The sequence below is a fragment of the Pinus tabuliformis genome, chromosome 3_1, assembly GCF_031772625.1.
Source record: "Pinus tabuliformis cultivar Carrire ecotype Pingquan chromosome 3_1, CPIR1, whole genome shotgun sequence".
In the NCBI taxonomy this organism is placed as follows: Eukaryota; Viridiplantae; Streptophyta; class Pinopsida; order Pinales; family Pinaceae; genus Pinus; species Pinus tabuliformis.
In genome coordinates, this window is record NC_142301.1 from 469869027 (window position 1) to 470445742 (window position 576716).

Genomic DNA, 576716 nt, shown 5'->3' on the forward strand with positions numbered 1-576716 from the left:
AGGGGCTATCAGACAGGTACCTATGCTGGTTACAGGCTGCAAAAATCAGAGATCAAAACAAGGCAAAACAGAGCAGAGAACCCCAGTTGCACAAGGCCTAACTGGATCAGTGCACCTGTATAACAGGGAAACTGAATTTCAACGCAGGTAGCCTTCACGGGAACTGCGTTGAAATGCAGAGTCTCCTCACAGAGCCTGCGCTGAAGGAGAAACGAGAGTTCTCACTGGGTTCTGGGTCACGGTTTGCTATTTAATCTACAGTTTCAGGCCAAATCAAAGCAACAAGCAAGGTACAATCAAAGGGATGCTTTGAAGGAGGGCTAAGATCTATCACAAAGGATCATCAAATCATTTGTGAGTCCATTGTTTAGATCATAGACAAATCCAGTGATTGGATCAAAGCAGCAGCTGTCTACTTTGCATCTGAAAATAGCAGATGCAGTTCGATTGCTGTTGTTGAGTCTATGAAACAAACAATGATAGAAACACAAATAAAATGACTAAACAGATCTCCCCAGTGGAGTCGCCAATTTTTTGTGGGGAAAAATGCCTATGCAGGACGATCCTATCCACCTAAGGTGTGACAGTGCCTTAGCAACAAACAGAAATAGCTATTCTAGTATTCTTCCTTTATGAATTAAGAATGAAGAGAGATGGATGGACTAACCGGTGTCTTCCGTTTGTCCCTCGATCCAGTTTCTCTTCTCTTTGAGAGTTCCCAGCTACTTGCCTTCTCGCTCGCCCAGCTTCAACAGGTTCCTGCAAGATCACAAGAAGGGAACACTACACAAAGACATAGATTCATATTCATAACTAGTTCAGGATTAGAAATAAACTAAATACACTAATGCAATCATACATCAAAGACACATCAGCATATAGGAGAAACTAAGATAGCTTTATTGATGAATAACAAGGTTCAGGAGGAGATACAACCAAGAGAGTTCCAATCCAGCATCTCCTTCCCAGCAAATGAAATTCCTATCTTCACCTCCCTTCAAAGCATTAAGCACCCAATGTTTCCAATCTCAAACCAACAGCAATTCTTTGCAATAACAAAATTCCAGCCTCTCGATATCATGGAGAAGAGATCCATATATAGATGTTTGGAGTGAGGATGAGTCATCTTGTGATCTAACTAGTGTCCTCTCTCTCTGTCAGTTCTTACTTCCACTTGGAGACTAAGAGCCTCTTACTCATCACTTAGTCGAACTCAGCAAGGCAAGTGTCATGGAGGAAGATTCTGGAAGCTTCCACAGTCTTGACACCTCTCACAAGCGACCCTGACATTTGTCATTTCCCGCTCAGCGCACCCTGGTAGTGCTTCCACCTGCGTTGCAATGCAACTAGCCAGTGTAGCCTCTGCATTTCAACGCAAAAAGCTAGTGGAGCTTCTGAATTGATCCTGAATTGACTTGTTTTTGAGCAGTTTCTGGTGGAGAACTTCTGTGAATTGTTGTGGTTTGTTAGCCTTGTTCCTCTAGGGGTAGGAACAACATGTTTAGGGACTTTGGATCCCTTGGATTATGGACATTTCATGCTTATAGCTGTAAGGCGCAAAAATGTCTATAACACCGATGATAAAACACACCCTCATTGTCAATGAGTTGTGGAAAGGAGTGTGTATTGGAGACGGAGACAAAGAGCCAGAACAGCCTACCTCAGCAAAGAGCTCGCCATTTGGGACAATAAGAACAGCAAAGCCTATGCATTAATTGCAGCATCTATAAGTGAAGAAGTGAGTCGCCATATTACACCATTTTCAACTGCTTTCAAAGCCTTACAAAAGCTGAAAGAACTCTATGACTCACATTCTGCACTTGAAGTTGTTCAACTCATGATTAAACTCTTCATTCTTGAATTACAAAATAATGATCCTCTTGCTCATGCATTTGAAGTAAAATCTATAATGCATGATATCAAAGCCACTAAGGTTGATTTGGATATTCCTCTTTTCGATTTTCTCAAGGCACTTTATCCTACTTACTCCAATTATCTTGAGTCATTGAAAGCAAATCGAAATCTCAAAGATATTACCTTTGACTCTCTTGTGAAAAAATTTGTTGAAAGAGAGAAAGCTTTTGGAAAGAAGACAACCCCTAAATCTTCTAAAGAGGTTTTGTGCCTTGCTCATAAAGAAAAGAATCATGCTCAAGATTCTTCCAGAGGAAGAGGTGGTCAAAGAGGAAGAGGAAGATATTTTAGAGGCAGGGGGGTAGACACTCTCAAGGAGAAAAGGTAGATTTTCACTGCATACGTTGCAAAAGAAATGGATCACATGATGCCTCTACATGCAAGTTACCATGGGACAAAATTGAACAACAAAGAAACCATATATATATATATATATATATATATATATATATATATATATATATATATATATATATATATATATCTATATATATATATATATATATATATATATATATTTTTGGCGAATCTCTCACCAGGCATGGCGAATATTTTACTCAATTATAAAATCTTGTAAGATCTTGGCGAGTCTTTCACTAAATAATAAAACTTTGTAAAGTCCTAGTGAATCTTAGCATTGTGAACTCTTAGAGAATTTTTTGAAAAAGTATAAAACCGTATATGACAAGAGCCACATGGTGGCAATATCACTGTTTTTTTTTTCACATTTCCACGACATGGAGCTTGTTTATAAAATTATAAAAAGGCCAACCAAGTCCCTTATAATATGCAGGTAAGCTTATAACAGAGTCTAATACCTGTACTATGCTTGTCTTCATTCAAGTGTCATAGTTGCTATACTTAACATTGTGAATCACAACTCTCTCAGAACTCAACTCTATAGTGTAATTAAAACCTTTGGAAATTGATTCTGAAAACTCTATAAAAAAGGATTAGTGAAATAGAAGCTTTTTTGAATGAGCCCACTAACTATCACTGCTAAATAATCAATCTAGGCTATGAAGTCTTCCATCTTGATCACAATCGTGGTCACAATCAAGGTAGTGCGACCACCTAGCCTGACATAATGGCCATCATAGCTTCCAATAATCAACAACCACCTTGCAAGGACATCCTAGCTCATGTCTCATGAATTTTATTCATCAATCTTAACTAATATAAATCTTATAAAGATAATATTAGAATCCTCTCCAGATTCATTGTTAATACAAGGGTAAAGGTCCAAATGAAATTTTCTAGCTCAAGACACTAGCAAATATCAACTTTGGTATTTGTGACCCCTTTGTGGGGATCCACCCACCCTGCCCCATTGGGTTTCTGCCTTGTAACATAGTTCAAGGATCACTAGACTTTCCAATCTTCCTACTCCATTAGACACACTTTATATGTTATACATAGTGAATGGAAAAGAAGCATTATAGAACACACAATTTCACAAAAGGAAGAAAAATCTTAGCCAGTTCAATATCAAAATCTTAACCACTGATTAATAAAGAATAACAAGTAGTGTAATGAATTGTTCCGAGTTATTTATTTACAAGTTGTAAAGAATGTAATGGAATGGAAAATATTACTTAGGCAACCCTTCAATATTTTCTACTAATATGTCTGTGCATGTACATATGAAATTAAGAGCATTGTTGAATACAAAGTTTCCTTTTCTCTTGCCTCCATTTTGACAAATCAGTGTGAAATCAGTGTCACTTTGAATCTCCTTTCCTGTGTGGATGTTTTGACAAATCAATGTGAAATCAAAGTCACTTTGAATTTCCTTTCCTACGAGGGATCACATCCACATTTGATTAGTAAAAGATAATATACTATATATTATGTTCAAGAAACTGACTGCAATCTACAGTGGAAACGAGACCTCAATTCTTATTCTGAATTTGAATATCTCAGGACAACATAAGAGATAAAAATGCATATGGCCTTAGTAGCTAGAAAAAAATCACTCCATCATTACAGGACCACCTAGATTTTGGCACTTAATCTAAATAATAGCACTAGCTGTAGTGCTTATTTGCATTAACACCATGGAAAAACAACAACAATGTTTCAAAGCACACTTACTGGAAAAGTTGTAACGTTTCAAGAATATTTAATGATAGCATCTGAACCTCGTAGCTATGGTGGGGAAACTAGGGAACCCAAATCTTGGAAGGTATCTCATACCAAATCTGAGAAAAAAATTAAAAAGGGAAAAAATTAAAATCTATAAATCAAGCAATGAATTGTTTACAAATCAAATTCAATTCCTTTAACTAACAATGAAAATGTGGTGATATATTTAAATATTTAGTAAGAGGGGAACTTCAAACCATGGAATATTACCTTTGTCATTACTGTCATCCCTCAGTGACTGAGATTACAAATCAAAACTTATGGAAAGATTGTAAGAAATTATGTGAAATAGTAAAGCATAACCTCTATTTTCAAGCAACAAAATCAAGACATTGTTACATCAAGAGCCATAATTGATACATAATCAATGAATCAAGTCCTTGTATGGCACAGGCTTGTTTCACAACCTCTATTTTCTCAATAACAAATCAGACATTGTATGTGGTTATTGCCAAAAGGAAACTGCATTCTAATTTGGAAGAGGATCTTATCAAAAGACATGGATTTATTCAAAGCTACAAAGCCTAATGGGTTACTAAAAAATAAGTTGGAATATGGGATCATGATACTTAAATTGAAAAAATATGATTTCCTTTTAGAAACATTACAGTTATACAATGTTTTTTGAAAGCATTAGAATTTGAAATTGGGCCTTTCTATCAAGACAAATTTTCATTAACAGAATGTACTTTCCTACCTGAAACGTTGTAGATATCCAAGAAAAACTTGAAAAGCATAAGAGAACTTAGCATAATGTACTTTCTTTCCTTCCTTAACATTCTTAATGAGTTGAGGTTCCCCAAATCATTAGGTAATTTTCGAAGGAAATGACAGTTAGTAATAGTCCAATTCACAACTGAAAATGTGTCACAAATACGAGGGGGCATCTCCTCGAAATCACAAAAGTGATCCAGGTTAAAATCTAGCATTATTGGAAGCTTAATGCTCGACTGGGTGTTATTGAACCCGGGCATTTTTCCAATCATCACTAAAAGCTTAAAGATAGCTTCTCTAAGTTCTACATGACTTTACTATGCTCTTGAAGTGGGGGCACATGCAGCCTCTCCAAGTGAATAGTCTTAAACTAAGTGAAGATAAGGCCGATAGATCATTCAGTGTGGATCTCTTTAACCCATAATTGAATACTATGTCTCTCTTGAACCCATAATTGAATAGTATTAGGACTTTCAAATTTTTCATGGAACTCAAAAATGTTGGAAGAAAGTATTTGCTTCCAGAAAAGAATAAAACTAAAGCCTCTGCTTGAGGACAATTGATGTCACACCACTAATACTTCTCCATCGAATCTGTATAGGTAAACCACAAATGTATAATTTCCTTAGAATATTTTGTTTATTGAATACACAAATGAAATCATTGCATTTCTTTAAAATATCTTTTGAAATCAAAATTACCGAAATTACATATCAATAACCTAGTGGGCGTAGGATAAAATTCACCCGTATCATTCATAGAAAGCATGAGAAAAAACCTAATACTATATATAAAACTAAGAAAAATTCAAATTCATCACTTCTAGGGACCTCGTAACCACCCTGCCAATACACAAGTATGTTCCTGTTTGCAGTTAGAAAAATTACCCAAATTACAATCTGTATACTCCAGCCTATGTTGGAAAGTTATAGAAGGATGACTAGTGCAATCAATCCATTCCTTTTAGCCCTGGATTTGTTTCAATTTAAAACAGAAGTATACAAATATACTTGTCCAATGTTTATGCTTTAACCATTCAACTTAAAATGTTTTTACAATATAATTTCCTAAGTCTATTTAATATCTTCATTATCATAAAAACCAACCTATATCCATCTTAACTCCACATCTACCACTCTTAGGGGGATGAAATCTATTTATCCCTCTAAGCACTTGGGAGATCCAGAATTAAGATGGATCTAAGATGATAGCATTTCCCCTTTAAATAGTCTATGCTCACATGAATACCATGGTATTACCATGGGTCAATACCATGGGTTATCATAAACCTGGAGCTTAAAAATTACTATTAGTAATTTATAAAAATTAATAAAATTAATAGTTGATTTTTATTTTATTTTTTATTTTAACCAAGCTAAAATGCTTAACATACGTTAAATTACAACATTCATTTTTACTCTTGATCCACCAAGCCCCGAGAGGGATCAAATATTTTTTCACTCTATGCTAGTTCACATATCACGATATTTGATACCTCTCGGAGGTTAGTAGATCCAGAGTAAATATGGATCTATGATGGTTTAATTCCCCCATTTAAATAGGCTACATTCCAAGTGAATACCATGGGTCAATACCATGTGCCATTTTTATTTTTATTAATACTAATGTTAGGGTTAATGATATTTTTTTGCATGGTATTAATAATAATCTAGCCCATGGTATGTCTCATAGTATTTTGCCCATAGGTTTCACCTAAATATAACGCATTTTTTGAGTGTTCTTAAATATAAGATGACTTATGGAGTAAATATAAAAAAATGTTTTATTTGTTTACCATACCTCTCATTTATTTATATTTTTATTAATTTACCATACCTCTTTTACAAATATGGTATTTGACCCATAAGATTCACTTAAATAAAACCTCTTTTTTGAGCCTTCATAAATTGAACGAGGGTTATGGACTAAATATAAAAATAGGTTTTATTTATTTACCATACGTCTAGTTTATTTATATTTTTATTTATTTACCATACCTCCACTTTACTTATATTTTTATTTGTTTATATTTTTATTTATTTACCATACCTCCACTTTACTTATATTTTTATTTGTTTACACCCTTGTGTGTATATAAGGTGACTTATGGAGTAAATATAAAAAATGTTTTTATTTATTTACCATACCTCTCATTTATTTATATTTTTATTAATTTACCACACCTCTTTTATAAATATGGTATTTGGCCCATAGGATTCACTTAAATAAAACCTATTCTTGAAAATTAGGGCGAATGGAAGGTTGTAACTCCTAATTTCAAGGGCTAAATTTACCTTTTATACCCTCTCCCTTAAAATAAGGTGGGCTATTTGAGGTGATTTGTAAAAATGTACTATGATACAAAATATTCGCCCACTAAAAATTTAAAACCCCTTAATTTCGCCAAAGGGCGAACATTCGCCCCTAAAATTTTCCATGTATTTAATGCTTCACTTGCTTCTTGGAAAAATGATTGGTTGCTTGATTCAGAAGAAACTTGCCACATGACTCATAGAAAAGATTTTTTTGAAGAATTTACTGACAATTTTGATGGAGCATTATACTTTGCAGACCAATCAAAAATCAAGCCATTAAGGCTTGGCACAATCAGGCTTAAATTTCCTGGTCTTCTAGACTTCCTTCTGCATCATGTTCTATATATCCCACAGCTAAAGAGAAACTTGATGTCTTTGGTCCACCTCCACCAGCAAGGCCACTCCATTCATATGTTTGATGGCAAGCTTGAGGTGAGAAAAGCATCTGACCACTCACTTGTCATGAGGGGAATAGAAGAAGAAAGGCTTCTCAAGCCACAAGGTACCTCTGCTTGTGCACAACATCTCTCATACAATTCTCATTATGAAGAAGGTACACTTTCATCAAGTTTATATGGCATGCTAGATTTGGACATTTGAACTATGATAGCCTCCGCTTGTTGAAGAAAAATGGTGTTACTGGTTTGCCTACAATTCCTAGGAAATTTAAGCAATGTGATGCTTGCATTCTAGGAAAGCATAACAAACAGTCTTTTCATGATTCACATTCAAGAGCACATAGAAAAATTGAACTCATTCATTCAGATTTACATGGTCCAATGCCTATTCCTTCTGCAAATGTAAATAAATATATGATGACATTTATTGATGACTACACCAAAATGTGTGTTGAGTCTTGAAAATGTCATTCATTTGCATTATACTTTCACTATTATGTCCATTATATCACCTCCATTTCACCTCCATTTCACTACTATGTCACCACATTGATCCCACTTTCATTATCATTGGGCCACCTTTATGTTTTTCCAATATTTATTATTTCTAAACCTTTTAAGTGAATTTGTGGTTAAACATTAGAAAATAATGTGCATATGCTTATACCTAACAAATGGGTTGAGATTGTTGACATGTGTAGGTTGAAAGGAGGCTTCTAGAAGACCCTTATGTGGCACTCTAAGGCCAAATTCGAATTTGGTTGGAAAGAATCATGGGATCATGAGGATATGTGTCACATCTCCTAATTGTATTGTAACTCTAAGAAGACATGTGTCTTATCAGTTCCTATTCTGATTAGGACTCTAGAGGTAGAGGGAGAGATTCATGGATTCTCATTAATGAGATGGCTCTCATCTTTTTGTATAAATAGGAGATCTCTCTCCTTCATTAGTTAGTCTTCTCTTTTAGTCTTTTTCTTAGTCCTTTTAGCTTGTTAGTCCCATGGCTTTTGAAAACTTTGGAGAGCTTTGTTGTACTTTGCACTTTTGAAGAAATTGAATAAAGCTTTGATGTTCTCAACATGGAAGGAGATGTGAAGTAGATGTCATGGAGCATATTAGGTAGATTTCATTTTGTAAATATTGCTTTGTAGAATGTAAGGTAGATTAGATTTTTCATTCATGCAATTTTAATTCATGCAAGTGTGTTTAATTTTGCTTTGATTTCATGACTAATGGCATATGTGATCATCTTGTCTATGTTGCTGACCTTTATTTTTCTAGTTTGATTTTCATTAGTATCATTTCTTTAACTTGCACTTTACTTTCTGCTCTTAGATATCAAGTTGTTCATCTATTGATGGTTCTTTTTCCATAATCAAATAACTTTATTGGAGCCAAAATATCACTTAGTACAGCTTGGTTTAGTTTGCTTTAAGACTCACAATGCTGACTTGTTCATAACTGTTATCACATGATAAATATAGCTGAAAGGCAAAAAGGTTAAGAAAAGGTTAAAGCAGTGTGATTTGTCTCATTTATGTAGTGTCACTTAGATTTCACATTTCATTTTCATTTTAAATCAGCAGCATAGATACTGGGCCGATGTCATTAGTTCTTTATTTGATGTCTTTATTTTCCTTTAAGCATTTGATTTCATAGGTGGTAGGGGGCCCCTACCTTGTATAGTTGTCACTTTAATTTCTTGTATTTATTTTTCTGATTTTCATGTATATTAATGTACAGTTTGAATTACTGCATTTTATTTTCTTTTTAACATGTATATTATTGTACATAAATTGCTTTCAAGTTGATTGTAGATTAGTGATGCACATAGCCTTTTAATGAACTAATGACGTGATAGAATCATCTTGTCATTTTGCTAAAGCAGCAAGAATACTGGGTCTCATAGTCATTCTCTCATTATTTGATTATTGCATTTTATTTTGATTGAACTAGTTGTATATTTACACTTTTGTTTAAATACTAACTCCATCAATAACATGTTTTAAGTTCTTTTGAAGTGCTAAGTTTTGGAGGTTACCATTAAGGACATAGGCCTTGTCTTGAAATCTTTATCCATACTTGTCCTTTAAAAGTATTCTTAAGACCTTAGAAAACCAACAAGAACAAAACCCCAAAAACAAAATAAACTATAAAACAACGAAGTAAGAGAAAGGTTAACTAAGCACATATAGTGCACCACACTTCATCAGTTTACGATACCCGGATTGATAATTATGTAGAGAAATTTAAGACATTAAATTGACTAGACATTTTGGCGCCGTTGCCGGGGAAGTGTAATTAGGAGACCTTATTTCTTACATCTGAAAAAAAAAAGTTAATAATTCTTGAGTATGCTCTCCTGCACTTTGTGTGATCTGGAGGATCAGAAAAAGAATTGTTAAGAAAAAATAGGAGACAAAATAAACCCCATCACTTCAATTGATTCAAGAAAAAAAAAAAAAAAAAAAAAGGGAGAAGAAAAAAAATAAACTTCATTTCATTTCCATTTTCACTCCATGCCATCCATTTCATCAATAAAAGTTATTTCCCCATGATCATTTCCATTAAGATTGCCTAACTATCTCTATTTAGCTAAGTGGTTGCTGTGATACTGGTTTCCGCAGCTGATACCACTCTGTTTTTCAAACTTACAGTCAAGATGTTAGTGCAATAAAATGAAAATGCAGGAATGACTAAGCAATATAAAAATTCACAATTTCAGAAAAGAAAAAAAATCTATGGCTATCTCCATTTCTAGTTTTTGCTATGGCTTCAATAAAAAATTTGCCTCCCTGATCAAGCTTTGGTCCATTTGGATTCAGTGGTGGATTTTGCTGCCATGTGTGGTTTCAATTGGGGTTCAAAACTCTCTTCAATCATGCATGGGCTTGCTGGGTTATGTCATGGGAATGATTGTCTCAGACCCTAAGGACTTTGGAGTGTTAATACTTGCTTCCTTCCTATCAGTTTCATGTATTCTCTTCATACATATCATATATGATTCTTGTAATTAGATATGCGGCTATCAATAAGACAAAAATGGAGTAATCTGTTCTTGCCTTGATTGTTTCCTTGATGGAGGAGCGCTGTACCATTTTGAAATCCTGCCTTCTTTCTTGCAAAAGTTCGAGGTGGAACTTGCACACTCGCTGATGAAGACCCAGCTGAAACTGTGGTGCATAGAGCGACATACTTATTTCAGAAAGGATTTGGGTTGTACAATGTCTTTAAGAACAACTGTGAAGATTTTTCTATCTACTGTAAGACTGACTTGCTTGTGATTGAGGGAATTAATGTTGGTCGAAGTGGTCAAGCAGCATCAATCCTTAGTGTGCTTGTTGCAATATGTTCTTCACCTCTTCGATTCCTGACCACCAGTATAGGTTGCAAGTGGATTGTATTGTATTAGTAGGGTTGAACCTGTCTAACACACCTGCAAAACAGTAGATCAAACAAGAAAAACGAATGCAAATTCATAAAAGGCAGAACAGTGAGAACAGTAAAACTCAGGAAAAAACGTAACAGCAGAAAAAACGTCAAACTTCAAACGTTCGATTTGACCAAATGGTGACGAATTTTAAAAAACTAAAACATGGGTTTTTTTTCCAGGTGGGTTAATTAGATAACCCAGAAAAAGTTCGAAGAAATTTGTGGTGGTCTGGGAGAAATCTTCGGTTCTCTAGAGCCTCTTTTTTGCCGCCGCGTGAAAAATTGAGTTATTAAACTGATAGTTTGATTAATGGATTAACTCCGCGTGCCTGAGGGAAGGAATTCTAATTGGGATCAATTACATACTGGCATATAAAACCAATTACATGCCTTCCCTCTTATTCAATTCAAACCTGTTTAGAGACGTGTTCCAATTGAACACGACTCTCTGCCATTAAATCCCATGAAGTCGTTGTCGGTTAGATGTTGGGAGAAAATCATGTTTGAAGGATCCCCTGCTTAAGGATAATACCTTGCAGGCCTTGACATCTCTGCGCTTGGCTCTTAAACATGCTATGGAGACCCTCAAGTTTGGCCACGAGAGCAGCAAGCTGTTCATGGTTCTAGGAAGAAAGCAAGCCGCAGGCAAATTTCATAGTGTAACTACTCAGTTGGAGCAGGCTTTAAGTGAATTGGCTTATGTAGAACTTGGATTGTCAAATGAAGTTCGAGAACAGGTTGAACTTGTACATGCCGTCATTTGTAACCATCTTATAGCCACTTTACATGAATTTGGTGGTTATGGCTCTGCTACATATGGGCAACCTGTTAGGGCTATCCTACTAAATTAATCTTGCATCAATATTATTGACGAAAAAGCCCATGTCCATAATGCCTGCCTCTTCACCATGTGCTGCTGCTTTTGCTGTTACAAAATCTGTTGTTGCTGCCCTTGAGAGATATACTCTGCTGTTGCTGCCCTTGAGAGAGCAGAGAATGATGCGGTCATCTTCCCATATAGGAAATTCATGTCACAAAAAAAAAAAAAACAACAAAACATTAAGATTTGGACTCCAAAGGATCAAAATAATTTTGTTATGGACTTTTTGTCATATGATCCCCTGATATGATCTGAGGTTTTTGTTGTAATTACTACACTCTGCACTTTCCGCAGCCAATACAGCGTTTCCGCAGCTCACACAGGCTTTCCGCAGCCAATACAGCGTTTCCGCAGCTGTTTTGTTAAACTCTAGGTTGCAGGTGTCATCAAGCAAAACAAGTCACATGGGTAGCTAGGGAAATGTTGGTACATGGATGGTGTCCTATTCATTCGATCAAATTTGATGAAAAATACCCCGGTCAAAGGGAAGTCAAATTGTGTGTTATCACAAAGTCGCCACACTAAGTCGCTGCATGTCAAGAAAAAATAATAATTTTGAATCAATGAAATGAACAAGTTATTTTCTCACTTTTCTGAAGGTATTGATTAATTTTGGACTGATGATGAAAGATGAATGGCTAACTTTTTATTCAAGATTTTTAGCTACAGAGCTGTTCCCCAATTCCGCAGCCAGAAAAACCTCATTGTTCAAATCAGCCTATCTTTCTCATACAAAATCAGATTTTGATGATTTAAGTACCATTGGAAAGATCTCAACAAGATCTATACAGTGAGAAATATATCATTAGAATTTGAAATGGCAAATAATGAAATAATTTCTGAAAAGAAGCAACATCAACTTGAGGCACTAATTCCAAAGCAGGTATAAATTCTTTTGATTTTTCCTTTGAGAACTTGTTTCATTAATACAAATTCTTAGTTTTGTGTGTAAATATCATAACTAGAGAGATTGATCACCTCTCTCCTTTGATAATCTTACATTCCATTGCAGAAGAAGTATTAGTTTTTTTGCAGGTTTCAGGAGGAAGGACAAATGACTACAAGAGAATGGTGTCTCTCTAAGAGACCAATTTGTTTCATAAGAGGATGATCAGCAACAAAGAGGAAATATGTTGATGCAAAATCAGATCCAAACACTTGAAAAACTTTCAGATATTATTGTCTCCATCACATCCATACTTCATAATAAACCATTCACCTCATTCCACTCCATATTTTCCATTTTCATTCACATACACTTTCCATCTCTTTTTATCCATTCATAACCCACAAATAAAAGCAAGAGGCTCATTCACATGCTTATTTCCATTGCCATTTCTGTTCTCCATTGCCATTTTCCATTTCCATTTTCCATTCCTTGTCATTTTCATTCTGCAAATAAGCCCTGCTTCAATGCAAATTATTGAGTCCATAGTCCTTTGAGTCTAAGTTCTTTGTAAAAACACCTTGAGGCTTGCATGCCTTAATGGCAAGTCCTCATTCTGACAAACAATGGGAATACATTAATGTCCCTTGTTCGTTGGATCTTCTAGGTGACTCGATATCAGCAAATTCATTCGTACCTAGCAAGATGTGTTTGGGCATCTTGACTCTCATTGTCATCAATGGTGAGAGTTCTCGTGTTGACTAGTGGCATCCATTAATGGCCACTAAGCCAACAATTTCCTACTATGTTCGACATCAGAACATCTTTTCACATAGTAGGAATTGTGCCAATGAGTTTTGAAGACATGAAGACTATTATTTTCAGTATTTTGGAGCAGATTCAGCAAGTTTTAGTAGAAGCAATAAAAAGTCATCTTATCTCTCTATCCATGACTCCTCTTGATCAGCCACTTGAAGAAGAAAATGATCAGAAGTTTTCAGCCACCACACATACAACTCATCCATTCCAAAGGGTAAGTGAAGGTACGGAATTTTCTAACTTTTAACCATAGTATTCCATAAAAAGCTAGAATGATAATTGTTGGAAAAACATTTCTCTTCCTCATTTCATAAAATTGTCAATACCATCAGTTGGGGGGGGAATACATTCATATTCATATCTTGCCATGTCCATATCATATTCAAGAGCTCACATACTTCCAACATATATTAATTATTATATTGCTATTATGAGCATACAATGGCTTTTGAAAAAGTGCTTAAAGGATAAATTGGATACAAACAAAATCATGGTTGTCACACAAGAACCAACCATCATGCAATCTAATAAAGATATACTTTGCAATAATAATCAAAATATCATTATGCAAAGTTCAAAGATCAAAATAGAAGGCAACAAAAAAAAAAAATGGTTGTAATACAAGAACCAACCATGTTGCAATTCAAGTGAAACACTTTGCAGAAATATGAAATTATCAAATGATATCATGCAAAGTTAAGCCAAAGCTCAAGGATCAAAAGAGTTAATGTAATATATATTGCATGAGGACATGCAATAGCTTCAGTTGGGGGTATGTTGAGTCTTGAAAATGTCATTCATTTGCATTATACTTTCACTATTATGTCCATTATATCACCTCCATTTCACCTCCATTTCACTACTATGTCACCACATTCATCCCACTTTCATTATCATTGGGCCACCTTTATGTTTTTCCAATATTTATTATTTCTAAGCCTTTTAAGTGAATTTGTGGTTAAACATTAGAAAGTAATGTGCATATGCTTATACCTAACAAATGGGTTGAGATTGTTGACATGTGTAGGTTGAAAGGAGGCTTCTAGAAGACCCTTATGTGGCACTCTAAGGCCAAATTCGAATTTGGTTGGAAAGAATCATGGGATCATGAGGATATGTGTCACATATCCTAATTGTATTGTAACTCTAAGAAGACATGTGTCTTATCAGTTCCTATTCTGATTAGGACTCTAGAGGTAGAGGGAGAGATTCATGGATTCTCATTAATGAGATGGCTCTCATCTTTTTGTATAAATAGGAGATCTCTCTCCTTCATTAGTTAGTCTTCCCTTTTAGTCTTTTTCTTAGTCCTTTTAGCTTGTTAGTCCTATGGCTTTTGAAAGCTTTGGAGAGCTTTGTTGTACTTTTCACTTTTGAAGAAATTGAATAAAGCTTTGATGTTCTCAACATGGAAGGAGATGTGAAGTAGATGTCATGGAGCATATTAGGTAGATTTCATTTTGTAAATATTGCTTTGTAGAATGTAAGGTAGATTATATTTTTCATTCATACAATTTTAATTCATGCGTGTGTTTAATTTTGCTTTGATTTCATGACTAATGGCATATGTGATCATCTTGTCTATGTTGCTGACCTTTATTTTTCTAGTTTGATTTTCATTAGTATCATTTCTTTAACTTGCACTTTACTTTATGCTCTTAGATATCAAGTTGTTCATCTATTGATGGTTCTTTTTTCATAATCAAATAACTTTATTGGAGCCAAAATATCACTTAGTACAGCTTGGTTTAGTTTGCTTTAAGACTCACATTGCTGACTTGTTCATAACTGTTATCACATGATAAATCTAGCTGAAAGGCAAAAAGGTTAAGAAAAGGTTAAAGTAGTGTGATTTGTCTCCTTTATGTAGTGTCACTTAGATTTCACATTTCATTTTCATTTTAAATCAGCAGCATAGATATTGGGCCGATGTCATTAGTTCTTTATTTGATGTCTTTATTTTCCTTTAAGCATTTCATTTCATAGGTGGTAGGGGGCCCCTGCCTTGTATAGTTGTCACTTTAATTTCTTGTATTTCTTTTTCTGATTTTCATGTATATTAATGTACAGTTTGAATTACTGCATTTTATTTTCTTTTTAACATGTATATTATTGTACATAAATTGCTTTCAAGTTGATTGTAGATTAGTGATGCACATAGCCTTTTAATGAACTAATGACGTGATAGAATCATCTTGTCCTTTTGCTAAAGCAGCAAGGATACTGGGTCTCATAGTCATTCTCTCATTATTTGATTATTGCATTTTATTTTGATTGAACTAGTTGTATATTTACACTTTTGTTTAAATACTAACTCCATCAATAACATGTTTTAAGTTCTTTTGAAGTGCTAAGTTTTGGAAGTTACCATTAAGGACATAGGCCTTGTCTTGAAATCTTTATCCATACTTGTCCTTTAAAAGTATTCTTAAGACCTTAGAAAACCAACAAGAACAAAACCCCAAAAACAAAATAAACTATAAAACAACGAAGTAAGAGAAAGGTTAACTAAGCACTAATATTTTACTTTGAACTACGTGAAAAGCAATTAAAAGTGTTTTTACCTCTCATTTTACCATTTCATTTGCGCTTGGTTTGTTGGAGCTTTGGAGGTGCCTCTTCCTCTTCGATTTTCATCAGCTGATTTCGAGAGATTCTGTGGACGATTCTCAGCGCCGTCTGGACCAGGTAGGAGCTAAACCCTAGCTCTTTCTTTTCATGGTTTCCTTTTTTGCATTCTGTGCCTCTTTTCCTGTTTTTCTGAGCCCCTGGGGTTTCATGAGCTCGTTTTCCTATCAACGCACCCTGTGCCTAGCGAAACCTGCGCTGAATGTCAGCCAGTATGAAGGCAGTTTGACATTCAACGCAGGTGAACCACTCCTGCAGGTGCATTGGGCAAAAAAGAAGAACTTGTTGCACATTTTTTGATGAAAATTTTGCCTGTTTTTCATCAAAATCAGGATCTTACTCCTTCTCTTGTTTTTTTTGCAGGGATCTTTGAGCAAAATGACCCTTACATGGCAAGAACGAGAGCATGAAGAAGAGGACATGATTTCCCTACATGATCCAGTTACAGTGAATGCGCTGAGGAACTGTGGCTTGCTGAAGTTCTTCCGCATCTCTAGCATGAGACAGCAGATCAACCTACTGCAGTGTTTGCTCAATGCTTGGGATCTCGACCACCAAGTTTTTCAGATTAGGGGCAAGTCCATCCCCTTGACAGCAGTGGACATCTATTTCTTGACTGGTTTGTCGAGGCGAGGTTCCCCCATCTCTTTGTCAGGTTCGGTCCGGGGGAGCGATTCTGTGAGAGATTATGTCCGCCAGTATTGTAGGGAAGGATCTCAGCCGAGTAAAGACGGCAAGATCGCCATCCGCGATGTCACCGACAGGCCCCTCAGGGCTATCTTGTTTACTTTTGGTAGGATGGCCAGTAGCGCTTCTCTTCATGTAGCCAACAGGTCCTATATGCAGCATGCCTTGGAATGCCTCCAACCGAAATTGTTCAACTGGTGTGATGCAGTACTTCTGGTGATGAAAGAATAGCTGACCAAGGTAAAGACCAGAAGATTGAAGAACTTTGGGTTCGGTTCTATTTTGACCGCCTTTGCCTTGGAGAGGATACCACTGATGCAGCCTCAGTACATTGCACTTGACTTACCTTCTCCTACCGAACCACGTATGCAGAGATGGGTTGTTCACATGTCTCGGCATGCAGGCCAGTCTCAGATTTCCTTTTCTGATACCTTCTTCAGGTGGTTCGATCATCAGGAGATGTTTTATGCCCAGTATCCATATGTTGGCATGGATTTCCAGGGTGATCCGGATTTAGTACTACCGGCTGGCGAGCAGTGGGGTGCTATTGGTAAAATCTCTGACCATATCACTGTTTATTATTTTTGTTTATAATGTTCTTGTGCTTTATTCTATCAAGACTTTAATCAAACTCATGTGTACATGCAGATGTTGGTCCTGTTGGCCCAGTAGCCCGTCCGAGAGTGCCAATTGTCGCCCCAGCAGGAGAGGCTGTCGGGAGAGTTATTCTTCGCGATCTTGATGTGGCTGAGACTCTTTCAGCTGTGCAGGAGCAAGTCGAGAGCCTTACTCTCGATATTCCAGATATGAGGATTAACGAGTTGCCGTTGCAGCTACAGCGGTATACTACTGGTGTGCCCAGACGATGGACTTGTCTCTTGCGCATGATTGCACAGGCCGTGACTTGCTATCACGAGCATCATTAGACTAGGGTGCCCCCTAGCATTTTGAGTTTTTGGGTCATATGACCGATTTTGTCTTGGTTACAGAACATTATATGTAAACCATAAACAGCTATATATATTTTTTATTTTCGGAGTTTTATTCTGGTTTATGTGATCCATATGTGAAACATTGATGATGCTTTTCTTTTTATCAATTTTGCAAATGTCTATCTAACACATAGTTTGCTAATGAGTTGGTTAATGTGTTTAAGTTTTTGGAAATGTGTTGATATTGAATAAAATCAAATTGTCTTTCCAAAATCTTAACCCTTAGGAACTTGCGATAAATAGCTGGATTTCGGACAGAGTAGATACCAGTGAGTTGTAGTATTACGAGTTGTGAGTCTAGCCTGACGACTAGTCGGCGTATACCATGGGTGATGGCATCAGAGAGTAGTTCTATCAACGCGCTACACTCAGCGATGTTATTCGTTGATTGACCAATACATACACCTCTGAAACTTACTAACTCGCCACTTGGATCAAAAATGGCCCACGCTGCGGAGGATAGGTTCCGCGAACTACGACTCGCTCCGTCGGCATATCCAACACATGGTTCCAATGGATTTGACATCTGCAATAAATGTAAAAAGTGGATTACTTAACCAAAATAAACACTTTAGCGAAAACAAAAATGTAACAAAAGCATACAGGTTACTATTAGGCATAGTAACGCTGTAGGTACAACCCGTTACGAGGTTGCGCCAGTGGAATTCCGTCATAATCCATTAACTCGTAGGCTCCTTTTGCTAATACCCTTTTAACAATATAGGGGCCCATCCATAAAGACTTAAATTTACCAGCGCCCAATTTATCGGATTCTTGGTCGTAAAGCAAGACCAAATCACCTTCTGAGAAGACATGGGGTTTGACATTCTTGTCGAACTGCGCCTTGACTCGTTTCTTATGTCTTCGTTAGCCAATGCGGCGTCACGACGGGTTTCATCCAATTGGATTAACTCCAACAAACGAGCCTCTTCTTCTGAAGTTCCGGGGAGGAGATCAATTGCGAGTTTAAGAGACGAGATTTCACACTGGATTGGTAGGATTGCTTCCAGGCCATACACCAGTTGGAAAGGTGTGAATCCAGTTGCATTCCTTACCGATGTTCGGTAGGCCCACAAAGCTGAGTACAGGATTAGGTGCCATCCTCTTTTGTGAACCCCAATCATCCTTTGCAGCATGCGCTTCAGGACTTTGTTGGTTGCTTCAACTTGCCCATTAGCTTGCGGATAATATGGGGTAGAGCTGTCGTGAGACAACCCTAGTTTGGTAGCTAATTCGACCATCATGTGATTGCGAAAATGCGATCCATGATCTGTAACTATAGCCTGTGGTACACCGAATCTGGCGACTACATGATTGAAAAAGAATAGGGCAGCTGTTTCACCATTATTATCTAATGTAGGCATCGCCTCGGCCCATTTGGTAAAATAGTCAACCACGACTATGATATACCCATGCCCCCCGGTCGAGGTGGGGTTACATGTCATGAAATCGATGCCCCATTTGGCGAAAGGCCCCACAGCTACTATTGGCTGTAGCGGAGCGGGAGGTCTTCTGGTTTTGCTATCAAAAATCTGACAAGCATGGCAACTTCTGACTGCGGTTATGCAATCTTTGAACATGGTTGGCCAGAAGTATCCTGCTCGTAAGATTTTTTGTGCTGTAGCATAACCAGATTAATGTCCCCCACAGGCGCCTGAATGACACTCATTCAGGGCTTTTTCGGCTTCCTCATGGGTGAGGCACCTCCTCAGAACCGTATCGACACCACGACGGTAAAGTGCATCACCGACGATCATGTAGTCTTTTTCTTGGTATCTAATACGTTTTTGTTCTGAGTGGGAGGTGTTTGGCCGAAATCTTTGGGTTTGGAGATAAACGATTATATCTCCATACCACTCATCGCTTGTGGATATCAGAAACAAACTTTCATCCACGATTGATTCTTGGGATGTTTCATCGTTGGACGACGATGGGAGATCGCATAATAATTTTGCGAAAACCAAAGCTTTCTTTGATTTGGATTTTAAAAATTCCAGATCAAACTCCTGAAGGATTGTTATCCATTTTGAATATTTTCCCCCCAGCAACTGTCGCGACAATATATAAGTCATGGGGTTGCAATCTGATAGAATGGTAGTTTTCCGAAAGAGGACATAATGTCGAAATCTCTGTATCGCTTGAATAGCAGTGAGTGCTAGCTTTTCAACGTAAGAATATTTTCTTTCTGTATCATTCAAGTTTTTACTTAAATAATATATAGGATGTTCAATTCCATCGACTTCTTGAACTAAAACCATAGCAATGGTCGTATCCACTGCAGCCAGATACAGGTTAAAATCTCTTTGATAGTCTGGGGCATACATTAATGATGCTTTTACTAGAGAATCTTTCAGAGCGTTAAAGGAAGCTTGCACCACCTGATCCCAGACAAAAGGTACATCCTTTTTCAAAAGACGAGTATAACCTTTAGCAAGTTCTGCGTAATTTGGAATGAACCTCCTCAGAAAGTTTGCTTTCCCTTGGAGTTTCTGAATCTGAAGCAAATTTGAAGGTGGAGGCAAATTTATGATTGCCTGAACCTTACAGGGATCGAGACGAATCCCGTCCTTGGAGACTACAAAGCCAAGTAAACGACCAGAACTGACGCAAAATACACATTTGTGTGGATTGAGTCGTATCTTGTAGTGTCGGCAATGTAGAAATATCGCTCTTAAATGCTGCGGATGATCAGTCCGCTTTCGCGAGTGAGCTGGAAGGTCGTCGAGGTATGGTTGAACGATGTTCTTAATGTCATGGAAGGCATAATTCATTGCCCTCTGAAACGTCGCCCCGATGTTCTTTAAACCAAAGGGTAATTTTCGATATGCGAATGTGCCCCACGGACAAATAAATGCAGTCTTTGACTGGTCCTGTGGGCGGATATTTATTTGATTATACCCGGAGAATCCATCCATAAATGAAAAGATTTCACATCCGGCGCATTCATCAATTATCTGGTCGATGAAGGGTGTAGGGTAGTTGTCTTTTGGACAAGCTTGATTTACATCCCTATAATTGACGCACACTCTAATTGTTCCTTGTTTTTTCATAACAGGGACAATATTCGATACCCAATCGGTTAGAGGAACCGGGTAGATGAAACCAGCATGGAGAAGTTTTTCAACTTCTGCCTTAATGGCAGCGGCTTTCTTGGGGTGCACCTGCCGAAGCCGTTGTCTTACTGGTTTGACATCAGGATACATCTTAATTTCATGTTCAACGATACTCGAGTCGATGCCTGGCATTTCATCATATGACCAAGCAAAGACATCTCTGAATTTGCGAAAAAGAGCGTTATATATCTCCAGTTCTGAAGGAGAACAACATTTGCCGACATAAATATTCTCTACAACATCTGTTTTGGTCGAGATATTTATGGCTATAGTCTCTTCTATATTGGATAGGTTCCGCTCGGAATCCACCGTATTTACAGTATTTGATAGGAATTCAAAGACTGAAGGATGATAAAGGTCATCCTGAGTATCTTCTTCACAATTCGGAAGAAGGGAACGATGGTGGCTATCATTCCATGGTGCCCCCTCAATCAACATTGATTGTATGATTCCTTCGTCGGTTCCATGCACTCGCGACCAAGGATCCAAGGGGGTACCATATTCTCTAGACCTATCTACCCAAACGCACGATGAGCGTTGATTTGGGTTCACCTCCCAAGCTAGGAACATTGATTGCTACAATATTTCCGTTGGGCTTGGGGGCAAAACCATTGCATGATCCATGTTAATATCATCTTCTGAAATCTTTTGTACGGAAGATATCATGTTGCAGGCTCCTACCAACGCTACTTCTCCAATATAGATTGGAGGTGGAAGCGCGAAAGTTCCCATTAATGTGGGGTCTTTCAGTAGGCCTACTCCGATATTTTGAAGAGAATGGTTGCTCCCATGGATCATTGGAATGCTTCCCGTAACTTGAGAACCATTGGGGAGGAAGTTTTGCTGGTCAACGATTGTAATCCCTCCTTGGAAAGGGAATGCAATCTTTCTAAAATAGGTCGACACGACAGCTGCCATGGCATAGATCCATGGTCTTCCTAGTAGGATGTTGTAGTCAAGGTTCCCATCAATGACTTCGACATCTATTTCTACTGTTTTCCCTCCTAGTTCAACTTTCAAGTTATTCAGGATACCATATGGGGTATACGATCGTCCATCAAATGCTTTTAATGTTGTCGAAGATCGCGACAAGGTTGGAGATCCTAATGTTTTCCAGCAACTCATCGACATAATACATGTGGATGCCCCCTCATCAATAATCGTTCGATGAACGATTTTGTTGAGGGCTTTCACTTGAATAAGGAAAGCTAGTTGAGCCGGCAACTGAGGATCGTATCCTTTATGATCGAAGGATACAAGATTGGAATCCTTTGGGTCAACCCCACCAATAGCTGATAACAAAGCCTGCCTTTGGGATGGGCAATTCTGTAGTACTTCAAGAGTCGACATAGCGGATGGCGATTGGGCCAAATCTTCCACTATGTTATAATGCTGCGCTGCCCTAGCGCGAGGATTAAATGTCGACTTGTGTACTACTCCCTTTGGCGGTTTTATTGTTAATTCAGGTATTATTGGTGGCATTACAACTTCTGTCGAAGTTGTTGTCGAACTACTTGGTCAATCTTTATCCTTGTTGTTCGATAGCTGTGGATTCCCATAGTCTTTGTTCCTTATCGAGATCAAAGCATCATTTTGCTGTTTTGAAACCGACAACATTAGCACTTGAGACAGGGAAGCATCTCCACTATCAACCAGATTTGTTCCTGGATTTGGAAACGGATCAGTTAACACTGCTGAGGTTTTCGAACTCTTAAAGAATTTCTTCAGCTCAGCTTTGTATGGACATTCGCTTGTCCAATGACGCTCGTCACATATCTGACACCCTGTGGTAGGGGGTTTCCTATTTCCAGGAGGGTTTGAAGAAGTTTTTTCAGGTGATGACTCATCCTGTTTCTTCTTCTTCCCTTTGTTTTGTTTCTTCTTGCTTCCTGGTTGTTTGGTTTCTTTGCCCTTATCTGTTGATACGGCATTTACTTCTGAAGCAAGAAGTCAGTCTTTTGCATTTTGATCTGAAACCTTACGGGCTTTCTTGGATGTAGCCTTTGTCGATTTCGCGTTTGTCGTGCCAATCACGCCATCGCCGGCGTGAGAGTCATTGTTTGATTTAGGAGGAGGAGGAATTGAGAATTCCGGTCTAGGGGCGTCAGGTATTTTGTCGTAGAGCGTGCCAGACTGAGTATAGACCAAGTCTAGATATTGCGCACGAGCGATAACTTGCTCTTCCGTTACGACTCCCCCCTTGGCCACATCTTCCGTGATGGTAGGAAGTAATGACTTTATAAACCATTCAGCTAACAGTTGATCGGGAACGTATGTTTTTACCATCCTACGACGACGTCGCCACTCATGTATATGATCAGATATGTGAGTGGCCGTTGTCTGTTTGAAGTTGGTAAGGATTTCCGTTCCCGTTTCATACCTTATAGGTAATTGAAAATGGGTTAAAAAGGTAGTGGCTAAGGTGCTGAAATTGTCGAACGAAGCTCTAGGTAATTCAATATACCATTTAGCCGCTGGACCCGTTAACGTCCTCTGAAAGAGGCAAAGCCTTATCGAATCATCGTTTAAGGTGTTTGATGAACACCATAGATGAAAGGTCATCACGTGATTCGATGGATCTTCACCCGGATTTCCATTAAATTTAGGAATGTCTGATGGAAGTTTGTGTGGAATCGCTGGCCACTAAGGGGCGTAAGCAATGGGATCGTTCGTTAACCGGTGTAAATCAGGTAACTCTAGAGTTGCCACGAATGGTAACTGCTGGCTCAGGTTAGGTGAAGCATACCCAGGATACGATGGGATCGCCTGAGCAGTTGGTCTTTGCATACCAGCATAATGCAACTGATGCTGGTATGACTGGTAAGGTTGGTGGACAAGACCATTATAAAATGGTTGATTTTGACCGTTTTGAATGTACGGTTGTCCACTGTTTGCAAAGATCTGCTGCTCAGAACCTTGGTATACTTGTTGGAATTGTGGTTGTTGGTATTGCACCAGCCATGGTTGAGAAGCCATGTGCTGTTGCGCTATACTAACCGTTGGACCAAGGTGTGGGGTAATTGTACCCGTTTGGACCTGTGTCACCCCACTAGTTGGCGATTGTGGTTGAGTCGCAGGGTCAAGGGGTTGTTGCATTACAACCTGAGAAATCTGAGGTTGACATACAACAGGCAACGTTTGAACTTGCGACACTATCACGATAGCTGGTGTAGTTGGGATGTTCGACATAGGTACACATTGTTGCATTGAATACACAACCCTTGGTTGTTGAGGTAGCATAGGCACCCAACCACTTGAAGCAATTCCAGTGTAACCTGAACTTTGTTGTGAACTCCCGTATGGATAGCCTCCTGGAGGGGGTAATGAAAGGGCATACTGCCCCCCATACGGTGGTGATCCAGCACTGAAAGGGACTGTTTTCCCTTGAGGACCGGATTGCCCAAATTGACCTCCAAACGGATCAATTTTTCGAGTTTAAACATAAGAGTTGCCAGGTATTATTTCGGAAGAACAAACAAGAATGGACCATACTGTCGTAATAGCCCCTGAATGGGCTGCTTCCAGCGGTTGAGAGCTAGTTGGGACAGATGGTATGCCGGCGAACATTGTCGGAGTGACGACAGGGAGTTCTACCATCGCTGTGTCAGGTGCCACAGTCCTAGATGTTGACGGTTGTTCAGACATTTTCAGTCTATCCAAGAGATTCCCTAGCGATTCTACAGGAACTTCCGCTGGTGGTAGACTAACTTCTGAAGAAGGATATAGAGTGACCCCGACTCCAAAGTGAGTTGGAGTACTTGTTGGAGGGTCTTCTACAATTTCTTCAATTGCAATCAAACCAGGTGGAAGAGGAAGACCGTCAGGTCCGTAAAATATTTCTGGTGCCGAAGAAGGGGTTGTATCGATCGTGACAGATGTTTGAAGAGCACCACTCTCCGGACCGGTTACTGATGGAACTGGTTCGGTAACACAAGTGTTTACTCTCAAACTAGGATCAGTATCACTATCCCTCTGTGGCTGTTGAACTTCTTCTGTAGAGGCAGGGTTTCCAGAAATGGTTGGAGTAACCGGAACCTCTGATGTCGTCGGAACACTTGTTCTAACTTTAAGAGGAGATTTGGAACCGGTTAAACGAGTTCGCTTTGTCCGTACTGGCTTCGATTCCGGAGACAAAGACGGTTGACTCATAAGTCTCCGCGAACGACGGGGTTTCAATTGACTTTCTTCCACGATTGTGGATTACTCGATCAACTAAAATAAACTGGGGAAGTACATTTCCGAATTGAATGAATTTTAGACGCTTTTAGACACAACTTGCTTTTTCAATTTTAAAGAGTCGAGAAAAAGCTAAAGATGACTCTAGTCTCCTTCGATGTTTTAACGAGCCCGAAGTGACAAATGCTCGGATGGACTTTTTCCGTTACAGAGTCTGAAAAAGGCCAAAAGGAACTGCTCTGGAGTTCTAGGTAGAGGGTGTGCCAAACTTTTCGCAAAACCGCAGAATACTTTTTAAGGTACGGGCGGTCAATCTTCCTGAATGTTGTGTTCAGTGCATTGCGATTAGTAGGGCGGCCGACACGGCTTCCTAAGGATAAAGGTTTTATGCCTATAGGGGTCTCCCAATATATACTCGACGGTACGTGGGAGCACAATCCGTACTGGCGCTATCGTCCCTTAGGAGGAATCACCCACCATCAGCGAGATCGACAGTCACCAGGCTTTACGACGCCGGAACACGTCTCTAGCCTAGACCTCTATGTTGTGTGTTATGTTACAAAGCGTTATTAAGTTCATTCAGTTTATTTTATGTTGATCTTTCTTAGAAGTTTGCCTTTTGAGGTTCACCACGAGATGTATAGACAACTTCCTAAATGCAATCTAAAAGATGATAAGCAAATTTTATCTCTTTTTCAACAATGAAAATCCTAGCTACAAAGGGAAAAGAAAGACACCATCTTTTCTCAGAGAGCAATCAGCACATTCTAAATGCACTTTCCCTAAATCAATCATGCAAACTATCAATATGCAAATGCACAATGCAAGTGTTTGTTTTCCGCTTGCTTAATATTGATGCCTAAAAAGAAAGCTTTTTGCACAACTTTGAATTTGCTTTTAAATGACAAATACAAACAAGTTTACTTTTTCGAAATCAGAATGGGTAGAAGAGATTACAAAACTTAATGATTTTTGAAATGAATACTTGTTTTGACACTCAAAAGAGACAAACTCAAACCAAAAGCAAAAATGAATGTATAACCAACTGTAAACAGCCAATGAACTCTCTCCTAAGATCACAATCAACAGATCTGAATCAAGGGCTACAGGATGACTATTTCACTCTTGCAAAGGGAAACTGTAAATGATGCCACAAACACATAAAAACACTCACAGTCTTTTGTACAAAAGGAGGCGGAATTTAAGCAGAGAAAAGGGCTATCAGACAGGTACCTATGCTGGTTACAGGCTGCAAAAATCAGAGATCAAAACAAGGCAAAACAGAGCAGAGAACCCCAGTTGCACAAGGCCTAACTGGATCAGCGCACCTGTATAACAGGGAAACTGAATTTCAACGCAGGTAGCCTTCACGGGAACTGCGTTGAAATGCAGAGTCTCTTCACAGAGCCTGCGCTGAAGGAGAAACGAGAGTTCCTCACTGGGTTCTGGGTCACGGTTTGCTATTTAATCTACAGTTTCAGGCCAAATCAAAGCAACAAGCAAGGTACAATCAAAGGGATGCTTTGAAGGAGGACTAAGATCTATCACAAAGGATCATCAAATCATTTGTGAGTCCATTGTTCAGATCATAGACAAATCCAGTGATTGGATCAAAGCAGCAGCTGTCTACTTTGCATCTGAGAATAGCAGATGCAGTTCGATTGTTGCTGTTGAGTCTATGAAACAAACAATGATAGAAACACAAATAAAATGACTAAACAGATCTCCCCAGTGGAGTCTCCAATTTGTTGTGGGGAAAAATGCCTATGCAGGACAATCCTATCCACCTAAGGTGTGACAGTGCCTTAGCAACAAACAGAAATAGCTATTCTAGTATTCTTCCTTTATGAATTGAGAATGAAGAGAGATAGATGGACTAACCGGTGTCTTCCGTTTGTCCCTCGATCCGGTTTCTCTTCTCTTTGGGAGTTCCCAGCTACTTGCCTTCTCACTCGCCCAGCTTCAACAGGTTCCTGCAAGATCACAAGAAGGGAACACTACACAAAGACATAGATTCATATTCATAACTAGTTCAGGATTAGAAATAAACTAAACATACTAATGCAATCATACATCAAAGACACATCAGTATATAGGAGAAACCAAGATAGCTTTATTGATGAAATAACAAGGTTCAGGAGAAGATACAACCAAGAGAGTTCCAATCCAGCATCTACCTCCCAGCAAATGAAATTCCTATCTTCACCTCCCTTCAAAGCATTAAGCACCCAATGATCTCAATCTCAAACCAGCAGCAATTCTTTGCAATAACCAAATTCCAGCCTCTAGATCTCATGGAGAAGAGATCCATATATAGATGTTTGGAGTGAGGATGAGTCAGCTTGTGATCTGGCTAGTGTCCTCTCTCTCTGTTAGTTCTTACTTCCACTTGGAGACTAAGAGCCTCTTACTCATCACTTAGTCGAACTCAGCAAGGCAAGTGTCATGGAGGAAGATTCTGGAAGCTTCCACAGTCTTGACACCTCTCACAAGAGACCCTGACATTTGTTATTTCTCGCTCAGCGCACCCTGGTAGTGCTTCCACCTGCGTTGCAATGCAACTAGCCAGTGTAGCCTCTGCATTTCAACGCAGGCAGCTAGTGGAGCTTCTGAATTGATCCTGAATTGACTTGTTTTTGAGCAGTTTCTGGTGGAGAACTTCTGTGAATTGCTGTGGTTTGTTAGCCTTGTTTCTCTAGGGGTAGGAACAACATGTTTAGGGACTTTGGATCCCTTGGATTATGGACATTTCATGCTTATAGTTGTAAGGCACAAAAATGTCTATAACAGGGACATTAGTCTACTGCAAAAAGAGTTCTAAGTTACTTGAAGGGAACTCAAGACTTTGGAATCAAGTATACACAGGTGGATGACTTCAGCTTGATTGGATACTCTAATTCAGACTTCGATGGAGACAAAGAAACTGGGGTATCTACTTCAGGATATGTTATGAGTCTTGGATCAGGAGATGTCGCCTGGAGATCATACAAACAATCAGTTCCAGCAGATTCCACAATAGAAGCAGAATATGTGGTAGCAGCTAAGGCAACAAAAGAAATTGTGCGGCTCAGGAAAATTCTTGAAGATTTGCAAGTAAAATAAGTACAATCAACTCCACTCATGATTAACAATACCTATGCAAACAAAGTTGGCCAAGAACCCAAAGTTCCATGATCGAACGAAGTACATCAATACTAAATATCATCTAATTCAACATCATGTTGAGGCCAAAATAATCCATCTCTTCCATTGTTCCACGAATGAGCAAACTGAAGACATATTCACCAAAGCGCTTGGAAGAGAAAAGCTTGAAAGATTCAAAATGATGCTTGGACTCACAAACATCCCTTCAGATTAAGGGGGGGAATGTTGACACCTAATCATTAGGATTGAGTGAATAACTGAAAATGATGTAAATAAATAATAGATAATATGAATAGTCATCGGGAGATGAAATGAATAGTCTCTCCCTCATGTATATAATAAACACCAACCTAAATGAAATCAACGAATTGTTCAAAGGAGTTGTTGCCTGGTCTAACAGGGAATGTGAGTGAATTTAAGGGGGTGAATGCTTATGAGGGGACTTTTAGCACTTAATACCTATAATTTATTGGGTCGAGGGTCCGGTCCCTCCAGAAGTCAGAGAAATTCACTGAGCCCCTTTAACTTAAGATTCTAGGTACATTAAGACTTTCTTTGGAAATTAGTTAAGTGAAAAATGTAATGACTGAGGGAGGTTAATCAGTGGACTTTGTGTGCTTTGTTAAATGCTCCATATACTTAGAAATTTGAAGATGAAGATGAGTAATATGATTTTATCTAATTTATCATCACAATTCTGCAACCATTCAACTACTTACCCATCTACTACTCATCCTACCATTTTTTCTTCTCTTTATTAGGGTGCACTTAAGCTGGCAAACCCTTATCAAAACATTTTTATTTTCTTTTACAATGGTATTCTAACTAAGTCTAACCTTATTACCTCCAAGGGCTTAGATTAAACTGTTGAGCTCCTTTTATTTACTCTACCTATCTAATTATCTGCCAAGATTAAATAGTTTGGTCAGATTTTATTCTCTAGCTAAAAACATGAAATTCAAAGCATGGAATAACCAAAATTAAACAGTTTGATTATCATGGATTGTGGCAAAGGTAACAAGCTACACACAATCTTTTATTATGTACAAAAAGTAAATAATAGTGGCATTTTGACTTGCACACTTTCATGGTCTTTTTGTTTTTGGGGTTCATTTCTTTCATTTTTTTGACCTTCTCTTATTCTTTTTGTCCTTTGATTTTTATTTTAGGAGATACCCTCTTTACATTTTTTATTTTTTGAATATGGAAAACATTTGCAGAAAGCAAAGGTATGTACATATTACAGATTTGACCTCAGCCATTCAAAAATTATGAGACCTATTAGTATAGGAGCATAACAGATACATTGATCATTCAATTACGAGTAAAAACATGATGAGAGCCATATGTAGTTGTTGTCATAAAACACATACATAACCAGCATAATAGCAGTAGAAATACCAATGAAAGTACATCCATATAGACCACATATAATCCATCAAAATGCTCATAGAAATACAAGGAGAAATAACCTTTCATTAATGATGCAAAATCCAAACCTGGGATGGGACTTCCACGTTCCACCCGACCGTAGAATGGTTGAGGCAAATCTCTCTTTAGTCATTCACCCCCATGCCATATTCCAAGTATGAATGTGGGATCTCATAGAACGCGTCAATCAAAAATCATCCAGGGCTTCTAAAGGCCATCCACCTCAACCCAACAAACTATGATTCCACCTCACAATCGGACGTCACAAAACCATCATCAAATCAATCTCTATCCCAACCATCCAGGGCTCCAGAGCATTTGTTCCAACCAAGGCTCCAAGACTAGTAACTCAACCCACATCTATCGTGGGGCTCTAAAGCATTTGTCCAACCAAGGCTCTAGGACTAGTAACTCAACCCACCAAGGGCTCTAGAGCATTTTTCCAACCAAGACTACTGGACTAGTAACTCAAACAAAGTTGTTACCAGGTTCCATAGTGTTTATCCAACCAAGGCTCCAAGAACTAGTAACTCAACCCAAGCTAAGGAAACACGAGAACCAACTAAAATAAAAAGAATAAAATGAACCCATAATCTCCATGGCTATCTAGGAAATGGCAAGACTAGGCAATCCACTATCAATCCAGGAAATCCTCCATGCCAGTGACAGATCATGACCAAGAATCCACATGCATATGCCATGCATGCCAAAACTAGTGAGGAAATAATACATGCAACTTACTACATGCAAGAAAATCCCACTGTAATTGTTGATCCTGATGTACTCTTGGGCTTTCCTCCTCTTCCTTTGCCTCCTTTCTCCAAGAATCCAAGTATTCCACACCCTCCAAGAGTGCTCCAAGAAAACTCTAAGTCTCCAAGAGTATGAGAGAGAGAGAGAGAGAATAATGAGAGATCTCCAACACTGAACTGACAAAAGGTTATCAAGTGATCCTCAAAATCCTTTTTATAAATGAGGCCTCTATTTCTTCATTTTCCATTATTTTCCTTCATTTTCCTCCTCACATGCAACATGTGGCCTTTCACCTCCTTTTTCTCCTAATTTCCACTATTTTCATAAATAAATGTGCCAAAAATGCCATTTTTTCTTTCCAAAGCCTTAGCCATTGCCTTTGCCAAATTCCTTAGCCATTAAACAATCACAAGTGATCCCCATAACCAGGATTTTGCCCAACATTCAGCTTGGAATAAGTATCCCATCATCCGTGGTTATTATTTTGTTTTTATTTAATTTTATTACATGGAATTTTCATGAGGGTTGTTACAAAACCCTTCCCCTTGGGAGAAAATTGTCCTCAATGTTCAATAAAACCTTTAACCACAAGACTATTGTAAGCAAAACATAGTGCCGATAGAGCTTTACAATTTAGCTCATTCCAATATTTGCAATGATCAACTTGCTGAGAAGCAAACCAACATGAAACATAATAATCATAACATCATAATGACATGACACCCATACTGCTTATTAGAGATTTATAACACATCTCATGGAGGTATTTACATCCATATACATATGTACATTTAACAAAACATCATCAAACATATATCAAAACATATACCAAGACATATACCAGAACCACATCAAAACACCATGCCAAAACTGCTTTGCCTCAATGCGTAAACAAAGAAGGATACATAGCCTGCATCTGATTTGCCATCTCCCATGTAGCTTCATCAGTCCCAAAGTTCTTCCACTGCACCTTAACATGCTCAATTGCTCAGTTTCAGAGCATGAACACCTTTTTTTACAATATACATTGAGGCTCCAGTTCGAATTCTCCATCTAGTTGCACCTACAACACAGACCAGTCAATCACATGATCAACATCTCTAATATTCTTCTTAATTAATGACACATGGAAAACATCATGGACTTTCACTATCAGAGGTAGTGCAAGTCTGTAGGCTACTAGCCCAATCCTCTCAATGATACTGAAGGGTCCACAAAACTATGGTGCTAGCTTGGCACATGACCCAATCTGCAAGGAGCTCTTCTTCGATTTGATATACAAGTACACATGTTCCCCAACTAGAAATCCTTAAAAAACCTGTTCCAATCTGCATAACTCTTCTGCCTATCTTGTGTTGCCTTTATATTTTTCTTTATAACTTGCATTTCTTGTTCCATGTCTACCAACATGTCTGGTCCAATCAATACTCTGTTAACTAGATCAATCCAACTGATGGGAGTGTTACAACTCCTTCCATGCAATGCCTCAAAAGGACTCATTCTCAATGACTCTTGATACCCATTGTTATGTGTGAACTCTACCAAGGGAATATACTCCTCCCACTTTTGCTACTGATGCATCACATACATCCTCAACATGTCCTGCAATATCTTGTTGACCCTCTATGTCTGTCCATCTATCTGCGGATGATAACCTGCATTGAAGGCCAAAACTGTGCCCAAACCTACAAATAACTCCTTCCATAACTTGGAAGTGAACCTTGCATCCCTATTTGACACAATCTTCTTTGGAACACCATGCAATCTGACCACATCTCTGATGAATACCTGTGCTACATCGCTAGTTGAGAATGTAGAATTCATGGGAATGAAGTGTGGAACCTTTTTCAACCTATCCACAACAACCATGATGGAATCATGTTGTCTCATTATCCTCAGCAAACCTGTGATGAATTCCATGGAAATGACCTCCCATTTCCATTCTATAATTTCAATCGACTGTAGCAGTCCACTTGGATGCTTGCACTCTGCCTTCACTCACTAACAATCAAAACATACAGCCACAAACTCTGTTACATCCCTCTTCAGATTCAGCCAATAATAAAATCTCTTCATTTTGTCAGTGTCTTCTGATAACCTAGGTGACCTGAATACGGTTTTGCATTAAAATCCCTCAAGATCACCTTCTTGATCTCACCACAATCTAACACATATATCCTATCTCGGAATCTAACCAATCCATCTATCGTAAGGAAATAGTCCACATCCTATGCACCTACACCTATCCTTGTACTTGTACCATGATTTGTACTTGTACCTTTACCTATACATGTACTTTTACCTATACTTATACATGTACTTGTACCATCACCTATACTCTCTACAACCTATGAAAAATATCAATATATTTGACATCATACTGACCTATCTACAAGATCCTATCTTGTAGATCTGTCCCATAGGATCTCATAGTTGCTAAGTGATTTACCTGTATCCGCCTACTAAGACCATCTGCCACTTTGTTCTCCTTATCTTTGATATACCTTATCTCAAGATTTAACTCACTGATTGTAATCAACCACTGAGCCTGCCTACCATTCAGATTCGGTTGATCAAATAGATACCGTAAACCACTTTGATCACTCATCAATGTAAACCTCATGCCCAGAAGATAGTTTCTCCACATCTTCAATGCATGTATAATCACTGCTAACTCAAGATCATGTGTTGGGTAGTTCTGCTCATTGTCATTCAGTTTTCATGACTCATAGCATACCACATGTCCATCCTGCATAAGGACTCCACTAATTCCTCTCTTGCAAGCATATGTGCATACTACAAACTCTTTGTCTGGATCTGCAATATTTCACATAGTGCATGTGTCAACAACTGCTTGAGTTGCTCAAAATTAGCCTCACACTCCTCTGTTCATTCGAACTTCTTACCTTTCCTCTACAATGATGCGATAGGATAAGAAATATGTGAGAAGTTCTTGATGAAACTCCTATAATAGCCTTCCAACCCCATGAAATATATCACCTCATCCACATTCTTAGGAGCTACCCACTTCATGATGGCTCTTATCTTTTCTAGATCTACTACAATGCCCTCCTTGGAGACAACATACCCCAAGTAATGTACCTCAGTATAAAAGAAACTACACTTTCTGAGCTTAGAATACAATTGATGCTCTCTCAACAACCTCAACACTGCTGCTAAATGCTCGGCATGCTCTTCCTCATTTTTAGAATATACCAATATATCATCAAGGAACACAATAACAAACTTATCCAAGTACAAACGAAACACACTATTCATCAAGCACATAAATGTAGTTGGATCATTAGTTAATCCAAATGGAACTACAACAAACTCATAATGCCCATATTTGGTCCAGAAGCAGTCTTGTAAATGTCTTCCTCTTTTATGCATACCTGGTGATATCTGATCTCAAATCAATCTTTGAGACTACTATTGCTCCCTTCAACTGTTGAACAAGTCATCAATCCTTGGCAATGGGTACCTGTTCCTAATAGTCACTTTGTTTAACTTCCTGAATTCAAAGCATAATCTAAGAGTACCATATTTCTTCTTCACAAACAATACCGATGTGCCCCATGGTGATATTATTTGCCTAATGTATCCCTTGTCCAACATTTCCTTCAACTGCAACTTTAACTCTACCAATGCAGGTGTGTTGATCTTGTAAGGTGCTTTTGATGGGGGAACTGCCCCTCACACTAACTCAATAGAAAGGTCTACCTCCCTGTGAAGTGGAAACTCTGAAATGTCCTTAGGAAATACATCCTTGAACTATTGTAGAACTGGGTACCTGCTCAACACATTTGCATCCTCAACCTCCTTACCTTTGTCACTAGAGATGTTGACTGTGAATAACTTACACCCTTTCCTAAAATTGCGCTTTTCTTGCATAACTTTAACCATCCTAACTGATGTGGATTTCTTCTTACCCTGTAAGACTCTTGGTTCCCCATTATCATCAACACACTCAATAGCTTTGTCATAACAATCCACCCTAGTTCTATGAAAATATAACCAATCCATGCCCAACAACATATTATATGATCCCAATGGTAATACATTCAAATGTGTTGTGGTAGGCATACCATTCAAATCAAATGCACAAGATTTTACCCAATGATGAACTCGCTTCTTCGTAACTATAGCCAACTACACTAACCAAGACTCTACATGCAAGTCCTTACTCAAACTACTTTTATCCACCAAGTCAGGACTAACATAGCTATAATTAGATCCAGGGCCAATCAAAATAGAAATAACTTGATCACAAATCTTACCATCCATCTCAATGATAGGTGCCTGATGGTGTGCTTGTTTTTTATCCAATGCTACATAAATACGAGGAATACTCTGACCAACATCCCCAACAATTTGTGCCTCTTGCGCACTGTATATCTTAAGCCTACCATTCTAGTATTGTGGACTCCTTATTCCACTCCTCATATCACTGTCCCTGTCCTCTATCTTATGCAGTGAACCTCTTAGGTGGTGCAACATTCTCCTTATTACCTGAATCTTGAGGTCTCGCTCGCTTATTGTCCCATTTTCCTTTGTTCTTTGCATTACCTCTCCAATCTGGCTTAGTCTTAGATCTGTGCTTCGATTGTTCATAGCAATGACTTATCTTTCATATGTACTCCTCTAATGATCTACACTCATTAAACTCAATCCCATCTTTTAATTCCATCGGTAACCTACTGGTGTGATCTGAAAACAAGATCTTAGATTAATATTAAGGTATTACAGACTCATGTGCAGGATTTACCTATATGACTTAGTGCAACGGATCGAAAATATTGCGAATAATATAGACAATGAGTAGTTAGAGAAACATAACAGACACACACACATAACACAACAAATAATCAAGGAGTTCATCCAAAATTCTTGGGCTACGTCTCCTGGTCCAGCTTTTAGTGGTGACCTCTCTATTATGTCTTCAAGAGTAGATTTTTTACAAATGTGAGCTCAAATTGAGTCTCAACACAACAGGAACAAACAATAGGGTTTTTCTGGAATCCCTCAAGTCTTTCTGAGTACACAGACTCTCCCTCTCTCTCTGTCTCTTTTTTCTCTCTGTCTCAGCACTACCTATTCTTTCTCTGACACTGAGTGGCTTTTAAGCCTATCGGCGCTTGTCTATTTGTTTTCCCTTTTGAGCTCTCTGGCTCCCGGCCTCTGTCCGTTCAAATCCCCTCTGAGCGTTAAACAATCATTGTGAAACGCCTTCAGGTATGGTGGCCACCTGTTTTGCAATGGAAAGGACCACTGGCACATTGAAATCCCAAAAATATCATTTCTCTGTTTACACAAATAAATACACAGAAACACTAAAAAATTCACCAAAATGCCTTTTATCGGACTTGAAATATTATTGAATCCACCCTAAACTCCATCAGGTCCACCTTTATATCGCTATCGCAAGTCACTAGTCGCGGGTTCCTTTATATTTGGGTTTATAACAAAAAACCCCAAATACATAGGAAAACTCGACAAATTGCTCCATATTGGACTTCAAAATATATCATATCGCATTCATAAACCCTTTCAGGTCTGGCTATATCGCATGTTGCATATCCCTTTTGACTTCTGATCACCGATTGTGCCGATCGGCCTTATCGACTATTAGTGCATCGCTATCGCATGGTTGTTGGCCTTCTTGGCATCACCCCTTACAAAGTTGTGATGTGATATTGCGATGCAATATATCGCAATCACATATCGCTAATCCTTCAAACCGCGGGCTAAGTCCTTCTATGTATGCATATGAGCGATGCAATATTGCGCAAGTAGATCTGGACCATTGATCTGCACGCTTGATCGACAGTCCTTGTTTAATCGCGCTTGATCATTATCATGATTTCCATAAGGCCACTTCTGATTAACTCCGCTTGCCACCTCCGATTGCGATATGCTGATTAGATCTGGACCGTTGATCGACCAAATCCGACGACTCTTGTGCAATGTTGCTTAAGCCTCCAATAGACTCTGTTTTCACCATTTCTTCATGTTTTTCCAGTTCGAGAGTGTTTTCCACCATTCTTGAAGGTTTATCCTTTTTGATAGTGTTTAAGTATTAAAAGACTTAGAGGTTTTTAGGATCCATTTTGGATCACGCCTTCCCACTACAAAGATTTTAGACCACCAAAAGTTGGGTTTTAAGCATTGATCAAGTGAGGATACAACTTCCTCACTTGCCCAATTTCTATCCATCGTGCACTACTTGGTTTTGAACCTTTGAGTCTGATCCTCAAGTACTCAACATCCCCTCTGTGCGTAGTTCTCACCTTCCTATCCAGAACGATGTCTTCTTGCAACTCATCGAGATACTCAGGCAACAAATTATCAATAGAAGGCAACTGAATTTGCTCTTCAGGATCTTCAATCAATGAAGGTTCATACAGTCTCAAGTTCTCTGCATTAACGACTGAATAGATATGCATACAAGCTGGCAAATCAAGGCAAAAAGTGTTTTCACCAATTTTCTCAATTATCTTGAAAGGCCCATACCTTATTGGTTTCAGCTTCTTACCTTCACCTTGCATTATGTCTTTTCTGGTGTATAGCTAGACTTGATCACCAACTTGGAAACTATGCTCAATTCGATGCTTGTCATGCCTTGCCTTGTACTTAGCTTGGCTTCTTTCCAGTTGTTCCTACACTACCTGGTGAATTTCTTGGATCTGTTCAATGAACTTGGTTTCTTTGTCCACATCACTATGTCCATCAAATGCTATGTCTTTACCAAAGACAAAATTCAAGGGAGACTTTGGTATAAAACCAATACAAGTCTCAAAAGGAGATCTCTGAGTAGAAGAGTTCTTGGCACGGTTGTAATCATGTTGCACATAACACAAATTTTCATCCCAAAGCTTGGTATGCTTGCTGCAATAGCCTCTGAGCAACTGGATCATTGTCTTATTGACCACCTATATTTGACCATCTGTTTGCGGATGAAATGTTGTGCTCTTCTTCAATCTGGTGTGCATCAACTCCCATAGACTTGACCAAAACTTCCCAACAAATCAGGAATCTCGATCAAATACAATAGAAGTGGGTAACCCAAAATGAACCCATACATGTTGAAAGAAAAACTTCGTTGTTTGTTCAGTTGTAACCTACTTGTTACAAGGTATCAAAATACACATTTTGTTGAACCTATCCACAATAACATACAAATAATCATGACCTTTTCTAGATTTTGGCAATCCCCCAAAAAATTCCATGGAAACACTTTCCCAAGGATGAGAAGGAACTGGAAGTGGGGTGTACAAGCCTAATTTTATATTACTGGGCTTGCTTTTAGCACACATAGTACACCCTTTAATATATCTAGAAATTGTTTCATGCATTCTTGGCCAATAACAGAACCTTTGCAACTGTGGAACTATTTTACTTACACCAAAATGACCTGATATGAGAGAAGTATGTGCTTCTCAGATTATGTTAACTCTTTTAGCTTGTGGAATGCATAACTTTCCCAATTGATATAAGAGTTGGTCCTTAACATAATAATCCAATTATTCTACTTGCTTTCCATGACTTAAAGTTTCATATACATCTTTAAAATCTACATCTTGAGCATATTGTTCAATGTAAATTTCATGCATTACTGAGTTATGCTTAAGTATAGTAGATGCATTTATGATTGGTCTTGACAGCATATCTGCAACCTTATTGTATATGCCCTTCTTATATCTAATGACAAGATGAAATTGTTGTAGGAAACCCATCCAGCTATAGTGTCTTGATTGTTGCAGTTTAGTTTGTGAGTGCAAATATTGAAGTGGTTGATGATCTATATGTATGATTGTTTATTTGCCCATTAGGTAATGTTTCCACTTTTTTACACTATGTACTAATGCATACAATTATTTACCATATGTGGGATAATTAACTACTGTAGAATTAAATGTCTCAGAATGAGAGCATATGGGTTTACCGTGTTGCATCAATACTACTCCCATGGCATAGTCACTAGCATCTGTTTCAATCTCAAATGGACATTGAAGATCTGGCAGTGCTAGTAGTGGTGTTGTACTAATTTTTTCTTTTAAGGTGTCGAAGGCTTTTTGTTGTTTTCCTCCCCACTGAAACACCTTGTTTAATCCTATTCAAGCATGTAATGGAGCTGCAATCAAAGAAAAGTTAGCAATAATTTTCTCCAATATTGTGCTACTCCTAGGAAACTCCTAACATCTGTAGCGGATTTGGGTTTACGCTAGTTCACAATGACTTCAACCTTAGAGGGATCTATCTTCAATTCACCACCCCCTACAATATGACCCAAATAATTTAAAGATGTTTTACCAAATTTACATTTTGATAATTTCACATAGACATTTTCTCTTTTCAAAACATATAAAGTCTACTTTACATGCTTCAAATGGTCTTCCCATGTTTTACTGAAAACAAGAATGTCATTTAAATATATAATTACGAAATCATCAATAAAAGGTCTGAGTACATCATTCATAACTCTCATGAAAGTGGCAGGAGCATTAGTTAAGCCAAAAGGCATAACCAACCATTCATACAACCCTTGCTTTGTCTTGAAAGCAGTCTTCCATGCATCTTGTTATGAAATTCTGACCTAATGATAGCCACTACGCAAGTCTAACTTGGAAAAGTAAACTACTTCTTTCAACTGATGTAATATATCATCAATGCGAGGAAGAGGATAACAATTCTTAATTGTTATTTTATTCAGTGCTCTATAATCAATGCAAATCCTCCACGAACCATCTTTCTTTCTCACCAACACAATTGGAGATCCACATGGTGATGTGCTTGGTCTTATGAACCCTTTATCAAGCAGCTCCTGTACCTGCTTCTTGATCTCTGCATTCTCTAAAGTGGATAACCTGTACATTCCAATGTTAGGTAATGGAGCATCTTGCTGAAAATGAATATCATGTACTATTTCCCTGTTGGGTGATAGACCTTTAGGTTCTTGAAATAGGATATCATATTCTGTAACAACTTTAACTAAATCGGCTTTCTATTTGGCATCATAGCCTTCAAATACATTGGTTTTATCAGGGTTCTTTTCCTTTACAACCATTAGTAAAAATTGCTTGCATGAATTTACAATTCTTTTCATTTGCCCTGAGTTTATGAGAGAATAGTTATTTTTGAGTTTATGAGCTCTTATAACATATTATATTCCATATTTAGTTGATACTTATTTTCAGCTCTATAGAAAATGGCTTTTCTATCATACAAGTAAGAAATTCCTAAAACAATCCACATATATCCAAGGGAACTATATCTAACTCAACCTCATCTACAAATGTTGACCCAATAGCAAACCTACGTTTACATTGTCTTGTCACTTGTAGCTTTTATTTATCACATACCCAACCTAATGGATATGGCTTCTTGTGAGGTGTTGTTAGTAATCCCAACTTCCTTACAATTGTTTCAGAAATCAAGTTTACTTGTGATCCACTATCAAATAAAGTATCAATCTTTTGGTGCTTAGAAATAACTCTAATATGAAAAAGCTTATGTCTTTTCCTCTCATTATATTCATTATCAATATATTGTGCATAATTACTTGTAGATGCTTCAAAAATTTTACCTTTTATACCTGTGGCTATGATTGTTGTTTCATCACCTGAGTCTGACCCCAAGTCTTTCTAAATAGCAGCAACAATCTTCTTCTTCTTACCACCGAACTTCTTAGGTTTCAGCTCTGGATGCAAAGACCAGCAGTGTGCATCATCATGTCCATCCTTCTTGTAATGAGTGCATGAAGTTTTGTCCTTTTGTATAGCATTTGTCTTCCTCTCCTTCCCTTTCAACTTCTTATTTTCCTTTTTCTTGCTTGCAGAGTGTTTAGATGATCCCCCAACCTCTGGGTTCACATTCTTGCCTCTAGCTTCTAGATGTGTAGCTTGAACTGATGCATCATCTAGGCTAGTGGGATTAAACATGAGAATGTTGTGCTTCAAATAGCTACGCAAACCACCTATATACTTCAACAAAGTTTCAGGTGAGTCTAGAGATATGCCTAGAGTTATAGCTCCTTTTCTAAATTCCTATGTATAACTTTGTACACTTTGACCCTTTAATTGGTGAAGAGTTTGCCAACTCATCATTGCTTGTTGCATATAAGCTAGAGGATAGAATTTTTTTTTGATGGCAGAAACAAATTCATTCCAGTTAGAAAGAATTTTACCATGTCTTTTCAGATCAGCTTGTGTCTTGCCTTCCCACCACACTAGTGCAATTCCTCCAAGTCGAAGGCTAGCCAACTAAATCTTTCTCCTTTCTGAATCAATGTTCTGCACCCTACAATATAAATCAATCTGTCTTATCCAGTTATCTAACTTTTCTGCATTTAGTTCTCCATCATAAATTGGAAAATCAAACTTTACATCTAATTTAATCAAAGAAGTTTTCTTCTTTTTCTTATCAAGGCTAGGAGATGAGGATGATGAAGGTGATGGTGGAGGAGATGATGGAGGAGGCATTTCCCCTTTCCCTTTGCCCTCTAGAGGGGCATCTAGAGAAGGTTCCTCTACTCCTTTGTCTTGTTTGGGTGTTGAAGTGCTTTCACCTTGACCCTTCTTAAATTCCTGATACATCTCTTCCACCATGGCTCGCATGGCCATAAAACTGTCCATGAACTGAGATTCTGATTCCAATGGAGTTTCTTTTGCCATTCTCCTCCGAGGATAGACTCTTCCAATCTCTGGATTAGCCTCAACAAGTTCTCCTTCTCCTAGTTTGAGCTTTGACCTAGTTAGCATTCAAAAATCTAGCACAAGCTTGTCTAACCTTAACGAAACCAAAACCAAAATCTCTGATACCACTTGATATGAAAATGAGATCTTAGATTAATATTAAGGTATTATAGACTCATGTGCAGGATTTTCCTATATTACTTAGTGCAACAGATTGAAAATATTGTGAATAATATAGATAATGAGCAGTTAGAGAAACATAACAAACACACACACATAACACAACAAATAATCAGGAGTTCACCCAAAACTCTTGGACTATGTCTCCTGGTCTAGCTTTCAGTGGTGACCTCTCTAATATGTCTTCAAGAGTAGATTTTTTACAAATGTGAGCTCAGATTGTGTCTCAACACAATAGGAACAAACAACAGGGTTTTTCTTGAATCCCTCAAGTCTTTCTAAGTATGCAGACTCTCCCTCTCGCTCTCTATCTCTGTTTTCTCTCTCTCTCAACACTGGTTGTTCTGTCTTTGACATTGAGTGGCTTTTAAGCCTATCGGCACTTGTTTGTTTGTTTTTCCTTTTGGGCTCTCTGGCTCCTAGCCTCTGTCCGATCAAATCCCCTTTGAGCATTAAACAATCATTGTGAAATGCCTTCAGGTATGGTGGCCACCTGTTTTGCAACGGAAAGGACCACTGGCGCGTTGAAATCCCAAAAACATCGTTTCTCTGTTTACACAGAGAAATACATAGAAACACTAAAAAATTTGCCAAAACGCCTTTTATCGGACTTGAAATATTATTGAATCTGCCCTAAACTCCATTGGGTCCACCTTTATATCGCTATCGTAAGTCGTTAGTCGCGGGTTCCTTTGTATTTGGGTTTATAATGAGAAACCCCAACTACACAGGAAAACCTGACAAATTGCTCCATATCGGACTTCAAAATATATCCTATTGCATTCATAAACACTTTCGGGTCTGGCTAGATCGCATGTTGCATATCCCTTTTGACTTTTGATCACCGATTGCGCCGATCGGCCTTATCGGCTATCAACGCATCGTTATCGCATGGTCGTTGGCATTCTTGGCATCACCCCTTACAAAGCTGTGATGCGATATATCGCCAATCCTTCAAACCGTGGGCTAAGTCCTTCTTTGTATGCATATGAGCGATGCAATATTGCGTGAGTAGATCTGGACCGTTGATCTGTGCGCTTGATCGACAATCCTTGTTTAATTGCACTTGATCGCTATCACGATTTCCATAAGGCTGCTTCTAATTAACTCCACTTGCCACCTCTGATTGCGATATGCCGATTAGATCTGGACCGTTGATCGGCCAGATCTGATGGCTCCTGTGTGATGTTGCTTAAGCCTCCGATAGACTTTGTTTTTTCCATTTCTTCATGTTTTTCTCGTCTAAAAGTGTTTTCTGCCATTCTTGAAGGTTTATCCTTTGTGATAGTGTTTAAGTGTTGAAAGACTTAGAGGTTTTTAGGATCCATTTTGGAACATGGTGAATCTCTAAATCTAAGCCTTCGCCTCCTTAAGGTAAGGAACATACCTCAGTAGCTCCACGAACTTACTAGTGTACTCATCATCTATCATAGAACCCATCTTTAACTCATAGAATTCATTTTCCTTGTCATCAAAGTATATCTCTGATAGGTACTTCTTCTTGAATAGCTGCTCAAACACACTCCAAGTAAAATATTCCTCATGTATACCTCTGACATTCTACACATATTCCCACTAGATATCTGCTTTACATTAGAGACTGAATGTAGCTACTTTAGCTTTCATGTTCTCTGAATAATCTTGCAACCTAAATAACTTCTTCATACGAAGCAGTCATGCCTCTGCATCATGTGATTTCTTCATCTCTCCATCAAATATTGGTGGCTTTGATTTCTTAAACTCATCTGGAAAGTATCCCCTATCACTCCTCCTGTAAGGATGATAATGATATCGATCATCATTCATGTTAGAAACAGAACTAGAACGGTACCTATGTCTATCCCTTCTCCAATCTAAAGTGTCCAACAATCTGCCATCTTTGATTGTGTCATCACTATCTAACCTGTGACCACCATGCAACCTACTGCCATATGCCCCATTAGTTTTTTCCTCCTGCTCATGGCTAATTCGAAGTGGCCCCTTTCGCTAAAAATTCGATAAGCTCTGAAGTATCACTGCATTTACCTCTGCTAGCTTCTCTTGTGCCTACATGATTCTGTCATTATCTACCTTACAACTCCTTATTTCTTCCTTTAAGCTTCTCAATGTAACTGACAAATCGAAAGAGTTCCCAACACCATATTGCTCTTCTAATTCATAGGGAGAGTCTTTGTAGTCATCCATCTTTCTAGCCATTTGATATTTCTTCCTACAAGGAATATCTTGTCAGCTAAACCAAATCACAATAAACCAACGTACCTTAGTATAGCTCGGGGAGGATACCTTTTCTGTAAGATCAACACAAAAATTAGCATGATACATGTATAACATAATCATGACAGCATATAGAAACATAACACATAAGCATATGACCATGCAACCACCATTCTAGCTAGGGTCTAGTCATCAATGCATGACCTTAACAACAACACACACTACAACGTCATGCATGACAACAACTATCATTATATCACTATACACTTGACCACATGCAACTATGAACATGCATAAGCGATACATAACCAACTACACACTTGCATAAACACATATGATCAAGCATAAACTAACAACACTTGAAACCAAACCTACAATAATGATACATGCAACCAGGCATACAAAAATGTAACCAAACATAGAAGAATGTAACTAAGCATACTACAACGATACATGTAAGTGACATAAACAATATGTAACCAGTCATACACTCACAATGATGCACTTCACAATAACAACATCAAGTTCCATGTGACCACATCACTACCACCATGATCAACATTAAGCAAATGCAACAATCACATGGAATGCAAGTGTAAGAGACACACATGCAACTAACATGCATGCATGACCAACACAATCCCATCCAGTCTGAGGGGTGAACCATGCTCTAATACCACTCTGTAACACCCTCCTCCCATTTCTACCCAAGCAATTGGCCAATCGGATAAAAATGCAACTAGAGGACACTATGATATGATTTGACCTCGTAAGTAATGTTAAGTAAGTGGAACTAATGGAAACACACCATACAGGCATTCGACATCAGCATCAGGACCCTCATGAACCAATCCAACACTTCAGGCAGCTTTCTCTTGAGTCCTGCTGAAATTTTGGACAACTTGACCATGTATGCTCTTATTTGATGGGCATGCCAACATCCAAGGACCTTTGGACACTCTCACAGGCCTGCCTACCAACATCCAAGAACTCTTTTTGTTATTTTTGTGCCAACATCCTCAGGAATTAAGCCACATTTTTAGGCATAAATCCCAGGTCACTACCCATAACTTCATGATACCTTCAAAACAATAAATTAACAAGGAAATGACAATGCAAAAGTGGTGGTATGGTTACAAGTGTAAAGGATAATCGTTCAAATCTAGAAACGATCTCTTCAAGCACAGGTGGAAGTTCTTCTCGAATTTCCTTGGAGTTTTAGTCATCCGCCTCCAAATGTACTTATTCTGCTAAAACAACAGAATTGTTAAAATTACCTGAAATATGGCAGAAATTCACTTACCACGGAACTGAAAGGAAATAACACTGTCGTTCATAAACTTCTTGGGTCCAAAATTTAGGTTAAAGCCCATGTACTTTTTGACGTGATATCCGTCAGATTTCGTCACTTCATAGTGAACGGATATGATCAATCTGGACTTCAACTGATTAAAGAGCAATTCATACAATATCACGTCTGATTTCCAAATTAAACCCCATGCATGTTAACCACACAATTGTCGTCAGATCGGCCTCCTTCAAGCGAACAATCCAGATTAACTGAGTTATTAACCTAGTTAAATAATTTTTTGCATGCAGTTTTAGAATTAACGTTCATGCTTGTGAGCACGCGATCACCATTAGATTTGGGCCTGTTGATCAGACGATTCTAGTCATTTCCTAAGGTTCTTCATGACTTTTTTTAGGGTTTTCCTCGTTCCGCCAAGTTCAGATTGTGCCTAAGTTATATTTCTTTTAAACATATCCCGACTATCTCAATACACAGAATAGAGAAACTTCGAAGGAAATTCAATCCTCCAAGATTGGCCATTCATTCACAGAATACACAGAGACACAGAGATATTTCAATTTCTCAGTCTAATCTTCCACAACCAAATCCCCTTACAATAATTCAAAACTTACATAAATACCAGTACATACAAACAATCAGATCCTCAATCAATGGATCGAATCTGTCTAATCCTAGATAATACCTACTCTACATGATATTCTCCTCGAGAATCTCAACTAAGTCTAAACTACTTGAATTAATTACAAAATCATTCAAATCCATATATTCTAGCTCAAATCCTATCTAGAAAACTTTGTAAAGTGACAGCTAAAGGATCCCACTCCTTTGCTTGTAAACTTTTTTTGGATTTTTGGAATAAAATTGAAGCCTTTTGTCTTCAAGCCTCATGCTCCTGCATCAAACTCCTGAGGACAAAATTCTTCATGGGCTCCTATCCATGAGCTCTTCTACAGAACTGCCCAACATTGGTAGCATGGAATCTGTCATCCAGGTAGCACCAGCAATTGGTTGATCCTTCCATTTGACCAAATACTGAAAATACTCCTACCCCCTTGTCCTTTTAAACATTCTCTTATCCAATATCTTCTCTGGTTGCAATGCCTTTACTATTGGTAACTGTTTTACCCAATCAACCTCTTGTTCCTCTTGATCCTTCGTTGTGTCCTCTGCATTTCCACTTTTAGACCTGTACAAATCAGCAACATCTAAAATTGGATATATTCCAATATCAGGGGGTAATTCAATTTCATATCCATTTGCAGAAAATTTCCTCAAGACTCTGCATGGTCCAATTTTCTTAAATTTTAACTTGTTATACTCCCTTTTTGGAAATCTTTCCTTCCTCAAGTGTGCTAAAACCAAATCTCCAACCTCAAAATTAACTTCTCTCTTCTTCAAATATGTTCTTCTCTTGTACTTTATGTCACTATCATGTAACTATTGTTTTACCTGTTCATGTATTGCTTGAATCTCTGAAGAAAATCTTCTCCTTTAGCACTTCTCATCTCATATTTTTCCAAGTCTCCCAATCCAGACACTCCTCTTGGGTGCATTCCATAAACTATATGGAATGGACTCTGCCCTATACTCCTATTAGGAGAATCATTATAAGCATATTCAACTTATGCTAAAACTTGATCCCATTGTTTTGGATGTTCACCTGCAAGACTTCTCAAAAGATTACCCAAGCTTCTGTTTACAACTTCGGTCTGTCCATCAGTCTGAGGATGATAAGATGAACTGAAACTCAGTTTAGTATCAAGCCACAGGGTCCTCCAGAAATGACCAACAAATATGGTGTCTCCGCTTGAAACAATGCTCTTAGGTAACCCATGCAAACTTACAATTTCCTTAAAAAACAGATTAGCAATGTGACTAACATCACTAGTTTTATAACATGGAATAAAATGTGCCATTTTAGAAAATCTGTCTACCACAACATAAATTGAATCATTGCCTCTTTGAGTTTTTGGTAAACCCAAAACAAAGTCCATACTTACCATATCCCAAGGTCTATCTGGAATAGGTAATGGAACATACAAACATGTGTTTTGGCTCCTTCCCTTTGCATACTGACAGATTTTACAATTTTTCACATACTTCTCCACTTCTAATCTCATCTTCGGCAAGAAATAAAACCGGTTCAACTGCTCATAAGTCTTGTCTGCACCAAAATGTCCTCCAAGTCCACCACTATGTTTCTCCTTGATCAAATTCTCTCTCATAGAACAATTTGGTATGCATAGCTGATTTCTTTTAAACAACAATCCTTCTTGCAAGAAATAATCCAGCCACTTACTTCTGTCTAACAAAATAGGATTTCTACAAGCTTCAAATGCCTCTTTAAAATCTAAATCTTTCTCATATAATTCCTTAAGAAAATCAAAATCCAACACTTGAATTTGACTTTCTTGAACTAAAATGTTTTTCTACTTAAGGCATCTGCTACCTTGTTTGATTGACCAGTTATATGTTTTAATACAAAATTTAAACCTTGAAGATATTCTACCCATTTTTCATGTTTCTAAATAAGCTTTGGTTGTTGCATAATGTACTGCAATGCATGGTTGTATGAATAAAGTATAAACTCCTTAGACATCAAGTACTGTTTACACTTCTTCAATGACGGCACAACTGCATAAAAATCCTTATCATAAGAAGAATATTTCTTCTTTGATTCATTCAGTTTTTCACTAAAATAAGCTACAGGTCTGTCCTCCTGACTTAAAACAGATCCAATGGCTTCTCCACTGGCATCACATTTCACTTGAAAAGGTTTATTAAAATCAGGCAAAATCAAAATAGGTTTTTCAGTGATCTTTCTTTTCAACAACTGGAAGTTCTTTTCTGCTTCAGTAGTCCATTTAAATGTGTGTTTACCCTTCTTTATAATGTCAATAATAGAAGCATTGATCTTACTAAAATTCCTTATAAGTTTCCTATAAAAACTAGCAAGACCATGAAACTTCTTACCTCAAAAACACTTTTCGGTGAAGGCCACTCTATGGTTGCCTTGATCTTCTCTAGATCCATATTTAACCCATCAGCAGAAACAACAAAGCCCAAATATACCAATTCTTCCTTCATGAATGAACATTTCTTTAAATTTAACAGTAACTTTTCTTGTTGTAGCTTCTATAGGACATAATTCAGATGTCTCATATGTTACACTTTAGATCTGTTGTAAACTAATATATCATTCAGATACTATTACAAATTTACCAATAAATTATTTCAACACTTCATTCATAAGCCTCATAAATGTACTAGGAGCATTTAATAATCCAAAAGGCATTACCATCCATTCATACAATCCTTCATTTGTTTTAAAAGAAGTTTTCCACTCATCTCCCTCTCTAATTCTTATTTGATGATATCCACTTTTTAAATCCAGTTTTGTAAAATATCTTGCTCCACTTAAAAAATCCATCAAATCTTCAATTCTAGGTAAAGGAAATCTATACCTTATTGCTATTTTGTTGATTTCTCTTGAATCAATGCACATTCTCCAACCTCCATCTTTCTTTCGACTCAACACTGTTGGCACTGCACAAGGACTCAAACTCTCTCTAATTAGTCTTTTATCTAACAGTTCCTGAACTTGTTCCATGATTTCTTCATTTTTTGTGGGAGTCATCCTATAAGCTGCTTTATTTGGTAGATTTGCCCCTGGAATCAAATCTATATGATGATTGACTTTTCTAATGGGTGGTAACTCATTAGGCAAATCATCTACAATGATATCAAAATAATTCTCTAGCGTCTCTTGAATTTCAATTGGCAAATCAGAAATTTTAGAGGAAGTCATTATTATCTTGGGTTTCCAAATCAATGCAAAATTTAATTCATCCTCTTCCATCTGCTGCAAGTATTCTTTTCCACTCAACAATAGGGTCTTTGGATCAGACTTTTTGATGCATCCTCTTCTTCCATAGGCAAAATGTATGATTGACACCATCTTTACCAAACTTGTATGTTTTCTTTTTCCCATCATGCATACCTCCTCTGTCATACTGCCAAGGTCTTCCCATCAATATGTGACACACATCCATAGGCATCACATCACATAGAATTTTGTCTTTGTATTTGCCCAACTGCAACTCCACTTCACACTATTCATTCACTAACAACTAATGTCATTTTTGAAGCCATGACACCTTGTAAGGTGTTGGATTTTTCCTTGTCTTTAATTTCAACTTCTCCGCCACTTTTGTAGAGACCAAATTATCGGTGCTACCACTATCAATTATCATTTGACCGCATTTCCCTTGAACCTTGCACACAGTCTTGAACAAGCTCTTTCTCTGTGTTGGTTCAACAACTTCCATTGTTGGCTTTAACAAAACTTTGTTAACTACCAAAGATTCCCCTTTCTCTGGTACATTCTCTTCTTCTGTCACCTTTGCTGCTTCCTCTTCAGTCTTAGCAACAATTACATTTCTCTGATTTGTTCCTATGTTTTCTAGACACTCATAGGGTTTGTCTCCCAGCTTATTACATCTGTAACATATAATTTCTCTTCCTCTGCCTCTGCCTCCTCTTCCTCTGGAAAAACTCCCTTTTCCACTTGCATCACCTCCTATGGGTGTATGCTTACTTGAGTTGCTACTAGCTCCATCTCTAGGTGTTGTAGATCTTCCTCTACCACCTTGACTTCCCCTTCCTCAGAAAGTACCTCTATTTCTGGTAGATTGCTTCCTCATGAGTTTTTCTTCAGCCTTCAATACCATCTGATAAGCCTCTTCTACTGTTTTAGGAGACAACACACTTATCTCATCTTGAATCTCCATTCTGAGACCATTTACATATCTTGCAACCTTCTCATCTGTATCTTGAATTTGTCCAGCTCTTATGCTCACTTTGTAAAATTCCTCTGTGTATTCTTTCACTGTCAAAGACCTCTGTCTAAGATTTTGCATCTTTCTAAATAATGTATGTTGATAATCACTTGGAAAAAACTTACCTCTCGAGTTTGCCACCATCCTGTTCCAATTTTTAATTGGTTTCTTACCAAGTCTCCTTCTTTCTTCTTGCACTCGATCCCACCAAAGTGCTGCATGTCCTTTCAATTTTGTGACAGCAAATTTCACTCTCTTTCCTTCTTTTGTTTCTTCATAATCAAAAAATTTCTCCATGTCATTAATCCAGTCTATCAACTCCTCAGGGTTTAAACCTCTTGTATAAACTAAAACCTCAAGTCTGGGTTTAGATGTGGATCTCAACACTGATTTAAAGAACCTCATTTTAGGGGTAACATCTGTAGGTTCCTCTGCTTCTGCAGCTTCAACTTTAGGCTCACTGACATCTCCATCTCTTTGATTTCCCATTTCCACTGCTTCTAGTCTAGCTTGCATCTCTTGCATATCTTCTAACACTTCAGCATTTGCAACTGGTCTTCCTCTTCTTCGACCACCGCCACATCTTCCTCCAACTTTGAAAACCATGTTGGATTTCTTTCTTTGATCTTTGAGATCCTGATCAGTGTCAATAAGCTCCTTTGATACCACTAATGGTGGTATGGTTGCAGGTGTAAGGGATAATCATTCAAATCTAGAAACGATCTCTTCAAGTGCATATGGAAGTTCTTCTTGGATTTCCTTTGGAGTTTCAGTCATCCACCTCCAAATGTAGTTATTCTGCTAAAACAACAGAATTGTTAAAATTACCAGAAATATGGCAAAACTTCACTTACCACGGAACCAAAAGGAAATAACACTGCCATTCATAAACTTATCTGGTCCAAAATTTAGATTAAAGCCCGTGTACTTTTTGACGCGATATCTGTCGGATCTCGTCACTTCATAGCAAATGGCTATGATCAATCTAGACTTCAACGGATTAAATCACAATTCATACAATATCGTGTTCGATTTCCAACTTAAACCCCATGCATGTTAACCACACGATTGTCGTCGGATCGGCCTCCTTCAAGCGAACAGTCCAGATTAACTGAGTTATTAACTCAATTAAATAATTGTTTGCATGCGGTTTTGGAATTAATGTTTGTGCTTGTGAGCACGCGATCACCGTTAGATCTGGGCCTGTCGATCGGACGATTTAGGTCATTTCCTGAGGTTCTTCACAACATTTAGGTCCCTATAATACTAATGATTACCCCATTACTATTGTAGTTTTATCCCTTATTAATATTGTTGTCCCCATATTGTTATCATTGTGCCCCATAGATTCCCTCTATTGTTATTTTTGTGCCTTTATATTATTATTGTTAGGTCGGCTGGGTTATATTGTGACTCCTTAGACTCTTATATATAGAAAGGAGGTTTTGTCATTTGAATCATCAAAGAATCATTCATTTGTGTAATGTAAAGAAGGTTGCCCCCTCGAAGAGGCTAAATTATAAGGTGTTGATCTATCTTTTCAATATTTTTGTAAGCTGGTTTCATAACATTTGGTATCAGAGCTTTGGATTCTAGGGTTTCACTGCTCCAAATAGGCCATTGTGGCATTTTCGCTATAACTTTTTTTCTGTGATGTTTCAGAAGAAAAAACAAAAACCCATTTGGGATGAAATTTCATTAAACCATGGGTCCAAATTTCAGAGGTTTTTGCGCTATATTTGGGTAGATATGATCTGATAAAGTTGGTCTTTTTGCAGACTCCTGAATTACATTCCAAACAGGTGACCTAGGGAAAATTGTCATAACTTTCTCTCTGAGCATCGGATTGAAATTTCATAAGAAGGTGTAGAAAAAGGACGGAATGTAGTTTCTTTTATATATTTTTCACAGCCAAACGTTGAAACAGTGACACGTGGAACGTCGTACAAGTTTTCTCTACTGAACTAGTCTATAATCAGGTCAATGTGGGAGATTTGGCATAAATCTTCCCTGGAGAATCCAATTTGGATCAGACTAGTGGCATTGGAAATAGGACACAGAGGGCTACTATAGGTCGCACTTTTAGCACTGGATGATCCCAAATTACAGAGATACATCAGATTCAATATCAAGCTCCTATAAAGTGAAAAAAAGGTGTGTAGTTTTTTTTTTTTTTTTTTACATAAGCTTGGTTTGAAAAATTAGTTTGAAGGAATTCAAAGGGCATAGTAAAGCATTATTATCGGTAATTGATGCCCTAGGGAAAGAAAATGAAAACACCTAGTAAGCAACCTGAAATCTCTAGCATGACTCATGAAGAAGAGGAAGAAATGCAACATGATATAACAAAATTACGAGACCAAGTGCAACAAGTGACACTTGCACAAAAAGTAACAGAATCTAAGATGGATGGTTTAAAGAAAGATGTATAAGCTAATATGGATTTTTTAAAGAAAGGAATAGAAGCTAAGATGAATGACGTGGAAGCTAAGATGGACGATTTGAAGATAGATTTGAAGACAGGCATGGAAGATTTGAAAACAGATTTGACAAAGTTTCTACAAGAAATGCTTACTAATGGTGAAAGGGTAGTAAAGGAAACTCATGATGAGAACAAAAGAAATGTTAATCATGATTTCATAGACTGTAATGTTGGATCGAAAACCCACCATATTCCAAAAATCGATATGAGAAATTTTGATGGCAAGGATCTCACAACATGGATATTACAGATGGAGCAATTTTTCGATCTCAATAATGTGCAAAACACACAAAAGGTACATATTGCAACATTATATTTGGAACCAAGTCAGTTTGTATGGTATCAATGGCTTTTCTCTCGTAAGAAAATTATCACTTGGGCAATTTTTACAAAAAAATTGACAGCACATTATGAGGATACAAAAAGCAACACTTTTTTTAGCCAATTGATAAGTCTCAAACAAAAGGGTTCAATAATGGAGCACATTGAGGAGTTCCAAAAATTGAACATAAGGGTAAAAAATATTCCAGAGGAGCATAGGATTGATGTGTTCATAGGGACATTAAAGGATAATATCCAACATGATGTTCACCTTTGGGAACCTGATTCATTAGAGAAGGCATTCGGGTTAGCAAGAAAAATGGAAAGCAAAATTATGGCAACCAAGAAGCATGCCACTCACAACTATAAAGATGAAAGTGTTGTTGCCCATAGTCTTCCACAACCTATAAGGTTGACACCACAACAATTGGAAGAAAAAATAGCAAAATGGCTTTGTTACAGTTGTGATAGCAAATACACTAAAGGTCATAAGTGTGCTGAGAAGAAATTATTCTACATGGATTGTGAAGAGGAAGAAGAAAAGGAGCAAGAAAGATCAAAAGAAGAGGATGTACTCCTGGAACAAAGCCTAGATAAAGAAGAAGTGAATCCAACCATATCTTGTAATGCATTGGATGGAATTACCACTCCTCAAACCATCAAGATAGAAGGACAAATCAAGAAGAAAAAGGTAATAGTGTTGATTTAGGAAGTACCCACAATTTCATTCATTGTAAGGTAGCAAAAGAATTGAATTGCTTCCTATATCCAGCACCAGAGTGTCAAGTGATGGTTGCAAATGAAGGAACAATAAATTGCTCTAGAAAGTGCCATAATATCAAGCTAACCATGGGAGAATATGTATTGACTAGCCCAATGCTTTCCATTCCAATGGGAGGTGCTGATGTTGTACTAGGAGTCCAATGGCTATCGTTGGGTACAATAGCTTTTAATTTTCAAGAAATTTTCATGAAATTTTCTACAGAAGGAAAGGAAGTTGAATTAAGGGGTATTGTAGGGAAACTCGGAAAGATAATCAGCTCTAACGGTATGACAAAGCTTCTAAAAAAGGAACAAAGAGGTGTAATTGCACAATTATGTTCGCTCGATGTTTCCACATCAAAATCATCTATTTCTCCAGATCTCCAAAAAGTCTTGGACAATCATTCCAAGGTATTTGAGACTCCCAAAGGTCTCCCACCTATTCGTGATCATGATCATGCTATTCATCTGATTCCAAGAAGTGTTCCTCCAAACATCAGGCCGTACAGATATCCCTATGCCTAAAAGAGTGAAATTAAACGTATGGTTGCAGAAATGCTAGAGGCTGGTATAATTCAACCTAGTTAAAGTTCTTTCTCTACTCTAGTAGTATTGGTGCACAAGAAGGATGGATCATGGCTCATGTGTCTGGATTATAGGGATCTCAACAAGCTCACTATTAAAGATAAGTTTCCCATTCTTGTCATTTATGAATTACTGGATGAATTGCATAGAACAATTTACTTAACCAAGTTGGATCTTCGTTCAGGATATCATCAAATCAGAATGAAGACTGAAGACATTCCGAAAACAGCATTTAGAACTCATGAGGGTCATTATGAATTTTTGGTCATGCCTTTTGGCCTTACCAATGCACCTTCTACATTTCAAGGTTTGATGAATTCCATTTTCAAACCCTTCCTTAGAAAATTTGTGTTAATATTTTTTGATGATATACTAATCTATAGCAAGTCTTGGAAGGATCATGTTGAACATGTTGACAAGGTGCTACAACTATTGGAGGAGAAACAATTATATGCAAAAAGATCCAAATGTTTCTTTGCAGTACAAGAGGTGGAATATCTGGGTCATATTGTATCTCATGAAGGAGTTAAGGTAGACCCTAGAAAAATTAAATCCATTAAGGAATGGAAAATCCCCACATCCATAAAGCATCTGCGACGATTTCTCAGGTTGACAGGGTATTATCACAAGTTTGTTAGAATTATGGGAGAATAGCAGCACCTCTAACAACATTATTGAAGAAAGATGCATTTTCATGGACTCCAGAAGCAACAAAGGCCTTTTAACATCTTAAAGAGGCAATGTGCCAAGCACCGAACTTAGCTACACCGGACTTCACAAAAACATTTATTGTGGAATGTGATATTTCAGGAAATGAAATTGGTGTTGTTTTAATGCAAGATGAAAGACCCATTACTTTTGAAAGTCGTCCAATCAAGGGAAAGTTTTTACACAAAGCTATTTATGAGAAGGAAATGTTGGCAATAATACATGCACTTAAGAAATGGCGACCCTACCTAATGGGAAGACACTTCAAGGTAAAAACGGATCATGATAGCCTTAAATAATTTTTAGAACAAAGATTATCCTCTGAAGAGCAACAAAAGTGGGTCACTAAGATGTTGGGTTATGACTTTGAAATCATCTACAAAAAAGGGAAGCAAAATGTGGTGGCAAATGCACTCTCAAGAAAGGATGAGGATGTGGAAGCATTGTTGTGCGCCATTTCTATTATCCAACCAGAGTGGATAAACGAAGCAAGGGAGAAATGTAAGAATGATGAAGAAGTATGGGCACTTATTCGAAGGTTACAACAAGGTTACAATACATCTAATACATTTAGTTGGCAAAATGATTTGTTATGGTACAAAGATCGCTTATACCTCTGTAAGAATTCCCAACTCAAACAAAAAATTCTTATGGAATAGCACACTTCTCCCTTAGGAGGGCACTCGGGATTTTTAAAAACTTACCATAGGGTTAAGAAGGAATTTTTTTGGGATGGCCTTAAATCGGATATTCAAAAGTTTGTGGCGGAATTTTTGGTTTTCCAACAAAATAAAGTTGAAACAATTAAGACCCCGGGTCTATTACAACCTTTATCCATTCCAACCTAAGGTTGAGAGGAGGTTTCAATGGATTTTATCACAGGTTTACCCAAGTCTGAGGGAAAGAGTGTCATCATGGTGGTAGTTGACAAACTTACCAAGTATGCACACTTTTGTGCATTATCACATCCATTTAAATCCAGTACAGTTTCTACTACATTTATGGAAACAATTCAAAAGCTACATGGAAACCCAAAGATTATTGTAAGTGACAGAGATCCCATTTTCACTAGAAATTTTTTGACAGAATTATTTTCTTGTCTCGGTACTCAGTTAGGTCATAGCTCATCTTATCATCCTCAATCTGATGGGTAAACTGAGATAGTAAACAAATGTTTGGAAGGATATCTTCGTTGCTTTGTATCTGATAAACAGACACAATGGGTCAAATGGTTGCCTCTGGCTAAATGGTGGTATAACACTTCCTTCCATACAACAACAAAAATGACCCCATTTATGGCACTTTGTGGATATCAACCACCATCCATCACATCATATTTAAGAGAAAATTCTAAGGTTCAAGTAGTGGAACATCACATCAAGCATCAACAAGTCCTCCAACTCTTAAAGGATAACCTCGTGTTTGCGCAAAATAGAATGAAACAACAGGCAGATCAACATCACAGCGAAAGAAGTTTTGATGTAGATGATTGGGTATTCCTATGGCTACAACCATATAAAAAAATGTCCCTCAAGGAAGCTAAGAAGGATAATAAATTATCACCAAAGTATTATGGTCCCTACAAGGTGTTGCAAAAGTTTGGTACTATGGCATACAAATTGGAGCTTCCTGCAGCTTCTCGAGTGCACCTAGTTTTCCATGTTTCATGTTTAAAGAAGGTTATAGGTGACAAGCTCCCAGTTCAAACAATATTGCTAGAACTTAACGAGGAAGGAAAAATTATATTGGAACCAGAAGAAGTCACAGAAACAAGAACTCGACAGCTACGAAATCGATCAATTTTGGAGTATCTCATCAAGTGGAAGAAATTATCCGCTGAAGATTCCAAATGGGAGGATGAGAATTTTATACAGAAGCATCCAAACTACTCAAGCATTGAGGACAACACTTTTTTAAAGGAGAGGGGCATGTTAGTTCGCTATAATACTAGTGATTACCCCATTACTATTATAGTTGTATCCCTTATTAATATTGTTGTGCCCCTATTGTCCCCATATTATTATTACTGTGCCCCATAGAATCCCTCTATTGTTATTTTTGTGCCTTTATATTATTATTGTTAGGTCGGCTGGGTTATATTGTGACTCCTTGGACTCCCATAAGGAGGTTTTTTCATTTGAATCATCAAAGAATCATTCATTCGTGTAATGTAAAGGAGGTTGTCCCCTCAAAGAGGCTGAATTCTAAGGCGTTGAACTATCTTTTCTATATTTTTGTGAGTTGGTTTCATAACAACAACTTTTGTCGGGGTTTTCCCCGTTCCACCAAGAATTTACCTTCCCCCAAGTTTAGATTGCATCTAAGTTATATTTCTTTTAAACATATCTCGGCTATCTCAATACACAGAAATAAAGATTTAATCACGATAACACAAGATTATACCAACCTCTAGTTCTAAAGGGTTAAACTATAATAAACAGAACTCAGAGAAATTTTGAAGGAAATTCAATTCTCTAGGATCGAACATTCATTCACAGAATACACAGAGACACAAAGATATTTCAATTTCTCAGTATAATCTTACACAGCCAAATCTCCTTACAATCATTCAAAACTTACATAAATACCAGTACATACAAATAATTAGATCCTCAATTAATGGATCGAATATGTCTAATCTTAGATAATACCTACTCTGCATGATATTCTCCTCGAGAATCTCAACTAAGTCTAAACTACTTGAATTAATTACAAAATCATTCAAATCCCTATATTCTAACTCAAATCCTATCTAGAAAACTTTGTAAAGTGATAGCTAAAGGATCCCACTCCTTTGCTTGTAAACATTTTTTGGATTTTTGGAATAAAATAGAAGCCTTTTGTCTTCAAGCCTCATGCTTCTGCATCAAAAAGCAATCATTTGAATGAGACCTTGACTGGACCCCTACTAACCATGACAAGGATTTCATCAAACATATCACAAATATGTAATCTATAGGTTTAAATAACACATATAAGCATAGGGGTCTCATATTTAGCTGAGAATCGCTAAGAAACATTAATGCCTCAACACATCAACTGTCATTCCATCCATTAGGTCATAGATACATTGATCATTCAATTACAAGTAAAAACCTGATGAGAGCCATAAATAGCTGTTGTCATAAAACACATACATAACCAGCATAATAGCAGCAAAAATACCAATGAAATACAACCACATAGACCACGTATAATCCATCAAAATGCTCATAGAAATACAAGGAGAAATAAAATTTCATTAATGATGCAAATTCCAAACCCGAGATGGGACTTCCATGTTCCACTTGACAGTAGAATGGCTAAGCCAAATATCTCTTCAGTCATTCAACCCTGTGCCATATTCCAAGCATGAATGTGGGATCTCATAGAACACATCAATCAAAACTCTTCTAGGGCTTCAAGAGACCATCCACCTCAACCCATCAAACAACAATTCCACCTCACGGTCAGATATCACAAAACCATCATCAGATCGGTCTCTATACTAGCCATCCAGGGCTCTAGAGTGTTTTTTCTAAACGAGGCTCTAGGGCTAGTAACTCAACCCACAGCTATTGTCGAGTTTTAGAGAGTTTTTCCAACCAAGGATCCAGGACTAGTATCTCAACCCACCAAGGGTTCCAGAGCGTTTTTCCAACCAAGGCTATGGGACTAGTAACTCAACCCAAGTTTTTATAGGGTTCAAGAGCATTTGTCCAACCAAGGCTCCAGGAACTAGTAACTCAACTCAATCCAAGCTAAGGAAACATGAGAACCAACAAAAAACAAAACAATGAAATGAATCAACAATCTCCATGGCTAACCATGAAATGGCAAGGCTAGGCAATCTATTATCAATCCAAGAAATCCTCCATGTCAGTGATAGATCACGAGCAAGAATCCACATGCATATGCTATGCATCCCAAAACTAGTGAGGAAAACATATATACAACTCGGTACCTGCAAGAAAATATTGTTGTAACTACTTATCACAATGTCCTCTTACGCTTTCCTCCTCTTCCTTTTCCTTCTTGATCCAAGAATCCAAGTATTGCACACCCTCCAAGAGTGCTCCAAGAAAACTATAAGTCTCCAAGAGTATGAGAGAGAGAGAATAATGAGAGAACTCCAACACTGAACTCACAAAAGGTTACCAACTGATCCTCAGAAGCCCTATTTATGAATGAGGCCTCTATTTCTTCGTTTTCCATTATTTTCCTTCATTTTCCTCCTCACATGTAACCTGTGACCTTTCACTTCCTTTTTCTCATAATTTCCATTTTTTTCATCAACAAGTGTGCCTTTGCCAATTTTCTTAGCCATTAAACAATCACAAGTGATCCCCATCACTAAGATTTTTCCCAACATTCAGCTTGGAATAAGTGTCCCATCATCCATGGTTATTATTTTTCCTTTATTTACTTTTATTACATGGAATTTTCACCAAGATTGTTACAAATCCACTCAAGAGAATTGCGAGATGATACATTTTAACCCTTCTTCCAAACTCAAATCAAGGAAGTTGAATGAAAGTTAGGGAATATTTTTCCTAAATTTCTACCAACCAAGCTTTTGATTGGGGGTTAATTTTAGAAATGAAAATGCAATGAGTGTCTTGCAAGTAGAAAAATAGTGTCCCAAATGTGAAGTGCTTCAAAAAAATGTTTCAAGAAAATATACTTGTTCACGACTTAGGAAATAAATTACTTGCATAAAACATAAAATGGAATTTGGATGATTTTAAAAATGGCTGCAAATTAGATGTCAAGAAGAGAAAATTGTCATGGAATATGAAACAATATTAGCATGTAGAATGATCATGAAAAAAACTATGAAATATGTGCTTGAGGGAAAACATATATCAGCAAGAAATTAAGTTATATTGGCTGCAAAATATGTGTTATATGAGCTGCAAAATCAGATATCTAAATACTCCAAAAAATCAATGTGAAATAACAAATTGAGTTGCAAATGTAGCTCAATTAGATATGTGAGATTGTTAGATCTATGGCATGTGAAAAATGAGGATAATCCTCAAGCCCCCTCAAAGAAACTTTGTTATTTTATTAGAATGAGAACCCCTCTAATGGAATGATGACTTGGATCTTTGAGGGGAGTTTGCAAAGAGCTCAAAGAGAAAATATCCCTCCTCAAATGAACTAAATAAAATGGAAGAACAATTACAAATGCTTAGCAAGGCACAATAAGAAGTCCCATATAGGACATTTCATTTTCCTCAAGGTGTATGATTCTCAACCGATGGGCCTTCAAGAGGAAATTCCTTGCAATGGAAGATGAGAGAAGGGAAATAGTTTGTAAGAGAAGAGTTTGGACAAGAAAGGCTCCAACAATATTTTCTTGATCTTCAAACAATACTCCTTTAAATGAAACCCTTCAATCCTCCTAGAGATCTACACAAGGCAAGAGAGAAAACAAGTTAGTTTCATGGTTATTCACAAATGATAGTAAACAATATGAAACAAATGCATGCAACAAGAGGAGGAAGAGACTTCCTCTCTTGCACAAGCTAGGAAAGGGTAGACCTTTCCACAAGCTCTCAAAAGCTAGATAAATTCAACTAAAGCGCATAGTATAGATCAAGAAATATTTTGAAATTCAAATTTTGTGATCCTAGCAAGCTAAAGTTGAGAAAACCCCCTTCTTCGATTTCTTTTGATAATATTTTTGAGAGAAACTTAGTATGGGTCCTTCTACTCTTTTCCTTGAGAGTGAGTTTTCCTATATGAAGAGTTACCCCACGCTCAAGCTCCTTCAACAAATCATTAGATTTTTACACGCCTTGAAAAATATTTTAGCACTCATAAGTCAATTAGATTGTACAATAGAGGAGGAGGCTAGATATTCAACTGAGAAGCTTCTAGTGCTTCTCTTCCTTGATTATTTTTCTAATCCAAAAAATATGCAAGGTAACTTACATACATTAACCCAAAAAATGGAAAAAAGAGAGCTAATACAATCTAGAATCAATGTAGAAAATGAAGAATAGAAATTGAAATAATATCACCTTACAATCATAGAAGGACAACACCAACACAATGTAGTACCCCAAAGTCTTTTATTATAGCATAAAGAAGTGAATACAATTTATAGTAGACTCTCCCCATGTAGCACCCTCCTCCCACATTTACCCAAGCTAACTAGTCCACTGGGGTAAACATGTGATGAAGAGTTACTATGATGTGATTCAACTCCCCATGTATAGTTAAGGAAGTGGAACCAAAAAAGAAAAACCAATATGACCTTTCTCAAGAGCTACAAAACCTTCAGGAGACAACCAACCCTTCCAAGTGCCCAACCCCTAAGACAACTTGTCATTTTGTTGAGCTAGACCCCCAGTCACTCCCATGACAAGCCATGCATGTGACTGAGACCCTCCATTCACTCCCACAACAAGGAATGCATGTGATTGTGGCCTTTTTTAGGTAGTTCTAAGCCAGCAACCCCGAATTTTGTGCCACTTTTTTAGGGCTAGGTCTCAGGCCTCTACTCAGAACTTCATGAAACTTCCAGAAATGATAAATAACAATGAATTAAAGCTACTAATGAAAACATTGGTACAAGACTTGACATGACCCCTTCTATCCATGACATACACTGCATCCTAAATAATCGAAGATGCATCCTAAATAAAAAAAATTGATGGTAAAAGATGTTTGGTCTTTTACCATCAAATTTTTTTATTTAGGATGCATCTTCGATTATTTAGGATGCAAAATTTCATCAAACATATCAAAAACATGTAATCTACCAGTCATAACCATATATCTGAGCATAGGGGTCTCATACTTATCTAATAATCGTCAAGAAGAATTGATGTATTATCACAATAGTTGCATTATCATCTATTAGGTCATATATTCATTCACATTTATTGTACTAATCAAATCATGATGAGATCCATAACCAAAGTTTCTCATGAACCATGCTTATAACCAGCATATAACCAACAAAATAACAGTAAAATAGTCATAAAAACCACATATTAACAAGTACATTTATGCATGAAATACCAAAGGAAAAGGAGTTCTTATTATTGTATGCATAAGCCAACCAAGTTATGGAATTCCATGAACCACCTGATGATAGATTGGGTTGAACCAAATCTTTCTTTCAATCAATCAACCCTATGCCATATTCCAATGATCCAGATTTAAACAGGAACACAACAAATTACAAAGATAACCATAAACACAGATATGCACCAGAAATAATACTTCATTTCATTAATGTAAAATACTGAAATATGCTTACAAACATAAATGGAAATAAACCAGCTAGGGCGATGGTAGCTTATCTCTGAGAAGAGATGTGGTGGCTACCTACCTTTGAACTATGTTACAATGAGGCTCGAAGGCCTATTTATTGTTGAGAAACAATGGAAAACCCTAAAAATCCAAAAACCTAACCCTAGAAGATGAAACGCCAAAATTGTGGGCCCCGTTTGGGTAAACTGGCACATCAACTTCCCGGGGTCGTAACTTTGGCATATGATCTTCGTTTGACGCGCAAAATATCTCGTTATAAAGATCTATCCAAGAAATCCAACTTTGGGAAGTGAAAAATTAGTCCATGGCCCCATGTTGCTCCCATTTTTCCCAAAAAAAGTTGTTTAGGGCCTCGAAACAACTCTGGAAGTTCAAGACCTGAAAAACTGCTAAAAATAGTAAACTATGCTACAATTAAGGAAACTGAAAATCTAAAAGAAACAATGGTGAGGGTCCAAGTGGACTTGGTGGGTGGCCACAAATATCTACCTAGATCATTCCTCCCCCCTTAGGAAGCAATGGTCCCCATTGCATTGAGTTCCTCCATGAGATGAAGAAACTTCTGCTGAAATTGGTCCCTGGTGAGCCACTTGCCCTGGTGAAGGAGTTGGCTTGCTTTGAGAACTCGATATAGTTGGATATTCTACTAGAAAGTGTTCTTGATCTGTGTTTCCATGATCTGATTAGTTGTAGCTTGTTCCATGCAATCTCGATTTAACTCTATGGGTGTGAATTGTTCTGCAATGTTGGATATGTCTAGTAAAGGTGGAAAGTATGGCCAAAGGCGGTCCACATTGAACACTGGGTGCAGGCCAAGGAATGGGGGAATGTTGAGCTCAAATTCATTATCTACCACAACCTTGGTAATGGTGTAAGGACCATATCGGAATGGTTTGAGTTTCCAATAGGCTCCAGTAAGGCGTTCTTTTTACAAATGCAACCAGACTTTGTCACCCACCTGAAACTTGTGTGGCACCCGATGTTGATCATGTCGCTGCTTGTACTTGGAATTTGATTTCTCCAGAATGTCATGAACCTACTGGTGAATATGTTGGATGTGATCAATGAAGTTGTTTGCCTTATCTATTTCAGACTGGACATGAGCCGAATCTACGGGAGTAGCTGCAAATGGCGTCGCCACATCAATGGGACACAGTGGCTGGAATCCCAAGCCCACCTAAAAAGGGTTGTGGCCAGTCGAGCTGTGGAGAGCCTGGTTGTAGCTGTGCTAAACATAGGGGAGGCTCTCATCCCATGTGCATGGAATCTTTGAGTTGTACATTTGCAGAATGGGTACGATCATCTTGTTGACAACCTCTGCCTAGCCATCAGTTTAAGGATAGAAGGTTGTGGACTTAGTGAGTTTGGTGTCCAACATCGACAAAAGACTAGACCAAAATGTACTGAGGAACTTGTTGTCCTGATATGAGATGATAGACTATGGGATCCCAAAGTGTACCCACACTTGTTCAAATAAGAGTTTAGCAGTGGCTTCTATTGTGATATTCTTCTTGCAGGCCACCATAATGGCCATCTTTGAGAACCTGTCAACGACCACAAAAACACAATCATTTCCATGCTTAGCGGAAGGAAGGCCTGACATGTAATCCATGGAGATGGATTCCCAAGGTCGACTAGGGGTAGGCAGTGGGGTATAGAGGCCTTGCTTCTTGATGGTCGATTTGGCAATGCCGCAGACAGTGCATAATCTTATGTACTTCCCGACATCTTGTCAAAGATTCGGCCAATAAAAATACTTTTGCAATACTGCCACTGTTTTCTCGACCCTGAAATGCCCAGTAGCCTGACTGTAGTGTGCTTCCCGGATCATCTTGGCATGCTCGCTTGAAGGAACACAAAGGTGACCCAGGTGGCATAATAGGGCATCCTGAAGGTGAAAATCTAGAACATGCTGACCCTCCAAGAGTGTTTGGTATGTGTGGCCGAATTTTGGGTCACTTTTGTAGAGAAGTGGCCAATCAGAAGTCTCGTGCCCACAAGAGTATAGGACGGTGGTTAATGCCATGATCAGTGGTTAAGTGAGGCAATCTGCAACATTATTGGTGATGCCTTTATTATACTTGATATTCAAATGGAACTATTGCAAGTATGTGGACCATTTCAGATGGCGATCATTATGCAATTTCCCTTGGGTCTGTATGAACTGCAAGGGTTGGTGGTCTATGTGGATGACCGTTTCCTTCCCCAAAATGTAATGCTTCCATTTTCGGTAGGCCTGCACAATGGAATACATCTCTTTGTCATAAGTGGGATACTTTCGGACTATGTCTGAAAGTGTCTCATTGTGATATGCCACTGGATCCCCATGTTGAGTAAGGACTGCCCCAATAGCATAGTCAAAGGCATCTGTCTCGACCTCAAACGGTTGTTGCAAGTCTGCTAAGGTGATCATTGGTGCTGAGCAGAGGCAATCTTTCAACTTTATGAATGCCTTCTGTTGATATTCAAACCAAAATAATTTTTCTTTCACTCCTCCCTTGGTGACTTGACTCAAGGGCCAAGTGATATGAGAAAATCCCAACAGGAACCTGCAGTAGAAGTTGGAAAGACCTAGAAAGTTGTGGAGCTCTGTCAGAGTGGTTGGAGATGGCCAATCCCGAATGACTTGGATCTTGGTTGGATCCACATGCACCCCCTGTTCATCAATAATGTATCCCAGATACTGAACTTGGGTCATGCCAAAAGTGCATTTCTCCAAATTGGTACATAACTTGTGTTGCCGCAGTGTTTGGAGAACCTGTCTGATGTGTTGGAGGTGCTCTTCCCAACTTTGGTTGAAGATCGGGATGTCATCCAAGTATACCACTACAAATGAGTGGGTGAATGGCCACAAGATGTCATCCATTAGCCTCATGAAGGTTGCAAGAGCATTCGTCAATCCAAAAGGCATAACTAACCATTCAAAAATGCCCTCCTTGGCTTTGAAGGTAGTCTTCCACACATCGTAGGGTTTGATTGGTACTTGGTGATATCCTAACTTCAAATCGATCTTGCTGAAATATTCTTCCCCCTTCAGTTGGTCTAGGAAGCCATCAATCCATGGGATTGGATACCTATTACAGACAGTGATCTTGTTCAGCACCTGATAGTCAATACAGAGTCTCCCACATGATCGAGCTCCCATATGGCGATGAACTCAGATGGATGTGACCTTTCTACAGCAGCTCCTGAATCTGCCTCTTGATTTCATTTTTCTCCAGAACGGAGCGCTAATAGATTGGTCCATTGGGCAGTGGCACACCTGGGGTCAAATCGATGGATTGCTTGACCTGACAGTGCAGAGGAACCCCTGCGGAGGAGGTGAAGATGTCCTCATACTCCTCCATGACCTTGTCCATCTATAGTTTTCGTGCAGAGGGGGCCCTGTCTGGAGGTCATGGCCACTGTCTTCTTCTTTCCTTGAGGGGGTATCATAAGGAAAACAAACTTCCCGATTTTTGAAATGATCTTACTGTAGTGTTTTGCAGTAACCAAAGAGATGGTGGTAGGCAATGCTACCTCTGGTATCATGTACAACTTATTTCCCAAAGTAACAATAACAGCACGGGACCTTGATTCATACACAACATGTCACTTCCACAAGTATGGTTGTCCTAATAATACATCACAAACTTCAAGGGGAGCAATGTCACACAATACCTCATCCGTGAAGGGCTTGATGTTGTATGAAAGGCGACACTACTAGTTCACGCAAAGATCCTGTCCTTGGTGACGCCACCATATGGTGTACAGTTGTGGATGTTTTGTGGTCGGTAAGCCTAGCCGCTTCACGACCTCTGCTAAAATGAGGTTCTTTTGGCTCTTTTTGTCGACAATGAACTGTATCAGGGAGTCCTTTACCCACATCTGGGAGTAGAGGAGACACTCCTCCTCCTGTGGATCTTTAGCTTCCTCCTTCTGGATCTTCATGGTAGCAACGGTGGCATTGGGCTCCACATCGATAATCTACTTCCCTTTGTCATTCCCCTTGTCAGGTTTTGACTCAGAGGCGAAACACGCATCTGATTCTAAAACCTTTATCTCGGCCACCAGTGACTGCTTGGCTCGACACTGACTTGTGTTGTGAGTGGAGCTCTTATGGAACTCACACCACTTTCCTGTGTCCTTTTTCAGCTTTGCGTTGTTGTTCTTTGCTTGCAGCTTCGGCGGGTTGTCTTGGACCACCCCGCCTTGGCTTTGTACTTTATTTTGCGGTTTGGGGGCACCTTTCCCTTGCTTCAAATTCGCAGATCCAAAGTCTCGCTTCTTTTGTTTAAAATTTTTCTCGACCTTGATGGCATATCGGTATGACGTGCCGAGTGAGGAGATGTTTAGGAATTCTATTTCTTCCTGGATGTACTTATGTAGGAAGTTGTAGTATTTGCGAATCAAATGCTACTCTGAATCCTTGATACCCAACTTTGTGTAAAGGGTATGGAAAATATTGGTAAATTTCGGCACGTCTTGGTCCCTTCTCTGCCGCAGAGTGGTCCACTTTATGTATTGATCCTCATAGCTTCCGACAGGGTAGTACTGCTCCTTGATGGCATCCCAGAATGAATTCCAAGTGGGTGCGGCTGAAAATAGTGAGCCTGTACTTTCATCCTTCTGCTCGCAGTAGGTTTCCCACCAATCTTTGATGTGGGGGGCTACTTTGAGAAGAGCAAAAATAATCTTTTCCTGACTGGAAAAGTCATGAACAGAAAAATAACCCTCTAGCAGATTTAACCATTTACCGACAACATCTACATCTATCAGACCCTCGAATATGGAGATTTCAAAATTAACTTGTACCTTAAACGGTGTGGCATTTCCAGAGTAGCTGTTGGAAGCCGATGCATCACCCTTGGGTAGTCGCTGAAGGATTTGGGCAAAGCTATCCATCATCGCGTTCCTTTCTGCTCGAGGGCTTCTTCGAGCAATATTTTGATAGGATATCTTGCCCCCTCATCTTTCTTTTCATCTGCCATGGGAGGTCGTCGGGATTTGTGAGGCTGGTCTTGCAAAGGTTCGACTAGTTCAAGCCCTAACTCCTTATATCCCGACCTCGTTGGGGACATGAAAAGAAAAACAGAGAAAAAAGCAGACCACTCTAATACCACTGATCCGGATTTAAACAGGAATGCAACAAATTACAGAGATAACCATAAACACAGGGATGCAGTGGAAATAATACTTCATTTCATTAAAATAAAATACTGAAATATGCTTACAAACATAAATGGAAATAAACCAGCTAAGGCGATGGTAGTTTATCTCTGAGAAGACATGTGGTGGCTACCTACCTCTGAACTATGTTACAATGAGGCTCGAAGGCCTATTTATTGTTGAGAAACAATGGAAACCCTAAACATCCAAAAACCTAACCCTAGAAGATGAAATGCCAAACTGTGGGCCCCATTTGGATAAATGGGTACATCAACTTCCTCGGGTCGTAACTTTGGCATATGATCTTCGTTTGACGCGCACAATATCTCGTTAGAAAGATCAATCCGAGAACTCCAACTTTGGGAAGAGAAACATTGGTCCATGGATTGATGTTTCTCTCATTTTTCCCAAAAACATCGTTTATGGCCTCAAAATGGCTTTGGAAGTTCAGGACCCAAAAAACTACTAAAAATAGTAAATTGTGCTACAATTAACGAAACTGAAAAACTAAAAGAAATAATGGTGGGGGTCCAAGTGGACTTGGCGGGTGGCCACCAATATCCACCTGGATCATCCAAGCATGAATTTTGGACTCACAGTAGAACCAATCAAGGCTTCGTCGGGCTTTATCATATATCCATCAAGGGATTCCTAGACCTGAACCCCTCATAAATACAACCAGGCTTTACCACACTCCCACTGGATCACTAGGCCCTAAACAATCATGGATTCCTCTAAAATCTCCACCTAAACTATGAAGAATTTGTTTGTCTCCACCTCTCGTATTTACTATATATCCCACCAAGTGATTCCTAAGCCTTGTGATTAATCTTAAAACCATGCCACTCTGCTTTGAATCTATCCAAAAATCCATGTCAACCAAAACAAGAGAGCCCCATCACACCATGGCTATCCAAAAATGGAAAGGCAAGGCTAAAAGACATTGTCACACCTAGAAAGACCCATGCTAATGACAACAAGAGAACAAAAACACACATGCATGTATCGTGCATTCCAAAACTAGCAAGGAAATCATACATGAAACTCAATACCTGTAATTAATCCCAATATAGCCGCTTGAATTTCACTCTTCCCTGCTTGATCCTTGCTTCCTCTTGTTTTCTTTTTTTTCCTTTTCCTTCTTTCCCCTAATTCTAGAATGCCCCAAGAATACTCTAAGTGTCCAAGAGTATGAGAGAGAGAGAGAGCTCCCAAACTAAACTAACAAAAAGGTTATGAACTGATCCTCAGAAGCCTTTTTATTAATCATGCCTCTATTTTCTTCATTTTCCATTATTTTCCTTCATTTTCCTCCTCACATGCAACCTGTGACCTTTCACCTTCAATTTCTCATAATTTTCAGTATTTTCATAAATAAAATGTCAATTAATGCCACTTTGCCTTTCCAAAGCCTTTGTCATTGCCTTTGTCAATTTCCTTAGCCATAATAAACCAAATGAACACCCACACTAGGATGTTTTTCCTAACATTCAGCTTGTAATACGTGTCCCATGACCTTGGTTATTATTTTGCCTTTATTAACTTTATTACGTGGAATTTTGACCAGGGTTGTTACACCCCAAGCACAATAGCTTGCTCCAAAATGATTACAATAGAGCTCATGGCTCATTTAAATAAGAAAATGGGATAAAATCCCAATGTGAGGGCCCCTTTCCATGTGTATGAGAAAAACCTTCAATTAGATTGAACTGTTTTATGTGACATTTGACAAATCTGAGTTCAATCCATTGTTGACCCAACATACAAGCTTTTCTTCATGTGCACAATTGATGGGCACCCAAGTGTAGAAGATGATCAATGTATGGGGGAGAAAAGTTCCAACAAATCTCAAACACAATCATATGTAATGAAACTTCTAAAACATTGTTGCATGTGAGCAAGAGAATTATCCCATATTGGTGTGTGTATCTATGTTTACAGGTTTCCAACTGTAATGTGTAGGCACTGAAATGTAGAGTTACATACATGTGGAGAATGATGTAAATTTTAGTGGAGACACACTCCATATTTATCTCAATCAAATATTCCAACAAATATTCAATCCAATGTGTTGATCCTTCATGCCATACGTTTGGATTCCTTTGATATCTGCGTTGGGCCAACGTGGATATTTTATTGGGCATCTGGGTATATCCTTTTAGCTAAGTTATGTGTAGAAATTTTAATTTGCATGTGGTTATTAACCTTTGATTGCCCGTGTGTATGAAAAGGAGAATTGAAGTGGGTCCCCTCTCCACTCATTTACTTTTCATCTTTATACTTTAGATTATATCAAAATTATATCAAATCCACTTTCCAATAATTCATGATGCCTCCAAACTTCAACCTGTGGCCTTGTTGACTTAGCACTTGGAACCCTTTACTTGTTTATTTGGAATTTGGATTGTGGGCCCTAGGATGCCCCATCATCATTTAAACCACCACTTTCCTTCCATGTTAATTGCTTGACTCACTTTGACTTTGGAAAATTTAGTAAATTTTTCCATTTTATTTTTTTATTTTTCTTCATTTACAACACTAATATTAGAAAAAGTGGCTTTTAAGGGGTGATAGGTCATTTTTTTGACCCTCGAAGTGGGTCTTCGAATGATGTTGGGCCTCTGAGGATGAATTTAGAGTAGTCGTATGCCCCATACATTTTCTAAGATGAATTATTTACATCATTAGATAGAAATTAATTAGAAAATCTCGTTTTGCGGGAATTTTTAATTATTAAAAATCCTACTTAGACCTAGTCAAATTCTGTAAAATTTCAAAGATGAACTAGAATGGTAATATAAATTGATTCCAGACACTAAGATGGACTAAATGCACATTCTTCAAGCCATCACCCCAGCTTTGGGGTATGCAGTGAGCGAAAAAACCGAGAAAATTATTCGTCACTAAAATGTGTGAATAATTAACCAAGTAAAAAAAAGGAATCAAGGTATAGTCGGTTGTTGATTAAGTCTCAAAATCATAGGATTGTTTCATAGCTTTTTTCATCATGCTAGTGTCACATTTACAATATCCTTGCAGGGTTGCAGAATTTGAGTACGATGAAGAAAAAGAGAGAGGAGGGGCTTAGAAGCCCTAATGAAATCTGGAACATCTGTAAGTGAAAGAATGCTCTGAAATATCCTCGAGCATGGAGTCTTCAAGTTGAACTTTAGATGTCAAAAATACCTATAGGTACTACATTTAATGACAAACTCATATGATCCAAACCCTAACTCTACCTCCTAAAGTTGTAGAAGTATAAAATAGACAAGAAAACACCATTGGATCACAACATTCAAAGTTCATATGCATATATACAAGTTATATCATAATAATATCCATTACAAATACACATTCATAAATATTAATAATGAAAATTGGAACGGAACATGAGTTTCTTTATTGAAATAACAACAACAAGAGGTGGTTAAGTTACAACCTAATCTTGGTTGTCGGCACCAACTCATACAAAATTCGAAGACTAAGGGCCCTGCTCTAGATGTGTGTCATGGTAATGGACGATGACATTTGCCACTCATTGGAAAATCCGCACCCAATCCCGTGGTACTCCTACCATGTATCTCTATATATCCTTTGGTAGATCCTCTATGGGTGCCATAGGAACCTAGTGAGTCAAAATCTCGAAATTCCTTTGAACTTCTTGTGGAAATCTCTTGGACTCAGTGGTTGTTCCCTCGGTGTCCATGCCCCAATGCCTATGCCTTGGAAGTCCCTCCAATCTTACTAGTACTATATCTATATCATCAGCATTAAATCTCATTAATACATTTCTTCCACGAAAAAAAGAATGTAATTTCTTAAGAATTTATTAAATCATTAAAAAATATATATATATATCTTAAAAATCATAAGAATATTATCGATATTTCCCCACATAGCATCCTCGAGAAGTACTATCTATGGATCCCCCCAAAAGTCTAGTCGTGCATTAGGGTAATCCTTTATACCTATGACTTATTACTCCCTCCACTGAAGAACTCGTCGTCGAAGGTAGCCTAGGCGACTCAGCCTCCTCTGATTCTACCCATCATCTCTACCCACCTTGTCATTCAAATTTCTCTCGCATTTCCAATGTGGGGTGTTATATGTGGTCACAAGGATGGAATTCATTCAAAGAAAAATGAGCATAAAATGCTGCCATAACAAAAAATTATTCATTTGGCCCTATTTACATGTTGTTAATTGGCCCTTCATGTTAAACAAAAGCATAGTGCACCAATCATAGATTATTGGTGGTAGGCATCCCGTTACCAAAAACATTGCTAATTGAGAGGCCTTGTTCAAGGAAGATGATCTAGACACCCTAGCAATTGTGAAAAGAAAATTCTTTATCGCAAGATTGTTCATTCTTCTAATGGGTATATGTAATGGACCTACTTTCTGTGTTCTGGGTGCACAATATATGCCTATGTAATCATCAATGTTAAGGACGTTGCTTGCTTTTGTTTTCAGGTTTACTGCTTCTCCTTACTAGGATAAACTTTTAATGAAATAAATATCATCCACTTCAATTTGTAGAGGCATCGAACCAATCACAAACATCCCTTCTCGGGGTTCCAATAATTGATGACCATGTTTAATGAATTCTTTTGGGCCCGCATATTCGCTATTGTAAAGAACTTAATAAATCCACAATTTTTAAGCCATCCATCACTTCTTGGTCTCCTAAAATGAAGTTATCGACTTCCTCATGTTCTCTTTCATGCCAAACAATAGCCATATTGCCAAATTTTAGCAAATCAAATCAATCAATTATAAGTTTCAAAATATTGATTTGTGTGTATGCTACTTTTTTTCTAGAAAATAGTGTATAAACGTGACTTTTCTTCTATCAAGGCACATCTAGGTCTTCCCATACACCCCCTGATAGAACAAAGGTCTTGTATGAATAGCCCCACTTTTAAGGTGAAATTTGGATGGCTAAAATTTAATCAAAATCTTTGAAGAAGCAAACAAATAGAAGAGAATCAAGTTTAGAATTACTTGTATTTCACAGATTTTTCTTTCATTGGTTAGATCTCCCATAATTAGCGATTAAAATTTGAGGGTAAAAAACTACTCCATGGCACTAAAATGGTTAAAAACAGAAATGGTAATTTTTTAATTTCATTTTGAACCTATTTCTATGAAACTTTTTACCCACTTCTCTATATTTTATCCATTTTATGATTTATTATATGGTGTTTAACCTATCTATGAGTGCTTTGAAGTATTTTTTTAAGGTAATGAAGACTTTTGTCAATTAGTGACATTTATGTCTTTACGTTTCCATGATCATTGACCTATCGTGGCAGGTATTATCCCCTAAAATAGAATATAGGTTAGAAATTTGTCATTGTATAGTGCATTCTGACCTTATTCTATAGTACTTAGCCATGGGGTTGATCCCACTCTGTTGTGATGATTAAAACCTTTCACTCACTACTTTTACATCGTCACTTATTAGTAGAGCCTTCCTCACATGGGCTTCATAGTTAAAAACTCACTAGTAATTTGTTGCACATGCTACAAACTTTCTATAGACTCGGGAGTCCTCTTTAGTCCCATCATGATTTTGCATTGAAGCATCATTCTTGTTCCTCACTCTTTTTTTTTATTTTATACCCTAAATATCCCACTTGTTGAGTTTTACCGCTTCATTGCATATTGATCTCTTATGCTTTTGGCCTTAAGTTGGCTCCGACTTTGCTCCCGTATAAGCCACTTTTTTTATGCTCTTTCTAAAAGTTCAAGGAATTCATTTATAGCCTTTGTCGATTCTGTGAATCAACACCCTTATCCCTGGAGAGATCCCACGAGTGTCCATATCCTACTTGCTTTACCTTGCACTGAACATAGGAATATTCCAAGCACTAGAACTAGTCTGATTTCTTGTAACACTCTTTCCTCCACTATATTATGAACATTATTTTATTCCTTTTCAGGACTTTTATAATATGAAAAAGACCAAAAAAAAGAGGAGATGAGAAGAGTTTCTTTCATTAACTTGGCAGTAGAGTCATCCATGTCTCCCTTGAACAAAGCACCCAATTATGAGTTTTTACGCATTGGGTTAGTATGGCCTTACGAAGCTAAAACTTATTCTTGAGTTAGTATTCCTCCAATTGGTTACTCTTCCAGTCATATGGAGAGTATGTTGATGCCTCCTCTATCTCATACTTATACAAACTTCATCTTGGTCCATGCTACCTAAGTCACAAAATGTGTCATACTTTTGTTCAAGGGAATTAAAACTATGTGTCGGCCATTCTACCGTGTCTCTTGACTCATTGTGTCGGCCATGCTTGGTTCATCAAGTTACTCTCAGTATCTAAGTCATATCTCATGTTAGTATAGAAGTTCCCCATTGAATTCTTGTTGAAGGGTCTTCTCTTATCGATCTGACAAATTTATTTGAGATTGGACCTAGAGTCATACCTTGGCCGTATTGCCATTATTGATAGGAAACATTGTGTCCAACATTGATTTTCATCATTGGTATTTGGTTGGTTTGTTTCCTTTGTGTTCAACGTCTACATACATTATCACATATTGGGATTTGTGCAGTACCATTGTTTCCATTTGACCCTATTGGTAGATTCCTCTCCTTTGTCGTCAGCATTCGTTATTGGTTGGTATAGAGGGTCTCTTACATTCCCTATTTCCATCTAGTGCATGCCAGACATATACTTAGTGGTGGTTTGATAAGTCTTATTCATTTGAGTTCTTCGAAATTATTGGCCGGCAGGTTACACTCGTGTTGGTTAATGTGGGATGCCCTAATTCCTTCCTTCCATTATATCCATTCCCATCAATTCCAACTCATTGTTTTGGGAATAAGATCTAAAGTTTTTTATTTGTACCTTGGGGTTTGCAGCCATCAGTGGAAAATTCTCTCACTGTTGACAATGGGAATACATCAGTGTTCCTTGATCGATAGATTATTTCAAGTATTTGACTTCAACTCCTTTATTCACACTCGTTATATTGTGCTCGATACCTTGATTCCCATTATCATTATAGGTGGGGTGTCTCATGTTTGTTAACAATATACATCAATGACTAGTAATCAAAATATTTCTCACATGGTCGAATTTAGATCATCTATTCCTACAGTGTAGAAATGCACCAATAGCGGTTGGTTTGAATACCTTGAGTTATTTCAGTATCCACGATCACTTGATAGTTCCTCCAACTTTCTATCATGACATCCACTCTTATATGTTGCACTCACTTTTAGAAGCATTTTATATGTTGGTACTTGAGTTTTGTATAGTACCACTACTCCATATATTACTTTGTTACTTTTTTGGGGGATTGATTCTACACCATGCTTTGAATAAATATCCTCCTATATGTTACTAAGACATAGCTCCACTGTGTTATTTTCACATCTATGTATTCTCATGATCATTATCATACTTCTATAAACTTCATGGATCTGAAGCATACTTTATCGGCGACCATGTTTTCCTCCCTCTAAGCATGGGTATTCTCACCTTGGATAATGAGTTTTCTTTCTGATTCCTTCTACAAGCATTTGAAGGGGATGGAATCTTGTAATCTCCTTCTAGGTATTTCAAATGACTCCTTTTTATATACTCAATCTGCTTTGGCCATCAAACCCCCTTCTGACCTCATACATTAGGGGACATATATTATAGCATCTTTTGCCACACTTGTTTATCAAATGCTCTTGATTGGCCTAGGAAGATCCCTTTCCCTTTGCAGACCTGTACTTATCTTAAAAAAACAAATTTCAAAATCGATATGCGCTTTTCCAACTATACAATCATGAATGTATGCAGCTCTTATGAAATATTCCCATGTATAACTTTTTAAAATTGAAATATATATATATATATATATATATATATATAAGTTATTTTTTGAGTGGGGTTTATGGGTTAGACCAGAAGCCCACCTATAGGAGCTCGTGTCATAACCAACCCAACCAATTTGAGGTAATATAAATACGCCCTATGGGTTGGCCTAATAAGCATCCTACTGATTGGCATCCTTACTCTGCAAAATTATCCCTAGATCGGGTCTACATTATCCCATGCTCTCTACACTTTTGTGTCTTCAGGAAACCCTTTTTTCCATGCAAATATGTTGATCCCCTTTATCTCATATCACATTTCTTCTATTGGAGACAAGCCTTCATTGGCTTGGATAGGAAGGATCTAGAGGAAGGTTTCTTCGGTGCCAGTAGCCAGGATCAGGTTGTAGCTTAACAACATCTTGTTGTTGTTATTTCAATAAAGAAGCTCATGTTTCATTCCAATTTGCATTATGTATCTTTATGAATGTGGATTTGTAATGTATCTTGTTATGATTTGACTTTTTATGTGCATATGAACTTTGAATGTCGTGATTCGTTGGTGTTTTCTTATCCATCTTGCAGATATCATCAAACATAGGGCTTATGGTTATGTCTCATTTTTCTACCTTTGTCAATTAAAGTCTTATGCATGTATGAATCAATTTCGTTATTGAAATAATAGTAACAAGAGGTGGTCAAGCTACAGCCTGATCTTAGTCATCGACACTAACGGAACCTTCTTCCAGATCCTTCCTACCTGGGCCAATAAAGACCTCCTCTCCAATAGAAGCAACATGATGCAAGATCAAGGGGCTCAACATCTATGCATGGGAAACAAGCATTTCCTAGAGACTGGGAAGTGTGGAGAGCATGGGATAACACAAACCTCATATAAGGATATTTTGGCAGAGTAAGGATGTAAATCATTATAAAACTTATGAGGCCAATGCATAGGGTGCATTTATATCACATAAAAGTGGTTGGGTTGGATATGCCATGGGCTCTTGTAGGTGGAATTCTAGTGTAAACTATAAACCCCACCCTAAAAATATTTTTTTTTATATATTTTTTCAATTTTAAAAAGTTGCATGTCAGAATCTTGCGTACGTATGCAGGTGTATACTGGGAAGAACATGTATAAATTTTGAAATTTTATTTTTTAAGATAAGGACATGTATGTAAGGGAAAAAGGATCTACCCGGGTCAATCAATAGCATCTGATGAACAAGAGTGGCAAAAGATGTTATAATGAGTTCTGGTAAGCAGTGAGTAACGAGCCATTTCATAGGCCTGCTTTGTGGATGGGTATACTAAAAAGAGGTGAGCAATTGTTTCTTCTTGTGTTTGCACAATGAATATCTTGAGGGCCCTTGTATGCCTCTTTTTCTGATATTCTCAGTCACCAATATTTTTTTGTGAGATAATAACCAATAGAAAATGTTGACTTTTGGATTTACATTATTTAGGCAATTTTTATCCAAAGAAAGATTTTAGAGGAATTTGGGTAGAGAATATCAATTATTTGTAGCCTTCTTCAATAATTTATGTAGAGATTTTCCATTCCAGCTAATCTTCTTCTTACTATTTCCACAATAAACATCCCATCAGGTTATCTTTCAAATTGTCTACAAAATGTAGAAGATGGTTAGGAATGCTACCAAAATTCCATCTGATCTAATGTCCTCCTTCATCCAATAAAGTGATGTCTGTTATAGAATATTTCCCCTTAGCAATGAGAGCTTATTTTAGAGGAGTTAATTCCAGCAATCCTTCCAAAGGTGGGTGGTCCATGATTGGGTCCATCCAAACACTATTTTTTTCTCTATTCCTAGGTATCCAATAGATTTTATGGATTATGATGGAGGCAACCACTGAAATTATCTTCCATACAATTGATCAACTTTTAGTAGACTGGATATAGTCAAGACTTCTTTTTCTTCCATGTTGAAGGTATTTTTCTCTTAGGACCAAGGTCCACCAATTATTTGTTTGTTTCATAAATTTCTAGGCTAGCTTTGCAACTATTTATTGAGTCATAAGTATGGGATCTCCTATTCCTAGACCCCCATGGATTTTGGAAGCTCGGACCATAGCCCATTTAAGAAGGTGGAACATTTTTGTAATAGATTTGCCTCTTTCCAAGAGAAATCACCAGCTAGCTTTAGCCAAGTTATTTAAAACATATTGAGGTGTCAAGAGGGTTGAGAATTAATAGAGAGGGAGAGATAAGAGTACTTACTTTATGAGGACACTGCAATTGGCCAAATTGAGCCATATTTCACCCCATGCTTTGAATTTAATTTTTACTTTAGATAGAATTCCGGCCCAAGCTTGTGGCAAAACAAATGGAATTTCCCAGATATTTAAACTCTTTCCAGCTTTCTACTATCTAGTAGCCAAATATTTCACCTTTTTTTTTTGTTTGGAGCAAGTGATATCCCATGAATAAATTTGAGATTTATCTGAGTTCTCCTATCCTCCAGAGGCAAGGAGAAAATTGTCCAAGGATATTTTAAATCATCTAGCAGTGAATTTTGATGCTCCACCCAAAAGGGGTATCATCTACAAATTTTGAATGATTGACATTTCTTATACCTTGCTCATATTTAAATCTCGGAAGACGTTCCATTATTCTTTCATGTTCTAGTCAACGATTGAGTGTATCAACCATAAAAATATACAAAAATGGGTATAATGGTAATCTGGACGAAGCCCCCTAGATGGTTTGAAAAACTCGGTTACTCTCATATTCACCTACAGGAATATCCATTGTGAGCCAATATAGAGATTAATCCATTGGATAAATCTTGTGTCAAATCCCATTTTTCCTATCACTTTGAAAAGAAAGTTATTATTGACCCTATCAAAGGCATTGGCCATCTCCAGTTTGATTTACATTCTTTTATTGGCTTTTATTTTACTAGAGTCAATCTCTTCTTGGACCAATATTATATTATCTAGTATGTGATGTTGAGGTACAAAGCCACTTTTATTTTCAGAGATGACATTTGGAAGGAATTTCTTGAGCCTTTCAGCTAGCAGTTTCACAATAATTTTATAAGATACGTTGTAGAGGATAATGGGACGGAAGTGGGAGAAAGAAGAAGGGTTTGACTCTTTCAGTATTAAGGATGGGAAGGAGGTATTTATCCATCTCCCTATGCAATTTCATTTTAGGGAGTATCCCACTATTCTACACAGATCACATTTTATTGTTTTCGAGAAAAAATGATAAAAATATGTCAAGAACCCATATGTTCTAATAGTCTTATCCGAACTAAAAGAAAACACCACCTATTTGATTTCCTCTTCTTTAGGTGGTTTTGTGAGCCATTGGTTCGTTTCAATAATAATTATTTCAGGAACATGATATAACATGCAGTTCTCAACCTCAATAGATGGTGATTCAATCTAGCTATACAAAGTTTTGAAGTGATGGGTGGCCTTGTCCTTGATTTTCTGGAAGTCATCAACTTTTTTACCTTGCATCATTATTTAAGGTATGATGTCCTTCCATTCCCTTGTTCTAGCCTAGTTGTGGAAGAATTTAATGTTCATGTCTTGTGCTTGAAGGTAAACACATCTTGATTTTAATATCCATTTTTCTTCTTCTTCTTTCAATAGTGTACGATACTTAGAAAATTATTTCTTGTATGTTGTTCTTCCATTCCCCTGTTTCTAGCTTGGTTGTGGAAGAATTTGGTGTTCCTATCCCCCTCTTAGAGCTAAACACGTCTTGATTTTAATCTCCATGTTTCTGATTCTTTCAATAGTGTGTGGTACTTAGAAAATAGTACTTTCGCTTGATGGAAAATATCATCTGTGATCAAATTTGACTCCATGCTATATTGTATTTCTTCAATATTTTGTTGATATTATTGAATTGTTGCTTGTCTATCTAGTTGTGATTCCATGACCTGAGATTTGATTTGATCCTTTAATCTCTTGTTTTTTCTCCTTAATTTGAATTGGGTTGTCAGTGACCCAATCATGCCACATCAATGATACAAGGTCATTGAATTGTGGATTTGAGATCCATATCAGGTTGAATCTGAAAGGAATCTGCCTGTGGTTTGTGATTGTAGCTAATTCAAAATTTATGGGTTTGTGGTCTAAGCCACTCCAAGGAAGAAGATAGCAATGAGTCATTACTCACCCAGATAGAAAAGAGTTCAATATTAGGAACATGTCCAGGCAGGAAACTATGTGTCCTAGTTAAGTCCTCCAATTGTTCCAAGTGTATAGATGGGTAATTGGTTTTATGTCCATTAATAAGAGTTGTTGGAAAAGGTATTCCATGTTTTCTTGAAAAGGATCTCTGATTGGGGAGCCTCTCTTTTTTTCCTACTTGTATAGAGTGGTGTTGAAATTATTTTCCAAGATATTGTTTGTATTATATGTAGTTTCTTTCAGCTAGTAAAGAGGACCAACATTTTGGTTTCTCACAAAAATGAACTGGCATATACTAAGATATTAATAATGGATCATACCTTATTTATGGGAAGATGCAGCAAGGTGGTTGCCGACCAATGGGGTGATGAATATTGGTCCACAATGTGCACAAGCCACCAGAATCTCCCCTTGAACTGATGGTTGCTATCTTGGTTCCTCTCCATAGTGTGTGATGTCCTTGGAGGATTTCATGTTCCTCCATTTTTTTCTCCCAAAGAAGGTCTATTGAGGTCCTTCCTTTCTTGATTAGTGATTTTACTTCCACGATTCTTTTATTAGACCCCAGACCCTTGTAGTTCCGGGAGATAACCTTCATTTACTTCATGTGTGAGGAGACCCTTTAGCTAGGGCAGTGCTATTGCCTTTCAGATTACTTTTTACCTTTGTTGTTTTCAGTCTAATGTACAATGAAGGCCTAGTTCCTTATCTTTTTCAATCTTCTCAAGTATTACCTCCTTATTTGTTTTCCTTTCATATTTTAGATGTTTTCTCTTAGATTCTTTTTCCTTTTCAGCTTCCAATTTTTTTTATTTTCTTAGCTAGTGAAGGTTGATCCTGCTTTAGCTACACTGGGAGAGAAAAATTCATCCTCTTCTTCTAAAATAGGTGCTTGGTTCAAATTTTGATCATTCCTTGTCCTAGCCTCATTTGTTTTCTTAGATCACCCCTCATGATGAGGTATCTGATTTGAAGGAGGAGGGTAGAGTTGCAGAATTTCCCTCTCTTCCTCCTTGGTGTTTGATGCTTCATATATGTTCCCATTCCCACTGTTGTTTCTAAATTTGCTAGTTCCTTCACCACTACCTTGCTTAGATCTTATTGGGGATAGAGATCCTTTTTCCTTTGGATCATGCTTATTCCATCTATTTGTTTTGGTTATTTTGTTGTTTGTTTGGCCCTCTTTGCCTCTTGGCTTGCTACCACTATTCACCTAATTCACCTTGTTTGGGATATGTTGTCACTGCGACAACAACCCTCCAAAATTTTTGCCTAAGTCAATTTTGGAGCCTACCTGAACTATTGTTTTAAGCTCCTTAGTGTCATTACATTATGTTTTCTCTAAGTGTCACATCCTCCTAATTCAATGTTTCCTAAATGTTGTCACCAAACGTTTAGAAGAGCTTGTTTTGTTATCTTTCCCATGGTTAGATGAACTCATAACATTTCTTGACTTAGAAACTAGCCTTTTCGTCATGCACATGTTAGTTTTTGTAGAATATGATGTGCTCTAGCCACGAAATTTGGTCGAGAGGCTAGAATACATGAGATCTCCAAAACGCAGAAATCATTTATGGAAATTCCACCTAGAAGTGTCTCAATTAAATTATTAACTGATTTTTTAAATATTTCCTAAGTCTAAACTTAAGGAATATGGTTAATTAATCAGTATTAATTGAGATAATGTGAGAATGATATAGAAACTCATAAGGATCGATCCAGAGATGATCCTAGCCATTAATTAAGTTTTAATATTGGTTGTTGGTGCTCCAACAGTGGATTATAAGAGGAGGTTGATACTTGAGCAATTTGATTTCCTCGCAGATCGATTTCCTGAGTAGCAGCAGTTAGTTGTCGGAGAGAGAGCCAGAGATCGAAGCAATCAGTGAGGAGCAAGGATAGTGATCCGGAGGGATTTTTTCCAAATCCGGAGAGGCAGCAACAAGAGGACCGAGTTATCCCAGTGAAGTAGTGCAGAGCTCTGCGCAATTGCTTCAGAGAGGGTAGTTTGATTTGCTCAAGAGAAAATCATTCTCAGATCCAAATGTTGGGCAGAGGTTCCAAAAGGTTGGAGAGACGAATTTCTTAGTAGCATAATGCAAAATGACTTCATCAGAGACTAGTGAGAGGCTAGAAGTCATAGTGACTATGCAGTCCAGCATAGAGGGTGACACAAAAGCTTCAGGAGGTCGAGTTTTCTATAGGCAAGTTGTGACGGGATTACTTATGGAGGAAGGGTAAATTCCCTTCAATAATTTTTCCCATATTTTCTTGTTGTGGATTTCTAGTTTTAGGCGTCCAGATTGTATTCAGATTTTCGCTGCTACATAATAATAAAAACCCTCACTATTGTATCGATTTTCCCAAGTTAGGATTTTACAGGGACATTTGTCCAAAAACAATTGTCTCATATTTTATGTGTGTGTGCTATCATTTCCTAGTTTCCAACGAATTATTTTTCCGCAGTATTTTATTTTTGAAGGTTGTAGTTTGTTTATTTCGATATTTAACATAGTTACCAATCAAATGGAAAAATTACCTAGTACCCGGTTTTTTAAGGTTGCAAAAAGTCACCCGATTTTGAAAATTGGTGATTCAAAAAACACCTTTTTTTAAGCATATTTTCGGCACTTTAAATTTTCTTATGTATCAAATATGAACACTTTTTTAAAAATGATAGTGATTTTCGTGTTGATTTTAAAAAGTGTTGATGGAGCATCAACACATTTTTTTAAAGAGTTCACTTTTGACAATTTAAATTTTTTTATGTATCAAGCATGACCATATTTTTTAAATATTAATGATTTTCATCTTGATTTTGAAAAGTGTTGATGCAACATCAACTCTTTTTATTTAAAGAGCTTATTTTCTACACTTTAAATTTTCTAATGTATTAAGTGTGGATTATTTTTTAAATGTTTATGATTTTCATGTTGGTAAAAAAAACAAAAAACAAAAAAACATAACAAAAAAAACTCAAATAATAAAAAATATATATAAAAAAACAAAAAAATGCACCCATAAAAATGTAAAAACAAAAAAAACAAAATTAAATTGTAAAATTTTAAAAATGGAAAATTAAATAAAAAGAATTTAAAAAATTACCAATAAATAAATAAAAATAGTTCAAAAAACATATAATTTAAAGAAAAAAAATGAAAATTAGCTAAAAAAAAACCACATCTATAATGATTCTTCTAAGCTAAAAAAAAATAAAATACAACCACATAATAATAATAATAATAAAATAAATATATATATATATATTTAAAAAATAATAATAATAAATAAATAAATTTAATTAAAAACTAAAAAATAAAATCATAAAAATTATTAAATTAAAATAAAAATTACAAAAAAAAATTAAAATTACAAAAAAAAAATTAAAATAAATAAAATTAAATTTAAAAAAATCAAATCAAAACAAAACAATTAAAAATTTTAAAAGATATATATTATTTATTTATTTATTATTATTATTATTTTTAATTAAATAAAAAATCCCTGTCACCCCTGGGCAGGTTTGGCCGCAGGCGCAGGTGTGGAGGTGGGCTGCACATAGTCGCCCCCCTACCTACGCTAGCAGCCAACCCTGCCAGGGCCTGGCAGGCCCGAAATCAGCCTTACCCACCCTTGAGCGGGGTTGGTCGCAGGGGTGGGTGGGGAGGCAAGTTGCACACAACCTACCTGCGCCTACGACCAACCTCACCCAGGGGTTGCAAGTCTAATTCCTGGAATCGGCCCTACAGCCCCTCGGCAGGGTTGGCTATGAGCGCAAGCGGGGAGGCGGGCTGTGCCCCACCTAGGGGCTGCAAGGCCGATTCCCAAAATCGACCTTGCAACTCCTAGGTAAGGTTGGTTGCAGGTGTGGGCAGGGAGGTGGGCTGCACGCAACTTGCGTCCCCGCCCGCGCCTAGCCCCGTTTAGGGGCTGTAGGGTCGATTCCATGAATTGGCCCTGCTAGCCACTAGGCGGGGAGGCAGCTGTGTGCAGCTTGCCTCCCCGCCCATGCCTGTAGCCAACCCCGCCTAGGGGTTGTAGGGTCGATTACGGGAATCAGCCCTGTTAGTCCCTGGGCGAGGAGGCGGTTGAGTTTAACCCACCTCACCATTTGCACCCGCCACAACACCCGCCCAGGGTGGCAAGGATTTTTATTTTTTTTTAATTTTTTAATTATATTTTAATGGTTTTGCTTTGATTTTTTCGAATTTAATTTTTTTTATTGTTTCTCTTATTTTAATTTTTTATTTTTATTTTTTTAATTATTTATGTTTAATTGTTTTCTTTTGAATTTATTTTTTTTAATTAGTTTTTTAATTGTAGATGAATGTCTTTTAGATTAATCAGATCATTAGGATTTTGTCGATGTTTCGAACAAACTAATGTAATTATTTATTTTATTTTATTTTTTTGTTAAATTATGTCTATTCTTTTTTTACATTTTTTTCTTTTTATTTTTGTCTTTTTTTATATTTGATTTTTTGGTCATATTTTTAATTTCTTTTTTTTATGTTTTATTTCTTGTTATTATTATTTTTTTTTAACTTTGTGTTTTTTTATTGTTTTTATTTTTTTCTATATTTGAATTTTTGTTGTCTTTTGTATTATTTTTTGTGTTTTTTTAATTTTTTACAATATTTGAATTTTTTTTTGTATTATTTTTTGCGTTTTTTTCTTGTTTTTATTTTTTTTCAATATTTAAATTTTGTATTATTTTGTGTTTTTTAATGTTTTTATCAATATTTAATTTCTTTTTTCTTTTGTATTATTTTTTGTGTTTTTTCATTGTTTTATTTTTTTCAATATTTTAATTTTTATTTTCTTTTGTATTTTTCATTTTTATTTCTTTATACATTTATTTTTAATTCAGTTTTTATTTTTATTTGTTTTCTACCGGGTCCATGTCAATGCTCTTCTAGCAACTCAATCCCATTATGTGAAATTTGATAATTGATTTTAAAATTTTCATTATAACGAATCGAGTTTGCCCCCACAATGTATCAATTTCATGGTTGGTCTTTAAGTTTTCATTACAATGGGTCGAATTCACCTACACCGTTGTCAATTTGATGGTTGATTTTTAAATTTTTGTTGTAATGTATCAAATTGTCTTAGGTTAATATTTTAAAATCGCTATATATTTAGCATTTAAAGAATAAATTACTCTTGGTATAATAACTCTTTCATTCAGGTGTTCATTTTTTAAGTTTTTTTTGTCATAAAAACTTTCCGTCATAATCTTTGATTTTAATTGCATGGTTGAAAAATTGTCAAGATTTTAATGTTTTTCGAAGTCATGATATTTTATCTTTAATGTTATGATTGAAAAGAATTACAATTTCAGGGTCTTTTAGAGTTAAGATATTTTATCTTTAACAACATGGATGGAAATTGTTGGAATTATCAGGATTTGAGACATAATATTTTATCTTTAACATCATGTCCAAGAATTCTTGGAATTTTAAAGTTTTTCAAAGTCCAAATATTTTATCTTTAATTCCATTGCTAAAAAATTTCAAAATTGCAACCGATTATTTTTTGTTATTCAAAAATCAACGCTTATTTTTTAAGGGTGTTTTTCTCATCCATTTTGCAAAAAAAATGGTTTTTACTTCCATTTAAAGAAAAAATGTTGAAAATTTACCCTAAAAAACATCGTCCTGGCATACACAATTTTAATTTTTGGATTGTTTTTTCATGTCTTTTTGGGGGTTTTGGGCTAGAGTACACATTTTGAGGTAATAGTTCCCATTTGATCAGTAACTACATTTATTTGTCGTAGCAGATAAATTGTTAAATTAATTAACAACTAGGAGAAATAATACCAATTGCTGCAATAGGATTCCGTATTAGAATTTTCACATGGTATCAGAGCACAATCGATAAACCGAAGAGCTCAGTGGCGAAAGAAGGAATTTCGTTGTTTAGTAAAGAGAAACAGGCTGAAATTCCCAAGGGCATCACAGTCTTTTGCCGGGAAAGCCGAGTTACTTGAAGAAACTTGATTTTTCAAAGCAGAAAAATTTGATTTTCCAGATCAAGTAATTCCAAAGGTAGAGGGAGAAGCTAAAAATTTTCATTGGGTAGATCTCCAACTAAACAGAGAGGGTTTTTGCAACAGTTCGCTAAAGCAAAGCCAACATTAGGTGTAAGAGAGAGAAGCACACACTGTTGAGGGAAAAAAATCCTCAGGGAACTTCTAGTCTCAAAAATTAGATTTTCCTTGTAGATTGGCAGTAGTTGTGATCATATATTCTCACTCTAGAAGGGAGTGTGAGTAGCAAAGCAGCAACCAAGTAGAAGGAAAGAGGTAGTTTTAAAAAGTTGGTTGAGATGGCCACTACAGGGCTTCGTGATCAGGATAGGTTGGATGGAGCTTCCAAATATGTTATTTGGAAGGTTAGGATGTCCTTCCTTCTAGATGAATATGGCCTAAAATCTTACATTGATAATGTAGTGGAAGTTCCCTAGGATGAAGAAGAGTAGAAATAATACAAGAAGGAGATGGCGTGGGGGAAGCGATTGATCCTGGATGGAGTCAGGAATCATATACTCTCACATATCGTTGGCAAAGACACTGCCAAACATATGTGGGATTCTCTCTCCACGTTATATTAGGGAACTTCCGAGCAGCGGAAGATGTTTCTTAAGGAGAAGTTGAGATGCATCCGGATGAAGAAGGGGCAAGGCATAGATCCTTTCCTTACCAAGATTCATGAGGTCCAAGACCAGTTTTCAATTGTTGGGGTAGCGCCTCAACCCATGAAGTTAGTGCGATTGGCACTCAATAGTGTCTCAAAGGAGTGGCAGGTCTTTGTCTAGATCATATTGGGCAGAGATAGGCTACCAGAGTGGGATAATATGTGGGTCGATTTGCAGCAGGATGATTTGAGACGAGCTTTGTTAACGAGATCCATCAATGGTAGTAACAACAACGGATCGAAGATAGTGAAGGAGGAGGGGAATGTGGCCCTCACATCAAAGGGTCCCAATCAGGGGTAGACATAGTAGAGGAAGAAGAAGAAGGACATGTCAAAGGACAAATGCTTTAGGTGTGGTGAGCTTGGTCACTATAGTACTAGGTTCCTATCAGGAAGAAGGACAAGGAGGAGAAGCAGAACCAATAGGCAGCTTCAAAATAGATCGACAAGTTGTCCTCCAAGCTGGAAGAATACTTCGCGATGTTTGCAGATATACCTCTAGGAGTGAGGTGGGGACATTTGGGACTGTAGTCCTAGAGAAGTACATATATTAGGAAGGGTCCTTAAGGAGTCCACCTCATGCATCAATACCTGGCTATGGGGGACCAAGGTATTTACTAGCAGGATGGATCAGTGACAATTGATGCAGTGAGTACCAAAGTGACAGTTGTAGACTAGTAGTAGTCAAAGGCTGGGGAGCATAGTGTAGTGTTGACGTCCTAGCAGGTGGCTTAGTGTAGATTTGCTAGCTGCGTAGATTTCTCTGTGGCAATGCAGATGCTAGTAGTATTCAAAGACTCGGTAAAGAAATGCATTATATAGTTGATTCAGTATTTTGGATGCTTTTCAGTCGCAGATGTTGTAATTGCAACAACAACGGATGAGAGAGATTTGTAGTGTAGATGTAGTGTTGGAAGTAGTATGGTAGCGTCAACAATAGCACAGATGCAGTGCATATCAGATTTGCGCAATGTTTGGTGAGCAGTATGGCTAGACATCAGCAGTGTGACAAGAGATGATGCAGAGACAGGGTGTTGTGGCAAGGTGTGCAGCACTAGAACACATTCCTCCCTAAGAGGGAGTGTTAGTTTTTGTAGCATCAGATGTGTTCTAGTAATGAAATTTGGTGGAGAGGCTAGAATACGTGAGATCTCCAAAACCCAAAAGTCGTTTCTGGAAATTCTGCCTAAAAGTGTCTCAATTAGATTATTAACCATATTTTAAAATATTTTCGAAGTCTAAACTTAGGGAATATGGTTAGTTAATTGAGATAAGGTGAGAATAATCTAGAAATTCACACATATCTATCCAAAGGTGATCTTAGCCATTGATTAAGTTTTAATCTTGTTCGTTGGTGCTCCAACAATGGATTATAAGAGGAGTTCGATGTGGTGATGGATAATACATATGAGCAGTTCGATTTCTTGGCAGATCGATTTCTTGAGTAGAAGCAGTCAGTTGCTAGAAAGAGAGCCAGATATTGAAGCAATGAGTGAGGGGTAGGGACAGTGATCTGGAGGCTGTTTTTCCAAATTCAAAGAGGTAAGAGCAAGAGCGTCGAGTTATCCCAGTGAGGCAGCGCAAAGCTTTGCACAGTAGATTCAGAGAGGGAAGTTTGATTCATTGGAGAGAAAATTGTTCTCAAATCCAGAGGTTGGACAGAGGTTCTATAAGGCCGAAGAGACGAATTTCTCAGCAACAGAAGGCAAAATGACATCATCAAAGACCAATCAGAGGCTAGACGTCATAGTGACTATGTAGTCTAACGAAGAGGGTGACACAGAAGCTTAAGGAGGCCGAGTTTTCTATAGGAAATTTGTGTCAGGATTGCTTATGGAGGAATGGTAAATTCCCTTCAATATTTTTTCACAGATTTTCTTGTTATGGATTTCCAGTTTCAGGCATCCAGACTGTACTCATATTTTCACTGTTGCATAATAATAAAATCCCTCACTATTTCACTGGTTTTCCCAAGTTGGATTTTTCCGAGGACATTTATCCAAAAATAATAGTCTCATATTTTATGTGTGTGCTAACATTTCTCAATTTCCATTACATTATTTTTCTGTAATATTTTATTCGTGAAGGTTGCGGTGTGTTTATTTCGATTTTGTTGCAGTATCTAAATTGTTAAATTAATTAACAATTAGGATAAATAATACCAGTTGTTGCAATAGGATTATGTATTGGAATTTTCACAACACGCATGAAAAGCACTCAAAAGCACACACAAAAAAGGCAAGAAAAAAAGAAATTTTAAGGAAAAAATGCACTTCAAGATCACGAAGTCTTTCTCTTGTGTTGAATGCAATCCTTCAGGTTGAAGGGTTGTGCCCTCCTTGATCACACTCCTTCATTCTTAGTAAGCGCGCCCTCCTTCAGTGCTTTCCTTCAACACGAAGACATGTGCCCTTCTAGAACTCATACATGAGCTTCCTTGTTGCATGTGGGTGCACTCCTAGAAAATAGGAGCCCACTTAACTTCTTTTAACTAACTCATTCACTTGTCAACAAGTGTTGAGAATGCATGATATATATTTGCATGTAATATCTTTTAAATTAACCCAGTTAATCATTCATTCTCATAATCATTCTCATATGTGTTGGGTGGACATATTTGGATCAAGAAACTCTTCATCAATCTGCATTCCAAGTAAGTTTTTCATGTCAAATATATTCGTTGTCTTTCATAATTTTGTTGTCAATCTTGCTTTCCTTGATGTTGGCTCTAACATTTTCAGTTTATTTACTGGCGTTTCAGTTAATTCCTGCATATACAAGTGCTAATTTGTTGTTGCAGGCTGTGACTTTGCATATTCCTTAACTCTTCACATCCTAATCATGATTGTGGCAACACCCATAAAAGCTTTTAGATATTTCCTCTACACATTTCTATCATGCAATATTGCTACTAGACTTATCCTTGAGCAATTTTAAGATAGAGCGCACTTCTGGAACTCGAAGCCCCAACTAACTCAGAAAACTGTGCTTATAAAAGACAATTTTGCCTCTTGAGTGCACTCCTTTGTCACCAAGAACTACGCTCTCCTTGAGTGCATGAGCGCACACCAAAGGTTTGAATGTTTTCCCTTCATACCTTCAGCATGCACTAACGCACCCTTTTAGCCTCCTTGAGCACATGAACGCACCTTGAATGTTTGAATTTTTTCCCTTCGTCCCTTCAGCATGCACTAGTGCACCCTCCTTGTTCCCTTGGTTGCATGAGCATACCTCGAAGGCCTGAAGGAATGAAGCTCCATTCCTTACTCTCTTTAGAGTGTGCCACTTGGTCTCCTTGAGTGCATGAGCACACCTTTAAGGCCCGAATAAACTTCCTTCATGCTTCATAAGTGTGTGATGTGCCTTTGATATTTTCTCCCTCTTTCTTGAGTGCATGAGCACACTTCAAAACCTTGAATGACCCTTGAACTACCTTTGTGCTTTGAAAGTGCACCCTCCTTGTTTGCATGCAAATTTCTTAACCATGCAAGTAGCTATGTGTCATCATTGATAGGCTTACATTCTCAATTACATTTAATGACTCTTTGAATATGATTTTCTAAGTTGTTGCTTATAATAGTTAGGATATTTCATTAAGCTAATCATTGTTGCCATGAGTGTTCTTCCACAAATAGGTGTTCGAGCTACAATTATTGTTACTTTTTTTCATTTGTTGGAACCATGCCTCCCACTACATGAAAAGTGGTCTCCAAAGAAGCCTCAGAAGGAAGCATTGAGGAAGCAGTTGAAGTTACAAATCCTACCATTCACATTTATGCAGATACACAATGCTTTATAGATCAGTCTAGTGGGTCACATGGAATAACATAAAAGACACATTCATGCATAAACAATTTGCTAAAAACTTGTAATATTTGCAAGCCTACATCAACATCAAGCGGTCCAGGATACACAAGATCGCATGAAAGTTCTTAGTCATCCCTTGTGTGGAAGTGATTGAGTGGATTCTTACGCACATGATGATTCCCATCTTATGCTTTGTAGTGAAAGCGACGTTCATCTTTCCACCTATTATGGAGAGGACATGCAGACTTAATTTAAGATGCTTAGGCCCACAAAATATGCCAATAATAGCTTTTACACCAAATGGGATGATCTCGACATAGGGGATATCATTAAATCTTGGTTTCGAGAGCTTGCTAAGTTTTGTCACTGCCCATCTACAGCTTACCCAACCAGGATTCTAATGGATGTATATCATTACCTCATTGTTATGTGTTTTCGGTTACATGGGTGGAACAAAACTAAGGTGTTTGAAGAAAACTGAATATATATGCTCAACATCATAGTTACCTGAGGTAAGATCTTCAATTGGGAAAATATATTGTTATTTGAGTTGCGACCTCATGTGAGGTAGGAAAAATCATCTTTGAGGACAAACCAGGCATCAAAATTCTATATGCCTGCATTTCTATTGGATGGAATATACGCATGATATGTTTTCCCAATAATGTATTGGAATTGGACACTGCAGAACAAGTTTCTGGTTTACTTCCACTGTAGGGTCTTGTCATAATCAAGTTTTAGAGACGCATACAACAGGTTACAGAGAACTTCTTTGCATTCATATTCCATATGATATATGAGATTGATCCTCCTTGCATGACCGATCAGGTGAAGGAGTCACTACATGATATCACGAATTGGTTTGCAACACCTGAGGGTACATATATCAAGTGTTTTGAATGTCAAAAATCCCCTCACCTTATGTCGCGATATGTGACAAATAAGGTGGTCTTGTAAGAAGTAGCATATTAGTTAGAAAAAGGATTGTGAGGAGTTTTTCACACGAGGAAGAAAGCCCCTTGGCCCACCTTCCCTTTAAGGATCAGATTGTATGAACTAAAGAGCCATAAGGCGGCAAGTGCAGAAATATAGAATTTGGAACACTTACACTTCGTATTTAAGGACTTTCATGCATATGATCCCAGGGGAGTGTTCAGGTAGCATTGTGAAAGGATTGGTTTCAAATGGGTATATTCATCAATGTCTACCTCAAAATATGAGAAAGTGAAGAGCTGGTACAATGCAGTTAGATAGACACATCTACGAATTGAAGTTCAGGTACAAGAGGAAGAATAGATAAATACTCAAGTAAGGAGTGTAGCTCCTAGGAAAAGGATCAAATATGATTTGACAGGAGAAATCAGTAGGAAATGGAACATTGATCCTTTGAACATAGGAGCTACTTAAGCTAAACAGGAAAGGAGATAATTAGAAAAAGAAGAAGAGAAGAGGAAGCAAGATGAGTTTCTCACAAAGCAATAGGAAAAATAAGAGGAAAGAAGTAGAGTGGAAGAGGAGAAGCCAAAGGATTCCTCGGGAGGAAGAAGCAGCATAAGCATTGGAGGAAGAACAATTGACTCAAGGGATAGAATAAGAGTTGGAGGAGGATGACACCATCCAACCCATAAATGATGAACCAAGTTCTGTGGAAGAACCTCCTCTCATAGGTGGTCATCTCCCATTTGATGACATGAGAACCACATCTCCATCTTAAGACAGAGTCATGGATGTGTGCAATGTCACATTTGATCAGATAAAGAAGAGGATCATGAAGCAAAGGTGGATATACTTCCCAAATGATCCTCGGAATCCAGCCTTGGTATCTACAAAAAAGGTGATAATTATTAATACCAGAGGGAATCCCAGGGCAATGATAATGCATGATAAATGAGACGATTAGTTGTAGTGAATCAACAGGAGGAACACCTTGCTGCAGAAAATCAATGGTTATCTTCACACAACTTCAATACAACAAAATGATAGTAAACCATGCAAGAGGAACTGGGGCCAATGGAGAATACAATGGCATGGTTATATGATGAGATGATACTTCTACAACAAGTAGTGGCTCCTCTCATTGACATTCAAAAGAAAGCAAAAGAAGTCTTGAACCTCCTGAAAGTGGAAAGCAGAGCGGTTGATCAACTTCATAAATGGGTTGCCAAGTATACAAATGTTCTGCCACAATTGATTAGAAAGGACATGATTTCCACTAAAATGGACCAAGTACACCTGAGACTCCACCATCAAAACTATACGTGTCTTGGAGAACATTCGATTAGCACTATTGTCGCTTACAATCAACTACACAATGGTTTCGAGTCTCTAACGTAGAAACATGGGATGCCTTCAGTAGGATTTCTTGAAGAAATAAGAGGTAGGAAATCATCTTCCAGGAGATCAGGAAGAACATAGAGAAAATTAAGTAAGCATCAAAACAGGAAGGCTTGGAGATCATCAAAGACATTATTCTACAATGTTCCATTGCGCGAGTCAAATCTCACATGAAAATCTCATGGCTATGGAATAATCTTCAATCAAGCTCCAAGACCATATTGATAGAGGCATTGGAGGTGAATATGTGGTATGCGACGAACTTTCTGATTCGACTCAGAGCCATCTATGTAGAGTTCAAAGCATGGCACACATACGTCACCAATGAGCTCCATGAGGAAGAAAATTATTTTTCAATTTGATAATATTTTTGTAGGAATTTACAAGGTAAGTTCCTCAGACAAAACACCAAAGGACACTGCTCACAAACAGATCACAGATCAATACACTAGTATTCTTGATGTGGTTAAAACCCTCAAAGAGGGAAACAGTCCATGGCCTGAGCCAACATGGCCACTTCAAGCAATTTATTAATAAAAGAATGAAAATTTACATAAGAATCTCTCATGAACGGTTACCCTACAAATGACCCTCCATGCTCTTTAAATAGAGATCATGGCCCAATCGAGTGTTAAGCCACGGATCAAGTGTCGGTAATACCGAGGAGAGAATGAATAATCAGATCACTTCATGTCTAGAACATATTGTGACCGTCGGATTGTAATTTTCAAAAGTACATAGTAAAGAAACACACTTTACCTAACTCTACACTAGACCAAGTTATACTTAATTATTTCCTACGTTCCGAAATATCCTAACATCCCCACTTAATAACAACTTGGGATAGGATTTAAGGATGTACAAATATGACACAATATGAGAAGGAAGGAGGCACTAGAGCCTATCCCCTCTTAGTGAAAACTTCCTAAACTCCAACCATAAATTGAAGTTTAGTAAACTTCGCCTTTGTGAGAGCCTTTGTAAAATGTCTGCAACTTGATCATCTGTTGAACAATATTGCACTTCGAGAACATGGTCATGAATGAGCTTTCTGATGAAGTACATGTGCATTTCAATGTGTTTATTGTGCTGATGTTGGACTGGATCTTTGCATAGTTGAATGGCACTTTGATTATCACACCAAAGTGTAGTTGGATGCTACTATTGAAAGCCAAACTCTGACCGGATCTGATGAAACCACAAGGCTTCCTTTATAGCCACTACGACACCACGATACTCTGCTTCTACTGAAGAAAGAAAAATGGCACTTTGTTTCTTGGAAGCCCATGTAATAGGTCTTGAACCAAGAGTGAACACATAACCTACAGTAGACTTCTGATCATCAGGGTCACCAGCCCAATCAGAATCAGTGAAACCAACCAATAGAGGAGATGCTTCTTCACTGTAATGAATCCCAAACTGAATTGTACCTCGAACATAACAAAGTATTCTTTTAACTACTTTCCGATGGCTTTCATGTGGGTTTTGTATAAACCGAGTAATAAGGCCAACAACAAAGGAAAGGTCAGGATGAATATGGGTCAGATACAAACGTTTTCCTACAAGTTGATGGTATAAGGTAGCATCAACTTCAGGGGAAGTACAAGTGACTGAAAGTTTGGCTCCAGACTGAAAGGGATAAGGCGTTGGCTTACAGTATTCCATGTGAAAATGACATAGAATATCACAAGCATACTTGGACTGGGAAAGGGAAATACCTTCCTTGGATTGCAAGACTTGAAGACCAAGAAAATAATGCAAGTGTCCTAAGTCTGTTATTTCAAACTTCCTTTTAAGGTTGGACTTCACATGGTTTATAGGGTTGGGATCACTACCAGTAAGTATAATATCATCAACATAAAGAACAAGAATGATAAGAGACTTGACCACTTTCTTGGTGTAGAGAGTATTGTCAGAATGACACCTAGAAAAGCCAGTTTCTAAAAGAAAGCTATCCATTTTGGCATACCAAGCCCGAGGGGCTTGCTCGAGACCATAAAGGGATTTCTTAAGTTGACATACAAGGCTGGACTCTGTTTGTATAAAGCTAGTAGGTTGTTCCATCTAGATTTCTTCATGCAAGTCCCCATGCAAGAAGGAAGATTTAACATCCATCTGATGGACTTCCCATTTGAAAGAGGCAGCAAGGGAAAGAACAAGGTGGATAGAGTTCATTTGGAAATAGGGTAGAAGGTTTCGGTATAGTCAATGCCTTCAACTTGTGAAAACTCTTAGCAACAAGACGAGCTTTATGTTTATCAACTTTTCCATATGGTCCATACTTGGTTCTGTAAACCCATTTGCATCTAACAAGTTTTCGTCCCTTTGGAAGACGAACAAGATCCCATGTATCATTTGCCAATAATGAACGATATTCTTCATTCATAGTTGTGTCCCAATCTGGATGGCCTGAAGCTTCTACAAAGGTTTCAGGATCATAATTCATTGAAACTTGAGCCAGTAAAGAAGAGGCTCTATCAAACTGAGAACGTGTACATTGTTGATCTGTAGGATCACCAGCAAGAGAACCTACTGCATCCCGAGTAGCACGGACCCATTTTGGAAGCTGAGGAGCTGAAGGAGGATACTGAGAAGGTAGGGGAGGATTTTGATACTCGTTGTGATCATCTAAAGTATAAATATTTTCAGAAGTGGAAGGGATAGAGATAGGTGGCACATCTGCCGAAGTAGGCCTGTAGGCCGATATATTTTTAGCGAACTTTACATCTCTTCTAATGATAACATTTTTGGACTTAAGTGGAATAAGTCTATATCCTTTGACATCTTCAAAATATCCAACAAAAATACATTTTTCACTCTTAGGTTCTAAAGCTTTATGTTTCTCACCTGGAATATGGGCCCATGCTTCATTTCCAAAAACATGAAAGTGACTTACATCTGGTTTAATTGAGCTCCATGCTTCTTCTGGAGTGATATTCTTAAAAACCTTAGTAGGAGTGTGATTTACTGTGTAATTTGCATAGTTAATTGCTTCTTCCCAAAAATTAAGACTAAGTCCTTTAGATTGAAGCATACAATTAGCCATTTCCTTTAAGGTGTGATTCTTCCTTTCAGCTACACCATTTTGTTGTGGAGTATATGGAACAGTATGTTGCATTTGAATTCCATTCTCAGTGAAAAAGTTGATGAATTTGTTGTTAACATATTCTCCGCCATTATCATATCTTAGCTTAAGTATTTGATTTCTAGATTGTTTTTCAACAATGGCCTTAAAGGCCAAGAACATGTTAAATACTTCACTCTTGAGTTTTAAGAAGTATACCCAAGTGCGTATGGAGAAATCATCAATGAAAGTTAAGAAATACTTGTATCCAGAGAATGAAACAACTGGAAGTGGACCACATAAATCATTATGAACAAGCTATAAAGGGGTTGAGGCATGCCAAGAGGCATGTTTTTCAAAACTATCCCAATGATGTTTTCCGAGTACACATCTAGAACAAACACCATCTCTCCAAGATACCATTGGAAGACCTATCACCATATTTTCTTCACATAGATTCTGAAAGGAGAGATAGTTTAAGTGACCAAATCGCTCATGCCAAAGTTTGCTCACTTCATCATTATGAGCAACAAATACCGAGGGAAAATTTGATGACCCAACGTTGTTAAACTTATACAACCTTGTAGAATCATCAACAATGCTAGTAGCTAAAATCTGTCTAGGATCTCTTAGGTCCTTAATTACAACATCGTGAGGTGAAAATTCAACAATTTTACCTTCACTTGAAATAGTTATCTGATATATAGATAGAAGGTTGCAGGATAAGGTTGGAACACATAATACATCATTAAATTGACCATTGTCTAGATGAACAGTTTCAGTCCCTACAACACTAAGAGATCTATCATCACCAACATATATATTTTTGGTGTTACAATGATTTAAAGAAGAAAACATGGCTTTGATTTTGGCCATGTGATAAGAAGCTCTAGAATCAATGAGCCACTCATGAGAATGAGAAGAATAAGATACATTGAGTGCATAACCAGACCGATATGCTTGACAACCACATGCAGAAAGTGTTATTCCTAAAGATGAAGTTGAAGTTGAAGAGTGCTCCAAATGGATGTTATGCTTCTTCATTGTTGCTTCCAAGGCTTCCATCTTCTTAAAGAATTTGGATTCTAAGTGGCCATCTCGATTACAAAAGTGGCAATGTCTATCAGTCTTCTTTCCTTTGTTTTTATTTGCCTTATCATTTTGCTTAAATGATTTTTCATTTTGAGACTGAAATTGCTTAAGACCCTTGTTTGATTTAGGACCATTCTTTTCAGGATACTTCTTCTTAGGATTCTTTGAATTTGGTTGTTTCTAGGTGGCTAAGGCTTTCTTAGAAGAGTTTCCAAGATTAAGAAGACCAAGATATAAGAGCTTTTCTTGTTCTCTTATTAAAGAATCACAAAAGGAATCAAAAGAGGGGGACTTGTAGTCTTGTTGTTAAGTTATGGTATGTTCTAGCTTAGAGCAGTTTACTTCTTTTTATTATTATTATCCACAGATTAGCAATCACATGTACATAAAGTAAAATGCAGATAGAACATTAAACGATTGACAGAAAACAAGCCAAGACAAGAGACACAAGATGTGGTGGCTAGCTAGGGACAAACCCTAATATGGGGAACACTTTGATCAAATCTTCTTTTATCTTCAATAATTCATCACAGAGAAATAGTACATAAATCTGATTTACATAGCAGAAACAAACCCTAGATTGGCCCTCAACTAGGGCAGATAATATCTTGCAAACCGACCGTCGAATCAGCTTGATTCCTTCACCAAAAAATGTGGCCTTCCAAAGAGAGTCAGGTTCACCTACAACGCAGTTCTGAGAGAGAGAAAGATGGTCAACACCGGTCAAACTTCTAATCTATAGTTGCAGCCCTAAATTTGCATCCTTCCTTCCACACGTGTGAGAGAAGAGTCCCTTTCTGCGCAATAGGAGAAGAGCCTCTTTTCTACGGAGGAGAGAGAGAGAGATGTGATGAGATGTACGTGTCCAAATATGGAAAAGACCTCCTGTACTTATATCCAAATGTTGATGATTGAATAGATGCAACTGTTGGGCTTCTGAGCCTACATGAGTTGTTGGTCGGCTTGATAATTATTCCATAATCAAAATAAATTCGTATCTCCATAAACACTTATCGGAATCGGATGATCTTTAGATCAATCCTACACCTCTCGACAAGAGGAATCTAATAAAAATATTATCAGCCATGAATAAGATGACCCACATGGAGTTTGGCCCTAGTTTCAAATTTTAACACTCCCTCTCAACTAGGGAGAACTCCATTTGCAATTCGTCTGTTGGTCGCTACTATTCATCCATCAAATGCACTGCCCTGTACAACTTGACCCCTGCTCTGCTCTGCTCTATTCTGCCTGCTCTGCTCTGTTCTGTTCTGCCTTGTTCTGATCTGCTCTGCTCTGCTTTGTTTGAATTATGAAGAAGAAGAAATGATCAAGGATGTATCATACCATCCTCCACTGACTCAAAGTCAGTCTCAGAGTGTGTACCATTGGTCCCAGACCAGTCCTCAACCGACCCGAAGTTAGTGTCATAGTGGGTACAACTCCTCCCACTGGTCCCAAACTAGTATCATCCTCCACTGACTCAAATTCAGTCTCAGAGTGTGTACCATTGGTCCCAAACCAGTCTTCAATTGACCTAAAGTCAGTGTTATAGTGGGTACAACTCCTACCACTAGCCCCAGGCCAATATCATTGATCCCAAATCAATGAAGGTCATCCTAGCATAGGGAGTACAGTAGATACAGCAATGCATCCATCAGTACTACTATGGTCCCTATCCTCATTTCCCTACTCATTGATTAGATGAGAGGTACTTCCCATGAGTCCCAGACTCCATGGGTAGGATGCCTCGATAGGAGAACTAATCAATCCTATCCACAAGAGAGCGAATCATCCTGTCCCACAAGAGAGTGAATCATCTTGTCCACAGGAGAGCGAATCATCTTTTCCACGGGAGAGTGAATCATCCTATCCACAATCGCCATGGAGAACACATCATCTAGGCCTCACAAGAGAACTAATCATCCTGCTACACAATCGTCATGGAGAACACATCATCTAGACCTCACAGGAGAACTGATCATCCTGCTACATAGTCGTCATGGAGAACACATCATCCAGACCTCACGGGAGAACTAATCATCCTGCTACATAGTCATCATGGAGAACACATAATCTAGACCTCACAGGAGATCTAATCATCCTGCTACATAGTGGGCACGGGGTGTCACAGGGAAATTTTTTATTCTTTTACCCTGTACGCGTACACCACCAGGGGATGGCGAGTCACCCTGTGGCCATATGTCACTCCAAGAAGTACCTCGCGCCCCCCCGGAGCTCCCAGAGCTCAATACATCATATAGTACCCTCATCAAAGGGTCTTTGAACGACACCAAGTCGTTCTCGGAAAGTCAAGAATTTGACCTTCCCTAGGGGTTTTTTTAGGATGTCGGCGACCTGTTCATCTGTACCAATATGTTGGAGCCTTATTGCTCCTCGCTACACCATATCTCGAATATAGTGGTACCTGATATCGATATGCTTGGAGCAATCATGAAATACTAGATTCTCTGACAAAAGAATCCCACTCTGGTTGTCACATAGGATCACGGTGGTATCCAATGTAAATCCAAACAGCTCACTAAAGAGCTTTTGCAACCAGACTACCTCACAGTAGGCCATGCTAGCAGCAATATACTCTGCCTCGGCGGTGCTAAAAGCCACTGACTTCTGCTTCCTACTCATCCAAGATATCGAAGCAAATCCCAAGGAGAAACATCACCTGGAAGTGCTCTTACAGTCCACCACATTGCCTGTCCAATCAGCATCAGTGTATCCAAGTAGTCTTGCATCTCCAGAAGTGTATCTTAACCCATAAGTAATTGTGACATGAATATATCTCAATAGATTCTTGGCACCAATCCAATGTATGTGGTGAGGTTCAACCATATGTTGACTCAATTTGTTGACTGCGAAGCATATATCTGGACGGGAGTTCACTAAGAACATTAATGCTCCGACGAGTTGACGATACTCGATGGCATTTCGTAAAATAGGTCCAGCAGCACTACCACTTGACTTCTTAAGTTCAATCTCCATCGAGGTAGTAACAAGCTTGCAGTCCACCATACCGAATCTTTCCAATATCTTCACCACATATTTTCCTTGAGATAGGAAAATTTCCCTTGGCTTCTGCTAGACTTCAAGTCCTAGGAAATAGTGCATCAGTCCTAGGTCCTTCATTTCAAATTCAGAAACCAACTCCCTCTTACATTTGTGAATGAGAGGGTCTGCACCTGTTAGAAAGAGGTCATCCACATACAACACCAGTATGAGAGGTTTGTCTAAAGTAAAGGTTAGGATCGACTTCACTCCTAGTGAATCCCAACTTCATCAAGTAGCTATTAATCCTCTGATACCATGCTCGGGGTGCTTGCTTCAGCCCATAGAGAGCCTTCTTCAACCTGCATACATGAGATTTTTTTATCATAAATCTCAAATCCTTCGGGTTTCAACACGTAGACCTCTTCTTTGATCAAACCACGCAAGAGCGCAGTGTTGACATCCATTTAAAGCTGCAAGGGCTATGATCAAGTGGATGGTGGTATATCTGGAAACAAGTGAAAATATCTCATCATAGTCTATACCTTCCTTCTGGGAGAAACCATCAACAACAAAATGAGCCTTATACTTTTCCGTACTTCCATCTGCTGCATGCTTTATCTTGTAAAGCCATTTATAAGTGGCAACTATCTTGTCCTAGGGTCTGGGAACTACTTCCCAGACATCATTCTTCATAATAGACTCATATTCTTCGGTCATAGCATCCTTCCATACTTGATGCTTGATGGCATCTGAGAATGATGAAGGCTCATTTTGTATGATCGTGCTCATGACGGTCAAGTATCCCTGATACATGTTAGGTTTCTTACTTTCATGGAAGGTTCCTCAGGGTGCAGTGTGTCCTTCAGCATCATCGAGTAGCCCCCTAAGCCAAGAGGGCCTCTTCCTAGAAGAGGAAGGCTCAAGTGGATCGATAGAATCCATGGCTTCATCCACATCAGGCATTGTTACATCATCTTTTTCTTTTGGTTCCCTGGTGTCAGCTTCTTGAGAGCTCCTTAAAGTAGGAAGATTGTTCACCTTGCTGAGAGCCATATCTTCGTCAAAGGTGACATCATGACTTCCCTTTGACTGGATACATAGATTCTATATCCATTAGTATTTTCACCATAGCCCACAAAGATTCCTTTCTTTCTAGATGCACCCAATTTATTCCTTTTCTCTTTCAACACACAAAAATATATAGGGCTTCCAAAAATTCTAAAATGAGATACATCAGGTTTCTTACCAGTGAACATTTCTTCAGGAGTCTTGAACCCAATGCTTAATGAGGGCATTAGTTTTGTACATATCCGACGGTGCTTGCAGCTTCAACCCATAGAAACTTCAGAAGACTTTGATCATGGAGCTTGGCACAGACAGCTTCCACAATCATACAGTTCTTCCTTTCCGCCACACCATTCCGTTCAGGAGTATATGGTGTAGTAGTCTCCCTCTTAATGATAGTCTCTTTACAAAAGTCATGAAACTCGTTAGATTCATATTCAGATCCATTATCAATCCTTAAGATCTTGATCTTCTTTGCAGTTTGATTCTCGATCAAGGCTTGAGATGTGTCACAAGACATGACACCTAGCAGACTTCCTCCAACCTGATATAATGAATCAACTTGAAACCCAAGAGTGAAGGCATCTTTAACATTGTTTTTCCATACACGTACCTCGCCATCACTAAAGGTCACCTTGTAGCCTTTGTCTTCCATTGCCGAGATGGACACCAGGTTCTTTTAGAGGTCAAGCACATATAGTACATCCTGTAAGTGGATTGTATTACCTTGATTCAATTTAAGAGAGACATTGCCTACACCTTTCACGGGATATTTCATATTATTTCCAAGGACAATTTCTAGGTTAGTTTCTTTCTCTATCAGATTATGGAGAACTTCTTTGTAACCAGTGAAGTGCCTTGAGGCACCACTATCAATAAGCCAAATTCCCAGCGAGTCCAAAGGAGCAGAGGTAGATAGAGCAGCTGGTAGATAATATTCATCCTGCTTATTGTCAACAGTGTTAGATTCATACCTGGAATTTCTAGCCTTCTTGAATGATTGTCCTCTTCCTTGATTTCCAGCACTCCTTTTACCTCTGCTATTAGATTTTCCATTCCTTTGATTGCCATGAGAGGGATTTTGATCATCGTCCCAGTGTGAGTCCCTTCTATCAGGGCATTCTCTTGCATAGTGACCTGCTTTATCGCAAATGTAACATCGTCCTTTTCTTCCACCCTTAGGTCCAACCTTTCTTTTTGATTTAGTCCTAGAATTATTTCTTTTCTTAGCATGAGAAGAAAAGGTAGCAGGAGGACCTTTAGGCATGGGCATTTCTTGCTCTTCTATCCTTGTTTCTTCTTGAATGCATCTTGCCATTAATTCCTCGAAACCAAGAATTATGTTATTGCTGAGTAGAGTAGTCTTGAACACATACCATTCAGATGGTAATCCTCCAAGAGTTATGAGTGCCATTTCCCTATCAGTAATAATCTCCCCAATAGATAGGAGATCATTCTTGATCTCGGTGATTCTTAAGAAGTATGCTTGTATACTCTCATCTTTTCCCTTCTTAATTTCGTTCAGCTTGTTTCTAAGAAACAAAACTTGATTTGCATCATTAACTTTAAATAAACTCACCAGTCTATTGTAGATTTCCTTGGAGGTGTTCAGCTCAGAAACATAGGCCACCAAGCACTTGTCTATAGAGTCCCAGATGATCTTCTTTGTTTTGACTTCACCAGTTTTCCATTTGTTCCTAGCAACAACGGGTGCATTTGATGGAGGCTCAACAATATTGCCTCTCACATGGTCCAACACTCCTTGATCTTCTAAGGTTAGATCGAGAGACGTCTTCCATCCGTGATAGTCAGACTTCTCATGAAGCTTGTCCTCAGCAGGGAAGAGTGTTGAGGACCCCATAGTTCTTTTAGGATAGCCTTGTCAGTCTTCTCATCGGTGATTGCTCTTACTCTTGCTCGGGCTTTGTCTTCACCTCTTCTCTGATACTATGTTAAGTTATGGTATGTTCTATGCTTAGAACAGTTTACTTCATTTTATTATTATTATCCACAAATTAGCAATCACATGTACATAAAGTAAAGTGCAGATAGAACATTAAACAATCGATAGAAAACAAGCCAAGACAAGAGACACAAGATGTGGCGGCTAGCCAAGGACAAACCCCAATATGGGGAAACCCTTTGATGAAATATTCTTTTATCTTCAATAATTCAGCAAAGAGAAATAGTACATAAATCTGATTTAAATCAGCAGCAGCAAACCCTAGATCAGCCCTCAACTAGGGCAGACAATATCTTGCAAACCAACCAGCGGATCGGCTTGATTCCTTCACCAAAAAATGCAGCCTTCCACAGAGAGTTAGGTTCACCTACAACGCAGTTCTGAGAGAGAGAAAGATGGTCAACACTGGTCAAACTTCTGATCTGCAGTCGCAGCCCTAAATTTGCATCCTTCCTTCCACACGTGTGAAAGAAGAGCCCCTTTCTACGCAGTAGGAGAAGAGCCTCTTTTCTGCGCAGGAGAGAGAGAGAGATGTGATGAGATGTGTCTGTCCAAATGAGGAAAATACCTCTTGTATTTATATACAAATATTGGTGATTGAATAGATGCGACTGTTGGGCTTCTGAGCCTACATGAGTTGCTTATCAGCTTGATAATTATTCCACAATAAAAAATAAAAAAATCATATCTCCATAAATACTTATCGGAATCGGATGATCTTTAGATCAATCCTACACCTCTTGACGAGAGGAATCTAATAAAAATATTATCAGCCATGAATAAGATGACCCACATGGATTTTGGCCCTAGTTTCCAATTTTAACATTTGTCCTTGAGAAATAAAGGCTTCTCTAGTAGAATAGAAGGTGGAAACAAACATAGAGTAGGCTGGTCCCAACTTAGTAAGATTGGAATAGATAAGGCTACCATCTTCTTTCTTAACCTTAACACCTTCCAAGAGAAGTCTAAGAGCCTTGAAATTGGACAAAAAAATTTCAATGGAAGAAAAATTATAGGGGTCCAATGTAAGCAACTCATTTTCAAGTTGATGGGCTCTAATTTCATTTTTAATTCCAAAAACTTTAGTGACCTATTTCATTGCTTCATTAGGAGTATCAAGTTCTGCAATATGGAATCTAAGGTCTGGAGAAATAGACATCTCTATCAACCCACGTGCTTGATCTTGCCTCTTTTCCCATTTGGCTGCCTTATCTTCATCTTGAGGTTTGGTTTCTTGGCCTAAGGCTATTCTATAAAGAACTTTACTTCTAAGTAAATCCACAAGGTAGGACCACCATTTGAAGTAGTTGGTGTTGTCAAGAATAACTTGGCATGGACTTTCCATTTTAACAGAAATTGAAGCTGTAGATGTTGAAACTAAGTGTTCCAATGGAAAGATCTCGAAAAATTAGGCTGATTAAAATAAACGACTCTGAAAATGGCTTCTAGATGAAGAAGTTATGGCTTTTTGAAGAAAAGTTTTTGAAGATGCCGACGAAGTGCGTGAATGTGCGGAAATGAATAATAATGTTATATTTAATAAAAATCCCCCCTCCCCCTACCAAACTTAATCTAATTAGCTCACTTAAAAAAAAAATTTATGTGACTCACTTTAATAAGTGAAAGTCACTTTTACAATGGTACTTTATGAGCTACCCACTAAATTGTAACTTAAATAAAAGATAAAGAGATTTTAGAATTATAAGTGACTCACTTTCAATAACGGTTAAGAACACTTTTACATAAAGTAACTTTAAAACATAATTTACATGTGCTTTTTGAAAAAGCAACTCAACAAAAGAAAAACCTGAACTCAAGACCTCTATTCTCATAAAGTAACTTTGGACCAAGTGAGCTAATTTAACACGTTAGTAATTTTTGGAAAAGATGAAGGGTTTTTTTTAAGTTACTGAAGCTTTGGAGTGCGTGTTTACTTCAAAAAGCTCTTTTTTTGCCTACAAAACAAAAACCACAAAACCCAACACGAACATGAAAAAAAAAACAAACCTTACAGCTTGAAGTTAGATTTAGCTGGAAACTAAATATTTTCCTCAATGTTTCTAATTTTCCGAGATCACACTAAGGCGCGACAGAAAAGAGCATACGCATGAGAAAAATCCTTCCTTTCTATTTCTGATTTTCCTATATTGCACAGAGTCGCGGGGCAAAGAGCATACACAGAAATGAAAGCTATAGATCCGGTAATAAAAAACAAAGAGCTAAATAAACTGAAATAAATAGAGAGATGAATAGCTAGAACTGCAAATAAAGACTGTATACCTCCAGATCTTAAAAATGACGTAGCTAGGGCTACCTGAAACCTTTTCGTGTGAAACGAAAGGGGTTCCTCACTGGAACAGATGCTCCTAACACAATAGAGCAGTCCTGTCAGCCCTAAAGCAGTTAGAAATAGTAGATCTAGGAAACGATGGTCGGATGCAGTTGTACTGGCTTCATATTTGGATCACCAACGGATGCGGCCCTCAAATAGCTCCGATACCATGTAGGAATTTACAAGGTAAGTTCCTCAAACAGAACATCAAAGGACACCACTCAAAAACAAATCACAGATCAATACACCAGTATTCTTAACGTGGTTAAAACCCTCAAAGAGGGAAGGAGTCCATGGTCTGAGCCAACGTGGCCACTTCAGGAAACTTATTAATAAAAGAATGAAAATTTACATAAGCTTCTCTCATGAACGGTTACCCTACAAATGACCCTCCATGCTCTTTAAATAGAGATCATGGACCAATCAGGTGTTAAGCCACGGATCAAGTGTCAATAATACTGAGGAGAGAATGAACCGTCAAATCACTTCATGTCTAGAACATATCGTGACCGTCAGATTGTAAGTTACAAAAGTAAATAGTAAAGAAACACATTTTACCTAGCTCTACACTAGAACAAGTTATACTTAACTATTTCCTATGTGTCGGAATATCCTAACAATTTTGTCCTATTAGTTATTTTGTCTCATATAGCCATTGTCTTGTATGTAACTTGTCTTTTGTAATAAGTTGTATGTAATGGAGCTCAAGAGACAAATATTGAATGTGAAAAGCCACGTATGGAATGTAAAGAGCAATATATAGAATATGAAAAGTCATAGGAGTTGAAGAGTCATGAGGAAGCCCAAAGTTCATTGTCATTTATTATAAATAGTTCCACATAACTCAAGCAAAGTGATTTTTGGAGGCTTGGATTCTTGGAGTCTTGCTTTGGCTTTTCTTATAGTGCATAGGAGATATATCATTCTTTGGAGAAGAAAGTTGTGGCTTCATGTTCCACTACTGGATCTAGCGTTTCATCCATGTAACAGTGTACACAGAATCTTTCATTCATAATCAGAAGCTCTATGAACCAACACTTCTTCATGCATGTATCATGGATATAGTAGGACTATTATTGTTATGTTTGTGGTATATGTTGTTTTAATTACATACTAAATCTAATGAACCAATTCATTGCTTAGATATGGTTATTGTTGAATGAGTGTTGGTATGTTTTTATGATCATTGTTTATCATGTGGATTAATTTGCAGGTGATCAACAAGCTTTTATTTTCGTTCTTGGATTTCCCTTAGGATAGTACTATTACTTCCCTAATTAGAGGCTCTTTTTTCATTACCATTTGTGTAAGTTCCTTATGCACCTTACATTTGGTGTCACACAAATATTACATACTTGCTACCCCAAAGAGGCGTTTTTGATCTTTTGTGCATGTGTTGTAATCAAGGTATACAATACATTCGAATGGGACTACTACACCAAACAGTGTGAGGTCTAACTGGGACCCCACATCAGGGAGATCCCCTTACATGTTGGAGGCATCTAACACCATCAACATATTGGCGCTAGGAGGGCCAGATGACAAATTGAGCCTGTGAAATCTATTTGAATCTCTTACCTTTAATGGCTTCATCCCAGATCATAATCCCAAAGTGTTTTTCCGAAGATTTATATCTTTCCATCCCTATGGAATTTTTACATAACTTGTCACATTTAGAATTCGATGGAAAGGGCACAATAATCGTCCTTGATTATGTAATCGAGTTTGTTCAATGTTGTTTTTCAAGTGGTGTTTATTCTGAAGAAATATTCACAAGGTTGTTTACCCTTACATTGGATGGTCGTGCTAAGCAATGGTGTTATTCTTTACTCACTACTTCCATATCATCTTTTAAGAAATTGGTTAATGAGCTTCATCATGTTTTTGACAAGTATGAATATCAAGGTGCCCTTAATGAAATCGATCAACATAAAATGGAATCGAATGAATCCCTTGAACATTTTTTTGATAGATTCCTTCATCTTTGCTATGAATTTCTGAATGAGTATGTGGATTAGCGATCTTTGGATGAAATTTTTTATTTCTTAGTCAGGATTTCAAAAAAATAAGTTGAATCAGATTCATCATGTTCTCATGTTCAAAGGGAACTTAACATCTTGAATACGAATATGTTATTCCTTTTGTTCTGTGTCCCCCTCCTTTTGATGTTTCGTGCTTTGAACCTAAACAGATCAGTAAAATGGAAGATCATGTTGTTGATGAGGAATTGATTTTTCTTTCACAGCTTTCCCTTGATGATGATTTACCTAATCCTATAAATCAATCATCTTTGAATCTTTATATTTCTCTTTTCAACCCTCAACTCGTTAATCAAGTTGAATCCTTGGACAACCATCACCCTGATCACTTCCTTTTTTCTGAATTGTATGGTGATGATTGTTAAATTCTCATGGATGAATCTTTTTTCTAGCAAGAAGATTTAGAATTGCAGAAGTTTTAGATGGATTCTGATGTGATCATTGAAGACTTTCTTTCGGCAATATCTTTATTTGATCAAGAAGATGGCATGCTTATCATTGAGGAATTTTGTGGTAATCTCAAAAATATTTATGATCAACCTCAATTCTCTTATGAATCGCATGATTTGAATGATGAATATTGTATATATAAACATTAGACCATGTTTTCTTCATTTTTTTCTTAATATTTTCATAATTCAAAGTTAAGTCAACTAAGTAGGAAACTTCAGCCTATGTTGATGGTTATGTCAAGTTCCTGTCACCCAAATAATACTTTTGATCTTGGTCAGTTTAAGATTTTCTCACAAAATATTGTTTTAAGTTTTATTTTGTGAGATGTGGATTCTCCCTTGAGGAATTCTCATTTCCTTCACATAGAAGTTTTAAATCTTCAAGGAAGAAATTTTAATTTGAATTTTGAGGTTCAATCGCTACATCCCACCTCATACAAATATTTAATATGTGATGTGGAAGAAGAGAATGATCTTAAACATTGTCAAATATTTCAATCTAACCTACCATTTCTGTCATCCATAAAAGAGTTGAAATCACATGACAACACATATTACAGACAACCTCATGATTTTTCTTACAATATGGACTTGTCTTTTATTAATCTTACTTGTCAAAAGTTTCCTAAAGATTGTTTCATGATCCTATTGCAAATTCCTTCGAAGAATCTTATCAATCAAGACCTATGTCTCATGGCCTGTACCTTCATGTGGTTAATCGAGTCGTATATGGTCATGTGCCTAGTAGTTGTTCTTGTAATGGAATATTTCGTCCAGTAGAGTAGTCAAGTATGTTACACCGTTGTGATTTCACTTCTTGTTTTTATTTTCAGTGCAGATGTTTGCATTGTTTGTCTTTTTCACTGCACTATACCTCACTTTGGTCTTACACAATCACATCTTTTGACACAAGAGTTAGGAGTAGCTTTTATGGCTACATTGGAAGTTCCATTTTACTTAACTTGACTTCATAATGTTTTTTTTAGGATATGATAGGTTGAATTTAGTTAGATGCATTGCATTTGTTTTGTATTTTCATCTTCCAGATTTGTTCTTTCAGCTTTATTAGTCCTTGAATAAATTTTTTTTGAGCTTCAAGATGATGTGTCTAATATTTTGTGAAGGCAAGTTGTGGTAACATAAAACCCTTGGCTGATATTTATATGATTTTTTGATGGAAAATATGATCCTTCAACTAGGAAACCATCAGAAAATTGTGATGCCTGTATCTATTTAGGATCCCCATTCCTTACTCAATTATGTTAATTATTAAAAGTGTGTTATTTCCTATATATCTAAGAAGTGAGATAAAGGGAAAAATTTACCAAACAAAGCATCAGAAGGGCTTAAACCTATCTCTGAAGGAACAACCTCTTCGACTCTCAATAAGTCGGGATCCCTCTTCTTCATATTGAAAATAATAACTGCTATAGCACAGTCCTATTTAAAAATAAAAGAAAGAAAGGGTGAAAGAAGAGAAATGCTAATTATGAAGGGAGGTTAAGCAAGCGACTTCATAAGGGTATTGTCCAAGCTCGCTGGCAACAAAGCAATGTTTATGTTCCTCACGTGACTTCGTCAAGGTACTATCCAATCCTACTAGCAATGGAGCAACACCAGAGATGAAAAAATCATACTCTGATTTTTTTAACTCGTCATGCTATATTACCCTTACTTTCGTAAAAAGGATCAAGATATGGCTTGCTTTATGATGTGTTATTCCAAGTAATGAAATGGAGACTATATCTTTAACTGAGTAAAGTTTGGAGCTAAAGTAACTCACTAATTGAATCAATACTTCCAGGGGAATTGAGACTTCGTGCTAAATGAAACCATATCATAGAATTTGAGGTTCTCCTAGTGTGTCGCCAAGTGTTTCCGCTGCGACAAAAACCCTCCAAAAAGTTTTCCTAAGCCAATTTTGGAGCCTACCTGAACTATCCTTTCAATCTCCTTAGTGTCATTACGTTGTTTGGTTTTTTATTCTTATGTTTTCTCTAAGTGTCACATCCTCCTAATTCAATGTTTCCTAAATGTCGTCACCTAACCTTCAGAAGCACTTGTGCTATATTTCCCATGGTTAGATGAACTCATAACTTTTCTTGACTTCGAAACTAGCGTTTTTGCCATGCACACACATGAAAATAACTCAAAAGAAAACAAAAGAAATAAAAAAAATCACTTTTAAGTAAAAATCACACTTCAAGGTCACAAAGACTTGCTCTTGTGTTGAGCGCACTCCTTCGGGTTGAAGGACTGCACCCTCCTTGAGTGCGCTCCTTCATGCTTAGCAAGTGCACCCTTCTTGAGCGCATTCTTTTGGTACAAAGACATGTGCCCTTCTAAAACTCATGCATGAGCTTCCTTATAGCATATGGGCACATTCCTAAAAAATAGGAGCCTACCTAACTGCTATTAACTAACTCATTCACTTGTCGACAAGTGGCGAGCATGCATGAAATAGATTTGCATGTAATATCTTTTAAATTAACTCAGTTAATCATTCATTCTCATAATCATTCTCATATGGGTTGGGCACACATCTTTGGATCAAGAAAATCTTCATTAATCTGCATTCCATGTAACTTTTGCATGTCAAATCTATTTGTTTCCTTTAATGATTTTGTTGTCAATCTTGCTTTCCTTGTTGTCGTTTCTTTTCTTTTCAGTTTATTTACTAGCGTTTTAATTAATTATTACATCTATAAGTGTTAATTTGTTGTCACAAACAGTGACTCTACATATTCCTTAACTCTTCACATTCTAACCATTGTTATATGGAAAATTCTCCTTTGTGGACAAAGAAAAACACCCTAGACCTTGTGGCTAGCCTAGTCACAACAAAGGGGAAATCACACTTGTATTCCTTTAGAGAAATTAACATGAAGAAGAAGGAGGACTTGGATTTCGAGGTCCCTTTCTCCTTGCTTGAACTCTTTTGCTCCTTCTTCAAGTGCTTCGATCTACTCTTACAACACAATAAAGACAAGCAAACACTACACAAACAAGTAGATCTATCATAATTCCTCCATTCACTAAATCATAAAAATCCAATTGTAATCATATATGGTACAAATGTATAAGGAAAAAGATAACTTTTCATTAAATGGATTAGGATAAGTTACAACCCAATGATCAATGATTTGTAGATGTCTCCCTAAGTTAATGTACTCATTCCTTTGTCTCGAGGAAATCTCCAATCCTCCACCCAAAGAGCATAAGTGATATGTCTTTAAGCTCAATCAAGCAACATAAGGATGCAAGTAAGGTCCTCTAAAACCAACCATGAGCTCTTAGAAGAGGGTAAATATATAGGGTGAAATGGTAGTTTTGGATTTTACCAATATAGGCTTGAGATCCATGAAAGGTGGGAAATCGACTTAAGATATGAAGGTAGTCCCATGATCATAGGAGCTTGAGGTCCATTTTTATAGTAAATGGTTAAAACTTCCTTTGCTCAATTCTTCAACTTCTCTAGGGCGCAAGGGCACAGTGATGGTACCTTCACTAGCACTAGAATCAAGTATTTTGACCTCAATTTCCAGCTTGTCTTGTACTGCTAGAAAGAGAATGATTAAATCTTTGTGGGGGATGATTGCAAGATGATAAGGATGATGATTAACCCGATTTATAGGCCATTAGGTCCAACATAAATATATAACTCAAGTATGTCAAGTACCTTAAGTGTGACAAAATAGCGAAATTGCAACACTTAAGTGCGACACATGTGACAAGTGCGACAAAATGGTCTATAATAAATTTCCCCCAAATTACAAAGTCAGAAATCACAATTGAGGACTGAAGTGCTTTGCCATGAGACAATTTTGGAGCACAAGTAGCATGGTTGATATCGTTATCTGTTACAATGCATATTACAACATGATATCATTGTTGAGGGATACATACCCATACTCATCATATAAGCCATATTACATGTACAATGATCAAAAAGTCTCATCCACTAATAAAAAGTGTGGACCCATGCTTAGATGAACTTTAGAATGTTCATAGGCATCATACTCTGTGATATTAGTATGACTACTAAAAACGTAACCCAGATGGATGGAACTACATCTCAGGTCTTCTACCTCATTCACTCAATAGTACAAGTCTAACCATGTGATTAAATGAGTTGAAGTCAAACATGGCAGACACCATCTGATTAACGGCCAATGATGTAAGTCATTTACAGATGCAAGAGAAACCATTGATAATTATAATGGCTCTCAAGGTACTACAGTACAATCTAAGTAGTGTGAATGAATGGGTTGAAGTCGAACACCACACAAAATCTTCTAATCGAAAGCCAATGATGTAAATGTTGAAAATTGCAACAAGAAATGTTAAAAATAACATCTAGAAATTCTAATTTAATTTTTCCTTGAATTAAATTGAGAATTAAAACAAAATTATATTCTCGTAGCAACTTCTAACAGTTAACTAAGTTAAGTTGACTTAATTAACTTAGAAAAATTGAGTTGGAAGCCTATCTAGAGTCATGTAAAGTGATCCCTAAATTTTAGGGGCTCGAGTTGAGTTCTTTTGAGTTGTAATTAGATAAATCAATCTAACTCAGTTATAGTCAGTTAAACTAGTTCAAATAGTTGGAGGAACTAGTAGAGTTCTAGTAGTGGAGTAGTGCACTAGTGCATCACCAGTACCACACCAGTTAACTGAAGATTCACTCATAAATAACTCATGCATTTTAGTTCAGAGGAAGACCCATTTGAGATTAGAGTTTAGGGACAATGTAATATTAGTTGTATAATTTTCTAAATTTTACAGATAATGCATGCAATCAGTTGAGGACCTATGTTTGGATAGCGTAGTTATAGAGTGAGGATTTCCCTTTAAATACAGGTTAATTTTATCAAGAAATGCGCAAGGAAGTAGGGGCTTGGAAGGCTAGTAATTTGGCTAAGTGTTGGCTTGAGTCAGCCTAGGAAGTAGAGAGATAGATTTTACTAGTGCGAGAATTGTTTGGGGTTGAACAAGCATTTCATTTTCTTATCAAATATTTTGGTTAATGCAATATAGATAGTCGGGGGTTTTAGCAGTTTCTTTTCCCAGATAAATATCGTTTACGTGCGATTGATATTCTTCCTTTTATGCTTATTGTTTTCATCGATCATTTTTGGTTTCCACTAAAGAGTAGAGTAGATTCTTGTCTTATGTTTTAGCGTATCACATAATATGTTGAATCTAAAAATAAAATCTACATGGTATCAGTGCTGAAGAAAATATAGAAGAGGAGAATTCTAGTTTGGTGTGCAAGTGAAATAGAATTTGTAGTTCATACTTCAGAATCAACAATATGGCTTTCTACAGTTTGAGACTTGAGTATACCTTGGATGGTAGCTCAAATTACATAGCCTGGAAGGATAGGATGGAAGAAGTGTTGGAAGACAATGGACTCAAGGAATTCATAGATCATGACATTTCTTAGCCTCTAACATCAGATGATAAAGATCTAGTTGAATGGAGAAAGTGTGTGGCAAAAGCGAGAAGGATTATCCCGGAAGGAGTTTGAGATCACATTGTCTCGAGTCTCCACGGTAAGGATACTCCATATGCAATGTGGAATGCATTGACAAACCTGTTTCAGAATAGCATTGACCATAGGAAGTTGACACTGAAGGACAAACTCAGAAAGATCAAGATGGAGAAGGTGAATCAATTCCAAATTACTTGACCAAGTTCACCCATTGTCAAGATGAGCTTGGAAGTGTTGGGATTACTGTTTCCGAAGATGATATGGTGAGCCTAGCTCTTTAGGACTTCCCAAGAGCTGGCATAGTTTCCAAGACTCTCTTAATGGGAGGGAGAAGCTACCAGATTGGGAACAACTGTGGTGGGATTTGGTATAGGAAGATATTTGGAGGAACACTAGAGATGGGACCTCTTCCAAAGAAGTGGAAGAGGACTTTGCATTAGTGAGAAAAGAAAACAAATCCATGGGAAAGAAGTCCCAAGGCAAGGTGGGCAGCAAGAAGGACTTGTCAAAAGTCAAGTATTTTCACTGTCACAACCACGGGCACTATGACACGAATTTCCCACAGAAGAAAGCAAGCAATAAGGATCATGTAGTTGCAGCAGTGGGTGAAGCTCGAGCTTCACAATTCAAACTTGATTTCACTCTCATTGCATGCATGACCAACACTATAATGGGAGGTGCGTGGTACCTTGACAACAATGCCTTGTTCCATATGATGGGGAATAGAGATCGTTTCAGTGACTTTGAGGAGAAAAACCTCAACCAGAACATAGAGTTTGGAGATGACGGGAGGTATAATGCTACCAAGATCAGTAAAATTACCTTTCATAGGGAGTCTAGATCCCATCTCAGAATCACAGATGTGATGTATGTTCCTGGACTAAAGAAGAACCTTATTTCCATCACAATATTGGAAGACCATGGCTATGATGTGATTTTTAGTAAGGGAAAGACTTTCCCTAGAAATATGACCACGGGAAAAGTGAAACAGATTGGAGTGCTAGTCAAGAACCTATATGCACTTGAGATACAAAATACATGCAAAACCTTGAGGAGCAAAGCAAAGGTTAGAGACTTGGTGGTTGAGAGGGAGAATGACTTGCCTCTCGACATGGATCCCCAGAAGAAGTCTCAGAAGTAGTCTCAAAAAGTTGTGGTGTAGACACAATTAAAGAAACAGAGAGGAGGTCGAGTGGATAGATCCACTATAACAAAAAAGAAGTAGCCTAAGAAGCAAACTCGAAAAGTTGTGGAGAAGCCACAATTGGAGAAGCAGAGAGGAGACCAAGTGGAGGCATCCACTCAAATAGAGACCTCCATTCAGAGGAAATTTCGAGCCAAGTTGGTAGAGGGGGCACATGCATCAATACCTCCACATGAGAGGTGGGGCGATGTGAAGTAATAGTCCCAAGGGTGTATAAATTTGGGTAGGGTCCATTGAGATGTTTTTTTCATGGATCATTACCTTGCTACCAGAGCCCACAATACACAGTAGCAGTATGGACTAGTGGTTGTTGATGAAGTCAGATGTCAGAGTGACAGAGGCAGATACTAATAGCAATCAAATACTGGGGAACTTAGAGTAGAGTTGGCAGTAGTGCATATGGCATAGTGTAGAGTCAGTAAAAGTACAAAGTTTTTAGTCAAAAGAGGCAGAGCTAGAAGCATTCAGAGACTTTGGTGACAAATGAATCATACTAATTCACTTTGCATGTTTTTCTTTGTTTCAAAAGTTGCAGTAGAAACAACACTAAAGAGAAGTGTTGCATGCAGAACATTCCAAAGGTATCAGATCCGGATAAAGTTTAATTCCTTTCTTGTTGAGAGGGAGTGTTAAAAATTGCAACAAGAAATGTTAAAAATAACATCTAGAAATTATAATTAATTTTTCCTTGAATTAAATTGAGAATTAAATCAAAATTCTATACTCATAGCAACTTGTAACAGTTAACTAAGTTAAGTTGACTTAATTAACTTAGGAAATTTGAGTTGGAAATCTATCTAGAGTCATGTAAAGTGATCCATAGATTTTAGGGGCCTAGGTTGAGTTCTTTGGAGTTGTAATTAAATAACTCAGTCTAACTGAGTTGTAGTCAACTAAACTAGTTCTAATTGTTGGAGGAACTAGTAAAGGTTTAGTAGTGGAGTAGTGGAGTAGTGCACCAGTGTATCACCAATACCACACCAGTTAACTAGAGATTTACTCATAAAAAACTCATGAATGTCAATTCAGAAGAAGACCCAGTTGAGAATAGAATGTAGGGATGGTGTACTATTACTTGTATAATTTTCCGAGTTGTACAGATGGTGCATGGAATAAGTTGGGGACCTAAGTTTGGATTGCATAGTTATGGAGGAAGGATTTCCCAATTAAATATGGGATGATTCTCTCAGGAATTTTGCAAGGAAGTAAGGGCTTGGAAGGCAGCCAAATAGGCTAAGTTTTGGCTTGAGCTATCTTGTGAGCAGAGAGTTAAATGATAATTTTGCAGGGATTGTTCTAGTGAGAACAAGCATTGTATTTTCTTCTCAAATCTTTGGTTAATGAAATATAGATAGTTCGGGTTTTGAGCAGTTGCTTTCCCGAGAGAAATATTGTGTTATGTGCAATTGATATTCTTTCTTTTTTTATTACTGTTTGCATCAATAAACTTTGGTTTTTGTTGAAAGTAGAGTAGATTCTTGTCTTATGTTTTAACATATCACATAAGATGTTGAATCTACAAGTAAAACTCTACAGTAAACTTCTTGTCAAAATCGACGAAACTTGCCATTGAGGTATACAAGCTCCAAGGTAATGAAGGGAGTTTCTAATTCAACTTCCTGTATAATGCGCTAATGTCGACAGGAAGTGACCTATCGCCAGGAGGGCCTTGACGTATCCCCTATCAATGACACAAAACGAGTATCAATATTTTGAGATAAATCATGTTGATGTAGAACCGGATCAAGATCAACAGACATGAAAGAGGGCTTAATAGAATTGTAGCAGATGTCAACTGAAGGACTTCTCTTGAACATATCGGTGACACTTTATGGACTTGGCAACATTGACTCAAAACTAATTATGAAGGCTTTTTATATGGTGTGATTAACCAAAGAGGCAAGAAGATTTCCCAACCCAGTAGTCATGGAGATGAAGTGAAAGAGTGTCATGTTCAAGAGAGAATCACTGCATTAATAGGTTACGTACCCTGTTTTCCTAATTTCCCAACCATTTCTAGCCAATACCTCTTTATTTTTTATAAGCTTGAGGAGGATAACATATGCTTAATCTATAAGTTCATCCTTTGGATCAATCCTTCTAAGTATATTTAATGAACCCTGAGAAGCACAGTTAGGGCTCGTCATGTTTAACGAATCCAACGTTGTTTGAGATTTTACGAGTCCAACGAAGGTATAATTCGACTTATTTTTCATGCTTAAAGAGTTTGAAAAAGAGGTAAAAAGAAAACATCAAAGGTTCCTTTTTCATAAATTTGTCTTTTGGTCCCGAAAATGCATAAAACAATACCCAAAAGAACCTTTTAGTCATGTTCAACTAAAGTATTCATTTTTCATAAATAGTCTATCCTAGTCCCAAAAAGGTTTAAACTTATACTGGACATACTTCTTTTCATTTACTTTAACGAGTTCAAAAATACAAGTGTTCAGCAATCTTTACATGTTTTGGGAGTTTGAAAAAAGCTGAAAGAGGACTCCTCATGGAGGAATGAGTGGTATAAAGTGTCACAACTAGTTCCGGTCATTGTGAGACTACTCAAAACATGTAGAGGGAAAGAGGCAGGCTAATAAGACCACTCACTACAGTGGCTCCTAAGGAAAGGGTAAAAAACCAAGTGAAAGTATATGATCGGCCAAGCATATGGTGACGATGGAATGAGAAAACCATGGCTCATCTGACAAAAACAGTATTGATAAAATGGAAATTACAGGATAGGATGAGAATGGTTTCATTTTTACACAAGCTTGAAACATGGGAAACTATGCTTACAAATACTTGAAGATGGTTTCATTTTTACACAAGCTTGAAACATGGAGAAACTATGCTTGAAATTGGTTTTCATGCCCACAATATAATAATACAATTCTAAAGACATGCCCCCCAAGTTCCATTAGATTCACCTTAGTATATTATTGATTACTAATAGGCAGATGGAATGAAGGTTTATTTATGATATCAAGTGAAAGAGTCAACTTGGAGGGAGATCTATTTCATTTTTTAAGGAGCTTGACACAGGAAAAGAGTTATGCTCATGGGAACCTTGTTTCATTTTTTAACGAGCTTAACACAATAAAAGTAACTCTCTTCTGAGACCTTGCTTCATTTTTTAACGAGCTTGACACAAGAAAAAGAACTCTGCTTTGTGACCTTGTTTCATTTTTTTATGAGCTTAACACAAGAAAAGGAACTCAACTTTGTGACCTTGATCATGACCTATAGAAGGCCATGGCTTCTAAGAGGTTCTCATCATATAAGAGAACAATTCTCTGGAAGGTATCAAGTGATCTAATGGAAATATCAAGCTCCAATGCCCCCAGTAAATTATTTACCATATCACCTACTAGATCTAGGTCAAAAAAGTTGAGAAAACAATGAAAGGCTCATCTTCATCAGTGGGTATGGGAATGGGATAGGTTGCCACATAATTAACCTATGGCAAGTGAGATACCACTTACATATAAGGAATGTCTAGGGAATTTGGATGATTGAGAGTCAAATTAGGAATAACGAATGAATTCTGGTCAATGGTCACAATTATTCCTTCATGCGGGAAACACATCACATGAAAGAGTGGAGAAACAAGAGTTGCCATGTCATAAAAATAATCACACCCAAGGATTAAATTAAAATCCAAAGGTCCTTGGACTACCATCACATTGATATAGACATTCTTTCATCCCAAAGTAATAGGTAATTGAGGAAGGGTCCCTAACGGTTGATTGGTTCCTCTATTAAAGGCCAATAGATTCTGGGTAACGAGCACAAGCTACGATGAACTGAAAGCTTTCCAAGAAGTTGAGTATAGAATACTAACAGACACACCTTTGTTTATGACCATGCCAAGTACAACCATACTATAAGCATGTACTATGATCTAGAAGGGCACATTAGGAACAAGAAAATATCCTGCCAATTGAATCCAATCGAAGGATGTGACTATACTACTTGGAGGGGGTGTCGTGGGAATGGGAGAACTTCTCCCCTATGATGTGGGAATGGGGGGATTTCCCCCGTGTCATGGGAACAGGAGGATTTTCCCACTGTTGTTGGAACGAGAGGATTTCCCCCCAGTTCATTGGAACTTGAAGAAACAAGAAGAACCTAAGTGGTATGAGACTCACTCTCTAAGGGAAAAGTATGATCAATGGAAGGTGGAATCAAGTCAACCATTTTCTCAACCAATGGTTGGTCAGGAACAGACTCATGGGATTCACATTCAGAGAGAGTGTGAATGATTGGATTTGGATTCTGATCAATCACTTCATCAACTAGTGGAGGATTGGGAGAAAGCTTTTGATAACCAGGCGTAAGACGATGTTGAGAACTTGTAAGGTTTTCCAACACTTTTGAGGCTTCATCCATATAAGTACATAGGTGAATAGGATGATTCCCTTCAAATAAAATACAGGGAAACTTAACTTTACCCTTTTTCCCGTGGATCTTACTATCACTAGTTAATAGTTTGTCACTAGCATGATCTCCAAAGGCTAATGACCAAGGTTGATGTTAGCCTGTGGACCACACTTATAATACTTGTGGAATACCAAGTAAATCTCTAAGAAAGTGGTCACCCTTAAATAACTTTCAAGTAAATTTAAATTTGCAGGAAATCTCTAAGAAGGTGGTCACCTTTACATAACATGCAAGGAAATTTAACTTTGGAGGGACGATTGGAAGGTTTATCCATACTAGTTGCATTGGTAGCAATGGTTGCTTGGTTCCCCCCTCTACTTATTTTTCTTCTTCTTCTTCTTAGCTTCCTGGTTACTAGAATCAAGACTTTCACCAGGCGAGGAGGAAGAAAGGGATGAAGAAACAACAGGTGAAGAAGGAAAAGGGTCAACTTTAGGATCAATTTGAGGTTGATGTTGTTCAAGTGGAGGAGAACTTGGTTGACAAACAGTTTAGACATCTGCAGCCATAAGGGTTGAAAACAACCAAACTGCAAAACCAATGGTAAATCCAGGAAGGGACAACGTTGCCATATAAGGAGCACCAATATTTCCAAAAGAAGGAAAAGGACTAGGATTCCTATCATATGGATTTCCTTGATTGTTAGACTCAGGAACTGTCACCATTATTCTCAACCTAAGATCCATTAAGGAGTTTTTCCACAGTGAGGATGTTGGTTTGTTGTCAATTAATTGATTTTAGAAATTAAAGACACAAAATAAAACAAAGGGGTAACTAAGAAAATAAGGATTACCAAGTCATTGTGAACTGCAATATACCACCTTGGTAAACCTAGAATTTACATACGTGCAGGAAATCTCTATGAATGTTGTGCTCGATTTATCGCGCATGATAAGGTGACTGACTAAGATTCCTAAGGCTAGCTTTCATCCTATGGTGGAATTCCAAAATATACATGGAGGTATGTGGAATCGTAGTCCATATTAATGTTGTCTAATGAATAATCATTCGACGAGAATGTTTCGATATACTTAGAGTACGTGGAGCATGTCCAATATACCCGAAGGTACGTGGATAACAATCTAATATACCTGACATATGTGGAACAAGATATCACCCCCGCAATGAAATGCTGACAAGTAACGACAACACGAATGTTTAAAGATGTCTAAACATACCTCATGCCTAGACCTCTATGTGTGTCTTTAAGTTTCAAATGCTACTCAGGTTAATTGAGTGAATTTTAGAGTTTATCTTGAATTATGCTTCGATTTCAAGGCTCAAAAATCAATTTCACCTGAACACACCTATGATGCAACTAATATGACAAAAAGAACTCTTTTCATTTTCCTTTTAACAATGAAAGGCCTAGCTAAGTAGGGAAAGAAGAAATCAATCAACAATGCAACAAACAAGTGATGTAACAATCGATCTCCTCAACTTCAAAATTCCAATCAAAATCAAAGTCCTATATGCAATGCAAATAATTGTTTTTATTTTCTTTTCTTTCCTTTTAATGTTTCAAATGTAAAAAAACAAATGAATGCAACTTGATCGCTGATGAAAAGAAACCACACATACTTTAACTGTAATGTAACAGTTACTTTTCAAATTCAACAATTAATTTATGCATACAAACCCGAATTGATAAGAAGAAATAAAGAATGAAACAAAACCTTATCAAAAAGGTGATGACACTCAAAGGTGATTACAAAAATGAAAGAAAAAATAATCAAATATTGCTAAGAAACTGAAGCAAACCTCAAGTAATCATTAGAGGAAAATTCACTTAATTTCACACAAAATCAAGTGTTTTATTGGCTTCAAACAGACACTAGTATGTTCAACAGGTCAAAGGAGGGACTGAAAACCAAGCAAAAAGTCTAAACAAGGCAAGAATGAAGTGATTAGCTTTTAAACAAGGATCAACGCAGGCTCTGAGAGAGAAGCATAGCACTAGGGTGTAGGTTGTCAAGGCAACAAAAGTGGTGGCAATGCAGGTTTCTAATGAAGCAACTGCTCTAGGGCGTAGGTTATTAGTTATAGACAATGTGTTGGACCTTAAGTGGATGTAAACACAAACAAGAGGTCGTGCCAAACTTTGACACCGATCTACTAATGACCAATGATATTCTGAACAATACTAATTAGCAGAGAATTATAAAGAAATCAAACAAAACAAAGGAAACCACTAATAGAGCTTACGTCCTCAGTGGAGTCACCAAGTTATTATGCAGAAAATTATCCTCTACGAATAGAGGAAAACACCCTAGAGCTAGTGGCTAGCTTAGTAAAAACAAGGGGGAAAAGTACCCTTGTATTCCTTTAGAGAAATTAACATGAAGAAGGAGGAATTACTTGGATTTCAAAGTCTCTTTCTCCTTGCTTGAACTCTTTTGCTCCCGCTCCAAGTGCTTCGATCTACACCTACAACACAAGCAAGACAAGAAAACACTACACAAACAAGTAGATCTATGCTAATTCCTCCATTCAATGAATCATAAACATTGAAATACAATTGTAATCATATATGGTACAAATGTATAAGGAAACAAGATAACTTTGCATTAAATGAAATAAGAGAAGTTATAATCCAGTGATCAATGACTTGTAGATGTATTCCCAAGCTAATGTACTCCTTCCTTTGTCTCGAGGAAATCTCCAATCTACCACACAAAGAGCATAAGTGATATGTATTTAAGCTTAAACCAGTAGCACAAGGATGCAAGTAAGGTCCTCTAAAGCCATCCCTGAGCTCTTAGAAGAGAGTAAATTTATAGGATGGAATGGTAGTTTTGGGAAAGGTGGGAAATAAGCTTAAGAGATTAAGGTAATCCCATGATCATAGGATTTTGAGGTCATTTTTTATAGTAAATGGTTGAAACTGCTTCAAAATATTCTTAAGTCGATTCTTAGAGATAAAATATCCTTTTTCCCGAAAATCCATAACCAACGCACATGCTGTAACTAAAAGACTGCACTATCAACACTTTTTCTCAATTCTGCAACAGCTCTAAGGCACAGGAGCACAATGATGGTACCTATGCCCACCTAGTTAACCGAGGGGTTAGAGGGGGGGTAGAGCCCCCCTTCGTTGCATTGATTGCACAGTGGGGGGGTCACAGGAGGGTTTGAACGAAGTGGTTAGCCCCCCTCTATGGGGTCCAAGGCAGCGCCCCAAGGAAACTTTTTTTTTGACCCTATATTAGGTGGGCAAACCTACCTATGGTTTTGTGCATGGTTTTTGCACATGGTTTTGGGCGCGATGGTTTTCGGTCCATGGTATTGGATACTTTGGCACACACACATATATATTGTAACATTGAAAGGAATATAATGAAAAATCAAGCTGGTAGTCCCGGTTTTGGGATCCAGGGGAAAATCCTTGTGTATATGTGTTTTATGTGTTATGCTCTCGCATTGTTTATTTCTGTGTTTTAGAATTCGTATGCAAGTAATTCATGTATGGGGTTAAAACTACATTTGGTATCAGAGTTGTTTTGGCTTCAAGGGGACACCTTTTGTTGCTGAAGGGTTTCACTCAGGCCTGTGGTAGACCCTATTCAGTAAGAGATTTGCGGGATCGATTCTGGTGGTGAAAGAAGATGGCAAGAAGTGGAAAGATAAAGATCGAGAAATTTAATGGTCAGAGTTTTGAGTTTTGGAAACTCAAGATAGAGGATTTGTTGGTGGATAAAGATCAGTGGATCGTAGTCGATCTAGGTACTAAACCAACGGGAGTGTCTGATGAAGAATGGAAGAAGTGGGATCGGAAGGCAAAGAACACAATAAGATCGTGTGTCTCAGATTCAGTATTGCTGAATGTATTAGGGGAAGCTACGGCGAAGGCTTTGTGGGACAAGTTAGGGACTTTGTACTAATCTAAGTCTCTGGTGAATAAAATGTTCCTACAGAAAAATTTGTATAACCTGAGTATGAAAGATGGAGACTTGGAGATAGAGCATCTGAACGCATTTAATACTGTGGTAAGTCAGTTATTATTTGTTGATATTAAAATTTTAGATGAAGATAAGCGCATCAGTTTGATGTGTTCTCTACCAGATTTTTGGGATAGTCTGGTTATTGTAATAGGTAGCAATGCAACTGCCTTGCAGTTTGATGAAATAGTCTCATCCTTACTAACGGAGGAGATGAGATGGAAAAATATGGAGAGCCTGAATGGTGATGCCTTGTCTGTACAAGGAAGGTCCCAAAACAGAAACAAAAATAAGTCATCGAGTGGGAGATCTAAATCTATAGGGAGATTTAAATCTCCAGGAAAACCTATAAAGGTGTGTTGGAAATGCGGAAAGGAAGGGCACTACAAAAGGGATTGTAAATCTAAAGCTCCTGACAAAGGAAATGGATCTGATGATGCTCCTTTTGCATAGGCAAAAACCACCTCAGATGAAGGTGGGGATGTGTACTTGGCTTCCCCAAGTACACATGTAGATCATAAGGCATGGTTGATTGACTCAGGTGCATCCTTTCACTTCATTCCCCATAGAGAGTGGTTCTGCGAGTATGAGAAATATGATGGTGGTGATGTCTTTTTGGGGGATGACAGGCAGGCTAAAATCATTGGTCACAAAAAATTCAAGTTGAATTTGCAAGGTGGAAGGATTAGAACACTTCTGGGTATTCTACATATTCCTGCATTGGCCAGAAATCTGATTTCTATAAGCAAATTGGATGATGCAATTTTAAAAACAATGTTCGAGAAGGATAACTACAAGATGGTTTGGGGAGCACTGGTATTGATGTGGGGAGTTCGAATTGGAACTCTTTACAAGCTGCAAGGTAGCACTGTTGTTGATGGGTGCAACAGTTATGTGGTTCCTGAAAGTGTAGCAGAAAATTTAGTGGTCTCTGGAGAAAAGACCGTGTTATGGCATCAAAGGCTTGGACATATTGGAAAGAAGGGCCTTCAAATACTTCATGGTAAAGGTATGGTAGAAGGTATGACTAATAGCTCTCTGGATTTTGATTTCTGTGAAAATTGTGTATATGGGAAGAAGAATCGGATGAGTTTCTCCTCTGGTGGTAAGAGGGTGAAACAGATATTAGAGTTTGTGCACAGTGATGTGTTTGGACCTATGAAGGTTCCATCACTGGGTAAGTTTGTGTACTATGTATCATTTATAGATGACTTCTCAAGGAATACATGGATATATTTTCTTAAGAATAAATCTGAAGCCATTGACAAAGTTAAAGAATTTAAGGCTCTAGTGGAAAACCAGATAGAGAAGAAGATAAAGGTGTTGAGAACAGATAATGGTGGAGAGTTTTGCAAGAAGAAATTTGAAGAATTCTGTAAGAATTGTGGTATAGCACGGCAAAAGACTACTCCATACAAACCTGAGCAAAATGGAGTTGGAGAAAGAATGAACAAGACGTTGATGGAAAGGGAAAGAAGCATGCTCAGTGGTGTCAAGTTAGGACAGGAATTCTGGACAGAGGCGATGGAGACTGCATGTTACCTGGTCAAGAAATCACCTTCATCAGCGTTGGAGGATAAGACTCCATAAGAGGTATGCACTGGTAAGAAACCATCTCTTTTACATCTGAGGGTATTTGAATTTGATGCGTACATGTTCCAAAGGAGAAAAGAACAAAGTTGGATAGTAAATCTGAAAAGTGCATCTTTATTGGGTATAAGGATGGTTTAAAGGGTTATAAACTTTGGAACCCAGTAACAAGGAAGGTTGTGTACAGCCGAGATGTGGTGTTTAGAGAAGTGAAAGATGTTATTAAACATGAAGTCCAACTAAAGGAACCTGAGAAGATAGAGTTTGAAGTAAAGGAGGAAGAATCAGACTCTACAACAAAAAAGGAATCAGAATATGAAGAGCCACAAACTCTGGTTGTGAGAAGATCACTTCGAGAAAGAAGGCAGCCAGAAAGGTATAATCCATATGCTTTCTATTCAAATTTTGTTTTATTTATTATTGATGATTATCCCAGAACTATGAAGGAAGAAGTAGATTTAGAGGATGGCAAACTCTGGAAAGAGGCCATAGTTATGAAATGGCATCTTTGCACAAAAATGAGGCTTGGCATCTGGTGGAGTTGCCGACTGGAAGGAAACCCATTGGCAGCAAATGGGTGTTCAAGAAGAAGATAAATGCAGAAGGAAAAGTGGAAAAATACAAAGCTCGGTTGGTAGCAAAAAGTTATTCATAGGTATCGGGAATTGATATTAGTGATATTTTTCTCCTGTTGCCAAGGTAGCTTCTATTAGATTACTTTTATCTATTGATGATGCTTTTGATTTTGAGGTAGAATAGATGAATGTGAAGACAACATTTCTTCACGGGGATCTAGAAGAGGAGATCTACATGAAGCAACTTGAAGGCTTTGCGGTGAAGGGTAAGAAAGAACTGGTATGCAAGTTAAAAAAAAGTCTCGGTATGGGTTAAAAAAATCACCAAGGATGTAGTAACAGAAATTTGATACATTTATACAAGGACTTGGCTTCACCAAAAGCAAAGCATATCACTGTGTGTATTTTAATTAATTGGTGACCGTGTTATTTAACTAGTCTTGTATGTGGATGATATGTTGCTGGTTGGAAATGACAGAAATTATCTAAGATTTGAAGACCCAATTGTCCTCCAAATTCGACATGAAATATCTTGGTGCTGCAAATTATATTTTGGGCATGGAAATTAAAAGAGATCGGGCAAAGAGGAAGCTTTGGTTAAACCAAAGGAAGTATGTCGAGACAATACTACAGAGGTTTAATATGCAGGATAGTAAAGCAGTGAAGGTTCCTATTCCTGTAGGTGTAAAGTTATCCGCTGAACAATGTCCCAAGACACAAGAAGAGGAAGAGGACATGTCACGTGTTCTATATGCAAGTGCATTTGGTAGCCTGATGTATGCAATGGTCTGTACTAGACCAGATATTGCACATGCAGTGAGAGTATTGAGCAGGTTTATGTCAAAACTAGGGAATGAGCATTTGACAGCAATGAAGAAGGCTTTCAGGTATTTGCATGGCACTAGAGATTATGGTTTATGCTACCAAGGATTACCAGGATTGGACAGGGTTTTGGATATTCATGGATTTGTTGATGTAGACTAGGCTAGAGATCTAGATCAAAGAAGATCTACAAGTGGGTATGTGTTTAACCTATTTGGAGGTGCAGTCAGTTGGATGAGTAAGAAACAATATGTAGTGGCACTATCAACTACAGACGCAGAATACATGGTAGCCACTCATGCAAGCAAGGAAGAAATTTGGTTGTAGAGATTGTGTTCAAGTATGGGGTTAGTACAGGGAACTATAAGGATAGACTGTGACAGCCAAAGTGCGATTTTCTTGGCAAAGAACCCTGCTTACCATTCAAAGACAAAGCACATTGATGTTCAGGATCACTTTGTGAGGGATATGATAGAAGACAAAAAGGTGTTGCTGGTAAAGGTAAACACTTTGAAGAATACTACAAATGCATTGACAAAATCTGTGAGCTCTGAGAAGTTCTCTTAGTGCAGAGAAACAATGGGTGTTGCAGGGCTGGATAAATGACTAAGCTCTCCTGTGGAAAGAAAACAACAAGTGGAAAAATGTTGGGTTGTGTTATATTCTTTCCACGACTAGCACACCTAGTTAACGGGGCGGTTAGAGGGGGGGTCACAAGGGGGTTTGAGGGGGGCGGTTAGCCTCCCTCTATGGGGTCAAGGGAAGTGCCCCGGGGAAATTTTTTTTGGACCCTATATTAGGTGGGCAGGCCTACCTATGGTTTTGTGCATGGTTTTTGCACATGGTTTTGGGCGCGATGGTTTTTGTTCCTTGGATGCTTCGGCATGTATATATATGTACTGTAACATTGAAAGGAACATAATGAAAAATCAAGCTGGTAGTCCTAGTTTTTGGATCCAGGGGAAAATATTTTTGTATATGTGTTTTATGTGTTATTCTCTCACCTTCTTTATTTTCCAAATCCCAAAAATATTTGTGTATATGTTTTTTATTTGTTATGCTCTCGCCTTGTTTATTTTTTGTGTTTTAGAATTCGTACGCAAGTAATTTCTGTACGGGGTTAAAACCTACAAACCTTAGTTTCTAGTTTTTCTTGTACTACCAAAAAGAGAATGATTAAAGTTGTGTTTGGGATGATTACAAGTTGATAAAGGATGATTATTCACCCGATTTATAGGCCATTAGGTTTAGCATAATAGTATAACTCAAGTATGCAAAGTAATTTGAGTGCGACAAAATAGTGAAAGTGCGACACTTAAGTGCAACAAGTGTGACACATGCGACAAGTGCGACAAAATGGTTTATAATATGGTTAGATCATGTTATCTTTCCCATGGTTAGATGAACTCATACCTTTTCTTGACTTAGAAACTATCCTTTTCACCATGCACACGCATGAAAATCACTCAAAAGTGAACAAAAGCAAACAAAAGCAAGAGGAAAAACACTTTTAAGGAAAAAGCATACCTCAAGGTCACAAATACTTTCTCTTGTGATGAGCACAATCCATCGGGCATAAAGATTGTGCACTCCTTCATTCTTAGCAAGTGTGCCCTTCTTGAGTGCATTCCTTCAGCACAAAGACATGTGCCCTTCTAGAACTCGAGCATGAGCTTCCTTGTTGCATGTGGACACATTCCTGAAAAATAGGAGCCCACTTAACTTCTCTTAACTAACTCATTCACTTATCGGCAAGTGGCGAGCATGCATGAGATATATTTGCATGTAATCTCTTTTAAATTAACCCAATTAATCATTCATTATCATCTGGGTTGGGTGCAAATATTTGGATCAAGAAACTCTTCGCCAATCTGGATTCCAAGTAAGTTTTGCATGTCAAATATACTCATTTCCTTTCATGACTTTGTTGTCAATCTTGCTTTCCTTGCTATCATTTCTTTTCTTTTCAGTTTATTTACTAATGCTTCAGTTAATTCTTACATCTACAAGTGTTAATTTGTTGTCGTAGGTTGTGACTTTTCGTATTCTTTAACTCTTCACATCTTAATCATGATTGTGACATCACCCATAAAAGTTTTTAGATCTTTCCTCTCCACATTTATATCATCCAATCTTGCTACTAGACTTGTCCTTGATCCATTATGTGACAGGGCGCACTTCTGGAACCTGAAGCCCCAACTAACTCAAAAAATTGCGCCCAAAAAAGGCAATTTTTCCTCTTGAGAGAACTCCCTCGTCATGAAGAATTGTGCCCTCATTGAGTGCACCTCGAATGTTTGAATGTTGTACCTTCATCCATTCAGCATGTGCCAGTGTACCCTTTTGGCATCCTCGAGTGCATAAGCGCACCCCAAAGGTTTGAATGTTTTCTCTTTGTCCCTTCAACATTCACCATTCTGCCCTCCTTGTTCCCTTAATCACATGAGTGCACCTCGAAGCCCTAAAGACCCGAAGCTCCATTCCTTTGTCTATTCGGAGTACGCTAGTGCTCCCTCCTGGTCTCCTTGAGTGCATGAGTGCACCTTGAAGGCCCGAATAAACTCCCTTCATGATTTTCTCCCTCTTGCTTGAGCGCATGAGCACACTTCAAAGCCTTGATTGACCCTTGAACTGCATTCGTGCTTTGTAAGTGCGCTCTCCTTACTTGCATGCAAATTTATTAACCATGCAAGTAACTATGTGTCGTCATTGATAGGCTTACATTCTCAGTTACATTTAATAACTCTTTGAATATGATTTTCAAAGTTGTTGCTTGTAATAGTTAGGATATTTCATTAAACTAATCATTGTTTCCATGAGTGTTCTTCCACAAACAGGTGTTCGAGCTACAAATATTGTTACTCTTTCATCATTTGTTGGAACCATGTCTCCTGTTACATGAAAAGTGGCCTCCAAAGAAGCCTTAGAGGCAAGCACTGAGGAAGCAGTTAAAGTTACAAAGCCTACCATTCCCATTTATGCAAATACACAGTGCTTCATAGACAAGTCTACTGAGGTCACATGGAATAACATAAAATACACATTCATGCAGAAACGGTTTGCTGAAAACTTGGAAGATTTGCATGCATACATCAACATCAAGTATAGGATACACAGGATCACATGCAGGTTCTCAGTCATCCCTTGTGCAGAAGTTATTGAATGGATTTTTACACACATGGATGATTCCCATCTTGTGCTTTGTAATGAAAGTGATGGTCAACTTGCCACCTATTATGGAGAAGACATGCATACTTACATTAAGATGCTTAGGCCCATAGAATATGCCAATAACTACATCAGATGGGATGATCTCGACTCAAATGACATCATTAAATCTTGGTGTCGAGAGCTTGCTAAGTTCCATGACCACCCATTTGCAATTTACCTCACCAGGATTCTTATGGATGTATATCAGTACCTCATTTCTATGTGTTTCCAGTTACATGGGCAGAAGAACACTGAGGTCTTTGAAGAAAAATAGATATATATGATCAACATGGTAGTTACCCAAGGTAAGATCTTCAATTGGGCAGATATATTGTCATTTGAGTTGCAGCGTCATGTGAGGCAGGAAAAAGCTTCTTTAAGGACGAACGAAGCATGGAATTCTATGTCTTCATTTCTATTGGATGGAATCTGCACACTATATGCTTTCCCATGAATGTATTGGAACTGGACATCGCAAAAAGAGTTTCTAGTTTACTTCCACTGTAGCGTATTGTCAGAATCAAGTTTTAGAGGCGCATACAATAGGTTAGCAGAGCACTTCTTTGCAGTCATATTCTATATGATATATGAGATCAATCCTCCTTGCATGACTGATCAGGGGAAGGAGTCACTACACGATATTGCGGACTGTTTTGCAACACTTGAGGGTACATATATTAGGTGTTTTGGATGTGAGGTCTCCCCTTAGCTTATGTTGCGATATGTGACCAATAAGGTGGTCTTGCAAGTAGTAGCATATTAGTTGGATAAAGGGTTGTTAGGAGTTCTTCATAGGGGGAAGAAATCCCCTTAGCCCACATTCCCTTTGAGGATCGGATGTTACAAACTAAAGACCCACAAGGCGGCAAGTGCAGAAATACAAAATTTGCACCGCTTGCGCTTTGCAATGAAGGACTTTCATGGATGTGATCCCAGGAGAGTGTGCATGCATCATTGCGAAAGGATTAGTTTCAATTGGGTATATTCATCAATGTCTACCACAGAATATGAGAAAGTGAATAACTGGTACAATGTAGTTAGGCAGACACATCCAGGAATGGAAGTCGGTTCACCCCAAGATCCACTAGCTCCAGATATACAGGTACAGGAGGAAAAATAAATAACTCCTCAAGCAAGGAGTGTAGCTCCCAGGAAAAGGATGAAATATGATTTGACAAGAGAAAGTAGCATGAAATGGAAAGTCAATCCTTAAAACACAAGATCTACTCAAGTTGAACAAGAAAGGCGATAATTATAAGATGAAGTAAGATGAGTTGCTCACAAAGCAACAGGAAGAAGAAGAGGAAAGAAGGAGAGTGGAAGAGGAGTAGAAAAGGTTGTCCCAAGAGGAAAAATCAACACGAAGATTAGAGTAAGAGCAGTTGACTCAAGAGATAGAAGAAGAGTTGGAGGAGGATGACACCATCCAACCCATAGATGGTGAACTGGGTTCCCCGGAGGAACCTCCTCTCATAGGTGTTCATCTCCCGCTGGATGAAATGGGAATCACACCTCCACCTGAAGATAGAGTCATGGATGTGTGCAATGTCACATTTAATTAGATCAAGAAGAGGATCATGCACCAGAGGTGAATATACTTCCCAAATGATCTTCCAAATTCAGTCTCGGTATCTACAGAAAAGGTGATAGTTGCCAATACTAGAAGGACTCCTAGGGAAATCATGGAAACAACTGTTGCTTTTGCTACAGTGGCATAGGACAAATTTGAATATCTGTTGAATGAGAATGCACAATTAAGGAGAGATTTAGTTGTAGTGAAGCAACAAGCGGAACATCAACAATTATCTTCACACAACTTCAATACAAAAGAATGATAGTTATCCATGCAAGAGGAACTGGGGCCAATGGAGGATACCATGGCGTGGTTATATGAGGAGATGATACTTCTACAACAATTAGTGGCTCCTCACATTGACACTCAAAAGAAATCACAAGAAGTATTGAAGTTCTTGAATGTGGCAAGCAGAGTGGTTGATCAATTTCAGGAATGGGATACCAAGTATCTAATTTTTCGCAACATCTGGTTAGAAAGGACATGATTACTGTTTAAATGGAACGAGTGCAGCTGAGGCTCCACCATCAAAACTATATGCACCTTGGAGAAAAATTGATTAAAATTATTTTCACTTACAATCGATTGCACAATGGTTACGATCCTGTAACACAAAAACATAGGATTTATTCAGTAAGATCGATTGAAGACATAAAAGGTAGGGAAATCAAATTCCAAGAGATTAGGCCATACATAGAACAAATTAAGCAAACATAAAAATAGGAAGGCTTAGATATCACCAAGGACATTATTCTACAATGTGCCATTGCGCTAGTCAAAGCTCACATGAAACTCTCATGGCTATGGAATAGTGTACAATCAAAATCCAATACCATATTAATAGAGGCACAGGATGTGAAGATGTGCTATGCAACGGAATTGCTGATTCGAGTCAAAGTGATCTCTACGGAGTTCAGAGCATGGCACGCATACATCACCATTGAGCTCCATGAGGAAGAAAATGATTGGTCAATTTAATAATAATTTGTTCTATTAGTTATTTTGTCTCATATAGCCATTATCTTGTATGTAATTTGTCTTTTGTAATAAGTTGTATGTAATGGAGTCCAAGAAACACGTGGAATGTGAAAAGCCACATATGGAATGTAAAGAATCATATGTAGAATATGAAAAGTCATGTGAATTGAAGAGTGACGAGGAATCCCAAAGGTCATTGTCATTTGTTATAAATAGCTCATCATAACTCAAGTAAACAAATTTTTGGAGACTTGGATTCTTGGAGTCTTGCCTTGGAATCTCTTGTAGTGCATAGGAGATAGATCATTCTTTGGAGAAACAAGTTGTGGCTTCATGTTCCACTACTAGATCTAGTGTTTCATCCATGTAGCAGTGTACTTGGGAAATTTCATTCATAATCAGAAGCTCTATGAGCCAATACTTCTTCATGCATGTATCGCGGATATAGTAAGACTATTCTTGTTATGTTGTGGTATATGTTGGTTTAATTACATACTAAGTCTAACGAACTAATTTGTTTATTAGATATGGTTATTGTTTAATGAGTGTTGTTATGTTTTCATGATTGTTGTTTATCATGTGGAATAATTTGTAGGTAATACCAAGTCTTTCTCTTCATTCCTGGATTTCCCTCAGGCTAGTACTATTACTTCCCAAACTGGAGGGTTGTTTTCCTTTACCAACTGTGGAAGTTCCATGTGCATCTTACATTTGGTGTCACACAAAGCTTACATAATTTCTTCCCCAAAGAGTGTTTGGGATCTCTTGTGCATGTGTTTAACCAAGGTATATCTTTGAAACCTTTCCAAATTGTGGTCGGACCATACAGCCAAATGGGACTCCTACACCAAACAATGTGAGGTCTAATTGGGACCCCACATCAAGGAAATCCCCTTACATGTTGGCAGCATCCAACACTGTCAACAAGTTGTTGCTCCTACTTTTTGAGCTATTTCTGGAAAAATTACCATATTCATGGCATAATTTTCATTTGAAAGGGAGTTGGTCATAGTCAACTTCTTGTATGTGAGACTAGTGATCTAAGTTTATAATGATTGCTGCTAAAAGACCCTTTTCTAAATCTACATCTATGCAGATCCATGCACATGAGAGCAATCCTTCGTGTAGTTCAACATGATCAATATATTTCCCTAGGGTTTTGCCTATGTTCCTAAAAGTGGCATCTGATAGTGTCAGTATTTGCATACTGCCATCAGTGATCAAAACTCCTCTTTTCATATTCATATTAGGGTCTCGCTAAGAAATTTTTGTCATTCCACCTTTGTCTTCATTCAAAAATTTACTCACTGATGCTAGCCCTAGTAAAAAAACCTCACTCATCAACACTCCATCTAACTCCCTTGACCTTTTCCCATGCCCATTCCTCTCATTTCCCTCTCCTAGGGTTTTGAGGACATTTTTCTTGGTTTCATGACCTCCATGGTTAAATCACAAACAAAAATTGTATCCTAGTGCTATTACGCCTTCCCCTATCCTTAATATACCTTCCTAAACACTTCTCATCACTCATATCCATCAAAATCATCATTTTTCCATAAACCCTAGCTTATTGCTACTCTTTTGACACTTTTCTAGACTAGGCCTATGTTTTTCCCTTTTGGACCCCTTCCCCTCACTTAATCCTTAAAATTCCAGTGTCCCTTACTTCCTAACATTCCTCCCTACCTTCCAAAAATTTCCTAAAAATTTAGAAGCCCCATATCCCCTTTATTTCCCTTCATTCCTATAAATTTCCCAAATCCCCTGTTTTGCCTACACTAAACCCTAATTTCCTCTCCCACTGAACTAGGGTTGGCTATGGAATCAGAGACATCTGAGTAGAGGAGGCCTAAGGGAGGTCATTTCAGCAAGTATGAGGCCATTACAACTCATAAACATCATGTCTCCATCATTTTTCAAGAAGTCATTCGAAGGGATAAATCATTTGCCACACATAGGGTCAGTTTTGCTTCAAAGTATGTTTCCAACCAAACATAGATGAATTTCACAAAAGTGAGAGATTTTTTTATCCATAATAGTCGAAGGATGAAAAATGTCCTTCAATTTTTACATAGGTGTTATGGTTTTGGAGAAATGTCAAAAATACAATTGCTATAAGAGAGTTGTTGCACTTCTGAAGTGACCTTGGGAAAATCAATTTTTCTCCTAGCTGAACTATCCCAATGACTTGCTTAATGAATCAAATGATAACTAGACAAATATATTTCTAATGAGCTATCATGAACTCAATTTGTAGTTGAATAAGACCTCCAAAAGTTTCATGCAAGATCACACTTCATTTTTGCACCCTCATTTTTTACTTTTTGACCCGTCTTGGGAGAATTGGGTATTGAGGAGCTATACTTGATCATTTTCAGTGCTTGATAGATCCATTATGTATCTACGAGAGATATATTTCCAACGATCTATCATGGGATCAATTTGGACTTCGAGAAGGCACTCAAAAGTCGATTTGAAGTCGGCGCCACACATTTCCTTCTAGCGTTGTATGTTTTACCAGTATTGGGAGAATCCATTTTTGGAGGGTCAAAAAAGTCCATTTTACAAACTAAAGGTAGATATGGAAACTAGACAGAATAAGATTTCCAACGAGCTATCCTGAGCTCAATTTGGACAACAGGAAGGCAAACAAACATGGATCTGAATATGGTGTTGTACATTTGACCAGTGGCCTAATTTTTCTCTGTTTTTCTCCAGATTTAATTTTCCTCTTGGGAAATCAACTTTTTACTGATGCAATTGAACATGTAATGTAATTATGGTCATTTTACTATTACCTATGGTAAATAGACTCTATGAGGTGTAATGAATCAGTTCATTGTAATTAGGTATAAGTCACTTTGACCACCCTACACTCTAGCTATCAGTTCAAATTTTGGTGGAACTGCTCCTCCTCTCATGGATTCGACCCTTGATGGCTAGGAGTTTCTTTGAGGCCTATATCTTGTATTTTTAATTATTTTCAAAGGTTGGACTCGTTGGATGTTGTAAGGAATGATCAAAGACACTTTTATATCAGATTTTGGCCAGTATTAATAGATGAGTTGCAGTTATTTCCTTGGGATACTTGTGGTATGAATATTTGACATTGTTTATTCTATTGTCTCATATGTTTGAATGTGTTGTTTATTCCAACAATCATTTCATGTCTATTTTGTGATAGTTTTCAAGTTGATGAACAGAATTCATGAGTTTCCATGCTCTGTTTTGGGGAAACTTTCACAATTTGTAATCATTTCTTCAGTTTAGGAAGAATTCATGTGTTTCATGCTCTTCTTAGCTCCTCACTAGTCTTAAACCATCTCACCAAATCACCTTAAAGTGTTAGGTTTTCTACCTACCCTGCCCCTTTGAATGTCTGCAATCATATCTCATTTTCCCTGACCTAGTTTCTTTGACCTATCATCATCCATCAACCAAACATCAAATCAAAACAACCCCTGCACTTTATACCTAGCCTAAAACCCTAATCCATCTAGCCCTCTTGGTTGTGATCCTTTGGAGAGAGCCCTCTTCGACCTTGTAGGGCTATCTACCAAGTCAAAAGATTGGTCTATGGTTACCTTAGCTGGAATCTTCCTCAGCATTGGAGATCTGGAGGAGTGATAACAGCGTCATTCCAACAATGCAGAGAGTGAAAAGGGAGTTTCACCCAAACATGTATTGTTGAAAGGACATCATTATTAGGGTTAAATTTTGGGCTCCATTGGTCGAGGTACAATCCTTGGGCTCCCATGAAATAAGGCCTGCTTCAGAAGATCAAATCTCGATTTGCTTTATTTTTGAAAAAGAATGTAAAAAAACCATTCCCATAGGAGGAGGATATCTCACCCTTAATTAAGGGTGTCTAGTTCTTTTCCAACGATAATATATAACAAAGCCAAGGGAGGGCCATAAACCCATAAACTAGCCAACTAATCCTCTCTCTGCTAGTTGCAAAGTTGTCATTCTAGCATGAGGTGCAAAGACTTCTACCTTTGGAATCTCCTCTGTTTTCTTGACAATGCAAGAGGGCTTACATTTCTAACATTTGGGGTCATTTGATACCAACAGGTTGAAGGCCTCGATGTCCTTTGCATGTGGGGTGGAGGAGGCTAGATTGGCCATAGCTGACCACCCGGCCTATCGATCGTGGAACGAGCATAGAGCTAGTCATTGTAGGGTCAATCCAAAGGCGTAAGATCTAGATTTAATAGGTCTGGAACACAACAATGAATCCAATGTTAGGGTTTTGTAGTCATGTCAAAGCTCTTTTCAAGCGATATTAATATTTTACGCAGAGAAGATTGCACACCAAGTATTGTTATGAAGTTAATAATTTGAAAAAATAAATAGAATTAAATTATTGGGACAAATATAATAGGATTTAACTCATAATAAAAGAAATGAAATATAAACAATTAACTAATAACAAGGATAATAACACAGAAGAAAGTGGAATGAATAAATTAAAGGTGAGAGAAAAATAAACAATGTTAATAATTAAAAATAATTTAAAATTTAGAGAATTTTTTTAAGAATAAGGATTAGATAAAGAAGGGCGCGCGGCACAAGCCAAGAAAAAATATGAAACACATAAAGATAAAAGTTAGCAAAGAGAATGATGGAGAAAATAAGGAGAATATGAGGAAGCCCTAGGTTAGTCATCTTCCCAATTAAAGTAGCCTCAATGTTTTTCTGCTTAAAGAGCTTCACATATGATGCATGAAGAATAATGTTGTGCAACAACTAAGGTCTGGGTTTGGTCGAAACAAATAAGAAAATTAGAGTGTTAGGCAATGGTTGATTTGGAAATGTGATTGTGGTTCATGTTTGCAATGTGTTCTTTGATACAAGCTTCAAAGGACCAACCAAATTGGCCAATGTATGGTTTTTCGAGGAGCGGAGAATTTAATATACCCCTTATCACATCATAGGATTAGACTTATCCTTTGCAAATAAGAATAGTTATTGAATATTTTGGTGGGGTTTGAATTAAAGTCTTGATATTCTTTTTGGCTAAGAATTTGGAAATAATATCAGCGGTGCCTTTGATGTAGGTAAATGAGATAAAAGCACACATGGGAGAGGAGGTGGAGGCTCTAGTTTTGTAATTCTTGGCTTCATGATAAGATTTGTTGATTATGTGATCATTCTATTTCCAAGAAGTGGGGGGAAGAAATTGAATTGACAGGCGAACAAAGTTTTTAAAACAACTAACTTTTGTGTTGGGTGATGATGAGAGTAGGCATGGAGGTATTAGTCAATGTAGGTCTTTTGTTATAAACTTGGTGGGTAAAGGATCCATCAGGAAGTTGGGAGACGGGGATGTCCAAGAAGGAGCTTTATATTTTTCAAGGTCCATGGTGAATTGAATATTGGGAGAGATGTTATTAAGATGGAGAATGAACGTGGTGAGGGATGAGAGGACATGAGGCCAAATGACAAAGGTGTCATCCAAAAAACATAACCAGTATTTTGGTTTTAGGTGAAGTGTTCAAAGCTTGAGTTTCTAAGTGTTCCACAAATATATAGGAAACCATTGTGGATAAGGAGGACCTCATGGTTGTGCTGGCATTTTGCTCATACAAGATGTCTTTAAGGGAGAAGAAAGTGGAGGAAAGATATACTTAAATGAGATTAATGGTTTTTGGATCAACCAATTTTGAAATTAGATTAATAGCTTCGGAAACAGGGATCTTGGTGAATAGATATACTACATCAAAATTGACCATCATATCTTTTTTTTAACTTGTATTATTATTTCTAACAAAAACAACAATAATAATAAACTAATTTTAAGGTCATGGTCAAATCGAAAACAAGATTGGTGTACAAGGCTTATTTGTGGGACAAGAGACCTACCTCCATGCAACGATTTGACTACTAAAATATATGGAAGCGTACATGCTTTACCCCTCTATATTTGAATTAAAATTAATATAAACACTACTAGTCAATACCATATTCATTAAAATAAATATTATGACTCTAATTGTTGCACTAATGGAATTTGAAGCAATATTACAATCAAAACAGTTTGCATTGGGCACGCAATGCTCTTGAAAAAAAAATACCATGACTATGTTGCACAATTATACTAGTAGAGTTGGCCAAACATTTAAGATCCAAGGATAACATGGATTGGGTATATGATACTTAACTATGGTGACAAACATATTGTAGTATGAGAGAGGCTTCTTCACTTTATAAACTAGCAAAATTAGCAAAATCATATTAGCAAATGTGATTGATATACAGCTATTGGTATCATTTGTCATTTGATAATTACATAATAATAATTTACATCATTTGTTATTTGATAATTTATATGGTAATTTTATAATTACATTAGTTAGATGTGAAAAAATAAACATAGATATAGAAATGCAATATAGTTAATATTTGAAATTCCATTTATTAATATTGAAGATAATATTTCAATATCTTCCATTTATGATGATAAATAAATAAAGATTTAAATTTAAATAAAGATTAATCAGCCAATATTCAATATGGAGAAGCCTATCAAGCATAATTAGCTACATCTTTGTGGTCACAAGTAATTTAGGAGGAGTTTAGAATTTCAAGTAATTTTAAGGTTATTAATTATCAAAATTCAATGGTTGAAGTTCAATTGCTTCAAATTCATTGGTTACTAGGGCTTCAGAATGCAATCAGAATTGGACCATGCATCTTATTGACTCTGATGAGCTATAAGAATTTGGATTTATTAACGGAAATCTTCACCTACGATCTCAATTCCAAAACAATAGTCAGAATATCGAGTACGGAGTATCACCTGAAACAGGGTGGTGATGTTGGCCTTAATTTGGGGGAGAATGTAGATAATGGATAGATGACCTCATCCAGGATAATCAAGGTCAACCTAGTGGCTGGCAAGTCTCTAGAATCTGAATGTGAATATGAGTCGTTTGCGTATTGGTATGTTTATAAATCTATAAACTATTACGATGTGAATGTGAGTTGTTTTAGGTTGATTGAGGTGAAGTATAACGATGTGAAATTGCAAACCCAATTTCATTTACATATAGGTCCTCGAATGGATCTAATTCATAGTGGAGAAAGTAGTTGGCTCTAGGATATTTATGTATGGGTTTTTATTCTATTTAGTACAGCTCGTATATCTGTGCTTTAGATTCAACTGATAGAGCTCTGTCAGTTGATTTTCCTGTTGTTTATTGGCCCAGTGGTAAACTGGATATCCTCTATTTTGTCTAAGTAGGAGGAAGAGATGATATCGAGTCCTCAAATCTGACAGGTTTCTCTCTTTAAGAAACAAATAATAATAGGCTAAGATTGTGATTTTATAAATGTTGTAATTGTACCAAATAACCTTTGTGAATAGCAATGAGACCTATCAAGTTTCTCAGATAGCACTTTATTTTTGTACTCATGAACCCCAAAAACTATCTGTTCAAAGTATTACATAAAACGGTGATTGCAAATTTATGGGCAAAACTTAGAATTGACCTGACATTTCAGAGTTACAGCAACATTAATAGAGTGTTTATTGATTTGTAATGTCCACAGTACAACTCTTGACCATACTTGCCACTATATCCAATTCCTTTCGATTCCATGGATACTGCAAACAGCTGAGTACTTTTAGCTTTGTGATGTAGGTTCATTCATCATGGGGGTACCAATATCTGTTATAAAGCCATTGGGAATCACCAACTACAGCTTCTCGATCTTGATTGCGATGCCAGTGGTAGTAAGCATGTGTTGTGTTTTTAATTTCAAGGATTGCATGGCCAAAGCTAGCTTCGCGGAATGCTGAATACTGGGGCTGTGGTTCAGTAAAGCTACAGCCAATTACCACACAAGTCATTGAAATATTCATAGAGACTAGATAACTTCATTGATGTGATTAAAGTTTTTTAAAAAGATGGTGATAGCAAAATCTAAGTGCTGTAGTAGCACAATAATATTGAAAAGGACAATGTTTCACTGGAAGAATGAGCAAGCATGTTCAACTTACTTGTTTGCAAGGCCTTCGATATTTCCTCCATCACCAACATTAAGGTAAACAGGTGAAGATTGATCAAACACAGGTGTACACTCCCCATTTACTATGTTGTAGGCAACATTTGATACACGTTTCTGCAAACCAAATTGCTCTATTCAATCATTCAGATTTTTGAAAGTCATTCATAAGAACAGTAATTAATTGATCCTCTAAAAATAAATTCAATTTGAAAATGCAGAATAATTTGAAACTTACAGATCTTTCATAAGCATGAACATGACCAGCGAAGACAATGTCAACCTTGTATTTTGTAAACCATGATTCAAATTGGACTCGCATAGTCTCCCCTTCCATGTAATGGTAATTGTTGCTGTTGTACCATGGGCTGTGCATGACTACAATCAACCATGGAGTCTCTTTTCTGTTAACCTTGGGAAATTCCTGCTCAAGCCAATTATATTGGGGAGTATATTTTCCTGCACATTGATTAAACAGAATTTAGAAAATATGAAGAGATGCAAGCACGCAGAAGTTAGTCTTTAGCATAAGTTAATTAGCTTCAATACCAAAATTCCATTTTCATTTATAAACATCTTTCATATAGAGTTTTAGGAAATAGCAATTTTCTAGTCTCTTCAATTCAGTGGCAAATTCCAATCCTTTTGTTGTACTTATTGGGACGATTTCTTTCCAACATATTAGATTTTTGAAGGTGGCTAGAACTCTTCCCGTCAACCTTCTTCAGAGGTATATTGGAATCAACCAATGCCTACTACTTCAAATAGGTCATTTGGTTTGATGCAAACTCTAAATGCTATCAGGCCTGTGTGTCTCTTATCATTTTCAATTAGATCATTCATTGAACTTTATCATCTAAGGGCAAGTCTTAACAAGGTTACCATAGGTAAATCTGTGGTCGGATCATTGACAGCAGCTATATGCAAACCTTTATGAAAAGTTACAAGAGTCAAGGAATGTTCACCTCAGCTGGCCACTGGATGACCCATCTATTTATCAAAGGTGCTCAATGATGCAACAAGAGCAGAGCAACTGGATGGATAGTTGGGTTGGTGGCATTGCAATATTTTATTCTGGTACTTGATAACTATCATCATCAGACTAATAAGATGTACTATGGTTTTTTCTTGCAGCATTTGAATTATAAAGTTATAAACCGTACTTTGTCTCCTTACTATTAGCACATTGTGAATACAAATGGCTGTTTGATAAATATCTGACAAAGATGGATCACTTGTTCTCAGGCACTTATATGAACTGTAGTTAGTCCTCTCCAAGATGGCTTTAACAAATCCTTCGCACCATATTTTGTTGGAATCAGTCACATTTATAGTAGTCTATCCTTGTACTATTGGTCTATTGAATCCTATGTTGCAAGAAACGTCTGGTGCAGGGTCATAATAGGCTTGTTTTCATATATAAATGTGGAAATGCTTATGTTATGGCCTTGAAACACATTTCCAACCATACTAATGTGTCCCACATGTGAAAAATGCATTTCTTACCATACAAATTTGTCCCATGTGTCGGAAGCGCAACACATATGGCCAGAAACACATTTCCAAGTCATGCCAACATCCATGTGATGCATTTCCAACGCTAAATCTGCCTATTTTACTTGATTTAGCTCTATTTTTTAATAGGTTTGACCATAAATGCTGGCAATTAATAGTAATGTTAAGAGTAAACGTTAACATTTCCTTTATCTTTCCATTTTGTACGTTTACCTAAATTTGTTAACATTACCATTAATTGTTTACGATGTTTACAGGTGGTTCCAACCTCATAAAGCTTCATATGGAGAAAATTGAATTTCATATCCCATTCAAAATTCAGCAAACTTAATAGTTTTTAGTATTTCAGGATTGGAAGGATTGTAGCATTTTCATTGAATTATATCATGTATGAGGATATGGGATTGGCATTTAATCAAGAGCACCAAGCTCTTTATGTGCCCAATGTTGTTGGTAGTGTTGATTGTTGAGATACTTTATCATGGCCTTAACAAAAACAGTACTTGTTACCAACCGAGTGGGTAACCCATAGGAAAAAAAATTCTCTCATTCTAGTCAACTTGCCAGCTAGTATCTCTGTGATGATTTACAAATAGATAACCTCAAAGGCCCTCCATCCATGCTCTGATCAATGCTTTATAACATCTAGCCTACTCATCAGATGAATGTGGTTCATCAATTGTCAGGTACACAAATATTTTTCTAATCAAGTGTTTTCATTTAATGTATTAGGGCATACTAGTATGGATCATAGGTTGAATTGGATGATAGACCACTTTTGGTTGTATTCTTGTTCCCATGCTTTACCTTGGTGGCTATCCCCTGCCCCTAGTCCCATGTGACCTTCCTTGAGGCCCTTCTTTCACTATCTAGGAGGAGCACAAATAGGAGGCACTAATCAATGCTGCATGTCCATGTTAATACTTAATCATTTCCATCTATCCCTTGTATCTAGGTCCCATCTTTAGTTTGATTGTTGTTTGTCACCAATGTTGGCTCCCTATTTTCCTAACTTGAGTAGGGACTTGGAAACTTTTCCCTAAGAGGTTGATGTACTAGAAAAAAAGGAAAAAGCATAATCCATGTAGATAAAATGCGAAAAAATGGATGGGATATAATAAAGTATGTGGACAAAATCCTAGCCTAAGTGCTACCCCCCCTAATGAGACCTCACCCTATTCTTGGCTAATGCATGAGCAATCAAAATGAAATGAATTTTGAATATCCAAAACCCAATGAGAAATAAACCACTTCATCTTTAAGGGGTAAATGATACATAAATCAAGTTTGTATCCCAAGCTATGTAAGAAAAAGAAAATCAATGAAGGAAAATTCAAACAATAGGGTTGGTAAAAATAAGCCTAGGAATGGGGTAACTCGAGTCCCATGATTTTTGTCTCTTCACATTATACTCACTCAAGAATGTTGTAATTTTATAACTCCCACCATGGCACTGACCACTTGCAACTATTTATTAATGGGGTAGCCTAGGAATTGTTCCTCCCCTTAGGGTTGGAAGCACCTAATAGGACCTTTGGCTAACTCTCCCATACCTAACCATGATAACTTGTTTACAAACCATAAGCTAGGAAGAAATTTGAAGATGATGCTTGTGTGAAGTAATTTAGTGCCTTTTGCAATAGATATGGCCCATTGTCTAATACTCTTATGGTTATTTTACCTATGATGATGATCTCACTTTATTTTCAAGGTATGTTTCAGATGTTGTCTCGTAGGTACAAGTTACAACTGCCATCTCTTGAGGGATTGATTGTGACTTCTCCAGCACTTCAAAGAGGATGTCCAACCCCACTTGATGACCTTTTAGTGCACCATAGCTTGGATGTTGACCACTTTATGTGGAACATTGACCTTGGATGTATCAAACACTAATGATGACTTTCTCCTTTCCCTCCAAAGCTTGGAACATTGCACATCAAAGCCAAGACATTGCCTAGAAAGGTGTACGCTAGAGAACATAGGATGCCCCTAGATTGGCATTGTACCTTCTTGATGGGCATTTCCCTATTTATGGATCAGATTGATGATGATGATGACTTGAGATCCTTTTGGAAGGGATGGTACACATTTTTTGGATGATGACATCATGCCCTAACCTTAAGATGCTACCTTCATGAGGCTTGGAGTGATGACATGGGCTTGGTTGATGATGAAAAATTGATGAGGATGGTTTTTCTTGATGAAGAGAACACCTTGTTGACGAGGAGATGTCCTTTGAGTGAGGAGCACTCTTTTGACCCATACATGGCACTTTTGATGGAAATCTTCACCTTTGGAGGATGATGTCACCCTTGCAGGATCTCACACATGTAGGCTAAAAGGATGCTTTTTGTTATGTTTTATCATAGAGATAGTTATCTTTTATGTTGGCTTATGACCTACTTAACTTGTAATTACTTAAAAAGTATAAGTGTTTGGGATTTTACTCAAATTTTTCGCTAAATCGATTTGTTTTCCCTCCTATAAATAAAGGGAGGTTGATTTAGGTGTATTCATGGTCACACGATCATTTTCCTCATCTATAGAGTGTGTGCACTAGTCTTCTTTTCTCTTGGATGCAATGGAGCACTAGGGTGGCGAATATTTTGGGGAGGATATTATTGCTTGGAGGGATTTTCTCTTGGATTAGAGAAGTGATTCTATGGTGAATTTTGTTATTTCATTGTGAGTATCTTCTTCCATTTTGCAAATGTTGTAGAAATAGGGTTTGCATGAAGTTTTCATCTTAATATATGGAATCATTACGACTCTAACATCTCCTTTGCAAAATTTGTCACCAAGTATCCATCAAGCAAATGCAGTATAGCATTCCTTGACCTTAAATCTCCAATTGATTGCGCTGCTAGCATTTAGATTGAGAGGTTTTCTCTATCTTAACTCGCTCCAATCAAGGTATTCCACCATTGACCTCACCCTTTTTGACTCCATATACCCAAGACTAATAAAAGCACTATTATTTTATGTGTCAACCTTTAAAAATAATCTTTTCCTTTTTTTAATGTTTATTAGGATAAACTTGGGTTACATTACCGAAAAAATATGCATTTAATAGCATAAAAATCTTTTTCTTCATGTTCTTAATATTAGGCTTTGCATATATTATATTGAAAAGGGAAAATATGATTTTATTGTGCAATTTTTAGCTACCATTTTGCGGCTGACGTCTAGGGCTTAGTAGCCTTTTTATGCATTTTCAGCCATTGAAAAATTGTTGTGACCTTTTGCTTCACTTACTCATTCAACAACCTTATTTATTTATTTTTTATCATTAATTATAGGTTGTTTTGCTATTGCTGTCATATATTTTGCATGTTATAAATTGTGCTTATTATAAGCCCTAATTTATAATAACAATCATTAAATCAAAGGTAGCAATTGTTTGGAATCTATTTGAGCATCTCTAGGACTATCTTAGCCCCCCTTGTAGACTTAGCCATAGGTCCTTTGAAATCATTACCTTATCTCACCCGAAGCCCTACGTTAAAGAATGTTATCCTTGGGTGGTTATTTAGAAGAATCCTTTGAGGTATTTATGCTAAGAATTCTTGGGTTAGTATGCAAGATATGCTAGGGAAGCCTCCCCTTTGGTGATATCACCCATCCACAAAATAGCAGGGGAACAACTACTAAGCTGATAGTGGTGGTTGATCTTATTGTTGCAGTTAATCTAGAGTATTAAGTGAGGCTAAGGTGATATATTTTGCTTTAATAATAGTCTTTAGTCAAGCAAAAATCATTGACATGTAGATCTTAACAATATTGATAAGCAACCCTTAGTGAAATTTCATAGGAATCAATGATTTTACACCTTGGTCGACCATTAGGTGACCATTTATCGAAGGTAAGAAATGATGCGACAAGAACAAAGCAACTAGATGGACAACTGGGTTGGTTGCATTGGAATATTTTATGTTGGTATTTGATAGCTTTCATCATTATAGTACTAAGATGTATTATGGTTTTGTATTTAAGTATTTAATTTATCAACTATATTTGTCTCTGGACTAGTGGTAGATTTTGAATATGAATGGGAGGTTGGTAAATGGCTAATAGGAATGGGTCACTTATTCTTAGGAACTTATATGAATTATAGTTAGTCCTCTCCAAAAGGGTCTTTAACAAATCCTCTACACTAGTATTATGCTTGAATCAAACAAATTTAGAGTGATTTGTTCTTGTAATATTGGTATTGAACCCTATATTGTACGAAATGTCTAGCATAGGGCCATGCCAAGCTAATTTTTGTACAAAAGCATGGAAATGCATGTGGTATGGCCTTGAAACATGTTTTTGGCTATACAAACACATCCCGCAAGATCCAAATTGGATCACTATATAAGTTTCCATCCATTTAGATTCTTTTAGAGTGGAAAATTTGAAGAAATCAACTTACAAGAGGAGTTTTATCAATGGGAGCAAGTTTGGAGAATTGGAATCTAAAACCTTTTGAGGCCATTTTGAGACCATAATTCCCTCTTATTTTTTTGGCCATATGACATTGTTCTACACTCAAATATCTTTCCAACTATGCAAGAATCACATCAATTGGAGTTTGGATGCAAAAGTTACGCCTCTCAAAAGTTGACCTATCATGATTGACCACCATAATTCAAGAGGATGCCACATCAACCCCTATTACTCATGTAAAATGGGATGGCCATGTGGGAACTATGAAGAAGACTCTAGAAGGGTCGAGTTGTAACTGATGTTGAGGGTTAAAATGGGTCAAATCTAACCCCTAGTTGGCTATTGGGCTATGTTATAACCGAACGACTAGTAGGAAAAGGGATTCCATTCTATTTCTTTGCATTTTGTTCCATAGAGATTAGATTAGATGAGTGTGCATAGAGAGAGCATAATAAAGGGGGTTTGCATCCGACGGGCCACAGGTCTTAGGCAACTTCATCGAGAGTGCCTTCTTCTTTGTACTTGCATCGTTTCCATTCCATACAAAAGAAAGCAAAGAAACCTCACCTTCCAGTGGGGTTTTCTCGTGTAATGGTTTCTAAGAACATATCTTGGTGTTCATTGTGGTTTGTGAGTGATTTTATTTATTTTTTCTCTATTTTTTGCATATTATCCATTGCACACATTAGCAGCAAAAAATTAATTATAATGTAAAGAGTAAAAAGAATTAACCCTTCATAATATAGATTTTGGTTTATTTTCATAGATATGTAGTGAAGAAACCAGTGGAATATCTGTGGCAATTTACATATCACCATGTATGAAAAATGTAATTTGTATGACCAAAAATGTGTTTCCAAGTTTTACTAGCATCTATTGATGCATATCTGGCACTAAATCTACCTAATTTGGCTTCGTTTTACTTGATTTTTTAACTAGGTTTGACCAAAAATGGTGTAAATTAATGGTAATATTAAGATTAAAAGTTGGCAGTTCTTTTGTATTTCCTTCTATCCTTTAACTTAAATTTTTAACATTACCACTAATTGATTTAGGATTTTTTTGAATGGTTCCAACCTCATTAGACTTCATATGAAAAAGTAGAATTTCATATCCCACTTAAATATTAGTAGACAATCAGGATGGGCAACATTGCAACATTCTGTAATCCAAAATGGAAAAATTTGACAAATTCTCAAAATTTAACTCAACAAATGCTTCACATAAAATTTCCATTCATTTAATAGAAGAATTGTCAGTCAATCGCAACAAATAAAATACAACTAATAAGTGGAGGTAAACGCAACTTTATTATATTAGCTGGATAAGGTATACATGTTGATACAACTGAAATGGCTAAGATAAATAATTTGGCCACAAAATAATCAGCTCCAATGCCAAAACTGAGCCTCCAAAACCAAACAACAAAATCAATAAATTGCGCCTATGAATTCTAGATGAATCCACCAAGGGGAGAGATGGGATCTCGCGCACTCTCACTAAATCACCCAAGGGTTTCCATCTTGGGGCTACAACTGAAGTTGGGAACTCCCAGTTCTCCAAACTTCTCCATAAGAAAAAATCTCAAATCCAAGATATCCCAAATGATCTCCTCCTCCTCCTTTTACAGACTCCATAAATAGATATCCAAGCCTCTAGAAGCATCTTATTTTATTATTTTATTATTATTCTAGAAGCTCCTCCCATGACTTTATCTTAAGTGACCTTTTAATTTAATTTTATTTCACTTAAGTCACTTTTAGCCTTTTCCCTCCAATTAATTATTTTTCCACTTTTTAATTAAATGACTAATTAAAGTCATTTTTAACTTGGGAAAATTATAAATCGCCCAACACACTCTCTCTGGCCACTGGAAGTCACTTTTCAACATCCCATCCTTTATATCTTCTCTTTCTGGTTCCAATAAGCTATTACACTGAGGCGTTTCATCAAATGATCCTCTCGAAATGCCACCTCAGGCATAATTAATTAAGTCAAGCCTAATAATAACCTTGGTTTTTGAAAGTTGTCGGAATGCGCTGGAACAAAACAAAAGTTGTGCGCATGATGGGATATGCCAAGCGAATGCCATCAGATCCCATAAAAACTCCCAAAACCCCTCTGGGACACCCTTATGATGTAATCCTGCTCCTCTGGCCTAGCCATCACATACCTTGGAAACCCATCTTTGTTGTACTATAGAGGAAAATAGAAATGGGGACATGATACATTCTCATTGGATTCTATCATGTATGACGGTAAGATATTGGCATTAAATCAAGAGGGCCCAACCCTTTATGTACCCTAATGTTGGTGGTGTTGATTGTTGAACTCCATTGTCATGGCCTTAGCAAAAATGTACCCTCCACTCAAGCCAAAATCATTGATTAGTCTCATTAGCTTTCTGTACCATATTGCAATGCTTGGATTAGGTAGTTTCATGAAAATTGGATAGTGTTGAATATTAGTAATTAGAACAAGAACAAGATTAAATAAAAAATAAATAAATAATGGCATAAAGATAACATGGATCACTCAAGCCCTAAGAGTTAGCTCAATCGGTCAAATCAAGTGCCTCGTCAATGGGAGGTCGCAGGTTCGAATCCCGAAAGCTCTTGGGGTTAGGTCAGTAAATAGGCCGAGGGGTGTTGATGCCCTTCGGGTGGCGTCCACTCAGTGTTTAAAACCCTAGACGTAGCGGCTACCCACTGACCCGGGTATCCGTGAACCAGTAAGTGAAAAAAAAAAAAACATGGATCACTCATACAACACGAAATTTATGTGGTAAACCCTAACAGTGTGTCAAAGAAACATCCACAAGGCAAGGTAAGGTATTTTATTAATCAAAAACATAATCCAGCTTTCAACCAATTCAATCCATCCATCGAGGTACATAAATATATTTATCTTGGCACCATTACATGCATTACACAAACTTCCGCTGGTTTTGTGAACCAACATGTTAAGTTTAGGTATGTTCTATGCTAGAGCAATTTATTTTAATTTTCCAATATCTTTTCCAGATTGGCAATCACATCAGCATTAAAGTAAACCGCAGATGGAACATAAATATAAATCGCAGAAGACAAGCCAAGACAAGAGGACACAAGATGTGGCGCTAGCCAGGGACAAACCCCACAATGTGGGGAAACCCTTGATCAATTCTTCTTTTATGTTCTTCAAGGTTCAGCAGAGAAAGTGAGAGAGATAGTACATTTACAATAGAAGTCAACATTTCGACTTTTGATATCTGCAGAGATCAGTTGAAGACATATTGATTCAACTGATTCTCTAAGGTGACTCCTTCACCTATCATAGTGTTGCATCTTGTCCATTTGTTGCACCTTACCGTGTAGTACCATCATGCTGCATCATGCATCATCATGCTGCTCATGCTCTCATCACTATGCTACCCATGATCTACTCACTATGCTGCCCATGATCTACATCATGCTGTCCATACATCATGTTGCTCATGATCTACATCATGTTGTCCATACATCATGCTGCTCATGATCTACATCATGCTGTCCATACATCATGCTGCCCTCTGCCATTATACATAGTGTGCCTTCCATGCCATGCTATTCCATGCCATGTCAATGAATATGCTGACACAATTCCATTCTAGATTATACCATTGACTACTATCAACATTACTGCCCATCAAGTCATAGTACCTGAATAGGTCATAATATTGAGCCGCAAATGACATATGATCATTGTTATTATGGCAGCGACTATATGTTAATCCATGAGCAGAGGATGAACATGTCTCTTCTAACTACGTGAACATGTTTCTCATGACAATGATTGTGTGAACATATCTCCCATGACTGCGTATTAGTGTCCCTCATACCAGCGTATAAGTTTCTCTATCTACTAGCGTATAAGTGTCTCTACAACTGTGTTAGGATGACATCATTGACAACGTATCTATCTTCAAGGTCATGAGTCTTCATGACTGCGTATTAGCGTCCCTCATACTAGCGTATACAGTGTATAAGGTCTCCACCATTTGCTGCGGATATGTATCTTCATGACCTGTACATAAGAGTTTTTATAACTTCGTATTAGTGTCATCATGTACAGCATATATGAGACTCATTGATCTGCGTATTAGTGTCAACATGTACAGCGTGAACATTGACTGTGTGAATATCTCCCATGACTGCATAAACATATTTGTTATGACTACGTGAAACCAACATATAACATCCACAGCGTATCCACTATGAACAGCGTATATCATTCACTATGAGCAGCGTATATGTACAGCGTATAAGGTCTCCATGATCTGTGTATAAGAATCTCTTTGACCTACGGCTAGGGCAGGTTTGAAATGCAGCAAGGGCATCATACACTTAACCCAACTTACTCTTTTATGTCTCTCCTTCACCAAAAACCCAAGACGTGGAGAGGAGATCACATAAAGAGTGTGTACAAATGACTTCAAGTCCTCTTCTATTTATACTAAAACATAGATGATGAATAGGCATGTCTATTTGGCTTCTGAGCCTACTCAAGTTGCTGGTCGGCTTGATAATAATTCCATAATCAAAATAAATTCATATCTCCATAAATACTTATCGGAATCGGATGATCTTTAGATCAATCCTACACCTTTCGACGAGAGGGATCCAATAAAAATATCAGCGGCCATAAATAAGTTGACCCACATGGAGTTTGTCCCTAGTTTAAAATTTTAACACTCCCTCTCAACTAGGGAGAAATCCATCCGCTGATCCATATGTCCGACTGTACTATCTCTGCCATCAGTGCCCTGCACTGCTCTGCTCAACTCTGCTCAGCTCCACTAGCTCTGCTTAGCTCTGCTAGATCTGCTCAGCTTTGTTGGCTCTGCTCTACTCAGCTCAGCTATGTTGGCTTTGCTCTACTCAACTCTGTTGGATTTGCTTTGCTCTGCTCAGCTCTGTTGGCTCTATTGGCTCTGCTCTGCTCTGGTTAGCTCTGCTAGCTTTGTTCTGCTCTGCTCAGCTCTACTCAGCTCTACTGGCTCTGCTCTGCTCTGCTCAGCTAGCTCTGTTCTGCTCTGCTCAGATTGGCTCTGCTGGCAGCTGAACCATGAAGAAGAAGAATTGATCAAGAATGTCTCATACCATTCTCCACTGACCCGAAGTCAGTCTCAGAGTACGTACCACTGATCCCAGACCAGTCTCAACCGACCCAAAGTCAGCGTCATAGGAGGTACCACTCCTACCATTGGTCCCAGACCAATATCATCAGTCTCAGAGTGTGTACCACTGGTCCCAGAGCAATCTCAACCGACCCAAAGTCAGCGTCATAGTATGTACCACTCTCACGGGTCCCAAACCAGTCCTACACTGACCCGAAGTCAGTCTCAGAGTATGTACCATTGGTCTCGGACCAGTCTCAACCGACCCGAAGTCAGCGTCATAGTAGGTACAACTCCTACAACTGAGCCCATACTAGTATCATTGATCCCAGATCAATGAAGGTCATCCTAGCATAGGGACTACGGTAGATACAGCGATGCGTCCATCGATACTACTATGGTCCCTATCCTCATTTCCCTACTCATTGATCAGATGAGAGGTACTTCCCATGAGTCCCAGACTGCATAGGTAGGATGCCTCGACAGGAGAACTAATCAATCCTATCCTTATAGGAGAACTTGTCACCCTGCTACACAATCGCCATGGAGAACATATCATCCAGGACTCACAGGAGAGCTAATCATCCTGCTACATAGTCGTCATGGAGAACACATCATCCAGACCTCACAGGAGAACTAATCATCCTGCTACATAGTCGTCATGGAGAACGAATCATCCAGACCTCACAGGAGAACTAATCATCCTGCTACATAGTTGTCATGGAGAACACATCATCCAGACCTCACAAGAGAACTAATCATCTTGCTACATAGTGGTATCCAAACAGCTCACTGAAGAGCTTCTGTAACCAGACTGCCTCTCAAGTAGCCATGCTAACAGCAATATACTCCGCCTCGGCGGTGCTCAAAGCCACCGACTTTTGCTTCCTGCTCATCCAGGATATCAAAGCAGATCCCAAGGAGAACTAGCACTGAGAAGTGCTCTAGTGATCCTTCACATTGCCTGCCCACTCAACATTTGAAATATTCCGAGCAATGTATCTCAACCCATGAGAGATTGTGCCCTGAAGATATCTCAGAAGATTCTAGGCAACAATCCAGTGAAGCTCAACCAAATATGAGCTCACCATGATAACTGCAACACATATGTCCGGACAGAGGTTTTCCAAGAACATCAACGCGAATGAGTTTATGAAACTTAGAGGCATTTCCCAAATCTGGTCCAACATCACTACCATATAACTTCTTGAAAGTTAAGATCCTCGAGGCAGTCACAGGCTTGCAGTTTATCTTTCCACATTCGAAATCCAACTCCCTCTGTCTCCTACAAATGAGAGGGTCTGCACTTGTCAGACAGGTGCTGGTATGAGAGGTCTATCATCCACAACCTTCGAGTGATGGTTTGGATCGATTTCACTCCTAGTGAATCTCAGCTTCATCAGAAAGTTGTTGATCCTTTCATACTATGCCTGGGGTGTTTTGCTTCAAGCCATAGAGGGCTTTCTACCACCTGCATACATGAGATTCCGATCATGAATCTCAAACTCCTCGAGTTGTTCCAAACCTGTGGACCTATGGCATGAGGGGAATGGTCCCCTTATAAGATTTTCTTTCAGTACATCTCAGACATGTACCTTCATGCTCTTTTTGAATTCAGGCATCCCTGTCACCATCTGACTCACAGACCTTTGGTGCTATGTCAATGGACATGGTTCCCAGTGGACTTCCTGCAACTTGATACAACCCTAAACTCAAAAACATCTTTGAAAAATCTATTTTCAAGCACGCACCTTTCCATCAATGAGTGCCACCCTGTAACCTTTAACTTCCATCGCTGACATGGACACCAGGTTCTTCTTGCGATCAGGTACATAAAAGAGTTTCTGTAAATGAATCAAGTTACCCTCATTCAATTGAGGGGTAACATTTCCTGCACCCTTTTCAGGATATGTGGTATCGGCTCCAAGTATAATCCCACGATTATCTATCCAATGAGGTGCCTGGGGTTGCTTTCTTTGAAGAGTCGACCATTTCTCCTTGATGAACTGTATTACCTGTCATTCCCTTGACCCTGGAATGATTTGTTTATCTTCATCAAGAGAAGTGTCTCTGCCATTCAGACACTCCTTCGCATAATGGCCGAACTTATTGTAACCAAGGCATCTGTCTTTCCTTCCACCCTTAGATCCGAACTTCCCAATGAAGTGATCTTTAGGTAGGCCATCAAAACCTTCCGCTGCGCCATTCTGATAATATTCTCTGCTTCGACTTCACCCAGGGTGAATTTGAAGAGGGATGAGGAACCCATTGATCCTTTTATCTTGTCCCAACTGTCTTTGGTGATTTCTCTTTCACTCTTGCTTGGGCATTGTCTTCACCTCAGCTCTGATACCATGTTAAGTTTAGGTATGTTCTATGCTAGAGCAATTTATTTTAATTTTCCAATATCTTTTCCAAATTAGCAATCACATCAATATTAAAGTAAACTGCAGATAGAACATAAATATAAATCGCAGAAGACAAGCCAAGACAAGAGGACACAAGATGTGGTGCTAGCCAGGGACAAACCCCACAATGTGGGGAAACCCTTGATCAATTCTTCTTTTATGTTCTTCAAGGTTCAGCAGAGAAAGTGAGAGAGATAGTACATTTACAATAGAAGTCAACACTTTGACTTTTGATATCTGCAGAGATCAATTGAAGACATATTGCTTCAACTGATTCTCTAAGGTGACTCCTTCACCTATCATAGTGCTGCATCTCGTCCATTTGTTGCACCTTACCGTGTAGTACCATCATGCTGCTCATGCTCTCATCACTATGTTGCCCATACATCATGCTGCCCATGATCTACATCATGTTGTCCATACATCATGCTGCTCATGATCTACATCATGCTGTCCATACATCATGCTGCCCTCTGCCATTATACATAGTGTGCCTTCCATGCCATGCTATGCCATGCCATGTCAATGAATATGCTGACACAATTCCATTCTAGATTATACCATTGACTGCTATCAACATTACTGCCCATCAAGTCATAGTACCTGAACAGGTCATAATATTGAGCCACAGATGATATATGTGATCATTGTTATTATGGCAGCGGCTATATGTCAATCCATGAGCAGAGGATGAACATGTCTCTTCTAACTGCATGAACATGTTTCTCATGACAATGATTGTGTGAACATATCTCCCATGACTGCGTATTAGTGTCCCTCATACCAACGTATAAGTTTCTCTATATACCAGCGTATAAGTGTCTCTACAACTGCGTTAGGATGACATCATTGACAACGTATCTGTCTTCAAGGTCATGAGTCTTCATGACTGCGTATTAGCGTCCCTCATACCAGCGTATACAGCATATAAGGTCTCCACCATTTGCTACGGATATGTATCTTCATGACCTGTACATAAGAGTTTCTATAACTGCGTATTAGTGTCATCATGTACAGCATATATGAGACTCATTGATCTGCGTATTAGTGTCAACATGTACAGCGTGAACATTGACTGCGTGAATATCTCCGATGACAGCATGAACATTGACTGCGTGAATATCTCCCATGACTGCATAAACATATTTGTTATGACTGCGTGAAACCAGCGTATAACATCCACAATGTATCCACTATGAACAACGTATATCATTCACTATGAGCAACGTATATGTACAGCGTATAAGGTCTCCATGATCTGTGTATAAGAATCTTTATGACCTGCGGCTAGGGCAAGTTTGTACTGCGGCTAGGGCATCATACACTTAGCCCAGCTTACTCTTTTGTGTCTCTCCTTCACCAAAAACCCAAGACGTGGAGAGGAGATCACATAAAGAGTGTGTACAAATGACTTCAAGTCCTCTTCTATTTATACTAAAACGTAGATGATGAATAGGCATGTCTATTGGGCTTCTGAGCCTACTCAAGTTGTTGGTCGGCTTGATAATAATTCCATAATCAAAATAAATTCATATCTCCATAAATACTTATCGGAATCGGATGATCTTTAGATCAATCTTACACCTCTCGACGAGAGGGATCCATAAAAATATCAACTACAATAAATAAGATGACCCGCATGGAGTTTGGCCCTAGTTACCAATTTTAACACAACACCATTATACAAACTACCAAAATATTTACATGAAGTAAATTTTAGTTTTTACAATATAATTTATTAAATTTGTTGTCATGAATTCTAAGAATCTCCATATTGAAAACAATTTACTTGATACCTTGTTCATGCCCATTCATCACCTCATTTGTAATCCAGGAGAAGCTAAACAAGACTGTAGCTTCTCTAACAATATTGGTTTTGTAAACATGTCTGCACAAATTTCTTAATTGTGGACCCTTTTAATATCTACTCCACCTCTATCAATAACATGTCTTATAAAATGGTACTTAATATCAATATTTTTAGCCTTACTATAATAAATTGGATTGTGGCCAAATGTATAGCACTTTGACTATCATAGAATGCAGTCACATTATCCTATGTTCTTCCAAGCTTACCCAGAAAACCTTCAACCAAATTGCCTCCTTGAAAGCATGTGAGACAACGATATATTTTTCCTTATAGTGGATAAAGAAATTGTCTCTTGAATCTTTGACATTCAACTAACAGATCCGCCTACAAGAGTATGGGCATAACTTGGAGTATATCTTTTCCTATCCAATTCACCTACAAAATCCGAATCAATCTAATGGCGAACAAAATCACTGCAGCCATTAAAATGCAATAATCACTTGTGCTTCTAAGATATTAAAGCACCCATTTCACTCGATTCCAATGCTCTCTTCCTATATTTTCCATGTACCTACTAACAACACTCACTACATGTGAAATAAAATGTCTAATACGTACCATCGCGTACATCAAACTTCCTACTGCATTAGCATATGGCACATGAGAAATATACCCTTTTTCTTCCTCACCACTAGGACATGAACCTAAAGAAAGGTTAAATGGGAAGCTAAAGTGATATTATAGGTTTCACAATATTCGTACCAAGTATCACGATTATTTTCTCAACATACTTCTCTTGTGAAATCTAAGTTTACCATTTTTCCCATATTTGTATATTTCTATGCCCAATATTTGTTTTTTTACTCCTAAATCCTTCATAACAAAGGTCCTAAATAGTTGATGTTAAATTGGCAACTAGGGCAAAACTCCATATGGGTCAGCTTATTTATGGCAGCTGATAATTTTATTGGATCCCTCTCGTCGAGAGGTGTAGGATTGATCCAAAGATCATCCGATTCCGATAAGTATTTATGGAGATATGAATTTATTTTGTTTATATAATTATTATCAAGCCGACCAGCTCTTATGTAGGCTCTAGAAGCCCAAACGTCATGTCTATTCAATCATCTGCCTTTAATATAAATAAAAGAGGATTTGGAGTCATTAGCACAACACATTCTTGAGTAGTCTCCTCCTCTCCACGTCTGGGTTTTTGGTGAAGGTGAGAGACATCATGAATGATATGCTGGTCACTCAAGTAATGCCCTCGCTGCTGTACATTGCCCTAGCTGTAGATACCTAGCCACAGGTGATACCCTAGATGCAGTGATGCCCTAGCCGCAGTAAGCAGCAGGCTTATGAAGAAATATAAACGCAGTCAATGGGTCAATAAAACGTAGTCAACGTGACCTGTTCACGCAACAGAACTTCGCATTCCTCTGTGCCATTCTACGTGAACTTGGGAATCGGGATACATATATACGCTATACAGGAAATGAAGAAGCCGCAGTCAGGTATATGAAGTCGTAGTCAAAACATAGAAAGCCATTCTACGTGAACTTGGGATACATATATACGCTATACAGGTATGGCCATTCTACGTGAAGTTTGGATACATATACATGATATATATATATATATATATATATATATACGCCATACAAGTATGACAATTATAGCCGCAGTTGAGGAATAATGAATCCGCAGGAAATGAAGAAGCCGCAGTCAGGTATATGAAGTCGTAGTCAAGACATAGAAAGCCACGGTTAAGGAGAGGGTAGTCGCAGTGATAAGGAAGAGCTGCAGGGAGCTGCAGGTGGCCGCAGTAAGGTAATGAGGCCGCAGGAACAAACTGTTGTAGCCGCAATCAATGCATATAGATCTCGGTGGTATCCCTGTGACAGTTTAGATGCAATGAAACTCAGATTGCACAATGAAAACTTCGATGGGTATGATCTCAATCTCACATATGTATATGTTACTGTCTCGACATAACCACAATGATGAAGCAGGTTTCAGTGTTGATCAAGAGCTTCTCGGCATACCTGTAAATGGAGACATACAGTGGCAATAGTCATCATAGTCTTCAGATCTAGTATTCTTGATATGAACAAGTATCTTAGAGGCAGTCAAGATGATAAGGATCATAACAACCTCAGCATGATGAAAGAAGTAATGATCACCAAGTCAAGAAGAGTCAGCTTTGGCAAAGATCAGTGTCTAAGATCATGATCTCACAAATGATCTCATCCTACTGTAATGTGTAGTCGTGATCTTCATAGGTGCAGAGATCATCTCAGTAATAATCTCAAGGAAAAGTCATGGTGCAACAATGATGCTCTCAAGAACCTTGCAGCAGTAATGAAGTTCTTGATGCAGTAGTGATGATCTCTGAGGTGCAGCAAATATGATAATCCCAACAGCGTGATGATGAATGAGACAGGAGCAACATGATGATGAGAGTAGATGGAAGCTGCTCAGTGACTAGGTGCGACACAGTGACGGGTGCAACATGAGTACAAGCTGCATCACTATGTTAAGTGAAGGAGTCACCTTGGAGAATCAGTTGAAGCAGAATGTCTTCAACTGATCTCATTGTTATAGAAGATGATCTATGCTTAGATCTAGACAAGTCAAAGTGTTGACTTTTGTTGTAATTGTACTCTCTCTCTCTCTCTCTTTTGCTGCTGAACTTTGAAGATAAAAGAAGATTTGATCAAAGGGTTTCCCCACACTTTGTGGGGTTTGTCCCTGGCTTGCGCCATATCTTGTGTCCTCTTGTCTTGGCTTGTCTTCTGCATATTATATTTATGTTCTATCTGCAGTTTATCGTAATGCTGATGTGATTGCTAACTGTGAAAATTTAAATAAATTGCTCTAGCATAGAACATACCTAATCTTAACATGGTATCAGAGTTGAGGTGAAGACAATGCCCAAGCAAGAGTGAAATAGCAATCACCGAAGACAGTTGGGACAAGACAGAAGGATCAATGGGTTCCTCATAATTCACCTAGGGTGAATTCAAAGCAAAGAATGTTATCAGAATGGCGCAGCGGGAGATTTTGATGGTCCATCTTAAGATCACTTCATTGGGAAGTTCGGATCTAAGGGTGGAAGGAAAGGCGGATGCCTTGTTGAAATAAGTTCGGCCGTTATGCGAAGGAGTGTCCGAATGGCAAAGACACATCTCTTGATGAAGATAACAATCATTCCTAGGACATATTCAATGATAAAAAAAATGACTGGTAATGCAGGTCATCAAGGAAATGGTCAACTCTTCCACGAAAGCAAGGAACCCCAAAATCTCTTTTATGTACCTGATTGAACCTGATGTCCATCTCGGAAATGGAAGTCAAAGGTTACAGGGTGGCACTTATCGATGGAAAGGTACGTGTTTGAAAATAGATCTTTTAAAGATGTTTTTGAGTTCAGGGTTGTATCAAGTTGCAGGAAGTCCATTAGGGACCATGTCCATTGACTCAGCTCTAGAGGTCTGTGAGTCAAATGGTGACTAGGATGCCTGAATTCAAAAGGAAGCATGAAGGTACATGTCTGAAATGTACCAAAGGAAAATATTATAAGGGTACCATTCCCCTCATGCAGCTGGTTCACAGGTTTGGAACAACCCGAGGAGTTTGAGAATCATGATCAAGGAATCTCATGTATACAGGTGGAAGAAAGCCCTCTATGGCTTGAAGAAAAACACCTCAGGCATAATATGAGAGGATTGATAGCTGTCTAATGCAGCTGAGATTCACTAGGAGTGAAACCAATCCAAACCATTACTTGAAGGTTGTGGATGATAAACCTCTCATACCGGCACCTATGTCTGACAGGTGCGAACCCTCTCATTTATAGGAGATAGAGGGAGTTGGATTCTGAATGTGGGAAGATAAGATGCAAGCTTGTGACTGCCTCAAGGATCTTAACTTTCAGAAGTTATATGGTAATGATGTCGGACCAGATTTGGGAAAGATCAGTGTCTAAGATCATGATCTCACAAATGATCTCATCCTACTGTAATGTGTAGTCGTGATCTTCATAGGTGCAGAGATCATCTCAGTAATAATCTCAAGGAAAAGTCATGGTGCAACAATGATGCTCTCAAGAACCTTGCATCAGTAATGAAGTTCTTGATGCAGTAGTGATGATCTCTGAGGTGCAGCAAATATGATAATCCCAACAACGTGATGATGAATGAGACAGGAGCAACATGATGATGAGAGTAGATGGAAGCTGCTCAGTGACTAGGTGCGGCACAGTGACGGGTGCAACATGAGTACAAGTTGCATCACTATGTTAAGTGAAGGAGTCACCTTGGAGAATCAGTTGAAGCAGAATGTCTTCAACTGATCTCATTGTTATAGAAGATGATCTATGCTTAGATCTAGACAAGTCAAAGTGTTGACTTCTGTTGTAATTGTACTCTCTCTCTCTCTCTCTTTCTCTGTTGAACTTTGAAGATAAAAGAAGATTTGATCAAAGGGTTTCCCCACACTTTGTGGGGTTTGTCCCTGGCTTGCGCCATATCTTGTGTCCTCTTATCTTGGCTTGTCTTCTGCATATTATATTTATGTTCTATCTGCAGTTTATCGTAATGCTGATGTGATTGCTAACTGTGAAAATTTAAATAAATTGCTCTAGCATAGAAAATACCTAATCTTAACAGTTGAGCCTTCAACCTATTGATCTCATCCACACTTTTTCTTGCAACAAACGTATCATCAACATATAACACCAAAATAATGAGTATGTCATTCAAAATTTTGTAGTAAACACAATGGTCATACTCACTTCTAATATAATTTTGACTCATCATAAGGGAATCAAACTTCTTGTACCATTGTCTAAGAGATTTCTTTAGGTCACACAATGAATTTTGAGCTTATAAACTAGCATCCTTTTGCGATGTTGAACAAATCCTTTTGGTTGTTCCGTGTATATCTCCTCATCCAAATCCTGATGTAAAAACGTAATTTTAACATCTAAATGCTCTAACTATAAATCAAGTAAAGCACCTAGTTCAAATACAATACGAACAAATACAAGCTTAACAATTCGAGAAAAGATTTCAGGGACGGAAATCTATATGTTCCATCTGAGAGTAGCAGCAACTAGTCTAAATTTATATCTTTCAACTTTACCATTAACGCCTTCAATTTGTAAACCCACGTACACCTAACAACCTTTGTATCTTTCAGAAGTTCTACCAAGTCCCAAGTTTTTCTTTTCTTCAAGGAATCCATCTCTTCTTTCATTTCCATCTTCCATTTAGCATTATTGATATCATCCATTACTTCCTAATAACAAGAAGTTTCTCGTTGACCACTGGAGTGGCACTCGATGATTATATGAAGACTTCATGGCCAAGGATGATCCAAAGGACAGTTGTACCATCATATATCATCAGTCAACAGAGTTTTTTAACTCTACTTCTATCTTCGCATCATCTTTCTTGTACCCATATTCCACACCCTGCAAGGAATTGTAATAAGTGATACTAGCAATGATGAGTTTTTGACTCTGTAACAGTACTAGGATGTTGGGACTTGATCAGAAAATGAGTACACCTTGGAGTGTTTTTTTAATCTGGCTAATTATACCTTCTTTTTCAGAGGCGGATAATTTTCTGGGTTTTTTCACTCACTTTTTACCCCAAAGCCGGAGTGATGGTTTGAAGGTTGAGCCCCTAACTCATCTTAGTGTCTAGAGTCTATGTATATCACCATACTAGATGACACAAAATTTCATGGAATTTGGTTAAGTTTAGGTAGTCATTTTTTAATTTTTTAGATTTCCCGCTGGTCAAAAATTGCAAATAAAATTGTACTTTTAATGTAATAAGTGATGTCTAGAGAAGTTGTATGGGGTATGAGTAATGAAATTTACACCTCTCACCCTCAACTTTCTACTATGATACACTTTGATGGGTTAAAAATGTGTTTTGAACCCTTAAAACCCACTTTTCCTAAATTTAGTGGGAAATCTCGCAATTAATTAAGCTAGGAATTAAATAAATGGAGAAAAATAAATATCCACACATGCTAAATGTTGTGGAAATGAGGTGGAAAAATATGGGGGAGTTAAAGTGAAGTCCCAAGGTGATGTGGACTCCTAAAATTACGGAAATGACATGTGCTTAAATAAAATTGAATTTATGGCATTAAAGGAGAAAGCTACTTACTTGGAAATTCGAATTTGTGAAGTTAATGCACATTTGGAAGAATATTTGGTGGAGATTTTTGTGGGAAATTGTCCCCACATGGGTTACCACCCATATACACTTGTCATTCTATCATAAAATTTGAATTTGGCACATAAGCGAAGAAGAAAATGATGTCCACTTGCCAGAATTCGATTTTTACACTTGGCATTGGAGCTCCATTCAATAAATTCAAATTTCTTTTTGGGATTGTCACCTCATGCCACTTGTTTAATCAATTCTACATTGGGATTGCCTCCAATGCCATTTGTCATTGTCATTCTTCATTGGGATTGGCTCCAACTCTCTATATAATAGAGTCATGGGCTCTCATATTGGATCATGTAATACGAGCTATTGTGCTTAAGGAGACTCTATGGGATTGTATTTACTACTTGCAATATAATACAATAGTCTTTGGGCTAAAGCGTGATGATGTTCTTCTCCTTGCATGTGCGGTAAATTCTTGATTTGTTATGCTTCTATTTATTTCCTCATGTCATTATTTCTTTCATGCTTGTTTCAAGTTGTTAAAATTGGCAACCAAGGTAAAACTTCATGTGGGTCATCTTATTCATGGCTGATAATATTTTTATTAGATTCCTCTCGTCGAGAGGTGTAGGATTGATATAAAGATCATCCGATTCTGATAAGTATTCATGGAGATATGAATTTATTTTGATTATGGAATTATTATCAAGCCGACCTACAACTCATGTAGGCTCAGAAGCCCAACAGTCGCATCTATTCACCCACCAACGTTGTGTATAATTATAAGAGGACTTTTCCTCATTTGGACTCACTCATCTCATAACATCTCTCTCTCTCTCTACTACACAGAAATGAGTCTCTTCTCTACTGCGCTGAAATGGGTCTCTCTCTCACACATTAGAAGCCAGAAGCTGTTGAATTTAAAGTTGCAACTGCAGAAGTAAATATTGACTTGCGTGGCCTAGAATATCTCCTCTTTGGAACTGCGCTGTAGGTTCATCTGAACCTCCTCTGAAAGCCGCAACTTTTGGTGGTGGAATGAAGTCAATCCGATGAACGGTTTGCAAGATATCGACTGCCCTAGTTTGAAGCCGGAAACTGCTGAAACTGAAGCTGCAACTACAGAAGTAAAGATTGACTTGCGTGGCCTAGAAGATCTACTCTTTGGAACTACGCTGTAGGTTCATCTGAACCTTCTCTGAAAGCCGCAACTTTTGGTGGTGGAATGAAGTCAATCCGATGAACGGTTTGCAAGATATCGACTGCCCTAGTTTGAAGCCGGAAACTGCTGAAACTAAAGCTGCAACTGAAGAAGTAAAGATTGACCTGCGTGGCCTAGAAGATCTCATCTTTGGAACTGCGTTGTAGGTTCATCTGAACCTTCTCTGAAAGCCGCAACTTTTGGTGGTGGAATGAAGTCAATCCGACGAACGGTTTGCAAGATATCATCTGCCCTAGTTTGATAATGAAGCCGCTAATGCTGATGCTATTGATCTAGGGTTTGCTACTGCTGATATGAATCAGATTTATTGCACTATTTCTCTCTGCTGAATTATTGAAGATAAAAGAAGATTTGATCAAAGGGTTTCCCCACACATTGTGGGGTTTGTCCCTGGCTAGCCGCCACATCTTGTGTCTCTTGTCTTGGCTTGTTTTCTGTCGATCGTTTAATGTTCTATCTGCACTTTACTTTATGTACGTGTGATTGCTAATCTTTGGAATATAATAAGGAAAAGAAGTAAACTGTTATAAGCATAGAACATACCATAACTTAAAAGTTAACATGGTATCAGAACTGAGGTGAAGACAAAGCCCGAGCAAGAGCAAGAGCAATCATCGAAGAGAATATTGGCAAGGCTATACTAAAAGAACTATGGGGTCCTCAACACTCTTTCCTGCTGAAGACAAGCTCCGTGAGAAAGCTGACTATCACGGATGGAAGATGTCTATCGATCTAACCCTTGAGAATCAAGGAGTGTTGGATCATGTGAGAGGCAATATTGTTGAGCCTCCATCAAATGCATTCGCTGCTGCTTGGAACAAATGAAAAAATGGAGAAGTCAAAACAATAGAAGATCATCCAAGAATCTATCGACAAGCACTTGGTGGCCTACATCTCTGAACTGGACACCTCCAAGGAAATCTACGATAGACTGGTGAGTTTGTTTAAAGTTAATGATGCAAATCAAGTTTTGTTTCTTAGAAATAAGCTGAGGGAAATCAAGAAGGGTAAAGATGAAAGTATGCAAGCATACTTCTTAATAATCACCGAGATCAAGAACGATCTCCTATCTATTGGGGAAACTATTACTGACAGAGATATGGCTCTCAGCAAGGTGGACAATCTGCTGACTTTGAGTAGCTCTCAAGAAGCCGACACGAGGGAACCGAAAGAAAAGGATGATGAATCAATGCCTGATGTAGAAGAACCCATGGATCCGATTGATCCTCATCCACATGAGCCTTCCTCTTCTAGGAAGAGGCCTTCATGGCTTAGGGGGATACTTGATGATGCTGAAGGACATGCTGCACCCTGAGGAACCTTCCATCAAAGTAAGAAACTTAACAGGTATCAAGGATACCTGACCATCATGAGCACGATCATACAAAATGAACCTTCATCATTCTCAGATGTCATCAAGCATTAACTATGGAAGGATGCTATGACCATAGAATATGAGTCTATTATGGAGAATGATGTCTGGGAAGTAGTTCCCAGACCCTGGACAAGACAATTGTTACTTCAAAATGGCTTTACAAGATAAAACGTGCAGCAAATGGAAGTATGGAAAAGTATAGGGTTCATTTTGTTGCTCGTGGTTTATCCCAGAAGGGAGGTATAGACTATGATATTTGCACCTGTTGCCAGATATACGACCATCCGCTTGATCATAGCCCTTGTGGCTTCATAAGGATGGAACCTACAGTAGATGGATGTTAAGACCGCGTTCTTGCATGGTTCTATCAAAGAAGAGGTCTATGTGGAGCAACCTGAAGGATTTGAGATTTATGATTGAAAATCTCATGTATGCAGGTTGAAGAAGGCTCTCTATGGGCTGAAGCAAACACCCCGAGCATGCTATGAGAGGATCGATAGCTACTTGATGAAGCTAGGATTCACTAGGAGTGAAGCTGATCCTAACCTTTACTTTAAGGTTGAAGATGACAAGCCTCTCATACTGGTGTTGTATGTGGATGACCTCTTTCTAACAGGTGCAAACCCTCTCATTCACAAATGTAAGAGGGAGATGGCTTCTGAATTTGAAATGAAGGACCAAGGACTTGAAGTGTGGCAGAAGCCAAGGGAAATTTTCCTATCTCAAGGAAAATATGTGGTAAATATATTGGAAAGATTTAGTATGATGGACTGCAAGCCTGTGACTACCTCGAGGATCTTAACTTTTAGAAGTTATATGGTAGTGATGTCGGACCAGACTCGGGAAATGCCTCTGAGTTTCAAAAACTCATTCGCATTGATGTTCTTGGTGAACCTCCGTCCGAACATATGTTTTGCAGTTAGCATTGTGAGCTCATATTTGGTTGAGCCTCACTGGATTGATGCCAGGAATCTTCTGAGATGTCTTCAGGACACAATCTCTCATGGATTAAGATACACTGCCGGAGATGTGAGACTACTTGGATATACTGATGTTGATTGGGCAGGCAGTGTGGTGGACCGTAAGAGCACTTCCGGGTACTGTTTCACCTTGGGATCTGCTTCGATATCCTGGATGAGCAGGAAGCAGAAGTCGGTGGCTTTGAGCACCGCCGAAGCAGGATATATTGTTGCTAGCATAACCTCGTGTGAGGCAGTCTGGTTGCGAAAGCTTTTCAGTGAGCTGTTTGGATTTACATTGGATACCACTGTGATTCTCTGTAACAACCAGAGGTGGGATTCGATTATTGAGGAATCCCGTATTCATCAATTGCTCCAGCAGATAGACATCATCTGGGATATGGTAAGTCGATGAGCAAGGAAGCTCCATCACATTAAGATGATGTACAGGTTGATACACCTTGTCAAAACCCCGAGGAAAGATTTAATCTGTGATTTTCCCAAACGACTTGGAATCGGCAAGAAACCCTTGTACAAGGGTCTTGCATGTTGCATACATTGAGCTCTGGGAGCTCTGAGGGCTTGCAGTTCCTACTAGAGCAACATATGACCACAGGGTGACTCACCCTCCCCTGGTGGTGCACACTGGAACAAGATGATTCGCTCTCTTGTGGGACAAGATGATTCGCTCTCTTGTGGAACAGGATGATTCGCTCCTGTGTAGCAGGATGATTAGTTCTCCTGTGAGGCCTGGATTGATGTGTTCTCCATGGCAGCCTGGATTGATGTGTTCTCCACGGCAATTGTAGCAGGATTGATGTGTTCTCCTGTGAGGACAGGATTGATTAGTTCTCTTGTCGAGGCATCCTACCCATGCAGTCTGGGACTCATGGGAAGTACCTCTCATCTGATCAATGAGCAGGGAAATGAAGTTAGGGACCATAGTAGTACCGATGGACGCATCGTTGTATCTACCGTACTCCCTACGCTAGGATGACCTCCATTGATCTGGGATCAATGATACTGGTCTGGGACCAGTGGTAGGAGTTGTACCATACTATGACGCTGACTTCGGGTCGGTTGAGACTGGTCTGGGACCAGTGGTACATACTCCGAGACTGACTTCGTGTCAGTGCAGTACTAGTCTGGGACCAGTGAGAGTGGTACATACTATGACGCTGACTTCAGGTCGGTTGAGACTAGTCTGGGACCAGTGGTACACTCTCTGAGACTGCGATACTGGTCTGGAACCAGTGGTAGGAGTTGTACCATACTATGACGCTGACTTCGGGTTGGTTGAGACTAGTCTAGGACCAGTGGTACATACTCCGAGACTGACTTCATGTCAGTGCAGTACTGGTTTGGGACCAGTGAGAGTGGTACATACTATGACGCTGACTTCGGGTCGGTTGAGACTGGTCTGGGACCAGTGGTACACTCTCTGAGACTGTGATATTGGTCTGGGACTAGTGGTAGGAGTGGTACTTACTATGAAGCTAACTTTGGGTCGGCTGAGACTGGTCTGGGACCAGTGGTACGCACTTTGAGACTGACTTTGAGTCAGTGGAGGATGATACTGGTCTAGGACCAGTGGAGTTGTACTCACTATGACGCTGACTTCGGGTTGGTTGAGACTGGTCTGGGACCAGTGGTACATACTCTGAGACTGACTTTGAGTCAGTATGATACATCCTCGATCATTTCTTCTTCTTCATAATTCGGACAAAAGCAGAGCAGAATAGAACAATGCAAGAGCAGAGCAGAACAGAGCAAAACAGTACAGATCAGTGTAGGGCAGAACAAGACAAAGCAAAACAGACAAAATAGAGCAGAGCAGGGCAAGGGTCAGGCTGTACAAGGCAGTGCATTTGATGGATGAATAGTAACGACCGATAGACAGATTGCAGATGAAGTTCTCCATGGTTGAAAGGGAGTGTTAAAATTGGCAACCATGGCAACACTTCATGTGGGTCATCTTATTCATGGCTGATAATATTTTTATTAGATTCTTCTCGTCGAGAGGTGTAGGATTGATATAAAGATCATCCGATTCTGATAAGTATTCATGGAGATATGAATTTATTTTGATTATGGAATTATTATCAAGCCGACCTACAACTCATGTAGGCTCAGAAGCCCAACAGTCGCATCTATTCACCCACCAACGTTGTGTATAATTATAAGAGGACTTTTCCTCATTTGGACTCACTCATCTCATCACATCTCTCTCTCTCTCTACTACGCAGAAATGAGTCTCTTCTCTACTGCGCTGAAATGGGTCTCTCTCTCACACATGTGAAGTCGAAAGCTGTTGAATTTAAAGCTGCAACTGCAGAAGTAAAGATTGACTTGCGTGGCCTAGAAAATCTCCTCTTTGGAACTGTGTTGTAGGTTCATCTGAACCTCCTCTGAAAGCCGCAACTTTTGGTGGTGGAATGAAGTCAATCCGATGAACGGTTTGCAAGATATCAACTGCCCTAGTTTGAAGCCAGAAACTGTTGAAACTGAAGCTGCAACTGCAGAAGTAAAGATTGACTTGCGTGGCCTAAAAGATCTCCTCTTTGGGACTGCGCTGTAGGTTCATCTGAACCTCCTCTGAAAGCCGCAACTTTTGGTGGTGGAATGAAGTCAATCCGATGAACGGTTTGCAAGATATCGACTGCCCTAGTTTGAAGCCGGAAACTGTTGAAACTGAAGCTGCAATTGTAGAAGTAAATATTGACCTGCGTGGCCTAGAAGATCTCCTCTTTGGAACTGCGATGTAGGTTCATCTGAACCTCCTCTGAAAGCCGCAACTTTTGGTGGTGGAATGAAGTCAATCCGACGAACGGTTTGCAAGATAACGTCTGCCCTAGTTTGATAATGAAGCCGCTAATGTTGATGCTGTTGATCTAGGGTTTGCTACTGCTGATATGAATCAGATTTATTGTACTATCTCTCTGCTGAATTATTGAAGATAAAAGAAGATTTGATCAAAGGGTTTCCCCACACATTGTGGGGTTTGTCCCTGGCTAGCCGCCACATCTTGTGTCTCTTGTCTTGGCTTGTTTTCTGTCGATCATTTAATGTTCTATCTGCACTTTACTTTATATACGTGAGATTGTTAATCTTTGGAATATAATAAGGAAAAGAAGTAAACTGTTATAAGCATAGAACATACCATAACTTAACACAAGTTATGTTAGTATGCAGCAATCTCATATTAGCATAAGAATTAATTATTTGCTTTAAGAAAAGAAATCTTCTAGTGGATAATATATGTATCTCTAGGAATTCTTTCCACTGCACTTATTTAATTTCATGTCAGTTTAATGATTTGTGGTGAAGTTTTGTAGATGAATCATTACTTGGTCAAGCTTTTCAAGCATGAAGGGAAATTCTTGGAGGAATCAACCCATTTTTTAAAAATATTCAAGGAGAACCTGCATGTTTTGGATTCCAAAGTCTCATCTATATCTTATTTGTGTCTTGTAAGAATTCTTTCAAGTTTTTTAAAGCTTTTATTTCTTGCATCAAAATATCAAACTTGGAAAAATTTATTTTTTACATATTGTACTTCATCTAATTATTTCAAAGAGCTAAGTCATGGCTAGTCAAAGAGGAGAGCTTGCTCATACTCATTGGCCTAACCTCTTGTAGATTATTTTTGTAACATATTTTGTTGTCATCTTGGTCTAACATTTGAGTTATTTTTGTATCCTTTTGAGCAAGATAGTTTCCATGCTTTGATTTGTAGACTTATTCATCTTGAAAGCATTTATAATATCTCGTGCTAACAATTTAGTGTTTCACTTTTTAGAGTTATTTTGGCTTTCCATTTGAAAGCATTTCACTTCATTTTAAGCAAAATACAATTTCATTTCTTAAAGAGCAAATATTTGGAAGGGACTGGTTGTTTATGTATTTCATGCTTATCTTATGAGGGTTATTGCTTATATCAAGTTTTTACTTATAAATCTTAAAGAGATAATCTATTTAACTCTAACAATTCTCCTAGAAACTCACCTCTCTTTTTAACTTAACTTTTCATTAGGGACCACCCCCCTTAACTAACTTAGGAGATAGCTTAAATGGAGAGAGTCGAGATTAGTTTGATAGCCCCTTCTCTGAGTTCCTTGCCACCAACCACACCGTGTGGGATTGAAGGCTTTTCTCACTGACATGTAGGTAGGTGTAGTCAATAAACAAAGAAATAGATGAAATAAAATCAGTATACCTTTTAGGAGGATTTCTCTCACATGTAGATCTTCTTGGTGTTGGTTGTGGAATTTACACATTTTCCTCAATATCTTTGGCATCCTTAAATTATTTTCCCTCATAAGATTCTTCTTGTTTCTAAGTTTCTATAGATGGTTGAGTCTCCAACTGAATTTGTTGATTTAGTGGCATTTGTTCCTATTTAAAATTAATTTTTACAATATCTGATTTATTTAGGGAGGATTCATCAAATATTACATCTCTGCTAATGATGATTTTGTGGGAAGTAAGATCCCACAATCTATATCCCTTAGCTACATCATCATAACCAACAAAGACATATTTATTCAATTTAAGTCTAACTTAGAACGCTAATTTTTAGAAGCTAGAGCACAAGCTTCACAATTGAAAATTTCTAAATTTGAATAATTGCAAGGACGACCTATCCATACCTCTTCAAGAATTTTACAATATTTTGAAATTGATGGTGATCCATATACAAGATAACAAGAAGTAGTGAGTAATTCTGTACATAACTCTTGTAGAAAATTAGCATTGTTGAGCATGCCCTTTGCTTGTTCTAGAAGAGTCATTATTCATGCATTCTACTGGGGCATTTTTCTAGGGAGGAATATATATAGTGGTTGTGTCTTTTGATCCCAACTTCTTTGTAGTATTTTTTGAATTCAAAATACATGAACTTACCTCCTGTTGCCACAAAATCTAGCAGGCCTTTGAGAGGGAAACTTTACAAGGAATAAAATAGACCAAGAGACAACAATGGGGTAGTGGCCCAATGCCACCACAACGAAAATCCCATGTTCTTTACATATCTTCACCGATGGGAGGAGTCTTGATTCATAGGAAAATGACCCTGGGCAAGTATTCTAAATGAAACATGTGAGGTGACTTGACTATGACTTCTACAAGAAAGAAACAATAATGGTTCAATGCTCCCTTTGGAGGAAATTCGTTTTCTATGTAGAATCCTAGGGATTCAGGCACAAGACCTAGGGTTTGCGTAATTTGTTGTGTGTTGGAATACCCAAAGGCCAAGGCCAAGAGAAAAGGTTTCCAATGATATATACTACCCAAATCAAGGCTCATGAAACCTTCAAGAAAATCCCTAAGTATAAACAAGACAAAACTAGGGTTTCCCTCTTAGACCAAACAACTAGGGAAAGAAAGTTTATAGATGAAATTGGGGTGGGTGCCCACCAAAAATGTAGAGCTTTTGGAAAATACTATCCTCTTGATGTTTAGGCTCTCCCCTCACCAAAACTCAGCTTGCCTAGGGTTCAAACGAAGCCCTAGTTTGCAAGCTTAGGCTTAAGGGACTAAAATTAGAGAGAGAAGATTATGGGTAAAAGTAAGGTATGATCACCAATCAAATAGACCGGTCCCTTGTCCCTTGGGAAAATGGAGGCCAGGATGAGATAGGTTAGCCAATAAGTTTATAGAAGGCCAAAATTTTGATGCCCTAGCAACAAGATCTCAAGCATTTACCTATGCAATGGAAAAATGAAATTTCATGGGGGAGCTACTAGGAGTTCACCACTAGGACAATTTATCACATGTTATGTATGAGTAATGTGTGCAATATTCATCTAGATAGCATTCAATTTATCTTCAACAAATTAGGGCACAATTTTAGCATAACCTAGAATCAATAAGTGCATACATTAAACAAGTAGCAATAAATATTCAACAATTAGGTGCAACTTACAAGATAAGATGCAAGATTTCCATTCATTTGACCAAAGAATAACTCCAAAGAACAAGATCAGCCCCAAATATCAAAATGTATCCACAACATCCAAATTCTCCTCAAGCGCACAAGTCCGAATTCAACTAACTAGGCCTGAAATCCCAAGTGATGTGATAATGAGAAGTTACAATGACAAATTCCTCTATTTTCATGCTAGCGTAGGCTCCATTAGGGCTGATTTTGAGGGCTTAAAGTGCCAATATGAGTGTAGAGGCCCTCTAAAATCATGTTCTAGGGGTTGGCCGCTAGGTCTTTGAAAAAATCCTTTGTGGGCCCCATTTTTGGGCTTGGGGCACAAAAATGGCTCTCATGGGTCTCCAAGTGGTCAATATGTCTGTCTCCGCTCCGAAGTCGAGGGCTTTCAAGGTGCTACTAGCCCTCCCATGTCTTAAGGTGTGAGACTATCCTCCTTTCGGCACTGAATCAACTGCGTTCCCTCTGTAACAGTGCTAAGTCGGTTGGCGGCAAGCTAGTCTAGGTGCATCATCCCATAAAGTACAACAATGTAGGGAAAAGTGTTGCAGGAACCACCCCCCTGGATTTGGAGGTGGATTCGCATCTTGGATGAATCTGCCACCGATCCTCAGGAGGAACCCTGGATCAGTAAATTGGATCCACATTTCCTAGAAAAATGGAACCTCAATGTCCCAATCCTCATTTTCGATGGCCTGATCCATGTTTTTGACGACTGGATCTGCATTTCCAAAATGGATCAATTGCGAATCGTGAGAGTTCCATGGAGTAAGAATTTTTTTTTTGCATTTGAATTGCGTTTAGGTGGGGTTTAGGTGAGTTGAGGGTGAGTTAGGGAAAAGAAAGGAGGAGGTTAAAAGGCATTTCCCCCTCTATTTTCCTCATTCTTACATATTTAGAGAGCTTGGAGAAGAGAGGAGATACTTAGCTTTTGAGATCATATTTGTGAGAGGTTTGAGGAGAGCTTGGAGGAGTGAAGGAAGAGGAGCTTGTTCGAGTAAAGAAGGGCTGCCATCTACAAGAGCTAAATAGGTAAGTGCAAACCCAAAACTCCCTCATTTTTTTGTCATTCCTATTTGTATTTTTTTCCTCCCTCTCCTATTCTTTCTTATTCTTTCTTGTTGCTCATATTATTGCAGGTTGTCCATCTATATTTATATTCCAAAATAGTGTTCTCTTGGCTTACATGTATCATTCCACTTTTGGTTTTCATGATGGTGTTTGGGAGTAGCAATAGAAGGGAAGAAGAAGATAGTGGTCCCTATTACCCACCACATGTAGGTGACACCCATAGGAGAAACTTTTCTCCTAGATTGTCTTCAGCCAACAGCCAGCAGCCCCTTGCAGCCTCAAGATAGCTCGATGTGCCACTATCTCTGCCACCTGAGCCAGCCATTATGCATCCTCACCCATCTGTCATGATCGTATGTTTGAAGGTGGGCCTTCCAACCCTTAAGGTATGGTTTTTATTATGTAGTTGGGTATTTTTGCTTACATATTATAGACACTTATGGGCATGGATTAGTGGGGGTATTCAGCGAAAAGAATGGGCTTGGTCTTTATTCCTGTCCCCTTGTCCAACTTGGTGGTTAACCTTGTATCCTAGTCTCGTGGAATCTCCTTTATTGGCTACTAGCTTTAGGAATGACCCTAAATGGGAAACCCTGATTTTGGTTGCGTGCTCCCACTTCCCAACATCACATACATCACTCCCCTCTACTCATTATAACCCCTTTACACATATTTCCCATTCAGCTCCACATTTGTCCATTGGGTCCACAAGGAGTTAGCGTCCCCCTCCCCGTGTCCACACTTTCGGTTGGGCCTGAAACAATGATCCAAAGGTTGATGCAACGAAAAGAGAAAGTAAAAAGCATAATTTGGCCACTCTCAACAGGAAATTTACCATAAAATGCAAAAGGTTGTTGGGACATACAAATTTAGCACATGGGCGAAAGGCAACATGAGCTCTACCCCATCATCATTGCCATCACACTGGTTCCTAGGGCCCCTATATTGGCCCCCTACATCACTAAGGAACCCATGATTGTCCCAACCCCTAGTGAATGATGAACTGCCTAACCTTAAAGGGGGTATTCACTGTTATATCATTCGCATCATGCTCTCATCCCCTCGAGCTCTAAGCAGTTATAAAAGAAAAATCAATAAAAGGGAAAAATGCATATGAAGAAGGGTGGAAAAACAAAGGTCAGGGTAACTCATGTACCACAATTGCTCCCTCCTACATCTATACACCCAAGTGTGGGCCTCCCTCACCATAGCTACCCTTGTACCATGGCATATGGCTGGGAGCATTCCCCTGATGCCCCAATTTGTTCCATCATTATATCACATGACACCTACCATATGGCGGATGTACCATAGACCTATCACTCCCTTAGAGGTTGAAACCGCTTAATAGGGTCTTTGATTAATCTCCTTGAACTTGGAGACACCTGTACACTCTAAAGTCCATTATGGAAGGGCATACCACTATGAAATGCCCACTTGGTTCCAAGACTTGTAAGCTCATTTGCTCAATTACACTAATGATTTTTTGTACTGGAAGGTGAGGAGATGCATGGGATCTTATGCAGGATTGCAGGTGGGTTTTCATCTTGGGGTTTGGTCTCCCTATAGGCCATGGGCCTCCACTATAGCAGAAAGCAGATCGCCATGCCATGGGATCCTTCAACACCATTCATTGCTCGCTCATGTCCAACTTATTTGATGATGATGATGCACCTGGACCACCTTTCCCAATCAGCTACACTCTTACACCACACACTTGGCAGTTGATCTAGGGCCCAAATGGGGTTTTGTCTCACCATGGGAGACAAAGAGAGGGCTTGCATCATTGTTCTAGCCCTTGCAAATGGGATACATGCTTGTTTGGTTCAGTTGGAGACCCATGAGTATGTCACCACTTAGGGGCGCCACATGTCATTGCTTGGAGATCAAGGGGCCATCCCCTTCATCACTATCTTTGGAGCCCTTCTATTCATTTTGGCACATGTTGGATTTCATTTGGCCTTCCAACACCCCTCTTAGCTACTTATCTATCATTTCAGCCCAATGTCACATGGTTCGGGTTTGAATTCGAGTTCGATAATGATTAAGTTCGATTCGAATTCGAATTTTCTAATAAAGTTCGAATGGGGTTCGCCATTAAATTCGAATATATATAAATAATATTTTTAATATAATCCAATATAATATTTATATATTAAATTTGTAATCTTTTATATACACAAACATTATTATATTTAACATAGAATTTAATTGAACTTAATATGCATCTCACTATAATATTAATATATTATTTTTTAATATATGTAAGAGAATAATAAATAAATAAAGTAAATTTTTTATAATACAATTTTAGTGAGAAAAGATATTCAAATAAAATTTAATATATAATTCATTATTATGAATATAAGATTTTTTTTAATATGTATAAAAGAATACGTATCTAAAAGAAAATTATAAAATTATATGAATGTGATTCAAATTTTTTTAAAAAGGGGAAAAATTGAAAAAGTTAAAACCATTTGATTTTGGCGAACCATTTGATTTTTCATGTATTAAATTTACAAGACTGTTTGATGTTCAAGAAAAATTCCCATTCCCAATAATCTTGAGAAAGTCTTATCACGAGAATGACATGATCAATCATGCGAAGTCCAGCGTCACGAGGATGGCATAGATCGATCATCAAGGATCCATATGGTGGATGCCCTATTTACAGATGTATGAAATTATTGGCGCAATTGGGCAGACGAGTTAAATTCTTTGCCCTATTCACAGATGTAACTACTCCAATTTATTCGTGCAATGGGGCAAACTAGTTATTCTTTTTTAGCCAAAATCTTTCGCACAATTGGACAGACCAGTTAAAACCGAAATTTATCGAACTTAACCCGAACCTGAATTTTTTTTTTTGAGGTTCGCCGAATTTCGAACCTCAAGGTTCAAGTTCGGTGAACCCAATGACACTGTTTCGACCCTCTTGAGAGGCTAATTATTCTTATCGTGGAGCTATTTGGTGGGCTTGTCACCAAAAGGATGTTATTTTGCATAGTGTTTTTATTGTAGGGGCATTATTAGGCAAAATTAGGCCATTTGAATCCCTTGGTGGGTCATATAAATATACAAGAGGTTCATTTGATCTATCGTCATCACTTGGATTTGGGATATATCTTTCTAAATATTTCGGACCTGTAATTTGTGGAATGATTTGGATGATTAAATGCATTTTGATATGTGGAATATTTTCATTATCTCTCTTGGAGCTTCTGTTTGGCAAGTTTATGGATGGTTATACTCTTTTTGTCATGTAAGTGTTCTTTTCATGCGAATTTCATAATGTTTCATGTATAATGTATGGAATGTTATGTCATGACTTTACTTGTGCCCTAAAAACTAATGCGAATTTATGAAACACTTGTAATCTTGGCTCGTTGCATATGTTATTCATAGCAAAAAGAATGAATTTTCCTAGGGGTAAGTTGTGCACCTTTTACATTGAAACTCCATCAAATCTTGCATATCAAAGTATAAAAGTCTAAATTTGTTGTGAAGGTGCATCCACAGAGAGCGTAGCTTCTTTTTTAGGCTCCCTTGGATAAGGAGATTTTCTAGGGCTTGGGGCGAAATTTTAGGGAGGAGGAATTTTAGGATTCTGTCTAGACAAGTTTTTTCATTTATGTCTCCTCTATGCATCCTTTGGTTTTGAACGAATTCCGACGATGGAATTTCAAATAAATTGATGCCCTAGCTATCACACCAAGAGGGAACCCTTGGAGCTGCTTTGACTTAGGGATTTCTTGAAGGTTTTCACTTTGTAGTTCATCATTCAAAACCTTTTCTCTTAACTATAGGTGATCATTGGTTGAGCCTTTACCATGGTATATCTCTCAACCCTTGGTCCCTTGTAGTATTTCTCTGAAGTGGATCTTCATGGAAAGTCACCATAACCTCTCCCAAAGCTCAGACTTTACTTGAATCTTTCCATTCGATGAGCCATCCTTGCCTCACTTGGAACCCTAGTAAACACATCAATCACAAGTGAGGGATTTTGGAAGTTTTGATCTTAGGCATTCATCATTTTTTAATATTCGTAAGACCAAGCTCATCCTTCATAGGTCTTTCTTGGAGAGCCTTTTAGCTTTTCTTTAAGTATTTGAACCATTAATTGAGCCTCTCCTTTGAATGGTCCTAGGAAATCATGTTATACCTTGCCATTGATCCTCTCATTCAAATGATTTCCTCCATACTGGGACTCCTCCCATTGGTGAAAGTCCGTAAAGAGTAGGGGACATCGATAGTGGTGACAGTGGGTCCTTGTCCCATTGTTGTCACTTGGTCTAGGCGTGTCTCTTTGGAACCCCTCGTAGGACCACTGCTAGATTGAACAGTAATAGTCCCAATATTAGTGATCCAATCTATGATGAGGAGGAAGGGTTTGAAGAGGAAGGGGATGAAGATAGCATTGAAATGCATGGGGGAAAAGTTGCATTGACACCCTTGTGAAGTTATGTGACAAAACTTGACGGGGGTGTTAGTTTTTCATAGGGCTATATTTCCCTTAGCTTTGATAATTGCATGTCTTCGTTAATACATTAAGTTCACCCCATAACATCATAACATTCTTCAGATATACATCATTATTAAGAAGCCTATGCAACTATGTAGAAAGAACAATACCATCATCATCAATGCAACAGAACATAAAGGAACAATAGAAGAAAATAATTCACACATAGAGACACCAAGATTGGTCGGAGACTAGGGAAAAACCCACTATGGGGAAAACCCTTGCAAATTCTTCTTCTTATAGATTGTCATCAAATGATTCAGCAAAAGAGAGTACAATGATCCATATCTTCATCTATGCAACTAACCAGCAAAAACAACTACAGCATCCATGAAATGAACCCAACAATATTTCTACCCAAAATCTGATTTTGAAGCCTGTAAAGAATTTTCAATGTCTGTAGTCAACTGCTGAACCCTGTGATCACTGAGAGAAATCTTCGGACAACTAAGATTCCACATTTGAGTCTCGGTTGCACGAAGTCATCTGAGCGACTATGGCTTCTTGGTCACTCTCTGAAGCACTGTAAACGAGAGACTATGGTCGGATCTACCCATATCTATCTCAGAGCCTCGGTTGCACCCTTCAAGATGTTATGTGAGTGACTATAGCAACCCAGTCGCTCCCTTAAGCCTGACATGCGAGCAACTGGAGTCGAATCTGCTCTGAGGCGAGCATGCCTAATTTACCATGTGTTGTCAAGACGTATAGAAGGAAGATTTGTAAGCCGATGTGTGAAGTCAAGATGCGGCTGGCTGGTGGGCTGAGACACCTATCCTTTTTCTATTGCGCGCTGCCTACAGGAACAGGGAAGCATAGAAGAGTGAGGAAGGGCAGTTATAGGCCTAGGCGAATTAGATAGAAACCTCTTATATGGCCGTAGGCCGGGTAACAAGCAAATGATGCGTAGGAGGGTAGGAAGAGCATGGGAGCAATTATAGTCGAAACCTTCGTGCGTTGTGCCTGTGACTATGGCCCAAAACCCTAGATCTGAAATGCAAGCTTCGGACCCTGCAATTTCACCTCAGAGCGAACCTATTCTTCCGCGGATGAGCCTCAAACCTGTGCGAGCCAAAAACCAAGATAGAAGAGTGTCTCATGATTGTGTCCAAATGAGGTAGAGGTCACTTGTATTTATTGTTAGTTTTTGGTAGCATCAGAAGTTCTCTAGCCTTGAAAATTGGTGGAGAGGCTAAGGCACATGAGTTCTAAAGAACCCAGAAACCGTTTGGTGAAATTCCACCCGGATTGTATTTTATTAAAATAATTAGTATTGTTAATGGAGTTCCTAAGTCTAAACTTAGGGAAATTAAAATATTAATGGGTATTAATCAAAATATGGATGAGAATGATATAGGAGAATCAAGTCATGTTTTAATCTTAGTCGTTGATTAGAGACTTAATCTCAGCCATTGAAGACTCAACAAGAAAAGTATAAAATTGAGGCTTGGGTTTCATTTGAGAAGACACACAAAGAGATTGAGGAAATCGATTTCATGAGGTGAGAAGTTCTCAGGAGGAAAATCGATTGGGAAGATCTTGCAGCTGAGGGATGGAGAGAATCCTGGAGAAGGACTTTCCAGAAAATATAGAACAGAGAGGCGGAGAGAGCTTGCAGAGAAGCAACACAATAGCCAGGAGAGCTAATGCAGAAAAGCTACCTGTCACGCAGATTCCAAAACTGCCAGAATAGCTGAAACTGTCGGGAACTTCTGGAGCTGTCGGAATAGTCTAAAGCACTGACGCAAACAAAACGCATTAGCCGAGAGAGTTGATGCAGAAAAGTTGTCTGTCACGTAGAATCCGGAACTGCCGGAATAGCCAGGAGAGCTAACACAAAGAGTAGAGAAGGTGACGTAGAGCTAGCGTAGAAATAGCCAAGGTAAGCTAGTCATGTACCGGATCAGCCGGAATTCCACCGAGTGAAGTGAGGTAAAACTCTCTCATATTTTCCGCCAGTATTTTCCCTGTAAAGGATTGCTAGCTGAGCATCCTAGATATGTATTCAGATATTTCTCCTGCATAATAATAAAACCCTTAGAATTGTTGCACCGGTTTTCCCGCATTGGTTTTTCCAGGGACTATTGTGTCCAAAAAATAAGTGTGTCCATGTATCTTGTTCTTTGCTCTATTTCTTGTTTCATGAGTTCAAATATTTAATTAGTGTAGGTTGCAGAAGTTATTTACTTCAGTATTCAGAAGAATAACTTGATGAATGTAATTTATAAATCAGGTAGGTGAAGTAGATTCAGATTTGCTGCAGCAGGGGTTCCTTCAGTAGTAGGAATTTTCACATGGTATCAGAGCATTGATTTTGAAACAGGCAAGATCGTATTTAGTGCTGAGCAGTGAGGCCGAAAGCTGCACTTGGCAGCAATTCGAATCCCCTTGAAGGGATTGCACAGACCTTTCCGAGAAGCAGATCCAAGGAAATCTCCCTCTGAGTGAGACGAAAGAGGTACGATTTCCAATTCGTGAGGTTGCAGAGGCAGAGGGGGTGACGCAGATCCTCAGCGCGGTGCTTGAAGGGCGTAGTTTCTACTGGGCCAGAAATCCGCTGGAAAAGAACGAAGACACGTAGAAGGGGAATTTTCTCCTCAGAGAACTTTGCGCCAAAAAGTTCGAATTTCTCACTTGCTGAGCAGTGTTAAGCAATGACTAGAGGAGTCAGTTCCACAGTTGGGTGAGATGGCATTGCATGGGTTCAGAGATCAAGACAGGTTGGATGGTGCCTCCAACTATGTCATATGGGAGACTAGAATATTAGTTGTTCTAGAGGAATATGATCTTGAGGCCTACGTCAAAAGTGTTGTAGTTGTTACGTCTGACAATAATCAAAAGAAGAAGTACAAGGCCAAGCAGGGGAAGGAAAAGAGGCTCATTCTCGATGGAGTTCAAGATCATGTGGTCTCACACTTGCAGGGCAAGGATACAACCCGAGAGATGTGGGAAGCCTTGTCTTCACTGTATGAAGGTTCTTCCGAACATCGGAAGATGTACCTAGAACAAAAGTTGCAACGGACATTGATGCAGAAAGGAGAAGGGGTGAACCTCTATCTTCAACGTCTTCAGGACACTAGAGACCAGCTTGCTGCAGTGGGTTCCACTCCTTAGCCAACAACGATGGTGAAGTTAGCCCTGAATAGAGTCTCAGATGAATGGCAAGTTTTTGTCCAAAGCATATTGGGCAGAGAAAAACTACCTTCATGGGAGGAGATGTGGACGATTCTTCAACAGGAGGAGTTAAGGAGGTAGCTAGTGAAGGTCAACCTCAATTGCAATAGTGGGAATGACACAAAGACGAAGGAGGAGGAGGAGAATGCAAATCTGGCATCGAAGGGATAGGCGAAGCCGAAGCAAAAGGAGGACATTTCGAAGGTGAAATGTTTCAATTGTGGCGAGATGGGACACTATGCATCCTAGTGTCCTTTGAAGAAAATGGACAACGATGAGAAACATGATCCTAAGGCTGCTTCAGCAAAGATTAACATGAATGAGTTTGCCATGAGTACCCACGCATCCCCAAGAGGGAGGTGGAGCGATATTGAGCTGTAGTCAGGAGGACTAAATGTGGGCATGATCCTTGAGGAGTCCACCTCTTGGATCAATTCCTTGCTATAGGAGCCCAAGATTCAGTAGTAGCGAGATGGACTTAGTGTCAGATGATGCAGTGAAGTGTTTGAAGGACAGATGAAGTAGCAGGGGACCAGAAACCAATCAGCGCAGAGCAAGGTTAGCAACAATGTACTTGGCACAGTGCAAGAGTTAGCAACAGCGCAGAAGATTCAGAGGGTCAGAATCAGCAGCAGTCAGATTTCAACATTCATTGTATTATGATGAACACAGTTAAGTTAAAAGAATTTAGGATGTTTTACAGTTTCTTCTCTCAGCAACTGAGTTGCCGTACGGATGCGATGTTAGCAATGGCAGTGCTAGAAGCATAACAAATGCAGCGTTCGAGAGGGAGCTTTAGTACAGATGTAGCAGTGGCAGTCACAGTGTCATGGGCAACAATACAGTAACAACAAGAGCACAGTGTTGGTGGCAGCAATAGTGCAGAAAGGAGGTGCTTCAGAAATAGAGCATCATGCAAGTGGACATTGTTGCTAGAGCACTTTCCTCGCTAAGAGGGAGTGTTTGCTTTTGGTAGCATCAGAAGTGATCTAGCCTTGAAAATTGATGCAGAGGCTAAGATACATGAGTTCTAAAGAACCCAAAAACCCTTTGGTGAAATTCCACTCAGATTGTATTTTATTAAAACAATTAATATTTTTAATGGAGTTCCTAAGTCTAAACTTAAGGAAATTAAAATATTAATGAGTATTTATAAAACTATGGGTGAGAATGATCTAGAAGGCGTATCAAAAAATGTTTTAATCTTAATCGTTGATTAGAGATTTAATCTCGGTCATTGAAAACTCAACAGGAAAAGTATAAAATAGAGGCTTGGGGTTCATTTGAAAAAACACATAGAGAGATTAAGGAAATCTATTTTTTGAGGTGAGAAGTTCTCAGGAGGAAAATCGATTGGGGAGATCTTGTAGCTGAGGGGTAGCGAGAATCTAGGCGAAGGAATTTCTGGAAAATACAGAACAGAGAGGCGAAGAGAGCTTGCAGAGAGGCAATGCAATAGCCGAGAGATCTAACATAGAAAAGCTGCCTGTCAAGCAGATTCCAGAACTTCTAGAACAACCGAAACTGTCGGGAACTGTTGGGAATTGTCAGAACAACCGAGAGAGATGACACAAAGGTAACGCAGAAGCCGAGAGCGTTGACGCAGAAAATTTGTCAGTCAAGCAAAAGCTGAAACTGTTGGGAACTATTGGAACCACTGGGAACTGCCGAAACCGTCGGGAACTGTCGGAACTACGAGGAGAGCTAATGCAGAGGGCAGAGAAGGTGACACAAAGCCAGTGCAGAAATAGTTGGGGTTAGCCAGTCTTGTGCCAGATCAACCGGACTTCCGCCAGGTGAAGTGAGGCAAAACTCACTCAGATTTTCCGCCAGTATTTTCTCTATAAAGGATTGCTAGTTGAGCATTCTAGGTATGTATTCAGATATTTCTCCTACATAATAATAAATCCCTTAGAACTGTTGCACCGGTTTTCCCGCATTGGGTTTTTCCAGGGACTATTGTGTCCAAAAAATAAGTGTGTCCTATGTATCTTGTTCTTTGCTTTGTTTTCTATTTCATGAGAACAAGTATTTAATTAGTGTAAGCCGCAGAAGCAATTTGCTTCAGTATTCAGAAGAATAACTTGATGAATGTAATTTAAAAATCAAGTGGGTGAAGTAGATTCAGATTTGCTGCAATAGGATCTCCTTCAGTAGTAGGAATTTTCACATTTATAGCCTTCCAAGAGGGTCCACTTTGCTTTAGGTCCGACCTTATCAAATATGCACATGTGGGTTCTTATTCATAAATACACTTTCCCTTATCTGATTTGAGTGATATTTAGGTCGATTTTGGTTCTCTCCAAAAAAGGAATTCAATGCAAACATTTTCTCCATTAACTGAGATGTCCAAAGTGGAATTTTACGACAGTTGCATATGTTTAACAGGGGAAAGAGGTGGTGGAAGCTACAAGTTTTTGTGCCCTCATGATTTTCATGGAGGAAAACCTTATAGTGGTTCATATACCCATGTGAGGAGGCATCTTTGTGGGGTGCTAGATAGTGATGACAAAAAGGGTCCCATAGGGATATCAATTTTCCCTAGTTTCAATAGAACAAAGAAAAAAATACATCCAAACAGAGGAGGTCGCACAAAATAAAATCAAGAAACAAAAAAATTATTCAGAATCAAGTGCAATTGCAACGTCTAGATTTGTAGCTCATCTCTTCATGGTACTTCTACAACCTTCGAAAATAGAAGAACAAAAGAAAATGTCCTTAATGTTGTTGGGAGGGATGATGTGGATAGGAAGGTGTTCTAGTTTCTTTATGCTTGTGGTGTGGCGTTCATTGTGTTTTACTCTCCCTATTGGCATGATATGGTTAAGGGCATCAATGAAGCCCCAAAAGGATACAAGAGCCATGTTACCCACCACCTGTGGGTGACACCCATAAGAGAATTTTTTCTCCTAGATTGTCTTCAGCCAACAACGAGTAGCCCCTTACAGCCCCCAGATAGCTCGATGCGCCACCATCTTCACCACCTGAGCCAACCATTATGCACCCTTGCCCATCTGTCATGATGGTATGTTTGAAGGTGGGCCTTCCAATCCCGAAGATATGGATTTCATTACGTAGTTGGGTATTTTTGCTTACTTATTATGGACACTTCTAGGCATGGATTAGTGGGGGGATTCAACTGAAAGAATGGGCTTGGTTTGTTCTCTTGTCCCCTTGTCCAACTTGGTGGTTAACCTTGTATCCTAGTCCCATGGGATCTTCTCTATTGGCTACTAGCTTAAGGAGTGGCACTACATCGAAAAACGTGATTTTGGTTGTGTGATCTCTCTTGCCGACATCACATACATCACACCCCTCTGCTCATTATAACCCCTTTTCACATATTTGTTGTTAGGGTTCACATTTATGATTTGTCCATTGAGTCCAAAAGAGTTAGCCTCCCCTTCCTCTTATCCACACTTTCTGTCTGGCCTAGAACGATGCCATAGAGGTTGATCCAGCTAAAAAGAAAGTAAAAAGCATGATTTTGCCACCCTCAATAGGAAATACACCTTAAAATGCAAAAGATGGCCGGGGCATACAAATTTAGCACGTAGGAAAAAGCCAACATGAGCTTTACCCCTCTCATTATGGCCATCACCTTCGTTCCTAGGTCCCCTCATATTGGCCTCCTGCACCATTAAGGAACCCATTATTGTCCCAACCCCTGGTGGGGATGAACTGCCCTACCTTAAGCAAGTATTCACTGCTATATCATTCACATCATGCTCTCATACCCTAGAACCCCGAGAAATTATAAAAGAAAAATAAATAAAAGGCTAAAGGCATATGAAGAAGAGTGGAAAAACAAATGTTGGGGTAACCCATGTACCACGATTGCTCCCTCCTACATCTATACACCCAATTGTTGGCTTCCCTCATCATAACTACCCTTGTAGCATGGCATGTGACTTGGAGCCTTCCTCGATGCCCCACTTCGTTTCATTATTATATCACCCAACACTTGTCATATGACGGATGTACCATGGACCTATCACTCCCTTAGAGGTTGAGACCACTTAATATGGTCATTGATTAACCTTCTTCTTGAACTTGGAAACACCTGTACACTCTAAAGCCCATTATGGAAGGGCATGCCACTATGAAGTGCCCACTTGGTTCCATGACTTTTTAGATCATTTTCTCGATTACATTAATGATTTGTTGTAATGGAAGGTGAGGAAATGCATTGGATCTTATGCAGGATTGCAGGTGGGTCTTCATCTTGGGGTTTGGTCTCCTTATACGGGGTCCAAGCCCTCTAGAGGGTCATATTGGAATTTATAGGGTGTGCATTGTGAGCCGTGGGCCTCCACTATAGTAGAGAGTAGATAGCTATGCCATGGGATCCTTCGACGCCATTCATTGCTCACTCGTGTCCCACTTATTTGATGATGATGCAACACCTAGACCACCTTGCCCACCCGGCTAGACTCTTGCACCACACACTTGGCAGTTGATCCAGGGCTCAGATAGGGTTGTTTTTCACCATGGGAGACAAAGGGAAGGCTTGCATCATTGTTCCAACCCTTGCATATGGGATACATGCTTGTTCAATTCAGTTGGAGACCCATGAGGATGATTTTGTGCCCCCACAGCCACTTAGGGGCACCATAGGTCATTTGCTTGGAGATCAAGGAGCCATCCCCTTCATCACTATTTTTGGAGCCCTTCTATTCATTTTGGCACATGTTGGACTTCATTTGCCCTTCCAACGGCCCTCTTAGCTACTTATCTATCATTTCATCCCTCTTGAGAGTTGATTATTCTTATTGTGGAGCTATTGATGGGATTGTCACTAAAAGGATGTTACTTTGCACATTATTTTTATTGTAGGGGCATTATTAGGCATAATTAGGCCATTCCAATCCCTTGGTGTATCATATAAATATAGGAGAGGTTCATTTGATCTCTCATCATCACTTGGATTTGGGATATATCTTTCTAATATATAATATCTTTGCTATCTCTCTTGGAGTTTCTATTTGGCAAGTTTATGGATCGATATACTCTTTTTGTAATGCAAGTGTTCTTTTCATGCGAATTTCATAATGTTTCATGTCTAATGTATGGAATGCTATGTCATGATTTTACTTGTGCCCTAAAATTTAATGCAAATTTATGAAATACTTGTAATCTTGGCTCGTTGCATATGTTATTCATCTTGCCAAGAAGAACGAATTTTCTTAGGGGTGGGTTGTGCACTTTTTACCTTGAAACTCCAACAAATCTTGGATGTCAAAGTATAAAAGTCCAAAGTTGTCCTGTAACTGCATCCATTATTAGTGAAGTTGCTTCTTTTGGCCTCCTTGAAGAGCGAAGTTCCCAAATCTTAATCATTTTGACTCCAATTTTCCCAATAGCCAGGCAATGGTCCTAGATTGTTGATGATTACATTAACTTAATGAAATATCATTTTGTCACCTCTTTTCTTCCTCTTTTCTTCGTCCTCTAAGGATAAGGAGATTTTCTTGGGCTTGGTGTGAAATTTTAGGGAGGAGGAATTTTAGGATTTTGTCCATACACGTTTCTTCATTTATGTCTTCTCAAGGCATCCTCTAGTTTTTAACAAATTATGACTGTGGAATTTCAAATAAATTGATGCCCTAGCTATCACACCAAGAGGGAACCCTTGAAGCTGCTTTGACTTGGGGAATTCTTGAAGGTTTGCACATCATTCAAACCCTTTTCTCTTAATTATAGGTGATCATTGGATGAGCCTTTACCACGGTATATCTCTCAAACTTTGGTCTCTTATAGTATTTCTCTCAAGGGGTTTTTCGTGGAAAGTCACCCTAGCTTCTCCAAAATCTCACACTTTAATTGAATATTTCCATTGAATGAGCCATCCTTGCCTCAATTTGAACCCTAGTATATACTATAAACACATCAATCACAAGTGATCGATTTCAAAAGTTTTGATCTTACACATTCATCATTATTGAATATTCCTAAGCCCAAGGTCATCCTTCATAGGTCTTTCTTGGGGACCCTTTCATCTTTTCTTTAAGCATTTGAAACATCAATTGAGCCTCTCCTTTGAATGGGCCTTGGAAATCATGTTATACCTTCCCATTGATCCTATCATTCAAGTGATTTACTCCATACCAAGACTCCTCCCATCGGTGAAAGCCCGTAAAGAGCAGGGGACATCGACTAAGGTGACAATGAGTCCTTATCCCATTTTTGCCATTTGGTCTAGTAGTTGTCCGTTAAGTACTCCTCCTAGGGCCCCTTCTAGATTGAGTGGTAACAAGCCCCAACTATGAGAAAGCTAGAATTGTGTCATTAGAAATATCCATTGTATCAGATGGTTGGACATAAAAATCATTGAGCATATTGAGCCACACATCTTTTGGTATGGGTGCTTGGTGAACACATTGAACCTTTTGATGCATGATATTGTGAAGCATAAAGAATTTGGATGGATTAATGAGCTTTACAAGAGAGGGAAGCAACTCAATAAATATGTCAAAGGACATACAAGGTTAAACTACTTTTATGGCAATTACTCCAAGTTGCAATTGCTTAAACTTTCAAAAACTAGATTTGCAAGATATTACCTCACCTTTAGGAAGCTAGTGAAAATGCGACAAGCTTTAGCTCATATGGTGACATGTGAATCATAGGATGAAATGAAAATTGATAGAGATGGTGCTAATGTAGTCAAGGACACTATTCATGACAGTTACTTTTCGTCACATATTCAATATGTTTTGCAATTCACCAAACTAGTTTATTACATGATCAAGTTTGCAAATTTAGATCGGCTAATAATTGGGAAGGTGTATGAGAAAATGGATAGCATGTTGGGGCAGATTAAAGACATTGTTGAGCCTAGAGATATCACCTTGTACAATTACATTCATGCAAAGGTGGATAAACAATGGGAAATTCTAAACATTCCATTGCATGCCTTAGCATATTTTTTGACACCTAAATACCATCATCCATCATGGCTTTCAACACCAACACCTGGTGGGGGGACTAGGAGAAAACCACACCTAGATTCAAAGGTTCTATCTGGTTATATGAAAGCATTGGATAAATTAGTCCTTGATGAGGAGTGTGCCATGCTACGGAAACAATTGGGGACCAATCATGCAATTAAAGATTGAGAGAATTTGTCTTCTCTTAAGTGGTGGAACATGCATCGAGATGCTACTCAACTTCTACAAACTTTGGCATTACGAGTGCTATCATAGGTGGTAAACACTTCTTCTGCAGAGTGAAGTTGGAGTACCTATTCTTTCATCCACAATTTTAAAAGGAACAAGTTAAATGTAGATCGAACGGAGAGCTTGGTTTATGATCACTACAACTTGCAATTGTTGTCCCATTAATGTGAGGATGCAAAGAATAATAAATACTTGAAGGTTTAGGAAAAAAATCCAGAGGGAAATTTGGAGGATGGAGAGTTGCAATTAGGGCAATTGGATGATGCTCTTATTTAGGATGATGATAATCAATCTCAGACAACACCCCCATCGGGTCCCATGTTCCATTCTTCAAATAGTGCAGCAAGGGCTTCATCTTCAGGCTCAACAGTTCCCACAACCACCATCTTCTTCACTGCCACCATGTGGTGGTCGTGGTGTATGGAGGAGAGATTGGTAGATGTATTCACAGTTTTATACTTTTGTCATAGATTAGACTCTAGACTAGTGTTAGTGTTGTGGATTTGAACTTTTTTGTCTTACTCTTCCTAGTTGAGTGTGTAGTTGGTGGTGGCCAGATGGCCTATTTTGTAAACATTATTATTTGAATTTTGGTCATGACTCATGTTGACAGTTGCTCACTCGCTAGATAATTTATTTGAATGTTTTATGATTTTATCTTCTAAATGTCTACTTTCTATTATATGCTTAAAATTTGGTACTTTCTACCTTCTATTATTTGTGATATGCTTAAAAATTTGATGTATGTCTCTAATTGCTAGAATCTAGATGGTTTATGCTCGGATAATTAAACATTGGTCTACAACGAATGCCATATCCATCTTCATTTATGTACAAATATGCATGTAATCATATCTTCTACAACTAATTTGGTATTTGGATTTTTTTTAATACGAATGCAAAAAAATATAATATATATATTAGACGCTTCCAAGATGCTTCGCTTCCTAGATTTTGGAAAATAATGCTTCGGACACTTCGCTTCCAAAAAACATCCCCACTTCATCCCTCCTTCGTGCAACATTGGCCCAAAGTGCTAGAATGTTGTGAGTGCTAGAGGTTCCCAATGTTCTAAGTGATGCTTAACAACTACTCGGAGTCCCATGGCTCTCAATGTTTTACTCGTGGGTGTCAACATGTCCTGCTAGAGGGCTTGGGCTCCAATTAAGTTGCCTAGCCCATGATGGAACCACCTGCCAATTACACACAATATCCAATGTTGTAACTTATATCATCATGTACATTTAATCATATTTGCATCTAAGTGAACCAAGCATGCAAGTAATGGGCAATTTGACATTCCATACAAGGTGTCCCCTCCAAATTTTGGGTCTTGATCTTGCAAAGGTGTTACCTCAGGAAGTGACATGCCCTTGGTCTTCCCTTCAATCAATAGGTGTTAGGGAATAATAATGATGGAGTGGAGGGGAGAAGACTTCATGATCAAGTGCCATGGTCAATGGGACCAACAATGATGGGGAATTCCACATCCTAAGTGGATAGATGTGAGGAGGGAGAAATCATGGATTCATGTGTTACCAACTCAGACTTTGTCTTTCCACCCCTCTTATTTCATTTTACTTTTACTTGATATTTCCTTGTATTACGGCTCATAGCTCAATGGTTTTTGGAGCTTGCTTTGTATGATATATAGCAGTGATTACCCCTTTAAGGATGGGGTAGTTCATTGCCCATCAAGGGTTAAGACATGCAAGGGTTCCTTGTCTTCTATGAGATATGGAAACATTGGCCTAGGAACCGAGTGATGTCCATATGAGTGAGGTAGAGGCCATGCTTGGCTTTTGCCCACGTGTTAATTTTAATGTCCTAGCCATATTTTGCATTTTAATAATCTTTTTCTTTTATTTGTGACCATCATATTCTCTTTCTTATTTTTTAGCTGCATCAACCTCCCAAGGCAAATTGTCAGGCCCAACTTAGGTATGTGGATGGGGAAAGGGGTGTGCTAAATCATAAAGGAGCCATGGTCAGTTGAACCCAAAGAATGGAGGTGGAATAAGGGCTTATAATGTGAGATGGAAAGTGGTAAGTATGGACTATGCTATTTCAGTCAGGGTTTCCCAAGTAGTGTGTTGAAGTTTCTAAATTTAATTAATTTAGAAACCCTTCATGCACTTTTTCTGATTTATTCCTACCTACTTGTTAATTTTTCTTTATCAAGTTATTTACAAAGTAAATACTGAAAATAAACACCAGTGCATGCTCAACATATTACAGATCAACAAATAAAAGAAACAAGAACAAACACACCACATGACACCATTATTTTTGGACCAATGTCCCCGGAAAAACCCAATGTGCGAAAGCCAGTGCAACTATCTGAGGGTTTTCTTATTAAGCAATATCAGAGTACAATGTGGGTGCCAAAACTGGCCTACCCAACAGAGAATTTTCTTAGCATCTATACCTCACAGTTTGAGAGAAATCTCCTGGCTGAAACCCCCGAGAATCCTTCCAGCAGCTCCTTAGCACAAAACTGCTCTGCAACCCCAGCGTCTGCCCAAGCTAGACTACATCAGCCCCTCTCTGTCTCACGCTGGCCCTGCGTCAGCTCTGGGAGCCTCTGTGTCAGCTGTGCTAGCCGCTCTGGTGCTCTGTGCAGCACTTGGCTGCCTCTACGTGGCCCGACGTGATCCCTTGCTGGCTCTGTGTCACACTTCTTGGCTGCTACGTTGCTTTCCCGACACAATCTCTGCCTTCTCTGTTTCTTTGTACTCAATTCCCCTCAGCTGCTCTCCCGATCACCGATTCTATCTCTCTTAGCAAACCTCGCTCTAGAGAATAGAATGACTGATCATCTAGTGTGTTCTCCAAATGACCCTCAAGCCTCCTCTTATACTTTTCCTGTTGACATATCAACGGCCAAGATTAATACCCTAATCAACGACTAAGATTAGATCTAGCTTGATTTATGTCTTTTGGACCATTCTAACACAGATTCATATTAATACACATTAATATTTTATTTTCCCTAAGTTTAGACTTAGGGACTCCATTAAAAATATTAATTATTTTAATATCTCATGATCTGTTAATAATCTGCCCAAACCCTTTCTAGGTATTGGAGATCTCATGTGCCCCAAACTCTCCACCAAATTTCATGGCTAAACCACATTTGATGCTACCCCAAATCAACATAGTGCCCCTCCTAAACCCATTGGGCCATTAGGGGAGGTCCCACTGGACTAGGGTTGAAAATTAACCCCCCATTTAAGGTGAGGGAACAAGATTATGGTCAAAAACATTCCTTCTTCCAAGTTTCCCCATAATCCATGCCAAATGCCCAAATACAAACAAGCATAAGCAACCGATTGCAAAAATGAATAAAGTACCTATTGATCAAAATCCCACCTTCCAACATGCGCTATGTACAGATGGGCGAGGAAACATATAATGAATGCATGTGGTAGACATATGAATAACACATCGTCATCAGTTATAAGTGGTCATTAGGGGTTGTTAGTTGTCTGCTTGAAGAGATGAAGGAGAAAATTTTCTCCTGTGGGGTCACCCACTTTTGGTGGGTAACATCTGGCTCCAACTGGGACATGAGCTCATCGTAGAGCTCATGATCCATGCACTCAAACGGGGAGTTCATGAGAACTCCAACAATCTCCTGAGATGCAGACCTGTAACCTGCACATTACAACTTGTTTGGGAGCATGTGCATTGTGCATACGATATCACTCATGTTTTTTATGAAATAATAAAACCATATAGAAAATAAATCTAATCTAACCATTCTAAGTGCAAACTAACCTATATGAAATATAGAATGAGGGATTCTAGCATGGGAAAGAAATATGCAATGCACCTACACTACTATGCACAACATGTGAATGTTAGAACATGAGAAGGGTGAGGCAGCTCCCTTTCACCAGTGAAGGCAAAAATTCACCATGAAGCTTAGCTATGTAAAACTTTAAAAGTACTCACCACCAAATTTCCCATGGAACCTAACAGGAATAGGATCCTTATCAACTTGAACCAAGTCCCCAAGTTGGAATTATTTCCTTGGCTTTTGGACCCATCACTTTGCAAGAGTGGTCTATTTAGGATTTGACTTCTTGATTTGACAAACTCCTTGAGGAGGAGAAGGCAAGATAGGCTTAGATGACTTTGCAGAGGGCCTTGATTTTTTCTCCTATGCTTATGATTAGGAAATGGAAACGGGTCCAAATATTCCACATGATTTGGTAGTTAAATCTCCCTATAGAGGATAAATGCAGTCTGTTAAAATTGGCAACTATGGCCAAATTCCACCTTGGGATAGCTCATTTGACGGAGATGACGATTGCATTGGGTTCCTCTTTTCGAGAGGTCCAATATTAATAGAAATATCATCTCATTCGGACAAGCAAAAGTGTGATTTTGAATTTATGACCACACATGTACAAATTGTTCAAGTCAGCGTTAGCTTAATGTAGGCTCAAGAAGCCCAATGGATGTGTCTCTTCACCCACAACAAAGTGTATAAATAGAAGAGACCTCACACCTCATTTGGACATCCATCACTCACACATTCTTCTCTCTCTCTTCATCAGATTGGTTCGTACAACTTGGGCAACCTCTCTCTCTCACACATGTGGCAAGGAGGACAATTTTCTGGGCAGAAAATTACAGGTCGAATTTCAGACTTCAGGACCAACGTTGACCGAGGATATTTTGACCTGTTTTGACTGTGGTTTTGAGGGAAAATTTTCGGTTTCTTTAGGCTGCATTGACTGACATAGAAATCGAGGATTTTGGAGTTGTTTGACCTGCGTTGACTGCAAAGCTAACCGCATGTTGACCGAGTTTGACCAGAGTTTTTGTGACTATTTTGGGTTGAATTTTACCACTGCTGGAGGTCAAATTTGACTGCATTTGACTGAGCTTCAAAGGAGGTGTTTTACTGTTTTTTTACTAAAGTTGACTTTCTAGTTAGGGCTGAAGTTTGACTGCAATTGACTGTAGAATTTGACAGGGCTTATTTCACTTTGTATTGGGCTAGTCTATATGACTTTTATACTCTCTCTCTCTGTTGAACTATTGAATAATAATAAGAAGTTTTGATCAAAGGGTTTCCCCACATTGGGGTTTTTCCCTAGCATCCACAAATTTGGTGTCCTCTTATCTTGGCTTGTCTTCTGCATTTGTTTTATATCTATCTGCATTTACTATCAATGTGATTAATGGTTAATGTGATTGCTACTGGAAATAATTGGAAGTTGTTATTGGGTTGCTAAAGGAACATTGAAGTAAATTGTGTTAAGCATAGAACATACAATTTTTATCTAAAATTAACATGGTATCAGAGCCCAGGTGAAGACAAAGCCCAAGCAAGAGTGAGAAAAAACAGTCACTAAGGGAAGTTGTTGGATAAGAATTTGGAGCTAGCCTCAATGACGACTACATCATACTTCAAATCCGAGGACAAACTTATGGACAAATCCGACTATCATGCATGGAAGATGTCTCTGGACTTGACTTTGGAAGACAATGATGTTATGGACTATGTCAAAGGAAGAGTGGTGGAGCCTCCTTCAAATGCACCCGCTGCTGCAAAAACAAAGTACAAGAAAGGTGAGGTCAAAGCTAGGAAAATTAATGTAGATTCTATTCACAAGCCTTTGGTTGCCTATATTTTTGATTTGGAAACATCTCAGGAGATGTATGACAAGTTGGTTGGGATGTTCAAAGTAAACAATGCAAATCAAGTCCTCTTTCTCAAGAACAAGTTGAAAGACATCAAGATGGATAGAGGAGGTTCCATTCAATCCTACTAATCGGGGATTGATCTTCTATTTATTGGTGAAGTTGTTAGTGACAGGGAAGTCACTCTTATTGCACTTGGAGGTCTTACAAGAGAACAGGATATGTTTAACACCACCATCCTCAACAATGACAGAATTCTGGGTTTTGATGAATTATTAGCTAGACGCACTCAAGAAGAAATAAGGATGATGGAAAGAGATAAGCCCTCAAATGGAAACAATCCTATCACTTTCTCCGCTCATGCTAAAAGGAAGAACAATGTTGGTCCAAGAAGACAAGGTCAAGGATTTAAGCCGGGATTCAAAGAAGGAAGAAAAGGAATATGCTTCAATTGCAATAGGTTTGACAACTATGCTAGAGAGTGTCCTCACAAGAAGGATACTCCAAGGAATGATGACAACAACAACTACAAAGGAAATGGCAACCAAAGAAACTGTTGAAGTTTCTAAGTTTACTTAATTTAGAAACCCTTCATGCACTTTTTCTGATTTATTCCTACCTACCTGTTATTTTTCTTTAACAACTTATTTACAAAGTAAATACTGAAAATAAACACCAGTGCATGCTCAACATATTACAGATCAGCAACTAAAAGAAACAAGAACAAACACACCACATGACACCATTATTTTTGGACCAATGTCCCCGGAAAAACCCAATGCGGGAAAACCAGTGCAGCTATCTGAGGGTTTTCTTATTAAGCAATATCAGAGTACAATCTGGGTGTCGTAACTGTTCTACCTATTAGCGCTTGAGATTTCACCCTAGGCTGAGGAAGGTAAACCTTCAAGGCAACATCAAACCATTTCACCTCGTAGCTAGCCCTACGGGGTATGAGAAGGCTCTCTCCGATCTATCTCGGCAAATTTTCAATGGGGTGAGATGACCAACAAGTTAACACTGATATTAGGCTAGTAAACTGATTAGGAAGGTTGATTTAAAGTTTTTTGGGTTTTTGGGTGGCAAATTGAGGATCTGCAATTTTAGGGTGCGGGGATTTTGACACAGTTTCTGCAAGTGGGTCTTTGGGGCAAGGTAGGAGTTTGTGCTGATGCCTTTAGCTGAGATGGATGATCAAGGAAGAAAAAAGAGAAGCTAAAGAGGGCAAACAATGACTTTGAATCCTTTCTAGACAGTGGAAAACATAAACATTAAACAAATTTGAAAGCTGAGCATGGCAAGCATGAATTCAAACTTTATCACTTCATTTGTTTAATAAGCTGCAGTAAAGAAAGAGATGGAACACATAAACACACTTACAATTACAATAAGAGAACACACCATCAACACAAGAGTCCACAAGAATCCCAATGATGTCTGCAAAACCCTGGTCTTCCTTTTCCTCAAATTGCAGAGATACAAGTAAAATATACAATAGGAGCTTCTCCCTCAAGAGTCCAACCATGAAAATGAGCAAGAGAAGGCATAATATAGATGATCTAACTCCTTTCCCCACCTCTAGGGGTCGAGCTCAGCTTCCTAGGAGCTGTTTCAACTAATTCTAAACTGAGCACTAGATAATAGGCAGTCAAAACAACTTGCCTCTAAAACTTAGGGAACCTATCCATGCATTAAATATTTACCATTTACATCAAAGAATCTTCTAGAAGTGATGAAGGAGAGTAAAAGCATCTAAATGCCATGAAAATTACACAAAAATCCATCATTTACATGCCTCAAAAGTCAACCAAGATGAAAACAGTGTTTTGCTGGCCGAACTGGTCAAAACAGGCAAATTTCCCTGACTGGTCGCGCACATTCACAGCTCTATTTGAGGGCCTTCCCGGTGTCCAAATCAGGTGCAAGATAGCTCGTTGGAAAGGTCTGCGAGTCTACTTTCCAACCCCACTGGAATTTCTGAATTTGGAGTTGATTTGACCCCTCAAAAGTCATTTCTCCCAAGACAGCTTTCTGCAACTCAAAATAGGGGCAGAAAGTCAAAATTTGCATGTATTTTGAGCTTTTGGAAGCCCAAATCTCCATAAAATCTGAAACCCATCCATAGGCAAGTGTATTTTTGCATGACAATTCCAAAAATGTAAAGTTTTCCCCGTTCTGAGTTGCCCCCATGTATGGTCGCGCGCGGGGTGAGACCAGTCAAATGGCCAAAACCTGTAAAATTCCCAAAAATGCCAAAACTGCCTCAAAACTCTCAAAATTTCTTGGGTTTGCTGCTAGGAGGATGCTAATGAGTATCATGGTGAGTGAGAGAGGCCTCAGCCAAGATACGGAGCGGGTTGGTCTTCTTCTTCCTCTTACGGGCCTCGGACAACCTCCTTTGGAACATCTTCATTTTCGCCTTGCAAACATGCATCCTCGCCCAATAATGATTCTTCATGTTCCGTAGCAGCCTCTTGTCCTGGTTGGCCTTCTCCAACAGCCTCTCCAAGCGAGCATTCTCCTGAATGAGCAAAGACTCCCGGTCAGCAGGCAATGGGTCACCGGGCCTCCTACGGTTCAAAGTTCGATCACTGCGGATCCTCCATAGCTCATCAAGTTCTTTTTCCTCTTCTAATTGTTTGGTGCGCTGTTCCAGATAAGTGATGGTCCATTGAGCCATTTGGAGCTTTTGCTGCAACAAGCGGTTTTCCACCTCTCTCTGTCGGATGATCTCATGCAAATCTGAAGTGGGGGAGCGAGCATCAAGATCGATGATGTCAACCTGTGTGTCACCGGCTCTCTCCTCCTCTGTCATGGGCTGTTTGCCCTCCCGTACTGCTGATGGAGAACGCAAGGCCCCTTCCACCTGGTGTGGAGATAACACTCGCTGACCTGTAGATGATGATGGCGAGACCCCTTCCACCTGCTGTGAAGAAAGTACTCGTCGAGCTGCTGCAAACAAGGTCCTGTGACCTCTCTGGTAGGTGACCTGAGGTGAGGAAGCAACCTGTCTCGGAACAATGATCTCGGGCTGGTGAGATGGACCTCCCTCCTCATAAATGACCTCTGGCTCTGGGTGTGGCTGTGGTGGCACTGTAAAGAACTCATGAGAAATGAAGTCTGCCCATGGAATGCCCTGCTGACTCAACTGATGGGAAACAATGAGCTGAATGAGACCATGATGGCACAAACTCCTATACTGCTGAGCTGGGGACCGCCTCTGAAACACGGACACCATCCTCTGAATGTCCTGGAAGAAGAAAACCGGGATGTTCATCATCCTCACTCGGGTAAAGTGCATCAACAGGCGAATGTGATAAGAGAAGACCTGTGAAAATCTCCCCTCACATGTGAAGTAATGCATGATAAGCCGCATGATCGGAGCATACTCCCCCCGGAGGAATATGAAAGGAAAGAACCCCGACAAGTGGCTCATGAATTCTGGCCTGACATATGGCTCAAAATAAACATAATCCAGCATTTTGCGCTTGGGCCACACCTCACCCACATTTGGTATCCCGGTAGCCTCTGAAATCACCTCCGGAGATAGCACAAAATTCACCCCTGCAAGAGTGACCTGCCCATCATGAAGGTGCAAAACAAATAAGCGGGCCAACTCCCTGTGGTGCTGAATCTGGGCAAGCCTCTCACAGAACTGAAAACATGACATATAACGGAAACAATTCACTGCCAAAGGGCAGGCCTGTAATTCTGCTAAAGATGTGGGCTCTTCTCTCTTATGATGACCACCTTTGCCACCCCTACGAGGCCTCTGCTGTACCTCAACCTCTGTGGAAGAAGACCGGTCATCACCTTGCTCATAGGTTTCAGTGGTTGACATGGTGCTTTTGAGCAAAGTGGAGAAAATAGATAAAGTAAACTGCTGCCCTTGCCTGCAAAATACTAAGTTGTATGCTCGATCAATTTAGCAAGCAAGAGGGCGATTGAGCAAATTTGAAGTGGTTTTGTGGAAGACAGTTTGACTAGTCGCGCACGGGCTTTGACTGGTCGCGCACAGCCTGACTGGTCGCGCCCATTAGGAATTAACACTGCGGAGGAGCTGCTGACTGGTCGCGCACTGCCCAACTAGTCGCGCACAGCTCCTGAGTGGTCGCGCACCTGAAAATGACCCAAATTCTCTGCAATTCGCCTCCTTTCACCTTCTTCGCCCTCTCACTCTTCTTTGCAAGATCTTAGATGCACAATGAGGGTGTTTTAGAGGGAATTTGACTCTTTATAAGCCCAATTTGAAAAAATTTACTTACCAAACCCACTTTCTAATGTTTTGTTTTGACATTCTCTTTAACACTGTTTTGAGTTTGCTTTGTCCTGAATTTGACTTTTTGGGTGCTTTAACTCTGTTCTTTTTGCAGGTTGACCATCTGATGGACTCTAGTGAGGAGACCAGGGTTATTGCCGGCATTTTGAAGAATTTTGAAAATTTCCTTATTTTTTGCAAAATTGACATGACCTTGGCTTTAAAAACATGGTTTTTAAATCCAAGGTATAAATGAGCTGTACCTGATGAAAATATCCATGAAACATATTTACATACCTCCTTCCAGCTTGCTGGGGACCCATGGACCTCTGACTCATGATCTTGCAATGACATTTGACCGAAACCCTAGACCCAAGACTTTGGACTTCAAGACAAAACAAAACAAGCGTGACACAAGTTCATTAACTGATATGACCTGATCCAGCAAAGCCAAGAAGGGAACAAGGACCAGCTCCTCCATCAGTTTTATGGCATGCCTAATGGAATGCAAAACTGACATCGATGAGACACCTACTTATGCATATGCAAAGAGTTTTTTTGATCACTGATGGAGGGCATCATGACCGACACTAACACTACCCAACAGAAAATTTCCTTAGCAACTATACCTCACAGTTTGAGAGAAATCTCCTGGCTGAAACCCTGGAAAACCCTTTTGGTAGCTTCTTAGCAAAAACTGCTCCTGCAACCCCAGCGCCTGCCCAATCTGGACTGTGTCAGCCCCTCTCTGTCTCACACTGGCCCTGCATCAGCCCCAGGAGGCCCTGCATCAGCTCTGGGAGCCTCTGCGTCAGCTATGCTGGCCCTTCTGGTGCTCTGCGCAGGCTGCCTCTGTGTGGCCCTGTGTGAGCCCTTGTTGGCTCTGCGTCACACTCCTTGGCTATTGCGTTGCTCTCCCTGCACAATCTCTGCCTTCTTTGTTCCTTTGTACTCAATGCCACTCAGATGCTCTCCCGATCACTGATTCTATCTCTCTTAGCAAACCCCGCTCTAGAGAATAGAATCACTGATCATCTAGTGTGATCTCCAAGTGACCCTCAAGCCTCCCCTTATACTTTTCCTGTTGACATCTCAACGACTGAGATTAAGTCCATAATCAACGGCTAAGATTAGATTTGGCTGGATCCATGTCTTTTGGACCACTCTAACACTGATTCATATTAATACACATTAATATTTTATTTTCCCTAAGTTCAGACTTAGGGACTCCATTAAAAATATTAATTATTCTAATATCTCCTGATCTATTTAGAATCTGCCCAAACCCTTTCTGGGTATTGGAGATCTCATGTGCCCCGACATCTCCACCAAATTTCGTGGCTAGAGCACATCCGATGCTACCTCAAGTCAACACTCCCTCTTAACGAGGACTGTGCTCCAGCAATACTCCTCACTAAGTATTACTCTGATCATCCGCATCGATACCTGTGTTGATGCTAGGCCTTCCTGCCCAACATCCTCTACACTGTTGCATCTTGTACTGCTACCAATGGTTCTGCCACTGCCACTGCTGCATCTATATGACAGCTCCCTCTACATTCGTGTTGTTGCTGGTCCTTTCTCAGCACTGCATCCGCACTGCACCTCCTCCCATCATGTTGCATGGTGCTGCCCACTGCTGCACTGCAACTCAGTGATTGAAAAGTAAGTAACTGATCCTCCAGCTGACCTTTGTTGGGCTAGAGACACCCACTGATGCTGAAGCTCCCTCTGCTGCTGACAAGTTCTCCCTCTCTGACCCCTGTGTTGCTACAACAACTCCCTGCATCTCGCACCGTTTCACATCTCTCTGTGCCTTCCTTCACTGGTGGAAAACTCCTGTGCCTCTCGCACTATTGCAGCCTGCTAGTTCTGCGATGTCTTGGGACTCCTGCACTGTAGCTCTCTTTGCCGCTCCATCCGCATCCGTCTCTACCCACTCAGCTAGTCCTGCTACTCCTCATCGGGACTCCCATAGCAAGGTCTAATCCAAGAGGCTGGGTACCTCAAAGATCATGCCCCTCATTGCGTGTAGCCCGCCTGACTATAGCTCGATGTCTCCCCACTTCCGCTCAAGTGGTGCATGTGCACTCATGGCACAATCATCGTCTGTCAAAACTTCCTTCTCTGCCCGTGTTGGTGCTGCTTTGGTCTCGGAAGACTCTTCCTTACTCTTCTTCCTTGGGCACTGGGTCGCACAATGACCCATCTCCCCACAGTGGAAGCACTTGATCTTGGAGAGATCTTTCTTCTTCCGCTTCTCTTGCTTTCCCTCAGATGCTAGGGCCACATCCTCCTCCTCCTCCCTGACCTTGATCCCTTTGTTGCTGCTACCTGTCTTCGACTATCATCTAATCTCTTCCTGCGAAGAGTTACCCACATCTCATCCCAAGGTAGGAGAGTCCCTTTGCCCAGCATGCTCTGGACAAACACTTCCCAATCTTTTGAGACAGCGTTCAGAGTTGTCCTCACCATAAGCTCCTGATCTGGAGTCGCTCCTATAGCAGTGAATTGGGCTCGGATCTCATTTAGTCCTCCGAGGAAGGTGTCAATTGATTGACCCTTATTCATCTGATACGACCTTATCTGGTTCTTGACCAACATTCTTCTCTACACAGAAGTATGCTAGTACAGGTTCTTGAGAGCCTCCCACATCTCAATTGTCATTTCCTTCTCGGCTATATGTGGTACCACATGATCCTTGACCCCATCAAGGATCATGCACTTGGCCCTCGCCATCGCCTCCTCGTACTTATCGTTATCATTGGGGTCGACTGAGATAGCTATAACCTTCAAGGCGAAGTTCATGACACGATTCCTGTCAAGCACTAATAAGATTCTGGCCTTCCAGACTGCAAAGTTCGATGCTTCGTCCAGTCTATCCTGATATTTTACCCCATGTAGTGCCATGACGCTCCTCTACTTCCCTCCTAGAATTTCTCTGTTCGACTCCTCTGAGTCTCTACTTTCCATCTAGAAGTTCTCTTCTGGACTCCCTCTGAGTCATGATTTCCATCCTAGAAATCCTTCTTTTGCTTGTTGAGATGCCCCCTACTTTGATCGTCTTGTGCAACTGCACCGTTGATCCGGGTTCCACGACTAGAAACCCTCAATAACAACTCCTATGGCCTTGCTCTGTCAAGTACTGTTTTGATTACAGTACCTCACCAGCTCCACTTTGCAATATTCCTACAACCTTCTAGACCCCAGCAACTGCCTCTCTATAAACTGCGTCAGCCCCTCTCTGCCTCACGTTGGCTCTGCGTCACCCTAGATGGGTCTGCGTCAGCCTTGGGATGCCCTGCATCAGCCCTCTGGCCCTCTACGTCAGCGACGCTAGCCTCTCTGATGCTCTGGGTAGTTCCCGACTTCTTTTGCATGGCTCTGGTTGGCTCTGCGTCACACTTCCTTGGCTTCTACACTGCTAGAAATAGCTTCTGTCACCTCGGGACAATTGTTTTCTAGTATTATTGCTCTGCTCAGCTGATGTCTTTTAGTCCTCCTGTGATTTGCAATCACGCTCTGATACCATGTTGAAATTTCTAAGTTTACTTAATTTAGAAACTCTTCATGCACTTTTTCTAATTTATTCCTACCTACTTGTTATTTTTCTTTAACAAGTTATTTACAAAGTAAACACTGAAAATAAACACTAGTGCATGCTCAACATATTACAGATTAGCAACTAAAAGAAACAAGAACAAACAAACCACATGACACCATTATTTTTGGACCAATGTCCCCAGAAAAACCTAGTGCGGGAAAACTGATGTAGCTATCTGAGGGTTTTCTTATTAAGCAATATCAGACTACAATCTAGGTGTCGTAACTAGTCTACCCAACATAGAATTTCCTTAGCATCTATACCTCACAGTTTGAGAGAAATCTCCTGGCTAAAATGTTAGAGTTAACAATGCGCAGCGGAAATTAAATTAAACAAAACATACACAGCACATTAAAAACACAAAACCATAACACACAGATTTAACGTGGTTCACCCAACCAATCTGGGTTACGTCCACCAGAACAGAGGCACCGGCAATCTTATTATTCAAAGGAGATTACAACAGATCTAATTCTTCACACATACTCTCAGCTCTCCCTATTTTCTCTACTTTCTCTACACACACTCTTACAATCCTCTACGGGATTACATTTCTATATAGCTGGAGCATAAAACTGAATCATAAATTCCCTCACAACAAATATAGGATGCATTAACTCCTCCGCAAAAAATACCGGAGCTAATATAGCAACTAATCCTGTTGTTGTCACATACATGAGATTTTTCCCAAATTTAATAAAACAAAAAATCTCAACAATCTCCACCTTGACAACAATTAGCCTAATGCCCTGTTCATTTATTATTTTTATCTTTTCTGCAAGCCAAGAGAAGCCAGACACCAACGTAGCTTCTCTAACAAAACTGGTTTCGTGAACATGTCTACATAGTTTTTCTTCGTATGCACCTTTTCAAGAGAGACACCCCTTTCAGTGATAACTTGTCTTACAAAATGGTACTTGATAGGTATATGCTTTGATTTACTATGATAGGCTAGATTCTTAGCCAAATGAATTGCACTTTGACTGTCACAAAATAACTTGATGTTGTCTTGCAACCTACCAAACTCACCAATCAAACCTTTCAACCAAACCGCTTCTTTGCAAGCATGCGAAGCAGCTATGTATTCTGCTTCAGTAGTGGATAAAGCAACAATATTCTGTAGCTTTGACATCCAGCTAATAGCTCCACCTGCAAGAGTAAAGACATACCCTGAAGTTGACCTTCTCTTATCCAAATCACCTACAAAATCGGAATCAACATATCCGCAAACAAATTCACTACTTCTGTTATAAGTGATACAATAATCACATGTGCCTCTCAAATACCGAAGCACCCATTTCATTGTTGACCAGTGTTCTTTTCCTGGATTTGCCATATACCTGCTGACAACCCCAACTGCATGTGAAATATCTGGTCGAGTACAAACCATTACATACATTAAACAACCTACTACATTGGCATATGGAATTCGAGACATATATTCCTTTGCTTCATTTGTACTAAGACAAAAACTTGAAGAAAGCTTAAAATGGGAAGCTAAAGGGACTGAAACAGGCTTCACATTGTTCATACCAAACCTCAAGAGTATTTTCTCAATATACTTCTGTTGTGATAGCCACAGCTTACCATTGCTCCTGTCTCTGAAAATCTCCATGCCCAAAATTTGTCTTGCTGCTCCTAGATCTTTCATATCAAATGTCCTAGTCATCTGAGCCTTTAACCTGTTGATCTCTGTTATGCTTTTGCTTGCTAAAAGCATGTCAACATACAACACTAAGATAATGAACATGCCATTACTTAATTTCTTAAAGTAAACACAATGATCATATTCACTTCTTATATAATTTTGACTCAACATGAAAGAATCAAACTTCTTGTACCATTGTCGAGGCGACTGCTTCAGACCATACAATGATTTCTTGAGCCTGCAGACAAATTTCTTGTTGCAATCTTGAACAAACCCTTCCGGTTGTTCCATGTAAATCTCCTTATCTAAATCTCCATGTAAAAAAGCAGTTTTAACATCTAGTTGCTGTAATTCTAAATCAAGTAAAGCAACTAATGCTAATACAAGTCTAATTGAAACAATTTTTACAACTAGTGAAAATATCTCATGAAAATCAATGCCTGCTTTCTGAGAAAAACCTTTCGCGACCAGCCTTGCTTTGTACCTGTCCTTTGAACCATCAACACCCCTTTTCAATTTGTACACCCATTTACATCCCACAGTTTTTCTGTCTTTAGGAAGTTCTACCAAATCCCATGTGTCATTCTTATGTAATGCCATCATCTCGTCCTTCATAGCTTCTTTCCACTTTTCACTTTTAGAACCTTCTACAGCTTCCTGATAACACAAAGGTTCATCATCGTTAGCGGTTAAAGCAACTGAAGTAACATAATCATCATACCTTCTAGGAGGACGTTTAATTCTCGTGGACCTCCTTAAAGTTGTTTCTAGTACTTCCACAATTGGCTGATTATTATCTGTAGGAACTTCTTCATGATCTGCATCTGAATCATGTTCATGATCTACATCTGAAACTTGTTCATGACCTGCATCTGAAACTTGTTCATGACTTACATCTGAACCATGTTCATCTTGATCATCATCAATATTTGGACTGGTTTCAAATTGAATGTGTTGAAGCTTAGATACATTATCCTGTTTCACTTTATCATCTACATCTGAACTTTCAAGTGAGGATTCATTAAATTTAACATCTCTGTTAATGATGATCTTGTGAGTAGTAGGATCCCACAATCTATATCCCTTAGTCCCATCACCATATCCAACAAAGATATACCTTTTTGATTTAGGATCTAATTTAGAATGCTGATGTTTTGGAACTAGAGCATATGCATCACAACCAAAAACTTTCAGTTTAGAATAATCACAAGGATGACCTTTCCATACCTCTTGAGGAATTTTGCATCCTATTGCAATTGATGGTGATCGATTTACCAGATAGCAAGTTGTAGCAACCGCTTCTGTCCACAATTCCTTCTGCAAATTGGCGTTACTCAGCATACTTCTTGCTCTCTCTAAAAGAGACCTGTTCATGCGTTCAGCAACTCCATTTTGCTGAGGAGTATACACAGTGGTTTTATGTCTTTTGATCCCTGCTTCCTTGCAATAATTATCAAATTCCTTTGAAGTAAACTCACCACCATTGTCAGTTCTTAAACATTTAATAGTTCTTCCAGTGATGTTTTCAACTAATGCTCTAAACTGTTTGAAAACTATAAACACATCAGACTTCTTCTTTAACATGTAGACCCACACTTTCCTAGAGAGATCATCAATAAAAGATACAAAATATGGCGAACCTCCATATGAGGTTGTAGGAGACAGACCCCAAACATCAGAATGGATATAGTCAAGGATTCCCTTACTAGTATGTTTTCTAGTTTGAAACTTCCGCTTGCTTTGTTTCCCAAACAGACAATGTTTGCAGAAATCTAACTTAACAGACTTTAGACTAGGAAGTAACTTACGATCAGATAAAATCTTTAAACCTCTTTCGCTCATATGGCCCAACCTTTGATGCCATAAACGAATAGAATTACTGTCATTTTCAGACACTATAGAAACATAATCTGACTCTGTTCTTCCTTCTAACTGAAAAAGATTTCCAACCTTCTTTGCTTTCATTACTAGTAAAATTCCTTTATAAATTTTCATTACTCCACCTTGAATAAAGGTTTTATATCCATTTGTGTCCAGTACTCCTAGTGAAATGAGGGTTTTCCTTAGTTTAGGTACATGTCTTACATCAGTTAAAATTTTATTTGTCCCATCAAACATTTTAAGCTGAACAGTTCCAATTCCCACAATGTTGCATGTGACATCATTTCCCATGTAAACTACTCCATCATTGATTGGTTTATAAGTTTTAAACCATTCCCTATGAATACACATGTGATTTGATGCACCAGAATCTAACAGCCAATGTTGATCATGACTAGACAAATCAACTGATAACACTTCATCACTCATACCTGTCTTGGATGCCGAACCTGTATTTGTCGTGTTTGCTTCTTGCTTCGCTGGTGAAGAGTCTTCTTTGGATGCTTGCTGTCTCTTCCAACAGTCCTTCTTCAAATGTCCCAATTTGCCACAAAACCAGCACTTTACCTTACTCTTCTTCCCTTTCGATTTTGAACGCGAGTCGCTATGCTTACCAGAGCGTCTTTCTCTAGAACGACCTCTAGCCATCATTGCTTCTGATGTAGAGGTTTCTGAATTTGACCTCTTCCTTGTCTCTTTGGACAACAAAGCTCCAACAACATCATCAAATTCAAGGGTTTCTGATATACTTAGACTTATAGAAGTAACAAAATGATCCCATGACTCGGGCAACGAGCACAATAAAGTTATAGCTTTATCTTCTGATTCAAATTTTACTTCTATACTTTCTAATTGCACCATGAGAGTATTAAAGACATTCAAATGATCAGTAATAGTTGTACCTTCCTTCATGCGCAGACTGTACAATTGTCGCTTCAGAAGAATCCTATTGGTCAAGGATTTTGTCATGTATAGCTTCTCAAGCTTTGTCCACAAACCAGCAGCAGTTTTCTCTGACACAATGTTAAACAAAACATCATCCGCCAAACACAGTCGAATACTACTCAGAGCTCTTCCATCCAATTCATTCCATTCATCATCTGTCATGGGGTAAGGCTGTTTGGATCTTCCCAACAGCGCCTTCGCCACGCCTTGTTGCACAAGCAGATCATGCATCTTCACTTTCCAGATTTCGAAGTTATTTTTGCCATTGAACTTCTCGATCTCAAAACGAGCACTTTGAGTTTTTGCCATGTTGTATCAAACAAAATCTCCAATTCCAAATTAAAAAATGCCTCTATCGTACCGTGTAACCACAATTTTAAAAGAAAAAACAAAAAATTGCAGGTTTACCAGAGGGAAAAACTGTCGGGCGCTCCTTGACAGCGGAAAACCCGCGCCTAAAACACAATCCACTGCCTGGCGCTCCTTTGACAGCAGATCATCCACGCCAGAAGAAAATCCGTGTAAGTGACGAAAAATTGGCGCGCTTAATCCCGTCGATTCCGCGCCAATCGGGATATTGGAGCTCTGGCGCGAGTATTAGACTCGGATCCGCGCCAATTGGCGCTTCTGTTCCAAAATTAACCGCGCCAACCCGTTCACTATCAGAAATTGGCGCGATTGTCTCTGCTGAAACCGCGCCAACCGCCGGAACTCCACCTTCAGCAGCTCTGTCACACGCACCAGCTCCACAACCAGAGTCCTGTAGGTTATGGGCCCTCCACGCTTCCGCTGCGCCGCTCTGATACCACTTGTTAGACTTAACAATGCGCAGCGGAAATTAAATTAAACAAAACATACACAGCACATTAAAAACACAAAACCATAACACACAGATTTAACGTGGTTCACCCAACCAATCTGGGCTACGTCCACCAGAACAGAGGCATCGGCAATCTTATTATTCAAAGGAGATTACAACAAATCTAATTCTTCACACATACTCTCAGCTCTCCCTATTTTCTCTACTTTCTCTACACACACTCTTACAATCCTCTACGGGATTACATTTCTATATAGCTGGAGCATAAAACTGAATCATAAATTCCCTCACAACAAATATAGGATGCATTAACTCCTCAAAAAATACTGGAGCTAATATAGCAACTAATCCTGTTGTTGTCACATACATGAGATTTTTCCCAAATTTAATAAAACAGAAAATCTCAACATAAAACCTCGGAAAATCCTTCCAGCAGCTCCTCAGCACAAAACTGCTCCTGCAACCCCAGCGTCTGCCCAATCTGGACTGCGTCAGCCCCTCTCTATCTCACATTGGCCCTGCGTCAGCCTTCCTTAGCCTCCATCAGCCCCAGGAGGCCCTGCGTCAGCTCTGGGAGCCTCTACGTCAACTCTAGGAGCCTCTGCGTCAGCGACACTGGCCCTTCTGGTGCTCTGCGCAACACTTGGCTGCCTTACATGGCCCTACGTGAGCCCTTGCTGGCTCCACGTCACACTCCTTGGCTGCTGCGCTACTCTCCCTGCCCAATCTCTGCCTTCTCTGTTCCTCTATACTTAATGCCCCTTAGCTGCTCTCCCGATCACTGATTCTATCTCTCTTAGCAAACTCCGCTCTAGAGAATAGAATGACTGATCATCTGGTGTGATCTCCAAGTGACCCTCAAGCCTCCTCTTATACTTTTCTTGTTGACATCTCAACGGCCGAGATTAAGTCCCTAGTCAACGACTAAGATTAGATCTAGCTTGATCCATGTCTTTTGGACCACTCTAACACAGATTCATATTAATACACATTAATATTTTATTTTCCCTAAGTTTAGACTTAGGGACTCCATTAAAAATATTAATTATTTTAATATCTCCTAATCTATTTAGAATCTGCCCAAACCCTTTTTGGGTATTGGAGATCTCTCGTGCCCCAACCTCTCCACCAAATTTCGTGGCTAGAGCACATCTGATGCTACCCCAAATCAATAGGAACAACAAGTTCAACAACAAAGGAAAGAGGAATGCTCCCACTACTCGATATGGAAATGGTCATCCTCCCAAAAGTTGAGAAACTCCAGGTATGAGGAAACTAATGTTGTAGATAAGCAAAAATAATTTTATCTTATTTCTACCCTCACCACTGCCTCTCCTCTGGATACATTGGATCATTGGTTGATTGATAGTGGTGCCTCAAGGCACTTCACTGGGTACAAGGAGGCCCTCTCAAATTTGATTGAAAAGAAGACAAATTTGGAGATCATACTTGGAGACAATGCCACCTACCTCATGAAAGGGATAGGGACTGTCACTCTTCACTTAAATCAAGGTCAAACCCTTCATCTACAAGAAGTATTATATGTACCTGATTTGAAAAAGAACCTGGTATCTATTTCTATGATGGAAGATAAAGGTTTCAAGGTGACATTCGTTGATGGGAAGGTACGTGTTTGGCAAAGGAACCCGAAAGATGCATTTACACTTGGATTTAGGGTTGAAGGTCTCTATCAAGTTGGAGGAAGTCCTTTGGGAGCTATGACTTGTGATACTTCTCTTCAATCTAAATTATGGCATCGAAGTTTGCTCACCTTCATTACAAAGCCTTACCTGATGTAAGAAATATGGTCACAGGTATGCCCGATTTTAACATAGATCATGAAGGAGTTTGTCAGGGTTGTGCAGTTGGAAAACATACAAGGGGACCATTCCCTTCAAGTGAAAGTCAAACTACTGATATTCTTTAATTGGTCCATTCTGATCTATTAGGTATGTTGTCCGTAACATCTTTAGGAGGATACTTGTACTATGCAATTTGTGTGGATGACTTCTCTCACAAAACATGGATCTATTTCTTGAAGAAGAAGGATGAAGTGTTCAAATGGTTCCGCTCTTTCAAAGCCTTGGTCGAGAATTAAACATGGAAGAAGGTCAAAATATTGAGGATCGATAATGGAACCAAATATGAGTCAAATGAATTCAGTGACTATTGTAGAGAATATGGCATTAACAGGCAGACCACTACTGCATATACTCCTGAGCAAAATGGAGTTACGGAAAGGAATAATCGAACAATAATAGAAGCTACCCGTGCTATGCTTCATGACCAAGGCCTATCGAAGTTCTTATGGGAAGAAGCTACCAACACCGTTGTATATGTTCAAAATAGATGCCTGCATCAAGCATTGGACTTCAAGACACCTGAAAAAGTTTTCACCAGTAAGAAACCTGATGTTTCTCATTTTAGAATTTTCGATTATCCCATATATTTTCATGTGCCGAAAGAGAAAAGAAACAAGCTAGATGCACTTGGGAAGAAAGGAAATTTAGTGGGCTAAAGTGAAACTTCAAAGGCATATAGAATCTATGTGCTTGGTCAAAGAGAAGTGGAAATAAGTCATGATGTCACCTTCGATGAAGATTCTTCCCTTGGGAAAGTTAGAGATCTTCCTATCTCTAGGAAGGACAATGATGATGACAAAGGAAAGAAGGATGAATATTTGACATATGATCTAATACCCAAAGGATCCCATTGATCCACCTCCTAGCGAGCCCTCTACCTTAAGGAAAGGACCTTTGTTTCTCAAAGATACTCTTGAAAATGTTGAAAAACATGTTGCACCAAAGGGGGCATTTCGTGAAAGCAAGAAGCCGAATAGGTACCAACAGTAGTTAGCTGCTATGAGTACTGTTCAATCTGAGCCATGTACATTTGAAGAAGCCGTGAAGCACCAAGTTTGGAAAGATGCGATGAATGAGGAATATGAATCGATCACGAATAATGATGTCTGGGATGTGGTTCCTAGACCCGAGGACAAGTCAGTGGTCACTTCAAAATGGATTTACAAAATAAAAAATGGCGCTGATGGGAGTGTTGAAAAGATCAAGGCCAAGTTCATTGCTCGAGGCTTCTCTCAAAAGGAAGGAGTGAACTATGCCGATATATTTGCACCAGTTTCCCAATACACCACTATCTGATCCATCATTGCTCTTGATGCCTCTCAAGGATGGAGCCTACACCAAATGGATGTCAAAATTGCTTTCTTGCATGGCTCACTTAAGGAGGAAGTCTATGTAGAGAAACCTGAGGGGTTCAAAGTTCAAGACCGAAAGACACATGTATGCAAGTTGAAGAAAGCCCTCTATGGATTGAAGCAAGCCCCTAGGGCTTGGTATGAGAGAATTGGTAGTTATCTTAGAAAGATGGGTTTCACAAGGAGTGAAGTTGACCCAAACCTATACTTCAAGGTTGAAAAGGAAAAGTCTCTCATTATGGTTCTTTATGTGGATGATATCTTTCTGACAACTGCAGACCCTCTCATTTATCAATGCAAGAGGGAGTTGGCTTTCGAATTCGAGATGAATGACCTAGGTTTGATGCACTACTCCTAGGCTTCGAGGTCTGGCAGAAGCCAGGTGAGATTTTGGTTTGATGCACTACTCCTAGGCTTGGAGGTCTGGCAGAAGCCAGGTGAGATTTTCCTTTCTCAAGGAAAATACACTATGAAGCTACTCAAAAGATTTGGGATGGTGGAATGCAAGTCTGTGTCTACTCTGATGGAACTCAACTTCAAGAAGCTATGTGGAAGTGTTGTTGGGCCCGCATTGGCAAATCCTTCCGAGTATCGACAACTTGTGGGGGCCCTAATGTTCTTGGTAAACTCTCGTCTGGACATATGCTTCATTGTGAATACATTGAGTCAATTTATGGTCGAGCCTCATCACATACATTGGATTGTTGCCAAGAATCTCTTGAGATATCTCTGTGGCACAATCAACTATGGTTTGAGATACACTGCCGGGAATTTGAAGCTACATGGATGTACTGATGTTGACTGGGCTAGCAATGTGGTGGATTGTAAGAGCACGTCTGGGTGTTTCTTCACTTTGGGGTCCGCTTCAATATCTTGGATGAGAAGGAAGCAAAAATTGGTTGCTTTAAGTACCGTCGAGGCCGAATACATTGTTGCTAGTATGGCTTGTTGTGAAGCTGTTGTTGAGGAAGCTCTTCAGTGAGCTATTTGAGCACGTGCTAGATATCACCGTGATCTTCTGCGACAACCAAAGTAGGATTGGCCTTTTAGAGAATCCCGTGTTCCACGACCCTTCCAAGCACATTGATATCAAGTACCACTTTATCCGGGATATGGTACAACAAAGAGTAATAAGCCTCCATCACATCAAGACGGATGAGCAAATCGTAGACATTCTCACGAAGCCCTCAGGGAAGGTAAAATTCTTAGCCTTCCGTGAGAGACTTGGATTTGTGGAAAGAACCTCCTATGAGGGTCTCGCATGAGTTGAACATTGAGCTCTAGGAGCTCCTAGGGGCTTGGGGTACTTCTTGGAGCTATGAGCGACCATAGGGTAAGTGGTTCACCTTCTCGTAGTGGTGCACTATGTACAGGATCAGCGGTTCACCTTCCCCTAGGATTGCAGACACATGTATGTAGGGTGAGTGGTTCACCTTCCCCTACGATTGACATATGCATAGCATGAGTGGTTCACCTTCTCCTGTCGATGCCCCAACATACATCCTACCCACGGAGTCCGGGACTCATGGGAAATACCTTTCATCTAGCCAATGAGTTGGGAAAAGTGATTAGGGACCAAAGCACTACCAATGGATGCATCATGTACTAACGTACTCCCTATGACTAGGATGCATGGTGTTCAACAAATTGATCTGGGATCATTTGAGGTTCTACCTCTGGACTAAATTTTGTCAGTGGAGAGTGGTAAGGTCTTGTTACTCACTCTTGATCAATTCTTCTTCATTATTACTTCATGGTTCAGCAGATATGACAGAAATGGTACATAACGATAGGTTGGCCTGATGATGATAAATGGATTGGCAAGTGGAATTCTCCCTAGTTGAGAGGGAGTGTTAAAATTGGCAACTAGGGCCAAATTCCACCTTGGGACAACTTATTTGATGGATATGATGATTGTATTAGATTCCTCTTTTCGAGAGGTCCAATATTGATAAAAAGATGATCTCATTCGGACAAGCAGAAATGTGATTTTGAATTCATGACCACACGAGAAAATTGTTCAGGTCGGCCTCAGTTTAATGTAGGCTCAAGAAGCCCAATGGATATGTCTCTTCACCCACAACGAAGTGTATAAATAGAAGAGACTTCAAACTTCACACCTCATTTCGACATCCGTCACTCACACATTCTTCTCTCTCTTCATCAGATTGGTTCGTACAGCTTGAGCAACCTCTCTCTCTCTCACACGTGCAGCAAGGAGGACGAATTTTTGGGCAGAAAATTATAGGTCGAATTTCAGACTTGAGGACTAGCGTTGACTAGCATTGATCAAGGAGATTTTGACCTGTTTTAACTGCGGTTTTGAGGACAAAATTTTGGTTTCTTTAGGCCGCATTGACTGGAATAGAAATCAAGGATTTTGGAGTTGTCTGACCTATGTTGACCATAGGCTTGTTTGACCGCAGAGCTGACCATAGGTTGACCAAGTTTGACCAGAGTTTTTGTAATTGTTTTGGGTTGACTTTTACCACTACTAGAGGCCAAATTTGACTACCTTTGACCGAGCTTCAAAGGAGGTGTTTCACTATTGTTTTGACTAAAGTTGACTTTTTGGTTAGGGCTTAAGTTTGACTACAGTTGACTACAGAATTTGACAAGGCTGATTTGACTTTGTATTGGGCTAATCTATTTGACTTTTGTACTCTCTCTCTCCATTGAACTATTGAATAATAATAAGATTTGATCAAAGGGTTTTCCCCACATTGGGGTTTTTCCATGGCATCCACCAAATCCGGTGTCCTCTTGTCTTGGCTTGTCTTCTGCATTTGTTTTATGTTCTATATGCATTTACTGTCAACGTGATTAATGGTTAATGTGATTGCTACTAAAATAATTGGAAATTGTTATTGGGATGCTAAAGGAACATTGAAGTAAAATTGCGCTAAGCATAGAACATACCATTGTTATCTAAAATTAACAGGGTCCCATCAGGCTGAGGGATGGTGGCATAAGATAAATCCATCTATAATTTACCACCAATAGAACTGCTCCATTTCCTAGACAACAACACCCCCCCTACATCAAGTACATCTATAACAACAATGTCCATTAAGACTGAAATATCTTTGTTAGCAGCCAAAGATACCTTTAGGTCTTTAATTATACCACACATAGGAATGGAACTGGATTCAAAACCACACACATTTCTATAAGGTGTAGTGATGTGCAATTCCAATTGGTGCATGATGTTCACAGAAACCCCCGAGTCTAGCATACAATTGTGTAGCATAAGCCTATCAATGACTAATGTCAACAAAAATGGATCATGACCATCATTCCTCTTATCAAAACTTATATTTTGTAATATGACAGGAGGGTCATCAAGTCCATCATCAAGGCTTAAGGCCTTTTTAAATTACCTCCTGTTGGGCCTAAGAATTATCTTTAAAATACATCCACTTTCACTCTATTCAACATCCACTTTCTCTCCATTCACACATTTTTTCACCTCTATTCCACCACCATGTCATCACATTAGCTTCACTTTCATTATTAAATGGGTTACAATTGTGTTTTCCAAAATATTATTAATTCTTAGTATTTTTAAGTGAATTTGTGATTAAACTTTAGAAAATAATATCCATATACTTATACCTAACAATTAGAATGAGTTTGTTGACATGTGTAGGTATAAAGGACGCTTCTAAGGCACCCTTATGTGGCACTCTATGTTCAAATTCGAATTTGAGGAGATCATGGACCTCATGGAGAAGTTCATGGAGGATAGGGCCATGTGTCACCATTGGTTGAAAGATATGTGGATTTGAAGAGCGAATAGTGGATCATCCTTGTGAGTTTGTTATCTCATCTTGTTGTATGAATAGAAGCTAAGTCACCTGACACGGGGATTCAGGACACGTAGGATTCGGGATTCGTGGTGTCGGATTCGGGACACGCTGACCCCCGGAACAGGACACGTTAGGACACGTTATATATTATTTTATTAAAATATATATATATATATATATATATATATATATATATATATATATATATATATATATATATATATATATATATATATATATATATATATATATATATATATATATATATATATTAGAAATTAGATATTATCATATTTCTTACACAAATTTTAATTAATGATACAAATTTATTGATTTCAAACATAGATCTTCATCTATAGCTATTAGCATGCATAGTACATACAAAATTCAAATAAATGTCAGTGGTACTGGTCACATAAATGATAAATCTATTAAAAATTTAAATCATGATTCATAATTCATAACTGAAAGACAACTTACAACTACAAGATAGTAAGATAAACACACTGACAACTGTAGTTTTCTCATTAAGTCATCAAATCAAAATGTGTTACATAGGTACTAGGTAGTGTTGGTGCAATGCCAATGGCAAATAGAAATAGAAAATATAAAACAACTACAGGTATACAAGCCTCAAGGCATCAATCAGCATCACTGTCCCCATCATCATGGTCCCCACTGCTCTCCTCTACATCCTCCTCCTCCCCTGTATCCATAGTCGCCTTTGCATCTGCTGGTATGGAGGCTGACCCCTCTAAGTCATCAAATCTAACAGGCTCTAGCACTGGATCATTGAGATCCATGTTGGCCAATGCCAACTCAACAATGGTGTCCAGACCCATATCATTAGGAACAGTGTTACTTGGGAGCGGGAGCAAAAGCGGGGAGCGGGAGCGAAAACGGGAGCGGGAGCGACATATTCAGAAGCTCTTGGTTTGGTGCTCTTGATTAAATACGAGTTCCATACCCTAATACATGACAAAATTCAATGGAAACATTGCAATCCCTCAATCCTAAAATCCTGAAAAACTGATAAGTCTGCTGGATTTTGAATGAAATCTAAAATTCTACTTTCTCCATATGAAATCCAATGAGGCCGAAACCACTCTCAAACATCCTGAGTCATTTCATGGTAATGTTAAAAATTTAAGTAAAAGGATGAAAATGAAGATTAAGGAGAATGTCACTTTTACTTTAAGAATTTAACATTACCATGAATAGCATATCAATACTAGGGCCTAGACTTGATTATGAAGCTGCCAAAATGCTCTACTCCTTGCTGCAACAGCACAAATCACTTACCAAATGAAAATATTAATGAGCAAACACGCCCTTTTCATACCCGCGCTGAGCTTAGCAAGTCCTGGAAACCGGACACGTGTCCTAAAATCGCGACACGCCCCTGAAAATCGCGACACGCCCTCGGACACGACGTGTCCTGTGATTTGGACACGAATCCGGACCGAATCGTGTCGGATTCGCCGGATTCGGGATTCGCAGGGGGTTTAGGACGAATCCGGTTTCCTAGAATAGAAGTGTTATCTCTTTCTTTGTAATCTTAATTTTTAGAATTTAGAAACTTAGTCCTTCATTTGTAATTTTAGATTTTAGAATCATTGTAATGTAGAGTTTAGGACCTCTTAGAATGTAGAACTTGGAGCTTGTACTTTCAATTTGCAATTGATGATAAATAAAGTGGATTGGATTTTCCTCTACATTTGACTTCTTTCTAGGTGTGCTTGTGGAGCTATGGAGGGCCCCCATTGCCTCACTTGCATGCTCGTTTTGTTTTGGTCAACTTTCATTTTATGCTTGTTTGTGAATTTCATTAGATTAAATTATTGCTTCATATGTTTGAAATATTAACGAATGACCTTTCGTAAGAAAGTATTAATGTTTCTTTCAATGAATCTGATTTGTTATTTAATGTTTGATTTCATTAGTTTAAGTTTCTGATTCATATGCTTGAGATATAAATGAATAGTCTCTTGTAAGAGAGCTTTAATATTTCATGCAAACAATTAGAATTAGGTTTAAGTTCTTTAATTTCAATAATTTAAATAGTTTGTTGATTAAGATGATTAGAAATATTAATGAACAGTCCCCTCTAAGGGAGTTTTAATATTTCTTACACTTGTCACAATGTCTTTAGATTTCATTTTGATTAAATAACTAAATACGTGTTGGAGATCCCAATGAAAGACCTGTAAGGGAGCTTTGGCATTTCTTCACCTAGCATAGTTTAGTTTGTCTCTAAGTCCATATATATTGGATGATCCTCGAAGTTTACTTAGCCGGATTGATAGTAAATGAAACTCTAATTTGCATCCGCATTTTAGACCAAACATTTTGGTGTCGTTCCCAGGGAAGATGATTTAGAGATAAAATTAGGAAGTCATTTTTATTGCAATTTCTTTTTATGGACTAACTTGTGAAACGTAGTGACAGCAGGATCTTCATAAAGGTGTTCAAGTTTGAGCTTTTTATTTTTCATACTTAGTTTGATTTTAAATTCAGTTTTTTAATCAAACCCCCCATTTCTTACTAATTCATCTACAAATGAGAAATTTGAAGATGTCAAACAGGAACTTCTTAGAGAGCAAGAACAATATTGAAGATTGGTTTCAAAAGAACCTTGCACCAACTCCAAGAAAAAGACAGGTTACTCACATGTTTGCAAAGCATAAAGTAAAAATTTTAAATCTTGATGTGAGCATTTTCGAATTCTTAGTCCATAAATGGCTTCACTGGAAGCATTCTTTCACTTAGAAAAATAAAATAAAAAATCTTTCAAGTTAAATAGAATAGATTAGAAGAATAAAACGAGATTGCGTAGAGTTTTCTTTTAGTCTTGTCTCTTTTTTTTTTAAATAATAAAAAAAATCATCAACATTTCCCATGAATAAATTAATAAGAGCCACTTCATCCACAATAGATTACTATGCTCTCTTCCTGCGCTTCGAGCGATCAGGAAGATCAAAAAATCTACTGATTTATTTTCAAAAATAATATAAAAATCTCTTTCTAGGAATTTGCACAAATCATTAAAACAGGAGTTTAACCAATCTCAAAAATACAAAGGCCATGGCAGAAGTGACTGGTATGATGGAACACATTCAGCGGTTACAAGGATAATCTTGACAGCGAACGAATATTCGATAACTTCAGTTCAACTGATTTATGCTAAGGAAGGGAATGAAAGCTCCAGGTATACATATTTTCTGGCCCTTCAACATGGAGGTGTAACCAGTTCTCCGCATCATGGTGTACTCGGCGATAGAATAAAGGTAAATCACAGCACGTTCAATTCGATAAGGCTCCAAGTTAAATGTAGTGTATTTGTTAAACAGTACCAATGCAGTAAAAGACAAAAAATTAGTAATTATATTGATTTGGCCATTTTGTTGACTTGTGAATGCAAGTAGTACCGTTTAAACTATCCAGAGGAAATCTTAACCAAAATTAGTGGTCATTTTGGAAGTTACAAATCTTGGCCGGAGAATCGAACACTGAAAAAAATTGTAATAAAGACCACAGTTACAAATTTTGACCAAATCGTCCAAAAATTTTGAAAATTCAGTAATAACTAAGTCCAGCCAAATTTGACTTAAAAACGGTTTTCCATTTGGTTCAGTCAAAAAGAACCATGTGAGTTTGAAGTATTAGCCTCTGTTGCTTTCTCCAAACAAATACAGTTGACCGAAAATGGATTGAGAAAGAAATAATGAGGAAGCCAATATGGAAGAATATCGAATTATATAGCCAGAGTTTTTACCATCATCAATAGCGATTGTGGCTTATCATTTTGTCAATGGTTGAAAGGCTGGGTTGGAAACTTTCCCGTTTCCTACGACCTCAATGAACACTCTGTCCTAGATCATGTACAAGGCTTGACGCAACAGTTTTGACACGTAGTTTTGAAACATGTTTTGTGATCAAACCAAAACATATCTAGAAAAACTAAGACGTGTTTTCTCCAGAACAGAATAAATTACATAACCTAGAATTGTTTCCTTGAATTCGTAATGGTTTGAGAGGAAATCGCGGTTCTTCAAGACCCTTTCATTCATGCTTGAATAAACGTCTGGTGTGAATGTGCTTGAGTAAACTGTGAAACTTGTTCCAGCTAGTGAACTGTCGTACTTGAGTTGTAAAGGATTATTGGGTTCCTACGCTCAGTAAGAATTCCAATATGACGTCAAATTCACTGGGAAAGCTAGCGTGCAACCCAGAGATTCATCTGCATGTGAAGCCGACTTCTACAAGTTAGAAACAGCCAACTTGTGAGACTACCTTTGGAGCTTTAGAATTGGAGCTGTATTGGGAAGTGCATAAGAGAATTTGGTGCCTCGACTTACGCCTTCTTGCAACAGAGTGATCGCCAGCGAGCTACGCGAAAAGAGGCATTGTCACTTTGACGGTGATTGCATAAGAGCGCTCAGAAATGAAGGGCCATTGCTAAAGGGTGTTGAGATGTCATTGACATGGAGAAAGATTCTAAATTAAACTCTACTTGGTGTTTTCTGTTTGTTGAATTAAGTAAACGGTTTCTGCCAAATTGGGCGAGCTAAATTAGGTTCCGTGGATTTGATTTGAGCTAAATTAAGTCTTGATTTGATCTGCTTTCGATTGATCCATTTTTAGCGATTTCATGATTGCATACAGATTTTGTGGCACGATTTGAGGGATTTGATGATTTGATGCAGATTTTGTGAAGCTACTAATTAGGAAAGATATCGATCTTGAATCTTCGACCGCACCTTAACCTCTGCATCAATCAAATGTATGATTTCAGGGAAAACAATAATGAAGACTTAGTGGAAATGTTTATCTCTGTTTCACCAATTCTGCTGCGAATCCATAAATCTTTATGGTAAAGTTTGAATCTCGAGTTTTCACTGCACATATGGAGTTAAATATCGTCCAAATCGGTCACCAGACAGTTGAGTTCCGTGCAGTTTTGTGTTTGATCTGTTTCTGCTAGTTTTAAGCCCTGTTGAAAATCCTATGATGCATTGTTCTAGTTTACCTTGGTCGGGCTTCATGAACAGAGGCCTCCTCATCTTAATCCATTCTTTTTGGGTTTTGTCAGCAATGAAATCAAATATATAATATACTTCAAAAAAAAAGGGAAATGAATGTGAATTTGCTCCACGTGAACAAATGGAACATATTACTTGATTAGTGGAAAAAGAAAAAAACGATTATATTTTATTTTTATTTTTTTGGACACAATAAATTTTATTTTTAAATTTTAGTTTAAAAAAAAAAAACAATAAAATATCCATAAAAAAATCAAAGCTATTAAAAAAAATACAAATAAAAAATCAAACAATTAAAAAATCAAAATAACTAAAATAAATAAATAAATAAAAGCAAAACAATAAGATTAAAAAAAAAATCAAAACAATTAAAAAACATTTGGAGGATTATGCTTAGAGTTGGCATTAAAATATATGCTTTCATTATGGTTGTATGCGTTTATGAGACATACTAATCTGCAGCACATGCTCTTTGTCATGCACATTCAAGGAGACATCTGACACAAAGAGGGAGATGAGTTAATTTTCATGGTTATTACTTAAAAATGGATTGTTATCAATATTATGAATTGGACTGAAAATTATGCTTTTGATTCTCCTTAATCTGTTTCATTTGGCATTAATTTTTGCGAAGGAATCAGGAAGGGAATGGCCATTTCTTCTTGAACACACTTATGTTCTTTATGCCAAGTTTTTTTTGCAGATTTTGAATGATCAACTAATCATTAAGGAAACTAATTGTGCACACAATTAGTCTTCAGAAAATTAATTTCATGAGAAATTCTAAAGAACAAGTCCATGAACATAAACAAAATTTCTAGAAAAATACAAGTTCTTGCAACTTCCTGTAATAACTTAATGGTTTGACATGTTGCATGACAGATTAGCAAATTCGAAGAGCTAGGGTTTGTTTCTAAATGTACAAGGATGGTGAAATACCTATCCACACATGAATTCGACGTCTACAGGTGGCTGGTCAACGCTGGTCAATCTCAGCTTTTTTAGCAGAAATTCCAGAATTAATGAGCAGATTTGTTATATTTGAAATTTTGCATGCCAAAATTCACTTTTTCCCAGCAAGAGTCATTAACCATTTCTCATTATCCACATACACTTCATTACATTTTCATCATACCTAACCCACCAATAAAAGCAACGAAACACATTTACAAGCTTTTTGTTCCACTTTGGCGCAACACATTGTTAGTTTCCTATTCATTGTCAGTTTCCTTTTTCCTACCCCTGCAAATAAAACCTTGTTTCCATACACCATTGAGTCCATAGTCCTTTAGTCTAAATATTTTTCTAGAAACACCTTTAAGCCTTAAGGGCAAGCTATCATGCCGATAAACAAGGGAATACATCAATGTCCCTTGTTCGTCAGATCTTCTGAGTATTCGACAACAACAAATTCATTCATACTTAGAAAGATGTGTTCGGGGCATCTTGACTCTCATCCACATCAAAGATGGGAGATCTCGTGTTGACTAGTGGCATCCATCAATGGCCACTAAGTTAACAATTTCTTGTTATGTTCGACACCGAAACATTTATTCACATGACAAGAATTGTGCCAATGAGCATTGAAGACATGAAGACCAATCATTTTGTAGTGGAGGAAGCAGAATTAATTTCATTACTTTTTCAATTTTTGATGTAAATGACTTGAGGACAAGTCAATAAATAAGGCTGGGGGGAAGTGTAAATTCTAAATTTTGTATACCTTCCAAGCCTTACACATTTTCAGCCACATTCAGCAGCAGATTCCGAACATTCAACAAAAGATCCAGCAGCAGATTTAGCAGCAGATGCAACAACAATAAAAGATTCACTTTTTCGATTTCATCCACCATTTTCACAACCAAGTAAAGAAGACTATGATCAGAATTTTGCAGCCACACATGCACAACTCTCATCCATTTTTGAAAGGGTAAGTTGAGGTATGATATTTTCTAACTTTTAACCATTTAATTCCTTGAAAGCTGGAATGATAATTTTGGGAAAAACCTTCATTTCCTCATTTCACAAAATTGCCAAAACCATCAATTTGGGGGGGGAAATACATTCATACTTTGTCACCTTCATATTTTTCCATATTCATATATCACATTCTAAAACCCACATACTTTCAAAATATATTTACTATTACATCATCATGAGCATAAAAATGGCTTTGTAAAAAGTATTTAAAAGTTAATTGGATGCCAACACAATCATGGTTGTTACACAAGAACCAACCATGATGCATTCCAACAAAATACTTTGCAATAAAAATCAAATTATCATGATGCAAAGATCATACATTAAAATTGAATGCAACAAACAAAATATGGTTGACACACAGGAACCAACCAAGTTACAATTCATCAGAAACAGTTTGCAAAAGTTAAGTAAATGATATCATGCAAAGTTTAAGCCAAAGCTCAAGTATCAAAAGTAATGTAATAGATTGCATGATGACATGCAATACCTTCAGTTTGGGGGTATGTTAGGCCTAAGAATTATCTTTAAAATACATCCACTTTCACTCTATTCAACATCCACTCTCTCCATTCACACATTTTCTCACCTCTATTCCACCACCATGTCATCACATTAGCTTCACTTTCATCATTAAATGGGCTACCATTGTGTATTCCAAAATATTATTAATTCTTAGTATTTTTAAGTGAATTTGTGGTTAAACTTTAGAAAACAATATCCATATACTTATACCTAACAATTAGAATGAGTTTGTTGACATGTGTAGGTACAAAGGAAGCTTCTAACGCACCCTTATATGGCACTTTATGTTCAAATTCGAATTTGAGGAGATCATGGACCTCATGGATAAGATCATGGAGGATAGGGCTATGTGTCACCATTGGTTGAGAGATATGTGGATTTGAAGAGGGAATAGTGGATCATCATTATGCATTTGTTATCTCATCTTGTTGTATAAATAGGAGTGTTATTTCCTTTGTAATCTTAATTTTTAGAATTTAGAAACTTAGTCCTTCAATTGTAATTTTAGATTTTAGAATCATTGTAATGTAGAGTTTAGGACCTCTTAGAATGTAGAACTTGGAGCTTGTAATTGCAATTTGCAATTGATGATAAATAAAGTGGATTCGATTTTCTTTTACATTTGACTTCTTTCTAGGTGTGCTTGTGGAGCTATGGAGGGCCCCCATTGCCTCACTTGCATGCTCGTTTTGTTTTGGTAAACTTTCATTTGATACTTGTTTGTGAATTTCATTAGATTAAATTATTGGTTCATATGTTTGAAATATTAACGAATGATATTTCATAAGAAAGTATTAATGTTTCTTTCAATGAATCTGATTTGTTATTTAATGTTTGATTTCATTAGTTTAAGTTTCTGATTCATATGCTTGAGATATAAATGAATAGTCTCTTGTAAGAGAGCTTTAATATTTCATGCTATCAATCAGAATTAGGTTTAAGTGCTTTAATTTCATTAGTTAAAATAGTTTGTTGATTAAGATGATTAGAAATATTAATGAACAGTCTCCTGTAATGGAGCTTTAATATTTCTTACACTTGTCACAATGTATTTAGATTTCATTTTGATTAAATGACTAAATATTTCTCTATTTGGGTGAGAATAGTGGTCAAGTGTCATTGGCTTTTCTACTGTCCGTTATAGTGCGATATGTGGGAGCAGATAAGACTAAAGTGGTATTAGATAGATTGGTAGCCCAGCGGATTGGATCAGCGTATTGGATCAGCCGGGGAGCCCATCCTAGTCGATTAGCCCAGCCCAGTGGAAATGACAGGTTTCTATGCACTTGATCCAAGAGGTGTTGGAGATCCCAATGAAAGACCTTCTATAAGGGAGCTTTGGCATTTCTTCACCTAGCTTAGTTTAGTTTGTCTCTAAGTCCATATATATTGGATGATCCTCAAAGTTTACTCACCCGGATTGATAGTAAATGAAACTCTAATTTGCATTCGCATTTTAGACCAAACACCACCTATGGGGAGCTAGCTTGACCATCTCTTTTATGGGTACCAACACATGAAGCTTCCTAATAGCGCTACCTTCATCAACGTCTAATTCAATTTCATCATTCTTGGCTTTGGGTTTCAGTTTTCCTTGAGGTTTCCCTTTAGAGGATTTCTTTTCTTGAGATATGTTGGCCAAACTAGAGCTTCCTTGGGCTTGTTTGTCATATTTCCTAGAATATTGCAGCCCTTTGAACCTTCCATTTTCATCCACAACTAGCATAGACTCTTCCTGTTTATTTTTTGCTCTTGATTTGGTCAAGCTACGGGTGAACATAGGTATTGGAAAACAGGATATTGAAAGGATTTTCTTCATCAACCACATTCATTGCTCAAACTCTTCTTCCTCTTCACTTTGTTAAGAATGGCTATCCTCTTGAGGTCCACCAGAAGATTGATCCCAAGGAGACCCTCATTGTCCTACCATATTGGTGGGAGCACGAGTGTTAGGGAGACTTTGTGTGGCTCAATCTCCTTCAAGATTCATTTTGAAAGTTTTATCCTTATTGAATTGATTCTTAGGAGGATAGTTAGACATTGACCCTTGCTTTGTTTCCATGGTGGTCAATCTATTCATGATTGTCTTTTGTCCTATGTGGATATTTGAAGTAAGCTTCTACACCTATTGAGCAAGTGCTAAGACCACCTCATCAAAAAGGGGTTTAGATTTAGATTTAAACTCAATCTTAGCCTAGGATAATTGAACATGTCGATGTGGGTAGCATTCAAATTTTGCTCTAATTCCATGACTATCTTCTTGGCTCCATCCAAATTATTCAGTTTCTTATACTTAAGAGTAAAGGTCAAGTGCCCACGGCATCCTTTGACAAATATTTCTAGAACGATCACATCAGAGGGCTTTAACCTATCAAGGATTTCTCTATAAAGATTATGAAACCTATGTATGAATTATTTAACAATTTCTTTTTCAGTTTTGGGCATGGCCAATAATTTATCAAGAGCTATACTCCCATCCATGTTCGATGCCCATCTCTTTTTAAATACCTCATGAAATTGATCCCAAGTAGTGATACTTCCTTGAGGCAGACTGAAGTACCAATCCCTAGCATCACCATCTAATGATAAGGAAAAGAGCATCATGATGACATTTTCATGATCAATGTATCTAGGACCAACTGCCCAATAAAAAATATGCACATGTATTTTAGTCGTGGTGACATCAGTGTTGAATAATGTAACTAGTGTCGGCTTCATAATTGTATTTGAGTCATGATGTAATACATTTATCAAAAGAAAGAAAAAAAAATATTATTATTTAAGAAATTGACCTATTAAAGCATGGGTTTCATGCTTGGGTCAATTGTTTATAAGTCAAAATCCTCCATTGTAGGCTTCTAGGGTTTATGTCAAGTGTCCTTGTCCATGTCATATTGTAGCAAACCCTTCTTGGGGTTTATTTGTCAAGAAATAAATTTATTTAATTATAAAATAGGTCAATTAGGCCTCCTCCACCAAGTCAACCTCAAACTGGACAAGTCAGCCTAACTGAGAGGCAGAAACTCCTATATAAGGGCAACAACTCGACCTCATTTGGATCACTTACTTTTCAGGTTTGATTTGCATCTTTTGGGGCCATAAAAAGTGTGAATTTCAAGGAAGAAGAAGGATAGAGAAGAAGAATAAGGTCTCTCTCAAGCACAATAAGTCACAATTCCCTCTTTCTCTCTCACACGTGTGAAGATGCTGCGCTGCTGGAGGGGACGAAACTTTGATGCTGAAGCTGGGCCCAAAATCTGAGTTGTTGGGGGCCGAAATTCTGGGTTGTTGCTAGGATGAAGCTGCTAGACAAGAAGAGACTAGTAAAGGTTGTTGAATCTAATTGGAAGGCTGACTTGGTGGAGGAGGAAGGTCTATTGGTCTAAGGTCTTGGTCCATGTCATCTTGAATTTACTTAAGGAAGAGTTTTCTACTGCATTTTCCCCTATAAAGGGTTTTTAGCCTTGACAGAGTGCCTACATATGGTGTACTTGATCTTCATGTTTTGCTTTTGATAATTGCTTGATGAAACTAAGATAAAAGAAGAACATAAAAAAGATAATAAGAACTCAAAGATATCACTAGTAATTATCATCAAGAGAAAATCTCTCTGCCCTTCTGATTTTCTAACAATCAATACCATTAAGCTTAGGTATCCACTCATGGTATTTTTCAAGGAATTGATGAGGGGCATCAGGGAGACCAGTGAAGTTTAAGGGTCTGAAAGAAACAATATTCCATGGTTTATCCATTGGGGTAGCAGTATAAAGAAAAAGTCTTCTAGCTATAGGAGTAGTAGATTTATTTGGTGAAGCACCAACTTCAAGGGCTTCCTTGGCAACAACTCTTGTTAAAGGAGATGTAATTGTTCTAAGTGTGATTCCTTCAGGAGAGCTAGGAGACTTAGTGTGAATAGATTTAGGACTAACCAAAATAGGATCTATCTTGTCGTTAGAGAATTCACCTCTTCAAAGGGGAAGGTAAATGATTTGATAAATGGAAGAACACATGTTTCGTGTCCCCGGCAACAATGCCAAAAATGTTACAACAAAATCTAGCAGGCCTTGGAGAGGGAAACCCTACAAGCCATAAATTAGACCAAGAGACAACAATGGGGTGGTGGCCCTGTTGTCCACCAAAAGTGGGTACCCCTAGAAGGTCATTCTTTTGTTCATCTTCTCCCAGTTTGCAGCCCCTGAGAACCACCTTATAGCCGATGTGATGTGCCACTGTATCTTTTCTCGTTTCATTAGTTGTATGTTTCCTCGACCATTTGTTAAGAGCATATGTTAGAAGGTGGACATTCTTAACCAAAAGGAATGTTTTTCATTGTGCAATCAGGTGCCTATGCTTCTTCATTTTGGGCATTGTGGGTATGGATTATTGGGTGACTTGGAAGAAGGAAGGGCTTTTATTGTAGTTTAGTCCACTCACCTTAAATGGGGGTTAATATTCAGTCCTAGTCCCATGGGATCTCCCCTCTTGGCCTGTTTTTTTAGGAAGGCAACTACTCGGGAAACCCCGATTTTGGTAGCGTGGTCCCATTTTCCCATTTCACATTTTTCACTCCCCTCTGCACATTATGAGCCCTATTTCACATTTTTCCTTCTCTGGGTCCACATGACCACTGGGTCCGAAGGGCACTGGCACACCCCCTCCCCTTGTCCACATATTTGGTTCGGGCTTGGAAACGTTGCCCCTAAGGTTGATGCAACTAAAAGAAAGCTAAAGGCATATCATGGCCACAAGCAAGAAACAAAACAAAATGAAAATCATAAAAATGCAAAAAATGGTTGGGACATTTAATAATAGAACGTGGGAAAAAGCCAAGCATGATCTCTACCCCTTATCATTATAGCCATCACCCCGGTTCTTAGGGCCCATGAGTGCCCATTTTCATCATTGAAGGAACCCATGCAGGTCCCAACCCCTAGTCGGCGTGAATTGCCCCACCTTAAGGGAGTAAACCAATGTTATACATCATACAAAACATGCTCTCATTTCCTGGAGCTTCAAGCAGTAATACAAAGAAAATTAAGAAAAAGCAAAAGGTAAATAAAGAAGGGTGGAAAAACAAAGGTTGGGGTAACCCATGTAACACAATTTCTCCCTCCTCACATCTATATACCCAATACATGGGCTTCCCTCATTATTGCTATCCTTGTACCCATGATGTTTGGCCCTGAGATCCCTTCACCCCATTTCATTCCATCATTATTCACATGCCACCTATTAATTAAAGGATGTACCAGGGACATGTCTTTCCCTTTGGGGTTGGGAACACATAATAGGGTTGTTTATTAGCCACTCCTACCTATAGAGGTAACACTATTACAAGATCAAAACCCCAACTTTGGAAAAGAAGCCCCATATGAAGTCCCAATATGCCCTTGATTAACAAGCTCGGTACATGTAGATGCACTAATTGTTAATTTTACCTAATGGTGAAGATGCAACATTAGACATTATGTGTGATTGGTAGGTCTTTTTCATCATGGGTTAGTCAACTTAACTGGGGCCCAAGTCTACTAGAGGGGCATATGCCACCCTACAAGTGAAGGGATGAGATCCATGGGACTCTTGTTATTTGCAAACCATCACTCCACATTATGGGCACCTACAACACCCCAACAATCTGCACCTTGCCCCACATTATTTATGAGATGATGCACTTGGACTAGTGTGCCCCTAGCCAACTTAGCAGTATATATGGGTTTTAGCAGTTGATCTGAGGCCCAAATGAGTTTTTTTCTCACTACTGAGACATGGGAGGGATAGCACCATCCTCTAAGCCCCAACGTTGGAGCATATACAGGGAATTTTATCACCAGGAGACCCATGAGACCCATTTTGTGCCCCAAACACAAAAATGGGGTCCACACGATGATTTGCATGGATATCTCAGGTCCAACCCCTAGTAGATGACTTTTGGAGCCCTTTTGACTCATTTTGGCATAAAGAGACCTCAACGCATGCCTCCAAGAGGCCCATGCAGTGATGACATCAGCATTTTGGCCCTCTTGTGGGTTTATGTTTATATTTTACATTGGCTATGTGATTGACTTGTAACCACATAATTGTTTCCCATCATTTGTCAACTAATAAGGTCTCTAATCTAATATTAGACTTTATTGGACATGTATAAATATGAGAGACCTCATTTAGTCTCTGATCATCATCACACTTGGAATTCGACCTCTAAGGAGATTTTCACATGTGTTCCTTCTTGGCTATCGGAGATCTATTAGGCACATTTCAATATTTCAAAGCTATTATTTATTGTCTTTGGAGCTACTTCTTTGGATAATGGATGGATATACTATATGTTGTCTTGTAAGTGTCTTTGGAGCTACTTCTTTGGATAATGGATGGATATACTATATGTTGTCTTATAAGTGCTTATTGTTGAATATTCTCTCTTAAAATTGTCTAATGTATGCTATTGTTGCTTCCAGGTTATGTTATTTTGTATCTTAATTGTTGAAAATTAATTTTGAAAGGCTAACTAGTTGAGAATTTCATATGTTATTCATTGTAAAACATGTAATGAATGTTCCTAGTGGAGGAAATCTTTAATCTCTCCATCAAACTGCATTTTGTTTTTAAGTGGGTAAATGCTAAAAGTTGATACCTAGGGGATCAAATTTTAGCCTCCTTAGAAAGGATCTAGCTTATCTATTTCATCCTTGACTCCATATGCGGACAAGGCTCTAGTCCAAGTCATTGGTAATCAATCCCAATTTTTCTCCATAATTTTCTCCCCTAAAATTGGTCCTTTTAAAGCTAGGGTGAAAATCTGGGGCTTGCAACAAAATTTTAGGGAGGATTCTTGTTGATTTGAGAGGCTAAACATCAAGCTTAGGGTCTAGGATACCTATTCTCCAAGTTTGGTGGCCATCCACTCAAATTGTATTTGCCCTAGGTGTTGCTCCAAGAGGGAAACCCTAGTTCTTTTCCCATCAACTTGAGGACTTTCTTGAAGGTTGTATGAGCTTATTACTTCTTGAAGTATATCTCAAGAATCATTTTCTCTCAAGCCTCAACCTTGTGAATACATATCACCATCTAAAAATCTTGAAACCCTAGGTCTTGAGCCTTCTTTTCTAGGGCTTTTCTTAGAGAGTGATTTGCTTATTTGAAGCCTTGTACATTTATTGAGCCTCTCTTTTGAATGAGCTCTTGTTTGATAACTTCATTCCCTATACCTAACATATCTATTCTAAGTGATTTCCTTAATATCGACACTCCTCCCAATGGTGAAAGTCTGTAAAGAGCAAGGGACCTTGGTTGAGGTGACAGTGGACCACTGTCCCATTGTTAACTCTTGTCTTGTCAGGTTTCCCTCTCCAAGGCTTGCAATATTTTGTGATATCAGGCCCAATGTCACCATAGCCAAAACCCCCTACTCTTTACAGATTTTCACCAATGGTAAAAGTCCCAATTTATATGAAATTCACCTTGGGCAAGTATTCTAAGTGAAATGTATGACGTGACTTGACCATGGCTTCCACAAGAAACAAACAACAATGGTTCAATGCTCCCTTTGGAGGCAATTCATTTTCTATGTAGAGTCCTAGGGTTTCAAGCACAAGACCTAGGGTTTACGTAATTTGTTGTGTGTTGGAGTATCCAAAGGCCAAGGCCAAGAGAAAAGGTTTTGAATGATATGTACCAACCAAATCAAGGCTCATGAAACCTTCAAGAAAGTCCCTAAATTAAAACAAGACAAAACTAGGGTTTCCCTCTTAGAGCAAACAACTAGGGAAAGAAATTTTATGGATGAAATTGAGATGGATGCCCACCAAAAGGGTAGATCTTGTGGAAAATACTATCCCCTTGATGTTTAGGCCCTCCACTCACCAAAATTCACTTTGCCTCAGCAAGCCCTAGTTTGCAAGCTTAGGCTTAAGGGACTAAAATTAGAGAGAGAAGATTATGGGTAAAAGTAAAATATGATCACCAATCAAGTAGACCAATCCCTTGTCCCTTGGGAAAATGGAGTCTAGGATGAGATAGGTTAGCCAATAAGTTTCTAAGGAGGCTGAAATTTTGATTGCAACAAGATCTCAAGCATTTACCTATGGAACAAAAAAATGAAATTTCATGGGAGAGCTACTAGGAATTCACCACTAGGACAATTTATTACATGTTATGCATGAGTAATAAATGCAATATTCATCTAGATAGTATTTAATTTATCTTCAACAAATTAGGGCACAATTTTAGCATAACTTGGAATCAATAATTCCATACATTAGACATGTAGCAATAAATATTCAACAATTAGTTGCAACTTACAAGATAACATGAAATATTTCCATTCATTTGAACAAAGAATAGCTCCAAAGATGAACAAGATCAGCTCGAAATATAAAAATCCATCCACAACATCCAAAGCTTCCTCAAGAGTACAAGTCCAAATTCAGCTAACTAGACTGTAAATCCCAAGTGATATGACAATGGGAACTTAGAAGTTACAATGACATGTTCCTCTATTTATGAGGAATCCGAAATGTTAATTAGCCTATGAGCCCCCTAAAAATCATAAAATAGTGTCATAATATGCAACGTCACAAGCCGACTTGTAACATTTGAAAAATAGAATTAAATCTCTACATGTTCATGCTGAAATGTTGATGTCATGCTAGCATAGGCTCATTTAGGGCTGACACCGTGGGCTTCAAGTGCCAATATGTGTAGAGGCCCTCAAAAATCATGTTCTAGGGGTTGGCCCCTAGGTCTCTGACAAAATCCTTTGTGGAGCCTAGTTTTGGGCTTGGGGCACAAAAATGACTTTCATGGGTCTCTAGGTGATCAATATGCCTATATTTTCTCCATCGTTGAGGGCCTTCAAGGTGTTACTAGCCCTCCCATGTCTCAAGGTGTGAGACCATCCTCCTCTTGGCCCTGAATCAACTGCCTTCCCTCTGTAACAATGTTGAATCGGCTAGCGGCAAGATGGTCCAGGTGCATCATCCCATAAAAGTCAGCTATGTACGAAAAAGTGTTGGAACATTGTGGGTGTTGGAGGTGCCCAATGTTGTAAGTGATGCTCAACGACTACTCAGAGTCCCATGGCTCTCAACACTTCACTTGTAGGTGTTAATATGTCCCTGTAGAGGGCTTGGACCCCAATTAAATTTCCTAGCCCATGATGGAACCACTTTCCAATTACACACAATATGTGGTGCTGCAACTTATATCATCAGGTGCATTTAATCATTTTTGCATCTAAGTGAGCCAAGCTTGCAAATAATGGTCAATTTGACATTTCATACAAGGTTTTCCTTCCAAATTTTGGGTCATGATATCGCAAAGGTGTAACCTCCCTAGGTAGGAGTGGTTAAGAGACAACCCTATTAGGTTCTTCTAGCCCCTTAGGGAAAGTGACATGTCCTTGGTCCACCCTTCAATCAATAGGTGTCCGTGAATAATAATGATGGAACGGACATGAGAAGACTTCATGGCCAAGTGCCATGGTCAATGCGACCAATAATGATGGAGAATTCCACAACCTGAATGTATAGAAGTGAGGAGGTAAAATTTGTGGATTCGTGGGTTATTAACTATGTCTTTGATTTTCCACCCTTCTTATTGCCTTCAACTTTTTCTTTATTGTTCCTTATATTATTGCTCATAGCTCAAAGGTTTTTGGAGCTTGCTTTGTATGATGTATAGCAGTTATTACCCCTTTAAGGATGGGAAAGTTCATCGCCCATCAAGGGTTGGGACATGCAAGCATTGCTTGTTTTCTATGAGAGAGGGAAACATTGGCCCAGGAACTAGGTGATGGCCATATGAGTGAGGTAGAGCCCATGCTTGGCTTTTGCCCTTGTGCTAATTTTAATGTCCCAACCATCTTTTTCATTTTAATAATTTTTTTATTTCCCTTTGTGGCCATCATTTGCTCTTTCTTGTTCTTTTAGATGCATCAATCTCTCAGGGAAATTTCTAGGCTAGAATCGGGTATGTGGATGGGAAAATGGGTTTAGTAAATCCCAAAGGACCCATGGTTAGTTAAACCCAAAGAATGGAAGTGGAATAAGGGCTTATAATGTGAGATGGATAGTGCTAAGTGTGGAATAGGGAGAGATGGGACTACACTATTTCAATCGAGGTTTCCTAAGTAGTGCCCCATCTAATTCCATTGGGCCATTAGGGGAGGTCCCAATGAACTATGGTTGAAAATTAATACCCCCATTTATGTTAGTTTTTGTAGCATCGAGTGTGTTCTAGCAACGAAATTTGGTGGACAAGCTAGAATACATGAGATCTCCAAAACCCAGAAATCGTTTTTGGAAATTCTACCCAGAAATGACTTAATTAGATTATTAACCAGTTTTTTAATATTTCCTAAGTATAAACTTAGGGAATATGGTTAAATAATCAGTGTTAATTAAGCCAAGGTGAGAATCATCTAGAAAATCACACGGATCGATCTAGAGATGATCCTAGCCATTGGTTATGTTTTAATCTTGGTCGTTGGTGCTCCCACAAAGGATTATTAGAGGAGGTCAACGTGGTGATGGAGAACACACTAGTGTAGAAACTCAATTGCCCAGGCAATTCGATTTTCTTAGTAGCAGTGACTCAACAGAGAAGATAGAGCCAAAGGATGAGTAGCAGGTGGAAAAGGAGGGAAGCAACATTCCAGGAGGAAGGTTTCTAGTCCCCGGAAGAGGCAAACAAAGGAAAGCTGAAAGTCTCATAGGGTCAGCTTAAAATCTGCACATAGGGTGACACAGGAGGCTCACCGTAGAGGCTAGGGAGGTAATTTTGGAGGCAAAAAATAGTTGTGTGGTGAGAGAAAATTCTCACGATAATTTTTCCAGTATTTTCCTCATATTAGATTGCCAGTTGGGCATCTAAATTATTGTACTCAAAATTGCTGTTGAATAATAATAATAAAACCCTCATCTACTGACTGGTTTCCCCGCATTGGGTTTTTCAGAGACAATTTTCCAAAAATAACCGTGTCAAAATTCTTGTGTGTGCTAGAATTTATCAATTTTCAGTATTTTATTTTCCATGATATTTTTATGGTGAAAATTGCAGTTGTGATTTTATTCGTTATTTGTCATAGCAAATAAACTGCATAATTAAATTTATAGTTAGAAGAATAATTTCTAGTTACTGCAATAGATAAAAAAATTCACATGGTATCAGAGTGCAGTTCATCAGCCGGAGAGCTCAGAGGCGAAAAGGAGGAGTTTTGCTGCTTAGTGTGGGCAGCAGGCTGAAATTCCCAAGGGCAGTGCATTGTTTTTCTCGGAGGCCAAGTTGCTTGAGGAAGACTGATTTTTTCTAAGAAAAGGGCAAAAAAATTCGATCCTTCCAAATCAAGTGATTCCAAAGGTAGAGGGAGCGACTCAAATTTTCGTATTTGTTCGCTAGAGTAGAGCCAACATTGGGGTGGAAAAGAGGAATAACACACTATAAATTCTTCAACATAACCATGGACAGAAGTAACATTCAGGAGACTTCGGATTTGTCTTCCAAATTGGAGGACGAATTTGCTTGCTTATTAGGATCAACTTCACAGGGTGTCTGATATATAGAGAGTGGAGCATCAGCTCACATGATAGGGGTTAGAGTGTTGATCAATGGTTGTCATTGATGTCAACCCAAGCAGCACCAGGGGCTACCCTGATCTTGCATGGGCATTTTGACATGATAACTTACTCTATTATGAGTCAAGGATCTTCTAGATGGATTCTAATCGTCGAAATGTTTCCGTTGATATATGGCACGCCAAGTACTTATTCACGGTTTGAGAGATATTCATGTTTGAAGTTAGTAAACCCAGTTAGTGGGCTAAAACCCTATGGGGTTGTGGCATGGCACTCATAATTGGTTGTGGTCATTGAATAGTCAATAAATAATAACAAAAAAATTCCTCCTAAAATCCCTCCAACGTTCACTTGTTGAGGACCCTCTCAACTTAAGACATTCATATAAATAATGACCCTCGTATCCTCCTCTAATAGGAATTTTGTGGCTTCAAACAGGTCATCATGGAATTTTCACTATAACTTTTTCTTCTACGAAGCTTCAAAAGCTAAAATTAAAACCAATTTGAGCCGAAATCTTAATGAACCTCATGACCAAATTTCAGATCTTGGTTCGTTGTATTTTCAGAGATATGATCCAAGGAAGTTAGGGTTTTTGTGGCTCCCAAATTCCATGTCAAACAAGGGACATTGGATAAATCGTCGTAACTTTATCTCCGAGCATTGGATTCAAATTTCGTAAATAGTCACAGAAAGAGGACAGATTGTAGTTTGTTGAGTACCATTCAGGGCCGAAGGTCGCAACAGTGACACGTGGCACTTCGTACAAGTTTGTTCTACTGAACCAGTCTATAATCAGGTCATCGTGGGAGATTGCGCATAACTCTTCTTTGAAGAATCCAATCTTGATAAGACCTATGGGGTTGGAAAGAGGACTCATAGGGCTAACAGAAGACAAAATTTCAGACCCTAGAGATCTGAAATTACATAGATACAACAAATTCAATATCGAGCTCCTAGAAGGCAAGAAAAAGACTGTATTCAAGGATCACTGCAGTAAGGACCACACATCAATAGTCAAGGGTAAGTCTCCTACAACAAGGTATGTATGATTAGTGTTTACATTTGAAATATGAGTATCATCTCTGACATATGTTTTTGCAGGACAACGTAAGTACATACAGGGTCTCGGTTATATCTCTATGTCTCTATATGTCACAGTTAGTTTTGATACCACATTTCGGATGTCCTATTCTTGATACTACACATTTGATGCTACATATTCTTGATGCTACACCAAGTTTGCTAAATCTATATGATGTTGTAAGTTCATGTTACTTGTCTTGTCATAGTTGATAGAATGGTCTCTGTTGTTGTACTTAGAACTTGGTCCATAAAGAGTCTAGGTTTTGTCATCAGTTTTTATTGTATATATCTTTAGGTCAGTTTTGAATATAGTCTTGCATAGAGTCCAAGCCTATATCAAGAGTGGGAGTCTTGTCTACTGCTGCAACAAGTCAACAACAAAAGTGACAAGCACACTTGAAGTACGCATTGTAATTTTAATTTGTATTTATTCATTATTATGCACTACATGTGTTTTGCAGGAAGAGGTAAGTTAAAGGGTATTTTGTTTTGCTTTGGGATTGATTTCGCTGGACAAATTTTGCATGCAGGTAGAAGAAGATTCAAGTACAACTTCAAGCAAGAATTCGAAAGCAGAAATATCTAATCAAAGGAATCATTGCAGTGGGACATCCTTTGAAGACATGACAACCATCCGTATATTGTGAAGAAGTGTCAAGGCCAAGAGTCATCATTGTAAAGTTGTAAAAGAGTCATTTGTAAAACTGTCATCACTGGAAGAGTCATTATTGTAAAAGAGTCAATTTGCCTAGAGTCAAAAAGGCATTATTGAGAGGTATAGGAGTCTCTGTTGGGATGATGTCATGGTTGGGTTGTAGGTCATAGTGTGATTGGGTGTTCAGGCAAAATCATTGTAAATCATATTGTATCGTGGGTTGTTGTCCCTGGTACGGGAATCCACACTTTTGTCTCATTTCAGTCATTATAGGGTGGCAGGGAGGTGCTAGGCTAGTGCATGAAATCGCCTACAGGTTGGACCCTGTGAACAGTTAAGGGTGGTAGGTTGGTCTAGGATGTTGGGGCATCCATTCAATTGACTACAGAAGAAACTAGGGCGTTGGGGCGTCCTTCCAGTGGGAGCTGGAGAAGAATGTTTTTCTAGAATTCTATGAATTTTTTTCTTTCATTTCAATTGGGGCTGAACATTAAAGAATTTATTAGAAAATTGTTCGGTGTTTTTTGACCCGGAGGGGGTTTTCCACCTAAAATTCTTGTGTCCACTGTGTTCTTTTATTTACTATTATTACTGCAGAAACATTAATAACAATTGAAGATTAACTAATGCTTTGAAAATACTTAAAAGTGCTAATTGCTAAGGAATACTGATTCACCCCCTCTCTTAGTATTTGCAACAATTGGTATCAGAGCTTGGTTCCTACAGTAACAGCTTAACCATTGGAAGTCAGTTTTCAGAGTATAGAGATGGGAAAGTCAAAGAAGCAGGGTACAAGGATTTCAAAGGAAGGTACAGGTACAACAAAATCTAAAGAAAGTGAGTATTGTGTACCAACCCCTGATTTTGATGCAGATAATTACTGGATATGGGAATGTAGGATGGAAGTACATTTGCAAGCACATGGAGTATGGGAATCAATTATTTTTGGAGACAAATCTACCGACGAAGCTAAAAGGTACAACTCAAAGGCCATGAATGTAATTTTGAATGTTTTGCCAAATTCTGTAAAAACAAAAGTTGGTCAATGTTCAACAGCTAAAGCTCTTTGGGAAAAGCTTCATAATCTCTATTCAATAAAACAATCAACTCAAGATGTTATTGAAAATTCGGATCCTTCTGATTATGATGAAGAAATGGGAGAAATGAGTAAAATAAAGTTTCAAAATCAAGTGATCAAGGTGTTAAAGGGACTCAAAAGTCAAAAGGAAAAAACAAGACTTATGGAAGAAGAGTTAAAGACAACAAAAGAACTCATCAAAGAAAATGAAGAGTCTGAGAAGATGATCAGTGATCTTAGAACTCAATTAGAAGAAGTCAAGAATACAACGACACGAGACCTCAAGAGAGAAGTCCCACAGAAGCAACAAGAACTCGACATAGAGTTTGCAGAGATTAGCAAGATCACACAACAGATGCAAGAAGCAGAAATTGAAAGGAAGGAATCTAATCAAAGATACGTATCCACTATTGACCAAAAGAAAAAGGAATTAGAAACATCTTTAGTTGAAATAAGCAGGTTCAAGATTGAAAATGAGAAGTAGAAAGAACAGATATAGGTTCTCAACAGAGAAGTAGAGAAAACCACTCTTCTCAAGCTACAGGTTGAGGATGCAAAAAAAAGAAGGAAGATCTTGAAAAGATGGTTTCAAGAAGATCTTGCTCAAAAGAAAGAAGAACTTGATGCAACTCGTGATGAGATCAACAAACTCAAGGGATCGAAAAAAGAACAGTTACAAGATAAGACAGATGAAGAAGTGAAAATGAAGAAAATTAAAGATGGTAAAGCTCCAGTTGATGAAGGTACAAGCTCCACATCTTCACAGGATGATTCTAAGAAGGAAGTTGATCAAAGTGAAAAGCCAAAGAAGAATGTTGCAACTCCAAAGAACAAGACCAAAGCAATCAAGAACAAAGGACCACAACAAACTACAACACCGCCTCCAAAGAAGAATGAAAAATCTTCCAAGTATGTTCATTTATTTAATGGTTATTGATTTTTATGTGCTAACTATGGACATATGGCTAGGGATTGTGAAGTTTTTGACAGGTACAATCATTATCTGCAAAACCCTAGAAGCAAGTTTGCAAGATCACGAGACAGGTTCCATGATGATTTTGTCAGAAGAGAATACGTGCTAGATGGGCCAAACATTGAATGTTTCAAATGCCATAACTATGGCCATAGAGCTCGTAATTGCAGATATCAGATGGAATCACCTATGGAAAACATTGAATGCTTCAAGTATCATAACTATGGGCACATGGCTCGAGATTGCAAGAATAAGAAGGTCTGGAAAAGGAAACAGGTATAGGAAGACAAAGCAAACAACAAGGTTTCAGCAATTATGCTTTCAGGATTTGTAAAAGCAAAAGGTCATGAGGAATTAGCAGTTGCTTAAGATAATGACTCAAGTCAAGATGGCCTGTTAGGTGACTCACTATTTTGAACAATCTGGCTTGTTGACTCCTTAATGTTTGTAGAGGATGATTCTATGCAATAGTATATGGCACAAGTCTACGATTGACAGGAAGGTCGTTTGAACAAGATGGCAATTCCATTGCAGGTTCAGGGGGAGAAAAACAGTTGAAGGATTACAGGTTACTAGGAACAAGGCAAGATTAGTCTACACAAGATATGCACAAGTTGAAGGAACCGATTTTGAAGAATCATTGCTCCCGTTTCTAGAATGGAAGCTATCAGGATGTTTCTCGCTTATGCTTTCTCGAGAAAAATCAAAGTCTACCAAATGGATGTTAAGTTAGATTTTCTAAATGGTGAATTGGAGGAAGAAGCTTAAATTGAACAACCCAAAGGCTTTCTGCTCTCTGACAAAGAAGACTACGTCTGCAGATTAAAGAAGGCTCTATATGGTCTCAAGCAAGCTCCTAGGGCTTGGTATGCTCGTCTTAACTAATATCTATATCAACGGGGATTCAAGAAAGGAAGCGCTGACAACAATCTTTATGTGAAAGTGGATCGAGATAACCTAACAATTATCGAAGTATATGTGGATGATATAATCTTTGGAAGTAGTGATGACAGATTAAGTAAAGACTTTGCCACAAAAATGCAAAGTGAGTTTGAAATGTCTATGATTGGCGAACTAAAATAATTTTTAAGGATTTAGATTTCTTAGCAGGATAAAGGAATATTTATATATCAAACCAAGTACATCAAAGAAATGCTCAAGAAATTCCAGATGGAAGATTGCAAGCCAATCCTTACCCCCATGATAACATGTTGCAAGTTAAGCTTATCAAATTCTTCAAAGGATGTGGACCAAAGGTTGTATAGATCTATGATTGGTAGTCTCTTATATGTGACAGCCTCCCGGCCTGATGTGATGTACGCAGTTGGACAAGTAACAAGATTCCAAGCAACACCAAAAGAATCTCATATTATTGCCGTCAAAAGAATTCTTCGGTATCTTAAGGGCACATCGGAATATGGTCTATGGTATCCCAAAGGAAATGATCTGGTCATCCAAGCTTATACAGATGCAGATTGGGCAGTACCAATGGAGCAACATTCTATCTAGGGGGTTGTCTTGTTTCATGGTTAAGTAAAAAGCAGTCTTCAATCTCGTTATCCACAGCAGAAGGAGAATATGTCATGGCAACAACTTGTTGTAATCAAGTTCTTTGGATGAAGCAAACTTTGCAAGATCTTCAAGTCAAGTTCGATGAGCCGATTCCCATCTTTTGCTATAACACCGGCGCCATCAGTAACTCCAAGAATCCTGGGATGCATTCCAAAAGGAAGCACATTCCAATTAAATATCATTTCGTTAGAGCGCAGGTCACTGAAAAGAATATCAAGCTTGAATATGTTGGCACAAAGGAACAAATTGCTGACATCTTTACCAAATCATTACCTCGTGAAGTATTTGAGTATCTTCGCCAAAAGATTGGGATTCTCCCAAGTTTTCATTAGACTTCTCTTATCTAATCGAGTAGAAAGGGGAGGTGGAAGTGTGTAGAGGTTTGCAGGATGGTTGTTTGTCAAGGGGAGTTACCCTTTGCCATTAATGACAAAGGGGAAGAGAAGGCAATAGGAAGAGGTGTCTTGATCGCAGGGGGAGTACTTGTGTTGCCATCAATTCCAAAGGAGATTGTTGATCAGTGTTTGTCATTGATGTCAACCCAAGCAACACCAAGAGATACCCTGATCTCGAATGGGCATTTTGACTTGACAACTTACTCTATTCTGAGTCAAAGATCTTCTAGATGGATTCTACTCGTCGAGATGATTCCATTGATATATGGCATGCCAAGTAATTCTTCACGATTTGAGAGATATTCATCTTTGAAGTTAGTAACCTGAGTTAGTGGGCTAAAACCCTATGGGGTTGTGGCATGGCACTTGTTGATTTGGGGTAACATTGGATGTATTGTAGTCACAAAATTTGGTGGAGAGGTTGGGGCACATGAGATATCCAATACCCAGAAAGGGTTTGGGCAGATTCTAAACAAATCAGGAGATATTAAAATAATTAATATTTTTAATCAAGTCCCTAAGTCTAAACTCAGGGAAAATAAAATATTAATGTGTATTAATAAGAATTTGTGTTATAGTGGTCCAAAAGACATGGATCAAGCCATATCTAATCTTAGCCATTGATTAGGGACTTAATCTCAGCCGTTGATATGTCAACAGGAAAAGTATAAGAGGAGGCTTCAGGGTCACTTATAAAATACACCAGATGATCAGTCATTCTATTCTCTAGAGCAGGGTTTGTTAAGAGAGATAGAATCAGTGATCGGGAGAGCAACTGAGGGGCATTGAGTACAGAGAAACAAAGAAGGCAGGGATTGTGCCGGGAGAGCAGTGCAGCAGCCAAGGAGGGTGACGCAGAGCTAGCAAGGGCTCACGCAGGGCCACGCAGATGCAACCAAGTGCCGCGCAGAGCACCAGAGGGGCCAACGCAGCTGACGCAGAGGCTCCCATAGCCGATGCAGGGCCTCCTGGGGCTAACACAAGCCAAGAAAGGCTGACGCAGGGCCAACATGAGACAAAGAGGGGGTGACACAGTCCAGATTGGGCAAACGCTGGGGTCGCAGAGCAGTGTTGTGCTGAGGAGCTACCGGAAGGATTTTTCGGGGTTTCAGCCAGGAGATTTCTCTCAAACTGAGGTATAGCTGCTAAGGAAATTCTCTATTGGGTAGGCCAGTTTCGGCACCCAGATTGTACTCTCATATTGCTTAATAAGAAAACCCTCAAATAGCTACACCGATTTTCCCTCATTAGGTTTTTCTGGGGACATTGGTCCAAAAATAATGGTGTCATGTGGTGTGTTTGTTTTTGTTTCTTTTAGTAGCTGATCTGTAATATGTTGAGCATGCACTGGTGTTTATTTTCAGTATTTACTTTGTATTTAACTTGTTAAGTAAAAGAACAAGTAGGTAGGAATAAATTAGAAAAAGTGCATGAAGGATTTATAAACTAAGTAAATTTAGAAACTTCAACAGCACTCATAATTGGTTGTGGTCATTGAATAGTCAATAAATAATAATAATAATAATAAATTCTCCTAAAATCCCTCCAACGTTCACTTGTTGAGGACCCTCTCAACTCAAGACATTCATATAAATAATGACCCTCATATCCTCCTCTAGTAGGGATTTTGTGGCTTCAAACAGGTCATCATGGCATTTTCGCTATAACTTTTTTTTTTTTTTTTTTTCTGCAAAGCTTCAGAAGCTGAAATTTAAACCCATTTGAGCTGAAATCTTGATGAACCTCATGACTGAATTTCAGATCTTGGTTTGCTGCATTTTCGAAGATATGATCTGAGGAATTTAGGGTTTTTGCAGGCGCTCGAATTCCATGTCAAACAGGGGATGTTGAGAAAATTGTCGTAACTCTCTCTGAGATTTGGATTCAAATTTCGTAAATAGTCACAGAAAGTGGACGGATTGTAGTTTGTTGAGTACCATTTTTAGGGTCAAAGGTCACAACAATGACACGTGGCACTTCGTACAAGTTTTTTCTACTGAACCAGTCTATAATCAAATCATCATGGGATATTGGGCATAACTCTTTCGTGAAGAATCCAATCTTGATCAGACCTATGGGGTTGGGAATAGGACTCAGAGGGCTACCACAGGACAAAATTTCAGACACTGGAAATCTAGAATTACATAGATACAACAAATTCAATATCGGGCTCCTAGAAGGCAAGAAAAAGCATGCATTCAAGGATCACTGTAGTAAGGACCAAACATCAACAGTCAAGGGTAAGTCTCCTACAGCAAGGTATGTATGATTAGTATTTACATTTGAAATATGAGTATCATCTCTGACATATGTTTTTGCAGGACAACGTAAGTACGTACAGGGGCTCGGTTATATCTCTATATCTCTATATGTCACAGTTAGTTTTGGTACCACATTTCGGATGTTGTATTCTTGATACTACACATTTGATGCTACAAATTCTTGAAGCTACACCAAGTCTGCTAAATCTATATGATGTTGTAAGTTCATGTTACTTGTCTTGTCATAGTTGATAGAATGGTCTCTGTTGTTGTACTTAGAACTTGGTCCATCACAATTCTATGATCTGTCATCAGTTTTTATTGTATATATCTTTAGGTCAGTTTTGGATATAGTCTTTCATAGAGTCCAGGCCTATATCAAGAGTGGGAGTCTTTGTCTACTGCTGCAACAAGTCAATAACAAAAGTGACAAGCACACTTCAGGTGCGCATTGTAATTTTAATTGTATTTATTCATTATTATGCACTTACGTGTTTTGCAAGCAGAGGTAAGTTGAAGGGTATTTTTTTTTGTTTTGGGATTGATTTCGTTGGGAAAATTTTGCATGCTGGCAGAAGAAGATTCAAGTACAACTTCAAGCAAGAATTCGAGAGCAGAAGTATGAAATCAAAGGAAGCATTGCAGCAGGACATCCTTTGAAGACATGACAACCATCCGTATATTGTGAAGAAGTGTCAAGGCCAAGAGTCATCATTGTAAAGTTGTAAAAGAGTCATTTGTAAAAGTGTGATCAGTGGAAGAGTCATTATTGTAAAAGAGTCAATCTACCTAGAGTCGAAAAGGCATTATTTGGAGGTATAGGAGTCTCTGTTGGGATGATGTCATGGTTGGGTTGCAAGTCATAGTGTGATTGGGTGTTTGGTCAAAATCATTGTAAATCATATTGTATCGTGGATCGTTGTCCTTGGTACAGGAATCCACACTCTTGTCTCATTTCAGCGGGTGGTAGGGAGGTGCTAGGCTGGTGCATGAAGTCACCTACAGGTTGGAGCCTGTGAACACTTCAGGGTGGTAGGTTGGTCTAAGATGTTGGGGCATCCATTCAGTTGACTACTGAAGAAACCAGGGCATTGGGGCATCCTTCCAGTGGGAGCTGGAGAAGAATGCTTTTCTAGAATTCTAGGAAGTTGTTGCTTTCATTTCAGTTGGGGCTGAAGATTAAAGAATTTATTAGAAAAGCATTCAGTGGTTTTTGACCCGAAGGGGGTTTTCCACCTAAAATTCTTGTGTCTACTGTGTTCTTTTATTTATTGTTATTACTGCATAAACATTAATAATAATTGAAGATTAACTAATGCTCTGAAAAGATTTAAAAGTGCTAATTGCTAAGGAATATTGATTCACCCCCCCCTCAGTATTTCCAACATAGATAATACTTCTCTAGCTACAAGGAGGAGCAAATGGACTTTCAAATTACTATGGGAAATAGGACGAAATGTACTCCAGTAGGGAGAGATACCATAGATTTTCAGAGTCAGGAGCAAGCACCAGCACTACACATGTATTGCATGTGCCAGGATTGGTTATGAACCTGATTTCAGTATCCCAGTTACAGGATAAGTGGTATGATATTCACTTCATAGGGAAGAAAGTGTATATCAAACACCCAACCTGGAAAAAGGTAAGACAGATTGGAGTTCGAAGTAACAAATTGTACCAGTTATAGATTGATTCTCCAATGGCACTAATAGGCAGTGACAGTAGCAGTGGGAAGGAGCTGAATGAGTTATGGCATAGGAGAATGGGACATCTACACTATGGAGCACTCGGGATGCTTAGAGAAACAGTAACAGGGGTTCCAAAACTTGACATGGAACACGATGATGTGTGAAGAGGATGCACACTTGGGTATGCCAAGGAAAAATTTCCAAGAAATGACCACAGAGCTAATGGCATGTTCGGACTCATACATTCAGATATTTGCGGCCCAATGTCCACTAGAGCTCTCAGCTGTGCTGAATATTTTGTCAGCTTCATTGATGACCATTCCAAGAAAACTTGGATCTACTTCTTGAAGACCAAAGATGAGGTCTTCGATCATTTTAGAGAGTTTAAAGCTCTCGTGGAGAATGCAACAGGGAAGAAGATCCAGGCGCTTCACTCAAATTGTGGTGGAGAATATATTGATAAAGACTTCACAGGTTTCTGTGCAAAGGAAGGCATCAAGATAGAATGGGCAACTCCATACAATCCATAGTAGAATGGTGTAGCGGAGCAGAAAAACAGAACAATTGTTGGAGTTGCAAAGGCTATGTTATATGACCAGGATTTACCCAGATTTCTATGGGAAGAGGCATGTAATGCAACAGTATATATCCAAAACAGGATTCCTCATAGAGCATTGGGGAAGAAAACACTAGAAGGAGTCTTCACAGAGAAGAAGCCAAAAGTTAGTCACTTCAGAATTTTTGGTAGTGTTGCTTATTACCATGTGCCAGATAAGAAACACTCCAAATTTGATCAAACTACAAAGAGGGGGTTCTTTGTTGGGTACAACGAAACCTCAAAGGCATACAAGATCTACATTCCTAGAAATAGGAAGATTGTAGTAAGGCAAGACGTTAAGTTCATGGAAGACCGTGCTTTCAAGAGGTCTTGTGAGATGCCTGCAAGTGATCAAAATCAGTCAGCAGAAGCTCCTTTGGTCCAGCAACAGGGGCAGCCATAGGGGAAACTAGTGGGACAGGCAAGAGGACAGTCACAAGGATCGAGTACTATGACCAGTACCAGTATTTCCTCAGGTGCAAGAAATATGGGGAGTTCTCAGCAGATGGAGCAGCAGAGACAGGATGAGGAGGAGCTAGATGAACCTCCCACGACTAGTGGTCGATCCAGCAGAGATGTTCGTCAGACATTGAGAGATGCAAAGGAGTTTATTGGAACTCCTAGGACAAGCAAAAGATAGCACAGACAGCCTAACAGGTACCAATCATTGGTGGCTTAGGTTGCAGAACCTTCCATCTTTTAGGAGGCCACACAACATCAAGTATGGGTAGATGCCATGGTAGAAGAGTATAGTTTTATCATGACGAATGATGTTTGGAAGGTAGTGCTAAGGCCGAAAGATAGATCAATTGTAGTTTCTAGATGGATCCACAAGATCAAATATGCTGCAGACGACAGTGTGGAAAAATACAAGGCTAGGTTCAGGCAAAGGGCTATGCAAAAAAAGAAGGGATAGATTATGAAGAAACCTTCGCCCCAGTTGCCAAATACACTTCTATCCAGTCAATTATATCCCTTGCAGCGTAGATGGGATGGCAGATTCACCAGATGGATGTCAAGACAACCTTCTTGAATGAGGTGATAGAGGAAGAAGTGTACATAGAACAACTAGAGGGCTTCAAGACTCATGAGAGGCACACTCATGTGTGCAGACTGAAGAAAGTTTTATACAAACTCAAGTAGACTCCCAGGGCATGGTATGGTAGGATTGACAGCTACTTGCAACAGATAGGATTCGTCAAGAGTGACACAGATCTCAACCTTTACTATTTGATGGTAGAGGGTGAGCCACTCATCCTAGTTTTGTATGTGGATAATCTCTTTTTGGCAGGATCATCAGGGCTCATAGAGGACTGCAAGAGGAACCTGGAAGCATAGTTCGACATGAAAGATTTGGGGTTGATGCACTAGTTCTTAGGATTGGAAGTGTGGCAGAAGGATGGGGAGATCTTGCTTGGGCAAAGAAGATATGCTATAGATATCTTGAATAGGTTCAAAATGCTACAGACCCATGTCTATGTCCACAATCACCAACTGGAAGAAGATAGATGCATCGGATGACAAGGATGTCGACCCCACCTTGTATAGTCAGCTTATTGGATCTCTCATGTATCTAGTCAATACTAGGCCGGATATTTGCTTCGCAGGCAATAGTCTTAGTCAGTTCGTAGTAGAAATGAAGAGGGTACATTGGGCAATAGTAAGGAACATTCTGAGGTATGTGTGTGGCACATTCGAGTATGGGTTGAGATATACCCAAGGAGATGGTGTCATATTATGTGGATTCACAGATGCAGATTGGGTAGGTAGTTCAGTGGACAGGAAAAGTACCTTTGGGTACTGCTTCAGTGTTGGATCAAGGATGGTTTCTTGGTGTAGCAGGAAGCAGAAGCCAGTAGCACTGAACTCTGCAGAAATAGAATATATGGCAGCAAGCACAGTTAGTAGCTACGTCGAAAGCTATATGGCTTCAGACGCTGCTAGTAAGCTTGTTTAGGCAGAGAATGGAGGTGACCAAAGTCTATTGTGATAATCAGAGTTGCATCAAGCTCTCTGAGAATCCAATGTTTCATGACAAGGCGAAACACATAGATATACAGTGTCATTTCATCAGAGATCGTGTATAACATGGGGTGGTCTAGCTCAATGTTTTAAAACTCCGACTCGGCCGAGGGTCGACTCCGACTTGGTATCAACTCGGCCGACTCGATTGTTGTAAAAAATACATTAAATATTTATTTTTTATAAAAACACATAATTTTAAGGATTTTCATTCATGTTTCCAAACACATAGCATTAGAATATATATAGAAGACAACATATGATCAAAGTAGGCTCATGAATATATCCATTATATCAAAATGGCACCCAGTGCACTGTCCAATACATACACGATGATGATATAGAGATGAAAACAAAAACACATAACCAAGGAGGCTATAAATGGCCTCTACAACAAAAGTCTGTGACCAGTACTACTGGCTACTGCTAGAGTTGCCAACATCATCTGGCTCAGTGTTACTTGGGAGCGGGAGCGAAAGCGGGGAGCGAGAGCAAAAACGGGAGCGGAAGCGACATTTTCAAAAGCTCCCGGTTTGGGAGCGAATCCCGAAGGAGTTCGACAACCAATGTCACTAACATCAAGGTACATAGAGGGATTGGTGCTCTTGATTAAATACGAGTTCCATACCCTAATACATGACAAAATTCAATGGAAACATTGCAATCCCCCAATCCTGAAATCCTGAAAAACGGATAAGTCTACTAGATTTTGAATGAAATCTAAAATTCTACTTTCTCCATATGAAATCCAATGAGGCTGGAACCACTCTCAAACATCCTGAGTCATTTCATGGTAATGTTAAAAATTTAAGTAAAGAATGTCACTTTTACTTTAAGAATTTAACATTACCATGAAATTTGAATAGCATATCAATACTAGGAGAGGGGAATGGACCCCAAAGACCAAAAAACCAATTAATAAAACCATTTGGAGTCCCCCACACTCAGAAAAAACATTAAAAAAACAAAAAATTGCATTTTTGGGGGTTCACTGGCCGCTTTCCTTAACCCGGCTGCGTTGATACGGAGTTGGCCAACCGAACCGGTTCAACCACCGAGTTGAAATTTTTTTGGCCGACTTGAACCAACTCGGCCGAGTCGGTTCCGAGCCGGCCGGGTTTAAAAACATTGGTCTAGCTACAATATGTTCCCATAGAAGAGAAGGTTGTAAAAAAACTCACAAAAGTTCTAGGGAGAGCCAAGTTCGTCTATTTCAGAGAACACATGGGTATGGTGGAGATCCCGTTCTAGTAGCAAAGACAAATTTTTAGTTGAAATGTTATAGTTGCAACAACAACAAATGAGAGGGAGTTGCAGTGCAGATGCAATGTTGCCAGCAGTATGGCAGTGTCAGCAGCAGCACAGATGCAATGTATATCGGAGTTGCGTAGTAGTGGTGGGCAGCAACAGCCAAAAATCAACAACGTGACAGGAGATGATGCAAAATCAGGGTGTTGTGGCAGGGTTGTGCAGCAGTAGAAAACATTCCTCGCTAAGAGTGGGTGTTAGTTTTTGTAGCATCGGGTGTGTTCTAGCCACGAAATTTAGAGGAGTGGCTAGAATACATAGGATCTTCAAAACCCATAAATTGTTTCTAGAAATTCCACCTAGAAATGACTTAATTAGATTATTAACTAGTTTTTAAATATTTCCTCAGTCTAAACCAGTGTTGTTAAAATCGCGATAAAATCGCGATTTTATCGTAAAAGCGCGATTTTTTCATTTAGCCGATTCAAATCGCGATTTTTATACATAAAAATCGCCACTTTTTTTTATAACGATTTTTATCGAAAAAATCGGAAAAAAGCGGGAAAAAATCGTTAAAATCGGGAAAAAATCGTTAAAATCGGGAAAAAATCGGAAAAAGCGGGAAAAAATCGTTTGGCAAAAAAATATTCATTTTTTTTCAATTTTTTAAAAAAAATGAATATTTTTGTGCCAAACGATTTTTTCCCGCTTTTTTCCGATTTTTTCCCGATTTTAACGATTTTTTCCGCTTTTTTCCCGGCGCCGATTAAATCCCGATCGCGATGTGTGCAACACTGGTCTAAACTTAGGGAATATGGTTAATTAATCAGTATTAATTAAGTCAATGCAAGAATCATCTAAAAACACACAGATCGATCCAGAGATGATCCTAGCCATCAATTATGTTTTAATCTTGGCCATTGGTGCTCCAATAAAGGATTATAAGAGGAGGTTGATGTGGTGATGGAGAACACACCATTGCAGATACTCAGTTGCCTAGGCAGTTCAATTATCTCAATAGAAGTAACTCAGCAGAAAAGATAAAGCCAAAGGGTGAGTAGCAGGTGGAAGAGAAGGGAAGCAACATTTCGGGATAAGGGTTTCCAGTCCCCGGAAGAGGAAAACGAAGGAAGGCCGAAAATTCTCACATGGTCAACGTAAGCTCTATGCAAAGGGTGACGCAGGAGGCTTAGTACAAAGGCTAGGGAGGTAATTTCGGAGGCAAAAATTAATTGTGGGGTGAGAGAAAATTCTCACAATAATTTTGCCAGTATTTTCTTCAAATTAGATTGCCAGTTGGGCATCTAAATTATTGTACTCAGAATTGTTGCTAAAGAATAATAATAAAGCCCTCATCTGCTGCATCGCTTTTCCTGCATTGGATTTTTTCAAGGATAATTGTCCAAAAATAACCGTTTCAAAATTCTTGTGTGTGTGCTAGAATTTCTCGGTTTTTAGTATTTTATTTTCTGCAGTATTTTTGTGGTGAAAATTGCATTTCTGATTTTATTCGTTGTTTGTCGTAGCATATAAACTGCATAATTAAATTTACAGTTAGAAGAATAATTTCTAGTTACTGCAATAGATAAAAAAATTCACAATTTAAGTTGAGGTAACAAGATTACAGCCAAAACCCTTCCTTCTTCCAACTTGTCCCATGATCCATGCCAAATGCCCAAATACAAACAAGCATAAGCACTCGATTACAAATGAATAAAGTACATTTTGATCAGAAGCCCATCTTCCAACATGTGATCTTGACAGATGGGCGAGGAAAAATATAATTGATGCAAGTGGTGGAGATACGAATGGCACATCATCATCGGCTATAGGCGGTTGTCAGGGGTTGTTGGCTATTGGTTGGAAGAGATGATGGCGAAAATTTTCTCCTATGGGGTCATCCACTTTTGGTGGGTAACACCTCCCTTATATGTTCTTAAACATTTGATTGTCCTACCAGTTCTCTTTTCTACCATAACTCTAAATATTTAAATGTATTAAACACGCCACTTTTCTTTTTAAGACATAGACCCACATTTTGCTAGAGAAATAATCTATAAATGTTACAAAATATGACAATCCTCTAAAAGAAACTATAGGGGATGCCCCCCAAACATCTAAATTGATATAATCAAGAATACCTTTGATGATATGAATGACTTCTTTAAACTTATGTCTATGCTACTTTCGAAATATACAATGCTTTGAGAAATTCAAATTCAAATATTTTATATTTGGAAGTAATTTGTGTTTATCAGTACCTATAGCCCTTTCTCACTCATATGACCTAGTCATTGATTCCATAAATGAGTGGACTCATTTCCTTCCTTAGATACCACCATTACGTCATTGATTTTGGTACTTTGTTCTAGCTTGTAAAGGCTTCCATTTTTTGTAGCATCCATAACCACCAAAGACCCCTTAGACATGTTTTGTGCTCTACATTGACCTGTAAATTTGTAACCCCCAGAATCCAAAGCTACATGCTGACACCTAATCATTGGGATTGGGTGAAGACTTGTAAATAATGTAAATAGTAAATAATGGAAAATAAAAAGCCATGGGAGGTGAAGCCAAAGAGTCACTCCCTCATGTATATAACCATGAGTAATCTTAATGAATCAACACAATTCATTTGAGGAGTTACCTCCTAGCCTGACATGGTATCAGAGCACAAGTCTCAAATTAGTTTTTTGTAGTAACTCCTGTCAGATTTCTCTGCCATATTATCTGTCCTTTTACATCTGTGTTAGTTTTGTTGAATGCACAACTCTATGGCATTCAAATCGCACTGGATGAATGTGGGACTGTCGCTATCATGTGAGGAGGAGAAACATCAGCTAAAGAAATTAGTAAGCCAACGAAAAAATTTATTTGACTGTGTTAATCTTGCTAGTTTCGTGACTATAAGGTAGCATGTTAATCTTGCTGGTTTCATGACTATAGGGTAGCATATACAATAAACCATTGTGTATTGTCTCCACTCTCACAATCCTCGTGGCTCCGTGTCGGCCATACATACACCTCGCTCTCACAGTCAACCGCTCTCTGACTGCAATACCACTCCCACCGCTCTGGTTTCCCGTTGGTTCTTTACTCCGGTGAAGTGAAGGCCACGGGCACTAGGCCTTTGCTTCTCCACATTCCCGACCTGGTAATACTCCTTAACTATGCACATTGACCACTATTTCCATTTGCTCCTCGTCCCTTTGTTTCACATTCGACCCTCCCTCCCTCCCTCCCTCCCTCCTGCACAGTCGGCCCTCCCTCCCACCATACCACCATACGCGGCCCTCCCTCCCGGCTTCCCGAATTTTATGCCATAAATCCGCCACTTCTGTAATACCTCTCCTAATTGCGCACTGCCTCGGCCCTCTCCACTCCAGTCGGCTCCCATACGCACTCCCGCTAGTCGGCTCGAGCTCGTGGTATGCAGTGGTATATGTAGGTACCTGAGCTCGTAGGTATAATGCTTTGGTGTATATAACCCATGCCCCATAAAACACCTTCCCCATACATTGACTCCACCATTTCAGATATCCCCTCCACCACATAACCCCTCCCCCAGTTAATAACTCTGATATATTATCCCTCACTATTTTTTTCCAAAGTTAAACAAAGTTTGCCACCAGAAGTACAATTTTTTATAGTATAATGCCAGAAGTATTTTTTTTACAATACACATTTTAAAATGCATTCATTGATATCTATTTTGGGAGTGGTTCTCAACCAGAAGGAGAACTATCTTGAGTGGTCTTGGAAGATCAAACACACTCTCATTTTCGATGAGTTGTGGAAAGGAGTTTGTGTAGGAAAAGGAGACAATGAACCAACAAAGCCTACCTCAGACAAGAAATTCGCCATTTGGGAAAACAAGAACAACAAGGCCTATGCCTTGATTGCAACATTTGTAAATGAAGAGGTGAGTCGCCATATTTCATCATTTTCAAATTCTTTTGAAGCCTTACAAAAATTGAAGGAACTCTATGACTCACACTTTGCGCTTGAAGTTGTCTAATTGATGATTAAATTGTTCAGCCTTGAATTACAAAATGATGATCCTCTTGCTCTTGCATCAGAAGTAAAATCTATTATGCATGATATCAAAGTCACTAATGTTGAACTAGACATTCCTCTGATAGATTTTGTCGAGGCACTTTACCCCACTTATTCAAATTATCTTCAATGATTGCAAACAAATGGAAACCTCAAAGAGATTACCTTTGACTCCCTTGTGAATAAATTTGTTGGGAGAGAGAAAGCTTTTGGGAAGAAGACAGCTCCTCAGTCTTCTGAAGAAGTTGTGTGTCTTGTACATAGAGAGAAGAATCATGCTCAAGATTCTTCCAGAGGAAGAGGTGGTCGAAGAGGAAGAGGAAGAAGAAATTTCAGAGGAAGGGGAGGGCAGACACTCTCAAAGAGAAAAATCTGATCTTCATTGCATACATTGTAGTAGAGATGGATCACATGATGCATCCACGTGCAAGTTGCCTTGGGACAGAATTGAGCAGGAAAGAAATCAACCCAAAAGGTAAAATCCATGACAAAGGGAAAGGTAAAGCATCTGAATCTTCTCACTATGTTGTGGCACATTGTAATATTGGAGTAAATGAAGACTTGTTTAATGCTTCACTTGCTTCTTGGAAAAATCACTGGTTGCTTGATTCAAGAGCAACTTGCCACATGACTTCTAGAAAAGATTTTTTTGAAGAAATTACTGACAATGTTGATGGAGAATTATACTTTGCAGAGAAATCAAAACTCAAGCCATCAGAGCTTGGCACAATCAAGCTCAAATTTCATGGTCTTCCAGAATTTCTTCTACATGATGTTTTATATCTCCCACAACTGAGGAGAAACTTGTTGTCCTCTATCCACATCCGCTAGCGAGGACACTCCATTCATATGTTTGATGGCAAGGTTGAGGTGAGAAAAACATCATATCACTCACTTGTCATGAAGGGGACAGAAGAAGAAAGAATTCTCAAGCTGCATGGTACCTCTGCTCATACAAGAAATTTCTCATATAGTTCTCATTATGATGAAGGTACATTTCCATCAAGTCTATTACAGCATGCTAGATTTGGACACTTGAACTATGACAACCTTCACTTGTTGAAAAAAATGGTGTTATTGGTTTACCTACAATTCCTAGGAAACTTAAGCAACGTGATGCTTACATTCTAAGAAAGCATAGCAAACAGTCTTTTCATGATTCACATTCCAGAGCACATAGAAAACTTGAACTCATTCATTCAGATTTATGTGGTCCAATGCATGTTCCTTCTGCAAATGGAAATAAATATATGATGACCTTTATTGATGACTACACCAGAATGTGTTGAATTTATTTATTGAAGAAAAAACCTGATGCTTTCCAAACATTCAAGAACTTTCATACATGGATTGAAAATGATGCACGATTTCATATTGGCTCTATTCGCACTGATAATGGAAAAGAACACACTTCAAATGAATTGAAAACTATCTTCGTCGGCATGGGATCAAACATCAAACAACTATGCCTTATAATCCCCAACAAAACGGAGTAGCTAAAAGAATGAATATGACAATCTTAACTATGGTACGTTCCATGATGTTTTTCAAGAATGTAAAATTGATGTTTTGGGCTGATGCAATTCTATGTGTTGTATACGTAAAGAATAAATGTCCATCTAATTCTATTAGAAACAAGACTCCTTATGAAATGTGGTATGGCCACATTCCTTCGGTAAAGCATCTCAGGATCTTTGGTTCCCCCTATTATGCCTTGATACCAAAAGTACATAGAAACAAACTTGATTCAAGGAGTTGTAAGTGTATCTTCTTGGGGTATTCAAATACCTCCAAAGCATACCGTCTTTATGATAAAGTTAATAAAAATTTTGTTGTATCTAGAGATGTAATCTTTCTTGAATCTTCCAAAGCTAACAATGTTGTTGAGTAGCAACTTGATTGCTTGGATAGATTCGGGACATGCAAAATCATTTCATGAATTTGATAATCAGATTCCACATCTTGAAGGGGGGATTCCTATACTGGATCAATCTGTGGAATCTTGTTCTGAAGCACTCTCTCCCCCACATGAAACTCCAACCACTGATGACACTTTGAGTGATGTGATTGACAAAATTGGGAGACTCAATCTTGATTCAGTCCCAACTCAATCAACTGAGCAACCTAGACCATCTCAAAAAGGCCCCCCAAAGTCGTTGACAAAGACACTTGAAAGTGTTCATCCTAATGAGGTTGGAAAGGCAGGAATAAGAAATTCAACCAAGCAAAATGGAGGTGATGTAGATGATTCTGATTCACCTGTCGATATGGATATTTCTTATGATTGTGAACTGAATTTGTCTACATATTTTGAACCAACTTCCTTCAAACAAGCCGCTTCTCATGATGAATGGAAAGAAGCGATGCAAAAGGATTATGATGCCTTGATAAAGAATGGCACTTGGAAGCTGGTTGATCCTCCATTGGGAACCAAACCAATTGGTTGCAATTGGGACTACAAGAACAAGTATAAAGCTGATGGCTCACTTGACAAGAACAAAGCCGGGCTTGTGGCAAAAGGTTTTGCACAGAAGGAAGGGGTCGATTATGAGTAAACTTTTGCCCCCACAGCAAAATGGGCTACCATCCAGACACTGTTTTCCCTAGCAGCTCAGAACGATTGGAAAGTCCATCAAATGGATGTAAAAACTGCTTTCTTGAATGGAGATCTGAAAGAGAATGCTTTTATGTCCCATCCTGAAGGATTTGTTGTGAAGGGACATGAACATAAAGTATGCAAACTTGTGAAATCCTTGTATGGCCTCAAGAAACCACTGCGAGCCTGGTATGAAATGTTAACTGAGCATATTCTAAAACTCAACTTCAAACATTATGATCTTGATGATGCAACTTTGTTTGTCAAGAAAGTTGGCAAAACAGTTGTATATCTTGTGGTATATGTAGATGATATTTCGAGGACAAGGAACAATGAGAGCTACATTGCATCCATAAAGAAGGAATTGAGGAAAGGTTTTGAAATGACTAACTTGGGCTATGTTCACAACTATCTTGGTATTGAAGTAACTCAACATTTAAAGTCTATATTCCTCTCTCAAAAGAAGTACATTGGAGATATGTTGAATAGGTTTGGCATGGCTGAGTGCAATCCTCTGACTACTCCAATGGAACAAAACTTAAAGCTCACATCCATTAAAGGAAAAGAATTTGAGGATACAACGAAGTATAGACAGCTTGTAGGAAGTCTCAACTACCCGACTACTACCAGAACAAACATTTCGTTTGTTGTTGGAATCCTCTCCATGTTTATGCAAAAGCCTTGTTAGGGACATTGGTCTGCTGCAAAAAGAGTTCTAAAGTACTTGAAGGGAACCCAAGAATTTGGACTCAAGTATACACAGGGGGGCAACTTCAGCTTGATTGGATACTCTGATTCAGAATTCGATGGAGACAAAGAAACTGGGGTATCTACTTTAGGTTATGCTATGAGTCTTGGATTAGGAGTTGTTTCCCAGAGATCCCGCAAACAATCAATTCCAACAGATTCCACAACAGAGGCAGAATATGTGGCAGCAGCGGAGGCAATAAAAGAAATTGTGTGGCTCAAGAACATTCAGGAAGATTTGCAGGTAAAACAAGTATATTCAACTCCACTCATGATTTACAACACCTCTGCAATAAAGTTGGCCAAGAACCGAAAGTTCCATGATCGAATGAAGCACATCAATACAAAATACCATCTGATTCGACATCATGTTGAGGCCAAGACAATCCATCTATGCCATTGTTCCGCTAATGAGCAGATTACAGACATTTTCACCAAAGCGCTTGGAAGAGAAAAGCTTGAAAGATTCAAAACGATGCTTGGACTCACCAACATCCCTTCACATTAAGGGGGGGAATGTTGACACCTAATCATTAGGATTGGGTGAAGACTTGTAAATAATGTAAATAGTAAACAATGGAAAATAAAGAGCCAAGAGAGGTGAAGCCCAAGAGTCACTCCCTCATGTATATAACCATGAGTAATCTTAATGAATCAACACAATTCATTTGAGGAGTTACTTCCTGGCCTGACACTACCAAAGAAATTAATTTTTTCTTTAATTTAGGCACATGACTAACCTCTGTCAATTTCCTTATAATACCACCAAAAAATTTAATCTTGATGCTTCCAACCCTAACAATATTACAAGAACCATTATTTCCTATAAGAAAATACCACCATTTATAGCTTGATAATAAAAAAGAAGTTAGTGGAGACATGTGATGAGAAGCACCAAAATCTAACAACCATTCTTCATAGGATTGAGCGACATTAGAAATAGATAGAACTTCATCGATCATACTTGGACCTGATTCAACTAGATTTACTTTCCTTTTGGAGTCTTCCTTGGGTTCCTGCCTCTTCCAACAATGTTTCTTGAGATGCCCCAACTTGTTATAGTACCAAAATTTAAGTTGACTCTTCTTTCCTTTTAACTTTGCATTGGATGTACCTCTCAACTTCTCTCCTTTTCCTCTGCACCGACCCCTAGCTACCATTTCTTTTGGTGTGTATGTTTTATTACTGGATTTTCTCCATACCTTCTTAGACAACAATGCTCCAACAACAAAATCATAGTCAAGAGTACCAAGTGTATTGAAGCTAATGGAAGTGATTAAATGATCCCACAATTTAGGAAATGTACACAACTATGTAACTACTTTATTTCTCTCATCAATATTAACATTCCTACTAGTGAACTGGCATATAAGAGTATTAAAAACATTTAAATGAACAACAACTTTTGTACCTTATTTAATTCTTAAACTGTGTAGTTGCATGTTCAAGTTGATTTGGTTTGTCAAGGATTTTGTCATATAAAGGTTATCCATCTTGCTCCATAAGCCCACTGCTAATATTTCTCCAATAATGTTAAATAGATCATCTACAAGACATAACCAAGTGGTGTTGACTTCTCTTGCATCTGGATCTTCCCATTCCTCATCAGTCATACTTGTAGGTTTGTTCGTCTTGCCATCTAATGCCTTATGCAATCTTTACTATACTAACAGATATTTCATTTTGAGTTTCCATAATTAGAAGGTATTTTTACCATTAAATTTATCCACCTCGAACTTGGCATTTGTTCTTTGTCATTCATCTATACACATAGGCTCCCTCCAAATTGAGATTTGTTTTTCTTAAATATGTCAATTCAGAAAGCATGGAATTTAAATTTATATATACCTTGATCTCCACAAAAAATAAAATGTGTAATATTAAACCTCATAGTGGACAAAAACAACCCCTCTTCTTGATTGCTCAATGGCCCCTTGAAACAGGCTTAACTGTTGCCTTCATAACCTCAATTGGATTCCACAAAAATAAAAAACTTCAGATGGAACCACACAAAGAAAAATTTTAAAAAATGATATGCTCAAAAATCAACTTTTACAGCATCACTGTCACAACCCTAGAGACTTCTCACAATTTAATGTGCTCAGTAGTCTCTAGTTGTGCGACACTAGAGTGTTTCTCATCAATGGCCTAAGCCCCTTGGCGATACTTTGTCCATACTACATCTCACAAATCAACACTTGTTTATTACATCTTAAGTTCCTAGCTGAATATCAAAATTATGCCAAAACCAAGTGTGTCATTGTCTTCATCACATCATCATCATTAAATTGTAACATGTAGATTAGTAGTAATTCATAAACATGAACATCCTACAACATCAATGAACCACGTAGAAACACCAAATTTAGGAAAATGGATGGCACACGGTCTTTTATCCGAATTCTTTTTATAAAAACAACAATTCTTTACATACAAGGAGCACAAGTCGGGTCTCCACCATAAACCACATGGTTCCAAACGAAAATACAATACAAGAATGCTTACCTTGGCCTAGTTTGGATAGTTCAAGTGACCCACTGGTTTGTTTCTCCAATTGGAATGGTTGGAAGGACGAATGCCTCTTCTCAGCATGGCTTCTTGTCTCCATTTTACCCGGTGGTTCTCCTCTCGCTCTTGCTACAATTTTGATTCCTATCTTCCTCGTTCAGTTGTGTGGTTGTGTCCTCCTTTGTTCCATGCATTTTTTTATATAAATGGGATGGGGGGTGCCCAAGAGTTGCGTCCATTTGGTTTCCACCATACATCACGCCCATTCATATTCAAGACAACTCATGTGTGACCCATTCCACTTGCTCCACGACTCATGCCGACCCTGTTAGTTTCCAATACTCACAGTGATCAAATTTACTCTTTTCATGTTGTTGGAGTCTTAGGTCAAATTATAATATTTTCAAATTAAATTTGACACGTCTCTTGGCTGTAAAATGGTCCTAAGTCATTGTCTAGGTGTAATGGTACTCTCATAATACATCATATGTCATGGTCATCAAGGTCAATTCGAAATTAGTTTCATGAGTCATTGGGTCACCAAAGGTCATTTTTCCTTCATTAAGTGTTGCTATTAAAAACTGAAAAGGAATAGTCATGGTGTCATAGGTTGATCGTGAAGGTGTCATGAGTGTCTTGTTGGTCTAGTCAGTAATCATACTCATTAATTTGGGTTTGTGATCATCATATTTCCATTTGAAGTCATTCATCATCCAAAATTGGTAAGATGTCAATAAAGTACATCAAAAGAACCCTAAGGAAACTCAAGAAGAGGGATAAACTTGACCTCTTAAGCTGATGCATCATTGGTGGTCTGAATGCATGACAGATAATAAAGAAGGAAACAAAACTTTGAAACTTTGAGTTTTTGTGCACGCAGGCAAAAAGTATCCTACAGAAATGCAAAACTAATTGTTGTGCTTTTCCTCGGGAGGTCCAAATAAATATTCTCAAGCATGTGAAGGTCGCTAAAGGCATAGGGATACCAGAAAAGTACCCGAGGATACTTGTAGAGTCATGAATTTTCAGAAAATGATCAAACAATTCCTTTTTTACACCTTGCTGCCACCTTTTCAGGAGACTCGCCAAATAAATATTCTCAAGCATGTGAAGGTCGCTAAAGGCATAGGGATACCAGAAAAGTACCCGAGGATACTTGTAGAGTCATGAATTTTCAGAAAATGATCAAACAATTCCTTTTTTACACCTTGCTGCCACCTTTTCAGGAGACTCGCCAAATAAATATTCTCAAGCATGTGAAGGTCGCTAAAGGCATAGGGATACCAGAAAAGTACCCGAGGATACTTGTAGAGTCATGAATTTTCAGAAAATGATCAAACAATTCCTTTTTTACACCTTGCTGCCACCTTTTCAGGAGACTCGCTGCATTTCTGGATAGTCTCTCTTGAAGTCAATTTTGAAGGGGTTAAAAGGAGGCTTTTTGCATGGTTTAATGGCTCCATGGCGTAGAGGACATCCTAAGCTTTCAATTCATGTCTTCAGCAGAACCAAAAAAAAAAAAAATCATCAGGGAAGGTCTCCAAATTAGCTTGCAAATAGTTGTTGCGCTTCTGCTAGAAGTTGTTCCATTTCTGCAAGATTTGCTGCGTTTTTGTGACCAACTTCAAGCTTGGATTCTGAAAAAATGGGAAAGTAATTTCGAAAACTGGAGGAGAGTTTTTGTCATAACATACCCAAAAACAATAACCTCTCTCAGTTTTTTAATATACTCTATGGTTTGGGAAATATTCAATCATCGTAGAGGCCTATGTTTTTCAAAAAATAAGACACTCTGTTTTTGCTGTTTTAGTCATGTTTTATTGGTGCATTTTCCTAACAGCTGGATGTGAATTTTTGAAACCCAAGAGGGGTTGTTATTAAGGACATATTCAAAAACAAAAACCTCTCTCATTTTTTACATGGGAGTTACTGTCTTGGAGTTACAGGTGGCACTTTGAGACCCATTTTTCACAATTTCGCCAGGCCAGAATTGCTGACAGGGTTCTAGAACTTTTTGAAATTCGACTTGGTAGACCTCCAACATGGCATTGTTGACCTCAAATATATTTGAATAATGAAGTTTGAGGAATTTTCTATCATATCCCATGATTATCTCTTCATTTATCACGTTTTTAGTAAGTCAAAAACCAAACCCTAGATAGTAGGATATGGGCAAATTTTGAAAATATTTTATCCCTAAAGTATTGTAACTTCTTCCTATCTTTGGAAAAGGAAGGATTTCAACCTCCTTAGGTTTAGATGATTTATTTTGTATATATTTGATGACTGGAAGAGAGGGAGGGGTTGGATACTTGAAGTTCATACAGTTCTGAACTAGTGTACCTGACTTTTTGCAAAGAAATAACATACAATTGCAACTATTATTGTGGGATTCATGTGTTGTGGTCAGTGGCACTGTTTTCTCCAGTGTTTCTTATGCATTTTATTTTAAATGTTTTTGGCAACCATCTCTGTTTATTCTCATGATTATCTCTTAAGTTGTTAAACATAATACATTGTCTAGAATGCTCTGTTTTTTGTCTGAGATTTTCATATAAGTGTTTTCATCCTCTAAAACAAATGAATTCATACATGTATGCTCATTTTACTCCTCCTTTCCTCATTACCATACTACAATGACAAACCATTTGTGTCACTGATTACACCTACCTTGCCTCATTCTATGTCTGCAACTAATCTTTTGACCTATTTGGCCTAGTTCCTAAACCTAGTGCTTCTTATCCAGCAAAACCTAAATCAAAACCCTACTGAGTTGATACCTAGCCTAAAACCCTAATGTTCTCCAGTCACTTTCATTGGTTGTGAGGTTGATTTTAGAGATATCCCTCTCTGATTTGGCAGGGCTAGTTGCCAAGTTAAAAGTTGGTTTGTGGTTACCTCTTTGGTTTCTTTTCTCAGCCTTGGGAAAACTAAGGAGCGTTAACAAACCCCTCATGCCTTTGATTAGCAATTCACTTCAATTGGGTTGAATTGTTGGCCATTCCATGCTCTCCCATGTTTGGTTGTGATCGTTCCAACTGACTTGATCCATGATCTGGTCGTGTGGAAAATGGGGGCGCATGCCCATCGCATGCCATATGTCTTGGTCCATATGCACCCGCACGATGCCATAAGTTCACTCGTCTGGGAAATGAATGCCTTGTCGCACCTAGCTCACCAAGTCAATTTCTCTCGGATGGGCGTGCACACCTTCCGTCGCACCCAAACATGCCACTCACTTCACTTGTGTGCCCATGACACATGTAAACCCCAAATTTCCCCAAAATGTTGCAACTCATTGCATTTTTTGCGATGTCCATGTCATCGAGCTCGCACACCTTAGGTTAAGTGCATGCTCAACCTAACGGCCTTACATCCACCCCCACTTAAATAATTGCCATCCTCAACAATGGTCCAATCCATAAATGCCACAATTAAAAATCAAAGTGTCACATCATGAAGTGTCACCCCTGGATAATGTCTTTGATTTCCTCTACTAAAATCACCCCTATATGTATTCCATCTGTTGACTCCCTCTATGGCACTTAGCTAATCAGGTAGCTAATCTGATCATCGCACCAAGCTACACAAGAACTCATGTCCCTCACAAAAGTGCAATATCCTCAAACCTCAGATCCTTCGAGTAACGCCATCACATATGCTCTGTATGTGGTACCCCAAAGGCACCCTACATATGACTAGCAATCTAGCTACAACAATGAGCTAATGCTCCTCATGGCTCAATGTGAAGATGAGGTGCAGTAGTCATGGTGACCAACACCTTCTTCTCCCATCTGACTTGCTGGAATTACTCCTCTGTACTTCTCTATAAGATACTTCAACAATGGTGGATGTGAACTGATCCTACCTTTAGCTTCCTCCACAAGTTGCTCCAACTCCGAATCGCATGGCCAACATCCTCCTAAGTCATCCATGGCTAATCCAACCTCCTACTTCGCCTATTTGTACCAAGGCAAGTCCTCCAGGTCACATTCTTGGATGATAGGTGCCACTCTAGTGCCCTCACTGGAATCAATAGGCATCAACTCACCCTCCTATAAATGGTCCTCTCTCAACTCCAAGCTGTCTACCTGTCGATCAAGAGAAGTTTATCCAACATGCTTCAAGAGAGGTTATCCACCATATCCATACTCTTATGAACTTCAATTTGTAACTGTTGATATGACCTATCAAACTTCCAAATAGAAGGCATCCTTGCAACTAATTTCATCTCACCTTTCAAAGTATTCACAATAATTGGTTCCTTCCCTAATAGAATGAAGAAACATCCCATGTGTGGAACCAATATTGCCTTCTCTGTAATAAAAAATTCATGTTGCGATACCAACTCATTATCATCTAGATGCACAATGGTGAAGTTTGTTTTCTCTACCCACTCTCCGATATGAATGGGTACATCCTCAATTGTCCTAATCTTATGCATCTTCTTGAATTCACCTCTTCGTACGAACCCTGAGCGGGATTAAATTTTAGTCCAAGCTCCCTTGCCACACCTTCCCTCATAAAGTTATGTGTAGCTCCATTGTCAATCATAGCTATCATCTGAATGTCATTAACATCAATTCTCATAAAATCAAGTCACATATTGTCCTTGTCTTGTTTTGTTGTAGCCTTCTTCATAGAAGCCGCACCCAAAACCTATAATACTCCCACTGTTGGTGCACCCTCAACCTATAATACTCCCACTGTTGGTGCACCCTCTTGCTCCAACACAACCACCTTCTGCTTCAACAAACAATTCTTCGCCAAATGCTCCTTTGCACCTAACGAACATGAAAGAGGCTTCTTCTCTCTTCCAATACCTATCTACTCCACTTCATCATCTCTTGAAGACTTCTTCGCTTGGCCCTTCTTCTTCTTGCCCTTATCACTATGGCTCCCTTCTTCCTTGTTTCCAAACTTCCCTTCCTTCCAAAAATCCAAAAGTTTTTCTATTACAGTGATAGCCTCTACAAGAGCCTCGACGTTGTGTCTTCTCAATTCTATCTATACCCAAAATTGTAATCCTTTGATGAAATGGTACTATCATTCTTCATATGAAATATCCCTTATCTCCAAAATAAGGCCTAAGAACTCCTTAATTTATGCCCAAATCCTTCCCGTAGCTTCAAATCCATAAGATGATTCGTGGAAATCCATGCTTGATTCCTCGAACCAAACTGCACATATAAGGTTGCCTTCATTTTTTCCCACTTGAAAATCCTCTCACGATATAGCCAACTGCCAAGTCTTCCATTATGCTTTTTCAACACAAATTTGTTCTCCTTGTGAGATACATGGCTTCAACATTCATCTTAGCTTCATCCAAGCACCCACTCATCTAATACAAGTACTCCTCCACATCCCAACATAAATTTCCCAAGACCTTGGCACATTTGAGATTTGAGGCTTCTGCAATTTGAGTTCTTGGCACATCTAGTCCCATCATTTGATTAAGGTTTCTTGATCTTCACTTTCATTGACATACCAAACGATCCTTGTCCTATTGCCTTAGTATTGCAATCATGTATGCTTGCTCTCAAATTAGGGCTACAAGAGAAGCCACCTCATCCTCTAAGTGCTTCAAATGATCTCCCCATGCATCATCATGAGCTTGTTCAATCGTCTATGCCAGTTCCTCAAGTTCATTGATGCCATGAAGAGATGCTTCTTTTTGAGATGCCATATCCCTCTTTATCTCTTCAAACTCAAATGCATGGTCCTGCATAGCATCCATCATTTGGACCATTCTTTCTTCCATAGAGATGACCCTGTTTCCCAATATGGAGCCTTCTAAATTCCATCATCTCACTTCCTGTCGTGGTGACCTACACCTGCTTAGATCACCTTACTTGTATGCCTTATGCTTCTGATATCACCTATCACGGGTAGTGGTGAAGAGCATCATGAGACACCAAAATGGGTATAATCCCACATGGGAAAACTTTTCTCCTATCCTGGATAACTAGCTAGCCAACATCCCTACACTTTTTCTCATTGATGATGATATACCAATTTTTCTCCACTATTTGCACTAGTCATACACCGCTCACCATCTGGCATTCCTCTTGGATGAAGGTGGGCTACCACTCAACAGATACTTTGACCATTTTGCAATTGAGTGCTTTAACTTAATGTTTTGGGCATTTTAACATGGACAAAGGGGTGATCTGGATGATTGACGAATCTTGACTATAAACTTGTTCTTTAACCTTACCAAAGGGTAATATTTAACCCTAGTCCAATGGGACCTCCTCTAAGGCCTTAAGGTCATAGGGGGGGCACTACTTAGGAAACTTGGATTGAAGTAGTGTGTCCATTACCCTTTCCATACTTAACATCTTCCATATCACATCATTTCTTGTGATACCATATCCTGTTGATTTGGGGTAGCATCAGATGTGCTCTTGCCTCGAAATTTAGTAGAGAGATTGGGGCACATGAGATCTCCAATACCCAGAAAGGGTTTGGGCAGATTCTAAACAGATCAGGAGATATTAAAATAATTAATATTTTTAATGGAGTCCCTAAGTTTAGAATATTAATGTGTATTAATATGAATCTGTGTTAGAATGGTCCAAAAGACATGGATCAAGCCAGATCTAATCTTATCCGTTGATTAATCTCGGCTGTAGAGATGTCAAAAGGAAAAGTATAAGAGGAGGCTTGAGGGTCACTTGGAGAGTACACCAAAGTGATCAGTCATTCTATTCTCTAGAGCGGGGTTTTCTAAGAGAGATAGAATCAATGATCGAGAGAGCAGCTGAGGGACATTGAGTACAGAGAAACAGAGAAGGCAGAGATTGTGCCGGGAGAGCAGCACAGCAGCCAAGGAGAGTGATGCAGAACCAACAAGGGCTCAAGCAAGGCCACGCAAAGGCATCCAAGTGTTGTGCAGAGCACCAGAGGGGCCAGCACAGCTGACGCAGAGGCTCCCAAAGCTGACGCAAGGCCTCCTGGGGATGATGCGGGCCAAGGAAGGTTGAAGTAGGGCCAGCGCTGGGCTAGGAGTGGCTGATGCAGTCCATATTGGCTAGACGCTGGGGTTGCAGAGCAGTTTTGTGTTGAGGAATTGCCAGAAGGGTTTTCCGGGGTTTCAGCCAAGATATTTCTCTCAAACTATGAGGTATAGCTGCTAAGGAAATTCTCTGTTGGGTAGGCCAGTTTCGGCACCCAGATTGTACTCTGATATTGCTTAATAAGAAAACCCTCAGATAGCTGCATAGGTTTTCCCACATTGGGTTTTTCCGGGGACATTGGTCCAAAAATAATGGTGTCATGTGGTGTGTTTATTCTTTTAGTTGTTGATCTGTAATATGTTGAGCATGCAATGGTGTTTATTTTCAGTGTTTACTTTGTAAATAACTTGTTAAAGAAAATAACAAGTAGGTAGGAATAAATTAGAATAAGTGCATGAAGGGTTTCTAAACTAAGTAAACTTAGAAACTTCAACATGGTATCAAAGCCTGATTGCAGATCAGAGGAAGACTAAAAGACATTAGCCGAGCGGAGCAATAGCAACAAAAAATGGTTGTCCCGAGGTGACAGAAGTTGTTTCTAGCAACGAAGAAGCTGAGGAGTGTGACACAAAACCAGCCAGGTCCACGCAGAGGAAGCAAGAAGATGCACAAAGCCCCAGAAAGGCCAGCGTTGCTGACGAAGAGGGCCAGAGGGCTGACACAGGGCATCCCAGGGCTGACGTAGACCCATCTGGGGTGATGCAGAGCCAGCGTGAGGTAGAGAGGGGCTGGCGCAGTTCACAGAGAGGCAGTTGTTGGGGTCTAGAAGGCTGCAGGAATATTGCAGAGTGGGTCTAGTGAGGTACTGTAGTCAGAAGAGTACTTGACAGAGCAGGGCTAGAGGAGTTGTTATCGAGGGTTTCTAGCCGAGGAACCTGGATCAGCGGTGCAATTGCACAAGACGATCAGAGTAGGGGGCATCTCGACAAGCGGCAAAAGGATTTCCAAGAGGGAAATCAAGACTTAGAGGGAGTCCAGAAGAGAACTTCTAGACGGGAAGTAGAGACTCAAAGAAGTCGAACAGAGAACTTCCAGAAGGGAAGTAGAGGAGCGTCATGGCACTACACGGGGTAAGAGACCAGGATAGGCTGGACGAAGCATCGAACTTCACAGTCTGAAAAGCCAAAATCTTATCAGTGCTTAACAGGAATCGTGTCAAGAATTTCACCTTGAAGGTTATAGCTGTCCCAGTCGACCCCAATGAAAATGAAAGGTACGAAGAGGCGATTGCAAGGGCCAAGTGCATTATCCTTGACAGGGTCAAGGATCATGTGGTACCACATATAGCTGAGAAGGAAACAACAGTGGAGATGTGGGAGGCTCTCAAGAACCTGTACTAGCATACTTTTGTGCAGAGAAGAATGTTGCTCGAGAACCAGATGAGGTTGTATAAGATGAAGAATGGTCAATCGATTGACAACTTCCTCGGAGGACTGAATGAGATCCGAGACCAGTTGACTGCTATAGGAGCAACACTGGATCAAGAGCTTATGGTGATGACAACCCTGAATGCTGTCTCAGAAGATTGGGAAGTGTTTGTCCAGAGTATCCTAGACAGAGGGACTCTCCTACCTTGGGACGAGATGTGGGCGGCTCTTCGCCAGGAAGAGATCAGACGGCAGTGGAAGACAGGTAGCAACAGCAAAGGGATCAAAGTTCAACAGGAGGAGGATGATGTGGCCCTAGCATCTGAGGGAAAGCAGGAGAAGCGGAAGAAGAAAGATCTCTCCAAGATCAAGTGCTTCCACTATGGGGAGATGGGTCATTATGCGACCTAGTGCCCAAGGAAGAAGAGTAAGGGAGAGTCTTCTGAGACTAAGGCAGCACCAGCACGGGTAAAGAACGAAGTTTTGACAAACGATAATTGTGCCATGAGTGCACACATACCACTTGAGCGGAAGTGGGGAGACATCGAGCTATAGTCAGGCAGACTACAGGCGATGAGGGGCAGGATCCTTGAGGTACCCAGCCTCTTGGATTAGACCTTGCTATAGGAGTCCCGAAGAGGAGTAGCAGGACTGGCTGAGTGGGTATAGATGGATGCGGATGGAGCGGCAGAGAGAGCTACAGTGTAAGAGTCCCGAGACAGCTTAAAGCTAGCAGGTTGCGGCAGTGCAAGAGGCACAGGAGTGTCGTACCAGTGCAGGAAGGCACAAAGAGGTGTGCAATGGTGCGAGATGCAGGGAGTTGTTGCAGTAGCGCGGAGGTCATAGAGGGAGAACTTGTCAGCGGCAGAGGGAGCTTCAGCATCAATGGGTGTCTCTAGCCCAACAGGGAGGTTAGTTGGCAGATCAGTTACTTACTTCTAAGTAACTGAGTTGCAATGCAGCAATGGGTAGCACGATGCAACATGATGAGAGGAGGTGCAGTGCAGATGTAGTGCTGGGAGGAAGGACCAGCAGCAACACGGATGCAGAGGGAGTTGTCATATAGATGCAGCAGTGGCAGTGGCAGAACCATGGGCAGCAGTGCAGAGGATGTTGGGCAGGAAGGCCTAGCATCAACACAGGTACCAATGCCAAATGATCAGAGTAATACTCCGTGAGGAGTATTGCTAGAGCACAATCCTCACTAAGAGGGAGTGTTGATTTGGGGTAGCATTGGATGCACTCTAGCCACGAAATTTGGTGGGGAGGTTGGGGCACATGAGATCTCCAATACCTAGAATGGGATTGGGCAGATTGTAAACAGATCAGGAGATATTAAAATAATTAATATTTTTAATCGAGTCCCTAAGTCTAAACTTAGGGAAAATAAAATATTAATGTGTATTAATATGAATCTGTGTTAGAGTGGTCCAAAAGACATGGACCAAGCTAGATCTAATCTTAGCCGTTGATTAGGGACTTAATCTCGGTCGTTGAGATGTCAACAAGAAAAGTATAAGACGAGGCTTGAGGGTCACTTACAGAGTACACCAGAGTGATCAATGATTCTATTCTCTAGAGCAGGGTTTGCTAAGAGAGATAGAATCAATAATCGAGAGAGCAGTTGAGGGGCATTAAGTACAGAGAAACAGAGAAGGCAGAGATTATGCCGGGAGAGCAGTGCAGCAGCCAAGGAGAGTGACACAGAGCTAGCAAGGGCTCACGCAGGGCCACGCAGAGGCATCCAAGTGTTGCGTAGAGCACTAGAGGGGCCAGCGCAGCTGATGCAAAGGCTCCCAGAGCTGAGGCAGGGACTCCTGGGGCTGACGCAAGCCAAGGAAGGCTGATGCAGAGCTAGCATTGTGCTAGAAGTGGCTGACGCAGTCCAGATTGGGCAGACGCTGGGGTTGCAGAGCAATTTTGTGTTGAGAAATTGCCGGAAGGGTTTTCCGAGGTTTCAGCCAAGAGATTTCTCTCAAACCGTGAGGTATAGCTGCTAAGGAAATTCTCTGTTTGGTAGGCCAGTTTCGGCACCCAGATTGTACTCTAATATTTCTTAATAAAAAAACCCTCAGATAGTTGCACCGGTTTTCCCACATTGGGTTTTTTCAAGGACATTGGTCCAAAAATAATGGTGTCATCTGGTGTGTTTGTTCTTGTTTCTTTTAGTTGTTGATCTGTAATATGTTGAGCATGCACTGTTGTTTATTTTTAGTATTTACTTTGTAAATAACTTGTTAAAGAATATAACAAGGTAGGTAGGAATAAATCAGAATAAGAGCATGAAAGGTTTCTAAACTAAGAAAACTTAGAAACTTCAACATCTCCATCATTCGAGTTAACTGTCATTGTTTCATTGGGATACGACACTAACATATCCACATCCTTGGGTTGGAACAAAATATTTTCCCCTAGAGGTTGATGTAGCTAAAAGAATGAAAAAGCATATGATAGCCATAAGAGATGTAAAAGAAAATTTAAATGCAAAAGTTGGTCAAGACAAAAGTTAGCACATGGGAAAAATCCTAGAATGAGCTCTACTCCCCTCATTAGCCATCACTCAGTTCCTAAGCATTTGATGCTCCATCTCATCATGAGGAACCTTTGCATGTCCCAACCCTCATGCGTGAGAAACTATCTCATCTTAAGGGGATTCTATATCATAAGAAGCAAACTTTTATGCACCATTAAAAAAAGCATCGTTAAAAAGAAGTAAAAGGCACACTAGAGGGGTAATACATGCCTCCACAATTGCTCCCTCCATTACATATATACACTTAGGATGTCGACTCTCATTAGTTATTCCCCAACCATGGAACTTGGCCATGAATTCTTTCCCCTTTGTTGCCACCTATCCTAACTAGCACCTATGGATTGAAGAGTTAACCTTGGAAATGCCATGTACAATTAGGGTCTGGAAGCAGTAAGGTTCATTACTTATCCACCCCTACAAAGGTAGGGAACACTTTTATGGGACTTGGTTTAGTTAGATATTTGAAGGTGATCCCCATTTGAAGTATTATTATTCCCTAAGCAAAATAACATGGTCCACTTAGATGCATCTATGGTTTTAGTCTCCAATGAATGGTTGTTTTCACTTGAGTTTGAGATGGTTTTCTAGGTGTAGCCGAGGCCTTTGAGGGAATTGTTGCCACACAATCTAGCAGAGGTCCTAGGAGGGGTACCTAAAGGACAACTACTAGATCAAATGACAACAATGGGAAAGGATCCATTGTTACCTCGATCAATGTCCCCTGCTCTTTATGGACTTTCACCGATGGGAGGAGTCCTGGTATAAAGGTAATCACAAGGATGATAGGATCAATGTCTAAGTATGATGTGATTTCCAAAGCCCATTCAAAGGAGAGACTCAAATAAGGGCTAGGTTGCTTCAAAGGCAAGAGAATGGCTCTCAAAGAAAGGCTTATGAGGAGGAGGCCTAGACCTAGGAGGAAAGGATACTAAATATAAGGGATGCTCCTAAATGAAGGATTTCTAAGGGAATGGGAAGACCTCTCTGAGGGTTTTTGTACGATAACAACCATATAAAGGTTTGGGGCCACAAGAGAGATACCTAGGAGAATCCAAGCAAGGCCTAGGGCTAACAAATGATCCTCAAGGAGATGACTAGGTCAAGCAAGGATAAGAAAATGCCAATGAATGATTAACTTTGACTGAGTTTTCAAGATCAAATGACCTTTGAATGCCTCTAACTAGAGGAGGTGAAGGATAAACACAGTTTTGGAGCTAGGGCTTAGGATTTCTCCTAAACTAGCAACAGGAATTGCCTCAAATTTGGAGGGCACTTAGAAGACTCGCCAACGTAGTTGCCTACCAACTTGATCTTAAGATTCACCTCCTAAAGCAATTCGCACTATGCCCTAGGTGACCTTCTAGGGTTAGGGTAGAAAATAAAAAAACAAAAAGGGGAAAATAGAACATTTGGGGTTGATCAACAAGGATTAGGACTAGTGCCTACTTATCAGGAGAAAATGGAGTCAAGAAAAACTTGAGATGGCAATTTGCTCTTCAAGGAGACCTAGAAGAAATTTTGCTACCTTAGAAGCAACAACAACAAAACAACTTCTAGAATTTTATACTTCAATGACAATTTTATGGAGTTTCAAGGATGCATATTAGTCAATCCTCTAGGAACATTCATTCATTCTTTATCTAATGAGTAACACATAAAAAATTCCAATAGTTTTCAATGGTTCAAGTAGTTCACGTTAATTAGGGCACATTTAATCACCATAATAACAATTTCCATGCATTAGACATTCATCAAAGTAAAAAGATAGCAACGCATAGCACTTACAAGATAAAGAAGAGTATATCTATCGACAATATTGCCAAAAAGAAGCTACAAGATAGCCAATGGATTTATCCAATCATATTTCATCAAGAAACATCCTAATTTCATACTCTACTGCAGGTTTGAATTCTTCTTCAAGAGAAATCCTAATCTGAATGATGATGAGTTACAAATGAGGCTCATCTTGTATTTATATGAGCCTTTAAGAGTGTGATTTAGTCTAATTAGCCTAATAAGCCCCTAAAAATGACTTTAATGTGAAAAATAATAACCCTATTAGGGACAAGCCCACCTAATAGCTCAAAAGTACTCAACAAGTCTCCCTAATGATGTCAAAATGATAGAATAATGGTGCAAAAGGGTTGTTGGAGGGCCTAGATAAGTCCTCCATGTGCGAAGATGAAGAAGAGGGATCTCAAAATGATGACCAAGGGGGTGGCCCCTTGGTTTCCAAGCAAAACATCTATGGTGCTCCCAAGTGGTTGTGGGGCAATATGAATGGTCTCATGAGTCTCCAACTGGATCGAACATGTCCATACTCCATCAATGAGGACCAGAATGATGATACAAGCACTCCCATATCTCACTAGATGAGACAAAACCTATCTGGGTTGTGGATCAACTGTCAAGTGTTTGATGCATGTGTGTGGTTGGCTCGGCACGAGCAAGAGATATGTGGTGCTAAAGAAGCCCATGGCATAGAAATCAATGCTCTGTTGTGGAGGAGGCCCGTGGCTTTCAATGCTCACCCTACAAGTGCCATTATGACCCTCTAGAGGACTTAGACCCCGTATAGGGAGACCAAGTCCAAATGGAGACCCACCTGCAATCTTGTATAAGATCCAATGCATCTCCTCGCCTTCCAATACAACAATTCATTAATGCAATTGAGTAAAAAAACTTAAAAACCAAGGACACAAGTAGACACTTCATAGTGGCATGCCCTTCCTAATGGGATTTAGAAGGTACAAGTGTTTCGTTGCTCAACAAGAGAGGTTAATAAAGGACCTTATTAGGTGGTTTCAGCCTTTAAGGTAATAACAGTTCCATGGTACATCTGTCAAATGGCAGGTAACACATGAAATGATAGCAGAACAGAGTGGGGTAACAAGGAAGTTGCCAAGCCACATGTCTTTCTGCCCCTTGGCCAAGTCACTCAAAGCCCTCAAGCAGCTATCAAAAGCCATCTCCTCCCTGCTCTTGGGTTCTGTCATTTCCTCCTCTTCGGCCACTGTTTTCCCTTTTTCCTCCATGTCTGGTGTAATTTCCAACTCCCTTTCTCTGCTCCTATACCTCTGCCTCCGGTGAGTGATGTTCTCCCAGTCTTCTCCTCTCATAGGAAACCAACCCCACAGCTGAGCCACGAATTAGGCTCCAATACCACTGTAATGTTCCTAGGCTGAAATTTGAGTGATGTTCTAAAAAATTAAACAATGCAACAGCATAAAATTAAAAACATACATTAAACACCCACAAAACACTGAAAATCTAACACTACTGAGACGTATATTATAAAATATGAGAGCAATTGGTACAATATAAATGAAGTGGTGCACCTAGGCTTGTCTCAAGGACAAGATGGACTAAACCCAAGTGATGGAATAGCTGAGATGATGTTCGTCCAGTTGTTGCACTACTTGCACTATGTTGTCCTAGTGAAATTGTTGATCTACTAACTTCAACCTACTGGAACGTGCCCAAAAGCCGCCCAGAAAATTCTGTCCCTTCAGCTTTAGACTCCCTGGACAAAACCCAAAAGGACCCAGAAGGGAATTTCTTTGATTTTGACTTTGGATTTTCGACCTACTTTGAGTCTCTCCCCAACCGCTACTGCCAAATTTGACTTGCAGGAAACAGCCTGCAAATCCTTCTGAAAATACCCTAGAACACTTGGTTCACCTGTATTGACTAACTCCTTGCTCCCCAGAAAACTGCTCTCACGGCACCACGAGTTTGTTGCTAGAGGCCTCTGTGCAGTACCTTTGTCCAGAACTTCAATTGACTGTTGCGCTGGTCTAGCTGGCTGCTACTCCAGCAACATTTCCTTTTCTATGCTGCCTCCTTAACTTCGGCTCTCCAAACAAGTTGTGAATCCTTTTTTTGATCTATTCCTGGCTCTCCCAGCACGCTGTAAATCCCCCTTGCTGATTTCCAACTCCACCTGCGTGTTCTTTGGCTGCCCAGGAATACGCAGTTTCTTCCCTGCGCTGATGGTTGAAGTGTGTGATTGTACCGAACTCCCTGAAAACCCTTGTGTAATAGCCTCCCTAGGGCGAGCACAGATAATCCCCCGAAGTAGAGGTTGAATCTTCCATGTGGAAGACTTGTGGCTAAACAGACAGTAGACTTGCTAAGCAACAGAGCGTACAAAGGTAAGTTTGTTTGTCAAATGATCAAAATAATGCAAAATGAGAGCTCCTTCCTCTTTTATCACTTTGGGCCCCCTTAGCCTCCTATGGGCCTCTCCTTCCACTAATTTGAATTCCCTCCAATGCATTCCTTGCCCAAGTTCGAATTATTCATGTGGGTGGCCCCCACATTCCACTAGATGCCAGAAATAAAGTCGAATTGCCTATAGTTCCTAAGTTTTTTGTGTGGGGTCCTCCTCCTAAGCCAAAAATAATGCCAAAATTGTGTATTTGCACCCCGTGACTAATTCATTTGAGAAGGGACATGACAGTAAACTTGCTATAACGACCATCGCACTCGCGCGGATTGCCCGCTGAGTGTTGTATGTGCTATCTCCCCTTGTGTGTTGTCATTGCCGCATCTGTGTGGATTCCTCCTCCAGAAGCTGCGCACATCCTGTTGTGTTGTGTGTTCCTAACAGAGTTGGGTTTCCTCCCATCCGACTTGGGACTCACTCCCACCCTTTCTCTCTCTGATGAAAGAACCTTGACACAAGTAACACTATCAATCACCAGGCATGCGAACCTCACTACTCGAAGACAAAGTAGACCACTCTCCTGTGCTGACAAGCAAGAGCTAAGGCAAACATTTAAGATAATGGCAACTGGGCCATCATACCGGATGGGACTCCCACACCAAACGATGTGAGGTCTAGTTGGGACTTCATACCGGGGTGATCCCCTGAATGTTGGCAGGTCCAACACCGTCAACAGGTCATCAACTCTTCCCTCGGTATTTGTTGCTCATAAAGATGAATTGAGCAAACTTTGGCATGAGCGATTTGGTCACTTAAACTATCACTCCCTTCAAAATTTATGTAAAGAAAATATGGTGACAAGTCTTCTTATGGTAACTTACAGAGATGGTGTTTGTTCCGAATGTGTACTCGGGAAACATCATCGAGATAGTTTTGAAAAATGTGCCTCTTAGCATGCCTCAACCCCTTTACAACTTGTGCATAGTGATTTATGTGGTCCACTTCCAGTTGTTTCATTCTCTATCTACAATTATTTCTTAACTTTCATTGATGATTTCTACAGACACACTTGGGTATACTTCCTAAAACTCAAGAGTGAAGTCTTTAACATGTTCTTGGCCTTTAAGACCTTTGTTGAGAAACAATTTGGATATCAAATTCATAAGCTAAGATCTGATAATGGCGAAGAATATGTTAACAACAAATTCATCAACTTTTGCACTGAGCATGGAATTCAATTGCAACATACTATTCCATATACTCCATAGCAAAATGGTGTAGCTGAAAGGAATAATCGCACCTTAAAGGAAATAGCTAATTGTATGCTTCAATCTAAAGGACTTAGTCTTAATTTTTGGGCAGAAGCAATTAACTGTGCAAATTGCATAGTAAATCGCACTCCTACTAAGGTTTTAAAGAATATCACTCCAGAAGAAGCATGGAGCTCAATTAAACCAGATGTAAGTCACTTTCGTGTTTTTGGAAGTGAAGCATGGGCCCATATTCCAAATGAGAAACATAAAGCCTTAGAACTTAAGAGTGAAAAATGTATTTTTGTTGGATATTCTGAAGATGTCAAAGGATATAGACTTCTTCAACCTAAATCCAAAAATGTTATCATTAGAAGAGATGTAAAGTTTGCTGAAAATATGTCGACCACCTCTCTCTATCCCTTCTACTTCTAAAAACATTCCTTCTTCAGGTGATGACAGCGAGCATCACAATCCTCCACCACCTTCTCAGGATCCTCCTTTAGCTCCTTAGCTTCTAAAATAGGTCCGCGCTACTCGGGATGCAGCAAGTGCTCTTGCAAGTAATACTACAGATCAGCGTCGTACGCGTTCTCAGTTTGATAGAGCCTCTTCTTTACTGGCTCAAGCTTCAACGAATTATGATCCTGACACCTTTGCAGAAGCTTCAGGCCATCCAGATTGGGATACAGTTATGAATGAAGAATAGCATTCATTATTGGCAAATGATACATGGGACCTTGTTCCTCTTCCAAAGGGACGAAAACTATTTAGATGCAAATGGGTTTACAGAACCAAGTTTGGACCATATGGAAAAGCTGATAAACATAAAGCTCATCTTGTTGCTAAGGGTTTTTCACAAGTTGAAGGCATTAACTATACTGAAACCTTTTCCCCTGTTGCCAAAATGAACTCTATCCGCCTTGTTCATTCCCTTGCTGCCTCTTTCAAATGGGAAGTCCACCAGATGGATGTTAAATCTGCCTTCTTGCATGGAGACTTGCATGAAGAAATCTATATGGAACAACCTCCTGGCTTTATACAAACAGACTCCAGCCTTGTATGATGGCTTAAGAAATCCCTTTATGGTCTCAAGCAAGCCCCTCGGGCTTGGTATCCCAAAATGGATAGCTTTCTTTTAGATACTGGCTTTTCTAGGTGTCATTCTGACAATACTGTCTACACCAAGAAAGTGGGTAAGTCTCTTATCATTCTTGTTCTTTATGTTGATGATCTTATCCTTACTGATAGTGATCCCAACCTTATAAACCATGTGAAGTCCAACCTTAAAAGCATATTGAAATGACAGACTTAGGACACTTGCATTATTTTTTTGGTCTTCAAGCCTTGCAATCCAAAGAAGGTATTTCCCTTTCCCAGTCCAAGTATGCTTGTGATCTTCTACGCCACTTTCACATGGAAGACTGTATGCCAGCTCCTTCTCCCTTTAAGTCTGGAGCCAAACTTTTAGTCACTTGTACTTCCCTTGAAGTTGATGCTACCTTATACCGCCAACTTGTTGGAAAACTTTTGTATCTGACCGATACCTGTCCTGACCTTTCCTTTGTAGTTAGCCTTGGTTCTCGATTTATGCAAACCCACATGAAAGTCATCGGGAAAGCAGCTAAAAGAATACTTCGTTATGTTCGAGGTACAGTTCAGTCTGGGATTCGTACAGTGCAAAAGAATCTCCTCTAATGGTTGGTTTCACTGATTCTGATTGGGCTAGTGACCCTCATGATTGGAAGTTTACAGCAGGTTATGTCTTCACTCTTGGTTCTAGACCTACTACATGGGCTTGCAAGAAACAAAGTGCCATTTCTCTTTCTTCAACAGAAGCAGAGTATCATGGCGTCGTTGAAGCTAGTAAGGAAGCCGTGTGGTTTCGTCAGACCCTATCAGAGTTTAGTTTTCAACAGCAACATCCGACTACACTTTGGTGTCATAATCAAAGTGCCATTCAACTATGCAATGATCCAGTCCAACATTAGCGCAACAAACACATTGAACTACACATGCACTTCATCAGAAAGCTCATTCATGACCATGTTCTTGAAGTGCAATATTGTTCAATCGATGATCAAGTTGCAGACATCTTTACAAAGGCTCTCATAGAGGCGAAGTTTACTAAACTTCGATTTATGGTTGGAGTTCAGGAAGTTGTCACTAAGGGGGGATACAGGAAGTTTTCACTAAGGGGGGATAGGCTCTAATGCCTCCTTCCTTTTCCTATTGTGTCATCTTTGTTCATCCTTCAATCCTATCCCAAGTTGCTCTTAAGGGGGGATGTTAGGATATTCTGACACAGGAAATAATTAAGTATAACTTAGTCTAGTGTATACTTAGGTTAAGTGTGTTTCTTTAGTATGTACTTTTTGTAACTTACAATCCGACGGTCACGATATGTTCTAGACATGAAGTAATTGGACAGTTCATTATCTCCTCGGTTTTTTCGACACTTGGTCCCTGGCTTAACACCCGATTGGTCCATGATCTCTATTTAAAGAGCATGGAGGGTCATTTGTCTAGTGACCATTCATGAGAGAAGCTTATGTAAATTTTCTTTCTTTTACATTAATAAATTTCTTGAAGTGGCCACGTTGGCTCAGGTCGTGGACTGTTTCCCTCTTTGAGGGTTTTAACCACGTCAAGAATACTGATGTACTGATTTGTGATCTATTTATGAGTGGTGTCCTTTGGTGTTCTATCTAAGGAACTTACCCTGTAAATTCCTACATTAATTAATTTGCCCAAAACAAGAACAAAACAATAGAGAAAAATCTACACAAGTGACACAGTTGTTTTTGGACAAATGTCCCTGGAAAAACCCAATGCGAGAAAACCGGTGCAGCAGCTCTGAGGGTTTTATATTATTATGAAGTAGTTTTTGAATACAACTCCAAATTCCCTTTAGATAAATAAACTGGTAGAAAAAACTTAGTGAGATTACCTCACTCTACCCAGCAAGTCCCAGCTATTCTGACAGTTGAACTAACAGTACCTAGCTATCTCTACGTGAGCCCTGCGTAGGCCCTGCGTTAGCCTCAAAAGGCTCTGCGTCAGCTCAACTGGGAAACATCTTGCCTTCTAGAGCAGTTTCTAGCCCTCCCGGCTTAGAAATGTCAGCTCCTCTACAGAACTTAGACTTCTGCTCTGGATGGATGCGATGTCTCTGCATGAGCCCTTTTGGCTCAACTTCAAGCTCTACGTGGGCTCTTCTAGCCCAACGTCAACTCTTTGGTGTCTCTCCACCTCTCTCTGTTGCATATCCTGGGTCCTGGAGAAGATACTCCAATCCTACAATCCCTGCCCCTCACTGCAACAACTCACTATCGAAATTCTCCTGGCATCTCCTCCACTCTACCTCAGAAAATCGAACTTCTGAACTCTCTGTGTGTTTTCCAAGGGACCCTCAAGCCTCCTTAAATAATCTCCTCGTTGGCATTCAATGACCTAGATTAGAAGCTAATCAATGGCTAAGATCATTTTAGCTTGATCCTCATCTTCTTCTAGAAGTTACACCCACAATTAAATTAATAACTATTAATATTTTTAATTTACTAGGTTTAGACTTAGAGGCCCATTAAAAATATTAATTATTTTAATAAAATTGTTTCTGGGTAGAATTTCCCAAAACTCTTTCTGGGTTCTTTGGAATACATGTGCGCAAGCCTCCTTGCAAAATTTGAGGCCTAGAGAACATCTAATGCTACCAAAAATCAACACTGCGGCTAGACTTTCCTCTTTTTCCACCGAAATTTTAGAGCTTATCTTGGAGTGTATTGCACCAAAATGGATACTTCAAATGACTCCAATCCGTCCTTAATTTATAGCCTTTAAGGCCTCCAATGAATCACATGAAGAGACATGTCTTTTGGATTTTACTTCAAGTCAACCTACTTGAAAAATCCAATAATAATTATGTCAACTTCAAAATTCAATTTCTCCCAAACGACAACTTGGATTCAAACGATTTTCGATGTGTTTGAATCGTCTTTCCAAGCACTATCATTCTCATCCATCACACACCGTGAATCCATCATCGTTTTTCCCCAAAACATGATGGGTGCCAAAACCCCATACTTGGGTTCTAAGCCCACAAGCTACCCTTGTGGTGCTTTTCCCTCCAAACCCTGAACCCTCAAGCTTGGAGTACTTCCCAAGCTACAAAATTCAATAGTCTGGTGGCCTGTCAATGCCACCTCCTCTGATCAATCCCTACCAGAGTACGTTGATCATCCTACGACCCCATGCTTTGCCAACATGCCAAAATAGCTCACGGAGTCTATATCCTCTCTTGTCAATCCAGCTGGTCCCTAGTGTTGCCAGAGACGCTGATGGAGATATGACTGTGTGCGCTCTATCATCGGATCCATCACACAACTACTACCATTATTGATTGACTCCATGATGTGATGGAGAATCCCACCTGGATCCCAATAATAGTTTGGCCCTCGAGCCCCTCTAGTAACATAAGGCCCCAACTGAACTATGGCCATGGAGATATCTTGGTACCTAGCCTGCTACATTGGGGTACGAGCTTAGTACCTCTCACCACCCAACCACGTGAGAGGGATCGAATGCAAGAACACATGTACACGTAACAACTCCACCATGCGAATGTGGTGCCCTGCGCAACTCAATTCGCCTCGTCTCACTGGCCTAGACAACACATAAGGTCTGTCTAGGTGACTGACTCTCTATCCAATGTGCAGAGGTAACCTAACAATGTTGCAAGTCCCATCTATATACGCCCGGAGAGAGCTAATGTCTGAAAGTACTAAAGCTTTGTTAGCTCCCTGTGCATTTGTCTGCTCCTAATCGATGGCTAGCCCAATAGATGATTGCTCATCCTCCTCCACCATGACCTCCACATCATCCACTAACTACCCCTCCACAAATAGCTCATTATGAATAACACCCTCATCTAGCTCACGTCCCTCTATGTGCTCTCCATGTTGCATCATCACTAGTAGCTCAACTCCCTAACTGCCTCCCTACTTGGTGCATCATTAGGGGTTTCAATTGTCCCCCAACGCGAGTCATCTTGGTCACTGACTGGGCACCAACTGCTCTCATGTCCTCATGTTCACCACTCTACCGCAAGTGGATACCGTATGGAAACTCTGTCACATCTCTAGATGCCTTTGTGCCTACTAGCACCCTGTCAATGGATGGCCCTACAGATGCATGCTCCACTCTCTCTCTGTTAGTGTCTCAACCTAAGCCATCAATGGGATCTTCAATAGTGGCAACTCTGGAGTCATGCTAGGCAGATCTAGATGCTGCTCACAATCACTGGTGCTATTTTCCTCATGCTCAACCTCCTCCTCAAGCTCAATATCAGGAAACAACTCTATGTAGCGGGTCTTTCCCTAGGTGTACCTGCACCCAGGGGTCCACAACTCCTGACAAACGAAGTAGAGTTTCCCCAACTAGAGGTCTCTCTTGAACTAATCCTTTGATTATCCCCATGCTGACCCCTCTCTCTGACGTGGTCTTGTAAATATATCTACAATCGTTTGCGTGAACTCTGTGTATGACGTGATGCCTGCATGACCCAATGTGATCAGTGTTGAATTTTCTAATTCTATCCGTTCAAAAAATAATCTGTATTCTGTTGGTTTATTTCTTCTACTTGTAAATTCTGAACAAGTTATTTAAAACATTTAAATACTGAAATAAACACAATACAGTCACAACATCTATAGATCATCAACTGAAAGAAAACAAGCACACAAGTGACACCGTTATTTTGGACAAATGTCCCCGAAGAACCCAATGCGGGAAAACCGGTGCAACTATTCTGAGGGTTATATTATGATGCAGTCTTTCTGAGTACAACTAGGTGCTTAACCGGCTCACCCGATAGAGAAAAATACACAACATCAATACCTATATATTCAAAAACAGGTATTCAGAAAACTTGTCCCACGAAACCCTCGCTGGCACAACTGAAGTTGAGCGCTGGCCCTTCTAGCCTCTGCGTCAGCCTCCTGCTGACCTGCGTCAGCCCTATGACCCTCTGCATCAGCCCTCTAAGGCACTCCGAGGCCTCTAGGACCCTCTGTGTCATTCCAGTAGCCTCTGCGTGGATGATGCAGTCCCTCTGGCCTCTGCGCTGTCTCTGTTGGGCTCTGCGTGGCCTGAACTGGTTGCTACTATCGCTCTCCCTGCTTTTGCGTTGGTCTCTCATTACTGTCTCTGCCTCTCTACCCAATACTCAGTGCCCCTTGCTACTGATCACTGATTCACTTTTGCTTAGCAATGCCGCTCTAGGAAAATGAATGATTAATCACTCTAGTGTATTCTCCAACTGACCCTCAAGCCTCTTCTTATACTTTTCTTGTTGGTCCTTCAACGGCCGAGATTAAATCTCTAATCAATGGCTAAGATTAGATTTGGCTTGATCCATGACTTTTGGAACCTTCTAACCCATTTTTATATTAATACCCATTAATATTTTATTTTTCGTAAGTTTAGACTTAGGAACTCCATTAAAAATATTAATTATTTTAATATCTCCCAAATCGGGTACAATCTGTCCAAACCATTTCTGGGTCTTGGAGATCTCATGTGCTTTAGCTTATCCACCAATTTTCATGGCTATAGCACATTCGATGCTACCCCAAATCAACACTCCCTCTTAGCGAGAACTGTGCTCTAGTAATACTCCTCACTGAGTATCACACTAATTATCCGACACTAGTCCCTATTCTGATGCTAGGCCTCCCCTCCCAACATCTTCTGCATTGTTGCATCCTGTACTGCTTCCCATGGCCCTGGCACTGCCACTGCTGCATCTGTACGACATCTCCCTCTACATTCGTGTTGTTGCTAGTCCATCCTCCCAACACTGCATTTGCATTGCATCCCCTCTCATCATGTTACATCATGCTACTGCACTACAACTCAGTTACTGAGAAGTAAATAATTGATCCACCCAACCTCTGACATCCCTGTTAGGCTAGAAACACTCCCAATGTTGAAGCTCCCTCTATCGCTCACAAGTGCTCCCTCTACTAACCTCTGCGCTGCTGCAACAACTCCCTGCATCTCGCACCATTGCACACCTCTCTGTGCCATCCTGCACTGGTACAACACTCGCGTGCCTCTCGCACTGTTGCAGCCTACTAGCCTCGCGGTGCCCAGGGACTCCTGCACTGTAGCACTCTCTGTCGCTTCATCCGCATCCGTCTCTACCTACATTCGCTAATCCTGCTACTCCTCTTCGGGTCGCCGTAGCAAGGTATAATCCAAGAGGTTGGGTACCTCAAGGATCCTGCCACTCATCGCCTATAGTCCTCCTGACTACAGCTCGATGTCTCCCCACTTCTTCTCGAGTGGCACATGAGAAATCATGGCAAAATCGTCATCCTCCTCAACTTCTTTCTCCGCCTTCGCTGGCACTGCCTTCAAGTCAGAAGCCTCTCCCTTACTCTTCTTCCTCGGACATTGGTTCGTATAGTGACCAAGTTCCCCACAGTGGAAGAACTTGACCTTGGAGAGGTCCTTCTTCTTCCTCTTCTCTTGCTTTCCCGCAGATGCTAGAGCTGCATCCTCTTCCTCTTCCTTCTTGATCCTAACCCCTTTGCTACTACTCCCCATCTTGGTCAGCCGTCTGATCTCTTCTTGACAAAGAGTCGCCCACGGTTCTTCCCAATCTGGAAGACTCGCCTTGCCTAGTATGCTCTAGACAAATGTCTCCCAATCCTCAAAGACTGCGTTAAGTGAAGCCCTTACCATCAACTCCTAATCAACGTGGCCCTTATGGAAGTCAGTTGGTCACAGATCTCCTTCAACCGACCGAGGAATACATCTATCTGCTCTCCCTTCTGCATCTAGTATGACCTTAGCTGATCTCCAAGAGAATCTTCCTCTTCACGGAAGTCTGCTCGTACAATGTCTTCAAAGTGTCCCACATCTCCTTTGTCGTTTCCTTCTCGACAATAGGTAGGGCACATGATCCTTGACCCCATCAAGGATGATACACTTTGCCTTAGCCATTGCCTCATCGTACCTTTCATTAGCTACCGGGTCAACTGGGATAGCCATCACTCTCAAGGTGAAGCCCTTGATACGATGCCTGTCTAGAATGGACAAGATCCCAACCTTCTAGACCACAAAGTTGGACGCTCTGTCCAGCCTGTCCTGATCTCTCAACCCATTCACAGCCATCTCGCTTCTCTCCTGTCGACTCCTCCGAATCTCTCTACTTCCCGCCTATAAGTTCTCGGTTCGACTCCCACTGAGTCTCTCTACTTCACGTCTGGAAGTTCTCGGTTCAACTCCTGCTGAGTCTCTCTACTTCCCGTCTAGAAGTTCTCGGTTCGACTCCTCCAAGTCTCTCTACATCCCTTCTGGAAGTTCTCAGTTCGACTCCTCCAAGTCTCTCTACTTCCCGTCTAGAAGTTCTCTTCTAGACTCCCTCTGAGTCACGATTTCCCTCCTGGAAATCCTTCTACCAACTATCAAGTTTCTCCTCTCCGATCGTCTGTGTAACTACAACACTGATCCGGATTCCTTGGCTAGAAATCCGCCTTGGCAGCAACTCCCTCTACCTTGGTCTTGCCCTGTTAGGTATTGTTCTAAACACAATACCCCACCAGCTTGGCTCCCACAAACTGCCCACAACTTCCTTTGCCCTAGCAACAGAAGGATTCAACCTCTTGGCTCTGTGTAATCCCGACACTGACAAAACAGCTCCCTCAGCCAACTGCGTCAGCCCTCCTGGCCTCTGCATGGCTCCGCATGAGCCTCTCTCTGCCCTCCTCAGCCTCTGTGTTGAGTTCTCTCTCGCCCAGACTAATGACACAGTCCCTCTGCGTCAACCCTTCCTCTGTCACTTCTGCAAGGATCAACTACTATCACTCGGGACAACTGATTCTGCTGCAAATGCTCTGCTCAGCTGATGCCTTCAACTCTCTTGTGATCTGCAACCATGCTCTGATACCATGTTGAATTTTCTAAGTCTATCCGTTAGAAAATTAATCTGTATTTCGCTGGTTTATTTCTTCTACTTGTAAATTCTGAACAAGTTATTTAAAACATTTAAATACCAAAATAAACACAATACCGTCACAACATCTACAGATCATCAACTGAAAGAAAACAAGCACACAAGTGACACCTTAATTTTTGGACAAATGTCCCCGAAAAAAACCAACGTGGGAAAACCGGTGCAGCTATTCTGAGGGTTATATTATTATGCAATCTTTCTGACTACAACTGGGTGCCTAACCGGCTCACCCAACAGAGAAAAATACATGGTAGTAATACCTCTATATTCGGAAACAGGTATTCATAAAACCTATCCCACGAAACCCTCTCTAGCACAACTAAAGCTCAGCGCTGGCCCTTCTAGCCTCTGCGTCAGCCTCCTCCTAACCTATGTCAGCCCCAAGACCCTCTGCATGGATGATGCAGTCCCTCTAGCCTTTGCGCTCTCCTGTTGAGCTCTGCGTGGCCTGCACTAGCTGCTGCTCTCGCTCTCCCTGCTTCTGTGCTGGTCTCTCAGTACTGTCTCTGCCCAGTACTCACTTCCCCTCGTTGTTGATCACTGATTCACTTTTTCTTAGCAACCCCGCTCTAGCAAAATGAATGACTTATCACTCTAGTGTATTCTCCAACTGACCCTCAAGCCTCTTCTTATACTTTTCTTATTGGTCCTTCAACGGCCAAGATTAAATCTCTAATCAACAACTAAGATTAGATTTGGTTTGATCCATGACTTTTGGAACCTTCTAAGCCAGTTTTATATTAATACTCATTAATATTTTATTTTTCCTAAGTTTAGACTTAAGAACTCCACTAAAAATATTAATTATTTTAATATCTCCCAAACCGGGTACAATCTGTCCAAACCATTTCTGGGTCTTGGAGATCTCTTGTGATTTAGCCTCTCCACCAATTTTCATGGCTAGAGCACATCCAATGCTACCCCAAATCAACTATAAGCCCTCAATACCACCATTCCTATTCATCTCCATCCAAATGCAAGGTGGCATATTTAATAACATCCACCTCTCTCATGGGGTTTTGTTAAAAGTATGTATCCAGTTTTTGTACCCACTCTCTAGCATAGCTCCTAGCTGACCCATCAAAGTTGGTGAGGGTTATTTTTCGCACCATCTTCTATATGCCCTGATTTGGCTAATCTCCCGTATACGATGTGGATGGCTTTACCCCTATGGCATGTGCAAATCTAGGGTCTCTATCATGAAAATGAGGATGGCTCTGGCTCATCCTCTTATTGTTATTCAGCTGGGGCCAACATTTCTATTAGCTTCTCATTGGTCATGAGGATCTCGTCCATGGTTCTCTATGTACTTCTTCTTCCTTGAGTCATTGGAATACCCATAGTCCCACCAATCAATATGCATGTATGCCCAATTCTTCCATGATCTTGTTGGGTTCCCCACAACTGGCCAAGATCATGTCTGATACCCCCGTGTTATTCCTAATGGAAAATAATCGTAGGTACCAAAAACAATGAACAAGAAACAACAAAATAAATAAAAGCACAGTCATAGATCAGTACACAATAGACACCATCAAAGTATTTCGAGCCATTTTATTAATAACTAGAACTTGGCTACATAAAATGAGCTAAAATGATAGAACCTAGGCTTACCAAGCAAGTTGAGAAAAACCTAGGTGAGAAGTCTCTAACCTAGATGGTAAATGGTTGGGAACAAGAAATGTGAATTTCCTAGAAATAAACTATTACTAGCTGACTAATGGATCAAAGATTTTTTCTTGAAATGTTACCCACAAAATTTTGTAAAATTAACCCCGGACTCCACTCACCAAAGCCACAAAAACCCAAAAATAGCTTGGGTTGGTTCCAGATAGTGAAATTCAACCCCCACAAGTGCGAGTGGCCCAAACTAGCTGCTAATGAGTACTACTGGAAGAGGAATCCCTGCTATGGCTACTCCCTAATATCTCTTGAAGTTTCCCTCAAAATCCACTACTAAATTCCTTCTGTGAGCCCCAAAATCCTTCAACTCCAAGCCCCTCACTCCTCTAGATCCTATTCCTGTGCAGGTACTATGCAGTGACCTCCACGCACTGCCATAATTGAGTGAATTCGACCCATGGAAATGCCACAACTTCGACCCTGCATATAGTCACTAAAACTTCGACTGTAAGATGAGGAATTCTCCTACAATTTCTCGACTCTCCTAAATCCCTATGGCTGACCTAATTTATGCTACTCGAACTGCCTCTGCGCCTTAGTAATTCGCACCACAAGAAATCCTACTACAATATGGCTTTGCGAAAGCCCGGAAATGGACTCCCAAATTTCCAACTATGGAGACACTCAAAGTTCTCTGAAGACGGGGTGGAATTTTGCTTGAAATTCTTGTGCTCAATAGCTCTCCAAACCCTTGAGCGGAGGAGCTCCAAGAAATGTTAATTTCTGAAATGTAATAGACAAAATGATGAGGATAAATGCTTCCTTGCTGCCTTATATAGCCATGGACCCCTTTGCCTCCCCTTGGTGGCCCCCACAATCCACTAACTTGTCCCTCTTCCTTCAGGTTTGATTTTCCTCCTTTCATGACCCCCACATTCCACTAGGAGTTCGATTTCCCCCCTCTTGGTGTGTATTGCCTCCTTGGTGGCCCCCACCTTACCTCCCAAAGTCACACTTCTCTCTCCATTGGTGTGCATAGCCTCCTTGTGGCCCCCTCACAGTGATTTATGCTTTGGCTTTGGGGTTGTTGCCATCACATTTTGGGGCCTTGGGCCATTTTTTTTCTTTTTCTACTCTTAGGGTTTCGGCCCAGATTGTATGCAACCCTTTTGGGTTTTATTTGTGGGTTCTATGATTTCTTCTAGGTTTGCAGACATGCTTTTGTATTTTTTGCTGCCTATTGCTGGGCTTTTTATGGTGCTCCCCTCAAGGCTATTCGGCGGGCCTAAGTGCCCCGTTTCTTGCTTATTATATCGATCATGTATTTGCTCAGGATTGCATACACACATGGTGTGTCCATAGAATGTAGTTTTTATTTCTTTCATAAAAATTACATTTTTTTTTCTCCAGGGAAAAAAAAGGTTTTAATATAATGTGTTATACACACACACACACACAAGTACACACACTGTTTCCAAATTTGTGAGGGGTCACGTTTCTAGTGCATTTCCATTTTGGAAACTTGTAACCACTTCCCTATATCCTGCAATTTAGATTGAACCTCTACTTTCTTAATTTCCAGGACATCAGTTTTCCTACTCTGCCCTGGGTTTGTAAAGATCAAAAATAGATACTAGGATTGTGCTCTTTGAATGAAAAAAGAAATGGAAAAGTATTACATAACAAGATGCATTAAACATTCATCATCTAAGACAGTAGAAGAGAAGTGAGCTAGTATGTCTCTCAAGTTTGAATAGAGAACATTCTCAAGAAAAAGAATAGATGATTCCAGTTTTGTTATTCAACTAAAATATCTTTATCCTAGTCTATTTCAGAGTCACCTGTTTTCCAAATCGGTTAGTCCAAAAGCCTCACTAGATTGTATTGCTCATCACATTGTAGTTTTCTATTTGGCTTAGATGGACATGATTTTCAGTAAGAATAGGATCAATAAAATGAAATGATTTGACAAGATAATGATGTCAACAAGAAACAATGTCTGGATAACAACTATGACAAACATCCAGCACCTGTCACTATCTCAGAATCTGCACAGCTTCAGAATTGTTAAGTTATCTATCACATGGGATATAATTAAAATTTAAAAGAAATTTCTTGCCAACTCACCATATGCTGAGTATGAGGATAGAACTATGATGTAAGCTGATGCACGCTTAATTGAATACCAAAAGGGAGCTGTGCTGTTTGAGGAACGATATGGAACATGGTAACGATGTGTATATGGTTTGAACGGTTGTTTTTCTCCCTGCAAAAGGACATGATAATGATGAACAACAATATTTACAAGGTGACAAGCAATCAACCCATGAGTTTGAAACATTTTTATCAACCACACTCACTTCATTGAAAGGATAAAGGCACTCAAGTCATATAATCAAATTAGAAAATACAAGGAAAATATGGCAAATGCAAAACTATGTTCCTTATCTTTCTTTTCCATCGTACTAGGCTTTGATAATAACACATACAGGAATTAAATTAACTGTGACCAATAACATTTTATTGGTTTGGTTAATGCACTGTACTCAGTAGTCAATTAAACAGTTCAAGAGTCAACAGTTTTCCTTATACCTGCATCCCTTTCCTCGGATACATTTATTCCCTTCCCCTTAAATTTCATTCTGAATTGACTAATTTCTTGTTTAGATTCATATTAATGAAACCCTCATAAGTTTGCATTAGAAAGAACTTAGCGAATTTTGGATTGCAGGTTTCTGTGGAGTGGTTTTTGAGAGATTGAATTCGGATAATCCACAGTGTTCATTTTTCTTCTTGTCGACGTTTCGAGTCTAGAGCAAGACTCATCATCAGGACTTGCAAACAAAATCATTACTACAGAATTTAGGCTTCTATGATTTGAATTTATTTGAGCTTCTTCTTCCAGATCCATCACATTGAGATTTTTTGTGCCAACATTTAAAACAATCAAGTGTGGTTCATCTTCAGGATATAAAATTGCATGGTTAATTTAATATTTGTCCTAAAGATAACCACACTTGATGGTTTGAAACATCAGCACAAAATGTCTCAATGTGATGGATTTGGGAGAAGAAGGTCAAATCATTACTATTTTAAACTCCCTGCATGCCTGTGTCCATACATAAGCTGGTCTAAAATCACTTATGAAAGAATTCCTATTGTTTTGTAGGAACACTACACCTATTTTTCCTTATGCAGGGCAAATCCTTGATTGGAAGAACACAAGCACTATTTCCAAGCATCAGAGAATCATGTGTAGCAATTCTATATATCAAGATTGTCGTAATCATTAAAAGTTCATTTCACAGAAACATTTTCCTTGTCTAAATCGCTTTCTAGATTCTATTCTACTGTCTTAGCCTCAGTATATGTATATTGTTTCCTTCTTACAAAACATTTTGTCCAAAGAATTTGGACAATGTGATAAGTTTTGATTTGTGTCACCTGGAAGGTACTCCCACACCCCAGGGTACAGGGTTTGGGAGAAGTTTGACCCACATGGATTTTGTTGGCAAGTGTACCCAAGCAGTGGGTTTTGCACCCAAAGTTGTGGGCGCAAAACCAAGAGGAGATTTTGATGATTTGTTCATTGAGGGCATGTGGAGCACCCTTAAGGAGCTAAGGGGCACCAAAGGCATCAATGAGGTGGCATTGGTTAGATGAAAATAATTTTGTGTCTTATGTTTTATGGAGGTTAAACAAATTGTTTAGGTCAGCTTGGAGTTATGTGATGACCCTTGGTGGCTCCAAGACCTCTATAAATAGAAGACAAGCAAACCCCATTCAACACACATCCAATTGCATTCATCGATTGAAGAAATAAATCTGATCTGGCCACAGACCTAAAGGAGCTTATCCAAGTGAAGAAGAAGATGAAAGTTTTTGTATCTCGTGTTTTTGGACAGGGCTGAGTTAGGGCAAAGGCTGGCCTTGTTCTTGAGGACACTTCTGTGCATGGTTTGGTTGATTTGTTTTTTGTGTTATCTCTGTGACAGCTGAACCAAATTTCTGTTCAAAAAAGGTGGGCCAAGATCCCAGTTTGTGGACGAGGGCATATCCTAGAGAGGGTCGAGTCACCTAATGGTACAGGACAAGAGTTTTAGGGTTGTGAGGTAAAACTCAGCAAATAAAGTCTGATATGACTGAGGAAACCCTAGCTGCAGAAGCCTGTAACCTGGGCTGAAATCGCAGTCAAGTGGTGCACAAAGCCATGGGTTTTAGGACAGCTGTGTGGACGTCCTGAAAGTTTTGTATTTGTCTCTTAAGTCAATGAATGCTAGGTGATGTAGGGTCTGATTTTGGACAGTTCTGAAGCAGCATTTGTACAATGTGTTGGAGGGTTGTTACTAGCTGTTTGGAGTGCCCCAGTAAAGTGAACAAGGGCAAGCTTGTTACTGTTAAGAGGGCGACTTGTTTGGGCCCTAGTTCATAGATCTCAAGGGTGGAGGATCGATGATAAGAGAGCTGGTTATTGTGCCCTAGTGCAGTGAGTTGCAGGAGGGCAACTTCAGTAATAAGAGGGCAGCCTTGAAGCCCTAAGTCTCGTCTTCTTTGGAGTAGCAGAGAGGCAAGAAGAAGGCAGTTGTGAAGACCCTGTGTGTTACTGTCTTTGAGGAAGAAAAGGAGAGCAGCTAGAGGGTAAATTTGTGTGGGCCGAAGTTCAGTCACTCTTGGAGCAGTAGGAGGGTTGATAGCGGCAAATTGTTGAGCTGGAGATGTAAGTCTTCTGAAGTGGTAGAAGTTACAGTGATCAGCAGAAGGGAAGGTAAAGTACTCAACAGATGTGTTTACAGTACGCAGATTGAAAGGACTGTGAATGTGCACTATCAGCAAGTAGAAAAAGTGTACTTTGTTCAAGGAAAGATTGGTGGTCATATTTGTTGAAGCCAAGCCCTAGTTGTCTTGTATTAGGGTTGATTTTAAGGGCCATGATCCCTAGTACGGGAGCCCTAAGATCGTTGTATTAGAGTTGTAATGTAACAACTGCTTGATTAGAATTTGTCTTGTGTGTGAAAAATCGGTGACCCAATTCACAACTGACTAAATTTCTCCTACTTGTTAATTTTTTAATCAAGTTATTTACAGTGTTACACAGTAAACATCGAAATAAAATCTACTGCAGCCTTCACAACATAAAACACTGTGGAAACAAAATACTGCACAGGAAAGAAATAAACACACACACAAATACACCGATGTTTTTGAACAAACTTTCCCGGAAAAACCCAATGTGAGAAAACCAGTGCAGCAGTTGGGGGTTTTAATTATTATGCAGAAGTTTCTGAGTACAATTCTTCAAATGCCCAAACTGTCAATCTGATACAAAGAATAAATTGGCAAACAGGTAGTGAGAAATATTCTCGCACTGTCACTGGCGATCTGAATCTGATCCGGGCTCTGGATGGCTAGCCCCACGCTGCCCCTTCGCAGTCTCTGCGTCAGCCTACACATATCTGTGTCACATCCTCTAGGAACTACGTCACCCTTCTCCTTTGACCTTCTGCTGACTAGAAATCGATCCTCTGACACTCCAGACTCACACCCTGGCTTTTGGATTTGGAACTCGACTTTCCCAACTAAATTACAGACTCCCTCTGAAGCACTACGTTGCCTCTATGTGGCACTGCGCTGCCTCTCTAAACCTCTTGATGCCTTCTCTGCCTTGCACTCTTTGGAACTGGAAAAAACCCCTCTATCTACTATCCCTGCCCCTCACTGCAAGAAGATCACTCAATCTCTCTCCAGCAACTCAACACTGCTACTCTTGAGAAATTCAATCTCTAGATCTCACTATCTCGATGTGTTCTCCAAGTGCCCATCAATGTCCTTATAGTCTCTCGTTGGAGCACCAACGGCCAAGATTAAAACATAATCAAACGCTCAGATTAACTGGGAGTTGATCCTCATCTTTATCTAAAAGATTCACACTAGATTTAATTAATACCCTTTAATTAATCACATTTCCTAAGTTTAGACTTAGGAATAATTTAAATAAATATTTTAATTAAACCATCTCTAGGTGGAATTTTCCCAAACGAATTCTGGGTCTTGGAGAATGTATGTGTCTTAGCCTCTTTGCAAAATGTTGACGCTAGAGCACATCCGATGCTACAGAAATCAACACTCCCTCTTAGCGAGAATGTTCTCTAGTGCTGCAACCCACTGAAGCATCACTTTGTCTCTGCACCATCTCCAGCTGCGCTGCTGCCTAGCCCTTGGATGGCTTGGCCGGCTAACGCGGTCGCCCAGGCCATGGGGTGCGTTTAAACGCCTTTCCTATGAAAGGGAAGGGCATTAGCACATCCTGTGATCACAGGAGGGCTGCATTAGCAAGCCAAGCGCAAGGATAGCTTGGTTTCCTTGATTTCCCAAAGTTTTCTGCCAACTAGAAATTTATTTAAGGGTTGTGTGTTGATTTGGGGTAGCATCGGATGTGCTCTAGCCATGAAAATTGGTGGAGAGGCTAAAGGACATGAGATCTCCAAGACCCAAAAATGGTTTGGGCAGATTCTTCCTGGCTTAGGAGATATTAAAATAATTAATATTTTTAATGGAGTTCCTAAGTCTAAGCTTAGTGAAAATAAAATATTAATGAGTATTAATATAAAACTGAGTTCATAGGTTCCAAAAGTCATGGATCAAACCAAATCTAATCCTAGCCATTGATTAGAGATGTAATCTCGACCGTTGAAGGACCAATAGGAAAAGTATAAGAGGAGGCTTGAGGGCCAGTTGGAGAATACATCAAAGTGATCAGTGATTCGATTTACTAGAGCGGGGTTTGCTAAGTAAAGTCGAATCAATGATCATCAGCGAGGGGCAGTGAGTACTGGACATAGAGGCAGAGATAGTGTCGAGAGACTAGAGCAAAGGCGGAGAGGCAGACACAAAAGCCAGAGCGGGCCACGGAGAGCCCAGCAGAGACAACGCAGAGGCGAGATGGCTTGCGTCATCCTCGTAGAGGGCAGCACGAGTGACACAAATGGCAACACGAGTGACGTAGAGGGTCCCAGAGGCTGCGCAGTGCCTCAGAGGGATGAAGCAGAGGGTTTTGAGGCTGACGCAGAGGCCAAGAGGGCTTACACACTGCTTCAATGTTGCTAGAGAGGGTTTCGTGGGGTAGGATTTCTGAATACCTGCTTCTGAATAGAGAGGTATTATTGCCAGTTATTTTTCTCAATCGGACGAGCCAGTTTAGCACCCAATTGTACTCAAGGATATACTGCATAATAATATAACCCTCAGAAACCCTCAGAATTGTTGCACTGATTTTCCCGCATTGGGTTTTTCTGGGGACGAGTTGTCCAAAAATAACAATGTCACTTGTGTGTTTGTTATTTCTTCAGTTGTTGATCTGTAGATGGTTGAGATTGTATTGTGTCTATTTTGATGTTTATATGTTTAAATAACTTGTTTGTAATTAAGAAGTAGGAGAAATAAACCAAAAGAATACAAATAAAATTTCTAACAAGTAATACTTAGGAATTTCAACATGGTATCAGAGCATGGTTGCAAATCACAGAAGAGATGAAGGCATCAACTGGAGGATAGCATTTGCAACAGAAACAGTGATCCCCAGTGACAGAAGTTGTTCCTTGCCGAAAGCGACAGACGAAGGGTTGCATCATCAGTCCAGGCCAGAGAGAGGCCAGCGCAAAGGCTAAGGAGGGCAGAAAAAGGCTCACACAGAACCCAAGAGGGTTGACACAATTGGCTGAGGAAGCAATTTTGCCAGTGTCGGGATTGCGTAGAGCCTAGAAGCTCATTCCTTCAGTTGTTGGGGCATAGGAAGCTACGGGCAGTTTGCGGGAGTGAAGCTGGTGGGGTACTGTGGGCAGAACAGTACCTAACTGGCAAAACCAGGTAGAGGGAGTCGCTACCTAGACAAGGAATCTGGATCAGTGTTGCAGGTGCACAGAAGATCGGAGAGGTGCGACTTGACGATTGGCAGGAGGATTTCCAGAAGGGAAATCGTGACTCAGAGGGAGTCTAACAGAGAACTTCCAGGCAGGAAGTAGAGAGACTTAGCAGGAGTCGAAGAGAGAATTTCCTGAGGGAAGTAGAGAGACTCGAAGGAGTCGACAGGAGGAGCAGAGAGATGGCCATGAATGGGTTGAGGGATCAGGATAGGCTGGACGGGGCATCCAACTTTGTCATCTGGAATCCTAGGATCCTGTTTGTTTTTTGTAGCATAAGTGCTCATGTACCTCTAGAGAAGAGGTGGGGAGACATCGAGCTCTATTCAGGAAGACTACAGGTGATGAGGGGCAGGATCCTTGAGGTACCCAACCTCTTAGATTATACCTTGCTACAGGAGCCCAAAGAGAAAGTAGCAGGACTGGCGAATGTCAGTAGAAAGATATGTGGATGAAGCAGCAGAGAGTGCTACAGTGCAAGAGTCCCCGGTCAACGCAAGGCTAGCAGGCTGCAGCAATGCGAGAGGCACGAAGAGTGTTGCAACAGTGCAGGATGACACAGAGAGGTTTGCAACGGTGTGAGATGCAAGGAGTTGCAGCGTAGAGGCGGTAGAGGGAGCACGTGATAGCAGCAGAGAGAGCTTCAGCATCGGGAGTGTTTCTAGCCTGACAAGGATGTCAATAGTTGGGTGGATCACTTACTTACTTCCCAATAACTGAGCTGCAGTGCAGTAGCACGATGCAGCATGATGAGATGGGGTTGCAGTGCAGATGTAGTTTGGGAGGAAGGACCAGTAGCAGCACAGATGCAGAGGGAGTTGTTGTACGGATGAAGCAGTGGCCGTGGCAGGGCCATGGGCAGCAGTACAGGATGCAGCAGTGCAGAGGATGTTGGTCGAGGAGGCCTAGAATCCGCACAGGTAACAGTGTCGTATAATCAGAGTAATGCTCAATGTGGAGTATTACTAGAGCACAATCCTCGCTAAGAGGGAGTGTTGATTTGGGGTAGCATCGGATCGGATGTGCTCTAGCCATGAAAATTGGTGGAGAGGCTAAAGCACATGAGATATCCAAGACCTAAAAATGGTTTGGGCAGATTCTTCCCAGTTTAGGAGATATTACAATAATTAATATTTTTAATGGAGTTCCTAAGTCTAAACTTAGGAAAATAAAATATTAATGGGTATTAATATAAAACTGGGTTAGAAGGTTCCAAAAGTCATGGATCAAGCCAAATCTAATCTTAGCCATTGATTAGAGATGTAATCTCGGCCGTTGAAGGACCAACAAGAAAAGTATAAGAGGAGGCTTGAGGGCCAATTGGAGAATGCACCAGAGTGATCAGTCATTCGATTTACGAGAGCGGGGTTTGCCAAGTAAGGTTGAATCAGTGATCAACAACGAGAGTGAGTACTAGACAGAGAGGCAGAGATAGTGTCGAGAGACCAACACAGAGGCAGAGAGGGAGATGCAGAAACCAGAGCAGGCCATGCAGAGCCCAGCAGAGACAACACAGAGGCCAGAGGGCTTGCGTCATCCACGCAGAGGACAGCAGGAGTGACGCAGAGGGTCCCAGAGGCTGCATAGTGCCCCAAAGCGCTAATGCAGAGGGTTTTGAGGCTGATGCAAAGGCCAGGATGGCTAACGCAATGCTTAGTGTTATTGGAGAGGGTTTAGTGGGGCAAGTCTTATGAATACCTGCTTCCAAATAGAGAGGTATTACTGCCAGTTATTTTTCTCTGTCGGGTGAGCCAGTTAGGCACCCAGTTGTACTCAAGGATACACTGCATAATAATATAACCCTCAGAATTACTGCATCGGTTTTCCCACATTGGGTTTTTCTGGGGACGAGTTGTCCAAAAATAACGGTGTCACTTGTGTGTTTTCTATTTCTTTCAGTTGTTGATCTGTAGATGGTTGAAAATATATTGTGTTTATTTCTATGTTTATATGTTTAAATAACTTGTTCCTAATTAAGAAGTAGGAGAAATAAACCAGAAGAATACAGATAAAATTTTTAATGGGTAATACTTAGGAATTTCAACATTGTGTTATGCAAGGATCAGGCTTACAATATGAGTCTTTGGAGAGAAAGAGACTATGATGCCGAGGAACTACAAATGTTGAATGACCTGACATGTTCTGCAGCTTTGAGATAATGTGAGCTACTAAAGTATGCCAGACTTGACCTGATGAAGGGTCAGGAGGATCTCTTGAGTTCGATTATCCAACGGTGGGATGAACAACAAGGGTTGTTTAGAATTGGGGACCATGAGCTCTCTATCGAGAGAGATGACATATATTTCCTCACTAGTTTATCGTGCAGAGGTGCACGAGTAAACGTGACAGGAGGAAAAGAAGATCTGAGGACCACTGTGGAGTTGATCCAAACATATCGCAGTGAAGGCAATTAGTTAGTGAGAAATAGAATTCCAATAAAGCAAATCAGAACAAGACCAATGAGGGTTATTTTGTGGATGATCATGCGCCTGGCAGGGTCTAAGAGTTAACATGTGAATACAAAGGCCTAGTTGCTACTGACATTGGATTGCTTGCAGCCACAAGTGTTCAACTGGTGTGAGGGAGTCATCCGTTAGGTGAAAGCAGAGTTGATAGTGTGTAAGAGTCGAGCCCAAAGAGAGTTTAGGTACGCCACATTGATCATATCCTTTATACTAGACAGGATGCCCGTGAGGAGGCCTCGCATGAGTGTTGGTTAGCTGGTCCAAGGGAGCCTAGACAGGAGAGATGGGTAGCCCTAGCACCTCGTACAGAAGGTGGGCGATCATGCAAACTATGTAGGCTGGGGCGTTGAACCTACTGAAGCTAGTTGATCACGGACATCCTGAAGCCTAGTAAGGAAGGGGTCGCGATCATGCAAACTATGTAGGCTGGGGCGTTGAACCTACTGAAGCTAGTTGATCACGGACATCCTGAAGCCTAGTAAGGAAGGGGTCTATACACTCCCCTTTCTGCATCCTCATGCATCTCAGCTTCTCCTCAAGATACATCTTCCGCTGCTCAAAAGATTCTTCGTACAGCATAGCTGGGGCCTCCCACATCTGTCGGGCAGTATCTTTGCCAGCAATGTGAGAAACTATGTGATCTCAAACTCCATCAAGGATCAACCTCTTAGCTTTCACCATCTCCTTCTTGTATTTCTTAAGCAGATATGCATCGGCGGGTACAACTACCACACTATCGATATAAGTTTTGAGATCATGCTCATTTAGAAGGCAGGAGATTCTAGCCTTCCAAATCACATAGTTGGAGGCTCCCTCCAACCAATCTTGATCTGTCAACCTAGGTGATGCCATCTCTAAAAAAAGTCGAACTGCTTCCTCTTCTCCTCAGCACAGCTGCCGCCCAGCTATTCGCACTCCCTTCTGGAGTGAGAAATCCCACACACAATTACTACTACTCTGCTGCAAAAAATTAAACTTCTTGACTAGAAACCCCCCAAGGAAGGAATTCCCTCAGTGTGTGCTCTTCTTTCCGTCTAACGATACTTTGCCAAGAACTACTGCAAAATGACTATGTCTTAGTTAAAGATTTGCTCTGCATGGAAACTATTGCGTTGCTCCCTTCTGCCTCTACAAATCTTCGATCCAGAAACTTTACTCTCTATCGACTCACTCAAACAAGTAATTTTCCACGAAAATTAGCCCTCTTGGCCAATGGACTACACAGCCTCTCTGGGGTTTCGAATTGATACCTACACAGAAATTTCGAACTCCCTCTTCCGCCTGCAACTAAGCTCTTCTCTGCTTCACCTCCGCTCTGATACCATGTGAAAAATCGGTAACCCGATTCCCTACTGCAACAACTGATTAAATTTCTCCCACTTACTAATTTCTGAATCAAGTTATTTACAGTGTTACACAGTAAACATCGAAATAAAATCTATTGCATCTTTCACAACATAAAATACTGTGGAAAGTTGAAACAAAATACTGTGCAGTAAAGAAATAAATACACACAAAGATACACCATTGTTTTTGGACAAACGTCCCCGGAAAAACCCAATGTGGGAAAATTGGTGCAACAGCTGAGGGTTTTAATTATTATGCAAAAGTTTCTGAGTACAAATATTCAGATGCCCAAACTGGCAATCTGATACAATGAATAAACTGGCAAAGACTTAGTGAGAAATATTCTCACACTATCACTAGCAATCTAAATCTGCTCTAGGCTCTGGATGGCTAGCCCCGCGCTGCCTCTACACAGTCTCTGTGTCAACCTACGCAAATTTGCATCACAACATCTAGGAACTGCGTCACCCTTCTCCTCTGACCTTCTGCTGACTAGAAATCGATCCTCTGACCCTCCGGACTCACACCCCAGCTTTTGGCTCTGGAACTTGACTTTCCTAGCTGAATTATGAACTCCCTCTGAAGCACTACATTGCCTCTCTGAACCTCTTGATGCCTTCTCTACCTTGCACTCTCCGAAACTGGAAAAATCCCCTCCGGTCTAATATCCCTACCCATCACTGCAAGAAGATCACTCGAGCTCTCTCTGACAACTTAGCATTGCTACTCTTGAGAAATTTGATCTCTAGATCTCACTATCTTGGTGTGTTCTCCAAGTGCCCATCAATCTCCTTCTTATAATCTCTCGTTGGAGCACCAACAATCATGATTAAAACATAATCAAAGGTTAAGATTAACTGGGAGTTAATCCTCGTCTTTATCTAGAATATTCACACCAAATTTAATTAATACCCTTAATTAATCATGTTTTCTAAGTTTAGACTTGGGAATACTTAAAAAAATGATCAATTATTTTAATTAAACCATCTCTAGGTGGAATTTTCCCAAATGATTTATGGGTCTTGGAGAATGCGTCTTAGCCTCTCTGCAAAATCTCGAGGTTAGAGCACATCCGATGCTACAGAAATCAACATTGTGTACTAGTTGATTCACTACTGTGTATTTTCCATTGTGCAAAGTAGAAGTGTTGTGGCATTTGAATGTGTTTGTGATTGTGATCTTAGACTCAAACTTGATTCTCGAGTACTGTGGAAAAATCAACATTGTATCAGAACTAATTTGAAGGGCAAGTGAAGCAGTGTGCACAATGTACAACTCAAAGGGGAGTTGGTTCCATTGTTATTGAAGCCCTAATAGCAATGGCGAAGTTTTCAGTTGGTCTACGATATGAGGATAGGTTGGATGGCTTGTCCAACCATAATAGTCCTTGGAAGGAAAGGATCAAGTTGGTCTTGATGGTGAACAAGATTTGGGAATTCGCTGACAAGGAGATCAAGAAACCAACTGACCCTAAGGAGTTGGAAGCGTATGAGGAGTTGGATATGAAGGTGAAGTTGATCATCCTAGATGGTGTCAAAGATCATTTGATACCTCATCTGTCCGGGAAGAGCTCTTCCCATGAGATGTGGAAAGCTCTTCAGAATCTATTCCAGAATAAGAACGAGAACCAACTGTTGGTATTGAAAGATAAGTTGAAGAGCACCAAGATGTCGAATGGTGGAGTGACCCCGTATCTGATGATACTTTCTCATGTTCGAGATGAGCTTGTTGCCATCCGTGAAACTATTACATATTTTGAAATGGTGAGGATTGTTTTTAAACTTTAAAGGGTTTATCGAGGAATGGAAGCCCCCCTTCATCAAAGGGATCGTTGCATGAGAGAAGATGCCAGACTAGAACAAGTTGTGGGATGACTTCACTTAGGAGGAACTGCGAGACGAGGGTCTTCATAAGAAGAAGAAGACTTATGATGATAACATGGCTCATGTAGCAAGAATGAAGGGTAAGCAAAATAAGGACGTGAGTAAGCTAAAGTGTTATCATTGTAGCGAATATGGTCATTATTCGATCAAGTGTCCAAAGAAGAAGGGAGACAATGAGAAGAAGAAGGGGAAAGAGATAGTAGATGTCGCTATTTCTTATTAGTTGGATGACCTTTCGAGGAGATTGGAGGATGAGGACTTTTCCCTAGTTTCTCATTTCGTCGAGGGTACCATCGATGAGACTGCATGGTACGTGGACATTGGTGCATCGAAACATATGACAAGTTCACATGATATGTTAAAGGCTCTAAACGAATGGGCCTCGAAGTTGCACATGGTGGTTGGCGACAAGAGTCAGAAAGAGATTAGAGGATTGGGTGTTGTGCAATTTAGGATGGAATCATATTGGTTGTTGCAAGTTCAATATATATCGTTTGTACCAGAAAGATACAACGTGTTGTCTGTCTTAGTGATCGAGGGAAAAGAGTTCGAGGTGATTTTCTGTGATGGGAAAGAACGACTTAGGCCCAAAGGCTATAACTCTGCTAGATTAGTCATTGGAGTTAGGGAGCATGGTGCACATCGGCTGACATGGAAGCCTATAGATCATGAGCAGAACCAAGTTCTAGAAACTCAGAGGGAGTCGAGTTTGAGTGGGAGTTTGCAAGTTTAGAGGGAGAATCCACAACCCAAGAAGAGCGCGTGGTCAATTGGGAGTAAGGGGACCTTTACAACTAGAAGAAACGTGGGATGGCATGAAGGCCTGTCAGGAAAGGAAGAAGAAGTCAGAGGATTCAGGTGGCAAAGATACTACTAACATGAGCATGGTTCATTCTACATGGTATGTGTTAGTTTTTGTAGCATCAGATATGTTCTAGCCACGAAACCTTTTGGAGAGGCTAGAAGACATGTATTCTCCAAAACCCAGAAATCGTTTCTAGAAATTCCACCTAGAGACGACTTAATTAAAATAATTAATCTTTTGTTAATGGTACCTACGTCTAAACTTAGGAAAACTGATTAATTAAAGGGTATTAATTAAGTCATGGCAAGAATCTTCTAGAAGAAGAATTGGATCAATTTCTAGTTAATCTTAGCCATTGATTATGTTTTAATCTTGGTCATTGAAGTCTCAATGAGAGATTATAAGAAGAAATTAGATGGAGGTTGGAGAACACACTTCAAACACCAGGAATTCGATTTTGCTGGGTATCCGATCTCCAGAGTAGCAACATTCAATTGTCGAAGGTGATTCAATGAGATCGAAGTAGTGAGAGAGGGGCAGAGATAATAAGGCCAGAGGGAGATTTTCCAGTTCGGTGAGTGCATAGCAGAGAGGCAGTGAGTGCCACAGAGAGGCAACGCAGAGCAGAGAGGCAGTGTAGTGCTTCAAAGGGGAATCCTTATTTTGCAGGGGAGAAGAAGTGATTCAGTGCCAGAAGCTGGAGTGGAAGCGCAGAGGCCAAGAGAATAATATTCCAAACAATAGCTGATCAATTAGCAAGAGAGACGTTGGTTCGAGTTGTGGGATGCAAAACTGCGTAGGCTGACAGAGGTAGGAGAGGAAAGCTCATCTTGAGCCAAGGTCAGTGTTCGATCACTGGTGGGAGTGAGATTTTTCTCACTAGACTTTCTGTTAGTCATTTCTCTGCATGGATTTCTAGATTTGAGCATCCATAGTTTTGTACTCAAATTTACTACTGCATAATAATAAAACCCTCAGCCGCTGCACCGGTTTTCCCAAGTTGGATTTTTCCGGGGACATTGGTCCAAAAATAAATGTGTATTTGTGTGTGTGCATCTATTCTTCCAACATTATTTTTCTTCTGTAGTATTTTATTTGTGAAGGGTACAGTGTATTAGTTTTGATATTTACCATAGAATGCATTAAATAATTTGTTAAGTTTATTTAACAAATAGAAGAAACTTAATCAGTTGTTGTAGGACTCCAGATTTCGTAATTTTCACATGGTATTAGAGGACAAACTGTAAGCCAGAGAGCTCAGTAGCAGAATGGAGGAGGAATTTTGAATCTCTACAGAGGCAGCAATTTGAAACCCTCAAGAGGCAGCACAGTCCTTGGGCTAGAAGGGTTAGTTTTTGAGGAAAAATTTTTCTCTGAGAGAGTCGATAGAGAAATTAGATTTTCCATATCAACGATTACAAGAGGGAGACGCAGTATTTTCCTTGCATAGCAGAGCTTCATCTAGGTTATTTTGCAGCAGTTTGCTAGTGCAAAATACCATCAGGAGGAAGGAAGAGCACACACAAAGCGAATTCTTTTCTCAGGGGACTTCTAGCCTAGAATTTCGATTTTTCCTAGAAGAGCAACAACAACTATGAGAAGATTTGCCCACTCCAGCAGGGAGTGCGTAGATCTAGTCAGCAGTTGCGCAGAGGAGAAGAAGAGGAATTCGACATTCTTGTAGAAATGGCATCAACAGGGCTGAAAGATCATGATCGATTAGAGGAAGCCTTCAACTATGTGATCTGGAAGGCAAGAATTTCTTGTCTTCTCGATGAGTATGATCTCAAAGCTTACATCGATAGTGTGGTAGCTATACCTGCAGATGCAAATCCGTTGAAGGCCTACAAGAAGGAGATGGCGAAAGCAACAAGGTTGATTCTCGATGGGGTTCGAGATCACGTGGTGTCTCACATAGCTGGCAAAGATACTACCCATCAGATGTGGGAGGCACTTGCTACGCTATACAAGGGATCTTTTGAGAAGCAGAAGATGTATCTTGAGGAGAAGTTGAGATGCATAAAGATGCACAAAGGGGAGTGCATAGACCCCTTCCTCACTAGGCTTCAGGATATCTGAGACCAACTATCTGCAATAGGGTTAGAGCCTCAGCCTACAAAATTAATGCGGTTCTCTAAACAATGTTTCTAAAGAATGGCAGGTCTTCGTTTAGGGTATTCTAGGCAGAGAAAGGTTGTTAGGTTGGGATCGTATGTGGTTTGATCTACAACAGTAGGAGATGAGGTGAGATTTGTTGAAGAGCACCATCAGTGGCAGCAACAACAATAGTGGGTCGAAGCAAGTAAAGGAAGAGGAGAATTTGGCCCTCGCATCAAAGGGTAGCAGGAGGAAGAAGGACGTTTCCAAGGTGAAATGCTTCAGATGTGTGAGCTTGGCCACTACAGTACTCAATGTCCTCTCAAAAAGAAGGGCAAGGAGTAGAAGCAGGATCAACGGGCTGCATCCGTAGAGATCGAAAGGTTGTCCTCAAGATTGGAGAAAGAGTTTTCCCTGATCACCGAGATACCTCCAGGAGTGAGGTGGGGTGATTTGGTTTTGCAGCCCCAGAGAGCTACACGATGGGCAGGATTCTTAAGGAGGTCCACCTCATGAATCAATACCTTGCTACAGAAGTCCATATTATGCAGTAGCAAGATGGATCAGTGGTAGTTGGTGCAGTCAGGTCGCAGAGTGACAGATACAGTAGCTAGTAGGAGTCAGATACTAGGCAGCGCAGTGTGGAGTTGGCAGTAGTGCAGTTGGCATAGAGCAGAGTCAACAACAAGGTAGAGGTGTCAGTGACAGTACAGAGTCTAGTTGCATCCAGGACTCAACGAACAAATGCATTATACTGAACACAATTGGTTCAGTATTTTGGATGCTTTTCCGTTGCAGTGGTTGCAGTTGCAGCAGTAGCAGCTGGAGAGGGAGTTGCAGTGCAGATGCAGTGTTGGCAGCAGTTCAGCAGAGCCAACAGCAGCATGGATGCAACATTTATCAGAGTTGCGCAGTAGTTGGTGGGTAGCAGCAAGCAAACATCAACATCGTGACAGGAGGTGGTGCAGAGACAGGGTGTTGCTTCAGTGGGTTGCAGTGCTAAAGCACATTCCTCGCTAAGAGGGAGTGTTAGTTTTGTAGCATCAGATGTGTTCTAGCCACGAAACTTTGTGGAGAGGCTAGAATACATGTATTCTCCAAAACCCAGAAATCGTTTCTAGAAATTCCACCTAGAGACAACTTAATTAAAATAATTAATCTTTTTTCACTGGTACCTAAGTCTAAACTTAGGAAAACTGATTAATTAAAGGGTATTAGTTAAGTCATGATGAGAATCTTCTAGAATAAGACTTGGATCAATTTCTAGTTAATCTTAGCCATCGATTATGTTTAAATCTTGACCATTGAAGCCTCAACAAGAGATTATAAGAAGAAATTCGATGGAGGTTGGAGAACACACTTTAGACACCAGGAATTTGATTTTGTTGGGAAATCGATCTCCAGAGTAGCATCATTAAGTTGTTGTAGGTGATTTAGTGAGATCGAAGTAGTGAGAGAGGGGCAGGGATAGTAAGTCCAGAGAGAGATTTTCCAGTTTGATGAGTGCATAACAAAGATGTAGTGAGTGCCATAGAGAGGCAGCGCAGTGCTTGAGAGGGCAATCCGTATTTTTCTAGGGAGAAGCAGTGATTCAATGCCAGAAGCCAGAGTGGGAGCCCGAAGGGCAGGGGAATCGATCTTCCAGACAATAGCTGATCAATTAGCGAGAGATACATTGGTCCGAGTTGTGGGACGCAGAACTGCGTAGGCTGACACAGAGACTGCGCAGAGATAGCAGAGAATAGCTCATCTTGAGCCAAGGTCAGTGTCAGATCACCAATGGGAGTGAGATTTTTCTCACTAGACTTTCTATCTGTGATTTATTTGCATGGATTGCTAAATTTGAGCATCCAAGTTTTGTACTAAGATTTACTATTGCATAATAATAAAACCCTCAACTACTGCACCGGTTGTCCCAAGTTGAGTTTTTCGGGGACATTGGTCCAAAAATTACTATGTATTTGTGTGTGTGTGCATATATTCTTCCAACATTATTTTTCTTCTACAGTATTGTATTTGTGAAGGTTGTAGTGTATTAGTTTCGATATTTACCACAAAATGCAGTAAATAATTTGTTCAGTTTATTTAACAAATAGAAGAAACTCAGTTGCTGCAGTAGGATTCAGGATTTTGGAACTTTCACAGTATGTTGCAGTGGTGAACGCAAGGACTTGGTCTAGTGTCGCCAGTGATGATGATGACGAGATAATTCTGGGTGGTGGAAGTCCCTCCCTCGCTAAGAGGGAGTGTTGATTTTTGTAACTTAGGAGGTACTCCCACACCCTAGGAGAAGTTTGACTCGCATGGGTTTTGTGGGAAAGTGTACCCAAGCAATGGATTTTGTACCCAAAGTTGTGGGCATGAAACCAAGAGGAGATTTTGATGGTTTGTTCATTCAGGGCATGTGGAGCACCCTTAAGGAGCTAAGGGGCACCAAAGGAATCAATGAAGTGGTATTGGTTGGATGAAAATAACTTTATGTCTTACATTTTATGGAGGTTAAACAAATTGTTTAAGTCGGCTTGGAGTTATGCGATGACCCTTGGTGGCTAAGGGAAACCCTCCAAGACCTATATAGATAGAAGACAAGTAAACCTCATTCAACACACATCGAAGTGAATTCATCAAGTGAAGAGATAAATCTGATCTGGCCACAGACCTAAAGAAGCTCATCCAAGTGGAAGAAGAAGATCAATGTTTTTGTCTCTCTTGTGTTGTTGGACTAGGCTGAGTTAGGGAAAAGGTTGGCCAAGTTCTTGAGGGAAGTTTTAGGCATGGTTTGGTTGATTTGTTTTCTATGTTATCTCTATGACATCCGAGCCAAAATTTTGTGCAAAAAAGGTGGGTAGAGATCCCATTTTGTGGACGAGGACGTATGCTAGAGGGCTGAGTCACCTAATGGTACAGTGTAGGAGTTTTAGGGTTGAGAGGAAAATCACAACAAATAAAGTCTGATATATGACTAAGGAAACCCTAGTCGCAAAGGTCTATAACCTAGGCTGAAATCTCAGTCAAGTGGTGCACAAAGACGTGGGTTTTAGGACAGCTATGTGGACGTCCAAAAAGGTATGTATTTGTCTCTTATGTTGATGAATGCTAGGTGATGTAGGGTCTAGTTTTGGATAGTTATGAAGTAGCCTTTGTACCATTTCTTGGAGGGATGTTAGTGGCTATTTGTAGTGCCCTAGTACAGTGAACAAGGGAAAGCTTATTACCGCTAAGAGGGCAGCTTGTTTGGGCCCTAGTTCACAGATCTCAAGGATGGAGGATTGATGATAAAAGGAATGGTTATTGTACCCTAGTTCAGTGAGTTGCAGGAGGAAAACTTCAGTGATAAGCGGGCAACCTACAAGCCCTAAGTCTCGTTTTCTTTCTTTGGAGCAGCAGAGAGGCAAGAAGAGGGCAGTTGTGAAGACCCTGTGTGTTGGTGTCTTTGAGGAATTAATTGAGAGTAGCTAGTGGTCACATTTGTGTGGGCAAAATTCCAGTGATTCTTGGAGCAACAAGAGGGTTGATAGTGGCAAATTATTGAGCTAGAGATGCAAGTCTTCTGAAGTGGCAGAAGTTGCAGTGATTGGTATAAGGGAAGGCAAAGTACCCGCCAGATGTGCTCAAGGTATGTGGATTGAAAGGACTACAGATGCACACCATCAACGAGTAGATCAAGTGTACTTTTTTTAGGGAAATATTGGTGGTCATAGTTGTTGACACCAAGCCCTGCTTGTCTTGTATCAGGGTTGATTGTAAGGGCCATGATCCCTGTTACAACACAATCTAGCAAGGCCCTAAGGAAGGGAAACCTGAGGAACAACTACTAGACTAAGTGACAACAATAGGACAATGACCCACTATCTCCTCAGTCAAGTCCCCCTGCTCTCTATAGACTTTCAACAATGGGATGGTCCTGGTAGGAAGAAATCACTTGTAATGGATATGTCAATGACTAATCTATGAAGTGATTTCACAAAGCCCATTCAAGGAGAGACAAAATAAAGGCTCAATGCTTCAAGGAAGCTAATTCGCTCTCCAAGAAATAACTTGGGTAAGAAGATCAAGACCTAGGGTTTGAGGCATGCAAGGGTAATGTGTTTTCCTAACGTATAGTTCTCAAATGGGTTGGGGCCTCTCAAAGGATCTTTATGTGGTGATATGGTACTTCCCAAAGGTTCTTTGCTCTCTTTGAAAGACCTAGAAATGCACTAGACCTAGGGTTTTCTAAAAAAACATGGGAAAAATGCTTCCAAGGTGTTCACTAGGTCAAAGCAACGAAGGAGAAAGGATCTCTTATGGTTTATTGCACCGAATACAAAGCTCATACAACCCTAAAGAAAGCCACCTATCCAAGGAAATACAAGCTAGTTTGTGAAAATTCTTTCGAAATGCAGCAACTCAGATTCATTCTTCTAACTGAATAAATTATTCAGTTTATTTTGTTACAGAAGAATATTGAAATAATCACACTGCAATTTCTTCACAATAAAAACACTGTGGAAAATAAAATGTTGGAAATTGAGAAATGCTAGCACACACAAAAATGATAGTTATTTTTAGACAATTGTCCCCGGAAAAACCCAATGTGGGAAAACCAATGTAGCAGCTAAGGATTTTATTATTATGTAGCAGTGAGAAATTCTGAGTACAACTGGATGCCAAAATACTGGCAATCCTCTACAAGATAAATTGGCCACAAAACTAGTGAGACAAAATTTGTCACACCCGACACTAATCTTAGCTCCTGAACTGGATCAAACAGGCCACATGAAAGCCCCTGCATTAGCCTTTGTGCCACCCTTGCACAGGTCCTCGAATGCTTTGCCTGGAAGTTGCAACTCATCAAGTCATCTGCCCAACTCATCCTTTGAGAATGACTTGCTGGCCCTTCCGGAAATTCTCCCGGCCTCCAACAATTGAATCGACCCTCTGTCTAGTCAAACCAAACTCTGCCTCTGAAGCTTTTGTGCAGGCCCTGTGCAGGCCCACTGAGGAAACTCGACCCTCCTGTAGATAACTCTCTGGAATTGGAAAACTTCCTCCGAGCACACTGTCTTTTCTCCTCATTGTCTTTGCATCCCCTCTTTGGCTGGAACTTCTCTCTATTGAATCACCACAGCTAGGAAACTCGACCTCTACCAAGGAATTTGATATCCAACTGTGTTCTTCTCCAACCCCATCAACCTCCTCTTATAATCTCCAGTTCAGTCTTCAACAAACACGATTAAAACTTAATCAATGGTTGAGATCATCTCTAAGTAGATCCGTGTGGGTTTCTAGAGAATTCTCACCTTGCTCAATAGATTTCCATTAATTAATCGATTTCCCTAAGTTAGACTTAGGCATATTTTTCTCATCAATCAATTAATTTAATTTTGTCTATAGGTGGAATTTCCAAAAACGATTTTTTGGTTTTGGAGATCTCTGTGTTTTAGGCTCTCCACAAAGTTTGAGAGTAGAACACCATCTGATGCTACAAAAACTAACACTCCCTCTTAGCGAGGAAGGTGTTCTCTCCCATAACATCCTCCATACACGTTGATGTCTAACAAGAAACTCTACTAGAAATGACTCTATTGCTCCCTCAGTCACTGTATTTCTCCCTCAGTCATTGTCCATCAAACACTACACTAACTCTGATTCATCTGCTACTGTCTGTAACCATGCTGCATCTATGATGTTGGTGACACTGCATTGCACAACATGTACTGCTGCCAACTCTGCATTTGCACTGCAACCCAACTAACACTCCCTCTCACTATTGTTGTTGTTGTTGCAACTACTGCAACTGAGAAGTATCCAAAATACTAAATCAATTGTGATCACATGCTGCAACTGTCTCCTGAGTCTCTGACTACTACTAGCCTTTGCATTGTCTACTAGGGAATCTGTGTTGTTGTTGATTCTCTGTTGTGCTTCCCGCACTACTATCAACACTTCTCTGCACTCCTCAGCATCTGACTACATCTATTATGCAACTTTAGAACAGACTACACTAACTGACACTGGTTCTCCTAGTACTAAATCCTGTGGGCCCCCATAGCAAGGGTAATGATCTATGTGAGTAAACTGCAATTGTTGCTCCTCTATCGACCTTGCCCATCTCTGCACAACCCTGGATTCTAGAACTCGATGTCTCCACACCTCTCTCCTGGATGTATATTTTCATACAAAGTGAATTGCTCCTCTAATTTGGAGGACAATTGGTCTATCTCTGTGAATGGTATCCCCTGATCCTGCTTGTCCTTCTTGTCCTTCTTCCTATGAGGATACTGAGTACTATAGTGGCCAAACTCACCACACTTGAAGCACTTGATCTTAAACAAATCCTTCTTCTTCTTCTCTCCCTGCAAGCCTTGTCCCTGACTAAGACCTTTTGCTTTCCATTTCGATGCAAAGGCCACATTTTCTTCCTCCTTCACACCCTTCGACCCTTTGCTGCTAAAGACGTTAATGGATCTCTTTACTAGAGTTCGCCTCATCTCCTCTTGTGTGAGATATTCTCATATCCGATCCTACCCAAGCAGTTGATCTCGTCCCAAAATGCTCTGGACGAAACTCTTCCATTCCTCGATGACACTGTTGAGGGCCAAACACAAAAGTTCTATAGTTGGAGGTAACTCTCCTACGACTGCAAGCTCATGCCAGATATCCTGAATTCTAGTGAGAAAGGGGTTGATGCCTTCACCCTTTTGCATACGAACATTCCACATCTTATCCTTCAAGAACATCTTCTATTGCTCGGAAGGATTATAATATAGTGAGGCAATAACATCCAACATTTCTTTGGTCATATTTTTGGCCACAACATGTGAGACTATATGATCTCGAACTCCATCAAGAATCAACGCTTTGCCCTAACCATATCCTTATTGTAATTAGCTAGCTGATCTGCATCTATACGCACGGCTACAAACCATTCTACATACATCCTCAGACCATATTCATCTAGCAAGAATGTCATCCTGGCCTTCCAGATACAATAGTTTGAGGCACCCTCTAATATGTCCTGATCTCGGAGTCCTGCTGAAGCCATTACTACAAAAACTTGACCTAGGACGAAAATCTTCATCTTTCACCTGCTAGGCTGTTAGCACTATTAATCGCACTCCTTCCTGGAGTGAGAAAATCTGCCTGCTGCTGCTTCCTATTGCAACTGGAAATATTGGATTTCTGAAACTAGAAACCCTCTGAGAGAACCTCCCTCTATGTGTGCAATTTCTCTTCCACCCGACATTGATTCGACTACTGTAAAATGTTGCAAAACCTTCTGCTTCCAGACAAGAATTCTGTTGTGCAAAAATACTGTGTTGCTCACCTCTACCTGCTGGAATCACTTTCCCGGACAAATCAAACTTTCTGCCACCTACAACTGGAAAATCGGACCTTGTCCAGCAATTCGAACTCCTTGGCTAGGCAATTTGCAACCCCTGGAAAATCGAAGTTGTTGCTCCCTTTGAGCCACGAAATTTTCCCTCCTCATCTGTGAGCCTCCTGTCTGTCAAACTTGCTCTAATACCATGTGAAAATTCCTTGAAATGTAACAACTAGAATTAATTCTTCTAACTGAATAAATTATGCAGTTTATTTTGTTACGGAAAAATATCGAATTAATCACACTGTAATTTCTTCACAATAAAAACGTTGCGGAAAATAAAATGTTGGAAACTAAGAAATGCTAGCACACACAAAAATGACACAATTATTTTTGGACAATTGTCCTCGGAAAACCCAACGTGGGAAAATTGGTACAGCAACTAAGGGTTTTATTATTATGCAACAGTGACAAATTTTGTATACAATTGGATGCCGAAATATTGGCAATCCCCTATAAACTAGCCAAAAAATTAGTGAGACAAAATTTGTCTCACCTGACACTAATCTTAGCTCCTGAACTAGCTCAAATAGGCCACACGAAAGCCCCCGCATCAACCTCTTAGTCACCCCTGCGCAGGCCCTCAAATGCTCTACCTGGGAGTTGCAACTGATCAAGCCATCTACCCAACTTAGCCTTTGAGAATGACTCACTGGCCCTTCCGGAAATTTTCCCGAATTCCAACAAATAAATCAACCCTTTCTTTGGCCAAATCGAACTCTATGTCTGAAGCTTTTGCGTGGGCCCTGAGCAACCTCACTAAGAAAACTCGACCCTCCTGTAGATAACTCTCCGGAACTGGGAAACTTCCTCCGAACACATTATCTCCGTCCCACTCTCTCTGCATCCCCTCTTTGGCTCGAACTTCTCTCTGTCGAATCACTATAGTTGGGAAACACGACCTCTGTCAAGGAATTCGATATCCAAGTGTGTTCTTCTCCAACCCCATCAACCTCCTCTTATAATCTTCAGTTGAGTCTTCAATGGCCACGATTAAAACTTAATCAATGGTTGAGATTATCTCCAAGTTTATTCATGTGAGTTTCTAGAGAATTCTCACCTTTTTCAATTAATTCCTTTTAATTAATCGATTTCCATAAGTTAAACCAATGTTGTGAACATTGCGATCAAGATTAAATCGGTGAGTGGAAAAAACCAGAAAAATCGGTAAAAATCAGGAAAAAATTGCCAAATACAAAAATATTCATTTTTTTTTCAATTCTTTAATATCTAAAGCATCTACAATAGAAAATAAATGCATCGACACATAAATATGATAAAAGTACTAATATATAAGATGTGTAATATAATTTCTAGTGCTACATCACACACATAACAGTGAATCATGTCCTAAATAGTAAGTCCTGAATCTTGAGTCCCAACTCATCCTCAAAATATCAACAAAAAATATAATAATGTATCTCATATCATGAGTCATAATGTCATATATAATGAAATGAACCAAATAACTAATACTACTGATTTCCTCTGCCCCTCTTGCGAGAAAATGCAATATCTTTCCCTCTAGATGTAGATTTCGATGGAGTTGGCAGTGGACTCCGATGTGCTCTAGAAGCTAAAGAACTAGGAGCTACAGGAGGTGGACCACATCCTCTACTGGTGACAGGGGTAGCCTCGGTAGGTGGTGCCACCTCCTCCTCCTGTTGCTCCTCCTCCTCCTCATCCTCCTCCCCCTCTACCCCCTCCACTACCTCCTGCTCTAACCAATCATCGGTAGACTCCATGAGAAGCCTCTCCACCTCAACCCTCCATGCAGCAATGGTATCAATCCCATCCAATGACATGGCCTCCATATCAGGTCCTCTCAAATTGCCTCACCCACAATCGAAGATTGTAATTGTAGTAGACGTATACCATGTCACCAAGTCGCTGGGACTCCAGCCTATACAAAGGTCATAAAATAATAATTATAAAAAAAGATTATTTAATGAATTCAAAAAATTATTTGGAAATTTGGAATATTTTAAGTTCTAAGTTTAGCCTGTTGCGCTTCTTGGTGTGTATTTTTTCAAATACACTCCAGTTGCGCTCGCATTCTGAGAAGATACATGTTTGGCTGAGGATTCGAATGAAAAACTTTCGCAGATGGGGTACTCTGGCACCATAGCTTCTCCACCATGCATATACAACAAAATTATAAATAAAATAAACATAAGAAAAAAAATGAAATTTGAAACTTGAAGCAAAGTATGAAGTTATGAACTTGAAGAGATAATGAAATTTGAAGCAAACTAAAAAATACCTGGCATTTTAGTCTTCCTATCAACCACAACCATTTCAAAGCTAAATATGCCACTTGCCATTCTATATATCTCCATTTCTTTGGAGATTTCTGCACGTTCTGCTGGAGATGGCACCATCCTCTGAGCACAGGTGAAGAATCCATCCATGACTTCAACATCAAATAAAAACCCATAGGGGTAAGAAAATGTGGGGTTTAGGTAGATCCCTGTAGCATGAATGGAACGATGGAGTGTGTTGTTCTATCGTTCATCAATCACTGCCCATAAGAGGAGTTGTTTCTGAAACCCCTCATCTCCCTTATCATCATGGTAGATCCGAATGGATTCTTTGGCCCTATCCATGGCCTCATACAAGTAGCCCATTGTGGGTTTGTCACCATCAACTAATCGAAGAACCTTTACCAAAGTTCAGTAATGTTGCACACCTCCTGCACTCCCGCCCAGAAGCTTTCTTCGTATGAAACTAGTCTACATATGGCCTCTCCCTCGGGTTTGCGGCTAAATGCCAATGCACGTCATTGATCTGAAAGAAACATTCTCTTCAAATCCCACATAAAATTCAAGAGGGATTGAGGAGATATGAAACTGGTCGCAAATCATGTAATGGCGAGGTGCACCAACTCCTTGTTGTTGGTGAATGTTCTCATCAAATGAAGCACAGACGCATGATTATATATAAATTTTGTAATATTTTTTAATGAGTCAACAATATCTTTGACAAAAGGAATTTTTCCTATGTTTTCCAACATCAAATCAATGCAATGTGCAGCACAAGGTGTCCAAAATAAAGTAGGATGCCTCTCCATAAGCATCTTGCCAGCAACAACATAATTTGCAGCATTGTCTGTTATGACTTGGACAACATGTTTTGGACCCACCTCCAAAATAAACACATCCAGAAAATCACATAATAGTTTTGCATCTTTGATATGTGCAGATGCATCAACACATTTCATAAACATTGTCCCCTTGGGACAATTAACTAAGAAATTTATAAGGATTCTCCCATTTTGATCGATCCAACCATCTGACATCACTGTACATCTTGTGTGTGCCCATGATGTCCTAAACTCCAATCTTTTGGTGCAGTCAACCTTTTCATCTTGAAGAATGCGGCCTCTAAAGCCGTCATAAGAAAAGACTTTTTACCTTGGACCAACAATTGCAATAGCATCAATAGTAGGCTGGAAAAATGGATTATTCCTTGCAATGCTAAAAGGAATATCACTCCAAAGAAAAAACTTGCCCAACAACTTGTCAACTTCTTCTTTCTCCTTTTTTTTAAGTATTGAAGAGATAGATGGTTGTGAATCAATCGTGGTTCTAGCAACAAAATATGATGAGGCAGCTACAGGGTTGTTTGTCGATATTGATGCTAAAGTAGAACCAATGTCGCTCTCATATTCACCTCCTAACACTCTATTCTCTGCTAGTTGACTCCTCAGAGTTGACTTGGACTCTTTAGTTTGCTCTATTTCTTCCAATGATCTGAGGGCTCTTCGGATGATTTCCATATTTGTATTGGTGCAAGGCCCTACCTCATGTCCAAGGATTTGTGTAAGGTGATACTTCAATCTATACACCCCCCCCCTCGTCATATGATGCCCACACAGCTTGCAAGACAAGTTTGATCTGTCAAACCCTCCATCAGGTTCACCAAATTCCCATAGAGGGTCCAATTTCCTTGGCATGTTTGTAACTTGGTTGAACTCTTGAGTTTTAATGTAAGATAAAGTTTGAAGTTGAACCTAGGGCACAAGAAGAATTGCAAGCTAAAAAAATAAAAATAAAATTTACAAACAACACATTGAATTTTTTACAACAACAACAAAAAAAACCTCAACTCACTGCAACAATAATAGAAAAATGCACATTCAAACCCAAACAAAAATGATGCAAAAAAATAGAGCACAAGAAGAAATTAAACCTATGTTGCCAGGAAACGTGGGTGCGGGGACGGGGACGGGGACGGGAACGGCATTTTTGGAAACAGGGTGCATGGGTTCGTCGGGTAATATAATAATATTAAATTTTAATAATTATATTTTATAAATTATAAATTTATAATTAATAATATATATGAAATTTGAATTTGTATATTTTTTCAACTTTAAACAAGAAAACTTTAATGATAATCATTTAAACATGTTTAGTCTCTCCCATATAAAAACACAATTTTTTCATAGGAGATTCTTCTCAACCTGATAGTGGTCTAGACTTTTCTTGATGTCTAATCATCCAACTGCCCCATGCATGGTGTGCTCTGTGGTAAAGCAATCCCAAAAAGTTAAAACAGTGGCAGCCTTACCCTTCCACAAAACACGCTTATTCATTTAGGCATATTTTCCTAGTTTTAATCTTAACATGATGTTATCAGAATGCTGTGAGAAATTGGCAGATTTTGATACTTAATTTAGCCATTTTCCAAAATATCCCTTCGCTATTTAACAGCATCAGCTGATTACAGCTTATGGCTAGTCTCAATCCTACTTTCTATTTGACCGAAAATGTCTGAACCTGTATGTGTGCATTTACAGTTTATAATTTGATGGTTATTAACTTATTTGGCTCGGGAATGAATGTTTCATAAATTCATTCCAAATTGATTTACAAGAATCTGCAGGCTCAAATTACAGAGTAAGAGGTCTCTTTTCCAGTTCTGGTTTCGATGCCATATAATATTAAAGTCATTGAAGATCCAAAAATACAGGAGATTCATAATTTACATTGAGACTCTAACAAACCTTGGGCATAAGTTTTGAAATTGTTTTTATAAATTTATAGCATAAGACTAATGGAGAGACTGACCATAAGAGTCTCCTGCAGTAGGAAGGGACTCATGAATGTGCAAACAGCTACCCTTTTTTTTCCAACTATGGTCATCACCTTATTAAATATTTCCACAAAGCTACAGCCAATATGATATGATATTCTGCTTGTGGGATTGTACACCCATAATGTTCCTTTTATAATATTGAGATATCATAATCATATATGATTTCAGAATACTGTGTCACTCATAAGTTTTGAAAAACTTATCACTATTGATAAATTTTTACAATGATTCGTTACCCTTGAGCAGCACATCATGCCCACAGACCAATGCTAAGGCATGTGAACAAAGATAGTATTTGGAAACTGTAATCTTTGGAAATGATGGCAGAAAATTTCCTTGAGAAACATTCAGAAGACCTTACAACCATCTCTGAAGGACAATCCAGACCAATGACCATCAATGACTCCAAAAATGATATCATTCGTTTATGGCATATATTCTATATTCTATGGCATATCATTTTTTAAATTTCAATAAAAAAAAATTATTTGAAAATTAAATTTTTAATATAGTTTTTTAATGAAGAACCCGAAGAACCCAAAGAACCCAACCCGAAGAACCCGAAGAACCCAAGAACCCAAGCACACGAAGAACCCGAAGAACCCAAGCACCCGAAGAACCCAAGAACCCAAGAACCCCTTAAAGGAAAAGAACCCAAATTTTTTTTTTGAAGAACCCGGTTCTTCTGGGTTCGTCTGGGAAGAACCTGTACACCAATCCGGTACTTGGGTGCGGGAACCCGGGACGGGTTCGAGAAGCCCACCCCCGGGTGCGGGTACCCGTGTAACACAGAATTAAACTAATAAATCTAAGAATCAAGTTTTTGAATTTTTGACCAAAATGAACCCTCTCCACTCTATGCAACAAAAATGAAAAAAAAAAAAAAAACACAATCAAATCCATTCAAAAGCCATTGATAATCAATGGGTTATAAAAACCCAAGCAAAAACAAAAAAAATTGGCCAGATTTGGTGCCCATACCTAGAAACCACGCTTTGCTGAAGAAATTTGGTCCAAACTCGAATTTGTCTTTCCTGGGATGCTAAAATCTTTCGTTTTTCTCCTCCTCTACCCTTGTATTCGACTTCCTCTCTTCCTCAGCTCTCAAACAAGCTCGCGGTCTGAAAAAAATGACAAACAAAAACCCAAAAATCGCTTTAGAACCCTGTTGTTCGGAGCACCCACGATTTTTCCGCGTCGGATAGCGATTTGTTCGAAAAATCGTGATTTTTTGGCGATTTTTTGAAAATAAAAGAATCGCCGAAAACATCGACGATTAAATCGTCCGGGCAAAAAATTGCGATGTTCGCAACACTGAGTCAGACTTGGACATCTTTTAATTATCGATCAATTAATTTAATTCAGTTGTCTCTAGGTGGAATTTCCACAAACGATTTATAGGTTTTGGAGATCTCCTATGTTTTAGCATCCCCACAAAGTTTGAGACTAGAACATCATCCGATGCTACAAAAACTAACATAGTTTACCCTTCTAGGGCACACCAAGGGCAGAAGGATTTATGGATAATATACCATGAGAAAGTAATCAAAACTAAAGATCCTCTAGACAAGACCTCAACAAAGAGTTCTATCCAAACATAATCCAAAAATTCCTCTAAAGGATTTGCTCCTAGGTAGCCATCCTATGGAAAGGGGGCCGAAAATTTTAAGGAGAGAAAAGAAGGATAAAAGAGAGGTTGATCATCAATGTTCTTGGACCAGTGCCTAGTTCCCTGGGCTATGGAGTCTATGATGATTCAAAATTGGCCAAAACCATCCTTAAGGAGGCTAAAGATTAATGCCCTAGAAAACAACCTATAACATTTACCTGGCCAAGATTTCTGGAGTTTCATGGAAGAAAAACGAAATCTCATCCACTAGGAACATTCATCAATTTCATGAAATGAGTAACATATGCAATTGCCAACCAAATATCTTTCCAAAACAATATTCCACAAATTAGGGCATGTTGCACACTTGTTGTCAAAGTTCTAAGGAAGCAAATATGCCAATATTTTTTTTAAAGGATCAGATTATCAATCATCAATTTATTTAGTCTTTGTAAACCCATTCTGCAAATTTATAATGTAAATGATGCTAGTAAGACAATGTAAGTATGTAACAACCTAGGTAAGCCCATTATTTTGGCAAGAATTTCATCCTAGGGGGTTTTTCATCTTACTAATTCATTGGTGTTTCTAAATATGGACGGTCAACAGAGTTTTTCCCTCCAGCCTCACCCCAAAGCTACGATGAAATTTTTTGTCATAGGCTTAAGTGAGTCCTAGTGTTTTAGTCGAGTCTTATGTAAAAGTGATTTGGGAATAATTTGAGCTAATTGGCTAAATTATTTTATTACAAATCACTTGGTCTACTAGATCATGTTGTGTCGCAAAATTGGGTGTGTAATTTGAGGGTCTATACCGAACGGGTATTCCCCCTTTGAGGGTTAAAAATGTAATTATTTTATGTAAAAAATATTTTAGTGCATGGTCCCTCATACTTAGACACCATGGCTAAAATATTGGAGGGTGGAAAAAATATTTAATCCCCTCAAGTGTCAATTAATTATTTTTTCTAGCAAAACTTAAATTAATCCTAAGCCAAGAAAATTAATTAATTAGATCCAAAATTAAAGTCCTAGAGAAATTTAATTCTCCAAGTGGAAAAATTCGTGGGTCTTAAAAGAATTAATTTTTGGAGGTCCCTAACCAAAGGAATATTCAAAATTTCAAGAAAAATTGGACCCTTGGTCCTTGGTGATTAAGTCAAAGTCAATTTTTGAGGAAATTAGATTAAAATAATTATTTTTGAGCTAATAAAAAATGGATTTAATGAGAAATTTGAAAATTCTTCAAAAAAATATTTTCGGCGGCAGAGATTAAAAAATCATCAAGGATTTATTCACAACCGAGATTATTTTGACAAAGATTAAGCCAACAAGCCATTATTTTCCACTTGGAGGATTTATCTATAAATCAGAGGTGATTTGTGTCAAAAGCCATCTGATGTTTGGCTAATGTAATTCTGCAGAAAAGTTGATGTAACGCTATTGTCCCGCTGGGAACGTTTTTTGAATCATGATAAAGACTTTGGGGTATAGTTCATGTTGTCTATTCCCGGCTAATTTGTGGTACGTGTTGGGTACAAGCATTCCTATATTGAGTTTAAATTTGAATTAAAACGTTATTTCATTGTAGATGATAGGAACACTCTATTGAAAAGTTTTGGGCCGACATTAGATTATCCTATTCATTATTATGTGAAGAATTATATAGTGTTTGCAAGTTCCCTAGTCCTTAGGCCCCAAGTTCACAAAATATGGACATAGGCTGACTCTGTTTGGACTTCAATTACTTTTATGGTTTATCTAACTCACTAACGTTGTAGCTTCATTTATTCTTCAAAGTACACTTAGCCATTTATCAAAAAATCTTTAAAAATTTATTTCTCTAAATTCCTTTTAAGAGCATTGTATATTTGTACATTTGTAAATAAACTTGTGTAATATATTTTGTAAATTATCTTTTCTAACTGGGGTTTTTGTGGTTTTGAGATTTTTGTATATATTGTGGTTTTGGGTATTTGTAAATTTATTTGTGCAGGTGAAATCAAGTGAGAAGAGTTGGATTAGAGCTAGATCTAGGCCCTTGAGGGTAAGATCTAGTCTCCAAAATTTTTGCAGGGCCAGTTATTGAAGAAAATTTGCAGTAAATTGCAAATATGAAACAAATTGATTTTTTGGAGCAGGGGTTTCACTTTTTTTAGGGCCCTCCTAGCCCAGCGTCCTCCTCCAAGGCCAATGCCAGCCTTCTTTGGCCCAACGTTAGCCTTCCAATCCTCTCTGAGACTAGTCGTCAACCCCAGAGGGCCTTGGCCCTCCTTGGCCTCCTCTTTCTCCCCTGAATCTGAGTTTTTAGGGTCTTTTAGGTTCGGTCGTGATGCCTAGGGCCCTCGGCCCCCCTCATAGACCCTAGACAACATCTGTTGAGGCTTGTTGTGGGCTTTTTAGCCCCTCTCCTAACCCCGACCTCCCTCTATCTAGCTTGTCACTGCCTTTTCGGCCTCCTCTCCCCTCTGTCCTCCCTTTTAGCCGCCTGCGTTGGCCTCTCTAACCCTTTTACCTTAGCCTTTGTCTCTTCCTTGGCCTTTCCAACCCTCTCTCTCCCCAACGCTGGCCCTATTTGGCCTAGTGTTGGCCTTATTTAGCCCTACTCTACCTCTCCTTCATCTCTAGTTGGCCTCTTGATTTCTAGACTAAAGATTGGCGGGTTTTGCAAGGAAATTTTTTTCTCAAAGTTTGTCTTTTCAGGTGCCAAGTGCTTTGGAAAAAATTTGGGCAACTTGGGCAAGTGATCTACAAGGTCTTGGGCCTAGGGTTTTCTCTCTAAAGTTTAAACCCTTACTTTGTCATTGTTTTGCTACAACTCTCTGAATCATTCCTAACAGTGGTAAAATTCATGAATAAATGCCCTAAAAATCACTTCTAAATAGTCTAAATACACTAATAATTTCATAGTAAAAAATTGCTAGTGTTTTGGCTACTTGGGCATTGAATATCTAGCTTAGATCTAATCATTTGTTTGTTGGAATATCTCTGCATAATCAAGATCAGATTTTGATATAATCTGAAAATAACACTTTAAGGGTCATAAAATTGATTGATGTGCTGTCTATCATATTGCCATAACATCTAAGTGTCTTGGGCGAAAGACTTATAATTTTGATTGGCAACTCATTAGGCAAATCATTGGTCAATTTCAGTTTTATATGCTTCATAATTTCTTGGTTTAAAGTGACTTACTTGCTTCTGTCCTATACATCATTATAAGTGGTTTTTCATGATCAAGTTGGCTCATTGTGGTTTATGCTATTTTAGTCTAACATTTACTTGTCTTGTGTTAGATCAAAATCTTGTTAACTTGGCACTAAAATCACTCAAACATCTATGCTTTAAATCTTCTAACCTCATTGATGGTTTAAGTTATTTTAGTATTAAGAACTAATTGTCATATTTTAAATGGTCTCAAATAATCATTGTTAAATTCGATAATTGTTCAAAATTTCTAAGCATTTTGTGAATTAATCTATTGTTTAACATTGACACTTACAACTTCAAGCACTTGTTTTGTTTTAAGATTGTCTTTCAATTCATTATTAAGTACTCTTGCTATAAGGTGATTAACATCAAGTACCTAAAGAAAATAAACAATCTTAACTCAAGACCCACTGACATTCCTTGCATAAGCATTCTAGGCCCAAGTGCAATAATAAATTACCTCCAAGCATAAGCTTGGTGGATAAACTCATAGGGTCACCTTTTCTCACCTAGCTTGAGGGAGTCAACACCTTTCTAGTGGTTAACACAGTGACCTTGCAATCGTCAGAGCCACGGTCTCTACAACGTTGGAGACATTGGGTGGTTGGAACACAGGGGGAGGTATCGTTAATCAAGCCTCTTCTTGCTTCCCGTCGGCTTCCATCCCACAACCTACTCTAAAGACTGTTCTCAAAACAGTTAAGAGGGAGGTTCCATTTAGAATAGGCATCTAATTTAAAATTAACTAGGAGCATTGCATCACACTTAGGATTTGCATAGCATATAGGTTAGTTAATCATTTAAGCAGCGGTTGTCCATCCGGTTACTTGGTCTTAATTTGTAATAGAAAGAGTTTTGACTCCGTAAAGCACTGGTCTCATTTCTGTAGGTTTTAACCCCGTACAAAATTTTCCTACATACGAATTCTAAAAATTAAAAAAAATAAACAATGGCAAGAGCATAAGACATAAAACAAATATACACAGATATTTTCCCCTGGATCCCAAAACCGAGACTACCAGATTGATTTTTCATTATATTCCTTTCAATGTTACAATACATATATATACATGTCGAAGCATCCATAAACCCCAATCCATTAACCTTGGATTAGAACATAATCGTAGTTCCCTTGACCGGATCTACAAAATACCATGGATAGAAAACCATCATGCCCAAAACCATGTGCGAAATCCATGCACAAAACCATAGGTAGGTCCACCCACCTAATATAGGGTCCAAAAAAAATTCCTAAGGCGTTGTCCTGGACCTTGTGCAAGGGGACACATCGCAACCCCCCCCCCCTCTGCGCGTGGGGTAATCGTGGAAAGAATATAACACACACTCAACATTCTCCCACTTGTTGTTTTCTTTCCACAGGGGGCCATAGGAGAGCTTAGTCATTGGTCCAGCCTTGCAACGCCCATTGTTTCTCTACACCAAGAGAACTTCTTAGTGCTCACAAACTTTGTCAATGCATTTGCAATATTCTTCAAAGTGTCCACCTTTACCAAAAACACATTTTTATCCTCAACCATATCCCTCATAAAGTGATACTGAACATCAATGTGCTTTGTCTTTGAATGATAAGCAGGGTTCTTTGCCAAGAAAATTACACTTTGGTTGTCACAATCTATCCTTATAAGTTATAGCTTGTTGTATTAACCCCATACTTGAACAAAATCTCTGCAACCAAACTGCTTCCTTGCTTGCATGAGTGGCTGCCATGTATTCTGCCTCTGTAGTTGAAAGTGGCACTACAAATTCTCTTACTCATCCAATTGACTGCACCTCCAAATAGGTTAAACACATACCCACTTGTAGATCTTCTCTAATCCAGATCCCCAGCCCAGTCTGCATCAAGAAAGCCACGAATGTCCAAAACTCTATCTAATCCTGGTCTTCCTTGGTAGCACAAACCATAATCACTAATGCCACGCAAATACCTGAAAACCTGCTTCACTGTTGTCCAATGCTCCTTCCCTAGTTTTGACATAAACCTGCTCAATACTCCCATCGCAAGTGCAATGTATGGTCTAGTACAGACCATTGCATACATCAGGCTACTGGCTGCACTTGCATATGGAACACGAGACATGTCCTCTTCCTCTTCTTGTGTCTTGGGACATTGTTCAGCAAATAAATTTACACCTACAGGAATAGGAACCTTCACCGCTTTACTATCCTGCATATTACACCTCTGCAGTATTGTCTCGACATACTTCCTCTGGTTTAATTTGAGCTTCTTCTTTGCCTGATCTCGTTTATTTTCCATGCCCAAAATATAGTTTGCAGCACCAAAATCTTTCATGTCGAATTTGGAGGACAATTAGGTCTTCAAATCCTAGATAATTTATTTGTCATTTCCAACCAGCGACATATCATCCACATGCAAGACTAGATAAATAACACGGTCACCAATTAATTTAAAATACACAGTCAGTGTTACTTAGGAGCGGGAGCGAAAGTGGGGAGCGGGAGCGACATTTTCAAAAACTCTCGGTTTGGGAGCGAATCCCAAAGCGATTTTTTAAAAATATATATTTTTTAATTTTTGATACATATATGTCAACAAAAACATGTAGAATGATGAATTAGATATAAAAAACATAAAAAAAAAAAACATAGATTGATCATTGAACCATATCACATCAATCATCTAGAAGTTATAATCTTCATCAACCATGTCCACAAGTTAGTAACATACATATTACAACTACAACATATTGAGTCTCATGAATCATGATTCATCAAATTCAATCTTAAAGTTTCAACTTCAAGCTTTCAAAATTGAAAAGTCAATATATAACATTTATCATCATTGATCACCAAAGTTGTACTTGTAAGCTAAGTTTAACCATTACAAGAAATAATATCTTAGATATTTCTAAGTTCTCATTGTTAACATAAAATGAAATGTTATAAAATGAATTATGAATAATAAAATGAAATGAAACAACTTTAGTCTTTCACGAAGCATCATATTCATAATTCACAATCATTACCAATGAGTTAAAATTTCCAACTTCAAACTTCAAACTTTCATTGTCACATTCATATATTGTTTACAAAAAATATCATTATGATATGAAAGAGTCAAGAGTCAAAAGTCAAGGACTCAAGACTCAACAGCTATGAAAACTAATAGAAACTAGAAAAGACAAGTAAACTATAAATCTACATGTGGCCCTTGCCACGAGAGTCTCCTGTATGAGCAGGTCGTGGTGGTCTTTTAGGAGTCTCCTGCACAGACCAACGACCAGAACTAGAAGGCACATGCCCTCCACGTGAGGGTGTAGATGGAGGTGGCAACAGCAAAGGAACAAGACTCGGAACTCGAGCACTACTACTGGATGGTGGAGGTGACATGGCTGCTGCAGCTACTTCATCTTCATCCCTTATAAGTTCCTCTTCCAGTTCTTCAAGATGTATAGTGCCATCCTCCAAATTGTAATCCTCTGGGTGGCTATCCCAAATTTTATATGTGGGATCCTCATAAGCCCGATCACAGTAATGACTCAACAACCTCAAGTTGTAGTGCACATAAACCAAGCTTTCTCCCTGGTTTTCATTGAGTATGTTTCTTTTCACATTATGTATGATGCTGTAGGTGCTCCAACACCTCTCTACAGAAGAAGTATTTACAACCTGTGATAGAACTTTTTTTTGCCAATTTTGGCAAAAGTCCCTGGCCGCCATATGTTTCCCACCATTAAGAGAATCAAATCTGTGTCTGTCTTCCATTGCATGAAAGGTACCAAACAAACCAGTGCCACTGAAGTATCTGCCTATTTCAAGGCGCACAGCTGCACATTCCTCCCTGTCAGGTACCAACTTTTCTAATGCATCCAAATATCCTCTAGTTACCTCTGCATCTAAATGGGGTTTGGTCCTAATCCCACCCCCTGGTGCAGGTTGGCCCAACCAAGATGTAGAGTAGTATTTTGGCGTAAGGATATACGCCAAGAAATGTAGTGGAATATTAAGTTTATTCCACTGCACACACACACAATCGTGAATCATTTTGTACAAGACGGGATCTTTGTTATGAACAATATCTTTTATTTGCCCCAACATGGTATCCATCTGCTCATACACCTCGCCAATCATTGGTTTATCTGTATCTGCAAACCGAATCATGTGATAAATGGGCTTGGTGAAATCCAATACTTGCCTCACACTTGACCAAAACATACCATCAAGAGCAGCCTCCTCCACCAGTTCAAAACCTCGCCTGTCAGCTGCATTTGTAGCCCTTTCCTTTAATACCTGCCAGTGTGGACTTGATACCATGCTAGCCAATGACTCTCTTACCTTCAAAAGGCGCCTGAAGGTGAGGTAATAGCTACCAAATCTAGTATTCGCAATCTTCAACAACTCCAATCTTGAGTGACTGTGGAAAAAGCCATGGGTATTGTTATGAGTTGTAATAAATTTTATCATTTGTTTGCCTTTCTTGTACAAATCACCAATCCATTTGTATTGTTCATTTTTGTTCTTAACAACATCATGCATCAAAAGGTTCAATGTGTGAACCAAACACCCAGACCAAAATATGTTGGGGTATTTATCCTCAATAATTGCTCCCACTGCCTTACAGTTAGGAGCATTATCAGTGATGACTTGGATGACATTGTATGGCCCAATACGGTCAATTGTTTCAAGTAATGCTTCTGCAATGTTGATGGTGGTCTTGAACTTGTCTGAGTAATCATATGCATTTAGAAAGATGGCACCACTAACAGACACAACAAGAACACTTATCAATAGATTGCCTTTTACATTTGTCCATCCATCAGATACAATGGACACCCCATGGTTAGTCCAAAAACTTGTCATTCTATTCAAAGAATGTGATATTTTTGCTTTTTCATGATCAAGTCCAACGGTTCTTGCCTTGTCATACCTAGGGCTCTTGTATCCTTTAGGGGCATCATTTATGGCAAAAACCATTTCGTGCCAATAAGGTGAGCGAAGAACATTGAATGGTATCCCACATGCATAGAGAAACTTGTAAACTTTTGAATCCACATCATTCCTACACCCTCATCAAGGAAATCTGATATGGTTCTACGACTTAAAGCTGGTGACCCTATGTCTCCATATCCACTGCCTTGGGAGGATGCTGAAGGAGTTCTTTGTGCTTGTGATTGTGAACTTGGTTCAAAGAAACCCTTTGATTTTTAGATTTGTATTGAGCTTCCTCCTCTTCCCTTATGTATTTGGCTCTATTTGCTGCTAACACAACTGCACAAGTTTTGATTCCTATTTGTTTATCTCCATCCCATGGCCTTTTCCCGCAGAGGTGTTTTCTAGCACGGGTGTATGAACCTGTGTAATTATTGTTGCAATGGGGGCAATGAAATTTAGTGGTTCCACCCCCTTTCCCTACTTCAGGCCTATTAACATATTTCCACAATGGGGTTTGGTCTTGTTTAGTTTTTTGAGAGTCATGTTCACCCTCCTCCAGCTCCTCCTCACCGGGGTTTTCATCAAATCCACTTTCTCCAGCTTCTTCATCCCCCTCTTCATTTTGGCCCCTCCATTTCCTACTCTCCAGCACCATAATAACCAGAAAAGGGACCAAGAAGAAGAAAATGCCAAGAAATATAACCAGGTCCATGATGTTTGATATTTGTAGGCTTTTGAATCTGCAAAATTTAATGGGAATGGGAATGGAATGAGAAAATTAATTTAATTTATTTAGATTCATGATTCATTTACTAAATAAGTTATATATTTACTAAATTACTAACTAAACTAAACTAAATTACTAAATTACTAAGTAACTAAAGTTTAAACTACTAAATGACTAAGTTACTAACCTCCTTGCAGGCTTGCTCCTTGCTCCTCGGCGCTCGCTCCTCGCTCCTCCTCGCTCCTTTGCACAATCTCCTTGGCTCTCCTCAACTCATTCAAGTCACAATGAAATAAAAAATGCCCCCCAAGCCCTTTTAAAACAATTTTTTTTAAATAAATTTTTTTGGCGTCCGCGATTTTTTTTGCACGATTCTTTCCTAGCGGCACTCGCGTCACTCCCGGAGTGAAAATTAAAAGCTTGGGAGCAATCACTCTCGGGCTTTAATTTTTGCTCCGGGAGCGACGCTCCCGAGGTCACTCCCTGTTTTGGCAGGGAGTGCAAATTTTTTTATCGGGAGCACGCTCCCGACCCGCTCCCAAGCCACTCCCAACCGGAGCACTGATTGGGAGAGGATTCGAAGGGGGGAGGAAGGGCGCTCCCCCGCAACTCTGCACACAGTGATCTTCTTTACTTCTAGTGAAGCCAAGTCCCTGTATATATGTATCAAATTTCTGATACCACATCCTTGGTGACTGTTTTAACCCATACAGACTTTTTTAACATGCATACCAGTGCTTTCTTACCTTTCACAGCAAAGTCTTCTGGTTGCTTCATATAAATCTCTTCTTCCAAATCCCCGCGAAGAAATGTTGTCTTCACATCCATCTATTCTACCTCAAAATCAAAAGCAGCAACAACAGATAAAAATAATCTAATAGAAGCTACATTGGCAATAGGAGAAAAAATATCACCAAAATCAATTCCTGACACCTGGGAATAACCTTTTTCTACCAACCGAGCTTTGTATTTCTCCGTCTTTCCATCTGCATTCATCTTCTTCTTAAACACCCATTTGCTGCCAATGGGTTTCCTTCCAAAGGGCAACTCCACCAGATCCCAAGCCTCATTTTTGTGCAAATATGCCATTTCATCAACCATGGCCTCTTTTCGAAGTTTTACATTCTCTGAATCTACTGCTTCCCTCACAGTTTTGGGATCATCATCAGTAATAGATAAAGCAAAATTTGAACAAAAAGCAGATGTACTATACCTTTCTGGCTGCGTTCTTTCTCGAACTGATCTTCTCACAGCTGGAGTTTGTGGCTCTTCATCTTCTAATTCCTCTTCTATTGTAGAGTCTGATTCTTCCTCCTTTAGCTCAAACTCTATTTGCTCAAGTTCCTTTGGTAGGAATTCATGTTTAATAACATCTTTCACCTCTCTAAACACCACATCTCAACTGTACACAAGCTTCCTTGTTTCTGGGTTCCAAATCTTATAACCTTTTAAACCATCCTTATACCCAATAAATATGCAACTTTCAGATTTACTATCCAACTTTTCTATTTTCTCCTTTGGAACATGTACATATGCATCACATCCAAATACCCTCAGATGTGAAAAAGAAGGTTTATTACCAGTCCATACCTCTTGTGGAGTCTTATCCTCCAACGTTGATGAAGGTGATTTGTTGACCAAGTAACATGCAGTCTGCATTGCCTCTGCCTAGAATTCATGTCCTAACCCGACACCACTGAGCATGCTTCTTGCATTTTCCATCAATGTCCTATTCATTCTTTCTGCAACTCCATTTTGCTGAGATGTGCATGGAGTAGTTTTTTGTCGTGCTATACCACACTTCTTACAGAACTCTTCCAATTCTTTCTTGCAAAACTCTTCAGCATTGGATCCGCACTGGATCAGGGATGGATCTCAAGCGGATTCGATGCTTGACGGGCGGTTCCACGCGACTAACCCAAAAAAATCATTTTTTTTGTCTAACTTGAGTTGGGGGTAGGTTTAAGATGAGTTAGGGAAATGATAGATGGGGATAAAGCTCATTTTCTCACTCTTGTATTTTTGGAGAGCTTGGAGAAGAGAGCTCGGAGAAGAGAGGAGAAAGATAGCTTGGAGGAATAAAGAAAGGCTTCCATCTACAAGAGCTAAAGAGGCAAGTGAAAACCCTAAACTCCCTCGTTTTTCTGTCATTGTGTTTGTATTTTTCTCCTCCCTCTCCTACTCTCTCCCATTATTTCTTCTTGCTCATTTCATTGCAAGTTGTCCATCTATATTCATATTCCAAAATGGTGTTCTTTTGGCTTCTATGTATCATTTCACTGTTGGTTTTCATGATGGCAAGGGGGAGTAGGAATATAAGGGAAAAAGAACAAGAGGATAGTGGTCCCCATATGAGTGACCCAATGTATGATGAGGAGGAAGGGTTTGAAGAAGAAGGGGATGAAGAGTACACTGAAATGCTAGAGGGGAAAGCTGCATTGACACCCTTGTGGAATTATGAGACCAAACTTGAAGGGGGAAAAGGTGCTGGAAGTTACATGTTTTTGTGCCCTCATGGTTTTCATGGAGGAAAACAGTATAGTGGTTCATATACCCATGCGAGGAGGCATCTTTGTGGGGTGTTGGACAATGATGAAAAAAAGGGTGTTGTGGGGATAATAATTTGCCCAAAGGTTTCAACTGAACAAAGAAGAAAACACTGTTGGGAATCACAATTGCCGTTAGACCAAAACCCGCAGGTGTTAGTCAACAATCACATCGCCAGAGATAAGGATCCACGAGAGGCAATTAGTCCATGTTGCGAAACACACGGGGAGCATTGGTTTATCCAATGTCCAACAATATCACCCCAACGCGAATCAAGTGTGTATCGAACTCGCGACCTACGCTCTGATACCACTTGTTGGGAATCACGATTGTCATTAGACCAAAACTCGCAGGTGTTAGTCAACGATTGCATCACTACAGATAAGGATCCATGAGAGGCAGTTATTCCATGTAGCGAAACACATGGGGAGCATTGGTTTATCCAATGTCCAACAAATACATCCAAATAGAGGAAGTTGCACAACAAAAAAAAAAGAAACAAAAAAACTCATTTTGAACCAAGTGCAACCTCTAGATTTGGTAGCTCATTTACTCATGGTACCTTTTCAACCTCTGGAAGTAGAAGAACAATAGGGGATTTCATAAATTTTGTTGGGAGGGATGATGTGGATGGAAAGATAGTTCGATTTCTTTGTGTTTGCAGTGTACCATTCAATGTGCTTTGCTTTTCCTATTGGCGTGATGGTTAATGCCATCAATGAAGCTCCAAAAGGATACACGAGCCGCAATTATGAGAAAGCTAGAAAAAAGTTATTAGAAAGATAAAAAGCAAAGGTTCAAAGAGATTTAACACGTTTTACAAATGAGTGGGTGGATTGTGGGGTATCCATTGTATCAGATGAGTGGACAAATGTTAGAAACCAACATTTGATAAATGTTCTTAGTGTTTCTGGTAGTGGTGCAGTATTTATTACAGGTCATGACTCCTTTTTCATCAGTGCAACTTCCCAAAACATTGCAGACCTCCTATTGCAATCAATCAAATATGTTGTTCCTAATAATGTGGTTCAAGTGATCACTGATAATGCAACAAATTGTAAGGCAGCAAGAAAAATTATTGAGCATACTCATCCACACATCTTTTGGTCCCGGTGCTTGGTGCACACATTGAACCTTTTGATGCATGATGTTTTGAAGCATAAATAATGTGAATGGATTAATGAGCTTTACAAGAGAGGGAAGCAACTCATTAAATTTATCACGGGGCATACAAGGGTAAACTACTTTTATGGCACTTACTCCAAGTTGTAGTTGCTTAAACTTGCAAAAACAAGATTTGCAAATTATTACCTCACTTTTAGGCGGCTAGTGAAGGTGAGACAAGATTTAACTAATATGGTGACCTCTGAATCATGGGAGGAAAATAACACTAATACAGATGGTGCTAATGTAGCCAAGGACACACTATTCTTGACAGTTACTTTTGGTCACAGATTAAATATGTTTTGCAATTCATCAAACCAATTTATTGCATGATCAAGTTTGCAAATTCAGATTGGCCAATAATTGGGGAGGTGTATGAGCAAATGAATAGCATGTTGGGGTAGATTAAAGACATTGTTGAGCCTAGAGATATCACCTTGTACAATTATATTTGTGCAAAGGTGGAAAAACGATGGGATATTCTAAACATTCCGTTGCATGCCTTAGCATATGTTCTGACACCTAAATACTCTCATCCATCATGGCTTTCAACAATAACACCTGAGGGGAGCAGGAAAAAAACACACCTAGATCCAGAGGTTCTATCTAGTTATATGAAAGAATTAGATAAATTAGTCCCTAATGAGGAGGAGGTTGCCATAGTACAAAAACTTTTGAGCAAATATACGCTTAGCACTGGTCCATTTTGGAGCATGCATCCAATTAGAGATCGAAAGAATTTTTCTTCTCTTGAGTGGTGGAACATGCATGGAGGTGCTACTCCACTTCTACAAACTTTGGCATTGTGGATGCTATCACAGGTGGTAAACACTTCTTCTACAAAGAGGTGTTGGAGCTCTTATTCTTTCATCCACAGTGTTAAAAGGAACAGGTTAAATTTAGACCACGCAAAGAGCTTGGTTTATATTCACTACAACTTGCGATTATTCTCCCATTACTGTGATGATGCAAAGACTAATAAATACCTTAAGTTTTGGGACAAAAATCCAAAGGAGACCAATTTGTAGGATGGAGTGTTGCGATTAGAGCAATTGGAGACTGCTCTTATCCAGGATGATGATGATCGAGTTGAGATGCCACCCCCATCCGGTCCCTTGGTTCCCAGGTTCCATGCTTCAACACCAATAGCAGGGGCTTCATCTTCATCCACTGCCACAAGTTCTGGAGCCACCATCTTCTTCATTTCCACCATGTGGAGGGTCACATCTTGTTCGTGGTGGAAGGAGGAGAGATTAGTAGATATATTCACAGTTTACTACTTTTTCATAGATTAGACTTATAGTCTTGTTGTGAATTTGAAATTTTTTGTCTTACTCTTCCTAGTTCAGTTTGTACTTGAGTCTTGGTGGTGGCCAAGTGGCCTATTTTGTAAACATTATTATTTGAATTTTGAACATGACTCATGTTGCCAATTTCTCACTTGCTAGATAAGTTACTAGAATGTTTGATGATTTTGTCTTCTAAATGTTTTATGTTTTATGATATGCCTAAAAATTTGATGTATGTTTGTAACTGGTAGAATCTAGATGGTTGATGCTTGAATAATTAGTCATTGATGTAAAATGGAATCATGGATGACATAACTATCTTGATTTATGTAAAAATATGCATGTTTTCATGTCTTCTACAACTAATTTGGTATTTGGGATGTTTTTATTAATATAAATGCAAAAAAAAAATATATATATAGTAGACGCTTCGCTTCCTAGATTTTTGGGAAATGACATTTCCGCGTCCCCGTTTACAAAAAGCGTCCCCGCTTCATGCAACGTTGCTCACAAGCCAACACCAAGCATTGCCTAGGGTGCTTGATGAAGCAATGGACTCTGATGAACAATAGGCTAGGTAAGGATATTGGTCACACCCCTTCACCGAATTGATGAAGCTTGTTGAGGTTCAAAAATAAGTTCTTTTTGTCATTTTTTTGTCCTTATTTTTGCCTATCTTTATAGCTAGAAGCCTACCACAACCATCATTTCACAATCTGGTTCTGTCATTTGTGCATAAAAACAATAAGGTTATAGCTTCAAATAAGTGAAGAATTTCAAGGTAAAATGTCCATCTTTCTATACATTTATTTGTAAAAGAAATTCAAAATTTTATGACTATAGAAAGTGACATTCTACAGTTTCTCTTCCTTTCTGTAGCCAAATCACGGATTATCATATATCACTTCACAAGCTTACCAACCAGGATTGATGAATTAAATGTAACGGAATTCTAGTGCAATTGAACTGACTAACAAAGCTCTAGATCCAATGCAAAATGAAATTGAGTTGAACATAGTGTCCAATTAGAGGGGATGGGCCCCAAACTCGAGAAGGACATGGGTGGAGGGAATATTGTTAAAATTGGAAACTAGGGCCAAACTCCATGTGGGTCATCTTATTTATGGCAATTGATATTTTTCTTGGATTCCTCTCTCCGAGAGGTGTAGGATTGATTTAAAGATCATCCGATTCCGACTTATATTTATGGAGATATGAATTTATTTGTATTATTTAACAATTTGTCAAGGTCGGCCATCAAGCAAATTACCCCCAGCTCAACCTCAACGTTGCATTTAAATAGAGGAGACCTCAATTCATTTGTAACACACATCTCTCATGATCTCTCTCCACTCGTTTAGGTTTGGTGGCAAGGGAGGTCAAGAAGAAGATCTAGCCAGAGTCCTAGTGAGAAGATTTAGCCCTAGCCGCAATCCTAGAGACGAGATCTAACCCACAGTCCTAGTGAGAAGATCTAGCCCTAGCCGCAGATATAAAAGGAGCCATAACCACAGCCTTAAGAAAGCCCTAGCCGCAGTCTAGAGAGACCTATCCGCAACAAAAGAAAGCCCTATCCGCACTCAAAGGGAAGGCTCCAATGCACTGTCAAGAGGAGATCTAACCCGCAGTTAAGGGAGGCCCTAATTCCACAGCAAGGAGACCCTAATACGCAGCAAAAGAAGAGCCCTAGCCGCAGAAAAAGAGAGGCATAATCTGCTGCCATAAGGAGGCCCTTAACTGCAGTCAAGAAGAGCCCAGCCGCAGTGAGAAAAAGTCATAACAGATTTGTTTAGATTGGTTGTCTTAGGGTAAGACTGGAAGCCGAGTTTGTTGGGCAGTAGGTCAAGTTTAGGAGAAGGCAAGACATTTTTGTTTAGGTGGTTGTTTCGGCCTGTTGTAGGAGACCGCAGTCACAACCAGCTGCTTTGCTAGGCTGCAAGCCATAGCAAGTAGTTAAGGTTGTTCCAAGGCAGTGTTGAGATGTATAATGCTTGCAAGAGGCAGCATGGCATAAGGGAAGACTCTCCTAAGTGGATTGTAGCTCTAGGAGGGCTTAGCTTGTTGACAACATAGAGGGTTAAGGGTTGCATATTGTGCCCTAACCAGATTTGTAGGAGCAGCAAGCAAACAGTGGAGGACAACAACATTTTGTGGAGGAGTGTTGGGTCAATGTGTTGACCGGATTGAATCGTGATTGCAGCAACCTATTGCTGCCATGTGGAGGATCTTCCAAGCAGCAAGAAGGATGCATTGAGCTTACTATTGAAGGCCAATGTTGACTGGGTTTGACCAAGCCACTTAGCGGAAGATTTCTATCCTGTTTGACCAGCATTGACTTCTCTGGTCAAGGCCTTATCTGCTGATGTCATTAAATATCAGTTATGTATATTTGTATTATACTATTATCTCTCTCTGTTGAACTATTGAAGAATATAAGAAGATTTGATCAAGGGTTTCCCCACATTGGGGTTTTTCCCTGGCTGGTGCCACATCTTTTGTCCTATTGTCTTGGCTTGTCTTCTACTCTTTATGTTTATGTTCTATCTGCATTTTACTATCATGCTGATGTGATTACTAATCTGGAAATTGATATTGGGCTAATAAGAAAAATTGAAGTAAATTTCTCTTAAGAATAGAACATACCAAAAATTAACATGGTATTGGCGCTGAGGTGAAGACAAAGGCCAAGCAAGAGTGAAAGAGAAATCACTGAAGACAGTTGGACAAGGTCAAAGGCTCAATGGGTTCCTCATCCCACTTCCTACCTGAAGACAAGCTCCGTGAAAAGTCTGACTATCACGGATGGAAGATGTCTCTTGATCTGACATTGGAAGAACAAGAAGTGTTGGATTATGTGAAGGGTAAAATCCCTGAGCCTCCATCAAATGCACCAACTACTACAAAGAACAAGTACACCAAGGCTGAAGTCAAAGTGAAGAATATTATCAGAGATTCCATTGACAAGCGTCTGGTGGCCTACATCTCCGATTTGAACACCTCCAAGGAGATCTACGACAAATTGGTAAGCATGTTCAAGGTTAGTGATGCAAATCAAATTTTATTTCTCAAAAATAAGCTAAAGGATATTAAGAAGGGCAAAGACGAGGATATTCAATCCTACTTCTTAAGGATCACTGAGATCAAGAATGATCTTCTATCGATTGGAGAAATCATATCTGACAGGGAACTTACTATCACTACTCTTGGAGGGCTCCCACTCGAGTGGTATATATTTAGAACCACTATTCTCAATAATGATCGAATTCTGGGATTTGAAGAATGATGTCAAGATGCATTCAGGAAGAAACAAGAATGGTGGAGCAAGAAATGCCTTCTAATAGAGGCAACCCCGCTGCTTTCTCCACTCATGCCAAAAGGAGAAATAATGCAGAGTCTAAAGGTCACTTCAATGGAAAGCCCAGATCTAAGGGTGGAGGGAAGGGCAGATGCTTTGCTTGCAATAAGTTTGGCCACTATGCAAGGGAGTGTCCAAATAGAAGGGACATATCACATGATGATGATCACAATCACTCCAGGGGAAACTTCAACAATAATGATCGAAGGAATGAAAGGTATAATGGCAAAGGAAAAAGGAATGGAGGACATCAAGGAAATGGTTGATCCTCCAAGAAAGCAAGGAACTCCAAGTATGAAGAATCAAATGTTGTTAACAATAAAAAAATGACTATTATCTTATATCAACCCTCTCCACTACCTCTCATCCAGACACTTTGGGGAATTGGCTTATTAATAATGGTGGTTCACAGCACTTCACCAGATTCAAGGAATATCTCTCTAATCTAATAGAGAAGGAAACAAACTTGGAGATTATTCTTGGAGACGATGCCACCTATACTGTAAAGGGTATAGGGAATTTTACCCTTCAATTGAATCAGGATAACACGATTCATTTACAAGAAGTTCTATATGTACCTGATCTCAAGAAGAACCCAGTGTCCATTTCGGCAATGGAAGACAAAGGTTACAAGGTGGAATTCATCGATGGAATGGTACGTGTTTGCAAAAGGAATTTTATATATGCTTTTACTCTTGGGTTCAGGGTTGGCACTTTGTATCAAGTTGCAGGAAGTTCATTGGGGACCATGTCTTGTGACACATCTCTACAATCCGAGCAATGTCATCGAAGGTTTGCCCATATTCATTACAAGGCCCTACTCAATATGAGACAGATGGTGACAGGGATGTCCAAGTTCAAAGAAAAGCATAAAGGTATATATCCGAGATGTACCGAGGGAAATCTTACAAGGGGACCATTCCCCTCAAGTAATAGCAAGACCACAGATGTGGAACAACCCGAGGGGTTTGAGGTTCATAACCAAGAATCTCATATATGCAGGTTGAAGAAATCTCTCTATGGTTTGAAGAAATCACCCCGAGATTGGTATAAGAGGATCGATAGCTATCTGATGAAGCTGGGATTCACTAGGAGTGAAGCTGATCCGAACCTTTACTTTAACGTTGAAGATGATAGACCTCTCATACGTGTGCTTTATATGGATGACCTCTTTCTGACAGGTGCAAACCCTCTCATTAACAAATGTAAGAGGGAGTTGGATTCCGAATTTGAGATGAAGGACCTAGGACTGATGCGCTACTTCTTAGGGTTGGAGGTCTGGCAAAAGCCAAGAGAAATTTTCCTATCTCAAGGAAAATATGTTGTGAAGATATTGGACAAATTTGAGATGGTGGACTGCAAGCCTCTGACTACCCCGATGGAAATTAACTTCAAGAAGTTATGTGGTAGTGCTACCGGACCCGTACTGGGAAATGCCTTTGAGTATCGTCAACTCATAGGAGCACTGATGTTCTTGGTGAACTCCCTTCCGGATATATGTTTTGCAGTTAATACGTTGAGCCAATATGTGGTTGAGCCTCATCACACACATTGGATTGGTGCCAAGAATCTTCTGAGATATCTTCAGGGCACAATCACTCATGGACTGAGATACACTGCCAGAGATGTAAGGTTGCATAGTTATTCTGATGTTGATTGGGCTGGCAGTGTGGTGGATCGAAAGAGCACTTCTAGGTGTTGTTTCTCTTTGGGTTCTGCTTCGATGAGCAGGAAGCAGAATCTGGTTGCTTTGAGCACCGCTAAGGCCAAATACATAGCTGCAAGTATGGCCTCCTGTGAAGCTATCTAGTTGAGGAAGCTCTTCAATAAGTTGATTGGACATGTGTTGGATACTACCATGATCCTTTGTGACAACCAGAGTGGGATTGGATTATCATAGAATCCCGTATTTCATGATCGCTCCAAGTACATACACATCAGGTACCACTTTATCCGGGATATGTTACAACGAGGAGAAATAAGGCCCCATCACATTGGGACTGATGTGCAAGTCGCCGATATTCTGACGAAGCCCCTGGGAAAGGTCAAATTCTTGACTTTCTGAGAACAATGAGGAGTCGTGGAGAGACCCTCTCCGGAAGGTCCCATTTTATATGGATATTGAGCTATAGGAGCTCCGAGGGGCTTGGGGTACTTCTTGGAGCGATGAGCAACCATAGGGTGAGTGATTCAACCTTCCCCTAGTGGTTACCTATGTAGGCAGGATGAGTGGTTCATCCTTCTCCTGCGAGACAATCATAGGGTGAGTGGTTCAGCCTTCCCCTAGTGATTTGTTGTGTACAGGGTGAGTGGTTCATCCTTCCCCTGGGATACCCCATGGCGACATGTAGGCAAGATGAGTGGTTCATCCTTCTCCTACTGAGACATCCTACCCATGCAGTCTGGGAATCATGGGAAGTACCTTGGCCAATGAGTAGGGAAATGAGGATAGGGACCATAGTACTACTGATGGACGCATCGTGTACTGTCGTACTCTCTATGCTAGGATGACCTATATTGATCCAAGATAAATTGGAACTGACTTCGGGTCAGTAACAGTGGTATGAGACACTCTCTCTATTTGGAACTAATTTAGGATAAGTAAGAGTGGTATGAAACAATCTCTTTAATCTGGGACTGACTACGGGTTAGTAGAGAATGGTATGATACATTCTCGATCACTTCTTCTTCTTCATAGTTCAGTAGAGCAAAGAAAAGCAGTGCATTGATGGCAGAGATAATACAGACTGGTAGATGACTTAACAGATGGAGTTCTCCCTAGTTGAGAGGGAGTGTTAAAATTGGCAACTAGGGCCAAACTCCATGTGGGTCATCTTATTTATGGCAGCTAATATTATTCTTGGATTTCTCTCTCCGAGAGGTATAGGATTGATCTAAAGATCATCCGATTCCAACATATATTTATGGAAATATGAATTTATTTGTATTATTTGACAATTTGTCAAGGTCGGCCAGCAAGCAAATTAACCCCAGCTCAACCTCAACATTGCATTTAAATAGAGGAGAACTCAAGTCATTTGTAACACACATCTCTCATGATCTCTCTCCACTCGTTTGGGTTTGGTGGCAAGAGAGAACAAGAAGAAGATCTAGCCGCAGTCTCAAGAAAGCCCTAGCCAGTATAGAGAGACCTATCCGCAGCAAAAGCAAGCCCTAGCCGCAGTCAAAGGGAAGGCTCCAATACGCTGTCAAGAGGAGCTCTAACCCGCAGTTAAGGGAGGCCCTAATTCCGCAGCAAGGAGACCCTAATACACAGCAAAAGAAGAGCCCTAGCCACAGAAAAAGAGAGGCCTAATCCGCTGTCATAAGGAGGCCCTTAACCGCAATCAAGAAGAGCCCAGCCACAGCAAGAAAAGGTCATAACAGATCTGTTTAGATTGGTTGTCTTAGGGTAAGACTGGAAGCCGAGTTTGCTGGGTAGTAGGCCGAGTTTAGGAGAAGGCAAGACATTGCTGTTTAGGTGACTGTTTGGGCCTGTTGTAGGAGACCGCAGTCACAGCTAGCTGCTTTGCTAGGTTGCAAGCAGCTAAGGTTGTTCCAAGGCAGTGTTGAGATGTACAATGCTTGCAAGAGGCAGCATGGCATAAGGGAAGACTCTCCTAGGTGGACCACAGCTCTAGGAGGGCTTAGTTTGCTGACAGCGTAGAGGGTTAAGGGCTGCATATTGTGCCCTAACCAAATTTGCAGGAGCAGCAAGCAAACAGTGGAGGACAGCAGCATTTTGTGGAGGAGTGTTGGGTCAATGTGTTGACCGGATTGAATCGTGATTGCAGCAGCCTGTTGCTGCCATGTGGAGGATCTTCCAAGCAGCAGAAAGGATGCATTGAGCTTACTGTTGAAGGCCAATGTTGGCTGGGTTTGACCAAGCCACTTAGTGGAAGATTTCTATCCTGTTTGACCAGCATTGACTTCTCTGGTCAAGGCCTTATCTGCTGCTGTCATTAAATATCAGTTTTGTATATTTGTACTATCTCTCTCTGCTGAACTATTGAAGAATATAAGAAGATTTGATCAAGGGTTTCCCCACATTGGGGTTTGTCCTTAGCTGGTGCCACATCTTGTGTCCTCTTGTCTTGGCTTGTCTTCTATTGTTTATGTTTATGTTCTATCTGCATTTTACTTTCACGTTGATGTGATTGCTGATCTGGAAAATGATATTGGGCTAATAAGAAAAATTGAAGTAAATCGCTCTTAAGGATAGAACATACGAGAAATTAACAAATATCTTTTTGCATATGATAATGTGACAAAGGAGAAGGGTTTGCAGTGTTTTAGTCAAGGGCTAGTCAAACTCTAATAAGCAAGGTCCCTGAGCCTCTAAACCATAAAATGATATGGGTCAAATGAGGGTGTCCATAAGAGAGATCTTGGATGGAATTTCCTAAAGACGGTGATGGAAGCATTGTTTCTCAAGAAGGGCAAGGGATCAATAACCCTTGTTGACCTAGGATTGAAGAGCATGCCTAAGACTAAAACGAGACCCCAAGAATTGCACCTCCAAGTAAATATCAATTTTGGTAATCTTGAACTCCTCTTATTTGAAAAAGAATTGATAACTCCAAGAACCTTATTTGATCTATTGAAGATCATGACCTTGGTTTTACCCAAGTTGATTGTCAACTATCAAAAGGTAAACAAACAGGAACAAAGCATCTAGTTGTCTCTACAAAAGCCCTTTGGAGATATGACCAAGAGGATCACATTATTGGCGAAAAGAAAAATAGATATCAAGATCTCATGAAAAAGGCACCCATCTCCATTGTGGATATGCTCATATAGGAAGGACTCTAACTCATCAATGTAGATCCCGAACAAGGTGAGGGGTAAAGGAAACCCCTATTTGACCCTACTCATATTTTTCATAAAGTTAAACCATGTAAGAGGTACATAGAGGGGAAAGGATTGACTAGTATAGGTGCATGATGGTTGTCAGTAAGGTCTAAAAGATGCTAATGGATATAAACCTCTAGAATGGGGCCTCCTACGGGACAGAATCAAAATGTTCCTAGAAGTATAGAAAACAATAATAGAATTTTGAAGAGCAACTTCTCACCTCCTCTTTGATGGATCAAAGTGTGAGTATGGTTAATGGTCTAATGTGGTTTATCAATAACTTTATTGGAGACATATACAAACGAGAGGATAAATCTATCCTCTCGTTTGTATATGTCTCCAATCAAGCTCTTGATAAAGCTTCAAATTAAGAATAGTAACATAGATATTCTAGAATGTGTAACCAAACATGATAGTTCTATAGTTGTTTGGATCTACATTGGAAGTCGATATGTGGATCGGCTAAATAATGTGTTGCGACCAAGTCTACGAGAACTTGTGTAAACAACATTGTTTAAGATGTCAATTAAGTGATCATCCAATGCATTAAGATTGTGCTTAAAGAACTCAACTTGTAACCCCTCCTCATTTATTACTTTACCAATCCCTATTACTTTAACCGCATCTTGAATATCTCGGATGAGAATAAATAGCAAACAATGAGGAAGAGGTGACTTGGATTAGGGGTTTTCCAAGGACATCTAGAGAATGAAGGTGTGGGAGAACACATAATTAGTGTCCATGTTAGGTGAAAGAGGGGAAGTAATGGGGAAAGATTGTATGCCATAATTTTTTAGGACAATGGTTGAGAAAAGTGCTCAAATCAAATATGTTTTGTGAGATAAAGAGGCATTTCTAATGGAAAGTGTGGGTGAAATCAAGCCGAAATTGGCTATGGAGTGTATTGCAATCCTCATCATCCCATCAATTCATATGGTATGAGATGGATCTTAGGGAACGGGAGATGGACTGAGTGGAGTGGGGGCGTGATTTAAGTGTTTCATCCTAAATGGTGGAAGAAAGGATATCATTTTTGGCAGTAAAACTCTAGGGATAAAAACTAGGACTCAAAGTAGAGCATCTAGGAGAGGTGGGGTGAGGTGTTAGGATCCCCCTCATTAAATAGGATAGTTCAAGGTGGGCCTAGAGAAGGTGGTGTAAGGGGAGGAGGGAAGGTTTTTTCCCACAAGGAGAAGGAAATAAGAACATGGTCATATAAGGGGGTGTGGATTACCAAGAAATTGCTAATAGCTTCCCCCCACCATGGGGGAAGCATGTGAAGTTGTGGGAATCTGGGAAGTAGGAGAGGCCATTCAGGATCAACATCTCATAGATTTTCCAAGCAACAAAAGGTGCATCTCATCAGATATAATAAGCCCAAAAGCATCATCCGACAACCAATGAAGTCCCACTAACTCTAGCTCTAGCTCTTGAATTAAAACACATCCTTTCAATAGTCATGGAGAAGAATCTAGTGAGCTCTACTGTGAGCATTAAATTCATCTAGAAGATTACCTCCTCAACCACTAAATATTGAATGACGTCATCATACAAGTCTAGGTTGGTATCCCAACTGAACCATTATGAATAGAAAACTAAGATGACATTCGATAAAAGTAGAAAACTACAATATAGATGTCTCTAGCAAAGGGGCTAAGCAACTAATCCAAAACCATATAAACCTGGAAAACTCATTTGAAGTGGCCACATAAACCATAACATGAAGGGTCTTTGGTGAGACAAATTATCCCACTTGAACCTCTGACACCACCTAACCATCTGGTCTCTTTCCTTGAAACGGAAAAACGATGGAAACCTGCTATACCTAGGAGTCATCAAACAAGGCTCACATGTGTCTCAGTAGCAAAATGATATCCCGCAAATGATAGCATCATAAATCATGCCCGACGATGACCAAAATACTCCATTGTCATTCCAACAACTGATTGAAATACATAGTTGGAAATCCATGGCACTGATGCATCAGCATAATAAAGGACCAATCAACCCTATTATATGCCTTGTCAAAGTCAATTTTAAGAAACAAGGAGTCTTGGCCAGTCTCCCCAGCCATTTCATAGGATCCAATTCAAAGATCACTGTGTCAAGGATTAACCTACTATGCAAATCGAAACCTGATATGGTTCTTCACAACATCAAGTAGGAAAAGAGGCCTATGGTTTGCCTAAACAGAATTTATTATGTGGAGATTAATAAACCTCCTCTGCTTGTCCTTTGTAACAAATTTTCATAAAAAGAGAAATTGTCAATGAAACTGATATTTGAAAGGAAATCCAAAGAATTAGGAAACAGAAGATGAATCCAAAATGCTTCAGCTTCTAGATGGTACATGCAAGAAAAGCAAGGCATCAATTCCTTGGAAATATTGATGGTTTACGATGCCAATCCCATTTAAAAGTACCAAAAAACTAACCTAGATACAAAGCTAAGCCACAAAAACAATGCCAAGTTAAGAAATATGTACTTACAATTTCAGGAACAAAATCAATCTCGTGGTTTCCTACAGTCCATATCCAAGGTTGATAAGCTGTGCTTTTCTCAGTAAATCTTCCCCACGTATCCCACCTCCTATTGTCATGAAAGGGGTAGTTGTCTGCATAAGAAAGGTCTCCTACATACAGAACAGCCTGTCCTTTCGATTTCAAATAATGTTGAAAGGTATTATTTGAGTCAAAGGTCTGACCAAGATCCCCTGCAAAAGAAATATTGTTCGTTATTTTAAAGCTTGCAAACCAGAAAGAAAATCAGAAAAAATTAAATAAGAAATTAAAATAGTACATTTTCTGGGGGGTAAAAAACTCATTGGAAGAAACATATTAGTTCTATTATTACTGAACTTGCTTTCTATTTCATAGATGGACATTTCTATTTAGAAGACTACAAAGAGGTAATCTTTGATCTGAATTCTTCCAGGCCTTATTCACAATAAACTCTTCAGAATTTCAAATACTTCAAGACCTGAGAGATGCCATAACTGAGCAAGTCCCAATTTTATAGGAGCAAAACAAGAATTTGCGTTAGGAAAGTTCCAAGACTGCAAAAGAAAAGGACAAGACATTACTGGTAGTTGTGATATTTTAAATGCAGTAGATTAGAAGGAACAACTGTGGATCCAAATTTCATAAAAAGTGGCAAAAAAGGAATAATACAATCCTTTTTCTTTTTCCATTTTTTAGGCTGTAGATGTTAGTTTTATTTGATAGACAGATTCAATGTGAATGGCAGCAGAAATTCATAGCCAACTGAATCGAGACAAATTCTGAGGAAAAACATATATTGATCCATGATCAAGGTATTATTGATCTAGTTGAAACTTGAAAGTATGAAACCAAAATATGCCATGTGGGAAGCCGCAGCAATTATACAACAATTTCCTCACCTTCAACCTTGAGGACAACACTGCTTTCAAAGAGAAAGGGCATGTTAGGGTCCTATCCTCTTACATGCTTTATTAATGTATGAGGCCATTAAATATTTAGTTAATATTCATTCATTGTAAAAAGGGTCATTTTTATTAACAAGGCCCAAATTAGTTGATTGGTTCTCATTATAAGGGGCTCATAGGTAGTTAAGATTCTCTATGAATAGTTATATATAAAGGAGAATGTTATGTAATGTTTTGTCAAGAATTGTTATTGCATCTGAGTATTTCTCAATGTGGAAAAAGTCGAAGTCGGGATTAATTCGGCAAGGGTCCAAAAGTTGAAAAACTCGTCAAAGTCGGGAGTTTTTTGAATAAGTCGGCAAAATTAAAAAAACACAAACTTATTCATTTTTATTTTATTTTTTTTAACATCTAGAGTATCCACAACATCAAATAAATGCATTTCCACATAAACATGTAAAGAAAGCTAATATATAATATGTATATGAAGTCTAATGCTACATCACATATCAAAATAGTGAATCAACTCCTGAATTTTGGGTCCTGTCTGAGTCTCAACTCTCAAGAGTCAAAATATCAACAAAATATATAATAAATGTATATCATGAGTCATCTAAAAGTCATCAAGTAATCAGTCACTGAGATCCTCTTCCCCTTCTAATTTTTGTTTTCGCTAATTGTATTAAGAAATAAGTCATGCATTTATTCAATAGATTGTAATCTGCTTGGGTAATAAGGTGTCAAGTGGTAGGTCCAATGAAAATTAACAGTGAGTATCATAGTAGATGTGAAAATCAACGCTTGGTGACTCCAAGCTGCTTATTTTCTAAGAAAACAGTAGATGTCAAATTACTAACCTAGCCTTGGCATCTATTATTCAAAAACTCTTGGAGGTAAAATCCACTTCTGATACATAACCTTTGCCCACATTTACAAGGAGTTCACCACTAAAGAAGATTCCCTTTCAAAACGTGCTCTCATTGCAGGAAGGATCTTTGTTGTCACAAGATTTCACAGGTACTTTGTTCCTGTCTGAAAAATGGGTTCTTTTTTGGGGCACTGGTTTTGTTTTTTTTGGACAGGTTGTTGCTATTTGATCTTCATGACTTCCTCTTTGTTGTTTCTTCTGGAAGCATTCAACAACTGTAACAATGTTTTTGATGGTGTGGGGTTCTTTCTACGGAAGACTGTTGTATGCCTGTCCTTTTGGTACTTTTGTAATCTTTTGAAGGGGCAGTGGTTGTTAGAGTCTGGATCACTAAAAGCTTGGAGGCTTAGCCAATGTATACTTTGCTTTCTAACTAGAAATATGAAGTATAAAGATTTGTTTTTCCTTGGAAAACAAAAACATATCTTAACCTCAAAACTAACAGATTACAAATGAGACTGCTATGCTCGCAAGAAGTATGACAAACAATACAATGCAATAACTTGAAAATGCATGGATGGAAGCTTCAATTTACAGTTTTTTCACCTTTGTGGCCTCTTTATCCGCGGTCTGGGAAGGGAGGCAGACTTTTTGGGTCAACTCCTGATTAAATCGGGAATATAAGGAAAAAATCGGGATTTTTTCCTTTGTGAAAAAGTCGCCAAAAAGTCGGGGGATTAAATCGTTTAGTTCAAAAAATCGCGTTTTTAGGATTAAATCGAGATTTTTTCCAGACTTTTTCCACACTGGTATTTCACTTGGAGATTCCACATTGAAGAGGAAAGTAAACATAGCTATCTATTTTTCATTATCAAAGAGATCTCTCTTAGGGTTTATCTCTCATTTCTCTTGTGTTCTAAGTTTTGCACTACATTTTATGTGAACTATAAAGTTCTAGATTTAAATACACTACAAATTAAGACTCTCCTAGGAGGAAACAAAATTCAATAAAATGCATGTGCACATGTGAAAATTAATACATTGCGGAAACAACAAGCACATTCACACACGAAACAGGATACATGATTCTTATAACAAGTAACAAACATAAATTTTGCATATTCATATACAACATAAGGCACTTATCTTTTACTAATGAAGGCTGAAGAGATTGGTTATGTAAGACGAATTTTCCACTCAACCACAGGTATCTACTATAGATACCACCCCCAAACCATGCTATGAGGCCACCAAGGAAAAAGAAAACAATTACAGGCTTCTCTCCCTCTCACTCTAACCCATTTACTCTCATGTTCAGCCAATCTACTCACCATAGAGCATTACAAGCATCTCATCCAGCTATCAACAACCAAGGAACTCTCTTCCACCACCCCACACAACACAAGGAAGACCTACCCTTTCTCTACTTAATAGTCTCTCAGAGTACCCTTCCCTTACAATGAACTTCATTGTGAGTAGAAAGAGCCCAATCTGCTGTATGCTTTCAAGGAATAGATTACCAAAACAATTATTGGCTCTCAAGCATGCAAAGAGAAAAAAAATATAGTGGGTGAACTTTTCCTCACTTGCCTAGCCTCTATGCTCACCTAAAACCATCCCTCTTTCATCTAAAGTCTGCAATTTTCTTTGAATTGTGTTGATTACCATCAATTTCCATATTCCTGATGGATAACCAAACAACTCAGCATGGATAGCATGCACAACATGAAAAGTATGATGTATGGAAAGTATGGATGTGGGAGAGTGCTAGAATGAATTACCTAGTCATTTGAAGGAATGACTTGTAAAAACATATGGAATTATGGTGGTGCTCAACCCCATGCTTCCATAACTGTGAGAGAGGCCTTTTCCACCAACCTTTCACATGCATTCAATGATTGATTTTAGTAGGTCAAAGAAGGTGGATGGTTTAATTTAAGGCACATAGTGGAAAAAGAGATGAGTTCTAAGGCTGACACTTGGGAAAGGAGGGTTTACTTTCCTATAGGCCCCCCTTTCCTCTTCCTCTCTAGTGGAATCAAAGCTCCTCTTATCCTTTACATAGCCATCTTGAACCATTTTATTATATTCTAACATTAATATTTACATAGTTTAATTACACCATGACAAGCCTAGCATATGGTCCATGTTACCGCTCAAACTAGCAAGGGTCCTAGGGGGAATCCTACAAAGCAACTACTAGGTCGAGGGCAACAATGAGCAATAGCCCAGTATCACCTTAGCTAAGGCAACCTGTTCTTTACGGACTTTCACCGATGGGTGGAGTCCCGGTATGAGAGGAATCACAAGAATATGTAGTCAATGATAAGATAAGGGAGTGATTCCTAAGGCCTATTCCCAAGAGAGGCTCAATTAGATAGGTTGTTTGCTTCAAAGGCAAGGTGATAGGCTCTCTAGGAAGGGCTAAGAGGATTCTTGAGGCTAGGGTCTGGGAATATATTTTGTCAAGAGGGTCCATAAACCGGAGAATCCTAATGGATAATTGGCCTTTATGTGATCTTTGTGAAATTAGAGTTGTAAAGTTGCGGGACCACAAAAGACCAAGTGGACCCAGAATTAGGTCAAGAGTATGGAGTTGATCAACCAAGGAGGGGCTTGACCTAATAATGGAAGAGGAGAATTAAAGGGAAAATTTTCTTTGACGATTGAATATAATGATCCAAATGAGGACACTAGCCAAGGGAAACCTAGGGCAAGAAATGGTCCTAGATCTAGGGCTTGTTATATCTCGGGATCCCACCGTCGGAATGGCTTCTAAAGAAAACCCTAGCATAGTTATGGACCAAAAATCGAGGTGTTTTGATGGCTACAATGGGATTTATGCGATGCCCTAGGTGACCTATTAAGGCTAGGCCTAGAAAGAGAAAGAGGAGGCAAGAAAAATAAGCTTTTAGGTGACCACTAGTGGATGGATTAGTGCCTTGACTTTGGGAGAGATGGAGTCAAGGTGAACTTATGGTTTGAAGAAACTATAAGAAGTCAAGGAGGCCTTTAGGCAACTTCGCATGGCAATTAGGGCATGAGAGCAGCTACCCAAGGACTTTGTACTTCAATGTGCAATGTTTGATGACTTATCAAGATTTATTCAAGAAAAATAATCTCTAGGAACATTCACCCATTCGCATGACACATGTAATGATGCAATGCTTCAAAAGATCAAAATTTCCACAATTTCGGATAGAATAGCAGTAAATTTCAGCCTAGAGAGCGAAAACCCCAACAACATTCATATGACAAAGTAAATAACAAGAATAAACATGAAAAATATTGCTTACATGTACAAATGAGTATATACAATCATCAAATTATGCCAATTTTGAAGCTCCAAGACCAAGAAGATAGAATCCAAACATCAAAATTCATCCATGAAACCCAAGTCATCCTCCAAAAGGGAATGCAAAATTCTCCAAGTAGCTACTAGTCACAAATCCAGGTGATGATGAGAGAAATGAATCACCTCTCATCTATTTATACCATCTCTAATGATTTCAATTTTCCTAACTGGCCTAATTAAGCCCCAAATAATAAAATAATGTGCAATAATAACATCTCTTGCTGACAAGCCCAGCAAGATAGCTCAATAACATAAAAATAAGCCTCTCAAGAGGAGAGAATGATCAATAAAATGATTTGTTGGGCCTTTGAGGAGGTCTAATGAAGTCCAAAGTGTGCCATGGTGAGAAAATGGACTCCAAACATAGTGGACAAGGGGTTGGCCCCTTGTTTTCCAAGTTGGTCACTGTGGTGCTCCAAAGTGGGTGTGGGGGCACAAAGGCATCCTCATGGGTCTCCAAGTGCATCGAAAATGTCTGTAAACCATCTGTAAGGGCTAAGATGATGACATAATCCCTCCCTTTGTCTCCTGCAGTGAGACACATCTTCATCTGGACCCCAGAACATCTGCCAAGTGTATGGTGCAAGTTTGAAGCCGGTTGGGCATGGTGAACCAAGTGCATCATCCTCATCAAAAAGGTGGGACACAAGCAATCAATAAGCAGTGATGGGGATCCATGAAGTAATCTTTGTTATGGTGGAGGCCCATGGCTCTCAACACTCACCCTACAAGTGCCCTTGTGGCCCTCTGGAGGGATAGGACCCTATATAGGGAGACCAAGCCCCAAATGGAAACCCACCAATGATCCTACATAAGATCCAATGCATCCCCTTGCCCTCCAATACAAAAAATCATTAGAATAATTAAGTAAAAGAGTTTACAAATCATGGAATCAATGGGGAACTTTATGGTGGCATGCCCTTCCATAGTAGCCTTTGGCATATACAAGTGTCTCGAAGCTTAATAAGAGGGTTAACCAAGGACCCTATTAGGTGGTTTCAGCCTTTAAAGGGGGTGACATTGTTATATTATGTAGCATTGGATGTGTTCTAGCCATGAAATTTGGTGTAGAGGCTAAAATACATGAGATCTCCAAAACCCAGAAATCGTTTTTGGAAATTCCACCTAGAAATGACTTAATTAGATTATTAACCTATTTTTTAATGTTTCCTAAGTCTAAACTTAGGAAAATTGGTTAATTAATTAAGTTAAGGTGAGAATTCTCTAGAAACTCACATGGATCAATCTAGAATGATCTGTGCCATGGATTAAGATTTAATCTTGGTCGTTGGAGTTCCAAGAGGAAGATATAAGAAGGGATCAATGTGGTGATGGAGAACACACTTCAACAGTTCGATTTCCTTGGCAGATCAATTTCCAAAGAGTAGCAACAATTGTCGAATAGGCAGAGATCGACGCAAAGATAGTGAGGGGCAGAGACAGTGATCCCGGAGGAACTTTTCCAGTTACAGAGAGGCAGTGGAAAGAGGCCTAGTTAGTCTGAGTGGGGCAGCATAGAGGAATACATAGTTGCTTCAGAAGAGCAACTCGATTTAGTTGGAGGAAAAATCATTTTCAGTTCCAGAGGCTAAGCAGAGGTTCCAGAGTGTCGGAGAAGCGATTTCCTCTGCAGAGACAAGCGAAACGATTTCATCAGAGGCAGGTCTAGGCCATACGTCTTAGGGCCTACGCAAGCACTGTGCAGAGGCTAGTGTAAGGGTTCCAGAAGGACGAGTTTCTGAAGCAAAGTTGTGTCAAGGTTGCTTGTGGAAGAAGGATAATTCCCTTAGATAGTTTTGGCTAGATTTTCTTGTTGTTTGGATTGCCAATTGGGCATCCATAGATTTTACTCAGATTTCACTGTTGCATAATAATAAAACCCTCATTGTTGCCCCTGTTTTCCCAAGTTGGGTTTTTCTGGGGACATTTGTCCAAAAATATCAGTTTTATTTTTATGTCTATGTGTGTGCTAGAATTTTCTCAGTTTCCAACCTTATTTTCTTTTGCAGTTCATTTGCAAAAATTGTAGTGGAGAATTATTCATTGTTTGTATGGGCAAATAAATTGTTAAATTAAATTAACAATTAGAAGAATAATTTCCAGTTGTTGCAATAGATGAAATTTTCATATACATGTCAATGGTAGTCCATCAAAAGGTTGGTGGCATGTGACATAATGATGAGATGGAGTAGGGATCAAGGGAAAAACTCCAAACCACATGTTAAAGAACAAGGGTAGCTATAATAATGGAATCCCACACTTGGGTGCATGAATGTAGGAGGGAGAAATAGTGGTACAAAAGTTGCCCCGACCTTTTTTTTCCACCCTTCTTCATATGCCTTTTTCCTTTTATTGATTTTTCTTCATATCTACTCGGGGCTCAAGGGAACAAGAGCATGTTGTGTGGTATATAGCAGTAGGTACCCCTTTTTAAGGTGGGGCATTTCATTGCCCACGAAGGGTTGGGACAATCATGAGTTCCTTAATGTGGAGGGGGCTCATCTAAGGCCCATAGGAACCAGGGCGATGGCCATAGATAAGGGGTAGAGCTTGTTGACCTCTACTGGTCAACTACCCATGCAGTACACCCTGTTTTTCTTGACAGAAAGAAGCAGCACCTGATCAGCATTTCCGTGCCATCCTGCCATCATCAGCAGCTTGATCTTTTTGATTATAAACCCAGACTGCATGTATTAATTGTAAATAATCCTAGCAGACATGAGTCATGTATGTATTTTGCCTAGGTGGACCTAACTTTCTGATGATAATCTACGTCCCGGAAGGTTTTTCGTCTCACCGATCCACGGATCGGCAGAGTTTTCCTTCAAACCTGACCCCAAAGCCGGGATTGATTTTGTCATTAGAACTTTAGGAGAATCCTAGTGTGTTGATCTGCTAGATTATCGTGGTGTCGCAGAGCTGGGTGATTTATGAGGGTCTGTATTAAGTGGGCTTGTCCCCTTGAGATGTAAATTGTAAAAGTCATGATGTAATGTGTCCTGAGGGTCGAGAAATGTTTTAAATCCCCTCATGAGTCCTAAGTCCTAGGTCCTAGGTGATGTTTCCGAAGGTTTAGTTCAGTGATCCATTTTAAAATGAATTAAAAAATTAAAAAATGAATAAAAATAATAAAATAATGAAAAATAATAAAAAATTAAAAAATCAAGCAAAAACCCTAACTAATAAAATAATAATATTTTAAGTGAATAAATCGACGGATGAGATCAAGAGATGTCTTGATCCTCATCAACGGTCGAGATCATTTCTACATGGATCACTCGAACTAGCCGTTAGGATCATTTCCTTTATATAGGGTCTTAGGGGGTCATTTCAAATCATCTGATCTGTGAGTCTGTACTGAAAGCTCTCTTGTAAACTGATTTCTGATTAATAAAAGAAGACTTTGGGTTTCAAACTGGCTGGTGTTACTCTCGGGAATTGCTGTGAGATGTTTGTTTTTTTTTTCTGCATATTTCAGTTTTCAGCAGTAAATAGTAGCTGGTTTTCAGAGTATTGTGAGTACAGGTATCTTGCTCATGTGCTAGGGTTTGAAGGTTGTAGGGTTTCTGGAATAATGGCAGGTATCTCCATTATTTCTTGAAATCTAGCAGCATTTCTTGCCCTCTTTGCTGATGTTTGCTTGAGGTGTGCAGGAAATTTTTAGATAAAGGGTATTTGTGGGCGTTTGGGGAAGTTCTAGGCTGAACCAGCCGACTCCCACTGGCTTTTCTGTGCAGAGCCCAGCTGATTGTTCCTTGGGTTAATCATTCAAAGTTTCTTTTCTGTTTTACATTGAGAGTTTTTCTTTCTGTTCACAGTGAAGTTCAAGATTACATGATATTTTAAATAATTTCTGTATTTATGGCTAAATCTGGCTGTTAAGGGGCCAAGTTTGTACATTAATCAGTTTTTCTGTTTTAGGGTTCCAAAATTTTGTTCAGGTTCATTTTGGGTTTTGCATGGCTTAGGCACTTCTGATCCGAGGCTGTTAAAAATATGCTAAAACTGTGATGGGCATCATTTCATACATCAGCTGGATGAAGGAGAACACATCTAGTCAGCAAACTAAAGCTACGAAAACTGTCAATAAAATTTTCCGACATCTGATATCAGATATCTCAAGCCCAGTGACAGAATGAAGATTTCTTATTCCTGAAGACAAAATCACACCAGCGGCTTCAACATTCATCCACGTTTATACCCACATCAAGCCAGGGAAAATGCGTTTTCACTTCCCAGCGTTTTTTGATTCTCTTGGTCACGTTGCTGAGGGTTGATCTTGTCTCGGCGTTCCTTTTTTGATCATATGCATGTGGCAATCCGTAGCATGCGTCCAGAAACTTTCAAAAAAAAAAGGGATTCGTTTCTCTCCTTTCACGTGTTCGGCTTCAGGGTATCCGCAGACAGCTCCAGATCACAACGTCCATCGTGAATGATTATCAGGTAGTCGCTGCGTATCGTAGCGTTTTCCCTTGGATTGTACACGGTAAATTTGCGTGAGACTGTTGCGTCTTTCTTCTGCCTGAAATTTTATTTGCGTGTGCGGACAGGTAAATGCATCTTTGGGTTTACATCGTTATTTTTGCAGCTGTTCGACGCGTTATGATAGCGTGGTTTTAGTTTAGGGTTTTCACTCATATCATTTTAGTTTACCTTTTTTTATTTTATGTTAGAATTCGAATCATATTTTAGTTTAGACTTTGAATTATAAAAGGATCAGTAGTGTTAGATAGATTTTTAGGATTTGTTTTCGATTTTAGCTATTTAGATTTTGATTTGATTTTTTTTAGTTTAGTTTTATTTTTTATGTTTTAGATTAATCTTTTTTTTTAAATTTCATTTTTATGATTTTTAAAAAAAAATAAAGGGAAATAAAAATAAAAAATATTTTATTTAGTTGTTTTAGACTTAGTTTCATTTTTGGTATAGTTAAGTTTTTTTTTTAGATTTTAGAATAGCTTTTCATTTTATGTTCTAGATTAATTTTTAGCTAGATTTTAAATAGATTTTAAAATTTTGTTTTATTTTGGTTTTAAAATAAAATAAAAATCCAAAAAATATTTCTTAAAGGGATTTTTAGTTTAGATTTAAGATTTTCTTTTTGTTTGTATTTGAAAAAAATAAAAAATTGAAAAAAGATTTAAAGAAATTTTGAAAAATAAAATTTTTGTGGGAAATTATTTTTGCAAGTTTCAGTTGCTTTCGCGATATATCTTTCATGCTGAGATCTGAAGTTTTCAAGCCGAGATGCGAAATTGATATCTGGTTGATGGTTTATGATTCTCGGGGTGATTTAAAGCATTCATCTTTTCAAATTTTTAGCTGCTGGATATCGTTTTTTTTTTGTCATTCTAAGAGCATTGTTCTCATTATTCGATGATAGATGATTGCTGTTCATGGTCCATGTTTCTATATCATTTAAAAAGTAATCATTTAAACATTAACTCCACAAGGCACTGGTCTATTAAATCTCTAAATCCATCTAGTGCTTATCATATCGTGTATCGTGTCTCCCACCCAACTATTTGGCAGTTGATCTCCACCATCTCGCAGGGTCTACCCCCCTTAGCCGCGGGAGACAGGCTTAAACGGAGGGATCGGGGATCAGAGTGACAGCCCCCCGGTCCCAGCGTCGTCGTGCCAATCTGCGCGACAACATTTTTGGCGCCGTTGCCGGGGACAGAGTTTTTCTGTTCCTGGAGTTTCATCGACATTCATCTTCTCATCTTCTCATCTCTCATTTGAGCTGGCAGATTCAATATTTTGGCATCTTTTCATCACATATCAGCATCATCTCTTCGGTGTGTTTCTTGTTTGGGTGGCGACTCCATTTTTTATTTTTTCCCAGACAAGAAGCCTCCCGCATATCTGTTTGTTGGTTACTTCTTGGATCTTAGAATCAGTTTTATTGTTCAAGTGGCGACTCCACTTCTTTCATCTTTTGATTTTCTTGAGCAAAGAGCTAGTTCTATCATCCATCTGATCCCTTATTGTTCATCATGGATTATTCATTTAAACCATGTCATTTTACTGATAATCTCCATGATCTTCCGAAAGAGGCCATTGGTAAATTACTTAAGTTCTCGGGTGATGATTCGGTCGCTGTTAAAAGGCATTTAAACATGTTTACTTGTGTAATGATCTTATACTGTAGATTTCCTCAATATAATAATGAAGATTTCAAGATGCGTCTATTTGTCCGTTCTTTAGAGGGTGATGCCTTGAATTGGTTTAATAACTTTCCTAATGATTTTTTCACTTCTTTACAAGACATTCTCAATGCTTTTAAAGATAGATATGATAGTCCAAACAGCTTGCCTTCTACTTCTAAAATTGTTGAACAGAAAGAAAGTAATTCAGCTGTTGAAGAAAGATTTCAAGGTCAGAATGTGTCATCCACCGGAAATATTGCAGATCATCATAGTGAAAAATCAGGGATAAATGACAATGAAAAGGAGGAGCAAAAGCAAATAATACAAGATTTAAAGATGCTGGTGAAAAATCTGGAAAGCAACCAAACTAATCTTATCAATGATGTTAAAACTTTACGCACCCATCTGGAAAAACGTAATAAGGAGATTGAGGACACGCAAAATCAGCATGCTAAGGAAATTGAGGCCATGAAAACTAAACATGAAACGGAAATTGGAAACATGCAAGCGAATCATGAAGAAGAAATAAATTCCATGCAGCATTGCTTGATGAACATAAAGGAAGAAAATGTTAAAGTAATAAAAGACATGGAAGAACATCATGCCAGACAAATTAGTGCTATAAAGGTTGAACACTCTAGACAGATGGATGCCATTAGAATACAAGTTCAAAAGATTCAACAATGGTCAGATGATAAGAGAAACCAGGAGCCTTCTCATTTGCCGCAACAAGTTCCATCTTACTATGAGGAGGTCATTAGGTGGTTAATTGAAGGTGAACCAGATAAGCTTAAAAACAATAAAAATCATATGCAAGACACAAAAAGACTTAGCATGCATATCTTACACACTTCATCTGATAGTTTCGAAACAGAAAGTACCAGGTCATCAGCAATTCAACCAGCCAGAAAGAAAAAGCGCAAGAGAAAGAAAATAAGAAGAAGATTTGACTCATCAGACGGCCGCGAGCAGCTTGATTTTCGGATAGGAAAGAGTCCTACCATATGCAAAATTGGACATGGCACATCCGACAAGCAGCCGACAGATTTGCCTGAAAGCAGGCAAATGCTCAGTATGCACTATATTGAACACATCTGATGCCGTAGGGCATCCTTTGTAGCGTATTTCTAACCCTACTCCTTGTTTTTTCCGCATTTTCATTTCTGCTCTAGATAGTTAATAAATGAAGAGCTTTTTCCTTTCCTGTGCTTAATGTATATGCTGATTTATGGATGGAAGCTACTTATTTTTGTGTTGTATGGATGCAGATTCTGGATTCTCACATTCCTGCAAGCAGCAACGTGTCCCCAAGTAGAGCCAGATGTTGACCTCTACTGGTCAACTACCCATGCAGTACACCCCGTTTTTCTTGACAGAAAGAAGCAGCACCTGATCAGCATGTCCGTGCCATCCTGCCATCATCAGCAGCTTGATCTTTTTTATTATAAACCCAGTCTGCATGTATTAATTGTAAATAATCCTAGCAGACATGAGTCATGTATGTATTTTGCCTAGGTGGACCTAACTTTCTGATGATAATCTACGTCCCGGAAGGTTTTTCGTCTCACCGATCCACGGATCGGCAGAGTTTTCCTTCAAACCTGACCCCAAAGCCGGGATTGATTTTGTCATTAGAACTTTAGGAGAATCCTAGTGTGTTGATCTGCTAGATTATCGTGGTGTCGCAGAGCTGGGTGATTTATGAGGGTCTGTATTAAGTGGGCTTGTCCCCTTGAGATGTAAATTGTAAAAGTCATGACGTAATGTGTCCTGAGGGTCGAGAAATGTTTTAAATCCCCTCATGAGTCCTAAGTCCTAGGTCCTAGGTGATGTTTCCGAAGGTTTAGTTTAGTGATCCATTTTAAAATGAATTAAAAAATTAAAAAATGAATAAAAATAATAAAATAATGAAAAATAATAAAAAATTAAAAAATCAAGCAAAAACCCTAACTAATAAAATAATAATATTTTAAGTGAATAAATCGACGGATGAGATCAAGAGATGTCTTGATCCTCATCAACAGTCGAGATCATTTCTACATGGATCACTCGAACTAGCCGTTAGGATCATTTCCTTTATATAGGGTCTTAGGGGGTCATTTCAAATCATCTGATCTGTGAGTCTGTACTGAAAGCTCTCTTGTAAACTGATTTCTGATTAATAAAAGAAGACTTTGGGGTTCAAACTGGCTGGTGTTACTCTCTGGAATTGCTGTGAGATGTTTGTTTTTTTTTTCTGCATATTTCAGTTTTCAGCAGTAAATAGTAGCTGGTTTTCAGAGTATTGTGAGTACAGGTATCTTGCTCACGTGCTAGGGTTTGAATGTTGTAGGGTTTCTGGAATAATGGCAGGTATCTCCATTATTCCTTGAAATCTAGCAGCATTTCTTGCCCTCTTTACTGATGTTTGCTTGAGGTGTGCAGGAAATTTTTAGATAAAGGGTATTTGTGGGCGTTTGGGGAAGTTCTAGGCTGAACCAGCCGACTCCCACTGGCTTTTCTATGCAGAGCCCAGCTGATTGTTCCTTGGGTTAATCATTCAAAGTTTCTTTTCTGTTTTACATTGAGAGTTTTTCTTTCTGTTCACAGTGAAGTTCAAGATTACATGATATTTTAAATAATTTCTGTATTTATAGCTAAATCTGGCTGTTAAGGGGCCAAAGTTGTACATTAATCAGTTTTTTCTGTTTTAGGGTTCCAAAATTTTGTTCAGGTTCATTTTGGGGTTTTGCATGGCTCAGGCACTTCTGATCCGAGGCTGTTAATAATATGCTAGGCTGTGATGGGCATCATTTCATACATCAGCTGGATGAAGGAGAACACATCTAGTCAGCAAACTAAAGCCACGAAAACTGTCCATAAAATTTTCCGACATCTGATATCAAATATCTCAAGCCCAGTGACAGAATGAAGATTTTTTATTCTTGAAGACAAAATCACACCAGCGGCTTCAACATTCATCCACGTTTATACCCACATCAAGCCAGGGAAAATGCATTTTCACTTCCCAGCGTTTTTTTGATTCTCTTGGTCACGTTGCTGAGGGTTGATCTTGTCTCGGCGTTACTTTTTTGATCGTATGCATGTGGCGATCTGTAGCAGCGTTGAGAAGCTTTCAAAAAAAAAGGATTTGTTTCTCTCCTTTCACGTGTTCAGCCTCAGGATATCCGCAGACAGCTCCAGATCACAACGTCCATCGTGAATGATTATCAGGTAGCCGCTGCATCGTTTTCCCTTGGATTGTAGACGGTAAAATCTGCGTGAGACTGTTGCGTCCCTCTTCTGCCTGAGGCTTCATTTGCGTGTGCGGATAGGTAATTGCATCTTTGGGTTTACATCGTTATTTTTGCAGCTGTTCGACGCGTTATGATAGCGTGGTTTTAGTTTAGGGTTTTCACTCATATCATTTTAGTTTACCTTTTTTTATTTTATGTTAGAATTCGAATCATATTTTAGTTTAGACTTTGAATTATAAAAGGATCAGTAGTGTTAGATAGATTTTTAGGATTTGTTTTCGATTTTAGCTATTTAGATTTTGATTTGATTTTTTTTAGTTTAGTTTTATTTTTTATGTTTTAGATTAATCTTCTTTTTTAAATTTCATTTTTATGATTTAAAAAAAAAAATAAAGGGAAATAAAAATAAAAAAGATTTTATTTAGTTGTTTTAGACTTAGTTTCATTTTTGGTATAGTTAAGTTTTTTTTTAGATTTTAGAATAGCTTTTCATTTTATGTTCTAGATTAATTTTTAGCTAGATTTTAAATAGATTTTAAAATTTTGTTTTATTTTGGTTTTAAAATAAAATAAAAATCCAATAAATATTTCTTAAAGGGATTTTTAGTTTAGATTTAAGATTTTCTTTTTGTTTGTATTTGAAAAAAATAAAAAATTGAAAAAAGATTTAAAGAAATTTTGAAAAATAAAATTTTTGTGGGAAATTATTTTTGCAAGTTTCAGTTGCTTTCGCGATATATCTTTCATGCTGAGATCTGAAGTTTTCAAGCCGAGATGCGAAATTGATATCTGGTTGATGGTTTATGATTCTTGGGGTGATTTAAAGCATTCATCTTTTCAAATTTTTAGCTGCTGGATATCGTTTTTTTTTTTGTCATTCTAAGAGCATTGTTCTCATTATTCGATGATAGATGATTGTTGTTCATGGTCCATGTTTCTATATCATTTAAAAAGTAATCATTTAAACATTAACTCCACAAGGCACTGGTCTATTAAATCTCTAAATCCATCTAGTGCTTATCATATCGTGTATCGTGTCTCCCACCCAACTGTTTGGCAGTTGGTCTCCACCATCTCGCAGGGTCTACCCCCCTTAGCTGCGGGAGACAGGCTTAAACGGAGGGATCGGGGATCAGAGTGACAGCCCCCGGTCCCAGCGTCGTCGTGCCAATCTGCGCGACAACAGAGCTCATGTTTGGCTTTTTCCCACGTGCTAAATTTGTATGTTCCCGCTATCTTTTGCATTTTATGGTACGTTCCCTATTGTGAGTGGCCAAATTATGCTTTTTCTTTTCTTTTTAGCTGCATCAACCTCCGAGGCATCGTTCCAGGGCCGACCCAAAGTGTGGACAAGGGGAAGGGGAGGTTGACCCTTTGTGGACCCGAATGGGAAATTTGATGAATTAGGTTATAGTGAGATAGGGAAGTGATATTATATGTGGTATCGGAAAGCGGGACCACACAATCAAAATTGGGATTTCCTATGTAGTTCTAGCCCTAAAGCCAATGGCCAGCAAAGGAGATCCCATGGGACTAGCATACAAGGCTAACCATCAAATTGGGCAGAGGAGACAAGAGCACAGACCTATACCACTCTTTCTGCCAAATCCCCCCACCAATCCATGCCCAAAATTGTCCATGAAAAGTAAACAAAATTACTCAACTACACTAATAAAAAGTCATACCTTTAGTGTCAGGAGGCCCACCTTCAAACATACGATCATAACAAATGGGCGAGGGACCACGTGGTTGGTTCAGCTGGCAGGGAAAGTGGCACGTCAAGCTATCTAGTGACTGCAAGGAGTTGTTGGCTATTGGTTGAGGACCATCTAGGAGAAAAAAAATTCTCCTATGCATACTACCCACAGGGGGTGGGTAACAGTCTGTACATGTATATTTACATCATACATGCCTAGCTGTTAAAATTGGCAACTAGGGCCAAACTCCATATGGGTCAGCTTATTTATGGCAGCTGATATTTTTATTAGATCCCTCTCATCGAGAGGTGTAGGATTGATCTAAAGATCATCCGATTCCGATAAGTATTTATGGAGATATGAATTTATTTTGATTATGAAATTATTATCAAGCCGACCAGCGACTTGAGTAGGCTCAGAAGCCCAATAGATGTGTCTATTCATCATCCACGTTTTAGTATAAATAGAAGATGATTTGAAGTCATTTTAGACACATCCTCTTCATGTGTGATCTCCACTCCACGTCTTGGGTTTTTGGAGAAGGAAAAACACATAGAGGATACGCTGGCCTATGTACAAATGATGCCTTAGATCTAAAATGTAGGAGCAACGGTCATGAAGAAGTCTAGACGCAGATAAGGGGAGAAGATCCTAAGCACGTGAAGCCCTAAACGTTGTGATGAATTACAGTCAACGTGATGCCCTATCTACTACCCTAATCCATTGTCATAAAAGGAACAGTCGTCGTAATACATAGAACCCGCAACTATATGGAACGCAGCCATATATGAAACACGCAGTCATATATGGAACCCGCAATTACATATGGTAACTACGTAGTCATGGTAACTACGCAGTTCTTGGTAACTACGCAGTCATGGCACGCAACATGGCACGCAATAATCGATGTATGCGGATCTCGCAGCGTAGATAATATGAAGGGTAACCGCAATAATGTGAAGGTAGCTGCAGTAATATAAAGTGAGCCATTGTAATATTAAATCGCAGTCAATGGATGCCTTAACATGGTGTACAAATACGTTGGATGATATACATTTTTCTCAGAAGTTAACGCAGTCAATGAGAGGAGCAGATACGTAGTCAATGATGACACCTTAACGCAGTCATAGAAACTCTAATACACTGGTATGAGGGGCACTACGCAGTCCATGGAATCATTTATATGCAGGTCATAACCGTAGCATTTAAGATTTCTCTTAGTCACAATACATGAGGGTAAATTCGCAGCAAGTCAAAGAGATCTGGCCGCAGTTAAAAGGGAGGCATGTAGCTGCCAAAAAGAATACCTTACGCAGTATGAAGGTGTCACTATTATGCAGCCCTAACACAATGAACAATAGTGATATTGTCTTTGTATATAAAACTCGTGGCACACCTGTAGCAGAACAATGATCAGCATGATGGATCTATTCTCTCGGCTCAATGAAGACTATGTTAGAAGTTACAGTCCTGGCATAACTCTGATAATGAAATAGATTTCAATGACGGTCAAGAGATCCTTGGCATACAACAGTCTCATCATGTTTCAAAGAACAATGACAAGGATCACGTTAATTATAGATAATCATCATATATATGTATATCAGCATGATCTATGAGACTGCATATACATGAGCAGCATAATGAGATCATGAGCAGCATGATGTATGGGCGCATGATGTATGAGATCATGGACAACATGATGTATGGGCAGCACAGTGATCATCAGCGGCATGATGATGCTACACGGTAAGGTGCAGCAAATGGACGAAATGCAACGCTACGATAGGTGAAGCCATCACTTTGGAGAATCAGTTGAAGCAGAATGTCTTCAACTGATCTCATGTATCATCGTTATAGGAGATGATCTATACTCAGATCTAGATAAGTCAAAGTGTTGACTTCTGTTGTAAATGTACTATCTCTCTCACTTTCTCTGCTAAACTTTGAAGAACATAAAAGAAGAATTGATCAAGGGTTTCCCCACATTGGGGTTTTTCCCTGGCTAGCACCACATCTTGTGTCCTCTTGTCTTGGCTTGTCTTCTGTGATTTATATTTATGTTCTATCTGCAGTTTATGTTAATGCTGATGTGATTGCTAACTATGAAAAATTAAAAAAATTGCTCTAGCATAGAACATACCTAAACTTAACATGGTATCGGAGCAGAGGTGAAGACGATGCCCAAGCAAGAGTGAAAGAGCAATCACCAAAGATAGTTCAGACAGGACAAAAGGATCAACGGGATCATTATCCCTCTTCTCATTCACTAAGGGTGAAGTGGAAGCAGAGAATATTATTAGAATGGCACAGCAGAAGATCACTTCATTAGGAAGTTCAGATATCAATGAGATCATTATCCCTCTTCTCATTCACTAAGGGTGAAGTGGAAGCAGAGAATATTATTAGAATGGCACAGCAGAAGATCACTTCATTAGGAAGTTCAGATCTAAGGGTGGAAGGAAAGGCAGATGCCTTGGTTACAATAAGTTCGACCATTATGCAAAGGAGTGTCCGAATGGCAGAGACACATCTCTTGAAGAAGATAACAATCATTCCAGGGACATCTTCAATGATCAAAGGAATGACTGGTAATGCAAGTCATCAAGGAAATGGTCGACTCTTCAAAGAAAGTAAGGAACCCCAAAATCACTTTTATGTACCTAATCGCAAGAAGAACCTGGTGTCCATCTCAAAAATGGAAGTCAAAGGTGGCACTCATCGATGGAAAGGTACGTGTTTGGAAATAGAATTTTCAAAGATGTTTTTTTGAGTTCAGGGTTGTATCAAATTGAAGGAAGTCCACTGGGGACCATGTCCATTGTCGCGTAGCACCGAAGGTCTGTAAGTCAAATGGTGATAGGGATGCCTAAATTCAAAAGGAGCATGAAAGTACATGTCTGAGATGAACCAAAGGAAAATCTTACAAAGGGACCATTCCCCTCATGTAGCAGCTCCACAGGTCTCGAACAACCCGAGGGGTTTGACATTGATAATCAGGAATCTCGCATATGCAGGTGGAAGAAAGCCTTCTATGGCTTGAAGCAAAACACCCCGCGCATAGTATGAGAGGATCGATAGCTGTCGGATGAAGCTGAGATTCACTAGGAGTGAAACCGATCCAAACCATTACCCGAAGGTTGTGGATAATAGACCTCTCATACTGGCACCTATGTCTGACAGGTGCAGACCCTCTCATTTGTAGAGGACAGAGGGAGTTGGATTTCGAATGTGGAAAGATAAACTGCAAGCCTATGACTACCTCGAGGATCTTAACTTTCAGAAGTTTTATGGTAGTGATGTCGGACCAGATTTGGGAAATTCCTCTGGGTCTCATAAACTCATTCGCGTTGATGTTCTTGGTGAACTTCCGTCCGGACATATGTTTTGCAGTTAGCATGGTGAGCTCATATTTGGTTGAGCCTCACTGGATTGGTGCCAAGAATCTTCTGAGATATCTTCGGGGCACAATCTCTCATGAACTGAGATACATTGTTGGAAATATGAATCTGCTTGATTATTCAAATGTTGATTGGGCAGGCAGTGTGGAGGAACACTAGAGCACTTCTCAGTGTTGGTTCTCTTTGGATTCTGCTTCGATATCATGGATGAGCAAGAAGCGAAAGTTTGTTGTTATAAGCACCACCGAGACCGGATACATAACTACGAGTATGATCTCGTATGAAGTTACCCGGTTGGGGAAGCTCTTCAGTGAGTTGTTTGTACACATGATGAATACCACTGTGATTCTCTTTAACAACTAGAGGTGGGATTGGATTATTGAGGAATCTCATATTCGACGATTGCTCCAGCAAATAGACACCAGATACTACCTTATCTGGGATATGGTAAGTCTATGAGCAAGGAAGCTCCATCGCTATGAGATGATGTACAGGTCGCTACACTTTGTCTAAGCCCCAGGGGAAAGATCAAATCTGTGATTTTCCTAAACGATTTGAAGTCGTCAAGAGACCCTTGTACAAGGGTCCTGCATGTTACATACATTAAGCTCTGGGAGCTCTGGGGGCTTGCGGTTCTTACTGGAGCAACATACGACCACAAGGTGACTCACCCTCCCCCCTGGTGGTGCGCATTGGGACAAGATGATTCGCTCTCTTGTGGGACAGGATGATTCGCTCTCTTGTGGATAGGATGATTCGCTCTCTTGTGGGACAGGATGATTCGCTCTCTTGTGTAGCAGGATGACTAGTTCTCCTGTGAGGTTTGGATGATGTGTTCTCCATGACGATTATGTAGCAGGATGATTAGCTCTCCTGTGAGGCCTGGATGATGTGTTCTCCATGGCGATTGTGTAGCAGGATGATTAGTTCTCCTATGAGGACAGGATTGATTAATTTCTCATGTCGAGGTATCCTACCCATGCAATCTGGGACTCATGGGAAGTACCTCTCATCTTATCAATAAGCAGGGAAATGAGGATAGGGACCATAGTAGCACCGATGGACACATCGTTGTATCTACCGTACTCCCTATTCTAGGATGACCTTCATTGATCTGGGATCAATGATACTGGTCTGGAACCAGTGGTACATACTCTGAGACTGACTTCGGATCAGTGGAGGACTAATTTGGTACCAGTGGTAGGAGTGGTACCCATTATGACGCTGACTTTGGGTCGGTTGAGAATGGTCTGTGACTAGTGGTATGCACTCTGAGACTGACTTCGGGTCAGTAGAGAATGGTATGAGACATTCTCGATCAATTCTTCTTCTTCATAATTCAGCAGAGCTAAGTTGAGCAAAGCAGAGCTAGCAGAGCTGAGCAAAGCAGAGCAGAGCTAAGCAGAGTAGAGCAGAGCAGAGCCAACAGAGTTGAGCAGAGAAGAATAGAGCTAAGTTGAGCAGAGCAGAGCCAACAGAGCTGAGCAGAGTAGAACAGAGCTAAGTTGAGCAGAGAAGAGCAGAGCCAGCAGAGCTGGGCAGAGTAGTGCAGGGCACTGATGGCAGAGATAGTACAGTCGGACATATGGATCAACGGATGGAGTTCTCCCTAGTTGAGAGGGAGTGTTAAAATTGGAAACTAGGGCCAAACTCCATATGGATCAGCGTATTTATGGCAGCTGATATTTTTATTAGATCCCTCTCATCGAGAGGTGTAAGATTGATCTAAAGATCATCCGATTTCGATAAGTATTTATGGAGATATGAATTTATTTTGATTATGAAATTATTATCAAGCCGACCAGCAACTTGAGTAGGCTCAAAAGCCCAATAGATGTGTCTATTCATCATCCACGTTTTAGTATAAATAGAAGAGGATTTGAAGTCATTTTAGACACATCCTCTTCATGTGTGATCTCCTCTCCACGTCTTGGGTTTTTGGAGAAGGAAAAACACATAGAGGATATGCTGGCCTATGTACAAATGATGCCCTAGATCTAAAACGCAAGAGCAACGATCATGAAGAAGTCTAGACGCAAATGAGGGGAGAAGATCCCAGGCACGTGAAGCCCTAAACATTGTGATGAATTACAGTCAACGTGATGCCCTATCTACTACCCTAATCCATTGTCATAAAAGGAACAGCCGCCGTCATATATAGAACCCGCAGCTATATGGAACACAATCATATATGAAACACGCAGTCATATATGGAACCCGCAGTTACATATGGTAACTACGCAGTCATGGTAACTACGCATTTCTTGGTAACTACGCAGCATGGCACGCAGCAACCGATGTATGTGGATCTGGCAGCATAGATAATATGAAGGGTAACCGCAGTAATGTGAAGGTAGCCGCAGTAATATGAAGGTAGCCGTTGTAATATTAAAACGCAGTCAATGGATGCCTTAATATGTTGTACAAATACGCTGGATGATATACGTTGTTCTCAGAGGTTAACGCAGTCAATGAGAGGAGCAGATACACAGTCAATGATGACACCTTAACGCAGTCATAGAAACTCTAATACGCTGGTATGAGGGACACTACGCAGTCCATGGAATCATTCATATGCAGGTCATAACCGCACCATTTAAGATTGCTCTTAGTCACAATACATGAGGGTAAATTCACAACAAGTCAAAGAGATTTGGCCGCAGTTAAAAGGGAGGCATGTAGCTGCCAAAAGGAATACCTTATGCAGTATGAAGGTGTCACTATTACGCAACCCTAACACAATGAACAACAGTGATATTGTCTTGGTATATAAACCTCGGTGGCATACCTGTAGCAGCACAATGATCAACATGATGGATCTATTCTCTCGGCTCAATGAAGACTATGTTAGAAGTTACAGTCCTGGCATAACTCTGATAATGAAATAGATTTCAATGACGGTCAAGAGATCCTTGGCATACAGCAGTCTCATCATGTTTCAAAGAACAGTGACAAGGATCACGTTAATTATAGATAATCATCATATATATGTATATCAACATGATCTATGAGACTGCATATGCATGAGCAGCATAATGAGATCATGAGCAGCATGATGTATGAGATCATGGACAGCATGATGTATGGGCAGCATAGTGATCATGAGCAGCATGATGGTGCTACATAGTAAGGTGCAGCAAATGGACGAAATGCAATGCTACGATAGGTGAAGCCGTCACCTTGGAGAATCAGTTGAAGCAGAATGTCTTCAACTGATCTCATGTATCATCGTTATAGGAGATGATCTATGCTCAGATCTAGATAAGTCAAAGTGTTGACTTCTGTTGTAAATGTACTATCTCTCTCACTTTCTCTGTTGAACTTTGAAGAACGTAAAAGAAGAATTGATCAAGGGTTTCCCCACATTGGGGTTTATCCCTGGCTGGCGCCACATCTTGTGTCCTCTTGTCTTGGCTTGTCCTCTGCGATTTATATTTATGTTTTATCTATAGTTTACGTTAATGTTGATGTGATTGCTAACTGTGAAAAATTAAATAAATTGCTCTAGCATAGAACATACCTAAACTTAACACTAGCCATTCATTAGGCTTGTCTTGGCCTCGATTTGTGCACTAGGAATCCATACTTGCATTTTTGCAACATTTACATAATTTGAATCAATACATGCTAAGGGTCAAAATGGGGTTGTTACAGATACCCATTGCAATATATAAAAAGAACAAGGTTTCCTCACTCCATGACAAGATATGATTTCCTTGTTTTAGTTTCTTCCTATTGTTGAAATTAACTTATGCTTAACATATTATTTATGATGATTTTTGTCATATTATATTGAAATTGTGATCCATCATGAGGAAATGATCATGCTAACCAAGTGAGAAAACGATCATTTGCAAGGTACTTGAATGATAAGCATGGGATGGTGCTATCACAAGTTGATGGTATGATATGGACATATTATGTGGAACAATGTTGCACGAAGCGGGGACAAAGCGGGGACATTTTTTCCAAGGGGGGACACGGAAGCATCATTTTCCAAAAATCTAGGAAGCGAAGTGTCCGCGGAAGCGTCTACTATATATATATATATATATATATATATATATATATATATTTTGCATTTATACTCAAAACAAACATCCCAAATACCAAATTAACTGTAGAAGACATGAAAACATGCATATTTTTGCATACATTGTAGTTACTAGTATGTACAACAATCATCTATATTCTAGTTATTACAAACATACATCAAATTTTTAAACATATTATAAAACATAAAACATTTAAGCATATTATAAAACATAAACATAGAGCATATTATGATTTATCTAGCAAGTGAGCAACTGTCAACATTTGTCATGTCCAAAATTCAAATAATAATGTTTACAAAATATGTCACTTGGTCACTGACAAGACAAAAAAGGTTCAAAATTCAAATTCACAAGCCTACAAGTCTAATGAGTAATCTATGCCAAAAAGTAGTAGATTGTGAATATATCTACTAATCTCTCCTCCTTCCACCACGAAGAGAATGTGGCGGCGGGCCTCCACGTGGTGGCAATGAAGAAGATGGTGCCTGTGGAAGTTGTGGCACTGAAACTGATGAAGAAGAACCCCCTACTATTGGTGTTGAACCATGGAACCTAGGAACCAAGGGACCAGATGGGGTGGGGGTGGCATATCAACACGATCATCATCACCCTGGAATCGCTCAAAAAATTCATGCAAAAAAAAAACACTAGTTAACAAAAAAATTAAAAACATGAATTAGAGAAATGCTTTATAAGGAAAAATTGGAAAATTCATACCACAATGGACATACCTGGATAAGAGCATCCTCTAATTGCTCTAATCGCAACACTCCATCCTCCAAATTGGGCTCCTCTGGATTCTTGTCCCAAATCAACAGGTCTTTATCAGACTTTGCAACTTCACAGTAATGGGACAACAATCGCAAGTTGTAATGAACATAAACCAAGCTCTCTGCCCGGTCTAAACTCAACCTGTTCCTTTTAACACTGTGGATGAAAGAATAAGAGCTCCAACACCTCTCTGCAGAAGAAGTGTTTACCACCTGTGATAGCACCCGCAATGCCAAACTCTTTGTAGAAGTGGAGTACCCCCTCCATGCATGTTCCACCACTCAAGAGAAGAAAAAGTCTCTCGATCTTTAATTGCATGGTTGCTCCCAAATGGACCGGTGTTAAGCGTATAGTTGCTCACCTGTCTCCGTACCAATGCAGCCATATATTTTCTGTGAACCTCTTGATCTTGGTGTGGTTTTCTCCTGCTTCCCCCCCCCCAGGTGCTGGTGTTGAAATCCATGATGGATGATAGTATTTAGGTGTCAAAACATATGCTAATGCATGCAATGGAACATTTAGCATTTCCCATCGGTTTTCCACCTCTGCACGAATATAATTGTACAAGGAGGTATCTCTAGGCTCAACAATGTCTTTAATCTGCCCCAACATGCTATCCATTTGCTCATACACCTCCCCAATTACTGGTCGATCTGAATCTGCAAACTTGATCATGTAATAAATTGGTTTGGTGAATTGCAAAACATATTTAAATTGTGCCCAAAAATAATTGTCAAGAATAGTGTCCTTGACTGCATTAGCACCATTTATGTCAGTGTTAATTTCATCCCATGATTCAGCATACACCAGATTAGTTAAAGCTTGTCTCACCTTCACTAGCCGCCTAAAGGTGAGGTAATAACTAGCAAATCTTGTCTTTGCAATTTTAAGCAACTGCAACTTGGAGTAAGTGCCATAGAAGTAGTTTACCCTTGTATGCCCTGTGATGAATTTAATGAGTTGCTTCCCTCTCCTGTAAAGCTCAGTAATCCACCCACATTCTTTGTGCTTCACAATATCATGCATCAAAAGGTTCAATGTGTGAACCAGGCACCCAGACCAAAAGATGTGTGGATAAGTACGCTCAATAATTTTTCTTGTTGCCTTACAATTTGTTGCATTATCTGTGATCACTTGAACCACATTATTCGGACCAACATCTTTGATTGATTTCAATAGGAGATCTGCAATGTTTTGTGCAGATGCAGTGATGGAGGAGGAGTCATGACATGTAATAAATACTACACCACTAGAAGAAACACCAAGAACATTTATCAAATGTTGGTTTCTAATATTTGTCCACCCATCTGATACAATGGATACCCTAGAATCTACCCACTCATTTGTCAAACGTGTCAAAGCTCTTTGAACCTTATCTTTTTCTCTTTCTAATAACATTGTTCTAGCTTTCTCATAGTTGGGGCCCTTGTATCCTTTTGGGGCTTCATTGATGGCCTTTACCATTTCATGCCAATAGGGAGAGCGAAGCACATTGAATGGTACACCGCAAGCACAAAGAAAATGGACTATCTTTCCATCCACATCATCCCTCCCAGCAACATTAAGGAAATCTCCTATTGTTCTTCTACCTCCGGAGCTTGCAGAAGTACCATGAGGAGATGAGCAGCTACCAAATTTAGAGGTTGCACTTGATTCAGAATGAGTTTCTTGTTTCTTGTTTTTTTGTTGTGCATCGTCCTCCATTTGGATGTATTTTCTTCTTTCTTCAGTTGAAATGTTTGGGCAAATTTGTACCCCCACAAGACCCTTTTTCTCATCACTGTCTAGCACCCCACAAAGATGCCTCCTCACACGGGTATATGAACCACAATATGGTTTTCCTCCATGACAACCATGAGGGCACACAAATTTGTAAGTTCCACCACCCTTTCCCCCATCAAGTTTGGTCACATAGTTCCACAAGGGTGTTAATGCAGCTTTCCCATCTTGTGTTTCAGTGTCCCCTTCAGGTTCATCCCCTTCCTCTTCAAACCCTTCCTCCTCATCATACATTGGGTCACTCATATTGGGACCACTGTCCTCTTGTGTTTCTTCCTGTCTATTCTTATTCCCCTTTTCCATCATTAAAACCAAGAGTGGAATGATACATAGAAGCCAAAAGAACACCATCTTGGAATATGGATATAGGTGGTGGACAACCTGCAAGTAAAGGAACAAGTAGAAACAATAGGAAAGAGTAGGAGAGGGAGGAGAAAAATACAAAAAAAATGTCAAAAAAATAAGGGAGTTTGGGGTTTGAACTTACCTCTTTAGCTCTTGCAGATGAAGTCCTCCAAGCTCCTCCTCCTTCTCCTAGCTCCTCCTCCTTCACTCCTCCAAGCTCTCCTCTCTTCTCCTCTCCTTTCCTCTCTTCTCTTCTCCTCTCCTCTCTTCTCTTCTCCAACTCTCATAAACTCAAAGTGAGAAAATGAGGAATGAATGGGGGCTTTATTCCCTTCATTCCTCACCTTAACCTCACTCTAACCTCACCCTAACCCACCCCCTTTATGCTAAGTTAACATAAATTAAAAAAAATTTGATTTTTTGCCTTGCGCGTGGCCTCTTTCAGGAAGCGTACACTTCCTCCTCCGAAGCGCCGTACGAAGCGCGCTTCAGAGGCCTGGAAGCAGCGCTTCCGACCTACACTTCCGAATTTCCAGGAAGTGGCAAAAAATTTGGAAGCGCGCTTCCGCACGGGACGCGCTTCCGGGCTTGGAACTGGGGGAGCGCTTTGTGCAACATTGATGTGGAAGCATACACATATAAGAAATATATGTGTGTGTATGTTTGCACAAGATTTGTTGGAAGGCCAAATTTTGGTATCAATGTCTAGAAATCCTATGCATTCCTACGATAAGGACAACATTATTATTGTTTATATTAATTTTAATAGAATTTCGTCACATAACTTCTCGTCAAGGTGTTATAAGCATTCTACATATATGCTTACTCTTAGTATATTTTATGCGGAACCGAAGAATCCTTGGAGTTTCTATGAATATATATTCATGATATGGTACGAGAGAAGGTTCACTACTACTCATGAGACTCAGATACTTTTGCTAACACTCATGTGAGCCTAATCATGGCATATGTGTCACAATTTTGGATTATATGCAAACAAATTAGACATTATTCAAGGACTTTTATCATCAGTATCCTTGTACATGTGTGTGTGTGCATATATATATATATATATATATATATATATATATACATGGTTTCTCATATTTTCCAGTGTAGTTGCAGCCAAAAAGGATGATTGTGGTGCTCCAATATGAAACCAATACATGGAGTTTTATACCTCTAGAGGCGAAGGGTTTTACCAAATCAACGTCAAGAATTGGAGGGTTACACATACTATTCAATGGTTGGAAAGGAGCCCTTGACTTGCTTGTGGCTAGTGCGCTTAAGGTTTAATTTTGAGCAAAATCTCCACCCATGCAATTGTATTAACCATGTGCTTACACCTTGACATGAAGTCATACAAAATCACTACATTAAAGGATAAGCATTGTTAAAGCCTTTAACTGTCATGTATTATGTTACCTTTTGTATGTGATTGTTTATGAGCACGATGAGATAAAAATAATACCATAATGTTGCTACAAAGGAAAAAAAACATGATATTGTCTTTGACATTCATTAGAATCGATAAGAAAGGGCTTAACCAACATAATCATGACCTTGTACATGTCGAAATCAGCAAAATGAAGAATAAATAATGCATGGGACAATTCCTTGAGATCACTTGGAGCTAACAAGGAGAAGAATTGATCATAGGATGATGACCTCGTTGATGGTTAGAAACAACACAGTGAAGTGCCATTAACACTTATGGCTTGTGATCTAGCTATAGAAAGTTCAAGGGTAAACCTGTGAAAATTCCCCTGAAATGCAACAACTATAATTTATTCTCCTAACTGATTAATTATGCAGTTTATTTTGTTACGGATAAATAATGAATAAATCACACCACAATTTCTTCACAATAAAAATGTTGCAGAAAATAAACTAGAAACTAAGAAATAGAGAACACACACAATAAAAATGACACCAATGTTTTTGGACAAAAGCTCGTGGAAAACCCCAACTAGGAAAACCGGTGCAGGCGATGAGGATTTATTTTATTATATGCAGCCAAAAAATCTTAATAAATAATCTGGATGCAAAACTGGCAATCCTCTAGCAAATTAACTGGCCAAAATATCTGTGAGACAATTTGTCTCACCCTACACCTGATCTCAACTCTGAACTGGCTCTATCTAGCTGCCCAAACTGGCCCTGCGTGAGCCTCTACGCTTGTGCATGTCCTACTGGCACTCCTCCTAGAACTGCTCGGAAACTGACGTCCAAGCTGACTCTACCTCTAGAAGTGACTTAATTGGCCTTCTGGAATATTCTCGGCCTCCAGCACCTGAATCACCCTTCTCCTCAGCTGAATCGAACTGCCTCCTTGAGGTTTCTGTGTAAACCCTATGCAACATCTAAGTGGAATAACTCATCCTCTTTGTTGTTGTCTCTCCGCACTGGAAAACTCCACCGAAATCTCTATTGTTGCTTCCTCTCACTTTTGCTTCCCTCTAGCTCAAACTCTACTTCCCTGCTCGACTTCTGCAACTGGATAGCTCGATCTGCCAAGGAATTTTCTCTCCTGATGTGTCTATCTCCATCCCTATCATCTTTCTATTATAATCTCTCATTGGCAAACCAACGGCCATGATTAGATCCCAACAATGACTAAGATCATCTCAAACTCAATCCATGTGAGTTTCTAGAGCATTCTCACCTTTCCTTAATAATTACTATTAATTAACTAGTTTTCCTAAGTTAGACTTAGGAAAAATTTAAATGATGGCTAATTAATTTAATTTAGGTGTTTCGCAAGCTTATCTTGCAAAACCTTTTTTGGGTTTTGAAGATCTCATGTTCTTAGCCTCCGTGACACAAATCAAGACTAGAACACCTGACTGATTCTACAAAAACTAACAAAACAAAGTCTTGATATTCTACCACAGGCAAAGAAGAAGGTTGCCACATAGAGGCTAGTGTTTTTCTTAAGTAGGAGGAGAATGTAATATCCCACTTTGGTATGCCTATTTTGGTACATGAACTATGGTGAAAATATTGGTCTAAGGTGCCTAAGTCATGTGGATTTTATTTTAAGTACCATTATGTAATATAATTAAAAATATATATATATATTTGCCACCATGTAAAGTTCCTACTGTAGGCTCAAGGACATGGCTTCACTGGAATATATCCATATATATATGAGAGAGAAAAAGACAGAGACACCATATATTACATCATGGAGCAAAGAGTTACATCAATCTAACAACATGATTACAAAGAAACTTCCTTCCTATAAAGTTAGCAATGCTAACATCTAAGCTTGAGCATGAATAGGTAGGGATTCAACATCTTTACAAAAAAAAATGAATTTAGAATTTGTGAGTGTTATCACCCCAAGAAACTCTCCTAGGTTGTATATCAGAGATGCTCGGGAACATTACAAACTCAACAAAAAATGTTGGATAAATGGTGGTTGAATGAAAGAAATGCTGCATATTCAAGCCAGCTAACCACTTCTACTATGCTTAACCCCAGACATGGGTGAACACCCCCAGACTACAAGGCTTTAGACCACCAATTACTCACAGTTTAAGAAAAATGTGATGATGGAGAATACTGATCACACCAGCAGATGCACAGGACCCTGTGATGGCCAGCTGCAACTAGTTTAAAGGTCTGTAAATCTATTTCCTAATGCATACATAGGATGACAACTCTATGGCATTAAAACAACAGAAACCTGCATACAAATTCAATGATACAGCTAGATTCTAACACAGAGGTGGGATGACAGCCCCTCTAATGCTAAACATCAACAACACATGAATAAATGCATAACAGGCACAGCCTCGAACAAAGAAGGAGAAGTGGAAAGTGAGCAATTAACAGCAAAAGAAGCTTGCATTAGCTAAAAATGAAGACCAGATGTTGCAGGTATCACAGTAGTTACAGTCTTCAGAAGTTGAACCTTACATCAAGCTAACATTCATCAACCTATTACATTCTGTCTTCTGGATATATATAGAAGTTGATTACAAAAACACTCTGCTGTGTTATACGAAGAAGAATAATAATGGGCCAACAACCATATTAATTCTTTGGAATGGTCCTCTGCCATGATCTGTTGGTTTAATGAACAAAATCGGCCTTCTCTGGGGTTCTGTAGTCCTGCTCTGGTAGATGGAGTACTGACTGATAGGAGCTCCATAACTAATAACTTTGTTTATCTGCTCAAGGTTGTCATGTTTCCTTCTCGACCATGTTGCTGGTTAATTGTAGTTGTTGGAACTTTATTATGCAGGGTACAGGTAGTTGGTGGCTTCATCCTTCCGGAGCTCAAGACAAGCTATGAATAGAGACAGAATAGCAGAGACATGACTGTGACGGGGAAAAGGCTCGGTCGTTGGATTGCGTGAATCAATGGCGAGGATCTATCAGAGGGGAAAATCTGGCGGAAGCGGGTCAAACCGGTGTGAGCCGTTGGATCACATATACGGACGGCCACGATCAATTGACAGGGAGTATCAGGAGGACACGTGGACGAAGCAACGTGAGCCGTCGGATCAAGGAGCAGCGGATCCAACGGTCGTCGCACGCGGAAGATGGCGGATGATATCGGGCGAGGAAAGGCGGTTTTCGCGGGCGGGCGGTATTCCCCGCACCGCTTATTGGAGGCGGGCAGTTTCTGTATACGATGGCGCGATCCTGTTAAAACACGACGCATGGCGGATGAAAACCGCCTCCCCCGCGGGTTAACGTGTGCGCAAGTCGCGCGATCGGGGGAAGCGTCAACCGTTAGATCTCGCGATGGACGCGATCAACGGTGGGGAAAAGAAACAAGGTTAGCGAGCAGGAAATCCAACAGAGACCGTTAGATCAGGGCAGTCAACGACTGTGATTGCAGAAGCGACAGAGGGTTATATTGGCGTAGGTTTCTGTGTTAAGCACCCGAGCTAAATAAACATGGGCTTACGCAGGTTTTAGGGAATAAAACAGAAACAGTAGGGTGAGAGGGAATTTAAGGTTTACAAAGGATTTTGAATGAAAATAGGGACAACGGGAGGTTAAGAGGGTGTGAGGAAACCAAAGGAGAAAGAGGAGAACGACCGCTGCGAGCACCCTTCTCGGCACAAACCAACCATCAGTCCTGAATTTGACCTTTAAGCACTAAAGCTTATAGCAGAGCTAACAGTGAGCAAATCCAATTCTTTCATCAAAAGCAACAATACCCCTAAATGAAGATGGGATGTGTTGTGTAGAAAATCCACAAAATTCTACAACTGCTAATATGAACAATCTAAAAGCTAGTTTCTTTTCATATAGACACAAAATTTCTCTACTTATTTTGTGGCGGAATAGGAACATAAATAAATACACGTTCACACAATTTCAACAACACAATTTTTCTAGGGAACCCAACTAAGAAAACCCTCTACTTGATTGAGAATATTATTGATGGAAGAATGAGCAATTGATCTATTATAATACAGCTTGTTTCAATAGAGAATACAATGATCTTCCTGCTTGAACTAAGTTTGAAACAATCTGCAAGACCCCTGATCCTTATGCCTTCTTACCTTGCCTGGATGAGCCCCAAAATTCTTGCACAAATCCTAGGAAATAAGCCCCTATTTCCTAGCGCATGAGCTGCTCCTATTTCTTAGGAATTAGTCCCTATTTCCTAGACTGCATTCCCAAGGAAATTCTTCCTCTATCCAATCTTGCACACAAACTCCTTCTTGTTCTTGTCACTCTTACAATCTCACACATAATACTTTTGCTCAAGAGAAATGATTACAATTGTGCCTTCACTTTTCCTTATAAGCAATTCAAATGGCTAAATCTAGCAAGTCAATATTTTAGGAATCGAACTGGTGATTGAGTGTTAACTAAGTTGAAGTGACTCATGCAGCTTGTCCTAATTTGTAGGGACTCATCCTATATCATAGGAATTTGTCCTAACTTATAGGAATTAGATCCTAACTTATACGAATTGATTCCTAACTTATAGGAATTGGTTCTTAACTTATATGAACACAAGCATGCTAAGGAAGAACTCATTGAGGTCCCTTTGATTAAGGCACAAATCAAGGAACCCTTTCTCGCTATCATTTTCAACAAGTTGTCTCAAAATCTAGCAGATCCTGTGAGGGGAGCTCACAAGGCAAGAGATAGACCAAGTGACAACACTATGAGGTGTGGCCCACTATCACCATAGCCACCACCTCTTGCTTTTTAATGGATTCTCACCAGAAGGGAGACTTCCCTAAGTAAGTCACCTAGCAAGTATTCAAGTCTAAGGCTTGGAGGTGACAAGGATAGGTACTCAACTTAAGGACACAACTCAAACTGGCTTAGATAAGGCAACACATACCCTCCAAAAGGCCTATCTATTGGCACAAGCAACATAGGATTTGTGAATAGGCAAGGTTAACATGCTTATCTAGGTACACAAGGCCAAGAAAAGGCTTGAATATATGAATATGATCAATTTTTTGGGACAACAAGCCCCAAGTTGAAGCCTTGGGCTAGATTACGGTTTTCATAGGGCAAAAATTGTCTAGGGCTTATGATGTCAGCCCTAAAATGGAAGAATTAGCCACGGGAAAAGGATGATTTTAAGGAAATGTCTAAACAACCATGTGTTGAATCCTCCCACAAGCCAACACATCCACCCTAATTGAATTTTGACCCTAACCCTAGCCTAGGGGCTTGCCTTAAAGGGCCAAAAATTTGCAAGAGAGAGAACTTTATGTTTTATGGAAAATTTGTGGTGTGATCATCAATGTGGGAAGGCCAGTGCTTGAGTGTCGATGATGGAGTCTAAAGGGAGATCTACCTATGAAAAATCAAACCCTAAAATGTAGTAAGGGAATATGAAAAACTGTAGTTTCATACCCTAGTTATCATTTTATGAGGGAACAAAGTCATTGAGGAGAGCTTAACATGAAGGATCACTCAAGGGATTGTCACACAAGTCTTAAAAGGATAATGCATACAATACTGTTGCCAAGATTTCATAGAAAAAATTTCAATAAAAACTCGCACATAGAAACCCTAAAAATCTCGATTCCATGCAATAGCCATATAGATATTCAAATGCATAGAATATTTACAAGAAAATGCATGGACCAATCCTTTATTGTTCGAAAATGACATCTCCAAAGTAAGAGAAAGTTTCTATAAGCAAAAACTCCACGAAAGGTCACATCTCGACAAGAAACAAGTTGATTTCAATTATGTTGAAATCATCTAGGGGGGGCGAATTGATTCACAAGTGATGACGAAAATGAAAATGAAGTGACCTATATTTATATGAGGTCTACCTCAACAAATTAATGACTACTAAAACCCCTAAATCAAGTTTGACATAAAATAACCTTGGTGTTGAGAAACCAAGTGCAATGTAGTTTAACACTTAATTCCTCTTCTTGATAATTACTTGTGAATATTAGATGTATTCTTATTAGTTTTTATGTCTTCTTAATCAAGCAATTATACAATTGTTCTAAACACAAAGATCACAATATGATGTTTGTCAAACTGCTTCACTGGTTGTCATATACTCAGCTTCAATAGTACTAGTGTGTTAAAATTGGCAACTTGGGCCAAACTCCATATGGGTCACCTTATTTATGACAGTTGATATTTTTCTTCGATTCCTCACTATGAAAAGTGTAGGATTGATCTAAAGATCATCTGATTCCAACATGTAAAAATGAAGATATGAATTTATTTGTATTATTAACAAATTGTCAAGGTCGGCCAACAACCAAAACAGGGGTTTTTACCCCCAACTCATCCTCAATGTTGCATATAAAAGGAGGAGACCTTAAGTCATTATTCCATCATCTCATCTTCACTCATCTCTCTCTCCTCACTTGATTGGGTACGCAAATCTAGTAGCTTTCTCTCACAGGTGCGAAGGAAGGAGGACTTTTCTGTTTAACTAGGTTGACCGGGTTTGACCAAGCTGTAGGGAGACTGTTTTGGGTTGTGTTGACTAGTGTTGACCTCTCTTTGATTGTTCTTTGGGTGTGGCTGCTTCTCCTTGGTAGACCGCAGATTTTGGCAATGAAACCGAGGTGATCTGACCTCTGTTTGACCAGCGTTGACTGCCCTAGTTGTTGGGTGCAATTTGACTTTCATTGACCAACATTTGACTGCACTTTTCGAGGTTGTTTTGGACTGTTTGGGTTTGTTGTTGGAGGCCGAAGTTGACTGAGTTTGACCAAGCTGCTTGAAGGAAGAATTCTGCCCTGTTTGACCAGTGTTGACTTTTTTGGTTAGGACTTTACTGCTGTTGTCATAAATTATCAGATTTATAAATTTGTACACTCTCTATGCTGAACTATTGAAGAATATAAGAAGAATTGATCAAAGGTTTCCCCACATTGGGGTTTGTCCCTAGCTGGTGCCACATCTTGTTTCCTCTTGTCTTGGCTTGTCTTCTACTGTTTATGTTTATGTTCTATCTGCATTTTACTATCATGCTGATATGATTGCTAAACTGAATATTGATATTGGGTAAATTAAGAAATTGAAATAAATTGCACTTAAGCATAGAACATACCAAAAATTAACATGGTTTCAAAGCTGAGGTGAAGACAAAGCCCAAGCAAGAGTGAGAGAGCAATCACCAAAGACAGTTGGACAAGGACAAAGGCTCAATGGGTTCCTCATCTCACTTCTCGGCTAAAGACAAGCTCCATGAAAAGTCTGACTATCATGGATGGAAGATGTCTCTTGATCTAACATTGGAAGAACAAGAAGTGTTGGACTATGTGAGGGATAAAATCCCCGAGCCTCCTTCAAATGCATTGGCTGCTAAAAAGAACGAGTACAACAAGGTTGAAGTTAAAACGAAGAAGATTATCAGAGATTCCATTGACAAGCATCTGGTGGCCTACATCTCCAATCTAAACACATCTAAGGAGATCTATGACAAGTTGGTCAGCATGTTCAAGGTTAGTGATGCAAATCAAATTTTGTTTCTCAAAAATAAATTGAAGGATATTAAGAAGGGCAAGGACGAGGATATTCAATCCTAATTCTTAAGGATCACTAAGATCAAGAATCATCTTTTATCGATTGGAGAAGTCATTCTTGACAGGGAACTCACTATCACTACCCTTGGAGGACTCCCACTCGAGTGGTATATGTTTAGAACCACTATTCTCAATAATGATCAAATTCTTGGATTTGAAGAATTGATGTCGAGATGCATTCAAGAAGAGACAAGAATGGTGGAGCAATAAATGCCTTCTAATAGAGGCAACCCCACTTCTTTCTCCGCTCATGCCAAAAGGGGAAATAATGCAGGGTCTAAAGGTCATTTCAATGGAAAGCCCAGATCTAAGGGTGGAAAGAAGGAAAGGTGCTTTGTTTGCAACAAGTTTGGCCACTATGCAAGGGAGTGTCCAAATAGAAGGGACACATCACATGATGATGATCACAATCACTCCAGGGGCAACTTCAACAAAAACAGTCAAAGGAATGGCAAGTTCAACGGCAAAGGAAAAAGGAATGTGGGACATTAAGAAAATGGTCAACCCTCCAAGAAAGCAAGGAACTCAAGGTATGAAGAATCAAATGTAGTTAACAATAAGCAAAAGGAATACTATCTTATATCGGCCCTCTTCACTACCTCTCCTCTGGACTCTTTGGGAATTGGCTAATTAATAGTGGTGCCTCAAGGCACTTCACCGTATACAAGGAAGCTGTCTCTAATCTGATAGAGAAGGAGACAAACTTGGAGATTATTCTTGGAGACAATGCCACCTATCCTGTGAAGGGAGTAGGAAATGTTACCCTTCAATTGAATCAAGGTAACACGATTCATTTACAAGAAGTTTTATATGTACCTGATCTCAAGAAGAACACGGTGTCCATTTCAGCAATGGAAGACAAAGGATACAAGATGGCATTCATCGATGGAAAGGTACGTGTTTGGAAAAGAAATTTTAAAGATGCTTTTGCTCTTGGGTTTCGGGTTGACACTTTTTATCAAGTTGGAGGAATACCATTGGGAGCCATGTCTTGCGACACATCTCTACAATTCAAACTATGGCACCGGAGGTTTTCCCATCTTCATTATAAGGCTCTACCCGTTGTGAGGCAGATGGTGACAAGTATGCCCGAGTTCAAAGTAGAGCATGAAGGTATATGTCCGGGATGTGCCGAAAGAAAACTTACAAGGTGACCATTCCCCTTGAGTAATAGCAAGACCACCGATATATTGCAGTTGATCCACTCCGACATATCTGGTATGATGCCCGTAAACCCTTTGGGAGGATACTTATATTATCTCACCTTTAAGGATGACTATTCTCACAAGACTTGGATCTACTTCTTGAAAAAGAAGGATGAAGTGTTCACCTAGTTCCGTCACTTCAAAGCCATGATCAAAAAACAATCCGAGAAGAGAATCAAGATATTGAGGACTGATAATGGGATTGAGTACGAATCAAATGAATTCCACAACTATTGCAGAGAAGTTGGCATTAAGAGGGAGAACACAACACCATACACTCCGGAGCAGAATGGTGTGGCTGAAAGAAAGAATCGTACTATTGTGGAAGTTGTTTGTGCCATGCTTCATGATCAAGGGCTTCCGAAGTTTCTATGGGCCGAAGTTGCGAATATCATCGTGTATTTTCAAAACCGATGCCCTCCTGAAGCATTGGACTTCAAGACTCCCAAAGAAATGTCCACTGGTAAGAAACCTGATGTCTCTCACTTTAGAATTTTCGGAAGTCCCGTATATTTTCATGTGCCAAAAGAGAAAAGAAGCAAATTGGGTGCATCTGGGAAGAAAGGAATATTTGTGGGCTATAGCGAAAATTCTAAGGTCTGTGGAATTTATGTGGCTGGTCAAAGGGAAGTTGAGATAAGTCATGATGTCACCTTTGACGAAGATATGGCTCTTAGCAAGATCAACAACCTTCCTTTCCCAAGGAAGGACAAAGAAGCAAACACCGGAAGATAGGATGAAAAAGAGGACGAGATGATGCCGGATATTGATGAACATATGGATCCTATTGATCCTCCTCCCCAAAGGCCCTCCTCCTCCAAGAGGAGACCCTCATGGCTTAGGGAGACTCTCGAAGACGCCGAGAGACATATTGCACCAAGAGGAATTTTCCATGAGAGCAAAAAGTTGAAATGTATCAAGGATATTTGACCGCCATGAGCACTATCATTCAAAATGAACCTTCATCATTTGAAGAAGCCGTGAAGCAACAAGTTTGGAAGGATGCTATGAATTAAGAGTACGAGTCTATTATGAAGAATGATGTCTGGGATGTGGTCCCTAGACCCCAAGAAAAATCGGTTGTCACCTCTAAGTGGCTCTACAAAATCAAGCATGGCGCTGATGGAAGTGCAGAAAAGTTCAAGGCTCGCTTTGTTTCCCGAGGCTTCTCTCAAAAGGAAGGTGTAGATTATGATGAGATATTTGCACATGTTACCCGATACACCACCATCTGCTCGGTCATAGCCCTTGCTGTCTCGCAAGGGTGGAATCTACATCAAATGGATAACAAGACCGCTTTCTTGCATGGTTCGATCAAAGAGGAAGTCTATGTGGAACAACCCGAGGGGTTTAAGGTTCATGAACGGAAATCTCATGTATGCAAGGTCAAGAAGGCTCTCTATGGTTTGAAGCAAACACCCTGGGCTTGGTATGAGAGGATTGATAGCTATCTGATGAAGCTGAGATTCACTAGAAGTGAAGTCGATTTGAAACTTTACTTTAAGATTGAAGATGATAAACCTCTCATACTCGTACTTTATGTGGACGACCTCTTTCTGACAGGTGCAGACCCTCTCATTCACAAATGTAAGGAGGAGTTGGCTTCTGAATTTGAGATGAAGAACCTAGGACTAATGCACTACTTCCTAGGGTTGGAGGTTTGGCAAAAACCAAGAGAAATTTTCCTATCTCGAGGAAAATATGTTGTGAAGATATTGGAAAGATTTGGGATGGTGGACTGCAAGCCAGTGACTACCCCGACGGAACTTAACTTCAAGAAGTTATGTGGTAGTGTTGTCGGACCTGTATTGGGAAATGCCTCTGAATATCATCAACTCATAGGTGCGTTGATGTTCTTGGTGAACTCCTATCCTGATATATGTTTTGCAGTTAATACGTTGAGCCAATATATGGTTGACCTTCATCGCACACATTAGATTGGTGCCAAGAATCTTCTGAGATATCTTCGGGGCACAATCACTCATGGACTGAGGTACACTGCTGGAGATGTGAGGCTGCATGGTTATTCTGATGCCGATTGGGCTGACAGTGTGGTGGATCGTAAGAGCACTTTTGGGTGCTGCTTTTCTTTATGTTCTACTTCGATATTCTGGATGAGCAGGAAGCAGAAATCAGTTGCCTTGAGCACTACTGAGGAAAAATACATAGTTGTGAATATGGCCTCTTGTGAAACTATCTGGCTGAGGAAGCTCTTCAGTGAGTGTTTGGGCATGTGTTTGATACCACCGTGATCCTCTATGACAACCAGAATGGGATCCGATTATCAGAGAATCCCATATTTCATGATCGCTCCAAGCACATATATATTAGGTACCACTTTATCCGAGATATGGTACAACGAGGAGCAATAAGGCTCCATCACATTGGGACTGATGAGCAGGTCACCGACATTGTGAAAAAGCCCTTGGGAAAGGTCAAATTATTGACTTTCCGAGAATGACAAGGAGTCATGGAGAGACCCTCTTATGAGGGTCCTGTCTGATATGGACATTGAACTCTATGAGCTCCAGGGGTCTTGGGGTACTTCTTGGAGCGATGAGCAACCATAGGGTGAGTGGTTCAGCCTTCCCCTAGTGATTTGTTGTGTACAAGGTGAGTGGTTCAACCTTACCCTGTGATACCTCATGGCAACATGTAGGCAAGATGAGTGGTTCATCCTTCTCCTACTGAGACATCCTACCCATGCAGTCTGGGACTCGTGGGAGGTACCTCTCATCTGGCCAATGAGTAGGGAAATGAGAATAGGGACCATAGTACTACCGCTAGACACATCATGTACTACTGTACTCCGTGTGTTAGGATGATCTTGGTCTAGGATCTATTAGAACTGACATCGGTTCAATAAGAGTGATATGACACACTCTCTTTATTGGAACTGACTTCAAGTCAGTAAGAGTGGTATGAGACACTCTCTTTTATCTGTGACTGACTTTGGGTTAGTAGAGAATGGTATGATACATTCTCGATCACTTCATCTTCTTCATAGTTCAGAAGAGTAGTGCATTGATGGCAGAGATAATATAGAATAGCAGATGGATTAACAAATGGAGTTCTCCCTAGTTGAGAGGAAGTGTTAAAATTGGCAATTAGGGCCAAACTCCATATGGGCCACCTTATTTATGACAGTTGATATTTTTCTTGGATTCATCTCTCCGAAAGGTGTAGGATTGATCTAAAGATCATCCAATTCCGACATGTAAAAATGAAAATATGAATTTATTTGTATTATTGACAAATTGTCAAGGTCGGCCAGCAATCAAAACAGGGATTTTTTACCCCCAATTCATCCTCAATGTTGCATATAAAAGGAGACCTCAAGTAATTATTCGATCATCTCATCTTCACTCATCTCTCTCTCCTCACTTGATTGGGTATGCAAATTTGGTAGATTTCTCTCACACGTGCGAAGGAAGGAGGACTTTTCTATTTGACTGTGTTGACCAGGTTTGACCAAGCTGCAAGGAGACTGTTTTGCGCTTTGTTGACTAGCGTTGATCTCTCTTTGACTGTGCTTTGGGTGTCGCTGCTTCTCCTTGGCAGGCCGTAGATTTTGGCACTGAAACCGAGGTGATTTGACCAGCGTTCACTACCCTAGTTGCTAGCTGTAGTTTGACTTTCATTGACCAGCATTTGCCTGGACTTTTCGGCGCTGCTTTGGACTGTTTGGGTTTGTTGTTGGATACCGAAGTTGACTGAGTTTGATCAAGTTGCTTGAACGAAGAATTCTGCCATGTTTGACCAGTGTTGACTTTTCTGGTTAGGGATTTACCATTGCTGTCATAAATTATCAGATTTGTAAATTTGTACTTTCTCTCTCCGCTGAAATATTGAAGAATATAAGGAGAATTGATTAAGGGTTTCCCTATATTGCAGTTTGTCCCTGGCTGGTGCCGCATCTTGTGTCCTCTTGTCTTGGCTTGTCTTCTACTGTTTATGTTTATGTTCTATCTTCATTTTACTATCACGCTGATGTGATTGCTAAACTGGATATTGATATTGGACAAATTAATAAATTGAAGTAAATTTCACTTAAGCATAGAACATACCAAAAATTAACATAGTGCAACCGAATTTTGTTTCCTGCTCATCCAAGCAACCATAGTGTATCCCAAACAAAAACAACCACTTAGTACTTCTCCCATCATCAACACTCCTTTCGCAATCAAAAACAATGTTAACCTAATAATCGAATCTCATTTACTGCAACATATCTCAAACAATGATGTATGGTTCCATGAAGATATCTCAATATATGTTTCATTGTTATCCAATGATCATGTCTATACTCCATCTGAAACTGAGTTAGAGTATTTACAACAAAACATATATTTGGTCGAGTGTTCACAGAATAGATCAGAGAACCAATCAACTACTAGTATGACGATAAATCAACAAGATTTAATCTGAACTTCTTAGATTCTTCAAATTAGCGATCATTGGTTTACAATCCATCATCCCAATTTTTTGTAGAATCTTGATCACATATTTTCCTTGACCAAGGAAGATTTCACCGGGTTTCTGCCAAACCTGAAGTCTCAAGTAATAATGCATCTAATTCAATTTCCTTCATGTCAAATTCAGCTGCTAGTTCCTTCTTGCATTGGAAAATAAGATGCTACACATCTGTTATTAATAATTCATCCACATATAGAAATATGATCACCGATTCATTATTTACTACCTTGATGTAGAGATTTAGATCTGTAGTACTTTTGACGAAACCAAGCCTTATTAAATAGGCATACATACGAGCATACCATGCTCTAGGAGCTTTTTTTAAACCATATAGAGATTTCTTTAATCTGCAAACATGGGATTCCTTCCCATGGACTTCAAATCCTTGCAATTATTCAATGTAAACTTCTTCATCAATTGTGTCATTGAGAAAATTAGTCTTCACATCCATTTCATGTATATTTTATCCCATAGAAGCTGCAATAGAGATAAGAGTTCTAAATGTTGTGTATCTAGTTGCAGGAGCAAAAGTTTCATCATAATCAACTCTCTCTTGTTGAGAGAATCCTCTAGCCACAAATATTGCCTTACATTTGTTGATGCTCCTATCAGTTGCATGCTTAACCTTATAAACCCACTTGGAAGTCACAACAGATTTATCCTTTGGTCTAATAATGATTTCCCAAACATCATTCTTCATTATCGATTGATATTCTTCCATCATTGCATTCCTCCATACTTGTTATTCGATAGCCTTTTCATAAGTAGAAGGTTCTAATTCAATGATTTTGGTCATAAGTGTTATCTAACTAGAGTACCTTTTGAGTCTTTTCTTTCAATTCAATGAGTTTGGTCATAACTGTTGCATAACCACAGTACCTTCGAGTCTCTTGCTTTCTCTGAATGTTTCTCTTGGGGTTGCATGTCCTTCATCTTCTTGCAAATTTGTTCTAACCCAAGAAGGTCTCTTTCTGGTTTCTAGAATGATGACAAGCTCTACAGGTCTGCTTGGTCCTTCTGGTTCTTCATGATGATCAACTGAGGGTTTTGGAGAATTGATTTGTTTTGGAATATCTTCATTAGGAAAGTCAAGTCCTTCAACAGATTCAAAGGGGATATCTTTGGACTTCGTGTATGCAATTCTTTCATTAAATGTGACATCTCTGCTTACTTCAATACAACGTTGTTCTTTAATGGAGATTTTATATGCTTTAGATGAGTTGTTATTGTTGATTTTTGGTAGCATCAGATGTGATCTAGCCATGAAATTAGGTGGAGAGGCTAAGGCACATGAGATATCCAAGACCCAGAAACCATTTGGAGAAATTCCACCCAGATGAAGAGATATTAAAATAATTAATATTTTTAATGGGGTTCCTAAGTCTAAACTTAGGAAAATTAAAATATTAATGTGTATTAATATAAAATGGGTGAGCTGCTTGACTTACAACGGACTCTGGGCGAGAGACTGAACGATGAACCCTAACTTCCTTGATGCCGCCTCCCTTCCTTCGGCCGCCGTCTGGCCTCTGCTCGGCCCTGCTGTTGACGGAGACGCGCGGCACAGTCATGGAGCGCTGGCTTTCCCCTTCATCGGTGAACTGCAGGTATTCCAATTTCTTCTGAGCGCCCCCCTCTCCCCTTTTTGTTCCGTTCGGGTCTCTGGGGTTGCCAGATTGCGGCCCTCTGTTGCTGCTTCTCGCACCCGCCGCCCCCTTCAGATTGCAAACGCAATGGTTAAGGACGAACAGGCAGATTTTACTCACGCTTCTCCTCAGGTGGCGGCTACTGGGAAGACATTTTATGATCTGGAAGGTTGCTCAACCTTATTACTACCTCCTCTGTCCCCCAAGAATAGCCAATACTCTGTTTTTAATCTTCAGAATTCCCTCAGATCCCTGGATCTGCCTGGATGGTCCATCTGGAAGCCTTATGGGGCGGAATGCAACGACAGACTCAACATCGATGGGATTTTCCCATCATCTCCTCACATGCCCCTGCGGCAAGTTCAGAAAAAGAAAGCCCTGCAAAGCTCCTGCCTCCTCTCGTCTCAGATCTGCAGAGGAAAGAGGAACTCTGATCTTTTTGCCTCGTTTCAGATCCAAATCAAGCTCATCTCTGGCAAAACTCTGCTACAATGGGTGAGCTACACAGGGCACCTTCAGAGCTCTTGTCCCTCGATGCCTGCCCAAAAGAAGAAAGCCAATCCTAAGCAAAAATCCAAAAGCTGGAAGCCTCATGACCCTCCCCCCATGGACGATTTTGATTTCAGCTCGGATGAAGAGGAGGAGAGTGAGGAAGGAGTGGAAGCAAAGATGGCACAGGATCCGCCCTCAGCTGAGCCTGAGGATTTGTCTGTCCAGCCAAACTCTCAGAAAAGGAATCATGAATCCTCTACCTCGGATTCAGATAAGGAAACCTCTCAGTCAGCCCAGCTCAGTTTGCAACTCATGCCAGCTCAGCAGTGCCCTCCTGAATGGGTCAAAGTTGGTAAAAAGAAAGGGAAAAAATGTCGAATAGTTGATTCTTCCCATGTTGGGTAGAATCCTATGCTCTGTTCTTGCTCCCCGTTTCTTCTAGTTACTTCCTGCTCAGCTCTACTCTCTTCTCTTTTCTTCTAGGAGCCGAGGTGGATAGCCTATCCTTTCCGGCTGCCTGTGTTCTTGCTTCTCTTGGCTGTAACTTCTTACTGTACTATACGTTCTCTTAATAGATTTAGTTTTTACCAAGAAAAAAAAAATATAAAATGGGTGAGAAAGTTCTAAGAGACGATGATCAAGCCAGATCTAATATTAGTTTTAGAATAGGGACTTAATCTCAGTCGTTGAATCGTCAACAGGAAAAGCATAAGAGGAGGCTTGAGGGTCAGTGGGAGACACACTAAGAGAGATCAAGAATTCGATTTTCTGGGGCTGGGTTTGCTGAGGAAATCGAGTTAGAGATCAGTTGCAGTGAGGGGCAATTCAGTAAGGGATTTCGATCCAAGGCTGAAGAATACATATTAGAGAGGCAACAAAGCGCCGAAAGAGGCAGTGCAAAGCCTAGGAGGGTTGACGCAGAGGCTAAGGAGGCCAGCGCAGAGGACGCCGAGGGCCGTAGAAGCTGATGCAAACGCCGTAGAGGCTGACGTAGAAGTCGAAGAGGGCTTCAGAGGCAGTGCTGGGAGTGTTTGTGGGGCAAACTGGGAGCAGACGCAGAGCCGAGGAAGGGTGACGCAGTTCCTGAAGGGTGATGCAGTTCCTGAAGGGTGACACAGTTCTAGAGGAGTGCTTGGAGCAGCTTTCATTGTCCAGCACAAGGAACAACCAGAGCCACTGTGGGATTGTTCATCTGGTTGCTGATTTGCCGAAATATCTGTCTACGGAGAGAGGTACTACCACTGTTGATAATATCGGCGATATTTTTGGCAAAACGATATATCGCCGAGAAAATATCGCGATATTTTCAAAATATCAGCAAAATATCATCTATGTTTAAAAATTTAAAAATTTTAGTTTTTATGCTTGCCGATATTTGCCGATATCACCGATAAGATATATTCTGGACCCTCGCCAATATTTTGCCGATACCGATATTTTCAACACTAGGTACTACTGCCAAGGATATTCTCTGAAGGGTGAGCCATTTCTGACACCCTAGTTGTTTTCAGAAATCTACTTAATAATACAAATCCTCTATATGCTACACTGGTTTTCCCACATTGGGTTTTTCCGGGAACGATTGTCCAAAAATAACGGCGTCCCTTGTGTTGTCTCAGTTTATTTCAGTTGTTGATCTGTATATTTGTGAAGGCTGCAATTGTGTTTACTTTGATGTTTATATTATTAAATAACTTGCTAATGTAAAGAACAAGTAGGAGATAGTAAACCAAATATTGCAATAGGGGTTTCTGATGTGTTAGATTCAGGAATTGTCACATGGTATCAGAGAGATTGCATATCAAGGAGGACTGAAGACACCAGCCGAAGAAATCTAAGGATTTGCAGCAGAGAAGTAGATATCCCAATAGACAGCGCTGCTCCAGAGCTGAAGAGGCAACAAGAAGAGTGTTGCAGTGCAAAGAGGGTGACGCAGAGGCTCACGCTGAGCCTGCGTCAACATTCTGAGCCAGGAGAAGGGCCAGCACAGAGGAAAAGAGGGGCAGAACAGGCTCACGCAAAGCCACGTCATCCTTCTCAGCCAAGAAGGATTGATGCAGTTAGCCGGGAGGAGCAGATTCAGCCTACACCGTGATTGCCAGACCCTGAAGGGATCAGATTCTTCAATTGCCGGGGCTAAGGGAGTTGTGCAGATTGTGATTTGAGGAGCTAGTGGGACGCTGGCTCTATCAGTACAGAACAGTGTCTAAGGAGACAGAACCAAGGTAGAGGGAAGCACTACCTCGATGTATTTCTAGCCAGGAAATCCAGATCCTACTTGCAGTAGAAAAGTGGGATTGGAGAGGAGTGATTCAACAGTTGGAGAGAGGATTTCCAAGAGGGAAGTCGAGACTCAGAGGGAGTCTAGAAGAGGAGCAGATATGGCAGTAAAAGGATTGAGGGATCAGGACAAATTGGACAAGGTTTCCAATTTCGTCATCTAGAAGGCTAGGATCCTGGAAATCCTGGATAAACATCGCATCAAGGACTATGCCTTGAGAACCGTAGTTGTCCCACTTGACCCTGATGCAAATGAGAAGTAGGAGGCCCCAGCGAAGGCGAAATGCATGATCCTAGACAGGGTCAAGGATCATGTCATACCACATATTGCTGGGAAGAACACAGCAAGAGAGATGTGGCAGACCTTGACCACCATATACTAGGGTTCTTCCGTGCAGTGGAAGATGTTATTGGAAAATCAATTGAGGTCATATCAGATGCAAAAAAGAGAGGAGATAGATCACTTTCTTCTCAGGTTACAGGGGATTCGGGACTAGCTTACTTCCGTGGGGTCTACACCAGATCCAAAGTTCATGGTTAGGACTGCCTTGAATGCAGTCTCAGAGGAGTGGGAGACAATTGTCCAAAGCATTTTGGGCAGAGCGACTCTCCCCAGTTGGGAGGAGATGTGGGCAGCTCTTCAACAGGAAGAGCTCAGGAGATTGACCAAGACAGGGAGTAGCAGCAAGGGGGCTCGAATCAAGAAAGAGGAGGAGGAGAATGTGGCTCTAGCATCTGCGAGACAGCAGGGGGTTCAGAAGAGGAAAAAGAAGGACATCTCCAAGGTCAAGTGCTTCAACTGTGGGGAGTTGGGACATTATGCCTCTCAGTGCCCCAGGAAGAAAGGCAAGGGAGAAGCTTTTGACTCAAAGGCAGCTCCAGCAAAGGCGGAAAAGGATGTGAAGACTAATGACGATTGTGCCATGAGTGCTCATGCGCCTCTAGAGAAGAGGTGGGGAGACATAGAGTTGTAATCGAGAGGACTACATGCAGGGGCAGAATCCTTGAGGTGCCCAAACTCTTCGATCACATACGGCTACGGGAGCCCTTAATGACAGTAGCATGGTGACAGGTGTCGGGTGGAGCAAGGTGTGATGGAGCGACAAGGCAGTGCTAGAGTGTAGAATTCTATAGCAATGCAACAGAGGTTGCAGTAGTGCAAGAGGCACAGAGGTGTTTGTAGCAACATAGTGGCAGCAAAGGGATCACATGATAGCAGCAGAGGTGGCTTCGGCATCACGAGGCTTCCAAACTGATTAGGATGTCAGTGTTTGGGTGAAGTCAGTTACTTCTCAGTAACTAAGTTGCAATGCAGCAGTTAGCAGCGGCAGTGCTATGGGCAGCATGATGCAGCTTATTGAGAGGGAGTTGCAGTACAGATGTGGCAGTGGAAATGGTAGTGTCATGGGCAACAATACAGAAAGCAGCAGTGCAGGGGATGTGAGGCAGTAGGCCAAGCATCAACACAGGTACCGATGAGGAGGATCAATGTGATGTTTCTATGGTGAAGCATTACTAGAGCACATTCCTCACTAAGAGGGAGTGTTGATTTTTGGTAGCATCATATGTGGTCTAGCCAGAGGCTAAGGTACATGAAATCTCCAAGTCCCAGAAATCGTTTGGAGAAATTCCACCCGAATGAAGAGATATTAAAATAATTAATATTTTTAATGGGGTTCCTAAGTCTAAACTTAGGAAAATTAAAATATTAATGTGTATTAATATAAAATGGGTGAGAAAGTTCTAAGAGATGAGGATCAAGCCAGATCTAATCTTATCCATTGATTAGGGGCTTAATCTCGAACATTGAATTGTCAACAGGAAAAGTATAAGAGAAGGCTTGAGGGTCAGTTGGAGACACACCAAGAGAGATCAAGAATTCGATTTTCTAGGGCTGGGTTTCTTGAGGAAATCGAGTTAGGGATCAGGTTGCAATGAGGGGCAGTTTAGCAAGGGATTTCAATCCAAGGCTGAAGAATACATATCAGAGAGGCAACAAAGTGCCGAAAGAGACAATGCAGAGCCCAGGAGGGCTAACACAAAGGCTAAGGAGGCCAGCGTAGAGGACGCAGAGTGATCCAGGTGGATATTGGTGGCCACCTGCCAAGTCCACCTAGACCCCCACCATTGTTTCTCTCAGCATTTTCAGTTTCCTAAATTGTAGCACAGTTTACTACTTTTAGCAGTTTTTCGGGTCCTGAACTTCCGGAGCCATTTTGAGGCCTAAACGACGTTTTTTGGGAAATCTGGGGCAACATGGGTCCATGGACCGGACCCATGTTGCCTCCCGAAGTGGTAGTGCTCGGATAGATCTTTCTAACGAGCTATTGTACGCGTCAAACGGAGATCGTATGCCAAAGTTACGACCCCGGGAAGTTGGTGTACCAATTTACCCAAACGGGGCCCACAGTTTGGCGTTTCATCTTCTAGGGTTAGGTTTTGGAATGTTAAGGGTTTTCTATTGTTTCTCAACAATAAATAGGCCTTCGAGCCTCATTGTAACACAGTTCAGAGGCATGTAGCCACCACATCTCTTCTCAGAGATAAGCTACCATCACCCTAGCTAGTTTATTTCCATTACTGTTTGTAAGCATATTTCAGTATTTTACATTGATGAAATGAAGTATTATTTCCGCTGGATATCTGTGTTTATGGTTATCTCTGTAATTTGTTGTGTTCCTGTTTAAGTCCGAATCAGTGGTGTCAGAGCGGTCTGCTTTTTCTCTGTTTTTCTTTGCATGTCCCCAACAAGGTCGGGATATAAGGAGTTAGGGCTTGAACTGGTCAAACCTTTGCAAGACCAGTCTCGCAAATCTCGACGGCCTTCCATGGCGAATGAGAAGAAAGACGAGGGGGCAGGTGATCCTATCAAAATCTTGCTCGAAGAAGCCCTCAAGCGACAACGGAACGCGATGATGGACAGCTTTGCCCAGATCCTTCAGCGGCTACCTAGAAGCGACGCATCGGCTTCCAGCGGCTACTCTAGAAACGCCACGCCCTTTAAGGTACAAGTTAATTTTGAAACCCCCATATTCGAGGGTCAGATAGACGCAGATGCCGTAGATAAATGGTTAAATCTGCTAGAGGGTTATTTTTCTGTTCATGAATTTTCGAGTGGGAAAAAGACTGTTTTCGCTCTTCTCAAAGCAGCCACCCACGTCAAGGACTGGTGGGAAACCTACTGCGAGCAGAAGGATGAAAGTACGGGCTCACTATTTTTAGCCGCACCCACCTGGAACTCATTCCGGGATGCCATCAAGGAGCAGTACTCTACCCTGTCAGAGGCTATGAGGATGAATACATAAAGTGGACCACGCTGCGGCAGGGAAGGGACCAAGACGTGTCGGAGTTCACCAATCTTTTCCATACCCTTCGCACAAAGTTGGGTATCAAGGATTCAGAGCAGCATTTGATACTCAAATACCGTGGCTGCATGCACAAGTACATCCATGAAGAAATACAATTCCTGAACATCTCCTCGCTCAGCACAGCATACCGATATGCCGTCAAGGTCAAGCAGAAGTTTAAACAAAAGAAGCGAGACTTTGGATCTGCGAATCCAAAGCAGGGGAAAGGTGTCGCTAAACCACAGAACAAAGGACAAAGCCAAGGCGGGGTAGCCCAAGACAACCCGCCAAAGCTACAAGCAAAGAATAGCGCCGCAAAGCTGAAAAAGGACACGGGAAAATGGTGTGAGTTCCATAAGAGCTCCACTCATAACACAAGTGAGTGTCGGGCCAAGCAATCATTGGTGACTGAGCTAAAGGTTTCAAAATCAGATGCATGTTCCGACTCTAACTCAGAACCCGATAAGGGGAATGACAAAGGGAAGCAGATCATTGATGCGGATCCCAACGCCACTGTTGCTACCGCCAAGATCCAGAAAAATGTACCCCAAGATCCAGAGGAGGAGGAGCGTCTCTTCCACTCCCAGATGTGGGTAAAGGGCTCCCCGATACAGTTCATTGTTGATAGCGGGAGCCAAAAGAACCTCATTTCGGCAGAGGCCGTGAAGCGGTTGGGCTTACTGACCACAGCACATCCACAACCGTACACCATTGGGTGGCTTCACCAAGGACGAGATCTTCGCGTGAGCCAGCAGTGTCGTCTTCCATACAACATCAAGCCCTTCATGGATGAGGTATTGTGTGACATTTCTCCCCTTGAAGTTTGTGATGTATTATTAGGATGGCCATACTTGTGGAAGCGACATGCTGTGTATGAATCAAGGCCCCGTGCTGTTATTATTACATTGGGAAATAAGTTGTATAGGATACCAGAGGTAGCACCACCTACCGCCATCTCTTTGATTACTGCAAAACAACGCAGTAAGCTCATTTCCAAAACCAGGAAATTTGTTTTCCTGATGATACGCCCTCAAGGAAAGAAGAAGACGGTGGTCGCGACCTCCAGACAAGGCCCCTCTCCACGACAACTACAGATGGACAAGGTCGTGGAGGAGTACGAGGACATCTTCACCTCCCCCGCAGGGGTTCCTCTGCACTGTCAGGTCAATCACTGCATCGATCTGACCCCAGGTGCATCGCTACCCAATGGACCAATTTATCGACGCTCCGTTCTAGAGAACAATGAAATCAAGAGGCAGATTCAGGAGCTCCTGCAGAAAGGTCACATCCGTCCGAGTTCATCGCCTTGTGGGAGCCCGATCGTGTTGGTACAGAAGAAGGATGGGACGTGGAGACTCTGTATTGACTATCGGGCGCTGAACAAGATCATTGTCTGTAATAGGTACCCGATCCCGCAGATTGATGACCTCCTGGACCAACTAAAGGGGGCGAAATATTTCAGCAAGATCGATTTGAAGTCAGGATATCACCAGGTACCAATCGAACCCTCTGATGTGTGGAACACTGCCTTCAAATCCAAGGAGGGCCTTTTCGAATGGTTGGTTATGCCTTTCAGATTGACGAATGCTCCTGCGACCTTCATGAGGCTAATGGATGACATCTTGCGGCCATTCGCCAACTCATTTGTAGTAGTATACTTGGATGACATTCTGATCTTTAGCCAGAGTTGGGAAGAGCACCTCCACCACATCCGACAGGTTCTCCAAACACTGCGGCAACACAAGCTATGTGCCAATTTGGAGAAATGTACTTTTGGCATGACCCAAGTTCAGTATTGGGGATACATCATTGATGAACAGGGGGTGCATGTGGATCCAGCCAAGATCCAAGTCATTCGGGATTGGCCATCTCCAACCACTCTAACAGAGCTCCGCAGCTTTCTAGGTCTTGCCAACTTCTACCGCAGGTTCGTGTTGGGGTTTTCTCATATTACTTGGCCCTTGAGTCAAGTCACCAAGGGAGGGGCGAAAGCAAAATTCTTTTGGTCTGAATCTCAACAGAAGGCATTCATAGAGTTGAAGGATCGCCTCTCCACGGCACCAGTGCTCGCGTTACCAGATTTACAACAACCATTTGAGGTCAAGGCAGATGCCTCTGACTATGCTATTGGGGCAGTCCTTACTCAACATAGACATCCAGTGGCATATCACAGTGAAACACTTTCACACATAGTCCGGAAGTACCCCACTTATGATAAAGAGATGTATTCCATTGTGCAAGCCTGCCGACAATGGAAGCATTACATTTTGGGGAAGGAAACGGTCATCCACACAGACCACCGACCCCTGCAGTTCATACAGACCCAAGGGAAATTGCAGAATGATTGCCATCAGAAGTGGTCTACATACCTGCAATAGTTCCACTTGAATATCAAGTATAAGAAAGGCAGCACCAATAATTTTGCAAATTGCCTCAGTAGACCACCGATCATGGCGTTAACCACCGTGCTCAACTCTTGTGGGCACGAGATTTCTGATTGGCCACTTCTCTACAAAAGCGACCCAGAATTTGGCCACACATACCAAACACTCTTGGAGGGTCGACCTGTTCCAGATTTTCACCTCCAGGATGCCCTGTTATGCCACCTGGGTCACCTTTGTGTTCCTTCAAGCGAGCGTGCCAAGATGATTTGGGAAGCACACTACAGTCGGGCTGCTGGGCATTTCGGGGTCAAGAAAACAGTGGCAATACTCCAAAATTATTTCTGTTGGCCGAATCTTCAACAGGATGTTGGGAAATACATCAGATCATGTACTTCCTATGCCATTGCCAAACCGACCATCAAGAAGCACGGCCTCTATACTCGTTGCCTACCCCTAGTCGACCTTGAGAATCCATCTCCATGGATTACATGTCAGGCCTTCCTTCCACTAAGCATGGAAATGACTGTGTTTTTGTGGTCGTCGACAGGTTCTCGAAGATGGCCATTATGGCGGCCAGCAAGAAGAATATCACAGTAGAAGCCACTGCTAAACTCTTTTTTGAACGAGTGTGGGTGCACTTTGGGATCCCACAGTCTATCATCTCAGATCGGGACAGTCGATTCCTCAGCACATTTTGGTCCAGTCTCTGGTCAATGCTGGACACCAAACTCACGAAGTCCATAGCGTTCCATCCTCAAACTGATGGTCAGAAAGAGGTTGTCAATAGGATGATTGTGCACATTCTACGCATGTATAACTCAAAGCATCCACGCACATGGGACAAGAGCCTCCCCTATGTTCAGCACAGCTACAACCGAGCTCTTCACAGCTCCACTGGCCATAGCCCTTTTCAGGTCGGTTTGGGATTCCAGCCACTATGTCCCATTGATGTGGCCATGCCACTCGCAGCTACTCACATAAATTCAGCTCATGTCCAGTCCGAAACAGATAAGGCCACCAGCTTCATTGAGCGCATCCAACATATTCGCCAGCAGGTCCATGAAATTCTGGAGAAATCAAATGCCAAGTACAAACAGCGACATGATCAACATCGGGTGCCACACAAGTTTCAGGTGGGCGACAAAGTCTGGTTGCATTTGCAAAAGGAACCCTTACTGGAGCCTATCGGAAACTGAGACCACTCCGATATGGTCCTTACACCTAAGGCTATGGGAGACAATGCATTTGAGCTCAGCATTCCCCCATTCCTTGGCCTGCACCCAGAGTTCAATGTGGACCGCCTTCGGCCATACTTTCCACCATTGCTAGACACATCCGACATTGCGAAACAGCTCACACCCACAGAATTAAATCCAGATTGCATAGAACAAGCTGCAACTGATCGAATCATAGACACACAGATCAAAAACACTCGCCAACAAAATATCCAACTATATCGAGTTGCCAAAGCCGACCAACTCCTTCACCAGGGTAAGTGGCTCACCAGGGAACAAGTTCAGCAAAAGTTTCCTCATCTCATGGAGGAACTCAACGCAATGGGGACCATTGCTTCCTAAGGGGGGAGGAATGATCCAGGTGGATATTGGTGGCCACCTGCCAAGTCCACCTGGACCCCCACCATTGTTTCTCTCAGCATTTTCAGTTTCCTAAATTGTAGCACAGTTTACTACTTTTAGCAGTTTTTCGAGTCCTAAACTTCCGGAGCCGTTTTGAGGCCCTAAACGACATTTTTTGGGAAATCCGGGGCAACATGCACCTATGTTGCCTCCCAAAGTGGTAGTGCTCGGATAGATCTTTCTAACAAGCTATTGTACGCGTCAAACGGAGATCGTATGCCAAAGTTACGACCCCGAGAAATTGGTGTACCAATTTACCCAAACGGGGCCCACAGTTTGGCGTTTCATCTTCTAGGGTTAGGTTTTGGAATGTTAAGGGTTTTCTATTGTTTCTCAACAATAAATAGGCCTTCGAGCCTCATTGTAACACAGTTCAGAGGCATGTAGCCACCACATCTCTTCTCAGAGATAAGCTACCATCGCCCTAGATAGTTTATTTCCATTACTGTTTGTAAGCATATTTCAGTATTTTACATTAATGAAATGAAGTATTATTTCCGTTGCATATCTGTGTTTATGGTTATCTCTGTAATTTGTTGCGTTCCTGTTTAAGTCCGGATCGCAGAGGGTCGTAGAAGCTGACGCAGAAGTCGAAGAGGGCTTTAGAGGCAACACTGGGAGTGTCTGTGGGGCAGACTGGGAGCTGATCAGCTAACGCAGAGGCTATGGAGGCCAGCACAGAGGACGCAAAGGGGCATAGAAGCTGACGCAGAAGTCAAAGAGGGCTTCAGAGGCAGCATTGTGAGTGTTTGTGGGGTAGACTAGGAGTTGATCAGCTGACGCAGAGCTGAGGAAGGGTGACGCAGTTCTAGAGGAGTGCTTGGAGCAGCTTTCTTTGTCTAGCACAAGGAACAACCAGAGCCATTGTAGGATTAATCATTCAGTTGCTGATTTGCTGGAATATCCGTCTCCGAAGAGATGTACTACTGCCAAGGATATTCTCTGAAGGGTGAGCCATTTCTGGCATCCTAGTTGTATTCAAAAATCTGCTTAATAATACAAACCCTCTATATGTTGCACCAGTTTTCCCGCATTGGGTTTTTCCGACAACGAATGTCCAAAAATAACGGTGTCCCTTGTGTTGTCTCAGTTTTTTTCAGTTGTTGATCTGTATATTTGTGAAGACTGCAATTGTGTTTACTTCGATGTTTATATTATTAAATAACTTGTTAATGTAAAGAACAAGTAGGAGATAGTAAACCAGATATTGCAGTAGAGGTTTCTAATGTGTTAGATTCAGGAATTTTCACAGTTATAGCCAACGAAAGTTCCTTTCATGCCTAAAGGATCCAACTTCTTTCTCTTGTCCTTGGGAATATGAATGTAGACTGGACATCCAAAGATTCTGAGGTGATCAACATTAGGCTTCTTTCTAGTAAAAGCTTCTTCTAGAGTTATGTCACCAAGAATTTTGTGAGGGCTTCTATTTTGAATGTATATTGCGGTCATAGAGGTTTCTCCCCATAGGAATTTGGGAAGACCTTGATCATGTATCATTTCTCTTACACATTCTTCGATGGATCGGTTCTTCCTTTCAGCTACACCATTTTGTTGGGGTTTATAGGGAACTATCAGCACCCTCTTAATCCTAGCTTCTTTGCAAAATGCTACAAGTTCTTTAGATGTATATTCACCTCCATTATTAGATCTTAAGGTCTTCATCCTTTGTTCTGTCTTATTCTCAACTGCAACTTTGAACTCTTGGAACTTGTCAAACACTTCATCTTTGGACTTCAAGAAATAGATCCAGGTCTTTCTAGAGTAGTCATCAATAAATGTTATGTAGTGTAGATGACAACCAAGTCATTTTTCAGACATTGGGCCACACATATCAGAGTGGATTAGGTCCAAGATTTCCTTGGATCTTGAGTCACTGCTAGGAAATGGATTTTTCACATTTTTTCAAAGCGCACACCCTTTACAAACTTCTTTATATTCTTCTTTCAGTTGGGGCATACCTGTAACCATTTGACTCAACGATGGAAATATCTTGTAATGGAGATGGCCATATATTCTATGCCACAATTCACATGGATTGATGTCAATGTGTACTAAAGCTTGAGGAGGAGGAGTTATAAGTCTATACAACCTCCCCTCAAGAATCCCAATAATTTTAGCACTATCTATACTAGATCCCTTAGCCCAAACAACCACCTTGCCATCAATAAATGCTATAATGTCTTTATCTTCTAAACAAGAAATAGAAAGTAAATTCTTTTTCAAACCTAGCACATAGAGGATGTTGTTGAGATGAATGTTCCCACCAGATTCCAACTCGATGGAGGTAGATCCAATTCCTTTAACTGGATAGATATTTTTGTCTAAGTTCAACCTTGTGTGATGCAGGAGCATCTGGACTTAGCCAACAATGTGATTGTTTGTTCACATGTTGTGGCTAAATGAGTTAAATTTCATTGACCTGAGTGGTCGAAAGTCAGTTTTGGTAGAGAAGGTTGGATCTCTCGAAAATGATCTTTACTTCATTATTGTAATAATTAGAAAATTGTATTATTTTAGACTAAGGGATAAGTTGTTAGCATAGGTGTGTAACAGAGCTTAAGAATAGAGATTTGATTGTTAGATTGATTAAAATAGCGATCGAGTTGTTAGTGCAGTTAGAATAGGATTTGACTCATAAAAGAGAAGAAAATGTAATGGAGAGGGATTGGCTGGGATGATTGAGAATTGAGTGAGAAGCGAGAGTTTGAGTGATAGATAGGGTTTTGAGATTGAGACAGAGGTCAAATAAATTGTTGTAATTGAGCTGAGAGGGCCAAGACTCTGTAACTTCTATTATATTGAATAAATTGATTCAGTGTGCAACTGTGTGTTAATCCTGGTGCAGAATCTCGCTTACATCTGTGTATCTGCATTCTGAAACCTAACTGGGTATTTCCTCTGTTTTCACACTTTAATTGTAAATCTCAGCGTTTATGTGTTTATCATTAATCGCGATCATTTAGTGTTAATGGGTAATCGTTTATGTGTTTATCATTAATCGTGATCATTTAGTGTTAATGGGTAATCTTGGAATTAAGTGCTAAACATTTATTAAGCACTTTATTAAAGTTTGATTTAATGCACATGGGTTGTATTGGAAAAGCGGGAAGCGGTATATCGCGTGCCTTTCAAGTGGTAAGTGGTAATATTCCGAGTCCGCGCGATTAGCTTGAGCGCTTGACACGTCGCAACTGGAGGAGAGAGAAAATCGCTTTTATTGCATGGCTCCGAAGTGATAAAGAGTGCTTGAATCGACGCAAAATCATGCGACAATCGTTGGATCAGACGGACAGATCGATGGTAGAAAATCAACGAGCTAGTTAGTGATCGGGGTCAGTGATGATCGTTAGATCTGGAGAGGGGAGATCAATGGCGTAAAGTAAAGCACCTGTTTAAAAAGGGAAAGTCAACGCGGGACCAATGTGTTTAGGAAAAAAACGAGACCCTCAGGATAAAGTAAGCCACGTATAAAATCCGCTTGAACACATCTGATTGGTTATGAATTAACCAATAGTCTATTTTCAAGACGACCACCTTACTTTGATCAACCTCATGCGTCATTTTGGTATCAAAGCACAGAGATTGAGCTTGATTGCAGTAAACATGCCGCCTAGGAGGGGCGTTGGCATAGGTCGAGGAAGACCTGAAGCAAATGCAGTTCTACTAGAGGAGATCCAGAGTCTGCATACAAGGATGGACACAATGGAGACTGCTCAGAGGAGAACACTTGATGAAGGAGTTGCCAGTGCTGCAGAAGAATCTTCTGAGGAAGAAGAAGAGGAGGAACACGAAACTACCAAAGTTATCAAGATGTTGGCTAAAGTAGATGGAAAACCAAAGGTGGAAATTCTTATGTATGAAGGGAGTCTCAATGCAGAAGAGTTGATGGATTGAATCAGTTCATTGGACAAATATTTTGACTATGAGGAGGTTGATGACAAAAAGAAGGTGAAATTTGCAGTTACCAAATTGAAGGGTCATGCAGCTATTTGGTGGGATGAACTACAAAGATCCAGAACAAGAAAAGGAAAGTCCAAGATCAAGCAATGGGACAAAATGGTGAGTAAAATGAAAGCTAAATTTATGCCAAAAGATTATGAGTTAAATATTTTTAAACAGTTACAGAATTGAAGGCAAAAAAGAATGTATGTTAAAAAATATACAAAAGAGTTTAATAGATTGAGTATTAGAGCAAAACATGCAGAGGATGACATGGAAAAGGTAGCCAGATATAACATACAGGATGAGATCAGTTTGTTGAGTCTGAAGACCATTGAAGATGCCTATCAAGCAGGTTTGAAGGCAGAAGAGAAGATGTTGAGGAAACAAGATCAGAGGAATAGAGGGAAAAGTTCAGCAAGAGGTAGAGGAACTACTAGACCAAGGTTTCAACAACATCAGAGTGGAGCAGGAAGTTCAAGTAGTAGACCACCACAGAGGGGAGATTTTAATAGAGGAAGATTTGCACCCAAAGAAAGAGGTCGAGGAAGAGATATTCGGTGTTACACATGTGGAGAATGGGGACTCGATCATGGGAATTCCCTCATAATAGAACAACAAGTCAGAGGAATGTGAATGTGGCTGAGGCAAAGGAAGAAACACCTCAAATTACAGAAAAGGAAGAATCCCCTGAAGTAGGAGAATCCCTGTTGTTGAAAAGGGTATTGCTTAAGGCAGAGAAAGGGACTGGAGAACCAACTCAGAGGAAGAGTTTATTCAAAACTACATGCAAATCCAAAGGTAAATGTTGTAAAATGATAATTGACAGTGGAAGCACTGATAACCTTGTTTCTACAAAGATGGTGGACAAGCTAGGATTAGTGAAGACAGTACACCCTACTCCTTACAAAGTGTCATGGTTGCAGAAAGGACATCAGATTATTGTGACAGAACAATGCAAGGTAGAGATACAGATTGGTACTTATAAAGATGTGATATTGTGTGATGTAATGCCAATGGATGTATGCCATGTATTGCTGGGAAGACCTTGGCAGTTTGATCGGAAAGCTATTCATGATGGGAGGAAAAATACTTATACTCTGGAGAAGGATGGAAATAAACATACACTGTTGCCATTGAAGGATGAAGCTAACAAAGGAGCACCTGGAAACAGTGTTATGCTGATGAGTGGAAAGGAGTTGTTGCAAGAGGTTGGAAAAGGTGAAGAAATGCATTTTGCTGTCATAAGGAGACCTAAGGTAATTTTGACTTCCACAAACTTAGATGATTTACCTGAAGAAATCAAAACTTTGTTGAATGATTTTGCTGATATTATTGTGGATGAGTTTCCAAATGCATTGCCACCAATCAGGAGTATTAGTCATCATATTGATCTAATACCAAGAGCAAGTTTGCCAAACAAAGCAGCATACAGATTAACTCCTCAAGAGAATGCAAAAGTTGGAAAACAAGTGCAAGAACTGATGGATAAGGGACTAATCAGAGAGAGTCTTAGTCCATGTGCTATACCAACAGTACTCAGTCCAAAGAAAGGAGGTGAATGGCATATGTGTATAGATTCCAGAGCCATAAACAAGATCACTATCAGGTATAGGTTTCCTTTACCACGCATGGATGATTTGATGGATTGTTTGAGTGGGTCAAAGTATTTTACTAAAATAGATCTGAAGAGTGGATATCATCAAATAAGAATTAGAGAAAGAGATGAATGGAAGATTGCATTTAAAACAAACAGTGGGTTGTATGAGTGGTTAGTGATGCCTTTTGGACTCACTAATGCACCTAGCACATTCATGAGATTGATGAATGAAGTCTTGAAGGAATATGCAAGCAAGTTTGTTATTGTTTATCTTGATGATATTCTAGTTTTTAGTAGAAGTAAAGAAGAACATCTAGAGCATCTTAAGTTGGTTTTAAGAACTCTGCCGAAAGAGAAACTACTGATAAATCTGAAGAAAAGTAGTTTCATGAAAGAAGAATTAATTTACTTGGGATTTGTAGTTTCTAAAGAAGGGTTGAAAATGGATCCAGAGAAAGTCCAAGAAATTTGGAACTAGCCTATTCTAAGGAATATATTTGAGGTAAGAAGTTTTCATGGTCTTGCAAGTTTTTACAGGAAATTTATCAGAGGTTTTAGTCAGTTTTGTGCACCAATTCTTGAAAGAATCAAGGAGACTAATCAACCATTCAAGTGGACAGAAGCAGCAGCAGACAAAAATTTTATGTTGCTGAAGAGGAAAATCACAAAGAAACCAGTTTTAGCTTTAGCTGATTTTGAAAAAGTATTTCAAGTTGAAACAGACTCTAGTGGAGTTGCAATTGGAGCAGTTTTGAGTCAGGAACAGAGACCAATAGCATACTTTAGTGAGAAATTAAATGAAGCTGAGAAGAAGTATTCTTCTTATGATAAAGAATTTTATGATATTGTACAAGCCTTAAAAAAAATGGAGACATTATTTGCTACCAAAGGAGTATCTATTGTATTCTGACAATCATGCATTACAGTCCATAAAGAACCAGCCAAAATTGAACCAGAAACATGCCAAGTGGGTAGAGTTTTTGCAGAGCTTTACTTTTGTGATAAAACACACAAATGGTAAGTTGAACAAAGTTGTTGATGCTTTAAGCAGGGTAAATTTCATTGTGCAGGAATTAAAATTTGGTGTTGTAGGATTTGAAGAAATGGTTGATATGTATAAAGATGATGCAAATTTCAAAGATATTTATACAACAATACAAAATCCAATAGTTCATAACAGCAATCAGTGGTTAGATTATATTATCCAAAGAGTTTTATTGTTTAAAGGAAACAAGTTGTGCATTCCCAAATGTTCTATGAGGGAAAACATAATAAAGGAGAAACACAATGGAGGATTATTTGGTCACTTTGGACAAGACAAAACCTTTGCTCAGGTAAATGCTTTTTACTATTGGCCAAAGATGCAGACTAATGTTAAGAGATTTATTGAGAAGTGCAGGATATGTCAGCATGCTAAAGGGAGAAGCCAGAATACGGGATTGTACCAGCCATTGCCAATACCAGACCGACCATGTGACACAGTTAGCATGGATTTTGTTTCAGGGTTACCTAAAACTCAAAGGGGGAATGGTTTCATTTATGTTGTGGTAGATAGATTTTCCAAGATGGCACATTTCCTTGCATGTAAGAAGACTAGTGATGCAACACATATTGCTAATCTATTTTTTCAGAAATTGTAAGATTACATGGATTTCCTGTAAGTATTGTGTCTGATAGAGATACAAAGTTTGTATGGCATTCTGAAGAACTCTTTGGAAAAAACTAGGTGCTAACCTCAGTTTCAGTTCAACATACCATCCTCAAATAGATGGATAGACCGAAGTGGTAAACAGAAGCTTGGGGAACATATTGAGAAGTTTTGTGTATCAAAATCCTAAGCAGTGGGATTTAGCACTAGCTCAGGCTAAGTTTGCTTATAACGACACTCCAAACCGAAGTACTGGAATGAGTCCATTTCATATTGTTTTTGGGCTGAATCCAACAGGTGTGAATGAGCTCAGAAATTTGGGTAAACAGGAGACAAGAAGTGCAAAAGCTGAAGAGTTTGCAAAGTAGATGCAGGGACTACAAGAAGATGTCAAAGGCAGATTGCAGGAAAGCAGTGGCAAATACAAACAGAGAGCTGATATCAAAAGAAGAGAGAAAGAACTCCAAGTGGGAGAGTTAGTGTTGGTGTATTTGAGAAAAGAAAGATTTCCTGCTAAGACTTACAATAAACTAAAAATGAAAAAGATAGGACCGTGTAGAATTGTAAAAAAGTTTTCAACTAATGCTTATGAAACTAAATTGCCAGAAGGAATTGGAATATCACCTATCTTCAATGTTGCAGAATTGTATCCATACAAAGAGACAGAGACAGAGCTACATAAGAAAACTATAGAAGATGAAGTTTAGACTTTGAACTGGGAAGAACAAATGCCAAAGACAATTAAGAAAGAGGTGGAAGCTATTTTGGAGAAAAGAGTATCCAAAAGAACTAGAGGACATGTTTATTTTCAATATCTAGTCAAATGGAAGGGACAACCAGTGGAGGATGCTAATTGGTTGACAATAGCAGAGTTGCAGAAGTATGGAGTAAACCCTAAAAGTCTGAGGAATGATTCTTTTCTTCCCTGGGAGTCTGATGCAGGAGCATCTGGACTTATCCAACAATGTGATTGTTTGTTCACATGTTGTGGCTAAATGAGTTAAATTGCATTGACCTGAGTGGTCGAAAGTCAGTATTGGTAGAGAAGGTTGGATCTCTCGAAAATGATCGTTACTTCATTATTGTAATAATTAGAAAATTGTATTATTTTAGACTAAGGGATAAGTTGTTAGCACGGGTGTGTAACAGAGCTTAAGAATAGAGATTTGATTGTCAGATTGATTAAAATAGCGATCGAGTTGTTAGTGCAGTTATAATAGGATTTGACTCATAAATGAGAAGAAAATGTAATGGAGAGGGATTGGCTGAGATGATTGAGAATTGAGTGAGAAGCAAGAGTTTGAGTGATAGATAGGGTTTTGAGATTGAAACAGGGGTCAAATAAATTGCTATAATTTTCCGAGAGGGCCAAGACTCTGTAACTTCTATTATATTGAATAAATTGATTCAGTGTGCAACTATGTGTTAATCCTGGTGCAGAATCTCGCTTACATCTGTGTATCTGCGGTTTGAAACCTAACCAGGTATTTCCTCTGTTTTCACGCTTTAATTGTAAATCTTAGCGTTTATGTGTTTATCATTAATCGCGATCATTTAGTGTTAATGGGTAATCTTGGAATTAAGCACTAAAAATTTATTAAGCGCTTTATTAAAGTTTGATTTAATGCACATGGGTTGTATTGGAAAAGCGGGAAGCGGTATATTGCGTGCCTTTCAAGTGGTAAGCGGTAATATTTCGAGTCCGTGCGATTAGCTTGAGCGCTCAACACGTCACAACCAGAGGAGAGAGAAAACCGCTTTTATCGCGTGCCTCCGAAGTGATAAAGACCGTGCTTGAATCCACGCGAAATCACGCAACGACCGTTGGATCGGACAGACAGATCGACGGTAGAAAATCAACGGGCTAGTTAGTGATCAAGGTGAGTGATGACCGTTAGATCTGGAGAGAGGAGATCAACAGCGTAGAGTGAAGCACCTGTTTAAAAAGGGAAAGTCAACATGGGACCGACGTGTTTAGGGAAAAAATGGGACCCTCAAGATAAAGTAAGCCATGTATAGAATCCACTTGAACACATCTAATTGGTTATAAATTAACCAATAGTCTATTTTCAAGACGACCACCTTACTTTGATCAACCTCCTGCATCAGAGGAGCTTCCTCTTGATAGAGTGTTGAGATGTCCACATTCTATTGCAATATGCCTTGAAGCTCCACTATCGATTACCTATGTGTTTTCATCTTCAATTGAACCTGTGAGAGCATAGTAGAGACTTCTATCATTGACTTCCCTATATAGTTTTGAGAAAAAAGTGGTTGTGAAAATTTCCTTGAAATGCAGCAACTGGAATTTATTCTTCTAACTAATTAATTATGTAATTTATTTTGTTACGACAAAATAACGAACAAATCACACTGCAATTTCTTCACAATAAAAACATTGCAAAAAATAGACTGGAAACTAAGAAAATAGAGTGTGCACACAATAAAAATGACACCAATGTTTTTGGGCAAAAGTCCCCACAAAAACCAACTAGAAAAACCAGTACAACAAATGAGGGTTTATTTTATTATATGCAGCAACAAAATCTAAATACAATAATCTGGATGCCAAACTGGAAATCCTCCAACAAATAATCTGGCCAAAATATCAATGAGACAATTTGTCTCACCCCACACCTGATCTCAGCTCCGAAATGGCTCTGTCTAGCTGCTCGAACGGGCCTTGCATGAGCCTTTGCACAGTGCTTGCGCAGGCCTTACTTGTACTCCTAGAACTACTCAAAAACTGATGTCCTGGCTGACTTTGCCTTTGGAAGTGATTCGTTGACCTTCTAGAAATACTCCTGGCCTCCATCACCTGAATCACCCTTCTCCTCAGTTGAATTGAACTGCCTCCTTGAGGCTTCTGCGTAACCCCTACGCAGCCTCTTAGTGGAATATCTCGGCTTCAATGTTGCTGCCTCTCTGGCACTGGAAAACTCCATTGGAATCTTTGTTGTTGCTCCCACTCACTTGTGCTTCCTTCTAGCTCAAACTCTACTTCCCTGCTCGACTTTTGCAGTTGAACAGCTCGATCTGCCAAGAAACTCGCTCTCCTAATGTGTCTATCTCCATTCCCATCGTCCTACTCTTATAATCTCTCGTTGATGAACCAACAACCATGATTAGATCCCCATCAACAGCGAAAATAATCTCAAACTCAATCTGTGTAAGTTTCTAGAGCATTCCCACCTTTCCTTAATTAATTGTTATTAATTAGCTAGTTTTCCTAAGATAGACTTAAGAAAAATTTAAATGATGGCTAATTAATTTTATTAAGGCATTTCGCAAGCTTATCTTGCAAAAAAATTTCCGGGTTTTGAAGATCACATGTTCTTAGCCTCTCTAACAAAAATCAAGACTAGAACACCTATCCAATGCTAGAAAAACTAACACTCCCTTTTAGTAAGGAAGGTGTTCTACTATCTTCACCCATAACATCTTCCCTCACACTATTGATGTCTGACACTTGTAACAACCTATCACTGTCCATCAAGCCACTGCGCATACTCTGATTCATCTACGAACTCTGTATCTGAATCACCCTACACTTGCACTGCTGCTAACACTGCATTGTGCCTCCATACACTGCTGCTAACACCACATTGCGCCTCCCTGCACTGCTGCCAAATCTGCTCTGCGTTGCAACTGATCTCATGTTGTTGTTGTTGCTGCAACTACTGCAACTGAGAAACAATCTGTGGATCCATTTTGTCTTTGTACTGGCTCTACAACTGTCTCCTGAGTATCTATCTGCAACTAGCATCTACATTGTCTATTGACTAACTGTTTGTGCCCTGAATTTTTCTGTGCCAGTCAATAACTGACTACAACTGTCTCTCAAGATCTGACTACGCCAATTGACATTAGTCGTACTACCACTAAATATTATGGGCCCCTGTAGTAAGGGTAATGATCCATGAGGAAGCATCTGTCCAATACTATCCTCCTTCGACCCTGTCCAACTCTCTACAACTCTGGGGACTAGAGTTCAAGATTTCCCCACTTCTCTCCTTGAGGTATAACTGCATATAGTGCAAACTCCTCCATCCTAGAGGATAACTCATCTATGTCTGCCGAAACTGCAATTTGTTGTTCCCCCTTCTTTTCCTTCTTTTTATTGGGACACTGAGTGTTGTAGTGACCAAACTCACCATGCCTAAAGCATTTGATCTTCGACAAATCTTTCTTCTTCTTCTCTCCTCCCTTTGAGCCTTTTCCCTAACTAGGACCTTTCTTCGCCTTCCCTTTACTGGAAAGGGCTACGTTCTCATCCTCCTTCTCAACCTTTGGCCCTTTGTTGTTGTTGCTGCTAGCATTACCCTTGACAAGGTTGAGCCTTAGCTCCTCTTGTGTGAAATCACTCCATAGATGTTCTTAATCAAGCAAGTTGTCACGTTCAATTATTCCTTGGAAAAGCGTGGCCCACTCTAGGGTAAACCCATTGAGTGTTATTCGCACAAGCTCACTTTCCTCGAGTTTTTCACGTACAGCTGCAAGCTCATCCTGGACATCTCGAATCTTGGTGAGATATGGGGTTATGCCCTCACCCTTCATCATCTTCATGGTCCTTAGCCTCTCCTTGACAACCATTTTCCTGTTCTTTTATGGATCTTGGTATAACTTCACGATGACATCCCACATTTTATTTGTTGTATTCTTCTCTGCAATGTGTGGAATGATACGATCTCAGGACTCCATCCAAGGCCATCCACTTATCTTTGGCCTAATCCTTCCTATAATTGTGGAACTGGATCAGATTTGCTGGTACAGCTAGGACTGTTGTCACAAACTCTTTCAGGCCATGCTCATCCAACAAGAATAACATTCTAGCCTTCGATATACCAAAGTTCAAGGCTCCGTCAAGTCTATCTTTATCTCTGAGACCTGTTGCGGCCATCTATGGGAAACTCAAAACCTAGGAAATAAACAAGAATCTCCTCCCTTTCTTGCTCGACCTCTTTCTCTGTTACTCGCACTCCCTGCTGGAATGAAAATATTTGCTACTATTTGCCTCCGAAAGTCCTTCTTTAGTACTCACATTGACTACTACCCCTCAACTGGGAAACTTGCTCAACCTTCTAAAAGTCCTTCTCCAGAATCTTGCACATGATTTGTTGCTCCTAAAGCTCAAATTGGTTGATTGGAAAAACTATTACAACCTACTACAACTAAAAATGACGGATTTCCTCCTAACAACTGGATTTGGAAACCCTCTAAGAAATTCCTTTGTGTGTGCTTTTCTCTTCCACCCAACGTTGTTCTGCTACTGTTGGACTAGATGCAAACCAATTGTGCCCAGATTTTCTCAACGAACTAACTGATCTGCTCACCGGAATTGCTTCCCGACAACACCACTACCTACAAATCACTACAACTGAGTCTCTTTGAATTTTCTGCTGCCTACAAACTGAAAATCGAACCCTGCCTCTACTAATTCGCACTTCTTGTTGATGGTCTACACAAATCCAAAGAAATTCCCAGAGACTCCCTCTGAAGCTACAAAATTTCTCCCTCATTACTGAGCCATTGATCTGTCCTCAAACATGCTCTCATACTATGTGGAAATTCTCTTGAAATGCAACAATTGGAATTTATTCTTCTAACTGATTAATTATGCAATTTATTTTCTTACAACAAAATAACAAATAAATCACACTGCAATTTCTTCACAATAAAAACATTGTGGAAAATAAACTGGAAACTGAGAAAATAGAGCTCACACACAATAAAAAATGACACCAATGTTTTTGGATAAAAATCCCTGGAAAAAAACCATCTGGTAAAACCGGTGCAACAGATGAGGGTGTATTTTATTATATGTAGTAGCAAAATCTGAGTATAATAATTTGGATGCCAAAATGGCAATCCTCTAGCAAAATAATCTGGCCAAAATATCTAAGACTATTTGTCTCACCCCACACCTGATCTTAGCTCCAAACTGGCTCTATCTAGCTGCTCAAACTAGCACTACGTAAGCCTCTACGCAGTGTTTACACAGGCCCTACTCACACTCCTGGAACTGCTTAGAAACTGACATCTTGGCTGACTCTGCCTCTGTAAGTGACTCGCTTGGCCTTATGGAAATATTCTCGTCCTCTAGCACCTAAATCACCTTTCTCCTCGACTGAATTGAACTGCCTCCTTGAGGCTTTTCTGCAACCCCTGTGAAACCTTTGAGTTGAATAACTCAACCTCTTCGTTGTTGCCTCTCAGGCACTGGAAAACTCCACCAAAATCTCTTTTGTTGCTCCCTCTCACTTCTACTTCCTCCTGACTTGAACTCTACTTCCTTGCTTCACTTCTGCAGCTGGATAGCTCGATCTACCAAGGAACTCACTCTCTTGATGTGTCTATCTCCATCCCCATCGTCCTACTCTTATAATCTATCGTTGTTAAACCAATGACCATGATTAGATCCCCATCAACGGTTAAGATCATCTCAAACTCAACTAAATTTGGGTTTCTAGATCATTCTCGCCTTTCCTTAATCAATTGTTATTAATTAACCAATTAATAGCTTCAGTAGGCCTTCATAATGTAGATGTGCCAACCTGCGGTGCCATAGCTCACTCTAGTGATTGGTGTCATGGACCATTGCCAGTAGAGGTCTCCCATTAACTCTATAGAGTCCTTCAACTCTAGATCCCAATGTGAATGCATCCCTCATATGGGATTCCCCAGGCCATGTGAGGACTTTACCTTTTATGAAAGCTACTCTCATTCCTTTGTCTTCCAAGGAAGAAATAGATACCAAGTTCTTCTTTAGTTCTGAAACATACATCACATCATGAAGAAGAATGGATTCCCCAAAATATAAATCAAATTTAACAAAACCAAAACCTTTCACTTGATATGTAGAGTTATCCCCAAGAATTATCTTCAAACTTGTCTCCCTCTCATCCAAATTGGAGAGGACTTCCTTGTATCTAGAGAAGTGTCTAGAAGCCCCACTATCTACCAACCAACTATCATGTGAATCTAGAGAAGAACTAAAAAGAGCGGAAATAAGAATATATTCAGATTGACTAGCAACTGCATTATTTTCATACCTGGAATTTCTTGCTTTCTTTTGAGGATGATAGCTTCCTTCTCGATCATTAGGTGTATCTCTTCTTGTTCTATCATTTCGCCCTTCTATCATTATTTCTTCTTCTATCATTTTACCTGTTATTGATGTGGCCTTGGTTGGATCTTGGAGCATCTCTCTTTCTTGGACAGTCTCAAACATAGTGACCATACTTGTGGCAACTGTAGCATTCAACTTGAGGTCTATCTTTTCTCAACCTTCTTATGGATTCCTTGGATTCGGGAGAAGATTTTCTTTGATTGGATGGTCTCCCTTTACCTTTCTTTTTCTTACCTTGAGCAAAAAATGTGAAGGGCTCTCCTTCTTCATGCTTTTGAATTTTTCCTCTATCAATCATCTTGATCTCTTCTTGAGTTCACTTACCAACGAGCTCATCAACTAACGTGAATACATTATTTTTTCTTAGAGTAGTAATGAAGGTTTCTCAAACAGGAGGAAGACCTCGAAGAGTGACCAATACCAACTCCCTCTCAAATACTTTCTCACTTGTAGCTTGCAATTGGTCCCTTAAATGAGATACCCTCATGATATAGGATTGCACATATTCTCCCTTGTTCATTTTTATCTATTTAAGTTGATCCTTCAAAGAGAGAATGTGATTCAAGTTGTTGACCTCATACATCCTAACCAGCTTGTCATACATATTCTTAGATGCCTTTAAATTACCAACATAAACAAGCAAATGATCTTGTAAACCATCAATAATAATCTTCTTAGCTTTGAGATCACCTTTCTTATACCTAGACTTGATAGCAGCAGAAGAATTCATTGGAGGCTCAAGTACCTTTCCTTGTACATATTCCAAAACATTGTTGTCATCCAATATGACTTCCAACCTAATTTTCCAAGCAACAAAGTTAGATGAATCACCAAGCTTCTCATTATCCTTGAAGTAGGAGGAAGACATCTTGACCAAACCAGATAGGATTCTTCAACTTCTTTCAAATATGATTGTTCTTGTTTCTTGTCTCCTTAGGCTTATCTCCACCTCAGCTTTGAAACCATGTTAAGTTTCCACTCTTCTATGTCGTTACAATTAATTTAGCCCAATTCTTATCTTTAATTAGCAATCTTTCAAAATAATTTAATCTTCCAATGATCAATAGCAATTGTAGATAGAACAATAAATGCAATGAACAATAAGAGACACCAGGTTTGGTCAAAGACCAAGGAAAAACCCCACAAGGGGGAAAACCCTTTCAAATTCTTCTTCTTATTAGATTGTCATAAAATGTTCAACAAAGAGAGAGTACATTATTCCAATTCTTCATCCCAAAACTATCCATCAAAAATCAACCAAACAATATCCAAGATATGAGCCCAACAACAATATTGATCAGAGTTAACATTCCCAGCGTGCGATCAACTGCGTCAACTGTTAATAGAAACCCTACGTCCCAGCCGCACGGAATGAGAGATCATGCAAGCGGCTAAAATGCTCCAGCCACATGGAGCACCTTGTATGCGAGTGACTCCAACCGAGATTTTCCTAAAACAACCCTACGACTACAAACCAAAAACCTTAATCCACACGTGCAAGCTCCGACCCGACAATTTCAGACCTGTACGAACCAATTTCCATGAACCACTTCAGATTTGTGCAAGCCAAATCAAAGAAGAGAGAAGAATAAGATGCTTGATGATGATGTCCAAATGAAGTTTCCTTGACTTGTATTTATAGCCATCCAAGGGTGTCCAATCTCTCTTTAGGGTCAACCTAACCTTTTGGGAACATGTGGGTTTTCATATTAAAAATATACTTTTCCTTAACCAAATTAAATTCTTCCAAGGGCTAGGAGAGGTATTTCTTGATGAGGAAGACTATCTAAAGGAGGGAATTTGTCCCTAAGCTGCCAAATTAACAAATAAGACATAAATTCCCACACATGTGAGTCGTAGCCTCCAAAAGCGTTGGCATCATGCCCTTTTAGGGTACCAAATGCCATGTCAAGATGTGTTGAGGTGTAAAAAGTTTCCTAGTGCCTAAATCATCCAAAATTTGAGGTCCCTCAAATCCACCTCAAATCCTCCTTTGGTGTCCCAAATCCAATTGGGTGCCATCATATCTACTGCATGGGTCTCCCACTGCCAAAATGAGGCCTTCTCTCTCCAGCATTAGGACTTCTCCGAGTGCAACAAGCCCTCCCAAGTCTCTAAGTGGGAGAGCATCCTCATCAGGGCTCTAAATCATGTCCCACCCATCAGGTTGTGTCAAGGCTAGCCTGTGGTTCACACTGGGTCTAGTAGCGTCATCATGAAGAATCATCTATGCTAGGTCAAAGTCAAGCAATGTCTTGGGTCCTGAGGGTACTTTGGGCTTGTAACATATGCTCATGATTTCAGGGGGCTCAACTCTCTCAATGCTACAGCTATTAGGCCATATACCTCTTTAAAATGGCATGGGTACTTGTGGAGTGGGTGCCCTCAAGGCCTGGGCTGCAATGGACCACTTAACAAAAAAATATGAACTCAAGTGAAAGCAACCATTCATCAAGGACTAAGATCATATATACATTTAAGTGGACCAAACTTGATTGTTACGGCATATTAATACTTCAAACAAGGATCACTTTCTGATATCTAACTAAACGATTCCCGTAAAGGTGTTCCCTACCTTAGTAGAGGTGGCTAATGGTCAACCCTATTAGGTGCTTCTAGCCCTCAAGGGAAGTGAAAATTGCAAGGTCCGCCCCTCAATCAATAGATGTTAGTGTAAATGTATGATAATGGAGGGGAAAAGGCTTCATGACCAAGTGCCATGGTCAAAGGGACTAGTTGGTATCCTAAGTATATGAATGTAAAGGAGGGAGTAATGTGGAGGCATGAAGTGTGAAAATATAAAATTATTTGTGAAGGATTCAAAGGAGCATATTTTCTTTGCGTTGACTAGCATATTTCTCTCTGTTTGACTTGCATTGACCCAGGTTATTTGTCATATGTTTGACTAAGGGTTTGACTATCTTGGAAGGCCGAAAATTGCAAGAGACTTTGACTCTATTTGACTGCAGTTATGGGCAGTTGACTTAGGTTGACCAAAGGTCAACTCTCTCTCCTTTGACTGAAAATTACAGGGACTATTTGACCAAGTTTTGACTATGGAAAGAAGGTTGAATATTTTGATGTTTGATTGAATCTTTCACTAAGGAAGAGGTTGAATCTTTGACTCTGCAGTTGACCGAATTTCACACTGTTTTATGGGCGTTGACCGCAGGGTTGATTGTTGACTTTGATCGAACTTTATGTGGAATTTGTAGTCCAAAATTCAGCCCTTTGACCAAATTGTTGACTAGTAACAGACTAATGATATTTCTCTCTCATTTGACTGTATTTGACTTATTTGACTTGGGAAAGTCAAACATTGACTTTCACTGGTTTATGGATGTACAAATTGGATTGTATCTCAACGAAACATTGATTGAATATCTAAGAAGAAGAAGATTGATTTTGATTTTCCAACTTATGGAGTTTTTCTCTGGTCTTTGACCAAAAATCTTAGTGTTTCATTATGATAGGCTAACTTCTATTGTGCATTACTATTTATTGTTCTATCTATAATTGCTTAACTATTTCTAGGGTGAATGAAATTGAATGCTACATCTTTTAAATAATTATAATACCATAGAAATTGAAAAAAATTAACAGCTCTAACCCCCTCACTAGCCATCACCCAGTTCCTCAACATTTCATGCTATATCTAAAAGCAACTCTTGAATGTTCCAAACCCGATGAGCGAGAAACTGCAACATCTTTAAGAAGTATTTGAAAATCATAAAATAAGCTTGGTATCTTAAGCTACACAATGAAAAAAGTTAAATCATTAAAGTAAAAGGTGTGCAAAAGGGATAGAAAAAGCAGAGTGACAAAAGAGGTAACTCATGTCTCTACAATTGCTCCCTCTTCTCATTATAGTACTCAGAGATGTTGGGCCCCATCTACCTAGTAACATGGCTATGGCCATATTCCTTTAAGTATTTTCCACTCCATCAACATCATTATCATAATAAAATTTGGATTGATGGCTCTACCTATGACAGGTCCTTCCCCTTGGAGGTTGGAAGCACCTAAAACTGTTGAAGGCATAATCATTCCTAACACAAGTGTGGTAACTTGCTCACAAATCTTGAGCTAGAAAGACATTGGAAGGAAAGGCATAGATCCTTCGAAGGAAGACATGACACTTATCTAGCACCTTTCAAGAGATATTTCCCATTATTGAGAGCAAACATGACCTCGTAGCCCCATTGTTTCCCTCATGAGATAGACATTGGACTTTGATGAGACTCCACATTGTTGTATGCCCTTTGCTACACCTCCAAATGATGAAACGATGTACTAGGAAGCCAACGCATTGGCTAGTTGATGATGTACCCAGATGGATCAAGGATACCCCCAGGCTAGCCTTGAATTTGTTTGATGGATGCTACCTTGCTCAAAAGCCCAGATGAGGTTGATGATAAGTAAGATGCCTTGGAAGGGCTAGTACATCATCCCCATGTGCCTATGCTTGCCTTAGAGCATGCCACATTACCCCCATGTGCCCTATAAGAGTGACAGGAGCCTTCTTGAAGATGACACCATGGTGAAGTAGTTATTTAGAGATATACCCATGCACTTTAATGATTTCTTGGACTGAGGATCACTCATGAGCCTCTTTATCACTTGCTTAATGGAGATTGTCCATTTTGAGAGAATGGCATCATCGTGGAGATCATTTATTCCCACACATGTGGGCTAATGTATCTATTATGTTTTAAAGCTATCTTAAGGTTGGCTTGTGAACTTTAGGCCTAGTTGTATGCTCAAGCAAAATTTTAGGGCTTTTACTTGTAAATTTGTAAAAAGTGACTTGGTTACTCTCATATAAATAGAGGGGAGTCACTTTCATTTGTATCATCACAATTCACAACAATTCTCTCTTTTAAGAAGTGCGCATTGGCTCTCTTGCTCTATTCTCTAGGATGCAATGTGATCTTGGTGAAGCGAATTGTCTTGGAAGGGATATTTTTCCATGAGGAGAGTTTCTTGGATTGACGAAATGGTTCTTGAATAAATGGTGTAAGTTTATTGCTGATTTTCTTCCATTTTACATGCAAATTTCTAAAATTAGGGTTTGTTTGTGCCATATTAAAAAGTGCAATATATTTTATGAAATCTTGTTTCTTTATGCTTTGCAAAATTAGTCTTTCAAGAATCCATCAAAGAAACTTTGTGTATGCCTCTTTTGATCTTAAATCTCCACTTAAAGAAAGTCACTAGGGTTTCCAAGAGAGGCTTCTTAGCCCTCCACCCTTTTCATCTAGGTTCCTCTACCATTAACCTCACCATTATTGACGTCATTCCCCAATTGAGAGAAGACGCTAGACTAGCTTGTGGTGGTCATTTTAATTTCTTCTTTTTCTCTTCATTTTATGGTAATTAGGGTTAGGGTTAGCTTAAATTTTCATTTTATAGCAATTATTGTCTATTTGGCATTTCCTTATTGAAATCGATTGCATTTAATAAATATAAAAATGCAAAATCTAGCATTGATTGCATGTTTTCACCCCAAAATTAGGGCTAATTTTTTAATTTAATTGTTGTCATATGCATATTCAACCATTAAAAATCATCGTTTACTTAAACCTTGTTTTCCTCTTTCATAGCCTTTTCTCCTTTGTTAATCCTATCACTCATAAGCTATTTTCTCAAGATGCTATATGCCATTGTGTACCCTAAATCTGAATATCATAAAAACCCTAACTTATAGCAGCTTTATTCTAAGTCATAAAGGTCTTAGGAAATTGTACTTGAACTCTAGGAAACTCTTAGCTCAGATTTTCAAGGCTTGGCTGGTACCTTTTCCTTCAATTATGATACCTTGCATCAACTTCAAGCCCTATTTTTTTAATATCATGTTGATGATTTTTGTAGGGAAGCCTCCCTTGTGGGGATAATATATTAATATCCACCACTAAATAGTTGGAGAGAAGCCACTAAGGTGATAGTGGTGGCAGATCTCTTGTTTCCATAAGACCTAGGTTGCCTAGTGAGACTTTGCACTAGGCTTGCTAGATTAACAGTTCCCTCAAAAGCTCTTAGCTTATGGGGTTCACCCAATAATTCTAACAATGTATATAGATTTTAATTATCTAAACACCAATAAGTGACACATTGACATAGTTATAGATCCATGAGTGGCCAAATTTTTCAAAGTCTTCCATGCACTCTTCATGAAATTTAGCAGGGCGTTGAACTAAGCAGTTAACAAAGTTGGATGGGTCGATGATCACTTTTAACCAGGTCAAAGTTTTCATGGCAAACACATCCACATCAACAAATTATGTCAAGTCAGCTCTCAAGCCAAGATACTCTCGCACCAAAATTTCTAGTGCATGAGACCTAAACTATACTAGAAATGACGGTGTTGCACTTGCCCCAATTTTGCAATGGCTATCCTCTGCTCCAAACTCCTGCAAAATTGCAACTCATGATGAACGGCTTTCCATTCCATTTTCCAATAAAGCCCCACATTGGTTTTTTGCCAAAAATTGAGTGTTACATTATAAAAATGCATCATCTATAGTTATGAGCCCATTGTAAATGGGCGTATCATTATGTCGTACTATATCATTCTAGCTCAGTTCCTTAAAATTTGCAGCCACCTTAAATCTATCTCTTGTGTCTAATACTGAAATAACACTCACAAGAGGAGTTTTTTATTTTTTATGTAGAAATAAATCTCAAGAAATATCTCTTTAGAAGTACCATTCCCTGTACCAATGTTATAGAGATCTAACCATGAAGACAAACCCTTCTTAAGTAGGAACTTTCCTTTAGTTCCAAAGAGAGAGCCAAGAGAACCTAATGAAGACCTGTAGCACCAGATCCTAATAGAGCCCAAATCTCTTCCATTAAAAATTCCTTTGATGTTCTAAGGGAGGTCTTGTGATCTATGAGTCCACTTTCCATGATTTCCAAATCCTATTCAACATAGGGTGTCCTTGAATGAAGAAGTTTGAAATATTACAATGTCTACGAAGCTAGATCTCCCCTTGAAGCCCAACATAAGGCAATATGAACTGATTTGATGCCAAATAAGGATCTGCCAATGGGTATTGCCTTGAAGCAATTTTATAATCCATTTAGCATGAAGAAGCAGAACTTGAGTGCAAACATCCATCAGTCCAACACCACCCTCATCCTTCTCCATAGTGCAAATATCTAACCCTTCTCATTTATTTGAGATTACATGCTATGTAGATGTTTCCCTTTTAAATATGATTTAGTTGGTACCCATCATCACTAGTTAGCATATGGGTTCCCCACTTCAAACCAAACTGACATGCCCAACCAGCTCAAAAGATGATTCTTAAGGTGTCCAGAAAGTGATGCCTAGAGTCCAATAGGCTATCTCAACAAAGATTGACTGTTTTAACTTTTCTCGATAAGCTCCGTCTAGTTGTCTAACAACACTTAGATAGGTTGTCTAAGAAACCTTAGATATGTTTCCTAATTAGGGCTAGATACTTTCTAACCCTCCTAACAGGTCTAACATTTGACATGTTTAGGAGAGAGCAGTTAGTGCTTCATTTAGTGACATGACAAAGGAGTGCAGATTTGGTAATCCTTTGGGAATGTTGATAGGCTTATACTCTGAATGATGCAGAGTGCTCTTTAATTTTTTGAACAACAGTGGCCAAAAGCCTCTAAAGATCTGCTTATGAAACCACTGCAAATAAGTAATGTGATAAGTTATAACATACATAAGTCAAAACGTGATGCCCATCTTTTGAGTGAAGGATATGAACATGATCAATTTTCAGAATTTATAATCATGCTAATGAAACAAAAGTAAAAGATAAGAGATGTTTCTTTTGGGAAAGAAGACAACACCAATATGTTGCCAATAGTGCCTTGATTTTCAATGGAGTTTCCATGAATTTAAGGTGAAGTTTTAGATCCCTGGCTTCTGGTTTTTGATGGTACCCAACTAAGGGCTGGGTTCTACTGTTGCTGTTTTCCACTCTCCGTACTTTTCATATACATCCAAAGACTTGTCTCCGGCGTTCAACTTTCCATAAGGCAGATTCTGGGCCGCAAGTGGCAGTCTTCAGTTTGCAGGAGGCAAATTCCAAATCCTGAGGTAAACTTGTATCGTTTTTGTAAACATAATTCTACTCGAGCAACTCCCAGCAAACCCGATTTAAAGTTGAATAGTACTCAAACCCATACCAAGAGTTGCAACTGCACCTGCACCTTTGAACCCTAGCAAAAGGATTTTAATTTTTGTTATTTGAATCAGCTTTCAAACACAGGGATAGGAGTTTGGAGACATTTTGGTATCAAGTTTGACGTAGGAAGGTGTTGAAAGATGTATTCTGGAATTGGGAGTTGCCAGAACAATTTGGAGGCATGTGATAAGAGTGTTCAAGTGGTTATTCTGTGGATGACACATGGGAAACTTTACTCTTTGGAGGCAGAAGCATAGAAACTGTCGTGACATATTTTGAATGCATCTGTTAACTAGGGTGACATTCAGTACAGGGTGCGGCTTATCATGGTGTGTGATGCAGAGCCAACCTTAAGGAAATTGATCTGGGGGTAACTTTATATACATACCTCACCTCTTGGAAAATAGAACATATCTCACTGAAAGGAGATGAAAGTGGTCAAACTGATAATCGAGAAGATACTTTGATCTTTGCAAATTTGCAGACTGATTGCAGATGCCGTGTAAGTTTATTTTGGCATTTCTGCAAGATGCTACAGTCCCGAAATGTGATGATTGTTTACATGCTCAATTGTGAGGCATATGGAAAGGCTTATTCCCAACGCTAGTATGAATGCCTTGATGGTTAGTTACCAGACAAACTCTGCTGTTTAAATCTGTTAGGATTAGGAAAGTATAAGCTATTTCCTGTAATCACTCAGGTCTTATATATAATATGACTGCACCATATATAAGGGACTTTAATTTTAGAAATAAAGGAAGTATCAATTTAAAGAGAACAATATACTTTGCAGAAAAAGTTAACTAGACCAATATAACTGGCAACACAAATAACTCATGACAGCACTGGCTGATAAATTTAGTGCCCATACCAATAATTCCAAAAGTGTATGCCGTGTCAGGACCAGGTCTTGGAGGAGTTGAGAATGAAAACTCTCGTGTTGTGTTTCCAATTCCAATCTTATAGAAATATTTTGTGTTAAACTGCAATGAAAGGAAGAAAACTTCAAATATTAGAAGCAACACATTGTTTTGAACTAGAACAAATCAATTTTACTTCAGACAAGTATTTAATTATATCATTTATTTGAAAATAAACATAATGTGATTTTCTACAACAGAAATTTCTTTACAGTTGTCTGCTTGGGCCACCATGAAGAAATCTTAGGGCACAAAAATCATCTTGAGAAGATCGTTCCAACTGACATCAATATCAACACTCTTGTTTCTCATACAAAGCACACCCAGATTAGTCACTAGACATACTCCTATTTTTCTCGTGGAGAAATTTGCTCAAGCATTTTGCCAGCAATTCTCAGCCATAGCATCGTCTTGCATCCTTACAAGCTTATGACCAAAAAAAAATCAATGTTAGATTCTTCATACTTTCCCTGAATTATCTGCCTTAAATTCCAGTCACTGCGAAGGGTACAAAATAAGGACAGCTGGCATCCTTATTTGCTCAGCTAAGCCATGACATCGTGAATGCCTCTGTTCTTCATAGGTTTGCGATTGGCTTTTGGAATTTCTCACTGGCATAAACCCATCTAAAACCATGTTGGATATGTACCTGGTTGTGAAGCTCTAGGTTCTATATGTCAGATTCTCAAGTACCAATATTTGATACATCGAGTATTTATATGACCTCTAAATATGCGTTGCAGAGCTTCACAACTTCAAGGTACATATCAAACCATGGTTGAATTGGGTTTGTGCCACCATGGTTGAATTGGGTTTGTGCCAGTGTCCATATTCAATGTACCTAATGTACTGTCTATATTCAAATAACCATCAAACACAGACACACAAAAACAGGGACTGGCACAGTCCTACCCTGTTCCCATCCCACACACAGATACACAAAAACAGGAACATGCCCAGCTCTACCCTGTTTGTAGAGTGCACTTCTCTTCTCTCAATGCATTCAATAACTATACTGCTAAACCAGATCCAAAGTTAATGAACCAAAGCAAACATGGCCAAGAACACAGGAATCCACTATGTTTGTTCTGATGCCCATCTTGCTATACTACCATAACTAGGCACATGAAATCCAATTGATGACACAATGAGAGTCTGCGGGCCATAGAATCCAAACAAGAAAACCATAATCACCAAAGCTGTTCATGCATATCTTCCTGGGACGTCATGATTTAATGTGTAATCAAATGAATTTTTTCGTACATAGAAGTATATATCCGTACCTCTAGTCTCTTGACCGTGGTGTGATGAATATATCCCGATGTATAATTATAGAACTTATATGTCTTCACATGACCATTTGCTTTGTACTTGTACTTATGTTTTCTGGGGCCATACAGAACAGTACTGGATCCAGGCTCTGATGGCGTGACCCATGACACAATAACAGCTCTACCCACAAGGTCCCCTTGAGTGATATGAACCTGAAAAACCACAAACAGATGATGTCAGGCAAAATCAAAGCCATGCAGCATGCCAAGAGCAACTGATTCTTACATTGGATACATAGAAAAAGCTAATTACTAATTAACCCACCATGCAAGTAAAGAAGAAAAAACAGCATTACCTGTTGAGGTGCATTGTAACCTGCGGGTACCTGGAAAGCATCGCTGTCTATGGGCATATCCACCGATGCCTCCAGCCTACGTACATATCTACTGGTAATCCCTGCTTCAGCTGACATACAAGCATTCAACAAACCCACCAATACAAACATCAAGAATAACGTTTTGTTTGGTGCTGTTCCTTCCATTTTGAAGCCCAAACAAAACACTCCACAGCTCTGAAATTCAGTGTGTAGGCTCTGTACGTGTTTTTATCATTTGATGCTTGAATGAAATATCCCTCGGGACGTATTTCTGAAAGAATATGCTCATGGTAGCTACTATCTTCTCAGGATTTCTTTCCACATTAATAGAACTTCCCAGTCTTCCCGGGGTCATGCGAATTACGTAGCCATGTACACCAAAATTAAAAGGAAACCCAAAAAATAAAAATAAAATCAAAAAATCCACTGACTATCAACATCATGGTTTGCATGTCCAGCAAAGGCAAATTTGAAAAATTAGAATCCAATGGGTATCAATATCATGATTTGCATGACAAATTTGACGATAATGTAATGTAGAACTATTCTAAATATTAATTAAAAATTTTCTAACTTACTAAAATGTAGCATTTTTTTATTCAATCAACATGTGAGGCTAGAGAGGATGGGGAAGAAAATTACGCGCTCTGATGCGAATCGCTAGAAGAACAACTTTTAACCTAGCCGCCATTTTTGACCTGCCATTATTTCTGCAGGTATTTCCATAGAAGGCCGCACATGGCACCAGACGTAGGAGGGGAAAGCTCTGCTTCCCCTCCTCAGGATACTCATACGACTGACAATAAGCAAAAGCCTGTACTCCAGACCACGGCAGGCACAGGCTCAGATACAGAGGACTTACAGCAAAGGACGCAGATAGAACAGCAGCATGCAGACCAGACTACGAAAGACACAGAAAACAAGGACAAAGATACCAATGCGCAATCCTCCAAGGTCAAAGCGACCTCCAGAACTTGCATACCCAAAGCGGCTGAATCAATCAAAGTGGAACTTCCCAGCCACCGTATCAACAGCGAAATACAATACATGCAGGACTACGCTCTCATTGGAAAATTTCTGGGATTCTGGCCCACAGAGAAAGCCTTACAAGGCTGGATAGCTTCCAAATGGAAACCCAAAGGACAAGTGACTTTGCAGCTTGGCCCAAAGGGTTTCTTCACAGCTATCTTCAACTGTCTCGAAGACAAAACAAAAGTATTTGAAGGCGGCCCGTACTTCTTCAACTCCTCCGGGCTGTATCTAACTGAATGGAAGCCAAGATTCAACCCAGATAAAGAAGACTTTAGCTGGGCCCCTGTTTGGATCAGAATGTACTCACTTCCTGTGGAGTATTGGAAAGAAGAGACTCTGGCTGATATCGGCAACAAGCTGGGGACATTCATCAAAGTTGCATCCGAAACAAAATCTCGCAAATACACCTCCTATGCCAGGATTTGCGTCAAGATGCACCTTACCAAAACGCTTGCAGACACGGTAAGTCTATTTCATGATGATTATGAATGGAATCAGTCTTTAGATTATGAACACATCCCTTTCCGCTGTAGAAAATGTCATGAGCACGGTCATCTCTTCCGTGACTGTCCCTTAAATGTTCAGCCGTCTATCCCTTTACATGAGACAAATAAGGATCAAGATGGTTACATCAAAGTCCCCTCTAGACGCAGGCATGCCAAGAAAAATCAAACCATTCCTGATCTAGGACCCAAGATGAACATCCAGAACCGATTCTCTGTTCTAGCCTCTCAGGATTCACCAATTTCATCCCAAACTGAAAACCTGACTCATCAAAATCCCAACGATGTCCCCTCCATCCACCCCACCTCCCCGACCACCTCGGCTCCCTCCTTCTCCCAACTCGCTGAAGCTTCCCCTTTGGTGCTAACCAAATTGGTCTCTGGTCTCGAAACCCCTATCCCCTCTAAGGGGAAATCCAAATTGAATGAAAATCAAATTGCTTCAGATATGGATCTCGACGCCGCTCTCGCCTTAAGTCTTCATGACAATGTCGAGGAAATGGAGCAAAGCATCTCGGTCATTATGGAGGAAAACAGAGAAGATGTAAATTTAAAAGAGTTTGATATTTCCAAGCTGGATATCTCTAAATTGGAAAATGCATGCAAACAAAAAGAATATGAATCAATTCCCCCCTGGCAAATTGATAAAATTGAAGGAGTCCTGTCACGAGTACATCACCACAAGAGTCTGGGTATTCAAGGTGGCAGCCATTGGGATGGAAAAAAAATCATAAAAGACTCAAAGAAAAGAGGCCGGAAATCAGACCTTCAAAGAACAATAGAAGTTGGGGAAATACTAATGGATTCTGGGCTATTCCCCAAGCTGACACAGTTCTTCAAACCCTCAACGAAATCTCCATGAAGCTCACATCCTGGAATGTTAGAGGACTCAACAGTCCCTCAAAACACAGAATGATAAAAAAATTGATTATGCAAGAACAACCAGCAGTAGTTTTCCTCCAAGAAACTAAAAGTAGCAGTTCAATGATAGAAAAACTCGGCAACAAATTGTGGGCAGGCAGCAGGTCAATTGCGGTCGATGCTTCTGGGGCGTCAGGCGGCTTGGCTATTCTATGGAACCCACAGATAGTAACGTTGGACAACTTTCATGCCACTCTCCATCTCATTCAAGCCACTTTCCATCTTATAGGCACCAACATCCATGGGCATCTCACCAATGTATATTTCCCTCAATCCATTCAGCAAAAATTGGATCTCTTGGATACGATCTCCTTCCTCAACTCAAACAGACGCTTCCCTTTGTGGATCGGAGGAGGAGATTTCAATATCATAAAGGCAATGGAGGAAAAACAAGGTGGCAGAGTCCGTCTCGACAGCGATAGTTCGGGCTTCAAGCAATTCATTCAGAATAATCGACTCATGGACATACCTACATCCAATGGTATTTTTACCTGGTCCAACAAGCGAAAAGGAGTCCACCATATAGCCTCAAAACTGGATCGTTTTCTTATCTCTGACAATGCGATCCATCTAGGAGGAGATTTCAGTACTTCAATTATTCCACAATGTGGCTCGGATCACTGGCCTATAATGCTTCATTGGTCAAGACCAGGTCATGGCTGCAACCGACCCTTTCGCTTTGAAGCCTTCTGGCTGCAACATAGCAATTTAAAGGATGTAGTAACCCAAGCTTGGACAGCATACATTCCACCTGTGGGAGCCAAGATGTATCAGTTCCAAGAAAAGTTAAAACATCTGAAACAGATATTAAAAAGGTGGAATCGCACTCACTTTGGCAACATACAGGAAAGCAAACAGAAGTTAGAACAGCAAATGAAAGAACTTCAACAAAAATTCATTTTGGCAGGACGCACTGAAGAACAGACTCAACAAGAGCAGAGCCTATGGAGACAGATAGAAGAGCGCCAACAACAAGAGGAAGTATTCTGGAAACAAAAATCTCGAATAAGCTGGCTGAAAGAAGGGGAAAAAAACACTAAGTTCTTTCACAGAACAACAATACAAAGGCGAATGTTCAACAAAATAACCTTCGTCAATAACCAACAGGGTGAGAGAATTGAAGTTCATGAAGAAATGGAAAAAGAATTCACCGGCTACTTCAAAGAAATTTTAAAAGAACCTGAAGTCAATCGGGATGAAGCAATTAGCTCCATAACTCAACACATCCCCAAAATTATCAATGAGGAACACAACAAGCAGCTTCTCCAACCTGTCTCTCTGAAGGAAGTTGAAGAAGCCATGGCTCAACTCAAAGATGGCAAAGCACCGGGGCCAGACGGATTTACAGCCAACTTCTTTCATGAATTCTGGGAGCTCATCAAAGTTGAAGTATGGAATCTAGTGGATGAATCCCGTTGTATGCACTGGGTCCTCCCTGCCCTCAACTCCACTTTTATAGCCCTGGTGCCCAAAGAAGCAGCCTCCAACAAACCTGAGAACTTCAGACCAATAGCGTTATGCAATGTAATCTACAAACTCATTTCAAAGGTCATTGCAAATCGTCTTAAGCCTCTTCTACCTATGCTAATCTCCCCAGAGCAAACAGGATATGTCGAAGGAAGACAAATCACAGATGGTATAATACTCTCAAATGAAGTCATACATTCTCTAAAGATCCTAAAAAAACCAGGTATGCTTCTCAAGCTTGATCTCTCAAAGGCCTTCGACAAACTGAGCTGGGATTATATAAATAAAATGCTCTTAGCTTTTGGTTTTAATGCAACTTGGACCAGATGGATCATGAGCCTTATTTCTTCTCCAAATTTTTCAGTCTTATTGAATGGATCTCCCTCTCCTCCCTTCTATTCCTCTCGGGGCATAAGGCAAGGGGATCCTCTCTCGCCTTTTCTCTTTGTCCTGATGGCCGAAGGTCTAAGTAGGCTTCTCAAATCTGCTGTTTCCACCCAGGCGCTCAAAGGTCTATCCCTCCACGGCCGCCCTCCTCAGACACATCAACAATTTGTTGATGACACTCTGCTCTTCGGGCATCCCTCTGTTAAAGAAGCAGCCACTTTCAAATCCCTTCTAAACATCTTTGCGGAAGCTTCTGGTACCTCTATTAACGCCTCCAAATCGCAGCTCTTTTTCTTCAATACCCCCCCCTCCACGCAACGGTCCATAGCTAGATCTCTGGGATTCACTATTTCTCATCTACCCGCTAAATATCTAGGAGCCCCTTTATCCGATTCCACGATCAAACAAGTGTCCTGGAGAGCACTTCTGGACAAACTTGAATCAAAGCTTTCCTCATGGACCTACAGGGCTCTTAATCTAGCTGGTAGGCTTGTCCTCATAAAATCTGTTCTACAAGCAATGCCGCTCTATCTCTTTTCCATTCTGGCAGCTCCAAAAGGGATATTAAAGGCCATCCGAACTCTGCAACGGAACTTCCTCTGGGGTTCAACTGCTTTAAACAGAAAATGGGCACTTGTCAAATGGACAGAGGTATGCAAAACCAAGGCAGAAGGAGGGCTAGGACTTCGTGATCCGCTACATAGCAATAATACAATGAATGCCAAAGTATGGTGGAACTGGGTTTCCAAACCAAACTCCCCATGGGCTCAACTATGGCAAGCAAAATATGCCAGAGGCAGCAGCTGGAGTGATCTCATTAGAATCAACCCAATGGTGCAAGGTTCACTCATCTGGAATAATGCAAAAAAGCAAAGCCGTTTCATACAAGAACACAGCTTTTGGGAGATACACTCAGGAACTGATGCTAGATTTTGGGAGGACTCTTGGCAACAGCTCCCAAAACTTGCAAACTTGTTTCACAAACCACTTTGGCAGGCACACATGAAGCAAACAGGTCACACCCAGGTGAATCAGTTCTGGCTGGCCTCCTCATATCACGATCTTCACACATGGAAACCAGCGCAACAATGGCAAACCGATTGGAAGGGAGAAACATACATAGAAATAGAACAGGAACTCAAAGACAGGAGAATTCGTCTCTCTAACCAGCAGGATAAATTACGTTGGGGATATACAACCAGAGGTACCTTCACTACCAAAGAAGCTTACCATCTGCGTTATTCTAATCTTCAAGAGGAAAGAGACCAAATTTGGAAACAAGTCTGGCACAAAGGACTCTGGCCCAAGATCTCCACCTTCATCTGGCTTTTAAGCAAAAGGCGCATCCTTACTTGGGACAATCTTCTAAAAAGAGGATTCATTGGGCCCTCCCGCTGCCCAAACTGCAATGTCAATAATGAAACAATAAGTCATCTAATGGAAGATTGCCCACTAGCAAAAAAAATCTGGGAGAAAGTTGAATATTGTAATATGAAAGCAATACCTAGACATATGGACATTACGGAAAACATAAGAAACTGGGTTAAAAATCCATTCAAGTGTCAAATTCTAAACGCCCTATGGGATATCATTCCTGGCTTCATGTATTGGACTCTGTGGAAAGAGCGCAACCACCGTATCTTCAACAACACTTATCGATCCATGGATGATCTTTGGCTTATGTTCAAGCAAAATATTCAAGAAACCTTGGCCATTCGAATCTGGGATGATACAGACTGGCCTAATCTTCCTCTAGAATGTCGAATACTGAAAGCTTGGGATCTAGATCTCAAGCCCTTGGTCAAAGCCAAATCGGCTCCCAACTCTATCTCGGACTCTCCATCTTCCTGGTCCCCTCCTGCCTCAAATTCCTACAAGATCAACTTTGATGGGGCAGCCAAAGGCAATCCCGGAGCTGCAGGTTACGGAGGAGTTATAAGAAATCACTCAGGAGCTGTGCAATTCTTATTCTATGGCTCTCTAGGCAAAAACACCAATAATGTGGCTGAGATGGAAGCTCTCTGGAAAGGACTATGTTTGGCTGAGGAACATAACCTCTCTCCCCTTGAAGTTGAAGGGGACTCGCTCATTCTTATAGAGGCAGCCAAAAGGATACAAGCAGGTGCGAAAGCAGACAAAATAGCAAAAAGTTGGAGGTTGCTAAGCCGCTTGGAATCCCTGGAGGAACTGCTTCTCACTCCCCGCAACATAACCTTCAAGCATGTCAGGAGATCAGCGAACCAGGTAGCAGATCGGCTGGCCAATCAAGGAGCGACTCAGTCGACCCTGTATTTCTCAGGAGCACTGGACTTGATTGAAGATGATCAACTTAAGAAAGATTGCATCTCTCTGGTGCAGAAAGATCTCCTTCTCCCGGATGCGGGTGACATCACCGCCTATGCCGCGTGTTGAGGCAGTTAAGAGGCATGTGGCTTGTCACATGGGCCTCTGGCAGCCCGGACAAGCCACGCCATGCCAAACTGCTCGAACCTTAAATTCGCCGGAAGGCGATGCAATTGGTATTTTCGCAATGTCTCGGGGGGATGGGAATGTCGTTTGGCTGTCTCGTCTGGAGCAGAGGAGCGTTGGAGGAATGTACAGGGAGTTGCAGGCGCCATTCAATGCGCTGCAACATACGAGGAGCAAGGCGGTTAATAAGGAGGCCATCCTTACCGCTCAGATGAATCACAAACCAGTCGAGTGGGTAATTGCTTGGGATTCTGACAATCCAGAGGAGTGGGTAATTGCTTGGGATTCTGGAGGTATTGCTGGAGAGGCAGGCCATAGCCATATGCCGAGGGAGCGACTTAGGATGTGCAGTCGCAGAGGCATGTCTCGAGGGCGCTCAGGCTCCCAGAGGCCTGAAATCTCTCCTTCGTCTTCACTTGAAATCACCTCTGAGCAAAACAGGCCTCCAGGCCGTAATGCCAGAGGCAATTGTTGGGGTATGCCGGAGTGTGGCCATGCGGAACATCCGGCCATTCGCTACAGAATTCCCTGTGCCTTTGCTAACAATACTCTCATAGTGTCTGTTACTGTGGAGCATTGCAGCAGTGTTCGGGGGCGCATGGACACGGTGACAGTTCCGCGGGTCGAAATGGAGACTCCCACTGTGGATTTCACGCGCCCGGTCCAGAAGGATGAAGCTGGCCCCAGCGAACCTGTTCGCAGAAGCTCGAGTCCGGGTAGGGAGCCTGTGCAACGAAGCTCAGACAAGGGCAAGGGAGCTGCGGAAAATCTCAAGGGACCTGCTTCTGATGAGCCGCATTCCACGGATGAAGATTAGCGCTGCACTCGCCAAGTCTGGGAAGCAAGGGATGAATTCCTCTGACCTTTTCATTTTCAGTTCTTTGCATTTCTGTCATCTAGCTCAGGACGGTAATCTCTGTCCATATCGCCATAGTTTCAGTCCACGCGTCGTCCATCATGTTCACCATGTTGTCCATCATCCACCGTGTCATCTCTGGAACTCTTCGTGTCGGTCACAGCATGTTACGTGTCGGTCTCAGTTTGTTATGTGTCGCTCCTCTCAGCATGGAAGTAATGTATATGATCTTCGTTGAAGAAACAGGGCTTTGGCCTAGCTGTAATTTTTGTAACATTTTTGACTTTTTTGTAATATAAATAGATCAGTTTTACGGAGAAAAAAAAAAAATGTAGCATTTTCTTTTTAATTAATATGATTGATGAGAAATCCATAAATATTCGTTAAAATACACGTGTAAGGATAACAACAAATTCTGCAATTAATGCTTAGATATTTGTTGACATGTATGGTGTGTAAATTTATTACTTGTAAATTTATTACTTTTAAGTTACTCACACATTGCAAAGTTAAGCTCTTTTATATGTAAATTTATTACTTTTAAGTTGCCACTTATTATTATTATTTAATTTTAAGATTAGAGTTAAGTTAGACATAAATTGGTGGATGAGACCCTTTCACTGCTAAGTTTAAGAAGGCATACATACTCTATCTCTTTTGGTTTTGAATATGTGGCTTTTTAGGAGGAAACACATGCTCTTAACTATTAGAATCACTCAAACTGTATATAAAACTATGATCTTTAATCTCTTCCTCTTCCGTATATATAAGTGTGTTAGACTTTGAGAAGAGAATATATTAATAGAAATTTTAAAACACAATGATAATTATTTAAAATAAAAGATAAATTAAATTTATTTTAAGTTAATTATAATTTAAAAATATATATTCTAGTTATTATAAATATGAATTAAAAATTATTTTATAAAAAAATTAAATTATATATTTTATTATATATTATAATGTTGATTAATATTTATTAAAATTTTAAATTTTAATATGATTTACTCAAACTATATTTCAAAAATTATTAATATTAGGCTTATTATATATTTTTAAATATTTCAAAAAATATTAATATTATGTTTATGGTATATTTTTAAATATTTAATATAGATAATTATAATTTTTTATAAGAGTAGTTTTAAGTGTAAATTTTTTTTGTAAGCAGGACTCTCCTATTTTCATGTCCATTACACACCCCACTATGGGGCAAGGGTAGCCCAAGATTTGAACCCAAGACTTCTGGTTCGGTGAGACTTCATTTCCACGGCCACTGCCACTTGAGCTACTGAGACTTCATTTCCACGGCCACTGCCACTTGAGCTACTGAGACTTCATTTCCACGGCCACTGCCACTTAAGCTACCCCATGCCGACAGTTTTAAGTGTAATTTTTTGGAAAGTTTTGTTTTTTTAATTTAATTTGTTTAAAATTTAATATTTTAAAATTATAAATTTTCAAAAAAAATTAAGTCTCTTGAAAAACTTATAATTTTCAAAAAAATTATAAATTTAGTATTTTGTTTAAAATTTGACAAGTGTATTTTTCACATCAAAATTTTCAAAAAAAATTAAGTCTCTTGAATCCATATATTTTATCAAAAACAAATTTAAACAACACAAATCAAAATTTCACCATAAATTTTTTCATGGAATTCCAAAAAACAAAAAAACAAAAAAATACAAACTCATAAATAAATTAATTAATTAAAACCTATTGCTTTCTAATATGCTTGCAATGTAATTATTTTTATTCCTAAATGTCATACTACTTTGTTTGTGAAAGTATAGTAAATGTTACGTGAAATTGTAATTATTCTTATTCCCAAATGTCATGCTACTTTGTTTGTGAAAGTATAGTAAATGTTACGTGAAATTGTACCTACATGACATCAACTTTATTTCTTAAATTCATCTCATTAGTTATCTGTCATTATCTACGGTAGGGACCATCTATGGGGACTTATAATAATGATCACGGGTCAAGATGGGGTATTAACTTTTCTTTCCTCCTTTTGGTTATCAAATTCTTGTCATTGTCAAGCTTTGATGGACTTTCATGGTGTAGATGTGGTTTTATGTGAAAAGAAGTTGTTATTGTCCAGGTTTGATTGACTTTTATGGTGGACATGAAATCTTGTGTGAAAAGTTGTTCATAATAATAATGGGAGTTTTTCACGATAATAATAATGAGAATGTCTCACAATAGTATTTTTATGCCGTTTTCTCTGGGCAGATCCAGCCAATCAGGGATGCCTATTTTCGTCCTCCTCTGTCCACCGAGAATTTGACACGTGCAACTTCCTTACACACGTCATTGCACACCCGGAGCAACGCCTTCAGCATCCTTTCATCGCCGCTGCGCCGTCCCACGATCGAGTCCTGTAATCCCTTCCCGCTGTAATCCCTTCCCGCTTTTCTATATGCGAATTCCCCACCTGCCCGCGCGGTCCTGCCTTCTGTAAACACAGATATCTGCGTCCCTTTCCGCTACTGGGGATTATCATTTTCGGGTTTAGTTTTCTATTTCAGGTAAGAATTGACTGGCAGTGTGAAATCTGACTGCCTATGCTTGAATTTATGGATTCGCTATTTGATAAGGATGGAAATAATTGCAGTTGTGTGGTTCTAATATCACTGTTAACAACCCTTAATTGTTAAACATATTTTCTATGCTTTAAATTACCTTTATAACATAACATGGTATCCCATGATTTCTTGGAATCTATTGGCCTTCTGGCATGGGAATCGGACATAAAATCTAGAGTAGGTCTCACCACACGAACAATTCACTCCAGCGATAGTGAAAAGGCAGAAACATAAAGAATTGGGTACCATGCATCGTTGGTTGAGCGCGATACCAGTGGAGTAGCCAAACCCTACACAACTCTCTTCACAAACAACAAATGCAATAATTGCAAGCAAGACTTAACTAGAATCAAATAAAGTGTAGAAATTCTTGTAATTGCACCAGACAAAATAAAATGCCCCCTTAAGATTCAAGCAAACAATCTGATCATTCCTGCAAAGATGCAACCAGACGAGAGGCCATGATTTGATGGTAGTAATGACCATTTTCTTTTCTGCTAGGAGAGCTTAAAAGGAGTTTCATTTAGCGGTATAGATTAAAAAATAGTCTTCGAGGGCATGACGAGTCCTTCAAATCGGAAAGAAAAATAGGAAAATGTTGGACGTAAGCACAGAGATGCATCTGATTAAAATAATGTGTATCCATTGTCAGCCTCATCCACCAATCAGTTGATAGCAGCCATGGAAGAGGACGTTTATTGGGCATACACTTTGAAATATCATTCATTGATTATGGTGCTGAGTTTCGATCTGCGCACATGCCGAGGGAAGATTCCAAGATGTTCCCTTGTAGACTGGAATCCAGCCACTCTTGTCTGTAGCCTAATTACATTTCTGATTTTGTCTTAAATTATGTTGTTCTTTTAACATCATCGAGTGTCATCAAAAGCTTTAAAAATTTCCTCGATTACATTTTTGTTTTTCACTTTAATTTCCCATATTGTCATTAAAGCTATGAATATAGCGTTGGGCAAAAGTGACTTAATATTATAAATCGCTTTCATAGGCTTTGATTTTAGACACCTTTGAAAATTTAGTTTATGACAAGTTTCTGGTGCCGTGGAGTTATAACTTATGTGCATTGCAACTTTGAACCAGCATTCACAAGCCCAAGAGAATACCAGCACTTTACTTACAATGCGTTTTAAAAAATTAGAGCGTTAGACTAGAATAGATAAATTAGGAGGGATTGTCAAGGTGAAAAATGGTATTATGAGGTTTGTGTTATACTAGTGGATGGAAGAAATTTGGAAAAGTATTGGTGTTGTATAACGTTTTAATCTATTTGTCTTTTTAGTTACGGATCTCGGGAGCTCAAACCATGAGGAAGTCAAATGTATGAATTATAGTTGTAATTGGAACTTAAAATTTGTTTTGCAACACTTCATTCTTGTGGAAATTGACCATTAAAGTAAATCTAGAATGCAGATCCTAATCCCCAGTCATGTAGTTTTGGTATGCTTTGATTACACTTCAATTCATTCATCATATGATTTACAAACAAACATGTGAATATGAAGTTGTGAACCTTGGTGTTATTGTTCAGTAGTTGAAATAGGTTAGCCTTTTATAATGGTTGGATTTGGTCATCAAAGTGGAAAGTCTTGTAGTTTTGGTATGATAACAAACAAACATGTGAAAATGAAGATGTAAATTTTAGTGTTAGTGTGAATAATTCAAATAGGTTAGCTTTTCACAGTTAAGATTGGTATGGTCATCAAAGTGGAACATAAAATGTAAATAATAAATCGTGAAATGCTTTGAAAAAAAACTTAAAGTAAATGTGAACCTTGTACGCATTGTATTGCCTTGTAATCTTGCATTTCATGCATAACGGAAAATAAGTACTTTGATTGTTGTCACAAGTTTAATCCCCTTCTAAACATAACAAGCATGCCACAATGTCATTTTTTATTTTGTTCAAGTCATTTTCATTTTCATCTTCAGAATTAGTATATAAATTGGATTATATTTGTAATAATGATAAAGGGGAGGGATCAATTTGAACTAGATTGAACTGTAGAGTACAACTAGCTTTTCTCAATGAGATAACCCTAGCTAACGAGAGTGTACTAAACCAAAACATCGCCTAGTAACATTGTAATCAAGAATAGAGAATACAATAAAAGAAGATTTCAGTGGTTGCATTGATAAAAACAAAAGAGATCAATAAAACTAAGATACCTCCATGTTTACATGAATACTCTTTGACATAAGACATTATGTTGTCGAGAGATTTTAGTTTTACAACTTGTGAAAGGGGGAAATGTTTTTTTAAAGGTGAACTTTAGGTGATTTTAATTTTATAAAACAAAAAATATCCCAAGGATGACGTAGGTTTCCTGAGTATCACCCTCATCAAATATGTCATCCACTCTTCCTGTAGCATATAAGGTCAATCCCATAAACATCTCACGATGATCAACATTACCAGTTCATGTGTTAAAACGACAAAAAATGGGCAATCCCGTAGACATCTCACAATGATCGACATTGTCAGTTCTTGTGCTAAGATGACAACAAATGGGCAGGTTATGAGCGTGGAAAATTTTAGGGGTTAATATTCGCAGATGGGCTAATTTTCCATGCTTTTCCAAAAAAAAGAATCGTCAATTCCCATTTTTTCCTAAAAATGATTCGCCCAAATTTTATAAGAAAAAATCATTTTACCTTAAAAATCACCAAAATTTTATAGAGACTATATAAAATCATTAGAAGTTTGAATATTTTTACTAAAATATCACCAAGAATTTTATAGTTTTCATATTATGGATTAGTAAGATTCGCCAAGGTTTCTAATCTTTAAGATAAATTTCCATCCTTAAAATTTTCCCTAGTTATGAGCAAGTATTGTGGAAAAGTTAAAAGAAAATTGAACTGGTCATTTTATGTTGCAACACCATCAAAGGATAACACATTCTAGAAGCTTAACCTGGTGAAAGATACATTCAAGTGGTTTATCCTCTTAGAAGTCCTTCTACTTGCTAAAATCTCTCCATGATGCAAATTTTCCTTTAGAATTTTGGAAGGCTCAAAACTGTAATTTGAATTTAAGAAAAATGTTCATTAACAATGGAATGAAATTGCTCCAAATCTCTGATTGTTTTAGAATTGATCGATTTTCATCCCTGTGGAAAATGTGGATCTCCATGCTTGCTGTATATTTCAAACATCTGCATTGAATGATGGATAGCAACATCCCTACAATATTAAACACATTCTGAACAATGTTTCTCTAAATATTGAACAAACTTCTTCATTATGCCAAAAGGATCATTCTCGGTAAGGAATTATGCAAGTAGAGAACCCCTACATTACAAGAATTATCACTTCTAAATTAGATATTCATGGATGTCTCAAAAAAATTCACCCAACAATGCACATTGCAAATAAAGTTTACTATAGATTTTCTTTATATCTTTAATGTTCCAAAGAAAATGTTCGAAAAGTTCAAACTTGACAAATCATGAGCGAAGAATCATAACATATTTGGCACCTTATGCTCCTAGTTGTTACAACCACATTGTTAAGTTTAGCAAGAATTTGCATTAAAAGTTCTTTCCCTTTGATCAAGAAAGAAATATACATATAAACACTAAATGTCAATAAAATAAAACACTAAAATTTACAATTTAATATATCAATATCATTTGCATGATTATGAAACCAAATTACAATTTCTTCCAATTTAACAACGCTATGGGCATACCTTTGCACTTTTTTGGGGCAATTGCTAGTTATATATTTATAAAGAGTTCTTCACAATAATAATAATAATAATAAGAGTGTTTATATATATTTATAAATGATATTTTTATAATGAAATTAGTTTTAATAATAATAATAATGACAATGTTTATATATATTTATAAATGATATTTTTATAATGAAATTAACCTTTTAATAATAATAATAATAAAAGTGTTTATATACATTTATAAATGATATTTTTATATTGAAATTAACCTTTATTGTTTATTAGATAAAAGTATTTAGTCAAGTTTTAAATTTATAAATCAATGTTTTTGTAAAGACTTCACTTAGTAAGACTTAAAAAGTTTAAAGACATATTTGTGAAGGGATCTTATTCATGGGAGTATCTATTTTTTAAGTCTTATTACAAGTTTTATTTAGGGTGAGGATATGCCTTAGAAGCCTTGTCACAATGCATTAGTGTTACAGAGATTTGAAATTTGGGTAGGGAGAGTGTGAGACCTACCTCCCAACTATTCAAGCAAACCACCTCAACTTATAAATACATATATAAATTTAGATTTTTGAAAATGTAACCTTAAAATTAAATTATTATTAGAGTGTAACAACCAAAAATATAATGTATTTAACAAACTTTCTAGTTGTGATATTTTAGCTAATTAAAAAAATACAATGATAAAACTTTATTAACTTATAATAACTTTTATATACAATAAAATTATTACATAAGGAAAGTTTAATGAATTATAATTTAAACAAAAAAATAAAATAAAATCTATATTTTTGAATAATAATTAATGTATGTATGAGTTACGAGGTTTAGAATTATGGGTGTGGTGTTAAAGCATTTTTTATGGGAAGGTCAATGATTCAAATCCCCATCAATATTCCCTTCCATCTAGCCAAACAAAAAAAACTAATTTATACATAAATATTTATGATATAATATATGTTGGTTGTAATTCAATTACTCTACATCCATTTAAGGGTAAATATCCTTTCTTTATTAAGTAGTTTATGTTATGAGACAAAAATATTATTATAATGAAAGTTTAAAGGCTTTGAATTTAAATGTGATAAATAAAATAAAGTACAAATTCTTTAATATTTAAGAAAAATAATTAATATTGATGTAAAATATGTTAATTTAGTCTAGTTTTGACGGTTGGGATGAATGATTTTTTTAAAGCTACGCAGAAAATTTATATTGCATCACATCATAAAATAGCTACATAAAATATATCCACTATGTGAACTAGTTTATTGTTAGGGAAACCAAACCAATCATATATTAAAATGATTTTGGTCCATATAAAATGTCTAAATGAAAAATAAAAATTGCCTAGATATTGGTGATAGATAAGTTTGTCACTTAGACCACCTACTATATTGTTTGTTCTATGTAAATATAAAACCAAAAAACTACTAAGTATACAAACAAAATTCTTCATTTTAACAGCTAGTCAAAAGGATTATACACCTTAATGGTGACAGGTGAATTATTGCTTCATCAAAGGATGATAATTCCGTGTCTACTAGTGCTTTGGTCAGCCTTGTCAATCTTACATCCAGCTTCCCAACCAATTTTTGAATTTCATCTAGACATAGCAAGATCTATTATTTTTCTTCTTATCTTTCAACCAACGCCCTACCCATTATGGTTTGAAGTTGCTAGTAAATATCTACAATTTGCATATATTCTTGCCTCCTTTTCGACATTCTTGATCTCTTATTAAATTGTTGGTGAAGTCTAGGTATGATGGACCCTTGTGATGTTTTCTACCACCATTTGTGCCCAAGAAGAGGAGGGGCCAACTCCATTGCTATGAGCCCTTATGTGAGCTCTGTAGTGTCTTATTTTTTTTCCTAGTATAGTTTTATCACTCCTATCAAGTGATCTGAAATGATCATATGTTAAACTGAAGTAGAATTTATTAATGCCAACAGTGAACTGAATGTTAACTTAAAGTGCTTTAACCATGAGAACTGTTTGAAAGGAAAGACTTTACGACAGATGAGAAACATAAGCAAGATGTAAACAGAAGTGAAAAGCAACAAAAACACAGCGATACCAGACAACAAGATTGATTACGGAGTTCGTCCCTGATGGACTACGTCTTCGGGTCCGCTTTCAAGATGGGTGACCGCTTTATTAGGATTGAATCCGAGGAGGTCAATTACACAGAAAATTAACCAGAATGATTGTGCATGCAAGCACTTCTAGTCACTATCACAATAAATCTATTTGAATTATCTTTCCAATGCCTGTCACGGTTCCCAATTCCGACTCCCAATGCTCATGTTACACTGAAAAAAAAAAATGTCTATAACCTCCAAAATCTGCATACAAAACTCTAAAACCACTATCCCCCTCACTTCAACGAGCCAAACTATCTTTATAGCCCTACAAATACACTCTAACTCCTTCATGCTGAGTTTAGGAGTGAATAAGTTGAATTTAGGGTTCATATCCTTCGGTCTTGTCATTGGATGACACCTAGGGATAATATTACATGGTGGTTGCAATAATAAACTACATAAAACAAATAAAAAATTTAAAATAAACTTTAGGTTTGTCATAATCTGTTAGAGGTCAGCTGACTATGCAGAGTTGGTTGACCGCCTATGTGAATAGGCTGCAGTCTAGCCACAAAAGGCCACAATGACCCTTAGCCCCAACAATTTCGGCTACTGGCGCAGTATTCCCGCAACATGTGACAACTTTCACCGACCGTTCTGTTCCCCACCTGGTTAGCTACTACGGTCAGTCTGACTGTTCATATGTCATACCTCCGCTCAACAGTTACTGCTATGGTTTGACTTCGCTCGATGGTCAATTGTAACCTTCTCGTCTGCTCACATGTGCTCGTGCCTATTGCAGTCTTCTCCCCGCGCGATTAGAGCCCTGTGATTAATTTATAAATTTTTGTAATGTTTATTACAATGGTTTTTGTTATGCATGGCCCGAATAGGTTTAGACTTTAGGTTTAATGTGTTAGATTTATGTGTTGAGGTTCTAGGTATAGGTTAGGATTTAGGACTTAGGTTTTTAAACATAGGTTTATATAAATACTTTAGTTCATGCCTTTTAGTGTTAGCTTTACACTTTTACATCACTTTGATCTTAAAAACCCATTTACAACCAATTGTCACAATGTGACATAAAACCCCACATGATGATATCTGTTCCATCTTTGAAAACCAAACCCCGACGGAACTGACGACAATCACACGTCGACAACTAGGTACCAAACACCATATCCTTCGAACACCATGAAAACCATATCAATCATTGAAATCACCAGACAACCATAACTTCACTGTTGAAGCTAAAGATACCAGACACTGAATGTTGATGACGAATACTGGCAAAGCTGATAAAGTTCAAGACCTCATCGACCAATGATCATTTGAAAATCACTTCGATGTTGAACCATTGAAGACTCTGCTCATGTTGGATTGAAAAGATCCTCCTGGATCAATCCTCTCCACTTGAAAGCTTTTGGACCACAAAAGTTTGACTAGACAGATAGCAGATGAAGGTAGAGCTCCCTCACTCTCCACCTTGTTCGGAAGATTTACCAATACATTCAATCAATCACCTGAAAGTGATGACCTGATGATGTTGATCATGCATCCTCTGAATTTGTGACATGTTCCATCCATCTACAATATGCACAACTTGCAAAGATGATTAAACAACCTGTTATGAACATGGCAATTGACTTCTTTCCATAGATTACCATGAGTTAGTGATTCATAAACATCTTTGAAAACAGTATCTACAGGATATTGTTCAATACTATTAACATGTACTAAAAATATATATTGTGGAATGACAGAGACATTCAGAGACATTTTGAACATCATATCAACTACTTGACTTGATATACTTTCCTCATTCCTGATTACTAAGTGAACTTACTGCAATAAACCCATCAAACTGTAATGTGAAAATTGTTGCAACTTAGTTTGACTTTGAAAGTATTGAAGAGGTTGTTGATTTGTTTGAATCAATATTTCCTCATCTATTACATGATGTTTCCATTGATTAACTCGTTCCCTTAATGCATAAGTTTCCCTTAGATGTACTGCATACTTTGACACTGCTTTAGAAAAGGATTTGAAATGAAAACAAATAGGCTTCCTCTCCACTTGAAAAGAGGCTTAAAAACTATTTGAAACATGTAATGGTGACATAATACAAGAGAAATGTAACACAGAATTTCCCCAATACTAACCTGCATCCCTTTAACTGATAACTTCCAAACTTGGACTGAATTGATTCATTCTAACATTATGAAGAGGAGCTTTGGACATCAACTGTATTCCCTACTTATGAGTAAGATGTTTGGTTTCTTTAAATAGAACTGAAAAAATTTCTACCTCTTCGATCAAACTATCTTTAAACTGGGACTCATAACTTGAACAAACATCATGTCGATTCTTATGTTGTTCCTTTACACACATGATTACAAATCTCTTATTTGAACTTATTAATTGCTTCATCTGATTAGCAACAACTAAATTCAAGTGAGTTTTACTTTTATGTGCCCTGACAATACATTCAACCCCATCTTTCTTAAGGTGATATTTATGCTCTCTCTTATAAAACACTGCATCACGATCATAAAAATAAGGACTTCCTAAGATAACTCCGCATATGTCTACTGGAACCACATCTAATTCCACTTCATCAATGTAATTAGCTATAATGGCAAATTTTAACCAACACTGCTTTGTGAAATTTATCTGAGTTGATTTATTCAACCAACCTAATGGGTATGGTCTTGGATGATTCTGTGTCTCCAAACCCAAGTTCTTAACTAAATATTCTAATATTAAATTTGCTTTTGATCCACTGTCAAACAGTATATCTATCTTTGTGTGCTCAGAAGTTATCCTTATGTTAAATAATTCAACTCTTTTATCCTCACTTGAAGGATTTATGTTTGATGAAGATGCAATAGTATTCGAACTTGAACCAACCTCAGACATTTTACCTGTCGAAACTATGGCAGTTATCCTCCTTTCATCACCTAAATCAGAACCCAGATCTTGTTGGATTGCTACAATTGCTTTCTTTTCATCCTTCTCTTTAAGGAACTTATTGGGCTTAAGTTCGGGATGACGTTTCCAACACCTGGATTCATCATGACCGATTCTATGGAAATGAGAACAAGTAGGTCTTTCCTTCTGAGTTGTCGCTAATTTCTTTCTCTTTGAATTGTTGTTCCCTTTACTATTATTGGAATCCTTGACCTCCAACTCTTTAGATGATTGCGGTGAAAATTTGAATGGTCTGCCACCTGATTCAATATGTATGGCTTGAACACACACTTCATAAAAATCATCAGGATTAAACATTAATAATGTATGCTGCAAATATGAATGTAAACTACCGATGTATTTTAATAAAGTTTCATGTGTATCCAATGAAATACCAAGCGCCAATGCTTTCTCTGAACTCCTGAGTAAACTCCTAAACACTATGCCCTTTACCTTGCCTCAAATGCTGCCAATTAATAACAGCTTGCTGCATGTATACTAAATGATAGAATTGTTTCCTAAGAGCTTTTAAAAACTTAGATCATGAAGAGATGACTTTACCTTTCCGATTTACATCTATTTGAGTTTTACTTTCCCACCAGATTAAATTTGTTCCACCCATTCTAAGTGTAGCTAACTGAATTTTCGTTTTATCGTCAGAAACGTTCTGAATACGACAATACACTTCTAACTTCTTAATTCAGCTATCTAACTTTTCAGGATTCTTTTCGTCATCATAAATAGGCAACTCAAATTTTACATCAACTTTCAAAAGAGATGTTTTCTTAAGTTTCTTTTATGTTTCAGATTATGAATTGGAAGAAGAAGAAGTAGAAGATGATGATGGAGATGATGGAGGTGTAGGAGGTTTATCAGTATTGCCTTTTCCATTGTCCTTCTTCGATGTATTTCAAGAAAGAGTTGCATCTATCACCTTCTTATCTTCGTAGAGTTCTCCCAACAACTGTTGCATACTCAAAAATGTTTACTGAAACTATTCCTCGCTCATCTTAGTTTCAGGGGTTTCACCTACATCAGATCCTGTCATAGTCGACTTATGAGTGACTCTTCGCTTTCCAATCTCTGGATCAATCTCCTCGAGGATTCCTTCTCCACGTTGCGACTTTGACCTGGTTAACATTCACTAACAAATTCTACAAATGCAACCTGCTCTGATACCAAATTATATGATCTGAAATGATCATATGTTAAACTAAAGTAGAATTTATTAATGCCAACAATGAACTGAATGTTAACTTAAAGTGCTTTAACTGTGAGAACTGTTTGAAAGGAAAGACTTTACGACAGATGAGAAACATAAGCAAGATGTAAACAGAAGTGAAAAGCAACAAAAGCACAGCGATACTAGACAACAAGATTGATTACGAAGTTCATCCCTGATGGACTATGTCTTCGGGTCCGCTTTCAAGATGGGCGACTGCTTTATTAAGATTGAATCCGAGGAGGTCGATTACACATCAAATTAACCAGACTGATTATGCATGCAGGCACTTCTGGTCACTGTCGCAAGAAAGCTCTCTGAATTAGATTTCCAACGCCTATCACGGTTCCCAATTTCGACTCCCGATATCCTGTTACACTGAAAACAAAACTTCCTATAACCTCCAAAATCTGCATACAAAACTCTAAAACCACTCTCCCCCTCACTTCAACAAGCCAAACTGTCTTTATAGCCCTGCAAATACACTCTAACTCCTTCATGCCGAGTTTAGGAGTGAATAGGCTGAATTTAGGGTTCATATCCTTTGGTCTTGTCATTGGATGACACCTAGGGATAATATTACATGGTGGTTGCAATAATAAACTGCATAAAACAAATAAAAAACCCAAAATAAACTTTAGGTTTGTCATAATCTGCTAGAGGTCAGCTAACTGCGCGGAGTTGGTTGACCGCCCATGTGAATAGGTTGCGATCTAGCCACAAAATGCCACAATGACCCTTAGCCTCGGCGGTTACGACTATTGATGTGATCTTCCCGCAACATGTGACAACTTCTGCCGACTGTTCTGTTCCCCGTGTGGTTTGCTGCTTTGATCAGTCTGACTGTTCATATGTCATACCTCTGCCCGGCATTTACCGTTGTGGTCTAACTCTGCCCAACAGTCAACTATAACCTTCTCGTCCGCTCACATGTGCTCATGCCCGCTGCATCTTCTCCCCATGCAGTTAGAGTCATGTGATTAATTTATAAAGTTTTGTAATGTTTATTACAATGGTTTTTGTTATGCATGGCCCAAGCAGGTTTAGAATTTAGGTTTAATGTGTTAGATTTATGTGTTGAGGTTCTAGGTATAGGTTAGGAATTAGGACTTAGGTTTTTAAGCATAGGTTTATATAAAGACTTTAGGTCATGCCTTTTAGTGTTAGCTTTACACTTTTACATCACTTTAATCTTAAAAACCAATTGTCACAATGTGACATAAAACCCCACATAACGATAATTGTTCCATCTTTATAACAAAACCTCGACAGAACTGACGATAACCACCTGTCGACAACCAGGTACCAAAAACCATATCCTTCGAACACCATGAAAACCATATCAATTATTGACATCACTGAACAACCATAACATCATTGTTGAAGTTGAAGGTAACGGACACTGAATGTTGACTATGAATACTGGGGAAGTTGATAAAGTTCAAGACCTCATCGACCAATGATCATTTGATGATCACTTCAATGTTGAACCACTGAAGACTCCGCTCATGCTGGATTGACAAGATCCTCCTGGATCATCAAGTGTGATTTTTGACGAGTTATATATATGATAGATTGATCACTTGATTGAGGAATAATGTTTTATATACATAGTTATATTTCCTTTTATGTTTATGTAAGGCAGATCGATCACTGGATTGGGGAACAATGTTTTATATGGTTATATTTCCTTTTATGCATGGTATCTTTGATTATCTATATTAGATGGTTTTGGTTAAGTAAATGTTATACATATGTTTCTCTTTTTGCATCTGACTTATGAAGCAGGTATATGACATGGATGGTGATCCAATATTAAGACACATAGACCATGGATGCTCATGGTTATGTGGAATAGATGGTTAATTATGATTTATGGATGATACATGATCTGTGTGATTATATATGTCTAATATTGTACTAAGTAGGATGTGGTAGGGTACCTGGTCATTTTCCAACAAGGATGTTCAATTATGAATGATTGTGGAAGTCATGCACCATTCTCGATAAAATGTGATTATGATAATTTCATTATGAAATTCATTTGATTCCTTTTATCTATGATATTGTAATGCATGTGAGTCTTTGAACAATGCCTTACCAGCGAACCATCAGATGGGTAAAAGCTCACAATCAGTACCATAAGGAGAAACACAGAGTTTCAAAGCACAGTAGATGAGAGGGCATGGAAATTAGGGCGTGGAGTCCTAATCCAAGAAATATAAAGACATGGAGTCTTGTATATTTAGGGCACGGAGTCCTGAATATTTAAAAATATCAAGTTGTTGAATCTTGGATCTTTGGAGTAGATCAAGGCATGGAGTCCTCAATCTACTAAGGCATGAAGATGCATGAAATAGGGATGTGGAATCCCTATTGTCCAAAAGAAAATTACCACTCATGGATGAATTTCCTTAAATAAAATTTCATCCTCACAATTCTAGAATGACTTTCTAAAAATAGAAACTCATGTCCAACATCTCAAGCACGACTTTCCAAAAATAGAAACTCACCTTGCATAAATTGGTAATCAAGCGTAGTTGAAGAAAAACCACTTAACTTATCATTAATCAATCCTAATAGTTCAATATTGACTAAATCCTCAATATTATTAATATTATTATTATCTTTTATGAGACTATGATATTATTATTAAAAAGGAATTACAAGTCAACTTCATCTCCTCAATCAATTCACACCTCTCCTTCATGACTTTCATGGCTTTATGTAACTCTCTCTCTCTCTTTTAAATAATACATTACACTCTATTTTATGCACTCATCAAAGAATTTCATATTCCTTTTCACTCATTATATATATGTCATAAAATATTCCTCTTACGCTCTCTTTCATGCATATGTCATAGTCTCCTTAACTAAGACATGCATGCCTCTCCTTAATGACATAAGTTACACTCCTCTAAATGGAATAAAATGCATGCACATTACTCCTCCTTTATGACAAGAATTGGTTGATCCTCCTATGTATGAGTCTCATGTATTCTCACTTGGGGGTGTGGATTATGATGCCAAGAGTGGAAGAGACTTGAGGAAAATGGTGAAAGGGAGAGATATGGAGAGTAGCCAAATGCTTCCAAGAAAATCCTGAAATTCTTACTAAAATCCTAAGATCTCTAGCTAATGCGGTTGGCCATGAGTATTATTGAGAGGAAGTGAAAATTGTCTTCCTTAGTTTGCCTTGCAAATCTCTCTATTATTTCCTTTTGGTACTGCTTGTGAGCTTTTGCAGCTCGGGGGTTCCAGGGGGAGAAGTTCATCCTGTATATGGTTGGGAGGAAAACCGGGTGGTTCACAATGAGTTGGTAAGGATATTGGAGTTGGAGCATACTCTCATTGGAGCTAGAGCATACTCCTATCTTTATTGAGTTGTATAAATTCACTGCCAGGCATGTTGACAACATTATATTGTGTTTTTTTGTAGTTCATTACATGGTTTTTTCTTATCTGGTTGTTGGCTGAAACTTAGATGTATATCAAATGTTGCACATTAAATGTTGAAGTAATTTTGCAATAACTTTAGTTTATTTTATGTAAGTTTTTCTTGTACAGTTTCGTTGCAAGTTGATTGACATCATGTAGTAATGGCTGAAGCATTCAAGCTGCCATAAGTTTTATGAAAACATATTAATAGCATAAATTTGGTTTTTCCTTCTCTTTTCACAGCTGTAGATAAGTTTGCACATTATATGTTTGACAAAAGTGATAAATGAGATAGTAGGAATTTGTTTTTGGTTCTGGTTTTAAAGAATCGTGTTTCTGGGAATTTATGTTTCGATTCATTTTAACCTCAAGGGGTATTTGTACCTTAAGGCCATTTCACCCCAAATTTGATTTCAAAAAACACGGTTTCAAAATATGGTTCTTTAGTTTGGTATATTTTACAGATTTGTTGCTGCTACCTGGTGGTTTGTTTTGCTGTTTTTATTAGCTTTGATTTACCTGATAATCTCTATTTATAAAACCAACCATTTATCTAAACTTGGAATTCTTGTTTTAAAGTCTCAATGGTTAATACATTGATAGTTTAAATAACTTGTGACTGCTTGTTTGATAGTTTAATAGTTAGCAGCTTGTTTTTTGACTGCTAACCGTTGTTCAAAATTCTCCAATCATTGTAGCTACATTGTTGTCAACTATTTGTAAAATTATTTAAATGTTTATAGTCATTTATGTGCCTAAATTTTTGTATATGCAACAATGAAGATGGATGATAGTTCTACTTATGTATTAGGTTCACTTATTGGCATTACTGACAATGAAAAAGAAGTTATGTAATCTTAGATTCATGTTAGTTAATTGTGGTGAAATCGCCTTAAGGGTTATGGTTGTAAGTGTTTGACAAAATGCCTCAATGGTTGTACATTTCATGCTTGCAAATTGTTTGACATAATGCTTCAATGGTTGTAGCTAATTACATCTATGAATTGTCTATAAATATGACTAAGTGAATTTAGGATTTGCAACCAAGGTGTTTCTGGAAATATCTCAAAGAATAAGCATGATGATTCCATTGAATTAAAAATCCATGGAAGTCAAATTGGGTAGGTGAATTGTTGTAATTGTTAGCTCACATATGAATTCATAATCATTGGAAACCACTCCTTTAGAAGTTGAATTATCTTGTTTTTCTTTCCTTTGTTTTACCAAAGAATTCATAGGCATATTATTTAGAACAAAATCAAATTAGTCACTCTTAAACACTTTTAATTGCAATAGAATGAACAATTAGCTTATTGGAAATTATGGTTTGTAAAGGTTGATATTATTTATCCCACTAAATACTTTATCATTTAAATGTGATTTTAAGACTTATGGTTGTAAGGTTTGGATCTTGATGAACCATGACCCTGTAGCTTTGATGAGATAAACGACCTTGCATTAACTTTTATGTCTTAAAAACTTAACATAAAATAAAATAAAATAATATCGCATTTTGATTCAGCCTTAGTATGATACTGATGGTTGGTAAGGTGGGACCTTACAAGCTCCCTTACCTATAGCCATATCAATAATCAAAACAATGACATAGTACCTACAAGTGGAGGCAAAGAGAAAGCACTATGCATGAAGTGCACTACAAAGAAGTGGGGCGGGGGGATGGAGAGAGTGAGGGTAATATAACCAAGATTCAAAAGAACCCTAGTGAGCCTAGTAAACATTGCAAACAAAGCTAAGAGGAAGTCTTGGACAAAAGCATAGGAGGACTCGAGAGATAACCATAAAGGAAAAATTTAGGAGCCACTAAATTCCAAATTGAGCTTAACAACCATAATACAATAAACAAGGAAGTTGTGTTGTAGAGCTAGATTCCACCTACAAAAGCAACTATAAAGGCAAACACATAGAGCCAAAATAAATCCAAGAATAAGCTAGTGGTTGAAGCGAGAGTATCCAAGATGATCCAAGTGGATATCAGTGGCCACCCACCTCTTCCACTGTCTCAACATTTCTCTATCTTCTTGGTAGTTTTTGTATCATTTTTGGGTCCCAAACTTTTAGCGTTTTTTGAGGCCCTAAATGATGTTTTTGGTAATTTAAGGGGTGAATTGCCTTGGTCAAAAGTTGTAGTCCTCAGATAGTTCTTTCCAACGATCTTTCTTATGTCAAAAATGGATATTGTATGCAAAAGTTGTGCCCCCCATGAAGTTGATGTACCAGCGAACCATCTCGGGCCCGCAAACCTTTTGGCATTTCATCTTCTAGGGTTAAGGTTTTAGACCTTTACGATTCTTTATTTATGTTAAAAGGTTGTTATTTTGGCCTCTTATGATATCTTTTTCAAATGTGCTAGACACCATGTCTCTCTATTCAGAGATAGCTACCACCATTATAACCAAATTGTATTATATGGTATTATGATATTTCATTTACAATAGAAGTTGAGTTTTTATCATATTACTTTGATTTTTGTTATATTTATTTGTGTGTTTCATTTCCTTTCATGCCTTTCATTTCATTCCTTATACAACCTAGATCACAAGATTGAGCCTGAGGGAGGAGGCCAGAGACAAAAATATAGATGGAGAAGAATTATTGAAGAATGGACTAGCCTTGGATGAGTGAGAGGCTTACATTGAAATCGAAACAACCACATTTAATTCCATCAACCAATTGCTAAGTATAAGAAAAGAAAGGAAACAATTAACGAGAAGGACTCAAAAAAATACTAAAAATTACACTTGTCTAGAGTGGAGTACTAATGCTCTAGACCCTTGTAAACCTCATTATATAACTAGCTCTCAACATGATATGAGAGTAGTTTCTCACTCATCAGACTTGCAATCTTTCTTCCCAGTTTTCCTTCATAATTCTCCCCTTGCTAATGTGATGATTATCCACTTGCATTCGTCTGACCATGATGGTGATGCATGAACCATGCATAAACCACAATGATTTCCAGGTGATGGGATCTCGCTTTCGCAGGTGTTCAGCCTCGTGATGTTCCATGCCCATTTACACCATTGTCTTTGATCATCCACTATGGGGGTTGGGGAGGAATTATTATTCACTCCATTAAAATTCAAAACGAAAAAAAATATTAATTTTTATTGCATTGATTAAATAATAATAATAATAATAATATGCATTAAGAGCTCAATATATCTATTTTTTTTCTTTTTTTTGTAACTAAGCTAAACCTAGGCTAGGGCCAACGACTCTATTGGATGGAAGAACGATCTACCCATAGTGTGATGATATCACTAGGGTTGTGTAAAGCTCGATCAAGCTTGGACCCCCAACAATAGTTTAATTCCCTCAAAGTGGATTCTATCCTCAAACCCTCCAATAAAATTTGAATTTAAAACTTGATAAAAACTAAACCCCACTTAAACTAGCTAAATTAAACTTCATAAATAAAACTCACTCACATAAATTATATTAAATAATATAAATAATTTTTATTTTACATTTTAAACCATCTTTAACAAATCATTTTAATTCTCTCCTTTTAACTTTAAAACTATCTTTAAAGAATAATTACAATTCTCTCTTTTTGAACGTATAACATAATTATTTCTCTTTTTAAACGTATAACATTTTTTTTTAAGGGTAAAACATGTAAATTTTCTAAATACATAAAATGTATATGTATTTTGAGAATAAATATTTTATAATATAATTCCAACAATAAATTATATTGAAAAATTGATTCAATTTGGAATCTCCTTGGGTCATCGAAATCTTGCTCTGTATTTTGAAAATAAAGATATTTGATAATGATTTTTGAAAGGAATGATTTAATCAATATATTATATATTGAAAAAAATAATTCAATTTGGAATCTCCTTGGATCTCAAAATCACTTTTTTTTTTTTTTTAATTTATTTTATATTTTATAATAAAATGTAATCAATAAATTATATTGAAAAATTGATTTATAATAAGATGCAATCAATATTTTATAATAAAATGCAATCAATAAATTATATTGGAAAATTGATTCAACTTTGGAAATTTTTAAAATTTAAAAATTACTTTTCACCAAAAACTTCTTCTGTGTTTTGAAAATAACCATCTTAATAATGATTTAGTCAATATAATATATTGAAAAGCTCATTCAACTTGAGTCTCATCGGAACCTTTTGATCTCATCATGGTATTATATTTATACTTGCTGAAAGCAAAAGTAGGTTCTATTATTTTTTTCGGAAAAAAGAAATTTAACTTATAATTAGTTTTGGAAATTTTAAATAAATTTTATAAAGTTTATTAAAAATTTTAAATATTAAATTTGATATTTTGAAAATTTAAAAATAATTTCTATTTTTATAAAAAAATATATTCTAATTTTAAGATTGATTGAGGATAGTGACTTTACTAATTTTATAGGGTTTAAAATTTAATTGCCCAAAAATAATAATAATAATAATAACAAAATTTTAAAAAAATCTCATAAATATACCTCATCTGAATTAATAATATAGGTGTACAATCCAATCTTTATAAAATCTTTTGCTCTTTACTGTAAAATATTTAATTGTCTTAGAGTTTACTCCATTTTAAGCAGTACCTTGGAGGTTTATGATATATTATCCACTATTTTTTAGATTTGTTCGGAGCTTTGTTTTTTAGGTTTTTCTTTATCGATCTTTCAAATAGAAATTACGACTTTTTCTACGGGAAAAAACATATGTCTTTCATTGATATTTTTATGTTTTATATAAATAAATAAAAAAAACAGGTGCAATTAATGCTGGTTAATTCATGGCATGCGTGCTGCACTCGTCTACAAATTCTTCACTGTGTAATAATAGTTTACTTATTACAATCAAAATTTAGTTAGAGTCAAATGCAAAGCTACTAAGTTTATGTTTCACTACCTTTAAATTAGCATTTAATTAATTCAACTCCAAATTTCAAGGTCGTCTCAATATACCTATTTTAATATTTAAAAAAATGGGCACCTCATGTAAACATTAGAAATAAGTTTATTAAAAATAATATTTATTTTTTATCCGTAAAAAAAAATGCATTATATTATCATAGCAGAAATGTCAACAAAATACATTATTACTGTACCAAAATATAGTGTCAGGGGCTTAAGAGCTAGCACAAGTCTTGCTCTAAACGGTAAGGATCCTGAAGAGGAGCCAAGACAGCAAATGTCTTTGGCTATTACATGGGGCTTCATTCAATGAACCTCTAACATAGCACATGCGTTCATGGCATACAAAAAAATACCCTTAATTTGACTACATATTGGAAAATACCTCTAAAAATCACATTATTTAACCCCCTACCAAGACAAACCCAATACATCTTCCCAATTTAAAAAACCTGTATTTCATTAGATATTGTAGGTATCCATCTTTACATTAACATTTTTTATACCCCTTTATATTTTGTTATTAACTTTGAGCTCCATTTTTTATATCTGCGAATATAAAAACCATTTACCCCCTATTATATGGTCAATATATTATGTCATTTTTTCCTCAATATATATCCCTCAATATGAATGCACGTGATATCATATTGCTCCCCTAGTGAATCCCCCATGGGTTATTGCCGTCACAAAAAGAGAAAAAATACGTATCTCAGAAATACACATTAAGGAGGGGGGTTGGTGGAAACGCAGGAGGTGTAACAAAGAAAGCAACACGTTTGTGAGTATGATAATCTATGTGTTCCACCCGCGTCTCCAAGGCGTGGAAATGGTCGTTTGTGCGTCGGAGCTGACGTCAGAGACTTTCTACAGCGTCCAGGGTCTCATTCTGCATATGCTAGAGGTCATTGATGTAAGGATCCAATTCATTCATGTCATTGTATCTCTACTCCCTTGGTGTATCAATGTTGAACTGAATGTAGTTCAACTAGACTGCAATAGACTCCAAGTTGACCAGAGCTTCTATGTGACCTAGCGAGCGACCTAGAAACACGGCTATATCCACATCAGAGTGACGGATCTCAATTGACTAAAAGTTTGAACATTAAAAAATAATCCTCTTAATTAAAATTAACCTTCGCATTGAAGTGAGTATATTTCTATGTTAGTGATAGGTTATAAAAAAATTATTTATGCTAATCTCTTGGGAAAGATGAAAAAGTGGCTTCGCATTTTTAACTCGCTTAAATCTAAAAATCATAATTGCCCAAATATTTTATGAATTGGTTGTTAAAATTCGATTGCATTTGGAACACTCTTTTTTTTTTTTTTTTTTTTTTTTTTTTTTTTCAGAAGAAAAAGCAATATATATTCATATAAGAAAGAGATTACATAATGCAAATGCAAGAAGCATAAGCCAAACCGTGGACCGAGCCACATACAAGTCTGCATAAACAGATCACCAGATAAAGCCCCGAAAGGCCAATAATGCCCTGAAAACAAGGCAAACCCATCTATAAGGTGCAGAAGTGGCACCAAATCATAGAACACTCTTTTATCATCAAAAGATGAAAAAGTTGTACTGGCTTCGCATTTTTAACTTACTAAAATCTAAAAATCATAAAATTTGATTGCATTTGGAATACTCTTTTATAATTTTTCAAAGCAATTTATCAAATAATTTTGACTACACATTGAAAGCTCGGAAAATGAGGGGAAATGTTTTTTAAATTCCAATTTATTGGTCTCATTAATGAGACACTTTTCATAATGATCAGAATCAATCAATTTATAATATTTTATTTCATGGTTGAATTTACATTTAGTGAGTAGTTTCAAATGAACTCCTGACTATTAAGATTGTTAATTTAACCGTGATAATTAATTTAAAACTTTATCCACTACAATTTGATTTATCATTTAGAGTTATAATAATATTAAAAAATAAAAAATAACTAATGTAATATGTTTAATGTGAGATGCAATATTCTATACATAAATTAATAAAGGTAAATGCTTCATTAATGTATTATCATTTTTATTTTTTGAAATGATTGGTTGGTGATTTATAAAATGGTAGATTTTTATTTAATGTATTTTAATTTTTCAATTTTTTTGGCAATTTTTTTAATTTCTTAATATTTAATTACAAATTTAGAAAAATAATTTAGAATAACAAATTTTATTTGGCAAGATCGCATAATTTGAATGCCTTAGATAGTTTTTGAGGGCATTCCAATGATTTTTATATTCAAAAATGGAGTTCAAACACTGTAAAATTTTGATTTTGCAAACAATTATGTTGTTAGTGTCTTTAGTCATTACCATGTTTCCTTACATTTAGAAAGACAAGTTCTTAAAGAAGTTTTCGGTCTTACTTAGTGACCAAAAGGCTATTTCAACCTAAATAATATATACAATAAAGCTTATGACTCTTGTGGTCATCAACAACACTACCTCAAATGGGGTCATGTGCTTTCTCATAAAATCTAGCCTTAATTCCATACATGAAACTAGACATTACACTTGGTCCAAGGTTAACCTCTTACCAAGAGGTTGTAAATGTACAACCATACACTTACTTTTCATCTTCTATTATCAATTACTTTTTGCATAAGAAGCAGGTACTAAGCAACAACGCTTTAGACATTTATTTTAAAATATAAGAATATTGATTTTTTTTTTAATTTTTATTCTTTAACATGATTATTATTTAATTTTAATATCTTTATACTTATAGGAATAAAATAATGTGAAATATAGATTTTATGTTTTTATTATTATTAAAATTGAATATTTAGTTGTAAAAATGATTACTTGGGTTTTATATTTCAATGTAATCGTTTTATATGAGGACTTTGAATATTTAGATGTTTGTATTTTTTTTAAATTAAATTTCAATAAATTAAGTAGTTTGAGGTTAGATAAGGTTCCAATATTAATTTTTTTTCCCAACCCTTATAATTATTCTTTGTCCCAACTCTTATAATCTTATTGAAGGGAATTTTTTTTCCCAATTTATAGGTTTGAATTATCTAATTTATGTCATCTTTTCATAGCTTAAGCATTTGAGGGGTTATTTTTTTAGCATGGTCAAATCCATGTTAGAAGGGATAGGTTGGGAACTTGACAAATATTCAAAAATTTCATTGATATGTGTTCCTATCTAGATTTGTCATATGGAGTTTCATCTAATAGTAGTTTTAACCACTTGATTCTTTCCTTTCATACCCTAAAAGGCCTTTAGATTGTGGCTAAGAACTCTTGAAATGCCTTGTCTTTTGAGAAAATCTACATTTGAAACCTATATTTCCATAAGATATAATCCCTATATCCATGAGAAATATCTAATTGTACAACTATGTTATCTGTCTCATTTCTTAAGGCATTATTAAGGAGCTTCTACCTCGTTTCTTAGATGATCCAAAAAAATTGTGAATACTTTTAAACAAAAATCTCCATTATATAGGACCTTTTACTGACACTTACATTTTTATATGAATCATAAGCAATGCACATTCTAAACAACACTTCAACAATCCATTAACCATAATCAAGAAGCAAATAAGAAGCAATCATAACACATGATATGATAATGGAGTTCATCCAATGTGTACTACATCTCTGGGCCTTGGGTCAAGAGTGGGGAGGCCGCTTCATTAGTCTATGTAAGAATATGACTACATAATGCAATATTTGTCAACAAAAGGATGAATCACTTATCTAGAGTGGCATGTCTCTCCCAAGAGACGTTCTTCTACAAAGAACTCTCACTTACAAGTTGTTCTCCTTCAGTATGCCAAATGAATGATCTCTCACATAGTGGCATCAATGGAATCACACATAGGTGGCATAAAATGGACCTCTTGAATATGTTGATAATATTGAATGCATACTCATTATAATTACATGTATCTCAAAATTTGAGACCAATGGTTGTAAACATGACTATTTTCTAGAAAAAAACAAGCGAAGTGTTTGGATTCATCAATATACCTCCCATTCTGACGATGACATACAAATAGGCTTCTCAGATGAAGAAACAAACTATGCCATCACATTCCTTGTGAAAAATTGTAAAATTTGAGTATAAATTTGACCCTGTTCTGAAACTATCAAATTTGGGCCTCCACAGAATCTAAAAGATTCCTCATAGATTCCAGCATCAAGGTTCCACTACTCAACGTTCAACCTCTAGAAAATTGGTTACTCATATCAGAAAATCATCTACATCATCAGACTCCTGGAAAATTTTCGATTCAGATGAGTATAAAATTAACATATTTCTGACACCATCAAATTTATGTCCCCGACGGATCTAAAGATTCCTCAAAGATTCTACATGAGGAATATTATGTGGAATATTCTAGGGAATATTCCCCTAGAATATACCCTCCTCACTCTGTGTTCCCACCTATTCCTAGCTTGGTTCTGCTACATGATTCCACATGTCTCCACTATGTCCTAATCGCATAAATGACTAATGGTTAAATAGGGGTCATTGATAGACTTACCAAGGTTCTGCTACTTGGCGAGTTGGTTAACGTGCCAAATATGGGCACTTTATTCTCGTGGGTAATGGGTTCAATACCCGTCGACGTCAATTTTCGATGTGCTTTGTTATTTGTGTTGGTGTTTTGTTTTTAAAAACGATTGGCAGGGATTCATTTAGGGCCGCTGACCTCCATATCATGGCTTGGACGTTTGTGCGTTGGCCCATAAAATTATATATGTATTAAACAATGTTTCAGTCAGAGTTAGGCACGTTTGTTGGGCCTTCCCCCCATATATATATATATATATATATATATATATATATATATATAAACAAAATAAAACTATCCCGTCGAATTTTGTTGAGGTCACTGGAAAAATTAATCAGGAGCTAATTTGGTCATTTTCGTCTACCACTAAGTGCCAAAATGTCACTCAATTAGCTGCAGCTAATTTTAGCGGATTTTTTAACCTCTCAGAGTCATCTGATCATTCCTCCCCATTGAGGAGCTTTTGATCCTCCAAAAGCATAAACATGACTGCAATTTCAATCTGAATAACAACTGCCTCTGTCAAGCCATGTTCCCTTTCCTTCACCTTTGTCCTCTGGAACTCGGAATGATGAATATGACACCTGTATCATATGCAAACTTGTAACTGCTAATACTTGTTCAATTACAAGACCAATCATGACCCAAGTAAAACCCATACTTTCCAAGAGTTTATGACATACTCATGGTCAAGTTTACATCAAAATTATAACAGAAACCAATACCCAAACTATTGACTAAAAGGCCAAAAATATCACCATGTTGCATTCATAAGTGATGGAAAACACTTCACCGCTTTTACAAACAACCGCAACATGTGATTTACAAAATGTGGCCATGCTCAACTACTTATAAATCCCCATTTCTTACCCAAGTGTGTTAATGGTGTTGGACTTGTCAACGTTCATGGGATATCCCTGATATTAAGTCCCAACTAGACCTCAAACTGTTTGGAGTAGGATTCCCAGTAGTGGGTAGTAATATTATGCCTTGAATGCGAAAATGCACAGAGTGAATTACGTTAACTTTGGTGAGAGCAAGTGTGTGACCCTACGAAAAGTCAAGTGTGATGCATGAAGGTTCCAACACACAAAGGGAAAAGGAAAGTGCACCCCTTGGAATGTAATAGTACACAACTTAAAAGGAACACATGAGCATAATGACATCACGAGCTAACATTCAGAATAGTACACAAGTTAAGGTGACGAATTAATACAACAACACACATTCAACAAGATTCATACAAATGCAATGAAATAGTTCATAAGCATAAGCATAATTTAAGTAACATTCATTGCAAATAAAATACGAATATTCCTACTATATTCACAACACATGCATGAAATTTTGTTGGCTCTAAGTTTTATTATAAGTGAAATTTCCATTCATACATACACCATTAACAAACCATTAGCCCCAATAGTGGAACATTATAGTCAAGAACACCTACTCCTCCAAAGAAGTATACTCACTCTACACTATGGAGAAGCCAAGGCTCTTCACAATACTCCCAAGCTCCTTCTAAGCCTAAGCCTAGGCAAAAGCCTGGATCCCAAAAGCCCATTATACGAGTTATGAATTTCTATTTATAAGAAGGGGGTGGATGAACCTTCAACTCCCCTTTGTGACCTTTGGGATACCCTCATGTCTCTTCAAATTCTTTCAGATGACTCATTACATTACATTATGAATCTTCACATTCCAATATTGAGACTTGGAATTTCACTTTACAAAATAATTCAAAATAATATTACATCTTACAATCATACCCATTTAAGACAAAATAGGGTAGAGACAACTTGATAGCCTAACAAAACAAAATATTATGATGCTTGAGTTTGGGTAAACTCTAGTTCAACAACTTCCACTTGATACTTCTCGGTCACATATTGGTGCCAATATTAGTATTATGCGATGACATCCCCAAACTGTGTGATGATGTTTGGCTAGAATTGGACTCTAGCCTCCATGGCATCTGGGTACAATGACTTGGAACCGGTTTCAACTTCCCTCTGAAGCATGAGCAACATTGTTCTATTTTGGACATGAACACCAATGTAGTTCTGCATGTTATTTCTGTTCAACTCCAAATATTCCTTGGTGGCGATCTATCTCGACCTCTTGAAGTACTCTTCGATTTCTTACCAGACTTGGTTCCTAGGTTTGGCTTTGGTGAACGAGCCAATTGATAGAATCTTGTGTGTTTTCACCAAGACATCCAAACTACTGAATAACCGTACATACATGGCCTGAATGCTACCAATAAATGAGGTGAGATGCTTGTTGTTCTGAATCAACACCTAGAATCTTGTTCTCTCCATCTCTTCCAGTGGCTTCATTTTCTTCCCTAAGTCAAGTGGTACCCCTTTGTATCACATTGTCCATTCTTACACATAGGTAATGGAAGCTTGTACGTTCTTGAGAATTTTAACAAAATATTTTCTCTGCCGTTGTAGACCATGCAAACATATAATTGCTTTATGTATGGTCACAAACTCCTAATAGAGGTTCTTCATGGTTTCTCCAAGTTTTGATACTTTATCAAGTATCATTTCTCTCGTCTCCTCCAAGTAGACCAGTGCAGAAACTGTGTTCGGTGTTGTTGTTGTTGCATTCCTGGTGTCTAGCACTATCACCCTTTCTCTAATGAATGCAGGTGATGCATGATCATCTGGGAAATTCTTTCTCCATGCTTGTATAATCTACTTGTGGAACTCATCAAATGACATATTGTACATGTACATTACCAGATCATAATCAAGATGAACAACATCCCCTTCCTTGCTCGGGGCTGGATTTGTTGTTGGAGGTGGTGGATACTGAACGGTGAACTATGGTGCGCTTTGCATCACATCAACATCTTCATTATGCGGCTCCTACTGCATCTCCATGTTTATAACTTAAATCAAGTCCTCAATATGCTAAGAAATCTCCCAATCCTGCATCTGTTCGTCAACTATTAGTTGGTTCTGTTACTGCTCTTCAACCTGCATGGGTGTTATTTATCCTACTATTGTGCCTTTCCTTTCTTATTTTTCCTACTTATGCTTCTCTTCTTGTTCTATCCTCCTCTGCTCCCGTTCTTCCTTCAGTTTTTGTTCTGCTTCTTGCAACTTCAGTTATGTTTCCTGCAACCTCTTCTTTTCTCTCTTCCTCTGCTCTGCTCTTTGTATCCTATGCTTCCTATTCACTTCAACTGCTAAAGTTGCTTTCATAAGAATAGGATTCGATTTCATCTTGTAGCTTTCTTCTCTCCTTGGAATGTTGGAAACCTTTCTCTTTCCCTTGTCCTGCATGGGAGTTTTGCCCTCTGCAGAGTAGCCCGTTAAGTCCCTCCTAAACTAACCTGCTCATGGCTTTTGGAGGCATTTTAGAAATTCCTCCAGGGATCCTCCTCTAGCCAATGAAAATCATCGTTGATCCACTGAAATTTAATTCTCGCATAATGGTATTTGCAAGTACTATGGGGATCATACATATTAAATTCTTGAGTACCGAATGCAAACTTCACTATCTCCTTTCCCTCTCTATCTGCAACTTTCAAGCTCTTTATCTCATATAATCCAATTTGCAAAGGAAGAGTGTGACATGGTGCTTTCTTCTTCCTGTGCAAATCCGTTGACAACCCTGTAGCGCAATAATAGGACACTTCTTACATGACAAACTTCCGGTGGCATACCTTGGTAAAACATGCAGTGGCTTCTCCCTACCGAACACTCTAAGGAAGGTGCCACCCGGTGAGGCATACCAATCGAATATCTCTGTTGTTGCCTCCATTTTTCCTCATGACATGCAAGGTGGTTCTTCTTCAAAGATGGGTTTATAAAGCGGTATGATGAAATGGTCAATCAGTTGTTCCATTAATCGTTGATGGCTACAATCTGATAGCAGCTTGAAATAAATATGCATGACAGTTTCTCATGGTGTCCATGTCCAGTTCATGCTAGGAAATTGATATTGTGCATAGATTTCATGCAGTAAATAGGCAAACATATAAAACCTTGCTTGCTCACCCTTGGCAGGACTCCTGACCTGTGCTACATGGGCTCTCAACTATCGAGCCAACAGATCTGACGAGGTGAAAGACTTCCCCTCATTCACAACTTGTTTCAGTAAGACTGCCCACCCTTCAGGAAAGGTTTTCGTGCTCTGTTGACCATGGATCCTGCAACCTAAGATATACAAGAGCTGGTAGGCCTTTGTGAGAGAATTAGTCTTGTGTGAATGGGTGGGTGTCTATCGAAAATTCGATGGATCTTTCACCTAGCCTTTAACAATATCTCTTGTGTTCACATAGTTGTTGGTGGCATAGAAAAATGATTCCATGAGCCTCACTGGCTCGAGCAAGTGATACATGCGCTGATAATATTCTTCCAAAAAGGTAGCAAGCTTCTGTGTGTTGGCATTGCTCAATGTCACGGTCTTTTCATCAATGTGTGAAACAATCTAGTTGATGACATATGCACATGGGAAGGTTGGATGCTTGCATGCAACCTTGTGTATTCCTGACTGCCAAATACTGAGAGAAACTTGTCGGTCCTCTAGATCTGCCTCAAGTCTCTTTGATGAAAGAGCTTCATTAACTTGTTTCCATGTTAGTGTTGACCACTTTTCTATAAAAAATTGAGTTTCCACATACATTGGCAAGTCTACTGGTGTTTTCTCAACTGCTTCCCCAGTACTACTTTCAGTGGTCTCTTTTGAAGTAGATCTCTTTGGTGCCATAGTAACAATGAATGTTGGAGAGAAGTACTTCACAAGTGTGGTACCTATGGGAAAAAAAGGACACTCATGGCAAGCAAACATTAGCTCTTGCAAATCTATCTTCAAAGCATGATAAAGTAGCAAACCAAGTAACTGATCAGAGGGATGGCACAAATTTCATCAATAAGCAAGGGAAACTAGTTTTGGGAATTGTGCATTATGCAGTCCCAACATCTAAGGGTGTAGCTTGAGGCTTGATACTGTGCAATGTGCAGTTCATCTTAGACAGAGACTGTGCATTGCACAGTCTTAGTGGCCAAGGTGACAGGTTGAGCCCTGGAACTGCGTAATGCGTAGTTGGACTAGCCTATACTGTGCACTACGTAGTTCCAAATACCAAGCTCTCGACTTGAGCTTTAGGATTGTGTAGTGCCCAGCTGGGTAAGGAAAAATATGGCCAAAGAAAGTGCATATCTTCCTAGTCGAAGTGTGAAAAATGAGCAGAATTAATTGATTATGTGAACTTTAGTGAAAAAATGACTAAGTATGAGTAAATCGATATAGATCAAGGGTAGAAACTATACAAACAGAAGGAAAATCATGTATGCGAGGAGAGTCGTTGCAACAATGACCATCAGTGCAAAAACAATAAAACCGATGTGACACTTGTGAAAGGCAAACGAAAACTTAGAACAACACTTCTACAAGCTAAAATAAGTTGAAATACCAGCAACCATGAAGAGAAATAAGAAAAAAAAACACTCACACAAGCGAAACGATAAAATGCGATAGAAAAAGTGACAAAATATGATAAAAGTGAAACTCACCTAGAAAAGAGACGATCACCACACCAAATGTTCCTTGATCTACTCGTGAATGCTAGAGCTCCAAGGTCGAATGTGAAAATGAGCTCTAGAGGCGTCTATTAAATATATTTGATCGAATTAGGGTTTATGACGCGCATGCCTAAAATCAAGGAAAAAGCAACACTTGGAGGAAGTTTCTAAAAATAGAAAGTTTGCCTCTTTCGGGATACTAATAACAGATCCCCATTTTTTTGGGATGATTTTTGCTTTTATTTAGCTTTTTACTTTTTTTAGGGAAACTTTCCATTCACACTGCCTCGAAATATTGAGCAATTTTGGGGAACTAGGCAACTTTCTGGCTCAATGCATTGCACAGTTTCTGAGCTCAATGATGGACTGCACAGTTTTTGGGCTCAGTGTTGGGCTGCCTTCCATAACTGTGCAATTTATAATCTCAAGGATAAATATCAGTTTGAACTGCATAATTCTAATCATCAAGGTTGCTTGCCCTCAAGGATTGCACAGTTTTTGGAGGCAAGCGCATGAATGCTATAAGACCAAGTTGGGAGATTAGCTTGTGACTTAGAAAGATCAGTTAAGTGTGGAATCAAGCAAATACAAGAGCAAATGAAAATATGTGTCTCACTCAAAACATGAATACTTGACAATAGTACAAGATAAGCTCTTGTGGATACGAAGGAAGGATCCAAAATCAAATCATAAGAAAAAATTTGGAGGGTGGTTGTAGTTGCTACAACAGTGGTGACACACTAGTAGAACTCCAACTATCTGTATGGATCTTGTCCCATGCAAAACTGTTCTAAGTCTTCCGAAAGAATTTTTCATTTCATTGATTGTTGCATCTTCTCCACTTAGCTTGGGTTAAATATATAGCCCCTACCATTCTATTTATCGGAAACACACATACCAAGCAAAGTCAGATTGAGTTGCTTCAATTGGAGATAAGGAGTATATAAATTCATAATTAAAAGAGATTGTGAAATTCTTAGTTTTCATCTCTGGTGTTGATTCGCTGCTAGCAGTATTAGACAGTACCCTGATAAAGTCACTTCAGGAACACAAACACTACTCCGCTGCTAGCGAGCCTGGGCAGTACCCTAGCGGAGTTTCTTGCTTCACCCCTCTACGCAGGAAGCCTTTCTCTTATTTCCCTCTTTATTTCATTTTTCATTTTTTTCATTTATTTTGTTCAAAGAAATGTGCATATGCACTTATTTATTTCATTGGGGTGAAAGAGGGATCCTGACTTATTGAGAGAAGAAGAGGTTTTCCCTTCAGAGAAGGATAATTGTATACACCTCTGACATACTTGTTAAGGTTTTCCTCCCCTCCTTACTCGACTCGACTTAGTTGAGAAGGATTAACCGAAAAATAGAAGATCGATTAGAGTGGGAAGTACTAGTTAAAAGTGCAAGCATCATGATTTCATTGTGACTTTCTCCAAAAGGAACGTATTTTCCATTAGAGTATCATCAAATAAAAGAAATACAAGATTCACATAAAAAGAGGGAATAGGAAAATAACCAAGCATTGATAGCAGTACAACTTCCTCTTGAACTTCACCCTTCTTGTTTGAGAAGCCAAACACGGTCTCATGCGGAAGCTATCCTATGACTGAAAGAAAACAAACAAAAGATAAATGCGGAGTGGAAAGTAAATGAAAGCAAATCAAAGAAACAAACAAGAAAAGAAAAAAACTACTCCTACTCTTATCCTAACATTGAATAGGCCAGACTCACGTGAAAGGATACTTCTAATGTATCCACCAACGCATTGGTTGGCCTATGTACGTGAGGGAATGCATGTCAAGAAAGATATACAATCATAACAACAAACAAAAAAGATAGGGCAATGCAAACCAAAACGTTTGAAGTTTGGAAGTATATGCAAAAAAGTAAGAATGAAACATGCATGGAAAACATTATGCGGGTGCATTGTGGTGTTTAGACATACTGTGACCTGAAGACATGTAAGAACAAACTTTCAAACTGTGGAAACGTGTGAAGATAAAGAAATAAAAAAATTTCATTTTGCAACCGTGCTCGTTGTTAGGGTCCTATAATTTATAGGATCTCAAGGTGATTGAGTATTTTATCTCAGAAATCTCATATTGTAAATAATTGTCAATCTGCATATGATTTCCAAATAAAAGAAAAATAGAATAAAAATGAAAAGAGGGTATAAAAAAAGAAGGAAAACAAAAAAAAAACACTGAAAAAGAATAATAAAAGATAGAACCCCATCAAAAGAAAGAAAAAATAAAAAGAAAATAATATTGAAAGTATTGCAAATCTAAATGCCACTACTGATAGATAGTTCTCTTATCATTGATAAATAAAGGTTGTGTGCAGCTTGTTTAAAATGCCACAATGACTAGTTATGTTTAATCATACAGTATAATCATGGTTAAACATGTTTAAATTTTTGTAAATTAGACTAAAGAATAAATATTTTCCAAATAGTTTAATCTTGGTAAATCAGTAGTTAGGTAGAAAATGACATTTATTCAACTACTTAATTTGAATCAATAGGAGAAATAAGTGATAGGATTTAGATAGTTTTCCATTTTTTGTAAAATAAAATAATTGTGGGTTTGCTAGTCTAAATGCAACCCCTTTAGAAAAATAAAAATGTTAGTTTAGTTAAAGGGTAGGCAGAAATAGTTCGTTTTATAAATATACTTATGTGCCCTTTACCCTAATTTTTAATGATTATGGAAAAGAAAGGCACGACGCGGATAAAGTGTTTCTTACATGTTTTATATTTCAAACTTTATCCTAAGTTCAAAAGCAAGAAATCAAAGCCGCATATGGACAAAAGAGGTTTTGTCATTTATGGTTAAAGCGGGCTGCAGTTAGAACATTGGGATTTTCCACGCTTCATGATCCACGATCCTCATTTGTTTTCACCCCCCCCATCCTACCTTCACCGTCGGGGGGTCTAAAAAGGCAGTATTCTCCATCGAGCCCCATCCTTATGTGGCACCTTTCCCTCATTTCACCCCCCCTGGACGATACCGTTTACCAACTCTTACCCCCTCTGAAAACCACCTTACCCTCATCCGCTTTACTATGTCCCTACCCCGACACCTACGCCACTCATGTTGCGCCACGTTGCATAGTCGTTTCCGAATTAAATTCTTTCCCAACAAAATTACCGTTGGGCATTCAATTTGCTTTCCTGGGTAATTGTTCGACTCCAACGGTCTTGCGCTAGCCTCCAACGGAAATTGCCATCTTTGCTTAAAATCCTTGAACAGACTTTACTTGTCTCTTTCACTGCTTATTCTCCATAATTCCCAGGTTTTCTGCAAAGCGACCATTTCAAAGCATTTTCTCAACCAAACCAGATTGAAATTTTCAGGGCTCTGTCCTTTTTCCCTTGGTGGCTCATAACCTCAAATATTATTCCCGATAAGATTTTCTTTCCCTCACTGTATTTTTTCACTGATATAAACATGCCTCCAAAGAGCAAGAACTAGGAGAGCCTAGTTAATCCACTAATCCCTCCACCCATAAGCTTAGATCATATTCCATTAGCCAATAGGGATTATTGGATCAGTGAAACATAGTGCGAATATGAATTTTTAGAGCTCTACTGTTGGCTGGAGGACAAACATGCTGACAAAACAGATGAAAGTGGACTCTGGGAATCCAATCTTCCTCATTATATTTTCCCTCTGACCTTCCATGCCCCTGAATTCACCAGGAAGTGCCAAGTCTGTTATGTTCCTAGGCAAAGAACCATTATGACTCGATCTGGTGCCATCCTATTTACAATTACTTCCCAATCTGAAAACCAAATGATGTTAGCCCCCCTGTGGAAAACAGTGCCCTGTTTTCCTTAGAAGCCCTCACCCAGCTTTATCAAAAGCTTTATTTCACTACAAGAGCCAAAATATTTGATATCTTCTTACTAGAAAATGCCCAATTACTAAAGAAGAACCCTCCATACCCTTCCTCAATCTTCCATGATCAAGCTAAACAGATTATATCTGTAATTACATACATTTTGGGTTATTTTTCTGATCAGTGGGTAGATGAGCCCATTCTAGGTTTCCTTTCCATATTTTCCACAGATAACAAACCATCCATTTTATTTAATCTCAGTCAATTCTTGGCTGACAACATCCATGAACAGTTTCTGAAATTTCCAATAGAATAGATGTTTAATTACACTTCAATTTTAATCTATATGTTTCTATATTATCAAGCAAATAGGTTCAGTTTTGCTATGCAGAAACTAGATGATGAGGGAAATCAACAACCTATGATATTTTGGACCTCTTTAGTAACGAAAGAGCAGCAAGAATTCTCATATAAATAGTTCATTGAAGAGTTTCTTCACCCAGCTATGAGTGTTTTAAACAGCTCAACACAATCCAAAATTAGTGAAAACATCAAAAGGGTTATACATTTGACAAATCACGCCAAGACTGCAGATTGGTATTTATACCAAAACTATACAGAAATTAGAGTTTATGGATGTGAATTAGCACCATATAAGCTCCCAAAACACCTCCACATGAGGATTTTTTCCCTAGAATACATCAGAAAAATGCTAAATTCAGATGATATTCACTTTTTGGTGGCAAAGAAGAAGTCCCAATTTCAAATAAAGACACAGGTGGGTCCTTTCATATGCAACACCAAGTCAGCAGGAGAAGAAGCAGACAAAACTCTTAAGGAGATAAAATTCAGCTTGAGTTTAACATGGTCTTATGACCCTTTGGGTATCATTTCCAAACTGAGAGTAGAAAACAAAACTACTCCATATATCCATACCTCAAGGCCTAAGATAGAAAAATATGTAAACCAGTCAAAATGGGCAGAGAATACATTGCAGGAAGCCGAAGAACAACTGTTTTCTACTTCAAATTTATAGACTCTCATTCCTCAAGAGAAAATAAGTAAAAGAAAGAGAGAGGAGGGATCATCATCAACAACAGGCAGTGAGGCCACAAAGTTCAGGATTAGTTATAGGAAAATGGAAAAAGTGACTCCTAGGACAGATGTAGAAAAAGAGACAGAAGATCATGTTGCTATCATAATTGGAGACTCACCACCTACAAGCAGAAAGTTTGTTTCATCCCATACTGGACCTTCGATTTCACATGGTCAAAAGGAAACATAGCTATCTTCTTAAGATGTCCAAGGAGAAAAGGAAAAGAGTGATTTTGACAGGTACCAGGAGATCAAACTTAAGAATGAAATTCTTAATAACAACACCTACAATCAATTTTTGAAGCAAACTTCTAATTCACAGAGCATATTGTTATCATTTTTTGATACAGAGCAGGGAAAGATGCATATGGGCTTCCTTGATGCTCAAATTCCACATCCCAAAACATCAACAGATTACAAAAGTACTACATTTAAATTTATCACCAAAGATATCCATCCCATTAATCAAATGGAGATGCATAAACAGACTAGTGAGATGATTTCTTCTACATTAACTATGACTGCCATGTCATTACCTAAGTTGCAGGTTTCATATGCCAACATTCAGTCCCAGCTGAAAATGGAAAAGGTATCCTCCTTAGCAAAGGACAATAGGGTCAAATCTTTGGAAGATTTGGTATTCAAGAGAGGATATGATCCTAAAGATATAAATGCTACAAAGGAGATCATCAAGAAGAAAAATCTGGACATTGCAGCATTAAGAAAGCAATTGAAATTACCAACCACAGAGGATCCCTTGACTAAAGACATTGAAGAAAATGAAACACAGAAGGCCGACATGATGAAGTTAATCATAGAACATAATATTTGGATCAGATAGATGGAGGCAAAAATGGAGAAAATGATCAAAGAGAAAGAACAGAGTCAAAGGATGGCCATAGTCCCCCTGGATGTTATACCCATCACTTAGCTCCCAACTACAGGAACAGGAACCGCAACAACTTATTCAACTCAAACTACAAGTGCTAAACAAGTGACAAAGACACTGGAAAATATGTCAATCCAGTCAGAAGAAATTAAGACATTGCATGGGCAGCTCAAAGCTCTAGAAGAACAAAAAGCTAGAATTGAAGCTTCTCGTCTAGTTGAAGTGCAGAAGTCACAAAGACTGTTGGAGAGGTTACAAAAGGTGGAGAAGGATACATCAATTGGTTAGACCTTGGCCCAAGCCAAGGAAACCATTTGGATGGGTATTTTGGATTCCATGAATGAGATTTGTCCATGCATCCAAATCATCTTTGAACACAAAGAACTGATACAAAAGGCCACTGAAACCATTGTTCAAGTAAGGGAAAAGATGGGAGACATGCCTACAGAAGCCTCCAATATCATCAAATAACTGAATTCAAAGACTAAATATGAACTTGAAGAGTTAGGAATTAGTGACAACACTACCACCAAATTAGTGATAGGGCTGCCACCATCTTGGAAGTCAAGAAATTTTTTACTAAAAGAAATCTCATTGATCAATTGGAGGAAAGGTGTGAAACACTAGAGCTAGGAGTAAACAGGTTTTTCAATAGGATTGAAGCTTTAATTCAGAAAGGATTGTCCAACCTATATATCGTTAATGATAAACTCATTACCAAGAAGATTTTGTTTTAAAAATGAAGGAAGTGGCCAAAAGCAGTGTTAAATTCAGTGGTGTAAAAGGCAGCATGACAACCAGAGCATTCTTGGAGACAATGGGAAATGACTTCTTCATCCAGAATGAGGTAAAACACATCTTCACAGTAAAACCAACATTTGTAAAGTATATTGAGGTTGATGAAATTTACCAAAGGGTAATTAAATTAACCATTTGAGATGAAAAAAGGTGGGAGGAACTATGTGATTTACTCGATTGAAAATAACTCAGATGCAGTAAGAACTAACAGCTAGCACATCGACCAGCACGTCAGCCAGCGCGACACAGTTATAGGCTGATTCATCAACCGAATCCTCCAAAATAGAGCCACCTCTCCGCGCAGTTGTCCACCTTACCTATCATTTTGCAAAAGATCGATTTTATTATTTAGGATAATGCTAATAATAAACTATCAGTTGAGACAATGATTTTGTAATTATTTTGTAATTATTTGTATAAATACTTCATTGTTTGAATTATTAAGGGTTGATTGTTGAATATAATTTTCTTCTGCAATTGTAATTTGAAAGTTGTTGGAAGCATCAATAATACAGGGACATTTTCATAGGATTCATGTGGTGTACAAAATGGTGATGTTTTTCTTCAGTTTATGTGTTTAATCATTGTCTCTTTTCTCTGTTATTTCTAGAAATCTTAATTACATAACAGAAACTATGATGAATAGGATATGTTATTTAGAGCACCTTATTCTGGCTGCTAGTAATTTATATGTTTTCTTCTAAGGTCAAATTAAGGAATTCTTCATTGCTCCTTAGTTTCTACTGAATCTTAAATTTCTGCTATTTCACAATCCATTTAATATTCTGAAATATCCAAATAGTGAAACCTAGCTTGCCCTGTGAAACTCCTTTAAGGTTTGAAGCAGATCCATTTAAGCTTTAGATTCCATATCCTGATGGACTTATAACAATTTAATCAACGAAGCAATCCAATAAAAAACAATCAATACAATAATAACTAGCCTAAATTTTACATTAAATATAACTAAATTTTACAGAGAGATCCCTCTCTGAAGCTGGTAGGGCTAGATCCTAGCTTCCAAAGTGGCTTTGAAGTTGTCCTATGTGTTTACTCCCTCAAGCTCAAAAATACAAAACGACAACATAGTGGCGACCATACTGGGGAACAAATACTTTTTAAACTAAAAAATCATTATTCCTTGATAGGCAATAAGTATTTCTATAAATCAAAACTCTTATATTACAATGAAATAAATGATCTGAGGTTGTAATCTTTGTATATATTTGAGTGTGTTAGACATTTTAGTTTTGTAATAATTTTTCAATAGATCTAGCTCCTAAAAGAATTTTCACTAGATCTCACCCAGATCCCAACCCTGCTGAATTTTTAGATAATCTAGAGAAATTAGTGAGAAAGAGATCTTACAGAGAGCTAGGGTAGTAATAGTCCTTTTTCTAGGTTCAACTCTCTTCCTAAGAATAGTCCTTTGTCTAGGTCTAATTCTCTTCCTAAGAAGTTTGAAACTATTTGATGCAGCCCAGGCCTCTCCCAGGCCACAACTACCAGGATCTTTCTTTCAGCATGCATGTAAAACATGTAATTCAAACCGCTGTAATCTTGTTATTCATAATACCCATGCTTGTTTAATACGGTGCGCTCCATGTTTTCTTAAAAGAATTCTTCTGACTGGCGGTTTACACAAGATATGTATATACTACCTTATATACAGCAGCATATATTCCCATAACCTCAAAATATATTAGCTGAGCACAATTAAAGAGTGCGCCTTACACAATATTATAATTGTAATATGCACCGGAATTGAATATATCGTTGCAGCCGAAGTTATATAACTTATAGCAGTTACGTTCTGTTCGTTTGCATATGTATAAAACATATACCACCATATGTTCGACCAAACCTTGGCACTTGTATGTCGTGGGCGTGGATGGCTTCCGACTTTGTTCAACACCCTTTATCAACGCAATTGATCCGCCAGCTACACTCAGAACTTTCCTTGTAAATATATATAACTGAAATTATGTAACTTTACACATATTCAGTCAACCCTTTATCACTCAATGTCCGAGCTCCAGAGTTCTTCGACGCCGACAGATACACACTTATACTGTTCGCATCCAGCTGCTCTCAGTCTAGGTCCCGCTTGGAAGGGTTGAATAATATGCGTGGGTGTGGAAGCGTATATGCGTATATGGAACAACTCCAATATATGGGATGCACAAGGTCGCTCTCGGCTATATCTGCAGAGGCGCATAACAAATTCGCACTGAAAACCATTCAATACATCAGCAGTCAATACATATACCCATTTCACATCGGAAAACACCACCAACAGATTAATATACAACAGTTGTATGATGAATAACTAGAACCACCCGCAGCTCACAATTTCAACACTATATAACACCCATATATGTGCGCCATATAAACCCAAGCCTGTTTATATATCAAACGAAAAAGAAACCGATTCATCATTATTACACAGCAGAGAGCGCATGAGAAAACAAATAAGAACCATATACCACATCGATTTCTGCCATCATGTACAGAACCATCTCAGAATTCACACGAATTCATTATTCCAACTAACCACTATCATGTCCATGCAAATCATACTTATATTCACATAAGACAAATATTCACAAGAGGTTTACATTTATGGCCAGATATGCAAATCTATGGCCCTTTTACCAACTGCCCGAAGGCTCCCAAGGAGAACCTTGCTCACTTCTCACACTCACTCCTCACACTTCTCTGCTCAATGCCTTTGAGGCTTCTTAATTTATTAACTTAGCATGCTCTAAAAATCCTAAAATCACTCAACTAAAGCTCATGCAATGCATACATATGGCAAAAGCATCTTTTTAGCTTTATTCTGTCTTTTTCCTATTCTAAAATAGAAAAGCTATCCTTATCTCTTAAAGTCCATATCCACTCCTTTATGCCTAAAAGCTCTCCTAGTTTTATTTGAGAATATCTAATTAATTTGGAATTTAGGAAACTAATGCATGACCCTATGTCTATTATTTACAATAATTTCCCTTTGGCTAGATGCTCCCGCATCATACTCCCAAGGTAGAAATTTTTCATGATCTCCCGATCATGTGTTTAGCTCCATGTTTGCCTGGATCCCATATCTTGTGTTGTAACTTTCCATTTACCGCTGCTTTTATCTGTTGTTCTTCTCCAGGTCTCCACACTTTATGCTGCTTTGCTCCACTAGCTGCACTCTTGCAATCTTCTGCTGTTTTCCCCTTGTTGCTTCTGCTACTTCTCTTTTTTGCTGATGTCTTTTTCTGAGAAACTTTCAGCATGATTCTTCTGATTAATTCAATTTCCTTGTCCAATAAATCTTCAAGCTGCTGATTTCTTGCCTCTATGCTCGTCTCTGTTCTGACTGCCACCCGATCATCCACCCCCTCTTGTCTTCTGGAAAAGAGAACTTCTTTTCCCTTTAATTGACTGTTCAGCTGAGTCAAATGTTTCTCAGCACCGGCGACCATACCTGCATTCACAAAACACATGTTAAAACAAAAATCACAAGGCATCAGTGCCTTACTTCCCTCTGCCAGTATCTCAGTATGTTGTTTCATCCCAATCAGCACATCAGTATGCTGATTTGCCTTCACCATGAGACTGTTAGCTAGTCCTTCCTTCTTACCATCTTCAGCTTTATGATTGTCATTCATAAAGAGTCTCTTCCCTTGTTTCTCCATCCAATAAGTCCTCTGTCTCTCCAATTCTCTTCTTTGGAGATCTAGTTTCCTATACAATTCAACAACTTCATTAGGGGTAGACCTTGGAAATTTCACATGATTTTCTATACCTCCACTAGTTTTTGACCAATCATCAGCTGGTCCTTCTCTTTCTGCCTCAACATCCTGATTAGACTCCTTCTTCTCCATCTGCTTCTGAGATCTTGCTAACTCATTATCGATCTGAATAGCCTTCAGGTTCAACTCTTCTTGCACAAACTCTAAAGTTTGTTTATCTTCCTGTTATGTACCTGCAAACATGCGCAACTCATTAGTTTTTAAATCATGAGACCTTTCAGTCTTGACTGCTTCCTTCAACATTTTCCTTTTAATATATCTGCATGTGGGAATTTCAAACTCCAACTCTGGCGCAAGAACTCTAAGTCCCTTTTTCAACAAGGCAATCATAATTTGCTTCAACCTTCTCTGCAACTGTCGCCAAATCACTCTCTTTCCCTTCAGTGGAAAGATCCATTTTCCATTTTGATCTTTCTGCTCTTGCAGCCATTCTTCCAGTACCTGCAATTGTACCTTCATTACTGCAATCTCTCTTTCTCGAACTCCTGTAGTCATCTCATTTCTTTGTCTTTCACCTGCAAACATCCACAAATTGTCAGATTTAAAACCATATGACCCTTTGGTCTTACTTGAAGTTTCAGTCTTCAAGCCTTCATCTTCACTATCTCCCAGAAATTCTCCTTGTTCTGGTTCACAGATGTATTCTTCCATTTCCACTTCCTCTGGACTCATCTTCTTGCCATTTACCTTGGCATCCTCTTTCTTATGTCCTCTACCGTGGCTTTTTCCTGAACCTCTGCTATGACTATCAGTAGTCATCTCCTTCGCCATGAGTTCCTCACCTATGAGTTGCATGAAGCCTCTACCACAGCAAACTCTCTTGCTGCCACTTACCTCACCAATCCTTCCCTCCGGATCTGGTCTTTTGGTAATCATTGGTCCTCTGCTGGAACCTTTCGAGCATTCTCCACTGCTCTTTCAGGCTTCTCTCATCTGCAACTTTTCAACCTCTGTTGATTCTCCTTTGCAACAAGCCTCTGCAACAGCTAGTCCTCCTAGCTGCAATCTTACCTCACTAAGCTCTCCTTACTTAGTCTTTTGGTAAGCACGGTCCTTTGTCTGGAACCTTCTTCTGAGCAACACCTTTTCTCCCTCTAGGCTTCTGCAATCTCCTTCTCTCTCCTGAGAACACTTCAGTTGTCCTCTTTATCCAATTCCTTATTGGATTCTTCAGGTTCACTGCCACTTTTCTGCAACCATAAACTTCAATTACAAATTTCAAGTCAGAAAAATAATCTCACCTCTTAAGATCTTACATGATCTTGTCCTCCTTCCTCTTCTACAATCCTGTTCACTTGTGTAGTTTGCATATCAGATAAAAAAATCATTCATCACACATTCAAAGAAACATACTTCAGTTTTCGACTGTACTCATTCAAGAAACAAACAATCTTCAACAAAGTATTCCTGCTCTGATACCACCTGATGCAGCCCAGGCCTCTCCCAGGCCACAACTACCAGGATCTTTCTTTCAGCATGCATGTAAAACATGTAATTCAAATCGCTGTAATCTTGTTATTCATAATACCCATGCTTGTTTAATACGGTGCGCTCCATGTTTTCTTAAAAGAATTCTTCTGACTGGCGGTTTACACAAGATATGTATATACTACCTTATATACAACAGCATATATTCCCATAACCTCAAAATATATTAGCTGAGCACAATTAAAGAGTGCGCCTTACACAATATTATAATTGTAATACGCACCGGAATTGAATATATCGCTGCAGCCGAAGTTATATAACTTATAGCAGTCACGTTCTGTTCGTTTGCATATGTATAAAACATATACCACCATATGTTCGACCAAACCTTGGCACTTGTATGCCGTGGGCGTGGACGGCTTCCGACTTTGTTCAACACCCTTTATCAACGCAATTGATCCGCCAGCTACACTCAGAACTTTCCTTGTAAATATATATAACTGAAATTATGTAACTTTACACATATTCAGTCAACCCTTTATCGCTCAATGTCCGAGCTCCAGAGTTCTTCGACGCCGACAGATACACGGTTATACTGTTCGCATCCAGCTGCTCTCGGTCTAGGTTCCGCTTGGAAGGGTTGAATAATATGCGTGGGTGTGGAAGCGTATATACGTATATGGAACAGCTCCAATATATGGGATGCATAAGGTCGCTCTCGGCTATATCTGCAGAGGCGCATAACAAATTCGCACTGAAAACCATTTAATACATCAGCAGTCAATACATATACCCATTTCACATCGGAAAACACCACCGACAGATTAATATACGGCAGTTGTATGATGAATAACTAGAACCACCCGCAGCTCACAATTTCAACACTATATAACACCCATATATGTGCGTCATATAAACCCAAGCCTGTTTATATATCAAACGAAAAAGAAACCGATTCATCATTATTACACAGCAGAGAGCGCATGAGAAAACAAATAAGAACCATATACCACATCGATTTCTGCCATCATGTACAGAACCATCTCAGAATTCACACGAATTCATTATTCCAACTAACCACTATCATGTCCATGCAAATCATACTTATATTCACATAAAACAAATATTCACAAGAGGTTTACATTTATGTCCAGATATGCAAATCTATGGCCCTTTTACCAACTGCCCGAAGGCTCCCAAGGAGAACCTTGCTCACTTCTCACACTCACTCCTCACACTTCTCTGCTCAATGCCTTTGAGGCTTCTTAATTTATTAACTTAGCATGCTCTAAAAATCCTAAAATCACTCAACTAAAGCTCATGCAATGCATACATATGGCAAAAACATCTTTTTAGCTTTATTTTCTCTTTTTCCTATTCTAAAATAGAAAAGCTATCCTTATCTCTTAAAGTCCATATCCACTCCTTTATGCCTAAAATCTCTCCTAGTTTTATTTGAGAATATCTAATTAATTTGGAATTTAGGAAACTAATGCATGACCCTATGTCTATTATTTACAATAATTTCCCTTTGGCTAGATGCTCCCGCATCACTATTCAAGGCATAGAGTTTGATTTGCCTTTCTAGCACAACTTGTCTACGACAAAATCTGAGAGCTTTGTAGATCAGGTTGTCATTGATCAAGCTTTGTTGTGACCATATAGACCCCAAATTCAACCTCTTGAATTAGATCCTGATCTAGAATACCTACAAAAATTTGATAAATTACAGGGTCTAGTCTCAGTTTTGGACCAAGCCATTGAAGAAGCTTATATTCAACAATTTGTTGAATTTTTAGCTTTAACAATCACAACCTCTTATTTTTCCTCTCAATATTCCCATTCTGTTAATCTACAACCCCCTATTCCTACTCATTTTGTAGTCTCTACTTTTTCACCTATAATATCTCAAATTATTGTTCCTACTATCCCTGTAGTTATCACAACTACACCTTCCACAGGTCCATATTCCAGTCAATTTCTCAACCCAACTATGGCAGGTAGGTATGCACCTTTGGTGTTACCAGGCCAGCTAAATGCTATGCCTGGATATTATCAATCTAAAATTCTAACATTTGATAACATTGGTTCTCATACTGCTCAACAACACATGGATAGAATGAATGATGTTTTTGACCTTCAAGAAGTAGATGAGGCTGATGTAAAGATGAGATTGTTTGTTCAAAGTCTAAGAGGTGATGTCAAAAAATGGTTTAGGAGTTTACCTGCAGGAAGTATAGCCAACCTTGATGCATTCCATCAAACTTTCTTAGCTAGATGGGAAATCAAGAAAAATCCACTTCAACTCCTAAATGAATACAAAAGACTTAAAATAAAACCAAATGAAACTGTGGAGGAATACTGTGAACGGTTTAACACTGTTTACAATGCAATTCACACAAACATCAAACCCTCCCTTGGCCTAGCTTTAATTGACTTTCCTGATGGTTTTGATGTAGACATGGAGTATCAACTTAGAGAGAGAGAGACCCTGCTACTTTAGAAGAGATGCAATCCAATGCTATAAAGGTTGAAGCTAACATCTTAGCCAAGAAGGCCAAACTAAAATCTGAACGTAGGGTTACCATTAAAGAAGAGCCTTCCACTTCTACTTATGATCACAAAATTGATAACCTAGTGAGGGTAGTATAAAAAATGATGCAAAGAGTAAACATAAATGATCAAGCTGAAATGAGAGAAAATAAAACTAGTCCTCAAAATAGGAACCAAAACTTCAGAAGGAATGTTCCCCAAATCAAACAACAAGAACAAAAGGGGCCAGACCAGCAAGTCCAACCTCCTTTTTAGGAAAACTATACTGATGATGAGGGTAATATAATTGAAGATTTAGATGACAATCAAATAAATCTAATGGGAATAAATGATGATGAAACTGTTTTTCTCACTCAAGAGGAGCAAGAACTTTTCCTCCTAACTCAAACCGAACTTGACTCTGAGGAATCAGATGAATATAAACAAGGTTTTGAGAATGCCATTATGGAAGTCCATAGGCAGTATAACCTTAGGAGAAAAAATAATTCAGACACTCTCAACAGTAAGAACTCTAAGAATCCTGCTAAGAAATCCTCTGACACTGATGTTAGGAAAACCACAGATAATTCTCCTAAGAAGACTGTTGATAATTCTGGCAAAAAGAAAGTAGAAACTCCTGTCAAAAAGATAGTTGATAGTGTTTCCAAAACTACTCAAACTGATATCCCAACCACAAGTCAACAAAAAGAGCCTATATCAAAAGAAATTACAGATCAATATGATCTTCCCAACCTGATTAAGATTTCAACATCGTCCAACATTGAGAATGAATTAGAAAAATTGAAAATTCCTATTCCCCTAACATAGTTAATGAAAAAAAATATGTACATACCTCAAGTGATGAAAGCTCTAAACATAGGGGAAAACACAGACTCTGTTAATTTGAATGATGACCAACCTGAACTCTTATTTGGGCTAGAAGTTGAGGGAAAACCACAGGAAGGGGGTGTTCCTCCATTCTATGTTAGCCCGAATATTCATGATGAGATCCTCCATAATGTTATGTTAGATTTAGGGGCCTCCCACAATTTAATGCCTAAAGCTGTTATGGAAAAACTAGGACTTGACATTACCAGGCCTTATAAAGATTTGTATTCCTTTGATTCCAGCAAAGTAAGATGTTTAGGTCTCATCAAAGGCTTGTGTGTTAATTTAGCTCAAATCTCGGCCAAAAGTCTGGTAATGGACATAGTGGTTGCAGATATTCCCCCTAAATATGGCATGTTGTTGTCTTGCTCATGGGGAACAAAATTACAAGGGACCCTACAGATGGATATGAACTTTGCCACCATACCAGTTTTTGGTCAGCAAAGAAGATTATATAGGGAAACCTTGATGAAATTCATGGTGATCAGTCAATAGAAGCCTCACAACTATCCTCTTTACTCTGTCTACTCAGATTTAGACTCTTTCATTCTTTATAATGATGGAGACATCAACACTCAGGTGATCAAAGCAGAAACTGAAATTTCTAAAATAAATCCAAACCAAACACAAGAAGTAGAACAAAATACTCTTCCTAAACCTCTTTGGAACATGATCTTTGATGGCTCTTGTAGCAAATATGCTTCTGGAGTAGGAGTGTGGGTTGCAAACACAGGAAACAATCATGCTGAAGGTCATTCATACAAACTAAACTTTTAATGTACAAACAACATAGCCGAGTATGAAGCCCTTATATTAGGATTGCAATTGTTGAAAAAATTGGGTGCCAAGAGAATCTCCATTCAAGGGGATGTCGAGTTAATTATAAAACAAATTAAAGGAGAGTATTCAACCAAACACCCTAGATTGAGAGCAAACATAAATGTAGTGCTTGACTTTATAAATATTTCTGTGGAATACGACCTTTCTGCAATTCCTAGAAATACAAATATCCTGGCTAATAGTTTGGTTTTTTCAACCTGCTCTTGTAAAATGACTTACCCTAATCGACAATATTCAGTGGAAGTGAAAAATTGACTAGTTGTACCAGATAATATAAAGTATTGGCAGGTGTTTGGTAGTGATAAAAAAATTCAAAGTTTTCTACAATCCAAGGATGAATATGAAGATGATAGTATATATTTAGAGTCTAAATTAGAAAATCCAATAGTTGTACATTATGATATAGAAAGGCGGTTATAAAACTTAGATGTAAATACACACATAAATAAAGTTGTAAATAAATTAGAATTGCTTGAGATAGATCCAGAGAAAGAAGAGTTTGAAACACTTCAGCTAAAGGATAACGTTTTACCGAGAGGTCTAGTTCCACTAGAATAATTATTTGATTTCAATGATGTGGCTAAAATCCTAAGATTTAGCCCACATGGGCAGCAGTGGAAGAATGTAACATAGGCAGTGAAAAAGATCTTAAAATCATAAAACTGTCCAAATCACTCCCAATTGTTGAAAAACAAAAATACATTGCTTTATTCAAGTAATTTAGTGATGTTTTTCCCTGGAGCTATGAAGATTTAAAAACTTATGATACAATTATACAACATAAAATTCCAATTAAAGAGGATCATAAACCATTTAAACAAAAAACTTCGGAGAATAAATCCGGTACTGATGCCTCTAACTGAGAAAAAAATTAAAAGAATTTATGATTCTAAAATCATAATCCCTCTTAGGTACTCTAAATGGGTTTCCAATATAGTACCAACTAGGAAGAAAATAGGTGAAATGTTGTATAGATTTTAGAAACCTTAATAAAGTTTCCCTAAAGGACAACTACCCTTTACCAAAAATGGATCACATCTTACAAAAGGTAGTTGGATCTTCTAGGATTTATTTATTAGATGGTTTCTCAAGCTATAATAAGGTTTTAGTTCACCCTGATGATCAAGATAAAACAACTTTTACTACTCCATGGGGTACCTTCATGTATGTGAAGATTCCTTTTGGGTTAATGAATGTTGGAGCCACATTTCAAAGAGAAATGGATATTTCCTTTGCTGATGAAATTGGTAGGTTTATTGTGATCTATCTAGATGACATTACTGTTTATTCTAAAACTAATGAAGAACATTTGTTACATCTGAGAAGAGTATTTGAGAAATGCAGAAGGTTTGGAATTTCACTAAATCCTAAGAAAACACTTTTTAGCCTTGAAGAGGGAAAACTTCTCGGTCATATCATTTCTAAGGAAGGTATTAAAATTGATCCCAAACAGATTGAAGCTATTTTGAAAATCAACCATCCTATAAAAATTAAGGAACTTCAATAATTTATTGGCAGAATAAACTTCCTAAGGATATTCATACCAAACCTTGCAAAACTCCTTAGAAACATAACAAATATGTTGAAAAGAGACTCATAAATAAGATGGAACATTGAGGCTAGGCAATCATTTGATCAAGTTAAACCAGCATTGACAAAGCACAAGTCCTAATCAGTCCAGATTTCACTAAGGGTTTTATAATCTTTTCATTTGCATCTGAACACACTGTTGTAACTGTCCTTTTACAGAAAAACAATGATGGATTTGAACAACCCATTACTTACTTTAGCAAGGAATTAAGGGATGTTGCAGTAAAATATAACATAATGGAAAAACAAGCCTTCGCATTAATAAAAACAATCAAAGATTTGATGGTGTATATCCTCCATTCTCACATAATTGCTTATGTACCAAATGATGTGGTTAAGGATATTTTAACCCAAAACGGACCAAATGGTAAAAGAGGCAAATGGATTGCCATCATTCTTGAGTATGAAATGGAAATCAAGCCCACCAAGCTTATCAAAGGACAAGGGTTAGCCAAATTGATGGCTGAATCTAACTTTAATGCATTGGATATCAACTTTGTAGCTGCTTAGATGATCAAGAGGATCCGGTGACTCCACAATTAGATGAGGCTTCTATGACCTCACCCTGGTATGCAGACCTCAATTTTGTTTTATTCAATTTAAATGCTCCTCCTGGTTTAACTGAGACAAAGGCTAGATTTCTAAACTTGAAAGCAGTGAAATTTTGCATCATAGATAATGTTTTATATTGGAAAGATGTTGGTGGTATTTTACTATAGTGTCTATTGAAAGATGATGCAGAAAGAATAGTGTAGGAATTCCATGAAGGTGATTGCGGTGGACATATATACTGGAAAACCACTACTAACAAGATACTTAGAGCTGACTTCTACTGGCCTACTCTTTTCCCTAATGTTTATAAGAAGGTAACCTCTTGCCACAAATGCCAAATATTTGATGGAAAAAGAAAACTATTGCCTCTTCCTTTAAAATCAATATCTATTGAAAGTCCTTTCCAAGAAGGGGGATTGGATTTCATTAGAGAAATCCATCCACCATCCTCTGCCCAACACATATGGATCCTCACAACTACTGATTACTTCCCAAAATGAATTGAGACTACACCTTCCATATTGGCTACTGATGTTGTTATTATCAAATTCTGGAAACCAATATTTTGTCTAGATTTGGCTATCCCAATAAGATCATTACAGATAATGTTGTAGCTTTTTAAATCCAAGAAAATGATAGAATTCTGCAATAAGTATCATATAATTTGGGACATTCAACTACTTATTACCCACAGGGTAATGGGTTGGTTGAATCTTCAAATAAGAGTCTGGTAAACATTGTTAAAAAGATGTTAGAAGAGAACAAAAAGGCATGGCACAACAAGTTGATAAATGCACTTTGGGCTTATAGACTTATAACAAAGAAATCTATTGGCATGTCACCTTACCAATTGGTTTATGGGATGGATGTTGTTTTTCCATCTTCTTTGGGAGTTCCAATTATGGTTGCTTAATGCCTGCAAGATGTCATCCATCAACCTCATGAAGGTTGCAGGAGCATTTGTCAACCCGAAAGGCATAACCAACCATTCAAAAAGGCCCTCCTTGGCTTTGAAGGCAATCTTCCACACATCGGATGGTTTGATTGGTACTTGGTGATATCCAGACTTCAAGTCGATCTTGCTGAAATATTTTTCCCCTTGAGTTGGTCCAGAATGTCATCAATTTGTGGGATCGGGTACCTATTCCGGACAGTGATCTTGTTCAGTGCCCAATAGTCAATACAGAGTCTCCAAGTGACATCCTTCTTATGTACCAACACGATCGATATCCCACAAGGCGGTGAACTCGGCCGGATGTGACCTTTCTAAAACAGCTCCTGAATCTGCCTCTTGATTTTGTCATTCTCCAGAACGGAGCATCGATAGATTGGTCCATTGGGAAATGGTGCACCTGGGGTCAGATTGATGGAGTGCTTGACTTGACAGTGCAGAGGCACCCCTGCGGGGGAGGTGAAGATGTCCTTGTACTCCTCCACGACCTTGTCCATCTATTGTTGTCGTACGGAGGGGCCATGTATGGAGGTCGTGGCTACCGTCTTCTTCTTTCCTTTAGGGGAGTTTTGAGGTCTAAAATGGGCCTCCTAAGGAAATTATAAAATAATAGTGGAAATAATAAAATAATATTTGATTACATCATCAAATTTTAGAGGGAAAAAAGAAAAACTATTTTTCAATCGTATTTTCAACTTATCTCCCTATGGGTTTAGTCAAATTTCGAGTGGAAGCACGCATTGGATGCATAAATTGATTCATCATCCTAGGAGTACCCATGTTGCATATTGTCAATGGACCCTACTACACAAAAAATGAGAAATACATGAAAAACGTGATTGCAACCACATGTTGTCATGTATTTTTCATTTTTCTTGTAGGAGGGTCCATCGAAAGTATGCAACATGGGTACTCCTTGGATGAGGAATTAAATTTTGCATCCAACGAATAATCCCTCTCGAAATTTGAGTAAATCCTTAGGGAGATAAGTTGAAAATATGAGTTGAAAAAAGTAGTTATATTATTTTATTATTTCTTAATCTTTTTACTTTTTTACTCCAAAAATGGCGAATCATCCCCCATGGTTGACATCATCATCTTGAATCCTATTGGTTCTTATAAAGTTTATTTTGGTTGTACATTTTTCTTAGGAGGCCCATTTTAGACCTCAAAATTCCCTTAATTCCTAAGGGCATATCATTAGGAAAACAAATTTCCGGGTTTTGGAAATGAGCTACTGCATTGTTTTGCAGTAACCAAAGAGATGGTGGTAGGTGGTGCTACCTCCAATATCCTATACGACTTATTTCCCAAATTAAAAATAACAGCGCGAGGCCTTGATTCATGTGTAGCATGTCGCTTCCACAAGTATGGTTGGCCTAATAATACATCACAAACATCAAGGGGAGCAACGTCACATAATACCTCATCCGTGAAGAGCTTGATGTTATATGAAAGGCGGAACTGTTGGCTCATGCGAAGATCCTATCCTTGGTGAAGCCACCCGATGGTGTATGGTTATGGGTGTGTTGTGGCCGGTAATCCTAGCCGCTTCATGACCTCTACCGAAATGAGGTTCTTTTGGCTCCCACTGTCAACAATTAACTGTAGTAGGGAACCCTTTACCCACATTTGGGAGTGGAAGAGGCGCTCCTCCTCCTTTGGATCTTCGGGTTCCTCCTTCTGGATCTTCGTGGTCACAATGGTGGCATTGGGCTCCGCATCAATAATCTAATTCCCTTTTTCATTCCCCTTGTCAAATTCTAACTTAGATTTGGAACATGCATATGATTCCAAAGCCTTCAGCGCGGCCACCAGTGACTGCTTGGCCGGAAACTCACTTGTGTTGTGAGTGGAGCTCCTATGGAACTCACACCACTTTCCCGTGTCCTTCTTCGGATTCACAGTGTTGTTCTTTTCTTGTGGTTTTGGCAAGTTGTCTTGGGCTGCCCCACCTTGGCTTGTCCTTTGTTTTACTGTTTGGGGGCACCTTTCCCTTGCTTCAAATTCGCATATCCAAAGTCTTTCTTCTTTTGTTTAAACTTCTACTCGATATTGACGATGTATTGGTACGTCGTATAGAATGAGGAGATGTTCAGAAACTCCATTTCGTCCAGGATGTACCTCTGTGGGAAACTGCGGTACTTGAGTACCAAATGTGTCTCATAATCCTTGATACCCAACTTCGTGCGAAGGGGATGAAAAACATTGGTAAACTCCGGCACATCTTGGTCCCTTCCCTGCCGTAGCATTGTCCACTTTATGTATTTATCCTCATAGCTCCCGACAGGGTAGTACTGCTCCTTGATGGCATCTTGGAAGGAATTCCAAGTGGGTACAGCTGAAAATAATTAGCTTGTAATTTTATCCTTCTGCTCACAATAGGTTTCCCACCAATCCTTGACATGAGGGGCGGCTTTGAGAAGAGAAAAAGTAATCTTTTCTCGGTTGGAAAAATCATGAACAGAAAAATATCCTTCTAGCATATTTAACCATTTATCTATAGCATCTGCATCTATTTGGCCCTCAAATATGGGAATGTCAAAGTTTAATTGTACCTTAAAAGGAGTGGAGCCTCCAGAGTGGTTTTTGGATGTGGATGCATCGTTGGTGGGCAATCGTTGAAGGATCTAGGCAAAGTTATCCATTATCGCGTTCCTTTATTTCTCAAGGGCCTCCTTGAGCAATCTTTTGATAGGATCTCCTGCCCCATTGTCTTTCTTTTCTCCCCCCATGGGCGGTCATTGGGGCTTGTGAGGCTGATCTTTCAAAGTTTCAACTAGATCGATCCCTAACTCCTTATATCCCGACCTCATTGGGGACATGCAAAGAAAAATAGAGAAAGAGAAAGTCGCTTTGATGCCACTGATCCGTATTTAAACAGGAACACAACAAATTACAGATATAACCATAAATACAAAGATGCAGTAGAAATAACACTTCATTTCATTAGTATCAAATACTGAAATATGCTTACAAATAGAATGGAAATAAGACTAGCTCAGGCGATGGTAGCTTATCTCTGAGAAGAGATGTGGCGGCTACATGCCTCTGAATTGTGTTACAATGAGACTCAAAGGCCTATTTATTATTGAGAAACAATGGAAAACCCTAAACATCCAAAAACCTAACCCTAGGAGTTGAAGCGCTAAACTATGGGCCCCATTTGGGTAAATTGGTACATCAACTTCCCAGGGGCGTAACTTTGGATGCGATCTTCGTTTGACACGCAAAATACCTCATTAGAAAGATCTATCTAAATACTACAACTTTTTAATGACCAACATTGGTCCATGACCCATATTGGTCCCATTTTCCCCCAAAAAATGTTGTTTATGGGTCTCAAAACGGATCTGAAAGTTCAGGACCCGAAAAACTGCCAAAAATAGTAAATTGTGCTACAAATAAGGAAATTGAAAAACTAAAAGAAACAATAGTGGGGGTCTAAGTTGAATAGGTGGGTGGCCACCAAAATCCACCTGGATCACTGATGTTCCCTTTTTGCAAAAACTCCTGAATCTCCCTCTTAATTTCATTGTTTTTTAGAACATATCGTTTATAGATTAGTCCATTGGGTAATGGTGTGCATGGGGTCAAGTCGATGGAGTGTTGACCTGATCTGAATGCTAGGAAAACTTGTTAATGCTATGCAATATCCCTCATCAGTATTAAAAAAATGTGTTTAGGATCGTCTCAAATTAACCAAAATGTGAGGAATTATGTGTCAAGTATTGAGTGTCTTTTATGAGCAATTTATGAGGTTAATTAGCTATTTAAAACACATATACAACAAGTAAATTACAAAGAAGTAAAACATAGCAAAATCATAACACAAAGTTGATAAAGGAGTTCACCCCTCCTAAGCTACGTCTCCTTGGACTTGCTTCAATGGCTAAGCCCTCTTTGGATTAATGGTCAATTCTCTGATTACATGCACCTACAATGCTCGAATGGCTTTGAAACCTACTCCATTGGATTTATAAGACCCAAAAACCCCAAAAATGACTCTCCAAGCTCTGTAATTAGACTTCAGCTGATTTAGGCTTGACCTCCTCTCCTAGTGGCCCTAGGCTTCCTTAAACTTCAACATAACAAAATCACGTACAAAAAGTGCTTTTTTGCCTCTGCAACCTATTCCGTTGTGTTCAGAGCATCCAAATCATCTACGAATGACTCTTTTTGAGACAAAATTGGTCGAAATATGCAAAAGTTATGGCCTCTTCAATTTTCCCTAAGAAAACTCCACTAAAATTGGAGAAACTCCAGTTAACCCGCCAAATTTGGAGTAGTGTTGGATTTAACAAACCTGCCAAAACCACCGGCAAGTTAATATTGCAGTTTAATTAGGGATAAGCATGGTTTAATTAATGCTAATATGCATTTAGCGCATTAACTACATGGTTAGTGCTAAGCACCCTGCTGTTCAGTTCTAGTCGTATGGTCGCTCATGGAACCAGGGCTAGTCCACTTACCTCCAACCTTCGGCGCTTTAACATTTAAATAAAAATTCAAATGCATGTAGGCTAAGTCCAATGGTTGTGGTATAATGGTGGTGCATGGTGCTTCTGCAAGTGAGGTCTTGGGTTCAACTCTGTCGACCTCCCAATAAACTTTTAACCGACCTTTGAGAGGGCATGTCGTAGCCTCTGGGCTTGCCACGTGTCAGCCTCTCATTGGTCCACCAAAAATTCCCTTGACCAATCTGATCCCAACACTTGTCACGACCCAATTGAGCCACTTGTGGGAATATTTTAGGAATATTCTAAAGAATATTCTTTTTGCAAACTAGGTTGTCAGTCAGCCTGTACCCAAAATTTGCCTGTTTGACAAAACAAACAACATGCTCTATCTTTCTCATACGAACTCCATTTTGAGTGAAACGAGTTTTGTTAGGATCGTACCGCCGATATGGAAACGGTCGTTCAGGTTTTGAACGATTTCGAGCACTTTGATTTTTGAGCAATTTTTTGCCCCTAATCCAAATTCCGATCACTCCTTCCCATTGACAGGCTTTTGGACCCACAAAATCTAGTTATTTGATGAGAGTTGAATACTCTTCTCCTTCCCAAGTTCTATCAATTAATTCTTCTTGGAAAAATCTCCATGACAACCACTTGGGTTCACTGACATGCCTTGCCTTGCAAATGGCTTGGTACTTCAACCAATGTTCTCCTTTTGTTTTTGTGATCCGGATTTAAACAGGAATGCAACAAAATACATAGATAAACATATACACAAATATGAAATGGAAATAATACTTCATTTCATTAATGTAAAATACTGAAATATGCTTACAAACAGAAATGGAAATAAACCAGCTAGGGCGATGGTAGCTTATCTCTGAGAAGAGATGTGGCGGCTACATGCCTCTGAACTGTGTTACAATGAGGCTTTAAGGCCTATTTATTGTTGAGAAACAATGGAAAACCCTTAACATCCCAAAACCTAACCCTCGAAGATGAAACACCAAATTGTGGGCCCCAATCTTCGTTTGATGCGTACAATAGCTCGTTAGAAAGATCTATATGAGAACTATAACTTTGGGAAGAGAAACATCGGTCCATGGACCCATGTTGCTCCCATATTTCCGAAAAAATGTTGTTTAGGGCCTCAAAATGGATTTGGAAGTTCAAGGCCCGAAAAACTACTAAAAATAGTAAATTGTGTTACAATGACGGAAACTGAAAAACTGAAAGAGACAGTTGTGGGGGTCCAAGTGGGATAGGTGGGTGGCCACCAACATCCACCTGGATCATTCCTCCCCCTTGAGGAAGCAATGGTCCCCATTCATTGAATTCCTCCATCTGTTAAACTTGGTCCCTGGTGAGTTGCTCTGCAATCTCGGATGTGTCCAGTAATGGTTGGAAGCATGGTCAAGGGTGGTACACATTGAACACTTGGTGCAGGTGAAGGAATGGAGGAATGTTGTGCTCCAAAGCATTATTTCCCACAGCCTCAGTAATGGTGTAAGGACCATGTCGGCATGGTCGGAGCTTCTGATGGGCTCTTCTAAGGCGTTCTTTCTGCAGATCCAACCAGACTTTGTTGCCCACCTGAAGCTTGTATGGTACCCCTGTGGGTGAGGAGAAGTTGTTCTTGTGTTCTATTATGACCATGTTCCTTTGCTACTTCTACTGCTGCATGGAGGAACCCTTCGCTGGGGTCATGGATGTTGTGATGACCTTCCCCTTACTTTGGGAGCGAACCAGACAGATGAATTTCCTAGTCTGGGAGATGAGCTTGTTGCCTTTCTTAGTAGAGATCAAAGAGGTGGCAGTGAGTGGGGCTACCTCCGGTGTCCTGTATAATGAATTATCTAAAGAAATAATGACACCACGAGGCCTTGACTCATACACAACATGTTGCCTCCACAAGTATGGCTAGCCTAATAATACATCACAAACATCTAGAGGTGTAACATCACACAATACCTCGTCTGTGAAGGGCTTGATGCTATAGGGAAGGCGGAACTGCTGGCAAACTTTGAGATTTCGTCCTTCATGAAGCCACCCGATACTGTACGACCGCGGGTGTGGTGTAGTCTGTAGGCCCAACCGCTTCATGACCTTTGCTGAAATGAGGTTCTTTTGGCTGTCGTTGTCGACAATGAATTGCAATGGCGAACCCTTCACCCACATCTGTGAGTGGAAAAGACGCTCCCCCTCCTCTGGGTCTTCCGGCTCATTCTTCTGGATCTTGGTGGTGGCAAAAGTGATGTTGGGCTCTGCATCAATGATTTTCTTCCCTTTGCCATTCCTTTTGTTGCGTTCTGACTTAGGGTCGGATCATGCATCTGATTCTGAAGCCTTCAATTCGGCCACCAACGACTGCTTGGTCTGACACTCACTTGTGTTATGAGTGGGACTCTTGTGGAACTCACACCACTTTCCTGTGTCCTTCTTTGACTTTGTGGTGTTGTTCTTTTCTTGTGGCTTCGACGGGTTGTCTTGGGTCACCCCGCCTTGGCTTTGTCCTTTGGTCTTTGGATTTGCAGATCCAAATTCTCGCTTCTTCTGTTTGAACTTTTACTCGATTTTGACAGCGTATCAATACGTCATGCCGAGCAAGGAGATGTTCAGGAACTCCATCTCTTCCTGGATGTATCTGTGTAGGCAGCCACGATATTTGAGTACCAAATGCAGCTCAGAGTCCTTGATACCCAACTGTTTGCAAAGGGTATGAAAAATGTTTGTGAACTCCGGCACATCTTGGTCCCTTCCCTGCCGCAGTGTGGTCCATTTGATGTATTTGTCCTCATAGCCTTTGACAGGGTAGTACTACTCCTTGATGGCATCTCGGAATGAATCCTTAGTGGGTGCGGCTAAAAATAGTGAGCCGGTATCTTCATCCTTCTGCTCGTAGTAGGTTTCCCACCAGTCCTTGACGTGGGGGGCTACTTTGAGAAGAGCGAAAACAATCTTTTCCCGACTCGAAAATTCATGAACAGAAAAATTCCCATCTAGCATATTTAACCATTTATCTACGACATCTGCATCTATTTGTCCCTCCAAGATGGCCATTTCAAAATTAACTTGTACCTTAAACGGTGTGGCGTTTCCAGAGTAGCTGTTGGAAGTTGATGCGTCGCCTCTAGGTAGCCGCTGAAGGATCTACGCAAAGCTATCCATCATCGTGTTCCTTTGCCGCTCGAGGGCTTATTCGAGCAAGATTTTGATAGGATCTCCTGCCCCCTTGTATTTCTTCTCATCCGCCATGGGAGGCTGTCGGGATTTGCAAGGCTAGTATTGCAAAGGTTCGACCAATTCAAGCCATAACTCCTTATATCCCGACCTCGTTGGGGACATGCAAAGAAAAACATAGAAAAAGCAAACCGCTCCGATACCACTAATCCAGATTTAAATAGGAACGCAAAAAAATACAGAGATAACCATATACACAAAGATGCAGCAGAAATAATACTTCATTTCATTAATGTAAAATACTGAAATATGCTTACAAACAGAAACGGAAATAAACCAGATAGGGCTATGGTAGCTTATCTCTGAGAAGAGATGTGGCGGCTACATTCCTCTGAACGGTGTTACAATGAGGCTCGAAGGCCTATTTATTGTTGAGAAACAATGGAAACCCTTAACATCCCAAAACCTAAACCTAGAAGATGAAAAGCCAAATTGTGGGCCCCGTTTGGGTAAATTGGTACATCAATTTCCCAGGGTCATAACTTTGGCACTCAATCTAAGTTTGATGCGTACAATAGCTTGTTAGAAAGATCTATCCAAGAACTATAACTTTGGGAAGAGAAACATCAGTCCATGGACCCATGTTGCTCCCAGATTTCCCAAAAAACGTTGTTTAGGACCTCAAAACGGCTCCGAAAGTTCAGGACCCGAAAAACTGCTAAAAATAGTAAATTGTGCTACAATTACGGAAAATGAAAAACTGAAAGAGACAGTTGTGGGGGTCCAAGTGGGATAGGTGGGTGGCCACCAACATCCACCTGGATCATGTTGACCCAATCCAACACTTGTTGGATTCTTGTTGATTAAACACCCTTTTGTACCAAAGCGATCCCTCAGTGCTTCGAAAGCCGACTGATGGCCTTCCCATTGAGAATGATGTTCCTCGTTTGCAACACATGCATTTGATGCAAGTTTCTCCTTGGAAACCACTTTTTGAATTTAAACCCATCTGAGTGAACTAAACACTAAGTTACAATATTACTAATAAAAATAAAAGAAATGAACATTCTTTTACCTTCATGGTTCCAAATTCCACATCTGGAAGAATGCATTCACCATCTCTTTCGCTTCTTGGTGTCAACACATCAAATGGTCTACAATGGCCGCAATTTTTGTTTTGGAATTTTTGTCCACTTTCGCTTCTTGATTCCATCATCCTATAGTATTAACATGTTGCTCATGTCATGATTTGAGAATGAAGGCTAATCATGAGCCTTTTGCTCAAGCGTGGACCTTCCAAAATCCTGCAACATCTTGTCACAAGAAACACCATTAACATTGAAAAGCACTCATGCAAGAATATAACTTGATGACCTCTTCCGTTTGCTTCTTCAAAGCAACAAATGTTATTTCATGTGAACATCGCCATGTACTCTTACATCTTGGTGTATAAACTATCGACTAAACACAAGTTGACAAAACATGCTTCTTCAAACAACTGACTTTCAAGTCAAGCAAAAGCATTTACAACAAGAATTTCACATTCTCATGAAACAATTTGTCACATATCCCTTTCATCTTTGGAGACAAAATAAACTCTTCCAAGTCGATATAACATACATTTAATAATCAATTGACCACACAAGTCGACACTGATGTATGTGAAAATGATCAATATTCTCAAGTTGACAACATACATGTTAACAAAGCAATCAACCAACACAAGTAAATCACTCATGCATGTTCAAGCACAATGAAACTATTAAAAATTCCACTGTTCACACACACAGACTCTCATGGATGTATAAAAATTCTCAACTCTCTCACAAGTACAAGAATCCCATTGGTATCTGTGAGTACTTGAAGAGCTGAATGACCAAATTTGTTGCAATAAAGTGAGTCAACATACTCCACTTTCGAACACCTTCCTGGCATAAAAATTCAAGTTCAAGAATGCAACATGAATGCAAATTTGTAGTTGCAAATTTCCATCTTTACTGCATCTAAGTGAGTCAACGTAACTCTATTTTTCCAACATCTTTCTTCATGCAATATGCAGCATACTTACATGAGAAAATAAATGCATCCAAATAACAAGGAAATGCATCAATAAGGCAAGATTTTGCATCAATAATCAAAAGAAATGCAAGGCCTTAATTGGTTAAGAAATCTAACCATCTCTTTACAAACCAATTCAATGGCACTTCTTTCAGCTGCACTTCATCATGTGTATCATCCTGACCCACATCAATTATGGAATCCTCTTTTCCATTCTTGCCAAAATTTCTCTCCACCTTCTTCAAATGTCGTGGAAGACTTGTTGGATGCAAAGTCCAACACTTGTCTACAAGGTGACCCTGCTTATGGCAATGAGTGAAAAATAATTGCATCTTCTTTTCAACATGGTTTCCATTATCCAATGGACCTTTTGACTTTCTGTCTCTTTTGTTTTGAAAGTTTCCTGTGTATGGCTATCCTCTTCCAACACCTTGAAATAGTATGGTTATTCAAACCACAAAAGGAACATGCTAATTTTCTCAAAATCTTATGTGAATATTTACCATGTTTATCATAATCAAAAGAAACTTGATTAAAGGAATATTTATACCTTGAACATTGACCTTTGTCGCCTTCTTGAAGAGGTGAATTTGATGAGGTAGTATCTCTCTTCGGAATACCAACAATGGTTTCAATGACCTTAGAGCTTTCAACATCCTCTTGTTTTTCATTTCCACTAGTTGCATGCTTATGAGCATCTTCTTGCAAAGTGGGTATAAAACTTTTGCATTCCTCATGAACACAAACTTCACAAGCTTGAGGTAATTAACATGTAATGAAAGTACTTCTTGGAACACCTTCTGGTGTTTCCTTGGCTTTGGTGAATTCTCCATCATATTTTCCATAACCAAGACCCAAATACCTAGGCCTTTCCTCAACAACAATTGGCTCAACTATGCCTTGTGCATGTTTTCCTAACCCTTTACCTTCATATCCCATATTCATCAATGATTTGGACCCGATTCCTCTATTGTATCTTTCGAAAGCACCAAAACATTCATTTTAAGAGGAAATTGAAGATAAACTTGAATTGCATACCTCATTTTCATGCACATACTTGGATAGGGTTTCCTTGGCATCATGGAGTTGAATCTCCATCTCATCCATCTTTTCAAGAAGCTCTTTCTTCTTCTCCTTCATGTTCATAAACTTCTCTTGAAGTATAATGTTCTCCTTCCTATCTTCATTCATCTATTGCACCATATCTCTCATGATGATAAGCTCTTGCAACATATCTAAATCAAAGAGTCTTGCTAAGAAAGATGGATTAGAAACATCTCTTGTTTAAGTTGCGATCACATTTGTAATGCATCAAAAAGCTTCACAAAGATTCAAAAAGTTTCTCAACAAATATGAATCTTAGACCATCTTCCTTCTTCATCTTATACACATAAACTTGCACACAGTTAAATTCTCCTTGCACAAATACAAAACCAATAGCTATTTTTCTAGCTAACCTTGGCAAACCATCTCAGGGTTAAAATGAGTTAAACTGCTCTGATACCAACTTTATTTGAATGTTGGGAAAACTTTTTAATTCTATGCAAGCTCCCTCATTAGTATTAAAAAAATGTGTTTAGGATCATCTCAAATTAACCAAAATGTGAGGAATTCTGTGTCAAGTATTGAGTGTCTTTTATGCGCAATTTATGAGGTTAATTATTTGTTTAAAACACATATACAACAAGTAAATTTCAGAGAAGTAAAACACAACAAACTCATAACACAAAGATGAGAAAGGAGTTCACCCCTCCTAGGCTACATCTCCTTGGATTTGCTTCAATGGCTAGGCCCTCTTTGGATTAATGGTCAATTCTCTGATTACATGCACCTACATTGCTCCAATGGATTTGCAACCTACACCATTGGGTTCATAAGACCCAAAAACCCTGAAAATGACTCTCCAAGCTCTGCAATTGGACTTTAGCTAATATAGGCTTGACCTCCTCTCCTAGTGGCCCTAGGCTTCTTTAAACTTCAACATAGCAAAATCATGTACATAAGTGCCTTTTTGCCTCTGCAAATTGTTCCATTGTGTTCAGAGCATCCAAATCACCTAGGAATGACCCCTTTTGAGCCAAAATTGGTCAAAATATGCCAAAGTTATAGCCTCTTCAATTTTCCCTAAGAAAACTCTACTAAAACTAGAGAAACTTCAGTTAACCCCGCCAAATTTGGAGTAGTGTCCGATTTAGCAGACCTGCCAAAACCGCCGCCAAGTTAATCCATAGTTTAATTAGGGATAAGCATGGTTTAATTAATGTTAATTTGCATTTAGTGCGTTAACCTTGTGGTTAGTGCTAAGCACCCTCCTATTCAGTGCTGGTCATATGGTCGCTCATGGAACCGGGGTTGGTTCCCTTGGACTAGCCCCTTACCTCCAACCTTCGGCGCTTTAACATTTAAATAAAAAATTAAATGCAAATAGGTTAAGTCCAATGTGTTAGGCCACTATAGTACTATTGTAACCCCTTATTGTTATTAGTACAACCCCCTTATTATATTGTTGTGCCCATGTAGTCCCATATTGTTATTATTGTACCCCATAAAAGCCCATTATTGTTATTATTGTGCCCTTACATTATTATTGTTATGTCGGCTCTAATTATATTATGACCCCTTAGACTCCTATATATAGAAAGGATGTCTTGTCATTTGTATCATCTAAAAATTGTTCATTTGTGTAATGTAAAGGAGGTTGCCCCCTCGAAGAGGCTTATTTCTAAGGTGTCCATCTATCTTTTCTATCTTTTTGTGAGCTGGTTTCATAACATTTGGTATCAGAGATTTGGATTCTAGGGTTTTCGCTGCTCCAAACAGGTCATCGTGGCATTTTCGCTATATCTTTTTGTCTGCGATGTTTCAGAAGCTACAAAAAAACCCATTTGAGCTGAAATCGCACTGAAGCTCGCGTCCGAATTTCAGAGCTTGTCTCACTATAATTTTGGAGATATGATCTGAGGAAGTTAGGGTTTTTGTAGACTCCTGAATTACATTCCAAACAGGTGACCAGGGGAAAATCATCATAACTTTCTCTCTCAGTAACAAATTGAAATTTCATAAGAAGTTATAGAAAGAGGACACATTGTAGTTTTCTGTGCATAGTTTTCATATCTGAAGGTCAAAACAGTAACAAGTGCACATCGTACAAGTTCGCTCTACTGAAACATTATACAACCAAGTCACCTTAGGAGATTTGGCATAACTCTTTCTTGGAGAATCAAATTCTGATCAGACTTGTGGGGTTAGAAAGAGGACTCAGAGGGCTACTGCAGGAGACAATTTCATAACTTTGAGATTTGAAAGTACAAAGTTACAGTGATTTCAAGATTGGGCTCCTAAAATCAAGAAAAGGAATTATGAGGAAGTTTAATGGAAAGGATCCATTAAATTGGATACTATAGATGGAGCAATATTTTTATCTACATGGTGTACCACTGTTACAAAAGGTATGTATTTCATCTTCATATTTAGAACCGGATCAATTTTTATGGTATAAAGGGCTTTGTTCTCGTAAACAACTTGTTACATGGTCAATTTTCACGAAGGAAATTATAACACATTATGAGGATACAAAGAGCAACACCTTCTTTATAGCAACACCACAACAATTGGAAGAAAAAAAGAGAAAAAGGGCTTTGTTACAAAGTGGAAAGCAAAATTATGGGAACAAGGAATTCTACCCCTCACAACTATAAAGATGGAAGTGTTGTTTCTCCTATCCTTCCACAACCTACAAGGGTTGCACCACAACAATTGGAAGAAAAAAGAGAAAAAGGGCTTTGTTACAATTGTGATAACAAATGCACTAAAGGTCATAAGTGAGCTGAGAAAAAATTATTTTACATAGAGTATGAAGAGGAGGAAGAAAAGGATCAAGAAACATCAAAATAAGAGGATATATGCTTGGACCCAACCCCAGAGAAAGAAGAAATGAATCCGACCATATCTTGTAAAGAATTGGCAAGAATTACCACTCCTCAAACTCTCAATATAGAAGGACATATCAAGAAGAAAAAGGTTCAAGAAGTGAAAGATCACATTGAGAAAGAAGAAATGAATCCAACCATATCTTGTAATGCATTGGCCAGAATTACCACTCCTCAAACTATCAAGATAGAAGGACATATCAAGAAGAAAAATGTTCAAGAAGTGAAAGATCACATCGAGCATCAAGAAATGAATCCGACCATATCTTGTAAAGAATTGGAAGAAATTACCACTCCTAAACTCTCAAGATAGAAGGACATATCAAGAAGAAAAAGGTTCAAGCAATGAAAGATCACATCGAGCATCAACAACAAGTTCTCCAACTTTTAAAGGATAACGCCACTTTGGTGCAAAATCGAATGAAACAACGGGTAGATCAACATCGCAGTGAAATTTTTTTAATGTAGGTGATTGGGTATTTTTACGGCTACATCTCAAGCAAGCTATTTATGATAAGGAAATGTTGGCAATACTACATGCACTTAATAAATGGCGACCTTATCTAATGGGAAAACACTTCAAGGCAAAATGGATCATGATAGTCTTAAATACTTTTTAAAACAAATATTATCTTTAGAAGAATAGAAAAAATGGGTCACAAATATGTTGGGTTATGACTTTGACATCATCTACAGAAAAGGGAAGAAAATTTTTGTTGCACTCCCAAGAAAGGATGAGGATGTGGAAGCATTGTTTTGTGCTATTTCTATTATCAAACCAGATTGGATAAACGAAGCAAGGGATGAATGGATGAAGGACAAAGAAGTGTGGCCACTCATTCAAAAGTTGCAGAATATCCCAATTCAAACAATATTGCCACAACTTAAAGAGGAAGGAAAAATCATATTGGAACCTGGAGCAGTCACAGAAACAAGACTCGACAGCTATGAAATCGATCAATTTCAGAGTATCTCATCAAGTGGAAGAACTTACCTGCTGAAGATTCCACATGGGAGGACAAGAATTTTATATAGAAGCATCAAAAACTACTCAAGCATTGAGGACAACACTTTTTGAAAGAGAGGGGCATGTTAGGCCCCTATACTACTATTGTAACCCCTTATTGTTATTAGTACAACCCCCTTACTATATTTTTGTGCCCATGTAGTCCCCATATTGTTATTATTGTACCCCATAGAAGCCCATTATTATTATTATTGTGCCCTTACATTATTATTGTTATGTCGACTCTGATTGTATTATGACCCCTTAGACTCCTATATATAAAAGGAGGTCTTGTCATTTGTATCATCCAAGAATTGCTCATTTGTGTAATGTAAAGGAGGTTTCCCCCTCGAATAGGCTTGTTTCTAAGGTGTTCATCTATCTTTTCTATCTTTTTGTGAGTTGGTTTCATAACACAATGGTTGTGGTATGATGGTGGTGTGTGGTGCTTGTGCGGGTGAGGTCGTGGGTTCAACTATGCCGACCTCTCAATAAACTTTTACTCGACCTTTTAGAGGGAACGTGGCGGCCTCCAGGCTTGCCACGTGTTAGCATCTCATTCGTCCACCAAAAATTCCCTTGACCAATCCGATGCCGACACTTGTCACGACCCAATTGAGCCACCTGTGGGAATATTCTTTTTGCTGACTGGGTTGTACGGATGCCTAGTTATCATCCCAGACAGCATCTGAATCAACCTGTAACCAAAATTTGCATGTTTGACAAAACAGACAGCAAGCTCTATGTTTCTCATACGAATTATGTTTTGAGTTAAACGAGTTGCATTGGGATTGTATCGCTGGGACAGACGCGGTTGTTCAGGTTTTGAGCGATTCCAAGCACTTTTTTTTTGAGCAATTTTTTCCCCTAATCCAGATTCTGATCATGACTTGACAGTGTAGAGGCATCCTTGCAGGTGAGGTGAAGATGTCCCTGTACTCCTCTACAACCTTCTCCATCTATTATTTTCATGCAGAGGAGCCCTTTCTGGAGGTCATGGCCACAATCTTCCTCTTACCCTAAGGGCGAATCATAAGGAAAACAAGTTTCCTGTCCTGGGAAATGATCTTACTGAATTGCTTCACAATGATCAAAGAAATGGTGGTAGGCAGGGCTACCTCAGGTATCTTGTACAACTTATTTCCTAAAGTAATAATAACAGTGCAAGGCCTAGAATCATACATAGCATGTTGCTTCGACAAGTATGGTTGGTCTAATAAAACATCACAAACTTCAAAAGGATCAACGTCACACAATACCTCATCTATTAAGGGCTTGACTTTTTAGGGAAGGTGGCACTGTTGGATGATGTGGAGGTCTCTCCCTTGGTGAAGCCACTCGATGATGTACGAATGTGGGTGTGGTGTGGTCGATAGGTCCAACCGCTTCATGAACTCTATTGAAATGAGGTCATTTTGGCTCTCATTGTTGATAATTAACTGCAACGGAGAACCCTTCACCCACATATGTGAGTGGAAGAGCCTCTCCCCCTCCTCTGGATCTTCGGGCTCATCATTCTGGATATTGGTGGTGGTAACAATGGCACTAGGCTCTGCATCAATAATATGCTTCTCTTTTTCATTCCCCTCTGACTCAGAGTTGGAACATGCATCTGATTCGGAAGCTTTTAGCTCGGCCACCAGTGACTTCTTGGATCAACACTCACTTGTGTTGTGATTGGGGATCTTATGGAACTCAGACCATTTCTATGTGTCCTTTATTTTCATGGTGTTATTCTTAGCTTATAGCTTCTACGGGTTGTCATGGGTCACCCCACCTTATCTTTGTCCTTTCCTTCTACGGTTTGGAGGCGTCTGTCTCTTGCTTCAGATTCACAAATCCAAAGTCTCGATTCTTATGTTTAATTTTCTTCTCAGTATTGATAGTGTATCGATAGGTGATGCCAAGCGATTAGATGTCCAAGAAATACATCTCGTCCTAGATGTACTTGTGTAGATAGTCGCGGTACTTGAGTACTAAATTTCACTCAGAATCCTTGATACCTAGCTTCGTGCAAAGGGTATGGAAAAAATTTGTGAACTGTCGCACATCTTAGCATCTTCCCTACCGCAGCATGGTCCACTTTATGTATTTATCTTCATACCTCCCGACAGGATAATATTGTTCCTTGATGACGTCTTAGAAAGAATTCCTAGTGGGTGTGGCTTAAAACAGTGGCGATTCCCTCTCATCCTTTTCTTCACAGTAGGTTTTCCACCAGTCCATGACATGTCGGGTGGCTCTGAGGAGTGCAAAATTAATCTTTTCCCAAGTGGAAAAGTCATGAAATGAGAAATATCCTTCCAACAAATTTATCCATCTATCTATGGCGTCTACATCTATCTGTCCTTCAAATATGGGAATGTCAAAGTTAACTTGTACCTTAAAGGGAGTGAAGCCTTCAGAGTGGCTTCTAGATGAAGATGTGTCACCTAAGGGTAGCCGTCGAAGGATGTTGGAAGAGTTATCTATCATCGTGTTCCTTTTTCATTCGAGGGCTTCCTTGACTAGTTTTTGAAAGGATTGACTGCACCCTCATCTTTCTTTTCTTCTGCCTTGGGAGGTCGTCGGGGTTTGCGAGGCTAGTCCTCCAAAGGATCAACCAGTTCGAGCCCTAACTCATTATACCCTGGCTTCATTTGGGACATGCAAAGAAAAACAAAGAAAGAGAATACCGCTCTAATACCACTAATCTGGACTTATGCAGGCACGCAAAAAAATACAGATATACACATAAACACAGAGATGCGGCAGAAATAAAACTTCATTTCATTAATGTTAAAGAATTGAAATATGCTTACATAGGGAAATGCAAATAAAATAGATCGGGGGATGGTATCTTATCTCTAAGAAGGGATGTGGCAACTACATGCCTCTAAAATGTGTGACAATGAGGCTCAAAGACCTATTTATTATTGAGAAACAATGGGAAACCCTAAACATCCAAAAACCTAACCCTTGGAGATGAAGCACCAAAACTGTGGGCCCCGTTTGGGCAAATTTGTACATCAAATTCCTGGGGTTGTAACTTTAGCATACGATCTTCATTTGACTATCATAATACCTCATTTCGAATATCTCAAAGAGGAGGTAAAAAAAACGAGTTAATTAGTTTGGGACTTTTTTGGTCTCCCTGTTTTCTCTATAAAAGTATTTTAGTCCCTCAAAATGGCTCTAGAAGTTTAGGACCCAAAAAAACTGCCAAAAATGGTATGTTGTGCTACAATTAAGGAAACTGAAAAGAAACAATGGTGGGGGTCCAAGTGGAATAGGTGGGTGGCCACCAATATACACTTGGATCAATCCTCCCCCATTGCATTGAGTGCCTCCATGAGATGGGGAAACTTCTGCTGAATTTGGTCCCTCGTGAGCCGCTTGCCTTGGTGTAGGAGTTGGCTAACTTTGACGACCCGACATAGTTGGATCTTCTACTGACAAGTGTTCTTGATCTGTGTGTCCATGATCTGATTAGTTGTGGCTTGTTCCATGAATTCTAGGTTTATCTTTGTTGGTGTTAGTTGTTCTACAATGTATGAGGTGTCCAGTAATAGTGGAAAGTATGGTCGAAGGTGGTCCACATTGAACACTAAGTGAAGGCCAAGGAATGTTGGAATGTTGTGCTCGAAAGTCCCCTATAGCCTTAGTGATGGTGTAAGGCCTATATCGAAGCGGGCGAAGCTTGTGGTGGGGCTTAGTGAGGCACTCCTTCTACAAACTTAACCAAACTTTGTCACCGACCTGGAACTTGTGTGGCACCCAATGCTAATAATGACATTGCTTGTACTTAACATTGCCTTTGTTCAATATGTCATGGACCTGCTAGAGGATGTGTTGAATGCGCTCAATGATGTTGTTAGCCCTAGCTTTAGACTGGACATGAGATGAATCTATCAAAGTAGCTACAAATGGTATGGCCACATCAATGGGACATTGTGGCTAGAATCTCAATCCCACCTGGAGGGGGTTGTGGCTAGTTGAGCTATGGAGAGCTTTGTTGTAGCTATGTTGAATATAGGGGAGGCTTTCATCCCATGTGCATGGATGCTTCGAGTTATACATACACATAATGTGTATGATCATCCTGTTGACGACCTCTATTTGGCCATTAGTTTGGGGGTGGAAAGTTGTGGACTTAGTGAGCTTGGTATCCAACATCGACCAGAGAGTTGACCAAATTTTACTTAGGAACTTGTTGTCCTGATCTGAGATAATGGACTGTGGGATCCCAAAATGTACCCACATTCATTTAAAAAAGAACTTAGCAGTGGCTTCTGTTGTGATACTCTTCTTCTAGGCCGCGAGGATGGCCATCTTAGACAATTGTCGACAACTACGAAAACATAGTCGGTTCCATGCTTAGTAGAAGGAACATCCAACATGTAATCCATGGAGATAGATTCCCAAGGTCAATTAGGAGTAGGAAAAGGAGTATATAGGCCTTGCTTCTTCATGGTCAGTTTAGCAATGGCATAGGCAGTGCATTATTTGATGTACTTCCCAACATCCTATCGAAGGTTCGACCAATAAAAATACTTTTGCATCACTGCCAATGTTTTTTTACCCAAAAATGTCTAGTGACCCGACTGCAGTGTGCCTCCCAAATAATATTGGCACGCTCGCTTCAAGAAACATATAGGTATCCCAAGTGGCATAACAGTGCATCCTGGAGGCGAAAATTTGGAACTTGTTTTCCTTCCAGGACGTATGGTATGTGTTGTCAAATTTTGGATCACTCTTGTAAAGATGCGGCCACCCCATAGTCTCATTCCCACAAGAGTTGAGCACAGTGATCAGCGCCATCAGTAGTGCTTTTCCGAGGCAGTCTGCAACATTGTCGGTGTTTCCCTTCTTGTACTTAATGTTCAAATGGAATGTTGCAGGTATGTGAAACGTTTCTAATGATGTTCATTCTATAACTTCCCTTGTGTTTGTATAAACTGCAAGGGCCGTGGTCTGTGTAGATGACCATTTCCTTCCCCAATATAATGATTACATTGTTTAAAGGCCTGCACAATGGAATATAACTCTTTGCCATAGGTGGGATACTTTCAGGCTGTGCCTGAAAGTGTCTCACTGTGATATGCCACTGGATGCCCCTGTTGAGTAAGAACTCCACCAATAGCATAGTTGGAGGCATTTTTCTCGATCTCAAATGGTTAGTGCAAGTTTGGTAATGTCAGCATTGGTGCAGAACAAAGGTGATGCTTCAACTTGGAAAATGCCTTCTGTTGGGATTTGGACCAAAATAACTTTTCTTTCGCTCCTCAGTGACTTGACTCAAAGGCCAAGTGATATGTGATCTGAAATTTATATCCAGTTAATGCTATGCTAGTATCATTTCCAGATATAAAATTTTCTTTGCTTTGGTTTGCTTGTCAATAGAGAGTTTATCCATGAGCATGTGATTGTCAATTCATCTAACTTGGTGAAATTTAATGTTTTACATGAACTTAAAAGCATGAATTTAAATGGTTGAACATCATCATATAAAATCACAACAAGCACAAATAACAGAGCTCAATACACAATTTTTTGTTGAAGGAGTTCACCCCTCCTGGGCTACATCTCCTTGGTCCAGCTTCATAGTGTGGGCCTTTGTATTAGCTTCAATAGTGCTCAAATTGATGTTGCATGCATCCAATGATTATGGAACCTATTCCAATGATTTTAAAACATTCAAATCTATCATAAATGACTTTTTTTTTACTCAATTTGGTTACTAGTGGCTCTAGGAATGGCCTCCAACACCTGGTGGCCCTAGGCTTCAAAAATATTCAAGTGAACAAAAACACATGTATATGACCTCTTATGCCTCTGAAACCTACTCCAATGAGTTTAAAACATTCAAATCTATCAGAAATGACTATTTTTTTACTCAATTTGGTTACCAACTACTCTAGGAATGGCCTCCAACACCTGGTGGCCCTAGGCTTCAAAAATCTTCAAGTGAACAAAAAAACCTGTAGATGACCTCTTCTGCCTCTGATACCTGCTCCAATGAATTCCCAACATGCCAATTAGCTAAAAATGACTATTAATTTTTTAAATTTGGCTGAGAATTGAGTAATTTATGGCTCAAACAGGTTTTCCTAGAAAACCTCGTCTAAATATGGAGAACTGCTAGTTAAGTCCACCAAGTTTGGTGGCAGTTCTAGATTTAGTGGCTCCGCCATAAATTACTCCAACTTAATTACAGATTAATGAAATGATAAAATGATTATTGGCACACTAGTCCCGCTTAATAGTGGGTCCCTAGCTCCTGGTTCGGGCGCTTGGTCACTTGGGGTGGGGGCTGGCCTCGGGGGCTTTCCTTTTACCAAACTTGCAGAAGCTCTAAATTTTGCATACGATGTTTGTTTTTCAAACTAATTTTGGCGTTGGAAATCTGGAAACGAACCATATCCATTAATTCAGGTCTAAAGCAATTCTAAGCACTTTCAGTTTTTAGCTAAAATACTGATCCCTGATCAATATGGGAGAACCCCAACACTAATCAGTGGTAGAAGTTGGAAAGACCCAGAAAGTTGCAGAGTTCTCTTAGAGTGGTTGGGGCTGGATTATCCCAAATGAATTGTATCTATGTTGGGTCCACATGCACACCCCTCTCATCAATGATGTACCCCAGATATTGAACCTGGGTCATACTAAAAGTGAATTTCTCCAAAATGGCGCACAACTTGTGTTGTCACATGGTTTGGAGTACATGTTGAATATGGTGGAGGTGTTCTTCCCAACTCTAGCGGAAGATCAAAATGTGATTCAAATAAACTGCCACGAATGGGTTGGTGAAGGGTCAAAATATGTCAGCTATCAACCTCATTAAGGTTGCGGGGGCATTTGTCAACACGAAAGGCATGACTAGCCATTTGAAAAGGCCCTCCTTGGATTTGAAGGAAATCTTCCACACATCGAAGGTTCGTTTAGTACCTGGTGATAACTAGACTTCAAGACAATCTTGCTGAAATATTTTCCCCCCTTGAGTTGGTCCAGAAGGTCATCAATCTGTGGGATTGGGTACCTATTTCAAATAGTGATCTTGCTCAGTGCTCGATAGTTAATATAGAGTCTCTAGGTCCCTTCCTTCTTCTATTCCAACACAAGCAAGCTCCCAGAGGATGATGAACTTGGCCTAATGTGCCCTTTCTGCAACAACTCCTTAATCTTCCTCTGGATTTCATCATTCTTGAGAACAGAGCACTGATAGATCATTCCATTGGGTAGTGGCACGCCCAGGGTCAGTTTGATGCAGTGATTTACCTGTCAGTGAGAGGTACCCCTATGAGTGAGGTGAAGATGTCCTTGTACTCCTCTACAACCTTGTCCATCTGATTCTGCCATGCAGAGGAGCCTTGTCTGGAGGTTGTGGCCACAATTTGCTTCTTTCCTAAGGGTAAATCATAAGGAAAACAAATTTCCTAGTCTAGGAAATTATCTTACTACATTGCTTCATAGTGATCACAGAAACGGTTGTAGGGAGTGCTACCTCTGCTATCATGTACAACTTATTGCCCAAAGTAATAATAATAGTGCGAGGCCTAGACTCATACACAACATGTCGCTTCCACAAGTATGGTTGGCCTAATGAAACATCACAAACTTCAAGAGGAGCAACATCACACAATACCTCATTTATGAAGGGCTTGATGTTGTAGGGAAGGTGGCACTTTTGGATGACACAGAGATCTCGTCCTTGGTGAAGACACCCAATGGTGTACGACTAAGAGGATGTGGTGTGGTTTGTAGGCCTAACCACTTCACAACCTATGTTGAAATGAGGTTCTTTTGGCTCTCATTGTCGACAATGAACTGCAACAGAGAACCCTTCACCCACATATGTGAGTGGAAGAGTTGCTCCCAATCCTTTGGATCTTTAGGCTCATCCTTCTGAATCTTCATGGTATCAATGGTGGCACTAGGCTAGACATCGATAATCCGCTTCCATTTTTCATTCTCCTTGTTAGTTTCTAACTCTTAGCTAGAACATGCATCTGATTCAGAATTCTTTAGCTCGGCCACCATTGATTCCTTGGCTCGACGCTCACTTGTGTGTTGAGTGGGGCTCTTATGGAACTCACATCATTTCTCTGTGCCTTTCTTTGTGTTCATGGTGTTGTTCTTTGCTTGTAGATTTGGTGGGTTGTCCTGGGTCACCCCACCTTGGATTTGTCCTTTGTCCTACAATTTAGGGGCGCCTTTCCCTTTCTTCAAATTTGCAGATCCAAAGTCTCTCTTTTTTTGCTTAAATTTGTGCTCGATATTGACATTGTATCTATAGGCAGCACCAAGTGAGGAGATGTCCAAGAACTCCATCTCATCTCAGATGTACTGGTGTAGACAATCATAGTACTTGAGTACCACATGCACTTAGAATACTTGATACCTAGTTTCTTGTGAAGGGTATAGAAAACATTTGTGAACTCTGGTACATCTTGGTCCCTTCCCTACCGCAACATGGTCCACTTCATGTATTTATCTTCATACCTCCCGACATGGTAATATTGTTCCTTGATAGCCTCTCGGAAAGAATTCCAAGTGGGTGCGGCTGAAAATAGTGAGGAATCGCTCTTGTCCTTTAGTTCACAATAGGTTTCCCACCGGTACTTGACATGTCGGGTTGCTTTGAGGAGTGAAAAAGTAATCTTTTCCCTAGTGGAAAATTCATGAACTGAAAAATATCCTTCCAACATATTGAACCATCTATCTATGACGTCTGCATCTATCTATCCTTAAAATATGGGAATGTCAAAGTTAACTTGTACATTAAAAGGAGTGGCGCCTCCAACGTGGCTACTAGATGAATATGTGTCGTCTATGGGTAGTCACCGAAGGATCTAGGAAAAATTATCCATCATTGCGTTCCTTTGTTACTCGAGGGCCTCCCCAAGAAATATTTTGAAAGGATCTCCTACCCCCTCTTCTTTATTTTACTCCGCCATGGGAGTTCGTCAGCGTTTGCAAGGCTAGTCTTGCAAAGGTTCAACCAGTTTGAGCCCTAACTTCTTATACTCTAACCTTGATGGGGACATGCAAAGAAATATAGAGAAAGAGCAGACCGCTCTGATACCACTGATCCAGACTTATGAAAGAATGCAACAAAATATATATATACACATAAACACATAGATGCAGCAGAAATAAAACTTTATTTCGTTACTGTCAAGGAACCTAAATATGCTTACATATAGAAATGCAAATAAACTAGCGCGGGCGATGGTAGCTTATCTTTGAAAAGAGATGTGGCAGCTACATGCCTCTAAATTGTGTTATAATGAGGTTCAAAGGCCTATTTATTATTTAGAAATGATGGAAAACCCTAAACATCCAAAAACCTAACCCTAGGAGATGAAGCACCAAAATTGTGGGCCACATTTGGGTAAATTGGTATATCAACTTTTAGGGGTCGTAACTTTGGCATACGATTTCGTTTGGCTATCATAATACCTCATTTCAAAAATATCAAAGAGGAGGCCAAAAAAAAATAGATTAATTACTTTAGGACTTTTCTAGTCTCTCCATTTTCCCTAAAAACATCTTTTAGTCCCTCAAAACCACTCTGGAAGTTTAAGACTTGAAAAACTACCAAAAATGGTAAGTTGCGCTACAACTAAGGAAAATGAAAAGAAAAAATGGTGGGGGTCCAAGTGGAATAGGTAGGTTGTATCCAATATCCACCTACATCAGTCCTCCCCTCTTAAGAATTAATGGTCCCCATTACGTTGAGTGCCTCCATGAGATGGGGAAACTCTTGTTGAACTTGGTCCCTAGTGAGCCACTTGCCATGGTGCAGGAGTTGGCCGAATTTGATGACCCGATACATTTGGATATTTTGCTGGTGATGGTTCTTGATCTACGTGTCCATGATCCGATCAGTTGTGTCCTATTCCATGCAGTTCGGGTTTAACTCTTTTGGTGTGAATTGTTTTGCAACATCTTATGTCCAGTAATGGTGGAAAGTATGGTCAAAGGTGGTCCACATTCAAAATGAGGTGTAGGTCAAGGAATTGTGGAATGATGAGCTTGAAATCATTGTCTCCTACAACCTTACTGATGGTGTAAGGCCCATATCAAAGCGGGCGAAGCTTGCGGTGGGGCCAGCGAAGCACCCCTTCTGTAAAAGTAACCAAAATATGTCGCTCCCCTGGAACTTGTGTGGAACTTGACATTGATCATGATGATGCTTGTACTTAGCATCGATTTTGTTTAATATGTCATGAACATGTTGGTGGATATGTTAAATGCACTTAATGAAGTTGTTAGCCTTGTTAGGTGCGAAGTAGACGTGAGCCAAATTTGCTTAACTGCAAATGGTATGGCCACATCAATTGGACATAGTGGCTAGAATCCCAACCCCACATGAAATGGGTTGTGGCCATTTGAGCTATGAAGAGAATTGTTTTAGTTGTGTTGAACATAGGGGAGGCTTTCATCCCATGTGCATGGATGCTTCAAGTTGTACATATGCAGAATGTGTACGATCATCATGTTGACGACCTCTGTTTGGCCATCAATTTGGGGTTGGAAAGTCATGGAATTAGTGAGCTTGGTATCCAACATCGACCAAAGAATTGACCAAAATATACAAAGGAACATGTTGTCCTGATCTGAGATAATGGATTGTTGGATCCAAAAATGTACCCACATTCATTCAAAGAAGAGCTTAGCAGTGGCTTTTGTTGTGATACTCTTATTTCATGCCACTAGAATGGGCATCTTACTAATAAGGCCGCCATCGGCTCGACTGTTAAGGACTGGAAACGGGGCTCCACTGATAAGGATCGGCAACGGGGCTCGACTGATAAGGACCGACAGCGGGGCTCGACTGATAAGGACCGGCAACAGGGCTCGACTGATAAGGAGAGGAGAGGAGAGGAACTATAGTTGCTCGACCACAAGGGAGAGGACTGGCAACGGGGCTTGACCTTAAGCCCCCCCACCCAATAAGTAAATTGAAACTTTAGTTGCTCGACCTTAAGGGAGTCGTGGGAATCAACGAGAGGTTCTACATATGCTCCAATTTAAGATACTATAAAGACTTGATAGATCTTTAATTTGAATTTGTTGACGACCACAAAAACATAGTTGTTTCCATGCTTAGCAAAAGGAAGGCCCAACATGTAATCCATGGATATGGATTCCCAAGGTAAAATAGGAGTAGGCAGAGGAGTATATAGGCCTTGCTTCTTGATGGTCGGTTTGGCAATGGCACAGGCAATGTGGGATCTGATATACTTCCCAACATCCTGTCGAAGGTTCGACCATTAAAAATACTTTTGTAACACTCCCACTATTTTCTCTACCCCAAAATGTCCAACGACTCGACTGTAGTGCGCGTCCCAAATCATCTCGGCATGCTCTCTTGAAGGAACACAAAGTTGTGCCATGTGGAATAACAATGCATCCTAGAGGTGAAAATTTGGAACTTGCTTTCCTTCCAAAAGCATCTAATATGTGTTGTTGAATTCTCAATCGCTCTTGTAAAGATGTGGCCACCTCACAGTCTCGTGCCCATAAGAGTGGTGCACAATGATCAGCTCCATGACCGGTGGTCGGCCAAGGTAGTCTGCAACATTGTTGGTGTTTTCCTACTTGTACTTAATGTTTAAATGGAACTATTGTAGATATGTGGACCATTTCTGATGTCGATCATTTTGCAACTTCCCTTATGTCTGTATGAACTGCAGGGGTTGGTGGGCTATGTGGATGATTGTTTCCTTCCCTGGAATATAATTATTCCATTTTTGGTAGCCCTGCACAATGGAATACATCTCTTTATCATATGTGGGATACTTTTGAACTGTGTCTGAAAGTGTCTCACTATGATATGCCACCGAATGCCCCTCATAAGTAAGAATTGCACCAATAACATAGTCAGAGGCATCTATCTCGTTCTCAAATGGTTGTTGCATTTCTATTAATTTTAGAAATCGTATAGAGCAGTGGCGATGTGTCAACTCAACAAATGCCTTATTTTGGGATTCAGACAAAAGGAACTTTGTTTTCGCTCCTCCCTTGGTGACTTAACTCAGTCCAAGTGATACAAGAGAACCCTAATATGAACCTGCAGTAGAACTTGACAAGACCCAGAAAGTTGCGGAGCTCTGTTAGAGTGGTTGGGGCTTGTAGATCCCAAATGAATTGTATCTTGGTTGGGTCCACATGCACACCCTTCTCATCAATGATATACCCCAGATATTGAACCTGGGTCATACCAAAAGTGCATTTCTCCAAATTGGAACACAACTTATCATTAGGGAAATTTTGAGGTCTAAAATGGGCTTCCTAAGGAAATTATAAAATAATATTGGAAATAATAAAATAAGATTAGCTTACATCATCAAATTTTAGGGGGAAAAACGAAAAAAGAAAATATTTTTTCAACTTATATCCCTATGGGTTTACTCAAATTTCAAGTGAGAACACTCGTTGGATGCAGAATCTGATTCCTCATCCAAGGAACACCCATGTTGCATACTTTTGATGGACCCTACTACACAAAAAATGAGAAATACATGAAAAACATGATTGCTATCATGTTTTTTCATGTATTTCTCATTCTTCGTGTAGCACGATCCATCTAAAGTGTGCAATATGGGTACTCTTTGGATGAGGAATTAAATTTTGCATCTAACGAGTACTCTCGCTTGAAATTTGAGTAAAACATTAGGGAGATAAGTTGGAAATATGAGTTGAAAAAGTAATTTTATTATTTTATAATTTTGTAATCTTTTTACTTTTTTACTCCAAAAATGGTGCATCATCCCCCATGGTTGACATCATCATATTGAATCCTAATGTTTCTTATAAAGTTTATTTTGGTTGTACATTTTTCTTAGGAGGCCCATTTTACACCTCAAAATTCCTCTAATGGTTCTCGCGGGGTTTGGAGGACCTGCCAAATATGGTGGAAGTGTTCTTTCGAACTGTGGCTGAAGATTAGAATTTCATCTAAATATTATTGGGAAAATGATGAAACGGGGGGGGGGGGAATCAGTATGTTAACTTTCACAATAATGATTTTCCTTTTCAAACAGTATACGCTATTTTACTGAAACCAACCAGCATATGTTCGCGTCTATAAAGAATGAAACCAACGTATATATAGTAAACATTTAATTCATTGTCTTAAATCAGATTGTGATGCATTAATTAGTAAACATATGCAGTAAGAACATAATAAATCAACACACATGAACACCAGAATTTTTCAAGTGGAAACCCATTGTGGGAAAAAACCACAGTTGTTGTCGTCTTAGCCTTCAATATTCTTATAATAAAAGGTGTTTACAATATTTGTACTTGTGTAGAATTTTCCAGTACACATGCATCTACCTACTAAAGGCGACAACCTTCACTCATTTTCCAGCTTCTAGTGGAAGGGAGCTCCAACCCCCTAGCTCTTGTATTGGCTGATATGTTTACCAGCACGTAGGCGCCAACCTACAGAAGGCTACTACCTTCACTCTTCCTCTAGGGACAACGTTTCATAAATTTTCAGACAGAATACTCCTAGTACACAACAACGCAATATGTAGGCCACGTTTCATCAAATTTTCATACTGGGCCCATCAATAACATTGAAGCTCAAAGTCAACCACCACTGCAATAATTGCATCTACCAACAATCAGTCAATCTGAACAGTCAGATCATTATCACTAGAAAATAGAGTTGAACCCAGAACACTGCATCAACAATTAGAACCTACTGCAACCTCAAAAATCATATGTCAGAATGTAAACGCTACTTTAGTGAAGCCAACCTGCATGTATACGCTACTTACTTTAACCCGACCTGTGTATAACTCTAAATATACTGAATCATATAACCTCTGAACTACAAACTTTACCAATCATGGACATTCTGAAGATCTATTGTCTGAATACAAAGTTCTAAACAGATAGTAGCAAAGATCACCCTTCTCACTCAATGAATCAATCAATCAAATTCAATCTCCTTATATAGTCAGTTCTACTTTTAGATCTAATGAAGACATCATTGGCAAACTGCAGTAAAACAACAACACTAATCAAATAGATCAATCATATTTGAACAACAAGCTTTTCTTCTACATACGCTACTTAGAATAGCTGAACCTGCATGTATATGTGCCTTCACCAAGGCGAACCAGGATATATATATGAAAATAATAACTTATAACTTCGTAGTTATCCAGACTTCAGACATGCCTAGATCATAACATTTAAAGAATAAAACATGTGTTAGCATTCAGATCTAGCCCATCCATTATCAGATCATACAATGATAAGCCATTTCAGGTCTCATGATCCTGATCCAACATTGTATCCAATAGTGCACAAGATATTTCAGATCATATCATGACCATATCCTTTACAACATAAAATATACTTCAGATACATGTATTCATGAAAAACCCTTTTACTTTCACATTTACTCCTTTGATCTTCTCCTCCTTATATAGTTTTAGCCTTTCTTAATACCTCAGACCAAAACAACACTTAGAACCTGTGGTATTCTTAGACGGGATCAAGTAACCATTATTCCGCTCAATATTGTGGGCTAATACCATGGTATGGACCCTTGGTATTCTTTAACCTTAATTTTCCATCCCATACACACTTTTCCTCTTGTGAAAGTGTGTGCATACGTATATGCACCTTTTGTTCTGTGAACCCGCTTGTATACACTACTTGGACTAGGTGAACCAGTGTATACAACTTAACACAACTGAAAACATTATTTTTCTTCATTGCTTGATTCTAATCTATAGTCCTTTGTTCCATCCTCCTATTCTTCTATGCCATTACTTTGTTACCTATGAATTTACCTGTTACAATGTGAGTTTCTCTTTATCAATTCTGAGCTGACCTGTGAGTGGGTGGCCATCAAGGACAACACCTGTACCATAATGCCAACAATCTCCCCCTTTGTACTTGATGGCAACCATATTGGTGTTGATTACTTCAAGTTGTAGAACCTGTTAGATATATCAAGAAACACCAAGATACTCTCCCCCTTTGACATCAAGGGAAAAGGGCGAACCAAGATATTCTCCCCCTTTGAGATGCACTATGTTGTCCATGCTCCCCCTGAGTACATGCAAAGTCTGTAGAGATATTTAAAAAAAAGAATAACATGACTCTATAACTCAACTATGTGAGTATGACCTTCCTATCACCAATGACTCATACATACATCAACCACCCAACCAAGTGGGGATATACCAAATTTTCATACATGACTAAAAAATGGAAATTATTACATTATCCTTCCCATGCATAGTGGGGGTACAAATTACATCATATGTCCAAAAGGAATCATTAATAGACAATGATAGAAAGAGTCATATTATTACACCATAGGTATTTACATGACCTTTACAACAAATGATATGAATATCTGAGACCATAGTTGAATTCAGCAACCATGATGCCAACAATGCATAATGTTTTTGAAGGCTAATGCTCCCCCTGAACCTGTGCTACCTGTGCATTTTCAACAATTCATTCATCAAGGCATCTTCATCAATCAAATAAACAACAATGAACAAAGCATATCAGCAGACTATAACCATCAATATCAGACTGAACACCCATGTCAAAAACTGATTTTGAGTCTGACCCACTGTTTTTCTATCAAAAAAACACATACGCTATTGTAGGCACAAAAACTCGCGTATATATGTGACTTTGCTTCATTAAATCCGTGTATATAAAACATTCCTCTGAAAACTTATTTTAATAGCAGGATGAGCAAGAAACAACTCCTAGCTTTTGTCTGAGTTATTCAAATTCTTATTTGGGAAGAGGTTTGGTAAATATATCAACAACATGTTCTTTGGAGGGAACATACTCCAATTTAACCTTTTGTTCAAGCACTTATTCTCATAGAAAGTGGTACTTAATGGGTATGTGCTTGGTCTTGGAGTGCATGACTAGGATTTTCAAAATACTAATAGCACTTGTATTATCACATAGAATGGAGATTGGTGGAGAAGATGTGATTTGAATATCTTGTAATGTTTGCATCATCCATAGTAGTTGTGTGTAGCAAGATGCAACAGCCACATATTCTGCTTCAGTTGTAGATAAGGCAATCAAACTTTGTTTCTTGCTGAACCAAGATACTAATCGTGATCCCATATAGAATGCACCTCCACTAGTGCTTTTTCGGTCATCAACATTTCCATCCCAATCCGCATTTGTATATGCATGAAGAGTGAGATATGTATCTTTAGGATACCATAGACCAAAGTCTTGAGTTCCTTGGAGATATTTGAATATTTTTTTTACAACCTGAAGATGTGATTCCTTTGGATTGGCTTGGAACCTTCCAACAATTCCTACTGCATGTATGATATCTAGTCTTGCACCTGTTAGATAAACTAGACTTGATTCACTGTAGGAGGTTCATCATTAGAACTAAGACTACATCATGTTACCATTGGAGTACATACTGGTTTAGAATCTTCCATTCCGTACTTCTTTAGAATCTGCTTGAGATATTTAGTTTGTGAAAGAAAGATGCCATCTTTTGTTTGTTGTACTTGTAGACCAAGAAAATAAGTTAGTTCTCCAAGTAAAGACATTTCAAATTCTTGCTACATAACAGAAGCAAAGTTTTGACTCATAGATTCTTCATTACTGCCAAAGATGATATCATCAACATAAACAACAATAATTAGTAGTTTATCATTCTCAATTTTTGTATATAAGTTGTTGTCTGTAGATCCTTTTGTGAAACCTTGTTGTTGAAGATATTTGTCAAGACGATAATACCATGCCCTTGGAGCTTGTTTCAGTCCATATAGAGCCTTTTTGAGTTTGCATACAAGCTTTGCATCATTTCCTAGAATGAATCCTTCTGGTTGTTCAACATATACTTCTTCTTCTAAATATCCATTAAGAAATGTAGATTTTACATCCATTTGATACACTTTGAATTTTCGAAAACTTAAAAGAGCAAGAAACATTCTTGTGGCTTCAAGTCTAGAAATAGGTGCAAAAGTTTCTTCAAATTCTTCCTTCTTGTTGAGCATACCCTTTATAAAGAAGCCTTGCTTTATTTCTAATAACCTCTCCATTTTCATTCAACTTATTCTTGAATATCCATTTTGTTCCTATAACATTTTTATCATGAGGTCTAGGAACTAATTCCCAAGTATCATTCTTTTCAATTTGGTCTAGTTCTTCATCCATGGCCTTAACCCAACATTCATCTCTACCAGCGTCATTGACATTTTGTAGTTCTATGGAGGATAATAATGCTAGATAATTAGAATCTCCTGCAAGAGTTCTTCTTGTCTATACTCCAGACCCTTTTTCTCCTAGAATTTGAGATTCTGGATGATCCTTTTGACCATACCTAGATGGAGCCTTTTCCTTATCATATGTATCTTCTTCTGATGCTTCATTGGTTTCTTCCTCTATATCATTTCGATTTGATACGGGAAATCATTAACCATATTCATTGTTATCATCTTCCTTTGTTGATGTCGCATGTTCCAGATTTCTGCATGTTTCATCGATTACAACATCAATGCATTCAACAATTTTTTGAAGTGTCTTATTATAACATTTGTATCCTTTACCTATAGATGAATAACTAAGAAATATTCCTTCGTCTACTCTGGGTTCAAACTTACCAAGTTTTTCATCAATCTTTTTGATGAAACATTTGCTTCCAAAACTTTGAAGTGTTTTACAATAGGAGGCTTACCACATCAAAGTTCATATGGAGTTTGATCACTATTTACACCAACATGGGATTTTTTAGAATATTTATTGTAGTATGTGCAGCTTCACCCCAGAAGGTGTCAGGAGTTCTAGATTCATCAAGCATAGCTCGAACCATTTATTGAACTATTTTATTCATTCTTTCCACCACGCCATTTTTTAAGGAGTTCTGGCAACATATAACTATCTCTTTATTCCATGTTGTTCACAAAATTCAAAAAAATCATCTGATATGAATTATCCTCCCCGATCAGATCTGAGACATTTGATTTTTAGATCTAATTCACTTTCAATTAAAGCTTTGAAGACTTTAATCTTTTCAAATGCTTCATCTTTATGCTTTAGTAAACTAATCCAACACATTCTAGAAAAATCATCAATGAATAAAATGTAGTATTCTTCTCCACGAGGTGACTTTTTCCTTGTTGGCCCACACATTCTTTTGATCAAAACACAACTTCATTTCCTTGATCACACATTTGACTAACAATCAACAAGTTATGCTTTAAACCATCAACATACATAACATTTCCAGCTTTAACCTTTTCTTTTAAATAAACATAATATTTACCCTTAATGATAGCTGGTGTCTCATTCCCAAAAGAGACATTATTTTCCTTTCCTAAAGCTTATGAAAGGAGTTTATCTTTATCACCTGTCATGTGTTTAAAGCATTTGCTATCAACGTACCACTGATTTTCTTGTCCTTCTGTAAACAGAGTTATGCCACATCTTTCTGACTGAAATTCCTTCCTTTTCCATACCTTGGAATTTGATTATGTTTGTTGCTTTTGAAGCGTTGACCAAAATTTGCTCCTACATTCAGATTCTTCATGACCAAAGTTATTGAAAAATGAACATTCAATTTCATCTTCAAGAGGAGAAAAGTTATTATAAGAGATTTTCTTGATTCCTGTCACGCTCCTTTGTTTTCTTGCTTCTCTAGTCATGATAGTTTTGTAAGCAACACATTGAGTAGCCTTATGACCAAAGTTATGGCATGAAAAACATTGTCCATTAAAGAAGAAGTTTTTGTGATCATAAAATATTTTGGTATTGTTCACCTTTTGGTTGGTGCTTCTATTGATGTTCACCCTTGGAGTAAAATGAGCATGATTTACCTGGGGAGTACCTTTAGGCTTTTGTTGAGGATTGACGCATTGTTCACTGGTTTTTGCTACATCAAGATAGCTTCTGGTGATGGTTGAAGGCTTTTCTGGTTGGGATGTTTCTCTAGTGTATCCAAGACCAGTCTTTATAAGAGGAGAATGCTAAACCTTGATGATTTCATCTAAGTTTTCTAATCCTTTAGCAAATCTAAGATTCATAGATTTTGTCTTCTCAAGTTATTTTCTTAGACCCACTACTTCACAATCTAATTTTTCATTGTGTTTTTATCTTTTAGTGAGTTGATGTGTCAAAGTGTCTATGACCATATTCTTTTATTCCAAACAAATTTTAAGTTGAGTAGTTTCTTCAAGAAAATCTTCCTCTTCTAAGGCATCCATAAAATCATCATTGTCATAAGCCATGAGTAGTTTAATATCTTATCTGGATTCATCTTCATCACTATTAGACAAGCCATCACTATCTTCAAGAGTATAATAACTTCTTCTATTAACAAATTGTTTTCTATTACCTTTTGCAGACTCCTTTCCTTTGTCATGATTATCTTTATGAGGACATTTAGCAGCATAATGACCAACTCTACCATAAGAAAAACATTTGAAGGGAAGCTTACCTCTGAATCTTACGGACCCCCGTTGAAGTTTCTTCACAAAGTTTACCTCATCTTCTTCTAATATATATCTTGATTCCTTGATACATTCCTTTTCTTTTTCCTTTGTCGAGGCTTTGAAAGTAGCTTCTTTGATATTTGATGGACCTCCTTTTCTCATTTCAAAGGCAGTTAAAATTCCATGAAGTTGAACAACAGTAGTAGATTGGAGATCCTGCTTCTCTTATATGGCAGATAGTTTTGACTCAAATTTAGAAGAAAGAGATCTCAAAATTTTCTCTACTAAAATAGCCTCCTTAATTTCTTCACCCATATTCTTCATACAATTTACAATCTCATTTACTCGTAAAAAGTAACTAGAAATACTTTCATCACTATGCATCTTGAGAGTTTCATATTGAATTCTGAGAGTTTAAAGCTTAACATGTTTTACCTGGGAGTCTCCTTCATAGCTCTGAATGATTTTGTTCCATATTGCTTTGGCTGTGTTGATCTTCATGACTTTGACGAATTAAGATTCTGATATACTTTCCAATAATGCATTAACAACTTTGGCATTGTTTTCATATGCTTTCTTTTCTACTGGATCTGTGGGGACTATTGTTGGATATTGGTATCCTCCTTCCACAATTACCCAAACATCAGATCCAAGTAACTGAAGATAAGCTCTGGTTCTTATCTTCCAATATGATAAGTTATTTTCGTTGAAGATTGGTGGCCTGATAGATCCCATTCCTTCGTGATTGTTCATCTTGAGAGATCTCCCTTCAAGCAATCAAGCTTCTTCTGAAGGACCTGCTCTGATACCAATTGTTTGGAAAAATGCTGGGGGGGTGAATCAGCATTTTAATTTTCACAATAATAATTTTCCTTTTCAAAAAGTATACGTTATTTTACTGAAACCAACTAGCGTATGTCCACGACTATAAAGATTGAAACCAGCATATATATAATAAATAGTTAATTCATTGTCTTAAATCAGAATATGATGCAATAACTAATAAACAGATGGAGTAAGAACAGAATAAATCAACACACATAAGAAACACACATCAACACCATGATTTTTTAGGTGGAAACCCAATGTGGGAAAAAACCACCGTTGTTGTCATCTCAGTCTTCAATATTCTTATAATAAAAAGTGTTTACAAGTTTTGTATTGGTGCAAACTTTTCCAATACGCAGGCATCTACCTGTTGAAGGCTACAACCTTCACTCGTTTTCTAGGTTCTACTGGAAGGGAGCTCTAACCCCCTAGATCTTATGTTGGCTGATATGTTTACCAGTACGTAGGCTCCAGCCTACAGAAGGCTACTACCTTCACTCTTCCTCCAGGGACCACGTTTCATAAATTTTCAGACTAGATACTCCTAGTACACAACAACACAATATGTTGGCCACGTTTCATCAAATTTTCATACTGGACCCATAAGTAACATTGAATCTCAAAATCAATCACCACTGCAAAAATTTCATCTACAAACAATCAATTGATATGAATAGTTAGATCACTGTAAAACACAGAACTGAACCCAGAACACTGCATCAACAATCATAATCAACTGCAACCTCAAAAATCATATGTAAGACTGTATACACTACTTTAATGAAGCCAACATGCATGTATACGCTACTTCTTTTAACCCAACTTGCGTATACCTCTAAAGATATTGAATCATAAAACCTTTGAACCACAAACTTTACCAATCAGTGACATTTTAAAGATATATTTTCAGAATACAGAGTTCTAAAAAGATAGCAGCAAAGATCACCCTTCTCACTCAATGAATCAATCAATCAAATTCAATCTCCTTATATAGTCAGTTCTACTTTCAAATATAATGAAGACATCATTGACAAACAACAGTAAAACATTAACACTGATTAGATAGATCAGCCATCTCTGAACAATAGGATTTTCTTCTACATACGCTACTTGGAAAAGCCGAACCTGCGTGTATACATGCCTTCACCAAGGCGAAACACCGTATAGATCTGCAAATAATAACTTATAACTTCACAGCTATTCCAGACTTCAAACATGCCCAGATCATAACATTTAAAGAATAAAACATGTGTTAGCATTTAGATCTAGCCCATCCATTATCAGATCCTACACTGATAAGTCATTTCAGGTCTCATGATCCTGATCCAACATTGTATCCAATGGTGCACAAGATATTTTAGATCATATCATGACCATAGCGCTTACAACATAAAATATAATTCAAATAGAATTATTCATGAAAAACCCTTTCACTTGCACATTTAGTCCTTTGATCTTCTCCTCCTTATATAGTTTTATCCTTTCCCAATACCTCGGACCAAAATAACACTTAGAACCTATGGTATTCTTAGATGGGATCAAGTAACCGTTATTCCGCTCAATATTGTGGGCTAATACCATGGTATGGACCATTGGTATTCTTTAACCTTAATTTTCCTTAATTTTCCATCCCATATACGTTTTTCCTCTTGTGAAAGTACGTGCATATGTATATGCACGTTTTGTTCTATGAACCCGCTTGTATACACTGCTTGGACTAGGTGAACCAGCGTATACAACTTAACACAAATAAAAACATTATTTTTCTTCAATTGCTTGATTTTGATCTGTAGTCCTTTGTTCCATCCTCCTGTTCTACTGTGCCATTACTCTGTTACCTCTGAATTTTCCTATTACAATGTGAGTTTCCCTTTATCAATTGTGAATTTACTTGTAAGTGGGTTGCCATTAAGGACAACACCTGTACCATAATGCCAACAAATACACCACCACGAATGAGATGGTGAAGGGTCACAAGGTTTCGTGCATGAGCCTCATGAAGGTTGCGGGGGAAATCATCAACAAGAAATGCATGACCAGCGATTCAAAAAATCCCTCTTTGGATTTGAAGGTAGTGTTCCACACATCGGAGAGTTCGATCGGTACCTGGTGAAAACCAGACTTCAAGTCAATCTTTCTAAAATATTTGATCCCTTTGAGCTGGTCCAGAAGGTCATCAATTTGTGGGATTGGATACCTATTCTGGACAATGATCTCGTTTAGCGTTTTCTAGTCAATATAGAGTCTCGAGGTCTCGTCCTTCTTCTCTACCAACACGTTTGAGCTCCCATGAGGTGATGAACTTGGCCTAGTGTGCACTTTCTACAATAGCTCCTTAATCTGCCTCTTAATTTCATTGTTCTCCATAACATATCTTCAATAGATCCGTCCATTGGGTAGCAATGCACCCATGGTTAGATCGATGGAGTGTTTGACCTGATAGTGTAGAGTTACCCTTGTGGGTGAGGTGAAGATGTCCCTGTACTCCTCTACAACCTTCTCCATTTGTTGATGCCATGTGGAGGAGCCTTGTTTGGAGGACGTGGCCATAATCTTCTTCTTACCCTGAGGGTGAATCATAAGGAAAACAAATTTCCCGATTTAGGAAATGATCTTACTACATTGCGCAGTGATCAAAGAAACGATGGTAGGCGATGCTACCTCTGGCATGATGTACAACTTATTACCCAAAGTAATAATAACAGTGCAAGGCCTAAACTCATACACATCATGTTGCTTCCAAAAGTATGGTTGGCCTAATAAAACATCACAAAATTCAAGATAAACATCACATAATAACTCATCTATCAAGGGCTTGATGTTGTAGGGAAGATGACACTATTGGCTAACATGGAGATACCGCCCTTGGTGAAGCCACCCGATGTTGTACGGTTGTGTGTGTGGTGTGGTCGGTAGGCCAAACTACTTCATGGCCTCTGTTGAAATGAGGCTCTTTCAGCTCTCGTTGTGAACAATGAACTGCAATGGAGAAACCTTCACCCGCATCTGTGAGTGGAAGCATTTCTATCCCTCCTCTAGATATTCGGGCTCATCCTTATGGATCTTGGTGGTGGCTACAATAGCACTAGGCTCCACATTCATGAACTACTTCCCTTTTTCATTCCCCTCGCCGATTTATGACTGAGAGTCAAAACATACATATGACTCAGAAGTCTTTAATTTGGCCACTGGTGATTGCTTGGTTCGACACTCACTTGTGTTGTGAGTAGGGCTATTATGGAACTCACACCATTTCCATGTGTCCTTCTTTGTCTTTTTTGTGTTTTTATTTTCTTGCAACTTCTTCGAGTTAGCCTAGCTCGGCCCACGTTGACTCTTCCCTTTGTTCTGCGGTTTCGAGGCGGCTTTCCCTTGCTTCATATTCATCGATCCAAAGTCTTGCTTCTTCTATTTAAATTTCTGCTCGATCTTGAAAGTGTATCGATAGGCAGTGAAAACGGAGGAGATGTCCAAGAACTCCATCTCATTTGAATGTACTTGTGTAGACAACTGCAGTACTTGAATACCAAATCCCACTCATAATCGTTTATACCTAGCTTCGTGCGAAGGGTATGGAAAACAATTGTGAACTCCGACACATCTTGGTCCCTTCCCTACTGCAGCGTTGTCCACTTTATGAATTTATCTTCATAGCTCCTGATAGGGTAATATTGTTCCTTGATGGCGTCTCACAAAGAATTCCAAGTGGGTGTGGCTACAAACAGTGAGGATTCCCTCTCGTCCTTTTTTTCATAGTAGGTTTCCCACCAGTCCTTGACATTTGGGGCAACTTTGAGGAGTGAAAAAGTAATCTTTTCCTGATTGGAAAAGTCATGAACTGAAAAATATCATTCCAACAGATTTAACCATCTATCTACGGCGTCCGCATCAATTTGTCCTTCAAATATGGGAATGTCAAAGTTAAATTGTACCTTAAAAGGAGTGATGCCTCCAGAGTAGCTATTGGATGAAGATGTGTCGCTTGTGCGTAGTCACTGAAGGATTTGGGAGAAATTATCAATCATCACCTTACTTTTTCACTCGAGGGCTTCCTTGAGCAATATTTTGAAAGGATCTCTTGCCCCCTCATCTTCCTTTTCTTCCACTATGGGAGGTCGTTGGGCTTGTGAGGTTGGTCTTGCAAAGGTTAAACCATTTCAAGCCCTAACTCCTTGTACCATGACCTCATTGGGGACATGCAAAGAAAAACAGAGAAAGATAATATCGCTCTGATACCATTGATTCATACTTATCCAAGAATGCTACAAAATACGGATATATACATAAGCACAGAGATGCAACAAAAATAAATCTTCATTTCATTAATGTCAAAGAACTGAAAGATGTTTACATACAGAAATGAAAATAAACTAGCTCAAGCGATGGTAGCTTATCTTTGAGAAGAGATGTCATGGCTACATGCCTCTGAACTATTTTACAATGAGTCTCAAAGGTGTATTTATTATTGAGAAGCAATGGAAAACCCTAAACATCCAAAAACCTAACCCTAGGAGATGAAGCGCCAAAACTGTGGGCCTCGTTTGGGTAAATTCATACATCAATTTCCCGGGGTCATAACTTTGGTATACGATCTTTGTTTGGATATCATAATAACTCCTTTTTTATATATCGAAGAGGAGGTAGGAAGCAAATAGGTGAATAAATTTGATACTTTTATAGCCTTTCTGTTTTCCCTAAAAACCCTTTTTAGTCCCTCAAAATGGCTCTAGAAGTTTAGGACCTGAAAAACTACCAAAAATGGTAAGTTGTGCTACAATTAAGGAAACTAAAAAGAAACAACAGTGGGAGTCCAAGTGAAATAGGTGGGTGGCCACCAATATCCACCTAGATCATTCATCCCCCCTTAGGAAACAATGGTTCCCATTGCATTGAGTGCCTCCATGAGATGGGGAAACTTCTATTGAACTTGGTCCCTAGTGAGCCACTTGTCTTGGTGGAGGATTTGGCCAACTTTGATGACCCAATACATTTGGATCTTCTGTTGACGAGTGTTCTCTATCTGCATGTCCATGATCGGATCATTTGTCGCCTGTTCCATGTAGTCTGGGTTTAAATCTGTTGGTGTGAGTTGTTATACAATGTCTAATGTGTAATGTAATGGTGGAAATTTTGGTCGAAGGCAATCTATAGTGAACATTGGGTGAAGGCCAAGGAATGGTGGAACGTTGAACTTGAAAGGGTTATCCCCTATAGCCATAGTGATGGTGTAAGGCCCATATTGGAGCTGACAAAGCTTGCGGTGTGGCCTGGCGAGGCGCTGCTTTTGCAAACGTAACCAGACTTTGTCACTCACCTGGAACTTGTGTGGCACCCGATGTTGATCATGAAGCTACTTGTACTTAGCATTGGATCTGTCCAATATGTCATGGACCATCTGGCGAATGTACTGAATGAACTCAATCAAGATGTTAGCGCTGTCAACTTCAGACTAGACATGAGTTGGATCTACCTAAGCAGCTGCAAATGGTAAGTCCACATCAATGGGACATAATGGCTCGAATACCAACTCCACCTGAAAGGGACCATGCTCAGTTTAGATATGGAGAGATCTATTTTATTTGTGTTTGACATAGGGGAGGATTTCATCCGATGTGTGTGGATGGTTCGATTTGTACATATGCAAAATGTGTACGATCATCTTATTGATGACCTCTATTTGGCCATCATTTGTGGGGTCGAAAGTTGTGGACTTAGTGAGATTTGTATCCAACATCGACCATAGACTTGACCAAAATGGACTTAGGTACTTTTTGTACCGATTTAATATAATGAGATTTTGTATCGTAAAATGTACGTGCATTCGTTCAAAGAAAGCTCAGTAGTGGCCTCTGTTGTGATACTCTTCTTGTAGGCCACTAGAATGGCCATCTTAGAGAATCTGTCAACGACCACGAAAACACATTCGTTGCCATGCTTAGTAGAAGGAAGGCCTGACATGTAATCCATGGATATAGATTCTCAAGGTCGACTAGGAGTATAGAGGCGTTGCTTCTTGATGTCTAGTTTGGCAATGGTGTAGGCAGTGCATGATATGATGTACTTCCCAACATCCTATCGAAGGTTCAACCAATAACAATACTTATGGAGTACTACCACTATTTTCTGTACCCAATATATCTAGACACCCTACTATAGTGTGCCTCCCAAATCATCTTGGAACGCTCGCTTGAAGGAACAGATAGGTGTCCTTGGTGGCATAACAGTGCATCTTGGAGGTTAAAATTATGAACTTGCTTGCCTTCGAGCAGTGTCTGGTATGTGTTGTCAAATTCTGGATCGCTCTTGTAAAGATACAGCCACCCCGTATTTTCGTGCTGGCAAGAGTTGAGCACAATGGTCAGCGCCATGACTAGTGGTCGGCCAAGGTAGTGTGCAACATTTTTGGTGCTATCCTTATTGTACGTAATGGTCAAATGGAACTGTTGTAGGTATGTGGACCATTTTTTATGGCGATCATTCTGCAACTTCCCTTGTGTCTGTATGAACTGCAGGGGTTGGTGGTCTGTGTGGATGATCATTTCCTTCCCCATAATGTAATGATTCCATTGTCAGCAGACCTGCACAATGGAATACATCTCTTTTCCATAGGTGGGATACTTGCAAACTATGTCTGAAAGTGTCTCACTGTGATATGCCATTGGATGCCCCCACTGAGTAAGAACTATACCAATAACATAGTTATAGGCATTGTCTTGATATCAAATTGTAGTTGTAGGTATGGTAATGTGAGCACTGGTGCAGAGCAGAGATGATGCTTCAACTCAGCGAACATCTTCTATTGGGATTCATACCAAAAGAACTTTGATTTCGCTCCTCCCTTGGTGACTTGACTCAAAGGCCAATTGATATGAGAGAACCCCAATACAAACCTATGGTTGAAGTTGGCAAGACCGATAAAGTTGCGGAGCTTTGCTAGAGTGGTTGGGGATGGCCAATCCTAAATAACTTGTATGTTGGTTGGGTCCACATGCACACCCCACTCATCAATGATGTACCCCAAATATTGAACCTAGGTCATACCAAAAGTGCATTTCTCCAAATTTTCACACAACTTGTGTTTCCACGGGGTTTGGAGGACCTGTCGAATATGGTGGAGGTGCTCTTCCAAACTCTAGATGAAGATCACAATGTCATCCAAATACACTACCATGAATGAGTTGGTGAAGGGTCGTAATATGTTTTCCATTTGCCTCATAAAGGTCGCGAGGGCATTCGTTAAACCGAAAGGCATGACTAGCCATTCAAAAAGGCCCTCATTGGATTTCAAAGAAGTCTTCCACACATTGGAGGGTTCAATTGATACCTGGTGATCACATGACTTCAAGTCAATAATTCTGAAATATTTGGCCCCCTTGAGCTGGTCTAGAAGGTCATCAATCTATGGGATTGGATACTTATTCCAAATAGTGATCTTGTTGAGTGCCCGATAGTCAATATAGAGTCTTGAGGTCTCGTCCTTCTTCTGTACCAACAAGATATGGCTCCCATAGTGTGATAAACTTGGTTTGATGTGCCCTTTCTACAACAACTCTTGAATTTGCCTCTTGATTTAATTGTTCTCCAAAATAGAGTGTTGGTAGATTAGTCCATTGGGTAGCAGCATGCCCGGGTTCAGGTCTATGGAGTGCTTGACCTGACAGTGTAGAGGTACACTTATGGGTGAGGTGAAGATGTCCTTGTACTCCTCTACAACCTTGTCCATCTACTACTTTTGTGCGGAGGAGCACTGTTTTGAGGTCACGGCCACAATCTTCTTCTTGCCCTTAGGGAAAATCATAAGAAAAACAAATTTCTCTGTCTTGGAGATGATCTTACTACATTGCTTCGCAATAATAAAAGAAACAATGATAGGCGGTGCTTCCTTTGGTATCCTTGAAAACTTATTGCCCAAAGTAGTAATAACAGTGTGAGGCCTAGACTAATACACAACATGTCGCTTCCACAAGTATGGTTGGCCTAATAAAAAATCACAAACTTCAAGAGGAGGAACATCACACAATACCTTATATGTGAAGGACTTGATGTTGTAGGGTAGACGACATTGTTGGCTTACGTAGAGATCTTGCCCTTGGTGAAGCCACCCCATGGTGTATGGCAAAAGGTGTGGTGCGGTCGGTAGTCGCAACCGCGTCACGACCTCTGCTTAAGTGAGGTTCTCTTGGCTCCCGCTCTCAACAATGAACTGCAGTGGAGAACCCTTCACCCACATCTAGCAGCAGAAGAGTCGCTCCCCCACCTCTAGATCTTTGGGGTCATCCTTCTGGATCTTGGCAGTTGTAATGGTGGCACTAGGCTCTGCATCGATAAGCTGCTTCCCTTTTTCATTCCCCTTGTCGGTTTCTGACTCAGAGTTGGAACTTGAATTTGATTTGGAAGGCTTTAGCTCACCAGTGAATGCTTGGCTCAACACTCACTTGTGTTGTGAGTGGGGATCTTATGGAACTCACACCATTTACCTTGTGTCCTTCTTTGTCTTCATGGTGTTGTAATTTTCTTGTGTATTCAGTGGGTTTTCTTGGGTCTCCCTACCTTGGCTTTTTCCTTTATTCTGCAACTTGGGGGCACCTTTTGGCCACTTAAGAGGGCTCGGATGCAGGTTCAGAGTTAGCTACGCTAACCAAAAAAACCCTATACTACTGACCTTTTGAGCATCAACCCGAGTATCGTAGGCTACAATCTCACCTAAGGCAGTATTGGGGGATGACCGAACCAGGTTTCTGCATCTAGAGGTCTATGTGATGTGTTTTTGTTACTTATAGGGTTTTACTCTACCTTCACGAGCCCTAACCGTTGAAACGTTCATAGTAACTTACAAATATCAGATTCTAACTCTATGCTAATAGTTCTAAACATTCATAACATCATGTAACTTAGCTGATCTAGCACTTTCGTGCATCTATTAAGTGTTTTTTATAATAAATACAGTAAACAGAGTGACTACATAGTAAATGCAGAAGTAAATATTAACACGCAAATACACAGATATTTCTCCAAAATAATCTTTATTATGTTCAGATCTTCTATTACAGACTCTTTCTACACTACGCACACAACTACAAGGGCCTGTGCACTCAGTTGTGGACTTACCAAGGTCTTCGCGCACATAGCTGCATGATCCTTCCCCTTCGCCTAAGCACAGAAGATAGACTTCTATGACTTAGATCAAATACCCATATATTCTTAGATATCTCCTATGATTCTTGATGACTCTTTTTTATATCATCTTCTTTTACAATACCATGGTCTGAAAACCATGGGCGAGTCATAAAACAACTTAACTTATAACAAAATAAGGGGCTTTGACCTTCCTAAAGCCCCTTTGACTCATAAAGACCTTCTCCCTCTACTCCTCAAAATGTTGAGACTTTACAATAATAACAAAAATTATTTGCAAATTGACCCCAGGGGACCTTGACCCAATAGGACCCCAACACAAAGTCATGACTTGTCCTCGAGTCACTCTACTGGTGGCACCTTGATCTTCACCCATAGCTCACTGAATTCTATCTTCAATACTTGCAAATCTGTTGTTCCATGCGTAGCAGCCTGACGAACTTCCTCAACCAATTTTTTTATCGTTGGACCTTCGACTGCAAGGGCCATGGTTTTATGTGTTTGTTGCATTGCCTTCAGCTTGCTCTATACTGACAGTGTCAACTGACTTGCTTTATCCGCCCAAGGTTGCATCCTTGAAGAGATGAAAGCTTCCTTTCGATGCACCTCATCAATCTCACTCTAGATGAGCTTGTCCTCCTGTAATCTGGTGAACCTTTGCATTGGTGCTAAGGTTTGCGTTGTCGACCTTATCTCGTTGAACTGTCTCTACTTTTCTCGGATATCTGCTTCAATCTTCTGCAAAGTTAGATCCTCCTGCAGCAAGGTCCACATTTCCATGGCTTGTTCAAACAATTGGGTGTAGCGCTTGACTGCACCTTCTAATGTATCCTTCTTTTCTTTAATAGAAGCCTCGCTTTGCTCTCTGACTTCTGGAGGAGTGGTTGGCTGCAGCTTAAGTTGGAGCTCAGAGATCTGCAGCTGTAGCTCAAATCGAACTTTGCCAATTTCCTCCTTCGACTCCTTTATTGCAGCAGCTAGCTTTTGAATCTTCTATGTAGAGGCCACCTCTGCTAGAATCTGGAGCTCGGGAAGCTCACTACAGGCATGTGCTATTGCTGCTTCTAGCTGATGACAACGCGCCATCAATTCCTCCCTTTCCTTGAGGACCTGCCCCTTTTCCTCGAAGATGTACTAATTGTTGGTTTTGACTTCATTGATGATCAATAGTGCGAGTTGTTCCCGAACTCTGAGCTCATATGATACCCCTTGATGCAGCTCGTGTAGTATCTGAATATGAAGCATCGCCAGGTTCAAAATAAAATCCTTCATGTGTAGGAGGCGTGCCCTGTCTTTTGATGCCTCGACATGCAGGGACCCCTCTGGTAACTGCACTATGTGGAGATTTGTGGTGAGCTATGCTACTAAGGCTGACCTGCTCACTTGTTTCAGCCTTGCCTATCCCACGCTCGATTGAATAATACCGCTCTGGACCTGCAATTCCCTTAGGCCCTACTGCACCTTATCCAGTGTTTGATGATACTGGTCCTCAATGTGGTTCTAGATATTCTCCGTCGCGTCAAGGACCACACCACCAATCTCGTCTAGGTCCCCCTTTGTGAGGACCAAAGGCGTCGCCCTCGCTGATTTATCTGACTTCAGCTTCTTGCACGGCCCTGTAGAAATACTCTTCTGCCTATTTTTTATGATGAAGGGGGACTCGAAGCCTACGCCCCCTTCCTCTTCACTCTCTACCATGCGCTCGACATTGGTAAGCTTTGTGTCTAACTCACCGAGGTCAATAGTGGCTTGCGATGTGGTGGCAGCTCTCTCCTTTGGCACTTCTATCTCTTTGGTAGAGACCTTCTCTTTGGGCGCTTCCCTCTCCTTTGGAATAGCTTCTTTCTATTGTGCAGCCTTTTGTGCTTCCTTCTTCTTCTCCTTTATTATTGTTGTCGTTTTTGTCATCTGCACTACTGCACCTTAAGCAATCTTACTAGTTCCTGCATTGGCATCAGAGGGGGTGAGCCAGTCACTCGTCCATTTACTCACGACCCCCAGAATATTGTCCTCAATGACTAAGTACGACAACTTGTGTCATGTGCCCATGGCATCTTTCTTCACGCAGATGTGCAGATTATGAAAATCTGCTTTGAAATCAACAACATTGACGTACTGCACATGAAAACTTGGTGATAGCTTTGACCGTTGGTTAATCACAATCCTCAGCTCTGATTCAAACAAGACCCAAAAGATCTTCATCTCCATAACACGCTCAAGGTCCTTGATCGCCCAGAGCGAGGTGAACTTCGCGGCCTTGGGTAGATCTAGATCATGCTAAGGGAACTGACTTTCTTCGGGCATCCCCCATGCCACCAACGTGATCAACAATTGTAGCCACGCATAGTGGAACACCTTGCCCTCATCTTGGGCCTCTCTCCAATCCTCCAAAAACTTGTGACATAAGTATTGAGCCCAATTGTATTAGACTCCTTTGGCACACTATGCAGCCAAAGATACTACTAGTGCCAATACTTCATCAGTGCGACAGTTCCACATGATTTTCCTAGCCAAAATTTGTGCTGCGAACTACACCATGCCATCGGATATCGAATGAATAACCGCGCAACTTCTTTACTGGGCCGAAATCGCTCTTCATTTGTTCCGCCAAATTTTTCTCCTGTGATTTTCCCACAAATGAACTGGTAGGGTCCACTCCTTAGTAAGGCAGCAATGTGATTTTGTGAATCAACATGTTAGTAATTGGGATGGGCCCTCCCAACCATTGGAACCCATCATGCACCAGCATCAATAATTAACGAATGCAGACTGTCTTAATGGCGTTGCGGCTAAAATGTGGCACCCAGAACATGTTTAATAGCCCCATGCACCCAACTCTGACCACCCATTTCATCGGCTCAATCCACATGACCTCTGATTCTTCATAATATACCTTCTTCAGATACTTTCTTGGCTTTAACTGCGGGAACTTCGCGTGGTCCCCCAGGTCTCAATCCTCCATTTTTATGTACGGTATCTAGTGATGAGCCCCAAAAATGGATAATTATTTGGGCTCATTCAACCTCCTAATTTGACTTAATCTACCATTCTCATTAGTTTATTGCATGTTTTTTATTATATTTATGCTAATAGAGTGAATTTGGTTAGTCATTATGCCAACAAGTCTAATGGGTGCTTTGTGTAGCCTTTTTGGTCAATTTGGAGACAAAATTGAAGGTCTTAATGAGCACTTGGCAGCCAAATTCGTGGGAGAACAAGGGAGAGGATTTGTAGGAAGGTGTCCCCTTCATTTATGGGCCCTTACCTCGAATTCTCCACCATCAGCTCGGAGTTCAAGGGCCACCAAATCAATCAACACAAGGGTAGCCAAGCAAGTCAAGTAGGACTGTTGTTAACTACAAGTCTTGGGCAGCCGAGTCCCTAAATTTTAGGAGGACTGTTGGGTCCTCAAATTGTATAAATAAGAAGGCTTAGGGCCTCATTTTGGTTAGCTAGTTAGCCAGTAGATAGTAGCTAGTGGTTAGTCATTTTGTAGCCAATAGTTAGCTAGTTTGTAGTTCGATTTTTATGCAATAGATTAGCTTTGCTTTCAGCTCATTTTCAAGTCCTTCTTGTGGACGGTTTTGATGTAACTCTTCATTTCTTGATCAATAAAGATGAATCCAGCTTTGCACCAGCTCTAAATCTCTCTTTGGAGGCTGTAGCTCTTGGGGTTGGGCCCATCTCAAGCGCCCAGTACCTCCTTTGTTTATCTTTATGTGTTTTGCTGCGTTCTTAAAATAAAATCTGCTATCTAGATTTAGATCTTTCTTTGTTATTTAGATTTATTTTGATGGTTAAAGTAGCTTTTTATGTTTGGAATAGAGTGGTAGGATTTAGTCATGCATTCAGATCTTTTGGACTGTTCTTGCTCACGTGTTGTACATGGTTTCCTTGCAAATAAAGCTGTTGTCCATTCTTGTTACTGTTAGCTAGATCATATTAGGGTAGCATAACTAGATCTTTGTTTTCTTGCATGTCTTTGTTTGTTCAGTTTGAAAAACCACTTGCAGAGTACCTGTTATCCTTCCTTACCTGCCCATACTCCATCCAACCTACCTGCTTCATCCTTCACTTATAAACCTTACCTTACATTTGCCTCATCCGCTTACTTTGCCATGATTCTCATCTTCTTGTGCAACATCGCTTCATCCATCCTTGAACAAATCCAATCGCTCCTTAGCCTCATCCACCAATTCCTAGACCTCTTCACACCCCTATTTCACCTCCATACTCATTCCTCCATCTTTTTCCCTCCATCCATACTCCAAAATCCCATTTCGAAACATCCTGTAGAAGAATTACAGAACATCCTGTAGAAATCCTGAACATCCTGTAGAACCCCTGCAGACTTCCTGTAGAAGCTCATAAACACGGTTTCTTGGCAGCCAAACTTTGTGAGACTCTCTGGAAGGGTGTTAGGGACCCCTTAGACCCTCTCTGAACCTTCCCAACCTTTCCCAAGCATTTCTCCTCCTTGATCCACCTCTGCATAGTCAAAGATAGTTAAAAGCACATGCATGATAATTCCAACAACTTAATCAAAAATACAAAAAGATGTTTTCTTCAGATAGAGGTAGTATAGATACATGTATTTTACCTTCATAGAAGTAATGGCATCTCTTTCAGTAGTTTGCATGCTCTCCTTTGCGTCAGTAGGACTAGCTGGTAGAATTAGGGTTTGCTAGGGTTTGCGTTTCTTTTTTGGCTTTCAGTTTCTTTTTGCAATTAGATTAGCTTCCTTCTAGTTAACTTTCATCCATAAATTAAAAAGCTTCTTCTAAGAGCTCATAGAAGTTGGCTTAAGCTCCTACTGGACTTGTGCCAGCTGACCAAATGACAGCTGCGGCAAGAGCTAGTACTTGTGCATACAGCACCGTCGCTTCTAAGTTTGTTACGAACTACCGGGTTGATAAAATTAAAGAAGGGAGTTCCAGGAGTTGTAGCATTATTGCTACAATACTGGAGCCCACCATCTTTTTGGCGCCGTTGCCGGGGAAGCGTCAGAGTATTGGTGATTGTCGCTTTTCTTCTATTTTCCACTACAATCTTCTGCTAAGTAGTTTATTTCATTTCCATTATGCAATTTCGTTTTTGCAAAAGTAGATTAGTATTTCCCGCTTTCATAGATTAGCATTTCAATTCCGCAATTTCATTTCTGCAAGCGTAGATTAGCATTTCAATTCCGCAAGCGTAGACTAGCATTTCATTCCTGCAATCTCATTTGAGCAAAATAGATTAGTCCTTTCCTGCTTTCGTTTCAATTCCGCATTTTCATTTTAGCAAGATAGTTAGTTGCAGTTCAATCTATTTCAGTTTTTCAGGTAGAAGTAGAAAAAAGCAAAAATCAATCAAAAAGATTTCCTTTCATGCCTTGTAGGAGTAGAGTTAATTTAGAAAAATGATTTCACAACACCCCCCATTGCTTCACACAGCCAACCTTCTCTCTTCTTCGATGGTTGTGACTAAGAAGAACCCTTGGATGGACATCAAGGCATATTTAAAGAACCTCTAGGGGAGAAGAAGAAGAAAACATTCCTCTGGAGCAAATGGCTACAAGTAGAAATGTTGGGAGCAATACCTTGTCCAAGAATGAGTTTGCAACTCAAATGGAAGATTTCAAGAGTGATATGAGGCAGTTTCTAATTGCCATGCAACTAGATACCTTACAGATCCAAAGGAAGCAAGAGGGAGCCAAGAGCGCTTTGGTCATCTTTTGTCCTAGGTGCACTAGAAAGCATCCTAGGAACGAATGTCCAATGCACTCCCTAGAAGTGTGTTTCATCTGTGAAGAATACCATCCTACAAATCAGTGCCCTTCCTTGCCTGAACTTAAAGTTGCATATCAAAGAGCCAAAGGAGCCACTGAACCACTCCATTATATGAACCAAAGGAGGCCGCATGGACCTAGATCTTACCAACAGGAACTGCAAGGGACATCCGAGACCTATTATGACCCCTATCAAGCCACTTTCATGCCTTCTTGGGGTCCCCCTGCTCATCCTTCTTGGTTCACACCTCCTCCTTGTTCCTTCCCAGATCCATATTATGCCCAACCAGTTGCTCATTCATTTCACTCTTATGCTCAGCCACAGCCTCAATGGAATGCACCTCATCAGGGGTGGAGGCCCCAATACAACACTCCTCCTGCTTCTTTTCCTCCACTACCTGTTCATCCACAACCATCGCCTCCTCCTCCACCAAGGCAACCCCAAATGCCTACCCAACCACAATGCCATCCATCTCCATCTCAATTTCACACCTCCACTCAACTACCCATACCATTTCCAAAGCCATACATTGGAGCAGCTCAACACAATTGTAATGCTGAGGCACAACATGTCCAAACACCTCCTCTTGAGCTCAATGATCTTCACCATAGCTCAGGAAGAGTGTTGCAAAACAGAGATTATATTGACAACATGGAAGGACGAAAGGAAAAAGAAGATTCAAAAGAAAAGATCATAGAACCATGGGCTGCACTTGATGAAGAGAAGGCATCAAAATCAGAGCTCGAGAGAGATCCCTCATGGTTACCATCAAATCCTCCATGTATTCAAGAGAAAGATCAGCAAAAAGAGGAAGATGAGAAAGTCATGTTCGAAGGTGACATGAAACATGATCCAGATCCGCAAAAGAACCAAGGATATCAGAGCTATATTGAGATATGGTTTCAGACGGTCACTAAGTTGCAGCAGTACTCTCTTCCTCAGCTATGTTTGATCCCTTCAAGGTCAGATCATTTGGTCTCTGAGATCTGGATACCTATCAAAGCATGCATTTTGAGCCTTCACATCATTTTTTCTTTAATCTCGATGTGCACATGGCTCCATTGGAAGTATTCTTATACTTGAAAATGATTTTGTTTTTCAAGTAGGGTAGGGTAGGAAAAAAAAAAAAAAAAAAATGAAAATAAGATGAAAAAAATAAAAATCTAAGGTGAAAACCTCCTCGGAGGCGCCTTAGATTGGCTCATTGATTGAAAACCTCCATGAGGCGGTCAATGGGTTGGAAAGAAGAGAAAATAAAAAGGCAATAAGATCTTTGGGTGAAAACCTCCCTTGGAGGCGCCCAAGGCAGGCAATTAGGGTGAAAACCTCCATGAGGCGCCCTAGTTGTTTTGCAAAAAAAAAAAAAAAAGAAAAGAGAAAAAGAAAAAGAAAAATAAAACTAATTCCATTGGCTAATTGCAGGTTGCAAGAAGGACGTTTCATGACAGGAGGAGCACTCAAATCAAGGTTAAAGGAATTTTTCTTGTGCCTTCTACAGGAAGCTCTGTATTTCTACAGGAAACATCTTGTAGAACCTTTGGACAAACCAAATTCAAGTCTAAAATGGAATCTGATGGTGGGAATATGTTGATTAGGCCTACAAGCACTTGTGTGTCCATCCCTTGCCTTTCTCCATCATTTTTTCCACCTCATTGTGCTTCTCATTGTGCTTCTACAGGAACTTCCTGTAGAAATTGTGGGAAACTAGACATGGATTTCAAAAAGTGGTTTGGCGAACATGGTAGCTTCCTCAAGGGTTCAGAAGTCCTCATGCAATCTTCCAACTCCTCCTCCATCATCTCCATACCTGCATCACAGCCAAAATTCATTTTTTGATACCATGCAACAAAAATGCAAAGTGCCTTGAAGCAAAAACACATAGAACAGAATTTGTTTTTGCCATAACTTGAAAACCATGCATCCATTTGAAAAACGTTTTATGGGGAATTGTACAAGGGTGATGACAACATGCCTGAGCAGTTTCATGTTGTTCCGATGCACGGTTTCCAATAAATCAGCCTCCATCACCATCAGCCATTTTTGCATTTTCTCCATATCCGTGCATCCGTTTCAAAACCTGTTTCATGGGGATATGCATGTGAGTGATAGTAACCTACCCAAGCAGTTTCAGCCGATTTTGATGCACGGTTTCCGAGAAATCGATCTCTGAAATCTTCAGCCATTTTCCATTTTTCTCGAAATCCGTGCATCCATTGATCACGATTTTGCTATGGGAGATGCATAATGATGATATGCTCAGTAAGTTTCAGATCAATCCGGTTTACCGTTTGGGAGCAATGGCGAAAACAAGTTCTGGTTCTGTGACAATGCAGCAGCAGCAGCTTGAACGTGGAAACAATTGCCTGGAGCTTAGATCTGGCCAGAGGACACCTGCACAAGGAAAAAAATTCAAAGATCATCAGCCAAGCCCTCATGCAACCAAAGGATCCAAGCATGCAGCAGCAGAATACGAGCATGCAGCAGCAAAAAGCTTCACAACAGCCATTTGACTTCAGGTACGTGACTAAACCTTGTTCCTCTATTGCATGAATCTAATCTAAGCATTGCATGAACGAATGAGATGGGTGGATTCAGCCAGGAAGCTAGCCAGATTCGATTGCACTCATCAAGGCAAAAATCACGCAGCATGCATGGATCAGTCATTCACGTGAAATTTAAAAAACACAGACAGTTGTGGATATTCTAAACTCCAGTGCAACTAATGGAAGTGAATACAAGCAGAGAACAAATAGTTAACCACTGCAGTTCATGATAGCACAACAGTTTGCATGGGCCAGCACACGTCTTTGCCACCTCACTCCACCAAAAATCACGTAGAAATCAATGAGCGCTCAGCTGAAATTAATAGACTGTTATCCAACTTGCACTTGCACATGTTCAACTGAAGTATACATCCTCTGCTTCCACAATCGGCTTAACCTATCATCCTTCGCTGATTTTTTTGGCCTGTTCAAAATTCTCCCGCATACCAAGATCGTGCAGAGGCGCAGAGACATCCTATAGAATCCGGCTAGCATTCTACAGGAAGACGTTACAGGAAAGTACAACAGAGTCTTCCAGAGCAGAGAAGCCCAAGTTTTTCTTCATCCAGTTCGAAGCTTGAAGAGAGAGTGGGATTACTATAAGAAATTAGTCAGTGGTGAGAACAGGTCCTGGTTAAAGTGCAAATCAAGCTCAAAGGAAACTTTACATTGGTCGTATTTCATATGACATGGCCAATGATAATATTCTAGAAGTTTTCTTCCAAATATGGAGAGATGGAAGAAGGTTCAGTTGCATATGATAAGAATACCAGCAAATCTAGGTTACAAATCTAAGATACATCAGATTTCTTTATGATGGGCAGTTTAAAATGCCTCTATTCTTAGAGATTTATGCATGTTTTTCCGAGGCCTAGATTGTTTGGCTGTATTTGTCTTGGTTAATGTTGTATGTATTTTTCACCAACAGGGGATTTGCATTTGTGACTTTCAAGACTGTGGAGGCTACTAAGTGAGCCCGTAAGGAACCAAACAAAACCTTTGATGGAAGGATTGCTACTGTGAAACTTGCAGTTGATGGTCAGAAGGACAATTTATCATCATAACCTGTAGTATCTCCACAAATGCAGACAACTTATGGAATAGACTATCCAAGCCTGAACTCATATCATAGTCCAAGGCCACAAGTACCAGCCTCTGCACCACCACCAATTTGTTTCTCAGCATATCCATCAGACCTATCAGCATATTGATGAGCCTTGTCATTGGGTTTTTGGGAGAAAATCATGGCAATTTTGGCTAATTAAGAGCAGGAACTTGAATGAGACAAGGAGGAGAGATTATAGGAGATAGATCCTCCTCATTAAATCCTCACTCATTCAAATATTACTTAATCAAATCACACTAGCTCAGAGTCGCAAGCAGCACAGTTCAAGGAGAAGGCACCCCCAGCCAAGCAAGCAAAATCAGAGAAAATTGGTTCAGCAGGAAGTCAGCAGACTGTTTCTACAGAAGACAGAGAACTGTTCTATAGGAAGTTTGGAGAAAGAGCAGCAGAAGGAGAAATTGGCCGAGATCTTAGCCAAGGAGGCCACCAGGGCCATCAAAGATGAGGAGAGAGATTGGTTGCTCAGAGGATGAGCAACACTTTCAGTAGGGGGGTGATGATGAGCCCCAAAAATGGACAATTATTTGGGCTCATTCAACCTCCTAATTTGACTTAATCCACCATTCTCATTAGTTTATTGCATGTTTTTGATTATATTTATGCTAATAGAGTGAATTTGGTTAGTCATTATGCCAACAAGTCTAATGGGTGCTTTGTGTAGCCTTTTTGGTCAATTTGGAGACAAAATTGAAGGTCTTAATGAGCACTTGGCAGCCAAATTCGTGGGAGAACAAGGGAGAGGATTTGTAGGAAGGTGTCCCCTTCATTTATGGGCCCTTACCTCGAATTCTCCACCATCAGCTCGGAGTTCAAGGGCCACCAAATCAATCAACACAAGGGCAACCAAGCAAGTCAAGTAGGACTGTTGTTAACTACAAGTCTTGGGCAGCCGAGTCCCTAAATTTTAGGAGGACTGTTGGGTCCTCAAATTGTATAAATAAGAAGGCTTAGGGCCTCATTTTGGTTAGCTAGTTAGCCAGTAGATAGTAGCTAGTGGTTAGTCATTTTGTAGCCAATAGTTAGCTAGTTTGTAGTTCGATTTTTATGCAATAGATTAGCTTTGCTTTCAGCTCATTTTCAAGTCCTTCTTGTGGACAGTTTTGATGTAACTCTTCATTTCTTGATCAATAAAGATGAATCCAGCTTTGCACCAGCTCTAAATCTCTCTTTGGAGGCTGTAGCTCTTGGGGTTGGGCCCATCTCAAGTGCCCAGTACCTCCTTTGTTTATCTTTATGTGTTTTGTTGCGTTCTTAAAATAAAATCTGCTATCTAGATTTAGATCTTTCTTTGTTATTTAGATTTCTTTTGATGGTTAAAGTAGCTTTTTATGTTTGGAATAGAGTGGTAGGATTTAGTCATGCATTCAGATCTTTTGGACTGTTCTTGCTCACGTGTTGTACATGGTTTCCTTGCAAATAAAGCTGTTGTCCATTCTTGTTACTGTTAGCTAGATCATATTAGGGTAGCATAACTAGATCTTTGTTTTCTTGCATGTCTTTGTTTGTTCAGTTTGAAAAACCACTTGCAGAGTACCTGTTATCCTTCCTTACCTGCCCATACTCCATCCAACCTACCTGCTTCATCCTTCACTTATAAACCTTACCTTACATTTGCCTCATTCGCTTACTTTGCCATGATTCTCATCTTCTTGTGCAACATCGCTTCATCCATCCTTGAACAAATCCAATCGCTCCTTAGCCTCATCCACCAATTCCTAGACCTCTTCACACCCCTATTTCACCTCCATACTCATTCCTCCATCTTTTTCCCTCCATCCATGCTCCAAAATCCCATTTCGAAACATCCTGTAGAAGAATTACAGAACATCCTGTAGAAATCCTGAACATCCTGTAGAACCCCTGCAGACTTCCTATAGAAGCTCATAAACACGGTTTCTTGGCAGCCAAACTTTGTGAGACTCTCTGGAAGGGTGTTAGGGACCCCTTAGACCCTCTCTAAACCTTGCCAACCTTTCCCAAGCATTTCTCCTCCTTGATCCACCTTTGCACAGTCAAAGATAGTTAAAAGCACATGCATGATAATTCCAACAACTTAATCAAAAATACAAAAAGATGTTTTCTTCAGATAGAGGTAGTATAGACACATGTATTTTACCTTAATAGAAGTAATGGCATCTCTTTCAGTAGTTTGCATGCTCTCCTTTGCGTCAGTAGGACTAGCTGGTAGAATTATGGTTTGCTAGGGTTTGCGTTTCTTTTTTGGCTTTCAGTTTCTTTTTGCAATTAGATTAGCTTCCTTCTAGTTAACTTTCATCCATCAATTAAAAAGCTTCTTCTAAGAGCTCATAGAAGTTGGCTTAAGCTCCTACTGGACTTGTGCCAGCTGACCAAGTGACAGTTGCGGCAAGAGCTAGTACTTGTGCATACAGCACCGTCGCTTCCAAGTTTGTTACGAACTACCGGGTTGATAAACTTAAATAAGGGAGTTCCAGGAGTTGTAGCATTATTGCTACAATACTGGAGCCCACCATCTGGGCCAGCAAATTGCCCTCAAACAACACATTCTTCAGCAGTAAAGGTGTGGAGACCATGAACTTCGCTAAATTCGGGTCTTTAGGAACTTTAGCCATGGCTTTTCTTTGCAGTAGCCGAGTTATCAGCTCAGCCTCCTTTGCCTCAATCTCCTCAATAACCCTGGTTGGTTCTTCCTCATCTAGATCTAGGGACTCCATCGACTGCTTGGATCTATTCATCTTTCCTTTCTGTCAAACCTTTGTTAGATTTTTGTGAAGCGATTGTCGCATCGGTGCCTTCTGGGGCTTCTTCTGTGTCTTATCTCCTGTCGTGGATGGCTTAGGCCTTGACGACCAAAGCGCTACAGTAAGCACAGTGGTAGGTGCATGTTTCTTCGGCTCCAGTAAAGTTTTCATCATTCTCTCCAGAAATATTTCACACTTCTAATAAGTTAAATTCTTGAATCCTGACTGTAACATATTCTCTCGGAGTAATTCCCACTCTTTTGCAGACATGCAACAAGATTCTTGACACAAACTGAAACCCAAAATCCCAAGGCCAATTCTCAGGAAGCAAAGTGTTTGAATGTTGATCGGGATGTTGTATTTATAACATAATTTGAATTGAAATCCATCCGTTCCATCCAGATCCTTATCATTAATGCGCCTTTTGTAGAAGATTTCCAAATATATGCTCCTTAAATGCTTTTCCACCACTTCCTTTAATGGAAAAATCTCCATGCAATCATCTACAATGCTTCCAATGGTCACTTTTTTGCTAGGCTACACGATACCCACCGTGCTATTGTATCTCCTTCAGTGCAGCTCACCTCGACGCCTTCCCTCGATTTGTCGCACAGCCCATCCACTTCGCCAAACTATCTTGTTGGTAGTGTATTTTATAGTCCCGTACTCTCTTGCAACTGCCTGGAGTACTAAGTCTATCCCACATCCATATAGTTATTGTGAAGGGGTGGGATCACCCCTATACAACTTTAACCAACTCCCATTGACCTTTCCTAGAAACAACTCCCTATTCATCTTCGCTAGCTGAACTATGCCTTCATCTGTAATCTCCATAACAATATATGGTCCCAGCCAATGCATTTGGAACTTTCCTGGAAACTTCGTGAACTTACTGTCATACAACAATACCAAATCTCCATTCTTAAAGGTGTGTTGTTTAATATGGTGATCATGCCATGCCTTTTCGCGATCCTTCTGCACCTGCTAATGAAAACCCGCCAAGAAGCGATCTTCCTCCAACTCAACTAGCTACGCGAGGCATTCTTCCATGGTATCTCGATCGGCCATGTCTGTAACTGCAATAATTCATAAACTTGGCATGATGTACTCCATCGACATTACAACTTCTTGCCCATAAACCAGTCTGAACGGCATTTGTCCAGTCAACTTTTTACAGGTAGTTATATATGCACATAGAACAACTGGTATGTGCACATCCTAATCATTCTACTTCACATTGCAAATACTTGTTAAGGCATTCTACAGGATTTTGTTAAAGGCTTCCACTGTGCCATTCACTTGAGGATGATACAGTGTACTTTTCTGGTGATACATATGGAATTCTTCAAGCAAAGCCGCAATTGTTTCGTTCAAGAAGTGAAAACCCCTATCGCTCATCAATATTTTAGGGCAGCCAAACTGAGACAAAATGTATTAAAAAATGAACTTCATAGTTGTGGCCGCACTACAATCCTTCACAGGTTGCACCTCAGCCCACTAGGTTAAATATTAAGTTGTTGTAATGATGTATCGAGCTCCTGTCTTCTTTCCCAGTGGCTAAATTGGTCTCACAAAGTCCATTTCCCACTTATCGAACACCTATAATGACACTTGCGGGTTCAGAGGAAATTCATCTTGTCACGATGGCCTCCCCATTCTCTGACAAACATCGCATGCCCTGCAATAAGCCTTGGAATCCTTATGCACAGTCGGCCACCATAGTCCTGCTCGTAGGATCTTTTGCGTAGTTTCTCTTCCTACATAATGTCCTCCTACAACCCCTCCATGTGCTTCAATGAGGATACTTTGTCGTTCATACTCCTAGACATACCTACGCAATATTTCATTGGATCCCATTTTATATAAGTATCCTGTGATAACAGAGAAATCTGCAGCCCAGACCACTAATTCTTTCTTCTGTTGTGTCGTATACCCTTCAGGAGTTGTACCTGTAGACAAGAATTGGATTATGTCTACAAAATGGCCATTTGCGACGCGTATAGCAAAGAGTTGCACATCAAGCAACCCTTCCTCCAGATTTGTAGGTTCGTCAACATTCTCAATCCGTGAGAGAAGATCTGGTCCAGCATTGTGTCACCCTGGCTTCACAATTAGTTCAAAGTCAAATTCTTGTTGACCAGGTACTTCGAAGTAGAATGGCTTGTGACATTTTGAAGTGCGCACCCAACAAATAGTGTCTGAACTTCTGGAGTGCATAGACCATCGCAAATCCTTTGCGCTCTGTAGTTGAATAATTATTTTCTATCTTAGATAACTTCATGCTCACAAACACCATCGGATGGGCAATATCACATGAACCTCGTTGGGTTAGAATAACTCCTAATGCTATGTGGGATGCATATACATGTACATGGAATTCCTTCTTCCAATCGGGGAGCACTAGAATAGGTGTTGTGACCATTTTTTCCTTTAGTACATCCAAGCTCTTCTAGCAGTCATCGCCCCAGCAAAATGTCGCATGCTTCAGTAATCTTTCCATGGGCACAGTGATTTGCGCATATGATTTGATAAATTTCCTATAATATCCTATGTGGACCAACGTCACGCACAGCTGTTTGACATTCCTTGGAAGATCCAAATTGATAATTACTACAATTTTAGCAGGGTCAACCATCAACCCTTGCTTGCAGACAACATGGCCCAAAAGTATCCCATATGTTAAGAAGAATATGCATTTCTTCGGGTTAAGGGATATCTGATACTTTCAAAAAGTATCTAACTTGAGGCGAAGACTAGCAACATGTCTCTTTACTAACCCAAACACTATCTAATCATTGAAGTAAACCTCCAAAAACTTGTGAATAAATTCTTTGAAATCTATTACTACCACCTTAGAGAAGATTGCAGGGTATTTTTTAAGTCCGCAAAGGCATAATTGTATACTAAAAACAACCCCATGCAGTAGTGAAGGTATTATTACTTCTATCCCCCTGCGTGATCTTGATCTGATGATACCCGGAGAACCCATCTGTAAAAGAGAAGGCTTCTTGACCGCCAACATTCTCCAATACTTCATCTGTGAATGGCGTAGGAAATGGATCATGGACACAAGCATCATTCAACTTCCTTAAATATACGCAGATCCGAATTTCACCCTTCTTCTTCTTTTCCTGAACCACCATAGGAATGACCTTATCTGATTCTTCAATAGATTCAATAATCCTGGCAGCAAGCATCTTATCCAGTTCTTCACGCACTTTTTCCTTGTCCTTAGGATTCAACCGGTATGGGCGTTGCTTCACTAGCTTTACATCTGGCTTCAGAGTGATCTTCATGACACTCAGATCACCTATTATCCCCTTCATGTTGGGTGTGGAGCCTGATTATCTTCTTTATTTAGAGGTATCGCCACATTGGACCCCAGTTCGTAATGTGGTGGCAACATCGCTCGTAAAATGTACGCTACAAGGGGGGTCCATAAAATTGCCTTGTAAATTTTTTTAATTTCGTAATCAATCTCGGTCGTTCATTAGGCGGAGATTTGACGATAGAATTTATGTTTAATTTAGGGTTTTTTATGCTATAAGGCAACCCCTCACTATATATGAGGGAATTTTATTATGTCTATGTAGATCTGTATTCAGAGTGAGGAAGAGAGAGGAGATTGAGAGCGAAGAGGGAATTACAGCGGATCTGATGTAGGTTGTATCTCTTCATTTTGCTCGATAATATAAAAGGAAGGATTGGTTGTTTCTCCATGGACGTAGCCCAAATTGGGTGAACCACATATATTTGTGTCTCTATTGTTTTACGTATTTTTTGTTTTTATATTTCTGCAATATATTGTATGTGTTCCATTGCTTAGTAATATATAATTTTCTAACAACTGGTATCATATCCAAAGGTCTATTTGGATGATATACTCGTAGGAGAGAAGGGTTCCTAGTTCGAGTGGGAGCAATGGCAGAAGATGGTAGGTTTTGGGTCGAAAAATTTAATGGCCAAAACTAACAGCTATGAAATATTATCTATATTGGAAAGATCTGTACCTACCATTGAGTGGAAAGACAAATAAGCCGACGAGTATGACAGACACAAAATGGGATATTCTCGACAGAAAGGCACTTGGAACAATACGATTGTGCCTAGTGGCGTCGGTAGCCTTTAATATTTCAAAGGAAACGACAACAAAGGGTTTAATGTCGGCATTGGCCAAATTATATGAAAAACCCTCAGCCTCAAATTAGGTATTTCTTATGAAGTGTTTATTTAATATGAAGATGTTAGAAGATGGATTTGTTGTTGATCATTTAAATGAATTTAACATAGTTACTAGTTAGTTAAGTTCTGTAGCGGTAACTTTTGATGATGAAGTTAGGGCTCTGTTATTTTTGTGCTTATTTCCAGAAAGTTGGAATGGTTTAGTTATGGCCATTAGTAACTCTATCTCTAGATCTAGTACTTTAAAGTTTGATGATGTTGTCGGTGCAATCCTTAGCGAGGAAGTATGATGGAAAATCTCTAGTGAGACATCAGGTAATGCTTTGACTGCAGAAACAAGGGGAACAAAAATGGAAAGAAGAAAGAGCTCAAGATATCAAAGTAAGTCAAGGGAAGGAAGATCCAAGTCCAAATCGGGGATAGTGTGCTGGAAATGCGGGAAGAAAGGACACTTGTAGAAAGACTACAAGTCTCGAAAGGGAAAAGAAGGAGACGTGTAGCAAGAAAACAATCATGAAGTGACAGGTGATGTGTTTCAAGAAGCTTTGATTCTTTCATTAGAAAATATTATTGATGCATGGGTGGTAGATTCAGGGGCCTCATTCCATGCCACACCTAATAGGAAACATTTTCATGATTATGTTCAAGGATATTTTGGACAGGTTCAATTGGGGTATGATAAACCCTGTAAAACCATTGGAATGGGTACAATTTTCATAAAACAGTAGAATGGAAATCAATGGCTATTGAAGGAGATAAGGCATGTTACAAATCTGAAGAAAAATTTGATTTCCACAGGGCAGTTAGGAGGTGAAGGTTGTGTAACTACTTTTACAGATAAAACCTGGAAGGTCACTAAAGGAGCCTTGGTAATAGCAAAAGGATAAAAGGTTGGTACATTGTATTTATGCAATGATAATTCTAATTCTATTAATGCTTTAACCCCTACAAGAGAAGATAGGACATTGTGGCATCATAAGCTCGAGCATAGAGTGAGAAGGAGATGCAAATTCTTCACTCAAGAAATCTTTTGCCAGGTTTGATTCATGTTAATTTAAAATTCTATGAGAGTTATGTTTATGGAAAATAGAAGAAATTCAGATTCCTCATAGTTGGGAAAGGAAAGAAGAGTGAAAAATTAGAGCTTGTGCATACAGATGTATGGGGACCGTCTTAGGTATCATCTCTCAGTGGCTCTCATTATTATGTTACTTTTATTGATGATGCAACCAAAGAAACCTGGATTTATTGTATTCGAAATAGATCTAACGTATTTGATACTTTCAAGAAATGGAAAGCTTTGGTTGAAAATAAGAAAGGAAAAATGTTGAATTGTCTTAGATCAGACAATGGAGGTGAATATTGCAGAAAAGAGTTTGATAGGTACTGTTCAGAGAATGAAATTCGCAGAGAGAAGACAGTTTCAGGAACAACACAAGAAAATGTTGTGTCATAAAGGATGGACAAGACAATCATGGAGCGTGAAAGGTGCATGAGATTGAATGCATGATTGTCTTTACAATTTTGGGCAGATGTTGTAGATACTATTGTTTATCTAATAAAAGAGGGCCTTCAAGTTCCTTGGATGGTGGTATTCCAGAGGAGGCATGGACAAGTAAAAAGGTAAACTAATCATTTTTAAAGACTTTTGGTTGTGAAGCCTTTGTCCATATTAATAAAGAAAATAGAACAAATCTTGAGGCAAAATCAAATAAATGTACCTTTATTGGATATGGTGTTAATGATTTTGGTTATCGCTTTTATGATTATGAAAAACACAAAATCATTAGAAGAAGAGATGTCATATTCAATGAATTTTTTTTGTATAAGGATCAAATGCAGGAAAAGAAACAGGAAAAAGAAAACATAGAATACACAGTTCTTGATGACCTCATAGGAAAAGTGAAGGTACCTGAAAATCATAATGATCAACAGCCAGAATAATAACAGCAACCACAACAACAACAAGCATCTCAAACACCTAAAAGTGGTGTTAGAAGATCTACCAGGATAAATATACCCCCTAAACGATACTCTCCTTCATTATATTATGTATTAACTTATTTTGGTGAACCAGAATGTTATGAAGAAGCGGTGTAGGTAGAAACCAGGAAGAAGTGGGAGAAAGCCATGAAAGAAGAGATGGACCCCTTAGCACATAACCAGACTTGGGACTTAGTCAGGTTGCCTATAGGTAAAACAACATTGCAGAATAAATGGGTTTACAGGTTGAAGGAAGAAGATGGAGGTATAAAAAGGTATAAAGCTAGACTTGTGGTGAAGGGGTTTGCACAGAAAAAAGGTAAAGACTTTGATGAGATATTTTCTCCTGTTGTTAAATGACTTCAGTCAGAACTATTTTAAGTCTAGTAGCAGCTGAAGATTTTCATATTGAGCAGTTATATGTAAAGACAACCTTTCTCCATGGGGATATGGAGGAAGAGATATATATGCGGCAACCACAAGGATTGTTACACAACATTTTGTCACTATCCTTGTACTCCCCATTCCATTATCTTGGAGGACCTCTACAATGAACCCTACATTCTTTCTCTTCATTAAGAAACTCCCATTATGTCCCTCTTCATGAGAAGAATAATTCCCTTTTGCATCATTTCCCAAAAATCTTTTGTTTTTCCCAGTTTACAAGACCGGCGCTAACGACCCGTGTTCTCCTCGCATCAATATGCAGGGATTAAAACTTTCCCTAGCGCCAACCAGAGCGACTGAGCCTTTTTCCAGTCACGTCAATCCTCTTTTGGAAATTTTTTTAAATAAGGGGCCGAAGCTTCCAGCTCTACAAGCTTCATAACGGAAGTATGGTAAATGGTTAGGCCAGATGGAGTCAAGGAGATCAGTTTGGGCTCCTTTACCCTATTAGGATGGAACTACCTCAAGAGATAACACCTTCTCCCATGAGAAGAGGAACCATCTCCCTTCCCATGCTATATAAACCTCCCTTTTCCCAAGCACAAGCTAGTTCTAGTTAGGCTCTAGTTAAAGTTTTGATTGTAGAGTAATCAACAAGTTATACATAGTTGTAGCTCTCTAGTTGTGTGTGAGGGAGAAGTCTGAATTTGTTTTAGTGTGAAGACTAAAGGGAAGAGCCTTAAAAATACCATTGTTGAGGCCATCGTGGAATGCTAGTGGAAGTGTGTGGGAACCCGGATTTGTCATAGGAGAACAACAACATCAAGACAATGGTTGTAATCTCTTCTTGATTTAATATATATACAACTATCGATTGATTTCCTACATAATATGTCATCTCACATTTTTATGCCTTAATGTTTCTTGACTTGTTAAGTAGGTTGAATACAATTTGTCTATTATCACAGTTGTTGTTTGCTATTGTTTATGTGTTTCAGGTGCTCGGATAAGGAAACGGTAGGTAGCTGGAGCAAGGAAGCAAGGCCATCACCAAATGGCATAAGCGTACTAAGAGGTAGGCCCTCATAATTGGTTCTAACCTGAGGAAATATTCCGTAGAATTTCTTGTTTGTGGCTAGGCCCACTCTCAGGCTAGAGGAATTGTTTGTGTCCGCACTTAGAATTTTACTTCACCACAAATTGGCGACTCCACTAGGGAAACCAATCCTTCTGTTTTCTTACTTGAAATTTCATGGTTTTGTGTGAACTTTTCTAGTTTTTCCATTTCCCTTTAGTCCTATATGCTTTTCTTTCTTTACTGTTTTGGGTCTGAAATTCATAGTAGCAAGTTTGGTCTCAAACTTTGAATTTTTTTTATTTATTTTTCTTTGCATCCTTGCTCAACGTGCTTATTTCACTGACAATCATGCCGATTAGCGTGATATGCTCAGAAACAGTCGCGCCAACCCCCTTCTGGTGTCTTTTGTTAGTTAGGCAGTGGCGCTGATGCCTATAAGTGAGGATTATGGTTCACCCCAAATCTTGGCCAGTGTGTCTTGTTCTCTTGATTTATGCCTTGTAACTTGTTTAAATTGTCTTCTCCCTGAATGGAAAGTTTCATTTCACTTGGTTTATTTGCTTGTTGACTTGCCTTATTTTTTCTTGATTTCTTGAGTCCTTGGATGGTTTGTGGCCCTAGGGAATCTAGGTTGTCATCCATTCATCTGATTGTGAACTCAGTGAGTCAAGTTGTTGGTGAATTTACTCCTTTCATTTCGTTTATAGTCCTCTTATTGCTTTGGTCTCCATTACAAAAGTTTTAAAAGTTTTGTTCGCTTGTCTAAACGTCTCTTTTTCGGCATAGATCACATTGCTTGTCTTGTTTTTGGTAGAGTCATTGCGTCATTAGTCTGAAAGAGATTCTCTTTTAGTGTTTTCATTTTCTTGAGAATCGGTTGTCTCAAAAACTTTTTCATTGAAATGTTTTATGAGAAATTCATTTTGTCATTTCATGGAAGTTACATAACTTTGGTTGCTACATCGATATGTTATGTTAGTTAGCATCATTGAAGACTAGGGTTGCATTTTCATCTGAAAAGAAAAAGAATTCTCTTTACTTTTGAAAAGACTGTTTGGAGTGTACTTGTTAGAAAAATAGGAATTGGAATGAATTTTTCATTAGCTTATTTTTTCAAAAAGTGAAGCAGTGAAAAATAATTTTGCTTTCAGTTGGTTGGTTGTTTTCATTTGATTGTGTTTTTTACCCTCTCTATTGTAGAAAATTCATCGAATTGAAAGGGTCTTGTCTCATTTAGCTGCATTTAGGACTTTTCAAGTCACATCGCTAAGGCCTAAAAATCGAGACATAATTCAAGATAAACTTTAATGAACTCAATTAACCTAAGGCGCATTTGAAACCTAAAGATCACATGTAGAAGGTATAGGCTAGAGACGTGTTCCGACATCTTTAAACCTAGCAGTTTTCGTTAGCTTCGACACAAGACAACGCTAGTATGGACTTGTGATCCTCGTATCGTCGAGTATATAGAGGGAGACCCCACTAGGCTACAATCATTTATCCATAGGAAGCCGATTCTATGACCTTGTAAACGCGATACACCAAACATAGCATTCGGGGAGATTGCCTGCTGGTACTTATCGGTTCGCCAGGAGATATTATGCAGTTCACGGTTACCTAGTAATCTTTTTTCCTAGATTATCCGGAGTAGTCATTCTGGTATTTTTGACTCGTTAAATTTAAAATATCATCAAGCACTTGTCCCTTCGAGCTTGTTAACTTCGAAAGAAACTAGAGTCACCTTTTTCCCTTTTCTCAACTCTTAAAACATGAAAAGGAAAACTTTTGTTTTAGTGTTCTAAAATTAACTTCCCACTAAATATTCCTAGTTAAAGTCATATTCCTTAGTAATTATTTAGGGTCGATTACAATGGCAACATTTCCAAAATCTACTAGTCAAGGATTTTCCTCGGATGGGAATCCTAGTCCTTTTCCTTCTTTTGGAAATGTCGGTGCTCCTTATATGGCGACGTTGTCCCTTCTTGGGTTAACCATTGGTCTACCTGTCTGGTTGTTTTCAACCTCGGTGGTCCCGAGTGTCCCAACTCCTGTCCAAATGTCCCCTTCATTCAAATCACTTCACGATGATTCTAAGGTTGACCTCTCCCCTTCTTACCCTATTTCTTCCTCTTCCTCTTCTAGTTCGCCTAGTGAAAGTTTGAAATCCAGTAACCAGGAGGCTAAGACGAAGAAGATGAAGTTAGATAAGCGAGTGGCCAACCGTACAGTTGTTTCTCTAAATGCACTTCTTGTCGACAAACCTTCTGATCCTCCATGAAAGCCCAGATTCCTTTGCAAGTTGTGTAAGGGTGACCATCTCCTTCAGGACTGTCATGGCATTCCCAGAGTCTTAGAGGTATGGTCTCAAAATTTGGATCCACCATCCCCATCGTCCTCTAGAGATCATGTCGATGCTACGCCCTCAGCTAACGATAGTAAGAAGAAAGGGAAGATTACATTCCCCTATGGGTTATGTGAAGGAGAGCATCTTCTTCACCTTTGTCCTCTTATGGATAGAGGATCCAAAGTTTTGGAAAAACTTACAGCTCCTTAACCCCAGCTTCCTGTTGGTTATCAGAGGCTTTCTTTTGACCCTCTCCTGGTTGGTAAAGAGATTGACTTGAATTCATCTCTTGCCAATCCTACTCTTCTTGAGTGTGACTCTCTTGTGTTTGTTCCTGACCAACCATTGGTCAGAAAGAGTGTCAACTTGGCTACGCCTCTAGTTGCTCACTCCGTTCTGGAAGAGAGTGGTGATCATACTGCTCATGTTCTTCTCATCTCCTCAGATTATCATGAATCAAAGAGTGACCCTCCCATCCCGGTTGTTTAGGAGAGTACATTTTCTATTCCTGCGGAGCATGGGGGAAATCATATGATACCCCCACCAAGTAGGTTTTTCGTCTCTTTCGATTGGGTTCCATTGACTGCTTTTCACCTTCCATCTTATATGCCTTTCCAAATTACAATACAAGCCTATAATATGGTAGTAAATGGCACTATATTAGATGAAGTCTCGTTTGTTAGCATCATGTCTTCTACTACATGGAAAGCTTTGGGTTCCCCACAACTTCTGCCTGTTACCCAGAATTTGTTGGCTTTCAACAGAGGAACCAACCAACCCTTAGGGGTCCTTCCGAAGTTCCCTATTACTTTGGAAGGCAAGACCATCTATATAGACGTGATGGTAGTCCAAGGTCCTTTAGATTTCAATATTCTCCTTGGATGCGACTATGCTTATGTCATGGGAGCTCTTGTTTCTTCACTTTTCCATGTGGTTTGTTTTCTACATGAAGGGAGAATTGTGACTATTAAATAATTTTCATTCATTGGTCACCAAGTGCCTCCTTTGCAACCATCGTCCCCTATCAGCTCTTGTTTGCAAGCAGTACCTTCCCCATCACAGGTCAATTATGTGGCTACCCATTCCGCCTCCACATCTACTGATGATGCCACAAATGGTATAGTACATTATGTACTGGGGGCATTGGAACCCGATCTATCTATGGTACTAATTGACATGTATTCCTCCTAGAGCGTGGTTCTTTTGTCTAGTGAAGACCTCTTGGGAGCCATGTTCTCATATGGTTCATGAACAGATGTGATGAGGATAATTCTTGGTCTTTTGTTAACCTCGTTAAAAATGAAACAAGGGATGAGGATAGTTCCTGGTCTTGTGTCAACCTCATTAAAAAATGAAACAAAGGGTCATGAGGATAGTTCCTGGTCTTGTGTCAACCTCATTAAAAAATGAAACAAAGGGTCATGAGTATAGTTCCTGGTCTTGTGTCAACCTCGTTAAAAAATGAAACAAGGAGTCATGAGCATAATTCATGGTCTTGTGTTAACCTCATTAAAAAATGAAACAAGGGATGAGCATAGTTCCTTGTCTTGCAAGCTCGTTAAAAAATGAATCAAGATGTTCGAGGATAGTTTGTTCCTATATCAACCTCGTTAAAAAATGAAACAACTCCCTTTTCCAAATCAAGTCTTTGATTAAGATCTCGTAAAATTCGAGTCGAATATTTCCTGGATCTCGAAAGTGAACCTTCATTCCCTTCACCTAGTTGAATGAAATGAAGCTTGGGGGGATGTACCTCAAATTGAGTCATTATGCTGGGGGCATGCAAACTTATCTCAAGCATAGTTTTTCATTTCAAGCTTGTCTAAACATGCAATTAAATCCAAGCAGAGTTCTCAATGCTTCAAGCTTGTGTAAAAATGAACCCATGCCCGATTTACATCTCGTGATTTCCATTTTAATCAGTTGATTTCCACTAGAGGAACCTTGGTTGTTTTATTCCATCGCCACCATCTCTTTGGCCGATCATATGCTTTCACTTGGTTTTTTTTCCTTTCCTGAGGAACCACAGCAATGAGTGGTTTTATTAGCTAGCCTCTTGACCATTACATGTTTTGAGTGGTTCCTCCATTACTGGAACTAGTTTCTACCCTTTATACCACTCATTCCTCCAGGACGAGTCACCTTTAATCTCTTTTCTAACTCGTAAAATATGAAAAGATTTCTGAGTGTTTTTTCCCTTTTTTGACTCGTAAAAGAGAATAAAATGGGGGGTCTTCTTTCAAACTCTTTTCCGACTCTTTTAAACATGATTGTCGAGCTCTTGTCATTTTGAACTCGTTAACGGATGTGAAACACCATGCACCCAGTATATGTTTACCTCTTTTTTCAGGCTGGGATGCACTATTTACGAAAAAGGTACTCCTTGACTAAAATGGTTAAGTGGTTCTCTCGAGCATCATTTTCTACCTTTTCGGGCTTGAAAGACACAAATGTATGAAAAGGGACCATGTGGAGTTTTCTTTTCTGTTTCTTTTTCAAACTCTCTAAACATGAAAAAGATACTGAGTTACCCCTTTTTCAAACTCGTTAAAACATACGATGACATCAGATTCGTCACCATGACGAACATGAGCTTCTCCTTCCTAGGGCTCGTTAAACTTACTAGGTAGGATTCATTTGAAGGATGGACTTACAGTGCAAGCATATGCTATCCGCTTCAATCTTGCGATTAAAAAATAATTGGGGTACCTGTCATAAATGGTGGGGGAATTTCGGAAATTCAATCAGTCGTGTAGGCAGCTCACTCTTGAACATGCCACCTTCTACTTCGTGTCAGTTTGGGATATCCTCACTTCATTTTCGGCATTCCTAGGTTCATCCATTTATTTTTTCCTTCCATTTTATCTCTGCCACGTCATCATGACCACCGATCCTATGGATACAAAAGACATCAAACTTCCAGTTGTGTCGCCGATATGTTCAAGAGTTGTCCTTCTGTAGTTACACTTACCCCTGATTCTTTGTATCATCCAAAATAATTTTGCATTCCTTTGTCTCGTGTTGATGATGTGGGATACATCATGGTCCTCCTTCGACACAGTCGCTTCCTAACGACCTCATCTCATTATCCAAGAAGTTGACCAAGAGACTCCCTTCCAGTACCTTGAAGCTTGCATGCCCTAATGGCAAGTTCTTCACACTCAACGATAATTTCACGTCATTGGCTTTCGATCGGGTGATTTCACGGGTGTTCGATTTCAGTTCCTTTATTCACATTCCATGAATTGTGTTGATATATGTTGATAACCATTGTCATTATTAGTGGTTTCTCTCATGCTTGTTAACCGTTTAGATCATCGTATGGTAATCAAGAGATTTTAAAGCATGTTCGATGTTAACACATCTATTCACATGTTAGAATTTGTACTTTGATCGGGTCATGTTGGAGCACAAGACCCTAGGCTCAGATTACAAAAGTCCAGATTTCAAGGCGGTGTGACATGATTGTGTTGATATACATGTCTCTTTCAGATGGGAGTTTGGGACCATACCATGAGTTGTCATATGTGATCCTTCTGATTATTGGATGGATGTGACCATACCTTGGTTTCGATATGATCCTCTTTATTGGATGGTTGCGCCCATGCGTGGATCCATTTACATGATCATTCTCTGGGTGGCTGCATCCATACCACAATTCATGTATAATTTGAAATATTTTTCAGTAATGTACATGTATATTTACTTGCTTGCAGGTCTTCTGAAGATAGACTTCGGTTCCCCACACTTATTCATAAAGCATTTCACCCCTCACTCTAGTTCGGCTTCACGCTTTGGGGGCATCTGTCACAGCATTTTCTCACTGTCCCTATAATACCTGTTCCATGATCCTGGAGGACCTCTATAGTGAACCCTACATGCTTTCCTTTCATGAAGAAAGTCCCATTGTGTCCCTCTTCATGAGTAGAACAATTCCCTTTTGCATCATTTCCCAAAAATCTTTTGGTTTTCCTAGTTTACAAGACCGGTGCTAATGACCCGTGTCTTCCTTGAGCTGATATGTAGGGATTAAAACTATCCCTAGCACCGACCGGAGCGACTGAGCCTTCTTCCAGTCACGTTGATCCTCTTTTGGAAAGTTTTTTAATAAGGGGCTAAAGCTTCCAGCTCTAGAAGCTTCATAATGAAGTTTGGTAAATGGTTAGGATGGATGGATTTGAGGAGATCAGTTTGGGCTATTTCCCCTATTAGGATGGAACTACCTCAATGGATAACACCTTCTCCCATGAGAAGAGGAACCATCTCCATTCCATCCATGTTATATAAACCTCCATTTTTCCCAAGCACAAGCTAGTTCTAGTTAGGCTCTGGTTAAAGTTTTGACTGTAGAGTAATTAACAAGTTATTCATAGTTTTAGCTCTCTAGTTGTGTTTGAGGGAGAAGTGTGAGTTTGGTTTAGTGTGAAGACTAAAGGGAAGAGCCTTAAAACTACCATTGTTGAGGCCATCATGGAATGCTAACAGAAGTGTGTGGGAACTCGGATTTGTCGGAGGAGAACAACAACGTCAAGACAACAGTTGTAATCTCTTCTTGATTTAATATATATGAAACTATTGATTAATTTCCTACATAATATGTCATCTCACATGTTTATGGCTTAATGTTTCTTGACTAGTTAAGTAGGTTGAATAAAATTTGTCTATTATCACAGTTGTTGTTTGCTATTGTTTACTTGTTTCAGGTGCTCGAAGAAGGAAACGAGAGATAGATGGAGCGAGGAATAAATTCCATCACCAAACAGCATAAGCATACTAAGAGGTAGGCCCTCTTAATTGGTTCTAACCTAAGAAAATCTTCCATAGAATTTCTTGTTTGTGGCTAGATTTGCTCTCGGGCTAGAGGAATCGTTTGTGTCCACACTTAGAATTTTACTTCACCACAAGGATATGAGGTAAAAGGGAAGGAGAAACTAGTTTGCAGGTTGAAGAAGAGCTTGTATGGCTTAAAACAGGCTCCAAGGCAATGGTATCTAAAATTTGACAGGTTTATGTCTGAACAAGGTTATACTAGATGTCACTCTGATCATTGTGTTTCTCTCAAAAAGAAAAATGATGGCAACTATATTATATTGTTATTGTATGTAGATGACATGCATGTTGCAGGTTATAACATGCAGGAAATAAATGTGCTCAAAAGAAAATTGGCAAACTCATTTGCAATGAAGGATTTGGGTGCTGCAAAACAAATACTTGGTATGAGAATAACTAGAGACAGGAATAATCGCAGATTAACATTATCTCAGAGTGAGTACATACAAAAGGTGTTGAAAAGGTTTAATATGAAAAATGCAAAACCAATTAGTATACCTTTCGCTAGCCATTTCAAACTAAGTAAGGAAATGTGTCCCAAGACTCAAGAAGCAATGGATTATATGTCTAAAGTTCCATATGCATCAGCAATTGGAAGCTTAATGTATGCAATGGTCTGCACAAGGCTTGATATTTCACATGTAGTGGGAGTTGTAAGCAGGTACATGAACAATCCAGGAAAAGAACATTGGATGGAAATGAAGTGGATTCTCAGGTATTTGAGAGATACCACAAATCAAGCATTATGATTTGGTGGTTCAAACATTTCTCTATAGGGATATGTTGATGCAGATATGGTGGGTGATAGAGATAACAGGAAGAGCACCAAAGGGTATGTGTTTATTTTAGGTGGAACAACTGTTAGTTGGGTCTCAAAATAGCAAAGTGTTGTTGCACTCTCAACAACAGAAGTAGAGTATGTTGCTACTACAGAGGCTAGTAAAGAAATGATTTGGTTACAAAGGTTTCTGGATGAATTGGGTAAGAAGAAGGAGTTGGGAAAGTTATACAGTGATAGCTAGAATGCCATACATGTTGCAAAGAACTCTGCATTTCATTCCATGACTAAACATATACAGCTCAAGTACCATTTCATACGGTAACATTTGAAGCTAGAAAAGATACACACTAGCCAGAATCCTGCATATATGTTAACAAAAGTTGTAACCAGGGAGAAACTGATATTCTGCTCAGTTTCAATTGGTCTTCAAGTATGATGAAGAAGATGAGAAATATCCAGGTCCAAAGTGGAGTCATTTTCTACCAAATGAAGCAGCGGTGGAGTTTCTATAATTAGTCTCCAAGTGGGAGATTGTTGGGTGTGGAGCTTGATTATCTTCTTTATTTAGAGGTATTTCCACATTGGACCCCAGTTCAGAATGTGGCGGCAACGCCGCCCATAAAATGTACACTATAAGGGGGGTCCGGGGGGAGGGGAGGGGGGGCAGCTGCGATCTTTGGGAGCCCCTCCCTGAGGGGGGATCTGGAGTAGCGCCCCTGAAGCTAAAAATAGATGTAAAATTGCGTTGTAAAATGTTGTAATTTCGTAATCAATCTGGGTCTTTCATTAGGTAGAGATCTGACGATAGAAGTTATGTTTAATTTAGTATTTCACCCCCTAGAAGGCAACCCCTCGCTATATATGAGGGAATTGTATTGCGTCTATGTAGATCTGTATTCAGAGTGAGGAAGAGAGAGGGGATTAAGAGCGAAGAGGGAATTACAGCGGATCTGTTTTAGGTTGTATCTCTTCATTTTGCTGGATAATATAAAAGGAAGGACTGGTTGTTTCTCTGTGGATGTAGCCCAAATTGGGTGAACCACATATATCTGTGTCTCTCTTTTTTTATGCATTTTCTGTGTTTATATTTCTGCAATATATTTTATGTGTTCCATTGCTTTGTAATATATGTAATTTTCTAACGCTTCATATAAAATAAATTGGTGGGAAATAAGTCCAGATACTCCCGCAATAACTCTGCAACTATATCCACTGTGTCATTGTCCCAGTAGTCACCAATGTTTGTGAACTTCGGCTGCACTTCCAAGCCAATATTCACATGCTTAGTCTTCAAGGGCTTTGAGATATCAGGGACTTCTGCCTTAGGCCCTGTGACTTCGTGTTGTCCTTATGACTTTGGAATATTGATGTTCCTAGGATTTCCTTCACCTTCCTCAATGGTCACATTGTAGCATTTGAGCGCATAGCGCAGCTGTGTACTCCAATCTGGTTGTACCCACGCAACAGGTTCTTTAGGCATTCTGAATATTGCAACTTTGATCTCTTGTAACGCTTCATCAATGCACTCAAATCCATCTTCAAAACTGAAAGTTAACAAAGAAATTTCCTTCAGAACGTCCCATTTTGTGGTTCTATGTCTCAACTCGGTTTCTAGATACTAGTTCATCAAAATCGTATCCAAAGTGTGGAAGAATACGTGAACCCATTATGGTTGTGGTTCTTCTCCCCATGCTTTTGTCCATTAAGCCAGATGCTCGCACAGATCATCCTTTCCTATATATTTCTTCGTAATGCAAGTATTAGCCTACCCAAACCGCAACTTCATCATATGTCGATATTCCTCCCAATCTGCAAAGTTGTTCTTATGTGTACCCCACCATCTGGCAGGCGTAGCTCTCAGCACGATGTCTAACACCTAGAACTGATGTTCCTTCGATACATCCCTTTCAAATTTATCCAGAAATAAATTGACATCTTCTAACCCATCATAATAGGGTAAGTTGTGTACTTCAGTGGATATACATCGGAGTGACTTAGTGAGCCTGTTGCATCGCAGCGACAATACCTCATGCAGTTGGTTATGTCAGTGCTCAAGCTCCTCATCTAAATCTGAGTTGCAGGAGTTGTCCTTCTCCCAAGTAATTCGCCCATTCCCCATTCGCCCATCCACCATAGGGTTGATCCAATCCTCATCTCATGTAGTCAGCTTTTAGATTTTCTAAATATTGTCTTCCTCGTAATAATCTCGGACTGGTTCAGTATATCATGCACCCTCGGTCGGATCCAATGGAACAATAACCCTTAGTTCCTTATTTTCAAATGTCATACTACGCTTCTTAAGGTTGATGATTGCATTCATATCAAATTCTCGATCAATGCCAAGTAGTGTCGAGTATGGATTATTGTCGTCCACTATTTCGATTACTTCAAAATCGTGCTGGCGCGTGCCCCTTCAATATCCATTGTCACCACATGTAGGTACCTTATAGGAATAATATTTTTTAATTCACCATTCTCAACTAGATCAGGGACCACTATAGTGTTAGCCTTCCCATTCTTTCCCAGGTTTGCTTCAACAAACATTTGCATCAGACCCCAAATCAAGGATTACCTCATTCATTTTGAATTCTCCAATCTGGGCAGTCAATATCATTTCGTGACCAGTCCTTTTCTTACCTTTGTCCACCTTATGCCTTGCGCGTTGTTTTGGCAGTGGCATATTCTTTCCAGTGCATTTATCTATTAGCTCTTGGAGTCCCTCTACTGTTTTTTGGTCCCATGGGAGCTTCATGCAAGTTTGTAAGAAAGATGCCAACAATGATGGATATGTTTCTTACGCAGTACTAACTCCTTGAGGAATATGTGTGCATACTTTGATTCCTTGATGTAGAAGCTCATGCATTTGCGGAGCTCCTCTTTGCCTCCATAAATGTTTCCTTTACTTTAGTCACATTGAATCCAACCTCCTTGTCAGCAGCCTTGCGAACCCATACATTTTCCTCTGGTTGTTTCCCCTTTTCCTCCCTAGTAGCTATACCACTCCGCATAACAATATTAACACTAGGTCCATCTTTGCACAATTTTGATCTCATCATCTGCATGTGCTGAGTAGGCTCCTGAGTTTGGGTCTTCTTTTCTTGCATCTTCGCAATGAGCATGAGGAAATCTTCTATGACATGATCGAATTTTCGACAATATTGACATGAGGGGTGTGTTGGATTGTGACAATCTTGTGCGAAGTGACTTGGTTCTCTACAATTGTAACAAATGATCTGGTCATGACCTCTTCTAGCTCCTCATCCTTGTCCTCTTCCTCGTCCCTAAAATCCTCTGTGCGTTGCAATTGCACCTTGATACTATTGAGGACGTGCCTCCATTTGTACTTTATATGTTGGTGTTATGTCCATCATCAATTCATAACTTCGGCAATTGCACTCGTCATGACCTGCGGACTTACAAAAATTACAGAACATCTGCTGGGGATTTTGCACAAACTTCTACAGCAAATGAAAATTATCCATTGTATGTTTTCCTGTGATCTGACAAATAGAATACCAAGGTACCACACCTGTACTCGTCCCAACACTATTTTATGGCTTTAGGGGGACGGGACCCTCCCTAACTAGATGAATTTTGGTATATCAGGCAATGATCCTTATCATGACCATGGCCCATACATTCTAAACACTAGACTTTTGCACAGACCTCATTCTATACTTCTTTTCCCTTCTTGAGGCTCTGCAAATCCATATGCAGGCTAGACAGTTGTGACTGAAATTGTTGTACTCATAGATTCATGTCCTGAATAGGTGAGGCCTCCAACTTCATAGCAATCTTTAGTGCCTCAACCTACATTCCAATCTTCTTCTGTGACAGTGGAAATCTCAAATGGGTAATAACGAAGCAATATAACAGTCGTCATGTTGGTCATTTGTGATATGCATATTAGCCTGCTGCAGCAAACATTTTAACCTCTGATCAAAATCCTGCATGGACTCATTTACCTTCTGCTGGATCTCTTTGACTTCTGTTACCCACTAGGCTCACGACTTAGGCTTCATGAATTCATTGTTTAGTTCATCCTTCATATCTTTCAGCGTCGCAAATGGATGAGCCGAAAAATACTTAATATACTAGCTCAGCATGCTATTTTGTAATGATGTGACAAATTGCACTTTCTTTAGGTCATCATCTGTTATCTATTGTGACTTCCACACAACATTTGCTACAAACTAAATTTTTCAAGGCCTTTTGTCCCCAGACCCTTGAATATGGGAATCTTCATAGCGTTCTCCATATTGAATAGTGGAGGTGGAGTTGGAGGCGGAGGTGTAGGTTTAGGTGTGTGAGCTAGAGGTGATGGTGGAGGTGGAGTGGATGGATGTGATATTCTTGTGATACCCTGATTTACCATCTGTGGTGCACCTTCAGGGGTTTTCAGAATACTACTTTCTTTGTCACTATCAGACGCTCTCAACAGAGGACTGTACTCAACACCTGAATCTAGGTCTCCACTGAATGTCTTTCCACTTCGCGTAGATCTCGTCAAGTCTCTTCTAAACATCAATTCAATGGCATAACCCTTTTATAATACAATAGCATTTTAATCCAATTTTTTAGGGACTTTAGGTACTTACCTCTTGGTCCTTTGAAAAAATGGCATTCAACTTCACTATAGCTGACAGATGTGTCAATTGCAAACTCAGTAATGAATCCAACCAAAATGTTATCAATCCAATAATGGACAACCCTTGTGATCTTGTTTTCTGAAGCTTCTAGGTGCCTCACCAATTATGGAGTCCACACAATAGGGTTATCCAACTTCCACATACATTAACTGTCTACCAATTTAGACAACCATTCGTATAATTCACATAGAAAAGAGAAAAAGAAAATTTCTTGTACTTCTGTATACAAGTATCTGTTCAACCACTCTTCCTTTGACAGGCACGGATTCATGTTTTCCTGGGCTATAAACTCATGCAGCTTCTGATTTATCCACTTCTCAATCTATTTCTTAGTCGGTATCCACCTATTTCTCATCATGTAATCCTCAAATAGATCTTGGTCCCAACAACAGAACCATTTTTTGGCTTAAGGGGGCTCGGACCCAGGTTCAGAGTTATTTTCACTAACCAACAAAACCCTATACTATCGTCCCCCGTGTAGCCTAGGCTACAGTCTCACTCGAGGCAGTATTGGGGGATGCCAGAACCAGGTTTATGCATCCAGAGGTCTATATGATATGTTTCTATTACTTCTAGGGTTTTACTCTAAAATTCGCGAACCCTAACCCTTGAAACACAGAAGTTATAGTAACTTACAGATATTAGATTCTAACTTTGCGTTAATAGTTCTGAACATTCATAACATCATGTAACTTAGTTGATCTACCACTTTTGCACATCTATTAAGTGTTTCTTATAATAAATATAGTAAACAGAGCGAATACATAGTAAATGAAGAAGTAAATATTAACACGCAAATACACAGATATTTCTTCAAAACAGTCTTTATTATGTTCAGATCTTCTATTACAGACTCTTTCTACCCTACGCACATAGTTGCAGGGGTCCGTGCACTCAGTTGCGGACTTACCAAGGTCTCCGCGCACACAGCTGCAGGAGCCTTACCCTTCACCTAAGCACATAAAACAAACTTCTCTAACTTAGATCAAATACCCATACATTCTTAGATATCTCCTATGACTCTCTATGACTCTTTTTTATATCCTATTCTTTTACAATACCATTGTCTGCGAACCATGGGCAGGTCATAAAACAACTTAACTTCTAACAAACTAAGGGGCTTTAACCTTCCTATAGCCCCTTTGACTCCTAAGGACCTTCGCTCTCCCATCCTCAAAATGCAGAGACTTTACAATAATAACAAAAACTATTTTCAAAATTGACCCCAGGGGACCCTATGCCAACATCTTTCCCTTACTTCGGATTCGCAGATCCAAAGTTTCGCTTCCCCTGTTTAAATTTATGCTCAATCTTGACAGTGTATCGATAAGTGACACCAAGCAAGGATATTTCCAGGAACTCCATCTCATACTGGATGTACTTGTGTAGATAGTCGTGGTACTTGAGTAGCAAATGCCACTTAGAATCCTTGATACCCAACTTTGTGCGAAGGGTATGGAAAAAATTTGTGAACTCTGGCACATCTTGGTCCCTTCCTTGCCACAGCATGGTCCACTTTATGTATTCATCTTCATAGCTCCCGACATGGTAATATTGTTCCTTGATTGCATCTCGGAAATAATTCCAAGTGGGTGCAGTTGAAAGCAATGAGGATTCCCTCTTGCCATTTTGTTCACAGTAGGTTTCCCACTAATCCTTGACATGTGGAGCGGCTTTGAGGAGTGAAAATGTATTTTTTTCCTAATTGGAAAATTCATGAACTGAAAAATATTCTCCCAACAAATTTAACCATCTATCTACGACATCTTCATTTATCTATCCTTCAAATATGGGAATGTCAAAGTTAACTTATGCCTTAAAAGGAGAGGCGCCTCCAGAGTAGTTAATGGATGAAGATGTGTCGTCTGTGGGTAGCCGTCGATGGATCTAGGAAAAGTTATCGATCATCGCGTTCCTTTGTCACTCAAGGGCTTCCTCGAGCAATATTTTGAAAGGATCTCCTGCCCCCTCACCTTTATTTTCTTCTACCATGGGAGGTTGTTGGGGTTTATGAGGCTAGTCTTGCAAAGGTTCAACCAATTCGAGCCCTAAATCCTTATACCTTGATCTCGTTGGGGACATGCAAAGAAAAATATTGAAAGAGAAGATCGCTCTGATACCACTGATCCAGACTTATGCAGGAACGCAACAAAATACAGATATACACATAAACATAGAGATGCAGCAGAAATAAAACTTTCTTTCATTAATTTCAAAAAAATGAAATATGCTTACATACATAAATGCAAATAAACTAGCTTGGGTGATGGTAGCTTATCTCTTAGAAGAGATGTGGCGGTTACATGCCTCTGAATTGTGTTACAATGAGGCTTAAAGGCCTATTTATTTTTTAGAAACAATGGAAAACCCTAAACATCCAAAAACCTAACCCTAGGAGATGAAGTGCCAAAATTGTGGGCCCTGTTTGAGTAAATTGGTACATCAACTTCCCGGGGTCATAACTTTGGAATACAACCTCCATTTGGCTATCATAATACATCATTTCGAAGGTATCAAAGAGAAGGCCACAAGAAAATGGTTTTATTGGTTTGAGACTTTTTTGGTCTCTCTGTTTTCCCTAAAAACGTCTTTTATTCCCTCGAAATGGCTCCAGAAGTTTAGGACCCGAAAAACAGCCAAAAAAGGTAATTTGTGCTACAATTAAGGAAACTGAAAAGAAACAACAATGGGGGTCCAAGTGGAATATTTGGGTGTCCACCAATATCCACCTACATCAGTCCTCCCTGCCTAGGAAGCAATGGTTTCTGTTGCGTTGAGTGCTTCCATGAGAAGGAGAAAATTTTGTTGAACTTGGTCCCTGGTGACCCACTTATCTTTGTGCAAGAGTTGACTAGCTTTGATGACCCAATACAGTTGAATCTTCTGTTGGAAAGTGTTATTGATCTACATTTCCATGATCCAATCAGTTGTGGCTTGTTCCATGCAGTCTGGGATTACTTTGTTGATGTGATTTGTTTTGTAATGTCTAATGTGTCCAGTAATGGTGGAAAGTATGGTCGAAGGCAATCCACATTGAACACTAGGTTCAGGCCAAGGAATGGTGGAATGTTGAGATTGAAAGCATTATCCCCTACAACCTTAGTAATGGTGTAAGGCCCATATTAGAGCGGGTGAAGCTTGCGGTGGGGCCTAGCGAGGTGCTCCTTCTACAAACGTAACCAAACTTTGTTGCCCACCAGGAACTTATGTGGTACCTATTGTTGATCATGATGGTGCTTGTAACTTAGCAGTGGCTCTGTCCAATATGTCTTGAACTTGTTGGTAGATTTGTTGTATGCACTTAACGAAACTACTAGTTGTAACAACCCTGGTGAAAATTTCATGTAATAAAATTTAATAAAGGAAAAATAAGACCACGGTTAAGGCACACTTATTCCAAGCTAAATTTTGGGCATCATTGGATGTGTGTTTTGGCTAAGGAAAACTGGGAAAGGCTAAGGCAAAGGCGTTAAAAGGAAAAAAGGCATTTTGGCACATTTATTTATGAAAATAAAGGAAAATAGGAGAAAAGTAAGGTGAAAGATCACAGGTTGCATGTGAGGAGGAAAATGAAGGAAAATAATGGAAAATGAAAAAAATAGAGGCCTCATTAATAAAAAGGCTTATGAGGATTAGTTGGTAACCTTTTTTCAGTTCAAGTTTGGATCTCTCTCCTTATTCTCTCTCTCTCTCTCTCTCTCTCTCTCTCTCTCACTCTTGGTCACTCAGAGTTTCCTTAGATAACTCTAGCAAGGATCAAAGAAGGAAAAGAAAGTAAAGGGAAAGGAAGGAAAGCAAGGATCAAGGAAAGAAAAGAAGGGTCAAGTAGCTTCAACGGGAATACTTGCAGGTAACCTTTTTCATGTGTGATTTACTAGCTAGTTTAGACATGCATGGCTTTGCATGTTGGTGTATGGTTCTCTTGTTGTCGGTGGCATGGTTTTGTCGGGTTATGACAATGGTTTTCAGCCTAGCCTTGCCTTTTTTCGTATGCCATGTTATGTTAAGATGTTTATCTCGGTTTTGATCTTTGGTTTGTCATATGGATTTTGGAATCCGAGGAATAGGTGGTCTCAAGTTTCATTCCCAATGGCCTAGGAATCCCTTGACCGGTTTTGGCGGGGTACACTGTAAAGCCTGAGGGAGGAGTCTTGGTTTAGGTCCTAGTGATCGAGCTTGGATTATGGTAAAGCCTGAGAGACTGGTCTCAGTTTAGGACCTAGTGATCCGGGATTGGATTGCATTAAAGGCTGAGAGACAAGGAGATGAAAAAATCCTCAAGGATAGCAATGGATTCCGGATGGCATTCCAAGTTTGGTTTGGTTTTGATCAAAGCACCAGTTTTGGTGTGATCATGGTTGATGAGGATGGAGGTGGTTTAACCTCCGGATTCCCTTGATTTTTCTTGGATTGGTTATTCTATGAGATCCCACATTCATGCTTGGAATATGGAACTAGGGTGACTGGATGAAAGAAATATTTGGTCTAGCCATGTCTATGGTTGGGTGGTACATGGAAGTCCCGAACTTGGTCGGAATTTCCTATGATTAATAAAATCTAAATTCTCTTACTTTTTCACTTGTTATATGTGGATTTAATGGTTGTCATATCTCTAATATTTATATGGTTTTATGTCGATTGTAAGTATGGTTATATAACTGGTTCGTGTCATGGTTATTTCATGTATTTACTGGTAATTGTTAAAATGATGGATGCAAGACCTAATTGATGTTATAATAGTTCAATGGAGAAGGTGGTGATCCTTCTGGTTATGTTTCATAAGTGATTTCAGTCATTCATGCTTTGTCTTATATCCTAGACCTGTAGGTTGCATTGATGCCAAGTGTTTGACAGAATGCCAGTCCCGGTTGGAAATACTCAGGTCTAATCCTGAGGTTGATTTTGATTTATTAGTATTGTCATCATGTCTTTGATGGATTCTGGAGTTTGTAACAAGTTCTGGGCAGAGGCCGGGATTCCGGGCCAGAAAAGTGGCTCAAATCCTGGGGACGCTAGCACAAGTTTGCTGAGAAGAGTCCATGGATGCTGGCACATAGACCTTAGAGAGCGATTATGGGTTTCTAGATGTTGTCTTGCTTATAGAATGAGAGTGACCAGAGGTTAAAAGGCTTAAAATATCAGTCAGACCCAAGGGAAGGATGCTTGAGTGGTTGACATGTCTCCTGAGGGTGTTGTTGCTGATGTGGATGGGTTTGATTGATGTGTTCCTTCGATTCCATCTCCTTAAGGTCACCTAGGAGGTTGAATCCCTTATAGTGGCCTCTCCTATCACATGTTTACCATGGCTAGCTGGTTGCTTAGGTAGACCTAGGAGGAGGGGGTGTTATAGATTGGTATCATAGTGTGGTTTCGCTCTCCTTGGGTGAATGTATTGGTCATGCATGCATTTTAATTGCATGTGTGTCTCTTACACTTGCATTCCATGTGCTTGTCGCATTGCTTCATGTTGATCATGATTGTAGTAAGGTTGTCATGAGGAAATTGATGTTGATTTTGTGGATTTCATCGTCAGAATTATATGACTGGTTATATGATTATATGCAGCATGATTACATCCTTGTATGTTAAGTTGCATTCTTAGTTGTTTGATTACATGTATCAGTCTTTTAGGTTGGTTACAAGAATTGGTCACTTATGTTTGACTACATGAATTCATGTGTATGAGCAGTTGATTAGGCATTGCTAATGCATGTTGATAGTTGCATGTGGCAATGTGTACATTAGAGTAATGGTTTTTTTCATGCATGAGGTCATAGCATGCATTGTTGATATGGCCTTGCATTGATGACTCGACACTAACTAGAATGATGTTTATGCGTTGATGCACTTATTCGATATATGCTTATATTCTATTATGTTTATGTTATACATGTATCACGCTTATTTGATGATCTTGTAGACAAGGTATCCTCCCCGAAGTATGATAAGGTACGTTGGTTTATTGTGATTTGGTTTAGCTGACATAGTATACCTTGCAGGAAAGAGATCGAATGGCTAGCAAGGTGGTAGACTATATAGAATGTCCCTTTGAATCAGATGGGAAGCATGGTCTGGGGCACTCTTCTGACTTGAAAGACACATTGAGAATCCTGAAGGAAGAAATACGGAGTTGCAAAGTAGATAATGGAAAAATCACGCAAGCACAAGAGAAACAAGCAGCGGTGAATGCGATACTACTTCAGAGTTTGTCAGAATTGCAATGACAGGGGCCACTTCGGATCAACCATGGATAGGAGGACATAACTAATGTGGTGTATGGTAGTAGGTCTCCTAGTAGACATAGGTCAGATAGATCTGACGTGGTGAGAGATGGAAGATTATCAGATACTCTGGATAAGGCGATAGACACAGGTACTATTCTAAATCTAGTTCTGACAGGCATCATGATCGTCATCATTATCATTCTTACAGGAGGAGTGATAGGGGATACTTGCCAGATGAGTTTAAGAAAGAAAAGCCACCTACCTTTGATGGAGAAATGAAGAAATCACAGGATGCAGAGGCATGGTTGCTTGGTGTGAAGAAATTCTTTCAATTGCATGATTATTCAGAGAACATGAAAGCAAAGATAGCCATTTTCAGTGTCAAAGGTAAAGCGTATATTTGGTGGGAATACATAAAGAATTTAAAAGGTATAAATGAGGAATATTTGACTTGACATGCATTTGAAAGGCTCTTAAAGAAGAAGTACTTGTCAGAGAGGTACTATAATGACAGGGCTAAGGAGTTTTATGAGTTTTGGATGGGTTCTATGACAGATGATGAGTATACTAGCAGATTTTTGGAGCTGTTGAGATATGTGCCTTAACTCAAGGAGGAGAAGACCAAGGTTCAGAGATTCATCAGTGGCATAAATAGATCGAATTGAGTTTGATGAGCCTAGATCGTTGGAGGAGGCCATCTGAAAGTTGAAACATTGTTATGAGGATTCGAAGCGCAAAGTTGAGCCTAAGCATGACTTACAAAGAAATGAGAAAGCTAAATGAAAATGGCCACCAAAGCGAGGAATACCTCATGATGAAAGTGAGAAATAAAATGTAGTTCCTAACAAGAGGTTCAATACAGTTGAGAAAGGATGTGGAGAGCAGCAAGCTAGAGGTGGTGGTAGGGAACCATTGCAGCGTTGGATATGTGGTAAGGATCACCGTAAGAGGGATTTTCCGTAATATAAAAGTGGTGGTAGACCCCAAATCCACAGTGCTTAGGAGGCACATACAGTTGGGGATGTTGGTCATATCATTCCTCGAATCTATGCAGTTGTTCACAATAGGCAGGCGGATCATCAGGCATTGATCAATGAGATGGACATAAACTTTGTGATCAAGTTGTTTATATTTTGATTGATCCTGGATCTAACTATAGTTATATAACCCTAACCTGGTGGATAAGTGTGGTTTGAGAAAATAAGTGCATGCAAAATCTTGGTTGGTATAATTGGTTATAGGTACAAAGAAGTGAGTGCACCATTGGGTAAGAGCTTGTGCATTTTAGTTAAACGGTATGACTACAACAACACATTTGAATGTATTGCCATTGGGATCATATAGTATGCTTTTGGGTATGGATTGGGTATACCTTCACAGAACCAAAGTGGATTTTTTTGATAAGGCCATTGAGTGTGTGGATGATAGTAAGGAAAAGAGGACTTTGCAGGGAAATAAGAAGCCTACATCAGTGCACATTTCTAGTGATAAAAGTAAGGAAGTTGAGGATATAGATGTGTTGAGAAGGTACCCAGTTTTGCAGCATTTTCAAGATGTATTCCCTGAGGACATTATAGAGTTTACACCTCATAGGGAGGTAGACTTTTCTATTGATTTGGTGCCAGGGGCAGCTCTGGCATCAAAAGAACCTTATAGGATGAGCACACCTAAGTTGGTAGAGTTGAAGTTGTAGTTAAAGGAGATGATTGACAATGGATACATTAGGCCAAGTGTATCACCTTGGGGTGCACCAATGTTGTTCGAAAAGAAGAAAGATGGTACTCTTAGATTGTGCGTTGACTACAAGAAGTTGAAAAAAGTGACCATCAAGAACAAGTATCCTTTGTCATGGATTGATGATTTGTTCAATCAGTTGAAGGGAGCAGTCATGTTCTCTAAGATCGACTTGAGATCGGGATACCATCAGGTACGCATTAAGGAAGAGGATATCTTCAAGACTGCATTTAGGACCAGGTATGGGCATTATGAGTTTGTTGTCATTCCACTAAGTTTGACTAATGCTCTAGCTACATTTATGTGTTTGATGAATAGTGTGTTGCATCCTTATCTGGACAAGTTTGTTATTGTATTCATTGATGACATACTGGTATATTCTAATAATGAGGAAGAACATATCGAGAATTTAGCAGTAGTTTTGATATTTCTAAGAGAGCACTAGTTGTATGCTAAACTTAGCAAGTGCAAATTCTTTTAGACTAAGGTACATTACTTGGGGCATGTTGTCTCCAAGGACGACATATCAGTAGATCCATAAAATATAAGGGCTATCATGGAGTGGGCATCTCCTAAGAATGTGGATGAGGTGAGATCATTTATGGGATTGGGAGGTTACTAAAGGAGATTCATCAGGAACTTCTCATGCATTGCATATCCTAGCGCATCAATGCAGAGGAAAGGTAAGAAGTTTGAATGGATAGAAGAATGTGAGGCTAGTTTTGAGCAGCTTAAGCAGTTGTTGACACATGCACCAGTGCTAAGTATTGTGGATCGGTACAAGGAGTTTGTAGTGTGTATAGATGCTTTCAAGAGAGGACTTGGTGGGGTTCTCATGCAAGAATGACAGGTAGTGTGCTATGTGTCATGAAAACTAAATGAGCACGAGCAGAACTATCTAACACATGATCTTGAGCTAGAAGCAATCATACATACATAGAAGATGTGGAGACACTATTTTCTGGGAGGGAGGTTTACATTGATGAGCGATCATAGTCAGTTGAGGTATTTGTTTGACCAACCAAATCTACATGCCAGGAAAGCTAGAAGATTGGCTACCCTTAGTGAGTTCAACTTCGAGATCAGATACATCAAAGGGGAGGAGAGCCAGGTTGTTGATGCTCTTAGCAAGAAGGTACAAGTAAATCATATAACAGCGATGATCTCTTATGGGACAGAGTTAAAGGATAGGATCTTGCAGGCAGGATAGTGGCATGACAAATACATGTAAATCATGCACATGTTATAGCAGAGTAAAGGTTCAAGTACATGTACAAGTGATCAAGATGCAGATTATCATCTCAAGGAAAATGGTTTGACAAGATTTAGAGACAAGATCTATGTGTCGAATTGCAGTGAGCTCAAGAAGCTTATCTTGAGGAAGTTTCATGCCAAGCCATACTTGATTCATCCAGGATATCAAAAGACATTGACAGTGGTGAATAAGTTCTCCTATTTGTCAGATCTAAATAAGTGGCAGAGTTCGTGTTATGAAACCAGCTCACAAAAATATAGAAAAGCAAGATAAACGCCTTAGAATTCAACCTTTTCGATGGGGCAACCTCCTATACATTACACAAATGAACAATTCTTGGATGATACAAATGACAAGACCTCATTTCTAGATATAGGAGTCTAAGGGGTCATAATATAATCAAAGCTGACATAACAATAATAATGTAAGGGCACAATAATAACAATAGTGGGATTCTATGGAGCATAATAATAACAATATGGGGACTACATGGGCACAACAATATAATAAGGGGGTTGCACTAATAACAATAGGGGGTTACACTAGTAGTATAGGGACCTAACATGCCCCTCTCCTTCAAAAATTGTTGTCCTTAACGCTTGAGTAGTTCTGGACGCTAATGTATAAAATTCTCGTCCTCCCATCTGGAATCTTCAGCGGGTAAGTTCTTCCACTTGATGAGATACTATGATATTGATCGATTTCATAGCTGTCCAGTTCTTGTTTCCATGACTGCTTTAGGTTCCAATATGATTTTTCCTTTCTCGTCAAGTTCCGACAATATTGTTTGAATTGGGAGCTTGTCACTTATAAACTTCTTTAAGCATGAAACATGGAAAACTAGGGGCACTCGGGAAGATGCAGGAAGCTCCAATTTGTATGCCATAGTACCAATCTTTTGCAGTGCCTTGTAAAGACCAAGTACTTTGGTGATAATTTATTATCCTTCCTAGATTGCTTGAGGGACATTTGTTTGTATGGTTGTATTCGTAAAAATACCCAGCCGCCTATATCAAAACTTCTTTTGTTGTGATGTTGATTTTCCTATTGTTTCATTTGATTTTGTGCCAAAGTGAGGTTATCCTTTGTTGGGTCTTGAAATTGTCATTCACTTCCTTTACACTTTCACTATCATGTCCATTATATCACCTCCATTTCACCTTAATTTGACTACCATGTCACTACATTGATCTCACTTTCATCATTATTGGGTCACATTTATGTTTTTCCAAACTTTATTAATTCTTAGCATTTTTAAGTGAATTTGTGGTTAAAAATTAGAAAATAATGTGGATATGCTGATACCTAACAAGTGGGATGAGGTTGTTGACATGTGTAGGTCAAAAGGAAGCTTCTAAAAGACCTTTATGTGGCATCCTAAGGCCAAATTCGAATTTGAGTGGAGAAGATCATGGGATCATGAGGATATGTGTCACATTTCCTATTTGTATTGAAACTCTAAGAAGACATGTGTCTTATCATTTCCTATTTTGATTATAATGGACTCTCATTAATGAGATAACTTCTCATCTTTTTGTATAAATAGGAGATCTCTCTAAAGCTTTTTTTAACTTTGTTAGCTCAACTTGTCAGGAGCGTATTAGAATGTAAGGTAGAGTAGATTTTATTTTGTAATTTTGCTTTGATTTCATTCAAGTATGTCATTTTATTTTTATGATTGTTTTCAAGTTTTCAAGTTTAGATTTTCCATTCATGCAAGTTTAATTCATGCAAGTGTGTTCAACCGGTTGATTGTAGATTTATCTAACTGTGTAATCTATGCTTAACAAAATAGTCCAAGAAAGTAGTCCTCCTATTTTCCAATTGGTGCTTGGAGCATTAGAGCACACAGTAGATTAGTTTTCCTTTACATGTTTTGTATTTGCTTTCCATTTCAAATTAGCATAATTGACTGTGTTTCCTATGCTCGCTAAATCGTCTCAAGAAGGTGGCTCTACCATTTTCCAATTGGACTGAATTTGGGTGTTTGTTCACACAGCAATGATAGATTCATTTCCCATGCTTTCTTAAGATCACATCTATTGTATACTCAATTGCTTAAGTCATTTCAAGAAGATGATTTCGACATCTTCCTATATTGAATGTTCCCAATGGTATTTGAGCCTGCAGTAGATCATAGTTGTTTTTGTATTGTTTTAAACTAGCATTATCATTTTTGCTTTCATTTCATAGACATTTTTTCGGCCTAGATTAATCTAACTATTCAAAGTTTTGATCTATTTTTATATAATGTTCATTTCCTTTTCTCCCTTCTTTATAAATTAGATTTTAACATTAAAAGTCATTAAATTTAGTTGTCCATTAACATTTAGAGATTTCATCTAGAAGCATAACTTTTCTTTCTTAGATTAATTTCCTTAAGCATAAGAAACAAAACCCCCAAAAACAACATAAACTATAAAACAACGAAGTAAGAAAAAGGTTAACTAAGCACATATAATGCACTACACTTCATTAGTTTACGATACCCGGATTGATAATTTATGTAGAGCAATTTAAGATGTTAAATTGACTAGACATCCTTCAAGAGTTGGAGAACCTTTTTTTGTTGAGTGTCTACCTTAACACCTTCATGAGATATAATATGACCCAAGTATTCCACCTCTTGTACTCCAAAGAAACATTTGGAGGTTTTTGCATATAATTTTTTCTCATCCAATAGTCTGAGCACTCTATCAACATGTTGAACATGATCCTTCCAAGACTTGTTGTAGATTAGTATATCATCAAAAAATACTAACACAAATTTTCTAAGGAAGGGTTTGAAAATGGAATTCATCAAACCTTGGAATGTAGAAGGTGCATTGGCAAGTCCAAAAGGCATGACCAAAAATTCATAATGACCCTCATGAGTTTTAAATATTGTTTTCGGAATGTCTTCAGTCTTCATTCTGATTTTATGGTATCTTGCATGAAGGTCCAACTTGCTGAAGTAAATTTTTCCATGCAATTCATCCAATAATTCATCAATGAGAGGAATGGGAAATTTATCTTTAATAGTGAGCTTGTTGAGCTCTCTATAATCCAGACACCTACGCCATGATCCATCCTTCTTGTGCACCAATACTACTAGAGCAGAGAAATAACTTTGACTAGGTTGAATTATATCAGCCTCTAGCATTTCTGCAACCATGCATTCAATTTCACTCTTTTGTGAAAAGGGATATCTGTAAGGCCTGATGTTTGGAGGAACACTTCTTGGAAAATGAATAGCATGATCATGATCACAAATAGGTGGGAGGCCTTTGGGAGTCTCAAATACCTTTGAATGATTTTCCAAGACATTTTGGAGATCTAGAGAAATAGATGATTTCGACGTGGGAACCTCTAGCATACATAATTGTGCAATTACGCCTCTTTGTTATTTCTTTAGAAGCTTTGTCATTCCGTTAGAGATGATTCTCTTTCCCAGTTTCCCTACGATACCCCTTAATTCAACTTCCTTTCCTTCCGAAGGAAATTTCATGAAAAGTTCTTGAAAATTAAAAGCTATTGTACCCAAGGATTGTAGCCATTGGACTCCTAGTACAACATCAGCACCACCCATTGGAATGGAAAGCATTGGGCTATTCAATACATATTCTCCCATGGATATAGGAAGCAATTCAATTCCTTAGCTATCTTACAATGACTAAAATTATGTGTACTTCCTGAATCAATCAACACTATTAACTTTTTCTTCTTGATATGTCCTTCTATATTCATAGTTTGAGGAGTGGTACTTTTGGCCAATGCATTACAAGATATTTTCAGAATAATTTCTTGATGCTCGATGTGATCTTTCGCTTCTTGAACCCTTTTCTTCTTGATATGTCCTTCTATCTTGAGAGTTTGAGGAGTGGTAATTCTTTCCAATGCTTTACAAGATATGGTCGGATTCATTTCTTCTTTCTCTGAGGTTGGTTCCTGGTGTATATCCTCTTCTTTTGACATTTTTTGATCCTTTTCTTCCTCCTCTTCACAATCAATGTAAAATAATTTCTTCTCAGCACACTTATGACCTTTAATATATTTTTTATCACAATTGTAACAAAGCCCTTTTGCTCTTTTTTCTTCCATTTATTATTGTGTCAGCCTTGTAGGTTGTGGAAGGCTAGGAGAAAAAACACTTCCATATTTATATTGTGAGGGGTATACATCCTTGTTGCCATAATTTTTCTTTCCACTTTTCTTTCCAACCTAAATGCCTTCTCCAATGAATCAGGCTCGCAAAGACAAACCTCATGTTGAATGTTATCATTTAAAGTCCCTATGGAGACATCAATCCTCTGCTTCTCTGGAATATCATTTCCCCTTTTCTTCAATTTTTTAAAGTCCTCAATGTGCTCTGCCATTGACCACTTTTGTTTGAGATTTATCAATTGGCTAAATAAGGTGTTGCTCTTTGTATCCTTATAATGTGCTATCATTTCCTCCGTGAAAATTGACCATGTAACAAGTGGTTTAGGAGAACAAAGCCCTTTATACCATAAAAAATGATCTGGTTCTAAATATGAATATGAAATATGTACCTTTGTAACAGTTGCATCTCATGTAGATAAAAATATTGCTCCATATGTAGTATCCAATTTACCAGATCCTTGACACCAAACTTCCTCATATCGTCTTTTCTTGATTTTAGGCGCTCGATCTTGAAATGACTATAAGTCTGTAATTTCATATCTCCACGTTCTAAAATTGTGTCCTACAATAGCCCTCTGAGTCCTCTTTCTAACCCCACAAGTCTGCTCAAGATTGGATTCTGCAAGGAAGAGTTATGTCAAATCTACCACGATGACCTAATTATAGACTAGTTCAGTAGAGAGAACTTGTAATAAGTGCCACATGTCACTGTTTCAACCTTAGGACATGAAAATGATACAAAACAAAACTACATTCTGTCTTCTTTCTGTAACTTCTTACAAATTTTAAATATGATTCTCAAAGAGAAAATTATGATGATTTTCCCAAGGTCACTTGTTTGGGATGTAATTCGGGGGCTTGCAGAAACCCTAAATGTCTTAGACTATATCTTCGACAATATAGCGAAGAAAAATCTAAAATTTGGACCCGAGCTTCATCAATATTGAGGCTAAAATGGGTTTTAATTTTAGAGTCTGAAACTTCATAAAAAAAAATTATAGCGAAAATTCCATGATGACCTGTTCGAGATGAAATTTTGGAGCTTGCAAAAACCCTAAATTTCTCAGATCATATCTCCGAAAATATAGCGAGACAAGATCTGAAATTCTGGCCCGAGGTTAAGACCGATTTCTTCTCAAATGGGTTTTTGTTTTAGCTTTTGAAACTTCGTAGCGAAACAATTATTGTGAAAATTCCACGATGACCTATTTGGAGCAGCGAAAACCTAGAATCCAAAGCTCTGATACCAAATGTTATGAAACCAACTCACAAAAAGATAGAAAAGCAAGATCAACCCCTTAGAATTCAGCCCCTTCGAGGGGGCACCCTCCTATACATTGCACAAATGAAAAATTCTTGGATGATACAAATGACAAGACCTCCTTTCTATATATAGGAGTCTAAGGGGTCATAATATAATTAGCGCCGACATAACAATAATAATGTAACGGCACAATAATATCAATAGTGGGCTTCTATGGGGCATAATAATAACAATATGGGGACTACATGGGCACAACAATATAATAAGGGGGTTACACTAATAACAATAATGGGTTACACTAGTAGTATAGGGACCTAACAGTTCGTGGCTAGATGTTTATATTTCTAGCAGGTAAAGGCGGAATGTAAGTATCCAGGTGGTTTACTATAGCCTATAGCAATTTCGGAATGGAAATGGGAGGACATTGCCTTGGATTTCATTATAGGTCTTCCAAGGATAATGGGCCAGCATGACTCTATTATGGTCATGGTTGATAGGTTGAGCAGGGTAGCTCACATCATTCTAGTGAAGACTACATATTCAACCAGTGAGGTATCACAGGTGTTCATCATAGAGATAGTGAGACTGCATGGTGTTCCGAAGAATATTGTGTTGGACAGGGATGCAAAGTTAACTTCCAAGTTTTGGAAGGATCTATTTGCAATTTTTGGTACAGATTTGGCCTTTAGTACATCTTATCATCCACATACATATGGACAGACATAAAGGGTCAACAGGATCTTGGAGGATATGTTGAGGATGTAAATTATTCACCAGTAGAGAAAATGGGAGGAGTATCTTCCATTGGTTGAGTTCGCATACAACAATGGTTATCAAGAGTCATTAAGGATGAGTCCTTTTGAGGAATTATATGGACAGAGTTGTAACACTCCCATTAGTTGGAGTGATCCAGTGAACAAGGTACTTATTGGACCAGATATGTTTGTAGACATGGAGCAGGAAATGCAGGTTATAAAGAAGAATCTAAAGGTAGCACAAGATAGATAGAAGATTTATGCAGATCAACATAGGGTGTTCAAGGAGTTTCAGGTTGGGGAGCATGTGTATTTGCACATCAAGCCCAAGAAAAGATCTTTGAGGATTGGTTCATGTGCCAAGTTGGCACCACGGTATTGCAAGCCTTTCGATATCCTTGAGAGGATTGGACCAGTGGCATATCAACTTGCACTACCCCCAACAGTGAAATTCCATGATGTTTTCCATATTTCATTGCTTACGAAGTATATAAAGGATGTTGATAATGTTATTGATTGGTCTGTATTGCATGTGGAGAAAGAAAGAGAGTTCCAACCAGAGCCTTAGTTCATATTGCAGCGGAAGCATCTTATGCTCTCGAATAGAGCCATAAAACAAGTTAAAGTGTAGTGGAAGCACTTTGGGCCTGAAGAAGCTACATAGGATATGGTAGATCATATGTGGGCCCTGTATCCTTCATTATTTTCCAGTTGAGGCAAAGCGGTTTTGGTTTGATGTTGGTATATGTTTGGCATATGTTTTGCTGGTGTTTTGGTATATGTATGTATATGGATATGGATATAAATACTGCCATGAGCTAAGTTATAAAGCTCCAATAAGTGGTATGGGCGTCATGTTATTATGGTTTTTATATTGTCATGTTGTCATGATGTTTTTCTTTTGAGTAGGTATTTCATTGTAAATACTTCAACGAGCTAAGTTATAAAGCTCCGTGGGTAGTATGTTTGGTTTTCAATGGTTTTGTTGAGGTCATGGTGTGGTTTAACCCCAAGGATGGTGTTCCCCATTAGGGAGGGTTCTGTAACAGCCCTGGTGAAAATTTCATGTAATAAAAGTTAATAAAGGAAAAATAAGACTACAGTTAAGGGACACTTATTCCAAGCTTAATGTTGGGCAAATATATCCTAGTGGGAATCACTAGATGTGTGTTTTGGCTAAGGAAAATTGGCAAAGGCTAAGGCAAAGGCATTAAAAGGAAAAAATGCATTTTGGCACATTTATTTATGAAAATAAAGGAATATAGGAGAAACGTAAGGTGAAAATTCACAGGTTGCATGTGAAGAGTAAAATGAAGGAAAATAATGGAAAATGAAGAAAATAGAGGCCTCATTAATAAAAAGGCTTCTGAGGATCAGTTGGTAACCTTTTATCAGCTCTAGTTTGGAGCTCTCTCCTTATTCTCTCTCTCACTCACTCTTTGTCACTCAGAGTTTCCTTGGAGTACTCTAGCAAGGATCAAGAAAGGAAAAACAAGCAAAGGGAAAGGAAGCAAAGTAAGGATCAAGCAGCCTTAGTAGGAATACTTGCAAGTAACCTTTTGCATGTGTGATTTCCTACATGGTTTGGACATGCATGGCTTTGCATGTTGGTCTACGATTCTCTTGTTGTCGATTACATGGTTTTGTCAGGTTATGACAGTGGTTTTTAGCCTAGCCTTGCCTTTTTCAAGATGCCAAGGTATGTTGGGATGTTTATCTTGGTTTTGAGATTTGGTTTGCTGGATGGATTTTATAATTTGGGGTGGAGATGGCCTCAAGTTTCATTCCCAAAGACCTAGGAATCCCTTGACCGGTTTTGGCGGGATACACAGTAAAGCCTAAGGGCGGAGTCTCGCTTTAGGGCCTAGTGATCTAGGTTTAGATTGCGGTAAATCTTGAGAGACTGGTCTCGGTTTAGGGCCTAGTGATCCGATATTGGATTGTGGTAAAGCCTGAGAGACAAGGAGATGGAAAATTTCTTAAGGATAGTGGTAAATCATTGGTGAAATCAACTCAACAAACACCTTTTGTTGGGATTCAGAAAAAAAAAAAAAAAAAAAAAAAAAAAAAAAAAAAAAAAAAAAAAAAAAAAAAAAAACTTTTATTTCGTTCCTCCCTTGGTGACTTGACTCAAGGGCCAAGTGATATGAGAGAACCCCAACGTGAACCTACGGTAGAAGTTGGCAAGACCTAGAAAGATGTGGAGCTCGGTTAGAGTGTTTGGGGTTGGCCGATCCCGAATGACTTGTATCATTGTTGGGTCCACATGCACACCTCGGTCATCAATGATTTACCCCAGATATTGAATCTAGGTCATACCAAAATTGCATTTCTCCAGATTGGCAAACAACTTGTGTTGTCGTAGGGTTTGGAGGACATGTAAAATATGGTGGAGGTGTTCTTCCCAATTCTTGCCAAAGATCAAAATTTCATCCAAATACACCACCATGAATGAGTTGGTGAAGGTTTGCAAGATGTCATCCATCAATCTCATGAAGTTTGTGGGGGAATTCGTCAACCTGAAATCCATGACCAACCATTCGAAAAGGCCCTCCTTGGATTTGAAGGCATTATTCCACACATCGGAGAGTTTGATTGGTACTTGGTGATAACTGAGCTTCAAGTCAATATTGTTGAAATATTTGGCATCCTTGAGCTGGTCCAAAAGGTCATCAATTTGTGGGATTGGATACCTATTCTGAATAGTGATCTTGTTTAGCACTTGATAGTCAATACAGAGTGTTTAGGTCCCATCCTTATTCTGTACCAACATGATCAAGCTCCTACGGGGTGATGAACTTGGCTTGATGTGCCCTTTCTGTAACAACTCTTGAATTTGCCTCTTGATTTCATCGTTCTCTAGAAAAGAGCATCAATAGATCATTCCATTGGGTAGTGCCACGCCTGGGGTCAAGTCGATGGAGTGCTTGAACTGACAGTGTAGAGGTACCCCTCTGGGTGAGCTGAAGATGTCCCTGTACTCCTCTACAACCTTCTCCATCGGTTGTTGTCGTGCAGAGGAGCCCTATCTAAAGGTCGTGGCCACAATATTCTTCTTTCCCTGAGGGTGAATCATAAGGAAAACAAATTTCCTTGTTTGGGAAATGATCTTACTGCATTACTTTGCAGTGATCAAAGAAATGGATGTAGCCGGTGTTGCCTTCAGTATCATGTACAACTTATTGCCCAATGTAATAATAACAGTGCGAGGCCTAGGCTCATATAAAACATGTCGCTTCCACAAGTATGGTTGGCCTAATGAAACATCACAAACTTCAAGAGGAGAAACATATCGTAATACCTCATCTATGAATTGCTTGATCCTATAGGGAAGGTAACATTGTTGGCTGACGCAGAGACCTCACCCTTGGTTAAGCCACCTGATTGTGTACAATTGCGGGTGTGGTGTGGTCAGTAGGCCTAACCGCTTCATGACCTCTACTGAAATGAGGTTCTTTTGGCTCTCGTTATCGACAATGAACTACAACAGAGAACCCTTCACCCACATTTGTGAGTGGAAGAGCCATGTTGAAAATAGCAATAAGAAATGATAAAAATAGAATCCAGAAATTCCAATTTAATTTTTCCTTGAATTAAACTGAGAATTAAAATTGAATTCTATTTTCATAATGATCCAGGTGGATATTGGTGTCCACCCTCCCATTCCACTAGGACGCCCAACATTGTTTCTTTCATCTTTTCAGTTTTCTTAATTATAGCACATTTTACTATTTTTAGCAGTTTTTCAGGTCCTAAACTTCCAGAGCCATTTTGAGGCCCTAAACAACGTTTTTTTGGCAATCTACCACCAATAATTTTTCGACTAATTTTTTTTTTCGTCGTAGTCCTTAGAGAGATATTTCCAACGAGTTATCACGCACGTCAAACGGAGATACTATGACAAGTTGCGACCACGCGAAGTTGGTTGTCCAACTCACCTCAATGGGGCCCATAAACTCTTGGTGCTACATCTCCTCGAGTTATGGTTTTGGTTGTTTAGGATTTGCTCTTATTGTTCAATAATAAAAAAATTCCCTTGAGCCTCATTGTAACGCAGTTCAGAGGCATGTAGCCGCCATATATCCTCTCAGAGATAAGCTACCATCGCCCGAGCTAGTCTTATTTCCATTCTGTTTGAAAGCATATTTCAGTATTTGATATTAATGAAATGGTTATATCTGTAATTTTTTGCGTTCCTTTTTAAATCTGGATCAGTGGTATCATAGCGGTCTGCTCTTTCTTTCTTTTTCTTTGCATGTCCCCAACGAGGTCGGGATATAAAGAGTTAGGGCTTGAACTGGTCGAACCTTAGCAAGGAGAGGCTCGCAAATCCCGACAATCTCCCATGGCAAATGAAAAGAAAGATGAGGGGGGCAGGAGATGCAATCAAAGTCTTGATCAAGGAAGCCCTCGAGTGACAAAGGAACGCGATGATGGACAACTTTGCCTAGATCCTTTAGTGCTACCCAGGGGCAACACATCTACTTCTGATAGCTACTCTGGAAGCGCCACACCCTTAAATGCACAATTTAACTTTGACATTCCGATATTTGAGGGTCGGATAGATGCAGATGCTGTAGATAAATGGTTAAATCTGCTAGAAGGATATTTTTCCGTTCATGATTTTTCCAGCCGGGAAAAGATCAACTTTGCACTTCTTAAAGCAGCTCCCCACGTCAAGGACTGGTGGGAAACCTACTGAGAGCAAAAGCATGAAAGTAAGAACTCACTATTTTCATCTACACCCACTTGGAACTCGTTCCGAGATACCATCAAGGAGCAGTACTACCTTGTCAGTATTTATGAGGATAAATACATAAAGTGAACAATGCTGCGACAAGGAAGGGACCAATATGTGCCAAAGTTTACCAATGTTTTTCATAACCTTCACACGAAGTTGGGTATCAAGGATTCTGAGAAGAATTTGGTTCTCAAGTACCTCGGCTTCCTGCACAAGTAAATCCAGGACTAGATGGAATTCCTGGACATCTCCTCACTCGACACGGCATACCGATATGCGGTCAATATCGAGCAAAAGTTTAAAGATAAGAAGCGAGACTTTGGATCTGCAAATCCGAAGCAAGGGAAAGGTGCCCCAAACCACATAACAAAGGAAAAAGCCAAGGCAGGGCATCCCAGGACAACCGGCCAAAGCCACAAGCAAAGAACAGCTTCGCGAAGCCGAGGAAGGACACAGGAAAGTGGTGTGAGTTCCATAAGAGCTCCACTCACAACACAAGTGAGTGTCGATCCAAGTAGTCACTGGTGGCCGAGCTAAAGGCTTCGAAAGCATATGCATATTACGACTCTGAGTTAGAACCCGACAAGGGGAATGAAAAATGGAAGTAGATGATCGATGCAGAGCCCAACGCCACCATTGTCACCACGAAGATCCAGAAGGAGGAACCCGAAGACCCAAAGGAGGAGGAGTGCCTCTTCCACTCCCAGATGTGGGTAAAGGGTTCCCCACTACATTTCATTATCGACAGTGGGAGTCAAAAGAACCTCATTTTGGTAGATATCGTGAAGCAGTTGGGCTTACTGACCACAACACATCCACAACCATACACCATCGGGTGGCTTCACCAAGGACGGGATCTTCGCGTGAGCTAGCAGTGTCACCTTCCATACAACATCAAGCCCTTCACGGATGAGGTATTATGTGACGTTGTTCCCTTTGATGTTTGTGATGTATTATTAGGCCAACCATACTTATGGAAGCGACATGTTGTCTATGAGTCAAGGCCTCGTGCTTTTATTGTTACTTTGGGAAATAAGTTGTACAGGATACCGGAGGTGGCACCACCTATCGCCATCTCTTTGGTTACTACAAAACAATGCAGTAAGCTCATTTCCAAAACCGGGAATTTTTTTTCCTGATGATACGCCCTTGAGGAAAGAAGAAGACGGTGGCCACGACCTCCACACAAGGACCCTCCGCAGGGAAACAACAGATGGACAAGGTCGTGGAGGATTACGAGGACATCTTCACCTCCCCCACAGGGGTGCCTCTACATTGTCAAGTCAAGCACTCCATTGATTTGATTCAAAGTGTGTTGCTACCCAATGGACCAATATATCGGCACTCCGTTCTGGAGAATGACAAAATCAAGACGCAGATTCAAGAGCTTCTATAGAAAGGTCACATCCGTCCGAGTTCATCTCCCTGTGGGAGCCCGATCGTGTTGGTACAGAAGAAGGATGGGACTTGGAGACTCTGTATTGACTATCAGGCGCTGAACAAGATCACTTTCTGGAATAGGTACCCGATCCCACGGATTAATGAGCTTCTGGACCAAATGAAGGGGGCAAGATATTTCAGCAAGATCGACTTGAAGTCCGGCTATCACCAAGTCCCAATTGAACCCTCCGATGTGTGGAAGACTTCATTCAAAGCTAAGGATGGCCTTTTCGAATGGTTGGTTATGCCTTTTGGGTTGACAAATGCTCATGCAACCTTCATGAGGTTGATGGAAGACATCTTGCGGCCATTCACCAACTCATTTGTAGTGGCATACTTGGATGACATCCTGATCTTCAACCAGAGTTGGGAAGAGCACCTCCACCACATCCAACAAGTTCTCCAAACACTGCGGCAACACAAGTTGTTTGAGAATTTGGAGAAATGCACTTTTGGCATGACCCAGGTTCAGTATCTAGGATACATTATTGATGAACGAGGGTGCATGTAGATCCAACCAAGATCTAATTCATTCAGGATTGGCCAACCCCAACCACTCTAACAGAGCTCCGTAGCTTTTTGGGTCTTGCTAATTTCTATCACAGGTTCGTGTTGGGATTCTCTCATATCACTTGGCCCTTGAGTCAAGTCACCAACGGAGGAGCGAAAGAAAAAATCTTTTGGTATGAATCTCAACAGAAGGAATTCGTAGAGTTGAAACATCGCCTCTGCTTTGCACCAGTGCTCACTTTACCAAACTTGCAACAACCATTTGAGATCGAGATATATGCCTCTAACTATGCTATTGGGGCAGTCCTTACTCAACAGGGGCATCCAGTGGCATATCGCAGTGAGACACTTTCTGACACAGTCTAGAAGTATCCCACTTATGACCAAGAGATGTATTCCATTGTGCAGGCTTGCCGACAATGGAAGCATTACATTTTGGGGGAGGAAACGGTCATCCACACAAACCACCGACCCTTGCAGTTCATACAGATGCAAGGGAAGCTATAGAATGATCGCCATCAAAAGTGGTCTAGATACCTGTAGTAGTTCCATTTGAATATCAAGTATAAGAAGGGTAGCACCAATAATGTTGCAGACTGCCTCATCCGACCATTGATCATGGCGTTAACTACCGTACTCAACTTTTGTGGGCACGATACTTCCGATTGGCCACTTCTCTACAAAGGCAACACAGAGTTCGCCACACATACCAGATGCTCTTGGAGGGTCAGCAAGTTCCAGATTTTCACCTCCATGATGCCCTGCTATTCCACTTGGGACACCTTTGTGTTCCTTCAAGCGGGCGAGCCAAGATGATTTTGGAAGCGCACTACAGTTGGGCCGCTAGACATTTCGGGGTCGAGAAAATAGTGGCAATACTGCATAAGTATTTGTACTGGCCGAATCTTTGATAGGATGTCGAGAAGTACATCAGGTCCTACACTACTTGCGCCAATGCCAAATCGACCATCGAGAAGCAAGGCCTCTATACTCCATTGCCTACCCCTAGTCAACCTTGGGAATCCATCTCCATGGATTACATGTCGAGCCTTATTTCTACTAAGCATGGAAACAACTGTGTTTTTGTAGTCGTCGACAGATTCTTGAAGATGGCCATTCTAGCAATCTGCAAGAAGAATATCACAGCAGAAGCCACCACTAAACTTTTCTTTGAACGAGTGTGGGTACATTTTGGGATCCCACAGTCTATTATCTCAGATCGAGACAATAGGTTCCTCAATACATTTTGGTCTAGTCTCTGGTCGATGTTGGACACCAAGCTCACTAAGTCCACAGCTTTCCATCCCCAAACTGATGGCCAAACAGAGGTCGTTAACAGGATGATCGTACACATTTTACGCATGTACAACTCAAAGAATCCACGCACATGGGATGAGAGCCTTCCCTATGCCCAGTACAGATATAACCGGGCTCTCCACATCTCAACTAGCCACAACCCTTTTGAGGTGGGCTTGGGATTCCAGCCACTATGTCCCATTGATGTGGCCATACCATTTGCAACTACTCAGGTAGATTCGGCTCATGTCCAGTCGGAAGCTGATAAGGCAAACAGCTTCATTGAGCACATCTAACATATCCGCTAGTAGGTCCATGACATTCTGGAGAAATCAAATGCCAAGTACAAGCAGCGACATGATCAACATTGGGTGCCACACAAGTTTCGAGTGGGCGACAAAGTCTAGTTGCATTTGCAGAAAGAATGCCTTATCGGAGCTTATCGTAAAATCATACCACTCTGATATGGTCCTTACACCATTACCAAGGCTGTGGGTGACAATGCATTTGAGCTCAACATTCCCCCATTCCTTGGCCTGCACCTAGTGTTTAATGTGGATTGCCTTCGACCATACTTCCCACCATTGTTGGACACATCAGACATTGCAGAACAACTCACACCTACACAGTGAAATCCAGATTGCATGGAGCAAGCCACAACTGATCAGATCATGGACATGCAAAATAAAAACACTCTCCAACGAAAGATCCAACTATATCGAGTTGTCAAAGCGGCCAACTCCTTCACCAGGGCAAGTGGCTCACCAAGGACCAAGTTCACCAGAAGTTTCCTCATCTCATGGAGGAACTCAACACAATGGGGACCACTGCTTCCTAAAGGGCAAGGAATGATCCAGGTGGATATTGGTGGCCACCCTCCAATTCCACTTGGACCCCCACCATTATTTCTTTCAGTTTTTCAGTTTCCTTAATTGTAGCACAGTTTACTATTTTTAGCATTTTTTCAGGTCCTAAACTTCCAGAGCCATTTTGAGGCCCTAAACAACGTTTTTTCTGGTAATCTATGCAAGCGATTTCCACCAAAATTCATCTTTTCTGTCGTAGTCCTTGGAGAGATCTTTCCAATGGGTTATCATGCACGTCAAACGGAGATACTATGACCAAGTCGCGACCCCAGGAAGTTGGTTGTCCAACTCACACCAACAGGGCCCATAAACTCTTGGTGTTACATCTCCTCGGGTTAGGGTTTTGGTTGTTCAGGTTTTCTCTTATTGTTCAATAATAAAAAGTCTCTTGAGTCTCATTGTAACGCAGTTCAAAGGCATGTAGCCGCCAAATCTCTTCTCAGAGATAAGCTACCATCGCCTGAGCTAGTCTTATTTCCATTCTGTTTGTAGGCATATTTCAGTATTTGATATTAATGAAATGAAGTGTTATTTCTACTGCATCTTTTTATTTATGGTTATATTTGTAACTTGTTGTGTTCATGTTTAAATTTGGATCACATAGCAACTTGTAATAGTTAACTAGAGTGAGTTGACTTAGTTAACTTAGGAATCTCGAGTTGGAATTCTTTCTAAAGTCATGTATATGTTCTCCCTATATTATAGAGGCCCAAGTTGAGTTGAGTATGAGTGGTAATTAGTTAACTCATTTTACTGGGTTAAGTCCAGTTAAATTAGTTCCAAATTGTTTGAGGAACTAATAGTGAGTTAACAATCAGTTGATGCATTAGTGCACTCAACTAGTGCTACTCTAATTAACTGAATATTCCCTCATTAGAAACTTATGCATGTCGATTCTGAGAAAGACCCAGTTGAGACTAGAGTGCAGGGACAATGTATTATTCGTTTTATATTTTTCTGTTTTGCACTGATAGTGCATGCATTCAGGGTTTGAGGAATTTCACTTTAAATACGGGCTAATTCTCTCAAGAATTGTGCAAATAATTAGAAGCTTGGATGCTTGGAAATTTGTCTAAGTATAGGCCAAAGGAAGTCATTAGGCGGAGAATAGGAAATACTTGTGTAGGTTAAGCTCAAGGTTCAGTAGAGCATATTGTATTTATCCAAATTCTTTGATCAAGGACGCATTGGAATAGAGACTTGGAGAGCTTGTGAAGAGGCTAAGATTTGGCATTGAGCTTGCTTATGAGTTGGAGATTGAATTTGTTGAGTGTTGGGATTTTTCTAGAGAGAAAAGCATTGTAATTTCATCTTGATTATCCGGATTAATACAAAACAGGTAGTGGGGTTTTGAGTTGTGGCTTTCCACAGATATTTATTGTGTTATGTGCCTTTGATGTTCTTCCTCTTGTCGATTATTATTTGCTTGATGTTTATGGGCTTCCACTGTAAAGAGTATAAGTACATTATTGTCTCTTTTTTTAGTAGATTACATGAGCTTATTAATCTACAGGATTTTCTACATGGTGTCAGAGCTTAGAACAGTATACTAGAAGAGATTTCAAAGTTTTGAGTTTTGGACCGCGAGTTTGCAAAGAAGATCTGAAATTTTTTGTGCAAAATTTCCAAAAAATAAAAAATAAAAATAAAAATAAAAATAAATAAATAATAAATAAATAAATAAATAAAAGAAATAAATAAATAAGTAAAAAATAAAAATAAAAAAATAAAAAATAAAAATAAAAATAAAATAAAAAATAAAAATAAATAAATAATTTAAAAAAAAAAAAATAATTTAAAATAATAATAATAATAATAATTTAAATATATATATATATATATCAAATTTGGATTACTTGTGAAAAAATACCCAAATTCAAAAAAAAAAAATCGCACGAATCGGAGTTTGGATGAGGGAGATATTGTTGATTTAAAATCAGCGATTTTTCCAGAAAATTTCGTTACGGCGGGATAGATGAAACATATTGGTGTGCTAGCCAAGAACCTGTATGCTCTTGAGGTTCAAGATGCATGCAAAGCCTTGAGGAGAAAGGAAAAGGTTAGAGACTTGGTGGTTGAGAGGGAGAGTAAATTACCTCTCAACATGCAGCCCCAAAAGAAGCCTCTGAAGCAGCTTCAGGAAGTTGTGGAGCAGCCACAACTAGAGAAGTTGAGAGGAGATCGAGTGGAGAGATCCACTCAAGTAGAGAAGAAGCAGTCTCAAACAATTGTGGAGTAGCCACAATTGGAGAATCTGAAAGGATACTGAGTGGAGGCATCCAATCATGTAGAGACCTCCAGTAGAGGGAAATTTTGAGTCAAGTGGGCAGAGGGATCACATGTAGCTATACCTCTAGGTGTGAGGTGGGGTGATTTGAAGTGTTAGTCCCAAGAGAGTTGAAATTGGGCAGGGTACATTGATTGGTTTTATCTCATGGATCATACCTTGCTATGGGAGCCCAAAGTACATACTAGCAAGAGGAATCAGTGGGATTGATGCAATTAGAGATCAAAGTGACAAAGGCTAGAGGAGTCAGATACTGAAGAAGCGTAGAGAAGGGTTGAAACAGTGCAGAAATGTAGAGTCAACAGAAGCATAGAGTTTTCAGTCGACAGAGGCATTAGCAGTCAGAGAATTTGATGACAGAGGCATCATTCTGATTCAGGCTGGATGTTTTTTTTTGTTTCTGGAGTTGCAGGAGCAACAACACTAAGAGAAGTGTTGCATGCAGAACATTCCAAAGTTTCAAGGTCGGGATCGAGTTGAATTCCTTTCTTGTTGAGAGGGAATGTTGAAAATATCAACAAGAAATGATAAAAATAGAATCCAGAAATTCCATTTTAATTTGTCCTTGAATTAAACTGATAATTAAAATCGAATTCTATTCTCTTAGCAAGTTGTAATAGTTAACTAGAGTGATTTGAATTAGTCAACTTAGGAATTTTGAGTTGGAAGTATTTCTAAAGTCATGTATATGTTCTCCCTATATTAAAGGGCTCCAGGATGAGTTAAGTGTGAGTGGTAATTAGTTTACTCAGTTTACTGAGTTAAGTCCAGTTAAATTAGTTCCAAATTGTTTGAGGAACTAGTAGTGAGTCAACAGTCAGTTGATGTATTAGTGCACTCAACTAGTGCTACTCCAGTTAACTAAATATTCCCTCATTGGAAACTCATGCATGTCGATTCTGAGAAAGACCCAGTTGAGACTAGAGTGGAGAGACAGTGTACTATTTCTTTTAGATTTTTTTGAGTTGCACTAATAGTGCATGCATTCAAGAACTGAGGAATTTCCCTTTAAATACGGGCTAATTCCCTCAGGAATTGTGCAAAGAATTAGAAGCTTGGAGGCTTGGAAATTTGGCTAAGTATTGGTCAAAGCAAGTCATTAGGTGAAGGATAGGAAATACTTGTGCAGGTTACGCTCAAGGTTGAGTAGAGCATATTGTATTTATCGAAATTCTTTTACCAAGGACGCATTGGAATAAAGACTTGGAGAGCTTGTGAGGAGGCTAAGCTTTGGCCTTGAGATTGCTTATGAGTTGTGTTAGTGTCAGTCTTTACAGCCTTCCTCCAGTGATCAAATGTGCTCTTACATAGTGATTTTGAAGTGTCAAGGTCAAATTTTGTCATTTCAGTGAGTCTTCAAGCAAAATTTGGTCACTAGGCATTAGGTCTAGGGTTTGCCTAAATGTCAGTCCATGTCACTATTCAGCTGAGTCTATCATCATTCATATGGTTGTCATTATCATATCAGTGTCTAATGAGTCATTTTACATCTGGTCCATGCTTCAGTTGCCACCCAGGCAAGGTCATTTCCCTCTCCTAGGGTTTTGAAGCCAATTTCTCTTGGATGGTCAAATCACCGGCAAAACTTGTTTCCTGATGTTCATACACCTTCCCCTATCCTTAAAGTACCTTATCAAACACTTCCCATCCCTTAGATCCGCCAAATTCCTCATTTTTGCACAAACCCTAGTTTCTAGCTACAATCTGGCAATTTTCTAGGT

General features: G+C 39.1%; 1 protein-coding gene across 1 annotated transcript; it reads right to left on the reverse strand.

Moving 5' to 3' along the window:
- Positions 1-137920: 137920 nt before the first annotated feature.
- Positions 137921-414609, reverse strand: LOC149187816 (purple acid phosphatase 2-like). The gene is made up of 8 exons (XM_089412888.1): positions 414181-414609; positions 413837-414037; positions 412505-412616; positions 336105-336328; positions 283099-283237; positions 138860-139080; positions 138617-138738; positions 137921-138440 (listed from the first exon to the last, which is right to left on the reverse strand). The coding sequence occupies exons 1-8, from the start codon at positions 414364-414366 to the stop codon at positions 138260-138262; spliced, it is 1386 nt and encodes a 461-aa protein (XP_089269014.1). The 5' UTR covers positions 414367-414609; the 3' UTR covers positions 137921-138259.
- Positions 414610-576716: the final 162107 nt, after the last annotated feature.

Bases quoted from the DNA above. Each gene is read 5' to 3' on its own strand.
- LOC149187816 (XM_089412888.1), bottom strand. From the start codon at position 414,366: ATGGAAGGAACAGCACCAAACAAAACGTTATTCTTGATGTTTGTATTG. The intron at 283,238-336,104 runs GTAAGTACATAT...GTCCTTTTGCAG, and splicing joins TTGATTTTGTTCCTGAAATT to GGAGAAAAACAACCGTTCAA. The intron at 138,441-138,616 runs GTAAGTTGAACA...AATTGGCTGTAG, and splicing joins ATCGAAGGCCTTGCAAACAA to CTTTACTGAACCACAGCCCC.